The sequence below is a fragment of the Ahaetulla prasina genome, chromosome 6 (genome assembly GCF_028640845.1).
Source record: "Ahaetulla prasina isolate Xishuangbanna chromosome 6, ASM2864084v1, whole genome shotgun sequence".
In the NCBI taxonomy this organism is placed as follows: Eukaryota; Metazoa; Chordata; class Lepidosauria; order Squamata; family Colubridae; genus Ahaetulla; species Ahaetulla prasina.
This window is the reverse complement of record NC_080544.1, coordinates 110929254-111395902: the sequence shown is the minus strand read 5'-3', so window position 1 is coordinate 111395902 and position 466649 is coordinate 110929254. Positions and strand designations below refer to the sequence as shown.

Here is a 466649-nt window from a genome sequence, read left to right as displayed (position 1 = left end):
CTTCTGCTATCCCCAGCTAATCAATCCAACGAGCACGGTCTCCCAGGAGTAGGAGATTTGCATGGAGCACGCTTGAAGTTCCCTTACAAATAGCCTGGAGGTTTGTGTTTTGCAAAATGAATTCAAGTCAAGTGATGTTCACAGCAGTTCGATTCCTAACCAAGCTATAAAAAACTGTCCACGTTCCTTCGGTTGTAACCGGGTGCTACATCTTGAGGAAACTTAAAGGTTTTGTGTTAAAACATTGATGTTTTCAGTGGAACTGTTGAAAACGTTGTGGTTTTTTCCAGTGCCCTACAACTCGCATTTTCTCTAGCTCAGAAAATCGGGGCTTCCCTTTTTTGTTGTTTCTGCCAGCTCTAAAGTGTAATTTGGCTTTTCCCCAGCAAGTGCTGGGGCAGATGAGTTGGACCACAAATACCTTAATCCCCCACCGGTTGCTGGCTCAGAATTAAGGGAGTTGGTGATCCATCCCATCTGGAGGATGTACCACGCTGGGGAAAAGCCGGTGTAAGTAGTAGCGTAGCCAAAGAATTTTTTTTTTTTAATATTTCCTATATTTGTATGTCTGTAAATACATTCCATGGAGGACTATCAAATATAATTGTCATAATATCATGGGTTTTATTTTCAATTGCCTGTATATGTTACCAGTCCGTTTCTAGCACACCTGATATAATAAACTCCAAACCTGGGTGATTTGAAATTTAAAAAAAAAAAAAAGTTTAAAACCTGCCTCTGAAAATAAGAAGCGTTTTTTTCCGAAGCAGGTTTATCCGGTCTCTCATATTTCGGCTTCTATCACGACTTTAAATTAGTTTTGCTGTCACTAAAAGGGCTTACACAATAATTTTACAATAAAAGTTGAAATTCTTCTCATCCAACGCTCATTTTTTTAAAGGGGAATTTCCAGTAAACTTTGGTGTGGTTTTTTGTTTTTGTTTTTATTTGCATTTATATCCCGCCCTTCTCCGAAGACTCAGGGTGGCTTACACTGTGCTAAGCAATAGTCTTCATCCATTTGTGTATTATATACAAAGTCAACTTATTGCCCCCAACAATCTGGGTCCTCATTTTACCTACCTTATAAAGGATGGAAGGCTGAGTCAACCTTGGGCCTGGTGGGACTTGAACTTGCAGTGATTGCAAGCAGCTATGTTAATAACAGACAGACTTAGTCCGTTGAGCCACCAGAGGCCCTTTTATAGTAAAGGCAGCCATGTATCTTCACTGGCTGTCTTCACAAATATCCAAGTTGCTAAAAGCCGTGGGGAATCCAGAGTTAATATCCTATGGATGAAGGCAAGTGATCTGGGGGGTTAATTGTTCATTTTATGGGGGCCAAAGATAGCCCGTGGTTATTTGCTAGAGGTGCCGTATAGCTCCTATCCCGAGTAAGCTTCCAAGTTCCTTCCAATTCTCATTCTGTAAATACTAGGACTGCATCTTCGGCTCTTTAATGGAAGAGAGCCTTTTGACAGAAATTAAGGTAGTCCCCCAACTTGCAACCGTTCCTTTAGTGACCATTCAAACAAATTGAAGAAAGTGGCCCGATGGTTTTTCATACAATCATTGCAGAGCATTTCTATGTAGTCACGTGGTTAAAAGTCAAACTCTGGGCAACTGACTTGTATTTATGACAGTTGCAGTGTCCCGAGGTCACGTGATCTACTTTTGCAACCTTCTGACGACGAGCAGAAGCAATAGGGAAGCCAGATTCACTTAACGGCCGTGTTTCGAACTCAACAGCTAACTCAGTGGAACAGCCTGCCTCCAGAAGTTGTGAATGCTCCAACACTGGAGGTTTTTTTTTTAAGAAGAGGTTGCATAACCATTTGTCTGATGTGGTTTTAGGGTTTCCTGCCTAAGCAGGAGGTTGGACTAGAAGACCTCCAAGGTCCCTTCCAACTCTGTTATTCTATTCTATTCTATTCTATTCTATTCTATTCCATTCTATTCCATTCTATTCTAATCATAAGCTGCAGAGATTCAATTCAGAGCAGGGGGTTGGACTAGAAGACCTCCAAGGTCCCTTCCAACTCTGTTATTCTATTCTATTCTATTCTATTCTATTCTATTCTATTCCATTCTATTCCATTCTATTCTAATCATAAGCTGCAGAGATTCAATTCAGAGCAGGGGGTTGGACTAGAAGACCTCCAAGGTCCCTTCCAACTCTGTTATTCTATTCTTAACTGTGGCAAGAAACGACGTAAAAGGGGGCGAAACTCTCCTAAGAATTGTCTCACTTAGTGTCGTGTCCCACTCCCCCTCTGACGACCGGGTCAAGGAAGTCCGTATCAAACGTGGCAATGAAGCCTCTGCAGCTTGCCAAATTCCTTTGAGGTTTCTCGGGGCAGGCAGGAGTCCAAGTTGTGACTTCAGCGATAGAGTCCGATAGCAGCAAACTAGATGAGACTTTGCTTGACTCAAGGTTGGAATGCCAAAAGCAGGTCCTTTATATAGGCTGTGGGGTGTGGCTCCATGACTCAGCATTTATCCAGACCTGCCCCACCCTTCCTTCTGCTGGTGTCGCCTCTCAGATCTCCGGAAGTGAGGATCCTCCCACTTTCAATTCTCTTCAGCTGGATCTGCTGTCAGTAATTCCAGCACGTGGCTGGCTTCCTGCTCACACGCTGTAGAAGTGAAGTTTCTCTGGCTTCTCTGTTCACTCCTGACATCCTCTCCGGGCATGGGGCCAGGGCTGGGGGCTGGAGGCATGACAGGCCGTTCATCTTCATTATCAGACTCCGAGTCTGATAACAGGCCCTGGTGGAGACAGGAGGGGCCCGGCTGAGGAGAGGAGGAAGGACGAGGCACAACACTTAGCAACAGAAATTGTGGGTTTAATTTTGGTCATACTTAGAGGACTACCTGTACAATCTTGAGTGACTTTCTTCCAGCAATGTTTCTAAGATTTGTGAAAATCTGGGGACACCAAGCTTCACATGTATGTGTTTCTCCTTGCAATTTCATCAAACTCTCTGCGGCAAAACCTCCCCACAATATTTTGCACCCTCCTTTAGAATCACCAGTTTAAAGTCTGGGCACCCCAACCACCCCCTTGGATTTATTAGCCACTTCCCTTTTCCCTTTAATTTAAAAAAAATGAAAAAGATACCAGCTTTCGATACCCCAGGATCGGCCCTCCCAAATGAGAGACGCAAGTGCTCGAAGAGAGAATATTTTTAATTTTTCCGAATCCTCTGGGCCCAACCCAACCTTGGCAACTTTAAGACTTGTGGACTTCAACTCCCAGAGTTCCTCAGCCAGACGTGTCTGTTTCTTTTGCTCTTACCTGCCAAAGTGGAGAGATTCCAGAGGAAGGGATTGCAAGAGAGTAAGCTTTGCTGGCTGAGGAACTCTGGGAGTTGAAGTCCACAAGTCTTAAAGTTGCCAAGGCTGGAGCCCCCTGCTCTGGGCACATACAAACTGCTCCCTTCACCGAGATACACATCCTGGACGTAAGGCGGAGCAGTATAGACTCTTCCATCATTTCTTCTTCTTCGGCCCGCCTTTCCCTTTCTTCCCTTTATCTTTGGTGACCGGCTCTTCCTCCAGCATTTTCTTGAGGTTTTTGTAAGGACCGAGGAATCTACGGACCATCATGCCTCTCCACCAGGCCTGCAGCTGAAAATTAAAAAACGGGTATTGGAAAAATTGGATTCCCATCCCTTCCCGGCCACCAGAGCCGGCCTGGCACAATCAACCGACACAGGTGCAAAAGTCTCGCACTCTGCCTGGTTGGTGCCCAGCGTCCTGTTTTCCACTGGCGTACTGCAAGGCAGCCCCAAGCTTGGTGCCCACATCAGGACAGGTTATTTGAAAGTTATTTGAAATGTGAGCGTGCACGCTTGCTTCACGTGTGTGCCATCCACCCATGTGTGTGGCATCAGAAAACATGGCAATTCGCTCATGCATGCTGTCCACGCATGATTGTGATGTCAAACAACGCGGCAATTCGCTTGCGTGCGCTGTCCACACATGTGAATGGTGTCAAAAACACAGCGATATAGGACGGGATTGCCCGGGCAGGTGGGCGGCCACCCGCAGTTCCCTACTACTGGTTGACCCGAACCGGCTGGAATCCCACCTCTTGTTCTGTTTCCCTCCCCCAATACTCCCAACAAAGAGTCAGTCAAAGGCCTCCTCTTCTACTTTATTTACATAGATAAATGTCCTGGCCACGTCTACCCACGGGCCTGCCAAGTTTCTGGAGATAACGAGGAAATTATAGATAAGGCCAGAATTACTCACGAATATATTCTTCCCTCCATTGATACAGTTTGCCCGCGCAAATTCATTGCTTTGTCCAAGACAAAAAACCAGGAAGTCCCGCCTCCTATTTATAGTCTCTGCAGATGTCACTGCATGACCATCATTCCTTGGCCTTATCCCAACGCTTCTTCTGCTGCGCACGCCGGTCACGCCTGCGCATTCTTGCATCACTCCAAAACTGTTCTTGGGGCGTTGCCAAATCAGAAGAAGGCTCGAGAGAATCAGGCCTTGCCAGCCCCTCCTCCTCCCTTTGAGTGGGTGCCAGGGAGGGAGAGGGCCCAAGAGAAGCAGGGCTTGCCAGGTCTTCTCCCTCACTTTCTGAATCATCCGAGTCCAGGAGTTCGGGTCCAGGAACCTGGGTCACAACACCTCTGATGTTAGGGCTCCTTTCTCTTCAGGAGGTCCATCTGGTGGGACCAAGAAGGAGGGCCTTCTCGGTGGTGGCTCCTGCCCTGTGAAACATCTTCCTCGCAGAGAGAAATTGGCCCTCCCTTTGACAGTCTTTCGAAAGGCCCTGAAGACCTGGTTCTGCCAGTGGGCTTGGGGACCCCAGGGTGGTAGGAAGCCCGCTAAGTGGTCGGTTGGTAGTTGTTGTTAGGCAAGTCCACAAGCCATAAAGGGCAGGGGTGAAATGTAAAATTTGTTACTACCGGTTCTGTGGGCGTGGCTTGGTAATGGGGGTAATGTGTACTTTTAAAAGCATTTTTTTAACAACCTCTTCGGCCGAAAAAATGCAGAATGTAGAAAAAATGCTTTTAAAAGGCTCTGACAATCCCAGCTGAGCCACACAATCATCAGAGGCTTTTTTTTACTTTTAAAAGCATTTTTTCAGCCTAAGAAAAAATGCTTTTAAAAGTAAAAAAAAACAAACCCCACACCTCTGATGATCACGCAGCTCAGCTGGGCTTGGCGGGGGGGAAGGAAGGAATTTTTGCTACCAGTTCTCCAAACCACCTGCCGCCAGATCGGGTGATCCGGTCTGAACCGAGAGCATTTCACCCCCGTTAAAGAGGCCATTGTTCCCCACCCCTGTTGCAGCCCTTTAAGACCGAAGCCACCCCTTACCTTCAAGATGCTCGTCATCTCCAGGGCATCTTGCTCGACCTTCTTCCTCGCATTCTCTTTCTCCTTCCGGTCCTCAATGATGGCTTGCTCGCACGCCCGGCACTGCAGAAAGCAAGTAGAGAGATGGGCTTTGGAGTCTCCTATCTGAAGCTTCCTATCTGAATTCACTCATCTTCTCTTAGTCCTTTGCTCCCATATCTCCAGTGGTGTTGTGTGTGTCTTTCTCTGTTTCTCTCCCCAGTTTGAAAATATGGTTGGAGTTTTTTTGAATTCGGGCCTGATGATTGACCCAAAGGTACCTACAGTAGCCTAAGGTGGAACTAGAACTCACAGTCTCCTGACAATTGGTCCAAAGTCACTCAGCTGGTTTTCATGCCTACGGCAGGACTACAACTTACTCTCTCCTAGTGATTCACACAGGATCAACCAGCCAGATTTCATGCCTAAAGTGGAACTAGAACTCATTGTCTCCTAATGATTCAGCCAAGATCACCCAGCCAGCTTTCATGTCTAAGGCGGGACTAGAACTCACTGTCTCCTGGTGATTGGTCCAAAGTCACTGGACCAGCTTTCATGCCCAAGATGGAACTAGAACTCACTGTCTCTCCTGGTGATTGGTCCAAAGTCACCCAGCTGGCTGTCATGCCTACAGCGGGACTACAACTTACTCTCTCTAGCGATTCGCACAGGATCAACCAGCCAGCTTTCATGCCTAAAGCAGAACTAGAACTCACTGTCTCCTGGGGGATTAGCCCAAAGTCACCCAACTGGCTTTCATGTTTAAGGCGGAACTAGAACTCGCTGTCTCCTGGAAATTAGTCCAAAGTCACCCAGCTGGCTATCATGCCTAAGATGGGTCTAGAACTCTCTGTCTCGTGATCAGCCCAAGTCACCCAACTAACTTCGGTGTCTAAGGTGGCATCGGAACTCACATCCTCTTGGTTTCTAAGCCAGCACCTGAACCGCTACGCCAAACACGGATCTGCCACGCCCATAAAAAACGGATTCAGGCCATTATGGCCACCATCTTTTCACCTCACCCAGCTGATGCCCCCGAGCCCATCCTGCCCTTCTCCTCTGCCGAGACATTTGCAGATGCCAGTCCAGCTGTTCTGCACCCCCCCCCCGCAGCAGAGGTTCCTTGTCACCCACCTTTAAACGGGGGTGCAGATGGGAGCGTCTTGACGCGTCCCTCCCTACCTGCTTGGCCAGTTCCTGCAGAGAGGCTTGGTCTGCTGCTCTCGAGGACTTCAGGTTGTTGAGGGCCTGCTGCTTGGCCTCGGTTTCCTTTTCGTACTTCTCCATCCAGTATTCCAGCTTCTCTTCTATGCTCTGTTCGTGAGAGGTATGAGGTCGCTTAGCACAACTTAGCTTTGCTGGCTGGGGGATTCTGGGAGTTGAAGTCCGCCAGGCAAGGTTGGAGACCTCTGGCTTAGCACGTTTTTAAGACATGTGAACTTCGACTCCCAGAATTCCTCTGCCAGCCAGGCTACCCAGGGGATTCTGGGAATTAAAGTCCCAACTATTTTGAAAACGCCAAACTTGAACACAGGGGTGTCCCTATCAACTGCCTTCACAAAAGCTTCTTTTTGAGTTTTACACACACACACAAACAAAACACTAGAGAATTTCTTCTTCCCGCCTCCCATACTCCAAATTCCTAACCTGTCGACGCCACGTTTTCTACTGCAGGTAGTCCTCGACTTACAACCGTTCGTTTAGCGACCGTTCCAAGTTACAGCGGCAGTGAGGAAAAAGGACTTGTGACCTTTTTTTCACACTTACGACCGTTGGCAAACATCCCCATAGTCACGTGATTAAAACTCGGATGCTTGGCAACTGACTCGTATCTATGACGGTCGCAGAGTCCCGGGGTCACGTGATCCCGTTTTGCGACCTGACAAACTCAAATAGGGGAAAGCAGATTCACTTAACAACCAGATTAGTAATTTTAACTGCAGTGATTCATTTAACAACCCACGGCAAGAAAAGTCGTAAAATGAGGCAAAACTCACTTCACAAATTTCTCACTTAACAACATAGATTTTGGGGCTCCGTTGTGGTCGTAAGATGAGGACTACCTGTCCAGGGGAAAGGGAGAAGGTGCAGGGGCCAAAGAACCAGGTTGTGGGAGGTGGGGGGGAAAAACATTCTCGTAACAACTTTGAGAGGGACGAGGTGGTTCACCGACCGTTTGCTGCTGCTTAAGGAAAGTGGCGATTTCTATGTGGATCCGCGTCTCTCGATCCATTTCGTTTCGCAGCTTCTGAAGTCAGGGAGGAAAAGAGAAGAGAGGGCATCAAACTGTAATGCGCTCTCTGTGGGGCTGCTACCCTTGGAGGGAGGGAGGGATAGATAGATAGATAGATAGATAGATAGATAGATAGATAGATAGATAGATAGATAGATAGATAGATAGATAGATAGATAGATAGATAGATAGACAGACAGAATAGACAGACAGAATGAATGAATGAATAGACAGGAGAGAGAGAGAGAGAGAGAGAGACTAGATAGAATAGATAAGATGGATGATATCAAACCATTTTGACAATCACTGCCTTGGAGAGAGAGAGACAGACAGACAGAATAGATAGAATAGATAAGATGGATGATACCAAACCATTTTAACAATGACTGCCCTGGAGAGAGACAGACAGACAGATAGATAAACAGACAGATAGAATAGATAAGATGGATGATACCAAACCATTTTGACAATGATTGCCCTGGAGAGAGAGACAGACAGACAGATACAATAGATAGAATAGATAAGATGGATGATACCAAACCATTTTGACAATCACTGCCCTGGAGAGAGAGAGAGAAAGACAGACAGAGAGGATAGATAGATAGATAGATAGATAGATAGATAGATAGATAGATAGATAGATAGATAGATAGATAGATAGATACCGTTTTCCCCTGAAAATAAACCCTGTCTTATATTTTTTTGAACCCCGAAATAAGCACTTGGCCTTATTTTCAAGGAGGTCTTATTATTTTGGGGCGCTCCAGGGGTCCTCTTGCCATCTTACCTGATTTCCAGCTCTCTCTCTCTCACCCTAACCAGAGGAAATGGCGGGGACCGGCTGTGCGTGCGGTTAAATATTTTCAGGGTGGGCTTATTTTCGGGGAGGTTTATTTGGGGGGGGGCTTATTTTAGTGAATGCACTCAAAAGCCTGATTGGGCTTATTATCAGGGGATGTCTTATTTTTGGGGAAACAGGGTAGACAGAGAGAGAGAGAGAGAGAAATAATGGCTAGATCAAGATTATAGGATGGATGGATGGATGGATAGATGAATAGACGGACAGACAGATGATAGATAAGTAGCTAGCTAGCCAGCCATATATATATAGAGAGAGGGAGAGAGGATAGAGAGATAGATGATCGATAGATAAGCAGTCTATCATTTTGAATGTACATGAATTGGCATACATTAACATGAAATATTGTGGCATCCAGCTCTCAAAGGGTCGCCACCTCCAATATACACTACATCAAAACGACTAAATAAATACAAAATTATGCATCTACCCCAGAGGTGGGTTGCCCCCGGTTCAGACCAGTTTGCAAGAACTGGTAATAAAACCGACGGGAGGCTCCACTCACTGACCTGAACATCATTTGGAAGTTTCTGCTCACACACAGAAGCGCGTTGTGCGTGGTCCCATTGCGAACCGCTACTAAAGGTAAGTAGAACCCACCCCTGATCTACCCACATATATGACACGGAGAAACAACATACACACACACACACACACACATATGCAGGTTTTGGTATGTTCAGGTCTTTTCCCGTGTAAGATTGGAAGTATTTAGGCAACGTTTCGATGAGATCTCACTCATCATCTTCAGGCTTTGGCTTTGTTCTTATGTGAGCAAAGTGATTTTGCTCATATAAGAACAAAGTCAAAGCCTGTAGATAGATAGATAGATAGATACACACACACACACACACACTGCGCAAAAAACAAAAGGGAACACCTACCCAACACAATGTATTGTATTTAATAAGAATATTTCATTCCTTCAGGTCTAGGATGTCTTACAGTATTTTTGTGTTCCCTTTATTGTCTATTTTGTTTATTTTTTATACTGTCAGACATCCTAGATCTGAAGGAATGAAATATTCTTATTAAATACAGTACATTGTGTTGGGTAGGTGTTCCCTTTATTTTTTTTGAGCAGTATATTTAGAGAGAGAGAGAGAGAGAGAGAACCACTCATTTAGTGACAGTTTGAAGTTACAACGGCAATGAAAAAAGTGCCACACTTATGATACTCGCAGCATCCAGTCCTGCGAACAAAATTTGGCCACTTGAGTGTCTCTCTATTCCCACCCCCTCCTCCCCAACCCCCAAGTAAGCTCTTCTCCTCCAACTAGGAAAAGGTACCTCGATTTCATTCTGCAGCTCGTTCTCGGTCGCAAAGCACTTCTTCTGCGCTTGAGCCACCTGGAGATCGGTGTCCTTCTTGACGTAGCGGTTCTCCATGTCCGTTTTGGCCTTCATCTCCTGAAGCTGGTCTTTGAGGTACGCAATCATCTCGTTTCGGTTCTGGGTAAGGACCAGGATGATGGTAATGGTGGTGGCGGAGGAAGAGCGTAAGAAGGAAGAAAGGTTAGATCTGCTAGACCAGGGGTCTCCAACTGTGGCCACTTTCAGACTTGTGGACTTCAACTCCCAGAATTTCTCAACCAGCTTTGCTTACTCTCTTATAATCCCTTCCTCTTCAATCTCTCCACTTTGACGGGTAAGAGAAAGAAAAAAACCCCAGATACATCCGGCTGAGGAATTCTGGGAGTTGAAGTCCACAAAGTTGCCAAGGTTGGAGACCCCTGTGCTAGACCAGGAGGTGGCCATCCAGACCGGACTAGGTTCTGTGCGATCTCTGGTGCTCTCTGTGCCTGGTGGCTTTCTTGCAGACGTTTCATGACCCGACTAGCTAACATCAGCAGGGCTAGAAGGGAATAGGGTTTGGGGAGTGGAGAAGTGGAGGAGGAGGAGGAGGAAAAGGAGAATCTCCTTTGTGCTCCCTTAGCTTGGTGGCTTTCTTGCAGACATTTCATGACCAGACTAGGTAACATCATCCTTTCTAGAAAGGATTGGTAGAAAGCAAACCCCACTCTCTTCTAGTACTGATGATGTTACTTACCTGGGTAATGAAATGTCTGTAAGAAAGCCACCAAGCTCAGAGATGAGTATCAAGGACCCCTTTTCCTCCTCCTCCCCCTCAAGGCCTGGTGGGACTTGAACCTGCAATATTGCAGGCAGTTGCTGTTAATAACAGGTTGCATTAGCCTGTTGAGCCACCAGAGGCCCTCTGCTTACTTATTTATTTATTTATTCCTATTTTTATACCGCCCTTCTCCGAAGACTCAGGGCGGTGTACAGCCAATAAAACGACAAAAATCCTAAACAAATGAAAATACTATAACCAATTTAAAAATGTGATTCGACCGCTGTATACTTAAAATATTAGCTAACATTTTATCAAAAACTAAAACCCTATTAAAACCCGCTAAAACCCCCCATACTAAAATCAATCAGGCCAGCCCCGCTTGGTGAAAAAAGAAAGTCTTGAGCTCACGTTTAAAGGTCCGGAGATCAGGGAGGAGACGGAGTCCCACCGGCAGCTCATTCCATAGAGACGGGGCCCCCACAGAGAACGCCCTTCCTCTGGGGGCCGCCAGCCGACATTGACTAGCCGACAGCACCCTAAGAAGACCCTCCCTATGGGCGCGCACTGGATGTACCGGACAATGGGAGGTAACTGTCGGCAGCAGGCGGTCCCGTAAATATCCCGGTCCAATGCCATGGAGCGCTTTAAAGGTGATAACCAACACCTTGAAGCGCACCCGGAAGACCACCGGCAACCAATGCAGCCTGCGCAGGAGAGGTGTTACATGGGAGCTCCGAGAGGCTCCCTCAATCCCCCGCGCGACCGCATTCTGTACCAGTTGGAGCCTCCGGGTGCTCCTCAAGGGGAGCCCCATGTAGAGAGCATTGCAGTAATCCAGACGGGAAGTGACGAGGGCATGAGTGACCGTGCATAACGAATCCCGGTCCAGGAAAGGGCGCAATTGGCAAATCAGGCGAACCTGATGAAAAGCTCCCCTGGTGACGGCCGTCAAATGGTCTTCTAAAGACAGCCGTGCGTCCAGGAGAATGCCTAAATTGCGCACCGATTCCCTGGGGGCCAACGATTCACCCCCCACAGTCAGCAATGGGGTAAGCTGACTGCTGAGACGGCATCCACAGCCACTCCGTCTTGGATGGGTTGAGTCGGAGCTTGTTCGTCCCCATTACTTGGGTAATGAAACGTCTGTAAGAAAACTACCAAGCTCAGTGAGCAAGAAGGACCCCACAGTTCAACTCTTGAACTACAAAGATTCCCTTTGGTTAGATCGACGGTTTTGCAAGAGAAACGGTGGACGCTCTGGGTGTTCCTTGTTAGAACCTTGGGTCTTATTAAATGAGGAAGACAACCTGAGCCAGGAATGGGCGAGTCACTTTACAGAAGGTGAAGAGGGCTCACAACCTCTCCAATGTGCAAACTTTTATTTGTTCAAGCGGCTTTGTAGGTGCTGGCCTTCTCTTGGCAGTGAACTCGCATCGGCATCTGGAAATGATTTAGGTCAAGTCTGGCGGCCCATTTCAAAACTGAAAGCACAGGGGAATAGGTTTCGAGTGACGTCATTCAGTAGCGTTGCTCCAACGTTGGGTATTTTTTTAAAAAAACAACAACCACGACACATAATTCAACTTTTGGCGTTGGCCGCTCCAAAATACGGATCGGCTTACGAAACGGGTTGAAGCATTTGGTGGGAGATCGGTGCCTTTGACGCAGTGGGGTTGCTGCATCTCGTGGCCTACTTTGGGTAGCTGTAGGGTGGGCACCGGTGGAAGAGATGGGCCAGGGTCCTCTCCAGCTTTTGTTCTTATTTCCCACCCAGGTGATTAGACCAGGGGATCTCCGACCTTGGCCACTTTATGACTTGTGGACTTCAACTCCCAGAATTCTTCAGCCAGACGTGTCTTGTTTCTTTTACTCTTACTCTCTAAAGTGGCGAGATTGCAGAGGAAGGGATTACAAGAGACTAAGCTATGCTGGCTGAGGAATTCTGGGAATTGAAGCCCACAAGTCGTAAAGTGGCCAAAGTTGGAGATCCCTGGATTAGACCATTCCGATACCCCAAAGGCTGAGCCCTTTTACGTAATCGAACAGTGAACATCAGGGCTTGGGAAAAGATCCTGTTTTCGGGCTGACCTGCAGCTCGTAATCCTTTTCCTTCTTGATCTCGCCGAGCTGTTTCTGGAGACTCTTGATCTTCTTCCTTCCCATCTCTTCCCTGTAAATTGGGAGAGGGGGGCAGGGTTGAGAACAAAGGAGAGACCGTTTTTGAAATCTTTTGGCTAGCAAGGTGCGGGTAGTCCTTGACTTATGACCATTCCTTTTAGCAACCGTTTGATGTTATGACAGCACTGGGGGGGGGGAAAAAATAATAACCAGCCGGGGAATTCTGGGAGTTGAAGTCCATAAGCATTTAAAAGTTGTCAGCGTTAAAGGTAAAGGTAAAGGTTCCCCTCGCACATACATGCTAGTTGTTCCCGACTCTAGGGGGCGGTGTTCATCTCCGTTTCAAAGCCGAAGAGCCAGCGCTGTCCGAAGACGTCTCCGTGGTCATGTGGCCGGCATGACTCAACGCCAAAGGCGCACGGAACGCTGTTACCTTCCCACCAAAGGGGGTGCCTATTTTTCTACTTGCATTTTTTTACCTGCTTTCGAACTACTAGGTTGGCAGAAGCTGGGACAAGGAACGGGAGCTCACCCCATTACACAGCACCAGGGATTCGAACCGCTGAGCTGCCGACCTTTCGATCGACAAGCTCAACGTTCTAGCCCCTGAGCCACCGCGTCCCTTCTTGTCAGCATTAGAAACTCCCTGCTTTACAGCTTTCCCAAAAACACAGAATATGAGAAAAACAGCCTGTTGTTTTGGCCACGCAAGAAAAAAGCTAGCTAGCTAGCTCTCTCTCCCTCTCTCTTTCTCTCTCTCTCTCTCACATGTACACACACAAACACAGATAGTCACTCACTCACAGAGCCCCCTCCAACTCAAATGAATGGCAGGCCGTGTCTCTGGGGCGAGACCCTCCCTGGCCGAAAAGCAACCCGAGTCAAGAAGGAGGGAAGCAAGGACCTGAGGACCAGGTTCTGAAGGTTGATCTTCTTGTCCCTCTCCAGAGTCACGGCCAGCTGCAGAGTGCGGAAGGTCCTCAGCATCAGCATCTCATCCGTGGTGCCTTCAAGCACATCGCTCGAGTACTGCCTGCCAGGAGGAAACAATGGGGATCAGCTCAGAGGCCAAGCAGAAAGGGAGCTCGGAAGCATGGGTCCTTGGTGCTCTTTGAGAGTAGTGGGTTTCTTGCAGGCGTTTCATGACCCGCTAAGGTAACGTCATCAGATGGTAGAAGGGAGGGGGGGCAGAGGTGGTATTCAGCCGGTTTGGAACGGTTCGGGCGAACCGGTAGTGGCGACCTGCGGATCCCGTCCTATATCGCTGTGTTTTTGACGCCGCAGGCATGCACAGACGCCGCACCCGAGCGAATTGTGTGTTGTTTGATGTCGAGTGTATGTGTGGATAGCGCACGCGAGTGAATTGCTGTGTTTTGGGACGCCACACGTATGTGCGGACAGGGCGCGCACACATTTCCGGTACAGTATGTGAATCCCACCTTTGGATACGGGGGGGGGGGTCATGGAGAGGAGGAGAAGGACTGTGGGGTCCATGGTGCTCTGTGAGCTGGTGGTTTTCTTGCAGACATTTCATGACCCAACTAGGTGACATCATCAGTGCAGGAAAGGAATGGGGTTTGCTCTCTTTATGTATACTAGTGGCTTGCCCCGTCAGTGTTAGTGGGAGTGTTGCTTTTCTTCGTGGTTCTTTAATTAGAGTATTGCTTTTTTCTTGATTTGTTTAATCTTATGTTAATCCCGGCTTATTCATGGATGATGTTGCCTAGTATGGTATTGAAAGGTCTGTGAGAAAACAACGGAACTCAGAGAGTACCAAGGATCTCACAGTCACTTGGAAAGGAACATGCTTTCAGTAAGGAATCTTTTAGCGGCGCTCTAAGGAAGCAACCGGGTTTCCAGTCCTGCGTGAACGTTCCCGATTTCCTTAAGGGAGCTCCACCGTCCTCCATGGGAAGCACAATTTACACAAAATCATCTCAGAAATGGTGTAGGGTCTCCTGCTTGGGTGGGGAGCTGGACTAGATGACCTACGAGGTCCCTCTGTTAATCTGTCTGTCTATATTAAATGAACACAGCGGCTGTTCTGTTTTTCCTGAGTTGCATTTTTTTTTCACGCAGAGGGTAAGCCCTCAAAACAAAGGATAGAAAATTGGATCTGCACAATGTATTAAGAGGACGTCACAACAGGCTGGGTCATTTCTGATTCAGGGCATCACAGAACCTCGCCTTCACGTGCATGAACCAGGACACTAAGTGAAGCTCTAGGTAATCTACTGGTTTGGCCACAAGATAATGGATGGACGCTGATCAATGAGAGATTCAACCTAGAAATAAGGAGAAATTTCCTGACAGTGAGAGCAATCAACCGATGGAACAGAAGTTGCCTTCGGAAGTTGTGGGAGCTTCATCACTGGAGGCTTTCAAGAAGAGACTGGACTGCCCATTTGTCAGAAAATGGTGTAGGGTCTTCTGCTTGGGCAGCGGGTTGGACTAGATGACCTCCAAGGTCCCCTTCCAACTCTGTTAATCCGTCTGTCTATATTAAATGAACCCAGCGGCTGTTCTGTTAGCCTGGCTCAAGTAGGAGGTACAAACTCCACCTGGAGAAGAGGCAGAAGCTGCTGTTGACTTTACAGGTAGTCCTCGATTTACGACCACAATCGAGCCCAACATTTCTGTTGCTAAGTGAGTCATTTGTCCAATGAATTTTGCCCCGTTTTACGACCTCCCTTGCCATGGTTGTTAAGTGAATCACTGCGGTTCAGTTAGTAATCTGTTGTTAAGTGGCTTCCTTGTTGACTTTGCTCGTCAGAAGGTCGCAAAAGAGGATCACCCGACCCCGGGACACTGCGACCGTCATAAATATGAGTCCTTTGCCATGTGTCTGAATTTTGATCACGTGACCGTGGGGCTGCTGCAACGGCTGTAAGGAGAGAAGCAACCTGGAATTATTGTAATGCTCTCTACATGGGGCTCCCCTTGAGGTGCACTCGGAGGCTTCAGTTAGTCCAGAATGCAGCTGCGCGGGTGATAGAGGGAGCTACACGTAGCTCCCACGTAACACCGCTCCTGCGCAAACTGCACTGGCTGCCTGTGGCCTTTCGAGTGCACTTTAAGGTTTTGGTTACGACCTTTAAAGCGCTCCATGGCTTAGGGCCTGGGTACTTACGGGACCGCCTGCTGTTACCACATGCCTCTCACCGACCCGTACGCTCCCACAGAGAGGGACTTCTCAGGGTGCCGTCCGCCAAGCAATGTCGGCTGGCGGCCCCCAGGGGAAGGTCCTTCTCTGTGGGGGCTCCCACACTCTGGAACGAGCTTCCCCCGGGTTTACGCCAAATACCTGACCTTCGGACCTTCCGTCGCAAACTGAAGACACATCTTTTCATTCGCGCGGGGCTGGCTTAAATTTTATTGATTTTAAATTTTCTATTAATAATTTTAAATGGGGTTTTAGTCTATTATATATTTTAAATTTTTTAGGCCAATTATTAAATAAGTTTTTTTAATTTGCATTTTAAATCGTATATTGTATTGCCTGTTTTTACTTTGCCTGTACACCGCCCTGAGTCTTTCGGGAGAAGGGCGGTATAAAAATCAAATAAATAATAATAATAATAAATAAAATAATAATAAAAGGAGAAACTTCCTGACAGTGGGGACAATTAACCAGTGGAACAGCTTGCCACTAGTAGTTGTGGGTGCTCCATCATTGGAGGTTTTTAAGAAGAGACTGGACAGTCACTGGTTTGAAATGGTTTAAGGCAGGGGTCCCCAAACTTGGCAGCTTTAAGACTGGTGGACTTCAACTCCCAGAAGTGAAGTCCACAAATCTTAAAGCCGCCAAGTTTGAAGACCTCTGGTATAAGGTCTTCTGCGTGAGCAGGGGGCTGGACTAGAAGATCTCAAAGGTCCCTTCCAGCTCGATTCTGATTCTGAATCCTACCGGTCCGCCTGAACTTTCTTGAGGACGTCTGAGGACAAAACGCTCTGCCTGGTGGCCATGGTGAAGAGATGGTTGGAGCGCTTCAGTTCAGAGCTGGTGTCCAACAGCTGCCACCGGATTTTTGCTGCTTTGCCAAACTCGACTGGAATTTTGGCCAGGCTCTCGGCCCTCTTGTCCATCAGGTTCCTGTATTTCGCACTCAGCTCCTGCTGGCTGGTAAGGATTTCATGCATTCCTTGTTCATCAAGCTGAAGGAGAGGCAAAGAGAGGTGTGTGAAGGAGGCCTCAGAATAGATCGAAGCAGAGTTGCTCAATCTTGGCCACTTTTAAGACGGGTGGATTTTCAACTCCCAGAATTCCCTAGCGAGCACACCTGGCTGGGGAATTCTGGGAGTTGAAGTCGACCTGTCTTAAAATTGCCAAGGTTGAAGAACACTAGCCAAGGCAGTTGAGTTGTGTGTCTTTGCTTGTGCAAAAGCAAAAAAAAAAATAAAAAATAAAAAATAATTGGACAAAAATACATACATGGTTAGAAAAAAAACGTTAAAGTAGCACAGGGGTGAAATGTAAAATTTGTTACTACCGGTTCTGTAGACATGGCTTGGTGAGGGGGGGGGTAATGTGACTGGGTGGGCGTGGCCAACTTTTTTTTTTTTACTTTTAAAAGCATTTTTTCTACAAATTCTTCGGCCAAAGAGGTTGTAAAAAAATGCTTTTAAAAGCCTGTGATGATCAGGCAACTCAGCTGGGATCACAGAGGAAAAAAAGCTTTTAAAGGGTTCTGACGATCCCAGCTGAGCCGCGCGATCATCAAAGGCTTTTTTTTTTTACTTTTAAAAGCATTTTTTTGGCGGAAGAAAAAATGCTATTAAAAGTAAAAAAAAACAACCCTGATGATCACACGGATCAGCTGGGGCAAGGAGGTCAGCCGAACCACCCGCCACCATTCTGGTCATCACCATCAGGCGATCCGGTCCGAACTGGGAGCATTTCACTCTTGAAGTAGCATACAGATTTTAAGCCAGAAATATTTTTGTTAGGTATAGTACCAGGTAAGTATGATAAAGGGAATATATATTTAATATTGCATATTTTGACAGCAGCAAGAATTGTATATGCAGAGCACTGGAAAAAGGACAAAATGCCAAGAGAAGAAGGTGTAGTTAAAAAAATACTTGGTTGTGCAGAAAAGGATAGATTGACGATCAAGATTAAAAAAAAAAGAAGATATGGAATATTTTCAAACATGGGACTTGTTTTACCAATGGTTGGATAACCAAGGTAGAAATCAGGAACATCAAAAGTATTATTATGTAAGCAAAACGATCCAGACAATACGCTGTTCACAAAGCACTTGTGTATGTAAAGAGAAAATGTATAAATAAACTGTTTAAAAAAATTGCCAAAGTTGAGAAATTGGCATCAGATAGAAACACTGGAGACACTGGAGAAATTTTAGACTCCATTGTGGCTGTAAGACGAGGACTCCAGATGTTGAAAAATCTTCCGGACCTGACCTGATAGGAAAGACCAGAGTCCTGAAAAAAAAGTTAGTCACTATAGAAGTCAATAGATAAATGGCTGTAGGTGGAGAATTTGCTGTATTTGCAACAAGGTGAACAGTTAGAATTATCCCTCCTGTTCCAACCACAGCAGCCAAGAGTAAAACCAAGCAGATGGTTGGATAGATCGGTGAGAAGGAAATCCTGTGGATCACAGGGTCTTCTGATCTACCTCCCCAGCTCCACTTCCTTGGACCACAGCCTGGCCCACAAAGTTGATGTAGATCAGGGATAGTCAACCTTTTTATACCTACCGCCCACTTTTGTATCTCTGTTAGTAGTAACATTTTCTAACCACCCACCGGTTCCACAGTAATGCGCCGTGTATCGTCGTCTCCGCATGCCTCTCGTGCATCGTGGATTGGGTTTGGGGGAGGCGCCGGCTACCAGCTCTGCTTGTCTGTTACAGCTGGGTGGTGTGGGGGGAGATGCGCAAGTTATTCTGGGACGAGGTTCTTTTGTTTGCGGTCGCACTATAGCGCCATTTAGTTTCACTTACGTAACATGAACTAAACTTATGCGCGGGCGATACAAAGAGTATATTTTCAGAAATTTAAATTGTCACGGGGAATTTAAGAAAACCTAATGAAAATGTTTTTAAATAATGCTATGAAAACTTTTCAAAAAGTCAATTAAATTAAAAAAAGGAAAGTGCTTCAGTATCGGACAAAACCCCTACCGCCCACCATGAAAGCTGGAATGCCCACTAGTGGGCGGTAGGGACCAGGTTGACTACCACTGATGTAGATAATTGTGCCCCTTTTCCCAGCCAGATGTCTACTAGTAGAGTAAATTTTCCTCCATCCAGGGTGACTTCCTGTTTCCTTACAAACATCCATCATTCACTCTTTCACAAACCTGGCCCTGCACTTACATCCTCCACGTCTTTCCTTCCCTCGTAGGAAATGGGCATGATATAGCCCAGGATGGCCAGCTGGTCAGTGCAGTCTTCCAGGACAGCGGAAAGCCGAATGGCGTCCAGAGGGGGGAGCTTGGGGGCCGTGTTTTTGATCCAGCTCCATGATCCCCTGGCCCAAAGAAAGAACAGACTTGGCTTAAGAGAGCTAAACCAGGAATGACCTGTGGAGTTGCTTCCGAATAATTTAAGTTTAAGATTTAAACTTAATGTCAACCGCTTTAATCTAGATTGCAGAAAATATGACTTCTGTAACAGAATCATCAGTGCTTGGAATACTTTACCTGACTCTGTGGTCTCTTCCCATAATCCTAAAAGCTTTAACCAAAAACTTTCCACTATTGACCTCACCCCATTCCTAAGAGGACCATAAGGGGCGTGCATAAGCGCACAAACGTGCCTACCGTTCCTGTCCTATTGTTTTTCTTTTCTTCTTCCTATATATATATAGATGCTTATACCTCCTAATATTTACTCATATATATGTTTATATACTATAAAATCCTTTTATATGATGTTGTGACAAAATAAATAAATAAATAAATAAATAAATAAATAAATAAATTCTTTAATGTCGTTCTGCCTATAAACAGAATCTTTGCAGACTAAATCTAAGAGTTACGCAGAGACTTGCTTTAGTCTGTGCAAGTCTCTGCGTAACTCTTAGATTTAGTCTGTGAACTGCTAGGGAGGGTCTCCCTTTGCCCTCTTCCTGCCTACCAGATAGTCTAAGCTCGGCTGTCTTTTTGACATATAGGAAGGAGCCCTTCCCAAGGATCAGACCAACCACCAGAAATTATGAATGTTTCAAGCATCAGTGCACTTTTAATTGCAACACTTTAATTGCAAAACCGAACTTCTGGATACTATTGATTTAAAAAAAAAACAAAAAAAAAACAATCCCCTCTCGCTCAGGTTTTAAAAGCTCCTGGAATATTTATTTTATTTTACGGGTATTCATTTTATAATTTAATTAATTTAATTTTTAAAATTTAATTTAATTTTTAAAATTTAATTTAATTTATTTGCCACCTATCTTGCCGTGGGGTTACTCCAGATGGTTTACCATGAATGAAAAGGAGGAAAACAGGGTAAACAAAAGAGATGTAAAAGAATAGAACAACAGAATGAACAATGAAAAAGAAAACAAGAATATAACAATAACAACAACAACAACAACAACAACAGGGTTGGAAGGGACCTTGGAGGCCTTCTAGTCCAACCCCCTGCCCAGGCAGGAAACTCATCACCATCTCAGTCAGATGGTTATCCAACATTTTCTTAAAAAATTCCAGTGTTGGAGCATTTAGAACTTCTGCAGGCAAGTCGTTCCACTTATTAATTGTTCTAACTGTCAGGAAATTTCTCCTTAGTTCTAAGTTGCTTCTCTCCTTGACTAGTTTCCACCCGTTGCCTCTTGCTCTGCCCTCAGGTGCTTTGGAGAACAGCCCGACTCCCACTTCTCTGTGGCAACCCCTGAGATATTGGAACACTGCTATCATGTCTCCCCTAGTCCTTCTTTTCATTAAACTAGGCATACCCAGTTCCTGCAATTATTTTTCATATGTTTTAGCCTCCAGTCCCCTAATCATCTTTGTTGCTCTTCTCTGCACTCTTTCCAGAGTCTCAACATCCTTTTTACATCGCAGCGACCAAAACTGGATGCAGGATTCCAAGTGTGGCCTTACCAAGGCATTATAAAGTAGTATTAACACTTCACGTGATCTTGATTCTATCCCTCTGTTGATGCAGCCCAGAACTGTGTTGGCTTTTTTGGCAGCTGCTGCACACGGCTGGCTCAAATCTAACTGGTTGTCCACTAGGACTCCCAAGATCCCTCTCATATTAAAATCAGAACAAAATTTTACAAGGAAAGAGGCTGTGCCACAGGGAGGGAGGAGTCCTACAGCAAACGCTGGCTTTCTTGTGGGCACCAAGTGCCATCTTTTCCAAGGCACAGCAGGAAAGCATATATATATATATATATATATATATATATATATATATATATATATATATATTTGTTTTCTGAGGTTTTCACGGGTGTTTGTATATAGGTCTTTGGTTGTTCGGGTTTTCCCCCGTGTAAAATTGGAAGTGTCTTGGCGACGTTTCGACGAAGTCTCATTCGTCATCTTCAGGCTTCAGCTTCGTGCTTCTGGGAGCAATGTGTGATCGCAGCTGTTTCTTCCTTTTAACTGCTAGTGGGGGTTTGAACTGATTGGGTGGGAGCTTGGCTGTGCTCTGATTGGATGGGGTTTTTTCTGTGCTCTGATTGGCTGGGGGTGTGTCCTGTGTTGGTGGGCGCTTGGTTGTGCTCAGTCTAATCTGTGCTGCAGGGGGATTTGAGCTGGTGAGCTGCACTGCTGCTGTTTGGCTTCGTGTTCGTGGTCGTGCTACATCTTCATAGTGGGTGTCAGTCTGCTGCATGTATGGATTGGAGGGGTTTGAAATGGCTAATGTTGCAGCTGCGGTCTGGCTTCTGGTCCTTGGTCGTGCTTCCTGATCAGTGTGGGTTTGGGTGTGCTTTCTGGGTGGATGTGTGGTGGTGACATCCTGTGTGGACCTCGTGAGTGTGGGTCTGGTGTCATTCCTCGTGTTAGGGACACGTTTGTCAATAAGGGCAGGTTTCCAAATGGCTGGTAGGCGGGAGGTATCATCTCGTTTGTTCATGCTGTGTGGGCGTTTTTCTATCTCGATGGCTTCTCTGATTATTCTGTTGTTAAAGTGTTCAGTTTTGGCGATAGTTCTGGTCTTTTTAAAGTCAATATCACACGAGGAATGACACCAGACCCACACTCACGAGGTCCACACAGGATGTCACCACCACACATCCACCCAGAAAGCACACCCAAACCCACACTGATCAGGAAGCACGACCAAGGACCAGAAGCCAGACCGCAGCTGCAACATTAGCCACTTCAAACCCCTCCAATCCATACATGCAGCAGACTGACACCCACTACGAAGATGTAGCACGACCACGAACACGAAGCCAAACAGCAGCAGTGCAGCTCACCAGCTCAAATCCCCCTGCAGCACAGATTAGACTGAGCACAACCAAGCCCCCACCAACACAGGACACACCCCCAGCCAATCAGAGCACAGAAAACCCCCATCCAATCAGAGCACAGCCAAGCTCCCACCCAATCAGTTCAAACCCCACTAGCAGTTAAAAGGAAGAAACAGCTGCGATCACACATTGCTCCCAGAAGCACGAAGCTGAAGCCTGAAGATGACGAATGAGACTTAAAACGTCGCCAAGACACTTCCAATTTTACACGGAGAAAACCCGAACAACAAAGACCTATATATATATATATATATATATATATATATATATATATATATATATATATATATATATATATATATATATATATATATATATATATATATATATAAAAGTTCCCAAGGTCTCCTCCTACAGCCCTGGGATCTCCTGGTGGCCTCCCATCCAAAGACAAGCGGGGCTAGTTTTTTGAGATCCGCCAAAATGCTGATCCTTGATTTCAAAATGTTTTACGCTTCACCAGCCATGGCTCTTGATTTTTGGATGCTGCTCAGGATAGCCCTAACTGAAGCGGCTTATAACAGGGATCTCCAACCGTGGTCCCTTTAAGACTTGTGGACTTCAACTCCCAGAGTCCCTGGCTGAGGGACTCTGGGAGTTGAAGTCCACAAGTCTTAAAGGGTCCATGGTTCGAGACCTGCTTTATATTATATTATATTATATTATATTATATTATATTATATTATATTATATTATATTATATTATATTATATTATATTATATTATATTATATATTATATTATATTATATTATATTATATTATATTATATTATATTATATTTTATTATTTTATTTTATTTTATTTTATTATTTTATTTTATTTTATTATTTTATTTTATTTTATTATTTTATTTTGCCACAACATCATGCAAAAAGATTATATAGTATATAAACATATATAAAACAAATGAGCCTGGGATCTCCTGGTGGTCTCCCATCCCAGCACCCTTTCCGGCCCAGAGGAAGCCAGCGGGCGGCTGCCGCCTAGCTTGGGCGAAAGGCCTTTCCCGACTTAGCGAGGAGCATCGGGGGACCCCGAAACGGCGCGCAGTTTCGGGGAGCTTACCCGGACTCCCTCCGTAGGAAAGAAGGGGTCGCCATGGTTACCAGAAAGCGTCCGAAGGGGCCTTCATTGAGAATAGGGCGGCTAAACGCATTCCTGTATTTTTTACGAATGATTTTTTTTTTAAGACCTCCGAAGTCTTAAAAATACATCCCTGGTCGTGAGAAAGCAAGGGGGGGGAAATGGCTTAAAAACAAACCACCGAATACTAAAGCGAGGCGCTCCCGGGCGGAACGATTCCTGTCAGGCAAACGCGATAGCCGCCTCATATTAGGGACCGGCAAAGAGGAGGGGGGCCTTTCTCGAGTGAGTCCCTATCCCAGCGTGCCTCGCGCGCTTGCCCTCCTTTTCTTTCTCGCCGCCGCCATTTTGGGCCGCTGCTTGCGGAGGTGAGCGCTGCTTCGGCTGCCGTTCGGCACGGTTGGCGGGGAAAGGGCGCGGAAGGAGGGTGGCGGGAGCGGGCGGAAGGGCCGGCCGGTGGGACCGGTCGGGTCCGGCGGAGGACACAGGCAGGATGGCTGGGATGCGGGCTGGATGCCGGCTTCACCTGGGGGGCCTGGTCTGGAGCCGCGAGATCCGCTCTAGGAGTGGACGAGGAGTCTCGTTGCTCTGCGGGCTTGGAAGGGAGGCCGGGATGCGGGGCTCTCCTCGGGCCTGGATGAGTGGGTGGTCGTGGGTGGGTGGGTGGGGGTCCTTTCCCTCCCCTCCCCTCGCAGCCTCGATCAGACGAGATCCCCCGCTCTGCTGATCCCTGCCTAGCCTCAAAGATAGACTGCCTCTGGACTTGGAGGCTCCATTTAACTATCGCGCCTTTAATATTATTAATGACAGTAATAGAGGTATTGGCTATAACTTAAGTGTTCGTCGCCAGCTAAGTGCCCACGCAAAACACTACACATGTCTACTTGTTTATGGCAGTTAATAATGATTATTTGATCATTTGCTTATTTGTACCCTATGACTATCATTAAGTGTTTATCTTATGATTCTTGAAGATGGTATCTTTTCTTTTATGGACACTGATAGCGTATGCACCAAGGCTTAAAACATATTTATTAATCTGCACAGGACTGGACTAGATTTTAAATTTATATTGGTTTTAATGGGTTTTATTATTTATATTGCTTTTTTAATTATTTGGCTGTGTAGAATAAGTTTTTTAATTGTTATTTTATTCTGTATTTATTTGTACTTTTTTATCTGCCTGTGAACCGCCCTGAGTCCCTAGGGAGATAGGGCGGTATATAAATACGATAAATAAATAAATAAATAAATAAAATAAATAAAGGCAAATTCCTTGTGTGTCCAATTACACTTGGCCAATAAAAAAGTCTATTCTATTCTATCCTATTCCTATTCCTTTCTATTTTCCTAACCCTAACCTGCAACCTATGACCATCATTTGTGTTGTAAATGTTGTACCTTTGATGTATTTTTTTCTTTTTTCTTTTTCTTTTATGTACACAGAGAGCATATGCACCAAAACAAATTCCTTGTGTGTCCAATCACACTTGGCCAATAAAATTCTATTCTATTCTATTCTATTCTATTCTATTCTATTCTACTCTATGACTATCATTAAGTGTTGTACCTTATGATTCTTGACAAACGTATCTTTTATGTACACCGAGAGCATATGCACCAAAGACCAATTCCTTGTGTGTCCAGTCACACTTGGCCAATAAAGAATGCTATCCTATCCTATCCTATCCTATCCTATCCTATCCTGTGATAACTAGTAGCCATGAAAAATCTTTTTCAGTGTTTTGCTTGGCCTCTCACATGGCACAGCTGGCGGACACTTAGTTGTAGAGGATAATTTGTATTTTAATGGTATTTTCACTCTTATTGCATATGTTCCTGGCATTGTATTAGATGCCTAGGAAATCTATAGGACATGTGACGTTTTCAAACAAAGTGTTGAAATATCTGTATTATTTTAACATGCTATATGCTTTCCCTAGGCCGGGGGTCTGCAAACTTGGCTCTTTTAAGACTTGTGGACTTCAACTCCCAGAGTCCCTCAGCCAGCAAAGCTGAGGGACTCTGGGAGTTGAAGTCCACAAGTCTTAAAAGAGCCAAGTTTGTAGACCCCTGGCCTAGGCATTGTGTACAGCTAGCCCTCAACTGAGCCCCAGATTCATGTCACTAAGAGAGAAATTCGTTGTTTTGCCCATTTTATGACTTTTCTTGCCACCGTTGTTAAAGCGAATCGCTGCAGATGTTAAATTAGTAACACGGTTGTTAAGTGAATCCGGCTTCCCCCATTGACTTTGCTTGTCAGAAGGGGAAGTGCGGCCGTCATAAATACGAGTCGGTTGCCAAGTGTCCTGAGTTTTGATCACAGGACCCTGGGGATGCTGGAACGGTCACAAGAGTGAAAAATGGTCATCAGTCACTTTCGTTCAATGCTGTTGTAACTTGGAACGGTCACTAAGTGAACTGTTGTATGTCGAGTACTACCTGTATAGTAATACCTAGGCATTACGCAGAATGACAACAGCTATTTAGGCAAAAAATGAGAAGACTGCCATGAAAAGGTGTAGGGCTAGGCTTTATTAAAAAGACATATTGTATATGAAAATAAAAGAAGTAATGAAAAATAAAAGTACAGGACTTTCTTTCTGAAAATAAAGAAGAGAAAAAAACCAGTATGCTTGTTGCAACAAGGAGGGTTAGAATGGCATTTTACTGGGAATATTTTATATCTGCCCATTTGCCTTTTGGTATTGTATAGAATGCCGAGAGTGAAATATTAAATGTTTCCGTTTTGGCATTCTGTAGAATTTCCTAGAGGATTCTACAAAATGCCTGATTTCACACATTGAGGGTAACATAATACACATTGTATTTTATTCTTTTTTAAAGTTGCAAGCTGCCTAAAGTCACTTCGGGGTGAGGTGGGCATCAAACAAATTTAATAAATAAAATAAGACCTCTGTTTAAAACACTGGGACGCTGTTGCTACCGTAATTAACATTTAACAGTGAAATGGGCAGCAGATAAATGGAATAAATGAAAGAATAAAATAGTATTAACAAAGACTTGCATATGAATTGTGAATTCCACTGCATGTGAATTGTATCCATCTGCGCCTCAGATTCTGACCCACAGAAGCCAATTCCACCTCTACGGATCTACCTTGTTGGCTATCTTTTTTTAAGTGTCAAAAAATGTGCAGTGTAGAATTTTGCAGGACATGGAAGTGATTGTCTACAATATGGTGTCTTCCTGCAACTTAATTTCTGTAGAGAAATGGGATGGGGAGCGGGGGATATTGAGCAGTTGGCTGTTTTGGGGGAAAGCTGATAGAAGCCAAGGGAGGGGAGTCCTTATCATGGGTTCAGATTCAGTCAGTAAGGAGTGCAAAGAGTAGAGGGTGATGCACATATTGATGGTGGGGTGGGGTGGGTGTGAACTCGGTGCATTCAGACCAGCGTGTCTCAATTTTGCCGGCTTGAAGACGGATGGACTTAAGCTCCCAGAATTCTGGCTGGGGAATTCTGGGAGTTGAAGTCCACCCATCTTCAAGCCGGCAGAGTTGAAAAACACTATTTTAAACCATGAATGAGGCCTTGTCTAAAATCAGCTGCCAGTGCAATTGGACAAATGGAGATCCTGAGCAGTAGGGAAGGGCTGAGCATGGATCATAATATCGCTTGTGCCCAAACCAGGTTTATTAAGCTGTATTGATGTATATCTCCTTAATAGCTTCCTGTTTCTCTTTTCTGCAGGCCTGCTGGAACGGTCACAAGAGTGAAAAATGGTCATCAGTCACTTTTGTTCAATGCTGTTTTAACTTGGAACGGTCACTAAGTGAACTGTTGTAAGTCGAGGACTACCTGTATAATAATACCTAGGCATTACGCAGAATGACAACAGCTATTTAGGCAAAAAATGAGAAGACTGCCATGAAAAGGTGTAGGGCTAGGCTTTATTAAAAAGACATATTGTATATGAAAATAAAAGAAGTAATGAAAAATAAAAGTACAGGACTTTCTTTTTGAAAATAAAGAAGAGAAAAAAAACCCAGCATTGACCAGTATACTTGTTGCAACAAGGAGGGTTAGAATGGCATTTTACTGGGAATATTTTATATTTGCCCGTTTGCCTTTTGGTATTGCATAGAATGCCGAGTGTGAAATATTAAATGTTTCCTACTTTGACACGCCACTTTTGGCATTCTATAGAATTTGCTAGAGGATTCTACAAAATGCCTGATTTCACACATTGAGGGTAACATAATACACATTGTATTTTATTCTTTTTTAAAGTTGCAAGCTGCCTAAAGTCACTTCGGGGTGAGGTGGGCATCAAACAAATTTAATAAATAAAATAAGACCTCTGTTTAAAACACTGGGACGCTGTTGCTACCGTAATTAACATTTAACAGTGAAATGGGCAGCAGATAAATGGAATAAATGAAAGAATAAAATAGTATTAACAAAGACTTGCATATGAATTGTGAATTCCACTGCATGTGAATTGTATCCATCTGCGCCTCAGATTCTGACCCACAGAAGCCAATTCCACCTCTATGGATCTACCTTGTTGGCTATCTTTTTTTAAGTGTCAAAAAATGTGCAGTGTAGAATTTTGCAGGACATGGAAGTGATTGTCTACAATATGGTGTCTTCCTGCAACTTAATTTCTGTAGAGAAATGGGATGGGCAACTGGGGAGCGGGGGATATTGAGCAGTTGGCTGTTTTGGGGGAAAGCTGATAGAAGCCAAGGGAGGGGAGTCCTTATCATGGGTTCAGATTCAGTCAGTAAGGAGTGCAAAGAGTAGAGGGTGATGCACATATTGATGGTGGGGTGGGGTGGGTGTGAACTCGGTGCATTCAGACCAGCGTGTCTCAATTTTGCCGGCTTGAAGACGGATGGACTTAAGCTCCCAGAATTCTGGCTGGGGAATTCTGGGAGTTGAAGTCCACCCGTCTTCAAGCCGGCAGAGTTGAAAAACACTATTTTAAACCATGAATGAGGCCTTTTCTAAAATCAGCTGCCAGTGCAATTGGACAAATGGAGATCCTGAGCAGTAGGGAAGGGCTGAGCATGGATCATAATATCGCTTGTGCCCAAACCTGGTTTATTAAGCTGTATTGATGTATATCTCCCTTAATAGCTTCCTGTTTCTCTTTTCTGCAGGCCTGCTGGAAACGGGACTTCTAAGGCAACACAATGACGGGCAGGTAAGACATTTCCCCCAGAATTGTGCACCTTCCTCTTGCTCAGTCTGCTGCAACTTGCTTTATTATATGCATCTCCATCCTAGTTACATTGAGGTCACTTCATTGAGCCCCCTCATTAGATTAATCAGAAGCTTAAAAATAAAGAAAACTTTTTCACTGGTTAGTTTTGGCAGTTGTTGCTAGGAGAGTCTTTGTGCAACTTCTGGATCATGAGGTCCTATGCACAATCACTCGTGCCCTGTTCATCTCTTGGTTGGATTATTGCAATGGGGCTGCACTTGAAGAGTATTTAGAAGTTGCAAACGGTACAATAGCAATAGCCCTTAGACCAGCAGTTCTCAACCTGTGGGTCACAACCCCATTGGGGGGTCGAATGACGATTTGCCAGGGGTCCCCTAAGACCATCGGAGATTTGGGAAGTATACTTGCGAGTCGAAGAATCACGCTCCAATGGTTGACTCCACCAGCCAGCTGCAGGCTCTTCAAATCGCTAGCCGAATTCGGCTTCAGGCGCCATAAACTTAATAGGGAGGAGTCTCCGCTTTAATGCCTCCGTCCTCAAGGCAATGCAAGCAGTTCAGATCGCTAGCCAAGACGGCTTCAGGCGCCATAAACTTAATAGGGGAGGAGTCTCCGCTTTAATGCCTCCGTCCTCAAGGCAATTGCAAGCAGGTCAGATCGCTAGCCAAGACGGCTTCAGGCGCGATAAATTAAAAAAAAACAGTTTGCTGCTTTTTCCCCCTTTCTGCAGCTGCTGAGGCGCATTTTACAGTTGGGGTCGCGACATCGTGGGGAATTGTATTAAAGGGGTTGCAGCACTATAAAGGTTGAGAACCACTGCCTTAGACTTATATGCCACTTCCCAGTGCTTTCCAGCCCTCTCTAAGCGGTTTACAGAGTCAGCCTCTTGCCCCCAACAATCCGGGTCCTCATTTTACCCACCTCGGAAGGATGGGTCACCCTTGAGCCTGGTGAGATTCGAACTGCCAAACTACTGGCACGAACTGGAACGAACGTTCCCTCTGGAACGAACTTCCCCCAGGTCTTCGTCAGCTTTCCGACCTTCGAACCTTTCGCCGCGAGCTTAAGACACATTTATTTATTTGCGCAGGACTGGACTAGAATTTTAAATTTTAATTTGGTTTTAATGGGGTTTTATTATTTTTATTGCAATTTTTAATATTTGGCCTTATTTAATAAGTTTTTTAAATTGGTGTTTTATTTTGTATTCATATGTATGTTTTTATTAGGCTGTAAACCGCCCTGAGTCCTCCAGGAGATAGGGCGGTATAGAAACATGATTAAATAAAATAAATAATAAATAATACTGGCAGCCGGTGATCAGCAGAAGTAGCTTGCAGTACTGCACTCCAACCACTGCGGCTCTTAAGTCTGGTGATGTTAAGTGATGCCACGCACATTTCTGGAGGTCCCTCAGGTGGCACATGCCCTGTTGTGCAACCTGCAAGGGTTTCTCCTTTGCTTCTGGATCCAATCCAAGGTGTTGGTTATCACCTTTAAAGCCCTTTATGGCATGGCTCCAGGGTATTTGAGGATACCTTAGACCCCAAAGGGATCAGCCTTCCCCATCACTCCCAATGGAAGAGGCCTACTTCAGATCCCATCAGCCAAAGAATTGTGGAATCCAGGAGAAGAGCCTTTTCTGCTATAGCCTTTGGAATATTCTCCCACCGGAGGTGAGGTTAGCTCCCTACCCTCCTGTTTTCCCAGAACAGGGTTCTGCAAACTTGGCTCTTTTAAGACTTGTGGACTTCAACTCCCAGAGTCGCTTTGCTGGCTGAGGAACTCTGGGAGTTGAAGTCCACATGTCTTAAAAGAGCCAAGTTTGCAGACCCCCTGTCCCAGAACATCCTTAAAACCTGATTCTGCTGTCTGGCTGGCCAGGGGTCCCACTAGGGTTGCTCTGTGCTGCGGGTGGCTGAAAGAGAGACGATCCTGCCCCACATCCCCTGTGGCTTTTCATCTCTATTTCATAGTTTTAATCATGTTTTTATCATTTGGCATGCCTGTCAGTTGCTGTAATAAGATACGACCTTCAAATTTAATTAAATAATAAAGTTTGCGCAAGCCCTTTAACCACGTCACCAATGACTGGCTACTGTTAGTACATATTAAATCTCAATTAGTTGTGTTAATCCACCCCACTTGCTCCCTGCAATGCGGTGTATCAGGAGGGGGGGGGGGGTCTGCTTAGTGACAGTTAAGATCGTTATAAACACAGTCCTGAATTCTATTTTTAACCTCCTCCCCCTGAAAACCTTACGGTTACCGGTGCTCTTTTTTTCTTATTTAAAACACAACCTCTGGGTATCGAATGGAATGAGGTTCACACATAATGCCGAGCCATTTAAAAAAAAAATCAATAAAGGAGAATGTTTGTAGCTCAGGGTTGAAATGAAGGGGCCTCTCTGAGCTTGGTTGTTTTCTTGTAGACGTTTCACTACCCAAACTAGGTAACGTCATCAATGCTGCACCGATGTTAGCTGTTGCTAATGCTGATGACGTTACCAACTTTGGGTAGTGAAATCTCTGCAAGAAAACAACCAAGCTCAGAGAGCACCAAGGATCTCACAATCCTCGTCCTCTAGTTGGGTCATGAAACGTCTCCAAGAAACCCACTAAGCTCAGAGAGCACCAAGGAGCCCACAATCCTCCTCCTCCTCCTCCTCCATAAACTAGCACTGATGATGTTACCTAGTTTGGGTAGTGAAACGGTTTGCAAGAAAACCAAAGTCCGAGAGCATCCAGGACCCATCGAAAAACAGATAATAACCAAACAAGCTGCATTAACATATTAAGGCAAAATTGGGGCCTGCTACTGCTTGGTGCAGTATGTGAACCCAGCACCCATTGGAGACCTGCTCCTCGGCGTTGCCTTCTTTGGCAGGGCCCAGTTGTACCCAGAGTGTCATTGTGGGGTTCTTTGTTCCCTAGGTTGTGGTGCAAGGCCACTTTTGCTGGCTACAAACGAGGCCTCCGAAACCAGAGAGAGCACACTGCCCTGCTGAAAGTGGAAGGCGTCTATTCCCGCAACGAGACCGAATTCTACTTGGGGAAAAAATGCGCCTATGTTTACAAGGCCAAAAAGTGAGTTGCTGATCACAAGGCTTGCTTGTTTTGTGCTCCCATCTTGTGGGTCTGTGTGCGCACAATCTTCACAATGTTGATGAAATGTCATCTGCTGAACGTGGATTTTGTGTTCTAAAGCAGGGGTTTCCTGGCAACTTTAAGCCTGGCGGACTTCAACGCCCAGAATTTCCCAGTCAGCCATATCTGTTACTTTTTCTCTTAACCTCTTAAAGCGGAGAAATTGCAGAGGAAGGGATTACAAGAGAGCAAGCTTTGCTGGCTGGAGAATTCTGAGTGTTGAAGTCCACATGTCTTAAAAGAGCTGTTCTGAACCCCTGTCCCAGAACATCCTTAAAACCTGATTCTGCTGTCTGGCTGGCCGGGGTCCCACTAGGGTTGCTCTGTGCTGCGGGTGGCTGAAAGAGAGACGATCCTGCCCCACATCCCCTGTGGCTTTTCATCTCTATTTCATAGTTTTAATCATGTTTTTATCATTTGGCATGCCTGTCAGTTGCTGTAATAAGATACGACCTTCAAATTTAATTAAATAATAAAGTTTGCGCAAGCCCTTTAACCACGTCACCAATGACTGGCTACTGTTAGTACATATTAAATCTCAATTAGTTGTGTTAATCCACCCCACTTGCTCCCTGCAATGCGGTGTATCAGGAGAGGGGGGTCTGCTTAGTGACAGTTAAGATCGTTATAAACACAGTCCTGAATTCTGTTTTTAACCTCCTCCCCCTGAAAACCTTACGGTTACCGGTGCTCTTTTTTCTTATTTAAAACACAACCTCTGGGTATCGAATGGAATGAGGTTCACACATAATGCTGAGCCATTTTTTAAAAAAATCAATAAAGGAGAATGTTTGTAGCTCAGGGTTGAAATGAAGGGGCCTCTCTGAGCTTGATGGTTTTCTTGCAGATGTTTCACTACCCAAACTAGGTAACGTCATCAATGCTGCACTGATGTTGTTAGCTATTGCTAACACTGATGATGTTACCTAGTTTGGGTAGTGAAACGGTCTGCAAGAAAACCAAAGTCCGAGAGCATCCAGGACCCATCAAAAAACAGATGATAACCAAACAAGCTGCATTAACATATTAAGGCAAAATTGGGGCCTGCTACTGCTTGGTGCAGTATGTGAACCCAGCAGTCATTGGAGACCTGCTCCTCGGCGTTTTATTGTTCAAATTTATTTATTTATTTATTTAGTTGCCTTGTTTGGCAGGGCCCAGTTGTACCCAGAGTGTCATTGTGGGGTTCTTTGTTCCCTAGGTTGTGGTGCAAGGCCACTTTCGCTGGCTACAAACGAGGCCTCCGAAACCAGAGAGAGCACACTGCCCTGCTGAAAGTGGAAGGCGTCTATTCCCGCAACGAGACCGAATTCTACTTGGGGAAAAAATGCGCCTATGTTTACAAGGCCAAAAAGTGAGTTGCTGATCACAAGGCTTGCTTGTTTTGTGCTCCCATCTTGTGGGTCTGTGTGCGCACAATCTTCACAATGTTAATGAAATGCCGTCGTCTGCTGAAAAGCGTGAATTTGGTGCTCTAAAGCAGGAGTCTCCAACCCTGGCAACTTTAAGCCTGGCAGACTTCAACTCCCAGAATTTCCCCGTCAGCCATATCTGTTTCTTTTTCTCTTAACCTCTTAAAGCGGAGAGATTGCAGAGGAAGGGTTTACAAGAGAGCAAGCTTTGCTGGCTGGAGAATTCTGGACGTTGAAGTCCATCAGGCTTAAAGTTGCCAAGGTTGGAGACCCCTGTTTTAAAGAGGCTTCAGCAATTCAGTGTGTGGTTCTGTTGTCATTACGCACAGGGATGGTAGATGTGGTCTTGTGGGTCGACGTGTTACATTTTTGTGTTGTGGGGTGTCACAAAACTGTCAAAAGAGTTGGCTCTAGTGCTAATCCTCCAAGTTCCAAGTTATAATGGATTTCCCCAGGGGTATTTAAAATCTGCATTGAATGACTGCCTCCCTCATCGCATGACCAAATTTTGGTTAACCTGTATCCAGCTTGCATTTTCAACTACAGGTAGTCCTTGACTTACAACAGTTTGTTTAGTGACCGTTCAACATTACAACGGCGCTGAAAAATGGGACCGTTTTTCATAGTTACGACCGTTGCAGCATCCACTCTGGTCACGTGGTCAAAATTCAGGCACTTGGCAATTGATTCATATTTACAAGTGTCTTGGGATCGTGTGATCCCCCTTTTGGGATCTTCTGACAAGCAAATGGGGAAGCCAGTCACTTACTAAATGCACAACTGCGTTTTTTTACGTCATAACAACTACGGCAAGAAAGGTCATATAAATGGGGCAAGACTCATTTAACTGTCTTGCTTATCAACATAAATTTTGGGTTCAGTCGTGGTCCTATGTCGAGGACCTCCTGTATTAAGGCTCTTGGGGAAACACCAGGGTGATGTTCACAAGACATGCTGCAACCGGATAGGAAACTCCTGGTCTGAAGTGACTGCTTTGATCCTTAGCGGTCTGTGTGTTTTCTTCTATTGATGTCTCGGGAGAGTCTCAGTCGTCCAGGTCCTGGTTGTCCCAAAAGAGACAACTGGACTTTCTGGTTTTTTTCTTTGAAGACGTTTTGCCTCTCATCCAAGGAGTTTCTTCAGCTCAGTTGGAGGATTTGGGTTTGGCCAGTCTAGAGAGGAGGAGGACTAGGGAGAACAGGTCTTCCAATACTTGAGGGGCTGCCACAAAGAAGGGGGGGGGTCAACCTATTCTCCAAAGCACCTGAGGGCAAAGACGAGAAACAACGGATGGAAACTCATCAAGGAGAGAAGCAACCTGGAATTTAGGAGAAACTTCCTAACAGTGAGGACAATTAACCATTGGAACAGCTGGCCACCAGAAATGGTGGTTGCTTCACCAATTGAGGTTCCCCCCCCCCCCCCGGTTTATTTGCATTACAAAAGGTATTATATTTAGCATATTGTATATTCGTTGCCACCTGGTCTGCCATTATTAAATTAAATTGACTCTGTAATATCCTTATAGCCTCTAAGTTTGTGGTCTTGTGGGTTTTGAATTAATAATTGTTGTTTCTTTTGAATTTCTTCTTCCAAGTACCTACGCTGCCTTTGTTTATTATTCCTCTGCCTATTGTCCAAATATATCAATATTCCTCTAATAAAAGCTTTACTCGCCTCCCACACAGTTCCTATCGGTGTCCCCTTGTGCATATTAAAATCAAAAAATTCCTTCATCTGTTTCTTACATTGATTTACATTATCCTCATATCTAAACGAATTTTCATTTAGCCTCCCTGTTCTACCACCTTTTTTCCCTTGTAATAATTCCATCCATACTGGGCTATGGTCAGTTAAACACCTCGGAAATATCTTCATTTTCTTCACCCTAGAAAGCAAGTCATTAGAAATTAAGATAAAGTCAATACGTGAAAAAGATTGATGCCTATCGGGGGAAAAAAGTAAAATCTCTCTCATCTGGATTCCGTAACCTCCATATATCTCTAAACTCAAAGTCTTCCATCACCAATTGAGGTTTTTAAGAGGAGACTGGACAGTCGCTTGTCTGAAATGATATAGGATCTCCTGCTTGAGCAGGGGTCTGGACTAGAAGACCTCCAAGGTCTCTTCCAGCTCTACTCCGATTCTGATTCTCTTGAAAAAGCACCTTTGGGTCTTCTCTTGATGCAGTTCTTGGTGCAAGATTGAGGCAGAGGGTGAATTTCTGTATTCTGAGACCTAAAACAAGATGGATTGATGACATCGGCAACTAATGTGGGACCAATTGGCAAAAGAAAGCTCAGGACCTTATTAGTTGGAAACCTGCAGAAGAGGCCTTTATCCTGCAGTGGATAGACAGTGGCTTAAATCAGGGGTCTCCAAGCTTGGTCCCTTTAAGACTTGTGGACTTCAACTCCCAGAGCTGAGGGACTCTGGGAGTTGAAGTCCACAAGTCTTAAAGGGACCAAGCTTGGAGACCCCTGGCTTAAATGATGATGGACAGGTTCCATTATGGTTGTAAATCAAGGATGACCTTGTATCCGTTTTCTGAGTACCTATATGTTTAGCGAGCCAGGAATCTCCAGGGTTTTAACGCAACGTCTCTTTCGTTTTGCCAGCAACACGGTAACTCCCGGTGGGAAGCCCAATAGGACCAGAGTCATCTGGGGGAAGGTGACCCGTGCCCACGGAAACAGCGGCATGGTGCGAGCCAAATTCCGCTCCAACTTGCCCGCCAAAGCCATTGGACACCGGATCCGAGTGGTGAGGATGAGAGCGCCTTCAGGCGGGGAGGCTGGGGGAGGGTGGGGGCTTTGAAATCTTTTCTGAGGGTTGTTAAAAAATCACTGCAAAGATTGTGAATCTGGTTTTTATTTTTTTGAAATTCAGTGCAGAGGAGCAGCGAGTTAATTTTTCTGCATCCTCCGTTTGACTAAAACTCCTTTCTCAGGGCTGCAGAAGGGCACAGTTGGGTTGGTGAAATCAGGGGAGGTGGTGGGAAAGGCAGAAAAATGGTTAGAGGAAGCCTCTGCTCCTGTCTACATCTTGTAAGCATTTTCCTTTTCTTTTCACAGATGCTGTATCCATCCAGAATCTAAATGTATGTTGCAAATAAAATTGAAAGTATATTTCACTTTTGTAGACTTCGTCTTGCCTTGCCTTTTACTTTCGGTCCGTGGCAGCTTGGATGTCACAAATAATTTAACCTTTCAGTGGGCAGCAGAGGATTATTTATTGCTAACCGAAGCAATTAAAATAAACCTGTGTTCCACATTAATTGCATCTCTTCTAGAGTTGTGCATGTATTCAGACAGCGGTTACAGTTTTCCATAATAAGATAGTCCTTGATTTATGACTGCAATTGAGTCCAGAATTATGGCCATAAGCTGGTCTTTAAAATCTGATTTTACAACATTTTTTTGTGGCAGTCGCTAAGCAAACCCATGTAAATGCCAGTTGACATTCGCTAAGCAACTGGTCGTATGTCAAGAACTACCTGTAGGTGGATATCATGGCTTCCTCAGCTTCTTTATCTTATAAATTTATTTATTTATTTATTTTATTTATTATTCAAATTTCTATACCGCCCTATCTCCCGAAGGACTCAGGGCGGTTTACAGCCTTATAAAACATAAAATATAAGAATAAATACAGGTTAAAAACAACATTTAAAAAACCTATTCCATTAGGCCAAATTTAAAACTATGATTAAAATAATACAAAACCCCAATTAAAACTAATTTTAAAATTAAACTCTAGGCCAGCCCTGCACAAATAAATAGATGTGTCTTAAGCTCGCGGCGGAAGGTTCGAAGGTCAGGAAGTTGGCGCAGTCCTGGGGGGAGCTCGTTCCAGAGGGTGGGGGCCCCCCACAGAGAAGGCCCTTCCCCTGGGTGTTGCCAGTTGGCACTGCCTGGCGGACGGCACCCTAAGGAGTCCTTCCCTGTGAGAACGTACGGGTCGGTGGGAGGTAGTCGGTGGCAGCAGGCGGTCCTGTAAATAACCCGGCCCTATGCCATGTTCTCTGTTTATGTAGAATCATACAGTTGTAAAATTGGGAAGGACCCCGAGTGCTGTCTTCTTCAACCTGGCACCCCATGCAGAAATAAACATTCGGCTGTGTAGATTACAGATTATTTACTTATTTGTATCCTGTCTTCATTATTTTTAAAAATAATTCAAGGCGGTGAACTTTCCTATATACTGCTTACTCTTCCTATTTTTCCCACAATAACATTCCTGTGAGGTGGGATGGGCTGAGAGGGGGACCGGCCCAAACTCACCCAGCTGGGTCTCATTCCTAAAGTGGGACTAGAACTCACCGTCTCTAGGTCATTAGCTAAAATTACCCAGCCAGCTTTCATGAGCGAGGCGGGACTAGAACTCAGTGTCTCATGTTGATTGGCTGAAAGTCACCCAACTGGCTTTCCTAAGGTGGGACTAGAACTCGCCATCTCCTGGTGATTGGGCCAGTCACCCAGCTGGCTTTCCTAAGGTGGGACTAGAACTCGCCATCTCCTGGTGATTGGCCTAAAATCCCCCAGCTGGCTTTGGCAGGGCTAAAACTCATCATCTCCAGCTTTCTGGCCTGGTACCTTTATCCCTAAACCAAATCATCTTTTTACGATGTGGGATAAATTCAAAGCTTATGCTTGCATCTGCGACACTCGTGCACCTATTTATTTCTTCTGTTGGCCCGCAGCAGACTTGACACGTAGCGGCCCATTAGCTCTGGGTTCTTCTGCAAACTCTTCTAGGGTTAAACAGCAAATGTTTTTAAAGTGCAAAAGGTGGCAGGAAGGACCATTTCTTTTTCCCCACACAGATCCGATTTAATTATTAGAAGTCAGGGAGAAGGAACAGATGGAAGTTGTTAGTCACGAAGTCGTGTCTGACCCATCGCGACCCCATGGACAATGTTCCTCCAGGCCTTCCTGCCCTCTACCATCCTCTGGAGTCCATTTAAACTCACGCCGACTGCTTCAGTGACTCCATCCAGCCACCTCGTTCTCTGTCGTCCCTTTCTTCTTTTGCCCTCAATCTTTCCCAGCATTCGGCTCTTCTCCAGTGAGTCCTTCCTTCTCTTTAGGTGGCCAGAGTATTTCAGTTTCATCTTCAGGATCTGGCCTTCTAAAGAGCAGTCGGGGTTGATCTCCTCTAGGACTGACCGGTTGGATGGCCTTGCAGTCCCAGGGACTCGCAGGAGTCTTCTCCAGCACCAGAGTTCAAAGGCCTCAATTCTTTGGCGCTCAGCCTTCCTTACGGTCCAACCTTCACAGCCATCCATTGCAACTGGGAAAACCAGAGCCTTGACTATACGCACTTTTGTTGGCAGGGTGATGTCTCTGCTTTTTAGTACGCTGTCTAGATTTGCCATAGCTTTCCTCCCCAGGAGCAAAGCGTCTTTTAATTTCTTGGCTGCAGTCCCCATCTGCGGTGATCTTGGAGCCCAGGAAAATAAAATCTGTCACTCCCTCCATTTCTTCCCCATCTATTTGCCAGGAATTGAGAGGGCCGGATGCCATGATCTTAGTTTTCTTAATCTTGAGTTTCAAGCCAACTTTTACACTCTCCTCCTTCATCCGCATCATCATTCCCTTTCTGCCATTAGTAGTGGCAGAAAGTCACGGAAGAGGCCTTGCCAATTCTGTATTTTGCAGCAGATGGCTTCAGTGCAAAAGCTCCATCAAGGCAGCCCGGCTCCCCACTACAAACGTGATTTCATGGCCCAGTAGAAATGTTCCAAGCAGCTCTTTAACTTTTTGGGTCCTTAATACAGCGGCCCCCAACCTTTGGGGCACCAGGGTCCAGTTCTGTGGAGAGAGTTTTTTCTGCTGACCGGAGAGGGTGTGGTTTTGCGTGCTCCCTGCATCCCACAGATGGGGCTTTGCTGGGGCTTGGGTACCCCTGTCTTAATAGACCAGGCTTCCACTACTACAGCCGTCTTTAAGCAGAACGAACGTTGGAATAAAGCTGCGCTCTTCTGCTTCCTGACCGCCCCCCCCATTTGTACTGGGCTATTTTTGGAACTTCAAAATACTCCCTTCCCTGTCCCTACCTCCACCCCCCAGGGAGCAGATGCTGTATATTTGCACGTCCATTGAGAGGAAGATTAAAAAAAAAAAACCCAAAGGGAAAACGGCCACAGGAAATGGTCACCTTAGCAGCAAGAGTTGTTTTTGCGCAAAATTGGAAAGCAGAGAAAATACCCCTGGAAGGAGAAATTATTAGAAAATTTTCAGATTGTGCAGAAATGAACAGATTAACTTTGATGGTTAAAGAAAGGAAAGATTCAGAATATTTTTAAGACACAGGATAAATTTTATCATCGGTTAGAAGAAAAGTGTAGATGAGCAATGGATAATTATATAAGAAAATAATAATGTGTTTATGGAAAAATGGTAATAGTTTAAATTGAAGTGAAGAAAGAAGAAACAACAAAATGATGGAGCCAGGAAGAAAACACGGAGACATCACACGGAAGGAATGGCTGATGTTTTAAATGTTTGTCTATGAAATGAAAAACTTTTTTAAAAAAAGGAAATGGTCACCTTTTCTCTGTTAATGTTGGCAGAAAATATTCGATGCTTTGCAAACCGCCTTCCAGCTGCCTCTGAGCCGAATAAATGGGAGGGGGGGGAAATCTTTACTTTTTTAATTTATGTTGCATAGTTCTGAACCGACCCCCACTCAAAAGAGGGAGGTTTTAGCTCTGCAGTCTGCCAGGGGAGTAAGTTTCTGTGGCTGCTGGACGATTAATCATTGCAAGGAGGCGTATTTCAAAGAATAGAATAGAATAGAATAGAATTTTATTGGCCAAGTGTGATTGGACACACAAGGAATTTGTCTTGGTGCAGATGCTCTCATTGTACATGAATAGAATAGAATAGAATAGAATAGAATAGAATAGAATAGAATAGAATAGAATAGAATAGAATAGAAGAGATCTTTTTTTATTGGACAAGGAATTTGTCTTGGTGCAGATGCTCTCAGTGTACATAAAAGAAAAGATACGTTCATCAAGGTACAACATTTACAACACAATTGATGGTCAATATATCAATATAAATCATAAGGATTGCCAGCAACAAGTTACAGAGGAGTAAAGATAATTAATTACATCCCTTTGCTGTACAGGTAGTCCTTGATTTGCGACCATCATTAAGCCCAAAATTTATACAGGTGTTCCTCGACTTACAAGTTTGTTTAGTGAGCATTCTAACGACAGCACTGAAAAAAGACGACCGTTTTTCACACTTAACGGCCATTGTAGCACCCTGGTGGTCGTATGATCATAATTCAAACATTTGGCAACTGACTCGTATTTACGACGGTTGCAGTGTCTCCGGGGTGTGTGTGTTTGTGTCACGTGATTCCCCTTTTGCGACCTGACAAGCCAAGTCCACGGGGAAACCGGATTCATTTAACAACCGTGTTACTAACAACTCCAGTGCTTCGCTTAACAACTGGAGCTAGAAAGGTCGTAAAACGGGGCAAAAGTCACTTGACAACTGTCGCTCAGCAACAGAACTGTTGGCCTTGATTGTATTGCTTAGCAAGGCAGTCGCTGAGCGAGTTTTCTCCTATTTTGCTACCCTTTTTTCAAACAATCTCCAGAATCAATAGCATAGAAAGTCTAGAATCAACAGCCCTTTATTGAGCATCAGACAAAAGTTTATACAGTTTCTCAGTTTCTCATGTCTCACCTAACATACCTGTTACTTCATTATTGGTTAATTGGTCTCCAAGGCACAATAATTGGTTAGTAATTACATCGTTGGCTTTTCGTGAGAATACGTGTCCATGCTAGGAAGCAAATGCAACAGTGTTTCAGGGCTACAACTTTTGTTTCATCCTGTATTCTTGTATATGCTGGGAACGCTGCTTAAATGAGGTTTGCCATCCAAGATAAAGAGCGTTACCCGCATTCCAAAATTGCATACATGATGAACGACAAAATGTTTGCCCTTCACAAACCCTTCAAGTCTGTTATTAACAGCAGCTGCTTGCAATTACTGCAGGTCCAAGTCCCACCAGGCCCAAGGTTGACTCAGCCTTCCATCCTTTATAAGGGAGGTAAAATGAGGACCCAGATTGTTGGGGGCAATAAAAGTTGACTTTGTATATAATATACAAATGGATGAAGACTATTGCTTGACATAGTGTAAGCCGCCCTGAGTCTTCGGAGAAGGGCGGGATATAAATGCAAATTTAAAAAAAAAAAAAGCTGACTAGACAATCTACTAGCCCCCATTTCCTATTCAGGTACTAACCTGGTCTGGCCATGCTTGGCTTACCAGCTAAAATGTCTTTTTGCAGAAGGCATGCAGGAGAAAATAGGTAGAGCTGGGGGCAGAGTTAAATGAGTGAAATGAGCCTTCTCTGTGGGGGCACCTACCCTATGGAACGAACTGCCTCTGGGGCTACGCCTTCTTCCCGACCTCCGGGCCTTTAAGCGCGAGCTCAAGACTTTTTTGTTTCAACGAGCAGGGTTGGCCTAAGAGTAATTTTTAATTGAGTGGTTTTATTTCTTGTTATTTTAATATTTGGCCTTATGGTTTCAGATTTTTAAATTTCAAATATTGTGTTTTAATTTTTGTATATGTCTTTTTAACTTGGCTGTAAACCACCCTGAGTCTTCGGAGAAGGGCGGTATAGAAATGTAAATAATAAAAAATAAATAAATAAATAAATGAGTCATCAGCTTAAGAGTCCTTCGGTTGCTACAAACAAATCGCTTGAATTCTGTTGTGCCTTATCTAGCGCCAATTTAGCCCCGATAGTCGACTAGATGCTTGTGTATACACTTGAATAAATCTGTATGTATTTCTATTTTTAGCTTAATTTATTGAGCCGTTCCTGATCCTTTTCGCCCGACGAGGCAGTTGCAATTTCCAAAACACCTCCTGCGTGTTGCAATCCTCTAACCTTTGCATTATTGAGGCTTGGGTGGCGTTTGTGTTCCCACTGTGTGACACGCAGAAACCAGCTTCAAGTAGCCATTTCAGCTAGAAGTTCTCCAATAGGTAGGTAGGTAGGTTAGGTAGATATAAGAGAGACAAATGATAGGTACGTTAGGTAGATACAAAGAGAAACAGAAATTAAAGAGATGATAGATGATGAGAGACATAAATTCAGAGGAATTTGTTGAATCAACCTTCAAATCTCTGCATTATACTAGGGCTGGGGTCTCCAACCTTGGCCACTTTAAGCCTGGCATTCTGGGAGTTGAAGTCCTCCAGGCTTAAAGTGGCCAAGGTTGGAGACCCCTGTACTAGGCTTGTTATTTTTTCCATGGGTTGCATTTGATGTCCGTTGTCAACTGAAAAAGTGAGGGAGGGTTGCAGCCCAGCATTTTGGAATGTGTCCCCTGGCCTCTGTGGCTCAGACTGGTAAGACAGTCTGTTATTAACAGCAGCTGCTTGCAATTACTGCAGGTTCAAGTCCCACCAGGCCCAAGGTTGACTCAGCCTTCCATCCTTTATAAGGTAGGTAAAATGAGGACCCAGATTGTTGGGGACAATAAAAGTTGACTTTGTATATAATATACAAATGGATGAAGACTATTGCTTAGCACAGTGTAAGCCGCCCTGAGTCTTCAGAGAAGGGCGGGGTATAAATGCAAATAAAAAAAAAAAAAAAATGGTGAGGAGGGCTAGTAGTTAACATAGCAGGCTAGAAATCAGGAAATGGTATGTTCCAATCCAGATGTGGTATTCACTTACTTTCCATAACCGGTTTGCAAATGTGAGCTCTCGCGCACCCCATCCATGCATGCGCCTGGCCTTCTGCACATGTGCTTTGCTGGCATGCGCACACCTTATGCGCATGCAGCTGGCCTCAAAAACGTAGCTAAATAGGATGGCGTAGATGGGTGGGCCCAGCTGCGATTTCCGCTACCGGTTCAGGCGAACCGTCTGAATAACCAGCTCTATTCCAGCCCCACCAAAACTGGTCGGGTGACTTTGAGCCCATCACCAGGCGACGTTGAGTTCCAGTCCTGCCTTAGGCATGAAAGCTGGCTGGGTGACTTTAGGCCAGTCCTCCTTTCTCCGCCCAATCCACAGGGTTGTTGTTGTGGGGAAGTAGGAGGAGGAAAGAGTATTGAGAAGCAACCTAGAACTAAGGAGAAATTTCCTGACAGGACAATTAACCAGTGGGACAACTGGCCTCCAGAAGTTGTGGATGCTCCCACAATGGAAGTTTTTAAGAAGAGGTTGGACAACCATTTGTCTGAAATAGCATATGGTTTCCCATCTCAGCAGAGGGGTGGACTAGAAGACCTCCAAGGTCCCTTCCAACTCTGTTATTCTATTCCATTCTATTCTATTCCATTCCATTCCATTCCATTCCATTCCATTCCATTATTCTATTCTATTCTATTCTATTCTATTCTATTCTATTCTATTCTATTCTATTCTATTCCATTCCATTCCATTCCATTCCATTATTCTATCTATTCTATTCCATTATTCTATTCTATTCTATTCTATTCCGTTCCGTTCCGTTCCGTTCCATTCCATTATTCTATTCTATTCTATTCTATTCCATTATTCTATTCTATTCTGTTCTATTCTATTCCATTCCATTCCATTCCATTATTCTATTCTATTCTGTTCTATTCTATTCCATTCCATTCCATTCCATTCCATTCCATTCCATTCCATTCCATTATTCTATTCTATTCTATTCTATTCTATTCTATTCCATTCCATTCCATTCCATTCCATTCCATTCCATTATTCTATCTATTCTATTCCATTATTCTATTCTATTCTATTCTATTCTATTCTATTCTATTCCATTCCATTCTATTCCATTATTCTATTCTATTCTGTTCTATTCTATTCCATTCCATTCCATTCCATTCCATTCCATTCCATTCCATTCCATTATTCTATTCTATTCTATTATTCTATTCTAATCTATTCTATTCTATTCTATTCTATGCTATGCTATGCTATGCTATGCTATTCTATTCTATTCTATTCTATTCTATTCTATTCTATTCTATTCTAATGCCATGCCATGCCATTCTATTCCTATTCCTATTCCTATTCCTATTCCTATTCCTATTCCTATTCTATTCTTCTGCTTATTAGCCCCGAGATGAACTAACTACCTGTGATTTCTAGCTTAGACTCCTTTTGTAACATCTGGGGTTATTCAGATATTGGCAAGGAAATATGCAATTTGGCCCATATTAAGTCGCAGTTTTCCTTATCATGTGGCACTGAAGAATTTACAATGAACCAGGAGCACAGAGAAAGTCAAACCAAAACAAAGCCCATCACCTGCTCACCTTGGGACCTGCGCACCCCCCAAAATACTGTCGCTCATGGGTGTCTGGAGAAGAAATCGAGGCTGCCGGGTAGCTGAGCTTTGGGCAGTTAATCAATAAAGAAAGGTAAATAGATTTGGGGTGGACCTTGGCGGTTACGTTCACCTGGGCTATTCGGTTATCAGCCGGTTGGAAAGAAGGGTGATTGGTGTCAAGGTTGGTGTTAAAGATTAAAAAATGGGAGTGTTTTAAGAGCAGCCCCCTACTCCAGGGGTCTCCAATCTTGGCAACTTTAAGACTTGTGGACTTCAACTCCCAGAAACCCTCAGCCATCAAAGCTTACTCTCATGTAATCCCTTCCTCTGAAATCTCTCCACTTTATAAGGGGCAAGAGGAGAAAATAAGGCATGAGTGACTGAGGAACTCTGGGAGTTGAAGTCCACAAGTCTTAAAGTTGCCAAGGTTGGAGACCCCTGCCTTACTCAGTACTGTGTGAAAGGCGGGCTGGGGGAGAGGGGTCAGGATAGCGCCCCTCTTTCTGATACTTAGGCTCTCCACTGCATTGTAAAAACAGGCCAAGGTTCAACCCATTGTGCTTTTGTGAACTTTTTGGAGACATCCCTGCTTTAGCTATTCTTTTCTGCAAGAGAGGAAGACGTAGCTGTGAATACTTTACGTTAAGGATGTCCAACCATGGCAACTTTTAAGACTCGTCGACTTCAATTCCCAGAATTTTCCAGCCAGCATAGTTTACTCTCTTGTAATCCCTTCCTCTGCAATCTCTCCACTTTAAGAGGTTAAGAGAAAGAGAGATATGGCTGACTGGGGAATTCTGGGAGTTGAAGTCCGCCGGTCTTAAAGTCGCCAAGATTGGACACCCTGCTCTACACTACGCCATGATGCATGCAACGTTTAAGTCACACAACATTTTAAAAATAAAGTCCGTGCACTGTTTGGGAGGGTGAGCCGGCGGATTGCAGAATGCATTGCTTTGCAAAGCTGATCTGGGACTTCAACTGGTCTGCATTTCTGATGCTTTGGATCAGAACCAAAAGGAAGCGAGGCAGGGAAAAGATCATTTCTCGGCCAGCCTTCCTCCAGATCTTGTTCACATAGAGCAGGGGTCAGCAACCTTAAACACTCAAGATCCTAACCGGAAGCCCCCCCATTCAATTCTGGAACTGACCGGAAATCCAGTTCCCCCACCATAGAGTCTCCTCCTGGCGTGGCATCCTTTTTCCTCTACCTATCCTAACCGAAAGCCCTATCAGTTGTGGAACTGACCGGTGACACGGAGCCGCAGCAGAGGGATAAAACAGCCACATGCGGCTCCAGAGCCCCGAGTTGCTGACCCCTGACATCGAGAGATCCTAAAGAAGCTGATTGGGTGGATCAGACGCCCCACCCCAAATGCAGGGCTGTTTGGCCAGGAGCAAAATCTGGTTGCAGAAAGCAGACGTTTGGGGCCACAATTCCAGGATCCGTCTTCATTTTCACTGGGTTTTACTTTAAAGGCGATGTGGGTCAGGCTGCAACCTTAATCCTCCTGTTCTCTTTTGGGCAGAAGGGACAAAGGAAGGCAGGTTAGGTTTTTTCGAATAAGGAAGGAAGCCTTTCTAAGCAGGAATATTTGAGAAGGAAGAGCTAAAGGCCGTATTTGTTTAGGCAACGTATTAGCTCACCGTCTGTTTTGCAAAAAGCGTTTGCAGGAAATCTTGCAGAAAAAAAAGAGAGAGAGGCTGTTTTGGTGCCATTTTGCTAAGCCCCAAAGAGTAAACAGGCCCTCCGTCTTACTCCTCTGTTGCACGCCCCTCCGCGAAACAAGCCTCAGCCTCGGGGGCTCTTCTGAACCCAGACCAGCGGCTCTTCTGGGTCACAGAGAGCAGGATCAGAACCCAAAGTTTACAAGCTTCGGGTTCCTGAACCTCAAACGGAAAGTGTTTACAAGCTCCGCAGAGTAAGCCCACATTTGACAGAAGGGTTGTGTGATGACTCTGCCTGCACACACCTGGACAGTTTGTCTTAAGGTGTGAGCGTCGCTGTGCTGTGTTTCTTTGCGTGCGTGCTGTGCCCTGGGAGTGGCATTTCCCCAAGAGCAGAAGGACAGCACGGCAGGGTTGCCTGAGTTTCCTGCTCAGCCTGTTTAGCGCTCGGAAAAGGGACCACCAGGAGATCCCAGGGACAGACAAGACAGAAACTCCCCATGTTGTTTCCAGAGCAGTGTGCATAAGGTATCCTGGGAGTGGACTTACATCCAATGAACACGGAACATAGAATAATAAGAGTTGGAAGGGCCCTCGGAGGTCTTCTAGTCCAACCCTCTGCAGGGCTGCACAGCAGGGTTCGGCTGAGCTTCCCGACACACAGAAGCTCAGCATGCGTAGTACCTGGATGGGAGACCACCAGGAAATCCCAGGCATACCTACGATGGGAATGCCACAATGCTTCCACAGCCAGCGGTCAGTGAGTGAGTGTGTCCTTTTGTGTGTGTCTCTGTGGAAGTGTTCATTCGCTCAGCCTTCGAAGTGCGTCCCTCTTTTGCAAGCAAGCAAGCAAGTAACTGCAGGCACAACTTTCTCCAACCTGTTGCCCCTGCACGCTCAGGATGATGGGTTCCCCTCCCGCCTCCACAAGGCTCCCTTCTGGCTGCAGCAGCGATGATAGCTCTAGAAAAAGTGCAGAGAAGAGCAACCTGGTTGATGAGGGAACTGGAGGCTAAAACATAAGATGAACGGTTGCAGGAACTGGGCCTGGCTAGTCTAGGGAAGAGAAGGACCAGGGGAGACAGGATAGCCATCTTCCAATATTTGAGGGGCTGCCCCAGAGAGGAGGAAGGGGGTCCAGCTATTCTCCAAGGCATCTGAAGGCCAGACAAGGAATAATGGATGGAAATTGAACAAGGAGAGATTCAACCTGGAAATGAGGAGAAATAAGTGGGAACAATCAACCCATGGAACAGAAGTTGTGGGACTTTCATCGCTGGAAGCTTTCAAGAAGAGACCGGACTGCCCTCTGTGAGAAACGGTGTAGGGTCCCATGCTTGGGCAGGGGGTTGGACTAGATGACCTCCAAGCTCCCTCCAAACGCTATTATTATCCTATATTCAATAGAACAGAAGTTGCCTTCGGAAGTTGGGGCGCTAAGACAGGGCTGGGGTCTCCTGCTTGAGCAGGGAGGGGGAGGGGAAGGGGGAGGGGTTGGACTAGGTGACCTCCAAGGTCCCTTCCGACTCTGTTATTTTCTATTCAATAGAACCGAAGCTACCTTCGGAAGTTGACGCCCTGAAGCTTCATCCTTGGAAGCTTTCAAGAAGAGACTGGAGTGAAACTGTGTCAGAAACGGTATATAGGGTCCCCTGCTTGGGCGGGGTTGGACTAGATGACCTCCAAGGTCCCTTTCAACTCTGTTATTCTCTATTCAATGGAACAGAAGTTGCCTTCGGAAGTTGTGGGAGCTTCATCCTTGGAAGCTTTCAAGAAGAGACCGGACTGCCATTGGTCAGAAACGGTGCAGGGTCCCCCGCTTGGGGAGAGGAGGAGGAGGATGGGGGTTGGACTAGATGACCTCCAAGCTCCATCCAACGCTATTAGTCTTCGCTATTCAGTGGAGCCGAAGTTGCCTTCGGAAGTTGGGGGAGCTTCATCCCTGGAAGCTTTCAAGGAGGAGACTGGAGTGAAACTGTCAGAAACGGTATATAGGGTCCCCTGCTTGGGCGGGGTTGGACTAGATGACCTCCAAGGTCCCTTCCAACTCTGTTATTCTCTATTCAATGGAGCCGAAGTTGCCTTCGGAAGTTGGGGGAAGCTTCATCCCTGGAAGCTTTCAAGGAGGAGACTGGAGTGAAAGGGTGCCAGAAACGGTGCAGGGTCTCCCGCTTCGGGGGAGGAGGAGGAGGAGGAGGAGGGTGGGTTGGACTAGATGACCTCCAAGCTCCCACCCACCCACCCGGGAGGGAGGCGGCGCTTTGGCGCTGCGGGGTAGAAAAGCGCCGGGCGCGGGAGGGCGAAAAGGGCATCGGGTCCAAATGGAGCCGGGGGACCTGCGGGCGCTGCTGGAGCGGGCGGGCGGACGGGAGCCGCTGAGACTGGCCGGCGAGGCGCGGCCGGCCGAGCTGGAGACCTTCGCCCGGGATCTCTTCGCCGAGCCGCCGCCGGAGGAAGAGGAGGAGGAGGAAGCGGCGGCCGTTGCAGCGGGGCAGCGGCGGCGGCGGCTGCGGCGGGCTGGGCTTCGGGGCGCCGGGCGGGCTCCGTGGCGGGGCTGCGCGCTGCTCTTCGCTCTATTCCGGGCCGCCTCGCTGGAGCAGCCGCGGGAGAAGCGCCGCCTGCGCGAGATCCTCCGCGACCTGCGCGCCCAGCTGCCCTCCGCTCCGCCGCCCGCCGTGGTCGGCGTGGTGCTGCTCCTGCAGCGGCCGGCCGAGGAGGCGGCGGAGGCGGCGCGGCTGCAGCTGGAAGGGCTCCTCCGGAGCGTTTTCCGCCAACGGCGCCGGCCCGACCCGGGGCTGCCGGATACCTTGCAAGCCGTCGCTTACTGGCCCGGGGATGGCCGGCCGGCCCGGGAAGCCGCTTGCCGAGCGCTGCGAGCCGCCCTGAAGCTCCGAGCAGGTGCGGACGGGCCGGGAGGAGGAGGAAGAGGAGGAGGCGCCCGCGGGCGCCCTCTTGCAAATGACCTCCGCCAAGGTCGCAAGGGGAGAAAGGAGCAGCGGGTGGTGGGTGGGTGGGGGGACGAGACCATCTTTGGGGAGTGGGGATGGGGGGGGCGAAATGCCTTGACCCCCAGAAAGGTAGGTGCGTTCTGAAGTGAGAAGGGAGGGACCTTGGAGGTCATCTAGTCCAACCCCCCCCCGCCCAAGCAGGAGACCCTGTGCCATTTCAGATAGGTGGCTGTCTTTAAATGGGAGTCCAATCTTCAATGGGAGCCTGTTTCCTGACCTGGCTTGCTTTAACCGATACAGATACAGATTAACAGAATTGGAAGGGACCTTGGAGGTCGTCTAGTCCAAGGGTCTCCAACCTTGGCCGCTTTAAGCCTGGCGGACTTCAACTTCCAGAATTCTCCAGCCAGCTTTGCTTTGCTTTGCTGGCTGTGGAATTCTGGGAGCTGAAGCTGAAGGCCAAGGTTGAAAACCCCTGGTCTAGTCCAACCCCACCCCTCCCCACCCAAGCAGGAGACCCCACACCATTTTCTGACCGATGGCAGTCCAGTCTCTTCTTGAAAGCTTCCAGTGATGAAGCTCCCACAACTTCTGAAGGCAACTTCTGTTCCATGCGTTGATTGTTCTCACTGTCAGAAAGTTCCTTCTCATTTCTAGGTTGAATCTCTCCTTGGTCAGTTTCCATCCGTTATTCCTTGTCTGGCCTTCAGATGCCTTGGAAAATAGCTTGACCCCCTTCCTCCTCTCTGTGGCAGCCCCTCAAATATTGGAAGATGCTATCATCCTGTCTCCCCTGGTCTTCCTTCCTTCCTTCCTTCCTTCCTTCCTTTTGCTTTTGAAAATTGCTTGATCCCCTCCTCTCTCTCTGGCAGCCCCTCAAATATTGGAAGACTGCTATCCTGTCTCCCTTGTTCCTTCTCTTCACTAGACTAGCCAGGCCCAGTTCCTGCAGCTGTTCATCGTATTTTTTAGCCTCCAGTCCCCTCATCATCTTGGTTGCTCTTCTCTGCACTCTGGAAGTGACTGGATTAACATTCAGAATGCAGGTTTAAACTTCTTTTTTAATGTTACTTGCAAGGAAAGGGAGAGTTTTCATTAGGGATTGTTGGAAGGAAAATGCATCCGTTTCAGTTCCAAGCTGGGAGAAAGACACTGGAAACAACATGGAGGCCGATTGGAAAGAAGGTTTAATGATGAAGCAGAACCACACACACAAAGGCAGTATGCGGTTCTGGGTCAGCTGAACAACTAGCTGAGTGAGAGGAAAGCATTCTTCTAAGGTTCTGTGTTTTTGAAGCTTGGGATGTGTGCAATATGGGCTTTGTGTTTCTAAAGAGGGTGTTGGGCAATTCCCATTGTGGCTGATGGTTTTTTTTTTGTCCTGTGCTGGATTTTGGGTGAGGGGCTGCTTGTTATAATCCTATTACTCGGCTTTTGTTAGCTGTCAGACTTTGCTGTGACGGGTTTCCGAAATATCCTGTCTCGAATGGGCTTCTGCCAGCAGTATTTGCTTTGCTTATGAATAGAGCCATCTAGATACTTGGCTTCCTCTTTCAGTAAGCTCTTTCATCTCCTTAAGTGCTGGCATCTGCTGTGGGCTATTAAGAAACACTTTGGGGGCTGCTTTCTGCCTCTAAGAACATGTTTCTCCATTTCCCCTTTGGGGAAATATGATATGCTGCCTCTTTAATATTTTCCCAAAATATTTCATTCTTCTAGGAGTGGGAGGGGCTTCCCACAGGGTGGAGAGCCTTGAAAATGTGGGTCGTTGTGGAGTCATTCATAGGTTAGGTGGATGTGACAGGTCGAAATGGGCTCGGCTTGTTGTCTGTGTGTTTGTGTGATGTTTGATAACCAGGGTTAAATAAGCCATGGATTAAGCATTAGCTAGCTGGGTGACTTTGGACCCTGGCTGGCTGAGGAATTCTGGGGGTTGAAGTCCACACCTCTTCTGGGGTAGGGATCTCCAAACTTAGTGACTTTCAGATTTGTGGACTTCGATTCCCAGAATTCCCCAGCAGGCATGCAAAAAACCATCAAGCTCAACCATCAAGGACCCCATTCTCCTCCTTTTCCTCTCCTCCTCTTCTCCGCCCCCTCTTCTTCCTCCCCCTCCTCCTCTTCTTCCTTTTCCTCCTCCTTCTCTCCTCCTCCTCTTCTTCCTTTTCCTCCTCCTCCTCCTCCCCCCTCCTCTTCTTCCTCCTCCTCCCCCTCCTCCTCTTTCTCCTCTTCTTCCTTCTTCCTTTTCCTCCTCCTCTTCTCCTCCTCTTCTTCCTTCCCTCCTCCTCTTCTTCCTCCTTCTCCTGTTCTTCCTTCTTCCTTTTCCTCCTGCTCCTCCTCTTCTTCCTCCTCTCCTCCTCCTCTTTCTCTTCCTCCTCCTCCTCTTCTTCCTTCTTCCTTTTCTTCCTCTTCCTCTCCTCTTCTCTTTTTTCTCCTCCTCCCCTCTTCTTCCTTCTTCCTCCTCCTCCTCTTCTTCCTCCCCCTCCTCCTCTTCTTCCTTCCTTTCCCTCCTTCTTCCTTTTTATGCAAACCCCACTCCTTTCTAGCACTGATGATGTTACCTAGTTGGGTCATGAAATGTCTGCAAGAAAACAACTAAGGAAACAACAACAGGGCCACGGTGTGGCTCAGGCTGTAAGACAGCCTGTTATTAAAACACAGCTGCTTGCAATTACTGTAGGCTCGAGTCCCACCAGGCCCAAGGTTGAGTCAGCCTTCCATCCTTTATAAGGTAGGTAAAATGAGGACCCAGATTGTGGGGGGCAATAAGCTGACTTTGTATATAAATATACAAATAGGATGAAGACTATTGTTGACATAGTGTAAGCCGCCCTGAGTCTTCGGAGAAGGGCGGGATATAAATGCAAATAAATAAATAAAAAAAAACAGAGAGCACCAAGGGATCCCGCCCCCCCTCCCCGTTTCAACCCTGAGCTACAAATATTCTCCTTTGTTGGGACTAATTTGATCTTTTTCATTTTACAGATGGGGCAGAACCCCCAAAGCAGAAACTTCCTGCCTTCTTGTCGTGTATTCTGTGGGGCAGGAGGAGTGAGAATATTCACACAGATGCAAAATTAAATGAAGGTAAGGAGGCCTAGGAATTTGTGAGTGCCGCAAAAGCATCTCCCGTGTTTCGCCTGCGTTCCCATCACAGACTTAACCCGGATGCAGAATCAACCCGTTTTCTGGAATCCCAGTACAGATAGTCCTTGACTTACAACAGTTTGCTTAGTGACTGTTCGAAGATACAGTGGCACGAAAAACGGTGACTCGTGATCGCTTTTCACACTTAACGGCCCTTGCGGCATCCCCTTGGTCACGGGATCCAAATTCAGAAGCTTGGCCCCTGACTCATATTTATGACGGTTGCAATGTCTTGGGGGTGTGTGTGTCACGTGATCCCCTTTTGCGACTGCCTGACAAGCAAAATCAACGGGGAAGCCGGATTCACTTAACAACCGTCTTACTAACTTAACAATTGCCATGATTCACTTATTTATTTATTTATTGAATTTATAGTGCCGCCTATTCGCCCATGGCGACTGAAGGCAGCTTACAGAATACATTTAAAACAATAAAACTAATAAAAAGAATAAAATAAATTAATATATAATAATATAATACAATTCAAATATTATTATTATTATTATTAATAATAATAATAATTAATAATTAATAAAATATAATAATGCAATGCAATGCAATGCAATGCAATACATATAATATAATTACCCCACAACCCCCTGCCCCAGCGACAGCAGATCACACGAGCAACACATGTGGGAAGAAAAGTCGTAAAATGGAGCAAAACTCACTTAACAAATGTCTCGCTTAAAAACAGAAATTTTGGGCTCAATTGTGGTCGTAAATTGAGGTCTATCTGTGCACTGCACCATAAACTGTTCAAGCAAATTAACTGAAATGAAGGGGACAAAAACTGAAGAAAGTGAGTTCACACAACTATAATTGGATTATTTGGTTTATTTATTTATTTTAAGATTTATAAAGCTGCCCAACTCAGATGTGTGGCGTACAACATAAATACACACTCAAGATGTTTTTACACACAAAAAAATAGGGTAAATAAATAAAAAAATAGATTAATAAACATACAAAAAATAATAAAACACAAAACCTAAACTTTGATTCTGGTTCAAGGTAAGTTGTGATCTCAGCTATTTAATTCAGCGGGATATGGGCCGCTAGGGTTTGCTCAAACACGGGTTAAGCCATGGTTTAATGCGCTGCTAACTGGTAAATAGACCATGTTGGTTTGAAGCTTAGTTAAAAAGTGTACTTTATCAGCAGAAATCTCATGCTTGTTTTTACTTATTAATCAAATTTATATGGGTTCTAATCTGATAAGTTTTTCCCGATGAATTCAGGAGGCCTTTTAGGTCGATATTTTTCATCCTTAGTAATTTTGTGTGGACTTCAATTCCCAGAATTCCCATGCTGGCTGGGGAATTCTGGGAGTTGAAGTCCACCCACCTTAAAATGGCCTAGATGGAGAAACACCGTTCTAGATAATGAATTGTACGTAAAACCAAGCATCCCTTTTTAATGCCTTAACCCTACCTCAGGGGTCTCCAACCTTGGCAACTTTAAGACTTGTGGACTTCAACTCCCAGAATTCCTCAGCCAGCTTTGCAGAACTCTGGGAGTTGAAGTCCACAAGTCTTAAAGTTGCCATGGTTGGAGACCCCTATCCTACCTTGTTGTTTTTTTCCAATGTAGATGCTGTACAAGACTTAGAAGGAGCCATGGCTTTGACCAACATTGCACCCAACGGGAAGTGTGAAGAGGCCTCAGAGGCATTGGACACCTAATAAACCGTGGTTTGTTGTCTCTCTGATGAATTCCATGTCCTTCTCATCCTAGCTTTCCGGGAGTAAAAAAATTCCAAGCCTTGGACCGCCTTACAAGCTCCCTGAAGGAAGCAGCTAGAAGTTTGTTTGTTTTTTAATGATAGTTTGTTTCAGAGCAATTTGTGCAGAAGAGATGTTGGTTTGTCTCCTTTCAGCATCCTTGTTTCATGGGGAACCCAAAAAGCATATATTTTTTTTATTCTTAAGCACGTCAAGATGTGTGTTCATAAAAGCCACTGGACCTCTTGGGGCTCACAATTTAAAGAAGCATTGTTTTCCAAAAGTTTGTGACTGTTAGAACAGAAACGGCAACACAATCATCATTCTTGCCATGGATCTGATTTGTCTTATTGAACTTGTCTCCTTCGTTCTGGAATCCTTATCTGCAGGGTTAGAAATCTCGAAGCTCGGAAGGAAAAGAAACAATTGCTCGTGTTTTGAGAAAAAAAAATCCACTTTATTCTGTTCCTGAATATGATTTCTGGTGGCAAAAAAATAATAATCCTACTACATTGTTAATGAAGACACACATGTGCAGTTATTCGGTCTTGTGGCTACTCTGTGCCTTGCTATGTTTTGGAAACTTAGAATAGCAGTGTTTCTCAACCCTGGTCATTTTCAAATGTGTGGGCTTCCATTCCTAGAATTCCCCAGCCAGCCTTGCTGGCTGGGGAATTCTGGGAATGGAAGTCTACACATTTCAAAATGGCCAGGGTTAAGTTTAGGTTGAGCAACACTGTATTATAGGCATAGTTAAAACTTGCAATATATATTTTTTTCATCAAAATAAACGGTTATGCATTTTGCGAATGAAGGCAAATGTTATGGTTATGCATTTTTACAAACGTATTTTTTTGACAAAATAAATGTTTATTCACTTGTCACTCTCCTACAGAACGCTTTCCCAAATGCTGTATTTTGTAGCCTGAATCTTTAATTTTATGATTCTTTCTTTTTAAAAAAATCTTGATGAGATTGTAAGGGCCTAACCTCCCATATCTTATAGTATAGCCTGGGGCAGAAAGTTGTGGGGTGGGGTGGGGTGTTTTTCGTTTGTCTGTATTGTTTGTGACTCTTTGCTCATGGGTTCAAAGCAGGTTTATTTAAAAGCTATATATATATATATATATATATATATATATATATATATATATATATATATATATATAGGTCTTTGGTTGTTCGGGTTTTCTCCGTGTAAAATTGGAAGTGTCTTGGCGCGTTTAAGTCTCATTCGTCATCTTCAGGCTTCAGCTTCGTGCTTCTGGGAGCAATGTGTGATCGCAGCTATTTCTTCCTTTTAACTGCTAGTGGGGGTTTGAACTGATTGGGTGGGAGCTTGGCTGTGCTCTGATTGGCTGGGTTTTTTTTTTTTTTTTTGTGCTCTGATTGGCTGGGGGTGTGTCCTGTGTTGGTGGGGGCTTGGTTGTGCTCAGTCTAATCTGTGCTGCAGGGGGATTTGAGCTGGTGAGCTGCACTGCTGCTGTTTGGCTTCGTGTTCGTGGTCGTATATATATATATATATATATATATATAGAGAGAGAGAGAGAGAGAGAGAGAGAGAGAGAGAGAGAGAGAGAGAGAGAGAGAGAGAGAGACAGACAGACAGATAGACAGACAGACAGACATATATAGAGAGAGAAAGAAAAAGTGAGAAAGAGAAAGGGAGGGAAGGAAGGAAGAAAAAGAAACAGGAAAAAAAAAGAAAAAAGGAAGGAGGGAGGGAGGAAAGAAAGAAAAGGAAGGAGGGAAGGAAAAAGGAGAGAAAGGAAGGAACAAAGAAAGAAAAAGAGAGAGAGAAAGCAAGCAGGCAAGTATACAGGTCTCTGACTTGTCTTGTACTCAGCCTGACTCAGGATAGTAAGATTGTAACCTAGTTTATTTGAGAGACCCCAGTTTGGGGAACAAATGTTTATACGTAGAGTCACATAGCCTGGAAAAACAATTGAGAATTTAGTTCATTTCATAATTTTAATGGTTTCAAGTATCCCACGTATTGCTTCTTGAAGATACGAGGGCGAAGTTTTAAAATGCTTATAACTTATTTACTAACGATGAAGTTAACCATTGTTTACTCAATCCAGTTTGCACAGATGGGCTTGCCTAAGAAGCAAGCCAAAAAGGTGGTTTCGATTTTTGAGGTTGTGCAAATCCAGTTACAGGAATTACAGGAAGATGAGGACAAACAGAAGTTATCCCATAATTCTTTTACCAATTTAAATCGGTTTTCAGGCAAATTATAGCGGATATATCCTTCGGCAATGGGATTTTTTTAAACTGAAGCTGGTTCCCAATAGCTTTTGCAAAGGTTTGATTAGATTCACCTACCAAGTTTAAATTAGTTTATAAATAAACTGTGGGGGACGTTGTAGAGCTTTTGAAACGTACAAATCAAAAGATAAGCTAACGGATCCACAGGCTTCATATCTCATCGCAAGCGTTAAGGTGGGATGTTTGAATTTGGCTTGTCTTGATTTGTAAACGGAATATCCACTTTCCCCCTTTCTCTTCAGAGGATTTTGTGCCTTTAGTTGAAACTTTTTTTAACGCATTTTGATGCTGTGCCTTTTGAATATCTGTGGAATAAGCCGCCTTTCATGGCACAGGTGCCTTGCTTCGTGCAATGACTGTTTAGAGCTAATCCTCTGACAAGGTGTGAATTATATATAGAAAGAAAGAAAAGGTGTGAATTATATATAGAAATATAGAATTCTTTATTGGCCAAATGTGATTAGATATACAAGGAATTTGTTTCCGGTGTGTAAGCTCTCAATGTACACACAATAATAGTGATAAGCAACGAAGTTATAGTCATAAGATCGGTAAATTCTGGAGATTATAGCTGTTTGTGTTGGTTTTCAATTAAGCAATTTGTCCTTGCTTGTAAGATGGAACGGCACGGCTAATGACTCAGTTATCCGACAAGCCTCTATAAACCTTTCTGGCTGTTAAAATTGGTTGGAGGCCTTTGGCTGGCTTTGTAGCCATTTTGCCTTCCTCATCCTTGTCTAGGAATAGGATCTGTTGTCTTTGAGTAATCTGACAAAAAGGCAAAATACAGGTAGTTCTCGACTTACAACCACTCATTTAGTGACGTTCGAAGTTACAACGACATTGTAAAACGTGACTTAAAATCAGGCTTCCACACTGACGACCATTGCAAGATCCCCATGATCACGTGATCAAAATCCAGACAACTTAGTTTGTATTTATGACGGTTGCAACATCCTGGATTCATTTTGTGAACTACTGACAAGCAAAATCAATGGCAAAGCCAGATTCACTTAATAGCCCTGTTACTAAATGAATAAGTGCAGTGGTTCACTTAACAACTGCGGGAAGAAATGTTTACGAAAGGGGGCAAAATTCGCTTACAACTCTTCTTGTTTAGCAATGGAAATTTTGGGCTGAATTCCAATTATAAGTTAAGGGCTAGCTGCACGCTTACTCTGAATTGCTGCAAATTGTGACTTCGTTGAGAAACTTTGTACCTTGGAGACTGAGTCTGGCAGGCTTCTGGGATTTTGTTAGCAAGCTCCCTTATCTGGCAGGAAATGGAGCCTGGGTTAAATGACAACTGTAAACAAAAGGGATTTTTCTGTGCTCCTGGGAGTGTTTCAGAGGGAGCAACGGGAGAATTTTAAGGGACTTGATTTCCTCTTTGCAGTATTTGACTCGCAAACCGTCACCAGGTTGCCTAATTTGACGATGCACTGTACATAGACGATGAATTAAACCTGTATCTCTGTAAATAAACAGATTACAAGATAAAGAGATTGCAAAATACTAATCAGCCTCCAGTGACTTTCTTCTAGGAAAACAAACAAACCCTGGAAAACAGATTGCAAAACTGGACCTTTTCACCAGTTGGAGAAACAGACTTATGTGCAACCGAGATTCGAATTCAGACTAGAGCTGGAAGGGATTAGAGCTTGGAGCAGGGGTGAAATCCAGCAGGTTCTGGGAGAACCGGTAGCGGAAATTTTGAGTAGTTCGGAGAACCGGCAAATACCACCTCTGGCTGGCCCTGAGTGGGGAGGGAATGGAGATTTTGGAGTATCCTTCCCCCAGGAGTGGGGTGGGAATGGAGATTTTGCAATGTCCTTCCCCCAGGAGTGGGGAGGGAATGGAGATTTTGCAATGTCCTTCCCCTAGGAGAGGGGAGGGAATGGGGATTTTGCAGTATGCTTCCCCTGGAGTGGGGAGGGAATGGAGATTTTGCGGTATCCTTCCCCTGCCACGCTCACCAAGCAACACCACGCCCATCAAGTCACGCCCACAGAACTGGTAGAAAAAAATTTGGATTTCACCACTGCCTTGAGGTCTTCCAGTCCAACTCCTTGCTCAAGCAGGAAACTATGCCATTCCAGACAAGTGCTTGTCCAATCTCTTCTTGAAAACCTCCAGTGTTGGAGCACCCACAACTTCTGGTGGCAAGCAGTTCCACTGGTTAATTATTCTCACTGTCAGGAAGTTTCTCCTTAATTCTAGGTTGCTTCTCTCCTTGATTAGTTTGCATCCGTTTCTTCTTTTCTTGCCTTCTGGTGCTTTGTAGAATAGGTTGACCCCCCCCTCCTCTTTGTGGCAGCCCGCCCCCCCCCCCAATACTGCAATATTGCTATCATGTCACCCCCTAACCCTTCTTTTCTCTAGACTGGCCAAACCCAGCTCCTGCAACCGTTCTTTCACACGCCACGCGTTAGATCATGCATCACAGTGGCTGCAGCGTCATGATTTATTATGGTGAACAACACTTTGACTTTTGCTCCACAAAGGGAATTCTGGGAATTCAAATCCACCCATGTTGGCTGGGGAATTCTGGGAGCTGAAGTCAACAGGCTCCTTTTTAAAAAAAAAACAACAACAACCCTCCAAAGTTGGAAAACTCTGGTTTATTCTGTCTCCTCCGAAGTCCTAAAGCAAAATGAATTCATTAACCCAGTAACCCAGTTTGCAAAAAAAAATACTGGAAATGTGCCATGTATATATGACTTCAGTTGCCTCTGTTAACAAAGCAGACATTTGCCTTCCAAGACAATTTTGGGAGAGTCTCCTGTGCCATTATCAGCCTCAAGGCAGGCAGGCAGGCAGGCGTCCAACAGGTATAGTTTGACCCAGGGCTCTCCAACTTTAGTAACTTTAAGACTTGTGGACTTCAACTCCCAGAATTCCTCAGCCAGCTTTGCTGGCTGAGGGATTCTGGGAGTTGAAGTCCACAAGTCTTAAAGTTTCCAAGGTTGGAGACCCCTGGCTTGACCGACGTTTTTTTTTTTTTATCAGCCTGCTTCGCTTCCTTCCCATCTGTCCAGCCTTCAAACAATTGTTTGTGTATACTGTTGTGACAAAAAATAATAATAAAAAAAAGATTTCTAAGCAGGCGTTCGCGGTGGACACCCTAATCCCTAACCGTTTTTTCCCCCCCCCACTCAGGGCCGCCTGTTGCTAAGAAACCGCGCCCTGAGAGAAAGGACCGGTCGCCGTCGCGGGTTGCCGAGCGTCACTTCCGGCGTAGCTCCGGAAGCGGTGAATGCGCTTGGTCACGGAGTTTGGAAGCGGCGCTGCTCGAGGGAAGCTCCGCGCTCGTTTCTCTCTTTCTCCGTCCCGGGAGCGCCGAGCCGGCCTGGTTCGACGAGCGACGGCACCATGATCACTTCAGCCGGTAAGAGAGGCCGCGGTCGGGTCGGAGGGAAGGCCGGGATCGTTTCCGCTGAGTCAGGCAGGGCTTTCCTGGGGCCGCTGCCTTCGTTGCACCCCCGGCCTCTCCCCCTCCGTCGCTCCCGCGATGGCTCCCCAGAGCAGCGGTCTCCAACCTTGGCCACTTGAAGACTGGTGGACTTTCGACTCAACTTCCAGTAACCGTAGAGTTGGAAGGGACCTTGGAGGTCATCTAGTCCAACCCCCCCGCTCAGGCAGGAGACCTGGACGTGGGATTCGAGTTGCCGACCTTTCTGATCGACAAACTCAGCTGCTGAGCCGCCTAGTCAGGCATAGTGCTAGGAGGGAGATGGTTTTACGGAGAGGAGGTAGAGGAAGAGGAGAAGGAGGAAGGCAATAGAATGGAGAGGAAGGAGGAGGAGGAGGAGGGGGAAGAGGAGAAGAAGGAAATAGAATGGAGAGGAAGGAGAAGGAGAAGAAAGAAGGCAACAGAATGAAGAGAAAGGAGGTGGAGGAAGAGGAAAAGAAGGAAATAGAATGGAGAGAAAGGTGGAGGAAGAGGAGAAGAAGAAAGGAGATAGAATGGAGAGAGAGGAGGAGGAGAAGAAAGAAGGCAACAGAATGAAGAGAAAGGAGGTGGAGGAAGAGGAGAAGAAAGAAGGAAATAGAATGGAGAGAGAGGAGGAGGAGGTGGAGGAAGAGGAGGTGGAGGAAGATGAAAAGGTGAAGAAGAAAGAAGGCAATAGAATGGAGAGGGAGGAGGAGGAGGAGAAGAAGAAAGAAGGATATAGAATGGAGAAAAAGGAGAAGGAGGTGGAGGAAGAGGAAAAGGAGAAGAAGAAAGAAGGCAATAGAATGGAGAGGGAGGAGGAGAAGGAAGAGGAGAAGAAGAAAGAAGAAAAGAGAACGGAGAAAAGAGAGAAGGAGGTGGAGGAAGAGGAAAGGAGAAGAAGAAGGCAATAGAATGGAGAGGGAGGAGGAGAAGGAAGAGGAGAAGAAGAAAGAAGAAAAGAGAACGGAGAAAAGAGAGAAGGAGGTGGAGGAAGAGGAAAAGGAGAAGAAGAAAGAAGGCAATAGAATGGAGAGGGAGGAGGAGGAAGAGGAGAAGAAGAAAGAAGGAGATAGAATGGAGAGAAAGGAGGAGGAGAAGAAAGAAGGCAACAGAATGAAGAGAAAGGAGGTGGAGGAAGAGGAAAAGAAGAAAGAAGGCAATAGAATGGAGAGGAAGGAGAAGGAGGCGGAGGAAGAGGAGAAGAAGGCAATAGAATGGAGAGGAGGAGGAGGAGGACTATGGGGCTCTTGGTGCTCTCTGACTTTGGTTGTTTTCATGCAGATGTTTCATGACCCAACTAAGTAATATCATCAGTGCTAGAAAGGAGAGGGGTTTGTGGAGAGGAGGAGGGGGAGGAAGAAAAGGACTGTGGGGTCCTTTGTGCTCTCTGAGGCTGCTTGTTTTCTTGCAGACGTTACATGACCCAACTAGGTAACACCATCAGTGTTAGAAGGAGAGGGGTTTGTGCTCTGTTTTTATAGACATGGCTTACCCTGTCAGTGTTGATGGGAGTGTTCTCCGTAATTCCTTGATTAGGCTATTGGATTATCTGTGTGAGTTGGGTGTTCCTTGATTGGAGTATTGTTTGCTGCTTGATTGTTGGTCTGGTATTAATTCTGGCGTTAATCCCTGCTTATCTGGTGGTTAATTGCTGGTAAGGAGGTATATTGGTCTTTTTGTTTCCTTTTTATGTTTCTGATCATCTGTTTTGAATGGTGTGTAGATGATGCTTATCTCTAGAGGCCTGTTAATGGCTGATTTGTTTGAATGCCAGACTTCTAGGAATTAACATTTTTTGGATTTAACTTGGTCTAAGATACTCAAGTTTCCCAGCTGAAACTATGGCTAAGTCCATCCATGTATTAAGGAGTTTTCATCCTGTTTTACTAACTGCTGCTGAGGTTAATGCAGTAAACAGAGCCGTAGCGAACTATATTGCGTGAATGCAACTCTTGATTTGGTAGAATATTAATTATAGCAGGTATTGCTAGGATGTATTGTTTTCTCTGTTTACCCAGCCTGGTCTCTTCTCTAGTTTTCAGAGCATTGGAGTCCAGAATATCCAGACCAGCCTTTCTCGGTCTTCTGCCATTTGGATATATTGGATTCCAATTTCTGTAATCTTTAGTTTGCATAAGATGAAAATCAAAGACTTAAGAGGTCTAAAGGGGGTACAGTGATAAAACCTGGCAAAGTCTGTGTTTCCCCGAAAATAAGACTCTGTCTTACATAATTTTGCCACCAAAAAAAGGCCCCAGGTCTTATTTTTGAGGAGGAGGATGTCTTGCACTGACTCACCTTACTTGTGTACCTCGCCCCCAGCCTCCTTTTTGCTGTCAGAGGCCTTCAGGAATTTCTTCTGCAGCCGGCAAGTCTTCCCTGAAGGCTTCTGCAGCCGATAACAGAGCTCCGGATCGATCCAAAGCTCTGTTTCAGGAAAGCTTTGCCTGCTGCAGAAGTGGTCCGGCAAGGCAGGTGTCGGGGTGTGTAGAAGGCCTGGCTGCAACTGTCCGAAGGTAAGTAATAGGGCAGCCCCACATGCACCCCAATCCCCACCCTAGCTTAATTTTTACCTATGTACCCTGAAGTGAGTGGGGTCTTAATTAGGGCTTATTTTGGAGGGTAGACCTTATATTGGGTACACATGTAAAAATCAAGCTACTAGTACTTACTTTCAGGGTAGGTCATATTTTTGGGGAAATATTCTGCGATATATTTTATATATATATATATATATATATATATATATATATATATATATATATATATATATATATATATATATATATATATATATATATATATATTTGCTGATAAAGAAAGAGATTAATATAGATCTATTTCAAACTTTTTTGCTTTCATCAGCTAGCCATACCTTTACTTGGATTTGAACTTGGGTTGCCTGCATATTAGTTGTATTAACCTCCAAGCCACAAGTTCTCTTCCCTTTATCAGCTGAGCCAGGGGAAAGATTAAGTGTTTTTCTGTCGAAGCAGCTGATCTGCCCCAATGTGGAAGGGAGCATATATATGTGTGTGTGTGGAATATATGAAAACTATATGGATGGAAACTAAGCAAGCAGAGAAGCAACCTAGAACTAAGGAGAAATTTCCTGACAGTTAGAACAATTGATCAGTGGAACAACTTGCCTGCAGAAGTTGTGAATGCTCCAACACTGGAAGTTTTTAAGAAGAGGTTGTCTGAAGTGGTGTAGGGTTTCCTGCCTAAGCAGGGGATTGGACTAGAAGACCTCCAAGGTCCCTTCTAACTCCCTGTTCCAACTCAAGTTCCAATAGAACTTGAAATTAAAACTCTTCTGATATGTTCTGTTTTGGAGCCATTGATTTACCTGTTATTTGAGACTCAACAACTTGCTAGAATTTGCTTTCAAGTAAGCATGCTTTTTTTGTTGTCTAGGTCTTGTTCCTTTTAGCTTAGTTTGTGTTAGAATGTTGTTATTACGTTCTGAGTCAACCTTGACTTTTTTTTCTTGGTGATACGTTTTTAGAAGTAGATTCCCCGAAACTACCCACCCTAGGACAGGACTAGAACTCACAATCTCCCAGTGCTATTAAAAGGTTTCACTAATTGTAAATACCAAAGTGAAGTTTGAATAGAATAGAATAGAATAGAATTTTTTATTGGCCAAGTGTGATTGGACACATATGGAATTTGTCTTGGTGCATATGCTCTCAGTGTACATAAAAGAAAAAGAAAAAAAATACCTTCATCAAAGGTACAACATTTACAACACAAATGATGGTCATAGGTTGCAATTTAACCCTTAATGATTGCAGCAAAAAGTTACAGTCATAAGTGGAAAGAGATTGGTGATGAAAACGATGAGAAGATTAATAGTAGTGTAGATTTAGTAAATAGTTTGACAGTGTTGAGGGAATTATCTGTTTAGCAGAGTGATGGCCTTCGGGAAAAACTGTTCTTGTGTCTAGTTGTTCTGGTGTGCAGTGCTCTATAGCGTCGTTTTGAGGGTAGGAGTTGAAACAGTTTATGTCCTGGATGTGAGGGATCTGTAAATATTTTCACGGCCCTCTTCTTGATTCGTGCAGTATACAGGTCCTCAATGGAAGGCAGGTTGATAGCAATTATTTTTTCTGCAGTTTTAATTATCCTCTGAAGTCTGTGTCTTTCTTGTTGGGTTGCAGAACCAAACCAGACATATATCTCAGGTTGTAAATGCATTGGCAAATCACATTTATTCCTCTTACTGTAGCAATTCTGAAAATAACCCTGTTTTATTCTAAAGTATAAATTGTATGTGGTGCTTAATATAACTTTTTTTTTTTTTTTGGCAGCTGGAATAATTTCCCTTCTGGATGAGGAAGAGCCAGAACTTAAGGTGGGCTTGTAGACTTTCTGTCTGACTTCAGAATAAAAGCACATCAGGACCTGAATACATACAATATTTTTAAAACTGAACATTATTTCGGGTGTTATATTTTTACTGGTTCATGAACTTGAGATTGCTGTCCTCAAGACTGCACAGGTAGTCCTCGACTTGCGACCACAATGGAGCCCCCCCAAAATTTTTGTTGCTAAGTGAGAAATTTGTTACGGGATTTTTGCCCCATTTTACGCCTGTTCTTCCCACAGTTGCTAAGTGAATCACCGCAGTCGTTAAACTAGTAACCCGGTCATTAAGTGAATCTGGCTTCCCCATTGATTTGGCTTGTCAGAAGGTCCCAAAAAGGGATCACCTGACTCTGCGGACACTGCGACCGTCATAAATACGAACGAGTTGCAGAGCGCCTGCATTTGGATCACATGACCGGGGGGCTGCTGCAATGGTTGTAAGTATGAAAAACAGTCATAACTCAGTTTTTCCAGTGCTGTTGCAACTTCGAACATTCACTAAGCAAACTGTTGTAAGTTGAGAATTACCTATATTACTAAGAAATTTGAGAGTGATTATTTTTTTCATCCTCGTTGGCAGGGACAAGGCTGCCTGTAATGAAATGCCAGAGCTGGTCTTCCTCTTTCGCCCTCCCAGCTACTTGCTAGACATCTGTGTTGGTTGAAGTCTAAATTCAAGTCTAAATGCAGTGGTTTTCGTTCTTTTCACAGGAATTTGCTCTCCACAAACTGAACGCGATTGTCAACGATTTCTGGGCTGAGATCTCTGAATCGGTGGATAAAATGTAAGAGAAAAGACCTCAAATTCACTTGAAAACATTGTTCTGACCTAGGCTTCCTTAGAAATTAAAACAGCACAAACTTAGTCCCGGCAAACCTCTTTAATTCCTACGGCTGTAAATTACTTACATTTACAGTCTTTCAGAGGAAGGTTATCAACACCCACTTATCTCACGTGGATCGCTGCCAAAGAGCTAATTTCCAGACGGCAGGGCAAGGCCAAACTTGTCACAAACAGAATTTTCAAATCTTGAATTGGCCAGATGAACTAATTGCCTCCTGCAAAAGCTCACGTCCCAGTTTGCTTCTCTTTTATGTCTTATGGCAGGGGCAAATCATCTCCAAGCCTTACTCCCAAGTTGACCCCGTTTCCTTAATTATTCCTGTCTCCGGGCAGCTCTGCGCATGCGTCCACTAGGAACAGGCTCACGCTGTTCTTTTGCCTGGCTGATATCAGACTCCGGAGGCAGCAAAGAATTACCAGATGCCCTTGGCCCCCTCTCTGCCTCCGACGCAGAGCCTTCATCCGAGTCTTCCCCAGACTCCAGGACTGGCCCACGTTCCTCCCCAACCTCCTCACTGTCCGAATCTGCTGCCAGCTCTGCTGGCTGCTGTCGAGCCACAACAAGAATGAGCTAAAATGTGTCTGTCACTTTCCTGAGCCGCTGAATTCAATGCTAAAGGAAATGCTTAACGTTCACCCTAGGGCTGTAGCAATCCAACCTTTTCTTCCTTCCCCCCTGCAGTGAAATTCTATATGAAGATGTTGGGTTTCGTAGTCGGGAATTTGCCGCCTTGGTGGCTTCCAAAGTGTTCTATCACTTGGGGGCTTTTGAAGAGTCCCTGAATTACGCCCTGGGAGCTGGCAATCTTTTCAATGTCAATGACAATTCCGAATATGTAGAGACAATTATCGGTAAGTTTGTGCACTGGAAAAAGCTTTGTCCAGCTATGCAAATTCTACGGTCTTTGCAAAAATTTCACAAAATACCTAATAATAAATAAATAATAAACACCTAGTAATCTTCCACTTATGAGCAAAAATTGACCCCTACATTTCTCTTGCTAAACTAAGCAGTTGTTAACTGAGCTTTGCCCCATTTTACGACTTTTCTTCCCATAGTTGCTAAGTGAATCACTGCAGTTTTTAACTTAGTAGCACGGTTGTTAAGCGAATCTGGCTTCCCCATTGATTTGGCTTGTCAGAAGGTCCCAAAAAGGGATCACCTGAGTCTGCGGACACTGCAACTGTCATGATTACATGCCAGTTGCCAAGCCTCTGAATTTTGATCCACGGGGATGCTGCAACAACTGGAAGTGTGAAAAACAGTTGTAAGGTTGAACAGTCGCTAGGCAAACTTTTGTAAATCTAGGACTTATCTGTAGCTGTCCAGTTCCAATTTTGGGAAAATAGGAGAGTTTCACTATTAGCTTGACCAAATTTGCAGGTTAAGTCTCCAACCCAGTTTCTTTTCTGAAAAACAGATGTTTCAAGTGTTATTTTACGTTAGAGGGGTTTAATGTAGTTTAATGCCTTAAAATCCAGATGCCCACTATGTCTTTAAATATCCCAAAGAATATTTCAATATGAAAAACCAGCTCTGGGCAATAAGAGGCCACCCTTACCTTGAGTATTGAGCATCCCTTTTTATGCTACATGCCGTATTTTTCGGAGTATAAGAGGGTGGAAATATTATGTGCCCATTTTTTTTTTTTGCAAAAAATGGCATTTTTGCCCTCCCCCAGGCCCCAGGAGCACTCTGCAGGCCTCCCAAACCCTCTGTGCACCCCGTTATTTGCTAAAACCGGGTGAAAAATGGGGAACACACAGGGTTTGGGTGGCCTGCAAACTGCTCCTCGGGACTAGGGAGGACAAAAACGTTTTTTTCCTTACCTCTTCGAAATCTTGGTGCGTCTTATACACCGGTGTGTCTTATAGTCCAAAGAATACGGTAATTGATTTGGGTGTTGTTTTTAAAGCACGAAAATTGAGATAGGCAGAAATATGAGTTCTGGGCCCAATATTAGAGGCATATGTATTTTCTTGCTTGTATTAGTAGTTGAGGATATGAATAATTTGCAGCAAATGCTGTTTGGATTGTATGATGCAACTAGAAGCGTTTGAAAATTGATGGATGAATGGAGCGTTTGAAAATTAATGGAGTAATGGATTAATGGGCCTTGTCCATAATTCTTTACTTGCGGTTATAGTTTCCCCTTATTTTTAGACCCCAATAAAATATTTTTTCAGTCCTATATAGTGATTAATCATTGCATTGGAAATATAGGTAATCTTTGAGTTATGATTATGGTAAAAAGCCATGATGGTTGCAAAGCAGTTCGGGCACATGGCCAACCCGATTTTATGACCTCTTTTGGGATGGTTGTTAAGGGAACCCAGGGTTTGCTATGGGGTAGTTTTTCCGAAAACTGGAAATAAATTCGGATTTTCTGCAATGCCAATGACCACAGGATATAGCAATAGTACTTAGACTTACAGTATATACCGCTCCACAGTGCTTTCCAGCTCTCTCTAAGCGGTTTACAGAGTCAGCCTCTTGCCCCCACAATCTGGGTCCTCATTTTATTGACCTCAGAAGGGCGGAAGGCTGAGTCAACCTTGAGCCTGGTGAGATTCGAACTGCCAAATTGCAGTCAGTCAGCAGAAGTAGCTTGTAGTACTGCACTCTAACTACCGTGCCACTGCAGCTCATATAAATGTGTTCTGGGGGCCAAGTACCTGTAGTGTGATCACATGACTGCAGAGGTCCCCGATCATTGTAACTTCAAATCCAGGACATGTATCCCCCAGGTAAGGTCTGTCATAACTTCAAATGGTTGCTAAGCGACCAGTCATAAGTGGAGGACTACCTGTACGAGGTTTTTGGGGTTTTTTTTAGAACAAAACTTTTCAGATTTGCCTCTAGATCAGGGATCTCCAACCTTGGCAACTTTCAGTTGACAAGGTTGGAGACCCCTGCTCTAGATCAACGGGCGTGCTTGTAATTTATAATAAGATCTATCAATAATTTAGAAAAGCTTACAGGATCTATTGCTTTTCTCAGCGAAATGCATCGACCACTACACCAAGCAGTGTGTGGAAAATGCGGACTTGGCGGAAGGGGCCCAGAAAGCCGTGGACCCCCGCTTGGAAGGCATTGTGAACAAGATGTTTCAGCGCTGCTTAGACGATCACAAGTACAAGCAGGCCATCGGCATTGCCTTGGAGACCCGCAGGCTGGACATCTTTGAGAAAACCATTTTGGAATCGGTAGGTGAACGCGCGGGATGGTTGGGAAGAGGTGGCTGCGTAGGATCTGTGTATCGCTTTTGAACGCATTGCGTGCTTTGTTGGTTTACGTGAATGATATGGCCCCCCCATCTCACAGCAGACAGAAGAGAAAAAAAAATAAACCACAATATAAATACTCCAATAGAGATTCTCCATCATCCAGGTTGTGGTTGTCCCAAAGGTGCTTTTTTTGCAAGAGGCAACTGGTTTTTCTTTGAAGACGTTTCACTTCTCATCCGAGAAGCTTCTTCCCGCTCTGACTGGATGGTGGGGAAGGTTTGATTTTATCCTCCTTGAAGACAGCTGGTCATTTGCATCCTTTTTAGAGGGTCCTTGAGGCCACTTGGAGGTTGATTTGTATCCTCAGGGTCACCTTAGTAGTGCAAATGGTTGTGGAGGCTTCTGGGAACTGCTGAAAGGAACTGTTCCGTCCCCCTCGCCTCCATCCGAACGATGGCTTAATTAGCCGGCTCTTATCAGCTCTGGCAGCAAAAGAGCCAGCGTCTGCCAAGAGCCCTCGTTAGCTGCCAAGACGCTGGTGAGTCACAACCTTCAGCTCTAGTCAATCAGTGGATTTGCCTGATACAAAGAGACACACCAGCTCTTGCTGCCTTTTATATCCTGTGGGGTGTGGCTCCATGACTCAGCACTTCCTAGGCCTGCCCCACCCTTGCTTCTGTTGTTCCCTCCTCTCCTGCCTACGAAACCTAGGGTCCAGCCAGGCCTGATTGCCATCAGCTGGGTCTGGAGGCGTGGCGGGGGAAGAGTCAGGGGATGGAGGCCTCGTTATCTCTTCCACCTGGCCTGCCTCTGGCTCCTGGAGCTGAGCCAGGGAGGCCGGTGTTTCTGAAGTAAGTCCTGATGGCCCTTTCCCCTCACTATCCAAGTCACTTTCTGGCAGCAGACCTGGCTCCAAGGGACTTTCGGGCATGGGGCCAGGTTCAGGGGCGGGAGCCACAACAGGAACGTGTTGTAGACTGGAGATAGATGATGCCGTATCCCTCCCCCACTGTTGAGAGAGGGCTGCTCAATTTGGACATAGATGGCCTCGTTGATCCCCTCTTTCAAACCTCCAAGTGGCCTCAATGACTCTCTAAAAAGGATGCAAATGACCAGCTGTCTGCCAGGAGTCATAAATCCTTCCCTTCCGCACCATCCAGTCAGAGCTGAAGAAGCTTCTTGGATGGGATGAGAAGTGAAACGTCTTCAAGGAAAAACAAAGAAAGTCCTGTTGCCTCTTGAAAAAGCACCTTTGGGAGAGTACAGACCAATGTTTTCCAGCCCTTCAGAGTTTCACTTTGGAAAGCTTCATTTCCCCACACCTCAAAATATTCTCCATCCTGCCTGTAGAATGTGCTAAGCACCTATCGTATTTTTGGGAGTATAAGATGCACCTTTCCCCCCCCAAAAGAGGGTGAAACTCTGGGTGCGTCTTACATAGCCCTGCCCAACTTCTCAAACGGAGTTTTCAGAGGCTGAAAAAAACATCAGAAACGAAGCTTCAGAAAAGAAGCCCCCAAACAGAGCTTCAGAAAAAAAGCCTCCAAACAGAGCTTCAGAAAAGAAGCCCCCAAACAGAGCATCAGAAAAGAAGCCCCCAAACAGAGCTTCAGAAAAGAAGCCCCCAAACAGAGCTTCAGAAAAGAAGCCCCCAAACAGAGCTAAGAAGCCCCCAAACAGAGCTTCAGAAAAGAAGCCCCCAAACAGAGCTTCAGAAAAAAAGCCCCCAAACAGAGCTTCAGAAAAAAAGCCTCCAAACAGAGCTTCAGAAAAGAAGCCTCCAAACAGAATTTCGGAAAAGAAGCCTCCAAACAGAGATTCAGAGGCTTTTTTTCTGAAGCTGTTTCGGAGGCTTTCAGAGGGATAAAAAAAAGTTTTTTCTGAAACAGAGTTTCAGAAGTTTCAGAGGCAGAAAAAAACCCCCAAAAAAGCAAGGAACCTGTTGCTAAAATTCACCTCTGGGAACAGCTGATTGAGGGTATTCACCTGCCAATCAGCTTTTTTCTTATTTTCCTCCCTAAAAACTAAGGTGTGTCTTATACTCAGGTGTGTCTTATACGCCGAAAAATACGGTAGTTTTAAGCTTTACGGCAGCTTTAAGACTTACGGACTTCAGCTCCCAGAAGTCCACAGGTCTTATGGACTTCAACTCCCATAATTCCCCAGCCAACATGGCAGGCTGGGGAATTCTAGGAGTTGAAGTCCACAGGTCCTAAAGTTGCCACGGTTAATCTAATTGCTACCGTGGTAATTTTGCTATAGGAATTATTACTTGAAGCTATGTTGGAGTGACTTTCTTGATTGGTCTTGACTTACTTCACCTTTCCTCATGTTTCTCCAGGAAGAAAGATAACAGTTCTAAGAAAAGAGATTGGTAGACTGTTGCTTTAAATACATTAAACACTGGAGGGGAAAAATAATGTGACTTTTTGTGTGTGTGTGTTTTGACAGAACGATGTTCCAGGAATGCTGGCCTACAGCTTAAAGCTTTGCATGTCTTTGATGCAAAATAAACAGTTCCGCAATCAAGTGTTGAGAGTTTTGGTGAAAATCTACATGAATCTGGAGAAGCCCGATTTCATCAACGTGTGCCAGGTGGGCTGTGTTTGTGCAAAGGTGGGAGGGGTGGATGGTAATAATAATAACAACAACAACAATAACAACAACACCCCGGATATCACGATTGTGGAAAAGAAAAAAGTGTGGATAGTCGACATTGCTATACCTGGTGACAGCAGAATTGATGAGAAACAACTTGAAAAAGTCACCAGATATCAAGATTTGAGAATCGAATTGCAGAGACTCTGGCATAAACCAGTGCAGGTGGTTCCAGTGGTACTCAGCACACTGGGAGCTGTGCGTAAAGACCTAGGCAAGCACTTAAAAGCAGTTGGCACTGACAAGATCACCATTGGTCAGCTGCAGAAGGCCACCTTACTGGGATCTGCTCGCATAATTCGCCGATACATCAGGCAGTCCTAAATGCTTGGGAAGTGTTCGACTAGTGATTTGTGATACGAAATCCAGCATAATTATCTCGTTTGCTGTGTATACTATCATTTTGTGTAAATAAAATAATAATAACAACAAAAGAGTTGAAAGGGACCTTGGAGGCCTTCTAGTCCAACCCCCTGCCCAGGCAAGAAACCCTACACCATTTCAGACAAATGGTTATCCAACATTTTCTTAAAAATTTCCAGTGTTGGAGCATTCACAACTTCTGCAGGCAAGTTGTTCCACTGATTAATTGTTCTAACTGTCAGCTGGGAAAACCATAGCCTTGACTATACGCACTTTTGTTGGCAGGGTGACTACCTGTAATCATATAACAAAAACCTATTTGGGATATAGGTTTATATTCGCAATATTCTCACCTTCTAAAAAGTTAGACTGAGGGCTGTGTTTTAGAACTGGGCACAGCCTTCATTAGAAGTTCCCTTAATTCAGGCATAGATGAATGCAGGTGGGTTCTTGTCTCTTTTAATTCCTGCCAATGCCCAAAATGATAGACAGATTGATAGCTATAGGTGGTAGAGAGAGATAGAGATAATAGATGGTTGTAGACAGACACAGACTGTCAGACTGGGCCGCGGTGTGGCTCAGGCTGTAAGAAGCCTGTTATTAAAACACAGCTGCCTGCAATTACTGCAGGTTCTAGTCCCACCAGGTCCAAGGTTGACTCAGCCTTCCATCCTTTATAAGGTAGGTAAAATGAGGACCCAGATTGTTGGGGGGGCAATAAGTTGACTTTGTAAATATACAAATAGAGTGAGACTATTGCCTTATACACTGTAAGCCGCCCTGAGTCTTCGGAGAAGGGCGGGATATAAATGTAAATTAAAAAAAAAAAAAAACACAGACAGACAGACATCTGATATCATCTATCGATCTATTTATTTATCATTGTATCTCCCTCCCTCGCTCTCTCTTTGACTTACGCTTCATTTAATGACCGTTCAAAGTTACAGCAGCACTGAAAAAGGTGACATGTCCCTTTCTCACACTTTATGACCATTGCAGCATCCCCATGGTCACGTGATCAAAATTCAGACACTCGGCGACCGTTTCGTATTTATGACGATTGCAGAGTCCTGGGGTCACGCAATCCCCTTTTGGGACCTTCTGACAAGCCAAGTCCATGGGGGAAGCCAGATTCACTTAACAACTGTGTGACTATAATAATAATAAATAATAATAATAATAATAATAATAATAATAATAATAATAATAATAATAATAATAATTTAATTTGTATACCGCCCTTCTCCCGAAGGACTCAGGGCGGTGAACAGGCAAATAAAATAATACAATATATTACAATAAAACACATTTTAAAAAACTTATTCAAAATAGCCTAAATTTAAAATACCATACAAAATATAAAAAAAATAAACCCCAATAAAATCCATGTTTAAAAACCCTATTTAAGCCAGTCCTGCTCGAAAGAATAGATATGTCTTCAGCTCGCGGCGAAAGGTCCGGAGGTCAGGAAGTTGTCGAAGTCCTGGGGAAAGCTCGTTTCAGAGGGTAGGTGCGCCCACAGAGAAGGCTCTCCCCCTGGGGGTCGCCAGCCTACACTGTTTGGCTGACGGCACCCTGAGAAAACCCTCTCTATGGCAGCGTACCGGCCGGTGGGAGGCATGTGGTAACAGAAGGCAGTCCCGAAGATATCCCGGTCCTATGCCATGGAGCGCTTTGAAGGTGGTAACCAACACCTTGAAGTGCACTCGGAAAACCACAGGTAGCCAGTGCAGCCTGTGCAGGATGGGTGTTACATGGGAGCCACGAGTGGCTCCCTCTATCACCCACGCGGCCGCATTCTGAACCAACTGTAGTCTCCAGGTGCATCTCAAGGGGAGCCCCATGTAGAGAGCATTGCAGTAGTCCAGGCGAGAAGTGACGAGGGCGTGACTAACGTAAAAACCGCGGCGATTCACTTAGCAACATTGGCAAGAAAGGTCGTTCAACAGGGCAACATTCACTTAACCGATGTTTCACTGAACATGTTGGACTCCATTGTAGTCGTAAGTCGAGGGCTACCTGGATCACTTTTGGCTCCTTCCCTCTAAAGCAGCAAAGCTGGCTGGGGAATTCTGGGACTTGAAGTCCTCCAGGCTTAAAGTGGCCAAGGTTGGAGACCCCTGCTCTAAAGCATGGGTGATGTCGAACCTTTTGGCTTGTCTGGGCCACGTGGGAGTGAAGAGGAATTGGTCTGGGCCCCACGTGACCACAGGGATACTGAAAACAGTTGTAAGTGTGAAAAACAGTCATGTCACTTTTTTCAGTGACATCATAACATTAAGAGGTGCGGTGGTGTAGTGGTTAGAGTGCAGTACTGCAGTCTACTTCTGCTGACTGCTGGCTGCCTGCAATTTGTCAGTTCAAATCTCACCAGGCTCAAAGTTGACTCAGCCTTCTATCCTTCCGAGGTGGGTAAAATGAGGACCCAGCTTGTTGGGGGAAAGAGTTTGACTCTGTAAACTGTTTGGAGAGGGTTGTAAAACACTGTGAAGTGGTATTTAACTCTAAGTGCTAGTGCCCTTCCTTCCTTCCTTCCTTCCTTCCTTCCTTCCTTCCTTCCTTCCTCCCTCCCTCCCTCCCTCCCTCCCTCCCTCCCTCCCATGCGTGGTGGAACAGTGGTTAGAATGCAGTATTGTACACTGACTGCCCACAGCTAGGAAGTTCGAACGTGACCTGCTCAAGGTTGACTCAGCCTTCCGTCCTTCCGAAGTGGATAAAATGAGGAACCAGATTGTTGTGGGAAGAGGCTGACTCTGTAAACCGCTTAGAATAGGGCTATAAAGCACTGTGAAGTGGAATATAAGTCTAAGTGTTATTGCTCTCTTTAGTGGTCACTAAATGAATGGTTGTAATTCGAAGACTATCTCTGAGGGGTACGACCTCACTGCTGCCATCTTCTGAAACTCGGTCTTTTCTCTCCCTCCTGTAGTGTCTCATTTTTTTGGATGACCCGCAAGCTGTGAGCGACATCCTGGAGAAGTTAGTGAAGGAGGACAACCTTCTCATGGCTTACCAGATCTGCTTCGACTTGTACGAGAGCGCCAGCCAGCAGTTCCTCTCCTCGGTGATCCAGAACCTCCGCAGCGTTGGCACCCCCATCGCTTCCGTGCCCGGATCTACCAACACGGGGACGGTGCCCGTGCCCGAAAAAGAAGGGTGAGGCGTACATCCTTAACCTACTCATCGTCCTGTTCTCTTTCAGGATGAGCGGTATTGAGAAAAGACATAATAATTATAAAAAGAAAATGAGAGAATGGGATAAAGGGATAAAGGGAGGAAAATTTTAAGAGGTGGATTGCTGGATGGACCAAGAGAAAATGGTTAAAAGGAGTAATTAATGGAAGGAGGAAGGGCACTATATATATATATACCTATAGTTATACTGTACGTGAACTGTATTATTATTAATATTTGTGATTGTATTACAAAATGTATTGTGTAAATGCGAACGGTAGAATGGAGAAAGGGGAAAGGAAATATGCTTTATACTTCTAGAGTCAAATGAATTGTATTAATATCAGTATTGTAGAAACTGAATTATGATATAAATTGTGAAATACAAAAAGAATGGTAGAAGGGTTAATCAGTCACAAGTCTGAAAAATGGTCATCAGTCACTTTTTTGGTACTGTAAGTTTGAACGGTCATTAAATGAACTTTTGTAAGTCGAGGACTACCTGTATTGTGTCTAAGTCAACTTACTGGTCTTGTTTCCTGGCTTTCTTTCTTTCTTTCACGTGCTACTTTGCTGACCGACGTAATTATAATCAGCAAAATCTCTTGGTTTAATATTTTAAAATGCCATTTGGGAAGCGCATGAGTTTTTTTTTTTTTAAGATCACCTTAACAGTGTTGATCTAAAACAGAGGTCTTCAAACTTGGCAGCTTTAAGACTGGTGGACTTCAACTCCCAGAATTCTCCAGCCAGCATAGCTCTGGGAGTTGAAGTCCACAAGTCTTAAAGCTGCCAAGTTTGAAGACCTCTGATATACCGTATTTTTCGGAGTATACCTTTTTCCTCCAAAAAAGAGGGTGAAAATCTGGGTGTGTCTTATGTAGCCCCGCCCAACTTCTCAAATGGGGGTTTCAGAGGCTGAAAAAAAGCATCAGAAAAGATTTGAAATTAGAAAACTTGGAACTCCGTCGCCTTCGACAAGACCTAAGTTTAACTCACAGAATCATCTATTGTAATGTCCTTCCTGTCAAAGACTACTTCAGCTTTAATTGCAATAATACAAGGGCAACCAATAGATTTAAACTTAATGTTAACCGCTTTAATCTAGATTGCAGAAAATATGACTTCTGCAACAGAATCATCAGTGCTTGGAATACTTTACCTGACTCTGTGGTCTCTTCCCATAATCCTAAAAGCTTTAACCAAAAACTTTCTACTATTGACCTCACCCCATTCCTAAGAGGACCGTAAGGGGCGTGCATAAGCGCACAAACGTGCCTACCGTTCCTGTCCTATTGTTTTTCTTTTCTTCTTCCTATATATGTTTATATGGTTATATACTATATAATCTTTTTGTATGATGTTGTGACAAAATAAAAAAATAAAAAAAAGAAGCCCCCAAACAGAGCTTCAGAAAAAAAAGCCTCTGAAACAGAGCTTCAGAAAAAAAAAGCCCCCAAACAGAGCTTCAGAGGCTTTTTTTCTGAAGTTCTATTTTGGAGGCTTTCAGAGGCAGAAAAAAAAAGCAAGGCACAGAGCTCACAACCAAGGAACCTGTTGCTAAAATTCACCTCTGGGAAAAGCTGATTGGGGGGATTCCGGGAGGCCGATCCACCTGCCAATCAGCTTTTTCCTTATTTTCCTCCCCAAAAACTAAGCTGCGTCTTATACTCTGAAAAATATGGTAAATGGCCTCTAGTAACAGAATAACATAGTTGGAAGGGACCTTAGAGGTCTTCTAGTCCAGCCCCCTGCTCAAGCCGAGTAGGTAGGAAAACAGGATGGCTTGTTCCTTCAAAGGGGAGGGGGGCTGATTTTTTTTTTTATTTGCATTTATATCCCGCCCTTCTCCGAAGACTCAGGGCGGCTTACACTATGTTAAGCAATAGTCTTCATCCATTTGTATATTATATACAAAGTCAACTTATTGCCCCCAACAATCTGGGTCCTCATTTTACCTACCTTATAAAGGATGGAAGGCTGAGTCAACCTTGGGCCTGGTGGGACTAGAACCTGCAGTAATTGCAGGCAGCTGCTGTTAATAACAGACTGCATTAGTAGTCTGAGCCACAGAGGCCCGGCTGATAAAAGGTTTAGACCTCTATTTTTTTTTCCCCCCATCTCCTTAGGACAGGGGTCTGCAAACTTGGCTCTTTTAAGACTCAGTTGGCTGAGGAACTCTGGGAGTTGAAGTCCACAAGTCTTAAAAGAGCCACGTTTGCAGACCCCTGCCTTAGGACATTTTGGGGAACAGCCAGAGTGCAAACAAGAAATATTTTTTTTTGTTTTTCAGAGAGTTGATGGAGACAGAAGAGAAGAAAGGCAGCCCCGTTGCTTCTGTGAAGTCAGCTCAGGCGGTAAGTGTCGTCGTACGAAATCTACTCCCTGCCTTCTCTTCATGAAGCCACACAGCCAGCTTTCCACACATCGTGTAAAACTACAGATGACCGGTCACAATTGGGCCTAAAATTTGCACGGCTGAGCAAGCCAGTTGGTCAATGAGTCTCCCACCCAATTGCAAGACCATTTTTTTTGCCATGGTTGTTAAGTGAATCGCACGGTTATTAAACAAGACTGCCTTCCCCCCTCCAATGACTTTGCTCGTCAAAAGCTGGCTAGGAAGGTCACAAATGGCAGCCACGTTGCTCCCAAGATGCAGCAACCGTCGTTTTATTTGCTGTACACCGCCCTGAGTTTTTGGAGAAGGGCGGTATAAAAATTTGAATAATAAATAAATAAATAAATACATAAATAAATAAATAAATAAATAAATAAATAAATAAATAAATAAATAAACCGTCGTAAGTACATGCCAGTTTCCAAGCATCTGAATTTTGATTATGAAGACCGTGGGAATGCTGCTCAATGGTTGTAAGCGCGAGGACTGGTCAGAAATCACTTTTTCCCCCAGTGCCGTTGCTAAGTGAATGGTCGGAAGTCGAGGATTGCCTGTGTTGGGATCTGTTGAGTACAGGCAACGCTCCAGAGCTGTAAAACTGTAGTTGGCAATCATAGCTTCTTTGGGTTTCTTTGAGCCCAGGTTCTTCTAGTTGCCTTGCTCATCCAGTAAGGTTGGGCTCCTTTACTCAGGGGATTTCATCTTCAGGAGCCACTTTGAACTTATTCTCCTCCTATCCCACCCCCCCATCTGAACTTCAGAAAGAATAGAATAGAATAGAGAAGAGTAGAAAGAACAGAACAGAACAGGATAGAATCTGGATAGGATAGGATAGGATAGGATAGGATAGGATAGGATAGGATAGGATAGGATAGGATAGGATAGAATAGAATAGAATAGAATAGAATAGAATAGAATAGAATAGGATAGAATAATGGACTGGAAAGAATAGAATAGAATAGAATAGAATAGAATAGAATAGAATAGAATAGAATAGAATAGAATAGAATAGAATAGAATAATGGACTAGAAAGAATAGAATAGAATAGAACAGAACAGAACAGGAATAAAACTAGAATAGAATAGAAATAAAACAGTAATAGAATAGGATAGAATAGGAATAAAACTGGAATAGAATAGAAATAAAACAATAACAGAACAGAATAGAAATAAAACAATAATAGAATAGGATAGAAATAAAACAATAGTAGAATAGAATAGAATAGAATAGAATAGAATAGAATAGAATAGAATAGAATAGAATAGAATAGAATTGAATTTTTTATTGGCCAAGTGTGATTGGACACACAAGGAATTTATCTTTGGTGCATCTGCTCTCAGTGTACATAAAAGAAAAGATATGTTCATCAAGAATCATAAGGGACAACACTTAATGACAGTCATAGGGTTCAAATAAGCAATCAGGAAACAGTCAATATCAATATAAATTGTAAGGATACATGCAGCAAAGTTACAGTCATACAGTCATAAGTGGGAGGAGATGGATGATGGGAACGATGAGGGTAGGAGTTGAAACAATTTATGTCCAGGATGCGAGGGGTCTGTAGATATTTTCACAGCCCTCTTCTTGATTCGTGCAGTATACAGGTCCTCCATGGAAGGCAGGTTGGTAGCAATTATTTTTTCTGCAGTTCTAATGATCCTCTGAAGTCTGTGTTTTTCTTGTTGGGTTGCAGAACCGAACCAGACAGTTATAGAGGTGCAAATGACAGACTCAATAATTCCTCTGTAGAATTGTATCAGCATTTCTAAGGCCATCAAAATTGTTCTCTTAAGGAAACCTTTGGGACAGAGGTGTCTTGAGGTGGGTGGGGGGAGTCCTTGGTGCTGTCTAGGCTTGGTGTTTTTCTTGCAGACGTTTCATTACCAAACTAGGTAACATCATCAGTGCTGGAAGGGAATGGGGCTTGCAGAAAGGAGGAGGATGAAGACAGTGGTGTCGTGTCCCACTCCTCCGCTGACGGCCGGGTCAGGGAAATCCGAATCAGGCGTGCCTCTGCAGCTCTGCCAAAGTCCTAGCAAAGTCCTCAGGGCAGGCAGGAGACCAGAAAGTGACTTCAGCAAGATATGTTTAGACTTTGCCTGACTCAGAGAATGCCAGAAAGCAGATCCTTTATATAGGCCATGGGGTGTGGCTCCATGACTCAGCACTTATCCAGGCCTGCCCCTCCCTTCCTTCTGTTGCCTCCGCCTATCAAGTCTTCTGAAGCGAGGGTCACTCCAGTCTGCAGCTGTTGGCAATTGACCTCCCTCAGGCTCACATGCTGTGGAGGAGGGGGAGGGGTCTAGTTGCTCCGTTTGCCTGGGCATGGAGCCAGAGCTGGGGGCTGGAGGTACTTCCTCCTCTTCAGCCTGTCTGGGCATGGAGCCAGGGCTGGGGCCGGGAGGCATACTAGGACATTCCTCCGTGTTCGGAAGCAGATAAGAAGGCCCCGGCTGCAGTGAGATCGGACGAGACACAACAGGTGGAGTCCTTGGTGCTCTTTGAACTTGGTGCTTTTCTTGCAGATGTTCCCATGACCCAAGTAGGTAACATCATCAGTGCTAGGACTGGTGATGTTACCTGGTTTAGTAATGAACTTAACTTAAGTTGACTTTGTAAAAATATACAAATAGAATGAGACTATTGCCTTATACACTGTAAGCCGCCCTGAGTCTTCGGAGAAGGGCGGGGTATAAATGTAAAACAAAACAAAAAAACTTCTGCAGGAAAACACACCAGCCTCAGAGAGCACCGAAAACCCCACAGTCCTTCACTCCGCAAACCCCAGTCCCTTCCAGCACTGATGATGTTGCCTAGTTGGATCATGAAACGTCTGCAAGAAAACCACCAAACTCTGAGAACACCAAGGACCCCACAGCCCTTCTCCTCCTCTCCCTCTCTGCAGACCCCCCTCTCTTCTAGACTGATGATGTTACCTCGTTTGGTAATGAAAATGTCTGCAAGAAAACAAACTAAGCTTAGAGAACACCAAAAACCTCACAGTCCCCCACCTCCTCCTCCTCTTTGCAAACCCCTCTCCCTTTTTCACTGATGGTGTTACCTAGTTTGGTAGTGAAACATCTGCAAGAAGACAACCAAGTTCAACCCTGAGCTAAAATTCTCTTCACAGTTCAACCCTGAGCTAAAATTCTCTTCTGCCATTGTCTTGGTGTGTTTCCTCTTGATGCGTGGTGGTCTATTTTTCACTTGACTTTCTTAATCGTTCCTGGCACCGTTTTGTGAGTTGGTTGTTCACCTTGTTTTATAGAATAGGATATGAAAGCCACTCTTGAGTCAATGAAAACTGGAGGGACGTTTAAGCCGAGTGAATAAGTGAGATAAATAACTTACGTCTGTTTGTTTGTTCCCATATGTAGAGTCCCGGAACGAAAGACCAGATTTCAAAAATGATAAAGATTTTAAGTGGGGAAATGGCCATTGAATTGCACCTCCAGTTTTTAATACGAAACAACAATACGGACCTCATGATTCTAAAAAACACAAAGGTAAGGCCTCGGTGTACGGGTGGGTGCGTTTGTCCTCATTTGGGGACATGCCTGAAGGACGAATAACAAGACACTTTGAAAGATTTGCAAAAGGTTGAAGATGCTGGCCCTGATGATGTTACCTAGTTTGGTAACGAAACTTCTGCAAGAAAACCACCAAGCTCAGAGAGCACCAAGGCCCCCACAGTCTTCTTCCTTTTCCCCCTCCCCCTCCTCCTCTCTGCACACCCCACTCCCTTGTAGCACTGATGATGTTACCTAGTTTGGTAATGAAACGTCTGCAAGAAAACCAAGCTCAGAGAGCTCCCAGGACCCCACAGTCCTCCCCCTCCTCTCTTCACACACCCTTCCCTTCTAGCACTGATGATGTTACCTAGTTTGGTTATAAAACATCTGCAAGAAAACCACCAAGTTCAAAGAGCACCAAAGACCCCACCATCGCCCTCCTCCTCTTCCTCTTCCTCCTCCTCCCTGTCGTTGTCCTCCCACCCCCGAAAACCCTACTCCCTTTTAGCACTGATGATGTTACCTAGTTTGGTTATAAAACATCTGCAAGAAAACCAGCAAGCTCAGAGAGCACCAAGACCCCACTATCGCCCTCCTCCTCTTCCTCCTCCTCCCTGTCGTTGTCCTCTCTCTCCCCCCCCCGAAAACTACTCCCTTTTAGCATTGATGATGTTACCTAGTTTGGTTATAAAACATCTGCAAGAAAAACCACCAAGCTCAGAGAGCATCAAGTGGAGGAGTTGTTTTTTTTAAAATTTATTTATTTATTTTGTCACACAGTATACATAAGCATAAGCATGAAATAACTATACAATATATGAGCATATATATATAAGCATGAGTATGTAATAACTATATTAATTGGATATAACGAAAGGAAACAATAAGGCAGGAACGGTAGGCACGCTGGTGCTCTTATGCACGCCCCTTACAGACCTCTTAGGAATTCTTTCCCTACTTTGCTTCTTCCTGATGGTTTATTTCAAATGTAGATCACTGTTGTGTCTTGCCCGCCCTCAGAGCAGCCGGGGCCTTCTTACCTGCTCCCGAACACGGAGGAATGTATGCCTCCCGGCCCAAGTCCTGGCTCCATGCCCACACAAACTGCAGAAGAAGGAGCATCTCCCTGCCCCAGCCCTGACTCCATGCCCAGGCAAACGGAGCAGCTAGACCCCTCCCCCTCCTCCACAGCATGTGAACCTGAGGAGGGTTTATTACCAACTGCTGATTGGAGTGACCCTGGCATCAGAAGATTGGAGAGGCGGAGGCAACAGAAGGAAGGGAGGGGCAGGCCTTAATGAGTGCTGAGTCATGGAGCCACACCCCATGGCCTATATAAAGGATCTGCTTTCTGGCAGTCTCTGAGTCAGGCAAAAGTCGAACTTATCTTGCTGAAGTCACTTACTGGTCTCCTGCCTGCTCTGAGGACTTTGCTAGGACTTTGGGCAGAGCTGCAGAGGCAAGCCTGATTCGGATTTCCCTGACCCGGCCGTCAGCGGAGGAGTGGGACACGACAATCACAATGAATTCTAAATTATGAAAAGTCAAAAGAAAATCTGCCGGCAGTACTTAGACGTATCTCTTAAGTACATTGGTAGTGCATGTCGTCTACAGCCGCATCGTCTTGCCTGCATACAACTAGTTGAATGCAAAATTCTTGCTTTGGAGAAAATATGTTCCCCTAGGAAGGAAGTCAGAAGAGTTCCAAGCACGTTAGGTCACCCAACATCATCTCTCTTTTTTTTTTGGCCCCAAGGACTAGATTTCCACAGAAAATCCCGGAGAATGTTTTGAGCTGATGTTCTACACACACACACACACCCACACACACCCCCACACCCACACACACACACCGTTAAGTTTGACATTTCCGCAGCTTTGCTTAACCTGAGAATCGGAGGCATTCAGAAGAAGCAAAGACCCAAAATTCACACACACCTGAAATAGTTTTTTGGATCTTGGTCTTTTGCAATGAGGATAACGTCTGGTTTTATTCTGAAATCAGTCTGGTTTAAATCCTTACAGTGTAGTAGTAATAATAATAATAACAGCTGGAAGGGACCTTGGAGGCCTTCTAGTCCAACCCCCTGCCCAGGCAGGAAACCCTACACCATTTCAAACAAATGGTTATCCAACATCTTCTTAAAAACTTCCAGTGTTGGAGTATTCACAACTTCTGGAGGCAAGACGTTCCACTGATTAATTGTTCTAACTGTCAGGAAATTTCTCCTTAGTTCTACGTTGCTTCTCTCCTTGATTAGTTTCCACCCATTGCTTCTTGTTCTACCCTCAGGGTAGAACAAGAAGTGTTATCCTTTAGAAATAGGCGTTTTGCTTCATCTATTTACAGGTGGCTGAGATTGCAGGCTAATTCCTCAATTGTCCACTCCATCCAGCATGAAAAGTAAGGTTGCTTTGTGTAGCTTGATCGGTATTAATTCAAACTTCGGCAGCTTTAAGATACATGGACTTCAATTCCCAGAATTCCCTAGCCAATATAGCTGGCTGGGGAATTCTGGGAGTTAAAGTCCACGCATCTTAAAGCTGCCAAGATTGAACAGTACTGACCTTGATGCTCAATATGTTCAAATTCATCCATTTTTTTTCTTAGAAGAATCATTCCCTATTTTTTTAATTGAATTGTCCCAGCAAAACATTATAGCATAAAATAAGATGCTGTAAGATAATTGTAACAGACCATTTTTAGCCCTTTTACAGGGAGTATTAGAATAGAATAGAATAGAATAGAATAGAATAGAATAGAATAGAATAGAATAGAATAGAATAGAATAGAATAGAATTGTGTGATTGGACACACAAGGAATTGTTACACTGCTCTCAGTGTACATAAAAGAAAAGATACGTTCATCAAGGTACAACATTTACAACACAATTGATGGTCAATATATCAATATAAATCATAAGGATTGCCAGCAACAAGTTATAGTCATATAGTCATAAGTGGAAACATCCTGAATTTACAGTTTTCAAAAAGGAAGAACGTCTCTTAAATTCCCATGATTTTCTCTTTTGAACCTCCTTTGTTAGCTTTTCAAGATGCAAGAGAGACCCAACCTGGTATTTACAAATGATATTTCGCCAGCTCCGTTGAGTCCTTTGTGCTGCTATGACCTTCTGCTCTCCTCTTTCTCCAGGATGCGGTGCGGAATTCTGTGTGTCACACCGCCACAGTTATCGCAAATTCCTTCATGCATTGTGGAACAACCAGTGACCAGTTCCTTAGGTAATGGCACGTAGCGGGGCAGGATAAGGTGTGTTGGACCGAAGGAGGCTACCAGAGAAGGAAGTGTACTCGTTGCATGTGAATCAGGAACAGACTTGCTAGGAACGTCTGGCAAAACACAGTCCAATTCACAACAGTCAGTATCTTGAGGAATCAGTAACTAGCCATGGTCAAGCAACGATCATAAAGCTCAAATATACAGTTGCAGCATGTCTTCAGCTTACAATGCTGTAGCGTCCTTGTAGATTCCCCACAAGCCATAATTTAGTAGTCTTTTTATACATTGGCTACATAGCTCAACAAATCAGGATGCTTGCATGATGCAGCACAGCCTTAAAGCAATATCATGCCTTTCTACAAACATCCATAGTTAGTTTATATATTGCCTGGCCAACTAGTTAGGCAAATAACAATTTCCTGACAGTCCATGGGTCAGGTCTGTCTGTAGAGAGTCATACCTTGTCACTCAGTTGCTTCAAAATACCATCAAATTCTGTATTCGACACCTTTGGAAGCAGAAATCTTGTCTCAGCGCTCGTCTTCCTCCCAGTGTTGTGGCCCGCCAGCAGCCAGCAGAGCTGGTGGCAGAGTTAGACGGTGAGGTGGTTGAGGAGGAACATGGGCCAGTCGTGGAGTCTGGGGAAGGCTCTGATGAGTGCTCTGCATCGGAGGCAGAGATGGGGCCAGGGCCGTCCGACACTTACTAGCTACCTTTGGAGTTGGAGATAAGTGGGGCTGAAGAACAGCCGGAGCCTGTTCCCGATGTGCGCATGCGCAGAGCTGCCAGGAGAAGGGAACAGTTAAGGGCCGACTCAGCAGTAAAGGCACAGGTGGACGGTGAAGGGCCCTTCCCATAGGGAATAAAGAGGAACGAAAGGGGAGTGGAGTTTGCAGGAGACGGTTTGTTCATTTCATTAGTGTGAAGATCTGTTCGTGACTCTCAGAGACTCCTTCCCAAGTCTTTTCTTGTACAGCATGGCGTTTGGAAGATATCGGCCTGGCAGCTCTCCAAGCCTGATAAGGTCTGTGGTTGTAAATTCACCTTGGAAAGACTGTTGTTTGCCAGAACTTTGCTGGATGTGAATGAGAGGAATTCACATGAGCTTAATGAAAAGGGGTTTTGTCGGGACAAGGAGTCGGCTTCGTGCTTTTGGGAAGCCTAGTGTTGTGACCCAGGCCCAAGTAGGTAAACTCAGTCGGTTTAAAAACAAATGAACTTTATTAGAACAGCTGAGAATCAACTCATTCTCAGCGTAGTCCGAACTAAATCAAAGCAAATTCTTCCCTATACAATTCCTCAGTCTTATCATCAACCTTGGTCTTAATTAGGCAAACTGCCAAAGGCCTTTCTTGGCAAAAGTTCAAAAGCGGAAGATGCTGATAAGAAAGAAATGCAGCAAGACAAAGCTATCAATGTTATTTTCCGGCCAAGAGCCCAAATGCCGTTGCTGGTCTTTTAAGCCTTATGAGAGGGGTCAGTCATCTTTTAGCCTTACTCCCGAGTCGTCCTCTTTGCTTTAGTTGCTCTTGCTTTCTGGCAGCTCTTCTCATGCGTACATTAGGAACAGGCTCCTCCTGTTCCTCTGCCTCACTACTGTCAGCCTCTGGAGGCTCCGGAGTCTGCACTTCACTCCCCGATGGCCCTGGCCCCACCTCTGCCTCCGACGCAGAGCCCTCATCCGGGCCTTCCCCAGCCTCCAGGACTGGCCCGTGTTCTTCCCCAGCCTCATCGCTGTCCGACTCCCATTGCCAGCTCTGCAGGCTGCTGGCAGACCAGAACACTCAGGTCAGAACATCCGGTAGCCGACATGCAAGTAAGAACTTGCTCTGTGGGCCGCCTCGTGACTTTATTTACATCTTTGAGTAGTTCAGAGCCAGAAACTAGGGAAGCCAAAGAGATCAACTGAGATCCCTTTGGCCTCAGCCGTTAACATCTAAGCACTGCTTGCCTCTTCTAAAGAACCCAGATCTAATTTTCCGTTTTCTTTCCGCAGAGATAATTTGGAGTGGCTTGCGAGGGCTACGAACTGGGCCAAGTTTACTGCTACAGCCAGCCTGGGGGTCATTCATAAGGTAATAAAACCGAGTTTTTTTAAGTTCCACTGGATTTGATTCCCCCCCCCCTCCCCAGCTTCTCTCAACCTCTCGGTGATCATGAATGATTGAAGTCCTCTTATCTCCAGATTGCAGTTCTGATCTAGCTTTTCAGACAAGGAGGATGCAAGTATTAAGTAGGCGAGAGAGCTTTCTCACATGATACGTAATTTAGAGCAGGGATCTCCAAGCTTGGTCCCTTTAAGACTTGTGGACTTCAACTCCCAGAGTCCCTCAAAGGGACCAAGCTTGGAGACCCCTGATTTAGAGCACTGTACACTTTGGGTTCATTGCACACTGTTTCAGAATTTGGGAACTTGATGTACATTTATTGTGGGAAGTTTTACAAGTCCACATGAGATGAGTGCATTTATGTTTATGGAGATTCTGGGAGAATTTAAAAAAAAATTAATGTGCAAGTTGTGATTGTTAGGAGAAAGCTTATGGTCCCAGGGTATAAGCAATTGCAGGTAGACTTCCACAAAAGAGCCAATTTTTAAGAATTGTTTCATAAACTCAAAATAAAGGAACAGTGCTGGTAATCTTGGTAGAGTTTTTGTTTTATCTTCTATTTAAGAAGTACCTTTTTGGCCCTACTTCTACCTATCAGATACGGTAACTTTTAATACATCCCTTTTTCTCCGAAGAGTTCAGGTTAGTTAAGAAAACAAAGCAACAGGCCTAAAAACAGGGTACTGAAAATAATCATTCCAAAGGTGCTTTTCCAGGAGGCAACTGGACTTTCTTGTATTTTTCTTTTGAAGACGTTTCGCTTCTCCTCCCAGAAGCTTCTTCAGCTCTGACCGGATGGTGGGGAAGGGAAGGATTGATACTCCTTGCAGACAGCTGGTCATTTGCATCCTTTTAGAGGGTCCTTGAGGCCACTTGGAGGTTCATCTATACAATTTGGGAAGAACACCGTTTGAATGGTGTGGGAGAAGGAATGGATTTCCAGAGGAAAAATTGCAGACTACAGGAACCATTTGCACCACTCAGGTGACCCTGAGGATACAGACAAGCCTCCAAGTGGCCTCAAGGACCCTCTGAAAGGATGCAAATGACCAGCTGTCTGCAAGGAATATAAATCCTTCCATTCCCCACTATCCCGTCAGAACTGAAGAAGCTTCTTGGATGAGCAGCGAAATGTCTTCAAAAGAAAAAGAAAGAAAAGTCCAGTTGCCTCCTGAAAAAGCACCTTTGGGTAACCTACAGGTTTTTGAAATCATTATTTTCAATAAAAGTCTGTAGAGATTCTCAGCTCATCCAGGTCATGGGAGAATCTCTACAGACTTACTTTTTTTTTTTAAATTTGCATTTATATCCCGCCCTTCTTCGAAGACTCAGGGCGGCTTACACTATGTCAAGCAATAGTCTTCATCCATTTGTATATTATATACAAAGTCAACTTACTGCCCCCAACAATCTGGGTTCTCATTTTACCTACCTTATAAAGGATGGAAGGCTGAGTCAACCCTGGGCCTGGTGGGACTTGGACCTGCAGTAATTGCAAGCAGCTGCTGTTAATAACAGACTGCATTATTTATTTATTTATTTATTATTTAAATTTGTATACCGCCCTTCTCCCGAAGGACTCAGGGCGGTTCACAGCCAGATAAAATAGACAATAATATTACAATATAAATACTATTAAAATACAATTAAAAAACTTATTCGATTGGCCGAAATTAAAATTTAGAATAAATGATAAAAAAACCATTAAAAAACCCACAAATTTAAAAACTAATCCAGTCCTGCGCAGATGAATAAGTGTGTTTTAAGCTCGCGATGGAAGGTTCGGAGGTCCGGAAGTTGACGAAGTCCTGGGGGGAGTTCGTTCCAGAGGGTGGGAGCCCCCACAGAGAAGGCCCTTTCTCTGGGTGTCGCCAGACGACACTGTCTCGCTGACGGCACCCTGAGGAGTCCCTCTCTGTGAGAGCGCACGGGTCGGTGAGAGGTATTCGGTAGCAGTGGGCGGTCCCGTAAATAGCCCGGCCCTATGCCATTAGCCTGTTGAGCCACCAGAGGCCCTTTACTGAAAATAATGATTTCAAAAACCTGTAGGTTATTTATTTAATGGCTTAATGACTTCTTGGATTTGTAAAGCTGCTCAACTATAGATAGATAGATAGATAGATAGATAGATAGATAGATAGATGGATGGATGGATGGATGGATGGATGGATGGATGGATGGATGATAGGTAGATGGATAGATAGATACACAGAGAGAGAGATGATAGATAGATGATAGATAGATGGATAGATAGATACACAGAGAGAGATGATAGATAGACAGACAGACAGACAGATAAATACAGATAGATAAATGGATAGATGGATGGATGATAGGTAGATGGATAGATACAGAGAGAGAGATGTTAGATAGATGATGGATAGATGGATGGATGGATGGATGGATGGATGGATGGATGGATGGATGATAGGTAGATGGATAGATAGATACACAGAGAGAGAGATGATAGATAGATGATAGATAGATAGATAGATACACAGAGAGAGAGAGATGATAGACAGACAGACAGACAGACAGATAAATACAGATAGATAGATGGATAGATGGATGGATGATAGGTAGATGGATAGATACAGAGAGAGAGATGTTAGATAGATGATGGATAGATAGATAGATAGATGGATGGATGGATGATAGGTAGATGGATAGATAGATAGATAGATAGAGAGAGATGTTAGATAGATGATAGATAGATGGATAGATAGATACAGAGAGAGGGAAAGATGATAGATAGATAGATAGATAGATGGATGGATGGATGGATGGATGGATGGATGGATGATAGGTAGATGGATAGATCGATACAGAGAGAGAGAGATGATAGATAGATGGATAGATAGATAGATACAGAGAGAGATGATAGATAGACAGACAGACAGACAGATAAATACAGATAGATAAATGGATAGATGGATGGATGATAGGTAGATGGATAGATACAGAGAGAGAGATGTTAGATAGATGATGGATAGATAGATAGATAGATGGATGGATGGATGATAGGTAGATGGATAGATAGAGAGAGAGAGAGATGTTAGATAGATGATAGATAGATGGATGGATGGATGGATGGATGGATGGATGGATGGATGGATGGATGGATGATAGGTAGATGGATAGATCGATACAGAGAGAGAGAGATGATAGATAGATAGATAGATAGATAGATAGATAGATAGATATTTGACTGTGTTAAAAGCCACATTCAGCAAAGTAGCCATTTATTGGCCAGGTGCCTGTCGAAAAAATATTTTTTTTTAGAAAAATGCTTGAAGGAGAAAGAGATTGACTTTTCAACATCCTTCTGTTCCGTTCTGGGGGCTTCCTAGGGTCACGAGAAAGAAGCTCTTCAACTGATGGCAACGTACCTGCCCAAAGACACGTCTCCGGGGTCTGCCTATCAGGAAGGGGGCGGCCTCTACGCCTTGGGGCTCATCCACGCCAACCATGGAGGCGACATCATCGACTACCTGCTGAACCAGCTGAAGAATGCCAGCAATGATGTACGTGCCACCAGACCTAATGCAGCTCAAGCAGGCCCTTAGGCCCAGCCAGCCTTGCATTCCTTGGGCTGCTGAGACTTGGCCCAAAGCTCTCTTCCCTATCCTGGAAATTCAAGGTGGAAAATAGACCTCTTAAATCTCAAAATCATTCAAGAGATCTAATGAGGGGTCCTTGATGCTCTCTGAGCTTGCTTGTTTTCTTGCGGACGTTTCATGACCAAACTAGGAAACATCATCGGTGTTAGAAGCGAGTGGGTTTTGCACTCATTGTATATTCTACCATGATGTCATCTAGTTTGGGTCATGAAACTTCTGCAAGAAAACAACCAAGTTCAGAGAGCACCTAAAACCCCATAGTTCTCCTCTTCACAAACTGTCGTGTCCCACTCCTCCGCTGACGGCCGGGTCAGGGAAATCCGAATCAGGCTTGCCTCTGCAGTTCTGCCCAAAGTCCTAGCAAAGTCCTCAGAGCAGGCAGGAGACCAGTAAGTGACTTCAGCAAGATAAGTTCGACTTTGCCTGACTCAGAGACTGCCAGAAAGCAGATCCTTTATATAGGCCATGGGGTGTGGCTCCATGACTCAGCACTCATTAAGGCCTGCCCCTCCCTTCCTTCTGTTGCCTCCGCCTATCCAATCTTCTGATGCGAGGGTCACTCCAATCAGCAGCTGTTGGTAATAAACCCTCCTCAGGCTCACATGCTGTGGAGGAGGGGGAGGGGTCTAGCTGTTCCGTTTGCCTGGGCATGGAGTCAGGGCTGGGGCCGGGAGGTGCTCCTTCTTCTGCAGTTTGTCTGGGCATGGAGCCAGGACTGGGGCCGGGAGGCATACATTCCTCCGTGTTCAGGAGCAGATAAGAAGGCCCCGGCTGCTCTGAGGGCGGGCAAGACACAACACAAACCCCACTCTCTTCTAGCATTGATGATGTTATCCAGTTGGGTAATAAAACTTCTGCAAGAACAAACAAGTCCAGAGAGGATCAAGGACCCTGCAGTTGTCATCCTCCTCCCCTTAAACTCCATTTTCTGTGATTGATGAGGAGAACAGATCTCCTCCTGTCCTGGCCACTTTTTACAGAGGCCCAACTGAAGAGTGTTTTAACAAACTGCATCACGGTTTGGTTTGGTGGCTGCAGTACCTCAGATACAAAGTCCCTACAGAGAGTGGTGAGGACAGCGGAGAAGATTATTTATTTATTTATTTATTTATTTATTTATTTATTTATCAAACTTATATACTGTACCATCTCCTGTAGGACTCAGGGCGGTTCACAGGCATATTAAAAAAACAATATAAAAACAGTATAATAAATAAACATTAAAACCCAGTTAAAACTAAATATTATCATAGCCTGATCACTAAAAAGTAAAAACCAGTAAAACCCCCATTAAAATTTAAACTAAAACATTTTGTTCTTAGGCTAGTCCCGCACGCTGAAATAATAGAGTCTTCAGTTCACGTCTGAAGGTCCGGAGGTCGGGTAGTTGTCGTAATCCCGGAGGAAGCTCATTCCACAGGGCTGGTGCCGCCACAGAGAAGGCCCTCCCCCTGGGGGTCGCCAACCTACATTGTTTGGTCGACGGCACCCTGAGGAGGCCCACTCTGTGGGAGCGCACAGGTCGTTGGGAGGCAGTCGGCAGCAGAAGGCGGTCTCAAGGTATCGGTCCTAAGCCATGGAGCGCTTTAAAGATGGTAACCAAAACCTTGAATTGCACCCGGAAGACTACCGGTAGCCAGTGTAGGCCGCGCAGGATAGGTGTTATATGGGAGCAGCGCGGTGCTCCCTCTATCACCCGCGCGGCCGCATTCTGGACTAACTGGAGCCTCCGGGTGCTCTTCAAGGGGAGCCCCATGTAGAGAGCATTGCAATAGTCCAGGCGGGAAGTGACGAGGGCGTGAGTGACCGTGCGCAGATTATCCCCTTATTCAGGATGCTGCTTGTAACCGTTATGTGCTTAGAGCTCGAAGCGTTGTTAGAGACCCCCGACACCCACTTGAGGGCCTGTTTCTGTTGCTCCCCTCTGGGAGGGGGTTTCAAAGGATTTCTAGCAGGACTACCAGATTCTTTGTTCCTGATGGTGTCCGCCTGGTAAACTTGCAAGATTCATTTTTCTCGCCATGTACATGTAGACATACGAACTGGACTATGTTGTTTCTCTGTCATATGTGTGTGTATGTGCATAATGGTTGATTAGTCTACATACAAAGTGACATAAAGTTTCTAGTCTTCTCCTATCCTATCCTATATCCTATCCCCGTGATGGTGGCGAACCTATGGCACTAGGTAGTGCCATAGAGTAATGAGTAATGAAACCATAGAGACCTATGTAGGCCTTTCTGCTGGCACGCGACCCCTCGCCCCAGCTGAGCTGTATATACATCCAACAGGAACAGGAAGTGCCTCACAGGGGCAGATAAATCCTAGAGAGGCAGGAAATGCATCACTGAACAATGGAGATGAATGCTAGAGAGGACTAAACCTGCATACAAGTCAGAGCACACATGTGCAGGGGATGTGTCATGCGTGCATTGTATTATAGGTGTGGGCACGCGCACGTGTGCTGTTGTGCAAGCGTGCGCACGCTTTCGGCACGCAAGTGCAAAAAGTTTAGCCATCACTGTCCTCTTCTATCGTATCCTACTCTATTCTGATTTCCCAGATTCCAGTCTATTCCCAGATTTGGCTGCCTTCTCTCTGGAATTGGAGCATCAATTGGTCCTCTTGCTTATTCTTATTTTATCGTTTTGGCAGATTGTCCGCCATGGGGGAAGCCTGGGGCTCGGCTTGGCTGCCATGGGAACGGCACGCCAAGATGTCTATGACCTTCTGAAAACCAACCTCTACCAAGACGACGCAGTGACAGGTCAGTTAGCTCTAAGACATCCGTATTTCTTGGACTGCGTGATTTTGTGTTATAACCGTTCAAACTTACAGCGCTGGAAAAAGTGACTTACGACCATTTTTCACACGTACGACCTTTGCAGCATCCCCATGATCAGTGGGATCTAATGCAGATGCTTGGCAACTGACTCATACTTACGACCGTTGCTATGTCCCAAGGTCACGTCAATCCCCTTTTTGCGACCTTCTGACAAACAAAGTCAATGGGAGAAGCCGGATTCATTTAACAACTAGGTCACTTAACTTATCCACGGCAGTGATTCACTTAAACAACCGAGGCAAGAAAGGTTGTAAAATGGGGCAAGTCTCACTTAAACAAACGTCCCGCTCAACGACAGAAATGTGGGACTCAATTGTGGTCGTACGTCGAGGACTAGCTGTACTGGAAGAGTCGATTCTCAGGCTGGCTGCAGTTATTTAGGACAGGGGTCTCCAACCTTGGCAACTTGAAGACTTGTGGACTTCAACTCCCAGAATTCCTCAGCCAGCTTTGCTGGCTGAGGGATTCTGGGAGTTGAAGTCCACAAGTCTTCAAGTTGCCAAGGTTGGAGACCCCTGATTTAGGAGAATTAGAGGAGAAAAGCCAGAATTATGTGTGATTTATTTTATGTATCAAATTTTAAAACCACCCATCTCCCTGTAAATCATACATACCATATTTTTCAGTGTATAAGACGCACTTCCTCCCCCCAAAGGTGGGTGAAAATGTCTACAGTGAATGTTGCTGAAGCCCCGCCCACCCACCCACCCGCACCTTTTGGCCTCTGCCTCCCAGCAGTTTGCCTCCTTGCAGCAAACAGCAAACAGCCTGGTTAGCACGAGCGGCTGATTAGTGGTTGGATCTGCCTCCCGGAATACCGCCTATCAGCTGTTCCAGGCTGCAGGGGATCACCAACCCCCATCGCCGCCTCCATTGCATGCCCCATTTTTTGGCCTGTTCCAGGGTTATCGCCTATCCCCGCCGCCTGGAACGAGTCAAAAATGGGGCGCGCAGGGGCCAAAAACGGCAGCGGTGATGGGTGATGACAATCCCCGCAGCCTGGAATAGCTGATAGGAGCTATTCTGGGAGGCTGATCCAACCGCCAATCAGCTGCTGTGCTGAAGCTGACCAGGCTGTTTGCTGTAAGGAGGCAAATTGCTGGGAGGCAGATTTTTTCCCCCCTTGTTTTCCTCCCCAAAAGCTAGGTGCGTCTTATAGTTCAGAGCGTCTTATAGTCCGAAAAATACAGTAATTTCTTCTCTAATTCTGGCTGAGGAACGGCCGACTTAAGAGTCTTTTCAGATCAAAAAGGTTCATCTGCCTGTATTCTGCTTTATTCTTTCCCACCCGCAAAGGTGAAGCAGCCGGTTTGGCTCTGGGCCTGGTGATGCTGGGATCTAAAAATGCCCAGGCTATTGAGGACATGGTGGGATACGCCCAGGAAACCCAGCACGAGAAGATCTTACGGGGCTTAGCGGTTGGCATCGCCCTGGTGATGTATGGGAGGATGGAGGAAGCCGACGCCCTCATAGAGAGCCTCTGCAGAGATAAGGTGGGTCCTTTTCTCTCCTTTGATGTTCTTGCTTTTCTTTAGAAGAAAGTGTTAAAAGTTTGACTTTGGAGCATCCACCCTTCTGCCCTCTGGAGAATGAGTAGGGATTGCCAAGAGCTGTTTGGTTTGGCGGTTAAAGCACCAGGCTAGAAAGCAGGGGACCATGAGTTCAAGTCACGCCTTAAACCATGAAAACCAGTTGTATGACTTTGGGCCAATCATCAGGAGACGGGGAGTTCTAATCCGGCCTTAGGCATGAAAGGCAGTTATGTGACTTTGGGCCAATCATCAGGAGATGGGGAGTTCTAGTCCCACCTTAGGCAGGAAAGCCAGTTATGTGACTTTGGGCCAATCACCAAGAGACTGGGAGTTCTAATCCGGCCTTAAGCATGAAAGCCAGTTATGTGACTTTGGGCCAATCATCAGGAGACGGGGAGTTCTAGTCCCACCTTAGGCGTGAAAGCCAGTTATGTGACTTTGGGCCAATCATCAGGAGACGGGGAGTTCTAGTCCCGCCTTAAGCATGAAAGCCAGTTATGTGACTTTGGGCCAATCACCAGGAGACGGGGAATTCTAGTCCCGCCTTAGGCATGAAAGCCAGTTATGTGACTTTGGGCCAATCATCAGGAGACGGGGAGTTCTAGTCCCGCTTTAGGCATGAAAGCCAGTTATGTGACTTTGGGCCAATCACCAAGAGACTGGGAGTTCTAATCCGGCCTTAGGCATGAAAGTCAGTTATGTGACTTTGGGCCAATCATCAGGAGACGGGGAGTTCTAGTCTCGCCTTAAGCATGAAAGCCAGTTTTGTGACTTTGGGCCAATCATCAGGAGAGGGGGAGTTCTAGTCCGCTTAGGCATGAAAGCCAGTTATGTGACTTTGGGCCAATCACCAGGAGACGGGGAGTTCTAGTCCCGCCTTAGGCATGAAAGGCAGTTATGTGACTTTGGGCCAATCACCAAGAGACGGGGAGTTCTAATCCGGCCTTAGGCATGAAAGCCAGTTATGTGACTTTGGACCAATCATCAGGAGATGGGAGTTCTAGTCCGCCTTAGGCATGAAAGCCAGTTATGTGACTTCGGGCCAATCACCAAGAGACTGGGAGTTCTAGTCCCGCCTTAGGCATGAAAGCCAGTTATGTGACTTTGGGCCAATCATCAGGAGACGGGGAGTTCTAGTCCCGCCTTAAGCATGAAAGCCAGTTATGTGACTTTGGGCCAATCATCAGGAGACGGGGAGTTCTAGTCCCGCCTTAAGCATGAAAGCCAGTTTTGTGACTTTGGGCCAATCATCAGGAGACGGGGAGTTCTAGTCCCGCCTTAGGCATGAAAGCCAGTTATGTGACTTTGGGCCAATCATCAGGAGACGGGGAGTTCTAGTCCCGCCTTAAGCATGAAAGCCAGTTATGTGACTTTGGGCCAATCATCAGGAGACGGGGAGTTCTAGTCCCGCCTTAGGCATGAAAGCCAGTTATGTGACTTTGGGCCAATCATCAGGAGACGGGGAGTTCTAGTCCCACCTTAGGCGTGAAAGCCAGTTATGTGACTTTGGGCCAATCATCAGGAGACGGGGAGTTCTAGTCCCGCCTTAAGCATGAAAGCCAGTTATGTGACTTTGGGCCAATCACCAGGAGACGGGGAATTCTAGTCCCGCCTTAGGCATGAAAGCCAGTTATGTGACTTTGGGCCAATCATCAGGAGACGGGGAGTTCTAGTCCCGCTTTAGGCATGAAAGCCAGTTATGTGACTTTGGGCCAATCACCAAGAGACTGGGAGTTCTAATCCGGCCTTAGGCATGAAAGTCAGTTATGTGACTTTGGGCCAATCATCAGGAGACGGGGAGTTCTAGTCCCGCCTTAAGCATGAAAGCCAGTTTTGTGACTTTGGGCCAATCATCAGGAGAGGGGGAGTTCTAGTCCCGCTTTAGGCATGAAAGCCAGTTATGTGACTTCGGGCCAATCACCAAGAGACTGGGAGTTCTAGTCCCGCCTTAGGCATGAAAGCCAGTTATGTGACTTTGGGCCAATCACCAAGAGACTGGGAGTTCTAATCCGCCTTAGGCATGAAAGGCAGTTGTGTGACTTTGGACCAATCATCAGGAGATGGGGAGTTCTAGTCCCCCCTTAGGCATGAAAGCCAGTTATGTGACTTTGGGCCAATCACCAAGAGACTGGGAGTTCTAGTCCCGCCTTAGGCATGAAAGCCAGTTATGTGACTTTGGGCCAATCATCAGGAGACGGGGAGTTCTAGTCCCGCCTTAAGCATGAAAGCCAGTTATGTGACTTTGGGCCAATCATCAGGAGACGGGGAGTTCTAGTCCTGCCTTAGGCATGAAAGCCAGTTTTGTGACTTTGGGCCAATCATCAGGAGACGGGGAGTTCTAGTCCCGCCTTAGGCATGAAAGCCAGTTATGTGACTTTGGGCCAATCATCAGGAGACGGGGAGTTCTAGTCCCGCCTTAAGCATGAAAGCCAGTTATGTGACTTTGGGCCAATCATCAGGAGACGGGGAGTTCTAGTCCCGCCTTAGGCATGAAAGCCAGTTATGTGACTTTGGGCCAATCATCAGGAGACGGGGAGTTCTAGTCCCACCTTAGGCGTGAAAGCCAGTTATGTGACTTTGGGCCAATCATCAGGAGACGGGGAGTTCTAGTCCCGCCTTAAGCATGAAAGCCAGTTATGTGACTTTGGGCCAATCACCAGGAGACGGGGAATTCTAGTCCCGCCTTAGGCATGAAAGCCAGTTATGTGACTTTGGGCCAATCATCAGGAGACGGGGAGTTCTAGTCCCGCTTTAGGCATGAAAGCCAGTTATGTGACTTTGGGCCAATCACCAAGAGACTGGGAGTTCTAATCCGGCCTTAGGCATGAAAGTCAGTTATGTGACTTTGGGCCAATCATCAGGAGACGGGGAGTTCTAGTCCCGCCTTAAGCATGAAAGCCAGTTTTGTGACTTTGGGCCAATCATCAGGAGAGGGGGAGTTCTAGTCCCGCTTTAGGCATGAAAGCCAGTTATGTGACTTCGGGCCAATCACCAAGAGACTGGGAGTTCTAGTCCCGCCTTAGGCATGAAAGCCAGTTATGTGACTTTGGGCCAATCACCAAGAGACTGGGAGTTCTAATCCGGCCTTAGGCATGAAAGGCAGTTATGTGACTTTGGACCAATCATCAGGAGATGGGGAGTTCTAGTCCCGCCTTAGGCATGAAAGCCAGTTATGTGACTTTGGGCCAATCACCAAGAGACTGGGAGTTCTAGTCCCGCCTTAGGCATGAAAGCCAGTTATGTGACTTTGGGCCAATCATCAGGAGACGGGGAGTTCTAGTCCCGCCTTAAGCATGAAAGCCAGTTATGTGACTTTGGGCCAATCATCAGGAGACGGGGAGTTCTAGTCCCGCCTTAAGCATGAAAGCCAGTTTTGTGACTTTGGGCCAATCATCAGGAGACGGGGAGTTCTAGTCCCGCCTTAGGCATGAAAGCCAGTTATGTGACTTTGGGCCAATCATCAGGAGACGGGGAGTTCTAGTCCCGCCTTAAGCATGAAAGCCAGTTATGTGACTTTGGGCCAATCATCAGGAGACGGGGAGTTCTAGTCCCGCTTTAGGCATGAAATCCAGTTATGTGACTTTGGGCCAATCATCAGGAGACGGGGAGTTCTAATCCGGCCTTAGGCATGAAAGCCAGTTATGTGACTTTGGGCCAATCATCAGGAGACGGGGAGTTCTAGTCCCGCCTTAAGCATGAAAGCCAGTTTTGTGACTTTGGGCCAATCATCAGGAGACGGGGAGTTCTAGTCCCGCCTTAGGCATGAAAGCCAGTTATGTGACTTTGGGCCAATCATCAGGAGACGGGGAGTTCTAATCCGGCCTTAGGCATGAAAGGCAGTTATGTGACTTTGGACCAATCATCAGGAAACTGGGAGTTCTAGTCCCGCCTTAGGCATGAAAGCCAGTTATGTGACTTTGGGCCAATCATCAGGAGACGGGGAGTTCTAGTCCGCTTTAGGCATGAAAGCCAGTTATGTGACTTTGGGCCAATCACCAAGAGACTGGGAGTTCTAATCCGGCCTTAGGCATGAAAGTCAGTTATGTGACTTTGGGCCAATCATCAGGAGACGGGGAGTTCTAGTCTCGCCTTAAGCATGAAAGCCAGTTTTGTGACTTTGGGCCAATCATCAGGAGAGGGGGAGTTCTAGTCCCGCTTTAGGCATGAAAGCCAGTTATGTGACTTCGGGCCAATCACCAAGAGACTGGGAGTTCTAGTCCCACCTTAGGCATGAAAGCCAGTTATGTGACTTCGGGCCAATCACCAAGAGACTGGGAGTTCTAATCCGGCCTTAGGCATGAAAGCCAGTTATGTGACTTTGGGCCAATCATCAGGAGATGGGGAGTTCTAGTCCCGCCTTAGGCATGAAAGCCAGGTGACTTTGGGCCAATCTCCAAGAGACTGTAAGTTCTACTCCCGCCTTAGCGTGAAAGCTAATTGGGTGACTTTGGTCCAATGTCTAGGAGACAGCGAGTTCTAGTCCCGCCTTAAGCATGAAAGCCAGTTATGTGACTTTGGGCCAATCATCAGGAGACGGGGAGTTCTAGTCCCGCTTTAGGCATGAAATCCAGTTATGTGACTTTGGGCCAATCATCAGGAGACGGGGAGTTCTAATCCGGCCTTAGGCATGAAAGCCAGTTATGTGACTTTGGGCCAATCATCAGGAGACGGGGAGTTCTAGTCCCGCCTTAAGCATGAAAGCCAGTTTTGTGACTTTGGGCCAATCATCAGGAGACGGGGAGTTCTAGTCCCGCCTTAGGCATGAAAGCCAGTTATGTGACTTTGGGCCAATCATCAGGAGACGGGGAGTTCTAGTCCGGCTTTAGGCATGAAAGCCAGTTATGTGACTTTGGGCCAATCATCAGGAGACGGGGAGTTCTAGTCCCGCCTTAGGCATGAAAGGCAGGTTGGTGACTCTGGACCAGTCCCTCTCTCTCAGTCTAACTGAGTGGGGGGGAAATTGCAGAAAACATAAGAAAACACAGCTTAATCGAGAAATCACCAGGAAGAAAACAAAGCTCCCACCAACACTGACAGGGCAAGCCATATACACAGAGCAAACTCCCCTCCTTTCTAGCCCTGATGATGTAGTCTAGTTGGGTAGTAAAACGTCCGGAAGGAAACCACAAACTTCAAAAAGCACCAAGGACCACATTATTTCAACTCTAAATTACAAATATTCTCTTCGATCGATTTCCAATAAATCTGTTAGTTTACTTCAGTCAACTCTTCCTTGGCAGGTCTTTGGATAAAGAACTTTCCAGGTCTTGCTGGAGATTGAGCGGTGGGCAAAACCATTATTAGGGCCCTGAATTTTCTTCTGTTTTTCCCCCTCGCAATGAAATTTATAAAGCTTTCCTTTTTTCCAGGACCCAATTCTCCGCCGTTCGGGGATGTATACTGTGGCAATGGCTTACTGCGGATCAGGAAACAACAAAGCAATCCGACGCCTGTTACACGTGGCGGTGAGTGCTCCTTACTCTGGAGTAAACCATAGGAGAATTGAGATAGAAAGTGAAATGAAGCATATTTGACTATTAGTAGCTGAGGTTAGTGGCTGGGCTGTTGGTCTGAGCACCAAGCTTGCAATTTGGTTGCAAACGTTTTGTCACCATTCAAGGTCTCTTGTGGCTCAGACTGCTTGTGCAGTCTGTTATTGTGGGCCTCTGTGTCTCAGACTGCTAATGCAGTCTGTTATTAACAGCAGCTGCCTGCAATTACTGCAGGTTCTAGTCCCACCAGGCCCAAGGTTGACTCAGCCTTCCATCCTTTATAAGGTAGGTAAAATGAGGACCCAGATTGTTGGGGGGGCAATAAGTTGACTTTGTATAGAAATATACAAATAGGATGAAGACTATTGCTAATATAGTGTAAGCCGCCCTGAGTCTTCGGAGAAGGGCGGGATATAAATGCAAATAAAAAAAAAAAGGTCACATCGTCAGTGCGTTTTGAATTGTTAATTGGGATGTTTTTAAGTGTTTGTTTATTTTTATTTATTTAATTATTTAATTTATATTATTATGTTATTTGGTTGTAAAATGTTTTTATTATTTATTTATTTATTTATTTACATTTATATCCCGCCCTTCTCCGAAGACTCAGGGTGGCTTACAGTGTGTAAGGCAATAGTCTCATTCTATTTGTATATTTACAAAGTCAACTTATTGCCCCCCCCAACAATCTGGGTCCTCATTTTACCTACCTTATAAAGGATGGAAGGCTGAGTCAACCTTGGGCCTGGTGGGACTTGAACCTGCAGTAATTGCAAGCAGCTGTGTTCTAATAACAGGCTTCTTACCAGCCTGAGCTACCACGACCCTATTAGTGTTTTTAATTGTAATTTAGTTTTTGTTTTTGTTTAATTCTAAGCCACCCAGAGTCATTGACTAAGAGGGGCGGCTATAGAAATCGAATGAATGAATTGTGGTCAATTAATTGTTCTGCAACAAAAGCAACATATCTGACAGCACCCTGTCTTCCAGATATTGCATTAAACTATGGTTTAAAACCCACTTTAGACCATAGTTACTAATTTGGCAGCTGGTTGCTTTTTTTTTGTCAGTGGGAAATTAATTAGAGGGGACATTTCCTTATCACCAGCTTAGCGTGATAAGCCTCAGAAGTGAAACTACATCAGTGGTGAAATGTAAAATTTGTTACTACCGGTTCTGTGGGCGTGGCTTGGTGGGAGATAATGTGACTGGGTGGGTGTGGCCAACTTTTTTTTTACTTTTAAAAGCATTTTAAAAGCATTGTTAAAAAATGCTTTTAAAAGGCTCTGACGATCCCAGCTGAGTTGTGCGATCATCAGAGGCTTTTTTTTTTTTAACTTTTAAAAGCATTTTTTCGGCTCGAGAAAAAACGCTTTTAAAAGGGGGGGGAAGGGATTTTTCCTACCGGTTCTCCGAACCACCCGCTGCCATCGCTACCGGATTGGACGATCCGGTCCGTACCAGGAGCATTTCACCCCTGAACTACATATTTTAATTATATTCATAATTACAAAGAGCCATTTCCAGGTTAGCATTGAAGAGACTCATTAAATAAGGAATAAAAATTACTTTTCGAACCAACCCATAGCAATTTTATTTCAGCTGAACTAATCTAGTCCAAAAGTTTCAAATCCTGTTCATGAATTTGACTTGTCTCTAATAAATGCTTTAGATGAGCGATTTCCATATATTTAGCCTATTTTAATTTTATTTTTTCCCTCATAGGTTAGCGACGTCAACGATGATGTGAGGCGAGCGGCTGTTGAATCTCTGGGCTTTATTTTGTTCAGGTACGAGCGCCGTTTTCAGCAACCTGGTAGGACCCAAAAAGTTTTCTCTTGACGTTCTTGAGTATTCCTTTTTTTCTTTTCTGCTATGTAAACTGATAACATTTTTGCTGATATTGGGTTGGAAGCTTCTTCCAAGGGCGGTCTCCAAGCTTTATTTTTTATTTATTTTTATTTATTTATTTGTCAAACACAACAATATATATAAGTATAAGCATGAAATAACCATACGAATTGGATACAACCAAAGGGAACATTAGGACAGGGACGATAGGCACGCTGGTGCTCTTATGCACGCCCCTTGCAGACCTCTTAGGAATGGGGTGAGGTCAATAGTAGACAGTCTTTGGTTAAAGCTTTGGGGATTTTGGGAAGAGACCACAGAGTCAGGTAGTGTGTTCCAAGCATTAACAACTCTGTTACTGAAGTCATATTTTCTACAATCAAGATTGGAGCGGTTCACGTTAAATTTAAATCTGTTGTGTGCTCGTGTATTGTTGTGGTTGAAGCTGAAGTAGTCTTCGACAGGAAGGACATTGTAGCAGATGATTTTATGAGTTATACTCAGGTCATGCCGAAGGCAGCGGAGTTCTAAATTTTCTAAACCCAGGATTTCAAGTCTGGTGGCATAAGGTATTTTGTTGTGATCAGAGGAGTGGAGAACTCTTCTTGTAAAATATTTCTGGACACGCTCAATTGTATTCATGTATTAATATAAGCTGCATTAGATGACGGTACCTTGGTGCTTCAGCAGAACTTTGGTACCCAAAGACACTGGTATGTGCCAAAGTCTTAAAGTTGCCAAGTTTGGAGATTCCTGGTGTTGGAAGGAAAATCCATCTGGTTCAATTCCAAGCCGGGAGAAAGACGCTGGAAACAGCATGGAGGCTGATTGGAAAGAAAGGTTCTGTTGATTGGTGAACAGAACCACCAACCACGTGATTCTGGGACAGCTGACAAAATGGAGTTTAGAGTGGGTGGGTTTTTATACCTTCTGGATTCCTGTGGGGGTTATGTAGGGGTCATAGCTGGTTCTATAGGCAAAGAGGAAATGCAGATCCTAGGTTTTCGAGCTAATCTTGTCAACCTTTTGTTTGTTGCTTATCGGGAGTCTCTGTCTGACCCAGTCTTTCTGAATGGATTACCAATTCTGCATTTCTAAAAACTGGCCTACTCATTTTCTGCTTGGGGCAGGGAAGCTGGTTTCTGCCTCCCTTAAGATTTTTTTTTTCATTTCTCCTTTACGGGAAATATTTTATCCTACCTTTTTTAATATTTCCCAAAATATTTCATTCTTTGGTGTGGGGGGAGACTTCTCACAATTGTATAGCAGCTAGGTGCTTTTCTGGGGGAGCATCAGCCACTAGGCACTATTGTTCATGCCCAGGTTACTACAAGGTACTCTAGGTAGAGCTGCCTTTGTACCAGGTCTGAACCCTGCAGCTGGTTGCAGAATGTGGTGACCAAGTTGTTTTTGGGAGCATTCAGCTGGTTGGATGACTTTGAAACAGTTGCTCTCCACAGGGTTGTTGTGGTGGAGAAAATAGGGCCCAGGAGCTTGAGATGCACAATTAAAGGCAGATAAAAATCTGATAATGGATAACTCCAAAGAGCTGTCTTTTTGTATTGTTTTTATAGACTCGGCCCGCGTGAATAAGAGACGGTTGAAATGATTTCGTTGGCGGTTCCGTCCATTTCAATGCATGTCTTGGTTTATGATTTTAAATTTTAATTATGAGCTGCTTTGAAGCCTTCCAAGTTCTCATTTTACACAAGCATTCGTATTTTATGAGAAGGCTAGGTAAATGTTTTAGTGGCAAATAATGCAGAATTTTGCGCTCTTCGCTTCAGAGTTGTACTTTGGACGATTGGACAAACTGGCAGATTTGACGTCTGGGAGATTTAATTTGCTAGAGACCCCCAAGTTTACATACTTCAAGGCTTGCATGGATGTAAGGATGAATGGACGGTTGGAGAAGGTTGTGTGAAATTTGAAGACCCTCCTGCATCTGCCTCTGCAATTTGAGAATAATTCTCACGGAAAATTTCTATTGCCCGCAATGGATTTGAGTGCATGAAAACATTTTATGACGTTATAGTATATGCTGCATATCAGGCACTATTGATCAGTTTGTATCATGCTGGCTGAGGAATTCTGGGGGTTGAAGTCCACAAAGGTGCCAAGTTAGAATTAGAATCACTAGACATTAGAATAACAGAGTTGGAAGGTCTTCTAGTCCCACCCTCTGTTTAAGCAAGAAACCCTATCCCGTTTCAGACAAATGGTTGTCCAGCCTCTTCTTAAAAACTTCCAGTGTTGAAGCACCCACAACTTCTGGAGGCAGGTTGTTCCACTGATTAATTGTTTTCACTGTTAGGAAATTTCTCCTTAATTCTAGGTTGCTTCTCTCCTTGATTAATTTCCATCCATTGCTTCTTGTCCTGCCTTCAGGTGCTTTGGAGAATAGGTGGACCCTATTCTTCTTTGTGGCAGCCCCTCAAATATTGGAAGACTGCTATCATGTCACTCCTAGTCCTTCTCTTCATTAAAGTAGACATACCCAATTCCTCCAACCGTTCTTCGTATGTTTTATCCTCCAGTCCCCTAATTATCTTTGTTGCTCTTCTCTGCACTCTTTGTAGAGTCTCAACATCTTTTTTACATCGTGGCGACCAAAACTGGATGCCATATTCCAAGTGTGGCCTTCCCAAGGCCTTATAAAGTGGTATGAACACTTCACGTGATCTTGAGTCTATCCCTCTGTTTATGCAGCCTAGAAATTTGGAGACTTGTGGGTTAATTGATAGCTCTCTGGATTTCTTGTGGAATTCCGGTTTGTGCAGGTAATCATCCACTTACGATTGGTTGCTTAGTGACTGTTTGAAGTTATGACAGAACCCCCCCAAAAAAGGTACTGTACCTATGACCTGGTTCCAAAGTTCTAATAGATGGCTTTGTGACCAGACTGCATTTATGGCTATTTGTACTCTTCCAAACTCATGTGACCACAATTTACAACATTTTTACCATTGCAACCGTCATAAATAGGAACCAGTTGCCAAGTGTCTGAATATTGATCACAACAAAGAATGCTGCAACGGTCGTAAGTCTGAAAAAAATGGTGCTAAGTCACTTTTTTTTTCTAGTGCCGTCGTAACTTTGAACGGTCACTAAACAAATGGCTGCACGTATCTAGTCCCAAACTGATATTTTTTTTCCCCTCTCCTCTCATACCCTGTATTGGCAGCAGAGGTCTCCTCAGAGCCGTTGTAGTAGTTGGGTGGCCTTGCTCAGCCGTAAGCGGCTATCATTCAAGGCAACCGATGCTGTTTAGAAGTGTCTGTGTATACATACACGCAAAAGGACACATTCCAGACACTCCTTCCATGTTTCCAGGGATTTTTCTCCAAATAGGTTGGGACAGAACATTTTTGTTCTCTGATCTCATAGAGCTTTTAACCTTTGGCCAAGAAGCAAAATCATATTTGGAAGTTGAGAACTTCCTGGTACGACTGCAAAGCATTTTCTGAGCGTGACCCTCTGCGGTCTGTCTCTTCCCCCCATCAATGACACCCTTTCTACAGCTGGGAATGTTCACGTCCTGAAGAGTGTGACTAATCTATCTATCTATCTACATATATATATATAAAAGCCAAGTACCACTCACTCATCACGAAATCTCCACAACCGTAAAGCCCACGGTCGTATGTTCCTCTTGGCGTCTAGGTGCTCGCTAAGAAAGGATTTTTCGAAATGACCATCAGATCATGAGTATTTCATATACGGTATTATTATATTAGTAGGGACGCGGTGGCTCAGTGGCTAAGATGCTGAGCTTCTCAATCGAAAGGTCGGCACTTCAGCGGTTCGAGTCCCTAGTGCCATGTAACGGGATGAGCTCCCGTTCCTTGTCGCAGCTTCTGCTAACCTAGCAGTTCGAAAGCAGGTAAAAAATGCAAGTAGAAAAATAGGGAACACCTTTGGTGGGAAGATAACAGCGTTCCATGTGCCTTTGGCGTTGAGCCATGCCGGCCACATGACCATGGAGACGTCTTCGGACAGCGCTGGCTCTTCAGCTTTGAAATGGAGATGAGCACTGCCCCCTAGAGTCAGGAACGACTAGCACATATGTGCGAGGGGAACCTTTACCTTTACCATTATTATATTAAAACGCTCTGATGCTAAGGAGTTAGATGTTCTACTCCCCTGCCCCACTTGAAAAGAACTCTGTTCCAACTGCCAGTTGCCTTATATTAACATGCTCTGTTGCTAAGGAGTTACACATTCTACATAAATTTTCAAGCTTTAGGTATCAATGTATCAAGCCCAATCGTAACTGCTTATTAATTTTCAAGCTTTAACTGCTAATTTATCAAGCCCAATCACATAGTTTTGTAGCGAAGCACAGGTATCCAGCTACTAGTTCACTATAATTGTAATTCGTTAGGGCATATTTAATTCCCCAATAAAAAGGACAAGAAATATTTGTGAGGGTTAGTTTGGTGTAGTGGTTAAGGCACCAGGCTAGAAACTGGGAGACTGTGCGTTATAGTCCTGCCTGAAGCATGAAAGCCTGCTGGGTGGCTTTGGGTCAATCACCAGGAGATTGTGAATTCTAGTTCTGTCTTAAGTATGAAAGGTGGCTGGGTGATTTTTGGTCTAATCACCAGGAGACTGTGAATTTTAGTCCCACCTTAGACATGAAAGCCATCTGGGGACTTCGGGCCAATCGCCAGGAGACTGTGAATTCTAGTTCTGTCTTAAGCATGAAAGCCATCTGGGTGACTGTGGGCCAATTACCAGGAGACGGTGAGTTCTAGTCCCGCCTTAGGCATGAAAGCCATCTGGGTGACTGGGTGTTGTGCCTCGCCCGCCCTCCTCTCCTCAGCTGGGCCCCTCCCATCTCCTGCTATCTGAGTCAGAGTCTGATAATGAAGAGGAACGGCCTGGCATGCCTCCAGCCCCCAGCCCTGGCACCATGCCCGGACAGAATGTCAGGAATGAGCAAACAAACCTCCCTCCTACAGCGTGTGAGCAAGAAGCCAGCCACGTGCTAGAATTGCCGGCAGCAGATCAGGAGGATGGAAAGTCACAGTGGACGGATCCCCGCTTCCGGAGAATGGAGAGGCGACGTCAGCAAAAGGAAGGGAGGGGCAGGCCTGGATAAGTGCTGAGTCATGGAGCCACACCCCATGGCCTATATAAAGGATCTGCTTTTTGGCATTCCTTGAGTCAAGCAAAGTCTCATCTGGTTTGCTGAAGTCACACCTTGGATTCCTGCCTGCCCTGAGAACTCTGAAAGGAATTTGGCAAAGCTGCAGAGGCTTCGTGGCCACGCTTGATACAGAGTTCCCAGACCCGGCCGTCAGAGGGGGAGTGGGACACGACACTGGGCCAGTCATCAGGAGACTGTGAATTCTAGTTCTGTCTTAAGCATGAAAGCCATCTGGGTGACTCTGGGCCAATCACCAGGAGACAGTGAGTTCTAGTTCCTCCCTGGACACAAAAACCAGCTGGGTGACTTTGAACCAATATGACTCCATCTGAGGGCTGATCCAAGGGCCCAGGCGCCACCTCTGCCTTTCTCTCTCTCAGCCAGCTCCATTCCCTCTTCTCCGTCGGAGGTCCCAGGTTGCCTTGATGCTGACCCGGACTCCCACGCCTCCGCCTCCTCCTCCTCCGCCTCCTCCTCCTCCTCCTCTGATTTGGCTGCCTGAGACGGGGGATGGCGGTGTCCCGACAGGCCACCACAACAACCGTTGCAGCCTCCCCATGGTTCCGTGATCAAAATTGGGATGCTTGGCAACTGACGGTCACTGTTGTAAGTCAAGGAAAGACAGTTGTTAAGTGAATTTGGCTTCCCCATTGATTGATTTATTTTTTTGTCCAAAGGTTGCAAAAGGGAATCACGTGACCCCCCCCGGGACACTGCAACCGTCACAATTACATGCCAGTTGCCAAGACTCCGAATATTGGCAAGAAGGATGCCGCGACAGCCGTTAAGTGTGAAAAACGTGGTCATCAGCCACTTTTGCGACTTCAGGCGGTCACTGAACGACTGGTCATAAATCAAGGATTAGCTGTCTTTCAGGAAAACGAAGTCTAAATGCATATTTTCTCCTCCCCCGGCCGCTTCCCTAGGCAGTATAGCAGCGATACGCGAATGCTGTTCGCGGAAAGCTGTAATTCCTCTGCTTGAACTGGCTGATCAGAACATTCCAGAAATGGTTTCTACATTTCCGGAAATAGGGTTTTTTGGGGGGCGCTGGAAGTGCGTTGACGGTCTCCCAAGATTAGAAGAACCACATCCGGTGGTTTACCTCACAAAAAATGTCTTAGCCACCTTTGAAACGCTTGGATCGTCTCTATTCATCTATTTTCATGAAGGGGCTTATTTATTTTGCACAAAACTACACTTGTATTTGGATTCACACCCAGCCCCCCCCCCTCTCTCTCTCTCTCTTTTTTAGGGTCGCTTGCATGTTACAACTAGAAAGCCGTATTAAGCCTCGATTGACACACCCACACCCCTTAACTATCATATTTTTTTTTCCCTCCAGAATTTGTGGTAAGGCCTGTTTGCTTGACATAAGCCAATGCTTCTCTCATCTCAGGCATTTTAAGAGACGTGGACTTCATCTCCCAGAATTCCCTAGCCGGGCATGCAAGCTAGAGAATTCTGGGAGTTGAAGTCCGTCCCCTCATCTTAAAAATGGCTGAAGTTGAGAAAAGCTGGCATCATAATTTAATCAGGCAGGGTGCGAATCGGCACTTCCTCTGATGATCAGTTCCAGAACCCATAATCTTTATGGTGGACGTCCCGATTATCGCTAATCCTCAACTTACAACCATTCGTTTAGTGACCGAAGTTAAAACGGCATTGTCAGGGTTCCAAGTAACACACTTGTTGTAAAAATCGACACGGCTGTTTTTTCATACTTACGATCGTTGCAGCATCCCCACGATTTCCTAAAACTCGGAGGCTTGGCAACTGACTCATATTTATGACGGTCGCAGTGACCCTGGGGTCATTTGATCACCTTTTAGGACTGTCTGATAAGCAAAGTCAGACTGGGAAACCAGAGCCACTTAACAACTGTTTTGCTAACTTAAGTGCAGTGCTTCACTTAACAACGGTGGCAAGAAAGGTCATCAAATGGGCCAAACTCAGTAACTTAGCAACGGAAAATTTGGGGCTCAGTTGTGGTCGTAAGTCGAAGACCATCTGTACTTGTGACGGTCTCAGTGTCCCACGGTCACATGATCCTCTTTTGCAACTGTCAAGCAAAATCAATGGGGAAGCCAGATTCACTTAACAACCATGATACCACTTACCTGTCTCGTGTAGAAATTTTGGGCTCAATTGTGGTCGTAAGTCGAGGACTACATGTAGTCTTATGGATTCCTTTCAGTTGTATAGGAATGAGTTTGAAACCTTTGAAGGAGATATCCTCAAGTCTTAAGAATCTGTAGTTCCATCAGTGCGGTTAGTGGCAGAGGAGGAAAAGGTTTAGCAATTTACTAGCTAATAAACTTGTGTTGCCCGGGTATTTATTTATCCCAATTCTGCATCTGATCTTGATTATTTGTCCTCAAGAATAATCAAAGCCTTGTTGAAAATGTTTGGACCAAACGTAATTTCTAATGTTGGATTTCCCCCCTTACCTAAGGGAGCTCCCTTGTGGAGTACTGTGAAGCCATTACCATGGCAACTCCACTGTGCTGTACAGTAGAAGCCGTTTTAAGGCAGTCCGGTAGAAGCCATTTTAAGGCACAACAGGATGTATCTTAATAGAACATACACCCCAAGGTGTTGTGCCTTGCCCGCCCTCTTCTCCTCAGACGGGCCCCTCCCATCTCCTGCTATCTGAGCCAGAGTCTGATAATGAAGAGGAACGGCCTGGCATGCCTCCAGCCCCCAGCCCTGGCATCATGCCCAGACAGAATGTCAGGAATGAGCAAACAAACCTCCCTCCTACAGCGTGTGAGCACGAAGCCAGCCACGTGCTAGAATTGCCGGCAGCAGATCAGGAGGACGGAAAGTCACAGTGGACGGATCCCCGCTTCCGGAGAATGGAGAGGCGACGTCAGCAAAAGGAAGGGAGGGGCAGGCCTGGATAAGTGCTGAGTCATGGAGCCACACCCCATGGCTTATATAAAGGATCTGCTTTCTGGCATTCCTTGAGTCAGGCAAAGTTTCATCTGGTTGTTGAAGTCACACCTTGGATTCCTGCCTGCCCTGAGAACTCTGACAGGAATTTGGCAAAGCTGCAGAGGCTTCGTGGCCACGCTTGATACAGACTTCCCAGACCCGGCTGTCGGAGGGGGAGTGGGACACGACACAAGGGGTGGTAGGGGCGTCTTACCCCCACAGTATTTCTTTCCAGAGAGTAAGTCATCTGTGTACCAAGTTTGGTTGAAATTGCTCGAGGCGTTCCAGAGTTATGCTGGAACATAAATACATACATCCATTTTTATATATATAGGAGACCTGGCTGGCCATCTCACTGGTGCACCTCTGGGCGGCAGCAGCAGCAAAAACAACAACAACAATACTGATTTTAATGATGTGGCCAGATTTCTCAGAAACTCACAACCCATGTTAGGAGAGTCAGAAGATGGGAGCACAGCATAGCATTTATTTTTCAGCAACTCCGTTTCCCCTTTGCGCCTCCTGGACTACACGAATCTTCTCTGGCCGTTGACGTTAATCTGCGGTTCTGCTTTGCTTGGCTGGGTTGATAAAATATTGTCTGTTGCAAAAATAGTCCAGAGTTCTTGTGGGTAGAATCTTAAAAAGCATTAGGAAGAGGAGAAATCTTCCACGGTCAAAGTCTGGGAGAAGGAGGAGGAATGTGGGGGTCTTTGGTGGTTTTTCAGCTGGATTCTTGGTTGTTTTCTTGCAGACATTTTATTACCCAGCTAAATAACATTATCAGTGTTTAAAGGGAGTGGGGTTTGCAGGGAGGAAGAGGAGGAGGCGAGCAGGAGGAAGAGAGAGGAGGAGGAGGAGGAGGAGGAAAGAAAAAGAGGAAGAAAGGAGGACAGGAAAAAGAGGAGGAGAGAAGGAAGAGGAGTAGAGGGAAGAAGAGGAAGACAGGAAAAGGAAGTGGAGGAGGAGGAGCAAAAAGGAGAGGAGGAGGAGGAGGAAAAGGAGAAGAGGGAAAAAAAGGAGGGGGAGGGGGAGGATAGCAGCAGGAGGAAGAAGGGAAAAGGAGAGGAAAAGGAGAAGAAGGGGATAGAAAAAGTAGATGATAAGTTGATGGAGGAGGAGGAGGAGAAAAAGAAGAGGAGGAAGAGAAGGACTGTGAGGTCCTTGATGTTATCAGAGCTGGGTTGTTTTCTTACAGACGTTTCATGACCCAACTAGGTAACATCATCAGGGCTAGAAGGGAGGGGGGTTTGTTCTTTGTTTATATATAGTGTCTTGCCTTGCCATTGTTGATGGGAGCATGGTAGTTCCTTGATTCTTGGTAGTTCCTTGATTTGGCTGTTTTACTGCTTGCTCCTGGGGAGGAAAGCTATGGCAAATCTAGACAGCGTACTAAAAAGCAGAGACATCACCCTGCCAACAAAAGTGCGTATAGTCAAGGCTCTGGTTTTCCCAGTTGCAATGGATGGCTATGAAGGCTGGACCATAAGAAAGGCTGAGCGCCAAAGAATGGAGGTCTTTGAACAATGGTGCTGGAGAAGACTCCTGCGAGTCCCTTGGACTGCAAGGCGAACAAACAAGTCAGTCCTAGAGGAGATCAACCCTGACTGCTCTTTAGAAGGCCAGATCCTGAAGAGGAAACTCAAATCCTTTGGCCACCTAATGAGAAGGAAGGACTCCCTGGAGAAGAGCCCAATGCTGGGAACAATGGAAGGCAAAAGAAGAAGGGGACGACAGAGAACAAGGTGGCTGGATGAAGTCACTGAAGCAGTTGGTGTGAGATTAAATGGACTTCAGAGGATGGTAGAGGACAGGAAGGCCTAGGAGGAACATTGTCCATGGGGTCGCGATGGGTCGGACACGACTTCACAGCTAACAACAACAACAACTGTTTGGTTATTTGCAGCGGTGGGTTTCACATTTACTACCGGTTCGCCTCTTGCGCATTCGCCTGGTTCACACACGCGCCTGCCTTCCATGCCTGCGCCCGGCCTTCTGGGCATGCGCTTTGCTCGCGCCTGCCTTCTGCGCATGCGCCCAGCCTCAAACACATGCCTAAATAGGATGACATAGCGCTATCAGTCAGAACCGTCTGAATACCACTTCTGGTTATTTGCCTGAGTTGGTAGCTCCTTGATTGGGGATTGTTTGGAGCAGCAGGAACGGTTTCAGAAGACTAAATTAAAGCTGAAGACTAAAGTTTTTCTCCCGTTGAAATTATTTAAAAATCATAATTCTCTGGATCTCTGGAACGTGAGAGCAGCGTGCGATTTGGACATCCAAGACTAAAACTGAGCCGGATTAAATAAAATACGCTTGTTTATTATTGCTCCATATGTATAAACAGTTGGCGCTGGTGAATTTGGTCCTTGCACAGTTAGTGATAACTCGTGCTACCCTGCTGTTGTTGTCTTTGACTTACGAAAGTATGTGCCCTCGCACACTTGTTAATCCACATCATAAAAACCCCAAGAGTTTGTTTAGGTACTGAATATCTCATAAAAAAGGCATCCGGTTAGAGACAACGTAAAAAGCTCAGTCAATTGTTGAAATCGCACTTAAGAAGATAAACCCTAGTAATTAGTAGCACTGCTAAATACAGTTCAAAATATAGTCTGTCTTGATGCGCTCGCTGTTCTAAGACTAAACGCAACTAATGAACGTTAATAGTTCTTTAATAGAGACTTTAAAAAATTGTTTCCTATGTGCAAGGCATTCACAATTGCCTTAAAAGCTAATCGCCTTTTCTAGAAGACCACACGTGGGAATATTGCATCCAGTTTTGGTCACCATGATATTAAAAAAGGATGTTGAGACTCTAGAAACAGTGCAGAGAAGAGCATCAAAGATGATTAGGGGATTGGAGGATAAAGCATACGAAGAACGGCTGCAGGGATTGGGTATGTCTACTTTAATGAAGAGAAGGACCAGAGGAGACATGATAGCATCTTCTAATTTTTGAGGGTTTGCCCCAAAGAAGAGGGTGTGTGTGTCAAGCTATTCTCCAAAGCACCCGAAGGCAGGACAAGAAGCAATGGATGGAAATTAATCAAGGAGAGAGGCAAGCTAGAATTAAGGAGAAATTTCCTAACAGTGAGAACAATTAATCAGTGGAACAACCTGCCTCCAGAAGTTGTGGGTGCTTCAACATTGGAGGTTTTCAAAAATGATTGGACAGGCATTTGTCTGAAATTGTGTAGAGTTTCCTGCCTGATCAGGGGGTTGGATTAGAACAGTGGTTCTCAACCTTTATAGTGCTGCGACCCCTTTAACACAATTCCCCACGATGTGGTGACCCCTTTAATACAATGCCCCACGATGTGGCGACCCCAACCGTAAAATTATTTTTGTTTTGAATTTATCGCGCCTGAAGCCGTATTGGCTAGCGATCTGAACTGCTTGCGATTGCCTTGAGGACGGAGGCATTAAAGCGGAGACTCCTCCCCTATTAAGTTGATCGCGCCTGAAGCCAGATTAGGCTAGCGATTGGGAGTGATTGCAGCTGGCTTGAGAGGGAGACATCAGAGCAAAGATTTCTCTCTTTTTTAATTCCTCGCGCCTGAAGCCGAATTCGGCTAGTGATTTGAAGAGCCTGCAGCTGGCTTGTGGAGTCAACCATTGGAGCGCGATTCTTTGACGCACAAGTATACTTCCCATACTTCCGATGGTCTTAGGCGACCCCTGGCAAATCGTCATTTGACCCCCAACGGGGTCCCAACCCACAGGTTGAGAACCGCTGGATTAGAAGACCTCAAAAGTCCTATCCAGCTCTATTCTGAGTGATTGATTGATTGATTGATGGATGGATGTTGTGAATGTTCCAATACTAGAGGTTTTTAAGAAGAGACTGGAGAGCCATTTGTCTGAAATGGGTCTCCTGCTTTAGCAGCGGGTTGGACTAGAACAGGGGTCTCCAACCTCGGCAACTTTAAGTCTGGCGGGCTTCAATCCCAGCCAGCAAAGCTGGGAATTGGAAGTCCCAGTTGTCAAGATTGGAGACCCCTGGACTAGAAGACCTCTAAGGTCCCTTTCAACTCTTGTTATTCTGTCAAGTTTCCAGAACGATACTTCAGAAACAGAAGCGATCGTTTTAGGATCACTTAGCAGAGTTTGCGGCTGTAATCTGATATCCGCTCTGCAAAAATGTATTTTTAATGCCCAGGCAGTTGGAGCCGGTGACTTCACCACCTCAGTGCAGGAAGTTTTATTCGGTTCCTCCCCCCCCGCCCCCCCAAGGCTTTTTCCATTAATGGTGAACGTTGCAAAAACATTAAGCACTGATGACCTCGCAGGAAAAGGAAATCACATTTTGAGTCTCTTGGTAACGAAATTAAAACGATCCCGTGGGTTTTCGACCCAGATGTTTCTGACAAGAGATGGCAGATTGAATTCAGTAAGACATTCGAGAAAGCGGAAAACTCGTTTTCAAGACGGTCCCAGAAACCAAAGACGGCGGCAGAGCCAGGAAATTTGAGGTGCCTGCTGGATGCACATATTGATATGTGCAGAGTAAAGGGTTTATAGCAGTGATACTTAACCTTTTTGCCGCCGTGTGCCAAAAGCGGAGGGGTCGCGCGTGCCCACACCCATAATTCAATCACGCCCTGCCCCCCCCGCGCATGCGACCCCATGCGCATGCGTGCAACTCCCCCCCACACCTGTCTCATTTGGGTCTCCCTGAAGCCTCCAGAGGCCAGAAACGTCCCATTTCCCAACTTCCGGTGGGCCTCGTAGACCTGTTTTCTGCCCTCCCCAGGCTCCAGAAGCTTTCTTGGAGCCTGGGAAGGGTGAAAACAGCCTTCCCCACTCCCTCCGGAGGCCCTCCGGAGGCTGGGAATGCCCTCCCAGAGCCTCCATGGAAGCCCTGTACTTTCCTGGCATCCAAGACAGGCTGCGTGGAGATTCCTGGGAGGGGAGGGGCGGTGCAGGCAGGGCCAGCCGAAAATCAACTGGCCAGAGCACGCATATGTGCTCGAGCGGAGCTAGAGCAACGGCTCGAGTGCTCGCAGATACGGCTCCGCATGCCACCTGTAGCGTGCCATAGATTCGCCATCACAGGTTTTTAGGAATACAGATGGTCCTTGCCTTACAACCGTTAGTTTAGTGACCATTCGGAGTTACAGCACCTCTGACAAAAGGGCTTATGACCGTTTTCCACACTTACAATGGACCGTTTTCCATTGCAACTCCCCCAAGGTCACCTGGTCAAAATCGGCAACTGACTCATATTTATGACGGTCACAGTGTCCTCGGATCACGTGATTGCACTTTTGCGACATTCTGACAAGCCAAGTCAATGGGGAAGCCAGATTCACTTAACAACCTTGTTACTGATTTATCAACCACAGTGTTTCACTTAACGACTGTGGCAAGAAAGGTCGTAAAAGGGGGCAAAATGCACTTAAATGTCTCACTTAACAACAGAAATTGTGGTAAATCGAGGATTACCTGTATCTAACGCTGTGTATCCCATGGCTCAAAGCGTTATTTGTTTACCAAAGCACAAAATACAAAAATATAAAGAAAAATGACAATAAAGGTAAAATAGGAGAGGAATAGGAGAAAAGAGAAAATGTAGAGCGGAGGAGAAAATGGGGGGGGGGAGAAGCATTAACTTCCTTTCAATGCAGTAGCTCCATGGCATAGGGCCGGGCTACTTACGGGACCGCCTGCTGCTACCGAATACCTCTCACCGACCCGTGCGCTCTCACAGAGAGGGACTCCTCAGGGTGCCGTCGGCTAGGCAGTGCCGTTTGGCGACACCCAGGGGAAGGGCCTTCTCTGTGGGGGCTCCCACCCTCTGGAACGAACTCCCCCCAGGACTTCGTCAACTTCCGGACCTCCGAACCTTCCGCCGCGAGCTTAAAACACATCTATTCATTTGCGCAGGACTGGATTAGATTTTAAATTTATATTGGTTTTAATGGGTTTTATTTTTATATTGTTCTTTTAAAATTTGGCTATGTAGAATAAGTTTTTTAAGTGTTATTTTATTTTGTATTTATATGTATCTTTTTTATCCGCCTGTGAACCGCCCTGAGTCCCTAGGGAGATAGGGCGGTATACAAATGTGATAGATAGATAGATAGATAGATAGATAGATAGATAGATAGATAGATAGATAGATAGATAGATAGATAGATAGATAGATAAATAATGTAGTAACATAAAATCTCGATTTTTTACTTTGAGATATGATAATATATACTATCCACTTCTATAACACCAAAGCCAGTGGTGGGATTCAGCCAGTTTGCACCTATTCCCTAGAACCGGTTGTTAACTTTCTAAGCAGTTCGGAGAACCGGTTATTGAAGAAATCTTATTTTGGTTTTTTTGGTTTTTTCATTTTACAGGGCTAATCCTGTAAGGAAGGCAGGAAGGAAACATTCTGGTGGTGTTTCTAGCCTTATCTTTATTGCCCTGCTTACAGAAACTGCCTCTCCGGTTAACCCTTAGTACATTGTAACAGCTAAGGCGAAGCGCCCATCGACGTGAGTGACGTTGAGTTGGCCACGCCCACCCGGTCACATGACTACCAAGCCACGCCTACCCAGCTGGTCATTAGGGCAGAGAAGAAGCGGTTCTTAAATTTGAATCCCACCACTGACCAAGCCTATCTAATTAGCAAATCCCCAAATCAAAGTTTCATATTTTTTTCTGGCCTCAAGCACAAAACGGAGATGGCTAAATTGACTGCTTGGATGAAAGAAAAGAAAGAAAAACACACAATTAATTTTCTTCGTGCTTGCAGACCTCTCCGGTAGTGTTTCTCAAACTTGACAGCTTGAGGTCTTCAGCTCCCAGAATTCCCCAGCCAGCAGGTTCTCCGTTCTTGCTTGAATAAATAATGGGATCGGGATGCCTGGAGAAGTTGCTCACCGACATTCGGTTAATTAAGCCGAATTTCTCCTCCTCCTATTTTTTTTGCTCCCCAGGAGTTCCATCATCAGAGCTTCGGAGCGATAAACAAAACCCCCAAACTCTGCCAGAGAAAAGAAGGGTCTGTTCCATGTCAATTTTTCAATTGCAGGTAGTCCTCGAATTACCACAGTCGAGCCCAACATTTCTGTCTTTAAGCGAGGCATTTGTTAAGTGAGTTGTGTTCTATTCCAGGTGGCTTCCCTCCTTGATTAGTTTCCATCCATCGCTTCTTGTCCGGCTTTCAAGTTCTTTGGAGAACAGCTTGACCCGCTCTTCTCTGGGGCAGCCCCTCAGATATTGGAAGACTGCTATCATGTCTCCCCTAGTCCTTCTTTTCATTAAACTAGACATACCCAGTTCCTGCAACCATTCTTCATATGTTTTATCCTCCAGTCCCCTCATCATCTTTGTTGCTCTTCTCTTATTTATTTATTTTATTTATTTATTAATCAAATTTCTAGACCGCCCTTCTCCCGAAGGACTCAGGGCGGTGTACAGCCATATTAAAATACATAGATAGACAATGAATTTAAAATAATTTTAAAATGAAATATTTAGCCGGCCAATTGAACTAAAAATAATAAAACCAATTAAAATCAGTATAAAGTTTAAAATTTAAAATTTAAAAGCTAAAAAATCTAATCCAGTCCTGCGCATCTGAATAAGTGTGTTTTAAGTTCACGACGGAAGGTTCTAAGGTCCGAGAGTTGGCGAAGTCCTGGGGGGAGCTCGTTCCAGAGGGCGGGAGCCCCCGCAGAGAAGGCCCTTTCTCTGGGTGTCGCCAGACGACACTGCCTAGCTGACGGCACCCTGAGGAGTCCCTCTGTGAGAGCGCACGGTCGGTGAGAGGTATTCGTAGCAGAAGGCGGTCCCAGAATAGCCCGGCCCTATGCCATGGAGCGCTTTAAAGGTGATCACCAACACCTTGAAGCGCACCCGGAAGGCCACAGGTAGCCAGTGCAGTCTGCGCAGGATAGGTGTCACCCGGGAGCCACGAGGGGCTCCTTCTATCACCCGCGCAGCCGCATTCTGGACTAACTGCAGTCTCCGGATGCCCTTCAAGGGGAGCCCCATGTAGAGAGCATTGCAGTAATCTCTGCACTCTTTCTAGAGTCTCAGCATCTTTTTTACATCGTGGTGACCAAAACTGGATGCTGGATTCCAAGTGTGGCCTTACCAAGGCCTTATAAAGTGGTATTAACACTTCACGTGATCTTGATTCTATCCCCCTGTTTATGCAGCCCAGAACTGTGTTGGCTTTTTTAGCAGCTGCTGCACACGGCTGGCTCAAATCTAACTGGTTGTCCACTAGGACTCCCAAGATCCCTCTCATATTAAAATCAGAACAAAATTTTACAAGGAAAGAGGCTTTGCCACAGGGAGGGGGGGAGTCCTACAGCAAACACTGGCTTTCTTGTGGGCACCAAGTGCCATCTTTTCCAAGGCACAGCAGGAAAGCATATATATATATATAAAAAAAAAGTTCTCAAGGTCTCCTCCTACAGCCCTGGGATCTCCTGGTGGCCTCCCATCCAAAGACAAGCGGGGCTAGTTTTTTGAGATCCGCCAAAATGCTGATCCTTGATTTCAAAATGTTTTACGCTTCACCAGCCATGGCTCTTGATTTTTGGATGCTGCTCAGGATAGCCCTAACTGAAGCGGCTTATAACAGGGATCTCCAACCGTGGTCCCTTTAAGACTTGTGGACTTCAACTCCCAGAATCCCTCAGCCAGCAAAGCTGGCTGGAGTTGAAGTCCACAAGTCCACAAGTCTTAAAGTTGCTAAGGTTGGAGACCCCTACACTAGGACTCCAAGATCCCTCTCACAGTTACTACTATTGAGCGAGGTACCACATATACTGTACCTGTGCATTCAGTTTTCCTTGCCTAAATGTAGAACCTTACTGTTTTCACCCTTAAATTTCATTTTGTTGGATAGCACCCAACGTTCAAGTCTGTCAAGATCCTTCTGTGTCTTAAGCCTATCTTCCGGAGTGTTGGCTATTCCTGCTAGCTTAGTGTCGTCTCCAAATCTGTGTCAGCGAATATTTGGTTGAGGGTGGGGTTAGTCAAGAGGATAGCGCTGCTCTGTGTTGTACCAGTGAGGCTACATTTCAAAGCCTGCGTCCAGTTCCCGGTGACCACGATAGAAAATAAGATGCTGAGGCCAGAGAAGAGCAGCAAAGATGATTAGGTGTCTGGAGGCTAAACTATACAATGAACATCAAGCCACTAGGTCTGCCCAGCGTAATGAAGACACGGCTTAGGAGAGACATGATAGCATCTTCACTTTTAGACAGCATTTTTGCCAGAGTTGTTAAGCGAATAACTGCCGGTTGTTGTTTTTTAAAGTGACACATGTGGTCATTCAGCGAATGTGGCTTCCCCCATTAACTTGGCTTGTCTGAGATTTGCAAATGGTGATCACATGACCCCTGGATGCTGCAAGTATCATAAATACATCCCAGTTGCCAAGGGCCCAAAATTGCATCCGGTAACCATGTGGGGGGGGGATGCTGTAACGGTTGTAAGTATGAAAACTAGACATACGTTTTTGGATGCTGTTGTAACTTCGAACCATCATTAATTGAATGGTGATAAGTTTTCAGTTGGTATTATAGAGACAGACGTAAGTTTTCATTTTGTTAAATTAAGATGGATGGACGGAGTGGTGCAGTTGCCTAGAGGTAAGAGCTCTCGCCCTATAATCAGGAGGCTGTGAGTTCGATCCTAGGTAGAGGCAGAGATCCTCTCTGGGCGCAGTGAGAATATATCTGCAGAACAAAACTCCTCATTGGCGACAAGAAGGGCATCTGGCCAGTAAACACTCTATGCTAGCTCCATTCAGTTGCCCAGACTCCACCCTCAAAGGAATATGAGGTCGTTAAAAGAAGATGATGATGATAGATAGAGAGATTGTGTGTGTGTGTGTGTGTGTGTGTGTGTGTGTGTGTGTTTGTGTAGAGCAGGGGTCCCCAGCCCCTGAACCGCAGCCCATTACTGGGCCATGGCCTATTTCAGTGGTTCTCAACCTTTATAGTGCTGCGACCCCTTTAATACAATTCCCCACGATGTGGCGACCCCAACCGTAAAATTATTTTCGTTTTGAATTGATCGCGCCTGAAGCCGTCTTGGCTAGCGATCTGAACTGCTTGTGATTGCCTTGAGGACGGAGGCATTAAAGCGGAGACTCCTCCCCTATTAAGTTTATGGCGCCTGAAGCCAGATTAGGCTAGCGATTGGGAGTGATTGCAGCTGACTTGAGAGGGAGAAACCAGAGCAAAAATTTCTCTCTTTTTTAATTCATCGCGCCTGAAGCCGAATTCGGCTAGCGATTTGAAGAGCCTGCAGCTGGCTTGTGGAGTCAACCATTGGAGCGCGATTCTTCGACTCGCAAGTATACTTCCCATATTTCCGATGGTCTTAGGCGATCCCTGGCAAATCGTCATTCGACCCCCAACGGGGTCCCGACCCACAGGTTGAGAACCGCTGGCCTATTTGAAACCAGGCCACGGTAGATGAGTGCAAGCACCCTTTGCTCACACGCGGAGCTCTATTCACATGAGTGGAGGGCACGCATGTGCTGCTCACAGAAACGGAGCGCCTGCCACTCTCTCACACACAGACACAAACACAAACCAAGCTGGGCGGTCACCAAGCCGGGAGAGTTGGGGACTGCTGATGTAGAGCATTCCAAAATACACCTAGCAGTTGAGAATTCATAGCAGAGCTATGGAAAGCAAGGCCCCCAGAGCCATAAAATGTAATTGAATCGGAAATTCAATCACACGTTTTTATCAGAGCGGTGGTACCCTTGAGGGCTTTGCGACATGGCACTCCAGACAGGAGTTCCTTGACACTTGGCGCTTAGCAGTTTTATATTGATTTGGTGGCAATAAAAAGCATCGGGGAAGAATTTATTTAATCCCGCGGCCCTTGAAGACAAAAAGTGGTGTGTGTTTTTTCCCCCCCGTTCAAAGAGAGTTCTTGGAAATTGAAGAGGGGTGGAAAAGAAGGGGGGGGAGAGAGAGATGGAAAGAGGGAGAGAGAGAGAGAGAGAAAGGGAAGGAGAGAGTGATTGATTGATTGATTTATTTATTTATTTATTTATTTATTTATTTATTTATTTATTTATTTATTTATTAATTAATTAGATTTTTATACCGCCCTTCTCCCGAAGGACTCAGGGCGGTTCACAGCCATAATAAAAATAGAACAATATACAAATAAAACAAAGATTTAAAAACTTATTATATATAGGCTGAGATATAAAACAACATCCTATTAAAATTAAACTCTCTAAAAATTATAAAATTATAAAATTTAAAAATCACGAAGCCAGTCCCGCACGGATGAATAAATAGGTCTTCAGCTCGCAGCGGAAGGTCCGAAGGTCAGGCAGTTGGCGTAATCCAGGGGGAAGTTCGTTCCAGAGGGTAGGAGCCCCCACAGAGAAGGACCTTCCCCTGGGGGCCACCAGCCGACATTGCTTGGCGGACGGCACCCTGAGAAGCCCCTCTCTGTGTGAGCGTACGGGTCGGTGGGAGGTATTCGGTAGCAGAAGGCGGTCCCGTAAGTACCCTGGCCCTAAGCCATGGAGCGCTTTAAAGGTAGTGACCAACACCTTGAAGTGCACCCGGAAGACCACAGGTAGCCAGTGCAGTCTGCGCAGGAGTGGTGTTACATGGGAGCCACATGTGGCTCCTTCTATCACCCGCGCAGCCGCATTCTGAACTAACTGCAGCCTCCGGGTGCTCTTCAAGAGGAGCCCCATGTAGAGAGCATTGCAATAATCCAGGCAGGAGGTAACAAGAGCGTGAGTGACCGTGTATAGGGCATCCCGGTCAAGGAAGGGGTGCAACTGGCAAATCAGGTGAACCTGATGAAAAGCTCTCCTGGAGACGGCCGTCAAGTGATCTTCAAATGACAGCCGTTCATCCAGGAGAACGCCCAAGTTGCGCACCCTTTCCGCTGGGGCCAATGTTTCGCCCCCAACAGTCAGCTGCAACTGCAGCTGCCTGTACCGGGGTGCCAGCATCCACAGCCACTCCGTCTTGGAGGGATTGAGCTTGAGCCTGTTTCTCCCCATCCAGACCCGTACGGCTTCCAGGCACCGGGACAGCACTTTGATAGCTTCGTTGGGGTGGCCTGGGGTGGAAAAGTACAGCTGCGTGTCATCAGCGTACGGTTGGTATCTCACCCCAAAACCACTGATGATCTCACCCAGCGGCTTCATATAGATGTTGAACAGGAGAGGCGAGAGAATCAACCCCTGCGGCACCCCACAAGTGAGGCGCCTCGCGGTCGATCTCCGCCCCCCTGTCAACACCGTCTGCGACCGGTCAGAGAGATAGGAGGAGAACCACTGATAGACGGTGCCTCCCACTCCCAAACCCTCCAACCGGTGCAGCAAGATACCATGGTCAATGGTATCAAAAGCCGCTGAGAGGTCTAATAGGACCAGGGCAGAGGAACAACCCCTGTCCCTGGCTCTCCAGAGATCATCCACCAACGCGACGAAAGCCGTCTCCGTGCTATATCCGGGTCGGAAGCTGGACTGGAACGGGTCTAGATAGATGGGAAGAGAGAGAGAGATACAGAGAGAGATGAAGAGAGAAAGAGAGATGGGGCAGGAGAGAGAGATGGAGAGAGAAAGAAAGATACAAAAGAGATGGAAAGAGAGGGAAGGAAAGAGATGGAGAGGGAGAAAGAGGCAGAGGGAAGGAGAGATGGAAAGAGAGAAAGAAAGAGAAAGAGAGGGAAGGAAAGAGATGGAGCGAGAGAGAGACAGGGAAGGAGAGAGAGATGGAGAGAGAGAGATGGAAAGAGAAAGAGAAAGAGAGACAGGGAAGGAGAGAGGGAGAAATGGAAAGAGAAAGAAAGACGCAGAGAGAGAGAGAGATGGAAAGAGAGAGGGAAGGAAAGAGATGGCGAGACAGTGACAGAGGGAAGGAGAGAGAGATGGAGAGAGAGAAAGAGACACAGAGAGAGAGAGCTGCAGTAAGGAAGCTGCAGGCGCTCTTGAATGCTTAACCGTAGTGGTCACAAAAAGGAATCGCACAACCTCAGGACAATGTGACCATCATAAATGTGAGCCGGTGGCCAAGCGTCTGAATTTTGATCACGTGTGACCATGGAGATGCTACAAGGATTGTCAGTATTAAAGCAGTCCAAAGTCACTTTTTTTTCAGTGACCTAACTTCAGACGGTCGCTGAGTGAACTGTTCTAAGTTGAGGTTTGCCTGCAGAATGCCATTGTTCTATTTGCATATACGAAGAGGGGCATTTTCTGTCCTACCCACCCTGTCCCCTGTCCGCCCCGTTGCTCGCTGTACTTTGCTGATCTTCAGCCCACGAGAAGTTGATGCAAATCTCTTTTGTTATTTCAAGAAGTGCGGTCGCCTGCGATTAATCCCTCATTAAATCCCCATTTTGTTTTTCGCACCGTGCTGCGAAAGAAAACATTTATAATGCATCAGTATGGAACTGAGCAAATTGCTGCTGCAATTTTGAAGCCTCGCACGTGTCCCAGACCCGCTGAGGCGCAGCTGGTTGGAATTCATGGTTCTGTTGCTTGATTTCCACTCTCCGTTTCGCAGGAAGAGTTGGGCCCAAGTGTCTGTGGAGATTCTCTCTCATCCAGGTCATGGTTTCCCAAAGGTGCTTTTTCAAGGACTTTCCTTGCTTTTCTTTTTGAAGATGTTTCGGAAGGATTGATACTCCTTGCAGAAAGCTGGTCATTTGCATTCCTTTTAGAGGGTCCTTGAGGCCACTTGGAGGGTTACCTGTGCCCTTGGGATCACCTGAGTGGTGCAAATGGGCGTTGCGCCTCATCTGTCTCCAGTCTACAACACAAACTTTTCAGCAGCTCCGAGAAGGTTCCTGTTCTGTCTCCTTCCCCACTTCAGACCCACAAGCTGGCCTTCAGCCAGTGGATTCATGGCTCTTATCAGTCCTGGCAGAGAAATCGCAGCTGCCTGCCAAAGTTCAAACAAATGACTCACGTAGCAAGACTTTCAGCTCTTTTTGAAACAGTTCAGCTAAACTTTGCTTCCCGTGGAGTGAGGGCAGTCCCAAAGCTCCCCCACCCTTCCTTTTGATGACGCCGCTTCTCTAATCTTCTGAAGTGCGGGTCAAGCCAAGCTTGATTATAATTATCAGCTGGGTCTGAAGGCGTAGCCTGGGGAAGGGAGGAATCAGGGGATGACGGCCTCATTATGTCCTCCGACTGGTCTGGTTCTGGCTCCTGGAGCCGAGCCAAAGGAATCGGTGCTCCTGAGGTAAGCCTTACCGGCCCTTATCTCTCACTCTTGGAGTCACTTTCGAGCATGGGGCCAGATTCGGGGGCTGGAGTCACAACAGCTCCACATCCATTTGCATTTCCTTACCCAACTAGGTAACATCATCAGTGCTAGAAGGGAGTGGGGTTTGCTCTCATTTTATATTCTATTAGCAGCGGTGGGGTTCACGTTTTTGTTAATACCGGTTCCAGTTCGTGCACGTGCCTGCCTTCGGCACATGCGCTTTGCTCGCACATGCGCTTTCCACGCATGTGGCCAGCCTCAAAAACATGCCTAAATAGGACGGCATAGAGCCAGCATAGAACTGTGATTTCCGCTATGGGTTCGCCCAAATTGGTTTGAACCAGCTGAATGCCACCTCTGTCTTTTAGCACTGGTGATGTTTCCCAGTTTGAGTCATAAACGTCTGCCAGAAAACCACCAAGCTCAGAGAAGCACCAAGCACCCCTCCTGTTGTGTCTGCACCCCCCGAGACGGGCCCCTTTCCAGAAAGTGACTCGGAAAGTGAGGGGGAAGGGCCATCAGGACTTACCTCGGGAGCACCGGCTTCCCTGGCTCAGCTCCAGGAGCCAGAAACAGGCCAGGTGGAGGAGATAACGAGGCCTTCGTCCCCTGACTCTTTCCCACCCCAGACCACGCCTCCAGACCCGGCTGATGGCAATCAGGCCTGGCTGGACCCTAGGTTTCATAGGCAGGAGAAGCGGGAACAACAGAAGCAGGGGTGGGGCAGGCCTAGGAAGTGCTGAGTCATGGAGCCACACCTCACAGGATATAAAAGCAGCAAGGGCTGCTCTTCGTAGCAAGCAAATCAACTTAACTAGAGCTGAAGTACTGTTTGTTCCTGGTTGACTCATCGGCATTAAGAGAGATAACAGAGACACTTGGCAGATACTCGCTAGTTTGCTGCCAGAGCTGATAGTTGCCGGCTAATTAAGTCATCGCTCGAACGGAGGCGAGGGGGACAGAACACCTCCTTTCAACCCTGGTGAAGTTGCTAGAACAGAGTTTTCTCAAGCTTGGCAGTTTTAGGAGGGGTGGACTCTAAATCCCAGAATTGCCCATTTGTAGTTTACCCATCCGAAAATTGCCGAGGTTGAGAAACACGGAGCTGGAGACCGAACCCATCATCCCTTTCAGAAGTTCAGGATGGCAAATCCATGAGCCCCAAACCCTTTGGAACCTTCTTTTCTTTTCTTTTCTTTTCTTGTCTTTTCTTTCTCCTCTCCTCTCTTTTCTTTTTCCTTCTCACCTCCTCTTTTTTCTTTCCTTCTTTCTCTGCCTCCTTTCTTTCCTTCCTCCCTTTTTCTTTTTCTTTATCTCTCCCTCCTTTTTTCTTTCTCTTCCTTTCTTGCACTCTCCTTTTTCTTTCCCTCCATTTTACTGTATTCTTTGCTCTCCCTCCTTTATTTCTTTGTTTCTTTCCTCCTTCCCCTTCCTCCTTCCTTCCTTCCTCCTCATTTCCTTCCTTTTTTCCTTTTCCTTCCTTCCTTCACATTTCTGTCCTTTTTTCCTTTTTCTTCCTTCCTTCCTCCCCATTTCCTTCCTTTTTTCCCTTCCTTCTTTCCTCCCTCCCTCCCTCATTTCCTTCCTTTTTCTTCCTTCCTTCCTTCCACCTCATTTCCTTCCTTTTTTCCTTTTTCTTCCTTCCTTCTTTCCTTCCTTCCACCACATAACACCAAGTAAAGCCCAGAACTAGTTTGCAACTCATGCTGTCAGGGTCAAAAGACGGAAAACAAAACCCCATTCTCCTAGGATGACAGAAGTCTGACATAAAGCACTATTTTCAATTTTGGTCCTTTTATTTCTTGGTTATCGTTGCTCTTGTCGCCATTAATTTTAGTGTCCTCCTCAACGGCCTTCAAATGTCTAGATAAAGCATCTAATCTTTCTCAAGATACCTGGAATCTTTGTTCCTTTTGAGAAAGGCCACACCGTCAGGTGAATTTAAATTATACAGCCCTTTGATACCATCTGTCCTGAGTTATTTGGGGCGCATTACACACCCTTACGAGATTATGAATAATACTCCTTTGATTTTCCATTCTACTGGAAGATGGAAGAAGGCCAGCACAGTGTAAACTCTTCTCCTGATATTTAGGAGCATACATTAATGAAAGTTCAAAAATCATCTCTAGCCGAGTTAATTAAAGGCCACGAGCTTCAACGTTACAACATACCTGGGCATTCCTGGGGTACATCATAATAAGGTCTCCAGGAATTATTTATGGCTTTAGTTTTCAGCATTCGGTGCATGCAGGAAGTCCTCAATTTACGACCGCAGTTGAGCCCAACATTTCTCTTGCTAAGAGAGAAATTTGTTAAGGGAATTTTGCCCCGTTTTACGACCTTGTTAAGGGAATCGCTGCAGAATCCGATTTCCCCATTGAGTTTGCTTGTCAGAGGGTTGCAGAGAGGGATTATGTCCTTGTGGCACACCGCAACTGTCATAGATATGAGTCAGTTGCTAAGAGCCTGGATTTTGATCACATGCCTATGGGGATGCCACAACGGTCGTAAGTGTGAAAAAAGATCATAAGACACTTTCTTCAGTGCTGTTGTAACTTCAGACGGTCACTAAACGAACTGTTATAAATCAAGCCCTGCCTGTATTTCATTTGTTGCCCCAAACCATGAGATTTTCATAGTGTCTTGGTGAATTTTGCAATATCTTGGCGAAATACTTTCCTTCTTGGAATTATCTAATCCTAAAAAACAGGTTCATTTATCTGTGACTCAGATTTAGTCTTTAAAAAAAAAAAAAGAAAAAAGAAAAAAGTGAGAGTTAGCTTCGTCACTTTATAGCAGGGGTCTCCGACCTTGGCAACTTTAAGACTTGTGGACTTCAACTCCCAGAGTTCCTCAGCCAGCATAGCCCACCCAGTCAACCACGCCCACCCCCGAGGTCAACCACAGCCTTGAAGTGGCCGTCGGTGAAATTGAGTTTGACACCCCTGGTCAAGCAGATTAGCACGTGACCACACCCGATTTTGCAAACTTTTTTGCAGTGGTCGTTAAGTGAATCACATGATCGTTAACGCAGCAGTCAGTAAATGATCAATGTCTGCATTGGGGTTGTTGGTTTTTTTTTGACTCAAATTGGAGCTGAACTCCAGTTTCTGGCAAAAAAAATTAAATAAATAGCATAACTCACAATCATATGGCTTCAGGACGCTGCCCACGGCCGTAAATGTAGCCCTGCTGCCAAGCACCGAAAATTCAGTCATGTGACCACAGGTGTTGGTGTAACCATTGGAACTTTTACATCCAGATTGTAAGTAGCTTTTTGCGGGGTGGTGTGTGTGTTCCTATTGTAACTTTGAACAGTCACCAAGCGACCGGTCTTAATATAAGGACTACCTGCATGCAATTTGGTAAGACAAAGAAGACATGCATAATTCAACTGGCAAAGGTGAGATTTATTAGAAAGATTTGTATTTTTGAAACATGCCCGTAGAACAAGAGTCCCCAATATCTGGTCCGGGACCCACTCCCCGGCTGGGGCCTATTCGTGGCCGGCCGAGTGGAGAGCCGACGCTCATGAGCACAGCTCCAATTGTGCGAGTGGCAGGCCGGCAGTTGAGCTACGTGGGCACCGGCTCGTGGCTCACGTGGCCCAGTTCCTCTTTCCTTCCTCCCCAGCCGGGCCACCAAGCCGCAAAGTTGGGGACCGTTGCCGTAGACAACGAGAACAGAACTAAAGTATTTGGCAATAGCTGGCCCTTTAATCTTCTTTGGGAAGAAGGCGCTAATGAATTCTTAGATAAGTTTAAGATACACACTTCGTTCCTAAGCATAAACATCCTTGTGTAGAAGACACGAACCTTGCATACATTTGAAAAAAGTAGCCCTTTGTCTTTTTGTCACGTTGCGTGTGCGTCTGTTTAAATAAATCGGAGATGAGGAATAGGAGAGCCGAGATTTGCCATAGTTGTATTTATTTATTGAGGCTCCTCCGTTTATAAACCCACAGTGCTGGAAAGTTTGCATTACCTCTTACACGGGAGTAAACGGAGGCGGTCTTGGGGCAAGAGGAGACCAAGTCTTAAAACTGCCATTAGGAATCATATAAATAACAGATGAAAACCATATATACATACTGGCGTTTCCCGACGGGCTTCACGCGCACACGGGGTGGTGGGAGTGCGCTTCCCACCACCGGGCTACACGTAGCTGGCTTGTTCCTCTGTTTTGTCCACTTCGTGCTCGGTGAGGAGCAACGTGTCCAGCAGAACGGCCGACGAAGATTGGATGGGCGAGCTACAAAGCCGGTGGTTAGGGTAACCGACCGGATTGACCCCATTCCGCCTTCCGTGGTGCATCATAAAAAGCTTGGAATTCTCGGTCACCGAATTTCGGAACGAGAGTCTGGCGGAGGCTTTCCGAGAGGCTGTGCCGGCAGCCGAAGTCTGGTAGTTGCAGGTGATGTACCTGCCGAAGGCTTCCCGGAAGGTCTTGTTGAAAAGGGTGTAGACCAGCGGATTCACCCCCGAGGAGACGTAGCCGATCCAGACGAAGATCTCCATCAGCATCTGAATGAACTCCTCGCTGCAGGATTTGCACAGGACGGAGGTGATGTTGGTGATGAAGAAGGGGCACCACATCACCAGAAAAAGGAAGAACACAATCCCCAGCACCTTGGAAGCCCGCTGTTCGTTGGTGATGGACTGCACCGATTTTTTCCCGACGGCGGACATCCTGCGTATCAGCATCTCTTCGTTCCCGTTCGGCAAAACTCTGTCCTTTCGGGAACCGTCCAGCATGGCCATTTTTTCCGGCGAGGATCCAGCCGTCATCTCCCGCTGGAAAACGGTGGAGATGGTGTTCCAAGTCAGCCGTTGAGGCGGTTTGTTGATCAAGTAAGCCTTCCGGTGCAGGACCCGGATGGTCAGGAAGTAACTCACCACCATGATGGCCAGCGGGACGAAGAAGGCGGCTATCGAACCGTACAGGATGAAGTCTCCAAAACGGTTGGGCTTGAGCACGCAGGTGAAGTTTGGAAAGTTGGCGCCGTTTTCTTCGATCCCTCGAATCGGGATGGGAATCGCGATGCCTGGAAAGGAAGCAGAATGTTGTGACCCAGTCCCAAGTAGGTAGTAGGAAACTCAGTCAGTGTAAAAACAAACAAACTTTATTAGAATAGCTGAGAATTAACTCATTCTCAGCGTAGTCCAAACTTAAAGCAAATTCCTCCCAACACAATTCCTCAGACTTATCACCAGCCTTGGTCCAATTAGGAAAACTGCCAAAGGCTTTTCTTGGCAAAAATTCAAAAGCAGAAGACGCTGATAAGAAACAAATGCAGCAAGATAAAGCTATCAACGTTGTTTTCCGGCAAAGAGCCCAAATGCCGTTGCTGGTCTTTTAAGCCTTATGGGAGGAGCCAATCATCTCTTGGCCCTACTCCTGAGTCGTCCTCTCTGCTTGAGCTGCTCTTGCCTTCTGGCAGCTCTTCTCATGAGTGCATTAGGATCAGGCTCCTCCTGTTCCTCTGCCTCACTACTGTCAGCCTCTGGAGTCCACACCTCATTTCCAGATGGCCCTGGCCCCACCTCTGCCTCCAACGCAGAGCCCTCATCCGGGCCTTCCCCTGACTCCAGGACTGGCCCATGGTCTTCCTCAGCCTCCTCACTGTTGCCAGTTCCGCAGGCTGCTGGTGGACCACAACACAGAAATCCAGTCAGCTTCTGTCTATACATATGTGGAAGGGAGGTGTTGTGACTCCAGCCCCCGAACCTGGCCCCATGCCCGAAAGTGACTCCGAAAGTGAGGGGGAAGGGCCGGTAAGGCTTACCTCGGGAGCACCGATTCCTTTGGCTCGGCTCCAGGAGCCAGAACCAGACCAGTCGGAGGACGTAATGAGGCCGTCATCCCCTCATTCCTCCCTTCCCCAGGCTACGCCTTCAGACCCAGCTGCTAATAATAATCAAGCTTGGCTTGACCCGCGCTTTAGAAGATTAGAGAGGCGGCGTCATCAAAAGGGAGGGTATATAAGGAGCTTTGGGACTGCTCTCACTCCACGGGAAGCAAAGTTTAGCCGAACCGTTTCAAAAAGAGCTGAAAGTCTTGCTACGTGAGTCATTTGTTTGAACTTTGGCAGGCAGCTGCGATTTCTCTGCCAGGACTGATAAGAGCCGTGAATCCGCTGGCTGAAGGCCAGCTCGTGGGTCTGAAGTGGGGAAGGAGACAGAACAGGAGGACCTGGGAATATTTTGAGGAGAGGGCACTGCGATTGGGAAGATCCACAGACGGGAGCCCAAATAGTCCTCTGGATAGCAATAGAAGGGAATGTTTGTAACTCAGGGTTGAACTGTGACGTCCTGGGAGCTCTCTGAGCTTGGTCCTTTTCTTACAGAGACTTTATTGCCCAATTGGGTGAGATCATCAGGGCCTGAAGGGAGTGGGGTTTGGGGGGAGGAGGAGGACTGTGGGGTGATAAATTATAAATTCTAGAAGTGATAAATTGTAATTGTAATTGTAATTATGATTTAATCACTTATTGCTTCTATGTACACTGAAAGTTTATTGTCTGTGGAGTTTCTCAAGTCATTCATGTGATGGTTGTGCCCAAAGGTACATAAATAAAGGCATGGCACAACATAGGAGAAGAAACCCATAAGGACAAGATTCAGCAGTCCACCTGTGTTTAAAAGACCAAGGCCACTGGTTTGGTCCACATTTTGGAAAGGAGACCACTGGTTTGAAAGAGGGGTCCAAGAAGCCATCTTATGTCAAAATTGAACAGCCCTCTCTCAACAGAGGGGGAGGGGGTCTCTTGCTTGGGCAGGGGGTTGGACTAGATGACCTGCAGGGTCCCTTCCAACTCTGTTAATCTATCTCCACTCTACAACACCGTCTTTTCTGCAGTTCCAAGGAGACTCAGAACACAGATCAACCTCCAAGTGGCCTCAACGACCCCCTAAAAGGAATGCAAATTACCAGCTGAATATAAATCCTTCCATTCTCCACCATAGAGCTGAAGAGGCTTCTTGGGTGAGAAGTGAAACGTCTTCAAAGAAAAAACCAGAAAGTTGTGTTTTTTTTTGCCTCTTGAAAAAAAAGCACCTTTTGGGACCACAATGAGACCTTACACACCGGAGACAAGTTCCTTGTGTGTCCGATCACCCTTGGCCAATGAAGAATTCTAATTCCAATTGAAGCTCCGAGCTTCCTTGCAGGCATCTCATGGCCCAACTCAGTGACACCATCAGTGACGCTGGGCCACGAAATGTCTGCAAGGAAACCGCCAAGCTCAGAGAGCACCAAAGACCCTACAGCCCAGAAGACTCAGCCCAGTAGAATACCAGCTTGAGCATTGGCCTTGGATATCATTATCAGACGAGGGAAGAGAAATGGAGCCAAGTTCTGTGGCAGAACCAACTCCTGCCTACGGAAACGGATCAAGGAGAGAAGCAACCTAGAAATGAGGAGAAATTTCCTGACAGAATAACTAATCAGCGGAACAGCTTGCCTCCAGAAGTTGGCGGGTGCTCCATCGCTGGAGGTTTTTAAGAAGAGATTGGACAGTCATCTGTCTGGAATTGAATAGAGTTTCCTGTTTGAGCAAGGTTTGGACTAGAGCAGAGCTCTCCAACCTTGGCAACTTTAAGACTTGTGGACTTCAAATTGCCTTATACACTGTAAGCCGCCCTGAGTCTTCGGAGAAGGGCGGGATATAAATGTAAATAAATAAATAAAAAAAAAACTCCCAGACTTCCCCAGCCAGCTTTGCTTACTCTCTTATAATCCCTTCCTCTGCAATCTCTCCACTGTGGCGGGTAAGAGAAAAAGAAACAGACACCTCCAGCTGAGGAATCTTGGGAGCTGAAGTCCAAAAGTTGTCAAGGTTGGAGACCCCCTGGCTAGAAGACCTCCAGGATCCCTTCCAACTCTATTTATTCTCCAACTCTGGGACTGGACTCCGGAGGATGGTAGAGGATAGGAAGGCCTGGAGGAACGTTGTTGCGATGGGTCAGACATGACTTTGCAACTAACAGCAACAACAATCACCACCAAAAATTTTATATGGTCTTCTGATCCATAAGTGAGGGGACCATTGGCACGGGGGGGGGGTCCGAACGGTAGGGAGAAACAGGCATCTGATTTCAGGGAAGGGCATTCGAAAATTGGAAAACCCATTGTATCTTGGTTCATAATCTCCAGGAATTCCATGGGGATTAGGGAGCTTCTGTTGTTTGGAAAAGCCTCTTTTTGAGACTTAATGCATGACCGCAATAATCCTTGTCGAAAGTCTTAAAAACTACTCTTGATAAGATCGGTCAGGAGACGGGTGGGCATACTACCATAAAAGGCAAGACATTAAAGGATTGATTCCAGGGGCCGTGCCTCATTAAGCGCTTCCTTCCTTTGATTTCAGAAGTTTTGGGCGGTTGAATATACTTTTTGTTCCAGGAAGCAGTGGGGTTATTATTTTATCTTGGGCAGAGGAGCGGTTGGTGAAGAGGGCACCCGTATTTTATTTTATTTTTCATCCTCCCAAAGTCATCAAGGATAATGGATCTGGAGGGTCAGCTTTGCTGAATTGAATATTATTTGCCAGAAAGGAAGAGTCTTCCACTGGCTATGTTGTGTTTTAGAGACATTGCCGGTCCGCAGCTTTGAATTATTAATCTAGAGTCACTGATCTCTCAATTTTGGGCGTTGCGGTACCCAATGCTTCTATATCTGAGCAATAAAACCAGTTTGCCAATTGCCCTCATCAAGAAGAGAGAAAACACTGTCAGGGGTTTTTCTGTTTTATTCGGTTCAGCCCTTTTAAAATTCAAACTATGGTAGCAGTGATATTTTTTTCTGCTTCAGGCCCTGGATTAAGGTCTCCAAAAGACATCCGTTTTTTTTTTTCTTATCTCCCTGTGCTTAGGAGTGGGTGGATTCTGTTCCAGAAGGGCACCGTTGGTAGTAGAAATCTACAGGGAGTGCAATACAGGTAGTCCTCGACTTACAGCAGTTCGCTTAGTGATCGTTCAAAGTTACAACGGGTTGTAATTTACCAATTAACCAGTGGAACAGCTTGCCTTCCGAAATCGTGGGTGCTCCATCACTAGAGGTTTCTAAGAAGATTTGTCTGAAATGATATAGGCCAGGTCTCATGCTTGAGCAGGGGGCTAGACTAGAAGACCTTCAGGGTCCCTTCCTGTTCTATTCTATTCTATCATTCTAATTTCTTTTCTATTCTATTCTGTTTTATTAATTTCTATTATACGAAATTCTATTCCTGTTCTGTCCTGTCCTGTCCTGTTCTATTCCATTCCATTCCATTCCATTCCATTCTATTCTATTCTATTCTATTCTATTCTATTCTATTCTATTATCATTCTAATTTCTTTTCTATTCTATTCTATTTTATTAATTTCTATTATACTAAATTCTATTCTATTCTACTCTATTCTATTCTAATTTCTTTTCTTTTCTATTCTATTATACTAAATTCTATTCTATTCTATTAAATTCTATTCTTATTCTGTTCTACTAAATTCTATTCTATTCTATTCTATTCTATTATACTAAATTCTATTCCTATTCTATTCTATTCTATTCTATTCTACTAAATTCTATTCTATTATACTAACTATTCTATTCTATTCTATTCTATTAATTTCTATTCTATTCTACTAATTTCTATTCCTATTCTATTCTATTCTATTCTAATTTCTATTCTATTCTATTCTATTATACTAAATTCTATTCTGTTCTATTCTAATTCTATTCTTATTCTGTTCTACTAAATTCTATTCTATTCTATTCTATTCTATTATACTAAATTCTATTCCTATTCTATTCTATTCTATTCTATTCTACTAAATTCTATTCTATTATACTAAATTCTATTCCTATTCTATTCTATTTTATTCTACTAAATTCTATTCTATTATACTAAATTCTATTCCTATTCTATTCTATTCTATTCTACTAAATTCTATTCTATTATACTAAATTCTATTCCTATTCTATTCTGTTCTGTTCTGTTCTATTCTACTAAATTCCATTCCGTTCTATTCCATTCCATTCTATTCTATTCTATTCTATTCTATTCTATTCTATTCTATTCTATTCTATTCTATTCTAATTTCTATTCTATTCTACTAATTTCTATTCCTATTCTATACTATTCTATTCTATTATACTAAATTCTATTCCTATTCTATTCTATTCTATTCTAATTTCTATTCTATTCTATTCTACTAAATTCTATTCCTATTCTGTTCTGTTCTGTTCTGTCCTATTCTACTAAATTCTATTCTATTCTATTCTATTCTATTCTATCATTCTAATTTCTTTTCTATTCTATTCTGTTTTATTAATTTCTATTATACGAAATTCTATTCCTGTTCTATTCTATTCTATTCTATTCTATTCTATTCTATTCTATTCTATTCTATTCTATTCTATTCTATTCTATTCTACTAAACTCCATTCTGTTCTATTCTTAAACAAACAAACAAAGTGACATCTCCTCTCCTCGGTGTTCACCTTCCTCCCCTGCGGTGCCCTTTCCCACCTTCACCCTCCGCCCCGACCAGTTTCCCCTCCCCACTTACCTATGGAGATGAGCCAGACCACGGCTATTTTGATAAGGGTGGTTGCCCGCGAGTTGTACTGGCTGGCCTGGATGGGCTTTTTGATGGCCACATAGCGGTCCAGGGAGATGGCACACAGGTGCATGATGGAGGCCGTGGAAAAGAGGACGTCCAGGAACAGCCAGGTGGGGCAGAGGTATGGAGGGAGCGGCCAGGGCCTTTCTGAAACGGGACAGAGAATAATTTTCCAGGGGCGGGAAAGGAAACATCCACAGTTTGTCCTCAATTTACAACCAATTCTTTAGTGACTAAAGATGGGGTAAAACTCACTAAACAATTATTTTGTTTAGCAAAAAAAAAAATAATGGGTTCAAGTGTGCTCATAAGTAGAGGACTACTTGTATAAAAGCTCTTGCATAGGGAGGACTTTCAGCTGATTATAGGTAGTCCTTGACTTACAACAGTTCCTTTAGTGACCATTTGAAGTTACAACAGCATTGAAAAAAACGACCTATGTCCATTTTTTCACATTTACAACCATTGCAACATCGACATGGTCACATCATCAGAATTCAGATGAATCAGGCAACTGATTCATATTTATGACGGTCTCAGTGTCCCCCGGGATCATATAATCCCTTTTTTGGCGACCTCCTGATGAGCAAAATCAATGGGGAAGCCAGCCATTCACTTAATAACCATGTTCCTAACTTAACAATCAATTGCAGCGATTCACTTAACAGCTGTGGCAAGGAAGGTCATCAAATGGGCAAAACTCACTTAAGAAATGAGCAAAATGAATGTCAGTGAGTAATAAAAATTTGGGGCTCAGTTACGATCGTTAAGTCAAGGATCCCCTGGATTTGGTGAGCTTCATCAAGACTTAATAGTTTACCCGGCAGCATTTTTAAACTTGCTTTAAGAAGTGACTTACAACGCCCTGCCTCGGAGACGTGACAAACACGCTCACTATCTAAAAATGGAACGGGGTGTTTTTCTGCACTGATCAAGTGCTGGTTTAACGTCTTTCTGGATTTCTGGAATCGTGTGCGGGCCTTCGCCGAAATCTGTGTTTTACTGAGGCTCATTACGCCCTTGGCCCAAAATCTGGAGAATTGTGCTAATAGATTTTTTCCCCGATGAATACATTTCATGAGGTGGTCTCGGCTTTTGCGAGCAACAGTTTAGTTTAGTTTATTTTATTGTCACTGCACCTCGTACAACGAAATTAAATGCCATCTTCAGTGTACGTTACAACTATAAAAATAAAACGCAAACACACATCCTTCAAATTCTATACAGTTGAATTGAAAAAACCCAGATATTGCATTTTACCATAGAATTCAATATGGTTACTGCCCTGGGATAGAAACTGTTTTCCAGCCTTTTTGTTCTTGTTTTTATTGTCCTGTACCGGCTGTCTGATGGTAATAGTTAAAAAAAAAAAGTGGTGCCCAGGATGAGATGGGTCTTTAAGAATGTTTTGAACTTTCTTAAGGGAGCGGGAGCTATAAAACTCTTCCAAAGAGGGGAGAGGGCAGCCAGTGATCCTCTGGGCAATGACATTGACCCTCTGGAACGCTGCCCTATCTGCCACTGTGCAATTGGCAAACCACACGCAGGTGCAGTAAGTTAAAATACTCTCTATGGTGCAGCGGTAGAAGGTCACCAGCACTTTTCCATTCAGTTGTTGTTTCATGAGAAGTCTCAGGTAGTAGAATCTCTGCTGAGACCTTTTAGAATAGAATAGAATAGAATAAAATAGAATAGAATAGAATAGAATAGAATAGAATTTTTTATTGGCCAAGTGTGATTGGACACACAAGGAATTTGTCTTGGTGCATAGGCTCTCAGTGTACATAAAAGAAAAGATACGTTCATCAAGGTACAACATTTACAACACAAGTGATGGTCAATATATCAATATAAATCATAAAGATTGCCAGCAACAAAGTGACAGTCATAAGTGGAAAGAGATTGGTGATGGGAACGATGAGAAGATTAATAGTAGTGCAGATTTAGTGAATAGTTTGACAGGGTTGAGGGAATTATTTGTTTAGCAGAGTGATGGCCTTCGGGGAAAAAACTGTTCTTGTGTCTAGTTGTTCTGGTGTGCAGTGCTCTAGAATAGAATAGAATAGAATTTTTATTGGCCAAGTGTGATTGGACACACAAGGAATTTGTCTATAGAGTCGTTTTGAGGGTTGGAGTTGAAACAGTTTATGACCAGGGCTGCAAGGTGAGCGCCCCAGGTCAGGCCCACTTTTAGGATAACACCCAGAAACTTAAAACTGGCCACTTGCTAGACTTGGTCTCCATGGATAACCAAGGGCTGGATTTCTGATCTATTCCTTCTGTAGGCCACTATAAGCTCCTTGGTCTTATTGGTGTTAAAGGACCAAATTATTGTCTCCATACCACGAAAGCAACCGGTCCACCTCATCTCGATAGGCAGACTCATTCCGCCCCCCGCCCTCCCGGAGATGAGTCCCACCGCCGTTGTATCATCTGCAAATTTAGTAATAGCATTACTAGCATGAGTGGGAATGCAGTCATGCACATAAAGAGCATAGAGTAAGAGACTCAACAAGGAACCCTGTGGTGTACCAGGATTAAGAATAAGTTGGGTTTAAGCAGGAAAAAAGAGTGAAGCTGTCTGGTGTGCATTTGCGATCCAGAGTCCTCCTGTCTTGGAGCCTCTTACTGCAATTCTTAGAAGAAGGTTTTGCCGGGTCTCCAGCCTTGGCAACTTTAAGACCGGTGGACTTCAACTCCCAGAATTCCCCAGCCAGCCCATCAGTGGGAACCAGAGTGAGTTTAGGGGGGAGAGAAAACTCTGAACTGAACCAGGAATTGGGTATGCCCAGTAGACAGGATAGCAGTCTTCCAATAGGGCTGATCATGCGAAGTGTTAATATTACTTTATAATGCCTTGGGAAGGCCACACTTGGAATCCTACATCCAGTTTTGATCGCCAGGATGTAAAAAAGATGTCGAGACTTTAGAAAGAGTGCAGAGAAGAGCAACAAAGAGGATTAGGGGACTGGAGGCTAAAAGATATTTATTTATTTATTTATTTGCATTTATATCCCGCCCTTCTCCGAAGACTCAGGGCGGCTTACACTATGTTAGCAATAGTCTTCATCCTATTTGTGTATTTATATACAAAGTCAACTTATTGCCCCCAACAATCTGGGTCCTCATTTTACCTACCTTATAAAGGATGGAAGGCTGAGTCAACCTTGGGCCTGGTGGGACTTGAACCTGCAGTAATTGCAAGCAGCTGTGTTAATAACAGACTGTCTTAGCAGTCTGAGCCACCAGAGGCTTGGCAGAGGTGTGGTGTTGCAAGCTTTCTGTAAAGCATATGAAGAACAATTGCAGGAACTGGGTATGTCTAGTCTTATGAAAAGAAGGCCTAGAGTTGACATGATATCAGTGTTCTGATATCTCAGGAGCTGCCACTCAAAAGAGGGAGTCAAGCTATTCTCCAAAGCCCCTGAAGGCAGGACAAGAAGCAATGGGTGCAAATTGATCAAGGAGAGAAGCAATTTAGAAGCAGGGAAAAATTTCCTGACAGTTAGAACAATCAATAAGTGGAACAACTTGCCTCCAGAAGTTGTGAATGCTCCAACAGTGGAAGTTTTTAAGAAGAGATTGGATAACCATTTGTCTGAAATGATAGAGGGTTTCCTGCCTAAGCAGGGGGTTGGACTACAAGACCTCCAAGGTCCCTTCCAATTCTATTATTCTATTCTATTTGAGGGGCTGTCCCAAAGAAGAGGGAGTCAAGCTATTCTCCAAAGGCAGAACAAGAAGCAATGGGTGGAAACTAATCAAGGAGAGAAGCAACTTAGAACTAAGGAGAAATTTCCTGAGAGTGGGAACAATTAATCAGTGGAATGGAAGTTGTTTCCTGGAGTCGTGGGTGCTCCATCATTGTAGGTTTTCAAGAAAAGATTGGACAGTCCTTTGTCTGGAATGTTATCTAGTCTTTCATCCTTGAGAAAGGGGGTTGGACTAGAAGACCTCTGAGGTCCCTTCCAACCTTGCTATTCTGTCAGGGCTTTGACTTATGCACACCCCCAGTCTTCTCCTGTGTGCATGCCAACTCAAAGGCAATGCACAAACATTGGTTGGGATGATCCGAATCCGGTACTTACCAAACAACAGAGTCAGCAAGGCGATCGGCATCACAAAGAGCCCAACCAGCAAATCGGCCACCGCCAAAGACATCAGGAAGTAATTAGTGGCGTATTGTAATTTTTTCTCCAAAGAGACGGCCAATATGACCAGGATATTTCCCCCGATGGTGGGTATGATGACTATCAGGGTGAGGAGACCGGCCCAACGTAGCGTATTCCATTCTCCAGAGTTGATCTGCAGAGATCCATTCCTGAGGTCAGATGCGTTCAAAGGCAAGAGCATCTTGAGGACCAGGAAACCGGGCTTAAAATTGTTATATCATTTAAGCATTTCCCAGAATCTAGAAACTTGGTCTTCTTAGGCAGCCAGATTTGACTTTCATGAACGACCAGCATGATGTAAAATTTCTCATTTGCTCCTTCAAAAGATCTTGGTCCAATCAATGCTATCTCCCATTTTCTGCCCAGATCCTTCCCTTAAAAAGCCACGTAAATGTTAAAAATTCAGGCTTGTTAGCCTCGGCCCATTTGTATCTATAGATCCTCGTAAAGTCGGGCTAATTATCGTGAAAAAGAAATCTTTAAAAAGTGCAGGGATTGTCAGAAAGCGAGGTTGAAAATAACTCTTCCTTCTTCGCATGTGGCATCAGGATTCGGAACTTGTTCCAAAGAGATCTCCCTCCTAGGTAGTAAAAGCAGGGCTTTATAATTATTACACAGAAGTTTAACGACAATGACATTTATTTTGTTGCAATAACCTGTCTTATGCGAAGTTGGACAATTATAACCCGATTGATTGCAAAATAAAATAAAAATTGTATTCCTTTCCCCCCCCCCCCACTCCTTTTTCTCCGGTACTTGACACGCGTGAGTCCAATTTTATTTCAATTGAATTTTATTTTATTTTTTGAAGGGGGAAAGGTTGCAATCTATATTTTTTTTGGTGGACAATGTGTACAAATACCACCTCGGGAGATTATTGACGCTAAAATTCTATAACCCGTCAGTTTAAAAATAATTCTTTTTTTATATATATATTCTTATTCTAGATAAGGAATAAGGTGGATTTTTAAAATAAACACTGTTATTATCGTTCGTTATTTTTCTGGCTTGGAAAATAGTAATTCCTGGCCAGGCTGGGATTGTACTTTCTGAAATAAAATGTTTAATGTTAGATTTAAGCCCCTCTCCACAATAAATCTACTGGGGACCTTTTGACACATTCATTCTTCTAAACAAGGTAAATTTCTTCCAGGCTTTTATCTTTCCCCGTTATTATTTTGACAGTCGTTTCAGCACCCCCCCCACCCCCCCAATCCGATCTCATTCTTATTCTGCCTCCTCACCCCAAGGATCACCCACCCCCACCCACCCCTCGTAGCACGAAATCGGCAAAGTCTTACCTCGATTTTATTTTATTATTATTTTTGAAGGGGAAAGGTTGCAATCTATATTTTTTTGGTGGACAATGTGTACAAATACCACCTCAGGAGATTATTGACGCTAAAATTCTATAACCCGTCAGTTTAAAAATAATTCTTTTTTTATATATATATTCTTATTCTAGATAAGGAATAAGGTGGATTTTTAAAATAAACACTGTTATTATCGTTCGTTATTTTTCTGGCTTGGAAAATAGTAATTCCTGGCCAGGCTGGGATTGTACTTTCTGAAATAAAATGTTTAATGTTAGATTTAAGCCCCTCTCCACAATAAATCTACTGGGGACCTTTTGACACATTCATTCTTCTAACCAAGGTAAATTTCTTCCAGGCTTTTAACTTTCCCCGTTATTATTTTGACAGTCGTTTCAGCACCCCCCCCACCCCCCCAATCCGATCTCATTCTTATTCTGAATCCGGTACTTACCAAACAACAGAGTCAGCAAGGCGATCGGCATCACAAAGTGCCCAACCAGCAAATCGGCCACCGCCAAAGACATCAGGAAGTAATTAGTGGCGTATTGTAATTTTTTCTCCAAAGAGACGGCCAATATGACCAGGATATTTCCCCCGATGGTGGGTATGATGACTATCAGGGTGAGGAGACCGGCCCAACGTAGCGTATTCCATTCTCCAGAGTTGATCTGCAGAGATCCATTCCTGAGGTCAGATGCGTTCAAAGGCAAGAGCATCTTGAGGACCAGGAAACCGGGCTTAAAATTGTTATCTCATTTAAGCATTTCCCAGAATCTAGAAACTTGGTCTTCTTAGGCAGCCAGATTTGACTTTCATGAACGACCAGCATGATGTAAAATTTCTCATTTGCTCCTTCAAAAGATCTTGGTCCAATCAATGCTATCTCCCATTTTCTGCCCAGATCCTTCCCTTAAAAAGCCACGTAAATGTTAAAAATTCAGGCTTGTTAGCCTCGGCCCATTTGTATCTATAGATCCTCGTAAAGTCGGGCTAATTATCGTGAAAAAGAAATCTTTAAAAAGTGCAGGGATTGTCAGAAAGCGAGGATGAAAATAACTCTTCCTTCTTCGCATGTGGCATCAGGATTCGGAACTTGTTCCAAAGAGATCTCCCTCCTAGGTAGTAAAAGCAGGGCTTTATAATTATTACACAGAAATTTAACGACAATGACATTTATGTTGTTGCAATAACCTGTTTTATGCGAAGTTGGACAATTATAACCCGATTGGTTGCAAAATGAAATAAAAATTGTATTCCCTTTTTTTCCCCCACTCCTTTTTCTCCGGTACTTGACACGCGTGAGTCCAATTTTATTTCAATTGAATTTTATTTTATTTTTTGAAGGGGGAAAGGTTGCAATCCATTTTTTTTTTTTTTGGTGGACAATGTGTACAAATACCACCTCAGGAGATTATTGACGCTAAAATTCTATAACCCGTCAGTTTAAAAATAATTCTTTTTTTATATATATATTCTTATTCTAGATAAGGAATAAGGTGGATTTTTAAAATAAACACTGTTATTATCGTTCGTTATTTTTCTGGCTTGGAAAATAGTAATTCCTGGCCAGGCTGGGATTGTACTTTCTGAAATAAAATGTTTAATGTTAGATTTAAGCCCCTCTCCACAATAAATCTACTGGGGACCTTTTGACACATTCATTCTTCTAAACAAGGTAAATTTCTTCCAGGCTTTTATCTTTCCCCGTTATTATTTTGACAGTCGTTTCAGCACCCCCCCCCACCCCCCCAATCCGATCTCATTCTTATTCTGCCTCCTCACCCCAAGGATCACCCACCCCTCGTAGCTCGAAATCGGCAAAGTCTTACCTCGATTTTATTTTATTATTATTTTTTCCTCTTTCTCTCTCTCTCTGGAATTTACAAGCATTCTCTTAGTCCTTGAACCGGAGACATTCCTTCCCCAAAAAAACTTCCCGGGGGATGATGTGCTTGCTTCTGGTTTATAACACTGGATTTTTTAATTTATTTATTATCATTTTTTTTTAAAAAAAAAAAGACTGTCTTGAGATCCCTTTGCGTTCTTCAGTGCCACCCACTCCTTCTTGCGATGGAGGTTTCTAGCGCCGTCCGCTTCGCTTTGTGACGGAGATTGCTTTCTGGTGTCAGGTTGAGGAGGAGGAGGAGGATGGGGGGGGGAGGGTGTCACTTGAATCGAAGGTTTCCTCCCCTTGTCCGGCGGCTGCTGCTTTTAGCAATTTTAGCAATTTCTCTATACTTGACCGGTGCTTCCCAGCCCTTCCTTGCCCTCTGCACAGCCTTCTGTCTTTCTCTATGTCCACTGACTCAAATTTACAGCCTGCCTGCTTGCCTGTTAACATCTGTCGATTGACTCCTGCAATTCCAGCTTGGGAGCTTCAAGCAAAGTTAGGAAAGACTCAGCTGAGATTCCCACCATCTCTCTCTCTCTCTCTCTCTCCCTCCCTCCTCTCTCTTCCCCACTCCGCTCTTTCTTTCTCTTCTTTCTTTCTTTCTCTCTCTCTCTGGAATTTACAAGCATTCTCTTAGTCCTTGAACCGGAGACATTCCTTCCCCCAAAAAACTTCCCGGGGGATGATGTGCCTGCTTCTGGTTTATAACACTGGATTTTTTAATTTATTTATTATCATTTTTTTTTTTAAAAAAAAGACTGTCTTGAGATCCCTTTGCGTTCTTCAGTGCCACCCACTCCTTGCGATGGAGGTTTCTAGCGCCGTCCGCTTCGCTTTGTGACGGAGATTGCTTTCTGGTGTCAGGTCGAGGAGGAGGAGGAGGATGGGGGGTGGAGGGTGTCACTTGAATCGAAGGTTTCCTCCCCTTGTCCGGCGGCTGCTGCTTTTAGCAATTTTAGCAATTTCTCTATACTTGACCGGTGCTTCCCAGCCCTTCCTTGCCCTCTGCACAGCCTTCTGTCTTTCTCTATGTCCACTGACTCAAATTTACAGCCTGCCTGCTTGCCTGTTAACATCTGTCGATTGACTCCCCGCAATTCCAGCTTGGGAGCTTCCAAGCAAAGTTAGGAAAGACTCAGCTGAGATTCCCACCATCTCTCTCTCTCTCTCTCTCTCCCTCCCTCCCTCTCTCTTCCCCCACTCCGCTCTTTCTTTCTCTCTTCTTTCTTTCTCTTTCTCTCCCCCTCTTTCTCTCCTGCTCTCTTTCTCTCCCTCTGTCTTTCTCTCTTCCCTCCTCTCCTCTCTCCCTCTCTTTTTCTCTCTTTTTCTCTCCCTCTTTCTTTCCCTCTCTTTCTTTCTCTCTCTCTACTTCTCTCTCCCTCTCTTTCTTTCTCTTTTTTCTCTCTTTCTCTCCCCTTTCTTTCTCTCTCTCCACTTCTCCCTCCCTCTCTTTTTCCCTATTTTTCTCTCCTCCTCTCTCTTTCACTCCCCTCTTTCTCTCTTTCCTCTTTCTTTCTTTCTCTCCCTTTCTCTTTCTCTCTCCACCTCACTCCCTCTCTTTTCCTATTTTTCTCTCTCCTCCTCTCTCTCCCCTCTTTCTCTCCTGCTCTTTCTCTCCTCTGTCTTTCTCTCTCTCTCCTCCTCTCTCTCCTCTCTTTTCTCCCCTTTCTCTCTTTCTCTTTTCTCCCCTCTCTCTTTCTCTCTCTCTACTTCTCTCTCCTCTCTCTCTCTCTTTTCTCTCTTTTCTCCCCCCTTTCTTTCTCTTTCTTTCTCTCTCCACTTCTCCCTCCTCTCTTTTCCCTATTTTTCTCCTCCTCTCTCTCTCCCCTCTCTCTCTCTCCTCTCTTTCTTTCTTTCTCTCCTTTCTCTTTGTCTCTCTCCACCTCACTCCTCTCTTTTCCCTATTTTTCTCTCCTCTCTCTTCCCTCCTCTCTCTCTCTTTCCTCTTTCTTTCTTTCTCTCCCTTTCTCTTTCTCTCTCCACCTCACTCCTCTCTTTTCCCTATTTTTCTTTCCTCCTCTCTATTTCACTCCCTCTCTCTCTCTTTCCTCTTTCTTTCTTTCTCTCTCCTCTCTCTCTTTCTCTCTCAATCCCCTCTCTTTTCTCTCTTCTTTCTCTCTCTTTCTCTTCTCTCTCCTCTCTTTCTTTCTCTCTTTCTCTTTTCTCCCCTCTCTCTTTCTCTCTCCACTTCTCCCTCCCTCTTTTCCCTATTTTTCTCTCCTCCTCTCTCTTTCACTCCCCTCTTTCTCTCTCCTCTTTCTTTCTTTCTCTCCCTTTCTCTTTCTCTCTCCACCTCACTCCTCTCTTTTCCCTATTTTTCTCTCCTCTCTTTTCTCCCTCTTTCTCTCCTGCTCTCTTTCTCTCCTCTGTCTTTCTCTCTCTCTTCCCTCCTCTCCTCTCCTCTCTTTTCTCTCCCTTTCTCTCTCTTTCTCTTTCTCTCCTCTCTTTCTTTCTCTCTCTCTACTTCTCTCTCCTCTCTCTTTCTCTTTTCTCTCTTTTCTCTCCCTTTCTTTCTCTTTCTCTCTCTCCACTTCTCCCTCCTCTCTTTTCCCTATTTTTCTCTCCTCCTCTCTTTCACTCCCCTCTTTCTCTCTCTCTCCTCTTTCTTTCTTTCTCTCCCTTTCTCTTTGTCTCTCCACCTCACTCCTCTTTTCCCTATTTTTCTCTCCTCCTCTCTTTTCTCTCCTCTCTTTCTCTCTCTTTCCTCTTTTCTTTCTTTCTCTCCCTTTCTCTTTCTTTCTCTCTCTCCACCTCACTCCCTCTCTTTTTCCCTATTTTTTCTTTCCCTCCTCTCTATTTCACTCCCCCTCTTTCTCTCTCTCTTTCCTCTTTTCTTTCTTTCTCTCCCTCTCCCTCTCTCTTTCTCTTTCTCTCTCAATCCCCCTCTCTTTTTCTCTCCCGTTCTCTTTCTCTCGCCCCCTCTCTTTTAATTTTCCTTAATGTGCAGATTGTTTGGGGAGGCTTTTCTGGCATCGCGTGCAAACACAGCCTTTAGCCCTTCTCCGCAGCTTCCTTGAGCGAGCCAAAAAAGCATTCTTTTTCACATGAGAGCAGGGAATAAATTGCTATTCGAGGTAGTCCTCGACTTGCAACCGTTGGAAGTTGCAAAAAAGTGGCTTCGGTTTTTATGCTTACAACTGTTTGCAGAATCCCTGTGATCATGGGATCCAAATTTGATTCTTGTTTTATAAGGTAGGTAAAATGAGGACCCAGATTGTTGGGGGGGCAATAAATTGACTTTGTAAAAATATACAAATAGAATGAGACTATTGCCTTACACACTGTAAGCCGCCCTGAGTCTTCGGAGAAGGGCGGGGTATAAATGTAAACAAAAAAAACAAAAAAAAATTATTGTGATTTATTTGATTTTTATCCCATTTGTATTATTTTTACAAATACGTCATGGTATTTGCAAACATACACAATTCCTCCCTCCATCTCCTATTTCGCCCACAGTAACACAGGCCCTGTGAGGTAGGTTGGGCTAAGATGTTATCTGGCCTTTGGGGCTCTCTGAGCTTGGCTGTTGTCATGCTTGTTTCATGACCCAACTAGGGAACATCCTCAGTGCTAGAAGGGAGCGGGGTTTGCTCTCGTGTTAGATAGCTTGTCCTGCCAGTCTTGGTGAGAGTGGCCTTGGTAGTTCCTTGATTAGACTGCTTGTCTGTGTTGGTAGCTCCTTCCAAGAGACCAAACCCCACTCTTTTCTAGCACTGATGATGTTCCCTAGTTGGGTCATGAAACGTCTGCAAGACAACAACCAAGGTCAAAGAAGACCAAGGACCCCACAGACATTGTCCTCCTCCCTCTTGCATTGATGATGTTCCCTAGTTGGGTGATTGCCATTGTCCTCCTCCTGCTCCTCCCTTCTGCACTGATGATGTTACCTAGTTAGGTAATGAAATGTCCACAAGAAAACAACCAAGCTCAAAGAGCACCAGAGACCGCACAATCATTGTCTTCCTCCTCCTCCTCTCTCTTGCACCGATGAGGTTCTCTAATTAGGTGGTGGTTGTTGTTGTCCTCCTCCTCTTCTTCTTCCTCCTCCTCCTCCTCCCTCTTGCATTGATTACGTTCCCTAGTTGGGTAACGAAGCATCTGCAGGAAAAACAACGCAGCTAAGAGAAGACCAAGGACTCCACAGTTGTCGTCTTCCTCCTCCTCCTCCTCCTCCTCCTCCTCCTCCTCCTCCTCCTCCTCCTCCTCCTCCTCCTCCTCCTCCTCCTCCCTCTTGCCTTGATTATGTTCCCTAGTTGGATAACAAAACATCTGCAGGAAAACATCCCAAACTCCAAAACCACCAAAAGACCCCATCTAACGTGGGGACTTCCAAACCGCCAGAAGTCTCTATTATACACAGATGATCATAGTCGAAGTTGAGCATCCGTTCCTCAAAATTAGCGGTGCATCACGCCAGGAAAGAAACAAACGAGGCCAATCAATAGGTAAAGATCAACGTGTTTCGGAGCTGCCAGAAAGAAAATTAATCCTAGGGAGCAAAACAGCGGGAACCTTAAATGAAAGATTCTAATAACATTTCAGTGATGAAGGAGAAAGGGAATAATTAAAGCAGGGGATTTTTGTCGAGCGTTTTTACCTTTTGTTTTGGCAATTTTTTTTAATCCGTGCCTCTGAAAAACTGCTACTTTGGGTCAAAGGCAGAATGCAGAAAATTGAATTAATCACCAGGCTCCATTGCGTATGTTAGTTTTCTCTTCCTTAAAATGTTCTTATTCTCATAGGGGAATAAGAAGGGGAGAACCAAAAGAATGCGGCTTCGTCTTTATTTGCCTCCGCACTTGAAGTAGATATAAGTAGTCCTCGACTTACGACCATAACGGAGCCCCAAATTTCTGTTGCTAAGCGAGAAGGGAGTTGTGCCTCATTTTATGTCCTTCCTTGTCACCGTTGTTAAGTGAATCTGGCTTCCCCCTCGACTTCGTTTGTCAGAAGGTTGCAAAAGGGGATGACGCAGCCCCGGGGCACTGCAGCCGGCGTAAGTACGAGTCAGTTGCCAAACGTCCGGATTTGGGGATGCAGCAAAACGGTTTGATAGTGCGAAGACCTAAGCCACTTTTTTCAGTGCTGTTGCAACTTCGAACGGTCGCTAAACGGAACGATTGTAAGTCAAGAACTACTTGCAGTTCCTCCCTAATTATTAAATGCGTCATTTGTTCTTATATCCAAATATTGTGCTTCTGTATCCAATCACATCTATATTTAATTGGCGTCTGTATTTTTTTTCTTAGGTTAGGCTCGCTGCTTCCGGTACCAGAACTAAGCAGGCTATGCTTCCATTAAATTACATGTTGAATTCTAGTTTTAAACAGACTTTGGGGGAATCTGGGAGATAAATTTCTCCTCCAGATATTTGTCTTTCTTTTCTTTTCTTTTTAAAGAAAAGTGCAGTGTTTACACAGGCTTGCAATCAGCTGGAAAATTATTGAGTTTGGAGCACCTTGAATAGCTCAGTGGGTCCATGGCTGCTGTGTAGCAAAATAAAACAAATTTATGGGTTGTGTATTATTTGCACATACATTCTTGAACTGGAACCACAATAAGGAAAACTTCCCAGAGATCAGATTCATTGCAACATATGGCTGATGTGCTGAGGAAGTTGGGCTTGTTAATATTTAACAACCTAAGCCAGTTGGATATTGATGTTTAACAGAAGAACAGAATTGGAAGGGACCTTGGAGGTCTTCTAGTCCAACCCTCTGCTCAGACAGGAAACCCTGTATTGTTGCAGACAAATCCAATCTTGTCTTAAAAACTTCCAGAGTTGGAGCATCCACAACTTCTGGTGGCAAACAGTTCCACTGGTTGATTGTTCTCGCTGTCAGGAAATTTCTCTTTAGTTCCAGGTTGCTTCTCTCCTTGATTAGTTTCCATCCGTTGTTTCTTGTCCTGCCTTCAGGTGCTTTGGAGAAAAGGTTTGAGGCTTCCTCTTTGTGGCAGCCCCTCAAATATTGAAAGATTGCTATTATGTCACCCCTAGTCCTTCTTTTCACTAGACTAGATATCCCCAATTCCTGCAACCGTTCTTCATATGTTTTAGCCTCCAGTCTCCTAATCATCTTTGTTGCTCTTCTCTGCACTCTTTCTAGAGTCTCAATATCTTTTTCACATCGTAGCGACCAAAACTGAATGCAATATTCCAAATGTGGCCTTACCAAGGCATTATAAAGTGGTATTAACACTTCACGTGATCTTGATTCTGTCCTTTTGTTAATGCAACCTAGAACTGTATTGGCTTTTTTGGCAGCTGCAGCACACAGCTGGCTCAGATTTAAGCGATTGTCCACTAAGACTATCGCTTAACGTTTCTTCCCTTAGATTTCCCCCCCTTCTTTCCTTGTTTTACAAATACTTTCCTTTTCCCTTCCCTAACCACTTTTACCCATGTTTCCCCGAAAATAAGATCCTGTCTTATATTTTTTTGAACCCCTTGGCCTTATTTTCGGGGCGGTCTTATTATTTTGGGGCATATGGAGCAAGACGGGGCTCCTCTTGCCATCTTACCTCATTTCCAGCCAGAGGAAATGGCAAGGACCGGCTGCGCATGCGTTTAAATATTTGGGGGGGGAGCTTATTTTAGCGCATGCGCTCAAAAGCCTGATTGGGCTTATTATCGGGGGAGGGCTTATTTTAGGGGAAACAGGGTACATTGATTTATTATAAAATTCGGCTGCTTAATAATAATAATAAAAATAATATTTTAATTTGTATACCGCCCTTCTCCTGAAGGACTCAGGGCAGTGCACAGCCAAAATAAAATACAAAGAGAACAGTGCATATAATATTAAGAACACCCCTTAAAAAACTTATTCAATTGGCCAAAAATTTAAAATACAGTAACACCCTATAAAAATTTACAAAAATTTAAAACCCATAAAAGCAAATTAAAAATTTTAAAATCAAGCCAGTCCAGCTAAACGGAATAAATAGGTTTTAAGTTCACGGCGAAAGGTCCGAAGGTCGGATAGTTGACGAAGTCCAGGGGGAAGTTCGTTCCACAGGGTAGGAGCCCCCACAGAGAAGGCCCTCCCCCTGGGGGCCGCCAGTCGACATTGTTTGGCTGACGGCACCCTAAGGAGTCCCTCTCTGTGAGAACGCACCGGTCGCTGGGAGATACAAGATGGCAGTAGGCGGTCCCGTAAATATCCTGGTCCTAAGCCATGGAGCGCTTTGAAGGTAGTCACCAAAACCTTGAAGCGCACCCGGAAGACAACAGGCAGCCAGTGCAGTCTGCGCAGGATGGGTGTTACGTGGGAGCTCCGAACCGCTCCCTCTGTCACCCGCGCAGCTGCATTCTGCTTCTAACATTGAAGTTGGAAACTAGCTTTAGACATAGCTGTGTTCCAATATCTCAGGGGTTGCCACAAAGAAGAGGGAGTCGGGCTGTCCTCCAAAGCACCTGAGGGTAGAACAAGAAGCAATGGGTGGAAACTGATCAAAGAAAGAAGCAACTTAGAACTAAGGAGAAATTTCCTGACAGTGAGAACAATTAATAAGTGGAACGACTTGCCTGCAGAAGTTGTGAATGCTCCAACACTGGAAATTTTTAAGAAAATGTTGGATAACCATCTGACTGAGATGGTGTAGGGTTTCCTGCCTGAGCAGGGGGTTGGACTAGAAGGCCTCCAAGGTCCCTTCCAACTCTGTTGTTATGTTATGAATTGGATAATTTTTCCCTTTTGTCATAGTCTGGGACTTTGAGACTTATGCAGGTATTCTCGGCTTACAACAGTTTGCTTAGCGGCCATTCGAAGTTCCAATCGCTTTGAAAAAGGTGACTTATGACGGTTTTTCACACTCATGACGGTTGCAGAATCTCCATGATCATGTGATTTACATTCAGATGCTTGGCAACTGGCTCATATTTACGACGGTTGCAGTGGCCTGGGGTCATGTGATCCCCTTTTGTGACCTTCTGATAAGGAAAGTCAATGGGGAAGCCAGATTCACATAATGATCGTGTGACTAACTTAACGAATGCAGGGATTCATTTAACAACTGTGGCAAGAAAGTTCGTAAAACGGGGCCAAGCTCACTCAACAAATGTCTCGCTTAGCAACATAAACTTTTTGGCCTCAATTTTGGTCATAAGTCGATGACCACCCAAATTAACTCCCGAAGAATAACCCAAAACGATTGAAAACGATTTTGTTTCACAGCCATTTTGTTCTAAAATCTTGTGCATGGAAAGAAGAAATAATTTAACTTTCTAACTTATTTATTTATTTATTTATTTTTGATTTTATTGATGTATTTTCATTTATTTATTTACTTTTGATTTTATTGTTATATTTTTATTTATTTTTGATTTTATTCATGTATTTTCATGTATTTGTTTATTTTTTGCTTTTGTTGATGTATTTTCATTTATTTATTGTTCATATTTCCCAGAGAAAATGGGACTCTCTTGATTTCACACAAGCCGTTTTTTTTGCTCTTGTCTTTGTGTAGTTAACTAAACTTCCCTGAACTTTAGAGAAAGAAGGGGCAAACATAAAGCACAATTTTCATAATGGTTTGTTAAATAAGCCAGAGAGGTGCGAGTTCCAGCCATCATCATCACCCTGTGCTGGAAACATTGTGTGTGGCCTAGCACCATGTGAATACCAGAGCGGCCATTCATTTAGACAAAATAATTACAGGCATAATATGGAATGTGTGAAGGGAAAAAAAAACCTAAGAGGGATTACTTTATATATATATATGTAGGTCTTTGGTTATTCGGGTTTTCTCCCGCGTAAAATTGGAAGTGTCTTGGCGACATTTTGACGAAGTCTCATTCATCATCTTCAGGCTGGTGTTTTCAGCTTTGTGCTTCTAGGAGCAATGTGTGATCGCAGCTACATCCTATATATATATATATTTATTTATTTTATTTATTTATTATTTAAATTTGTATACCGCCCTTCTCCCGAAGGACTCAGGGCGGTTCACAGCCAGATAAAATAAACAATAATATTACAATATAAATACTATTAAAATACAATTAAAAAACTTATTCAATTGGCCGAGATTAAAAATTTAGAATAAATGATAAAAACCCATTAAAAAACCCACAAATTTAAAAACTAATCCTAATCCAGTCCTGCGCAGATGAATAAGTGTGTCTTAAGCTCGCGACGAAAGGTTCGGAGGTCCGGGAGTTGACGAAGTCCTGGGGGGAGTTCGTTCCAGAGGGCGGGAGCCCCCACAGAGAAGGCCCTTCCTCTGGGTGTCGCCAGACGACACTGTCTCGCTGACGGCACCCTGAGGAGTCCCTCTCTGTGAGAGCGCACAGGTCGGTGAGAGGTATTCGGTAGCAGTAGGCGGTCCCGTAAATAGCCCGGCCCTATGCCATGGAGTGCTTTGAAGACGTTCACCAAAACCTTGAAGCGCACCCGGAAAGCCACAGGTAGCCAGTGCAGTCTGCGCAGGATAGGTGTCACACGGGAGCCGCGAGGGGCTCCCTCTATCACCCGCGCAGCCGCATTCTGGACTAACTGAAGCCTCCGGATGCCCCTCAAGGGGAGCCCCATGTAGAGAGCATTGCAGTAATCCAGACGAGACGTCACGAGGGCGTGAGTGACTGTGCACAAGGCATCCCGGTCTAGAAATATACATCCTATATATATATATATATATATATATATATATAAGCTGCTCAGCATATTGAGGAATTCGAGCAGATACCGATTCTGATGGATGAGCTTATCTTCGGGGAGGAAAAAGAAAATTAAAAACTCAGAGCTGTTCCTCTTTTTCGTAGGCATCTGCGATTTGAACCAGTGCCCAGGCAGTACCAGCGTGTTGGCACGTGGGCCTTAAAACATGTGTTTCTCCTTTTAACTTTTGGCTTCATTTATTCAAGGCCTTGTCACCTCGCGTGTTTAGAACAGGTTTCTCTCTCTCTCGTGCTCTCTTTTTTTTTTTTGCAAACTTTTGAGCTTTGTTTGAGAACAAGGTGACGAATGGCTTTGGCAGCGTTTATAGCCTTCGTACCTGAGCTGCCTTCAGTTAAAAAAATAAAATCCATCCCAGTTTGTCAACTCTGCCCTCTTCACCTCCTTATTTACATTCCTGCTCAGAGTTCCTCATCAAAGAGGCAGCGGAAAGAGCCAAGCTGTGTGGGTGTCCTTTGGTTGTTGTTTTTTGGGGGGGGGGAATTTTTATCCAGCCTTTTCCAGGCTATATCCAGAATAGAATAGAGCTGGAAGGGACCTTGGAGGTCTTCTAGTCCAGCCCCCTGCTCAAGCAGGAGAACCTATACCATTTCAGATAAAGTGGCTGCCCAATTTCTTCTTAAAAATCTCCAGTGATGGATCACCCACGATTTCTGGTGGCAAGTTGTTCCATTGGTTAATTGTCCTCACTGTTAGGAAGTTTCTCCTTAATTCCAGGTTGCTTCTCTCTTTGATCGGTTTCCATCCATAGCTTCTTGTCCTGCCTTCAGGGGCTTTGGAAAATAAGTTGACCCCCTCTTCTTTGTGGCAGCCCTTCAAATAATGAAATACCGCTATCATGCCATCCCTGATCAATGGTGAAATCCAGTTTTTTTTACTATCAGTTCTGTGGGTGTGGCTTGGTGAGTGTGGCAGGGGAAGGATATTGCAAAATCCCCATTCCCTCCCCACTCCTGAGGGAAGGATACTGAAAAATCCCCATTCCCTCCCCACTCCCTAGGGAGATAGGGCGGTATACAAATTTGAACAAATAAATAAATAAAATAAATAAATAAAATCCCCATTCCCTCCCCACTCCTGAGGGAAGCATATTGCAAAATCCCCATTCCCTCCCCGCTCCTGAGTGAAGGATACTGCAAAATCCCCATTCCCTCCCCACTCCTGAGGGAAGGATATTGCAAAATCCCCATTCCCTCCCCACTCCTGAGGGAAGGATACTGCAAAATCCCCATTCCCTCCCCACTCCTGAGGGAAGGATACTGCAAAATCCCCCATTCCCTCCCCACTCCTGAGGGAAGGATACTGCAAAATCCCCCATTCCCTCCCCACTCCTGAGGGAAGGATATTGCAAAATCCCCATTCCTTCCCCACTATGGGGCCAGCCAGAGGTAGTATTTGCCGGTTCTCCGAACTGCTCAAAATTTCCGTTGCCGGTTCTCCAGAACCTGCTGGATTATCACCCCTGCCCCTAATTCTTCCTTTCTTTGGACTAGCCAGACCCAAAACCTAGAACTTTCCTTCACCGTCTCCAGGCCTTTGATCATCTTAGTTGCTCTTCTCTGCACTTTTTCCAAAGTCTCAACATCTTTTTTGCAGTGTGGTGACCAAAATTGGTTGCAGGATTCCAGGTGTAGCTTTACTAGGGCTTTGTAAAGTGGCACTAATTATTATTATTATTATTATTATTATTATTATTATTATTATTATTATTATTATTATTATTATTATTATTATTATTATTATTATTTATTCGATTTCTATACCGCCCTTCTCCCAAACTTTGTGTGATCTTGATTCTAAGCCTCTGTTTATATCACCCAGGATTGTATAAAGATAACTATCTTTATAAAGATAACCATCTTTTCAGCTTGTAAAGATAACGTGGTTTTTGTTTTTCCTGTTTAGGACTCCTGAGCAATGTCCAAGTGTTGTTTCCTTGTTGTCCGAAAGTTACAACCCACATGTCCGCTATGGAGCAGCGATGGCTTTGGGGATCTGTTGCGCTGGGACAGGAAACAAGGTAAGGCCAGGTGCAACCATAATAGCTCAGGCTGTGGGCCGTGATAGCTCAGGCTGGTAAGAAGCCTGTTATTAGAACAGAGCAGCCTGCAATTACTGCAGGTTCAAGCCCGGCCCGAGGTTGACTCAGCCTTCCATCCTTTATAAGGTAGGTAAAAAGAGGACCCAGATTGTTGGGGGGGCAATAAGTTGACTTTGTAAATATACAAATAGAGTGAGACTATTGCCTTATACACTGTAAGCCACCCTGAGTCTTCGGAGAAGGGCGGGATATAAATGTAAATAAGAAAAAAAACCAAGCTGCAATTCTTTTCTCCTTTTTTCCCACTAAAATCCAAGAACTGGAGTATTTCTTTTGTTCGTTTGTGTCACGCTTTTTCTTATTTGTACAAATAACACAAGGCGGCAAGCATATGTAACACACCTTCCGCCTTGTATTTACCCAACAACAACCCTCTGAGATGGGTTGGGCCGAGAGAGAAGGACTGGCCCAAGGCCACCAGCTGGCTTTCATGGCTAAGGCGGGACTCGAATTCACAGTCTCCTGGTGATTGGCCCAAAGACACCGAGCTGGCTTTCCTGCCTAAGGCGGGACTCAAATTCAACCTTCTGCTGCTGGTTGGCCCAAAATCACTGAACCGGCTTTCATGGCTAAAGGCAACTAGAACTCACCGTCACCTGGTGATTGGCCCAGTGTCACTCTTCTCGCCCCGCTTCCCCAAACACGACAAACCCTGTGACGTGAACTCAAAAGATGCCTTTATTAGGAGCGCCGATAGCGCCGACAAAAAGGTTCTCTCGCGGGCGAAGAACTCTGTCTGGCCGGAAGATGAATAGTTGCCTGCCACATCTATTCATCTCTGCCCCCTGCTTTTTATCCCCAGAGCTAGGGTGGGGCTTCACTAGCAGTGGTGGCTCTTTCGTCCCAAGGACCATCCCATAGATTTCCACTGCTCTCCTCTCCTCTGCCTTCTGCACATCCGAGCTTCAGGCACTGGACCCAGCCGTTCCTCCTCTTCCTCATCAGCCACTCCAGACCTGGGGGCTGTTGACTCTTCATCTGAGGGCTGATGGAGGGCCCAGGCTCTGCCTCTGTCTCTCTCTCCCTGCCAGCTCCATTCCCTCTTCCCCCTTGGAGCTCTCAGGTTGCCTTGATGCTGACCCTGGCTCCCACGCCTCCTCCTCTGATTCGGCTGCTGTAGGGGCCGGCAGCCAACAGGCCACAACAGTCACCCAGATGGCTTTCATGCCTAAGTCAGGACTAGAATTCGGCTCCTCCTGCTGATTGGCACAAAGTCATCCAGCCGGCTTTCATGAGTAAGGTGTGGGGGAGGACTTGAACTCACATTGTTTTGTTTTCTAGCCTGGTGCCATAACCACTAGACCTCCAGGCTGAGGATAAAGCAGAGGAATTATATATAATTTTGGCTATTTTTACAAAAGACCTCCTAAAAAAACATTTCTAACTTGAAGATTATTATTTTTTTGTGGGGGGGGAGGGGAGGGTGCCTTTGAGTCAGTATTGACTTCTGGCAACTGCCTGGGCAAGACCCTGGCATTTTCTTTCAAGATTTTGGAAGTGCTTTACCATTGCCTACTTCCTAGGGCTGAGAGAAAGTGACTGGCCCAAGGTCACCCAGCTTTGATGTTTGGAATCAAACCCCCCCAGCACTCCTTGCTGAAGGCATGTAGGTCAGCCTGAAACCCTGCATCATAAACCATCATCTGCTTGGGGATGATGGGAGGGAACATCTACAGGGAGTCAGAAAAGCCAGGTTAATGAAAGCAGCTGGCACAAGATTGATTGATTGATTGATTATTAACTTTTATTCATTAAACATGAAACTCAGTCAACTGAACATTTAAAAATGTATCACATTTTTAATGCGTTTAGAAATAGGAAGTATTTTTAGATGTTGTTTATTTGTCAGATTGTGTATCACATTAAAACAATAAAAAAAAAGGAAGGAGATTAAGAAAACCTCCACTAGGCTAGCAAGAACCCAAATCCCTAAATTTTTAAATACATTCATTTTATAGATGGAAACGGTTTTGAAGACTAAAAGGATTAATAATAATTACATACACACACACATACATACACACATACATACATACATACATACATACATACATACGTACGTACATACATACATACATATATATTTTCTGAGGTTTTCGCGGGTGTTTGTATGTAGGTCTTTGGTTATTCGGGTTTTCTCCCACGTAAAATTGGAAGTGTCTTGGCGACGTTTCGACGAAGTTTCATTCATCATCTTCAGGCGTCAGCTTCGTGCTTCTGGGATCTAGCTGCAATCACACATTGCTCCTAGAAGCACGAAGCTGAAAACACCAGCCTGAAGATGACGAATGAGACGTGTGTGTGTGTGTGTAGGTCTTTGGTTGTTCGGGTTTTCTCCCGTGTAAAACTGGAAGTGTCTTGGCGACGTTTCGACGAAGTCTCATTCATCATCTTCAGGCTGGTGTTTACTGCTTCGTGCTTCTAGGAGCAATGTGTGATCGCAGCTGTTTCTTCCTTTTAACTGCTAGTGGGGGTTTGAACTGATTGGTTAGGAGCCAACTCAAATCCCCCTGCAACTCAGACTAACCTGAGCACAACCAAGCCCCCCCCACCCAAACAGAACACACCCCCATCCAATCAGAGCACAGCCAACCCCACCATCCAATCAGAGCACAGCCAAACCCCCAACCAATCAGTTCAAACCCCCACTAGCAGTTAAAAGGAAGAAATAGCTGCGATCATTCTTTGCTCCTAGATAGATAGATAGATAGATAGATAGATAGATAGATAGATAGATAGATAGATAGATAGATAGATAGATAGATAGATAGATAGATAGATAGATAGATAGATAGATAGATAGATAGATGGATGGATGGATGGATGGATGGATAGATAGATAGATAGATAAATGTATCACCAATATTATTGACACACTTATTATCTCTTTTATTCATTAAACATGAAACTCAGTCAACCAAACATTCAAAAATTATTATTAAATTTATTTGCCACCCTTTTCATTTGCAATGACTTGCAACAAAATGGCAGACAGATATACAGATAGTCCTCGAGTTACAACAGTTCATTTAGTAACCACTTAAAGTCACAGTGGCGCTGAAAAAAGTGACAGGACCATTTTTCACACTTACGACCATTGCGGCATCCCCATGGTCACATGTTTAAAATTTGGACCCTTGGCAGGTGACTTAGAATTATGACCGTCACAGTGTCCTGGGTCACATGATCCCCTTTTGTGACCTTCTGACAAGCAAAGTCAGTGGGGAAGCCTGATTCACTTAACAACCATGTTACTAACTTAACATCTGCAGTGATTCACTTAACAGATGTGGCAAGGAAGGTCATTAGATGGGGCAAAACTCACTTAATAAATGTTTAATTCTCGCTTAGCAGCCAACATTTGGGCTCAGTTGTGGTCATAAATTGAGGGACACCTGCGCAGCCAAGTTGGCCTTTGTTAGCCAAAGTTATATTTGATTGGTATTTTCGGCACATCTCTGACAAACTCCATTGGATGAATTCAAAGAAATGATCATTCTAGTGCAGGCTGGCTGGGGAATTTTGGGACTTGAGGTCCACACCCTTGAAAGTAGCTTAAAAGTGAGAAATATTGATCTAAAGGTTGCTCCCGCTCGTATTCTTGCATTATCTCCTGGTTCCTGACCTGTGCTTATGCAAGACCTAATTTTTATTTATCCAAGAGACGCATTCTTTGGCTCGACGGTTTTCTTGAAACATCTTCAGCTTTTGGAGAGTCCTCTTCGGAGGGCACAGTCTAGAGAAAGTACAGAAACTATTATTGATTTCCTGTCTTGATATTTTGACGATATTTTCCTTGACTGGACATAAAACGGGCAATCGTTTTGCTCGAGCCTTTCGCCCACGTCTGCGTTGTCTCTCTGTAACTTTCTGCAGTCGGGATAACAACCTGACTGGCTGTAGTCTTGCACTTTTATTGTTTATTTCTGAAATAAAAGCGCTCGAGCGCATGTTTATGTCAGTGGGTCTTCTTACATCAACATATAGCAAAGTCTGAGTTAATATGTTAGAACTGCATAATTGGAAGGAAAGTGTCGGAGAGCTCAAGTTGGGAAAAGTAAGCCATAAAAAGACTTTGATCCATCCGTGGCATTTGTCTGCATTTCATTTAACCTACGAGTTCATTATCTGGCCCTAGACCAGTGTTTATCAACTTTGAAAATGATACTATTTTTATAAATAATTCGAAGTGGCAAACATAACTAATATTGTTTCCTCCTCCTATTTTTCCCACAACAACCACCCTGTGAGGTGGATTAGGTTGAGAGAGAGGGACTGGCCCAAAGTCACCCAGTTGGCTTTCCTGCCACAGTCAGGACTAGAACTCACAGTCTCCTGGTGATTGGCCCAAGTTACCCAGCTGGCTTTCCTGCCTAAGATGGGGCTACAACTCACCATCTCCCAGTGATTGGCCCAAAGTCACCTAGCTGGCTTTCCTGCCTAAGGTGGGACTAGAACTCCCTGTCTCCTGGTGATTGGCCCAAGTCACCCAGCTGGCTTTCCTGCCTCAGGTGGGACTAGAACTCACCATCTCCCAGTGATTGGCCCAAAGTCACCCAGCTGGCTTTCCTGCCTCAGGTGGGACTAGAACTCACCATCTCCCAGTGATTGGCCCAAAGTCACCTAGCTGGCTTTCCTGCCTCAGGTGGGACTAGAACTCCCTGTGTCCTGGTGATTGGCCCAAGTCACCCAGCTGGCTTTCCTGCCTCAGGTGGGACTAGAACTCGCCATCTCCTGGTTTCTAAATTGGTGCATTCACCACTGGACCAAAACCGTCTCTCCCCTTCTTCAACGGTTTAATTAAGGGGACCCTTCACGGAAAGAGTGAGGACCGGTAACGGAAGGCGTTTCTCAGAAGTAGCCTTGAGACCAGCAGCATTAAAAAAATAAAATAAGTGTTTTTCTGACCTGAAACAAATTGCTTGCTTCACACTCCTTCCAGCCCCCTTTTTCCCCCCCCAAGAAATTAAAACATTTGATCTTCGGAGCGCCTGTCGCGCGAGTGCCCTTTTTGGTGTCCTTCTCATCAGCTGCTCCCTACCATGCCCTGCTTGAAGATGCTAATCGGATAATCCTGATGAAAGCCTGGCGCTTGAAAGGTAACTAAAGTTAATATTCCTCTCCTTTTTTTCTCTCGTTTCCCCCTTCCCGATAGGAAGCAATTAATTTGTTGGAACCGATGACTAACGATCCTGTCAACTACGTGCGTCAGGGGGCTCTGATTGCATCAGCTCTGATCATGATCCAGCAGACCGAAGTTCTCTGCCCAAAGGTGAGCGAGGGATCTTTGAACCGGGGAGGTGTGCGAGGAGAAGGATGTGTCAAAAGAAGAAGAATGGGGGAGACATGCTGAAGGTGCTTTTGTTTCGGCCTGGCCTTTCGTCGGAAGTGCGCTTGTTTTAATGAGATCCTAGAAAGATTGCGGAGAGGAAAGCAACGAAGATGTTTAAAAAAAAAGAAAGATGTTGAGACTCTAGAACAGGGGTGTCAAACTCGATTTCACTGAGAGCTGCATCAGAGTTGTGTTTGACCTCACCCAAGAAGACCTACAATACGTATCCGGCCTTTAAGAAATCCAGTTTGACACCCCTGCTTTATAGTTGTTGTGTCTGCACCCCCCGAGCCGGGCCCCCTGCCAGAAAGTGACTTGGAAAGTGAGGGGGAAGGGCCGTCAGGACTTGCCTCGGGAGCACCGGCTTTCCTGGCTCAGCTCCAGGAGCCAGAGGCAGGTCAGGTGGAAGAGATAACGAGGCCTCCGTCCCCTGACTCTTCCTCCCCCAGGCCACGCCTCCAGACCCGGCTGATGGCAATCAGGCCTGGCTGGACCCTTGGTTTCGTAGGCAGGAGAGGCTGGAACAACAGAAGCAGGGGTGGGGCAGGCCTAGGAAGTGCTGAGTCATGAAGCCACACCCCACAGGATATAAAGGCAGCAAGAGCTGCTGTGCCTCTTTGTAGCAGGCAAATCAACTGTTTAACTAAGAGCTGAAGTTCTGTTTGTTCCTGGGTGACTCATCGGCGTCGAGGGAGATAACAGAGACACTTGGCAGACGCTCGCTATTTTGCTGCCAGTGTTGATAGTGCCGGCTAATTAAGCCATCGTTTGGACGGAGGTGAGAGGGGGGCTGGGGGTGGCATGGCCAGCGGGGCATGGCCAGCTCGACATCATTTGTCGAGGCTCCGTTTTTGGCTGCAATGGATTCTTACAGCCCTCTCCTTTGCCAGTGAAACTGGTGCCGGGCGGTGGGGGGGCGGCGGCTGGCCACACGCGGCCAGTCCAAGCTCCGTTTTCAGCCACAACGGCCTCCTGCAGCCCTCTGCCAACGAAAACGGAGCCGGGCGGGGGGGCATGGCCAGCTCAACATCATTTGTCGAGGCTCCGTTTTTGGCTGCAATGGATTCTTGCAGCCCTCTCCTTTGCTAGTGAAACCGGTGCTGGGGGGCGGCTGGCCACATGCGGCCAATCCAAGCTCCATTTTCAGCCACAACGGCCTCCTGCAGCCCCCTGCCAACGAAAACGGGGGCGGGGGGGTGGACTGGCCACACGCGGCCAGTCCAAGCTTCGTTTATAGCCACAATGGCGTCCTGCAGCCCTCTGCCAATGAAAACGGAGCCGGAGGGGACTGGCCACACGCGGCCAGTCTGAGCTCTATTTTCGGCCGCAATGACCTTTTGCAGCCCTCTGCTAGCAAAAACGGAGACCGGGGAGTGAGGGGCTCCCTGAGCTCTGTTTTCACTGGCAGAGGCACCACGAGCCAGTCCTTCATTGTCATCGTCATCAACCTCTTCTCCAAAGCCCCTGAAGGCAGGATAAGAAGCAACGGATAGAAACTAGTCAAGGAGAGAAGCAACCTGGAATTGAGGAGAAATTTCATCACAGGAGGTTTTTAACAAAAGACTGGGCAGCCACCTGTCTCAAATGGGATAGAACAGTGATGGCTAACCGTTTCCGGTGCCCAACGTGCGGAAGCGTGCTCATGAATTCACATCTGCCCGCTCAAACTCCCGAAATGCAATGTGTGTTCATCCCCGCACTCACGCCCCCGTCCATGCACGTGTGGCCCCACACACATCCCATCCCCCCATCCATGCGTACGCGACCCCTCGCAAAATCGTGTGACATCCCCCCGCACACACCCCACCTCCCACGCATGCGTGGCAGAGACCCTAAATCCAGCTGGCTGGTGGGAGCTGCGCACGCATGCATGGCGGAACTGAACTGGGGCGACAACTCGCATGCCATCAGAGGGGGTGCTGTGTGTTGTGACCCAGGCCCAAGCAGGTAGTAGGAAACTCAGTGTAAAAACAAACGAACTTTATTAGAACAGCTGAGAATTGACTCATTCCCAGCGTTGTTCAACTCAAATTAAAACAAATGCCTCCCAACACAAATTCTTCAGTCCTATCACAAACCTTGGTGCAATTAGGCAAAGTGCTAAAGGCCTTTCTTGGCAAAAGTTCAGAAGACGCCGATACAAAACAAATGCAGCAAGACAAAGCTATCAACATTGTTTTCTGACAAAGAGCCCAAACGCCGTTGGTGGTCTTTGAAGCCTTATGGGAGGGGCCAATCATCTCTTAGCCTTACTCCTGAGCTGTCCTCTTTGCTTGAGCTGCTCTTGCCTTCTGGCAGCTCTTGTTGTGACTCCAGCCCCCGAACCTGGCCCCATGCCCGGAAGTGACTTGGAGCCGGGCCTGCTGCCAGAAAGTGACTTGGACAGTGAGGGGGAAGGGCCGTCAGGACTTACCTCGGGAGCACCGGCTTCCCTGGCTCAGCTCCAGGAGCCAGAGGCAGGCCAGGTGGAGGAGATAACGAGGCCTCCGTCCCCTGACTCTTCCCCCCACCCCAAGCCACGCCTGCAGACCCACTGATGGCAATCAGGCCTGGCTGGACCCTAGGTTTCATAGGCAGGAGAGGCGGGAACAACAGAAGCAAGGGTGGGGCAGGCCTAGGAAGTGCTGAGTCATAGAGCCACACCCCACAGGATATAAAAGGCAGCCAGAGCTGCTGTGTCTCTTTGTAACAGGCAAATCCACTGATGGACTAGAGCTGAAGTTTGTGACTCACCAGCGTCGTGGAAGATAACGAGGGCTCTTGGCAGACGCTGGCTCTTTTGCCGCCAGAGCTGATAGTGCCGGCTAATTAAGTCATCATTCGGACGGAGGCGGAGGAGGACAGAACAGCTGTTCTCATGCGTGCATTAGGAACAGGCTCCTCCTGTTCCTCTGCCTCACTACTGTCAACCTCTGGAGACTCTAGAGTGCGCACCTCACCTCCCGATGGCCCTGGCCCCACCTCTGCCTCTGATGCAGAGCCCTCATCCGGGCCTTCCCCAGCCTCCAGGACTGGCCTTCGCTCTTCCTCAGCCTCATCACTGTCCGAGTCCGTTGCCAGCTTTGCAGGCTGCTGGCAGACCACGCGTGCCATAGATTCGCCATCATGGGTATAGAATCTCTTGCTTGAGCAGAGCCCTGGACTAGAAGACCTCCAAGGTCCCTTGCCGCTCTATTCTGATCTAATGGGTGGAAACTTGCAAACGAGAGATCAACCCTAGAACTAAGGAGGAATTTCCTGACAGTGAGAACAATTAATCAGTGGGACAAAAATCAGTAGTACTGAGTAAAACGATTCAGCTTTATTCGCCATGCCTATTAGCAATTTTTTTTTTAACAAACACCCTCAAGCTTTCCACCCCACCCTGAATCCTGTACAGGAGGTTACCTTGTTCGAGAAATGTTCTTATTATTGTGCGGCTCAGTTTGAAATCTTAATCTTGATTTTAGCTCTTTAAAAGAGTGAAATAAGCATGCTAAGCGCGTTACTGGTGCCTTTTTTTTTTAGAGAGAGATTGTAGGTTTGAAAGTTTATACAAGTCCTCTCTCTTAAATAATGTATTCTGCTATGGAATAATACATTCCAAGTGGTGGGTTTTTGGTGTTTTTTTTTTTTCATTTGTTTGACAACTCGAGAGTTTATAGCTCAGGGTTCTTGCAGTTGCAGTTCTGCTTGGCTAGATTTGCAACCAGGCTGAGGACTGGCATTGCTCAGAACTTAGAATTTAGAATGAACTTTGTTGTCACTTTAAATGTACAATAATCGGCAGACATTAAAATGAGTAAATTTAGGAAATATTTTGTATTAGATTTATTTCTGAAGGAGAGGGGAATTGAGAGTGTGATTATGTGTGGAGTGACTAGAGATTATAATTTAGGATTTATTTTGGATTATGATTGTCAGTTTTGATACCCTGCATTTTGTTCTGGGAAGTCGGGGTGGAGGGTAAGGGGGAGGGGAATTGGGGAGTTGAGGGTAGAGGATGGAGTGATGGTTAATGTACAGGGATTATTGAAGATGTATAAATATAATTAATGTAGGGTCGGGTCTGCCCAGTTACCATTTTAGAACGGTGGGGAGGGAGAAAGAGGTAGGAGAGGGAAGAGAGCTAAAAGGGGGGTGGTGACTGGGCAGGCCCGACTAATTGTATATAACTGTACATTGGATGAGCTGTTGGATATGATTGTAAAAATAAAACTTTTTTATGAAAAAAAAAATGAAATTTCATTGCATACAGCTCTCAAAGGGTCACTGCCAGGAGCTCATGAGCAGAATTTGCATCCTGCTCAACTCCTGAAATACAGACAGTCCTCGATTTACGACCACAACTGAGCCCAAAATTTCTGTCCTTAACTGAGACATTTCTTAAGTGAGCTTTGTCCCATTTTACGACCTTTCTTGCCACCGTTGTTAAGTGAATCCCTGTAGTTGTTAAGTTAGTAACAAGATTGTTACGTGAATCCGGCTTCCTCATGGGCTTCGCTTGTCAGAAGGTCGCCGGGACACTGCGACCGTCATAAATATGAGTCAGTTGCCCATCCTCTGAATTTTGATCACGTGATCATGGGGGGGATGCTACAATAGTCATAAGTGTGAAAAACAAGCATAAATTACTTTTTTCAGTACTGTTGTAACTTTTAATGGTCACTAAGCAAACTCTTGTAAGTCGAGGACAACCGGTAACTGTGGTTTAAAGGGAGACTAATGCTGAAAATACACTGAAATTCGGATCAGGGAATCCCCCCTTCTGAAAAACAACAACAACAACAGTTGTTGACACTTAAGTTTGATGATGTCGCAGGTGCCTTGGCTCCTATTTTCAGTTCTCAATTTTAGCTCTTTAAAAGAGTGAAATAAGCATGCTAAGCGCGTTACTGGTGCCTTTTTTTTTTAGAGAGAGATTGTAGGTTTGAAAGTTTATACAAGTCCTCTCTCTTAAATAATGTATTCTGCTGTGGAATAATACATTCCAAGTGGTGGGTTTTTGGTGTGTGTTTTTTTTTCCATTTGTTTGACAACTCGAGAGTTTATAGCTCAGGGTTCTTGCAGTTGCAGTTCTGCTTGGCTAGATTTGCAACCAGGCTGAGGACTGGCATTGCTCAGAACTTAGAATTTAGAATGAACTTCGCTGTCACTTTAAATGTACAATAATCGGCAGACATTAAATGAGTAAATTTAGAATGAACTTCGCTGTCACTTTAAATGTACAATAATCGGCAGACATTAAATGAGTAAATTTAGAATGAACTTCGCTGTCACTTTAAATGTACAATAATCGGCAGACATTAAATGAGTAAATTTAGGAAATATTTTGTATTAGATTTATTTCTGAAGGAGAGGATGTAGATAAGAGAAGGAGAGGAAGGTCTGGAAAGTAGAAGAAGGTAGAAGAGGGAAGAGAGCTAAAAGGGGGGTGGTGACTGGGCAGGCCCGACTAATTGTATATAACTGTACATTGGATGAGCTGTTGGATATGATTGTAAAAATAAAACTTTTTTATGAAAAAAAAAATGAAATTTCATTGCATACAGCTCTCAAAGGGTCACTGCCAGGAGCTCATGAGCAGAATTTGCATCCTGCTCAACTCCTGAAATACAGACAGTCCTCGATTTACGACCACAACTGAGCCCAAAATTTCTGTCCTTAACTGAGACATTTCTTAAGTGAGCTTTGTCCCATTTTACGACCTTTCTTGCCACCGTTGTTAAGTGAATCCCTGTAGTTGTTAAGTTAGTAACAAGATTGTTACGTGAATCCGGCTTCCTCATGGGCTTCGCTTGTCAGAAGGTCGCCGGGACACTGCGACCGTCATAAATATGAGTCAGTTGCCCATCCTCTGAATTTTGATCACGTGATCATGGGGGGGATGCTACAATAGTCATAAGTGTGAAAAACAAGCATAAATTACTTTTTTCAGTACTGTTGTAACTTTTAATGGTCACTAAGCAAACTCTTGTAAGTCGAGGACAACCGGTAACTGTGGTTTAAAGGGAGACTAATGCTGAAAATACACTGAAATTCGGATCAGGGAATCCCCCCTTCTGAAAAACAACAACAACAACAGTTGTTGACACTTAAGTTTGATGATGTCGCAGGTGCCTTGGCTCCTATTTTCAGTTCTCAATTTTAGCTCTTAAGGTTTTATCTTGGGAGCCCTTCTTTGAACAGCTCATTTCTTCTCTAGTTGGTTGATTACTTACTTATTTATTTATTTATTTAAATTTTTATACCGCCCTTCTCCCGAAGGACTCAGGGCGGTGTACAGCCACAGTTAAAACAATTTAAATATACAAAATTAAAATATCAATTTAAAATACATATTCAATAATGGCCAAATTAAAACCGTCAATTGACCCAACCTAAAATACCCCATATAAAATTACAAAAATTTAAAATTTGAAAATTTAAAAATCAAGCCAGTCCCGCTTGGATAAATAAATAGGTTTTTAATTCCCGGCGAAAGGTCCGAAGGTCAGATAATTGGCGCAAACCGGGGGGAAGTTTGCTCCAGAGGGTAGGTGCTCCAACAGAGAAGGACCTTCCCCTGGGGGCCGCCAGCCGGCATTGCTTGGCGGACGGCACCCTGAGAAGACCCTCTCTGTGAGAGCGTACGGGTCAGTGGGAGGCATAAGGTAACAGCAGGCGGTCCCGTAAGTACCCAGGCCCTTAAGGAAGATTACTTAAACTTCCTTGGAAAAGCAATTGCTATCTTATAATCATTTGCCTTTTGCAAATATCTGAAGATGAGGATCATGGTCATGGGGAGACAAAACACTTATGTTTGTAATCATTGAACCAAGAAGTTTGTATGGGCACAGTATTCTTTCTTGGGTCTTTGGTGTTTTCACACTTTCCACAGCTCATTGACAGATTTAATCAGAGTTTCAACAGGAATATCCTGCGAGCATCCCAGACTAAGCCACATCCAAAAATGCTAAAGAATTCCTCAAAGCTTGGCACCCATTACATCAACAGCCATCAACAGGCACATAGAGATGAATAACATTTGCACACCATTCGAAAGAGACAATCGAAAAGCCAAAAAGGAGACAAAAACAGCAATAGCACTTAGACTTATATGCCGCTCCACAGTGCTTTACGGCCCTCTCTAAGCAGTTTACAGAGTCAGCCTCTTCCCTCAGACAATCTGGCTCCTCATTTTACCCACCTCGGAAGGATGGGAGGCTGAGTCATCCTTGGTCAGGATCGAACTGCTGGCAGTGGATTTCTGCGTTAGCCTGCGATACTGCATTGTAACCACTGCGCCACCATGGCCAAAACACCACCTCGCTAGCAATCAACACGCAGATAAGCAGGGATTAACACCAAGATTAAAAATTAGATCAATAATCGAGAAGTAAACAGTGCCTGCAATTTTCCAGCCCAGCCAGCCCTATCGGACCAACAACGATTAAGCAGTAAACAATACCCCAATTAAAAAACTACCAAATCCGAGAAACAATCAAATAATAAACAGTAGCGTAATCAAGGAGCCCCCAAAAACACTCTCACTAACATTGAGAAGACAAGCCACTTATATATGAATAAGTAGTAACCCACCTCCCTTCTAGCACTGATGATGTTACCTAGTTGGGTCATGAAACGTCTACAAGAAAACAATCAAGTTCAGAGAGCAGCACAGTCATTCTCCCCCTCCCCCTCCTCCTCCTCCTCCTCCTCCTCCCTTTTAGCACTGATGATGTTACCTAATTGGGTCATGAAATGTCTGCAAGAAAACCACCAAATTCAGAAGTACCATACTTTTCTATCTCAGGAAGCCACCTTTGGTTCCCGAAGCAGGTCTTGTGTTGTTGTCGTCGAAGAGAATTAACAACAATCTTTTCCCTGCACACCTCCCATTGTCTAGACCAGGGGTCTCCCAGCGTGGCCGTTTTAAGACCTGTGGACATTCAACTCCCAGAATTTTCCCAGCCAGCATGGCTGCCTGAGGAATTCTAGGAGTTGAAGTCCACAAGTCTTAAGGGGGCCTCTGTGGCTCAGACTGCTAATGCAGTCTGTTATTAACAGCAGCTGCCTGCAATTACTGCAGGTTCAAGTCCCACCAGGCCCAAGGTTGACTCAGCCTTCCATCCTTTATAAGGTAGGTAAAATGAGGACCCAGATTGTTGGGGGGGGCAATAAGTTGACTTTGTATATAAATATACAAATAGAATGAGACTATTGCTAACATAGTGTAAGCCGCCCTGAGTCTTTGGAGAAGGGCGGGATATAAATGCAAATAAAAAAAAAAAAGTAGTAAAGTTTGGGAATGCTTGGTCTTAGTAGCTAAAGCAGGGTTCATCCAGCCTTGGCAACTTTTAAGATCCGTGGACTGGGGGAATTCTGGGAGTTGAAGTCCACAGGTCTTTAAAGTAGCCAAGACTGCACACCCCTGAACCAAAAGTTGATTTTCCTGGGAAAGATTTCTGGTTTTATGTTGATGCAGCAGTGTCAAAGACTTATTTTTTTCCATCAGTGCAGCCCTTGGCTCCTGGTGGATATTAAGCTTCGAATTTAGTCCCCCCGCCTCCCCCCCTTAGCACAAGCCATCCGAGAATTTCCAAATTTCTGAGTTCACTGATTTATACAGACATGTTAAACAAGAAGCTTAATGTGAATCTTCTTGGCGGGTCTTGGAGCTCTCTGGTGTATATACCGTCCTTGGTTGACAGATTGGTTGTAACATCCTCCGTCTTCTCTTCCTCTGCAAGTTACACTTAATTGAGAATTTGGAAGCCCTCTTTGAAAAGAGAACAGAGCCGCCTCAGTTCCCTGCAGCTGTTCCCATGTTATATTTTTACGGCAGAATTGTTACAAGGTGTTGAAGAAGATGTAGTAGCCACACACTGTTGCCTGCAGAGGGTCAAAATGGGTATTTTGCAGGGGGAGTGGGGGGCAGGATTTGGGGTCTCCACCTTTGCAAGCATTCTCTGGGGTGGAGGAGATTGTGTAATCCAGAAAACAGAGATATGCTCGGTGCTCTCTGAGCTGGGCAGTTTTCTTGGAGACGTTTCATGACCCAACTAGGTAACATCATCAGTGCTAGAAGAGAATGGGGTTTGTGTAGAAGAGGAGGACTGTGGGTCCTTGGTGCTTTCTGATCTTGGTTGGTTTTCTTGCAGACATTTCATGACCCAACTAGGGAATATCATCAGCACTAGAAGGGAGTGGGGTTTGCGGATAGGAGGAAGAGGAAAAGGACTGCGGGATACTTGGTGCACTCTGAGCTTGGTTGGTTTTCTTGCAGCTGCTTCATTACCAAACCAGGTAACAGTATCAATGCTAGAAAGGAGTTGGGTTTGTTCTTATTTTGCTCTTTTTACTAAGTTTGAGTAATGAAACATCTGCCAGGAAACCACCGAGCTCAGAGAGCACAAAGGAATCCAACAACTCAACCCTAAATTCCAAATATTCCCTACTATCAGTACAGGAAACGGAAATTGTGTGAGTCAAAAAAGACTATTTAAGGAGAAAGTCCTTACAAAAATCAAATGTTATCTCTAAGGAAGCTTAGTCACATCGCTAGTTAGGTATTTTTGGGCTAATTTGCGTAATCAATTGATAAGACAAAGTGGAGAGCAATAATGGGAATTGCAGCTTTGCCCTCAAAATTTGAAGGCCTGTTCAGTATCTCCTCCGGCTTTTGACATTTCCGCAGACGTTGCTCTTGGAGTTTCAGATATATTCATCGACAAACTATTATTATTTTTTTAATAAGAGGGAAATAATCTTAAGAAGCTGGATCCTTGGTGGTGTTCTTTAGTTTCTCTGGATTCCTTAAGATTTAGCAAAGTCAAAAAAGATGTTGAGACTTTGGAAAAAGTGCAGAGAAGAACAACTAAGATGATTACGAAACAAAAACATATGAAGAACGGTTGCAGGATTTGGATTTGACTAGTCTTCTCGTCTGGATTATTGCAATGCCCTCTACATGGGGCATACCCCTGAAGTGCACTCGGAGGCTTCAGTTAGTCCAGAATGCAGCTGCGCGGGTGATTGAGGGAGCCACACGTTGCTCCCGGGTAACACCGCTCCTGCGCAGTCTGCACTGGCTACCTGTGGTCTTTCGGGTGCACTTCAAGGTGTTGGTTACCACCTTTAAAGCACTCCATGGCTTAGGGCCCGGGTACTTACGGGACCGCCTGCTGTTACCCTATGCCTCCCACCGACCCGTACACTCACACAGAGAGGGTCTTCTCAGGGTGCCGTCCGCCAAGCAATGTCGGCTGGCGGCCCCCAGGGGAAGGGCCTTCTCTGTTGGAGCACCTACCCTCTGGAACGAACTTCCCCCTGGTTTGCGTCAATTACCTGACCTTCGGACCTTTTGCCGTGAATTGAAAACGTACTTGTTTATTCAAGCGGGACTGGCTTAATTTTTAATATCCTAAATTTTTAAATTTTTAAATTTTAATAATTTTAACTGGTGTATTTTATTTACGGGTCAAATTTGACGGTTTTAATTTTCGGCCATTTATAGAATACGTTATTTTAACTATGGTTTTAATTTGTATATTGTTCTGTTTTAATCTGGCTGTACACCGCCCTGAGTCCTTCGGGAGAAGGGCGGTATAAAAATCTAAATAATAAATAAATAATAATAAATAAATAAATAAATAAATAAATAAATAAATAAATAAATAAATAAATAAATAAATAAATAGAGAAAAGAAAGACCAGGGGTGACGTGAAAGCAGTCTTCCGATATCTCAGGGGCTGCCCCAAAGAAGATTTGGGGGTGAATCTATTTTCCCAAACACCAGAAGGCAAGACAAGAAACAATGGATGGAAACTAATCAAGGAGAGAAGCAACCTAGAATTAAGGAGAAATTTCCTAACAGTGAAAACCATTAATCAGTGGAACAGAAGTTGCTTCCAGAAGTTGTGGGATGCTCCACAAATTGGGTTTGTGGGTGCTCCACAAACCGGAGGTTTTTCAGAAGAGACTGGACAGCCACTTATCTGAAATGGTATAGGGTCTCCTGCTTAAGCAGGGGGCTGGACTAGAAGACCTCCAAGGTCCCTTCGCGCTCTACTCAGATTGATTTGATTGAATGGATTTTTGACTCGGTTTCAATGTCAAGAATCCACAAACGGTGGAACGCTTACCAGAGGTGTAAATCGGGCAGCCAGTCTGAAAAGTAGCTTGTAGTATCAGTGCTTTAATTGAAACAGCCCAAAGGGGAGAGAATTTTTTTTTGGTTTACATTTATATCCCGCCCTTCTCCGAAGACTCAGGGCGGCTTACAGTGTGTAAGGCAATAGTCTTATTCTATTTGTATATTTTTTACAAAGTCAACTTATTGCCCCCCCAACAATCTGGGTCCTCATTTTACCTACCTTATAAAGGGTGGAAGGCTGAGTCAACCTTGGGCCGGGCTTGAACCTGCAGTAATTGCAGGCTTTGTGTTCTAATAACAGGCTTCTCTATTGCCTGAGCTATCCCGGCCCCGAGAAAAAAGTCTTGTTAACTGTTTAGGTGAAAGTTGGACCTTAAGAAAGGAAGACAGGAAGAAAATGGACTCGTTTGAGCCGGGGTGCTGGAGGAGGCTCCTGCTTACTTGTTGAACAGCAAAAGATGACCAACAAGCAAGAACTGGAACGCATCACACCAGTCAGGTCACTAGAAGGGGAAAAAAATCGCAAAACTGCATCTCACTTATTTTGGCTGCCTCATGTGGGGGAATTCGCTGGAGTAGTGCGAATTAGTAGTGGCCTAGAGGTGGAGCTCTCTTCTCCGAATCAGGAGGCTGTGCAATTCAAGGTGTTGGTAACCACCTTTAAAGCGCACCATGGCACAGGACCGGGCTATTTACGGGACCGCCTGCTGCCACCGATAGCCTCCCATCGACCTGTGCGCTCCCACAGAGAGGGTCTCCTCAGGGTGCCGTCAGCCAAACAATGCCGGCTGGCGACCCCCAGGGGGAGGGCCTTCTCTGTGGGGGCACCCACCCTCTGGAATGAGCTTCCTCTGGGGCTACGACTACTCCCCGATCTCCGGACCTTCCGACGCGAGCTGAAGACTTTTTTATTTCACCGTGCAGGGTTGGCCTAAGATACTATTGTTTTAAGTGGGGTTTTATCATTGCTCTTTGAATAATTTTTAATAGGTACTAGCTAAATTGAATTAGATTTTTATATTGTCTTTTAATTCTGTTTATAAATATTGTTTTTATGTAGGCTGTAAACCGCCCTGAGTATCGAACTGCTGGCAGTGGGCAGAGTCAGCCTGTAATACTACATTCTCATCACTGCACCACCACGGGAAGGAGGAAGGGAGGGAAGAAAGGAAGGAAGGAGGGGGAGAGAAAGAAAGGAAGGAAAGAAAGAAAAAAAGAAGGAAGGAAGGAAAAGGGAAGAAAGAAAACAAAAGGAAGAAAGAAAAGGAAGGAAGGGCAATAGCACTTAGACTTATATACAGCTTCACAGGGCTTTACATCCCCTCTCTAAGCGGTTTACAGAGTCAGCCTCTTACGTCCAACAATCTGGGTCCTCATTTTACCGACCTCGGAAGGATGGAAGGCTGAGTCAACCGAGAGCCGATGAGGATCGAACTGCTGGCAGTGGGGCAGAGTCAGCCTGCAATTCCGCATTCTAACCACTGCGCCACCACGGCTCATGGTGTCCAGCTGGTGCGCCCGATGTTCAATAGCTCCTATGACTATTGGGGCTATCTTTGCTTTCTTTTGCCCCAGTCGTTCCATTTCGCTTTTCAGATCTTCCTCAATTCTTTCTCTTCTCTTCTGTCATCCCAAGGAACTTTTGCGTCCACTATCCAGATTTTATTGTCTGCCTTATTAACGGTTGTTTAGTCTGGGGTGCTTTGTGGCAGGTGCCGCTCTGTCTGAATTCTGAAGTCCCAGAGCAGTTCTTCATTTTTATGGTTCGTGGCACAAGTCAGGCTAGTTGTTTAGACTGGAATTGGCATTTTAATCCTTCTATCGCGCCCTTCCCAAGGACCTGGAATAGGCAGGCGCTGTTAGATGGCATTAAAGATATCATCGCAGGATGTAAACCGATCCAAATAATTCTGCCTTTTGCACTTAATATGTGTGGGTTACTACAGTGTTATTTATAGCCTTAAGACTGGTGGAAACTTAATCATTCAACTCTTAACCACCAAAGACCTATGATTATTAAGTTGGTGTCTAAGAAAATAAAACAGTCCCAAGCAGGGTGGTTTTTTTTGTAAAATTAAGGTTTTTGGGTCTGATAAATTCAGTATTTCCAGATAATCAAAGTTTAGTTTAGTTTAGTTTATTGTCATTGCACATGGTCCAACGAAATCAAATGCCGTCTTCAGTGTACATTATAATTATAAAAATAAAAACACAAACGTACATCCTTTACATTCTATATAATTAAAATTGAAAACCCGATATTGCGCTATACCGTAGAATTCAGTATGGTTACTGCCCTGGGATAGAAGCTGTTTTTCAATCCATTTGTCCTTGTTTTTATTGTCCTGTACCGGCTGCCAGATGGTAATAGTTCAAAAAAAAAAATGTTGTCCAGGATGAGATGGGTTTTTAAGAACGTTTTGAACTTTCGTAAGGCAGCGGGAGCTATAAAACTCTTCCAAAGAGGGGAAGAGGGCAACCAATGATCCTCTGGTTAAGAGGATTAAAAAGTCCTTTAGTTATTGCTCCAAGGGCTCTGAGGTTTTTGCTGCATTCTCTCAGGCCTGAGGTTCTCGTCCCAGTGATGCTGGGTGTGAAGTTGTGGCCTTCAACTCACACAGGGCAATTAAGAAAGGATCTTTTTCTGCATTCTGAGATTGCACAGCAGAAGGTGTAGGGTGGACAAAAGAGAGAAGCCAGGTTGCATTGGACACAAGTCTGCAAATTGCGCAAACAAAGAAAACAAAACCTCAGGGCTTCTCAAACTGATCAGGGATTCCAGGAAATATGATGATGATGATATCCATTCAGTCAGATCCAACTCTTGCCAACTCTCTGGGCCGGGCCTCTCCCCATCTTGCACTTCATCAGATTCCATTAATCAGTGGAACAACTTGCTTGCAGAAGTTGTAAATGCTCCAACACTGGAAAAAAAAATTTCTTTTTTCTTTTTTTTGGGGAAATTTTTTATTGGTTTTAAAAACAAACAAAAACAATGGACATTGCTCTACGTCTCTGGTTTCTAACATTTACGTCAAGTTCAAGTTACTATAACATATAGTATACCTTGTGCTCGTTCCGGGAAGTCGGGGGGGGGAGGGGGGTTGTGAAGGGAGGGGGGAGGGGAGGTAGGGGGAAAGGGGGGGAAAATTTTTTCTGTAAAACTTTTTGAATAAAAAAAAGAAAAAAAGAAAAAAAAAGTTGCCAAACTTGGAGACCTTTGATCTGGGCACATGTATCTTCATTGCAATAATCAACAAAATGTACAACTGTGCAGAGATGGACAGATTGATTTTAGAACTCAAAAGACAAAAGCGGATCAAGATACTATGAGGTCTGGAGTAAATTCTACGACTGGCTCGATAGGAGGAAGAATGCCAAAAATAAGAGATAATGAATGAATGTCTGGAAATGTATAGATCAACGTATATTGTACTTGTGAGGGTATAATAGGTTTTATAAATATGTATATAGTTGTAGGGGTAGTAGTAATATAGTATATACTTGATATATAAGGAATTAGAAAATTCGTAAATTTGTATATAGACTGAGGAACACTGGAAATTTTTAAGAAAATGTTGGATAGCCATTTGTTTGATATGGTGTAGGGTTTCCTGCCTGGGCAGGGGGTTGGACTAGAAGACCTCCAAGGTCCCTTCCAACTCTATTGTTGTTGTTGTTGTTATTCGAGTTGTTTGATTCTCTGGCTGGGGTCAGCTTTGATGGTGTCCAGCCACCATTATTCTTTGATGGCTTGGTTTCCTTTTACCGCTAACTCTTCCAAACATAATTGCTTTGTCAATTGAGGAAATCCTTTCTCGTTTTAGCTAAAGAGCCCCTGGTGGCGCAGTGGTTAGAATGCAGTATTGCAGGTTAACTCTGCTCACTGCAAGCAGTTCAGTCCTGACCGGCTCGAGGTTGACTCAGCCTTCCATCCTTCCGAGATCGGTAAAATGAGGACCGGATTTCTGGAGGCAAGGTGCTGACTCTGTATACCATTCAGAGAAGGCTGTAAAGTGTTTTGAAGTAGCATATAAGTCTTAAATGCTATTGTCCTCCCTTCCTTGCGCAGTGGTTAGAATGCAGTATTACATTCTAACTCTGCCCACTGCGAGCAGTTCGATCTTGACCGGCTTGAGGTTGACTGGGCCTTCCATCCTTCCGAGGTCGGTAAAATGAGGACCCGGATTGTTGGATGCAAGATGCTGACTCTGTATACCATTCGGTGAGGGCTGTAAAGCATTTTGAAGCCGCATATAGGTCTAAGTGATATTGCCCTTCCTTCCTTCCTTCCTTCCTTCCTTCCTTCCTTCCTTCCTTCCTTCCTTCCTTCCTTCCTTCCTTCCTTCCTTCCTTCCTTCCTTCCTTCCTTCCTTGCACAGTGGTTAGAATGCAGCACTGCAAGCTGAGTCTGCCGACTGCCACCAGTTCAATCCTGACCAGCTCAAGGTTGACTCAGCCTTCCAGCCTTCTGAGGTCGGTAAAATGAAGACCTGGATTGTTGGAAGCAAGAGGCTGGCTCTTCAAGCTGCTTAGAGAGGGCTGTAAAGCACTGTGAAGCGGTATATAAGTCTAAATGCTACTGCTAACTGGTTCCCCAGTCTGAATTGTGGTGCTGGAGAAAAACACTTGGGAGTCCCTCAGACTGCGAGGAGATCCAATCAGCCAACCCTAAAGGAAATCAACCCTGACTGTCCTTTTGGAAGGACAGATCCTGACCCTGAAGCTCAAATGCTTTGGCCACCAAATGAAAAGAGAGGACTTCTTGGAGGAAAAGACCCAAGAAGTTGGGGAAGATGGAAGGCCAAGGCCTTCCTTGACCGGGACTCCTTATGCACGGTCACTCACGCCCTCGTCACTTCCCGCCTGGACATTGCAATGCTCTCTACATGCAATGCTCTCTACATGGGGCTCCCCTTGAAGAGCACCAGGGGGCTCCAGCTAGTCCAGAATGCGGCCGCGCGGGTGATAGAGGGAGCACCGCATTGCTCCCACATAACACCTATCCTGCGCGGCCTACACTGGCTGCCGGTGGCCTTCCGGGTGCAATTCAAGGTGTTGGTTACCACCTTTAAAGCGCTCCATGGCTTAGGACCGGGATATCTACGAGACCGCCTTCTGCCGCCGATTGCCTCCCAACGACCTGTGCACTCCCACAGAGCGGGCCTCCTTAGGGTGTCATCGACCAAACAATGTAGGTTGGCGACCCCCAGGGAGAGGGCCTTCTCTGTGGCAGTACCGGCCCTGTGGAACGAGCTACCTCCGGGGTTACGACAACTCCCTGACCTTCAAACGGGCCTTCAAACGTGAACTGAAGACCTTATTATTTCAGCGAGCTGGACTAACCTAAGAAATATTGTAGTGAAATTTTAAATGGGTTTTAAATCGGTTTTTACCGTTTTAGTGATTTGGCCATCAAATATTTGGTTTTAATTGTTTTTATATTGTTATTTATTATACTGGTATTGTTGTATTTTAATATGGCTGTGAACCGCCCTGAGTCCTGCGGGAGATGGTGCGGTATAGAAGTTTAATAAATAAATGAATGAATGAATGAATGAATGAATGAATGAATGAATGAATGAATGAATGAATGAGAAGGGGACGGCAGAGGGGAGGAGATGGTTAGATAGTGTCATTGAAGCAATGAACATCCGTTTGGGCAAACTCCAGAAGACAGTGGAGGACAGTGGCGTGCTGTGGTCCATGGAGTTGCGAAGAGCCGGACACAGCAACTGAACAACGACAAAAGTCTGAAACAATTTGAAAGTCCATCTTTTAGTTCTTCTTTGGAACAATGAGAGCAATCCTTTCCAAGTGTTGGAGCTGTGAAGAAAGCTGATGACTCACCGTCATGGAGGAGGGAGAGAAGGAGGTGGTCTGGTAGAGATTTTTTTCTGCGATAACCTCTATCCAGAGTTGGCTGGGCTTCATCTGCCCAGTGAGTCACAGCTACAATGACTCGCACTGGGTGCTCCTGCTAATCCCTTGGTCCTCTTCTGAGAATTTCCTTTGAGAACACGGCGTGGACGTGCTGCTGGGTGGACGTTTGGTGGTGTGCACATGACAAGAGGCACGGATCACCGAGTTGGTCTTGGTAGATGCTGGGAAAGGTCTACCTTCCAGGAGGTGGACCACCCGCTAAAGCGTTTTGTTGAGTCTTGAAAATGGTGACGATTGTTGCGACCTAGGCACAAGTAGATAGTAGTAGATGCACTCAGTTCAAAAACAGGCTTTATTAGAACAGCTAAGAATTTTTTATTATTATTTGCATTTATATCCCGCCCTTCTCCGAAGACTCAGGGCGGCTTACACTGTGTCAAGCAATAGTCTTCATCCATTTGTATATTATATACAAAGTCAACTTATTGCCCCCAACAATCTGGGTCCTCATTTTACCTACCTTATAAAGGATGGAAGGCTGAGTCAACCTTGGGCCTGGTGGGACTTGTACCTGCAGTAATTGCAAGCAGCTGCCATTAATAACAGACTGCATTAGTCTGTTGAGCCACCAGAGGCCCCTATATTAACTCATTCTCCGCGTAGTCCAAGCTAAATTAAAGCGAATTCTTCAGAAAACAATTCTTCAGTCTTATCATCAAGCTTGGTCTAGTTAGGCAAACTGCCAAAGGCTTTTATTGGCAAAAGTTCAGAAGCAGAAGACGCCGACAAGAAATAAATGCAGCAAGTCAAAGGAGCCAGTCTATCAACATTTTTTTCCGACAAAGAGCCCAAACGCCATTGCTGGTCTTTTAAGCCTTATGGGAGGGGCCAATCATCTCTTGGCCATACTCCTGAGTCATCCTCTTAGCTTGAGTTGCTCTTGCCTTCTGGTAGCTCTTCTCATGTGTGCATTAGGAACAGGCTCCTCCTGTTCCTCTGCCTCACTACTATCAGTCTCTGGAGGCTCCTGAGTCCGCACCTCACTCCCCGATGGCCCTGGCCTCACCTCAGCCTCCGACGCAGAGCCCTCATCCGGGCCTTCCCCAGCCTCCAGGACTGGCCCGTGTTCTTCCTCAGCCACATCGCTGTCCGACTCCGTTGCCAGCTCTGCAGGCTGCTGGCGGACCACAACAACGATTACTTTCCTAGAGGTTCATAAATGTCCATAGTAGAAAGCACTTGGAGAATCACAAGTCTGGAAAGAACCGTTGAGATGCACTAGTCCAGGGGTCTCCAACCTTAAACACTGAAAGTGCCACAAAGATCCTAACCGGAAGCCCCTTGTTCAATTCTGGAGCTGACCGGAAGTCCAGTTCTCCTCCCACCCCTACCCCCACCATAGAGTCCCCTGCTAGTGCGGCATTCCTTTTTCCTCTGCCATCTGGAAGTCCGGTTCCCCCACCATAGAGTCTCCCCCTAGCATGGCGCCCTTTTTCCTCTACCTGTCCTAACCGAAAGCCCTATCAATTGTGGAGCCGACCGCCGACAAGGAGCCGCAGCCATGTGCAGCTCCAGAGCTGTGGGTTGCCGACCCCTCTTCTAGTCCCACTCCCTGCCCAAGGCAGGAGAACTTGCACCATCTTGGACAAATGGCTGTCCAATCTTTTCTTCAAAATTTCCAGCGATGGCGCAACCAAAATTCCAGAAGGCAAACCTGTCCCTCAGATTGTTCTCACTCCTTTGTTCCCAGGTTGGACCTTCCGCTGAGGAGTCTCCATCCATTGCTTCTTCTCCTGCCTTCAGGTGCTTTGGAGAATAGATTGACCCGCTCCTCACTGTGACATCCTCTCAAATATTGGATAGACTGCTATCACGTCACCCCCTAAGCCTTCTCTTTTTTAAACCTGTAGGAGATCCTCAACTGAACGACCGCAGTTGAGCCCAAAATTTCCGTTGCTAAACCAGACAGTTGTTAATTGAGCTCTGCTCCATTTTACCACCTTTCTTGCCCACGGTTCTTAAGCGAATCACTACCGTTGTTAAGTTACTCACCTGGCGGTGAAGTGAATTTGGCTTCCCCATTTACTCGTCAGAAGGTCACAAAAGGGGATGACGTGACTCCAGGACACTGCAGCGGTCATAAATATGAGACAGTTGCCAAGCGCTTGAATTTTGATGACGTGACCATGGGGATGGTTCATCGGTTGTAAGTGTGAAACATGGTTCGGGGGTTTTTTCCTGATTTTTTCAGTTTTTTATAATATAAAATACAAAAGCATATATATTTTATATATGCTTATATATATTTTATAATATAAAATATAAAATACAAAAGGGAGAGAAAGAGGAAGGGAGAAGTGTAGAAAAGATAGGAAAAAGGGAAAAAAAGACATTGATTTCCCTCCGTTGGCGTAGAATAAGGCTTTAACATCAAACCTCCACTTTTTATTTTTCCATAATAGTATAAACTAGCCATTTCTGTAACGACAAATCAATCGAATCAGCAAAACCAAAAAGTCAAAAGTTTCCCCACCTCGAGCACAAAGTCCAGAAGTGGCTTCCAAGTAAAAACGAAAGTACTTACGTTCTTTTCTTTCATCAAAATAGTCAATTTAGCCATCTGTGCTAACTCCGTCGAGTTTATTTTTTTTTTAACAAAAATCTTTTTTTTGTTAGGCTAAACATACCTGGTTCGCTGAGACCAGTGTTGGCGAACCTTTTCGGTACCGTGTGCTGAAATGGGAGCATGCGCGGGGGAGCATCGGAAACCGGAAGAGCACTCCCTGGCGCGCACACACGGGAGCACCTGAAACTGGAAGAACAGTTCCCCGGCACGCATGCGCGCACTGGGAAGCTGACCTGGTTTCCGGTGTGCGCATGTGCGTCGGTCACCTGGTCCTCCAGTTTCTGGTGTGCATGTGTGCATGAGGACTAGCTGGCCGGTGCGCCTCAGACCCCAAAAGAGCAATGGGCGACGGCTGGTGTGCCGGGAGAGATGGCTCTGCGTGCCACAGGTTTGCCATTACAGCCTTAGACGTTGGTATGGATGTTTAAAGATGGCTTAGATCAGTGCTTCTCAACCTTTATAGTGCTGCGACCCCTTTAATACAATTCCCCATGATGTGGCGACCCCTTTAATATAATTCCCCACGATCTGCGACCCCCCAACCGTAAAATTATTTTTGTTTTGAATTGATCGCGCCTGAAGCCGTATTGGCTAGCGATCTGAACTGCTTGCGATTGCCTTGAGGACGGAGGCATTAAAGCGGAGACTCCTCCCCTATTAAGTTTATGGCGCCTGAAGCCAGATTAGGCTAGCGATTGGGAGTGATTGCAGCTGGCTTGAGAGGGAGACATCAGAGCAAAGATTGCTCTCTTTTTTAATTCATCGCGCTTGAAGCCGAATTCGGCTAGCGATTTGAAGACCCTGCAGCTGGCTTGTGGAGTCAACCATTGGAGCGCGATTCTTTGACTCTCAAGTATACTTCCCATATTTCCGATGGTCTTAGGGGACCCCTGGCAAATCGTCATTCGACCCCCCAACCGTAAAATTATTTTTGTTTTGAATTGATCGCGCCTGAAGCCGTATTGGCTAGCGATCTGAACTGCTTGCGATTGCCTTGAGGACGGAGGCATTAAAGCGGAGACTCCTCCCCTATTAAGTTTATGGCGCCTGAAGCCAGATTAGGCTAGCGATTGGGAGTGATTGCAGCTGGCTTGAGAGGGAGACATCAGAGCAAAGATTGCTCTCTTTTTTAATTCATCGCGCTTGAAGCCGAATTCGGCTAGCGATTTGAAGACCCTGCAGCTGGCTTGTGGAGTCAACCATTGGAGCGCGATTCTTTGACTCTCAAGTATACTTCCCATATTTCCGATGGTCTTAGGGGACCCCTGGCAAATCGTCATTCGACCCCCAACGGGGTCCCGACCCACAGGTTGAGAACCGCTGGCTTAGATGTTGGCTGGACCCGTTCAGTTCCTTAAGTCCTTCGAGAGAGAGAAGAAGGTTAGCTAAGCCAACGGTTTTAGACCAAGCCAACATCTCAATGCACGTCTTGGTGATCTCTTGAATTATCGCTTAATTTCACACTGCTTCTTGCCAAATCAAGCACAGCGTTTTGAGAGGCTCAGCAGCTGCCCTGCACCGAGTTATAAATTTCAATTTATTTTGAAAATGAATTACGTGGGGCGGTTATCTTTCAGCCGTGGCAGCTGCCAACTCGTTTTGTTTGTAAAGACCCGTGAAAATCACTCAGCACCGAAGCCGCTCCGTTTCTTAAATATTTCTCCAAAGCCAGCGGGCAGAACGGCCGAGCAAGCAGCTGGATAAGCAGAATAAGACAAACGTTTTTTTTTTAAATGGGATTTTTTTCTTTGACAAGGCAAGGAAGGGTTAGTTGGGCTGCAAAAGAAAAATCCCCACCACCACCGGGGCTGATTAGCAAGAGGGTCTTGGAATAGAAGGTGCGTATTTTCCTTACAGTTTTGGTCAGTGTTTCTTGACCTCAGGAACTTCAAGATGTGTGGACTTCACCTCCCAGAATTCCCCAGCCAGCCATGGTAACATGATGCTAGAAGGGAGGGTATATAAACAGAGAGCAAACCCCCCTCCCTTCTAACACTGATAATGTTACATATATAGTGTTGTGGTCCGCCAGCAGCCTGCAGAGTTGGTGGCAGAGTTGGACAGTGAGGACATGGGCCAATCCTAGAGTCTGGGGTAAGGCCCGGATGAGGGCTCTGCATCAGAGGCAGAGATGGGGCCAGGGCCATCTGGGAGCGATGTGCGGACTCCAGAGCCCCCAGAGTCGGACAGCAGAGAGGCAGAGAAACAGGAGGAGCCTGTTCCTAGTGCACGCATGCGCAGAGCTGCCAGAAGGCAAGAGCAGCTAAAGCAAAAAGGACAACTCGGGAGTAAGGCCAGGAGATGATTGGCCCCTCCCATAAGGCTTAAAAGAGAAGCAAAGGCACTTGGGCCCTTTGCAGGAAAGCAACGTTGTTAACTCTGTTTCCAGTCGGCATCTCTTGTTTGCGTCTGAACTCCGTGGGGCTTTGCCAAATAAAGTCTTTGGCAGCGTGTCAAAGGAGATAAAGGTTGGTGATTATCCCAGATGAGTTTTTTGCAACTAATTGGGACTCAGCTGGGAATAAACGTAATTCTCAGCTGTTACAATAAAATAGGTTTTGGGGACTATTCGTGTGCTAGGTCACAACAATTTGGGGAATTAAATGTCTGCAAGAAGACAACCAAGCTCAGAGAGCACCAAGGACCCCACAATCCTTGCCCTGCTCCTCCTTATCCTCCTCCCTTCTAGCACTGATGATGTTACCAAGTGTGGGTAATGAACACCCAGGACCGCTAATCTTTAGCCAAGTTTTTGAGTTGAACTTAGGACTTCGGGACTCTTTGGTTCTTGCCCTGTTTGTAAATTATGGAGCTATATACAATTTCCAGATTTTTCACTCCAGATTTCATAAATTGCTGTTACAAGGAAGAGATTTTCCCGCACCAGTAATTAAACTAGGGCCGCACTGTCAAGTTCTCTGGAGAACTTTTCTGTTTTGCAAAATAAAAAGTAAAAAAAAGGCTAGGTATTCCAGGGAAATCTTTTTGGATTTTACTTCAGGGAGGATTGTCGTCCCAGCCAATAAAGAAAAAGCACAGCCGCAACCAGAATAGTTATCAGGGTGATGGAAATTGTGGTTCACGGTTCCTGGATGGCATCAATTTGAGAAAAATTATTACTTTTCAGGTTCCAGTTAAATGTTCTGGGTTTTTTTTTTTGCTGCAGCTAGCAAATTGCAGAAAAAGAAGACACTTTTAGTATTCTGTCCTAAAAAATGTAGGACAGGAGCCCTACTTGGTTATTTTGATACAGTTGGTGGGAGAACTTTATTCCTGCTCTGGCTTGTTTTTTAAGGAAAGATAAAGTCTCTTTTGAGTTCATTCGTAGGGATTTCATGAAGGTGGCCCTTCTGTTTTTTCGGCTGCAGGGATCTCCCATTGCTTCTGGATTTTTAAATTTACTTTTTTATTTAATACGTTAGTTAAACTAAATTGTTACAGAAGCAGTTTGGTCTTTTAGCACCAGGCTAAAAGCCAGGAGAATGGGAGTTCTAGTCCAATCTTAGTCGTGAAAACTGGCTGGGTGACTCTGGGCCAATCACCAGGAGACAGTGAGTTCTAGTCCCACTTTAGGCGTGAAAACCAGCTGGGTGACTTGTGAGTTCTAATTCCACCTCACGCAGGAAAACTGGCTGGGTGATTATGATGGGCCAATCACTAAGAGATAGTGAGTTCTAGTCCCACTTTAGGCGTGAAAACCAGCTGGGTGACTTGTGAGTTCTAATTCCACCTCATTCAGGAAAACTGGCTGGGTGATTATGATGGGCCAATCACTAAGAGATAATGAGTTCTAGTCCCATCTTAGGTGTGAAAGCCCGCTGGGTGACTTGTGAGTTCTAGTTCTACCTCACACAGGAAAACTGGCTGGGTGATTATGGGCCAATCACTAAGAGATAGTGAGTTCTAGTCCCACCTTAGGCGTGAACACCAGCTGGGTGACTTGAGAATTCTAGTTCCACCTCACGCAGAAAAACTGGCTGGGTGATTATGGGCCAATCACTAAGAGATAGTGAGTTCTAGTCCCACCTTAGGCGTGAACACCAGCTGGGTGACTTTGGGCCAATCACCAGGAGACGGTGAGTTCTAGTCCTGCCTTAGCCATGAAAGCTAGCTGGTGATTTCAGCCAAGTCCCTCCCTCTCAACCCAAGCCACCTCACAGGGTTGTTGTTAGGAGAAGGAAGGAGTATTGTGTGTGTTCACCACCTTGAGTTATTTATAAAAATAAGTAAGATGTAAACAAAAAATAAATTGATATGGCTGCCCATGTCATATACATAACTTTGGGAAGCTAACAGTTGAAATAGGATTAAAAAAGACTAATAAAGGAAAACAGGCACACATAATTAGAAACTTTCTTTCTAGCTAATACAGGTAGTCTTTGACTTACAACCATTCGTTTAGTGACTGTTTGAAGTTACATCGGCACTGAAAAAAGGGACTTATGACCGTTTTTCACACTTACAACCGTTGCAGCATCCCCAGGGTCACATGATCAAAATTTGGGGGCTTGGCAACTGACTCGCATATATGACGGTTGCAGCATCCAGAGGTCGTGTGATCACATTTGTAACCTTCCCAGCCAGCTTCTGACAAGCAAAGTCAATGCGGGAAACCAGATTTGCTTAATGACCGCCCGATTCACTTAACAACTGCGGTCATTCATTGAACAGCTATGGCAAAAGGGGGCCGAAAAAAGGGTAAAACTTTCTTTAAGAATAATAGCCTGTTATTAAAACACAGCAGCCTGCAATTACTGCAGGCTCGAATCCCACCAGGCCCAAGGTTGACTCAGCCTTCCATCCTTTATAAGATAGGTAAAATGAGGACCCAGATTGTTGGGGGCAATAAAGTTGACTTTGTAAATATACAAATAGAATTGAGACTATTGCCTTACACACTGTAAGCTGCCCTGAGTCTTCGGAGAAGGGCGGGATATAAATGTAAATTAAAAAAAAAAAGAATTGTCTTGCTTAGCGGTGGATTGTGGTCGTAAGTCAGGGACTACCTCTAATTAGACTAGACTAGGCTCAACTACCTCTAATCCTCAGCTTCTCCTGGCGGCCTCCCATCCAAAAACCAACCAGTCTTAATCCTGCTTAGCTTTTGAGATCAGCCAGAATGGGTAGAACTCAAGAGTTTATTTGTTTTGGCTGGTTTTGGCTCTCCAGATGGTTAAAAAAAAAAAAAAAATTTCAAGGAAGCCAAATGAATCACCATCCTGGTTTCCATCTTGTCCTGGGCATGACTCTCAATCGGGGTTGGACTAGAAGACCTCCGAGTGCCCCTTCTGACTCTGTTCTTCTCTTCTGTCTTAAATTGGGCTTTACCCGCAGCTTCCACAGTTGGGTAGCCAAGACGTGCGGAATATTTTTTTTAGGCACTGTGGTTTTCATACGTTACAATATGTGGCAAAGCCCATCTCATTTTACATGAAATAAACAGCCACACCCAAAGATCAAATCAATATAAATTTATCTGGATGCTTAATGAATCCCCTGGGCCTTTTCGGAGGCTGCAAAACTTCAAAGAACTTCAGCTGGAGAGGACGCAGAACCTTCTTGGTTTTCCATCCTTGCTCTAAAAATAACATCCATCCCTTTTTAGCTCAGCCTCTGCCCCACCTCAAAATTGAAGGAGCCGCACTTTTAACCCACAAAGGAAGGATGTCTGGAATGGCAGGGGAAAGAAATAGGTTTTCGTTTAATTCACGATTGTCCGTGGTAGCTCGGCCTTCAAAATAGAAACCTCTCGTTTAATAGATGCATTAAAAGAAGAACAGTGAAGGTAAGGTCCATCTGAAGACAGCCGAGTCGGCTAGCGACATCTGCTAAGATCAGTGGTAGGATTCAGCCGGTTCGCACCACTTCGGCCGAACCGGTTGTTAAATTGCTGGCTGGCCCCTCCCCTCCCCTTCCCTTCCAGAGTCCCCAGGTGCCCTGTTTTTGCTCCCAGGGGGGTGCAGGAGGACGAGTGCTGCCTGTCACCCCCCCGGCCACGCCCACCATGGCCACGCCCACCCAGCCAGTCATTAGGGCAGAGAACCAGTTGTTAAATTATATGAATCCTACCACTGGCTAAGCCAGTGATGGCTAACCTTTTTGCCATCGCGTGTCAGGAGGGAGGGGCGGGGGGGTGTCGCACAAGCGTGTGCTCACACCCATTATTCTATGTGCCCCACGCATGCGTGCGGGACACACACACACCCTGTTGTGTCTGCGCCTCCCGAGCCGGGCCCCCTGCCAGAAAGTGACTCGGAAAGTGAGGGGGAAGGGCCATCAGGACTTACCTCTGGAGCACCGGCTTCTCTGGCTCAGCTCCAGGAGCCAGAGGCAGGCCAGGTGGAGGAGATAATGAGGCCTTCGTCCCCTGATTCTCCCCCCACAGGCCATGCCTCCAGACCCGGCTGATGGCAACCCGGCGTGGCTAGATCCCAGGTTTCGGAGATATGAGAGGCGGCTACAACAAAGGAAGGGGTGGGGCAGGCCTAGAGAGTGCTGAGTCACGGAGCCACACCCCACAGAGTATAAAAGCAGCCCTGGCTGCTCTTCTGCTCCGTGACGAGCAAAAATTGAGCTGAACTATTTGTCTCATGGAGAATTGAGCTGAACATTCGGCTTGGATTGCTGACTTCCTGGTTGCACGGCAACCCCAAGATAAGGGAGACTTTGGCAGGCAGACTTATGGTAGGCCCAGAAGGCCCAAAAATCGCACCGGAGCTGAGCTTGTGTGCCCACTGATACGGCTATGTGTGCCACCTGTGGCATGTGTGCCATAGGTTCACCATCACGGGGCTAAGCTGTCCCAGTGGATCTGCTCCTTCTGAGATGTTTTTGGACATGTCAGTCTAGGCTGCACCTCTGGAATTCTCTACCTGTCTCCCATTTATTTATTTTTTCAAGGTCAATCTAGAAGTTGCCACCTAAAACAGTGTTTTTCCAACTCCACCAGCCAGCTGGGGAATTCTGGGAGTTGAATCCACACATCTTAAAAGTTCCTGAGGTGGAGAAACACTGATCTAAAATATATAAAAATTGTGCAACATCTGTTCTCTCCTTTCCTTGTTCCTGTCCTTCATCTTTCTAGCCATCAAAAGAGTAATTCTTGATGGACAGGCCATCGGATGAGCGGGGTGGGGGGGTGGGAGAGAGGCCAGTCAGAATTTTTACTACCGGTTCTCCAAACTACTCAAAATTTCCGCTACCAGTTCTCCAGGACTGGTCAGAACCTGCTGAAACCCACCTCTGAAACGGGGGCGACTGGCAAAGGGAGGGCGGAGTAGATTCCGAAATTCCAAAAATTTTCCTACCTTTTCCTGTGGGAGTGGCTAGGTTGGGGGGGTCATGTGACTGAGTGGGTGTGAGCGTGAGTGATGTCAAAATGGCCACACCCACTCGGTCACATCTCCCCCACATCTAGCCACGCCCCCCAAACGGGTAGCGAAAATTTTTGAAACCCACCACTGGCTTTGTTCTGTCCTCCTTCGCCTCCGTCCGAGTGATGGCTTAATTAGCCGGCACTATCAGCTCTGGCAGCAGAATAGCGAATGTCTGCCAAGTTCTCTGATATCTCCCTCGACGCTGGTGAGTCACTTCAGCTCTCAGTTAATCCGTTGATTTGCCAGCTACGAAGAGACACAGCAGTGCTCACTCCCTTTATATCCTGTGGGGTGTGGCTCCATGACTCAGCACTTCCTAGGTCTGCCCCGCCTCTGCTTCTGTTGTTCCCTCCTTTCCTGCCTACGAAACCTAGGGTCCAACCAGGCCTGATTGCCATCAGCTGGGTCTGGAGGTGTGGCCTGGGGGGGGGAAAGAGTCAGGGGATGGAGGCCTCGTTATCTCCTCCACCTGGCCTGCCTCTGGCTCCTGGAGCTGAGCCAGGGAAGCCGGTGCTCCCGAGGTAAGTCCTGACGGCCCTTCCCCCTCACTTTCCAAGTCACTTTCTGGCAGGGGGCCCGGCTCGGGGGGGCGCAGACACAACAGGCTTGGTGGTTTCCTTGCAGACATTTCATGACCAAACTAGGTAACGTCATCAGTAATGAAACACCTGCAAGAAAACCACCAAGTTCAGAGGAACCTCCAGCTTCTAAAAGTTGACACCTCTTCAGGGAAACTCAGATTTGTTCTATTTCAGAAGTTAAGGGGGTTCTGGGGTTTTAATTTAGAGGAAGGTATCTCCTGCTTCCCAGTAGAGACCGGACCGATGAATCATTCCACCCTCAATGGTGGCATTAAATAACTCCCACCCTTAAGAGAGGCCTAGCCGAGCTCTTTCTGCCCCGTCGTCGGACACAGAGGACCTGTCGGACTCCCGACGCCAGCCTGAACTTTTGCAGATCTACGGAGCGTCTCCAAGCTTCATCCTTCATCCTGTTTTCTCTGAAGATTTAATCGTTGTGTGAATTTTCAGATCCTGGCCCGTTTGGCTAATGGGTTTTTTTTCCCTCCCCCAGTCATTTCCCAAGTTTATAGGAACTGTCAAGGACTTGTAAATAGCTTGAACCCACAAATCCTCACAACCGCAGGAATGAGATGGCGGCACCACCCCAGTTGTTAGCCAAAGGGTTTTCATCTTTCGGCTAATGGCATTTCTTGATTTGTAACTTGCTCGGGGGGAGGGAACCTTTGTCGGGAATGATTTTGGCTCTTGCCCCTTGTGTCGGAAAAAAAAAATTGAGCTAAATGCATCCTTCTTTTTGAGAAGGTCCTTCATCCGTAGGGCGTCAACCCATCTGAAATGATCAGAATAGAGCTGGAAGGGATCTTAGAGGTCTTCTAGTCCAGCCTCCTGCTCAGACAGGAGATCCTAGACCATTTCAGACAAGGGACTGTCCAGGCTCTTCTTGAAAACCTCCAGTGATGAAGATCTACAACTTCTTGTGGCAAGCTGTTCCACTGGCTAATTGTCCTTAACTGTTAGGAAGTTTCTCTTTATTTCGAAGTACTTCCCTCCTTGATTAGTTTTCCATCCATTGTTTCTTGTCCTGCCTTTTGATGCTTTGGAAAATAAGTTTTTATTTATTTATTTTTATTTATAATTCAATTTCTATACCGCTCTTCTCCCAAAGGACTCAGGGCGGTTTACAGCCATATTAAAATACAAAGAATAAATAGCAAATTTAAAAAGAATTTAAAAACAAAATATTTAGTAGGCCAATCAAACTAAAATGGTCATAGACCGACATAAAACCCCTTAAAATTTACAATTAAAAATACACTTAGGCTAGTCCTGCTCGATGAAATAATAAAGTCTTCCGTTCCCGTTTGAAGGTCCGGAGGTCCGGAGTTGCCCCCTCTTCTTTGGGGCCGCCCCTCAAATACCAAAATACTGCTACTGTCACCCTTAGTCTTTTCGCTAAACTAGCCAAACCCAAATCCTGCAGCTGTTCTTCATATGTTTTAATTAAGCTGAAAACACGGTCGCTAAGTGAATCCGGCTTCCGCAATGACTGCTTGTAAGAAGGGCGCAAAAGGGGATCATGTGACCACCACCCCGGAACACGGCAACGGTCATAAATATGAGTCAGTTGCCACACCTCTGAATATTGATCTCATGGCCCTTGGGGATGTTGCAACGGTCGTAAGTGTGAAAAACTCCTCTCGTTGCCGTTCTGACTTTGAACAGTAACTAAATGAATGGTTGTAAGTCCAGGTCTATCTATAACCTAGAGTTTGTTCATCTAGATATTTATTCAATTTATGCGGCTGCTTTATTTATTTATATAGCCGTTCATTCAGTTTATACATTTCACTTTTAGGGGACTCTTAGGGAACACTTTTTTTTAAACCCCCCCAAAAAAATTATTATTTTTTTACCTTTCTCTTCCAGGTCAGCCAGTTCAGGCAACTTTACTCCAAGGTCATCAACGATAAACACGATGATGTGATGGCTAAGTTTGGTGCGATCCTGGCTCAGGGTATATTGGATGCAGGTAAGTCATTTGTGTTCCGGCTCTGAAATATTTATGCATACCTAGATACGTAACGTAAAAAGTTTTATCCCTTGTTTTAAGAAAGTTCCTCTCTCAACCTTCAGTCACGTTGGGATTTTGAACCGCAGTTTGAGGCACCTGGGGCTGAGAATTCTGGAGGCTGTAGTCCTGAGACACAGAAATTCCAATACAATGCATTTCCAATACAAATTGTCTTCATTTGTATATGCATTGGTAAACTTATCTAAAAATAGAATTGAGTGCAGTGCAGTTCAATACAATGCAATGCAATGCAATACAATAGACAATAGACAATAAAGTAGAATATAGAATAGAAAGAAAGAAAGAAAACAATAGGACAGGAACGGTAGGCACGTTTGTGCTCTTATGCACGCCCCTTACGGACCTCTTAGGAATGGGGTGAGGTCAACAGTAGACAGTTTTTGGTTAAAGCTTTGGGGATTTTGAGAAGAGACCACAGAGTCAGGTAGTGTGTTCCAAGCATTAATAACTGTGTTACAGAAGTCATATTTTCTGCAATCAAGATTGGAGCGGTTAACATTAAGCTTAAATCTATTGTGTGCTCGTGTATTGTTGTGACTGAAGCTGAAGTAGTCTTTAACAGGAAGGACATTGCAATAGATGATTCTATGAGTTAAACACAGGTCCTGTCGAAGGCGGCGGAGTTCTAAGTTTTCTAAACCCAAGATTTCAAGTCTGGTGGCATAAGGTATTTTGTTGTATTCAGAGGAGTGGAGAACTCTTCTTGTAAAATATTTCTGGACACATTCAATTGTATTGATGTCTGAAATGTGGTATGGGTTCCAGACAGGCGAGCTGTATTCAAGAATTGGTCTAGCAAATGTTTTATAAGCTCTGGTAAGTAGTGTAGTGTTGCTGGAGAAGAAGCTACATAATATTAGGTTAACAACTCTTAAAGCCTTTTTTGCGATGTAGTTGCAGTGGGCTTTGGCACGTAGATCATTGGATATGAAAACTCCAAGGTCTTTAACAGGGTGGGGGTCATCAGTAAGGTAATGTCCATCAAGTATGTACTTAGTGTTTGGATTCTTTTTTCCAATGTGTAAGACAAAGCATTTGCTGGTTGAGATTTGGAGTTGCCAGGTTTTTGACCATACTGACACAAAGTCAAGGTCTTTTTGAAGGGTAGCTATATTGGTAGTGTTAAATAGTTTGACATCATCAGCGAAAAGAACACAATTACTTTTAATATAGTCACAGAGATCATTAATGTATAATATGAAGAGTTTAGAGTAGAGTAGAGTAGTAGAATAGAATAGAATAGAATAGAATAGAATAGAATAGAATAGAATAGAATAGAATAGAATAGAATAGAATAGAATAGAATAGAATAGAATAGAATAGAATAGAGTAGAATAGAATAGAATAGACAAAAAGAATGGAATGGAATGGAATGACTAGCGGTGACATGATAGCAGTGATGGGATATCTCAGGGGCTGCCCCAAAGAAGAGGGAGTCAAGCTATTCTCCAAAGCAGGGGTCTCCAACCTTGGCAACTTGTGGACTTCAACTCCCAGAGTTCCTCAGCCAGCAAAGCTGGGAGTTGAAGTCCACAAGTCTTAAAAGTTGCCAAGGTTGGAGACCCCTGCTCCAAAGCACCTGAGGGCAGGACAAGAAGCAACTGTTGGAAACGAATCCAGGACAGAACCAATCTTAGAATTAAGGAGGAATTTCCTAACAGTGAGAACAATTAATCAGTGGAACGACTTGCCACCAGAAGTTGTGAATGCTCCAACACTGGAGGTTTTCAAAAAGAGACCGGACAGCCGTTTGTCTGGAATGATGTAAGGTTTTCTGCTTGAGTAGAGGGCTGGACTAGAAGACCTCCAAGGTCCCTTCCAACTCTGTTATTCTAGAATCGAATTGAATTGAATTATAGGATAGGATAGGATAGGATAGGATAGGATAGGATAGGATAGGATAGGATAGGATAGGATAGGTTAATGGAATGAAACATGATAGGACAGGACAGGACAGGACAGGACAGAGAATCGAGAAGAGAACAGAACTTTTTATTTGACCCAAGCGTGATTAGACACACGAGGAATTTGTCTCCAGTACAGAAGCTCTCAGGGTACCTGCAAAGCAATAGAATCATCATCATCCCCATGTGAGAGGATAGTACAGAAGATAATACCAGCGTGGGCAAAGATTTCTTTATCCAGACCTTCCGACTTGTTCGTTTGGTTCCCGCTTCTCGGTTTAAATTTGGTGTTGGCCTATTGCTCTGTGTGTGTGTGTGTTTGTGCTTCTTTAGAAGTGGGCTCTGTGCTCTTGGCCTTGTTATTCAGAACATGGCCTTGTTGTTCACTGGATTCATGAATTATTTATTCCGAGTCAATTTGCTAAGGAAACGGGAGACTCTTGAGCTCTTGTCTTCCCTTAAGTATGAAAGCTCTCCTCTTAGCCCAAAGCACCTCACAGGGTGGTCATTTGCATCCCGTTTAGAGAGTCGTTGAGGCCACTTGGAGGTTTATCTGTGTCCTCGGGGTCTCCCAGGTGGTGCAGATGGGCGCGGAGCCTCATCGATGTGATTGATAGAATGATACGATATCATCTCTCTCCAGTCCACAATATGGTCCTTTCAGCAGTTCCAAGAAGGCCGCACTCCGATTTGCACCACTCAGGTGACCCTGAGGACACAGACAAACCTCCAGGTGGCCTCAACGATTCTTTTATTTATTTATTTATTTAATCACATTTTTATACCGCCCTATCTCCCAAGGGACTCAGGGCGGTTTACAGCCTATTAAAAACACAAAAACAAGATATAAATACAAGATAAAACGCTAATTAAAAAACTTATTAAATAAGGCCAAATTTAAAAATTATAATTAAAATACAAAAACCCCATTAAAAACTAAATTAAAATTAACATCCTAGCCCAGTCCTGCGCAAATAAATAGATGTCTCTTAAGCTCGCGGCAAAAGGTTCGAAGGTCGGGAAGTTGACGGAGTCCTGGGGGAAGTTCGTTCCAGAGGGTTCTCTAAGGTAAAGGTTCCCCCTTGCCCATATGTGCTAGTCATTCCCGACTCTAGGGGGCGGTGCTCATCTCCGTTTCAAAGCTGAAGAGCCAGCGCTGTCCGAAGACGTCTCCATGGTCATGTGGCCGGCATGACTCAACGCCAAAGGCGCACGGAACGCTGTTCCCTTCCCACCAAAGGTGGTCCCTATTTTTTCTACTTGCATTTTTTACCTGCTTTCAAACTGCTAGGTTGGCAGAAGCTGGGACAAGTCACGGGAGCTCACCCAGTTATGCAGCACTCTGGATTCGAACCGTGGGACTGCCGACCTTTCAATTGACAAGCTCAGCATCTTAGCCACTGAGCCATCGCGTCCCTTAATGACTCTCTAAAAGGATGCAAACGACCAGCTTTGTCTGCAAGGAATATAAATCCTTCCCTTCCTCACCATTCAGTCAGAGCGGAAGAAGCTTCTTGGATGAGAAGTGAGACGTCTTCAAAGAAAAACCAGAAAGTCCAGTTGCCTCTTGGAAAAAAAGCCCCTTTGGGACAGAAGAGCCACTTCAGACAGCAGAGGCCATCCAAACGGGCATAAATGTCGATTCTCTTCTCTGCGTAGATACTAGTCATGCATCTTAGATGCCTTTTACATCTTCGCTCATTATGGCAAAGTAACATGCAGAATGGCTACCTCCAGTTATTCCATTATCGTCCATTTGTTCCCTGGCAGAGAACCAAAAGAAGAAGAAAAAGTACAAATCATGGCTTTGCTTTTTTTTTTTTCTAGCCAGAAGTATTATGGGAAATGTAATGAGAGGGGGAATATTGAGGAGATGGAGGGAGCGTCATCATTCATTAATTATACAAATTATACCGCAGGGCCTGCCGGAGTCATTACGTGAAAGTAAACAAATATACCAGAGAGCTGGACAATACTACATCTGGAAGGAAGGAAGGAAGGAAGGAAGGAAGGAAGGAAGGAAGGAAGGAAGGAAGGAAGGAAGGAAGGACGGACGGAAGGGAGAAAGAAAGAAAGAAGGAAGGAAGAAAGGAAAGGAAAGGAAAGGAAAGGAAGATGATAGATAATGATAGGTAGGTAAGTAAGTAGGTAGGTAGGTAGGTAGTAGGTAGATAGATAGATACTATGTTTCCCCGAAAATAAGACCGTCTTATATTTTTTTGAACCCTGAAACAAGTGCTTGGCCTTATTGCCATACGCACAAAAGCCCGATTGGGCTTATTATCAGGGGGACGTCTTATTTGTGGGAAACAGGGTAGGTAGGTAGGTAGGTAGGTAGGTAGGTAGGTAGATAGATAGATAGATAGACAGACAGACAGACAGACAGACAGACAGACAGACAGACAGACAGACAGGAAGGAAGGAAGGAAGGAAGGAAGGAAGGAAGGAAGGAAGGAAGGAAGGAAGGAAGGAAGGAAGGAGATAGATGATGTAGATAGACAGACAGGCAGACAGATAGATGATAATGATAGATAGATAGAAAATGATAGGTAGATAATGATAGAGAGAGAGAGAGAGAGAGATAACCAACCATTACAGTTAGTCCTCGACTTAAGACCACAATTGAGCCCATCATTTCTGTGATTAAGCAAGACAAGTGAGTTTGGCCCCATTTTACGACCTTGCTTGCCCCCAGTTGTTAAGTGAATCGCTGCAGTTGTTAATTAAGTGACAGCATCCGGCTTCCCCCTGGACTTTGCTTGTGAGAAGGTCGCAAAAGGGGGATCACAGGACCCTGGGACGCTGCAACCGTCATAAATATGAACCAGCCGCCAAGCAGCTGGATTTTGATCACGTGATCGCGGGTATGTGGCAATGGTTGTGTGAAAAATGGTCCTAAGTCATTTTTTTCAGTGCCGTCGTAACTTCGAACGGTCAGTAAATGAACTGTTGTAAGTCAGGGACTGCCTGTATTGCCGAAATGAAATGGCAAATCGATGGGTGTGGAATTGGCTTGCCGGTCTCAAAGTTGGGTGCCGAAGGGATTTGTTTTACCCCTGGACTTGCTTGCAAAGGGGGCTGGACTAGAAGACCTCCAAGGTCCCTTCCAGCTCTATTCTATTCTAGATTTCCAAACTTTTGGCCTTAAGCCATTCTTATGCTCTGCTCTGGATTCCTGTCTTGGCTTGCTGCTTTTCTTTAAAAAAGAAAAGAAAAGATATGAGCCAGCCGTGTGCAGCAGCTGTTAAAAAAGCCAACACAGTTCTGGGCTGCATAAACAGAGGGATAGAATCAAGATCACGTGAAGTGTTAATACCACTTTATAATGCCTTGGTAAGGCCACACTTGGAATATTGCATCCAGTTTTGGTCGCCACGATGTAAAAAGGATGTTGAGACTCTAGAAAGAGGGCAGAGAAGAGCAACAAAGATGATTAGGGGACTGGAGGCTAAAACATATGAAGAACGGTTGCAGGAACTGGGTATGTCTAGTTTAATGAAAAGAAGGACTAGGGGAGACATGATAGCAGTCTTCCAATATCTCAGGGGCTGCCACAAAGAAGAGGGAGTCAGGCTGTTCTCCAAAGCACCTGAGAGTAGAACAAGAAGCAATGGGTGGAAACTGATCAAGGAGAGAAGCAACTTAGAACTAAGGAGACATTTCCTGACAGTTAGAACAATTAATAAGTGGAACGACTTGCCTTCAGAAGTTGTGAATGCTCCAACACTGGAAATTTTTAAGAAAATGTTGGATAACCATCTGACTGAGATGGTGTAGGGTTTCCTGCCTGGGCAGGGGGTTGGACTAGAAGGCCTCCAAGGTCCCTTCCAACTCTGATGTTATGTTATGTTATGTTACGTTATGAAAAGAAAAGAAATCTGAAATAAATTTGACGGATGGCGAGGTTCCACTTAGGGCCGGAGCAAGGAAAGTAAACCACATTATATTGTGGTGAGTGAGTCATGCTGCCCTTTAGCTGGTCCATGAATAATAAAAGGTTGATTAGCAATAAAATGTGGCTCTTGTATACAGGAGTGTCCGTAAGGATAGGAAGTGACGCCATCCATGCTCTGACATCCTGATGGATTGACATAATTTGTGGCATTTGCACGGCGATGCCACAATGCAGTTGACACACCACTGTGGCTTTCTATTTAAGCTAGTTGTGCTGGTAAGTTTGTGGTTAAAATGCTGGCCTAGAAATCTAGGTGATCGAGTTCTAGTCCTGCTTTAGGTATGAGAGCCAGCGGGGTCAGGGGTCTCCAACCTTGGCAACTTTAAGACTTGTGGACTTCCAACTCCCAGAATCCCTCAGCCAGCAAAGCTGGGAGTTGAAGTCCACAAGTCTTAAAGTTGCCAAGGTTGGAGACCCCTGAGCTGGGTGACTTTGGGCCAATCACCAGGAGACGGGGAGTTCTAGTCCTGCTTTAGGTGTAACAGCCATTTGGGTGACTTTGGGCCAATCACCAGGAGACGGGGAGTTCTAGTCCTGGTTTAGGGATGGAAGCTGAGTGGGTGACTTTGGGCAAGTCCCTCTCTCTCAGCCTCACCCACCTCTCAAGGTTGTTGTTGTTGTTGTGGGAAAAATAGGAGAAGGTAAAAGTATTATATATGTACACCACTTTGAGCCAATTATAAAGTACTAAAGGCAGGATAGAAATCTAAATTTTTTTTTAAAGCTCTATCACAAGCTAGGCAATTCTTAGACTTCTAGTATCTCCTGGACCACATCTGGTTGAAGAAAATTAATGCCTCTTCAAAATGCATCTTTATTATTATTATTATTATTATTATTATTTATTTAAATTTTTATACCGCCCTTCTCCCGAAGGACTCAGGGCGGTGTACAGCCAAAGTTAAAACATCTTCTCCAAAGGATCAGAAGGCAGGGGAAGAAACAATGGATGGAAACTAATCAAGGAGAGAAGCGACCTAGAAATAAGGGGAATTTCCTGATAGTGAGAAAAATGAGGGAGGGAGGGAGGGAAGAAAGGAAGGAAGGAAAGAAAGAAAGAAAGAAAGAAAGAAAGAAAGAAAGAAAGAAAGAAAGAAAAGGAAGATGGAAATTTGAGGGGAAGAAAGGAAGGAAGTTGGGAATGAGGAGAAGGAAGGAAGGAAGATGGGAATGAGGGGAAGGAAGGAAGGATAATTGCACTTAGACTTATATACTGCTTTACAGGGCTTTACGGTCCTCTCTAAGCTGTTTACAGAGTCAGCCTCTTGCCCCCTAACAATCTGGGTCCTCATTTTACGGACCTCAGAAGGATGGAAGGCTGAGTCAACCTTGAGCCGGTGAGGATCGAACTGCTGGCAGTGGGCAGAGTCAGCCTGCAACGCTGCATTCTAAGCACTGTACCACCACAGCTCAATCCTATTGTTGCTGTTGCTGTTAGAGATCGTAGGGCTGAGACCAGCTTGTCTAAAGCCATCGTGGGAACGCATGATTGCTTCCAATGTTAAAATAGATCTGGGGGGGTGGGGGCAGTGTTGATGGGAGAGCTTAAGCAGATCAGTTCTTAAGAGATCTCTGTTTTGGATTTGCATTCGACTCTTTTGTGTTAATCATGGAATTGCTTCCGCTCCACATTGAACATCTTTGTCGTTGTTGGGAACAGTGTGTTTTATTAAGCCATCGGAAGCAATTGCATGGAATCAGAAATAGGGATGGTGTTGGCATTATGTGCAGGGATTAAGACTGATTTCCAGGTCTTTAAATAATATACATAGAGTCTTCCAACCTGTAAATAAGCAGAAATTTCATGACAAGAACAATTAACCATGGCTTAGGGCCCGGGTACTTACGGGACCGCCTGCTGTTACCCTATGCCTCCCACTGACCCGTACGCTCACACAGAGAGGGTCTTCTCAGGGTGCCGTCCGCCAGACAATGTCGGCTGGCGGCCCCCAGGGGCAGGGCCTTCTCTGTGGGAGCTCCTACGCTTTGGAACGAACTTCCCCCTGGTTTACGTCAAGTGCCTGATCTTCGGACTTTTCGCCGTGAGCTGAAAACACATCTATTTATTCAAGCGGGACTGGCCTAATTAAATTTTAATCTGGGGTTATTTATATTTTTAGGGTTTTTTAAACTATTTTAAATGTTTTAAATGTTTTAAATTTTTGGCCATTTTGTAATATGTTTGTTTTAGTCTTGTTTTATTTATATATTGCGCTTTTTATTTGGCTGTACACCGCCCTGAGTCCTTCGGGAGAAGGGCGGTATAAAAATCGAATAAATAAATAAATAAATAAACAACCAGTGGAACTCCGGCCACTTATCTGAAATGTTATAGGGGCCTCCTGCATGAATTGTCAGTTTTGGAAGGCAATTTTCTTTTTTGCTTCTTAACTGCCACATATTTTAGCTGGGGAAGTTGGGAGGGGGTTGTTGTTGGAGCGATAGAAGGTTAGTCATAACAACATTCCGTATTCAAGGACTTTTGCCTGCGTCTGACGGAGACTGCCTGAAGATTGTATCCAATTGAGTGCGAAGAGTTGATTGGACAATGTGATGAACTTGTGGGTGTGGGGAAGGGCTGTGAACTGTCAACTGGGTGTGGAAAAGCTGGAAGCTTTCAGTTTCGGGTTTTCCCAGCTGTGCCAACATGACATCTCTAATAAATTGGAACTTTGAGGAACCTCAAGCCTCAGAGCTTTATTTCGTTGAGGGTGTTCTTTGGAACCCTGACATGAACAGGGGGTTGGACTAGAAGACCTCCAAGGTCCCTTCCAACTCTTGTCATTCTAATTCTAATATTTTTCTCCTCTATAGGATTTCAGATCTTTCATTCCTCTTACAAGGCAGAATAACAGAGTTGGAAGGGACCTTGGAGGTCTTCTAGTCTGACCCCCTGCTCAAGGTGAAGACCCTAGACCAGGGGTCTCCAAACATGATGGCTTTCAGACTTGCAGGCTTCAACTCCCAGAATTCCACAGCCAGGGAATCATTCTGTTATTCCTTGACTTATGACCACAATTGGGCCTACAATATTTCTGTCGCTAAAAAAGGCAGTTGTTAAGTGAGCCGCTCCTGATTTTACAACCTTTTATGCCAGGATTATTGAGCGAATCCCTGCCGTCTTTAAGTGAATCGTGTGCTCATTAAGCGCACCTGGCTTCCTCCATTTGTGGATTGGAAGCTGGCTGGGAATTGACTCATATGTCAATTCCTTGCTTGTTCAACCGATTCTGTTCCTTCACTTTTCTTTCTGTTTCTGTTTTCTCTTCAATAATAATGTTTATTGTATTTATAATGGCATATTATTGTATTTTATTAATTATAACAAAGAAGAGGAAGGGAAGGGAAAATTGCTGGCTTCCAATTTTATCACCTGTCTGATTCACGAATGCAGGGGTCTGCAAACTTGGCTCTTTTAAGACTTGTGGACTTCAGCAAAGCTGGCTGAGGAACTCTGGTAGTTGAAGTCCACAAGTCCTATAAGAGCCAAATTTGCAGTTATAGAGACTAAATTGATTTTGAACTTAATAATAGCCGCAAGACTTTTGATTGCTCAATATTGGAAGAAAGAAGAATTACCTACAATTGAAGAATGGACACTTAAAGTATCAAATCTGGCAGAAATGGCAAAAATCTCTGCTTATTTGAAAGACTATACACAAGAAAAATATATTTTAGAATGGAAAATGTGGATTGATTATATTCAGAATAAGTATCAGATAAAAAAATATCGAATAGCATATGAGTAAATTTAGGAAATATTTTGTATTAGATATATTTCTGAAGGAGAGGGGAATTGAGAGTGTGATTAAGTGTGGAGAGACTAGAGGTTATAATTTAGGAATTATTTTAGATTATGATTGTTAGTTTTGATACCCTGCATTTTGTTCTGGGAAGTCGGGGTGGGGGGCGGGGGGTATGGGGAGGGAGTATGGGGGATTGAGGCTAGAGATGGAGTGATGGTGAATGTACAGGGATTATTGAAGATGTATAAATATAATTAATGTAGGGTCGGGTCTGCCCAGTTACCATTTTAGAATGGTGAGGAGGGAGAAAAGAGAGAGTAGGAGGTAGGAAAGAGGAGAAGAGGAAGGAAGAGGGGTAGAAGAGGGAGAAGGAAGGTATAGGGTGGAGGGAGGAGAGGATGTAGATAAGAGAAGGAGAGGAAGGTTTGGAAAGAAGGCAGAAGAAGGTAGAAGAGGGAAGAGAGTTAAAAAGGGGGGGGTGACTGGGCAAGCCCGACTAATTGTATATAATTGTACATTGGATGAATTATTTGATATGAATGTAAAAATAAAACTTTTTTATAAAAAAAAAAAAAAAAGAGCCAAATTTGCAGACCCTTGCACTAATGCATTTGAAACTCAATCAGTCCCTGATCACAAGTTCTCCATAAATGAAATGAACGGATCTTTTTCAACTTTATTACCTCAGCCTAAAAATCATAATTTACTTAAATATATTTACTGAAACATCCTCTTTTTTTTTTTTTTTTGCTAGAATGCATGCACAGCAAAATTATTTACAGGTCTCTCCTGACCAAGGAAGGCGATTCCAACTTTGAACGGTGGAAGTGTGCCATTTTGGAGACTTTTGATTTGCTGGCATCTTTAAAAATTTAACAAGTTTAGCAAATATTTAGCAAATATTTCCCGTAACAGTTTCAGCAACTTATAGGAAGAGGGAGCAGCAAGAAGAACGGATTGATATTTTGGGAGCCTGGTTAAAATCATTTGGCGGGGGACTGCTGACGGTTGTAAGTCATTTTTCAACTTTTTTTTTTTTTTTGTAAACAACCTGAGGTATCCCACTAAGGAAGCCAACCACTTGGCCGCCAGCAGTAGCTGTACAACATTTTTTTTCCTGGAAATTAGCTCAGGAATTTTGCTTTCCTAAATCATGGCAGAGCAGGCATTATTCTGTCAACACCCGGAGACTCCAGTTAGTCCAGAATGCAGCTGCGCGGGTGATAGAGGGAGCGGTTCGGAGCTCCCATGTAACACCCATCCTGCGCAGACTGCACTGGCTGCCTGTTGTCTTCCGGGTGCGCTTCAAGGTTTTGGTGACTACCTTCAAAGCGCTCCATGGCTTAGGACCAGGATATTTACGGGACCGTCTACTGCCATCTTCTATCTCCCAGCGACCGGTGCGTTCTCACAGAGAGGGACTCCTTAGGGTGCCGTCAGCCAAACAATGTCGACTGGCGGCCCCCAGGGGGAGGGCCTTCTCTGTGGGGGCTCCTACCCTGTGGAACGAACTTTCCCCTGGACATCGTCAACTATCCGACCTTCGGACCTTTCGCCGCGAACTTAAAACCTATTTATTCCGTCTAGCTGGACTGGCTTGATTTTAAAATTTTTAATTTACTTTTATGGGTTTTAAATTCTTGTAAATTTTTATAGGGTGTTATTGTATTTTAAATTTTTGGCCAATTGAATTAAGTTTTTTAAGGGGTGTTCTTAATATTATATGTATTGTTTCTCTTTGTATTTTTATTCTGGCTGTGCACCGCCCTGAGTCCTTCGGGAGAAGGGCGGTATACAAATTAAAATATTATTATTATTATTATTATTATTAACAACACGGAGAAGAGCTGAGATGGCAGGTCCCAAAAGCCAAAACAACAGGTGTAGGAGTGAATAAGTACAGGGATGAATAAATTACAGTCACTTGTTTAGTGACTTGGGGAAGGGAGGAAGAGGAAAGGAGGAAAAGGAAAAAAGGAGAGGAGAGGAAGAGCAGGAGGAAAAGAAGAGGAGGAAGAAAAGGAGAAAGAGAGGAATGAAGAGAAGGAAAAGGAAAAAAGGAGAGGAGAGAAAGAGCAGGAGGAAGAGGAGGAAGGGGGGAAGAGGAGAAGGAGGAGAGGAGGAGAAGAGCAGGAAGAAAAGGAAGAGGAGAAGAGGAAGGGGAGGAAAAGGAGAGAGGAATGAGGGGGAGGAGGAGGGGAAAGAAAAAAGGGAGGAAGGAGGGAAAAAAGGAAGAGGGAGAGAAGAGAAGGAAAAGGAGAGGAGGAAGAGGAGAAGGGGAGGAGAAAGGAATGAAGAGGAGGAAAAGGAAAAAGGAGAGGAGAGGAAAAGAAGAGGAAGATGAGAAGGAGGAGAGGAGGAAAAGAAGAACAGGAAGAAGAGGAGGAAAAGAAGAGAAAGAGAGGAATGAAGAGGAGGAGGAGAGGAAAGACAAGGGAGGAAGGAGCGAAAAAAGGAAGAGGAGAGAAGAGAAGGAAAAGGATAAAGAGGAGGAAAAGGGGAGGAGGAGGAAAAAAGGAGAAAAAGGGGGAGAGGAGGAAAAGGAGAAGGGAGGAAGAGAAGGAAGAGAAAAAAGGAGAGGAGGAAGAAAAGAAAATAGGAGGAGAGGAATAGGAAGAAGAGGAGGAGGAGCTCAAGGAAAGCCAGATTTTAGGTGGTCGGTCTGCGGCTTGAAAATAACATTCCAGGCTTTCATAAATTAAAAAGAACTTAGCATTTTTAGCATGACATACAGACTCTGTCTGGAGACACTTGACGTGTGTGTGTGTGTGTGTGTGTGTTTGTGTGTGTGTGTGTGCTCGTGCGCGCATACGCGGCTTCTTCAGAAGAGGGGTTTGAAAAAGCTTCCTGTCTTTTTTGTGGCGCTACCTTAGTTCTGTTTCTGAAAAATGGAGGAAACCAAAAGGGGGGGAATGTAATTTGCTCTATTAAATTTAACCATGAGGATTGAATTACCGTAACACGAATGGAAATGCAGCCAATAGGGTGGGGGAAGGATGGAGGAAGTTGCCCCTCCCACCTTTAAAACTTTAAACTTTTTAAGTGATTGTCGTGTCCCACTCCTCCGCTGACAGCTGGGTCAGGGAAATCCAAATCAGGCTTGCCTCTGCAGCTCTGCCCAAAGTCCTAGCAAAGTCCTCAGAGCAGGCAGGAGACCAGTAAGTGACTTCAGCAAGATAAGTTCGACTTTTGCCTGACTCAGAGACTGCCAGAAAGTAGATCCTTTATATAGGCCATGGGGTGTGGCTCCATGACTCAGCACTCATTAAGGCCTGCCCCTCCCTTCCTTCTGTTGCCTCCGCCTCTCCAATCTTCTGATGCGAGGATCACTCCAATCAGCAGCTGTTGGGAATAAACCCTCCTCAGGCTCACATGCTGTGGAGGAGGGGGAGGGGTCTAGCTGCTCCGTTTGCCTGGGCATGGAGTCAGGGCTGGGGCCGGGAGATTCTCCTTCTTCTGCAGTTTGTCTGGGCATGGAGCCAGGACTTGGGCTGGGAGGCATACATTCCTCAGTGTTCGGGAGCAGGTAAGAAGGCCCCGGCTGCTCTGAGGGCGGGCAAGACACAACAGTGATGCTGGGAGGGTCACTCCCAAAGATTTACTGTGCAATTCCTTGCTTAAGAGGCTCAAACTCAAAATAACTTTCTTTTTTCTCACCAAGTATCCCTTACATTACAAATAATGAGACATAATACTGATTTATATTTATAATGAGACATAATACTAGACTCTTGCTCAGCCTGCTTCTCTGGGATTCTCATTTTCCCATACAAGTAGCCTGACCTCATGAATCATAGGGCTGTAATGGATCTTGTAAGTCATCTAGTCCAGGGCTCTCCAACCTTGGCCACTTTTAAGACTTGTGGACTTCAACTCCCAGAGTTACTCAGCCTGATCTACTCCAAACATTTGCCCAGGGCAGAAGTTCTTATTCCATCCCGGAACATTTGAGGGGCTGCCACAAAGAAGGGGGACAACCTACTCTCCAAAGCAGGGGTCTCCAACCTTGGCAACTTTAAGACTTGTGGTCTTCTGGCTAAGGAACTCTGGGAGTTGAAGTCCACCAGTCTTAAAGTTGCCAAGGTTGGAGACCCCTGCTCCAAAGCACTTGAAGGCAGGACAAGAAACAACGGATGGAAACTAATCAAAGAGAGAAGCAACCTGGAATTAAGGAGAAACTTCCTAACAGTGAGGACAATTAACCAGTGGAACGACTTGCTACCAGAAGTTGTGGGTGCTCCTGTTGTGGTCCACCAGCAGCCTGCAGAGCTGGCAGCGGAGTCGGACAGCGATGAGGCTGAGGAAGAACATGGGCCAGTCCTGGAGGCTGCCAAGGCCCGGATGAGGGCTTTGCGCCAGAGGCAGAGGTGGGGCCAGGGCCATCGGGGAGTGAGGTGCGGACTCCAGAGCCTCCAGAGACTGACAGCAGAAAGGCAGAGGAACAGGAGGAGCCTGTTTCTAATGCACGGATGAGAAAAACTGCCAGAAGGCAAGAGCAGTTAAAGCAAAGAGGACGACTTGGGAGTAAGGCTAGGAGATGATTGACTCCTCCCATAAGGCTTAAAAGACCAGCAACGACATTTGGGCTCTTTGCCGGAAAACAACGTTGATAGACTTGCTCCTTGTCTTGCTGCACTTATTTCTTGTCGGCGTCTTCTGCTTTTGAACTTTTGCCAAGAAAGGCTTTTGGCAGTTTGCCTAATTAAGACCGAGGTTGGCGATAAGACTGAGGAATTGTGTTATGAAGAATTTGCTTTGATTTAGTTTGGAGGACGCTGAGAATGAGTTTAATTCTCAGCTGTTCTAATAAAGTCTGTTTGTTTTTGAACTGATTGCGTTTAATGCTACCTACTTGAGCCTGGGTCACAACACTTCCTTCCTTCCTTCCCTCCCCCCTCTCCTTCCTTCCTCTCCTTCCCAACTCTTCCTTCTCTCCCTCCCTCCCTCCCTCCCTCCCTTCCTTCCTTCCTTCCTTCCCTCCCTCCCCCCTCTCCCTCCTTCCTCTCCTTCCCAACTCTTCCTTCTCTCCTCCCTCCCTCCTTCCTTCCTTCCTTCCTTCCTCCTCCTCCCCTCTCCTCCTTCCTCTCCTTCCCAACTCTTCCTTCTCTCCTCCTCCTCCTCCTCCTTCCTTCCTTCCTTCCTTCCTTCCTTCCTTCCCTCCCCCCTCTCCTTCCTTCCTCTCCTTCCCAACTCTTCCTTCTCTCCCTCCCTCCCTCCCTCCCTCCCTTCCTTCCTTCCTTCCTTCCCTCCCTCCCCCCTCTCCCTCCTTCCTCTCCTTCCCAACTCTTCCTTCTCTCCCTCCCTCCCTCCCTTCCTTCCTTCCTTCCTCCTCCCCTCTCCCTCCTTCCTCTCCTTCCCAACTCTTCCTTCTCTCCTCCCTCCCTCCTTCCTTCCTTCCTCCTCCCTCTCCTTCCTTCCTCCTTCCCAACTCTTCCTTCTCTCCTCCTCCTCCTCCTCCCTCCTTCCTTCCTTCCTTCCTCCTCCCTCTCCTCCTTCCTCTCCTTCCCAACTCTTCCTTCTCTCCCTCCTCCTCCCTCCTTCCTTCCTTCCTTCCTTCCTCCTCCTCCCCTCTCCTTCCTTCCTCCTTCCCAACTCTTCCTTCTCTCCTCCCTCCCTCCTTCCTTCCTTCCTTCCTCCCTCCCCTCTCTCCTTCCCAACTCTTCCTTCTCTCCTCCTTCCTCCCTCCTTCCTTCCTTCCTTCCTTCCTTCCTCCTCCCCCTCTCCTTCCTCCCTCTCCTTCCCAACTCTTCCTTCTCTCCCTTCCTTCCTTCCTTCCTTCCTTCCTTCCTTCCTTCCTTCCCTCCCCCTCTCCTTCCTTCCTCTCCTTCCCAACTCTTCCTTCTCTCCTCCCTCCCCTCTCTCCCTCCTTCCTTCCTTCCTTCCTCCCTCCCCTCTCCTTCCTTCCTCTCCTTCCCAACTCTTCCTTCTCCCTCCTCCTCCCTCCTTCCTTCCTTCCTCCTCCCCTCTCCTTCCTTCCTCTCCTTCCCAACTCTTCCTTCTCTCCTCCTTCCTCCCTCCCTCCCTCCCTTCCCTCCCTCTCCTTCCCAACTCTTCCTTCTCTCCCTCCCTTCCTCCCTCCCTCCCCCCTCTCCTTCCTCCCTCTCCTTCCCAACTCTTCCTTCTCTCCTTCCTTCCTTCCTTCCTTCCTCCTTCCTTCCTTCCTTCCTTCCTTCCTTCCTTCCTTCCTTCCTTCCTTCCTTCCTTCCTTCCTTCCTTCCTTCCTTCCTTCCTTCCTTCCTTCTTTCCTCCCTCCCTCCCTCCCTCCCTCTCCTTCCCAACTCTTCCTTCTCTCCCTTCCTTCCTTCCCTCCCTCCCTTCCTTCCTTCCTTCCTTCCTTCTTTCTTCTGTGGGCCAACTCTTTCTGTTCAGTTTCAAGTGGGGAGGTGGGGGGGGGCTGCTTAGCATCAGCTTGACAAGTTCCTGCCATCGCTGCTTCTTCCCAGCGATGAAATTATCGTCAGGGTTGGTTATCTGGCAGGATGGATTCCGCTGTCGTGATGCATCGAAGGGGGAAGCGGATCCAAAGGCTTCTCCTGGCTGAAGGGTGGAGTGAGTTACACACACACACACACACACACACAAACACACACACAGCCTTTAGAAAGGCTTTGTCAGATGCTGGAAGAGTTTGTGGTTGGCGCGCGAGAGAGCAGAGGAAAACGGTTCGGAACAAATGATTTTATTTCCAAGAAAAAAAAAAACGAAGCAAGGTGACGAAAAGTCGGCGGGCCTTGTGCAACACACCGGAAACCTCACGGACATCGTCCCAGATGAGTGTCCTAGACTTCTACCTCACCACGTAAACTACGCGGTAGAGAGAAACACATGTTTTCAATTTATGCAGGGGAGCGAAGAGGAACTGTTAAAATAGCGGTTGCTACGGAAAGGGCCCCAAGAATCTGAATTAGCGGTTTGTGGAAACAGGACTTTGGACCAGAAAAGTGCTGGGTCGGTTTCAGGAGAGCATTCCCGCCATCTTTCCAAGGCTCCTTCAGTTTTCCAACAGATAGGGAAGGCTGGGAAAACATGTGACGGGTAGTCCCAAAGGTGCTTTTTCAGGAGGCAGCGGGACTTTCTGGTGGTTGTTTTTTCTTCGAAGAGGTTTCACTTCTCATCCAAGGAGCTTCTTCAGCTCTGACCGGATGGTGGGGAAGGAAAGGATTTATACTCCTTGCAGACAGCTGGTCATTTGGATCCTTTGAGAGGGTTCTTGAGGCCACTTGGAGGTTTATGTATGTCCTCAGGGTCACCTGAGTGGTCCACAGGGTTCCTGTAGTCTGCAATTTTCATCCCCAATTGTTCAAACACTCTTTAAAACTCTACTCTTTGGAGTAGGAATGGATTCCCAGGGGAAAAATTGCAGACTACAGGAACCATTTGCACCCCTCAGGTGACCCTGAGGACGCACATAAACCTCCAAGTGGCCTCAACGATCCTCTTAAAAAGATCCAAATGACCAGCGGTTTGCAAGGAGTATAAATCCTTCCCTTCCCCCACCATCCAGTCGAGAGCTGAAGAAGCTCCTCGGATGAGAAGCGAAACGTCTTCGAAAGAAAAAAAACCACATGCCTCCTGAAAAAAAAGCCCCTTTGGGATAACCCTGACCTGGAGGACTGAGAATCTCTACGCACTTCAGTGATAAATTATCTAGACATATCTGCAGTTGGCTTAACTGTAACCGGATAACCGAGTTGGAAAAGGGACCTTGGAGGTCTTCTAGTCCGACCCCCCCTGCTCAAGCAGGAGACACTGATCCATTTCAGACAAATGGTTGTCCATTCTCTTCTTGATTGATTGATTGATTGATTGATTGTCATGTTTATACAGTGCAGGGGTCCCCAAACTTGGCAGCTTTAAGATGTGTGGACTAGCATAGCTGGCTGGAGAATTCTGGGAGTTGAAGTCCACACGTCTTAAAGCTGCCAAGTTTGAAGGCCTCTGGACTAGCATAGCTGGCTTCCTCCTCCTCCTCCTCCTCCTCCTCCTCCTCCTCCTTTTCCTGTCTTCCTCCTCCTTTTCCTTTTCCTGTCTTCCTCCTCCTTTTCCTGTCTTCTTCCTCCTCCTCCTCTTCCTGTCCTCTTTTTCCTTCTCCTCTTCTTTTTCTTGTCCTCTTTCTTCTCCTTTTCCTCTCCACTTCCTCCTCCTCCTCCTCCTCCTCCTTTTCTTGTCATCTCCCTCCCCCTCCCCCCTCCCAGAACTTAGAATAGAATAGAATAGAATAGAATAGAATAGAATAGAATAGAATAGAATAGAATAGAATTTTTATTGGCCAAGTGTGATTGGACACACAAGGAATTTGTCTTGGTGCATATGCTCTCAGTTTTTACCTAGTTGGGTCATGAAACATTTGCAAGAAAACCATCAATCTCAGAGAACCCCAAGGACCCCACAGTCCTTCTCTTCCTCCTGCCCCACTTCCTCCCCCTCCCCCTCCCAGCACTTATAATGTTACCTAGCTGGATCATGAAAACATCTGCATAGAAAATAACCAAGCTCAGAGAGTACCAGGGACCCTGCAGCAATAGCACTTAGACTTATATACCGCTTCATAGTGCTTTTACAGCCCTCTCTAAGAAGATTACAAGTCAGCCTCTGGTCCCCAACCATCTGGGTCCTCATTTTATCCACCTCGAAAGGATGGGTCACCCTTGAGCCTGGTGAGATTCGAACTGCCAAATTGCAGGCAGCTGGCAGGCAGCAGAAGTAGCCTGCAGTACTACGTTCTAACCACTGCGCCACCACTGCTCTTTTTTAATTTGCATTTATATCCCGCCCTTCTCCGAAGACTCAGGGCGGCTTACACTATGCCAAGCAATAGTCTCCATCCATTTGTATATTATATACAAAGTCAACTTATTGCCCCCAACAATCTGGGTCCTCATTTTACCTACCTTATAAAGGATGGAAGGCTGAGTCAACCTTGGGCCTGGTGGGGCTTGAACCTGCAGTAATTGCAAGCAGCTGTGTTAATAACAGACTGCTTAGTCTGTTGAGCCACAGAGGCCCTTGGTGAATGTCTGTCTCTACAATCATCCAAAAAACATCCATTCCCACGGTCAGAGAGTTCTCTTTATCCAAAATGTCTCTGCTGTTGTGATTTCTTTCAGCCCACTTAAATCCAAGCCTTTCTCTTTGTGTAATTCCTCTCCAGGTGGCCACAACGTCACAATTTCTCTGCAGTCAAGGACCGGTCACACACACATGCCTTCGGTGGTCGGCGTCCTGGTCTTCACCCAGTTCTGGTTTTGGTTTCCTCTGTCGCACTTCTTGTCCTTGGCGTTCACTCCGACCTGCGTCATCGGCCTTAACAAGGACCTCAAGGTAGGTGCGGTGGGCATCGAAACGCTGCTGTGGAGACGGAGGTGTTTCTTCTTACCTGCTCAACTGGCCAAGGAAAAGGCTGCGGTGCTTCTCCTTGCGATAGGAAACAGTCCACGCGTCAGGGGTTCCAAGTAACACACCCAACAAAAGAAGACTCCGAGGCTTGAAGTTCCTCAAAGTTTCATTTTATTAAGAGAGATCATATTGGCACATTTGGGGAAACCCGAATCTGAAAGCTTCCGGGTTTTCCCCACCCAAAGGAAAGTCCAAGTCCCTACCCAGCACCCATATGTCCATCACATGGTCCAATCAAACTGGACACACCTCCCAGTCATCTGACTCCAGGTGCCAGGCCACTGCGTCCTTGACTCTGTGAGAAAGGAATGTTATTTTGACTACATATCACCCATATACTCTGTGCAATCCCCCCCCCCCATTTTCCCACAGTAGTAAATGTGGCAGGTTTGAAGGCCCAATGCAAAAGATGGCTTTTTCCAGGCCTGACAGGCTACCCCCCTGATCAGAAAAGCGTATCCCGAAACGAGAGTAGGATAGTGGTTAATTCGGCATACTAACCACAACGAAAAAGATGGCTTGCAGGCCTGACACCAGGAAATAATATTGACCTCTCTCTTGAATGGAGGTTGAATACAGGTAGTTTACGACTACCACTGAGCCCAAAATTTCCCTTGTTCAAGTGAGAGAGTTGTGAAGTGAATTTTGCCCTCATTTTTTAACCACTTTTCCTGCCGCAGCTATGAAGTGAATCACTGCCATTGTTAAATTGGTCACACGGCGGTTAAGCGAATCCACCTTCCCCAATGACTTTGCTTGTCGGGAGGTCGCAAAAGGGGATCACACGTCCCCGGGACACTGCCACCGTCGTAAATGTGAGCCGGTGGCCCGGCGTTTCAATTTTGATCACGTGCCCATGGGGATGCTCGAACGGTCGTAACTGTGAAAAACGGTCCTAAGTTCCTTTTTTTTTTCCAGGCCGTTGTCAACTTCAAACGGTCACTAAGTAAACTGTTGTAAATTGAGGATTACCTGTACCTCGTTCCTTCAGTCAGTCGTCAGGGGTGACCGACTTACTCCTTCTGCAGTCCGTTCTGCGCTTCTCATCGGAGCTGTGTGTCTCTGGTGCTCCTGAAATGAAATGGAAAAAGCCCAGTTATTTATTTTTATTTTATTTATTTATTTTATTTTATTTGCGTTTATATCCCGCCCTTCTCCGAAGACTCAGGGCGGCTTACACTATGTTAGCAATAGTCTTCCTTCTATTTGTATATTTATATACAAAGTCAACTTATTGCCCCCAACAATCTGGATCCTCATTTTACCTGCCTTATAAAGGATGGAAGGCTGAGTCAACCTTGGGCCTGGTGGGACTAGAACCTGCAGTAATTGCAGGCTGTTGCTGTTAATAACAGACTGCATTAGCAGCCTGAGCCACAGAGGCCCACAGACTTATTGAGGTGAAGAAAAACTGAACGGCGTAATAATGACAAATAACTCACATTAAGCCCACCAGCTCAGACACATGGATGGGGCTCAAAGCCACTGCCAATCCCCACTGATCCTGTGATTCATCAGGTAGGGTTCTTGACAGATGCTCAGGCATATTTTTGGTATTATATAGAACAGGGGTCTCCAACCTTGGCAACTTTAAGACTTGCGGACTTCAACTCCGTTTCTTCCCCTGCCTTCCGATGCTTTGGAGAAGATGCATTTTGAAGAAGCATTAATTTTCCCCAACCACATGTGGTCCAGGGGATACTAGAAGTCTTAAGAATTGCCTAGCTTGTGATAGAGCTTAAAAAAAAATAAATTAGATTTCTATCCTGCCTTTAGTACTTTATAATTGGCTCAAAGTGGTGTACATATATAATACTTTTACCTTCTCCTATTTTTCCCACAATAACAACAACCTTGAGAGGTGGGTGAGGCTGAGAGAGAGGGACTTGCCCAAAGTCACCCACTCAGCTTCCATCCCTAAACCAGGACTAGAACTCCCCGTCTCCTGGTGATTGGCCCAAAGTCACCCAGCTCAGGGGTCTCCAACCTTGACAACTTTAAGACTTGTGGACTTCAACTCCCAGAGCTTTGCTGGCTGAGGGATTCTGGGAGTTGAAGTCCACAAGTCTTAAAGTTGCCAAGGTTAGAGACCCCTGATATAGAATATTAGAAACGAGCTGGGATCAAGGATTGGAAATTGTGAGGATTCCCAAGGAATCTGGTTCAATCAATCAGGACAGAACTGGAAGGGACCTCAGAGGTCTTCTAGTCCAACCCCCTGCTCAAGCAGGAGACCCCTACACCATTCTAGACAAATGGCTGTCCAATCTTTTCTTAAAAACCTCCAGTGATGAAGCACCTACAACTTCTGGTGGCAAGCTGTTCCACTGGTTAATTGTCCTCACTGTCAGGAAGTTTCTCCTTAATTCCAGGTTGCTTCTCTCCTTGGTTACAATTTTCATTCATTGCTTCTTGTCATGCCTCCAGGTGCTTTGGAGAATAGAATAATAGAATAACAGAATTGGAAGGGACCTTGGAGGTCTTCTAGTCTAACCCCCTGCTCAAGTAGGAGACCCTATACCATTTGAGACAAATGGCTGTCCAATCTCTTCGTAAAAACCTCCAGTGATGAAGCACCTACAAGTTCTGGAGGCAAGCAGTTGCACTGATTAATTGTTCTAACTGTCAGGAAATTTATCCTTAGTTCTAAGTTGCTTCTTTCTTTGATCAGTTTCCACCCATTGCTTCTTGTTCTACCCTCAGGTGCTTTGGAGAATAGCTTGACTCCCTCTTCTTTGTGGCAGCCCCTGAGATATTGGAAGACTGCTATCATGTCTCCCCTAGTCCTTCTTTTCATTAAACTAGACATACCCAGTTCCTGCAACCGTTCTTCATATGTTTTAGTCTCCGGGCCTTTAATCATCCCAGTTGCTCTATTTTGCACTTTTTCAAAAGTGCAGAGAAGACAAAAAGGTTTAAGGGGGAAACCAGACAGCCTCTTCCACTACTTGAGCTGTCCCAGGGAAGAGGGCTTGAATGTGTTCTCCAGATCAGGGGTCTCCAACCTTTTAGACCTCAGGGACCACTAAATTCATAATTTAAAATCCCACAGACCACTAATAGGATCTGCCTAACGACCGGATGGGTGGGCGTGGCTAGGTGATCATGTGACTGGGTGGGTGTGGCCAACTCAATGTCACTTGCGTTGAGGGGCACCTTTCCAGCCTCTACTCGCCCCTCCCCTCCCAGCCCCTCCTCCCCTCCCCACCCGTGCTCCTTAGGGTCCCAACGGGAAGCAGTTGTCGGAGCTAAGCAGCCAACCATGAGAAAAAGTTGTCAAAACAGCTCAGTTCAAATTGGATCTGACCGAGAAGGAGGCTCAGCAGAAGCACCTCACTGAGGACTAGGAGCATAGGCTTTCCAAGCAGAGGGAAGACCTGCAGGAGTGCAAGGCCAGGCACCGGTGCCTGGAGGCTCAGCGGGCTGAGATGTCAGTTAGTTCCAGGCCATGATGCAGCCCCACTGGAACGAGGCCCTCCGGCTCTTCGCCACCAACGGCGCTTCCCTCCAGCCTTCGCCCAAAGCCCCTCACCAGGAGGCTGAAGCAGACCCCAAGTTGGAATTTCTGCCCCCCTTCAACCCACATAAAAAGACCCCAAAGGGGGAGACACTCTGCAGCAACAGATTCATTGCATGTATCCAATCCAGGGGCCGTAGTTTGAGGACCCCTGATTGAGTGCAATATAAAAAATGCAAATAATTTTTCTGCGGACCACCAACATTTTCTCGGGGACCACCAGTGGTCCATGGACCACCAGTTGGTGACCGCTGCTCCAGAGCAGGGGGTCTCCAACCTTGGCACCTTTAAGCCTGATGGACTTCAACTCCCAGAATCTGGGAGTTGAAATCCGCCAGGCTTAAAGGGGCCAAGGTTAGAGACCCCTGCTCCAGAGTACCAGAGGGTAGGACAAGAAGCAATGGGTGGATGCTCCTCAGGGAGAGACCCAACCTGGAACTTAGGAGGAATTTCCTGACAGTGAGAACAGTGAATCGGTGGAACAGCTTGCCACCAGAAGTTGTGGGTGCTCCATCGTTGGAGGTCTTCAAGAGAAGATTGGACAACCATTTGTCTGGATATTTCTCCTTAATTCCACGTTGCTTCTCTTCTTTATTAGTTTCCACCCATTGCTCCTTGTCCTGCCCTCTGGTGCTTTGGAAAATAAATTGACACCCCCCTCCTCTTTGTGGCAGCCCCTCAAATATTGGAAGATGCTATCATGTCGTCCCCCCCAGTCCTTCTTTTCTCTAGACTGGCCAAATCCTGCAGCCATTCTTCATATGTTTTCTTCTCCGGGCCTCTAATCCTCTGAGTTGCTCTTTCCAAAGTCTCAACATCTTTTTTTGTAAGACTTTTACAAAAGATTTTGCATACGGCAAGGACACCGTAGGGAGTTGCAGTCAAATCCCAGCATGGAAACAGTTTGTCATCCTCAGAAAATATCCTCCTTTATTAATGTTATTTTATTGAGGTATAACCTCCTCCCCCGCCCCCCCCCCCAAAAAGGAAATCTTATCTGACAAGTCCTCAGCTGTGCCAGATTCTGATCGGACAAGCTTCTGCCCAGTGCGCTGGCCTTTGGTATTTTAAAATTCAGAGCCAAATAAAGCCCATTTTTCTGCGCTCTGCAGATGCCTGCTTATCTGAGCAAAGTCTGATGCTAACTTAAGCTGCCTTGCAGGAGTTAAAGGAGCCCAGGTTTGTCCACAGCCCTCTAGCTTTGCAGTCCTCAGGTAAATTAAAAAGAAGTTTTGAACACAAAAGCCAGCTAAAATAATTTTCTTCCCAGCATCTTGTCACCGGCTGGAGGAGGGGTGGGTAGCTGTGGCCATTCTGCGACTGGTGGACTTCAACTCCCAGTATCCTTGAGCCAAGCAGCCCCCTCCCCACAAGGGAACCAGGCAGTCCCCTCCGTTTGCACTCTGAATTTGTCTTCAGCCTCTGAAATTGTTCCTTCCTTCCTCCTTTCCATCTCCTCCCTCCCTCCCTTCTTTCCTCCCTCTGTTCTTTCCTCCTTCCTTCCCTCCTTCCTCTCTCCCTCCTTCCCTTTCTTCCTTCCTCCCTCTTCCTCTCCCTCCCTCCCTCCCTGCTTACTTGCTTCTTTCCTCCCTCCCTCATCCTCTCTCGCTCCCTTGCTCCCTGGTTACTTGCTTCTTTCCTCCCTCCCTCCCTTCTTTCCTTCCTTCCTTCCTCCCTCCCTCCTTTCCTTCCTCCCTCCCTCCCTCCCTCTTCCTCTCTCTCTCCCTCCCTGCTTGCTTGCTTGCTTGCTTCTTTCCTCCTCCTCCTCCTTCCTTCCTCCTCCCTTTCTTCCTTCCTTCTTTCCTCCCTCCCTCTTCTTCTCTCCTCCTCCTCCTTCTTTCCTTCCTTCCTCCCTCCCTCCTTCCTTCCTCCTCCTCCTCCTCCCTCCCTCTTCCTCTCTCTCCCTCCTGCTTGCTTGCTTCTTTCCTCCCTCCCTCCCTTCCTTCCTCCCTCCTTTCTTCCTTCCTTCTTTCCTCCCTCCCTCTTCTTCTCTCCCTCCCTCCCTCCCTGCTTGCTTCTTTCCTCCTCCTCATCCTCTCTCCTCCCTTGCTCCTGGTTACTTGCTTCTTTCCTCCCTCCCTCTTCCTTCCTTCCTTTCTTCCTCCCTCCTTCTTCCTTCCTTCCTTCCTCCTCCCTCCTTCCTTCCTCCTCCTCCTCCTCTTCCTCTCTCTCTCCTCCCTGCTTGCTTGCTTCTTTCCTCCCTCCCTCCCTCCCTTCCTTCCTCCCTCCCTTTCTTCCTTCCTTCTTTCCTTCCTCCCTCTTCTTCTCTCACTCCCTTGCTCCCTGGTTACTTGCTTCTTTCCTCCCTCCCTCCCTTCTTTCCTTCCTTCCTCCCTCCCTCCCTTCCTTTCTTCCTCCCTCCCTTCTTCCCTCCCTCCCTCCCTCTTCCTCTCTCTCTCCCTCCCTGCTTGCTTGCTTCTTTCCTCCCTCCATTCTTCCCTCCTTCCTCCCTTTCTTCCTTCCTTCTTTCCTTCCTCCTCTTCTTCTCTCACTCCCTTGCTCCCTGGTTACTTGCTTCTTTCCTCCCTTCCTTCTTTCCTTCCTTCCTCCCTCCCTCCCTCCCTCCCTCCCTTCCTTTCTTCCTCCCTCCCTTCCTCCCTCTCTCATTCCCTCTCTCCCATCCTCCCTTCTTTCCTTCCCTTTTTTTCAGATGCCAAAAGTGCAGTACCGGTCCAACGTCAAGCCTTCCACATTTGCCTACCCAGCCCCCTTGGAAGTGCCAAAGGAGAAGGAGAAGGAGAAGGTTAGTTACGTGTTCCATTCCCTGTCGATAAGAGCCTGACTGACCATCGATAACCACGCCACATAGATAAGACCGATGTTTTTTTAAATTGATTACGTTTATATGCCACCCGTCTCCCGGATGGATGGATGGATGGATGGATGGATGGAACAGGCTCCTCCTGTTCCTCTGCCTCTCTGCTGTCCGCCTCTGGAGGCTCCGGAGTCCGCACATCGCTCCCAGGTGGCCCTGGCCCCATCTCTGCCTCCGACGCAGAGCCCTCATCTGGGCCTTCCCCTGACTCCAGGACTGCCCCATCATCCTCCCCAGCCTCCTCACTGTCCGACTCCGCTGCCAGCTCCGCTGCCAGCTGGCGGACCACAACACCTCTCTCTTAAAAGTGCTTTTGTCTGCCGTTAACTGAGCATTGCTGGGCTGCTCCTCTAAACCCTCCACTGTTTCCCTCCCTCCCTCCCTCCCTGCTTGCAAACAGGTTTCCACTGCCGTGTTGTCCATCACGGCGAAAGCTAAGAAAAAAGAGAAGGAGAAAGAGAAAGAGAAGAAAGAAGAGGAGAAAATGGAAGTGGTGAGTCTATTTGTCTAGTCTGGTTTGGAATCGGAGGAAGGAGCTCTTGGTTTCTCAACCTCAGAAACAAAAAAAAAAGATTGCAGGAATACAGTGATGAGACGTTGAGAGAGGAAGATCTTGTGAGCTCATTCAGATTTCCCAAAAGGAAGAAATAGAATAGAATAGAATAGAATAGAATTTTATTGGCCAAGTGTGATTGGACACACAAGGAATTTGTCTTGGTGCATATGCTCTCAGTGTACATAAAAGAAAAGATACGTTCATCAAGGTACAACATTTACAACACAATTGATGATCAATATATCAATATAAATCATAAGGATTGCCAGCAACAAGTTATAGTCATACAGTCCTAAGTGGAAAGAGATTGGTGATGGGAACTATGAGAAGATTAATAGTAGTGCAGATTCAGTAAATAGTCTGACAGTGTTGAGGGAATTATTTGTTTAGCAGAGTGATGGCCTTCGGGAAAAAACTGTTCTTGTGTCTAGTTGTTCTGGTGTGCAGTGCTCTATAGTGTCGTTTTGAGGGTAGGAGTTGAAACAGTTTATGTCCAGGATGTGAGGGATCTGTAAATATTTTCACGGCCCTCTTCTTGATTCGTGCAGTATACAGGTCCTCAATGGAAGGCAAGTTGGTAGCAATTATTTTTTCTGCAGTTCTAATTATCCTCTGAAGTCTGTGTTTTTCTTGTTGGGTTGCAGAACCAAACCAGACAGTTATAGAGGTGCAAATGACAGACTCAATAATTCCTCTGTAGAATTGGATCAGCAGCTCCTTGGGCAGTTTGAGCTTCCTGAGTTGGTGCAGAAAGAACATTCTTTGTTGTCCTTTTTTGATGATGTTTTTGATGTTAGCTCTCTTCTCTCTCCAAATGCAGACCGTCCTCCACTTACGACCACAATTGAGCCCAAAATTTCTGTCGCTAAATGAGACATTTCTCTCTCAATATACAGGCAGTCCTCGACGTACAACCACAGTTGAGCCCAAAATTTATGTTGCTAAGCGAGACCTTGGTTAAGCGAGCTTTGCCCCGTTTTGCGACTTGTCTAGCACAGCCATTAAGTGAATCACAGCCGTTGTTAAATAACAGGGCTGTTAAGGGAATCCGGCTTCCCCGTGGACGTTGCTCGTCTGAAGGTCGCAAAAGGGGATTTACGATGGCCCCGGGACACTGTGGCCGTCATAAGTATAAGTCAATGGCCAAGCCTATGAATTTGGATCACGCGACCCTGGGGGTGCTGCAGTGGTCGTAAGTGTGAAAAACAGTTGTAACTTTGCCGTTGTAAATGAACTCTTGTAAATTGGGGACTGCTTCTGTAGAAGAAGAATCTGAAGGAGTCTGTAGCACCTTTTCTGACTCATCACCAGTGGAAATTCAGCACAAGAGGGAAAATATGTGTGTGTGTGTGTAAGTGTATGTATGTATAATATATGTATGTATAATATGTGTGTGTGTATAAAATTTTATTTGTTGTTAGTTGCGAAGTCGTGTCCGACCCATCGCGACCCCATGGACAACGTTCCTCCAGGCCTTCCTGTCCTCTACCATCCTCTGGAGTCCATTTAAACTCACGCCGACTGCTTCAGTGACTCCATCCAGCCACCTTGTTCTCTGCCATCCCCTTCTTCTTTTGCCCTCAATCTTTCCCAGCATTGGGCTCTTCTCCAGGGAGTCCTTCCTTCTCGTTAGGTGGCCAAAGTATTTGAGTTTCCTCTTCAGGATCTGGCCTTCTAAAGAGCAGTCAGGGTTGATCTCCTCTAGGACTGACTTGTTTGTTCGCCTTGCAGTCCAAGGGACTCGCAGGAGTCTTCTCCAGCACCAGAGTTCAAAGGCCTCCATTCTTTGGCGCTCGGCCTTTCTTATGGTCCAACCTTCACAGCCATCCATTGCAACTGGGAAAACCAGAGCCTTGACTATACGCACTTTTGTTGGCAGGATGATGTCTCTGCTTTTTAGTACGCTGTCTAGATTTGCCATGGCTTTCCTCCCCAGGAGCAAAGCGTCTTTTAATTTCTTGGCTGCAGTCCCCATCTGCGGTGATCTTGGAGCCCAGGAAAATAAAATCTGTCACTCCCTCCATTTCTTCCCCATCTATTTGCCAGGAATGGAGAGGGCCGGATGCCCTCTCAATTGTGTGTGTGTGTGTGTGTGTGTGTGTATGTATATGTTTGTGTGTGTGTGTGTATATAAATAGAATATATATATATATATATATATATATATATATATATATATATATATATATATATATATATATATATATATATATATATTTTCTGAGGTTTTCGCGGTGTTTGTATGTAGATCTTTGGTTATTGGGTTTTCTCCACGTAAAATTGGAAGTGTCTTGGCGACGTTTCGGCGAAGTCTCATTCGTCATCTTCAGGCTTCAGCCGTGCTTCTTCTGCTTTTGCTCCCAGAGCATGAAGCTGAAGCCTGAAGATGACGAATGAGACTTCATCTATCTATCTATCTATCTATCTATCTATCTATCTATCTATCTATCTATATATCTATATATATATATATATAATATATATAGAGAGAAAATATATATATATACTTATAGAAAGCATATTTATTTATTTATTTATTTGATTTGATTTTTATACCGCCCTTCTCCCGAAGGACTCAGGGCGGTGTACAGGCAGAAGTAAAAAAGACAATACAATGTACAATTTAAAATGTAAATTAAAAAACTTATTATAATTAGCCCGAAACTTTAAAATATATAAAAAACTAAAATCCCATTTAAAATTGATATTAAAAATTTAAGAAATTTAAAAGACCAATAAAATTCAATATATATATATAGAGTATATATGTGTATGTATATAAAATGTATGTGTGTGTATATATCTGTGTGTACACACACACGCATATACAGAGAGACAATTTAGCAAATCCATATAATATATATTTTTTAAATTGTAGAATCATAGCAGCTGTTGTGGCAAAGTGCCCACAACTGGGAAGGCCTTAAATTAGGATCGGACACTTTCATAGAGGATCAAGCCATAAATGGCTACGAGTTTTGTGTCAGCTGTTTGAGGCTGTCCAGATCTGGAAGCCGGCCTCCCAAGGAAGCTGGGCCTACACTTGGTGGAGGTGGGTGGTAGTGACAGAATTTGACTCATCTGTCTGTGTTTTCCGATCGCTCCTGCTTATACCTCAGGGAGGAGCCAGAAATACAGGTAGTCTTCGACTTACGACGGTTCATTTAGTGACCGTTCAAAGTTACAGCGGCCCTGGAAAAAGTGACTTAGGGCTGCTTTTCACGCTTTAACGACCTTAGCCCCACCCCCAAATTCATGTGATCAACATACAAATGCTTGGCAACTGACTCCTATTTATGACCGTTGCGGTGTCCCGAGGTCCGGTGATCCCTTTCTTGCGACCTCCTCACAAGCAAAGAATCTGGGGAAGCCAGATTCACTTAAAGGCCGTGTTTACTAACTGAACAACTGCAGTGGTTCCGCTTAGCGACTGTGGCGAGAAAGATTTCTAAAACGGGATGAAACTCGCTTAGCAAATGTCTCACTTAGCAGCGAAAATGTTGGGCTCAGTTGTGATTGTAAGTTGAGGATTACTGTTGTGTCTGCGCCCCCCTGAGCCAGGCCCCCTGCCAGAAAGTGACTTGGAAAGTGAGGGGGAAGGGCCATCCGGACTTACCTCGGGAGCACCGGCTTCCCTGGCTCAGCTCCAGGAGCCAGAGGCAGGCCAGGTGGAGGAGATAACGAGGCCTCCGTCCCCTGACTCTTTCCCCCCCTCCCCCAGGCCACGCCTGCAGACCCGGCTGATGGCAATCAGGCCTGGCTGGACCCTAGGTTTCGTAGGCAGGAAAGGAGGGAACAACAGAAGCAGGGGTGGGGCAGGCCTAGGAAGTGCTGAGTCATGGAGCCACACCCCACAGGATATAAAAGGCAGCCAGAGCTGCTGTGCCTCTTCGTAGCAGGCAAATCAACTGATTAACTAAGAGCTGAAGTTTGTTCCTGGGTGACTCATCGGCGTCGAGGGAGATAACAGAGACATGGCAGACGCTGGCTATTCTGCTGCCAGAGCTGATAGTGCCAGCTAATTAAGCCATCACTCGGATGGAGGCGAAGGAGGACAGAACAATTACCTGTACAAATGGCGCCACAAAGGTTGGGTACCACCACTTTAGCCCCTTGGCAGGGTTCCAGCGTCCACCTCCAAGCAGTGCAACCGTTCTGTCCCATCTTGATTCGGAGGGCTTTTTGTACTTACCTGTACTTTTGTACTTACCTGTACTCACCTGTACCTGTAAGCTGAGAAGCGTTCCGACGTTTTTCAGCTTCTCAAGCCATCCTTGGGGGTTCACTTAGAACGGCTGGTTGAGAACACCAATCACAAGCTTGGGGTGTAGAGTTTGTGGGAATGACTGATTATTAAACTACAGGATTTTACGTTTTCTGGTAAATTGGGCTCTGCTGCAGAATTTCAGTTTTATCATTAAGAATGATAAACCCATGTTTGATAAGATCTTTCTTTTCTTTTTTTTTAATTGCTAAATTCACCTATTTTAAAAGTGTTGAAGCCCACTCCCAGGTTGTTGCTGTTTCCTACAATCCCCATGGAGGCTTTTCCTCCAATGGTGAAATACAATTTTTTTTACTACTGGTTCTGTGGGTGTGGCTTGGTGGGCGTGGCTTGGTGGGTGTGGCAGGGGAAGGCTACTGCAAAATCCCCATTCCCACCTCACTTTGGGGCCAGCCAGAGGTGGTATTTGCCGGTTCTCCCAACTACTCAAAATTTCCGCTAACGGTTCTCCGGAACCTGTCAGAACCCCGGCTTTTCTCACATCCGCAAACAGGAAGAAGCGGAGAAGAAGGATGAGAAGGAGAAGAAGAAGGAGCCCGAACCTTCTTTTCAGATCCTTGACAATCCAGCTCGGGTGATGCCAGCCCAGCTGAAGGTGCTCACGATGCCAGAGAGCTGCCGGTACCAGCCTTTCAAGACGGTGAGTTTTCATGATCTACCTACCCGCCTACCTACCTACCATCCATCCATCCATCCACCCATCTCCTTAACTGTCCATTTACCTGTCTATGTCTAGCTATCTATCTAGCTATCTATCATCTATTCTACCTATCTATCTATCATATCTATCTACCTATCGTATCTATCTATATCTATCTACCTATCTATCTATCTATTGTCTGTCTGTCTATATCTATCATCTGTCTGTCTGTCTGTCTATCTATCTATCTAATCTATATCTATCTATCTATTGCCTGTCTGTCTGTCTGTCTATCTATCTAATCTATCTAACTATCTGTCTATCTATCTATCTAATCTATATCTATCTATTGTCTGTCTGTCTGTCTGTCTATCTATCTATCTATCTATCTATCTATCTATCTATCTATCTATCTTTTGTCTGTCTGTCTATCTATCTATCATCTATCTATCTATCTATCATATTTATCTATCTATCTACTTATCTATTTATTCTATCTATCTACCTACCTATCATCCATCACTCTGTGCATCCATCCATCCATATGAGTGAGTGCTATTGCCCTTCCTTCCTACCCTCCCTCCTTCCTTCCTTCCCTCCCTCCCTTCTTCCTTCCTTCCTTCCTTCCTTCCTTCCTTCCTTCCTTCCTTCCTTCCTTCCTTCCTTCCTTCCGTGATGGCATAGTGGTTAGGATGCAGCATTCCAGGCTGACTCTGCCAACTGCCACCAGTTCAATCCTGACCGGCTCAAGGTGGACTCAGCCTTCCATCCTTCCGAGGTGGGTAAAACGAGGACCCAGATTGTTGGCGGCAAGAGGCTGACTCTGTAAACCGCTTAGAGAGGGGCTGTAAAGCATTGGGAAGCGGTATATAAGTCTAAGGGCTGCTGCTGTGTGCTCTTGTTTCCTTAGCTTTCCATTGGGGGCATCATCGTCTTGCGAGACACCAGCGAGGACACGGAAGAGCTGGTGGAACCCGTGGCAGCCCATGGCCCCAAGATAGAGGAGGAGGAACAGGAGCCGGAGCCCCCCGAACCTTTCGAGTATATCGACGACTAGGATGAGGTGGGTGCCATCGGCTTCCTGGTTGGATTCGCTTTCACCGCCCAATGCCAAAATTTTAATCCGGCTGGAAAATAACCCTGGAATAATTATAGGGTCTTTTCTCAGCTGGGCAGGAAATTCAGCACTGTGAATATTGGTGTGGTCAAGTGCCATGGTAGCCAGATGCCCAGGGAATTGGTTCTTTTGGATCCAGAGACAATAAGCGGAGGAGGAGGACTCTGTCGTTTCATGACCCAACTGCGGAACATCATCAGTGCTAGAAGGAAGTGGGTGTGTGGAGTGTAGGAGAAGGAGAAGAGGAGGAGGAGGAGAGGGAGGGATCCTTGGTGCTCTCTGAGATTGCTTGTTTTCTTGCAGACCTTTTATTACCCAACTAGGTAACAGTGCTAAAAGGACGTGATTGTGTGGAATAAAGGAGAAAGAGAGAAGGAGGGCAGTGACTATAAGGTCCTGAGTGCTCTCAGACCTTGGTGGTTTTCTTGCAGATGTTGTCATGAACCAACTAGAGAACATCCATCAGTGCTAGAACGGAAGTGGTTGTGTGGCGTGAAGGAAGAGGAGGACCATGTTGTGTCTGCGCCCCCCCCCCGAAACCGGGCGTCCTGCCAGAAAGTGACTTGGAAAGTGAGGGGGAAGGGCCATCAGGACTTACCTCTGGAGCACCGGCTTCCCTGGATCAGCTCCAGGAGCCAGAAACAGGCCAGGTGGAGGAGATAACGAGGCCTCCGTCTCCTGACTCTTTCCCCCCCCAGGCCACGCCTCCAGACCCGGCTGATGGCAATCAGGTCTGGCTGGACCCTAGGTTTCAGAGGCAGGAGAGGAGGGAACAACTGAAGCTAGGAAGTGCTGAGTCATGGAGCCACACCCCACAGGATATAAAGGCAGCAAGAGCTGCTGTGCCTCTTCGTAGCAGGCAAATTAACTGCTTAACTAAGAGCTGAAGTACTGTTTGTTCCTGGGTGACTCATCGGCGTCGAGGGAGATAACAGAGACACTTGGCAGACGCTTGCTATTTTGCTGCCAGAGCTGATAGTGCCGGCTTATTAAGCCATCGCTCGGACGGAGGCGAGGGGGGACAGAACAGACCACGGGCCCTTGGTGTTCTCTTGAGCTTGATTCTTGTTTTCTTGCAGGCGTTTCATTGCCCAACTAGATATCAGTGCTAGAACGGAAGTGATTGTGTGGAGTAAAGGAGAAAAAGAAAGGGAGGGAGGGAGGGATCCTTGGTGGTCTCTGAGCTTGGCTGTTTTCTTGCAGATGTTTCAGCTACCCTGTTCTCCCCAAAATAAGGCATCCCCTGATAATAAGCCCAATCGGGCTTTTGAGCGCATGGCAATAAGTCCAAGCGCTTGTTTCAAGGTTCAAAAAAATATAAGACAGGGTCTTATTTTCGGGGAAACAGGGTAGGTAACGTCATCAGGGCTAGGAGGAAGTGGTTGTATGGAGCGTAGGAGAAGGAGAAAAGGAGGGAGGAGGGAGGGATCGATCTTGGTCCTCTCTGAGCTTGGTTGTTTTCTCGCAGGCGTTTCATTGCCCAACTAGGTAACATCATTAGTGTCAGAGGAAGACGAGGATGTTGATGGTTTGTTTAAAGCTTCCTGCGGGGATTAGACTGTCACGCCAGCCACTAATCCGAGAAGGAAGCCAACAGCTGGGCTGCCCTTTCTCCGCCCTTCAGAGGAAGCAGCAGAAGCCCGGCCGGTGGGCTTTGCCAGAAGGTGACCCTGCTTCCTTTCCTTTCTCTTTCCTCCCCCAGATGGGCAGCCCTCGACGGAGTTCGGCAACAACGTCGGGACGTCTGGCGCCCCGGGAGGAAGCTCCTGTGGCAACGAGACTCAGCTCAGCGCATGTCCCAACCGACGCGTCTCTCGCTGGCCCTTCCACAGACGACGGAGAACGGCCGTTTCTCTCTCTCTTTAGGTTACTCATTTACAAGAAACCGGTTTTCGAAATAAATTAATAAAAAACCAAAAAAAACCGAAAGGCAAAAAAAAATCTGGTTGTTTTTTTTTTTTTCCCTCCCCTCTTTTCTCTTCGCTTGATTCGGGGCGAGACGGCCGGCCGGCTTCGACGGGACTTTGAAGAAGCGGCGTTTGGTCCGTAAATTCTGCGCTTTCGGTTGTGTTCTCGGCACAGTTGAAAAGTTTGGGGCTCTGAGACGGCCTTTCACGTTGTGAGAGACAGGTGGTCCTTGACCTACGACCGCCATTGAGCCCCCCCCCCCATTCCCGTTGCTAAGCAAGACAATTGTAAAGGGAGTCTCGCCCTGTTTTTGCGTCCTTTCTTGCCACAGCTGCGAAGTTTGGTTAGCAACACGATTGATAAGTGAATCTGGCTCCCCTCTTGACTTTGCTTGTCCGAAGGTCACAAAAGGGGATCGTGTGACCCTGCAACTGTCATAAGTACATGCCAGTTGCCAAGCATCTGAAGTTTGGTCACGCGGATACTACAAGAGTTGTAAGTGTGACAGATAGTCGTAAGTCACTTTTTTTCAGCGCCTTTGTAACTTTGAACAGTCACTGAGCGAACAGTTGTAAGTCGAGGACTACCTTTAAAGTTTGAAAAGGCAGCTTTCTTATCCAGGAGCTGGATTCCCATGGTTTTCTTCTCCACTGACCATCTAACTCGGGTGTAGCAGCAGGTGAGAAATGCTGCCTTCCGAGAACTGACGGGCTATTTAGATGTTCCTAAGGAATTCACAAGAAATATGTTTTCGATCAATAAAAGAAAGAGACATGTTAAGAATGGAATATTGCAGGCTGCTTCTACTGGCTGCCAGCAGTTTAGCAGTTCGATCCTGACCGGCTCAAGGGTGACTCGGCCTTCGGGTCCTTCTGAGGTCGATAAAATGAGGACTCGGATTGTTGCGGGCAAGAAGCTGACTCTAAAGCAGAGGTCTCCAACCTTGGTCCCTTTAAGACTTGTGAACTTCAACTCCCAGAGTTCCTCAGCCAGCTTTGCTGGCTGAGGGACTCTGGGAGTTGAAGTCCACAAGTCTTAAAGGGACCAAGGTTGGAGACTCCTGCTCTAAAGTACTGTGAAGCGGGATATAAGTTTAATTGCGATTGCTATTCCTTCCTTCCTTCCTTCCTTCCTTCCTTCCTTCCTTCCTTCCTTCCTTCCTTCCTTCCTTCCTCTATCTTCCACCCTTCCTCTATCTTTTCTTCCTTCCTGCCTGCCTGCCTCCCTTCCTCCATCCTGCCCCTCCCTCCCTTCCTTCCATGGCGGAAGTACTATTGCTATTGCTAGAATCCCAGCTGGTCTTGCTTCCCCTGTTAAATCTTGCCCGTGGTCGTTAAGCAAATCCATGGTTGTCAAGTAAATGATTCTGGTCGTTAAGCAAATCCATTGTCTGCAACGGACACATTTTGCCGGGAACTGGAAGCAAATGCCAGTTTCCTCAGCAAAAAAGTCCTAAATCACGGTCACATGACTTGGACACTGTAAGCTTGCCCTAAATGTTGGCTGGTTGCTGAGCTCCCAAAATATGATCACATGGCAGTGGAGAAAATGCAGACGGGAAGGGAAGGGAAGAGAATGCAGAATGGAATGGAATTAATTTAGAATACAATAGAATTAAAATAGAATGGAATGGAATAGAATTAGATTAGAATAGAATAGAATAGAATAGAATAGAATAGAATAAATTGGATGGAGTGGAGTGGAGTGGAATGAAGTAGAAGAGAAGAGAATAAATTGGATGGAATGGAATAGAGTAGAATAGAATAGAATAGAATATATGGAATAGAATAGAATGGAATAGAAAATAAAATATGAAATAGAATGGAACAGAACGGAATAGAATAGATTAGAAAATATGAAAGAATAGAATAGAATAGAATAAATTGGGTGGAGTGGAATGGAATGGAATAGAGTAGAAATGGAATAGAATAGAATAGAATAACTTTTGTCACTGAACGTACGCTAATCGGCATACATTAAAATGAAATACATACATTAAAAGAGCAACAAAGATGATTAGGGGACTGGAGGCTAAAACATATGAAGAACGGTTGCAGGAACTCGGTATGTCTAGTTTAATGAAAAGAAGGACCAGGGGAGACATGATAGCAGGGTTCCAATATCTCAGGGGCTGCCACAAAGAAGAGGGAGTCAAGCTATTCTCCAAAGCACCTGAAGGCAGGACAAGAAGCAGTGGGTGGAAAATAATCACGGAGAGAAGCAACTTAGAACTAAGGAGGAATTTCCTGACAGTTAGAACAATTAATAAGTGGAACGACTTGCCTTCAGAAGTTGTGAATGCTCCAACACTGGAAATTTTTAAGAAAATGTTGGATAACCATCTGACTGAGATGGTGTAGGGTTTTCTGCCTGGGCAGGGGGTTGGACTAGAAGGCCTCCAAGGTCCCTTCCAACTCTGATGTTATGTTATGTTATGTTATGTTATATTATGAAATTTCATTGTATTACAGCTCTTAAAGGGTCAGCACCTCCAATATAAACTACATAAACATGACTAAATAAATACCAAATTATGCATATTTGAAGAGAAAGTCAGGTTTTTCCCAATGCTCAGCCACTCTTTGGGGAAAGACACGGGTGCAAGGAAGGTCCTTCTCCTTGAGAAAGAGAGGCAATCTGTGTGAGGTTTGATCCATTCGCATGAAAACTTACATATTTCTTTGGGGGGTGGGAATTCGAGGAGGGACCTCAGTACTTTATTAACACATAAATATTCACAAAACTCTGCCAGGCTCCTGCAATCTATAACATGGCTTTTCATTAGGTACCATTTTGGGGTTCATGTAGTTCCTCGACTTACGCCCACAATTGAGCCCAAAATTTCCGTTCCTAAGCAAGACAGTTGTTAAGTTGAACGTCGCTCCCTTTTTAGAATAGAATAGAATAGAATTTTTATTGGCCAAGTGTGATTGGACACACAAGGAATTTGTCTTGGTGCAGATGCTCTCAGTGTACATAAAAGAAAAGATACGTTCATCAAGGTACAACATTTACAACACAATTGATGGTCAATATATCAATATAAATCATAAGGATTGCCAGCCACAAGTTATAGTCATACAGTCATAAGTGGAAAGAGATTGGTGATGGGAATGATGAGAAGATTAATAGTAGTGCAGATTCAGTAAATAGTTTGACAGTGTTGAGGGAATTATTTGTTTAGCAGAGTGATGGCTAAACATCACTCTGCTAAACAGAGTAACAGTTTTTTGGGGAAAAAACTGTTCTTGTGTCTAGTTGTTCTGGTGTGCAGTGCTCTGTAGCGTCGTTTTGAGGGTAGGAGTTGAAACAGTTTATGTCCTGGATGCGAGGGATCTGCAAATATTTTCACGGCCCTCTTCTTGATTCGTGCAGTATACAGGTCCTCAATGGAAGGCAGGTTGGTAGCAATTATTTTTCCTGCAGTTCTAATTATCCTCTGAAGTCTTGTGTTTTTCTTGTTGGGTTGCAAGAATTTACGATCTTTGCTGCCACAATCAAGTGAAATCTCTGCCATTGTTAAGCGAATCTGGCTTCCCTCCTTCTTAGGTCACAAAAGGGGCTCACGCGAAACACACACACACACACACACACACCCTGAGACACTGCAACCGTCATACATCCGAATCGGCGTCCAAGCATCTGGTTTAATCACCCCAAAAGGTGCTGCAACATTCTAATTGAGAAAATCGGTCGTAAGTCGCCTTTTTTCAGCGCCGTTACAACTTCGGCCACTAAATGAACTGTTGTAAGTCGAAGACAACCTGTCGTAGAATGCAAAAAAAGTGGGTTTTTTTTAATATGGAAGCAACTTTTTTTTTTTTTTTCAATCTGGGGAGAATTCCGTGCTCTCCCGCTCGTTCTCGGCTCCGATGTGCCTGCCGCTGTGTGTTTTGTGTGTGCACACCTCCAGAATATTGTTTGTTGATATATTGTCGGCACCGAACAGCTGTCCAATCAACATCTCCGAGGTCTATCATGGGAAGCTGGGGGGGGGGGGAGAGAGCCCCCAAAACGGGGCAGACAATAGAGCCACAGTGAAGGCAAGAGAGGACTGAGTCAACCTTCCGAGGTGGATCCCGCTGGGTTGTCAATGAGGCGTTCGAGGAATAATCCCCCCTCTGCCGCATTTCTGTGGGTTTGCTTCCCGCGCCAGGGGTTGGCGCACCGCTGGGCTGCGAAGTGAGCAGGGGAGAGGAGAGGAAACACAGCAGCCCGCAGGCCTGGCGGGCAAGAGGGATGGCCGGGGGGAGGATGGGGGAGAGAGCAGAGGCCCGGTGTCAACCCGGCGCATCGGAGCGGCCGATTGAAGGGTTGTCAGGTTGTGGCTACACACACAACAGATTCATAAACTGACCCGCCGGACGGAGCAAGGGTGGCACGCTGTGTCAACAGAACCGCTATTTGTTTCTTTATTTGTATCCCACCTCGGTTGCTGTTTTGCAGGCAGCCCTTGACTGGCAACCCTTCGTTCCGTTTAGGGCCCGTTTGAAGTGACGAGAGCAGTGGGAAAAGGGATTTATGGCCGTTTTTTTTTCACGCTTAACGACCGTTGCAGCATCCCTAAGGTCGCTTGGTCCGTTTCCTGTGTCGATGAAAGTTGCGCTGTGCCAGGGTGATGTGATCACCATTTGTAACCTTCCGGGCTGCCTTCCAACAAAGCAAAGTCAAGGCGGGGAGGGATAGCCAGATTTGCTTAAGGACCGCATGATTTAGTTAATGACCGCAGTGATTCTTTTAATAACTACGGGGAAAAAACTTGTGATTTGATTCTCTCTTGGCCCAACCCACCTCACAAGAGGGGCCAAAATTCATTGAACAACTGCCTTGCTTAGCAACGTACGTTTTAGGCTCAATGGTAGTCGTACGTTGAGGACTATTGTACTGTAACTCAAGGCAGCAAGCACAAAGTATGGTTCCTTCTCCTATTTTTCCCACAACAACCCTGTGAGGTGGGCTGGGCTAAGAGTGGCCTAAAGTCATCGAGCTGGCTTTCACGTCTAAAATGGGACTAGAACTCCCCATCTCCTGGTGATTGACCCAAAGTCACCCAGCTAACTTTTATGCCTAAACCAGGACTAGAACTCGCCTGCTCCTTTCGATTGGCTTAAAGTCACCCAGCCATTTTTGATGTTTAAGGCAGGACTAGAACTCACCATCTCCTGGTGATTGGCTCAGTCACCCAGCTGGCTTTCATGCCTAGGGTGGGACTAGAACTCCCCATCTCCTGGTGATTGGCTCAAAGTCACCCAGTTAAATTTTATATCTAAACCGGGACTAGAACTCACCTTTTCCTGGTGATTGGCTCAAAGGCACCCAGCTGGCTTTCATGCCTAGGGTGGGACTAGAACTCCCCATCTCCTGGTGATTGGCTCAAAGTCACCCAGTTAAATTTTATATCTAAACCGGGACTAGAACTCACCTTCTCCTGGTGATTGGCTCAAAGTCACCCAGCTGGCTTTCATGCCTAGGGTGGGACTAGAACTCCCCATCTCCTGGTGATTGGCTCAAAGTCACCCAGTTAAATTTTATATCTAAACCGGGACTAGAACTCACCTTCTCCTGGTGATTGGCTCAAAGTCACCCAGCTGGCTTTCATGCCTAGGGTGGGACTAGAACTCCCCATCTCCTGGTGATTGGCTCAAAGTCACCCAGTTAAATTTTATATCTAAACCGGGACTAGAACTCACCTTCTCCTGGTGATTGGCTCAAAGTCACCCAGCTGGCTTTCATGCCTAAAACCGGGACTAGAACTCCCAGTCTCCTGGTGATTGTCCTAAAGTTACCTAACCAGCTTTTGCAAACTGCCAGTCCTTGAGATCAGACTTATACTAGGAGATTTGCACACATCCCTGGGGCCATTAAGTGCAAATGTACAACCCATCACCACAAATAAGTGTATCCTGAACCCTCTTCTTAAAAAAGGCATTTGGAAAACAAAAACAAAAAAAAATCTTGCGTCAAGTTGCAAAGAAAGGAACGAAGGAACATTTGTCTGCCCCCCACTTGAAACAATAAGTCTATCTTGAGTTGTAAAATTTGGTGCTGGCCCCAAAGAGGCTTAATGAAATTTCTCCAGCCCAGCAAAAAAAACAAAAAAAAGGCTTCTACCACAACGCCCATCATTCTCAGCCGAGAAGGCCAAATGCTTGTGGCAGCCTGGAATCGTAACGATTTATTTATACCCCTGTCGAATTTGTGGGGGGGGGGGGCGGGAGGAAATAGAATCCCGCTGCCGCACCATTAAAAACTCTTAATTTTGTTTCAACTCCGCTCAGCTCGAACGCTGCCATTTTACAAAACAAACGTAAATCTCGCTAAGACGCTAACGGTTTGGCGGTTGTTGCCGCCAACTCCTTGTACCGAATCGGTGGCATTTTGTCTCCGTCAACATCTTTCACTTCTTTTATGACTTTTCACTCCTTCCTTGAGCCCTGCCAGATTGGAGACTCATTCTCTCCACTGGTACGTTCCATCAATGCCAAGAAGGGAACGCACATCTTGGGAAAATGGCATTTTAATACATTTAAAAGAGATTTTGATTTGCTAAAACAAATCCGGGCGCCTGGTGCAAGATGGATTTTGCTCCAGAAATATCGCATGGACCAGAACAGAGATTCCTTCATGACTCCACTGACTCATTTGTTTTCACCTTGCTGAAAACTGCAATTGGGTCTCGGAAGTTATAGGGAGTCCTTGACTTATAACTGCTCATTTAGTGACCGTCCAAAGCAGGGGTTTTAATATGGCTGTAAACCGCCCTGAGTCCTTTGGGAGAAGGGCGGTATAGAAATACGCACAAACAAATAAATAAATAAATATAAGTCTTAAGTGCTATTGCTTATTGCTACAACCATTGCAGCATCATGATCAAAATTCAAGGAATTCAAATTCTGGGAGTTGAAGTCCGCCAGGCTTAAAGTTTCCAAGGTTGGAGAGCCCTGGTCCGAAGTTACAACTGCACTGGAAATATGTGATTTCTGATCATTTTTTCGCACTTGTTGCAGCATCTTTGTGGTTGCAGGATTAAAATTCGGACGCTTGCCAACCAATTCGTATTTATGACGGTTACACAGGGTCCCGGGGTCGTGTGATCCCCTTTTGTGATGTTCTGACAAACAAAACCAATGGGGAAGCCAGGTTCATTTCACAACCTTGCTCCTAACTTAACAACGGTTAGCAAGGAAGGTGGCAAAAACGGGGGCAAAACTCACTTAACAAATGTCTCGCCTAGCAACAGAAATGTTGGGCTCAATTGTGGTCATAAGTCGGGGACTTCCTGTACTTTTCTTTGGGCCTGCAGAAAGCCATCCCAAAGCAAGGTTATGGGGCTGGGAAGGCCTCTTTGCTGGCAGGTAAGACTATCCAAGTAGTACTTCCATGCTTAGAGGCAGTATTGGTAGTCCTTGACTTAAAACAGTTCGTTTAGTGCTATTAGAAGTTACAACAACACTGGGGGGAAAAAATGTCTTATGACCATTCACATAATTCCACTTATTTACGTGATGGCACAGTGGTTAGGATGCAGTATTGCAGGCTAATTCCAGCTGCCAGGAGTTTGGCAGTTCGATCCTGACCGACTCAAGGTTGACTCAACCTTCCGTCCTAAAATTGGTAAAATGAGGAACCAGATTGTTTGGGGATAAGAGGCTGATTCTGTAAACCACTTAGAGAGGGCTGTAAAGCACTGTGAAATGGCATATAAGTCTAAGTGCTATTGGTCTCCCTGAATATGAATGAATGAATATTTTAATTTGTATACCGCCCTTCTCCCGAAGGACTCAGGGCAGTGAACAGGCAGATAAAATACAGATACACACAATAGTTAAAAACATCCCTTAAAAAACTAATTTAAATTTGCCCAAATGTTAAAATAACACACTCCCCCATAAAATTACAAAACTTTAAAAACCCATCAAATTCAATTAAAATTCAAAGATAAAAATCAAGCTAGTCCAGCCATGCGAAATAAATAAGTTTTAAGTTCGCGGCGAAAGGTCCTAAGGTCAGGTAATTGTCGAAGTCCGAGGGGAAGCTCGTTCCACAGGGTCGGAGCCCCCACAGAGAAGGCCCTCCCCCTGGGGGCCGCCAGTCGACACTGTTTGGCTGACGGCACCCTGAGGAGTCCCTCTCTGTGGGAACGCACCGGACGATGGGAGATAGAGGCCGGCAGTAGACGGTCCCATAGATAGCCCGGTCCTAAGCCATGGAGCGCTTTAAAGGTGGTAACCAATACCTTGAAGCGCACCCGGAAAACAACAGGTAGCCAGTGCAGTCTGCACAGGATAGGTGTTATGTGGGAGCTCCGAACCGCTCCCTCAATAACCCGCGCAGCCGCGTTCTGAACTAGCTGAAGTCTCCGGGTGCTCTTCAAGGGGAGCCCCATGTAGAGAGCATTGCAGTAGTCCAGGCGAGAGGTCCCTCCCTCCCTTCCTTCCTCTCCCACCCTTCTTTCCTTCCTTCTCTCCCTCCCTCCCTTCCTTCCATGGTGGCTCAGCGGTTAGAAAGCACAATTGCAGGCAAACTGCTCACTGCCAGGAATTCGATCCTGATGGCGCTCAAGGTTGACTCAGCCTTCCATCCTTCCGAGGTCAATAAAATGAAGACCCAGATTGTTGGGGGCAAGAGGCTGAGTCTGTAAACTGCTTAAAGGAGGGCTGGGAAGTGGCGTATTTATTTATTTATTGTTTAAATTTCTATATATTTTAGAAATATATAGTTTTAGATGGGTTTTATAGAGCCAGCCAAATTTAGATATTTCATTTCATTTTTATTTTAATGTTTATAGAAATTGTTTTAATATGGCTGTAAACCGCCCTGAGTCCTTCGGGAGAAGGGCGGTATAGAAATACGCACAAACAAATAAATAAATAAATATAAGTCTTAAGTGCTATTGCTTATTGCTACAATCATTGCAGCATCATGATCAAAATTCAATTAAAATTCAAAGATAAAATCAAGCTAGTCCAGCCATGCGAAATAAATAAGTTTTAAGTTCGCGGCGAAAGGTCCTAAGGTCAGGTAATTGTCGAAGTCCGAGGGGAAGTTCGTTCCACAGGGTCGGAGCCCCCACAGAGAAGGCCCTCCCCTGGGGCCGCCAGTCGCCACTGTTTGGCTGACGGCACCCTGAGGAGTCCCTCTCGGTGGGAACGTACCGGACGATGGGAGATAGAGGCCGGCAGTAGACGGTCCCGTAGATAGCCCGGTCCTAAGCCATGGAGCGCTTTAAAGGTGGTAACCAATACCTTGAAGCGCACCCGGAAAACAACAGGTAGCCAGTGCAGTGCAGTCTGCGCAGGATAGGTGTTATGTGGGAGCTCCGGGACGCTCCCTCAATAACCCGCGCGTTCTGAACTAGCTGAAGTCTCCGGGTGCTCTTCAAGGGGAGCCCCATGTAGAGAGCATTGCAGTAGTCCAGGCGAGAGGTCCCTCCCTCCCTTCCTTCCTCTCCCACCCTTCTTTCCTTCCTTCTCTCCCTCCCTCCCTTCCTTCCATGGTGGCTCAGCGGTTAGAAAGCACAATTGCAGGCAAACTGCTCACTGCCAGGAATTCGATCCTGATGGCGCTCAAGGTTGACTCAGCCTTCCATCCTTCCGAGGTCAATAAAATGAAGACCCAGATTGTTGGGGGCAAGAGGCTGAGTCTGTAAACTGCTTAAAGGAGGGCTGGGAAGTGGCGTATTTATTTATTTATTGTTTAAATTTCTATATATTTTAGAAATATATAGTTTTAGATGGGTTTTATAGAGCCAGCCAAATTTAGATATTTCATTTCATTTTTATTTTAATGTTTATAGAAATTGTTTTAATATGGCTGTAAACCGCCCTGAGTCCTTCGGGAGAAGGGCGGTATAGAAATACGCACAAACAAATAAATAAATAAATATAAGTCTTAAGTGCTATTGCTTATTGCTACAATCATTGCAGCATCATGATCAAAATTCAAGATCCTTGTCAACTGACTCAGATTTATCACAGTTGCCTTTGCCGACTTTCTGACAACTAAAGTCAACGAGGAGTCCCGATTCCCTTAACAACCATGTTATTCACTTAACAGCTGCTCAAGGAAAGTCATAAAACGGGGGCAAAAACTCATGTAACCAACTCGCTCAGCACCAGAAATTCTGGGCTCAGTTGTGGTCGTAAGTCGAGGACTACCTGTCTACCTCGGCCAAACAGGCCTGCCTTTGTGTGGAGCAAGAAGGAAAGTTGTTTTCTTTTGTTGGAATCCGATTGATTGATCGGATTTATACCCTGTCTGTCTTTCCTAAGAGACTCTGGGCAGTTTACGATGAAACATTGGTCTGGAAATGATCGCAGGGAGGTTGGTTTTCTTTAAACCAGCCACTGTCTGGAGCAACATTTTTGGGGTCAAGAACATCTAGAAAGGCATATGATTGCGTAGATTGTGGAGTCTGGAAGAAAAACCAGCTGTTTCTGGTATGAACATTGGTTGGTGTGTGTCCAAGGGCGGCATCCACTTTGAATCTTCCTGGATTGGCAGAGTGCGCACATTCACACACTTAACACACGTTCTGTGCTTTGTGGATTAGCCAAGAGGAGAAAAATCGTATTGAATCAGGCGTCTTAAATGAAGGGTCTCCAACCTTGGCCACTTTAAGACTCGCGGAGGTCAGCGCCCAGAATTCCTCAGCCAACTTTGTTTTGCTGGCTGAGGAATTCTGGGAATTGAAGTCCCCGAGTCTTAAAGTGGCCAAGGTTGGAAACCCCTGTTTTAAATCACTACAGAAATATTTGAAAACTCTCTGTTCCCAAGCCGGAGGCTCCAAGGGTCTCTCAAATGAGGATTAGCGAAAAAGAAGAATTGTCCTGACGAAGATGAGACCAGGCTGCTGATGTTGGCTTCTCCAAGCTTCCTACTTTGATAAATCTGTCAAAAATTCCTTTTGGTTTTTGTTTTTTTTAAAAAAGGGTGTTTTTAAACGTTTGCATTCAGATTTGTATATATTTCAAGACACTTCTTTCTTTTCCCCCAAAAAGGACAGATCTTTTAACCTGGCTTGCAAGACCGATGAACCTCACCAAATAGGTGCATACGAATGTAGGAAGTTAAACCCCACCCCACTCCTCGAAGAATGAAATATTCTAAGAAATATTAAAAAGGCAGGATATTATATTTCCCTGGAAGAGAAATGGAGAAAGGTGTGTTTAAGGCAGGAAGCAGACTCACTCTTAATAGCCCCCACAGGCCTCAATAGCCCACAGCAGATGTCTCCACTTAAGAGATAAAGAGATAGCTAGGTCTATTCATAAGCAAATGCCCTCACCCAAGATCCAACAAAGATAGGATTAGCCCTCTGTCCATCTAGCAACAGAACTCCCCACATGGCATCTGGGGAGATCGCATTACCCAGCAAGGCTCAACCAAGCCTGGGACTCAAAAGACAACTTACAAAGTTACCCGTGCATGACCCCATGAGAGTCTGACAACCAATCAGGATACAAGCTCAAATTCAAAGCCCAACAGAGGGTATAAATCTCTCTCTCTCTCGCCCATGTGCTCAATTGCCCAGGATCTCAAACCACGTGGTCCTGTCCACCATTAAACCATCTTTCCAAACCGTCTCCATGTTTCCAGTGTCTTTCTCCCCACTTGGAACTGAACCCAGATGGGCATTTCTTCCAACACGAACAAGGCTTTTATTTACAAATAAATATCAAATACAAATACAAATAATACCCAGAAGCAAGTCCCAAAGGGGCACACGCCCCCTTGCTTGGAGTGGACCTCTTTTATACAATTTTGGAAATGAATATTTTGGAAATGAATATGGACCAATTCTGGGAAGCTGCATCACACTCAACCAGTAATAAATAGCAACACAATCCATAATGCATATATTTCAGGAGTCATAGTAACACAGTTCAACCAGACCCTAGAAGGGATTCTACAACCTTCATCCGATCAATCCCAGCCCTGCACTAAAAGCATTCCTAAGTGACTTCATACCAGGGTCTTGTCCATCACCTTAATAAATGGAGATTCTCTGGCAGGATGGTAGATGGTCTGGCCTCCATCTATTGCTGTCATCCCTGCCTAACAAAGCTGTTCAACCAATGGATAACCACCCCAATAGATGCACATCAACATCCCCAAAATGCCATTGCTTTATGCTAAATCAGAAATCTCCAAACTTGGCCATTTTAAGATTTGTGGACGTCAACTCCCAGAATTCAACATGGCTGGCTGGGGACTTCTGGGAGCTGAAGTCCGCAAACCTTAAAAGTTGCCAAGTTTTGGAGTATTTCCCTACGCGAAATAGTACTTAAATTAAAATATTTTTTATTTATTTATTTTTTGTCACAACATCATACAAAAAGATTATATAGTATATAACCATGTAAACATATATAGGAAGAAGAAAAGAAAAACAATAGGACAGGAACGGTAGGCACGTTTGTGCGCTTATGCACGCCCCTTATGGTCCTCTTAGGAATAGGGTGAGGTCAATAGTAGAAAGTTTTTGGTTAAAGCTTTTAGGATTATGGGAAGAGACCACAGAGTAAAGTATTCCAAGCACTGATGATTCTGTTACAGAAGTCATATTTTCTGCAATCTAGATTAAAGCGGTTAACATTAAGTTTAAATCTATTGGTTGCTCTTGTATTATTGCAATTAAAGCTGAAGTAGTCTTTGACAGGAAGGACATTACAATAGATGATTCTATGAGTTAAACTTAGGTCTTGTCGAAGGCGACGGAGTTCCAAGTTTTCTAAGCCTAGGATTTCAAGTCTGGTGGGATAAGGTATTTTGTTGTTTTCAGAGGAATGGAGAACTCTTCTTGTAAAATATTTCTGGACACGTTCAATTGTATTGATGTCAGAGATGTGGTGAGGGTTCCAAACCGGTGAGCTGTATTCTAGAATTGGTCTAGCAAATGTTTTATATGCTCTGGTTAGTAGTGTGGTGTTTTTGGAAAAGAAGCTACGCAAAATTAGGTTTACAACTCTTAGAGCTTTTTTTGCTATGTAGTTACAGTGGGCTTTGGCACTTAGATCATTTGACATGAAAACTCCAAGGTCTTTAACGGGATGGGGGTCGTCTGTAAGGTAATGTCCATCTAGTACAGTGGTTCCCAACCTTTTCTTGTTTGAGGCACAACCTTTTCTTGTTTGAGGCACCCTTGGAAAGCCTTTCAAAAGTTCCCGGCACCCTTATAAGGAAATAGATATTTAAAATCTCCGTAGCTCAAAAGTTCCCGGCACCCTCAAAAGATCTCACGGCACCCCTTAGTGCCGCGGCACACTGGTTGGGAACCACTGATCTAGTATGTACTTAGTTTTTGGGTTCTTTTTTCCTATATGTAAGACTGAGCATTTGCTGGTTGAAATTTGGAGCTGCCAATTTTTAGACCAAGCGGTTAGATGGTCAAAGGTCGTTTTGAATGATAGAAGTGTTGTCTGTGGTGTTAAATAGTTTGACATCGTCAGCAAAGAGAACACAATTACTTGAGATATGGTCACAAAGATCATTAATGTATAGAATAAAGAGTGTTGGTCCAAGGACGCTGCCTTGAGGAACGCCACTCTTGACAGGAACAGGATTTGATAAAGCATTGCCAATTTTGACCACTTGTTGTCTGTTAGACAGAAAAGCAGATATCCATTTGTGGAGGGGTCCTGAGATGCCATAGGAAGGTGACTGAGATTAAATTGATTTTGAATTTAATAACAGCAGCAAGGCTGCTGATTGGACAATATTGGAAGAAAAAAGAATTACCTACAATAGAAGAATGGATATTGAAAGTTACTAACTTGGCTGAGGTGGCTAAAATCTCAGCCTTTTTGAAAGACAATACGCAGGAAAGATATTTAATTGAATGGAAAAAATGGATTGATTATGTACAAAACAGATATCAGATTAAGAGATATCAGATTGCCTTTGAATAATTAGGATGTATTATTTTAGAATGTAATGGGGGAGGTTAGGAAATGAAAAGACTCGGATGAGGTTAATTGGATTAGAAGGGAAAATTTTACTCTATGTTTGGTTTATGTATAACATACCTTGTGATTGACCCGGGAAGGTGGGGGGGGGGCGAAGGGAGGGGGAGGGGATTTTGAGGGGGGGAGGGGTGGGAAAAGGGGGAAAAATATGTTTGTTAAAACTTTTTCAATAAAAAAAAAATGTGAAAGGGAGCTGCGCCAACAGTTTCATCAAATCTTGCACCGCAGTTGATAAACTTATTTATTTCGATCAGAATAGAGCTGGAAGGGACCTTGAAAGTCTTGTAGTCCAACCCCCTGCTCAGGCAGGAAATACTTATTTTTTATTTATTTATTTATTTTGTCACAACAATATATGTAAGTATCATACAGAAAGGTTATATAGTATATAAAAATATATATGAGTAAATATTAGGAGGTATAAGCATACATATATATATATACATATATATATATTACATACATATATATATATTACATATATATATATTCCTATATATATATATATATATAGGAAGAAGAAAAGAAGAACAATAGGACAGGAACGGTAGGCACGTTTGTGCGCTGTCCAGTCTTTTTTTGAAAACCTCCAATGTTGGAGGACCTACAACTTCTGGTGGCAAGCTGTTCCACTGGTTAATTGTCCTCACCGTTAGGAAGTTTCTCCTTAATTCCAGGTTGCTTCTCTACTTGATTAGTTTCACCCTTCATTTCAAAACATTGTTTTGTTAGATTTATGCTTGGTCACCATGCAGCCAAATATTTTGTTAGATTTTTTAAAAATCATTTTCACGGATCTATTGTTAAATTTAGATGCCCACCCCACCATCTCATTGTCAAAGAACTCTGGTGGCTTATAACTGTGCTATGAAGACAAAGATAGAAAACATAGAATATTATCCCATTGTCCCTTGCTGGAACTCAACATTTGATGTGACTTAAAAAAATTGGGTGGTTGATGTGTTTTATATGCAAATAGGAACCAAGCCAGTCCTTTCCCTGGTTATGTGCTGTTATTTTTTTAATGTGGAAATAAGTTATTTTTACATGCAAATATTAACTGAATGATTCCCCCAATCTCTTTTCTAGGTCTTAGAAATAGTTTCTCTGCAACTGTCCATCTATTTTAGCTCAATTGTCTCAACGTTGGCCGCTTTAAGACGGGTGGACTTCAACTCCCAGAATTCCCCAGCCAGCCATGCTGGCTGGGGAATTCTGGGAGTTGAAGTCCACCCGTCTTAAAGCGGCCAACGTTGAGGGCCTGTTTGTAGGAACCCTTTGCTATGTACAGGCTCAGTGTGCTGTGGGTCCCAGCTTCCCCTTCCAGAAATGGGGCGCCTGGAATCCCATCCACAGGGGATAATGAAAGGCAACTAGAACAGAAGGACGGCTGGCTCCACAGCGGCCTCCCTTCGAGAATCGCTGTTGCTAGGAGACGCCGGTTTTTTTCCTTCCCCCATCCCGGGACCACCCAGAGTCATCTGACCAGACGCCTCGTCGCCCATTGGCCGCGAGTAAAGCCACGTGACCCTGACGCTGCCTGGGAAAAACCAGGCCCAGTCACGGTTGCTAGGCGACGAGAGCGAGGGAGGCCGCGGCCTACTCGGCGTTATCCGTCGCGGCAGGTAAGGTGGGAGGGGAGACCGGCGATGCCCCCCCTCCCCCACGCCGCCGGGAGGACCCGTGGAAGCAACCCCCGGCCCGTCGGGAGTAGGCGATCGGAAGCCTCCTCTCCGACTCTTCCAACGTTGTGCCGGACTACAACACCCATGCTCCACAGCCATCCCGGTGGCCCGAGAGGTGGGGGGCTCCTCGCCTTTGGAGTCCAATACCAAGTGCGGGGTGGGGAGAGTTGTGCTAATCCCCACAGCGCTAAATCCCGGGACCCTCAGCCATCGTGGCGGGGGAGCATGGAGGTTGTAAGTCCCATGCAAGTGAAGGGCTGCTGTATTCTGATATTGGAAAGGGAGTGACTTTGGGTGGCACTCTGCACATGCTCAGGGTCATTGCCTAATGACGTGCTCTTGGCCAGGCAAGAAGGCCCAACAGCTACCCAGCATCTCTGCCTGGGAAAAGCTCTACCTGTTGAGCGTCTGCCTGTTGCACGGCCACCCATCAGTACAGGTGGTCCTCGACTTACGACCACAGTGGAGCCCAGCGTTTCTGTTTTATCTGAGTCATTTGTTAAGCGAGTTTTGCCCCATTTAGGACCTTTCTTGCCACTATTGTCAAGTGAATGTCTGCCGTTTGTTAAATTATCTTTTCTTTTATGTACACTGAGAGCCTATGCACCAAAGACAAATTCCTTGTGTGTCCAATCACACTTGGCCAATAAAAATAGTTCTATCCTAATCTATTCTATTCTATTCTATTCTATTCTATTCCATATTTTATTTTCTATTCTATTCTATTCTATTTATTCTATTCTATTCTATTCTATTCTATTCTATTCTATTCTATTTCATATTTTCTATTCTATTCTGTTCTATTCCATATTTTATTTTCTATTCTATTCTATTTATTCTATTCTATTCTATTCTATTCTATTTCATATTTTCTATTCTATTCTATTCTATTTCATATTTTATTTTCTATTCCATTCTATTCTATTCCATTCCATATTTTCTATTCTGTTCTGTTCTGTTCTGTTCTATTTCATATTTTCTATTCTATTCTATTCTATTCTATTCTATTCTATTCCATTCTATTCCATTCTATTCCATTCCATTCCATTCCATATTTTATTTTATATTCTGTTCCGTTCCGTTCCGTTCCGTTCCATATTTTATTTTATATTATATTCTGTGCTTTGCTTTGCTTTGCTGTGCTGTGCCATTCCGTTCTGGTTCCATTCCATATAATAATAATAATAATAATAACAGAGTTGGAAGGGACCTTGGAGGCCTTCTAGTCCAACCCCCTGCCCAGGCAGGAAACCCTACACCATCTCAGACAGATGGTTATCCAACATTTTCTTAAAAATTTCCAGTGTTGGAGCATTCATAACTTCTGCAGGCAAGTCATTCCACTTATTAAGTGTTCTAAATGTCAGGAAATTTCTCCTTAGTTCTAAGTTGCTTCTCTCCTTGATCAGTTTCCATCCATTGCTTCTTGTTCTACCCTCAGGTGCTTTGGAGAACAGCCTGACTCCCTCTTCTTTGTGGCAACCCCTGAGATATTGGAAGGCTGCTATCAAGTCTCCCCTGGTCCTTCTTTTTATTAAACTAGACATAACCAGTTCCTTCAACCGTTCTTCATATGTTTTAGCCTCCAGTCCCCTAATCCTCTTTGTTGCTCTTCTCTGCACTCTTTCTAGAGTCTCAGCATCTTTTTTATATTATATTTTATATTTTCTATTCTATTCTATTTTCTATTCTATTCTATTTCATATTTTCTTTTCTATTCCATTCTATTCTATTCCATTCCATATTTTCTATTCTGTTCTGTTCTGTTCTATTCTATTTCATATTTTCTATTCTATTCTATTCTATTCTATTCTATTCCATTCCATTCCATTCCATTCCATTCCATTTCATATTTTCTATTCTATTCTATTCTATTCTATTCTATTCTATTCTATTCTATTCTATTCTATTCTATTCTATTCTATTCTATTCTATTCTATTCTTTTCTTTTCTATTCTTTTCTATTCTTTTCTATTCTATTCCATTCCATTCCATTCCATTCCATTTCATATTTTCTATTCTATTCTTTTCTATTCTTTTCTTTTCTATTCTATTCTATTCTATTCATTTGTAACACGGCTGTTAAATGAATTTCTATTCTATTCTATTCTATTCTATTCTATTCCATTCCATTCCATTCCATTCCATTCCATTTCATATTTTCTATTCTATTCAATTCAATTCTATTCTATTCTATTCTATTCTATTCATTTGTAACACGGCTGTTAAATGAATTTGGCTTCCCCGTTGACTTTGCTTGTCAGAAGTTCGCAAAAGGGGAATCACGTGACACGGGGGGGACACTGCGACCATCATAAATAGGAGTCATTTGCTAAGCTTTTGAATTTTGAACGCATGATTATGGGGGGGATGCTGCAAAGGTCATAATTGTGAAAAATGGTCATAATGGTCACTTTTTTCAGTGCTATTATAACTTGGAATGGTCACTAAGTAAACTGTTGTAAGTCAAGAACTACCTGTCGTTTTGCAGAGTTTGGAGTTTAAAATGAAAGGCTTTGGGGATTAGAATCCAGACCCAGTTAAGAGTTTAGGGGAAAAAAATAGTTTCTTGACACAAAAATATTCCAAAAAAAAAAAAAAAATCCCCTTCAAGAGTTAAGCTATTTTTTTAAAATTACTTTTAAATTACTCTTTCTGTACCACTAGTTTTTATAAATTACTATTTCACATAAGGAATAATTAGCATTTGCAAGTTATTTAAGAGCCCCTCTTGATCTTTTCTCAGAATATTCTGGTAATAAGGATAGAATAGAATAGGAATAGGAATAGAATTAGGAATAGAATAGAATAGAATTATTGAATTGAATTATTGAATTGAATTAAATTATTGAATTGAATTATTTATTGGCCAGGATCAGTTTAGATGGGCCGTATTGTTGCAGGGTGCCGTTACATGTGTTTGCTTAATATATGAAACCATAGTTTACTTAATTATGCTTTATGAATAGAATAGAAGAATTAGAATAGAATAGAATAGAATAGAATAGAATAGAATAGAATAGAATAGAAGAATTGAATTGAATTGAATTGAATTGAATTCTTTATTGGCCAAGTGTAATTGAACACACAAGGAATTTGTCTTTGGTGCATATGCTCTCAGTGTACATAAAAAATGCATTCATCAAGAATCATAAGATACAACATTTAGTGATAGTCATAGGTTACTAATAAGCAATCAAATCGTACTAGGAAACTAAATAAAACAGTATAAATCATAAAGATACAAGCAACAAGGTTATAATCATAAGTATTACGTAGGTAATAGGAAAGATGAGAATAATAATAATAGTAATAATACAGTCTTAGTAAATAATTTGACAGTGTTGTGGGAATTAGTTGTTTAGCAGAGTGATGGCATTTGAGGAAAAACTACCCTAATTATTCAGCCATGCAGTACATTAAAATGTTAAGCAGTTTATACATTAGCCAAATGTACAAACTCAAATGTCAAGTTGGAAATTATATATGGTCTATATAATTTGTGAACCAAACTGACAGGTGTGTTAAAAACAAACTTGAATGCAAAACCTGGATCCAGCAAATTTCCTTTATTTGAGTTTGCGATCTGATTGGTTTATTGGCCGTAGGATAATTTTCACCCCACCTGGAAACCTGCTTAAAACAATCTTGTTGTCTTTGCATGCTGAGCTATTGAAATTATTTTATGGGATGCTTGTGCTGTTAGGTTTCTTGGTATTAAAACTTTTGTTCCGCGCTTCCACACATTTATTTATTCAATTTTTATTGCCGTCAATCTCCGTCAAATGACTCTGGGTGGCTTACAATTCTAAAATTACAAAACAGTTAAAGCAATTAACACAATTAAAAATATCACATACACGCACACTGCACAGTTAACCAATTAACAGTAAAAGCCAGAAACTGGGCCCTTAGCACATTTTGAGTCCCAGGCTTGTTACACAGTTGTTATATAATATCCACAACCTTAGATAAACTTTCAAATTTTTATCAAGATAATCCACGATCAATTTGCATGTGTAAAGAAGCTGTCATAAGAGTGTGTTACGGAAGCACAGCTGGGTTTTTGGGGGTTTTTTGTTTCAAATTATCATTTGGACGTGTTGCTCTTATTTAAATTTTATGTACAGTCTTACATTTCGACATTGTATTTCTACACCACCCAGAGTCCCTTTGTGAAGGGCAATTTCTAAATTTGATGAATAAGATTACAGGTAATCCGCGATTTACAACCACTGTTCGGCCCAAAATTTCTGAGACTGTAATTTGTCAATCTCCAAGCATCTATCACATGACCATGGGGATGCTGCAACAGTGAAAAACAGTCATAAGTCACTTCAATGTCATTGTGACTTTGAACGATCAGTAAGCAAACTGTTGTAAGTCAAGGAGTACCTATAATTTGGTGTTGTGACAAATGATCTTGGATCAATGCCAGTTTTAAAAAAAGTAGATGAGTGTTTGTATGAGCAGGATACAATCTAGCACAGAAATAGAATAGAATAGAATAGAATAGAATTCTTATTGGCCAAGTGTGATTGGACACACAAGGAATTTGTCTTGGTGCAGATGCTCTCAGTGTACATAAAAGAAAAGATACGTTCATCAAGGTACAACATTTACAACACAATTGATGGTCAATATATCAATATAAATCATAAGGATTGCCAGCAACAAGTTATAGTCATACAGTCATAAGTGGAAAGAGATTGGCGATGGGAACTATGAAACAATTAATAGTAGTGCAGATTCAGTAAATAGTCTGACAGTGTTGAGGGAATTATTTGTTTAGCAGAGTGATGGCCTTCGGGAAAAAACTGTTCTTGTGTCTAGTTGTTCTGGTGTGCAGTGCTCTATAGCGTCGTTTTGAGGGTAGGAGTTGAAACAGTTTATGTCCAGGATGTGAGGGATCTGCAAATATTTTCACGGCCCTCTTCTTGATTCGTGCAGTATACAGGTCCTCAATGGAAGGCAAGTTGGTAGCAATTATTTTTTCTGCAGTTCTAATTATCCTCTGAAGTCTGTGTTTTTCTTGTTGGGTTGCAGAACCGAACCAGACAGTTATAGAGGTGCAAATGACAGACTCAATAATTCCTCTGTAGAATTGGATCAGCAGCTCCTTGGGCAGTTTGAGCTTACTGAGTTGGCGCAGAAAGAACATTCTTTGTTGTCCTTTTTTAATGATGTTTTTGATGTTAGCTGTCCATTTGAGATCTTGCGATATGATTTGAAGGTTTCTACTGTTGATACTGTGTTGTCAAGTATTGTGAGAGGTGGAAGTATGGAAGGGTTTTTCCTAAAGTCTACCACCATTTCTACGGTTTTGAGTGTGTTCAGTTCCAGATTGTTTTGGTTGCACCACAAGGCTAGTCGTTCGACCTCTTGTCTAAATTACCTGCTGAAGTTAAATTGCAATGAGGCTGTATGGATTGCTGCACGATCTCCAATAATTTCCAATAATTTATGCCAGGGGGTCTCCAACCTTGGCAACTTTAAGCCTTGGTGGACTTCAACTCCCAGAATCCGCCAAGGTTTAAAGTTGCCAAGATTGGAGTCCCCTGATTTATGCCATAAAATGGCGAGTTACATTGAATTTGTCCTTTGTACTCTGATGAAGTTTCTACAAGAGCTGAAACTTCGCACTGGTGAGCAGAATGACCCTTTCAATGGATGAATGAAAAGGGGCCCAGAATTTCTGTTGTTAAACAAGGTAGTTATAAAATGAGTCATATCTGGTTTTACAGGTAGACCTCGAGTTATGGCCACAATTGAGCCTAAAATTTCTGTTGCTAAATGAAACATTTATTAAGTGAGTTACACCTCATTTTATGACATTTCTTGTTAAGTGAATTGCTGCAGTTGTTATATTGGTTACACAGTTGTTGAGTGAATCTGGCTTCCCCCCCCCTTTGTCGTTCCTTGTCAGAAGGTCGCAAAAGGGGATCACGTGACCCCGGAACACTGCAGCCGCCATCTGAAGTTTGCTCACGTGACCATTGGGAAATGCTGCAGTGGTCGTAAGTGTGAAAAACGGTCCTCGGTCACTTTTTTCAGCGCTGTTGTAACTTTGAACGGTCACTAAATGAACTGTAGTAAAGTCGAAGGTGACCTGTATTACCTTTTTGCTGTGGTTGTTAAGTGAATCAGACAGTTGTTAAATTCCGACAGTTTGCTTGTCGGAATCTGGTTGAGAAGATCGCCAGTGGCGATCACATGATCTGCAGGCTGATCACAGGACCCGGCGCAACCCTCCTAAATATTACCCACATTTTGATCATGTGACCACGGGGATGCTGGGATGGTCATAAGGGTGAGGACCCTTGTAACTTCAAATGGTCACTAACAAAACAGTTGCAAAGCTGAGGACCTTGATGGAGGAAGGAAAAAAGGGAGAAGAAAAATAGCCAGATATGGCACATTCTGATCCTCAGAGCTGTGGTTGGAAATAATCAGAATTAAGGTACAGTTGAGCCCTTGCTAACACTTTTGACTAATGGGGGTGTAGAGTTTTATTTTATTGTATAATTAAGGAAAGATATCCGTGAGCTTTTGTTTGATTCATGGTGATCCCGAGGCATATCTGTGTTATTTTCCTTGGCAACCATGTGAAACTGCTATGCTGTTGCCTTCGTCTCTGATTTTTTTTTTTTTAAAAAAAACTTCACTGTTTAGCTTATATGTGTTATAATTTTTCTGGTGGTGGTCCCATTAATACCCATCCAGAATCTCTTCCTGCTTAACTTATTTTGAGAAAGGTTGATTATGCAATTCTGTGTTACATTTAGAATTTAGAATAGAATCGAGCTGGAAGGGACCTTGGAGGTCTTCTAGTCCAGCCCCCTGCACAAGCAGGAGAACCTATACCGTTTTAGATAAGTGGCTGTCTAGTTTCTTCTTAAAAACCTTCAGTGATGGATCACCCACGATTTCTGGTGGCAAGCTGTTCCACCAGCTAATTGTCCTCTCTGTTACGAAGTTTATAATTTATGTAAGTGTGGAAAAACAGTTTTAAGTCACTTTTTCCAGCTTGTCACTAAATGAACTACAGTTGAAAACTACCTATACAGAGCCTATTTTGATACCCATAAAGCCTAAGGTGTGCCAACCAGATTGGTGTAGTGGTTAGAGCGCCAGGCTAGAAACCAGGTGATGGTAAGTTCTAGTCCTGTTTTAGGCACGGAAGCTGACCGGGTGACTTTGGGGCAGTCGTTGTCTCCCAGCCCACGATATAAGATCCGTTGCAATGAATGAATCGACATTTGGTTCATCTGAAAAAAAAAGTGGTAGCTGGATTTGTGGCGAAAACGCTAGGAAGAAAAATAAAAATAACGGAGGGTCGTGATCGGAATATTACAATTCCTGTATTTTTAAAAAATGATATTTATAGTACGGTCTTGTAGTTCATGCATCATTATGGCAGTGTATTTTGCCCTTGCTATTTTCTGGGATAACAGAAACAGAATAACAGAGAAGGAAAGGACTTTGGAGTCTTCTAGACCTGGGGTCTCCAACCTTAGTAACTTTTAAGACTTGTGGACTTCAACTCCCAGAGTCCCTCAGCAAGGAAAGCTTGCTGAGGAACTCTGGGAGTTGAAATCCACAAGCTTTAAAGTTACTAAGGTTGGTGACCACTGTTCTAGGCAACGCACAGAGAGGGACTTCTCAGGGTGCCATCCGCCAAGCAATGTCGGCTGGCGGCCCCCAGGGGAAGGGCCTTCTCTGTGGGGGCTCCCACCCTCTGGAATGAACTTCCCCCTGGACTTCGTCAACTGCCTGACCTTCGGACCTTCCACCGCGAGCTGAGGACTTATCTGTTTATTCGTGCAGGACTAGCATAGGAATTTTAAATAGCTTTTATTTTGATATAAATTTTATGGGTTCTTTACGGTTTTAAATGTTTTAATCTGGCCTTATATCTAATAAGTTTTTTAACTATTGTTTTATTTGTGTATTATTGTTGTTTTATCTTAGCTGGGAACCGCCCTGAATCCTTCGGGAGAAGGGCGGTATAAAAATCCAATAAATGTTTTTTTTTTTTTACATTTATACCCCGCCCTTCTCCGAAGACTCAGGGCGGCTTACAATGTATAAGGCAATAGTCTCATTCTATTTGTATATTTTTTTACAAAGTCAACTTATTGCCCCCCCAACAATCTGGGTCCTCATTTTACCTACCTTATAAAGGGTGGAAGGCTGAGTCAACCTTGGGCTGGGCTCGAACCTGCAGTAATTGCAGGCTCTGTGTTCTAATAACAGGCTTCTCTACTGCCTGAGCTATCCCGGCCCTTATTTATATTTATAAATAAATAAATAAATAAATAAATAAACCCCCTGCTCAAGCAGGAGACCTTATATCATTTCAGACAAATGGTTGTCCAGTTTCTTCTGGAGGCAAGTCGTTCCACTGGTGAATTGTTCTCACTGTCAGGAAATTCCTCCTTAGTTCTAAGTTTCTTCTCTCCTTGATCAGTTTCCACCCATTGCTTCTTGTTCCACCCTCAGGTGCTTTGGAGAATAGTTTGACTCCTTCTTCTTTGTGGCAACCCCTGAGATATTGGAAGACTGCTATCATGTCTCCCCTAGTCCTTCTTTCCATTAAACTAGACATACCCAGTTCCTGCAACCGTTCTTCATATGTTTTAGCCTCCAGTCCCCTCATCATCTTTGTTGCTCTTCTCTGCACTCTTTCTAGAGTCTCCACATCTTTTTTTATAAAATGGGGGACAAAACTGAAGTGGATGGTTTTCAACTAATCATTTTCAGGGTGATGTCCCGTTCCAGAATGAAGCAAAACTGACCCCCCCTTAGCTTTTTAAATCGGCCAACACTTATTAGCTAAATGCTGCCACCTGCCTGAGCTTTAAGGAGGAATTAGGAAGTGTTGACCTAGAAGAGGGGCAGGAAAATGGGTGGTTTCTAGAGTAAATCTAGAAGAAGAATATAGATTATTTCTAATAGTCACCAAGCGATCTTACTATTCCACAGGAAGCTGTGAAGAGGAATAGAATTCTTGGTGCTGAAAGAGCTTGGAGTTAATCTAGCATTAGATGCAAAAAAACAACAACCCTGCAAGTCGTCTCCAAGAGGAGAAAACCTTTAGCATGTACTGCCTTAAACTACAGGTAGCCCTCGATTTACGACCACAATTGAGTCCAAAATTTCTGTTGTTAAGTGAGACATCGAAGTGAGTTTTGCCCCATTTTACGACTTTTCTTGCCAGAGTTGTTAAGTGTATCACTGGGGTTGTGAAGTTAGTGACACAGTTGTTAAGTGAACCTGGCTTTCCCCTTGACCTTGCTTGTCAGAAGTTTGCCAAAGGGGATCATGTGACCCCGGGACACTGCAACCGTCATAAAGATGAGTCCGTGGCCAAGCAATGCTATTGCTGAATAGAATAGAATAGAATAGAATAGAGTAGAGTAGAGTAGAGTAGAGTAGAGTAGAGTAGAGTAGAGTAGAGTAGAGTAGAGTAGAGTAGAGTAGAGTAGAGTAGAATAGAATAGAATAGAATAGAATAGAATAGAATAGAATAGAATAGAATAGAATAGAACAGAACAGAACAGAACAGAACAGAACAGAACAGAAATAGAATTTAGTATAATAGAAATTAATAAAATAGAATAGAATAGAAAAGAAATTAGAATGATAGAATAGAATAGAATAGAATAGAATAGAATAGAATAGAATAGAATAGAATAGAATAGAATAGAATAGAATAGAATAGAATTTTTTATTGGCCTAGTGTGATTGGACACACAAGGAATTTGTCTTGGTGCATGTGCTCTCAGTGTACATAAAAGAAAAGATACCTTCATCAAGGTACAACACTTAACACACTTAATGATAATCACAGGGTACAAATTTAACAATGATACGACACTTAATGATACTCATTGGCTACAAATAAGCAATCAGGAAACAATCAATATCAGTATAAATCGTACAAGCAACAAAGTTATAGCCATACAGTCATAGTGGAAGGAGATGGGTGAACAGCATAAAAAATGGGGGACAAGTTGCGTCATGCCCCCCCCCCCACCCCTTTCAAGTGAACAATCCTTCCCTCTGCAGCCTGTCCAGTCCCACTTACAAATAATCTGACTCAGATTTGAAAAATATTGCAACGATTTAAAAGACGGTTTTGAGATAACGTATTGCAAAAGTTTTATCTAGCGGTATGTTCAATAATCCGTCTTCGAATTATATTGCAGGTTATCCTTGTTGACATTTGATGATGGGGGACGTGCTTGCTTATGAAGCAGAGCTACTGGGAATGGTCAAAGAGGTAAGTTTTTCTGAGTTTTTGACACGTCGAGCCCCAAAGGTTCACCGCCCCTGGGATGGAAGGAGGTGCCAAGCCCTTTGCCATGGATTTATTTATAAATCCAATGTGTAGGCCGGCCGTCTTGTATTGTCTCTGGGTGGTTCACAAATTCAAAACACTTCCTGTAAAATAAAAACAGAGACAGTGATAATATGGAGACTCAAGAAACTTACGGGACCGCCTGCTGTTACCCTATGCCTCCCACCGACCCATACGCTCACACAGAGAGGGTCTTCTCAGGGTGCCGTCTGCCAAGCAATGCCGGCTGGCGGCCCCCAGGGGAAGATCCTTCTCTGTGGGGGCTCCTACCCTCTGGAACGAACTTCCCCCTGGTTTGCGTCATTTACCTGACCTTCGGACCTTTCGCCATGAATTGAAAACGTACTTGTTCATCCAAGCGGGACTGGTTTAATTCTTAATTTTTAAAGTTTGAATTTTTTGAATTTTAATAATTTTAAATTGGGTATTCTGTTTTATTGGGTCAAATTTGATGGTTTTTAAATTTTTCGGCCATTATAGAATATGTTCTTTTAACTTGTTGTTTTAAAATTGTATATTGTATTGTTTTAAAATTGGCTGTACACCGCCCTGAGTCCTTCGGGAGAATGGCGGTATAAAAATCTAAATAATAAATAAATAAATAAATAAATAAATAAATAAATAAATAAATAAATAAATAAATAAATAAATAAATAAATAAATAAATAAATAAATAAACAAACAAACAGATACAGGTAATTCTTCATTTACAACCACCATTGAAACTAACATTTCTGTCGCTAAGCAAGACAGTTTTTAACATGACTTTTGCTCCATTTTACGACCTTTCTTGCTGCCGTTGTTCAGTGAATCACTACAATTGTTAATTTAGGAACACAGTTGATAAGTGAATCTGGCTTCCCCCATTGAGTTTGCTTGTCAGAAGGTCACAAAAGGGGATCACGTGACTCCGGGACACAACAAAGGTCATAAGTATGAGTCAGCTGCCAAGCATCTGAATTTGGATCATGTGAGCATGGGGACGCTACAACGGTTGCAATTGTGAAAAACGTTCGTAAATCATTTTTTTCACTGCTATTGTAACTTCGAGCGATCACTAAATGAATGGTATCTTCCCCCCCGAGGCCCTGCAGCCTTTTGTTCCCCAGAAAACCCCTGGAGATGTTTTCGGTAATATCCAAACATGCTTTTTCAAGAGGCAACTGGACTTTCAGGTTTTTCTTTGAAGACGTTTCACTTTCTCATCCAAGAAGCTTCTTCAGTTCTGACTGGATGGTGGGGAATGGAAGGATTTATACCTCTTGCAGACAGCTGGTCATTTGCATCCTTTTTAGAGTCTCGTTGAGGCCACTTGGAGGTTTGTCTGTGTCCTCAGAGTCACCTGAGTGGTGCAAATAGGTGGGGAGCCGCCTGGGAACTGCTGAACGGAGCTGTACTCAGAAGTTCCCAGAAGGCTCCACACCAGGGGTGAAATCCAGCAGGTTCTAACAGGTTCTGGAGAACCGGTAGCGGAAATTTTAAGTAGTTTGGAGAACCGGCAAATACCACCTCTGGCTGGTCCCAGAGTAGGGTGGGAATGGAGATTTTTGCAGTATCCTTCCCCCTGCCACGCCCACCACGCCATGCCCACCACGCCACGCCCACAGAACCGGTAGTAAAAAAAATTGGATTTCACCACTGCTCCCCACCCATTTGCACCACTCAGGTGACCCTGAGGACACAGATAAACCTCCAAGTGGCCTCATAAACTTTCTAAAAAGGATGCCAATGACCAGCTTTGTCTGCAAGGAATATAAATCCTTCCCCACCATTCAGTCAGAGCTGAAGAAGCTTCTTGGATGAGAAGTGAAACGTCTTCAAAAAGAAAAAACCAGAAAGTCCAGTTGCCTCTTGAAAAAAAGCCCCTTTGGGAGAATTGTGACCTGGAGGACTGAAAATCTCCATAGACGTTTTCTGTAATTATTTCTTTGCCGATGGTCTTTAATGGGAAACGTGTTACAGATTCTCCTTTGCCTTCTTGCCTTTGCAGTATTTGGATTTTGCGGAATTTGAAGACACGGTGAAAACATTTACCAAAGAATGCAAAATAAAAGGGAAACCCCTCCCCAAAACTAGAAGCAATTCTGCTAAAGACTCCAAGGCTCTAATCATTCAGGTAATGCTTCCTTTATGGGTGTGGGTATGTAATCAGTGATGGGTTTCAATTTTTTTTACTACCGGTTCTGTGGGCGAGGCATGGCGGGCGTGGCATGGCTTGGTGGGCGTGGCGGGAAGGATACTGTAAAATCTCCATTCCCACCCCACTCCAGGGGAAAGATACTGTAAAATCTCCATTCCCACTCCACTTCCAGAGGAAGGATACTGTAAAATCCCCATTCCCACCCCACTCCAGGGGAAAGATACTGTAAAATCTCCATTCCCACCCCACTCCAGGGGAAGGATACTGCAAAATCCCCATTCCCACCCCACCCCACTCCAGGGGAAGGATACTGCAAAATCCCCATTCCCTCCCCACTCCAGGGGAAGGATACTGCAAAATCCCCATTCCCTCCCCACTCCAGGGGAAGGATACTGCATAATCTCCATTCCCACCCCACTCCAGGGGAAGGATATTGTAAAATCCCCATTCCCACCCCACTCCAGGGGAAGGATACTGTAAAATCCCCATTCCCACCCCACTCTAGGGGAAGGATACTGTAAAATCCCCATTCCCACCCCACTCCAGGGGAAGGATACTGTAAAATCCACATTCCCACCCCACTCCAGGGGAAGGAGACTGTAAAATCCCCATTCCCACCCCACTCCAGGGGAAGGATACTGTAAAATCCACATTCCCACCCCACTCCAGGGGAAGGATACTGTAAAATCCCCATTCCCACCCCACTCCAGGGGAAGGATACTGTAAAATCCACATTCCCACCCCACTCCAGGGGAAGGATACTGTAAAATCCACATTTTCGCCCGATCATCTGGGACTCGGGAGGCAGAGAATAGGTGGGTGCAGGGCCAGTCAGAATTTTTCCTACCGGTTCTCCGAACTACTCAAAATTTCCACTACCGGTTCTCCAGAACTGGTCAGAACCTGCTGAAACCCACCTCTGTATGTAACCATCATCATCATCATCAGAGTTGGAAGAAACCTTGGAAGTCTTTAGCCCAGGGGTCTCCAACTTTGGCTACTTTAAGACTTGTGGAGCTTTGCTGGCTGAGGGATTCTGGGAGTTGAAATCCACAAGTCTTAAAGTTGCCAAGGTTGGAGACCCCTGCTCTAACCCACCCACCCCACTCAAGCTGGAGACTCTATACCTGTGGTGGTGAACTTATGGCAGCGTGCCCAAAGTGGCACACGAAGCCATGTCGCCTGGCACGCACGGCTTTGCATGTTTGTCTTCCAGGTTTCTGGCATGCATTTATGCATGACGATCAGCTGTCCTTCGCATGTGCGGCAGTGCCAAAAACCGCTGTGCGCTGATTGTCAGGTGCGCATGCACGCCAGAACCCAGAGGTTTGGCTTTTTTGGAGCGCGATCCCTTCGCACACACGGCAGCGCTGGAAACTGGCCTGCACTTGTGTGCTGGCCAGCTGATTGTCAGGCACGCATGTGCGCTAGAACACGGAAGTTCCGCTTTTCCGGAGCGCGGCCCCGACGAGCGTGCGCACGACATTTCCGCGCCACCTTTTTGGTACTCAGTGCCGAAAAGGTTTGCCATCCCTGCCCTATACCATGCCAGTGTTGGGGTTTTATCGTCTAAAATAGAGCGGGCTTCCTCCGGGTGCCGTCGACCAAGCAATGCAGGTTGGCGAACCCCAGGGGGAGGGCCTTCTCTGTGGCAGCACCGGCCCTGTGGAACGAGCTTCCTCCAGGGTTACGGCAACTCCCAGAATAAAATATATTAGTTAATTTTAATGGGTTTTAACCGGTTTTTACTGTTTTAGTCATTTGGCGATTGAAATATTTTGTTTTAATCGGGTTTTAAATTGCTTATTTATTATTGTTGTATTTTAATATGCCTGTGAACCACCCTGAGTCCTACGGGAGATGGTGCAGTATAAAAGTATAAAAATAAATAAATAAATAAATAAATAAAATTGACACCTCGAGGACGTTAGCCGTTAGCTTTTTTTTTTAGAAGGCATTTATGTATTCCTAAATTATTTGCTGTGGGAGAGAAAAATTACAGCATCATCAATTAAAAGTATCATATTTGTGATAATTCCGGATAATGGTGCAAAGATCTCTCTACAAACATTATTGGATTAACAGATTAGCATGCCAATTTAAATCTGGAGGCTCTTTGCATTCATTGTCTGTCTTTCTTCACCTTTATTGTCAGTTCTTTAATTTAGATCTGTTGATCGATGAGGTCACTAATTAGCCTTGTTGGTTAAATGCAGCTCCCTATTCTAGGCACAGTGACAATAAAGGTGAAGAAAGACAGACAATGGATGCAAAGAGCCTCCAGATTTAAATTGGCATGCTAATCTGTTAATCCAATAATGTTTGTAGAGAGATCTTTGCACCATTATCTGGCACAGTGTCTCCTTTCAGCCCACAAACAGAAGGAGGATGCTATTGCTTTTGTATAGGTAGTCTTCGTCTTACGACCACAATTAACCCCAAAATTTCTATTGCTAAGAGAGACACTTGTTTTTTTTTGTTTGTTTTTTATTATTACTTTTTTTGCAACAAACAAACAAAAGAAAATACATTATTACACCCTTGTGCTATACATAAAAGGAAGATTTGGGTCTTCGGATATATCCTCATGATTGCCAAAATCCACGTTCTCGAGGTACAGGTACTGAAGCGTCCAATGTTCCAAGCGCAAAGTCCACAAATGGTTTCCAAGTCTTCCAGAAAATATCTTCTTTATACACACCACTTCTAATTTTAATATCACATGTCATTTTATCATTTAAAGCTAATTTCCACATTTCAGAATTCCACTCTTCTATTCTAAAAATCACATCTAGTTTCCAATATCTAGCTATTATAATTCTACCTATTATAATCATAATTCTAATCAATTCTTTTTCATATTTTGTTAATTCTATTTCCTTAATTACCAACAATAATATAGTTTCCACTCTCAATGTTATTACTTTCCCCATCATTTCAAATATCATTTTCTCCAATTGTTGCCAAAACTTTTTAACCTTATCACAATTATACCACATATGTTCATAAGTCCCCAATTCCATCTCACATCTCCAACATTTTTTACTAATTTTTTTATCCATTTGGACAAATGGACAAAAAGAGAGACACTTGTTAAGTGAGTTTTGCCCCATTTTACGACCTTTCTTGCCACCGCTGTTAAGTGAATCACTCTAGGTGTTAAGTTAGTAACACGGTTGGAAATCGAATCTAGCTTTCCACATGAACTTTGCTTGTCAGAAGGTCACAAAAGGGGATCACATGACCCCAGGATGCTGCGACCGTCATAAATACAAGTCACTTGCCAACTGTCTGAATTTTGATCACGTGAGCATGGGGATGATGCAACGGTTGTAAGGGTGAGAAATGGTCAGCAGTCACTTTTTTTTTCAGTAAGTTGTAACTTTGAACGGTCACTAAATGAACTGTTATAATCAAGGTCTACCTGTACTCTGCTTCTGGATTTTTCAAGATGTCCAGACCAGGGGTCTGCAAACTTGGTTCTTTTTAAGACTTGCTTTGCTGGCTGAGGAACTCTGGGAGTTGAAGTCCACAAGTCTTAAAAGAGCCCAGTTTGCAGACCCCTGGTCTAGCTGATCTGTTTGTTTTCTGATTGTTTCTGGGAACAAGAATGCTGTATAACCTCTGTTCTGATCTTAATCCCTATTGACTTCAGTGAGCGGGGTTTATTTATTTATTTCGATTTTATCTTAGCTTTATTACTGTTTATCTATAACTCAACCGCTTCTCCTATTTTCCTCACCACAAAAAATCTTGTGGAATGAGTTGGGCTGACAGAGAGTGATTGGGCCGAAGTCACCCAGCCAGCCTTCCATGCTTAAAGTGGGACTAGAACTCCCAATTACCTGGCGATTGGATCAACATCACCCAGATGGCTTTCACGCCTAAGGTGGGACTAGAACTCCCAATTTCCTAGTGATTGGCCCAGTCACCCAGCTGTCTTTCACACCTAAGGTGGGACTAGAACTCCCAATCTCTTGGCGATTGGCCCAATGTACCCAAATCAGCTTTTGTGCTTAAGGCGGGACTAGAACTCACTATCCCCTGCGATTGGTCCAAAAATCAACAGCTGACTTCATAAAGGACTAGAACTAAAAGACTCACCATCTCCTGGTTCCTGGCCAAAAACCCAAAGTGGGTGTTGGAACATGCAAAATAAGACAAATTTCCACTTACCGTATTTTTCGGAGTATAAAAGGGGGTGAAAATTTAGGTGCGTCTTATACACCGAATGTAGCCCCGCCTACCCACTGGCCCCCACCCGTTGGCCTCTGCCTCCCAGCAATTTACCTCCTTGCAGCCAGAAGCAAGAAGAAACAGCCCATTTCAGCTTCAGCAGAGCCTAATTAGCACAAGCTGATTGTTGGATCAGCTTCCCAACTCTCAACTGTTTTGCACGGGCCTCTGGCTGCTTGCTGCAAGGAGGTAAATTGCTGGGAGCAGTTGTTTTTTTTCCTTGTGCTAATCAAGCTATGCTGAAAACGAAAACGAAAGTAAAGCAGGCTATTTGCTGTTTGCTGCAAGGAGGCAAAATTGCCTTTTTCCTCAGCAAAAAAGGTAGCCGCGCCTTATAGTCCGCAGCGTTTTATACTCTGAAAAATACGGTTATTTTCCACCGTCCTAAATAATTTCTCAAAGGACTAACCTTTCTTTTCTCTCTCTGGAAGGATCTGCTGATGTCCTTTAGTGATGGAGACCAGGACGTCTTCTTTGAACTATGGGAAGAGCGCATCCCTTCCTCCGTCCGAGAGCAAGAAGCTGTGGCTCAGAAGCTGGAGTTCTACCTTCACATCCACTTTGCCATCTTCCTGCTGAAGCACGCCGTGGGGAAGCCCGTAAATTTTCATCTCTAAATCATCCTCTCCCTTTAACGACCCCATAATCCCTCGCGGGGTGGAGTTCTGGGCCACTGAGTGGAGCTAGCAGGGTGTTTTAATGGCCGGATGCCCTTTCTGTCGCCAATGCAGAGTTTTGTTCCGCAGATATATCCTCATTGAAATATCTGCCTCTACCTAGGATCGAACTCACAGCCTCCTGATTGTGAGGCGAGAGCTGCACCTCTAGGCTACCCCACCACTCCAGATTTTCTTCTCCAAATCACCTGTCCTAAATTCTTTTGTTAAAATGAGAGACTACGAATCAGTTTATGACGGTTCCAGTGTCCTGGGGTCATGTGACCACCTTCTGCGACCTCCTGTTAAGCACTTCAGCGCTGTGTGATTAAATTAACGACTGATTCACTTACAGCGGTGGCAAGAAAGGTCGTAAAAAGGAGCAAATTCACGTAACAAATGTCTTGCAACGTTGGGCTCAGTGGTGGTTGTAAGTTGAGGACTACCCATATTATCCTGAAAATGATCGGTAGTCCTCGACCGACGACCCAAAATATCCGTTACTAAGCAGGATCGTTGATAATTGTTTCGTCCCATGTTACGACTTTTCTTGCCATCGTTGCTATGTGAATCCCTGCAGTTGTTAAGCGAGTCACACGGTTGAAACGTGAATCTGGCTTCCCTCATTGACTTTGCTTGTGAGAAGGTCGCAAAATGGGATCGACCACAGGACACAGCGACCATCGTAAATACGAGCCAGTTGCCAAGCATCCGAATTTTGATAACGTAACAGTGGGGGATGCCACAACGGCCTCTGTGGCTCAGACTGGTAAGACAGTCTGTTATTAACACAGCTGCCTGCAATTACTGCAGGTTCTAGTCCCACCAGGCCCAAGGTTGACTCAGCCTTCCATCCTTTATAAGGTAGGTAAAATGAGGACCCAGATTGTTGGGGGCAATTAAGTTGACTTTGTATATAATATACAAATGGATGAAGACTATTGCTTAACACATTGTAAGCCGCCCTGAGTCTTCGGAGAAGGGCGGGGTATAAATTCAAATAAAAGAAGAAGAAGAAGAAGAAGAAGAAGAAGAAGAAGGGGAGGAGGAGGGGGGAGGAGGAGGAAAAGAAGAAGAAGAAAAGGAGGGGAGAGAATATAGGAAGAGAAGGAGAATATAGACAGGAGGAGGAGGAGGAGGAGGAGGAGGAGGAGGAGAAGAAGGGAAGGGAAGATGAAGAAGGAGGAGGAGGAGGAGAAGGAGAAAGGGGAAGAGGACGGGGAAGGGGAAGGGGAAAGGGAAGGAGAAGATGGAGGAGGAGGAGGAGAAGGAGAAGGAGAAAGGGGAAGAGGACGGGGAAGGGGAAAGGGAAGGAGAAGATGAAAAGGGGAAGGAGGTTGACTCAGCCTTCCATCCTTTATAAGGTAGGTAAAATGAGGACCCAGATTGTTGGGGGGGGGCAATAAGTTGACTTTGTATATAAATATACAAATAGGATGAAGACTATTGCTAACATAGTGTAAGCCGCCCTGAGTCTTCGGAGAAGGGCGGGATATAAATGCAAATTTTAAAAAAAGTGTGAAAACCAGTCGTACGTCCCTTTTTCAGTGCTGCTGTAATATTCAACGGTCATTAAAGAGATGGTGGTAAGTCGAGGACCAACCATAAGAGCTCCTTTTCCCAAGAAATGACATCCGAAACCCCTCTTCCTCTAAAATTAGATGCTTGAAAAAAGACTTTTATTGCCTTAAAGTCTGTACAGATTCTCAGTCATCCAGGTCATGGTTGTCCCAAAGGTGCTTTTTATCAAGAGGCAACTGGATTTTCTTGTTTTTTCTTTGAAAATGTTTTGCTTCTCCTCCAAAAAGCTTCTTCAGCTCTGATAGGATGGTGGGGAAGGGAAGGATTTATTCTCCTTGCAGACAGCTGGTCATTTGCATCCTTTTTAGAGAGTCCTTGAGGCCGCTTGGAGGTTTATCTGTGTCCTCAGGGTCACCTGAGTGGTGCAAATGGTTCCTGTAGTCTGGACCTTTTCTTCTGGGAATCCATTCCTACTTCCACACCTTTCAAAGGATGTTCATGCCAAATTGTGTAGCTAAAAAGTCCGTAGAGATTCTCAGTCCTTGGCTGGCTGAGGAATTCTGGGAGTTGAAGTCCACGAGCCTTAAAGTTGCCAAGGTTGGAGACCTGTGCTCCAGGTGATGGTTGTCCCAAAAGTGCTTTTTTTCAGGTGGCAATTGGCCTTTCTCATTTTTTTCATTTATTGCCTTGTGCCTCCACTCTAACATGTAGGTCTATGGTTTATTTGTTTTTTTTTAAATTGCAATGCCTCTTTCCATTTCTCTGGCCCGAAGGCCTTAATGAAAGTTTGATTTGATTTGAGCACCGTTGCATCAGGACCGAGAAGCCCAGAAGCTGGACTTACTCCGTCTTCCTCTCTACAGCCCCCTTGGGTACGCAATCCTCTCTGTGCATCTCTTCAAAGTAGGAAATGAGAAACGTCTGTTTTCTGTTTAGCAGCATATCATTGTTCACAATTCGTGTCCGGTCTCTTAATTCCTTCCAACCGCCTCTCGCCTGCAAACTCAAGATATAAGGAAGTATAGGCATATGTATATAAGAAGAAAACAAAAAACAAACAATAGGACAGGAACGGTAGGCACGCTTGTGCTCTTATGCACGCCCCTTATGGTCCTCTTAGGAATGGGGTGAGGTCAATAGTAGAAAGTTTTTGGTTAAAGCTTTTGGGATTATGGGAAGAGACCACAGAGTCAGGTAATGTGTTCCAAGCACTGAATTATAGTTTGATTTGAATGCTGCCTGCTGGCATTTTTGATACGATAGGTCTCGATCCAGCCATCGTTTGGTGCATTGGGATATTAATTTTTTAAAAAAAAACACACCCCAAGGTACAGGTAGCCCTCCACATACTGCAGTTTATTTAGTGACCGTTCAAAGTTCAACGATCAAAGGTCCTTGAGTGGCTCAGATTTCTAAGACAGTCTGTTATTAACACAGCTGCTTGCAATTACTGCAGGTTCAAGCCCCACCAGGCCCAAGGTTGACTCAGCCTTCCGTCCTTTATAAGGTAGGTAAAATGAGGACCCAGATTGTTGGGGGCAGTAAGTTGACTTTGTATATAATATACAAATGGATGAAGACTATTGCTTGACACATTGTAAGCCGCCCTGAGTCTTCGGAAAAGGGCGGGATATAAATGCAAAAAAAAAAAAAAAAGTTGGCACTGAAAAAAGAGACTTACGACTGTTTTTCACAGTTACAACCTTTGCAGCAGTGGTCATGTGATCAAAATCTGGACGCTTGGCAACTGACTCATATTTATGACGGTTGCAGTGTCCCCGGGGGTAACGTGATCCCCTTTTTGCGACCTTCTGACGAAGGAAGGAAGCCAGATTCACTGAACAACCGGGTTACTCACTCATTAATGGCGGTGATTCACTTAACAACCGTGGCGAGAAAAGTCAGAACATGGGGCAAAACTTGCTTAACAAATGTCTCACTTAGCGAAAGAAATATTGGGCTCCGTTGTGGTTGTGAGTTGAGGGCTACCTGTGGTTTTCTGTCAAGGGGGGAAATTTTTAACTCCGTTTTCCTCTTGTATTGGAGGAACGAGAAAACCCTAAACTTCATGAATGCTTGCTCCTAATTCTCCACATCAGCCTTCCTAGTCGAGGGGCTTCAGGTGTACAAATAGTTCTTGACTTAGCAACTGTTTGTTTTTTGTGTTTTTGTTTTTGTTTTTGTTTTAATTTTTTTATTACTTTTTTCCAACAAACAAAAAAAGAAAATACATTAGTACACCCTTGTGCTATACATACATAAAAGGAAGATTTGGGTCTTCGGATATATCCTCATGATTGCCAAAATCCACGTTCTCGAGGTACAGGTACCGAAGCGTCCAATGTTCCAAGCGCATAGTCCACAAATGGTTTCCAAGTCTTCCAGAAAATATCTTCTTTATACACACCACTTCTAATTTTAATATCACATGTCAGTTTATCATTTAAAGCCAATTTCCACATTTCAGAATTCCACTCTTCTATTCTAAAAATCACATCTAGTTTCCAATATCTAGCTATTATAATTCTACCTATTATAATCATAATTCTAATCAATTCTTTTTCATATTTTGTTAATTCTATTTCCTTAATTACCAACAATAATATAGTTTCCACTCTCAATGTTATTACTTTCCCCATCATTTCAAATATCATTTTCTCCAATTGTTGCCAAAACTTTTTAACCTTATCACAATTATACCACATATGTTCATAAGTCCCCAATTCCATCTCACATCTCCAACATTTTTTACTAATTTTTTTATCCATTTGTGACAATCTTACTGGAGTCAAATACCATTTCCAAACAACTTTATAATTGTGCTCTTTAATCCTTATAGATAAAGTTCTCATAATTCTACTCTTCCAATTCACATTCCAATCTGACTCTGGTATTTCAATATTAAGATCTTTTTCCCAATTTGTCCTCATCACTCTTTGTAGTTTTTCATCAGAATTTATAATCTTATAAACCCTACTAACGAGTCCCTTTAGCCCAATTTCATCTTTCATAGACTTAGCAACTGTTTGTTTGGTGGTATTTGAAGTTACAACAGCACTGAAAAAAAGTTACTTAGGACCAGTCCTCACACTTATGACTGTCGCAGCATTTCTCACCCCCCTTTCCCCAGCCACATGATCAGAATTCTTGGCAACTGGCATGTATAATAGTGGCCAAAATTGTGGAAACCTTTTGGGAAAAGTGTATTTTCTAAAACTAGCTAATAATACCACTTTTTTTTTTTGAATAGTACCATAAAATTATATATCAATGGAAAGATAATGTAACCAAGAATGTAATGCAATAACTTTTATGAAGGGTTTGCTATTAGAATAGCAGTTACAGTATAAAGAAGAAAAGTGAAACACGTAGAAAAAACGAGATATACAAAAATTATCACCATAGAAAAAAAAAAGGTATACAAAAATTATCACTGTGTGAGTTAATCCTTAGTTGGGTAACCTTTAGCATGAATGACGGCCTTACAACGTCTTCCCATGGAGTGAACCAAGTCTTTTAATTCTGCAGCTGTTCTAATGTGAAACCAAGATTGAAAGATGGCTTCTATTAACTGGGTTTTATTGCTGGGTCGCTTATGATTTGTTAATTTTCTTAAGTGGGCTCCATAGATTTTCCATTGGGTTAAGACAGCGGTTCTCAACCTGTGGGTCGGGACCCCGTTGGGGGTCGAATGACGATTTGCCAGGGGTCGCCTAAGACCATCGGAGATTTGGGAAGTATACTTGCGAGTCGAAGAATCGCGCTCCAATGGTTGACTCCACCAGCCAGCTGCAGGCTCTTCAAATCGCTAGCCGAATTCGGCTTCAGGCGTGATGAATTAAAAAAGAGAGAAATCTTTGCTCTGATGTCTCCCTCTCAAGCCAGCTGCAATCACTCCCAATCGCTAGCCTAATCTGGCTTCAGGCGCAATAAACTTAATAGGGGAGGAGTCTCCGCTTTAATGCCTCCGTCCTCAAGGCAATCGCAAGCAGCTCAGATCGCTAGCCAAGACGGCTTCAGGCGCGATAAATTCAAAACGAAAATAATTTTACGGTTGGGGGTTGCCACATCGTGGGGAATTGTATTAAAGGGGTCGCAGCACTATAAAGGTTGAGAACCACTGGGTTAAGAGGTCTGGCCTATTCCCAGGCCATTCCAGCGGTAGAACAGGATTATCTTGAAAGTCCCCAAAAAAGTGGTGTTATTAGCCATCAAACCTCAAAAAATACACTTTTCCCAAAAAGGTTTCCACAATTTTGGCCACGACTGTATTTACATCAGCTGTACTGTCCCAAGGTCATGTGATCACCATTTATGGTCTTCCCAGCTAGCTTCTGGCAAGCAAAGTTGGGGGCGGGGGGCGGGAGAAAGCAGATTCACTTAATGAGTGCACAGTTCATTTAATGACTGCCGTGATTTGCTTCACAACCCGGGCACCCAAGTTGTAAATTCAAATGCAGCCTTTTGTAGTATTCCAGTATTTGAGGGGCTGCCACAAAGAAAAAGGGCTCAAATTATTTTCCAAAGCATCAGGACAAGAAACAACGGATGGAAACTAATCCAGGAGAGAAGCAACCTGGAATTAAGGAGAAGCGTCCTAACTATGAGAACAATTAACCAGTGGAACAGCTTGCCACCGGACATTGTTGGCGCTCCATCACTGGAAGTTTTTAAGAAAAGATCTCCTGCTTGAGAAGGGGGTTGGACTGGAAGACCTCCAAGGTCCCTTGCAGCACTCTTCTAATTGAAATGCGTCTCGTTTAACAATTGCCCAGCGATGGAAGTTTTAGTTCCAATTATGGTCGTAAATCAAGGACTACCTGTATTGTGACCTCAGCCATCATACTAATTAGTAATTCTGGGAATGCTCCCAATTTAGGGGAGATTTAAGTTTGCAGGAAAGCAGATTGTGAGGGGTTAGAACAATCAATAAGTTAGAACAGTCAATAAGTTAGAACAATCAATAAGTGGAACAACTTGCCTCCAGAAGTTGTGAATGCTGCAACACTGGAAATTTTTAAGAAAATGTTGGATAGCCGTTTGTCTGAAATGGTGTAGGGTTTCCTGCCTGGGCAGGGGGTTGGACTAGAAGACCTCCAAGGTCCCTTCCAACTCTGTTATTATATTATGTTAAGGGTTTGCAGGAAAGCAGATTTTGAGCACTATGGCTGAGGGGGAGCATTCCTCAGATGAGGGGTCTCCAACCTTGGTCCCTTTAAGACTTGTGGGACTCTGGGAGTTGAAGTCCACAAGTCTTAAAGGGACCAAGGTTGGAGACCCCTGCCTCAGATTGTTTTACTAGGGAGTAAAGCTCATTGAAAGCAGTGGAACTTAATTCTGCAAAAAGGCTGCCTAGAATTGGAGTGGATACCAAGCATACTGGTTAGTCCTTGACTTACAACCGTTCATTCAGTGACCGATGTTACAACACCACTGGAAAAAATGACTGAGGACCATTTCACACTTAACGGCCATTGCAGCATCCCCATGGTCACGGGATCAAAATTGAGATGCTTGGCAACTGGTTCAGAATTATGACGGTTGCAGTATCCCAGGGTCATGTGATTATCTTTTGTGACCTCACGTGTGATTGGCAACTGGTGTGTATTTATGATGTTTTGCAGTGTCCCGGAGTCACGTGATTCCATTTTTGGACCTTCTGACAAGCTTCTGTTAGTTAGTTAGTTTACTTTATTGATCAAAATATAGGATTCCAAGTACAGATTATTAATAAAACCCTGTAAAAACAATTTAAAATGAAATTAGAATAAAACAGAATACCTGCGGACAAAAGAATAGAATAGAATAGAATTTTTTATTGGCCAAGTGTGATTGGACACACAAGGAATTTGTCTTCGGTGCATATGCTCTCAGTGTACATAAAAGAAAAAATACGTTCATCAAGGTACAACATTTACAACACAAATGATGGTCAATATATCAATATAAATCAATATAAAGGAAAGCCAGATTCACTTAACAACCATGTTTCTAACTTTTAACAATTACCGTGATTCACCAGGGGTGGCCACAAAGGTCGCAAAATGGGGCAAGGCACGCTTAACGACCGCTTAGCAGCAGAAATGTTGAGCTCAATTGGGGTCGTAAGTCAAGGAGTGCCTGTACCTTGTTTCTCTTTATGCAAAAGCCAAAACGGGCTTTGTGTCTCTTCTGATATTATTCGCTGCCAGTGGGACCTTGAGACCGCAGGGGAACTGGGTCTGTTCCAAACGAATGGCAATTTTTTGGGGGGGGGGGCGTGGGAAGGTGTGATTTTTCTCACCCTTCAAGATTACATTGAAGGGAAGAAACAAAGGCTTTTAATAGGGTGGACTGGCACGCTGCCCGTTTCCAAAGTTGTGGCAGGCTGGTTTAATAATCGGATACCCAGATAGCTCAGTTGGCTGCGCAAAGCTGTTTTCCTGGTGCCAGAAACATCACCTGCAGTCTGCCTGCTTGATGGAAGAGGTGAGAATTAATGTTATCTCCAAGAAGGCAAATCTTGCCGGGTGGCCTGTTTCTCTTCTTGGTTCCAGTCCCCGTGCAATTAAAACTGCTGGGTAAACATCGAAGTAGGCTTGTCCGGTTGCCTTTGTCCAAAATTGCAAGTATTTTACAAGAATAACAGAGATGGAAGGGAACTTGGAGGCCTTCCAATCCAACCAACTTTTCAGGCTGCAAACCCTGTATCATTTCAGACAAGTGGCTGTCCAGTCTCTTCTTAAAAACTTCCAGTGTTGGAGCATTCACAACTTCTGGAGGGGAAGCCATTCCACTGATTAATTGTTCTCACTGTCAGGAAATTCCTCCTTAGATATTGAGGGTGGTGACCCTTTGAGAGCTGTATGCAATGAAATTTAATTTTAATGTATGCCGATTAGTGTACATTAAAAGTGACAATAAAGTTATTCTACCTGTCTATAACTGTATTATCTCTTTCTCTGTCTATGACTATCATTAAGTGTTGTACCTTAGGATTCTCAACAAATGTATCTTGTCTTTTATGTATACTGAGAGCATATGCACCAAAGACAAATTCCAATCACACTTGGCCAATAAAGAATTCTATTCTATTCTATTCTATTCTATTCTATTCTATTCTATTCTATTCTATTCTATTCTATTCTATTCTATTCGTCTCATTTGTCTATCTAGACTAGATCGATCGATCGATCGATCGATCGATAGATAGATAGATACAATGAGAGAGAGATGATAGGTAGATATATAGAGTTAGATATATATGTAGGTCTTTGGTTATTCGGGTTTTCTCCCGCGTAAAATTGGAAGTGTCTTGGCGACGTTTCGACGAAGTCTCATTCGTCATCTTCAGCTTCGTGCTTCTGGGAGCAATGTGTGATTGCAGCTGTTTCTTCCTTTTTAACTGCTAGTGGGTGTTTTAACTGATTGGGTGGGAGCTTGGCTGTGCTCTGATTGGATGGGGGTTTTTTTGTGCTCTGATTGGCTGGGGGTGTGTCCTGTTTGGGTGGGGGCTTGGTTGTGCTCATATTAGTCTGAGTTGCAGGGGGATTTGAGCTGGTGAGCTGCATTGCTGTTGTTTGGCTTCGTGTTTGTGGTCGTGCTATATCTTCATAGTGAGTGTCAGTATATATATATATATATATATATATATATATATATATATATATATATATATATATATATATATATAGAGAGAGAGAGAGAGAGAGAGAGAGAGAGATGATAGGTAGATATATAGAGTTAGATATATATAGAGATAGATAGGATAGATAGATAGATAGATAGATAGATAGATAGATAGCGATAGTGATAGATAGAGAGAGAGTGATAGATGATAGATGATAGACAGACTCTATCTATCTATCTACCTATCTACCTACCTACTTATCTATATCTATGTATATCTCGATTGCTTCTCTCCTTGATGAGTTTCCATCCGTTGCTTCTTGTCCTGCCTTCAGGTGCTTTGGAGAATAGGTGGACCTCCTCTTCTCTGTGGCAGACTCCTGTCACGTTCCCCCTAGTCCTTCTTTTCTCTGGACGAGCCAAACCCAGTTCCTGCAACCATTCTTCATATGTTTTATCTTCCAGTCCCCCTAATCCTCTTCGTTGCTCTTCTCTGCATTCTTTCCAGAGTCTCAATCTTGACCTATCGGTAATAGCACACATGGAGGCTGAATATCACGTTGAGTTTAAAGAGTGATTCCTTCCAGAACTTCGGCAATAAATGCTAAACAAAACCCTATTTACACTAGTGGCCAGAATTGTAGAAACCTTTTGGGAAAAGTGTATTTTTGAGGTTTGATGGCTAATAACACAATTTTTTTTTAATTTTTTATTTGGAGTTTCAAGAGAATCCTATTCCACTGCTGGAATGGCCTGGGAATAGCCCAGACCTTCACCAATGGAAAATCTAGGGAGCCAACTAAAGAAACTTGCTAGTCAGAAGCGACCCAGCAATAAAACCTAGTTAATAGAAGCCATCCTTCAATCTTGGTTTCACATGATAACAGCTGCAGAACTCAAAAGACTTGGTTCACTCCATGGGAAGACGTTGTAAGGCCGTCATTCATGCTAAAGGTGACCCAACTAAGTATTAACTCACACGGTGATAATTTTTGTATACCTTGTTTTTTCTATGGTGATAATTTTTGTATATCTCGTTTTTGTCTACGTGTTTCAACTTTTCTTCTTTATACTGTCACTGCTATTCTAATAGCAAATCCTTCATAAAAGTTATTGCATTACATTCTCGATTAAGTTATCTTTCCATTGATATATAATTTTATGGTACTCTTCCCCCAAAAAGTGATGTTATTAGCTGGTTTTAGAAAATCCCACTTTTCCCAAAACGTTTCCACAATTTTGGCCACTCCTGTACTACACTTAGGCTGATCCAGGTTTCTGTCTTCCCTCAGGATAAAGCAGCGTTGGACGAAAGGATTGCGTATTTCAAAACCTACCTGGAGACCAAAGGGGCCGCTTTGAGCCAGACAACGGAATTCCTGCCTTTCTACGCCCTGCCGTTCGTGCCCAACCCTATGATCCACCCGTCTTTCAAAGAGCTTTTCCAGGTACGTCCTTGATTGGCTCAGGAACGGCGGTTCCTGCGTCTGGATCAGGGGTCTCCAACCTTGGTCCCTTTAAGACTTGTGGACTTCAACTCCCAGAGTTGACTCCCAGACTCTGGGAGTTGAAGTCCACAAGTCTTAAAGGGACCATGGTTGGAGACCCCTGGTCTGGATCAATGGGGACAACCTAACCCTTAGCCTAGGCTAGGCTGAATACAGATGATCCTTGACTTACGACTTTTTTTTTTATTTGCATTTATATCCCGCCCTTCTCCGAAGACTCAGGGCGGCTTACACTATGTCAAGCAATAGTCTTCATCCATTTGTATATTATATACAAAGTCAACTTTTATTGCCCCCAACAATCTGGGTCCTCATTTTACCTACCTTATAAAGGATGGAAGGCTGAGTCAACCTCCTTCCCCTTCTTCATCTTCTCCTTCTCCTTCCCTTTCCCCTTCCCTGTCCTCTTCCCCTTTCTCCTCCTCCTCCTCCTCCTCCTTCCCCTTCTTCATCTTCTCCTTCTCCTTCCCTTTCCCCTTCCCTGTCCTCTTCCCCTTTCTCCTCCTCCTCCTCCTCCTCCTTCCCCTTCTTCATCTTCTCCTTCTCCTTCCCTTTCCCCTTTCCCGTCCTCTTCCCCTTTCTCCTTCTCCTCCTCCTCCTCCTCCTCCTTCCCCATCTTCTCCTTCCCTTTCCCCTTCCCCGTCCTCTTCCCCTTTCTCCTTCTCCTCCTCCTCCTCCTCCTCCTTTTTTTTTTATTTGCATTTATATCCCGCCCTTCTCCGAAGACTCAGGGCGGCTTACACTATGTCAAGCAATAGTCTTCATCCATTTGTATATTATATACAAAGTCAACTTTTATTGCCCCCAACAATCTGGGTCCTCATTTTACCTACCTTATAAAGGATGGAAGGCTGAGTCAACCTTGGGCCTGGTGGGACTTGAACCTGCAGTAATTGCAAGCAGCTGCTGTTAATAACAGACTGTCTTACCAGCCTGAGCCACCAGAGGTTTAGTGACCGTTCAAAGTTACAATGCCACTGGGGAAAAAAAATGACCATTTTTCATACTTACAACCTATGCAGCATCTTCACAGTCATGGTGACAGTTATCAAAATCTGGGTGCTTGGCAACCGACTTATATTTATGACGGGTGCGGCATCCCAGGGTCACGTGATCGATCCCCTTTTGGGACCCTCTGACAAGCAAAGTCAATGGGGAAGGCAAATTCACTTAACAACCAGGGTTACTAACTTAACAGATGCAATGATTCGCTTAACAACTGCGGCAAGAAAGATCGTTAAATGGGGCAAAGCTCACTTAACAAATGTCTCACTTGGCGACAGAAACTTTGGGCTCCATTGTGGTCATAAGGAGGAGTAGCTCTTTTGTCTTGGCCCCAGTGATGAGAAATGGGACTTTAATTTCCTGGCCACCCTTGTATAATGTGGCTGATGGGATCATTTTAATGCAAACCCGGCCGACGTCCCTTAAATGTCTATGGAAATTCTCCTTCATCCACGTTATGGTTGTCCAAAAGGTGCTTTTATTTTCAATAGGCAACTGGACTTTTCAGGTTTTTCTTTGAAGACGTTTCGCTTCTCATCCAAGGAGCTTCTTCAGCTCTGAGAGAAATTCTGAAGAAGCTCTGTGGATGAGAAGCGAAACGTCTTCAAAGAAAAACCTGAAAAGTCCAGTTGCCTATTGTAAAAAAAAAGCACCATTGAGACTCAAATCCTTAACATTACCTGGTTAATCTCTCCAACTAGAAGTCCAGGTTGCTTTTGTGGTTTTTTTTATTTAATAATGTTTTTTAATTTGTTTTAATTTAATTTGAATTAATTTAATTAAATTAATTTAATTTGAATTTATATCCCGCCCTTCTCCGAAGACTCAGGGCGGCTTACACTGTGTTAAGCAATAGTCTTCATCCATTTGCATATTATATACAAAGTCAACTTTTATTGCCCCCAACAATCTGGGTCCTCATTTTACCTACCTTATAAAGGATGGAAAGCTGAGTCAACCTTGGGCCTGGTGGGACTTGAACTTGCAGTAATTGCAAGCAGCTGTGTTAATAACAGACAGACTTAGTCTGCTGAGCCACCAGAGGCCTGAGGTTTTATCTTTCCTGTCCACAGAAGCGTCAACAGAAAGGTGTTGACATTTCCTATCTGAAACCTGAGCAAATTTATCTTGCTTGCTTTCCAACCCAACCACGTTGCTCCCGGGTAATTCAAAAGAAGAAAGTCTCCAGCAAATTCTTCTTTTGGTTTTTAAACTCAAAGATCCCTGCTCTAGGATTTGACCAGGCGGCCTTTGCGGGATTTCTTCGCTCAAGGCAGAAGAAGTTCATTTCTAGATGAGTTGTAGGCACTCATCAGACCAGGGGTCTCCAACCTTGACAACTTTAAGACTTGTGGACTTCAACTCCCAGAATTCCTCAGCCAGACATGTCTGTTTCTTTTTCTCTTACCTGCCGAAGTGGAGAGATTCCAGAGGAAGGGATTGCAAGAGAGTAAGCAAAGCTGGCTGAGGAATTCTGGGAGTTGAAGTCCACAAGTCTTAAAGTTGCCAAGGTTGGAGACCCCTGCTCTAGTCCCCAGTCTGGACTGAGCAGGGATGAAACTGGCCACAGATGGATACTACCATTTTACACCACGGTTACTTAAGAGATATCTCAAAGATAGAAATCTTCACCTTTCTCATTCAGGCTGACCCAACATCTGTTAGTTACGAAAGAAAACCTTTTAAAATAAATAAGCCAAAATAAGCCTCTCTTCAAAGTCCATTATTGTAATTAACTCACTGACACTCCACTAACATTTTCCAGCGTCTTATAAAATTGCCCCAAATGTTATCGCTGAGCAATGCCGTTCGTTTCGCAGAGTTTCGGTGAGTTGGCCGAAATGGCAAAATTAATGAGCTCTGCGTATTCGGTCACAATTCTCACCGGTGGTGGGTGTGTTTGTTTTTCAGGATTCTTGGGAATCTGATCTGAAAACGAGACTGGAAGAATTTCTGTCTGCAACACTTAAAGCCAGTGACAGCCCGCGGCTTCTGACCTTATATGTATCCTTCGGAAAACGTCTTTAAGGGAATGCAGTTGTACCGACGGAGAAGGAAACTGTTTTCAGACTGAGAATTCAGTAGAGGAATTCCACTTTAGATAACAGGATGTTATCGTATGATATAAACTGGAGGAAACATTTTCTCAGGCGGGAAATAATTAGAGCCTCTGGCAGCCTCTAGCGGCGTTTGCAAGTCTCGTATGAGAAGCAGCACACACTCAAAATCCCCAGATCAATTCACTATGATACCTTTTTTTAAAATTGCTACGTTTTTATCAACTGGTTAATCAGTGTAATAATTAATACATTGAAAGCTGATTATTAGATGATTACAGATCGTGCTTGTTGTTCTGTCTTTAAGACATACATTAAGGAGAGAAGCAACTTAGAACTAAGGAGAAATTTCCTGACAGTTAGAACAATTAATCAGCGGAACAACTTGCCTCCAGAAGTTGTGAATGCTCCAACACTGGAAATTTTTTTTTTTTTTTATAAAAAGTTTTATTTTTACAATCATATCAAATAATTCATCCAATGTACAGTTATATACAATTAGTCGGGCTTGCCCAGTCACCACCACCCTTTTTAACACTCTTCCCTCTTCTACTACACTGGAAATTTTTAAGACAGTGTTGGATGACCATTTGTCTGAAGTGGTGTAGGGTTTCCTGCCTGGACAGGGGGTTAAACTAGAACAGGGGTCTCCAACCTTGTCAACTTTAAGCCTGGCAGACATCAAGCAAAGCTGGCTGGGGAATTCTGTAAGTTGAAGTCCTCCAGGCTTAAAGTTGACAAGGTTGGAGATCCTTGGACTAGAAGACCTCTAAGGTACCTTCCAACTCTGTTTATTCTACTGTTCTGTTCTGTTCTGTTTATTTATTTATTTATTTATTTAATCACATTTTTATACCGCCCTATCTCCCGAGGGACTCAGGGCGGTTTACAGCCTGATAAAAACACAAATATAAATACACAAATATAAATACAAGATAAAACACTAATTAAAAAACTTATTGAATAAGGCTGTTCTGTTCTGTTCTGTTCTGTTCTGTTCTGTTCTGTTCTATTCTATTCTATTCTATTCTATTCTATTCTATTCTATTCCAATTCCTATTCTATTCTATTCTATTCTATTCTATTCTATTCTATTCTATTCTATTCTATTCTATTCTATTCCATTCCATTCCATTCCATTCCATTCCGTTCTCCTTCCTTCTTTCCTCCTCATTCTATTCTATTCTATTCTATTCTATTCTATTCTATTCTATTCTATTCTATTCTATTCTATTCTATTCTATTCTATTCCATTCCATTCCATTCCAATTCCTATTCTATTCTATTCTATTCTATTCTATTCTATTCTATTCTATTCTATCCTATCCTATCCTATTCTATTCTATTCCATTCCATTCCATTCCATTCCATTCTATTCTATTCTATTCTATTCTATTCTATTCTATTCTATTCTATTCTATTCTATTCTATTCTATTACAATTCCTATTCTATTCTATACTATACTATACTGTTCTGTTCTGTTCTGTTCTGTTCTATTCTATTCTATTCCATTCCATTCCATTCCAATTCCTATTCTATTCTATTCTATTACAATTCCTATTCTATTCTATTCTATTACAATTCCTATTCTATTCTATTCTATTACAATTCCTATTCTATTCTATACTATACTATGCTGTTCTGTTCTGTTCTGTTCTATTCTATTCTATTCCATTCCATTCCATTCCAATTCCTATTCTATTCTATTCTATTCTATTCTATTCTATTCTATTCTATTCTATTCTATTCTATTCTATTACAATTCCTATTCTATTCTATTCTATTACAATTCCTATTCTATTCTATTCTATTCTATTCCATTCCATTCCATTCCATTCCATTCCATTCTCCTTCCTTCTTTCCTCCTCATTCTATTCTATTCTATTACAATTCCTATTCTATTCTATTCTATTCTATTCTATTCTATTCTATTCTATTCTATTCTATTACAATTCCTATTCTATTCTATTCTATACTATACTGTTCTGTTCTATTCTATTCTATTCTATTCCATTCCAATTCCTATTCCTATTCTATTCTATTCTATTCTATTCTATTCTATTCTATTCTATTCTATTACAATTCCTATTCTATTCTATTACAATTCCTATTCTATTCTATTCTATTCTATTCCATTCCATTCTCCTTCCTTCTTTCCTCCTCATTCTATTCTATTCTGTTCTGTTCTATTCTATTCTATTCTATTCTATTACACTTCCTATTCTATTCTATTCTATTCTATTCTATTCTATTACAATTCCTATTCTATTCTATACTATACTGTTCTATTCTATTCTATTCTATTCCATTCCATTCCATTCCATTCCAATTCCTATTCTATTCTATTCTATTCTATTCTATTCTATTCTATTCTATTCCATTCCATTCCATTCCATTCCATTCTCCTTCCTTCTTTCCTCCTCATTCTATTCTATTCTATTCTATTCTATTCTATTCTATTCTATTACAATTCCTATTCTATTCTATTCTATTCTATTCTATTCTATTCTATTCTATTCTATTCCATTCCATTCCATTCCATTCCATTCTCCTTCCTTCTTTCCTCCTCATTCCATTCCATTCTATTCTATTCTATTCTATTCTATTCTATTCTATTCTATTCTATTCTATTCTATTACAATTCCTATTCTATTCTATACTATACTATACTGTTCTGTTCTGTTCTATTCTATTCTATTCTATTCTATTCCATTCCATTCCAATTCCTATTTTATTCTATTCTATTCTATTCTATTACAATTCCTATTCTATTCTATTCTGTTCTATTACAATTCCTATTCTATTCTATTCTATTCTATTCCATTCCATTCCATTCCATTCCATTCCATTCTCCTTCCTTCTTTCCTCCTCATTCTATTCTATTCTATTCTATTCTATTCTATTCTATTCTATTCTAATTACAATTCCTATCCTATTTATTGTATTCTATTACAATTCCTTTTCTATTCTATTCTGTACTGTACTGTACTGTACTGTACTGTTCTGTTCTGTTCTATTCTATTCTATTCTATTCCATTCCAATTCCTATTCCTATTCTATTCTATTCTATTCTATTCTATTCTATTCTATTCTATTCTATTCTATTCTATTCTATTCTATTCTATTCTATTCTATTACAATTCCTATTCTATTCTATTCTATTACATTTCCTATTCTATTCTATTCTAATTCCTATTCTATTCTATTCTATTCTATTCTATTCTATTCCATTCTCCTTCTTTCTTTCCTCCTCATTCTATTCTATTCTATTCTATTCTATTCTATTCTATTCTATTCTATTCTATTCTATCTCATTCTATTCTATTCTATTCTATTCTATTCTATTCTATTCTATTCTATTCTATTCTATTACATTTCCTATTCTATTCTATTCTAATTCCTATTCTATTCTATTCTATTCTATTCTATTCTATTCCATTCTCCTTCTTTCTTTCCTCCTCATTCTATTCTATTCTATTCTATTCTATTCTATTCTATTCTATTCTATTCTATTCTATTCTATTCTAATCTAATCTAATCTAATCTATTCTATTCTATTCTATTCTATTCTATTCTATTCTATTCTATTCTATTCCCAATCCTTAATTTAAAAATTGAGAGAAAGAAAACAGTGGGTAAGAAGGAGCATTTGGAAAAAGAGACCTCACTTTTTCCCAATTTGCTGATTCAATCAATTCCTTTCCCACCAAAGTCCAGATCTTCATCTGATAGAAGAGAATATATGTAGCTGAGGGATGAACAGTGAACTCACATGGTCCCCTCTGAGCTTGGTTATTTCCTTGCAGACGTTTCATGGCCCAGCTAGGGAACATCATCAGTGTAAGAAAGGAGGAGGGTTTGTGGAGAGGAGGAGGAGGACTTTGAAGGAGGACAACCGCAGGGTCTTTGGTGCTCTCTAAGCTTGGTGGGTTCCTTGAAGACTTTCCTTATCATTATCCAACGAGGTAACATCATCAGTGTTACGATGGAGGGAGGTTTGCGAAAAAGAGCAAGGGGTTCGTTGGTTTCTCTTCATTGGGAGGGCAGAGGTGGGCTGCTGCCGGTTCACACTGGTTCGGGAGAACCGATAGTTAAGATTCTGCGCAGTTCGGCGAACCGGCAAATCCCACCACCAGCTGGCGCTGCCCCTGCTTGTTTTTCAGACTGCTTTTGGGGTATTTTTCGGACCATTTTTTGGGCCAAAAATGGCCTGAAAACGGTCTGAAAAGGGGCCTGAAAATGGCCAAAACAATGCCCTGAAAACGGGCCAAAAAACGGGTGGAGGCAGGGCCAGACAGTGGTGGGATTAACCCTAACCGCCTGCACCCTACCTCTGCCTTTGAAGCAAGTGGCTGGGAGGCGGGACTGGGTGTGATGAGTGACGTCACCCGCCCAGTCACATGACCAACCGGCCACACCTACCCAGGCAGAGGACCGGTCGTTAAGTTATTCAAGTCCCAGCACTGTGGGGGGGGGCGGTTCTTTGGGGTTGAAGTCCACAGGTCAGAAAGGGGCCACAGCTGCCCATCCCTGCTCAACACGCAGCCGTGTAATGATCCATCATCAAAAGTCCGTTTTCCTTAGCCTCTCATCCTCTCGCAACGCAGAAAGAGAACACGCAGTGCAGCCAAGGTAAATCCATACTAACTACTAGACGAACAATTTGGGACTTTTCAGCTCTCCGTACAGGCAAGTCCTCAACTTACGACCACAAATTTGAGCCCAAAATTTATGGCGCTGTGTGAGGAATTCGTTAAGTGATTGTTGCCTCATTTTACGACCTCAGCATATTTGTTAAGGGAATCGCCGCCGTTCTTAAATTAGTCACATGGTGGTTAAGTGAATCGGGTTTCCCCCATTGTCAGAAGATCGCAAGAGGGGATCATGTGACCCCTGGGACACTGCGACCGTCATAAATGTGAGTCCATTGTCAACCGTCTGAATATAAATCACATGACCATGGGGGAATACTGCAACGGTCATAAGTATGAAAAATGGTTATGTCACTTTTTTCAGTGCTGTTGGAACTTTGAACGGTCACTGAATGAACCGTTGTAAGTCGAGGACTACCGGTAGCTCTCCAGATGATAAGAGTATATAGGTAGTCCTCGATTTACACCCATAATGGAACTTGCCCATCATGATCATAAGTTGTAATGGCCATAGGTCAGCAGTGTGACTGACCTGATTTTACAACCTTTGTGTGTGTGTGTGTGTATGTGTGAAGTGGTCATTAAGTGAACACTGCAGTTGTTAAATGAACCAAAGATTTGCTGTTGGTGCAGTTATGCTGTAAAACAGAAATACAGGGAGCCCTCCACTTACAATAGTTCGTTTAGTGACTGTTCAGAGTTACAGCATCACTGAAAAAAGTGACTTATGGCCATTGTTCACACATACAACAGTTGAAAACACCTCCCCCCCCCGGGTCACGTGATCAAAATTCAGATGCTTGACCACTTACTCACATTTATGATGGTTGCAATGTCCCGGGGTCATACTGAACAACTGCAGTGATTCACTTAAAAACTGTGGCCAGAAAGGTGTTGTGCCTCGTCCTCCTCAGCCGGGCCCCTCCCGTCTCCTCCCGGGCCTGTTATCAGACTCCGAGTCTGATAATGAAGATGAATGGCCTGTCATGCCTCCAGCCCCCAGCCCTGGCCCCATGCCCAGAGAGGATTCCAGGAATGAACAAACAAACCTGATAAACCTCACTCCTACAGCATATGAGCCGGAAGCCAGCCACGTGCTAGAATTACTGACAGCAGATCCAGCTGAAGAGAATTCATAATGGGAGGATCCTCGCTTCGGGAGATCTGAGAGGTGACGCCAGCAGAAGGAAGGGAGGGGCAGGCCTGGCTAAATGCTGAGTCATGGAGCCACACCCCACAACCTATATAAAGGACCTGCTTTTGGCATTCCAACCTTGAGTCAAGCAAAGTCTCATCTAGTTTGCTGAAGTCACAACTTGGACTCCTGCCTGCCCTGAGAAACCTCAAAGGTTTCAGTTTGTCAAAGCTGCAGAGGCTTCGTTGCCACGTTTGATACGGACTTCCTTGACCCAGTCGTCGGAAGGGGAGGGGGACACGACAAAAGGTCGTAAAATGAGGCAAAACTCTCTTGAAAAGTATCTTGCTTAGCCTCAGAAATGTTGGGCTCAATTTTGGTTGTAAGTCGAGGACTCTATAGGGATGCTGCTACCGACATCCATATATCGTGATATTATTATTATTATTATTTATAATATTTGCATACCGCCCTTCTCCCGAAGGACTCGGGGCGGTTCACAGCCAATAAAAACAACAGAAAACATATAATACATATAAAACAGCTAAAAACAGTATAAAAAACTTATTCAATTGATGGCCTAAAGCTTTTAAATACAAATTTAAAACCCCGTTTAAAACCCCTGATTTAAAACCCCAATTTAAAACTGTGTTCACGCTAGTCCTGCTTGTCGAAACAACAACGTCTTCAGCTCGCGGCGGAAGATCTGGAGGTCAGGGAGTTGACGAAGCCCCAGAGGCAGCTCGTTCCACAGAGAAGGCCCTCCCCCTGGAGGTTGCCAGCCAACATTGTTTGGCTGACGGTATCTGGAGGAGGCCCTCTCTGTGAGAGTGCACTGGTCGGTGAGAGGCTACTGGTGGCAGTAGGCGGTCCCGTAAATACCCCGGCCCTAAGCCATGGAGCGCTTTAAAGGTGATAACAAGTACCTTGAAGTGAACCCGGAAGACCACCGGGAGCCAGTGCAGACTGCGCAGGAGAGGTGTTACACCGGAGCCATGAGGTGCTCCCTCTATCACCTCTATCACATTCTGGACCAATTGGAGTCTCCGGGTACCCTTCAAGGGGAGCCCCATGTAGAGAGCATTGCAGTAGTCCAGGCAGGATGTAACAAGGGCATGATTGATCGGGCATAAGGAAGCCCGGTCAAGAAAGGGGCGCAACTGGTGTATCAGGCGAACCTGATGAAAAGCTCCCCTTGCGACGGCCATCATATGATTTTCTAAAGACAGCCGTACATCCAGGAGGACGCCCAGATTGCGAGCCCTTTCCGTGGAGGCCAATAACTCGCCCCTGATGGTCAGCGATGGAATTAGCTGACTGTACCGGGCCGCCGGCATCCACAGCCACTCGGTCTTGGTGGGATTGAGTCTGAGTCTGTTCCTCCCCATCCAGACCCGTACGGCTTCCAGGCACTGGGACATCACTTCAACAGCCTCGTTGGGGTGGTTAGGAGTGGAAATATACAGCTGAGTATCATCAGCGTATAGATGACAACTCACCCCAAAACCACGAATGATCTCACACAGCGGCTTCATATAGATGTTGAACAGAAGAGGCGAGAGAACCGATCCTTGCGGCACCCCACATAAGAGGCACCTAGGGGCCGATCTCTGCCCTCCTGTTATCACCGTCTGCGACCGGTCGGAGAGGTAGGAGGAGAACCACCGATGAACGGTGCCCCCCACTCCAAGTCCTCTGAGCCGGCGCAGCAGGATACCATGGTTGATGGTATCAAAAGCCGCTGAGAGATCTAATAGGACCAGGACAGAGGAACAACCTCTGCCCCGAGCCCTCCAGAGATCATCAACCAACGTGACCAAGGCTGTTTCCGTGCTGTAACCAAGCCGGAAACCGGACTGGAACGGATCTAGATAGACAGTTTCATCCAGGTACTGGGGCAACTGTTGTGCAACTACACTCTCAACAACCTTCGCCACAAAGCGAAGGTTGGAGACAGGACGATAATTTGCTAAAATAGCTGGATCCAGGGAAGGCTTCTTGAGGAGGGGCCTCACCACCGCCTCTTTCAAAGCGGTAGGGAAGACACCCTCCATCAAAGAAGCGTTCACAATTTTCTGGAGCCAGCCTCGTGTAACCTCCCGGGTGGCCAGTACCAACCAGGAGGGACACGGGTCCAATAAACATGTGGTCGCATTCAATCCCCCCAGTATCCTGTCCATGTCCTCAGGAGCCACAAAATCAAACTCATCCCAGATAGTAACACCAAGACCTGCCTCCTCCACCCCGCCCGGATCTACCCAATCTGTGTCCAACCCTTCCCAAATCTGAGCGATTTTATCAAACAGATATTGTCCAAATTCCTCAGTTCGACCCTGGAAGGGATCCTCCACCGCTCCCTGATGGAGGAGTGAGCGGGTCACCCTAAACAGGGCGGCCATCTGCTGATGCAGTGAGGGTGGAAAAATATTCCCGTTTTGCCACCCTCATCGCCACTAGATAGGTCCGAACTTGAGACCTAACTAGTGTCCGGTCAGATTCGGAGCGGCTGGCCCTCCAGATACTCTCTAGGTGTCTTCTCCAGCGCTTCATCTCCCTCAGCCCCTCAGAATACCAAGGGGCTAAACGAGATCGGCACCGAGTCAGAGGCCGCAAAGGCACGACTCGATCTAGAGCACCAGCCGCCGCCTGATCCCAGGCGGCGATCAGAGTGATACAAAGTGATACAAAGATTCCAGCAAAATGCCTTTGTTGCTAAGGTTTATTTTTTGATCTACCGTATTTTGGGGAGTAAAAGATGCTCTATAAGACGCACATTAGTTTTTTGGGAGGAAAACAAGAAACAAAAATTCTGCCTCTGCCTCCCAGCATCCATCGGTATTCATCCGGCTAGCGTCCTTGCAGCAAACAGCAAACCGCCTGGTCAGCTTCAGCATGTTATTGTAGCGTGATTGAGCACAAGCAGCTGATTGGTGGTTGGATTAGCCTCCCAGAATACCGCCAATCAGCTGTTCCAAGCTGCAAGGATCGGCACAGCCTATCGCTGCCTCACGCGTCGCGTTTTTGGCCTCTGCGCATCACGATTTTGACCACCCTTCAGCTGTTTTTGGCCTCCTCATACCCCATTATAGACCTGTTCCAGGCTGCTGGGATCGCCACAGCACATCGCCATCGATCACCACCTCCGCTTGTCACGTTTTCGGCCTCCATGCATTGCATTTTCGGCCTCCACACGCCCCGTTTTTGACCTCAGTGCGGCATGTCAATTCCAGGCGGCAGGGATTGGCGGTGTTTTGTCCCCCCTCACCTCCGTCCGAGCGATGGCTTAATTAGCCGGCACTATCAGCTCTGGCAGCAAAATAGCGAGCGTCTGCCAAGTGACTCTGTTATCTCTCTTGATGAGTCACCCAGGAACAAACAAGACTTCAGCTCTAGTTAAGCAGTTGATTTGCTTGCCACGAAGGGGTATAGCAGCCCTTGCTGCTTTTATATCCTGTGGGGTTGGCTCCATGACTCAGGACTTCCTAGGCCTGCCCCACCCCTGCTTCTGTTCTTCCCGCCTATCCTGCCTACGAAACCTAGGGTCTAGCCAGGCCTGATTGCCATCAGCCGGGTCTGGAGGCATGGCCTGGGAGGGGGAAGAGTCAGGGGACAGAGGCCTCGTTATCTCCTCCACCCGGCCTGCCTCTGGCTCCTGGAGCTGAGCCAGGGAAGCCGGTGCTCCTGAGGCAAGTCCTGATGGCCCTTCCCCCTCACTTTCCAAGTCACTTTCTGGCAGGGGGCCTGGTCGTGGGGCGCAGACACAACAGGCGGTGGCGATCCCCGCTGCCTGGAAACGGCCAAAAACGCGACACGCAGAGGCGGCAAATCAGTGGCGATGTGCTGTGGCGATCCCTGCAGCCTGGAATGGGTCAAAAACGGGATATGGGGAGGCCAAAAATGGCTGAAGGGTGGGGGCTGGCGGGTGGGCGGGGCTTTGGCAACATTTGCTGTATAAGACGCAGAGACATTTCCACCCCTTTTGGGTGGGGGAAAGTGTGTCTTATACTCTGAAAAATATGGTAACTTAAACCACGGAGAAAAGCAAAAAAAAACAGAACAGAGTTTTTCCGAACAAACCAGGAACTGTTACGCACCATCAGTTCTTACTACATCACTACAACTCTCTCTCTCTCTCTCTCTCTTTCTCTTTATTTTCTTTTTTCTTTTGCTCCTTCCTCCCCTACTTTTTGCAGAAACGTTGCAGCAGCTCCACCAACAGCTGGTAGAATCCGAACGCAAGACCATGACCTACCTGAAGCGCTTTAACAAAATCCAGGCTGATTATCACAACCTCATTGGCGTCACAGCTGAGCTGGTGGATTCTCTGGAGGCCACCGTCAATGGCAAGATGGTACGGACATCCCTGCGGCCAGCATGGGGGTCTCGGGCCCATAGAGGTCAAAAAAGTCAAGTCCCACCCATTATTGCATGCAATACGTGTGAAAAAACAGAAGTGTCGTGTCCCTCTCCCCCTCCAACGACCGGGTCAAGGAAGTCCGTATGAAGCGTGGCCACGAAGCCCCTGCAGCTTTGCCAAATTCCTTTGAGGTTTCTCAGGGCAGGCAGGAGTCCAAGTTGTGACTTCAGCAAACTAGATGAGACTTTGCTTGACTCAAGGTTGGAATGCCACAAGCAGGTCCTTTATATAGGCTGTGGGGTTTGGCTCCATGACTCAGCATTTGTCCAGGCCTGCCCCTCCCTTCCTTCCGCTGGCGTCGCCTCTCAGATCTCCAGAAGCGAGGATCCTCCCATTTTGAATTCTCTTCAGCTGGATCTGCTGTCAGTAATTCCAGCACGTGGCTGGCTTCCTGCTCACACGCTGTTTGTTTCTTCATTCCTGACATCCTGCCAGGGCCGGGGGCTGGAGGCATGAAAAGCCTTTCATCTTCATTATCAGACTCGGAGTCTGATAACAGGCCCAGGATCCGGGCTGAGGAGAGGAGGGAGAGAGCTTCAATTGCACAGTTTCACCTCTCGCCTTGATACGGATGGTTCTCAACTTACGACCGCAATTAGGCCCCAGATTACTGTTGCTAAGCGAGATTGTTGTTAACTGAGTTTTGCCCCTGTTTTTCTTATTTTCTTTTCTTTTTTTAAACTCCATTTCTTTTGCTAGTGTTCGTATAAATTCTTTGATTCAATATTTAGAATTAAGGGCTACCTGCATTTCTGACATTGCGAGTCTTCCCAGAGTAAGATTTGTAGCATACAGATCTAGTAAATAAAAAGAAATAAGTCAGTGTAACCACATCTCTGGTCCCTGTGGCCCATTGTTCCCATTTGTTGTTGTTAGCTGCGAAGTCGTGTCCGACCCATCGCGACCCCATGGACAATGTTCCTCCAGGCCTTCCTGTCCTCTACCATCCTCTGGAGTCCATTTAAACTCACGCCGACTGCTTCAGTGACTCCATCCAGCCACCTTGTTCTCTGCCGTCCCTTTCTTCTTTTGCCCTCCATCGTTCCCAGCATGAGGCTCTTCTCCAGTGAGTCCTTCCTTCTCATTAGGTGGCCAAAGTATTTGAGTTTCCTCTTCAGGATCTGGCTTTCTAAAGAGCAGTCAGGGTTGATCTCCTCTAGGACTGACCGGTTGGATCGCCTTGCAGTCCAAGGGACTCGCAGGAGTCTTCTCCAGCACCAGAGTTCAAAGGCCTCCATTCTTTGGCGCTCAGCCTTTCTTACGGTCCAACTTTCACAGCCATCCATTGCAACTGGGAAAACCAGAGCCTTGACTATATACACTTTTGTTGGCAGGGTGATGTCTCTGCTTTTTAGTACGCTGTCTAGATTTGCCATGGTTTTCCTCCCCAGGAGCAAAGCGTCTTTTAATTTCTTGGCTGCAGTCCCCATCTGCGGTGATCTTGGAGCCCAGGAAAATAAAATCGGTCACTCCCTCCATTTCTTCCCCATCTATCTGCCAGGAATTGAGAGGGCTGGATGTCATGATCTTAGTTTTCTTAATGTTGAGTTTCAACTTTTGCACTCTCCTCCTTCACTTGCATCAAGAGGCTCTTTAGTTCATCTTCACTTTCTGCCATTAGAGTGGTATCGTCTGCATATCTGAGGTTGTTGATATTTCTCCCGGCAATCTTAATTCTAACTTTTGATTCATCTAGCCCCGCCTTTCTGCATATAAGTTAAATAGGCAGGGCGACAGTATACAAGCCTTGCCGGACTCCTTTCCCAATTTTGGACCAATCAGTGGTTCCGTGTCCAGTTCTCGCTGTTGCTTCTTGACCCGCATATTGTTCCCATATTTCTTTTTTACTCTGTCTGAAAATCCCCACTTTGGGTGATGAACCATTTAAGTCAGGGGTCTCCAACCTTGGCCACTTTAAGACTGGTGGACTTCAACTCCCAGAATTCCTCAGCCAGCTTTGCTTTGCTGGCTGAGGAATTCTGGGAGTTGAAGTCCACCAGTCTTAAAGTTGTCCAGTTTGGACATCCCTGTTTTAAGTTGTTCTCCCAGATCTCACCAGGAGGGGTCACTGTTGAGTTGACTCTCACCAAATTTAGAGTTTTTTTGAAAATAGAACACAGGTAGACCTCAAATTTGCGACACCAATGGAGCCCAAAATGTATGTTGCTAAGTGAGTTTTGCCCCATTTTACGACTTTCCTCGCCACCTTTGTTAAGTGTATCGCTGGAGTCTATAACATAGTGACCCGGTTGTTAAGTGAATCCGGCTTCCCTACTGACTTTGCTTGTCAGGAAAAGGTTGTGCAAAAGGTGATTCGCTTAACAAGAAGCGTCGTAAAATGGGGCAAAATTCACTTAAAGGTGTCGCTTAACCACAGAAATTTTGGCCTCCGTTGCGGGTCGTAAATCGAGGACGACCTGTACTTCGAAGGTCCTTTACTGGTGTGCCCTGAGCTTTGCTATTTTCCTCCCTCATCGGTGGATGAGGCTGCACAACTTTACAAAACCTATTTATACTTCCAGTTGTTTGTTTGTTTATTTGTTTGTTTGTTTTATTTAATTTATATTGCCGCCTATTCGCACATGGCCACTCAAGGCGGCTTACAGAATATAAAACCTCACATAAAAAGCAATAAAACTAATAAAAGAAGAGTCATATAATAAATTAATATAATAAAATCACCTCAGCACCTCACGCGAGCCATTGAATGGGCTCCATCCCACTCTGGGTTCCCCAGGCCTGCTGGCAGAACCAGGTCTTCAGCGCCTTCTGGAAAAGTGTTAAGAGTGGGGGCCATTCTAATCTCTGGGGGGAGGATTATTACAGATTAAGAGAATTGGAAGGGACCTTGTAGGTCAGCAGTGTGCAGCAGCTGCCAAAAAAGCCAACCCAATTCTGGGCTGCATAAACAGAGGAATAGAATCAAGATCACGTGAAGTGTTAATACCACTTTATAAGGCCTTGGTAAGGCCACACTTGGAATATTGCATTCAGTTTTGGTCGCCACGATGTAAAAAGGATGTTGAGACTCTAGAAAGAGTGCAGAGAAGAGCAACAAAGATGATTAGGGGACTGGAGGCTAAAACATATGAAGAACGGTTGCAGGAACTGGGTATGTCTAGTTTAATAAAAAGAAGGACTAGGGGAGACATGATAGCAGTGTTCCAATATCTCAGGGGCTGCCCCAAAGAAGAGGGAGTCAAACTATTCTCCAAAGCACCTGAGGGTAGAACAAAAAGCAATGGGTGGAAACTAATCAAGGACAGAAGCAACTTAGAACTAAGGAGAAATTTCCTGACAGTTAGAACAATTAATCAGTGGAAGAACTTGCCTGCAGAAGTTGTAAATGCTCCAACACTGGAAAGTTTTAAGAAAATGTTGGATAGCCATTTGTCTGGAATGGTGTAGGGTTTCCTGCCTGGGCAGGAGGTTGGACTAGAAGACCTCCAAGGTCCCTTCCAACTCTGATATTATTATTATTATTATTATTATCTAGTTCAGGGGTCTCCTTTGCTGGCTGAGGGACTCTGGGAGTTGAAGTCCACAAGTCTTAAAGGGACCAAGGTTGGAGACCTCTGATCTAGTCCAACCCCCCCACCCTACACCATTTCTGACAGATGGCAGCCCAGTCTCTTCTTGAAAGCTTCCAGGGATGAAGCTCCCACAACTTCTGAAGGCAACTTTCTGAAGAATTTCAGAAAAATTCTCCTTATTTCCAGGTTGAATCTCTCCTTGGTCAGTTTCCATCCATTATTTATTGTCTGGCCTTCGGGTGCTTTAGGAAATAGCTTGACCCCCTTCCTCCTCTCTGGGACAGCCCCTCAAATATTGGAAGATGCTATCCTGTCTCCCCTGGTCCTTCTCTTCCCTAGACTAGCCAGGCCCAGTTCCTGCAACTGTTCATCGTATGTTTTAGCCTCCAGTCCTCCAATCATCCTGGTTGCTCTTCTCTACACTTTTTCCAGAGTATCAACATGATGTTCCAGAGGGAGGGAGCCACCATGGAGAAGGCCCTTCTTCTGAGTCCCACCAGGTGTATCTCCCTCAGGGATGGGACCCGCCAATATTCTCTGCCTCCCCACTCTGATGGGTCTGCAAGACAGGGTAACCTTGCAGATAACCTTCCCTTTTTAAAGGGAAACGAGTTCTAACTTTCCTTTGGGGGTGGGGGGTTTCTTGATTATCTCAGATCACCCCGGAAGACCTGCAAAGCGTCTGCATGCGTCTCTTTAGCAATCAGATGAAGCAAAGCGTCCCACACAGCATCGACTTCACCAGGCCCGGAACTGTAAGTATAATTGTGACTTTCTTTGCAAATGCTACCTGTGTTGTTGTTTCGGTGCCTTTTCGGGCTGCAGGCTCCCCCCCCCACACACACACACACTGAGATGAAGACATGCAGTCATCTAGGCCAACGCTCTCCAGCCTTTGGGGCACCAGGGACCAGTTTTGTGGTTTTTCCATGGACCAGAGGGGGCATGGTTTTGTGTGTTGGCCAAAAACTGCGGGATGGGGCTTTGCTTGTTTGTCAGGCCTGATGTTGTGACTCCAGTTCCCGAAGCTGGCCCCATGCCCGAAAGTGACTCCGAGAGTGAGGGGGAAGGGCCGGTAAGACTTACCTCGGGAGCACCGATTCCTTTGGCCTGGCTCCAGGAGCCAGAACTAGACCAGTCGGAGGACGTAATGAGGCTGTCATCCTCTGATTCCTCCCTTCCCCAGGCTACGCCTTCAGACCCAGCTGATAATAATAATCAAGCTTGGCTTGACCTGCGCTTCAGAAGATTAGAGAGGCGGCCTCATCAAAAGGAAGAGGATATATAAGAGGATATATTTATTTATTTATTTATTTATTTATTTATTTATTTATTTATTCAATTTGTATACCGCCCTTCTCCTGAAGGACTCATGGCGGTTCACAGCCAATAAAAATACAAAAATACATAGAACACAAGTTAAAAAACAGTATAAAAAACTAATTCAATATATGGCCTAAAAATTGGAATAAGATTAAAAACCCCATTTAAAAACCCCATTTAAAACTACATGTAAGCTAGGCCTGCACGCTGAAACAGAAGCGTCTTCAGCTCGCTGCAAAAGGTCTGGAGGTCGGGGAGTTGTCGAAGCCCCGGAGGCAGCTCATTCCAGAGGGCAGGAGCCTCCACACAGAAGGCCCTCCCCGTGGGGGTCACCAGCCGACATTGTTTGGCCGATGGTACCCGGAGGAGGCCCTCTCTGTGGGAGCGCACAGGTCGATGGGAGGCTACTGGTGACAGTAGGCGGTCCCGTAAGTAACCCGGTCCTATGCCATATAAGAAGCTTTGAGACTGCTCTCACTCCACGGGAAGCGAAGTTTAGCTGATCCGTTTCAAAAAGAGCTGAAAGTCTTGCTACGTGAGACATTTGTTTGAACTTTGGCAGACAGCTGCGATTTCTCTGCCAGGACTGATAAGAGCCGTGAATCCACTGGCTGAAGGCCAGCTCATTAATCCGAAGTGGGGAAGGAGACAGAACCCCTGATGTGTGGCAGTTAGTGACACGGTTGTTAAGTGAATCCAGCTTCTTCGTTGACTTTGCTTCTCAGAAGGGGGCAAAAGAGAGATCATATGACTCTCGAGCACACTGCAACCGTCATAAATATGAGTCAGTTGTCAAAAGCGGCTGAATTTTTATCCTGGCACCCTGGTGATGTCCCAAGGGTCGTAAGTGTGAAAAACGGTCCTGAGTCATTTTTTTTTAGTGCCCTTGTAACTTCGAACAGTCACTAAACAAACTGTTGAGGACTCCCTGTACTTTTGCCTGGATAAACTGAGAGTTTTGATTGACATATTGACATATTATGTGGTAAGAATTGGTACGTTCCCACAACTCTCTGCTTAACTGACTGGCTGTGATTGATGAAGCTCCTTGGACAAACATCTCAAGCTCACAACAATTAGTCCGGGTTGCCATGATTCAACCTTTATTTTGATTGTTTTTATTAGTTTATAATATAAAAAATACAAAAAATACAAAAGGAAGTAGTAGGAAAATAAGAATAGAATAGAATAGAATAGAATAGAATTTTATTGGCCAAGTGTGATTGGACACACAAGGAATTTGTCTTGGTGCAGATGCTCTCAGTGTACATAAAAGAAAAGATACGTTCATCAAGGTACAACATTTACAACACAATTGATGATCAATATATCAATATAAATCATAAGGATTGCCAGCAACAAGTTATAGTCATACAGTCATAAGTGGAAAGAGATGGGTGATGGGAACTATGAAACGATTAATAGTAGTGCAGATTCAGTAAATAGTCTGACAGTGTTGAGGGAATTATTTGTTTAGCAGAGTGATGGCCTTCGGGAAAAAACTGTTCTTGTGTCTAGTTGTTCTGGTGTGCAGTGCTCTATAGCGTCGTTTTGAGGGTAGGAGTTGAAACAGTTTATGTCCAGGATGCGAGGGATCTGCAAATATTTTCACGGCCCTCTTCTTGATTCGTGCAGGAGGGAAGGGAAAAGTGTAGGGAAAAAAGGAAAAAAAGAAAAAAAAGAACAGGGATTGACTTCCAACTCCCTTTGGTGCAGTAGAATAAGATACTGGTGGTCCTCGATTTGCGACAACAATTGAGCCCAAAATTGATGTTGCTAAGTGAGAAGTTTGTTAAGGGAGTTTTGCCCGATTTTACAACTTTTTTTTTGCCGCAAGTGTGAAGCGAATCACTGCAGTTGTTAAGGTAACAACACGGTTGTTAAATGAATCCGGCTTCCCCGTGGACATGGCTTGTCAGGTCACAAAAGGAGATCACGTGACACCCCGACTCCCCCGGAGACTGCAAGCGTCATAAATGTGAGTCACTTGTCAAGCATCCGAATGTAAATCTTATGACCACGAGGATGCAGCAACAGTCAATAAGTGTAACAAGTGGTCCTAGGTCCCTTTTTTCAGTGCCGTTGTAACTTCGAACAAACTGTCGTAAATCGAGGACCACCTGTAAGAGCATCAAACCTCAACTTTTCTACTTTTTTTTTTTTTTTTTTTTTTTTTATTGAAAGAGTTTTAAAAAAAACAAAAACATTTTCCCCCTTTTTTCCCCCTCCCTCCCAAAAAAAAAAAAAAACATCCCCTCCTCCCCACCCCGGCTTCCCGGGTCAATCACAAGGTAAAGTCCAATCCAAATAACCACATCCAAAGCTTTTAGTCTCCCAACCCCTCCCATTACATAAAATAACTTTCTAATTATTCAAAGGCAATCTGATATTTCTTAATCTGATATCTGTTTTGTAGATAATCAATCCATTTTTTCCATTCAATTAAATATCTTTCCTGCGTATTGTCTTTTAAAAACGCTGAGATTTTAGCCATCTCAGCCAAGTTAATAACTTTCAATATCCATTCTTCTATTGTAGGTATCTCTTCTTTCTTCCAGTATTGTCCAATCAACAGTCTTGCTGCTGTTATTAAGTTCAAAATCAGTTTAGTCTCAATCCCTGTACAATCCATTATAATTCCCAAAAGGAAAAATTGTGGCAGGAACTTTATCTTCTTCTTCAGTACATTTTGAATAATCCACCAAATTCTTATCCAAAAGACCTTAATTTTCTTGCAAGTCCACCAAATATGAAAATATGTAGCATCATCACAATCACACCTCCAACATTTCGCTTGGATATTAGGATACATACATGATAATTTTTTGGGATCTAAATGCCATCTATAAAACATCTTATAAAAATTTTCCTTAAATTCTGTGCTTGTGTAAACTTAACATTTCTAACCCAAATTTTCTCCCATGTTTCCAACATTATTGGTTCCTGAATATTCTGTGCCCATTTTATCATACAATCCTTTACCAAATCCTTTTCCGAATCTATTTCAAGCAACACATTATACAATCTCTTTATATGCTCCTGGGTCTGATTTCTAATTTGCTTTATTAAATTTTCCTCCCTTTGCATTATACCAATTTTTTGATCTTCTTTCCATCTAGCACTTATTTGCCCATATTGAAACCAAGTATAATTCCTCCCTTCTTCATTTAATACCTGTAATGATTTTAATTGCAATCTACCTCCTTCAGCATACAAAAGTTCTTTATATGTAATCATTTCCTGTTTCTGTTCTATATTTATATTCTCTATTGCATGTCTAGGGCTCACCATATAGGAATCTTATAATCTAATTTATAGGAATATTTATTCCAGACCCGCAAAAGAGCACTTCTCAACACATGATTCTTAAAAGCCCTATCCACCTTTTTCCATAAAATAAGTACGCATGCCATCCATATAACAAGTCATAACCTTCTATATTCAAAATTCTTTCCTCTGTTAAGTTAAACCAGTCACTTATTACTGAGAGGGTTACTGCTTCATAATATAGTTTAAAATTAGGCATTCTTAAACCACCTCTTTCCCGTGAATCCTGTATTATTTTCATTTTAACCTCGCCTTTTACCCTGCCATATAAATTTATTAATCCCACTCTGCCAATCTTCCAAATTTTTATCCTTTTTAATTATAGGTATCATCTGGAACAGAAACAAAAATCTAGGTAACACATTCATTTTAATAGCAATCCTTCCCAATAGGGATAACTGCAATTTCTTCCAGCCATTCATATCATTCTGAACTTTTGCCATAGCAAGTCATAATTATTCTTATAAAGTTTCTTGTTCGATGAGCTAATATAGACCCTAAATATTTAACCTTTTTACTACCTCAAATCCTGTCATTTCCTCTAGTTTTTGTTTCTGTTGTATAGACATATTTTTAATTATCACTTTTGTTTTTTCTGATTTATTTTAAATCCTGATACCTTTCCATATTTATCAATTACTTCCAACAAAAATCTACTTGAATTTATAGGATTCATTAACGTAACCACTACATCATCTGCAAAAGCTCTAACTTTGTACTCATATTGTCTAATCTTAATTCCTCTATTTTCATTAATTCGTATTTTATCTAATAATGGTTCCAGAGTCAAAACAAACAATAATGGTGATAAGGACATCCCTGTCTTGTTCCTTCGCAATCTTAATAACTACTGTCAAACTACCATTTACTATAATCTGTGCTGTTTGCTCTCCATAAATCGCTTTAATTATTCTAATAAAACAGTCTCCAAATTGCATTTTCTCTATTAATTTAAATAAAAAATCCCAATGCAATCGATCAAAGGCTTTCTCTGCATCCAAAAATAAGTGCCGCTTGAAGTATTCTTCTTTCCAAATATTCCAATATATTAATAATCTGTCTAACATTATTCCTCATCTGCCTCCCTTTTATAAAACCAGATTGATCAGTATGAATTCTTTGTTGTAAAACTAACATTAATCTATTTGCTATTATTTTACAAAATCTTATAATCATTATTTAAAAGTGAAATCGGCCTATAGTTACCAGGTTTAGAGCAGTCTTGCTCCTCTTCGGTATCAGTGAAATAAAAGATGTTTTCCATGACGGGGTATTCCCACTCCTAATTGTATCTGATTAAATAATTCTTTAAGTGGGCCTAATATTTCATCCTGTGTTTTTATAATAAGTTGCTGTAAGACCATCTGTACCAGGGTTTTCCCATTTTAATTGTTTAATTGCCTCCACTATTTCTCCAGTAGCTATCGGCCGGTTCAGCTCCTCCTCTGTTCTAATGTTAGAATATTCACCTTATAATCTTTCAAATAATCATAAATATCCCTATCCAATATTTTGTCTTTTGCATATAGTGCAGTATAAAATTCTGAGAATGCCTTTTAATTTTATCCTGTTGATATGTCTCTTTACCTTTATATTCTATTTTTGTATGACACGTGCTTTCTGTTTCTTCCTTAAATTATATGCCAACCATCTCCCAGGTTTATTTGCATTACAAAAGGTATTATGTTTAGCATATTGTATATTCGTTGCCACCTGGTCTGCCATTAACATATTAAATTGACTCTGTAATATTTTTATAGCCTCTTTAAGTTTATGATCTTGTGGGTTTTGAATTAATAACTGTTGCTTCCTTTGAATTTCTTCTTCCAAATATCTACGCTGCTTTTGTTTATTATTCCTTTGCCTGTTGTCCAAATAAATCAATATCCTCTAATAAACGCTTTGCTCGCTTCCCACACAGTTCCTATAGGTGTCCCTTTGTACATATTAAAATCAAAAAATTCTTTTAACTGTTTCTTACAATAAGTTACATTATCCTCATATCTAAACAGATTTTCATTCAACCTCCATGTTCTACCACCTTTTTTCCCTTGTAATAATTCCATCCATACTGGGCTATGGTCAGTTAAACACCTCGAAAATATCTTCGTTTTCTTCACCCTAGAAAGCAAGTCATTAGAAATTAAAATAAAATCAATGCGTGAAAAAGATTGATGCCTATCAGAAAAAAGTAAAATCTCTCTCATCTGGATTCCGTAACCTCCATATATCTCTAAACTCAAAGTCTTCCATCATTTCAAAAAAAGATTTTGGTAATTTTGCATGTATAGGTATCTTCTTGGAGGAAGTTCTCTTATCCCTTCTTGTATCAATTACTCCATTCCAGTCTCCTAATAAAATAAACGAACTATAATCCCAGAGGGTCAACCTCTCATGTAACATTTTGTAAAACTTTTCTTGTTGCTGATTAGGTGCATAAATACCTATCAACAAAGTCTTTTTTGCATCTATCACCAGTTCAATAGCAATAAATCTTCCTTGAATATCTGCCTCAATTAGCTTAGCTGGTATATCCTTCCTGATATATACAACAATTCCATGCTTCTTTTCCAAAGCTGATGCAACAAAATGGTTACCCAATTTTGAATTAATTAAATATTTTTGGTCTGATAATTTTATATGTGTCTCTTGCAAACAAATCACATCATTTTAAATTGTTTCAAGTAGTGAAATATTTTCCTTCTTTTCTGAGCTGAATTCAAGCCATTAACATTCCATGACAAGATTCTATTTGCCATTACTGGCCTCCTGAAGCTTTGAAGCAGACAACGGAAGCTCCTCCTCCGGTATCTTCCGTCTAGCTCCTCCCACAGCTTCCATAATGGGATCCTGACTTTTACTTTGAGACTGTTGCTCTTCTTTACGCTTAAGGGCTCCTCTTGTCACCCTTTGCTCTTGTGGTTCCTCTAATACTGGCAGCAATAAAGGCTCTTGGGTCACCACGCCTTCTTGAGTCTCTTGAAGTTTTTCTATCACTTCTATTTCGACTTTCAAAACTGTAGAAAGAAAATCCTTTGCCTTTAAAACCGTGTCAATTCTATATCTCCTTCCTTGATAGAATAGTGTCAGTCCAACTTTTCTACTTTTGAATAATGGTATAAACTAGCCATTTCTATAACAGGAAACTTATCTGATCGGTAAAACCCCAAATCAAAGTTTCACTTTTTTTTCTCCCACCTCGAGCACAAAGCCCAGAAATGGTTTCCAAGCAGAAAGGAAATTAATGGTGGTTCTCCTCCCCCTGCCTTCAGTCAAAGCAATCAGTTTCGCCATCTCTGCTAACTCCATCAATCTTTGCAGCCATTCATCTCTTTTGGGAATCAAACAGTGGTAATATTCAGCCAGTCGAACCGGTAGTAGCGACCTGCCCCTGGCGCTATGCCATCCTATTTAGCCACGTTTTATAAGCCACGCGCATGCTTGCAAGCCACATGCGTGAGCAAAGCGCCTGCACAGAGGCCGCACGCATGCGCAGAAGGGCACACGCACGCACACATTTTTGGCGTGCAGCAACCCGGTGGTAAAATTATGTGAAACCCACCCCTGGAATCAAAATATCCTGCCACGATTCAACCTTTAGACCCACACAGAGATATTTCCAATGGCTTCCGCGATGTTCATTCCAACAGTTCCCGTATTGTGAAACCACAAAGGCTTAAAATGCCGGCTTTGCCTCTTTTATCAAGTTTCTTTTACACCGCAAAGTGCAATTCTTTGTTCCTATTTTACACCCAAGAGAACAAGATTGCAAAGGGTGTGGCTTGGCCAAGGCCACGTATTTTAGATTTATAGAATTTTTATTGGCCAAGCGTGATTGGACACACAAGGAATTTGTCTTGGTGCATATGCTCTCAGTACATAAAAGAAAAGATACGTTCATCAAGAATTCTAAGATACAACAGTTAATGATAGTCATAGGTTACAAATAAGCAATCAGGAAACAATAAGCAATCAAGAAACAATATCAATATACTCAAGGGTCCTTGAGTGGCTCAGACTGCTAAGACAGTCTTATTAACACAGCTGCTTGCAATTACTGCAGGTTCAAGTCCCACCAGGCCCAAGGTTGACTCAGCCTTCCATCCTTTATAAGGTAGGTAAAATGAGGACCCAGATTGTTGGGGGCAATAAGTTGACTTTGTATATAATATATAAATGGATGAAGACTATTGCTTGACATAGTGTAAGCCGCCCTGAGTCTTCGGAGAAGGGCGGGATATAGAATAGAATAGAATAGAATAGAATTTTATTGGCCAAGTGTGATTGGACACACAAGGAATTTGTCTTGGTGCATATGCTCTCAGTGTACATAAAAGAAAAGATACGTTCATCAAGGTATATATAATATATATATATAAATATATATAAATATAAATATATAAATGCAAATTAAAAAAAAATTAAAATACAGTAAATCGTAAGGGTACAAGCAACAAAGTTACAGTCATAAGTGGAAGGAGATGGGTGATGGGAACGATGAGAAGACTAATAGTAGTGCAGACTTAGTGAATAGTTTGACAGTGTTGAGGGAATTATTTGTTTAGCAGAGTGATGGCCTTCGGGGAAAACGGTTCTTGTGTCTAGTTGTTCTGGTGTGCAGTGCTCTATAGCGTCGTTTTGAGGGTAGGAGTTGAAACAGTTTATGTCCTGGATGCGAGGGGTCTGTAAATATTTTCACGGCCCTCTTCTTGATTCATGCAGTATACAGGTCCTCAATGGAAGGCAGGTTGGTAGCCATTGTTTTTTCTGCCGTTCTAATTATCCTCTGAAGTCTGCGTCTTTCTCGTTGGGTTGCAGAACCGAACCAGACAGTTATAGAGGTGCAAATGACAGACTCAATAATTCCTCTGTAGAACTGGATCAGCAGCTCCTTGGCCAGTTTGAGCTTTCTGAGTTATGACTCCCAGCCAACTATGGCAATCCTGTGGAAATAGCCATATAAGTAAGTATAAATGCAGAGAGGACAAGTGTCTTTCATGGTTTTGAGCAGAGTTTCATCAGCAGTTTAAATTCGATGTACCAGAAGTTTTACCTTGGATAATTTTGGGTAGAAGGGCCACCGGCTCACTTGAGCGAGGTATACAACAGAAGTAATCAGTATTCTAGCACCGCTTTACAAAGCCTTAGTAAGACCACATGGGAATATTGTATCCAGTTTTGGTCACCACAATGTTAAAAAAGACGTTGAAACCAATAGTGGGTTCCTCTTACCTTCGCTACCGGTTCGGAACTGGGAGTGTGCGCGTGTGCACATGTGGCACTCAATTTGCTCATGCGCAGCACTCCTGCGCATATGCAGACCGCCCGTGACAACATCTGGGCAGGTGGACAGAGCCCGCCACTACCGGTTTGGCCAAACCAGGGCGAACCAGCCACTCTTTCTAGAGTTTAGAGCAGAGCAACAAAGATGATTAGGGGATTGGAGGCTAAAACATACGGAGGATGATTATAGGAATTGAGAATGACTAGTTTAATGAAAAGAAGGACCAGGGATGATAGTAGACTTTCAGTATTTGAGGGGCTATCACAAAGAAGAGGGGGGGTCCACCTATTCTCCAAAGCACCAGAAGGCAGGACAAGAAACAATGGATGGAAACGCATCCAGGAGAGAAGCAACCTGGAATTAAGGAGAAGCTTCCTAACTGTGAGAACAATTAACCAATGGAACTGCTTGCTACTAGAAGTTGTGGTTGCTCCATCACTGGAAGTTTTTAAGAAGAGACTGGACCGCCATTGGTCTGAAATGGTATAGGGTCTCCTGCTTGAGCAGGGGGTTGGACTAGAAGACCTCTGAGGTCCCTTCCAACAGTATTATTCTATGTTCTAAACCCAGACCTTGTTTTCTGAAAGGACACAGCCTTAATGGTAAATTCTTGGTTCTTTCAGCTGGCAATTGTAATTTCATAAGCAAAGATGTGAACTGAAAAAATGTTCAGGATATGAATTTAAGCCTAGAGGTGTGCTTTTGGTTAAATTTAAAGAGTGTTTTTTTAAAGCAGATCAGGCTATTTTTACAGGGTTTGGTTTTTTTTTGCCTAACATCTGTTTTTTGCCCAAAAGGTATATATATACATATATATATATATTTAAAAAGTTGGCCACACCCACCCAGTCACATGCCCCCCCAACCAAGCCACACCCACAGCAACAAATTTTACATTTCACCACTGGTTTCCATCCATTATTCCTCGTCTGGCCTTCGGGTGCCCTAGAAAATATTTTGACCTCCTCCCCTCTGGGGCAGCCCCTCAAATATTGGAAGATGCTCTCCTGTCTCCCCTGGTCCTTCTCTTCTCTTCACTAGACCAGCCAGGCCCAGTTCCTGCAACCGTTCATTGTATGTTTTAGCCTCCAGTCCCCTAATCGTCTTTCATGCTCTTCTCTGCGCTTTTTCCAGAGTTTCAACATCCTTTTTTATATTGTGGTGACCAAAACTGGATGTAGGATTCCAATTGTGGCCTTACTAAGGCTTTATAGAGTGGCAGTAGTACCTCCCTTGATAAACTGGTCTGCAGCCATACTGGACTTGGCACAGGGGTGTCTAAAAGAGTAGGTTAACCTTGGATAGTGTCGGGCGCAAGGCACCAGGACCGCACAGGTAGCTGAATAAAATGGTATGTTTATAGCTGCTTATCTATGAACAGGAATCCCGAAGGTAGTCCTTCACTTACAACCGTAACTGAGTCCAAATATTTTGTTGCTCAGCGACACAGTTGTTAAGTGAGTTTTGGCACCCTTTCTTTCACAGTCGGTAAGTGAATCGCTGCAAGCTGTTAACTTAACACTGTGATTCAGTGGATCTGGTTTATGACCGGTTCTCACACTTGTGGCCGTTGCAGCATCTCCACCGCCACTTGATTGAACTTTGGGCGCTTGGCGGCTGGCTTGTGTTACCACCGCTTGCAGCGTCCTGGGGTCTTGGGTTTGTCATTTGCAAACTTCCTAGAGAGCTTCTGACGGGCAAAATCTGTGGGGCAACCCAGAGTTGCTTAACGACCACGTGATTCACTTAACGATGCTAGCGATTTGCTTAACCAACGTGCAAAACAGGTTGTAAAGGGAGACACGGCTCGGTGAACAATCGCCCTGCTTAGCAATGAAAATTTGGAGCTCAATTGCGGCCGTTAAGTTGTGAACGAACCGATTGATTGATTGTTTCCTGTTTGCTTATTTGTTCCCTATGACTAGCATTAAGTGTTGTACCTTATGATTCTTGATGAAGGTATCTTTTCGTCTATGTATACCGAGAGCCTATGCACCAAGAGAAATTCCTTGTGTGTCCAATCCCACTTGGTCAATAAAGAATTCTATTCTATTCTATTCTATTCTATTCTATTCTATTCTATTCTATTCATATTAACCCTGGAAGCTTCCATGCGGCCACCTTCTTGGGAAAGTAGGAGGGGAAATTAGTAGAGAGAGATTGGAGTTAGACATAATAGCATTATTATATTACCATTCATTTTCTCTATTCTATTCTATTCTATTCTATTCTATTCTATTCTATTCTATTCTATTCTATTCTATTCTATTCTATTCTATTCTATTCTATTCATATTAATCCCGGAAGCTTCCACGCTGCCACCTTCTTAGGAAAGGAGGAGGGGGGATTTAGTAGAGAGAGATTGTATTAGACATAATAGCATTATTATATTACCATTCATTTTCTATATTTTATTCTGTTCTGTTCTGTTCTGTTCTGTTCTGTTCTCTTCTCTTCTCTTCTCTTCTCTTCTCTTCTCTTCTCTTCTCTTCTCTTCTCTTCTCTATACCTGTACAGGTTAGCTTGTCCTTCAGCCTTAGTTTCCAGGAAGAACATTGTGTCATAACTTGGAGGGAAGAAAAAAAACCCCAGCATCTCTCTTTGAACAGGTGACCTGCACCTGCTGACGTCAGAGTCTAGAACCTCTTGCTATCTTAATCCAGTTTAGCCAGAAACAGTGAGAAGCAAAATTTTAGTTTTCATCTCGAGATAAGCCATGGACTGTTGAATTGCTGATCAAAGTTCAGCTGGCAAATCCCATAGCGAAACCTCTGAGGTCCCTTCCGACGGTATTATTCTGTGTTCTAAATCCAGGCTTTGTGTCTGAAAGGACACAAGCTTAACGGTAAATTCTTGGTTCTTTTACCTGGCAATTGGAATTGCCTAAGTGGGGGGTTAGATTCCAGGGTCCCTTCCAAGTCTATTTTCTTTTCTTTTCTTTTCTTTTCTTTTCTTTTCTTTTCTTTTCTATTCTATTCTATTCTATTCTATTCTATTCTATTCTATTCTATTCTATTCTATAGTAAATGGTAGGACACAGAGGGAAGGAGAAGGGGAAGAGAGAAGTGTGGAAGAGAGGGAGAAACGAAAAAAACCGCATTGACTTCTGACTCCCTCTGTTACAGTAGAAAAAGGCTTTAACATCGAACCTCAACTTTTTACTTTTCCATAACAGTATAAACTCGCCATTTCTATAACAACCAATCAATCTAATCAGTAAAATCCCAGATCAAAGTTTTTATTTTTTTTTCCACCTTGAGCACAAAGTCCAGAAGCGGTTTCCAAGTAGAAACAAAAGCACTTAAGTTCTTTTCTTCGATCCAGTCAATTTAGCCATCTCTGCCAACTCCATCAACTTTTGCAGCCATTTCTCCATGGCGGGAATCGAAATGTCCTTTTTTTTTTTTTTGTACAGTAGCCCTGCTGCCGTCGACATACATAATAAGATCAGAGTTCCAAAAGTTCTAACGGTCACAAAATGAACTATTGTAAGTTGAGGATTACCTGTGCTCTCTGAGCTTGGTAGTTTTCTTGCAGACGTTTAATGACCCAACTAGGTAACATCATCAGTGCTAGAAGGGATGTGGGAGGAAGAGGAGGCGCAGGAGGAGGGTTGTGAGGTCCTTGGTGCTCTCTGAGCTTAGTGACTTTCTTGTAGACGTTTCAGGATCCGACTCAGGGGTGAAATCCTCCTGATTCGCACTGGATCGGGCGATCCGGTAGCGATCTTGGCGGCTGGTTCGGCGATCTGGTAGCGATGGCGGAGCAAAGCTCCGCCCACCCGCCTGGCTGTTGTTACTTCCTGGTTTTAACCAGGAAGTCATGTGTTCATTACGTTCTGCGCTATGTCCAGTAGGTTTTGTGCATGCGCAGTAGGTCTGCACGCATGTGTGAAGCACGTGAGCGAAGCACATGCGTGTGGCGCATGCACTTCCGAACCGGTATGGAAGGTAAGTAGATTTCACCCCTGACCCAACTAGGTAACCCCATCAGTGCTGGAAGGAAGTGGGATGTGCAGGGTGGAGGAGGAAGAGAAGGAGGAGGAGAGGAGGAGGAGTGTGAGGTCCTTGATTCTGTCTGAGCTTGGTTGTTTTTTTGCAGACTTTTCATTACCCAACTAGGTAACACCATCAGCGCAAGAAGGGCGTGGGGAATGAAACATCAAGAAAGCAACCAAGTTCGGAGAGCGTCAAGGGCCCTTCGTAGACATTAAGAAATTTCGACGTGTCTGCGCATGGATCTCTCCAGTGTGTTTTTTTCCTCTTCTTAAATCAACTTTTCATTTTTTAAAAAAAAACATTTATTTTATGCGCTAGGTTTTATTTCTGTGGTTTTTCTCTTTAACCTTTTTTTTTCTCTCTCTCTCTTAATCTCTTTTATTGAATGTGTGCCTGTTTACCTCTCTCTAAAGGAATATGGCTGTATGAGGCCCTGTAAGGATGAATATGTAAGTTCCCACATCTCCATTTTTTTTTTCTTCTTTAAAATCTTTTCACTTTTCTCTGTGCAACCTGTCCTGTCTTCTTCCTTGCTAACGTTTGGTGCCAGAGCAGGGGTCTCCAATCGTGGCCACTTTAAGACTTGTGGACTTCAACTCCCAGCAAAGCTGGCTGAGGAATTCTGGGAGTTGAAGTCCACAAGTCTTAAAATTGCCAAGGTTGGAGACCCCGGTACCAGAGCATGTTTGTATGGCCAGCTCGATTCATTTGAATGATTGCATGGAAAATTGAACCGAATTAAAAACAACAAACACGCGACAATTACGAGTCAGATTATGCCTCTGTATGGCATGTTGTAGGTTTATTTCTGAGCCTCTTCTTCAGCATGAGCTGTCACCCAGGTGATTTTAAATGTATATATTAGAATTCTTGTTGTCTGTTCCAGGCACCAGACAGGTTTTCTTCATCAGAGGAAAAAATGTTTGTTCGTTTGCTGGAATTTTTACGTTCTTCCACTTCTGCAGGCGGTATAAAATAATCCTAAAAAAATTAAAACAAATTTGTAACTCACCTGTTTAATCTCAAAAACTGCAGGTAGTTCTTTTTTTATTATTATTATTGAAAAAGTTTTACAACAACAATTAAATTTCCCCCCCTCCCCTCCCCCCTCCCTCCAAAACCCCCCTCCCCCCCTGACTTCCCGGAGCAAACACAAGGTATAGTTCATTAAACAAACAGTCATACATTAAATTTTTAAAATCAGGTAGTTCTTGATTTACAGCCGTTCATTTAGTGACCGTTCAAAGTTAAGTTGGCATTGGAAAAAAAAGTGACTTATGACCGTTTTTCACACTTAGGACCTGGGTCACTTGATCAAAATTTGGCCACTTGGCAACTGGCATGTACTTACGACGGTTGCAGTGTCCCGGGGGTGGGGTGGGGGTCGCACGATCCCCTTTTGCGACCTTCTGACAAAGTCAGTGGTGACGCCGGGATCACTTAACAACTGTGTGACTAGCTGAACACCTGCAGTGATTCGCTTAACAACCGTAGAAAGAGAGGTCGTAAAATGGGGCAAAACTCCCTTAAGAAATGTTTCGCTTAGCAACATAAATTTGGGACTCACTCGTGGTCGTAAGTCGAGGATGAGCTGCAGCCAAAGACTTCGAAAGAAGGACCCAGGGAATAAGAAGCCTTTTGCATGGCAGAACTAGGTTCTTTCACCATGATATGAACCTGGATTTCAGTCGTAATGGTAGGATTCATATATAGGTAGTCCTCGACTTATGACCTCAATTGAGTCCAACATTTCTGTTGCTAAATGAAACATTTATTAAGCGAGCTTTCCCCCGTTTTATGACCTTTCCTGTTCAGGGTTGAACTGAGGGCTCCTTGGTACAGGTGGTCTTCCACTTATGACCATAATTGTGCCTAAAATTAATATTGCTGAGTGAGACATTTATGAAGGGAGTTTTGCCTCATCTTACGACCTTTCTTGCCACGTCGTTAAGTGAATCACGGCAGCTGCTACGTTAGCAACAGGGCTCTTAAGTGAATCTGGCTCCCCTGTTGACTTTGCTCGTCGGAAGGTCGCAGAAGCTGATCCCATGACCGCCAGGCACTGCGCCCGTCATTATTTATTTATTTATTTATTTAATTAGATTTTTATACCGCCCTTCTCCCGAAGGACTCAGGGCTGTTTACAGCCAGATAAAACAGAACAACAATATTTATTTATTTATTTTTATTTATTATTTAAATTTGTATACCGCCCTTCTCCCGAAGGACTCAGGGCGGTTCACAGCCAAGTAAAAATACAGTACTATAAATACAAATTAAAATACAGTTAAAAAACTTATTAAAATTGGCCAGAATTAAAATTTAGAACTAAAACCCATTAAAACCCATTAAAACACTAACCCAGTCCAGCGCAGATGAATAAGTAGGTTTTAAGCTCGCGGCGAAAGGTTCGGAGGTCCGGAAGTTGACGAAGTCCTGGGGGGAGTTCGTTCCAGAGGGTGGGAGCCCCCACAGAGAAGGCCCTTCCCCTGGGTGTCGCCAGACGACACTGTCGCGCCGATGGCACCCTGAGGAGCCCCTCTCTGTGAGAGCGCACGGGTCGGTGAGAGGTATTCGGTAGCAGCAGGCGGTCCCGTAAGTACCCCGGCCCTATGCCAATATAAATACAAGATAAAATAATATTTAAAAAACTTATTCAATTTGGCCCAGATTAAAATATATTTAAAACAATAAAACCCATTAAAAATTAAAACCATATAAAATCTAAAATTCTATGCCAGTCCTGCGCGAATAAATAAATATGTCTTCAGCTCACGGCGAAAGGTTCGAAGGTCAGGAAGCTGGCGGAGTCCTGTGGGAAGTTCATTCCAGAGGGTGGGAGCCCCCACAGAGAAGGCCCTTCCCCTGGGGGTCGCCAGCCGACATTGCTTGGCGGACGGCACCCTGAGGAGTCCCTCTCTGTGAGAGATAAATATGAGTCAGTTGCCGAGCATTCGAATTTTGATCATGGGGGGATGCTGCAGCGGTCGTAAGTGTGAAAAAGTCCCATTTTTCAGCGCCATTCTAACTTTGAACGGTCCCTAAACGATTGGTTGTAAGTCAAGGACTAGCAGTATTACATTAAGCCCAAAGCACATTAAAATCCCTCCCCTTTATGGCTTGGTTTTATGAACTGGTGCCAACATAACATTTCACAAGTCGTGTTAGTCAATGTCCCTGGAAGAGACAGGGTTGCAGGTGCCATCTAAGAACCACAGGGGAGAGGGGGCTGGTTGCCGGGGGGTCATTATTGCAAAAATACCCAGGGAAATAAATCAAAATGAGTGACAGATCAATGCAGTGAGATAGAACCTAATCCATCGGCAAACCGGTCCTGCCATGAATGGCAAGCATTGTGTTTCGGGGGGCTTTTCAATTGCCTATTTGGTATCATCACGTCTTGATGGACTCCACCTCTGAAACGGCGTCCTCGCACTCTTTTTCTTCCCACCCTCGTCGGTGAGAACGATGCTCTTGTGTTACACAGCGTGGCTTTGTGGCGGCCGGAGCGTCTGGATGGTATGCGGAAACAGGAGTAATGCAATCTTGCCTTTTGACATTTTCGTGCTTTTGTCCTCCCGGCCTTTCCCAGCTGGGTGGCTTATAAAGGGCACCGATTATAGAAGCGGGCCATGAAAGGGAGGGAGGAGACAGTTGGGGGGGCTCAGAAAGACTCGGAATTGGTGGACCCCCCACCAGGCTCATTGAAAGGGTCTTTGCAGGAATCTTCTGCCTGGCGTCCCGATGGAGGGCTGGGAAGAGATCTGCAGACCTGTCTAGTTACAGATGCCATCTGGAAGGGACATGCATAAGAGCACCAGCGTGCCTACTGTCCCTGTCCTAATGTTCCCTTTAATTGTATTTGTTTTATGTATTCAATTCATGCTCGACAAAATAGATAGATAGATAGGTAGATAGGTAGATAGTTATAGGTAGATAGATAGATAGATAGATAGATAGATAGATAGATAGATAGATAGATAGATAGATAGATAGATAGATAGATAGATAGATATAGGTAGGTAGATAGGTAGATAGATATAGGTAGGTAGGTAGGTAGGTAGGTAGGTAGGTAGGTAGGTAGATAGATAGATAGATAGATAGATAGATAGATAGATAGATAGATAGATAGATAGATAGATAGATAGATGGATGGATGGATGGAGATAGATAGATAGATAGATAGATAGATAGATAGATAGATAGAGATAGATAGGTAGATAGATAGATAGATAGATAGATAGATAGATAGATAGATAGATAGATAGATAGATAGATAGATAGATAGAGGTAGATAGATATAGATAGATAGATAGATAGATAGATAGATAGATAGATAGATAGATAGATAGATAGATAGATAGATAGATAGATAGATAGATAGATAGATAGATAGATAGATAGATAGATAGATAGATAGATAGATAGATATAGGTAGGTAGATAGATGATAGGTAGATAGATAGATAGATAGATAGATAGATAGATAGATAGATAGATAGATAGATAGATAGATAGATAGATAGATAGATAGATAGGTGAAAAGCAGGACCAGGGGAGACATGAAAACAGTCTTCTAATATTTGGGGGGGCTGCCACAAAGAAGAGGGGGTCAACTTATTCTCCGAAGCACCTGAAGGCAGGACAAGAAATTTCTCTTTAATTCCAGGTGAGAAGCAACCTGGAATTAAAGAGAAATTTCTTTGGCAGTCAGAACAATTCACCAGTGGAACAACTTGCCACCAGAAGTTGTAAATGCTCCAACACTGGAGGTTTCTAAGAAGAGATTGGGCAGTCTTTGTCCAGAATGGTCTAGGGCTGTGATGGCGAACCTATGGCACGGGTGCCAGAGGCGCCACGCAGAACCCTCTCTGTGGGCATGCGCGCCGTCGCCAGCTGCACTTTCAGGTTCTGGCCCGCTTGTGCATGCGACAGAAGCCAGAAGAGAGCAGCTGTCTGATGTGCAATGCCAGCTGCTCTCTTCCGGGTTCCGGTGCTCCGGCGCGCGCTCCAGTTCCACCACTCGCTGCCAGAAAGGTTAACCACTGATCTAAGGCAGGGATGACTAATCTTGTTGTGTCTCGTCCGATCTCACCACAGCCGGGGCCTTCTTATCTGCTTCCGAACACGGAGGAATGTCCTAGTATGCCTCCCGGCCCCAGCCCTGGCTCCATGCCCAGACAGGCTAAAGAGGAGGAAATACCTCCAGCCCCCAGCTCTGGCTCCATGCCCAGGCAAACGGAGCAGCTAGACCCCTACCCCTCCTCCACAGCATGTGAGCCTGAGGGAGGTCAATTGCCAATAGCTGCCGACTGGAGTGACCCTCGCTTCAGAAGAATTGATAGGCGGAGGCAACAGAAGGAAGGGAGGGGCAGGCCTGGATAAGTGCTGAGTCATGGAGCCACACCCCATGGCCTATATAAAGGATCTGCTTTCTGGCAGTCTCTGAGTCAGGCAAAAATCTAAACATATCTTGCTGAAGTCACTTTCTGGTCTCCTGCCTGCCTTGAAGACTTTGCTAGGACTTTGGCAGAGCTGCGGAGGCACGCCTGATTCGGATTTCCCTGACCCGGCCGTCAGCGGAGGAGTGGGACACGGCAAATCTTTTGGGCACCGAGTGCCCAAACCAAAACGTGTGTGGATGCGCGCGCGCGCGCCAGAGTGCCGGAAACCCAAAGACCAGCTGGCCGGCGCGCATGTGTGTGCCGGCCAGCTGGTCTTCGGGTTTCCAGCATGCGCATGCGCACCAGTCAGCACTGGAAACGTGAAGACCAGCGCGCGCATGCTTGTTTTTTTGAGCTGTTTTCTGGACCGTTTTCACGCCATTTTTGGGCTGTTTTTCAGGCCATTTTCCGGTGCCCCGGCGCTCGCGAAGACCAGCTGTTGACAGCGCATGTGCCCACAGAGAGGGCTCTTTGTGCCACCTCTGGCACGTGTGACATAAATTGGCCATCAGAGGTCTAGGGTCTCCTGTCTGAGCAGGGGGGTTGACTAGAAGACCTCCAAGGTCCCCTCCAACTCGCTTCTTCCGTTAACGGGTGCAGGGATTGAGTATTTCTAGAAGGATCAGGGCTGATATGAGAGCAGTCTTCCAATATTTGAGGGACTTCCACAAAGAAGAGGGGGTTAGGATTAGGGTTAGTTCTCGGTTTTCCAATATTTCAGGGGTTGCCACGAAGAGGAGGGGGTCAGCACCTGAGGGCAGGACAAGAATCAATGGAGAGAAACTGATCTAGGAAAAAAGAAACCTGGAACGATGGGAGAAACTTCCTAACAGTGGGAACAATTAATCAGTGGAACAACTTGCCGCCAGAGGTTTTAAGAAGAGACTGGACAGCCATTTAATATAATATAATATAACAACAGAGTTGGAAGGGACCTTGGAGGTCTTCTAGTCCAACCCCCTGCCCAGGCAGGAAACCCTACACCATCTCAGTCAGATGGTTATCCAAGATTTTCTTAAAAATTTCCAGTGTTGGAGCATCCACAACTTCTGCAGGCAAGTCGTTCCACTTATTAATTGTTCTAACTGTCAGGAAATTTCTCCTTAGTTCTAAGTTGCTTCTTTCCTTGATCAGTTTCTACCCATTGCTTCTTGTTCTACCCTCAGGTGCTTTGGAGAATAGCTTAAACTCCAAATCTTCTTTGTGGCAACCCCTGAGATATTGGAAGACTGCTATCATGTCTCCCCTAGTCCTTCTTTTTATTAAACTAGACATACCCAGTTCCTGCAACCGTTCTTCATATGTTTTAGCCTCCAGTCCCCTAATCATCTTGGTTGCTCTTCTCTGCACTCTTTCTAGAGTCTCCACATCTTTTTTACATCGTGGTGACCAAAACTTTGTCTGGAATGGTGTAGGGTCTCCTGCCTGAGCAGGGGGTTGGACTAGAAGATCTCCAAGGTCCCTTCTCACTCTGTTATTCTGACCCCCTCACATCCTGGACAAGTGTTTCAATGCCTACCCTTGCCCCCTCCCCGGGACAGCGCTATAGGGCGAGGGTCTCCAAACTTGACAACTTTCTTCTGAACGTCAACGCCCAGAATTCCTGGGAGTTGAAGTCCACAAGTCTTGCCAAGTTTGGAGATCCTTGGGAAGAATGCAAAACTGGTTTATCGATGGCGACGTTTGCTGCAGCTGTTTGCTAGGAGTGAGGCCGTATAAGATTTTTGGGTTTATTTATTTATTTATTTATTTATTTATTTATTGATCACATTTGTATACCGCCCTATCTCCCGAGGGACTCAGGGCGGTTAACAGGCATATAAAAAGGACATATAAATACAGATTAAAACACAAATAAAAAACTTATTCTAACCAGCCTGATTACCAAAACCAATTAAAATCAATATAAAATTTAAAATTTCAAAAATTTAAAAATCTAAAAAACCTAGTCCAGTCCTGCGCACCTAAATAAGTGTGTTTTAAGCTCACGACGGAAGGTTCTAAGGTCCGAGAGTTGGCGAAGTCCTGGGGGGAGCTCGTTCCAGAGGGCGGGAGCCCCCACAGAGAAGGCCCTTCCCCTGGGCGTCGCCAGACGGCACTGCCTAGCTGACGGCACCCTGAGGAGTCCCTCTCTGTGAGAGCGCACGGGTCGGTGAGAGGTATTCGGTAGCAGAAGGCGGTCCCGTAAATAGCCCGGCCCTATGCCATGGAGCGCTTTAAAGGTGGTCACCAACACCTTGAAGCGCACCCGAAGGCCACAGGTAGCCAGTGCAGTCTGCGAGGATAGGTGTCACCCGGGAGCCACGAGGGCTCCTTCTATCACCCGCGAGCCGCATTCTGACTAACTGCAGTCTCCGGATGCCCTTCAAGGGAGCCCCATGTAGAGAGCATTGCAGTAATCCAGGCGAGACGTCACGAGGCGTGAGTGACCGTGCATAGGGCATCCCGGTCCAGAAAGGCGCAACTGGTGTACCAGGCGAACCTGGTAAAAGCTCTCCTGGAGACGGCCGCCAAATGATCTTCAAAGGACAGCCGCTCATCCAGGAGGACGCCAAGTTACGCACCCTCTCCGTCGGGGCCAATGACTCGCCCCAACAGTCAGCCGCGTTGCAGCTGACTGTACCGGGATGCCGCATCCACAGCCACTCTGTCTTGGAGGGATTGAGCTTGAGCCTGTTTCTCCCCATCCAGACCCGACGGCTTCCAGACACCGGGACAGCACTTCAATAGCTTCATTGGGGTGGCCCGTGTGAAAAGTACAGCTGGGTGTCATCAGCGTACAGCTGGTACCTCACACGAAGCCACTGATGATCTCACCCAGCGGCTTCATATAGATGTTGAACAAAAGGGGCGAGAGAATCGACCCCTGCGGCACCCCACAAGTGAGGCGCCTCGGAGCCGACCTCTGCCCCCCCGTCAACACCGTCTGCGGCCGATCGGAGAGATAGGGGGGGGACCACCGATAAACGGTGCCTCCCACTCCCAATCCCTCCAACCGGCGCAGCAGGATACCATGGTCGATGGTATCAAAAGCCGCTGAGAGGTCTAATAGGACCAGGGCAGAGGAACACCCCCTATCCCTGGCCCTCCAGAGATCATCCACCAACGCGACCAAAGCCGTCTCCGTGCTGTAACCGGGCCGGAAACCGGACTGGAACGGGTCTAGATAGACAGTTTCATCCAGGTGTAAGGGAAACTGATATGCCACCATACTCTCTACAACCTTCGCCGCGAAGCGAAGGTTGGAGACCGGACGATAATTACCTAAAACAGCTGGGTCCAAGGCAGGCTTCTTGAGGAGGGGTCTCACCACCGCCTCTTTCAAGGCGGCCGGGAAGACTCCCTCCACCAAGGAAGCGCCGGTAATTGCCTGGAGCCACCCTCGTGTCACCTCCTGGGTGGCCAGCACCAGCCAGGAGGGGCACGGGTCCAGTAAACATGTGGTGGCATTCAACCTACCCAACAACCTGTCCATGTCCTCGGGAGCCACAGGGTCAAACTCATCCCATAAAATATCACCAAGACCACCGACGCCTCCCTGGGCCACTGCAATTTTGGTCCAAACCGTCCCAAGCTGAACGATTTTATCGATAGATAACCGTTAAACTCCTCAGCACGCCCCTGCAACGGGTCATCCCGCCCCTGATGAAGGAGGGAACGAGTCACCCGAAACAGGGCGGCTGGGCGGTTATCTGCCGACGCAATGAGGGAGGAGGCGAGCAACGCCGCTTCCTCAGTGCCACTAGGTAAGTCCTAGTATAGGACTTCACTAGTGTCCGATCAGCCTCGGAGCGGCTGGACCTCCAAGAACTCTCCAGGCGTCTTCTCCGGCGCTTCATCCCCCTCAGCTCCTCGGAGGACCAAGGAGCCGTTTGGGGCCTGCGCCCGGTCAGAGGGCGCAAAGGGACGACACGGTCTAAGGCCCCCCCCCCCGCCCGTTCCCCGGCCGCAACCAGTTCCTCAGCCGTGTCGTGAGCCAGACCCTCAGGAAATGGCCCAAGCTCCGTCCGGAACCTCTCAGGGTCCATCAGGCGCCTGGGACGGAACCAACGTACTGGCTCCGTCTCCCTGCGGTGTTTGAGTGGCGGTCAGAAAGTCCAGGCGAAGAAGAGAGTGATCTGACCATGACAGAGGTTCAATAACTATTTCCTTCAAATCCAGATCTCTCAACCACTGACCAGAGATAAAAATCAGATCCAGAGTGCCACCCCCAATGTGAGTAGGGCCATCAACTACTTGAGTCAGGTCCAAGGCCGTCATGGAAGCCGTGAACTCCCGAGCAGCTGTCGATGACGAGCCGGAAGATGGCAAGTTAAAGTCCCCCATGACTAAAAGTCTGGGGGTCTCAACTGCTCAACTAAAAGTCTGGGGGTCTCAACTGGGTTGAGCTGATCTGGTTTCTCTGGATGAATATCGTGTATTAATTTTCGGAGTTTTTTTTGTGAGTGGAGCACGCGCAAAGACAGCTTTCTCGAGGCGTTCTTTACATCTGCCTTAAATTAATCAATTAATACAAATTCAAAAATGCATGTGACACACCATGATTTGTATCCAGGTAGTCCTCAATTTACAACTGCAATCGAGCCCCAAATTTCTGTTGTTAAGTGACACATTTGTGAAGGGAGTTTTGGTCCATTTGACAACCTTTCTTGCCTTGGTTGTTAATCTTGTTGCGAATCCGGTGTGCCCCCGTTGACATTGCTTGTCAGAAGGTCACGAAAGGGGATCGCGTGACCTCGGGATACGGCAACCGTCATAAATTGCCAAGCGTCTGAATTTTGATCATGTGGCCACGGAGATGCTGCAGAGGTAACTGAAAAACCGGTCCCAAGGCCCCTCTTTCAGCGCCGTTGTAACTTTGAACGGGCGGTAAATGAACGGTCCTAAACCGAGGACTACCTATATTGGCTGAGAGATCGAACTGTCTGAAACTGGAATGCTTACACGCAGATCGGTGAATGGCTTACTAAAAGAAAGCAAAACCTGCTTTAGGGTTGACTCTTCAGGGATGTCCCTAATCTGGTTTTTTTTATTATTATTGTTATTATTAAAATTATCTCTGTTTATTTCCGGTTTTGCATCGCCAGCCAGTTGACTAAGAGTTCCCGCATCTCGCCCTTCTCCCCAAAGATCTGAGCACCATCTGAATACGTTCCATTTTCTTCCGAACTATCCCCCTTTTTTCTTTACTTATTTCAAGGCATCCTTAACGTGTCCTTCACCTCAAAAGGCTGCCAAAAAATGCTTGTGGAGGCAGAGATTGCAACAGTAACAGAGTTGGAAGGGACCTTGGAGGTCATTCAGTCCAGCCCCCTGCTCAAGCAGGAGACCCTATACCATTTCAGACAAATGGCTGTCCAATCTCTTCTCTTTTTTAAAAAATTTTATTTGAATTTATATCCCGCCCTTCTCCGAAGACTCAGGGCGGCTTACACTATGTCAAGCAATAGTCTTCATCCATTTGTATATTATATACAAAGTCAACTTTATTGCCCCCAACAATCTGGGTCCTCATTTTACCTACCTTATAAAGGATGGAAGGTTGAGTCAACCTTGGGCCTGGTGGGGCTTGAACCTGCAGTAATTGCAAGCAGCTGCTGTTAATAACAGACAGACTTAGTCTGCTGAGCCACCAGAGGCCCCTCATAAAAATCTCCTGGTAGAACGTATTAGGCCCAGACGTCGTTGGCCGATGTGTGAGCACACTGTGGAAACCAAGTTACTTGAATTCAGTAAATCATGACTTAGCAGGTGGGGGAACCAAGTATCTGAAATTGTTTGATAGTTTTAAGAAGACAGACAGATTTCTAAGCCTCTGGCCTTTAATGGGCCACTAAGTCCTTCATCCTGTATTGCCTTTGGGTTGGCTGCCAAAAAAGCCAACACAGTTCTGGGCTGCATAAACAGAGGGATAGAATCAAGATCACGTGAAGAGTTAATACCACTTTATAAGGCCTTGGGAAGGCCACACTTGGAATATTGCATTCAGTTTTGGTCACCACAATGTAAAAAAGATATTGAGACTCTAGAAAGAGTGCAGAGAAGAGCAACAAAGATGATTAGGGGACTGGAGGCTAAAACATAAGAAGAACGGTTGCAGGAACTCGGTATGCCTAGTTTAATGAAAAGAAGGACTAGGGGAGACATGATAGCAGTCTTCCAATATCTCAGGGGCTGCCCCAAAGAAGAGGGAGTCGGGCTGTTCTCCAAAGCACCTGAGGGTAGAACAAGAAGCAATGGGTGGAAACTGATCAAGGAGAGAAGCAACTTAGAACTAAGGAGAAATTTCCTGACAGTTAGAACAATTAATCAGTGGAACAACTTGCCTGCAGAAGTTGTAAATACTCCAACACTGGAAATTTTTAAGAAAATGTTGGATAACCATTTGTCTGAAATGGTATAGGGTTTCCTGCCTGGGCAGGGGGTTGGACTAGAAGACCTCCAAGGTCCCTTCCAACTCTTTTGTTGTTGTTGTTGTTGTTATTATTATTAAATACGATGAATCATTGAGGCAAGTATCATCTAGCCTAATGAAGAGAAGGATTAGGGGTAACATGATAGCATCTTCCAATATTTGAGGGGCTGCCACAAAGAAGACGGGGGTCAAGCTATTCTCCAAGGCACCTGAAGGCAGGACAAGGAACAATAGATGGAAACTAATTCAGGAGAGAAGCAACCTAGAATTAAGGAGAAACTCCCTGACAATGAGAACAATTAAACAGTGGAATTCAGAAGTTGTAGGTACTCCAACCCAGCAGATTTGAAAGAAGAGAGCAGACAACCATATGTCTGAAATGGTATGCCGTGATGGCAAATCTATTGCACGCGTGCCACAGGTGGCACCGCCTAGCCATATCAGCGGGCACGCGAGCTCAGCTCCTGCACGCATGTGCGCGTCGGCCAGCTGATTTTCAGGCCTTCTGGGCTTACCAGAAGTAGGGAAACAGGCTGTTTCCTGCCTCCGGAGGGCCTCGGCCTGTTTTTTGCTGTCCCCAGCCTCCAGAGCCTTTCTAGGAGTCTGGGGAGGGCGAAAACAGCTTTCCCCACCCACCCGGAGGCCAGAAACAGCCCGTTGGCCAGAAGGGACCGGACGTTGGCAAACGGGCCATTTTTGGCCTCCGGGTGGGTGGGGAAAGCCGTTTTTGCCCTCCCCAGACTCCTAGAAAGGCTCTGGAGCCAGGTGAGAGAGAAAAACTGGCCTACAGGGCCATCACGTTCCAGGAGTGGGGGGAGGGGGGTCACGCGGGCATGCGCGGGGGCAGGGCGCATAGAATTATGGGTGTGGGCACACGCCCGACCCCCCCCCCCTGCTCCTGACACTGGATGGCAAAAAGGTTAGCCATCCCTGGTATAGGGTCTCCTGCTTAAGCAGAGGGTTGGACTAGAAGACCTCCGAGGTCCCTTCCCACCCTGTTATTCTATATTCTATTACACCAATTCCTTTCAATTCCCCAGCCCCAAAAAGCCTTCAAAGTGAAGCCCAGGTATTTGGAGTATTTATTAGAAAGCACACTCATTTATAACAACTGACTTACTCTTTCTGGGGAACAATCATTGGTATAATCTCTAAGTAAAATGCTTTGTTTCCATATCCATAAATAAATAAATGAATAAAATAAATAAATAAATATCCTGATTTTTTTCTCTCTCTTTTTCTCTCCTTCAACTCACAGGCTTCCACAATGTTAAGAGCATCCTTGGTCCCTGTGTAAGTTTTTTTTATTTATTTCCTCTTGGCTCTTATTTGCCGCGCTCATCAAAGGCGGGTGGTTTTGCGAAGGGAGGAACCATAGGTTCCAATCAGGGCAGGTAGTCCTCGACTTACGACGGCTTGGTAAGTGACCGTTCAAAGTTACGATGGTGTTCCCCAAATTGACTGAAGACCAGACCTCACATACTTATGACCGTTGCAGCATTTCCGGGTTATGGGATGGCTGTCGAGACCCTTGTCAGGTCCAGAGAGTCCTCCACTTACGACCACAATGGAGCCCCAGATGTAATGTTGCTAAGTGAAGAAGTGGCCAAGTGGCTTTTGCCCCATTTTACGGCTTTTCTTGCCACCGTTGTTAAGTGAATCGCTGCAGTTAAATTAGTAGCACGGTCGTTAAGTGAATCTGGCTTCCCCCTTTGACTTGGCTTGACAGAAGGCCGCAAAAGGGGACTGCGTGGCCCCGAGACACTGCAACCGTCGTAAATATGAGTCAGTTGTCCCGCATCCGAATGTAAATCATGTGACCGCGGGGATGCTGCAACGGTCGTAAGAATGAAAAATGGTCATAAGTCACTTTTTTCCAACTTCAAAAGGTCACTAAGCGAACTGTTGTAAGTCGAGGACTACCTGTATTTATGACGGTTGAACTGTCCTGGGGGTGGTGGGGTCGGAGGATCACTATCTGCGGCCTTTCGAGCCGGCTCCCAACAAGCAAAGTCAATGGGGGACGCCAGATTCGCTTAACGACGGCATGATTCACTGAACAACTGCAGTGATTCACTTAACTGTGGCAAACAAATCTGTAACATGAGGCCCGACTCACTCACCAACTGCCTTGCTTAGCCATGGAAATTTTGGGCTCAATTATGGTCGTAAATCAGAAACTGCCCAATGACAGCATGGAGCTAGGGCTTTCCCGCCCTTTTTTCCCGCCACAAAACTGGAGCTGCCTTCAAAATTCTAGGCTAACTTTGAGCTTATTGATTTACTTACTATCCCACCTTTATTTATTTATTTATTTATTTATTTGCATTTGCATTTATATCCCGCCCTTCTCCGAAGACTCAGGGCGGCTTACACTGTGTTAAGCAATAGTCTTCATCCATTTGTATATTATATACAAAGTCAACTTTTTTATTGCCCCCAACAATCTGGGTCCTCATTTTACCTACCTTATAAAGGATGGAAGGCTGAGTCAACCTTGGGCCTGGTGGGACTTGAACTTGCAGTAATTGCAGGCAGCTGTGTTTAATAACAGGCTTCTTACAGCCTGAGCCACACCGCGGCCCTATTTATTTATTTATGAACAGCTCAAGTTGATAAACCTATCAAATAGTCTTCCATCCTCCCATTTTACCCACAACAATCTGGTGATGTGAGTTGTGTTAAGAGAGAGTGACTGGTGCAAGGTTACGCTGCTGGCTTTTATGGCTAAGGCGGGACTAGAACTCCCCGTCTCCTGGTGATTGTTCCAGAGTAACTCCATGGCTAAGGTGGAATTAGAACTCTCGGCCCCCTGGTGATTTGCCAAAAGTCACCCAGCCACCTTTCATGCCTAAGGCAGGACTAGAATTCCCCGTCTCCTGGTGATTGGCTCAAAGTCACCCAGCTTGTTTCATGCCTAAAATGGGAGTAGAACTCACCGTTTCTTAATGATTGGCCCATAATCATCCAATCTGCTTTCATGCCTAAGGCGGACTAGAACTCACCGTTTCCTGGTGATTGGTCCAAAGTCACCCAGCTAATTTCATGCCTAAAGCAAGACTAGAACTCCCTGTTCCCTAGTGATTGGCCCAAAGTCACCCAGCCAGTTTCCATGCTTAAGGTGGGACTAGAACCCACTACCAGTTTCTAGCCCAGTGCCTTAACCGCTAGACCAAACTGTCCATTTTTCCAAATGGAGGTCTGACAGGTGTGGAATCCCTGAACTGAGGACCCCTCAGTGCTAGTGGCCGGTTCCCTTGATGGCCCAGGCTTCGATTTCTCATTCCCATAGGGCTCAGATCCTTCCTCTGTAAACCGCGTGACTTTCTAGGGCAGGGGTCTCCAACCTTGGCAACTTTAAGACTTGTGGACTTCAACTCCCAGACTTCCTCAGCCAGCTTTGCTTACTCTCTTGCAATCCTTTCCTCTGGAATCTCTCCACTTTGGCAGGTAAGAGCAAAACAAACAGACACGTCTGGCTGAGGAATTCTGGGAGCTGAAGTCCACAAGTCTTAAAATTGCCAAGGTTGGAGAACCCCTGTTCTAGGGCTTAACGAATGAAGGGAAACGTACGTAGGACTTTCTAGGACTTTGGTTGCTGGTTGCACTTCATAGAATAGAATAGAATAGAATAGAATAGAATTTTATTGGCCAAGTGTGATTGGAACACAAGGAATTTGTCTTGGTGCATATGCTCTCAGTGTACATAAAAGAAAAGATACGTTCATCAAGGTACAACATTTACAACACAATTGATGGTCAATATATCAATATAAATCATAAGGATTGCCAGCAACAAGTTACCGTATATATATATATATGTATATATAGTCATACTATATAGTCATACTATAGTCATACTATATTCATGAGCGCTTTGTTACGCAGGAAAGTGCAGGAGGTGCCCCTCCTGCCATCTTTGGATTATGAAAAGTTAAAGAAGGACCTGATCGATGGAAGTGACCGCCTCAAGGCTTTCTTGCTACAGGCCCTACGCTGGGTAAGTCTCGCTGTCAATCAGGGGTCGCTGGAATTCTGGAAGTTGAAGTCCAGAGGTCTTCAAAGTCGCCAAGGTTGGATCCCCCCTCGCCCCCACTGCCGCCGCTGTAGAGAATTGAGAAAGTGGAAGGACTCTGGTTAGACACTTCCACAAAATACTCCAAAAATTTACAGCTGGAAAGGACCTTGGAGGTCATCTAATCCAGAGGTCTCCAACCTTGGTCCCTTTAAGACTTGTGGCTGAGGAACTCTGGAGTTGAAGTCCACAAGTCTTAAAGGGACCAAGGTTGGAGACCCCCGGACTAGAGTACACTAGAGTAGACTAGACTAGCTTTGCCGGCTGAGGAACTCTGGAGTTGAAGTCCACAAGTCTTAAAGGGACCAAGGTTGGAGACCCCCGGACTAGAGTACACTAGAGTAGACTAGACTAGCTTTGCCGGCTGAGGAACTCTGGAGTTGAAGTCCACAAGTCTTAAAGGGACCAAGGTTGGAGACCCCCGGACTAGAGTACACTAGAGTAGACTAGACTAGCTTTGCCGGCTGAGGGACTCTGGGAGTTGAAGTCCACAAGTCTTAAAGGGACCAAGGTTGGAGAACCCTGATCCCCGCCCAAGCAAGAAACCCGACACCCATGATGCACGCAGAGCCATTTTTCCGGGCACACGAGCCGCCGTCAAACTCACCTGAAGCTGTGCATGCGCGCGCGCTGTTAAGGGTAATCTGGGTTCACAACCAAGGTTGTGGACTGTTGAGCAGAGTACCCTACGCATGAAAACGACTGAGACTGGTTGTATACAATAACAATCACTTGCAGACAAACTGGGGTTCGATATTCCTTTACTTTTAGGGAAAAGGCAAAGACATAGTCCAAAAACAATTCCAGGTCATACACATATAAAGCCAGTCAGGAATATTACAAAGTCTTCTTACCAACGTAGACTTGCACGATAAACAAGGTCTTCTTTCAGTTCAGCAAAACACAGTTCAATTCACAACAGTCAGTATCTTGAGGAATCAGTAACTATTTTTTTTTTATTTTATTTTTATTTGCATTTATATCCCGCCCTTCTCCGAAGACTCAGGGCGGCTTACACTATGTTAGCAATAGTCTTCATTCTATTTGTATATTTATATACAAAGTCAACTTATTGCCTCCAACAATCTGGGTCCTCATTTTACCTACCTACCATTTAACTAGCCATGACCGGGATACTTACGGGACCGCCTGCTGCCACCGGTGGCCTCCCATCGACCAGTGCGCTCTCATAGAGAGGGTCTCCTTAGGGTGCCGTCGGCCAGACAATGTCGGCTGGCGACCCCAAGGGGGAGGGCCTTCTCTGTGGGGGCCCCAGCCCTCTGGAACGAACTACCTCTAACGTTGCACCAACTCTCTGACCGCCGAACCTTCCGGAGGGAGCTGAAGACTTTTTTTATTTCATCGAGCAGGACTAGCCTTATAGTTTTTTTAATAGTTTTAATCAGTTTTTAATGGGATTTAGCAAATTTTTACAATTTTGGCCAATTTAAAATTAGTTTTCTTAAATTGTTCTTAACTTTTGTGTTATTGTTTTTTACTTGGCTGTAAACCGCCCTGAGTCCTTCGGGAGAAGGGCGGTATAAAAGTTGAAATAATAAATAAATAAAATAAATAAATGATCAAGCAACGATCATAAAGCTCAAATATACAGTTGCAGCATGTCATCAGGTTACAATGCTGTAGCATCCCTGTAGATTCCCCACAAGCCATAATTTAGTAGTCCTTTTATACATTGGCTACAGAGCTCAACCAATCAGGATGCTTGCAATGATGCAGCACAGCCTTAAAGCAATATCATGCCTTTCTACAAACATACATAGTTAGTTTATATATTGCCTGGCCAACTAGTTAGGCAAATAACGATTTCCCGACACGCGCCCAAGCTGCTGTTCAGGCCTCTGATGCGCATGCGCGCAATTCAGGGGACCCAGCTGGTCTTCGGAGCTCTCCTGCACTTGCACCCGTGTTTGCACATACGCGCAAGGTGACTGGTGTGCAGCCTGCGCATGCAACAGACAGCATTCGCGCTCATACATTGCGCACACAAAAAACCACACGCATGCGCCGGTGTGGTTGCATGCGCAGCGCAAGGTAGGTGCGCGCACAAAAGCTGTGCGCATGCGCAGTTGGTACGGTTGCGCCCGCAGCACATGGGGAGGAGCCACGCGTTAGTGTGGGTGGCATGGCAGTGCGCACAGCGCGTTCCTGTTACGAACTTGGTAAGTAAAAAGTTCGCCACCACTGCCCGACACCATTTTCTGACCGATGGCTGTCCAGTCTCTTTTTATTTATTTATTTATTTATTTATTTATTTATTGCATTTGTATACCGCCCTTCTCCCGAAGGACTCAGGGCGGTTAACAGCCAGTTTAAAAGATACAATTAATACACATTAAAAACAGACTAAAAATGTATATAACTAGTGGCCAAAGATATTAAAAAACTAACTAATACAAAAAACTAAAACCCCATTTAAAATTACTTAATCAGGCTAGCTCAGCTGGATGGAATAAAAGAGTCTTCAGCTCACGGCGGAAGGTCCGAAGGTCGGGGAGTTGGCGAAGCCCCCGAGGCAGCTCGTTCCAGAGGGCAGGAGCCCCCACAGAGAAGGCCCTACCCCTGGGGGTCGCCAGTCGACATTGTTTCACCGACGGCACCCCAAGGAGGCCCTCCCTGTGGGAGCGCACAGGTCGGTGGGAGACTGTTTGTGGCAGTAGGCGGTCCCGTAAATAGCCCGGTACCTAAGACATGGAGCGCTTTAAAGGTGGTAACCAACACCTTGAATTGGACCCGGAAGACCACCGGGAGCCAGTGCAGCCTGCGCATGCAACAGACAGCATTCGCGCTCATACATTGCGCACACAAAAAACCACACGCATGCGCCGGTGTGGTTGCATGCGCAGCGCAAGGTAGGTGCGCGCACAAAAGCTGTGCGCATGCGCAGTTGGTACGGTTGCGCCCGCAGCACATGGGGAGGAGCCACGCGTTAGTGTGGGTGGCATGGCAGTGCGCACAGCGCGTTCCTGTTACGAACTTGGTAAGTAAAAAGTTCGCCACCACTGCCCGACACCATTTTCTGACCGATGGCTGTCCAGTCTCTTTTTATTTATTTATTTATTTATTTATTTATTTATTGCATTTGTATACCGCCCTTCTCCCGAAGGACTCAGGGCGGTTAACAGCCAGTTTAAAAGATACAATTAATACACATTAAAAACAGACTAAAAATGTATATAACTAGTGGCCAAAGATATTAAAAAACTAACTAATACAAAAAACTAAAACCCCATTTAAAATTACTTAATCAGGCTAGCTCAGCTGGATGGAATAAAAGAGTCTTCAGCTCACGGCGGAAGGTCCGAAGGTCGGGGAGTTGGCGAAGCCCCCGAGGCAGCTCGTTCCAGAGGGCAGGAGCCCCCACAGAGAAGGCCCTACCCCTGGGGGTCGCCAGTCGACATTGTTTCACCGACGGCACCCCAAGGAGGCCCTCCCTGTGGGAGCGCACAGGTCGGTGGGAGACTGTTTGTGGCAGTAGGCGGTCCCGTAAATAGCCCGGTACCTAAGACATGGAGCGCTTTAAAGGTGGTAACCAACACCTTGAATTGGACCCGGAAGACCACCGGGAGCCAGTGCAGCCTGCGCAGGATAGGTGTTATATGGGAGCCACGAGGTGCTCCCTCTATCACCCGCGCGGCTGCATTCTGGACCAGTTGGAGCTTCCGGGTTGAAAGCTTCCGGGGATGAAGCTCCCACAACTTCCGAAGGCAACTTCTGTTTCATTGAATATAGAATACCAGAGTTGGAAGGGACCTCGTAGGTCATCTAGTCCACCCCCCCCCCCCGCCCAAGCAGGAGACCCTACACCAGGGGTGAAATCTACTTAACCTTCCTTACCGGTTCGGAAGCGCACACGCCCTGCGCGCATGCAAAACCTTTCTGCGCATGTGCAGAGGGTGCAAAATACATTACTTCCTGGATAAAACCAGGAAGTAACTAGAGCTGGGCAGGTGGGCGGAGCCTCACACCATGATTGCTACCGGTTCTTCGAACTACCAGCCTAGATCGCTACCGGATCGCGCGATCTGGTCCGAACTGGGAGCATTTCACCACTGGCCTACACCGTTTCTGACCGATGGCAGCCCTGTCTCTTCTTGAAAGCTCCCACAACTTTTGAAGACAACTTCTGTTCCACTGAATATAGAATATCAGAGTTGGAAGGGACCTCGTAGGTCATCTAGTCCAACCCCCCACCCAAGCAGGAGACCCTACACCATTTCTGACCGATGGCCGTCCAGTCTCTTCTTGAAAGCTTCCAGGGATGAAGCTCCCACAACTTCTGAAAGCAACTTCTGTTCCATTGAATATGGAATAACAGAGTTGGAAGGGACCTCGTAGGTCATCTAGTCCAACCCCCGGCCCAAGCAGGAGACCCTATACCATTTCTGACAGATCTCCAGTCTCTTCTTGAAAGCTTCCACAGTGATGAATCTTCCACAAAGACTCAGACTGCATTTGATCAAGCGTCTCCTTTAGAACGGGGTGGGTTAACATAAAACACGAGTTTGCTTATTTATTTAATTGCTCATTGTTTTCTTGGTTTGCTTCTTTTCTGCAGCCACCCATCTCAGTCAGTGACTCTGGCTGGCTTGCAGTTCAAACCGAAAAAGCATATTGCAATTACCAGTAAACATACGAAAGACATTTTTAAACCGAACAGGCAATATAAACAGCCAGATTAAACATAGGTAGGGGCAGGAGCTGCTTGGCCAGTGAGCAATCAAAACTCCAAAAAAGTTCAAAAGCAGCATGGTAAGAATTCAGAATGCAGTAATTCTGGCCGACCATTTGCTAGCTGCCCTGGGGAGATCGTTCGTCTTTAGGTACTTTCTTTTTTTTTTTTTATTGAAAAGGTTTTACAACAATAATTAAATTTTTCCCCTCCCATCCCCCCTCCCTCCAAAACCCCCTCCCCCCCAACTTCCCGGAGCAAACACAAGGTATAGGTCAATAAACAAACAGTCATACATTAAAATTTTAAAATCTAACACAATTATAATCCTTCTTTCTCACATAACCTGACTTCTTCCATTAAAATCAAAAACAACGTCCTTCATTCAAAGGCAATCTGAAATTTCTTAATCTGATATCTATTTTGAATATAATCAATCCAGTTCTTCCATTCTTTTAAATATTTTTCTTGAGTACTGTCTTTCAAGAAGGCTGAGATTTTAGCCATCTCAGCCAAATTGGAAACTTTCAATATCCATTCTTCTATTAGGTACTTTCGAATTAACAGGCAGTCCTCTATTTACGGCCACCATTCAGCCCAGAATTTCTGCAGTCGTTGAGCTTTGTCCCATTTTACGACCTTTCCTGCCTCCGTTGTTAAGTGAATCACTGCAGCTGATCAGTTGGTAATGCAATTGTTACGGCTCCCTCATTGACTTGGCTTGTTGGCAGGTTGCAAGAGGGGATCATGTGACCCCGGGACGCTGTCACCGCCGTAAATATGAACCAGGGGCCAAAGTAACTGCCTTACGATCACTGCAAAAGATCGTAACGATGGTATGAAAAACGGCTGTTCAATGACCTTTTTTTCAGTGCCACCGTGACTTTGAATGGTCACAAAAGCAATTGTCGTAACTCGAGGACCGCCTGGACGCAGGATGATGTTTTTTTTAGCCAGGGAAGAGAAAAGAAGTCGCGTGAAGCTGCTCGCTTGGGCTGGGTCCGAGTGGCTCTAGGCCAGGGGTCTCCAAACTCGGCAACTTTTAAGACTTGTGAACTTCGACTCCCAGAATTCCTCAGCCAGCTTTGGAGAAGCTTTGGAGACCCCTGCCTACTAGGCAGGGGTGAAATGCTCCCGGTTTGGACCACATCACCCGATCCGGTAGTGATGGGGGCGGGTGGTTCGGAGAACTGGTAGCAAAAATCCCTGCCCCCCCGCCCGCCATGCCCAGCTGAGCCACGCGATCATCAGAGGGTTTTTTTTCCCCTTCGGCCGAAAAAATGCTTTTAAAAGTAAAAAAAAAAGCTTCCGATGATCGCACGGCTCAGCTGGGTGCTAGCCAAAAACCGGAGGGGGGGGAGAGTCCATTTTTCCTCCCAGCCGGCTTCCCTGAAGCTTCCCTGAAGCTTCCCTGAAGCCAGCTGGGAGGAAAAACGGACTCCCCCCCCCCCATTGAGAAGAGAAGAGAAGAGAAGAGAAGAGAATTTTTTCTTGGCCAAGTGTGATTGGACACACAAGGAATTTGTCTTGGTGCATATGCTCTCAGTGTACATAAAAGAAAAGATACCTTCATCAAGGGACAACATTTACAGCACAATTGATGGTCAATATATCAATATAAATCATAAGGATTACCAGCAACAAGTTATAGTCATACAGTCATAAGTGGAAAGAGATGGGTGATGGGAACTATGAGAAGATTAATAGTAGTGCAGATTCAGTAAATAGTTTGACAGTGTTGAGGGAATTATTTGTTTAGCAGAGTGATGGCCTTCGGGGAAAACTGTTCTTGTGTCTAGTTGTTCTGTTGTGCGGTGCTCTATAGCGTCGTTTTGAGGGTAGGAGTTGAAACAGTTTATGTCCTGGATGCGAGGGGTCTGTAAATATTTTCACGGCCCTCTTCTTGATTCGTGCAGTATACAGGTCCTCCATGGAAGGCAGCTTGGTAGCAATTGTTTTTTCTGCAGTTCTAATGATCCTCTGAAGTCTGTGTCTTTCTTGTTGGGTTGCAGAACCGAACCAGACAGTTATAGAGGTGCAAATGACAGACTCAATAATTCCTCTGTAGAATTGGATCAGCAGCTCCTTGGGCAGTTTGAGCTTACTGAGTTGGCGCAGAAAGAACATTCTTTGTTGTCCTTTTTTAATGATGTTTTTGATGTTAGCTGTCCATTTTAGATCTTGCGATATGATAGAACCTAGAAATTTGAAGGTTTCTACTGTTGATACTGTGTTGTCTAGTATTGTGAGAGGTGGAAGTATGGAAGGGTTTTTCCTAAAGTCTACCACCATTTCTACGGTTTTGAGTGTGTTCAGTTCCAGATTGTTTTGGTTGCACCACAAGGCTAATCGTTCAACCTCTCGTCTATATGCGGATTCGTCATTGTCTCGAATGAGACCAATCACTGTTGTGTCATCTGCGAACTTCAGTAGCTTAACAGATGGATCATTGGAGATGCAGTCATTGGTATACAGAGAGAAGAGAAGTGGGGAGAGCACACAGCCTTGGGGGCCCCCTGTGCTAATTGTACAGGTATTTGATGTGATCTTGCTTAGCTTCACCTGCTGCTTCCTGTTTGTTGATTGTTTGGTTTGGCTAGCAGGCTTCAGGAAAGGTTTCAGGGAAGCCTGCTGGGAGGAAAAATGGGTTGTGGGGGGTTCGTTTATGAGAGAGAGAGAGAGAGAGAAAGAAAGAAAGAAAGAAAGGAGACAGGGAGGCAAGGAAGGGAGGAAGGAAGGAGGAGAGGAAGGAAAGAGTACAAACCTGGCACTAGATGTAGCTTCAGAGGATAATCCACGGCTAGAAGGGACCTGGAAGTCTGGCTTGATTTTCAAATTTTTAATTTTTAGTAATTTTATATGGGGTATTTTAGTCTGGGTCAATTTGACGGTTTTAATTTGGCCATTATTGAATATGTATTTTAATTGATATTTTAATTTTGTATATTTAATTGTTTTAACCTTGGCTGTACACCGCCCTGAGTCCTTCAGGAGAAGGGCGATATAAAAATTTAAATAAATAAATAAATAAAATAAAATCTAGTCCAATCCTGCTCCCACAGGACATGGTTAGTGAGTTTCTGTTTTTGGATTCCCCCAGTCACATGGTTACATAGCCATGCCCACCCAGTCACATGACACCCCCCCAAGCCACGCCCACCGAGCGACACCCACAGAACCGCTAGCAAAAAAAATATGGAGATTTCACCCCCTGCTACTAGGGGTTTAGAACCCAGCCCGTACGACTTTCGTTCAACTTACCTGTCACTTCTTGGACCCTTAATTATTTCATTTGTTTGAACCATAAATCTCTCTTCCCTTTGCAGCGTTTGACAACCTCCCACCCGGGGGAGCAGCGGGACACCGTTCTGCAGGCCTACATCAACAATGATCTCTTGGACTGCTACAGCAACGGCCAGGTTAGCGGAAGGGAGATCGCGACCCTAGATGGGAAACCAGGGATGAAATGTAAAATTTGTTACTACCGGTTCTGTGGGGGTGGCTTGGGGGGGGGGTTAATGTGACTCGGTGGGCGTGGTCAACTTTTTTTTTTTTACTTTTAAAAGAATTTTTTTCTACAATCTCTTCAGCCGAAGAGGTTGTAAAAAAATGCTTTTAAAAGCCTGTGATGATCAGGCAACTCAGCTGGGATCGCCAGAGGAGCCTTTTAAAAGCTTTTAAAGGGTTCTGACGATTCCAGCTGAGCCGTGCGATCATCAGAGGCTATTTTTTTTTTACTTTTAAAAGCATTTTTTCGACCGAAGAAAAATGTTTTTAAAAGTAAAAAAAAAAACCACCCTCTGATGATTGCGCAGCTCAGCTGGGTGTAGGGGGGGGCAGAGATTTTTGCTACCGGTTCTTTGAACCACCCGCCACCATCGCTACCAGATCAGGCGATCCGGTCCAAACCGGGAACATTTCACCCCTGTTGGAGACCGAGGGCATCTTTAGGAGCCCCGATCTGCAACTGTTGATTTTTTTAAAAAATCCCCCACAAACTCCCCTGCATTACCACGCAAAATAGGGGTGGTCCTTCACTTACCAGCAGTTCCTTTTGTGACCGTTGGAAGATACGACGGCACTGAGAAAAGGGACCTTAGGACCGTTTTTCACACTTAGCGACCGTTGCAGCAACTCCGTGGTCACGCAATCAAAATGCAGGTGCTCGGCAACTGGCCGTCATTTGCAACCTTCTGACAAAGGTGAAGGTGAATGGGGAACCTTGGTCCACTGAACGACCACGTTAAAGCAATGCATGGCGGCACAAGGGTTAGAATGCGTTATTGCAGGCTGACTCTGCCCACAGCCAGCAGTTCGATTCTGACCGGCTCAAGGTTGATTCAGTCTTCCATCCTTCCGAGGTCAGTAAAATGAGGACCCAGATTATTAGGGGCAAGAGGCTGACTCTATAAACTGCTCACAGTTAAAACCTCAGTCGCTATTGCTATTCCTCCCTCCTTCCTTCCTTCCTCCCTCCCTTCCATCCTTCCTCCCTCCCTCCCTTCCTTCCTTCCTCCCTGCCTTCCATCCTTCCTCCCTCCTTCCTTCCTTCCTCCCTGCCTTCCATCCTTCCTCCCTCCTTCCTTCCTTCCTCCCCCCTTCCTCCCTGCCTTCCATCCTTCCTCCCTCCTTCCTTCCTTCCTCCCTGCCTTCCATCATTCCTCCCTCCTTCCTCCCTTCCTCACTCACTCCTTCCCTTCTTCTCTCCCTCCCTCCCCCCCCTCCCTCCCTCTTTCCTTCCCTTCTTCTTTCCCTCCCTCCTCCTTTCTCCCCCCTCCCTTCCTTCTTCCCTCCCTCCCTCCTTCCTTTCTTCTTTCCCTCCCTCCCCTCCCTTCTTCCTCCCTCCCTCCCTCTCCTTCTTCTCTCCTCCTCCCTCCTTCCTCCCTCTTTCCTTCCATTCTTCTTTCCCTCCCTCTTCCTTTCTCCACCCTCCCTTCCTTCTTCCCTCCCTCCCTCCTTCCTTTCTTCTTTCCCTCCCTCCCTTCCTTTCTTCCTCCCTCCCTCCCTCTCTCCTTCTTTCTCTCCCTCCCTCCCTCCCTTCCCTCCTTCCTTCCTTCATGGCAGAAGTGCTATTGCTAAAATCCCAGCTAGTCTCACTTCCCCGGTTAAATCTTGCCCATGGTTATTAAGCAAATCCATGGTCATTAAATGGACCCTGCGATCATTAAGCGAATCCATTGTCATTAAGTGGACCCTGTCGTCGTTAAGCAACTCCATTGTCTGCAACGGACATGTTTTGCCGGAAACTGGCAGTAAGACACCGGGGAGCGGGATATGAGTCTTGAGGGCTATTCGTTGCTTTTGCTGTTATTTCACGTTCAAGTATTCCAGGATTAACTGCGACCCGTTTCAATGTTGGGGTTCCCTTGCAGAGAAGCGTCTTAATGCTGATCCAGTCCAAGTGCGAGGTTGTTCGCCAGTACACCGCCAGGCTCATCAATGGCTTTGCCTCCCTGGCTGAAGGTAAGAGGCGGAGTGTCAAAGTAGCTACCGTATTTCTCCCAAAATACGACCTACCCCGAAAGTAAGTCCTAGCTTGATTTTTATACGTTTGCCCCAATATAAGCCCTGCTGTCAGCGTTCCAGAACAAAATGATGCACCTACTCACATATATGACACAGAGAAACAACACAGTCTAGTTCGGCTGTAGAGATGTACATGGGGAGGGAGGGAGGGAGGGAGGAAGGGAAAACCAGGCAAAATTCGGAAGGCAACTTTAAAAGAGCTTTTGAGGCCTCCATGGCTGCAGCCTCTCTCTCTCTCTCTCTCTCTCTCTCTCTCTCTCTCCATTGCTCTCTGCTTTCTCCCAGGCCGTCTCTACCTTTCCCAGAATCCCCGCTTGCTCCGCATGCTGGAAGGACGGTTGAAAGCGGAAGATAAGTTCTCCCTTACCCGGGAAAACGTCCTGGGAGCTCTGCAGAAACTCAGCCTCAGGTGAGGAACGGAGGTGGGCGGGTGGGTGGGGTGGGTGGGTTGCTGATATTGAGGAGGGGGAGGATCTGGTTGGCTTGGGCTGGGTCATGCTACTGCCTTGCTTCTTTTTCCCAAAAAATAAATGAGGTGCACCAGGGGTGAAATCCAATTTTTTTTACTACCGGTTCTGTGGGTGTGGCTTGATGGGCGTGGCAGGGGAAGGATACTGCAAAATCTCCATTCCCTCCCCACTCCTGGGGGAAGGATACTGCAAAATCCCCATTCCCACCCCACTCCTGGGGGAAGGATACTGCAGAATCACCATTCCCTCCCCACTCCTGGGGGAAGGATACTGCAAAATCCCCATTCCCACCCCACTCCTGGGGGAAGGATACTGCAGAATCCTCATTCCCACCCCACTCCTGGGGGAAGGATACTGCAGAATCCCAATTCCCTCTCCACTCCTGGGGGAAGGATACTGCAAAATCCCCATTCCCACCCCACTCCAGGGGAAGGATACTACAAAATCCCCATTCCCACCCCACTCCTGGGGGAAGGATACTGCAGAATCCCCATTCCCTCCCCACTCCTGGGGGAAGGATACTGCAAAATCCCCATTCCCACCCCACTCCTGGGGGAAGGATATTGCAAAATCCCCATTCCCGCCCCACTCCTGGGAGAAGGATATTGCAAAATCTCCATTCCCACCCCACTCCTGGGGGAAGGATACTGCAAAATCCCCATTCCCACCCCACTCCTGGGGGAAGGATACTGCAGAATCCCAATTCCCTCCCCACTCCTGGGGGAAGGATACTGCAAAATCCCCATTCCCACCCCACTCCTGGGGGAAGGATACTGCAGAATCCCAATTCCCTCCCCACTCCTGGGGGAAGGATACTGCAAAATCTCCATTCCCACCCCACTCCTGGGGGAAGGATACTGCAAAATCCCCATTCCCACCCCACTCCTGGGGGAAGGATACTGCAGAATCCCAATTCCCTCCCCACTCCTGGGGGAAGGATACTGCAAAATCCCCATTCCCACCCCATCCAGGGGAAGGATACTGCAAAATCCCCATTCCCCCCCCCACTCCTGGGGGAAGGATACTGCAAAATCTCCATTCCTACCCCACTCCTGGGGGAAGGATACTGCAGAATCCCAATTCCCTCCCCACTCCTGGGGAAAGGATACTGCAGAATCCCCATTCCCACCCCACTCCTGGGGGAAGGATACTGCAAAATCCCCATTTCCTCCCCACTCCTGGGGAAAGAACACTGCAAAATCCCCATTCCCACCCCACTCCTGGGGGAAGGATACTGCAAAATCCCTGTTCCCTCCCCACTCCTGGGGAAGGATATTGCAAAATCCCTGTTCTGACCCCACTCCTGGGGTAAGGATACTGCAAAATCCCCATTCCCTCCCCACTCCTGGGGGAAGAATATTGCAAAATCCCCATTTCCACCCCACTCCTGGGGGAAGGATATTGCAAAATCTCCATTCCCACCCCACTGCTGGGGAAAGATTATTGCGAAATCCCCATTCCCTCCCCACTCCTGGGGGAAGAATATTGCAAAATCCCCATTCCCACCCCACTCCTGGGGGAAGGATATTGCAAAATCCCAATTCCCTCCCCACTCCTGGGGGAAGGATATTGCAAAATCCCCATTTCCTCCCCACTCCTGGGGGAAGGGTATTGCAAAATCTCCATTCCCATCCCACTCCTGGGAGAAGGATACTGCAAAATCTCCATTCCCACTCCACTCCTGGGGGAAGGATACTGCAAAATCCCCATTTCCTCCCCACTCCTGGGCGAAGGGTATTGCAAAATCTCCATTCCCATCCCACTCCTGGGGGAAGGATACTGCAAAATCCCCATTCCCACCCCACTCCAGGGGAAGGATACTGCAAAATCCCCATTCCCACCCCACTCCTGGGGGAAGGATACTGCAGAATCCCCATTCCCACCCCACTCTGGAACCAGCCAGAGGTGGCATTTGCCAGTTCTCCGAACTACTCAAAATTTCTGCTACCAGTTCTGCAGAACCTATCAGAACCTGCTGGATTTCACCCCTGAAATGCATTCCAAGGAAGTTCTGCACCCCAGTTTTCTTACAAGGATATCTGGAAAGAGACCCATCTTGGTGACCCAAAGCAATCTTAAGAGTCAGGACATCCAGTAGTCCTTGACTTATGACCACAGTGGCGCGCAGAATTTCCACTGCTAAGCGAGACAATTGTTAAAGTGAGTTTTGCTCCATTCTGCCCCCTTTCTTGCCACGGCAGTTAAGTGAATCACGGCAGTCGTTAAGTTAGGAACACGGTTGTTAAGTGAATCTGGCTTCCCCATTGGTTTTGCTTGTCAGAAGGTCACAAAAGAGGATCACGTGACCTTAGGACACAGCCACTGTCATAAATATGACTCAGGTGCCAAGCGTCTGAATTTTGATGAAACAAACGTAGGGATGCTGGAAAGGTTGTAGGTGTGGAAAACTCTGGTAAGTCACTTTTTTAGGTGCCCTTGTAACTTCGAATGGTCACAAAGCAAATGGTTGTAAGTCAAGGACTACATTTATTATTTAATGGTCTGCTAGCTTTCAATCTTGAAGATACAGAGTCATCTTGATATGGGATCATTGCTGCTTTCTGAGCTTGTCTTTCTTTCTTTCTTTCCTTCTTCCCTTCCTTCCTTCCTTCTTTCGGTCTCTCTTTTTCTTTCCTTTCTTCCTTCCTTTCTGTCTTTCCTTCCTTCTTTCTTTCTTTCTTTCTTTCCTTCTTCCCTTCCTTCCTTCCTTCCTTTCTGTCTTTCCTTTCATCTTTCTTTCTTTCCTTTGTTCCTTTGTCTTTCCTTCCTTCCTTCTTTCTTTCTTTCTTCTTTACTCTTTCTTTCTTTCTTTCTTTCTTCCCTCTTTTTCTTTCTTTCCTTCCTTCCTTCTTTTCCTTCCTTCCTTTCTGTCTTTCCTTCCTTCCTTCCTTCTTTCTTTCTTTCTTCTTTACTCTTTCTTTCTTTCTTTCTTCCCTCTTTTTCTTTCTTTCCTTCCTTCCTTCTTTTCCTTCCTTCCTTTCTGTCTTTCCTTCCTTCCTTCCTTCCTTCTTTCTTCTTCTTTACTCTTTCTTTCTTTCTTTCTTCCTCTTTCTTTCTTCCTTCCTTCCTTCTTTCCTTCCTTCCTTTCTGTCTTTCCTTCCGCCTTTCTTTCCTTTGTTCCTTTGTTCCTTTGTTCCTTTGTCTTTCCTTCTTTCTTTCTTTCTGACTTTCTTTCTTTCTCTTTCTTTCCTTCCTTTCTTCCTTTCTCTTTCTTTCTTTCTTTTATTTGTCCTTCCTCCTTCCTTCCTTCCTTCCTTCCTTTCTGACTTCCTTTCTTTCTTTTAATTTTTTTTCCTTTTTCAAAAAAAGGTATTTGTTACAAAGGAGTGAATCCGTGAGATACAGCTAAACTAACTGATCTAATTTTAAATAAAAGAATCGCTCCAATTTCACTTCCACTTCAAAACTGCTTCCTGCATTTTGTGCTGGAGACAGAAAGAAATGAAAGGGGGACTTTGGTGCCGATTTGCTGATTAGATCGATTGGTTGCTATAGCAACGGCAAGCGTATATTAAGTCTGCAAAAGTAAACATGCCACTGGCTGTCCTGTTGCTATCTTCATTCTACTGCACTGAACAGTGTTGGGAGATAAGGCTTTTTTTCTTTTTTCCTTTAACCCCCACTTCTGCCTGCCCCTTTTCTCCTTTCCCCGCTGCCCCGCTGTCTTTATTTCCACGTGTATTTTATACTTCGCTAACTTTAAGGAAAATAATAATAATAAAAAAGGAACGAATCGAAAAAAGGATAGATTATTTCATTTTGTCACAACAGTATACACAAACATTGTCATAAATAAAACAACATATCATGAAGAAAATATATATATATATATATATATATATAAGTAAAAAAATATGCATCAGCTATATTAATTTGATACAATGAAGGGAACAATAGGACAGGAACGGTAGGCACTTTTGTGCTCTTATAGTCCTCTTAGGAATGGGGTGAGGTCAATAGTACTTACGGGACCGCCTGCTGCTACCTTATGCCTCCCACCGACCCGTACGCTCACACAGAGAGGGACTTCTCAGGGTGCCGTCCGCCAAACAATGTCGGCTGGCGGCCCCCAGGGGAAGATCCTTCTCTGTGGGGGCTCCTACTCTCTGGAATGAACTTCCCCCCGGTTTACGCCAAATATCTGACCTTCGGACCTTCCGTCGCAAACTGAAAACATATTTGTTTGTTCGCGCGGGGCTTTCTTAAATTGGGGAGATTTTAAATTTAATTTTTTAGTTTTAAATTGGGGTTTTTTAGATTATATATTTTAATTTATCGGCCTAACTGTATAATAAGTTTTTTAATCTATTTTTAATTGTATATTGTTTATTTTTATCTTGGCTGTACACCGCCCTGAGTCCTTCGGGAGAAGGGCGGTCTAGAAATCTAATAAAATAAATAAAATAAAATAAATAGTAGACAGTTTTTGGTTAAAGCTTTTAGGATTATGAGAAGAGACCACAGAGTCAGGCAGTGTGTTCCAAGCGTTAACAACTCTGTTACAAAAGTCATATTTTCTGCAATCGAGTTTGAAGCGGTTGACATTAAGCTTGAATCTATTTTTTGCTCTTGTAATATTGCGATTGAAGCTGAAGTAGTCTTTTACAGGAAGGACATTGCAATAGATGATTTTGTGTGTTAAACACAGGTCATGTCGAAGTCGACGGAGTTGTAAGTTTTCTAATCCCAGGATTTCAAGCCTGGTGGTATAAGGTATTTTGTTGTTTTCGGAGGAGCGAAGAACTCTTCTAGTAAAATATTATGGCCAGTTCTATCTCTTTCTTTCCTGTGGGATTTCCAAAGGCCCTAAATAAATCAACACTTTCCCTAATGCACAAACTTCCTAAAACTAGATCCTTTATTTGCCGGGAAGATACGACTTCCTCTCTTGAGTAGGTTAAAAGCAATCGCTCTCAGAGAGAGTGGGAGAAACACCTGAGTTTGAATTTGCCTTCCTCCCCTACTTAGAAACTAAAGCCTGAGAACAGGTCAGTCGTGGTGAGACCAAAAAAATGCCACTGCTTGCTGGAAAAATTACTGGTGTATTTCTTTGCCCTAAACTGGTTTCTGCTGGGATTGCCAGCATGGCTTCCGTAGCACCCACCTCGCCTCTTGTCTGAAACGGTATAGGATCTCCTGCTTGAGCAGGGGGCTGGACTAGAAGACCTCCAAGGTCCCTTCTAGTTCTGTTCTGATTCGGATTCTGACCTTCCACGTGGGTGGGGTTCCAGTAGAAGAGGGTGTCGGTAGCTCAGAATTGAACTGTGGGGTCCTTGGCGCTCTCTGAGCTTGGCCAGACATTTCATTACCCAGTTAGGTAACGTCATCGGCGCTGCAAGGGAGTGGGGATTGCGGGGAGGAGAAGGAAGAGGAGGACTTGGTGCTCTTTGAGTTTGGTTGGGGGTCTTTTTTGCAGACGTTTGATCACCCAACTAGGTTGCATCGTCAGTGCTAAAAGAAAGCGGGATTATATTATATATAAACAAAGAGCAACCCCCTCCTTTCCAGCATTGAGGATGTTACTTAGTTGGGTTATGAAACATCTGCAAGGAAACCAGAGAGTACTAATAACCCCACAGTCATTGTCTTCCTCCTCCTCTTCCTCCTCCTCCTCCTCCTCCTCCTCCTCCTCCTCCTCCTCCTCTCTCAGCAAACCATTCTCCCTTCTAGCACTGCTAATGTTACCAAGTTGGGTCCTGAAACGCCTGCAAGAAAACCACCCAGTTCAGGGAGCACCAAGGACCCCACATTTCTCTTCCTCCTCCTCCTCCTCCTCCTCCTCCTCCTCCTCCTCCTCCTCCTCTTCACACAACCCACTCCCTTCCAGCACTGATCGTACTACCTAGTTGGGTCATGAAACATCTGCAAGAAAACCACCCAGTACAGGGAGCACCAAGGACCCCACAGTCCTCCTCCTCTCCTGCCCCTCCCCTTTCCCCCCTCCCCATTTCCCTCCCTCTCCTTCACTGCACAAACCCCAATCCCTTCTCGCACTGATGAAGATACCTAGTTGGGTCATGAAACATCTGCAGTGAAACAGGACTTCCCTATTTCTGGAGTCCTTGTCTAAAGACCCCCCAAGGGCTGGAAGCCCCATGGCTTAATTTTGACCAACTGCCCTCAGATGCTGCCCTCTTTCCTTCATCTGTACTGGTAGTCCTCGACGTATGACCAAAATTCCTGTTGCTAAGCAAGCCCAACATTTCTGCTACTAAGCGAGACAGTTGTCAAGGGCCTTTTGCCCCATTTTACGACCTTCCCCGCCACAGTCGTTCAGGTGAATCGCTGCAGTTGATAAGTTAGTAACCCCCCGGTTGTTAAGTGAATCTGGCACAGCATTCATTCCCCACGCTGTGACCCCGGGACCCAGCAACAGGTCATAAATATGAATCCCTTTCCAAGCATCCGAATGTTGATCCCAGGGTCACAGGGATGCTGCGAAGGCCGTAACTTCGAAAAACGGTCCCAAGTCACGTCTTTCAGTGCTGTCGTAACTTAGGACGGACGCTAAACGAACCAGACTACCTCTGTACCGAAACCCATTAAACCACACGGTGACGTGCACCAGAGATCCTTCCAAGTCTGCTGGCATTGCCGGGTGGTGGCAATCTGGTGCAAGGCACGTGTCGGGAGTGAAGAGTTAAACAGGTGATCTGAGTGAAAGGTTAAGTAGCCACCCGAGAACAGAACAGGTGAGCTTAGCGGTATCAGCTGAGTTTAATAGCAAGAAGTTCTGCGTTTTGGGCAATAAATGTGTCACTTTTTTTCTCACTCTTTACGGCTTATCGTTCCCGGTAAGGAAAGAAGGACGGTTGCGTAATTATGATCAAATGTTCCTGCCTGCTTGGTGAAACATTAACCGGGCCGCTATCAAATCCTCCGTCTATGAGCTCAGCACCCGAGCTCAGCCCAAAAAAGTTCTCTCTCTTTTCACGGATTCCGGTTTCCTTCCGGAGCAGAGAACTATCGTAGGGCTATTTCTCTGAGTCAGGTTGTCTTAAAAAGTCAGGCGTCCACAATCCACGGGCCGTGGCCCACTCCTGGGCCGTGGTCTGTTCGAAACCGAGCCGCAGGAGAAATAGGAAAGCGCGCACGAGCGGAGGGCACTTGCGTTCATGCATGAATCTCCATTCGCATGAATGGAGCTGCTGGCGCAAGCACCCTTCGCTCGAGTGAGGGGAGCTAAGTGCCTTCCGCTCGAGCAAGTGGAGGTTCATCCGCTCGTGCAAGCACCCTGCAGTCATGAGACCACCCTCTGCTCGTGCATGAAGCTCCATTCGCGTGAGTGGAGGGCGCCCGCGCCCGCACCACTCACACAAATGGACCAGTGTGCGCCCATGCGCCTGTCACTCCCAGGCCCCAACACTGGCACCGGGCCAGGCTGCGAAGCTGGAAAAGTTGGGGGGCCCGCTGGTTTAAGTTGACTTTCTCCCACAGTTGGGGGCCCAAACTCTCTTGTGAAAGTTTTTTGTTTGTTTGTTTGTTTTTGTTTACATTTATACCCCGCCCTTCTCCGAAGACTCAGGGCGGCTTACAGTGTGTAAGGCAATAGTCTCATTCTATTTGTATATTTTTTACAAAGTCAACTTATTGCCCCCCCAACAATCTGGGTCCTCATCTTACCTACCTTATACCTTATAAAGGGTGGAAGGCTGAGTCAACCTTGGGCCGGGCTCGAACCTGCAGTAATTGCAGGCTCTGTGTTCTAATAACAGGCTTCTCTATTGCCTGAGCTATCCCGGCCCAGTTTTCAGCGGGTCGCAAAGGAGTGCGGCATTTGTCAAGTGAGTTTGGCTCCATTTTACGACCTTTCTTGCCACCGTTCTTTAAGTGAATCACTGCAGCTCGGGGGGGGGCGGGGGGAGCGATTAGAAGCAGAAGCGTTCGAAAGGAAGATACTGGCTGAATGCCTCTTCTGCATTGTTTTCAGTTTTGTCTTTAACAAGCGCAGAGAAGAACAACAAAGATGATTTAGGGGGCTGGAGGCTAAAACATACGAAGAACCGTTGCAGGATTTGGATATGTCCAGGTTAATGAAAAGAAGGACTAGGGCTGACATGATAGCAGCCTTCCAATATTTGAGGGGCTGTTACAAAGAAGAAGGGGTCCACGCACCGGAAGACAGTGAATCATGCAGTTGTTAAGTTAGTAACAAAAAAGCCAACACAGTTCTGGGCTGCATCAACAGAGGGATAGAATCAAGATCACGTGAAGTGTTCATACCACTTTATAATGCCTTGGTAAGGCCACACTTGGAATCCTGCAGCCAGTTTTAGTCGCCACGATGTAAAAAAGATGCTGAGACTCTAGAAAGAGTGAAGAGAAGAGCAACAAAGATGATGAGGGGACTGGAGGCTAAAACATATGAAGAACGGTTGCAGGGACTAGGTATGTCTAGTCTGATGAAAAGAAGGACTAGGGGAGACATGATGGCAGTGTTCCAATATCTCAGGGGCTGCCCCAAAGAAGATTTGGAGGTCAAGCTATTCTCCAAAGCACCTGAGGGTAGAACAAGAAGCAATGGGTGGAAACTAATCAAGGAGAGAAGCAACTTAGAACTAAGGAGAAATTTCCTGACAGTGAGAACAATTAATCAGTGGAACAGCTTGCCCCAAGAAGTTGTAGGTGCTCCAACACGAGAAGTTTTTAAGAAGAGATTAGATAATCAGTTGTCTGAAGTGGTGTGGGGTTTCCTGCCTAGGCAGGGGGTTGGACTAGAAGACTTCCGAGGTCCCTTCCAACTCTGTTATTCTATTCTAGTAACACAGTTGTTAAATGGATCTGGCTTCCCCAATGACTTTGCTTGTCAGAAGGTCACAAAAGGAGATCACATGGCCCCAAGGACACCACAACCGTCATAAATAGGAGTCAGTGGCCAAGCATCTGAATTTTGATCATGTGACCGACCATGGGGATGCTGTAACGGTCGTAAGTGTGGAAAATGCTTCTAAGTCAATGTTTTCAATGCCATTGTACAGTCACCAAAATGAACTGCTGTGAGTTGGAGTATAACATTATATATTGGAACAGAATTAGAATACTGTAGTTATATTTGTGTTTTTCTGAATTCACAGGCGGGCTTTGCAGTCGACCATGATTAAGGATGGGCTCATACCATGGTTGGTGGAGGCCCTGAAGGATACGGACTCCATGTCTGATTACACCCTGGCTTATTCAGTCGCTTTGCTCATGAACCTCTGCCTTCGGAGCTCAGGTATTCTGCGTTACTGGGGCTGCGATTGAAAAACAGGTCTTGGAGAAAGTATAAACCAGTGGTAGTCAACCTGGTCCCTACCGCCCACTAGTGGGCGTTCCAGCTTTCATGGCGGGCGGTAGGGGTTTTGTCCGATACTGAAGCACTTTCCTTTTTTTTTTAATTTAATCGACTTTTAAAAAAAAATTCATAGCATTATTTAAAAACATTTTCATTAGGTTTTCATAAAATCCCCCGTGACCATTTAAATTTCTGAACATATACGATTTGTATCGCCCGCGCATAAGTTTATAGTTCACGTTACGTAAGTGAAACTAAATGGCGCTATAGTGCGACCGCAAACAAAAGAGCCTCGTCCCAGAATAGCTTGCGCATCTCCTCCCACACCACCCAGCTGTAACAGACAAGCAGAGCTGGTAGCCGGCGCCCCCCCCCCCCACAACCCAATCCACGATGCGCGAGAGGCATGCGCATTGATACACTTTATAAATCACCATTACTGTGGAACCGGTGGGCGGTTAGAAAATTTTACTACTAACAGAAATACAAAAGTGGGCGGTAGGTATAAAAAGGTTGACTACCCCTGGTATAAACCATCAACTACACCTATAGAGATTCTCCGTCATCCAGGCCATGGTTCTCCCAAAGGTGCTCATCCAAGACGCTTCTTCCGCTCTTGACTGGACGGAGGGGAATGGAAGGATTGATACTCCTTGCAGACAGCTGGTCATTTGCATCCTTTTAGAGCAGTGTCAGCAAACCTGTTGTGTCTCGTCCGATCTCACCACAGCCTTCTTATCTGCTTCTGAACACGGAGGAATGTCCTAGTATGCCTCCCAGCCCCAGCCCTGGCTCCATGCCCAGACAGGCTGAAGAGGAGGAAGTATCTCCAGCCCCCAGCTCTGGCTCCATGCCCAGGCAAACGGAGCAACTAGACCCCTCCCCCTCCTCCACAGCATGTGAGCCTGAGGGAGGTCAATTGCCAACAGCTGCTGACTGGAGTGACCCTCGCGTCAGAAGACTTGATAGACGGAGGCAACAGAAGGAAGGGAGGGGCAGGCCTGGATAAGTGCTGCGTCATGGAGCCACACCCCATGGCCTATATAAAGGACCTGCTTTCTGGCATTCTCTGAGTCAGGGAAAGTCTAAACATATCTTGCTGAAGTCACTTTCTGGTCTCCTGCCTGCCCTGAGGACTTTGCTAGGACTTTGGCAGAGCTGCAGAGGCACGCCTGATTCGGATTTCCCTGACCCGGCCATCAGCGGAGGAGTGGGACACGACAAAACCTAGGGCACGCGTGCTGCTTCCATCCCGCGAAGAATGCACGGCCTCACTGCATCCTCTTCCTCGTTCCTGTCATCACACGTCAGCTGGTCGTTGCGCGCACGGGAGCGGCGGAACCCCAAAGAGCGGCATTCCAGCACACATGCACAGGCCAGCCCCCGACCTTCCGGGTTGACGTTGCATGCATGCGCGATGGCCAGCTGTTAGTCGGGGGTGGTTTCATGTCAGTATCCGGGTGTTTGGGTGCTGGCTTGCACATGCGCGATGGTCCACTGCTCTTCCGGGTATTGCCGCTCCTGCGCGTGCGAAGGCCAGCGGGGCCGCGCATACCTCTCGGGATGGTTTCGCCTGCACATAGGCCAGCACGCGGGAACGTCGAAGGTTGGCCATCAAGGTTTTAGAGGGTCGTTGAGGCCACTTGGAGGTTTGTCTGTGTCCTCAGGGTCACCTGAGTGGTGCAAATGGGGGGGGTGGAGCCTTCTTGGACAACACAGACTTGTCCCCAACAGCCTGCACCTGCCTTCAACATTGAAGGGACACAGGGCAGAAATACATCTTGCAGGCAAGAAGGCTCCCCACCCATTTGCATCACTCAGGTGAGGACATACAAATCTCCAAGTGACCTCAACAACCCTCCAAAGAATGCAAATGACCAGCTGTCTGCAAGGGGTATAAATCCTTTCCTTCCCCACCATCCGAATCAGAGCTGAAGAAGCTTCTTGGATGAGAAGCGAAACGTCTTCAAAGAGAAACCAGAAAGTCCAGTTGCCACCTTCACCTTTGGATCATCAACTATACCTTTGAGGAGTAAGGTAATCCTTGACTTACGACCACAATCGAGCGCCAAATCTCCATGCTAAGCGAGACAGTTGTTTGGCGAGTTCCGTCCCATTTTACGACCTTTCAGCCGCTAACTACAGCTGTTAAGTTAGGGCTTAACAATCTGGCTTCCCCATTTGACTTGACTTCCCGGAAGTTCGCAAAAGAGGGATCCCGTGATCCCGTGGACATGGCAGCCATCATAAATACATGCCAAGTGTCCGAATGTGGATCACAGGACAACAATTGTAAGTGCGAAAAAAGGTCACTTTTTCATTGTAACTTTGAATGGTCACGAAACGAACGGTGGTAACTTGAGGATTACCTGTATTTGGAAGTTACAGTTTCCGCAGCTGCGCAGACAGTTTTTGGGGGCCCTCAGCTGGCCCAGGGGACGCCCCTGTTGTGCGAACTGCACTGGTTGCTGGCTTGCTCTGCCCTGGTCTTTCTGTGATGTATTTAATGGCTGTTCTACTCATCCCGAGGCCTTGTGGAGGGGGGGCTGTTTGGAGTTGACACCTGGCACCTGTGTCTAACTTTTGAACCTCCCGCAGGGAAGAAGATGTGTGTGAAAATTGCAAACGAGATTCTCAAAGTTCTCTCGGATCTCCTTGGCCACGAGAACCACGAGGTATTGCCAACAGCGATAATTTTCGAAGAAGCCTGGCTCGCTTATCCCAAATACCTTGATCTTGGATGTCTTGATTCTGGCTGATAATCTTCTGAGGGCCAAATGAAAATTTTAAAATCTCATAATATCATCTGGATTCTGTAAAGATGATGATGATCTTCTTCTTCTGTTTCTCCTCTTCTTGTTCTTCTTCTGCTTGTTCTGCTTGTTCTGCTTAACTTCTTCTACTACTACTACTTGTCTTTCTTCTTCCTCTTCTTTTCTTCTTCCTCTTCCTCCTCTTCTTCTTGTTCTTCTTCTGCTTCTTCTTGCTCTGCTTAACTTCTTCTACTACTACTACTTGTCTTTCTTCTTCTTCTTCTTTTCTTCTTCCTCTTCCTCCTCTTCTTCTTGTTCTTCTTCTGCTTCTTCTTGCTCTGCTTAACTTCTTCAACTACTACTACTTGTCTTTCTTCTTCTTCTTCTTCTTCTTCTTCTTCTTCTTCTTCTTCTTCTTCTTCACTTCTTCTACTACTACTACTTGTCTTTCTTCTTCTTCTTCTTCTTCTTCTGCTTGTTCCGCTTGTTCTGCTTAACTCTTCACTACTACTACTTGTCTTCTTCCTCTCTTCTTCCTCTTCCTCTTCCTCTTCTTCTTGTTCTTCTTCTGCTTCTTCTTGCTCTTAACTTCTTCACTACTACCACTTGTCTTTCTTCTCTTCTTCTCTTCTTCTTCTCTCTCTTCTTCTTCTCACTTCTTCCATTACTACTACTTGTCTTCTTCTCTCTTCTTCTTCTTCTGCTTGTTCCGCTTGTTCTGCTTAACTCTCTACTACTACCACTACTACTTGTCTTCTCTTCTTCTTCTTCTTCTTCTTCTTCTTCTTCACTACTACTACTACTCTTTCTTCTTCTCTTCTTCTTTCTTCTTCCGCTTGTTCTGCTTGTTCCGCTTAACTCTCCACCACTACCACTGTCTTCTTCCTCTTCTTCTTCCTTCTTCTCTTCCTCTCTTCTCTCTTCTCTTCTCTTCCGCTTGTTCCGCTTGTTCCTGCTTAACTCTCTACTACCACTACCACCTGTCCTCTTCTTCCTCTTCCTCTTCTTCTGCTTGTTCTGCTTAACTCTTCCACTACCACTACCACCTGTCTCTTTCTTCTTCTTCTTCTTCTTCTTCTTCTTCTTCTTCTTCTTCTTCTTCTTCTTCTTCTTCACTTCTTCTACTACTACTACTTGTCTTTCTTCTTCTTCTTCTTCTTTTTCTTCTTCTGCTTGTTCTGCTTGTTCTGCTTAACTTCTTCTACTACTACTACTTGTCTTTCTTCTTCCTCTTCTTCTTCCTCTTCCTCTTCTTCCTCTTCCTCCTCTTCTTCTTGTTCTTCTTCTGCTTCTTCTTGCTCTGCTTAACTTCTTCTACTACTACTACTTGTCTTTCTTCTTCTTCTTCTTCTTCTTCTTCTTCTTCTTCTTCTTCTTCTTCTTCACTTCTTCTACTACTACTACTTGTCTTTCTTCTTCTTCTTCTTCTTTTTCTTCTTCTGCTTGTTCTGCTTGCTCTGCTTAACTTCTTCTACTACTACTACTTGTCTTTCTTCTTCTTCTTCTTCTTCTTCTTCTTCTTCTTCTTCTTCTTCTTCTTCTTCTTTTCTTCTTCCGCTTGTTCTGCTTGTTCTGCTTAACTTCTACTACTTGTCCTTCTTCCTCTTCTTCTTCCTCTTCCTCTTCTTCCTCTTCCTCCTCTTCTTCTTGTTCTTCTTTTGCTTCTTCTTGCTCTGCTTAACTTCTTCTACTACTACTTGTCTTTCTTCTTCTTCTTCTTCTTCTTCTTCTTCTTCTTCTTCTTCTTCTTCTTCTTCTTCTTCTTCTTCTTCTTCACTTCTTCTATTACTACTACTTGTCTTTCTTCTTCTTCTTCTTTTTCTTCTTCTGCTTGTTCTGCTTGCTCTGCTTAACTTCTTCTACTACTACTACTTGTCTTTCTTCTTCTTCTTCTTCTTCTTCTTCTTCTTCTTCTTCTTCTTCTTCTTCTTCTTCTTCTTCTTCTTCTTCACTTCTTCTACTACTACTACTTGTCTTTCTTCTTCTTCTTCTTCTTCTTTTTCTTCTTCTGCTTGTTCTGCTTGTTCTGCTTAACTTCTTCTACTACTACTACTTGTCTTTCTTCTTCCTCTTCTTCCTCTTCCTCTTCTTCCTCTTCCTCCTCTTCTTCTTGTTCTTCTTTTGCTTCTTCTTGCTCTGCTTAACTTCTTCTACTACTACTTGTCTTTCTTCTTCTTCTTCTTCTTCTTCTTCTTCTTCTTCTTCTTCTTCTTCTTCTTCTTCTTCTTCTTCTTCTTCTTCTTCTTCTTCTTCTTCTTCTTCTTCTTCTTCTTAACTTCTACTACTACTTGTCTTTCTTCTTCTGCTTCTGCTTCTGCTTCTGCTTCAGAAGGGAGGGGGAATAGATGAGGGGCAGATCCCCTTTTGCATGATGGCTAATTTTATCTCCTTTGTTGCAGATTCATCCTTACGTAAATGGAGCCCTTTATAGTATCCTTGCTATTCCGTCCATAAGAGACGAAGCTCGAGCAATGGTAAGAGGCCAAAAGGTCCTTCGAGTGTCAATAGGCCAGACCAGCATTTCTCCACCTGGCGACTTGTGTGAACTTCAACTCCCAGCATTCCCCAGCCAGCCAGCGTTTCGGGCCTGAAGCCCAGACATTTTCAAATCGCCAAGGTGGAGAAACACCGGGCAAGTCTAATGGCAGCCAAGGGCAAAAACCAGCTACGTAGAAACCATTTTAAATTTGTGAATTACCTCCCTGCTCATCCCCGGCCGTCTACAAAAATTGACTTCCAAAGGTGACGAAGTCTCATTATCCCCTGACGCAGGTCTGACATGGTTTCCTGCTGACTCAGCCGGAGTTTGTGCAACACCCCAACGTCAGGTTAACGCACCACAATTGCCACTTTGACATGTCATGCAGCACCCGAATAAATATATCACATGATGGCTAATTTTTTTTTATTTGCATTTATATCCCGCCCTTCTCTGAAGACTCAGGGCGGCTTACAGTGTATAAGGCAATAGTCTCATTCTATTTGTATATTTACAAAGTCAACTTATTGCCCCCAACAATCTGGGTCCTCATTTTACCTACCTTATAAAGGATGGAAGGCTGAGTCAACCTTGGGCCTGGTGGGACTAGAACCTGCAGTAATTGCAAGCAGCTGCTGTTAATAACAGACTGTCTTACCAGTCTGAGCCACAGAGGCCCTGGTTATAGGGGCCTGGTTCACACAAAATGCAGAAAACAAAAGCTGGGTTACAACTCTTGCTTTGGCCTGATCTAATACATTGTGTGAACACCATGCTGATATAAGTTCATAGGATAGCCTAAACCAGTGGTTTTCAACCTGTGACCCCTTTAATACAATTCCCCACGATGTGGCAACCCCAACCGTAAAATTATTTTCGTTTTGAATTTATCGCGCCTGAAGCCGTCTTGGCTAGCGATCTGAACTGCTTGCGATTGCCTTGAGGACGGAGGCATTAAAGCGGAGACTCCTCCCCTATTACGTTTATGGCGCCTGAAGCCAGATTAGGCTAGCGATTGGGAGTGATTGCAGCTGGCTTGAGAGGGAGACATCAGAGCAAAGATTTCTCTCTTTTTTAATTCATTGCGTCTGAAGCCGAATTCGGCTAGCGATTTGAAGAGCCTGCAGCTGGCTTGTGGAGTCAATTGTATTAAAGGGGTCGCCACATCGTGGGGAATTGTATTAAAGGGGTCGCAGCACTATAAAGGTTGAAAACCACTGGTATAGAGTCTCCTGCTTGAGCAGAGGGCTGGACTAGAAGACCTCCAAGGTCCCTTCCAGATTCTATTCTGATTCTTGTTTGCCCGAGTTGACATTTCGTTAATTGGGGTATTGTTTGCTTCTTGATTGTTGGTCTAGTGTTAATCTTGATATTAATCTCTTGATTATCTGGATGTTGATTTCTGGTGAAGAGGTGCTTCGGTCTTTTTGTTTCCTTTTTGGATTTTTCATTATCTCTTTTCAATGGCGTGTAGACGTTGTTTCTCCCTATGTGCCTGTTGATGGCTGATATTTCTGCATGTCAGGCTTCCAGGAATTGTCTGGCGTATTTGGGACTTGGCTTGGTCTAGGATGCTCTCAGTTTTTCAGTTGAAACTATGGTTGAGTTTGCCCGTGTGTTGCGAGATTAAGGCGTTTTCGTCCTGTTTTCTGACTGCTAATTGGTGTTCATGGTTACATTCTGCTAGTCTTTAACCCGTTTACCCTACGTGGTGCCTGTTACTGTACTTAGACTGTATATAGTAGATGACTCCTGTTTCTTTTCTTCTGGGGCTGCTGGGTCTTTTACTTTACTTAACAATGTTCTGAACCGTGATCGAATTGTAAGTCAAAGCAAGAGATGGCAGATTCCATTTTGTTATTTTCGGTCGTGCCTCGTGACGAATGGGGAAGGCGATAAATTTTCCAACCGGGCAGAAATGCTGCCGGCTATTTAGGAAAGATAAGTTTCCCGCCACTAAACGGCAGACAAAAAAAAAAAGCCGGAATCTGTTCCGATTTGTACAGAAGCTGATACCTCGACCCCGATGCCTCCAATTCTCACTTTCTCGGCCATTATGTGGGATCGTTTTCAGAGCTTGATGGATGATGCAGTCCACTTTCCTGCGATACTTATCTTCCTTTGCTTGTTCTCCCAGGCTATCTCTGAAGACCCAGGGTTTTGTGGTTTTTTTGTTTTTTTTTTAAAGAGAGGCTCAAATGGCAGGTTTTTCCATCGTCCGGTCGTTTGTAGGATTTGAAAGGGTTGAGAAGCCTTTTACTGGCCATGAATTTGAAGGCAATCTTATTTAGAGATTCAGAGGAAAACAGGCAAGCCAGAACAAAATTCCCAACAGGGAGAATGGTTGGAATATATTTTTATGAGCCATCCATTCTTTCTTTGTCTTTAATTCTGGGAATTGCTCTGTGGAATTGTTCACTTAGGGCTTAGGAAGAGAACAGCACTTAAGATTTGCATGCCGCTTCACCTTGCTTTACAGCCCTCTCTAAGCGGTTTACAGAATCAGCCTCTTGACCCACCCACCCGCAAAACAATCTGGGTCCTCATTTTACCGACCTCAGAAGGACGGAAGGCTGAGTCAACCTTGAGCCGGTCAGGATTGAACTCCTGGCTGTGGGCAGAGTCAGCCTGCAATGCTGTATTCTAACCATTGTGCCACCCTGGAGGGAGGGAGGGAGGGAGGGAGAGAAGGAAGGAAGGAAGGAAGGAAGGAAGGAGACGAGAATCAGAGGGAGAGAGGGAAGAAAGGGAGGGAGGGAGAAATTGGGAAGGAGAAGAAGGAAGGAGATGGGAATGAGAGAGAGAAGGAAGGAAGGAAGGAAGGAAGGAGTTGGGAATGAGAGGAAGGAAGGGGAGGGGAGGGAAGAAAGGAAGGAAGGAAGGAGATGGGAATGAGAGGGAGAGGGAAGAAAGGGAGGAAGGGAGGAGTTGGGAATGAGGAAGGAAGAGGAGGGAGGGAAGGAAGGAAGGAGATGGGAATGAGAGGGAGAGAGGGAAGAAAGGGAGGGAGGGAGAAATTGGGAAGGAGAGGAAGGAAGGAGATGGGAATGAGAGAAGGAAGGAAGGAAGGAAGGATAATTGCACTTAGATTTATATACCGCTTTACAGGGCTTTTACAGCCCTAAGCGGTTTACAGAGTCAGCCTCTGGCCCCCAACCATCTGGGTCCTCAGGGTTGAAATGAGCCTGCCTGGCTGGGCAATTCTGAGAGTTGAAATCCACATATCTTCAAATTGGCGAGGTTGAGAAACACTGGTCTCATTCTTATTCTTTTTCACCATCAAAACCATAGTAGCTGGTAGCTGACTTTAAATACTGGTTGTAGTGCTGCGGACAAGATCCCTGTATCCAAGGAGGCTGGCTTTCATTCAGAATCGCAGAGTTGGGAGGGACCTTGGAGGTCTTCTAGTCCAACCCCCTAACTCAGGCAGGAGACCCTATACCATTTCAAACAAATGGCTGTCCCATCTCTTCTTGAAAACCTCCAGTGATGGAGCATTTACAACTTCTGGTGGCGAGTTGTTCCACTGGTTAATTGTTCTCAGTGTCAGGAAATTTCTCCTGAATTCCAGGTTGCTTCTCTCCTGGATTGGTTTCCATCCATTGCTTCTTGTCCTGCCTTCGGGTGCTTTGGAGAATAGCTTGATCCCCTTTTCTTTGGGGCAGCCCCTCAAGTACTGGAAGACTTGCTAGTCCTTAACAGAATAACAGAGATGGAAGGGACCTTGGAGGTCTTCTAGTCCAACCCCAAGCAAGAGATCCCATATCATTTCAGACAAGTGACTGTCCAGTCTCTTTTTCACAAACCTCCAGTGTTGAAGCAGCCACGACTTCTGGTGGCAAGCTGTTCCACTGATGAATTGTTCTCACTGTCAGGAAATTCCTCCTTAGTTCTAAGTTGCTTCTCTCCTTGATGAGCTTCCATCCCTTGCTTCTTGTTCTGCCTTCAGATGCTTTGGAGAATAGGTGGACCCCCTCTTTTCTGGGGTAGCCCCTTCAAATTCACCTTCTGTTGGGTGTGCCCCTCTGTCTGCAACCCACCCACCCCCCAGGCCTATGTGCGTCGCCGGCAAAAATGACCCTGGACCAGGTCATCCCTTGGATCAACTAACACAAGTTTGTTTTGCAACCCGTGCAGGAAATGGAAGACATTCTCCGATGCTACATCGAGGAAGGAAATGCCGATATGATCCAGCAGATTGAGTTTATTATCAAGCAGCTGCAATCAGGTAAACATTGATATATGATTCCCCACAGCTGAGAGAAGCAGAGATGGACAAATGGATTTTTTTTATCCAAAGAAGAGAACATATAGAATAGAATAGAATAGAATGGAATGGAATGGAATGGAATAGAATAGAATAGAATAGAATAGAATAGAATAGAATAGAATAGAATAGAATAGAATAGAATAGAATAGAATAGAATTTTTATTGGCCAAGTGTGATTGGACACACAAGGAATTTGTCTTGGTGCAGATGCTCTCAGTGTACATAAAAGAAAAGATACGTTCATCAAGGTACGACATTTACAACACAAATGATGGTCAATATATCAATATAAATCATAAGGATTGCCAGCAACAGAGTTACAGTCATACAGTCATAAGTGGAAAGAGATTGGTGATGGGAACTATGAGAAGATTAATAGTAGTGCAGATTTAGTCAATAGTTTGACAGTGTTGAGGGAATTATTTGTTTAGCAGAGTGATGGCCTTCGGGAAAAAACTGTTCTTGTGTCTAGTTGTTCTGGTGTGCAGTGCTCTATAGCGTCGTTTTGAGGGTAGGAGTTGAAACAGTTTATGTCCAGGATGCGAGGGATCTGCAAATATTTTCACGGCCCTCTTCTAGATTCGTGCAGTATACAGGTCCTCCATGGAAGGCAGGTTGGTAGCAATTATTTTTTCTGCAGTTCTAATGATCCTCTGAAGTCTGTGTCTTTCTTGTTGGGTTGCAGAACCGAACCAGACAGTTATAGAGGTGCAAATGACAGACTCAATAACTTTGTTTCTGTTTTGAAATTGCTTCCGAATTTTGTGCTTGCGATGAAAAAAGAAAAAGAAAAAAGAAACTTCGATTTTTGTTGTGGTTAATTAGATAGGCTTATTGTTATGGCAATGGCTTGTTCGTACGGTTGTGTAAAAGCAAAAAGTTGCAGTGGTAACATTACGATCTTCTACTGTGCTGAAGAGAATCAGAAGTCGGTGCCTTTTTCCTTTTCTCCCTTTGAGACGATATTTCTTTTCCCTCCCCCTTTTCTGAGTTTTGCACCTTTTTTCCCCCCCTTTGTATTTTATAACTTTGACAAACTAATAAATGTAAAAAAATAAAATGTAAAAAAAATACACAAAAATCAAGCAGGAGAGAGGAAAGGCGGATACGAGCTCCACGTTAAAAAGAAACCTTCCGAAAAGCAGATTGTATTGTTTTTTTTTCCATGGGTGTTCTGCAATCTGTTTGCGTAATAGTCGGGGCTAGTCCTGTTAAACTAGAAATAAAGATCCTTCGTTTCCTGAGTTAGCTTTGCAAATGAGCAGCTCTTTCCCTAAATCTCTTTGCCTGTGTTCCTCCACTTACAACCGTTCATTCAGCATCCAGTCGAAGTTTATTTCTTTATTTATTGAATTTATATTGCCGCTTATTCCCCCATGGCAACTCAAGGCAGCTTACAGAATATAAAAAAACCACATTTAAAAACAATAAAACTAATTTAAAAAGCGAATAAATTTATATAGTAATAAAATCATCATAAAATCACTCTCCCCACCAGGGGCGAGATTCAGGCGGTTCAGACCGGTTCGGTTGTACCGGCAGCGCCGACGATCAGCTGAGAGCGAACCGGTTCGCTCTGACAATCAGATGGGCCCGCCGTCCCGTCCCCCGCCCCTGCACTATAACCTACCTATATTTCTTTTGTTTTAAGTCCAGCTGATAGGCGCCGCAGAGCAGATAGCCGCGCCTCAGCTGTTTTACCGACCCTGGATTCAGTAGAAGGTAACTTCTGATCGTAATACGCATGCGCGGAAGCGAACCGGTTGTTACAACTGGTGAATCCCACCACTGCTCCCCAGCCCCCGTCCCGGTGACAGCCGATCTCACAAACCATTTAATGGGCTCCATCCCACTCTGGGCTCCCCAGGCCCGTTTGGCAGAACCAGGTTTTCAGCACCTTCGGGAAGAGTTTTTTTTTGGGGTTTTTTGCATTTATATCCTGCCCTTCTCCGAAGACTCAGGGCGGCTTACAGTATGTCAAGCAATAGTCTTCATCCATTTGTATACTATATACAAAGTCAACTTATTGCCCCCCAACAATCTGGGTCCTCATTTTACCTACCTTATAAAGGATGGAAGGCTGAGTCAACCTCCTTCCCCTTTTCATCTTCTCCTTCCCTTTCCCCGTCCTCTTCCCCTTTCTCCTTCTCCTCCTCCTCCACCTCCTCCTCCTCCTCCTCCTGCTGTCTATATTCTCCTTCTCTTCCCTATATTCTCTCCCCCCTCCTCCTCCTTTTCTTCTTCTTTTCCTCCTCCTCCCCTCTCCTCCTCCTCCTCCTCCCCTTCTTCTTCTTCTTCTTCTTCTTCTTCTTCTTCTTCTTCTTCTTCTTCTTCTTCTTCTTCTTCTTTTATTTGCATTTATATCCTGCCCTTCTCCGAAGACTCAGGGCGGCTTACACTATGTCAAGCAATAGTCTTCATCCATTTGTATATTATATACAAAGTCAACTTATTGCCCCCCAACAATCTGGGTCCTCATTTTACCTACCTTATAAAGGATGGAAGGCTGAGTCAACCTTGGACCTGGTGGGACTTGAACCTGCAATATTGCAAGCAGTTGCTGTTAATAATAGGCTGCATTAGCCTGTTGCGCCACCAGAGCCCCAAGAGTGCTAGAGTGGCGGCCATTCTACCTTCTGGGGGAATGATGTTCCAGAGAGAGAGGGAGCCACCATGGAGGAGGCCCTTCCTCTGGGTCCCACCAGGTGTATCTCCCTCGGGGATGGGACCCGCAGCATTCCCTGCCTCCCCGCTCTGGTGGGTCGGGTAGATGTGACCGGCAAGAGACGGTCCCTCAGATCACCTGGTCCCAAGCCATGAAGTTACGACCTCACGTGGCAAAAAAATGACTTTAAAACAACCACTTTTCACACTTAATGACCCTTCCAGCATCCCCACGGTCACGCGATCCAAATTTGGACACTTGGCAAAGTGGCTCGTATTTATGACGGTCGTCGCAGCGTCCCCCGGAGTCACGTGATTGGCGACTTTCTGATGAGCAAAGTCAGCGGGGAAGCCCGATTCACTTAACAACCGTCTTCCTAACTTAACTTGGTAACGATCTACTTAACAACCGTGGCAAGAAAAGTCCTAAAGTGAGGCAAAGCTCACTTGCTTAGCAACGGAAAGCTTGGGCTCAATTGCGGTCGTAAGTCGAGGACTACCTGCGTTTGGAAACAAACACCAGCGCTGTGGCATAATACAAATAATTCATTTAAGAAAATCTATAAAAGGGCATTTTGTTCATTTAAGCGTCTTTATGGCTCCAGCCTTAAGGCCAGATAATCCCCAGCTGTAAAGTTTCAGTCCCACAGGAGGTGGTGAGTTCTAATCACGCCTTAGGCATGAAACACAGCTGCTTGCAATTATTGCAGGTTCAAGTCCCACCAGGCCCAAGGTTGACTCAGCCTTCCATCCTTTATAAGGTAGGTAAAATGAGGACCCAGATTGTTGGGGGCAATAAGTTGACTTTGTATATAATATATAGAATAGAATAGAATAGAATAGAATAGAATTTTTATTGGCCAAGTGTGATTGGACACACAAGGAATTTGTCTTGGTGCAGATGCTCTCAGTGTACATAAAAGAAAAGATACGTTCATCAAGGTACAACATTTACAACACAATTGATGATCAATATATCAATATAAATCATAAGGATTGCCAGCAACAAGTTATAGTCATACAGTCATAAGTGGAAAGAGATTGGTGATGGGAACTATGAAACGATTAATAGTAGTGCAGATTCAGTAAATAGTCTGACAGTGTTGAGGGAATTATTTGTTTAGCAGAGTGATGGCCTTCAGGAAAAAACTGTTCTTGTGTCTAGTTGTTCTGGTGTGCAGTGCTCTATAGCGTCGTTTTGAGGGTAGGAGTTGAAACAGTTTATGTCCAGGATGCGAGGGACATAAATGGATGAAGACTATTGCTAACATAGTGTAAGCCGCCCTGAGTCTTTGGAGAAGGGCGGGATATAAATTCAAATTAAAAAAATAAAAATAAAAATAAAAAAATCTGGCCGAGTGATTACAGATCAGTCTCAGCCCACCTCACAGGGTTGTTGTTGTAAGGAAAATAGGAGGACGAAGGACAATTAGGTATCTTCCTCAAGATGAGGAATTTATAAAGATGAGCCATTTATAAAAATAATAAATTTAGGATTAAAAAGGGAGTTCTTTGACTGATTTATAAACATTTATATGTTCCCTTACAGAAGAGCCTCAGGACGATAGCGCAGAGTCTGACGATGAGGAGAAGGAAGATAATGCTGAAGTGAGTATGGATGCAAAATCCTTGGAAATCTAGATAGAATCACAGGATAGAGGAGAATTTCTTGGCCTTTATCATCTCTGTGGGCAACTAATTTTCCCAAGTGGCCACCAAGGCTGGATAGGGACAACCAAAGGGCCAGATAGAATAGAATAGAATAGACTTTTATTGGCCAAGTGTGATTGGACACACAAGGAATGTGTGGACACACAAGGTATGCTCTCAGTGTACATAAAGATACGTTCATCAAGGTACAACATTTACAACACAATTGATGGTCAATATATCAATATAAATCATAAGGATTGCCAGCAACAAGTTATAGTCATACAGTCATAAGTGGAAAGAGATTGGTGATGGGAACGATGAGACGATTAATAGTAGTGCAGATTCAGTAAATAGTCTGACAGTGTTGAGGGAATTATTTGTTTAGCAGAGTGATGGCCTTCGGGAAAAAACTGTTCTTGTGTCTAGTTGTTCTGGTGTGCAGTGCTCTATAGCGTCGTTTTGAGGGTAGGAGTTGAAACAGTTTATGTCCAGGATGCGAGGGATCTGCAAATATTTTCACGGCCCTCTTCTTGATTCATGCAGTATACAGGTCCTCAATGGAAGGCAGGTTGGTAGCAATTATTTTTTCTGCAGTTCTAATGATCCTCTGAAGTCTGTGTTTTTCTTGTTGGGTTGCAGAACCGAACCAGACAGTTATAGAGGTGCAAATGACAGACTCAATAATTCCTCTGTAGAACTGAATCAGCAGCTCATTGGGCAGTTTGAGCTTACTGAGTTGGCGCAGAAAGAACATTCTTTGCTGTCCTTTTTTAATGATGTTTTTGATGTTAGCTGTCCATTTTAGATCTTGCGATATGATAGAACCTAGAAATTTGAAGGTTTCTACTGTTGATACTGTGTTGTCTAGTATTGTGAGAGGTGGAAGTATGGAAGGGTTTCTCCTAAAGTCTACCACCATTTCTACAGTTTTGAGTGTGTTCAGTTCCAGATTGTTTTGGTTGCACCACAAGGCTAGTCGTTCGACCCCTCGTCTAGATGTGGCCGCTCATCCAAAATTGCTAAAATAATCTCACCGGCCACGTATGGATGGTTCAAAATCTGCAAGATGGCAGGCGCAGGGGGAAAAGGATCAAAGCCCCCCCTGTTTTTCCCACCACCTTGCAAATCCCAAAAGTGCTTCTTCTTTCAAGAGGCAACTGGACTTTCTGGTTTTTCTCCTGAAGACGTTTCGCTTCTCGTCCAAGAAGCTTCTTCCGCTCTGACTGGATGGTGGGGAATGGAAGGATTGATCCTCCTTGCAGGCAGCTGGTCATTTGCATCCTTTTTAGAGAGCCGATGAGGCCACTTGGAGGTTTGTCTGTGTCCTCAGGGTCACCTGAGTGGGACAAAATGGGTGTGGAGCCTTCTTGGAATTGTGGTAGACTGGAGATAGATGAGGTCAGTGAGGCTCCACACCGATTTGCACGACTCAGGTGTCCCTGAGGACACAGACAAACCTCCAAGTGGCCTCAATGACTCTCTAAAACAGTGGTTCTCAACCTTTATAGTGCTGCGGCCCCTTTAATACAATTCCCCACGATGTGGTGACCCCAACCATAAAATTATTTTCGTTTTGAATTGATCGCGCCTGAAGCCGTCTTGGCTAGCGATCTGAGCTGCTTGCGATTGCCTTGAGGACGGAGGCATTAAAGCGGAGACTCCTCCCCTATTAAGTTTATTGCGCCTGAAGCCAGATTAGGCTAGCGATTGGGAGTGATTGCAGCTGGCTTGAGAGGGAGACATCAGAGCAAAGATTTCTCTCTTTTTTAATTCATTGCGCCTGAAGCCGAATTTGTCTAGCGATTTGAAGAGCCTGCAGCTGGCTTGTGGAGTCAACCGTTGGAGCGCGATTCTTCGACTCACAAGTATACTTCCCATATTTCCGATGGTCTTAGGCGACCCCTGGCAAATCGTCATTCGACCCCCAACGGGGTCCCGACCCACAGGTTGAGAACTGCTGCTCTAAAAGGAATTCAAAGGACCTTAAAGAGTTAAATTTGTGCAGCTGAAGTGTTGAGAGGAAATAAATGAGAATAACACGGTTTTCTAACTACCTTTCAGTGTTACAGCTAGTCCTTGATTTAAAACAGTCCATTTAGTGACCATTCAGAGTTAACAACAGCACTGAAAAAAAAGTGACTTATGGCCATTTTCCACACCTACAATCGTTGCAGCATGCCCAGGGTCACATGATCAAAATTCAGCCGCATAGCAGTTGGTTCATATTTATGATGGTTGCAGGGGGGCCCGTGATCCCCTTTCGCGACCTTCAGATCAAGCAAATAATAATAATAATAATAATAATAATAATAATAATAATAATAATAATAATAATAATAATAATAATAATTTAATTTGTATACCGCCCTTCTCCCGAAGGACTCAGGGCGGTTTACAGCCAGAATAAAAATACAGCAATAGATACAATATTAAAAACAAACATTAAAAAACTTATTAAATTTGGCCTAATATTAAAATACAAGTAACACTAAAAGTTAATATAAAATTAAAACCCCATAAAATCAGCTAAAAATTAAAATTAAAATTCAAGCCAGTCCAGCAAGACGAAACAAATAAGTCTTAAGTTCTTAAGTTCAAAGTCTTAAGTCTTAACTTAAATAAGTCTTAAGTTCAAAGTCAACGGGGAAGCCAGATTCACTGAACAACCATGTTACTAACTTCACAAATGGAACAATTCACTTTAACAACGAAGAAAAGTGGTAAACAATGGGGCAAAACTCACATTAACCGATGTGTTTCCCTTAGCAACATAAATTTGGGGCTCAGTTCTGGTCGTAACTTGAGGACCACCTGTATTTGAGAGGCTAAGGATGATTTACCATTCAGTAAATGTTTCCCTTGTCGAGCGAGATCTAAGAGCCACGGTGGTTAGAGTGCAATACTACTGCAGGCTCCTGCTGCTGACTGCCGGCTGCCTACAATTTGGCAGTTCAGGCCTCAGTAGGTTTATGGTTGACTCGGCCTTCCATCCTTCCGCGGTGGGTAAAATGAGGATCCAGATTGTTGGGGGCCAGAGGCTGCCTCTGTAAACCACTTAGAGAGGGCTGGAAAATATAAGTCTAAGCGCTATTGCTATGATTCCATGATCACACTGGTCAAAATGATTATTTAAATCAATTTCTACGGATAGTCCTTGATTTAGGGACCATTTGTAGTTACACTGCGGTGGCGCAGTGATTAGAATGCAGTACTGTAGGCTCCTTCTGCTGCCTGCCGGCTGCCTGCAATTTGGCAGTTCAGGCCTCACCAGGCTCAAGGTTGACTCATCCTTCCGAGGTCCGTAAAATGAGGACCCAGATTATTGAGGTCAAGAGACTGATCTGACTCGGAAACAGCTTAGACAGGGCTGTAAAAGCCCCGTGAAGCGGTATGTAAGTCTAAGTGCTATTGCTATTGCTATTTCAGCCTTGAATATATATTTTTTATTTGCATTTATATCCCGCCCTTCTCCGAAGACTCAGGGCGGCTTACACTATGTCAAGCAATAGTCTTCATCCTATTTGTATATTATATACAAAGTCAACTTATTGCCCCCAACAATCTGGGTCCTCATTTTACCTACCTTATAAAGGATGGAAGGCTGAGTCAACCTTGGGCCTGGTGGGGCTTGAACCTGCAGTAATTGCAAGCAGCTGCTGTTAATAACAGACTGTCTTAGCAGTCAGCCACCAGAGGCCCAATATCACACCCAGAAGGCAAGAATTTTAATTGCAGTATTTAAACAACAGTGCATTGTGGGTAACAGGGCAGACTGAGGACTTGTTTCTACCCCATTCCAGCCTGTAGTTTCTGATACAGATAGTCCTCAACTTACAACTATTTGTTTGGTGACCGTTCCAAGTTACAGTGGTACCAAAACAAGTGACTTATGACAGTTCTTCACAGTTACGACCGTTGCAGCTGCTCCAGGGTCACGTGATCAAACTCCAGATGCTTAGCACCTGTCATGTACTTATGATGGTTGCAGCATCTTAAGGTCACGTGATCCCATTTTGCGAACTTCTGGTGAGAAAAATTAATGGGGGAACCAGATTCCCTTAACAGCCATGTTAGTAACTGAATAGAATAGAATAGAATAGAATAGAATAGAATAGAATAGAATAGAATAGAATAGAATAGAATAGAATAGAATAGAATAGAATAGAATAGAATTTTTTATTGGCCAAGTGTGATTGGACACACAAGGAATTTGTCTTGGTGCCTATGCTCTCAGTGTACATAAAAGAAAAGATACCTTCATCAAGGTACAACATTTACAACACAAATGATGGTCAATATATCAATATAAATCATAAGGATTGCCAGCAACAAAGTTACAGTCATACAGTCATAAGTGGAAAGAGATTGGCGATGGGAACGATGAGAAGACTAATAGTAGTGCAGATTCAGTAAATAGTTTGACAGTGTTGAGGAAATTATTTGTTTAGCAGAGTGATGGCCTTCGGGAAAAAACTGTTCTTGTGTCTAGTTGAACAACTGCCATGATTCACTCAGCAACTATGGCAGGGGTAATCAACCTTTTTATACCTACCGCCCACTTTTGTATCTCTGTTAATAGTAAAATTTTCTAACCGCCCACCAGTTCCGCAGTAATGCGCCGTGTATCGTCGTCTGCGCATGCCTCTCACACATCGTGGATTGGGTTGTGGGGGGGGGGACTGCCAGCTTACCAGCTCTGCTTGTCTGTTACAGCTGGGTGGTGTGGGGGGAGATGCGTGAGCTATTCTGGGACGAGGCTCTTTTGTTTGCGGTCGCACTATAGCACCACTTAGTTTCACTTACGTATCGTGAACTAAACTTATGCGCGAGCAATACAAATAGTATATTTTCAGAAATGTAAATTGTCACGGGGAATTTTATGAAAACCTAATGAAAATGTTTTTAAATAATGCTATGACATTTTTTTAAAAAGTCAATTAAATTAAAAAAAAAGGAAAGTGCTTCAGTATCGGAGCAAACCCCTACCGCCCGCCATGAAAGCTGGAACGTCCCCTAATGGGCGGTAGGGACCAGGTTGACTACCACTGAACTATGGCAAGAAAAGTTGTAAAACGGGGCAAAATTCACTTAACCACCGTCTTGCCTAGCAGCGGAAATTTTGTGGTCGCAAGTCAAGGACTACCTGTACTTCTTACGCTAAGGGCTTTTTAAGATTAAAACAAGCAATTTCTACTGTTTTTTTTTTTAAAAAAAAGCTTAAGAACATCTGACTCACATTGTCATCATGTTGCTACTTCCGTTCATTTCCGTTTCTCATTCGTTTGCATTAATCACCCCAAATATTCCACCTGGGCTGGAATCATTTATTAAATGGAATTACATAATTATGCTTTATGCGATTAAGTCATAGTATTAAAATCAGAGGCTGCCAAACTTGCTGATGTGACCGGGGGGGAAAAAAAGGGCTATAGGGAACCTTTAAAAGAACATTAAAATCATATATTTCTAATGTCCTTGACCTTGTCAGTAAATAAACCATCAAAGAAAAGGAGAGGCTTATGTGGTTGTCAAACAAAATATTCACTTTTCAGTGTTTGCATTAAAGCCACTTCTCGGCTCGGGCCGTTGAGAAGCCGGCAATTTTAATTAGCAAAGCGGACCTGCAAAGCAAGTTTGAATTTTGAGCCTTTGAGTAACAAAAGTGTTTTATTATTTGCTCAGTTCATGTTCTATGTTTATTCATTTCTGAATTGGCACTCGAGGTGGCTCGCAAAAGAATGTGATGATGATGCACAATCCCTGTGCAATCATTGCGCGGAAAAGCACATCGCTCCTCAGCTATGAATAGGCCTGCAGACCCCGACTATACAGGGATTCCTTGACTTACAACCCCAATTGAGTCCAACATCCTAGTAGACAACCATTTAGATATGAGCCAGCCGTGTGCAGCAGCTGCCAAAAAAGCCAACATAGTTCTGGGCTGCATAAACAGAGGGATAGAATCAAGTGTTAGTACCACTTTATAATGCCTTGGTAAGGCCACACTTGGACTATTACATTCAGTTTTGGTCGCCACAATGTAAAAAAGATGTTGAGACTCTAGAAAGAGTGCAGGGAAGAGCAATAAAGATGATTAGGGGACTGGAAGCTAAAACATATGAAGAACAATTGCAGGAACTCGGTATGCCTAATTTAATGAAAAGAAGGACTAGGGGAGACATGATAGCAGTGTTCCAATATCTCAGGGGTGGCCACAAAGAAGAGGGAGTCCAACTATTCTCCAAAGCACCTGAGGGCAGGACAAGAAACAATGGGTGGAAACTCATCAAGGAGAGAAGCAACTTAGAACTAAGGAGAAATTTCCTGACAGTTAGAACAATTAATCAGTGGAACAACTTGCCTGCAGAAGTTGTGAATGCTCCAACACTGGAAATCTTTAAGAAAACGTTGGATAGCCATTTGTCTGAAATGGTATAGGGTTTCCTGCCTGGGCAGGGGGTTGGACTAGAAGACCTCCAAGGTCCCTTCCAACTCTGATATTATTATTATTATTATTTCTATTGCTAAGTGAGACATTTGTGACATGAGTTTCGCCTTATTTTTACGACTTTTCTTACCCCAGTTGTTAAATTAGTAATACGGTTGTTAAGTGAATCTGGCTTCCCCATTGGCTTGGCTTGTTGGCAAAGGTCGCCAAAGGGGAATCCCGTGAGCCCGGGACATCGTCACCGTCGTCAATATGAACCAATTGCCAAGCGTCCGAACGTAAATCGCGTGACCCTGGGGATGTTGCACCAGTCAGTCCTAAGCGTGAAAAACGGTCCCAAGTCACCTTTTTCCTGTGCTGTTGTAACTTCGAACGGAACACTAAATGAACTGTTGTAAGTCAAGGACCACCTGTAAGAGGTTGCACTGACCTAGAAGGTGATCTGTGACATGGAGTGTCTCTTGGATGATGGATGGGGCTGGGCTGGGCTGGGCTGGGCTGGGCCTGTCCTTCCTTGGAATTAACTTTTTCCTGGGAGGCAGGATTTGCAAGTTCCATTAGGAAGGGCAACTGCAACGATTAAAGGCCTGGAGACAAAAACATCGGAAGTTGCTGAAATTAGATTTGGTCAGTCTAGAGCAGGGGTCTCCAACCTTGGTCCCTTTAAGACTTGTGGACTTCAACTCCCAGAGTCCCTCAGCCAGCAAAGCTGGCTGAGGAAGTCTGGGAGTTGAAGTCCACAAGTCTTTTTTTTTTTTTAATTTTATTTTAACATTCATATCCAATAACCTATTTAATGTACCATCATATACAATTAATCAGACCTGCCCGGTCACCACCCCCTTTCTTTAACTCTCTTCTCTTCTCGACCTTCTTCTACTTTCCACAACCATCCTCCCCTTCTCTTATCTACCTCCTCTCCTCCTTCCTCCCTACTCCTTTCTTCTCCCTCTTCTATCCCTCTTCCTTCCTTTCCTCTTCCTCCTCTTCTCTTTCCTACCTCCTTCTCTCTTCTACTTCCTTCCTTCCCGTCATTCTGAAGTGGTAGCCAGGCAGCCCCGATCTTACATTAATTATACATCTTCAATCATCTTTGTACATTAACCATCAATCCATTTTCTACCCTCATCCCCCCCTCCCCCTCCCTCCCCCTCCCTCCCCCCACCCTCCGGGACTTCCCAGAACCGAATACAGGGTATAAAACTAACAGTCGAAAATTAAAATATAACACAAATCATAATCCATAGTCACTCCTTAAAACCTCGACTCCCCTTCCAGAAACAAAGAAAATACATTTCTTCCAATCCATTATATATCAAGTCCACAAGTCTTAAAGGGACCAAGGTTGGAGACCCCTGGCTAGAGCAGTGATGGCTAACCTTTTTGCCATCGCGTGCCAGGAGAGGAAAGTCGGGGGGGGGGTCACGCGCGCACGTACCCATACCCATAATTCAATGGGCCCCGCTCCCCGCCCACGCAACCCCCCTGCTCCCCCCCCAGTTCCTGGCACGTGATGGCCCAGTAGGCACTCCTAGAGAGGCTCTGGAGGCTGGGGACAGCAAAATAGTCATTTCCTGTCCAACCGGAAGTTGGGAAATGGGCCGTTTCTGGCGTCCGGGGGGTGGGGAAGGCTGTGTACACCCTCCCCAGACTCATAGAGAGGCTCGGGAGCCAGGTGAGAGAGAAAAACGGGCCTGCCCCACTACTCCCCAGGCCCTCCAGAGGCAGGAAACTGGTGTGCCCAAAAGGCCCGAAAATCGGCTGGCCGCCGCGCACATGAGCACCGGAGCTGAGCTCACGTGCCCACTGATACGGCTACGCGTGTCACCTGTGGCACGCGTACCATCGGTTCGCCATCACTGGTCTGGAGAAAAGAAGGGAGTAGAGGGGACGTGATCGGAGTCTTCCAGTATTTGAGGGGCTGCCACAAAGGAGAGGGGTCAAGCTATTCTCCTGAGGGCAGGACAAGAAACAATGGATGGAAACTAATCCAGGAGAGAAACAACCTGGAATTAAGGAGAAACTTATTAAGATTGAGGACAGTTAAGTTGTGGATGCGCCATCGCTGGAGGTTTTCAAGAAGAGACTGGACAGCCATTTGTCTGAAGTGGAAGAGGGTCCCCTGTTCGAGCAGAGGGTTGGACTAGAAGATCTAAACAATAACTGTCTAAGGGGCCTCTGGTGGCTCAGCAGACTAAGTCTGCCTGTTATTAACAGCAGCTGCTTGCAATTACTGCAGGTTCAAGCCCCACCAGGCCCAAGGTTGACTCAGCCTTCCATCCTTTATAAGGTAGGTAAAATGAGGACCCAGATTGTTGGGGGCAATAAGTTGACTTTGTATATAAGATACAAATAGGATGAAGACTATTGCTAACATAGTGTAAGCCGCCCTGAGTCTTCGGAGAAGGGCGGGATATAAATTTAAATTTAAAAAAAAACACTGTGAGAGGATCCTTGGAGTCCCAGTGGATGATCATTTAAACATGAGCCAGCCGTGAGCGGCAGCAGCCAAAAAAAAAAGCTAATACAATCCTTTGTTGTATAAACAGAGGCATAGAATCAAAATCATGTGAAGGATTAGTACCGCTTTATAAATCCTTAGTAAGGCCACACCTGGAATCCTGCATCTAGTTTTGGTCCCCACATTACAAAAAAGATGTTGAGACGTTAGAAAAAGTTCAAAGAAGAGCAACTAAGAGGATCAAAGGTCCGGAGGTTAAAAGATAGGAAGAACGGTTGCAGGAATTAGAGATGGCCGGTCTAGAGAAAAGAAGGACTAGGGGTGCCATGATAGCAGTATTCTGGTATTTGAGGAGCTGCCACAAAGAAGAGGGGGGTCAATTTATTCTCCAAATCACCTGAGGGCAGGAGAAGAAGAAACCGATCAAGGAGAGAAGCAACCTGGAACTACAGAGGAATTTTCTGAGAGTGAGAAAAATTAACCAGCGGAACTACTTGCCACTGGAGGCTTTTAAGCAGAGACTGGACAGCTTCCTATCTGAAATGGTCTAGGTCAGGGGTTTAAAAACTCAAAGAGCCATTTGGACCCGTTTCCCACAGAAAAGAAAACACTGCGAGCCACAAAACCTTTTCCGTGCCTGACTATTTCCTGAGAGGCCACAGAACTAGAATAGAATAGAATAGAATAGAATTTTTTATTGGCCAAGTATGATTGGACACACAAGGAATTTGTCTTGGTGCATATGCTCTCAGTGTACATAAAAGAAAAGATACGTTCATCAAGGTACAACATTTACAACACAATTGATGATCAATATATCAATATAAATCATAAGGATTGCCAGCAACAAGTTATAGTCATACAGTCATAAGTGGAAAGAGATTGGTGATGGGAACAATGAGACGATTAATAGTAGTGCAGATTCAGTAAATAGTCTGACAGTGTTGAGGGAATTATTTGTTTAGCAGAGTGATGGCCTTCGGGGAAAAAACTGTTCTTCTGTCTAGTTGTTCTGGTGTGCAGTGCTCTATAGCGTCGTTTTGAGGGTAGGAGTTGAAACAGTTTATGTCCAGGATGCGAGGGATCTGCAAATATTTTCACGGCCCTCTTCTTGATTCGTGCAGTATACAGGTCCTCAATGGAAGGCAAGTTGGTAGCAATGATTTTTTCTGCAGTTCTAATTATCCTCTGAAGTCTGTGTTTTTCTTGTTGGGTTGCAGAACCGAACCAGACAGTTATAGAGGTGCAAATGACAGACTCAATAATTCCTCTGTAGAATTGGATCAGCAGCTCCTTGGGCAGTTTGAGCTTTCTGAGTTGGCGCAGAAAGAACATTCTTTGTCGTCCTTTTTTAATGATGTTTTTGATATTAGCTGTGCATTTGAGATCTAACTAACACATCTAATTGAATTAAACGTTCTGTTTTCTTCTGAAACTTTTCTTGTCTTGGATTTATCCATGGTTGGCCTACCAGGGGTCGAAAAGCTCAATAAATCACCTGCCAATGGGTATCGCACATTGGCGGCTGTAACGCATATTTTGAGCAACGGAGCCGCAGCAGAGGGATGAAAGAGCCACATGCGGCTCCAGAGCCGCAGGTTGCCGACTCCTGGTCTAGGTCTCCTGCTTGAGCAGTGGGGTTGGACTAGAAGATCTCCAAGGTCTCTTCCAGCTCTATTCTGATTGGCTGACGGGTGGGGCTGGGCTGGGCCATGCCAGTCCTTCAGTGCCATTATCTTCTTCCTGTTTAAGTTCCATGAGGAATGGCAAGCGCAGGGATGGGAAGTTCCTGGGATGGTGCTGGCAAATCTTTTTGAAATCTAATTTCTGGGTTTAATATGTGACCTGGGGAGATCAGGCATCAGGAGAAGGAAAAGTCCTCGACGTATGACAGTTCGCTTAGTGAGCATTCAAAGTTACGATGGCACTGAAAAAAGAGACTTATGACAAGTTTTCCACACTTACGACCATAGCAGTATCCCCATGGTCACGCGATTTCCATTTGGATGCTTGGCAAGCGACTCACATTTATGATTGTGCCGGTGTCCCGGCGTCACGTGATCCCCTTTTGCGACCTTTGACTTTGACACGCCAACTCGACGGGGACGTCCGATTCGCTTTGGACTAGATGACCTCCAAGGGTCCCTTTCCAACTCTTGCTACTGTTACTTGACAACTATTTTACTAGCTTTCACCACCGCAGTGATTCGCTTTAACAACGGTGGCAAGAAAAGTCAAAAAAATGGAACAAAGCAAAACTTACTTAACACTTAGCGACAGGAACGTTGGCCTCAGCGGTGGTCATAAGTCGACGACTGCCTGTATAGAATAGAATTTTTTATTGGCCAAGTGTGATTGGACACACAAGGAATTTGTCTTGGTGCATATGCTCTCAGTGTACATAAAAGAAAAGATACGTTCATCAAGGTACAACATTTACAACACAATTGATGATCAATATATCAATATAAATCATAAGGATTGCCAGCAACAAGTTATAGTCATACAGTCATAAGTGGAAAGAGATTGGTGATGGGAACGATGAGAAGATTAATAGTAGTGCAGATTCAGTAAATAGTCTGACAGTGTTGAGGGAATTATTTGTTTAGCAGAGGGATGGCCTTCGGGAAAAAACTGTTCTTGTGTCTAGTTGTTCTGGTGTGCAGTGCTCTATAGCGTCGTTTTGAGGGTAGGAGTTGAAACAGTTTATGTCCTGGATGTGAGGGATCTGCAAATATTTTCACGGCCCTCTTCTTGATTCGTGCAGTATACAGGTCCTCAATGGAAGGCAAGTTGGTAGCAATTATTTTTTCTGCAGTTCTAATTATCCTCTGAAGTCTGTGTTTTTCTTGTTGGGTTGCAGAACCGAACCAGACAGTTATAGAGGTGCAAATGACAGACTCAATAATTCCTCTGTAGATATGTAGATCTGTATGGTAATAAAAGATCAACCTTTAGATCTGCAAACTTAGGAGTAGCCAGAGGAATTTGGACAGCAGAGGACAGAGAAAGCCACCTCTGTTGAGACCCAGGATTACAGGCAGTCCTCGACTTATGACCACAATGGAGGTGGGAATTATGGTGGTCAGTCATGGTCATTAAGCAAGACACCCACGTGATCCCCTCAATTAACGACCACAGTGCTGGCTCTACCCATTAAAGATCATTAAACGGATTGTGGGGTGCTCTGGGGTGGGGGCGGTCACACTGCAGCCCCTCCCCAGCTGACATGTGACCTACCCCGGGCCCTTCACACACACACATACGCACCACACTCACATCCACAACACACACTGAAGAGGTCAGCCTAAAGGTGATTTGTCTTTTCAGATAGTTAAACTATCAGTGATCAGATAGTTTTAAGCATACAGTGATATCTGGCCAATTTTTTTGAACCTGACCGGATCAAATTCCTGGAAAACTAGTTCGTGCCAAGAATAACGGAAGCATTGATAGGTGTGCCATGGTGTGCCTGTTTGGTCACCAATTGTTTTCCGGGGCCATTTCAAGGAGCTGCTTATTATAACTGAAGCACTTTCTGGCATGGAGCCCAATGGTTAGAAGAACTGCCTGGCCAATATCGTTTCTGCTCGCCCAGTGAAAACAGGCAGGGTGGGTTCCTTCCAGGTCATCTATCAGGAGCTAAGTCTGCTTTTATGGTGTAAGCCACCCCTGAGTCTTCGGATATGAGATGGGTGGCAAATGAATTTCAGAGAGAGGGAGAGAGAGACATAGGTAGCAAGAATAGAGATGAGAGAGAGGGATGGATGGATGATAGATAGATAGATAGATAGATAGATAGATAGATAGATAGATAGATAGATAGATAGATAGATAGATAGATAGATAGATAGATGATGGATAGATAAATAGGGAGGGAGAGAGAGAGATACTGGTAGGTAGTAGCAATAGAGGATAGATAGATAGATAGATAGATAGATAGATAGATAGATAGATAGATAGATAGATAGATAGATAGATAGATAGATAGATAGATGATGGATAGATAACTAGAGGGGGGGAGAGAGAGATACAGGTAGGTAGTAACAATAGAGGATAGATAGATAGATAGATAGATAGATAGATAGATAGATAGATAGATAGATAGATAGATAGATAGATAGATAGATAGATGATGGATAGATAAATAGGGAGGGAGAGAGACAGACATACTGTTAGGTAGTAACAATAGAGGATAGATGGATGGATAGATGGATAGATAGATGATGGATAGATAGAGAGAGGGAGGGATAGATACTGGTAGGTAGTAACAATAGAGAAGAGAGAGAGAGTGATAGTAACAATAGAGAGAGAAAAATGGATTGATAGAAAATGGATAGATAAATAGATGAGAGAGAGAGATGGACAGTCGGACAGACAGATGATGCTAGTCTTCCAGTACTTGAGGGGCTGTCACAGACAAAAAAGAATCAGACTTGTTCTCCAAAGGACCAGAGGGCAGGACAAGAAGTAACGGGTGGAAGCCTGTTAAGGAGAAAGTGTGGAGAGAAATTTTCTGATTGTGAGAACAGTTAGTTAATCAACGGAATATCAACAGTCCTCGACGTATGGCCGCAATTGAGCCCAGCTCCCTTCCAGCCCCTTGGATCCCATCTTCTATGTCACAGACCCCCGTAATGTGATCGGATCTCATCCTCCTCACTCTCTCGACGCACCACGTGCTGTGTCGTGTCTCCTGGGTTCAACCACCACAACCGCAGGAGAGAGTTCCTTCATTTCCTGCAGAAAGACAGATGCTTATTGGGAGCTTGGCAGGTCAGGGCTCCGATGCTTCCATTCATGATTTGAAAGGCAGTTGGGTTTCTCTGCTGCTTCCCCTCTGGAAACATCTGATGCAGCTCTTGGCTGGAGTAGTTCTGTTGTGCCTCGTCCTCCCTCCTCTTCTCAGCCGGGCCCCTCCCGTCTCCTCCCGGGCCTGTTATCAGATTTGAGTCGACTTTTCAATCGACAAGCTCAGCGTCTTAACAACTGAGCCACCGGGTCCCTTCAAACTACCGGTAGACATGCCCAATTCCTGTAACCGTTCTTCGTATATTTTAAGCTTCTAGCCCTCAAACATCTTGGTTGCCTTTCTCTGCGCTTGCTAAAGAGAAACGGGGAAAACAATGCAGAAGAGGAATTCAGAGAGCATCTAATCTTCCTTCTGACATTTCTGCTTCTAATGGCCCCCCAGGGCTAATCTTTGCATTACAAAACTGATCTGTAGGCCATAGCGTTCCAGAAAGAGCTACAGGTCTGCAGGATAATCCCTTGCAGATAACGTGTGTGCGCCTGTGTTTTCTCTTTCAAACGAAATCACTCATTGACGCACCTGGAGGGTTGAAAAACACATTTGGAATGTGAGAAAGTTGAAGGTTGCAAAGGTGGGATTGCGCAATCGAAGGGCAGGCTGCATTGTTGGAGTTTGGGGCCGCCCCCCCACACCCACCCCCGCCCGGAGGAACAGGAAACAGTAGCATCCTGAAACCATCAGCCCCTTCCCCCCCACATCCCCTCCCCTCCCCTCCCCTTGCCGAGGGCGTTCAAAGAACATGTGAATTTCTGTTTGTGATACCAAGTGGTTTATGGGCCTCCCCACCGAATCCAAAGCAAGGGAGAGAAAGGGGTGCTGTTAAAAAAACATTTTGTTTTTTAGAGTGTTGGAAACCCCCAAACCATCTGCTTTTAAACTTAGGGGTGCAGCTTTTCAATGCTGCTGCCTTGACAGGTGTCTTGGGTCAGATTAGATCTTCCTTCCTTCCTTCCTTCCTTCCTTCCTTCCTTTCTCTTCCTTCTTTCTTCCCCTCCTTCTCTTCCTTCCCTCCTTCCCTCCCTCCATTTCTTTTTTCTTTCATTTTCTTCCTTCCTTCCTTCTTTCTCTTCCTTTCTTCTTTCCCTCCCTCCCTTCTTTCTCTTCTTTCCTTCTTTCCTTTCTTTTTCTTCCTTCCTTCCTTTCTTTTTTATTTATTTCTTTCTCTTCCTTCCCTCCCTCCCTCTCTTTCTTTCTTTCCCTCCTTCCCTCCCTTCCTTCTCTCCCTTCCTTCTCTTCTTTCTTTCCTTCCTTTCTTTTTCTTCCTTCCTTCCCTTCTTCCTCTTTTCTTCTTTTTTATTTCTTTCTTTCTCTTCCTTCCCTCCCTCCTTTCTTTCTTTCTGTCCTTCCCTCCCTCCCTCCCTCCTCTCTTTCTTTCTTTCTTTCTTTCAGCCAACTCTGGGGGGCTCCTAATCAAAGATTTAAAAAAACATAAAATCATTGAAAAACTAATATACAGATAGCCCTTGACTTACAATCACAATTGAGCCCAAAATTTCCATTGGTGAGAGAGACCTGTTGTTAAGTGAATTTTGTCCTGTTTTACGATGTTTCTTGCCACAGTTGTTAAGTGAATCGCTGCAGTTGTTAAGTCAGTACCAAGGCTGTTAAGAGAAATCTGGCTTCCCCTTTGTCAGAAGGTCGCAAAATGACCGCGGGACACCACAATCGTCCCAAATACATGCCAGTTGCCAAGTGTCCGAATTTTGATCACGTGATCATGGGGAAGCTGCAACGGTCGTTAAGTGTGAAAAATGATCATCAATCCCTTTTTCCAGTGCTGTTGTAACTTTGAACCGTCCCTCAATGAACTGTTGTAAGTTGAGAACTATGGGCCCTTTATGCCTTGTGGACTTCAAGTCCCAGAATTCCTGAGCCCGTTTGCCTGCTTTAGGAATTCTGGGAACCGGAAGTCCACAGGCGGTAAAAGGGATGGATAACTATGGCCCCTTTCTGACTTGCGGACTTCAAGTCCCAACATTCCTGGTTCAGGAATTCTGGGAGTTGAAGTCCACAGGTTGCAGATGGCCCCATTATGACTTCTAGACTTCAACTCCCAGCGTGGCTGGTTCAGGAATTCTGGGAGTTGAAGTCCACAGGTTGCAGATGGCCCCATTATGACTTGTAGACTTCAACTCCCAGCGTGGCTGGTTCAGGAATTCTGGGAATTGAAGTCCACAGATTGCAGATGGCCCCATTATGACTTCTAGACTTCAACTCCCAGCATGGCTGGTTCAGGAATTCTGGGAGTTGAAGTCCACAGGTTGCAGATGACCCCATTATGACTTCTAGACTTCAACTCCCAGCGTGGCTGGCTCAGGAATTCTGGGAGTTGAAGTCCACAGGTTGCAAATGGCCCCATTATGACTTCTAGACTTCAACTCCCAGCGTGGCTGGCTCAGGAATTCTGGGAGTTGAAGTCCACAGGTTGCAGATGGCCCCATTATGACTTCTAGACTTCAACTCCCAGCGTGGCTGGTTCAGGAATTCTGGGAGTTGAAGTCCACAGGTTGCAAATGGCCCCATTATGACTTCTAGACTTCAACTCCCAGCGTGGCTGGCTCAGGAATTCTGGGAGTTGAAGTCCACAAATCATAAAAGGCCCACCGTCCCCTAGGCCTGATTTCAAAGGAAGGCAGACGCAGCTTTGAACCTGGCTTTGGTGAGAATTCGTTTGCCTGGTTTTGGTTTTCTGCATCTGACTTTTCTTACGTCCACAATGCTCAATCTAATGCAATACGCCTGTTAAATTTAAACAGCTTAAGACACTCCTTTAGATCAGGAGTGTTAATTCCCAGCCTGCGCGTGGTGCAAGAATGTTATATGCTATAAAGCAGACGGATTGTTTCCTGTTGGCATCCCTTGTGATTCAGAGCCTAGTTATGTAGCTGAACTACTTACTCTGTCTTAACTGACACACCAAACAATTACTGCCAGGGACCATCCGTGTGAGGAGGAAATCCGTACGCGCGTAAGATCCCTTCCGCGCTTTTGAGAGGTGCTCCCAAGTTCACGGTGAGAACCAGTTGGATGCACGGATAGCCCTCGACTTACGACCACAGTGAAGCCCCCAGATTTCTGTTGCTAAGTTGAGACATTTGCTAAGTGAATTTGGCTCCATTTAACGACTTTTCTAGCCACGGTGGTTAAGCGAATCACTGCAGTGGTTAAATTAGACCAGGGGTCTCCAACCTTGGCAACTTTAAGCCTGGAGGACTTCAACTCCCAGAATTCCCCAGCCAGCTTTTGCTGGCTGGGGAATTCTGGGAGTTGAAGTCCTCCAGGCTTAAAGTTGCCAAGGTTGGAGACCCCTGAGTTAGACGATAAGGTTTTTAAGAGAATTCGGGCTTCCCCTAATGACTTTGCTCATCAGCAGGTCACGAAACATGATCACCTAACCCCGGGACACGGTCACCATCATACATATGAATCGGACTCGGTTGCCTTTGAAATTTGACCGTGTGACCATGGGGATGCTAAGTGTGAAAAATGGTCATAAGTCCCTTTTTTTTCAGTGCCGTTATAAGTTTGAACCATCGCGAAATGAATTGTGCTCAGTCAAAGACTACCTGTAGTTGTTAAGATGCTGTCCTGGAAATTGGGAGACTGAGAGTTCTAGTACTGCCTTTAGGCATGATAGTCAGAGATTTTGGGCCAATCACCAGGAGATGGTGAGTTCTAGTCCCATTATAGGCATGAACGCTGGTTGGGTGATTTTAGACCAATCACCAGGAGATGGTGAGCTCTAGATTTGGGGCCAATCACCGGGAGACATTGAGTGCTAATCCTGCCTTAGGCATGAAAGCCAGCGGGGTGACTTTGAGACAATCACCAGGAGATACGGAGTTCTAGTCTCGCCTTAGGCATGAAAGCCAGTTGAGAAACTTTGGCCCAATAACCAGGAGACTGAGAGTTCTAGTCCTGCCTTAGGCATGAAAGCCAGCTGGGTGACTTTGGGTCAATCACCAGGAGATGGTGAGTTCTAGTCCCATTATAGGCATGAACACTGGTTGGGTGATTTTAGACCAATCACCAGGAGATGGTGAGTTCTAGATTTGGGGCCAATCACCAGGAGACATTGAATGCTAATCCTACCTTAGGCATGAAAGGTGGCTGGGTGACTTTGGGCCAATTACCAGGAGACGGGGAGTTCTAGTCCTGCCTTAGGCATGAAAGGAGGCTGGGTGACTTTGGGCCAATCACTAGGAGATGGTGAGTTGTAACCCCATCTTAGGCATGAACGCCAATTGGGAGACTTTGGGCCAATCACCAGGAGATGGTGAGTTCTAGTTCCGCCTTGGACATAAAAGTCAGCTAGGAGACTTTGCACCAATCACCAGGAGAAGGTGAGTTCTAGTGCTGCCTTACGCTTGAAAGCCAACTGGATGACTTTGACCCAATCAACAGGAGACTGTGAGTTCTAGTCCTGCCTTAGGTTTGAAACCCAGTTGGTATCACTTGCTCAGCCCAACCTGCCTCACAAGGTTGTTGTTGTAAGGAAAAGCGGAGAAGGAAGAAGCATTAGTTACATTTACCACCTTGAGTTACCTACAAAGTAATCAAGTCAGCATCAAATCTACTAAATACATAAATCAGTGATTCCGTCTGGGGTTTTCTCGTGGCAGGAGGACCACAATGGCATGGAGGCCGATTTGGACAAAGATGAAGTGTTACAAGCCCAACAGGGTGAACTTTCCGGAGAAAAACTCTTGACCACTGAATATTTGGGAGTAAGTATCGCAGTTTGGATGAGTGTGGCGTATATACACGGGCAAGACTCCGCAGCCCATAAGGCTTCACGGGCTACATTTTCAGCGCACGGTCTCCAAGCTTCGAAGCTCCCTGTACCTGCCCTAAGTGCGGATGAATCTTCACACATTCATAGACCTGGTCCTATGCCAATGTTTGGAGTGGGGGAAAGAGATGGTTGTTGCCCCAAAGTGTTATGTGTTTGATGCACAACTCTGTGGTCCTCTGTGGCTTACAAGACTGGATCACTCCTTTCTCCTAAAGACCAAACTGGACTCTTCCTGTTAATTTGGATTTTTGGGGTACACTAGAAGTCTCCCCAGCTCCTCTATGTTGAGGCCTTGGCAGTTTGAAGGTGTGTGGACTTCAACTCCCAGAATTCCTCAGCCACCAAAGACCCCCCACGTTCTTGTTGTCGATGTCCTCCTCCTTCTTCTCCTCCTTCTCCTCCTCCTCCTCCTCCTCCTTTGTAGCATTAATGATGTTACCCAATTAGGTCATGAAATGTCTGCAAGAAATCAGCCAAGCCCAGAGACCATCAAGGATCTCACAGTTCTCCTCCACCTTTCCGCCTCCTCACTTGTATCACTGCTGTCATTACCTAGTTAGGTCATGAAATGTCTGCAGGAAAGCAACTAAGCTCACAGAGCACCACATATCTCACAGTCATACTCCTCTTCTCTCCTCTCCTCTCGTCTCCTCTCACTAATTATGTTACCTAGTTAGGTCATAAAATGTAGGTAAGAAAGCAACTCAGAAATCACCAAGACCACACAGTCCTCCTCCTCCTTCCCTTCTCTTCTCTTCTCTTCTCTTCTCTCCTCTTCTCTTCTGTTCTGTTCCTGATTATGTTACCCAGTTAGGTCATGAAATGTCTGCAAGAAAGCAACCAAGTTCAGAGATCACCAAGACCCCACAGTCCTCTTCCTCTCGTCTCCTCTCCTCCCTGATTATGTTACCTAGTTAGGTCATGAAATGTCTGCAAGAAAGCAACCAACTTCAGAGATCTCCAAGACCCCACAGTCGTCCTCCTCTCCTCACCTCTTCTCGCTTCTCCTCGCCTCGCCTCACTTCACCTCTCCTCACCTCTCCTCTCCTCGCCTCTCCCTGATTATGTTACCTAGTTAGGTCATGAAATGTCTGCAAGAAAGCAACCAAGCTCAGAGATCACTAAAAACCCACAGTCCTCCTCCCCCTCCCCCCTCCTCCTCCTCTTCCTCCTCCTCTTCCTCCTCATCTCTTCTCCTCCTGATTATGTTACCCAGTTAGGTCATGAAATGTCTGCAAGAAAGCAACCAAGTTCAGAGATCTCCAAGACCCCACAGTCGTCCTCCTCTCCTCGCCTCTTCTAGCTTCTCCTCGCCTCTCCTCACTTCACCTCTCCTCACCTCTCCTCTCCTCTCCTCGCCTCTCCCTGATTATGTTACCCAGTTAGGTCATGAAATGTCTGCAAGAAAGCAACCAAGTTCAGAGATCACCAAGACCCCACAGTCCTCTTCCTCTCGTCTCCTCTCCTCCCTGATTATGTTACCTAGTTAGGTCATGAAATGTCTGCAAGAAAGCAACCAAGTTCAGAGATCTCCAAGACCCCACAGTCCTCCTCCTCTCCTCTCCTCGCCTCTTCTCGCTTCTCCTCGCCTCGCCTCACTTCACCTCTCCTCACCTCTCCTCTCCTCGCCTCTCCCTGATTATGTTACCTAGTTAGGTCATGAAATGTCTGCAAGAAAGCAACCAAGCTCAGAGATCACTAAAAACCCACAGTCCTCCTCCCCCCCTCCTCCTCCTCTTCCTCCTCCTCTTCCTCCTCATCTCTTCTCCTCCTCATTATGTTACCCAGTTAGGTCATGAAATGTCTGCAAGAAAGCAACCAAGTTCAGAGATCTCCAAGACCCCACAGTCGTCCTCCTCTCCTCGCCTCTTCTAGCTTCTCCTCGCCTCTCCTCACTTCACCTCTCCTCACCTCTCCTCTCCTCTCCTCGCCTCTCCCTGATTATGTTACCCAGTTAGGTCATGAAATGTCTGCAAGAAAGCAACCAAGTTCAGAGATCACCAAGACCCCACAGTCCTCTTCCTCTCGTCTCCTCTCCTCCCTGATTATGTTACCTAGTTAGGTCATGAAATGTCTGCAAGAAAGCAACCAAGTTCAGAGATCTCCAAGACCCCACAGTCCTCCTCCTCTCCTCTCCTCGCCTCTTCTCGCTTCTCCTCGCCTCGCCTCACTTCACCTCTCCTCACCTCTCCTCTCCTCGCCTCTCCCTGATTATGTTACCTAGTTAGGTCATGAAATGTCTGCAAGAAAGCAACCAAGCTCAGAGATCACTAAAAACCCACAGTCCTCCTCCCCCTCCTCCTCCTCCTCCTCTTCCTCCTCCTCTTCCTCCTCATCTCTTCTCCTCCTGATTATGTTACCCAGTTAGGTCATGAAATGTCTGCAAGAAAGCAACCAAGTTCAGAGATCTCCAAGACCCCACAATCGTCCTCCTCTCCTCTCCTCGCCTCTTCTAGCTTCTCCTCGCCTCGCCTCACTTCACCTCTCCTCACCTCTCCTCTCCTCTCCTCGCTTCTCCCTGATTATGTTACCTAGTTGGGTCATGAAATGTCTGCAAGAAAGCAACCAAGTTCAGAGAGCACCAAGACCCCACAGTCCACCTCCTCTCTCCCACACCCCAGTGGTCTATCAATCAATGCTAGCCTAAACGGGCCAACTTTTCTCCTTGCTCATCTCTGTGTCTTCTCATCTCAGATCATGACCAACACGCCAAAAGCACGGAAGAAGGCCATGCCCAGCCTCCGTCACAGTGTGGACGAGCCTCTTCAGAGACCCGTGACCCCTGGCTACCACAGGGCCCATTACCCAACGTAAGTCTGGGCAGACCCACCAAAACGTTTCGGAGAGCCTTTTCCTTTTAGCGAGGCTTCTGATTCATAGAGATGTAATCCAGATGTGAAAAGGCGCCGATGAAATAAAAGGCAACCACAGCCACGAAGAAATGGAGCTTGTTGTGGGTTCTTTTTTTTTTTTCCTAAAAAAAGAAGGTTCCTTTAGAAAAATGGGGGCCAGAAAGAACATGAGGTACAGTTAGTCCTCGACTTACGACCACAATTGGGCCCAGAATTTCTGTTGCTGAGGGAGACATCCTGAAAGTCAGCTTTGGCCCATTTTACGACCTTTCTTTCTTGCCACCGTTGTTAAGTGAACCGCTGCAGTTGTTAAGTTGTAGCACGGTTGTTAAGTGAATCGGGGCTTCCCCATGGGCTTCGCTCGTCAGAAGGTCGCAAAAGGGGATCACATGACTCAGAACACTGCAACCGTCATAAAATATGAGTCAGTTGCCAAGCATCCGAATTTCGATCACGTGAGCATGGGGTTGCTGCAGCGGTCGTAAGTGTGGAAAACGGTCATAAGTCGCTTTTTTCAGTGCCTTTGTAACTTCAGCTGCTTGGCGATTGGTGTGTATTTGTGACAGTTGTAGCACCCTGGGATGATGTGATCTCCATTTGCTGTTCTGACCTAGTCAGTAAAACACGCGAGTGGTCCCAAAAACCTCTTTTATTGCAACAGCTGAGAATTCGGTTCATTCGCAGATGAGTCCCCAATAGTTGTCAAGAGTCCTTCGGGATAAGGCTCATCATCACCCACCTTTATCTGCCTTGACACGCTGCCAAAGACCTAATTGGCAAAGCCACACGGAATCCAGAATCAAACGGAGCTTCAGGCTTTAAATGGCACAGAAATAATAATGTTGCTTCCTGCAAAGGCCCACATGCCTTTGCTCCTCTTTTAAGCCTTATGGGAGGGGCCAATCATCTCCAAGCCTTACTCCCAAGTCGTCCCTTTTGTTTTAACATCTCTTGCCTTCTGGCAGCTCTGCGCATGCGCGCACTGGGAACAGGCTCCCCCTATTCCTCTGCCTCGCTGAAGTCAGACTCTGGAGGCTTCGGAAGCAGCACGTACCTCCCAGATGGCCCTGGCCCCATCTCTGCCTCCGACACAGAGCCCTCGTCCGGGCCTTCCCCAGACTCCAGGACTGGCCCATGGTCCTCCCCAGCCTCCTCACTGTCCGACTCTGCTGCCAGCTCCGCAGGCCACCGGCGGACCACAACATTTGCAGCCTTCCTAGCTGCCTTCCACGTGCCTTTTGCTCCTCTTTTATGTCTTATGGGAGGGGCCAATCATCTCCAAGCCTTACTCCCAAGTCGTCCCTTTTGTTTTAACAGCTCTTGCCTTCTGGCAGCTCTGCGCATGCGCGCACTGGGAACAGACTCCCCCTATTCCTCTGCCTCACTGAAGTCCGACTCTGGAGGCTTCGGAAGCAGCACGTACCTCCCAGATGGCCCTGGCCCCATCTCTGCCTCCGACACAGAGCCCTCGTCCGGGCCTTCCCCAGACTCCAGGACTGGCCCATGGTCCTCCCCAGCCTCCTCACTGTCCGACTCTGCTGCCAGCTCCGCAGGCCACCGGCGGACCACAACATTTGCAGCCTTCCTAGCTGCCTTCCACGTGCCTTTTGCTCCTCTTTTATGTCTTATGGGAGGGGCCAATCATCTCCAAGCCTTACTCCCAAGTCGTCCCTTTTGTTTTAACATCTCTTGCCTTCTGGCAGCTCTGCGCATGCGCGCACTGGGGACAGGCTCCCCCTATTCCTCTGCCTCGCTGAAGTCAGACTCTGGAGGCTTCGGAAGCAGCACGTACCTCCCAGATGGCCCTGGCCCCATCTCTGCCTCCGACACAGAGCCCTCGTCCGGGCCTTCCCCAGACTCCAGGACTGGCCCATGGTCCTCCCCAGCCTCCTCACTGTCCGACTCTGCTGCCAGCTCCATGAGCCTCCGGCGGACCACAACATTTGCAGCCTTCCTAGCTGCCTTCCACGTGCCTTTTGCTCCTCTTTTATGTCTTATGGGAGGGGCCAATCATCTCCAAGCCTTACTCCCAAGTCGTCCCTTTTGTTTTAACAGCTCTTGCCTTCTGGCAGCTCTGCGCATGCGCGCACTGGGAACAGACTCCCCCTATTCCTCTGCCTCACTGAAGTCCGACTCTGGAGGCTCTGGAGGCAGCATGTACTTCCCAGATGGCCCTGGCCCCATCTCTGCCTCCGACGCAGAATCCTCATCCGGGCCTTCCCCAGACTCCAGGACTGGCCCATGGTCCTCCCCAGCCTCCTCACTGTCCGACTCTGCTGCCAGCTCCGCAGGCCTCCGGCGGACCACAACATTTGCAGCCTTCCTTGCTGCCTTCCACGTGCCTTTTGCTCCTCTTTTATGTCTTATGGGAGGCCAATCATTTCAAGCCTTACTCCCAAGTCGCCCTTTTGTTTTAACAGCTCTTGCCTTCTGGCAGCTCTGCGCATGCGCGCACTGGGAACAGACTCCCCCTATTCCTCTGCCTCACTGAAGTCCGACTCTGGAGGCTCTGGAGGCAGCATGTACTTCCCAGATGGCCCTGGCCCCATCTCTGCCTCCGACGCAGAATCCTCATCCGGGCCTTCCCCAGACTCCAGGACTGGCCCATGGTCCTCCCCAGCCTCCTCACTGTCCGACTCTGCTGCCAGCTCCGCAGGCCTCCGGCGGACCACAACATTTGCAGCCTTCCTTGCTGCCTTCCACGTGCCTTTTGCTCCTCTTTTATGTCTTATGGGAGGGGCCAATCATTTCCAAGCCTTACTCCCAAGTCGTCCCTTTTGTTTTAACAGCTCTTGCCTTCTGGCAGCTCTGTGCATGCGCGCACTGGGAACAGGCTCCCCCTATTCCTCTGCCTCGCTGAAGTCCGACCACAACATTTGCAGCCTTCCTAGCTGCCTTCCAACCAGCAAAATCAAAGGTGGAAGCTGGATTTCATTTAATGACCACAAGAGTCACTTAACGACAGCAGCGATCGGCTTAACAGCTGTGGCAGAAAAAGTTGCAAAATCCGGTACAATTCAATCACTTGTCTTGTTTAGCAAGTCTTCTCTCAATTGTGGTTCTAAATTGAAAGTTACTTGTAACCCCTGGTAGATTTGTAGGATACAAATAGTCCTCGATTTACAACAATTCATTTAGTGACTGTTCGGAGTTCCAACAGCACTGAAAAAAAAAAAGGGACTTGTGACCATTTTTCACACTTACGGCCATGGCAGCCTCCCCGTGGCCAGGGGATTTACATTGTGATGCGTGACAACTGACTCACATTTATGACGGTCGCCGTATCCCAGGGTCACGTGACACCATCCCCCCCTTGCGACCTTCCTGCAAGCAAAGCCCGTGGGGAAGCCAGATTCACTTAACAACCAGTGTCCCTGATTTAACAACTGCAGTGATTCGCTTAACCACTGTGGCAAGAAAGGTCAAAAAAACGGGGCGAAACTCACCGAACCAATTTCTCCCTTCGCAGTATAAATTTTGGGCTCAGTTGTGCTCGTCTGTCAAAGCATACCGGTTCGCACAAAATCATGCCAATTCCTGTTACGTTCACTTGTTTTTAGGATAACAGGATAGGATGGGAGATAGGGTAGGATAAGGGATAAGTTAGGATAGGATAGGAGATAGGATAGATTAGGATAGGATAGGACAGAGATGGCTAACCTTTGTGCCGTCAACGTGCCATAAGCGTGGGAAGTGTGAGGTGGTCACGCGCATGTGTGCCCACAACCACAATTCAATGCCCCCCACATCCTGCCCCCCCTGCACATGTGCGCGCAACCCCTCCTGCGCGACTCCCATTTTTGGCATATGACGGCAAAAATGTTACCGGGGGCCCCTTAGGCCCATTTTTCACCCTCCCCAGGCGCCAGAGACTTTCTTGGAGCCTAGGGAGGGCAAAAACGGTCTTCTCCCCCTCCTCCTCCTCCCCGGAGGCCAGAAATGGTCCATTTCCTGACTTCCGGTGGGCCCAGAAAGCCCAAAAATCAGCGGGCCAGCGCACACATGCACGCTGGAGCTGAGGTAGGGCAATGCTCGCGTGCCCACAGTACAGCTCCGCGTGCCACCTGTGGCACGTGTGCCTTAGGTTCGCCATCATGGGGATAGGAGATAGGATAGGCTAGAGGATAGGATATAGGATAGGGGATAGGATAGATTAGGATAGGATCATGATGGCAAACCTATGACATGCATGCCCAAAGTGGCACGTGAAACCATGTCACCCTGGCATGCACGGCCTTGCCTGGTTGACGTTCGGGTTTCTGGTGTGCATGCAGTTGTGAGGATCAGCTGTCCTTTGTGCGCGCGGCAGTGCCAGAAACTGGACTGAGCATGTGTGCCAGCCAGCGATTTTTTTTTTATTTGAATTTGTATCCCGCCCTTCTCCGAAGACTCAGGGCGGCTTACATTGTGTTAAGCCAGCGGTTCTCAACCTGTGGGTCGGGACCCCGTTGGGGGTCGAATGACGATTTGCCAGGGGTCGCCTAAGACCATCGGAAATATGGGAAGTATACTAGCGAGTCGAAGAATCGCGCTCCAACGGTTGACTCCACAAGCCAGCTGCAGGCTCTTCAAATCGCTAGTCGAATTCGGCTTCAGGCGCGATGAATTAAAAAAAGAGAGAAATCTTTGCTCTGATGTCTCCCTCTCAAGCCAGCTGCAATCACTCCCAATCGCTAGCCTAATCTGGCTTCAGGCGCGATCAACTTAATAGGGGAGGAGTCTCCGCTTTAATGCCTCCGTCCTCAAGGCAATCGCAAGCAGTTCAGATCGCTAGCCAAGACGGCTTCAGGCGCGATAAATTCAAAACGAAAATAATTTTACGGTTGGGGGTCGCCACATCGTGGGGAATTGTATTAAAGGGGTCGCAGCACTATAAAGGTTGAGAACCACTGTGTGAAGCAATAGTCTTCATCCATTTGTATATTTATATACAAAGTCAACTTTTATTGCCCCCCCCAACAATCTGGGTCCTCATTTTACCTACCTTATAAAGGATGGAAGGCTGAGTCAACTTTGGACCTGGTGGGACTCGAACCTGCAGTAATTGCAAGCAGCTTTGTTAATAACAGACTGTCTTAGCAGTCTGAGCCACCAGAGGCCTTTAATTGACAGGCATCCATGCGCGCTAGAACCTGGAAGTTCAGCTTTTCCGGAGCGCAGCCCCGACGACCATGTAAGCATGTGACGTTTCTGCACAATCACTGCCATAGGAGATAGGATAGGGCAGGGGTCTGCAAACTTGGCTCTTTTAAGACTTGTGGACTTCAACTCCCAGAGTTCCTCAGTCACTCATGCCTTTCCCCCCCCCTCTTGCCCCTTATAAAGTGGAGAGATTGCAGAGGAAGGGATTACAAGAGAGTAAGATTTGCTGGCTGAGGAACTCTGAGAGTTGAAGTCCACAAGTCTTAAAAGAGCCAAGTTTGCGGACCCCTGGGATAGGATATAGGTGTCGTGTCCCACTCCTCCGCTGACGGCTGGGTCAGGGAAATCCGAATCAGGCGTGCCTCTGCAGCTCTGCCAAAGTCCTAGCAAAGTCCTCAAGGCAGGCAGGAGACCAGAAAGTGACTTCAGCAAGATATGTTTAGACTTTGCCTGACTCAGAGACTGCCAGAAAGCAGATCCTTTATATAGGCCATGGGGTGTGGCTCCATGACTCAGCACTTATCCAGGCCTGCCCCTCCCTTCCTTCTGTTGCCTCCGTCTATCAAGTCTTCTGAAGCGAGGGTCACTCCAGTCTGCAGCTGTTGGCAATTGACCTCCCTCAGGCTCACATGCTGTGGAGGAGGGGGAGGGGTCTAGTTGCTCCGTTTGCCTGGGCATGGAGCCAGAGCTGGGGGCTGGAGATACTTGCTCTTCTTCAGCCTGTCTGGGCATGGAGCCAGGGCTGGGGCCGGGAGATGCCCCCTCCTCAGCCTGTCTGGGCATGGAGCCAGGGCTGGGGCCGGGAGGCATGCTAGGACATTCTTCAGCGTTCGGAAGCAGATAAGCAGACCCCGGCTGTGGTGAGATTGGGCGAGACACAACAATAGGATAGGTTAGGATAGGAGATAGGATAGGATAGGATAGGATAGGAGAGAGGAGATGAGATAGGATAGGATAGGAAAGGATATAGGATAGAATATAGCAGGGGTCCCCAACCTTTTGGACCTCAGGGACCACTAAATTCATAATTTTAAATCCCGTGGCCCACTAATAGGATCTGCCTAATGACCGGCTGGGTGGGTGTGGCTAGGTGGTCATGTGACTGTTGGGCGTGGCCAACTCAATGTCACTCACTTTGAGGGGTGCCTCAAAGTGGCAAAAACAGCTGGTTCAGTTCAAATTGGATCTGGCCGAGAAAGAAGGCTCGGCAGAAGCACCTCACTGAGGACTAGGAGCATAGGCTTTCCAAGCAGAGGGAAGACCTGCGGGAGGGCAAGGCCAGGTACCGGCACCTGGAGGCTCAGTGGGCTGAGATGGTCAGCCAGTTCCAGCCCATGATGCAGTCCCACTGGAACAAGGATCTCCGGCTCTTCGCCACCAGCGGCGCTTCCCTCCAGCCTTCGCCCAAAGCCCCTCACCAGGAGGCTGAAGCAGACCCCAAATCGGAATTTCTGCCCCCCTCCGACCCACACAAAAAGACCTCAAAGGGGGAGACTCTTTGCAGCAACACAAACGTTCATTGCACGTATCCAGTCTAGGGGCCGTAGTTTGAGGACCCCTGATTTAGTGCAATATAAAAAAATGCAAATAATTTTTCTGCGGACCACCAAGATTTTCTCACGGACCACCAGTGGTCCACAGACCACCAGTTGGTGACCACTGGAATAAAGGATAGGATAGGATCGGCTAGGATAGGATAGCCTTTATTGCAATCTTTTTCTGTGAGCACACCGGCAATTTCTATGAAGTTGCAAACTAGGAGGAGGGTATTCAATTTTGGCAGTGCAACTCGGCGGGTCGGTGTGAGTGGGTGTCACAGCACTCTGAACGTGAGGCTTGGGTTCTGGGTCCATTTCTGGCAGTGGGCTGCTAGTATCCCGACCTCTGGTGCGAGATCTTTCCTTTCGGGTTTGTACCAGAGAGAACCGAACCGAAGCAGCTGAATGGCTCCCCAGCCAAAATAAACAAATTAAGAGAGATTGAAAGTCAGGAGGAATGTAAAGATCGTGAAGAGATACACCCTACCCGGCTCCTTCACAGTTCAAGTGCTCACGAATTGGTGATTTACGGGGAGATAATCGTCCACCTGCTTTTCAAAATTGCTGCCATAATTTTTATTTTTATTTTTATTGCTTTGTTGTTGTTTTAAGAAACCAGCCTGTTTCTCAGGCTTTGCTCCTTACCTTACCAGTTTGAACCATTAATCACCTGAACGGCTTGTCTCCGGAAGTTATAGGGGCTCCAACACCGGAGGCTTTGAAGAAGAGATTGGGCAGACATTGGTCTGAAATAGGGTCTCCTGCCTTAAGTAGGGGGTTGGACTAGAGGACCTCCAAGGCCCCTTCCTTCTCTTCTCTTCTCTTCCCTTCCCTTCCCTTCCCTTCCCTTCTCTTCTCTTCTCTTCTCTTCTTTCTCTCCTGTCCTGTCCTGTCCTGTCCTATTCTATTCTATTCTATTCTATTCTATTCTATTCTATTCTATTCTATTCTATTCTATTCTATTCTATTCTATTCTTTCTCCTCCCTCTCCTCTCCCCTCCACTCTTCCTTCTCCTCTCTCCTTCCCTCCCCTCCCCTTCCCTCCTTCCCCTCCCCTCTTCCCTTCTTCTTTCCTCTCCTCTCCTTCCCCTCCCCTTCCCTTCCCTTCCCTTCCCTCTGTTTCTCTGTTTCTCCTCTCCCTCCACTCCCCTTCCCTCTGTTTCTCCTTTCCCTTCCCTCTGCTCTTTCCTTCCCTCCCCTCTGTCTCTTCTCTTCTGTCTCTCTTCTCCTCTCCTCTCTTCTCCCCTCCCCTTCCCTCTGTGTATTCCCTTCTCTTCTCCCTGTCTCTCCCCTCCCTTTCCCTCCCCATGTTTTCTGTTCTATTCCATTCCATTCCATTGGCGACTTTGGGCCAATCACTGGGACATTGGGAGTTCTAGTCCTGCCTTAGGGATGAAAGCCAGCTGGGTGACTTTGGGCCAATCACTGGGAGACTGGGAGTTCTAGTCCTGCCTTAGGGATGAAAGCCAGCTTGGGTGACTTTGGGCCAATCGCTGGGAGATTGGGAGTTCTAGTCCTGCCTTAGGCAGGAAAGCCAGCTGAGTAACTTTGGACCAATCGCTGGGAGATTGGGAGTTCTAGTTCTGCCTTAGGGATGAAAGCCAGCTGTGTGACTTTGAGCCAATCACTGGGAGATTGGGAGTTCTAGTCCTGCCTTAGGGATGAAAGCCAGCTGTGTGACTTTGAGCCAATCACTGGGAGATTGGGAGTTCTAGTCCTGCCTTAGGCAGCAAAGCCAGCTGAGTAACTTTGGGCCAGTCCCTCTCTGTCCCATCTCACAGGGTTGTTATTTTGGGGAAAATAGGAAGAGGAAGGAGTATTAGCTATGTTTGAAACCCAGAGTTACTTACAGAAATAATAAAGGTGATAAATCTCCATTTTTTACAATCCTGTAATCCCTTTAATTATTCAGGGTAGAGTCGGGGCTTCTGGATGGAGTTGAGGGTTTACTAGCCGGATGCCCTTCCTGACGCCTACATGGAGGTCGCAGCAGATATTTTCTCTTTGCGCCCTGAGAGAGAAACATCTGCCGCTACCTAGGATTGAACTCTCAACCTTCTGAGTGGGAGGCAAGCATACTTGACCACCATGCCTCTCGATAAAGGTGATAAACAAACAAACAAATAAATAAATAGTAAGCACATAAGTCATCAGGAGATGGCGTGAAAGTCGGCTAGCCCAGGGGTCTCCAACCTTGGCAACTTGAAGACTTGTGGACTTCAACTCCCAGAATTCCTCAGCCAGCTTAGCTGGGAGTTAAAGTCCACAAGTCTTCAAGTTGCCAAGGTTGGAGACCCCTGGGCTAGGTGACTTTGGGCCTATTGCGACACTGGAAGTTTCTTCCAACTAGCTACAGAGGGGAAAAAATAAAAATAAAACGGAAGACTCTTTGTATTTGCTAGCTCAGACCCCCCCACAAAAATGCATTGATCAAAAGCATGTCTAATATTTTAAATATAGAATAGAATAGAATAGAATAGAATTTTATTGGCCAAGTGTGATTGGACACACAAGGAATTTGTCTTGGTGCATATGCTCTCAGTGTACATAAAAGAAAAGATACGTTCATCAAGGTACGACATTTACAACACAATTGATGGTCAATATATCAATATAAATCATAAGGATTGCCAGCAACAAGTTATAGTCATACAGTCATAAATGGAAAGAGATGGGTGATGGGAACAATGAGAAGATTAATAGTAGTGCAGATTCAGTAAATAGTTTGACAGTGTTGAGGGAATTATTTGTTTAGCAGAGTGATGGCCTTCGGGAAAAAACGCTTCTTGTGTCTAGTTGTTCTGGTGTGCAGTGCTCTATAGCATCGTTTTGAGGGTAGGAGTTGAAACAGTTTATGTCCAGGATGCGAGGGATCTGTAAATATTTTCACGGCCCTCTTCTTGATTCGTGCAGTATACAGGTCCTCAATGGAAGGCAGGTTGGTAGCAATTATTTTTTCTGCAGTTCTAATTATCCTCTGAAGTCTGTGTTTTTCTTGTTGGGTTGCAGAACTGAACCAGACAGTTATAGAGGTGCAAATAACAGACTCAATAATTCCTCTGTATATGGAAAGAGCAGCTTATTTATTCTCCAATCCTGCATAGAGAAAAAAATCGTTGATAAATTTCCTTTAAAAGAAGCCTTTCAAATGACTTTATACGTATCTGGAAGGCAACAGGTACAAACTTTAAATTAAACAAAATCAATGATTTAATGGCTTTTAGGCAATACATATGAGCAAGTTATAATAGAATACAGGTGGTCCCCGACTTACAACAGTTCCTTTAGTGACCGTTCAAAGTTACAACACCATTGAAAAAAGAGACTTAAATGGCCACGTTTCCCAGCTGCAACCTTTGCAGCATCCCCCACAATCATGTGATCAAAATTCAGATCCTTGGCAATTGGTTCATACTTATGACCGTTGCAGTGTCCCTGGGGATCACGTGATCCCGTTTTGGGACCTTCTGACAAGCAAAATCAACGAGGAAGCCAAATTCACTTAACCACCAGCTTACTAACTCATCAACGGCAGTGATTCACTTAGCCACTTGTGGCAAGAAAGGTCGTTAAAAGAGGGGGCAAAACTCATTTAAACAACAGAAATTGCAGGCTCCCTTGTGGTCGTAAGTCGAGGAACGGCTGCACTTAGTAACCACGCAGAGTTTTTCCCCTCCAGGAAGAAAAACAGAGAGGATGAAATTCAACTTTTGAACAATTTTCCCTAGAATGATGTACCCTTAAGATGAAGGCTCAAGTTTTTAATGTTCCTGGTTTTCCAAAAAGATACAATTTTTTTTTTGTGGGGGGGGAGGAGATTTGAGGTTCATAAACCGAAAGTACATTTGGAACATGACTGACTTTATGGCGTTTTCCAAGCAACGGGAAATTGCAATTTCCTTTTCAGCTGGATTTGCAAAAACTCCCTCGCCCTCAGCTAGGGACGGTCTCTCTTATAAATTGCATGTGTTGCTTTATTTCTGTTTCTTGGTCAGGTTTCCAAAGCCTCAGCTGGACAGCAAAGGCATTCTGTTCCAAAGGCTCATTTTTTACCTCCAAAGACTAAGAAGTCTTGGGAGCTTCTGTAGAATTGGCATTTTGTCTGTATTTATTTATTTATTCTGTTATTTATTTATTTATTCTGTTGTAGTGTGGCAACCCTTTGAGAACTGTATGCAATGAAATTTCACTTTAATGGACGCCGATTAGGGTACATTCCAAGTGACAATAAAGTTTATTCTATTCTATTCTATTCTATTCTATTCTATTCTATTCTATTCTATTTCATTTCTATTTCTATTTTATTCTAATTCTATTCTATTCTTTCCAGATTCTATTCTGTTCTATTCTGTTCTATTCTATTCTATTCTATTCTATTCTATTCTTTCCAGATTCTATTCTATTTCTATTCTATTCTATTTCTATTCTATTCTTTCCAGATTCTATTCTATTCTATTCTATTCTAATTCTATTCTATTCTTTCCAGATTCTATTCTATTTCCAAGTGACAATAAAGTTTATTCTATTCTATTCTATTTCTATTCTATTCTATTTCTATTCTATTCTATTTCTATTCTATTCTACTTCTATTCTATTCTTTCCAGAGTCTATTCTATTCTATTCTATTCTATTCTATTCTATTCTATTCAGATTCTATTCTAATTCTATTCTATTCTTTCCAGATTCTATTATATTCTATTCTATTCTAATTCTATTCTATTCTTTCCAGATTCTATTCTATTCTATTCTATTCTATTCTATTCTATTCTATTCTATTCTATTCTATTCTATTCTATTCTATTCTATTCTATTCCGGCTGTGTAAAGATTGGTTTTAACTCCACCAGTTAATATCTACAGAGTCATCCAGGTCATGGTTGTCCCAAAGGAACTTTTTTCAAGAGACAACTGGATTTTTCAGAAAGCCCAGTTGCCTCTTGAAGAAAAGCACCTTTGAGACATCCACAAATTAATACCTATATCTGTGTTGCTCGATCTGAGCAACTTTTAAGGTGAATGGACTTCAATTTCCAGAATTCCCCAGCTAGCAATGCTTCGATGGAAGCCAGATTCACTTTAACAGCCAGGTTACTAGCCTATCAGCCAGCATTGCTGGCTGAGGAATTCTGGGAGTTGAAGTCCAATATTTAAGGGGCTGCCACAGAGAGGAGGAAGGTCAAATTATTTTCCAAGGCACCTGAAGGCCAGACAAGGAATAATGGATAGAAACTGAACAAGGAGAACCTGGAAATAAGGAGGACAGTCAGAACAATCAACCCATGGAACACCTAGAATCTAGATCATGCCAGACTAATCTTATTGCATTTTCTGACAAAGTGACAAAATTAGTGGACCAGAGGAATGCTGTCGATATAATTTACTTGGACTTCAGTAAAGCATTTGATAAAGTAGACCATAACCTACTACTAGATAAAGTAGAAAAATGTGGGTTAGACAGCACCACCACCAGATGGATATGTAACTGGCTGACCAACCGCACTCAACGTGTAGTCCTCAACGGAACTACATCCACATGGAGGGAAGTATGCAGTGGAGTACCCCAAGGCTCTGTTTTAGGCCCAGTACTCTTCAACATCTTCATCAATGACTTGGACGAGGGGATAGATGGGGAACTCATCAAATTTGCAGATGACACCAAGCTGGCAGGAATAGCCAACACTCCAGAAGATAGGCTCAACATACAGAAGGATCTTGACAAACTAGAACATTGGGCGTTATCTAACCAAATGAAATTCAACAGTGAAAAAAGTAAGGTTCTACATTTAGGCCAAAAAAATAAAATGCACAGGTACCGTATATGTGGTACCTTGCTCAATAGTAGTACCTGTGAGAAGGATCTTGGAGTCCTAGTGGACAACCATTTAGATATGAGCCAGCAGTGTGCAGCAGCTGCCAAAATAGCCAACACAGTTCTGGGCTGCATAAACAGAGGGATAGAATCAAGATCACGTGAAGTGTTAATACCACTTTATAATTCCTTGGTAAGGCCACATTTGGAATATTGCATTCAGTTTTGGTCGCCACAATGTAAAAAAGATGTTGAGACTCTAGAAAGAGGGCAGAGAAGAGCAACAAAGATGATTAGGGGACTGGAGGCTAAAACATATGAAGAACGGTTGCAGGAACTGGGTATGTCCAGTTTAATAAAAAGAAGGACTAGGGGAGACATGATAGCAGTGTTCCAATATCTCAGGGGTTGCCACAAAGAAGAGGGAGTCGGGCTGTTCTCCAAAGCACCTGAGGGTAGAACAAGAAGCAATGGGTGGAAACTCATCAAGGAAAGAAGCAACTTAGAACTAAGGAGAAATTTCCTGACACTTAGAACAATTAATCAGTGGAACAACTTGGCTGCAGAAGTTATAAATGCTCCAACACTGGAAATTTTTAAGAAAATATTGGATAGCCATTTGTCTGAAATGGTGTAGGGTTTCCTGCCTGGGCAGGGGGTTGGACTAGAAGACCTCCAAGGTCCCTTCCAACTCTGTTATTATTATTATTATTATTATAGAAGTTGCCTTCGGAAGTTGTGGGAGCTTCATCACTGGAGGCTTTCGAGAAGAGATTGGATTGCCATTTGTCAGAAATGGTGTAGGGTCTCCTGCTGAGCGGGAGGTTGGACTAGATGACCTACAAGGTCCCTTCCAACTCTGTTAATCTGTAATCTGTAAATCCACTCACCTTAAAGTTACTCAGGTGGAGAAAGGCTGTTCTACACAGATCCACCAAGATTTGGTGTGTGATAACCAGCAAGGCAGACAGTTTACAACTCCAGTTTTCATCTGAATCAGGAAAGACTCTGATTGCTTAGTGACTGATAGGCCAAGAAACTGATTCCAATTCAGATAGGCAGTTGGTGGAACAAAAATGGCTCTTCGTTCTTTGAAAGCACAGGTAATCCTCGACTTACGACCACAATGGAGCCCGAAAATTTCTGTTGCTAAGCGAGACCGTTGTTGAGTGAGTTTTTGCCCGCTTTACGACCCTCAAGGTACCTTCCGGGCCTGTGATTCTATGATTCTATGATTTAGAGAAGATGGTTCTCCCAGACCTTTTGAGGGCCAAGCAACTCTGCTAGCCATGCCTGATCTACTTGCCTCTGCTGGAGGCTCACCAGCTTTCGAAGCAATGAGTGGCGTTGTTGTGACCCAGGCCCAAGTAGGTAGCATTAGACGCAATCAGTTTAAAAACAGACTTTATTAGAAGAGCTGAGAATTAACTCTTTCTCAGCGTCATCCAAACTAAATCAAAGCAAATGCTTCATAACACAATTCTTCAGTCTTATCACCAACCTTGGTCTAATTAGGCAAACTGCCAAAGACTTTTCTTGGCAAAAGTTCAAAAGCAGAAGACGCCGACAAGAAATAAATGCAGCAAGACAAAGCTATCAAAGTTGTTTTCCGGCAAAGAGCCCAAATGTCGTTGCTGGTCTTTTAAGTCTTATGGGAGGGGCCAATCATCTCTTGGCCCTACTCCCGAGTCGTCCTCTTTGCTTGAGCTGCTCTTGCCTTCTGGCAGCTCTTCTCATGCGTGCATTAGGAACAGGCTCCTCCTGTTCCTCTGCCTCACTACTGTCAGCCTCTGGAGGCTCCGGAGTCCGCACATCACTTCCCGATGGCCCTGGCCCCACCGCTGCCTCCGACGCAGAGCCCTCATCCGGGCCTTCCCCAGCCTCCAGGACTGGCCCATGTTCTTCCTCAGTCTCATCACTGTCCGACTCTGTTGCCAGCTCCGCAGGCTGCTGGCATTTGCAAAGCAACTTAACATAACATAACAACAGAGTTGGAAGGGACCTTGGAGGCCTTCTAGTCCAACCCCCTGCCTAGGCAGGAAACCCTAGACCATCTCAGTCAGATGGTTATCCAACATTTTCTTAAAAATTTCCAGTGTTGGAGCATTCACAACTTCTGCAGGCAAGTCGTTCCACTTATTAATTGTTCTAACTGTCAGGAAATTTCTCCTTAGTTCTAAGTTGCTTCTTTCTTTGATCAGTTTCCACCCATTGCTTCTTGTTCTACCCTCAGGTGCTTTGGAGAACAGCCTACTGTATCTATCTATCCATCTATCTATCTACTGTATCTATCTATCTATCTATCTATCATCTCTTTATCCATCTATCCTTTATCTATCTATCTCTCTATCTATCTACCTATCTATCCATCTATCATCTATCTATATCTAATCTATCGTATCAATATACTGAATCTATCTATTGTTTCTATCTTATCTATCTACTGCATCTATCTATCTGTCTGTCTGTCTATCTATCTATCTATCTATCTATCTATCTATCTATCTATCTATCTATCTATCTATCTATCTACCTATCTACCGTATCTATCTATCTTATCTATCTACTATATCTATCCATCTATCATCTATCTATATCTAATCTATCGTATCAATCTACTGCATCTATCTACCATATCTATCTATCTATCTATCTATCTATCTATCTATCTATCTATCTATCTATCTATCTATCTATCTATCTACTGTATCTATCATATCTATCTACTATATCTTTCTATCTACTGCATCTATCGATCTATCTATCTATCTATCTACTGTATCTATCTATCCTCGTCTGTCTGCTTTCTTATCCCATCTTTACTATTTTTATAATTAATTCAAGGGGGCAAATATACATAATGCTCCTTCCTCTGCCTATTTTCCCCACAACAACAACCCTGTGAGGTGGGTTTGGGCTGAAAGAGAAGGACTGGCCCAAAGTCACCCAGTTGGTTTTCATGGTTAAGGCGGGACTAGAACTCATTTATCTCCTGGCGATTGGCCCAAAGTCACCCAACCATCCTTCAAGCCTGAGGCAGGCCTAGAACCCAACGTCTCCTGGTGATTGGCCCAAAGTCACCTAGCAGGCTTTCAAGCATAAGGCGGGACTAGAGCTCACTGTCTCCTGCTGATTGGCCCAAGGGCACCCAGTTAGCTTCCATGCCTAAAATGGACTAGAATTCCCCGTTTCTAGACCTAAGGTGGGACTAGAACTCATCACCTCCTGGTAATTGGCCCAAAGTAACCCAACTGTCTTTCATATCTAAGGCAGGACTAGTACTCACAGTCTGCTGCTGATTGGCCCATGGGCCCACCCAGCCAGCTTTTGGGCCTAAAGCAAGACTAGAACTCACCATTTCCTGGTTTCTAGGCAGCCCCTTAACCACTACTCCGGACTGACTCTCCTCTATTCCCATCGTTCCCAGCCAGCATGCTCAGGGAGATCTGAACCTCAACTGAACAACCACAATCGAGCAAAATATATGCTGCTAAGTGAGAAATTTGTTTCGCCCCATTTTATGACCCTTCTTGCCACCTCTGTTAAGTGAATCCCTACGGCTGTTAAATCAGTAATACCATTGTTAAGTGAATCAGGCTTCCCCTATTGACATTGCTTGCCAGAAGGTCAGAAAAGTGGATCCTGAGACCCCAGGAGACACTGCAACCGTCATAAATATGAACCAGTTGTCAGGCATCCAAATTTAATCACGCGTCCACAGGGTTGCTGCAATGGTCGTAAGTGTGAAAAACGGTCGTAAGTTATTTGTTTCAGTGCCATTGTAGCTTTGAACGATCACTGTATGTTGTAAGTTGAGGACTACCTGTATAACTTTTGGTTCCACTTCTGGAAGGAAAGAGAAAAATTGTTAGGAGAAGCTTCTAACCCACAACTTCTGGAGGCAAGCTGTTCCACTGGTTAGTTGTCCACACTGCTAGGACAGTGTGGACAATTAACCAGTGGAACAGCTTGCCTCATGAAATTGTGGGTGTTCCATCCCTAGAGGTTTCTAAGAAGAGATTGGATTGAAATGGTATAGGGCAGGGATCTGCAAGCTTGACTCTTTTAAGACTTGTGGACTTCAACTCCCAGAGTTCCTCAGCTGGCTGAGGGACTCTGGGAGTTGAAGTCCACAAGTCTTAAAAGAGCCAAGTTTGCAGACCCCTGGTATAGGGTCTCCTGCTTGAGCTGGGGTGTTCTGTCCCCCTCGCCTCCGTCCGAGCGATGACTTAATTAGCTGGCAACTATCAGCTTCTGGCAGCAAACTAGCGAGCGTCTGCCAAGTGACTCTGTTATCTCTCTTGCTGCCGATGTGTCAACCAGGAACAAACCATACTTCAGCTCTAGTTAAGCAGTTGATTTGCTTGCCACGAAGAGGCATAGCAGCCCTTGCTGTTTTTATATCCTGTGGGGTGTGGCTCCATGACTCAGCACTTCCTAGGCCTGCCCCACCCTTGCTTCTGTTGTTCCTGCCTCTCCTGCCTACAAAACCTAGGGTCCAACCAGGCCTGATTGCCATCAGCTGGGTCTGGAGGCGTGGCCTGGGAGAGGGGAAAGAGTCAGGGGATGGAGGCCTTGTTATCTCCTCCACCTGGCCTGCCTCTGGCTCCTGGAGCTGAGCCAGGGAAGCCGGTGCTCCCGAGGTAAGTCCTGATGGCCCTTCCCCCTCACTTTCCAAGTCACTTTCTGGCAGGGGCCCCGGCTCGGGGGACACAGACACAACAGTTGGACTAGAAGACCTCCAAGGTCCCTTCCAGCTCTATTCTACTCTAAAACTTGGAAACCAATCGAGAGAAGCAACCTGGAATTAAGGAGAAATTTCTCCTTAATTGAGGACAATTAACCAGTGGAACAACTTGCCACCAGAAGTTTTGGATGCTTCATCACTGGAGATTTTTAAGAAGAGACTGGACAGTCACTTATCTGAAATGGGGTAGGGTCTCCTGTTTGCCAGGTGGCTGGACTAGAAGACCTCCAAGGTCCTTTGCAACTCTGTTATTCTGTTATTCTGACCCTTCATAATTTAGACATAAACCGTTTCAACTACTACCCAACTCCAGCTCTACTCTGATCGATGAAAAGGGGAAACCGTAGAGAACGAAACCATCATGACCCTGGCACTAATCTGTAATTCAAAATTATCCTCTTCTCAATTACAGAATTAATAATTACAGAGGGAATGCGGTGGCTCAGTAGCTAAGACGCTGAGCTTGTCGATCAGGAAGGTCGGCAACTCAGCGGTTCGAATCCCTAGCGCCGCGTAACGGGGTGAGCTCCCGTGACTTGTCCCAGCTTCTGCCAACCTAGCAGTTCGAAAGCACGTAAAATAATGCAAGTAGAAAAAATAGAGACTACTTTTGGTGGGACGGTAACAGCGTTCCGTGCGCCTTTGGCTTTTAGTCATGCCGGCCACATGACCACGGAGACGTCTTCGGACAGCGCTGGCTCCTCGGCTTTGAAACGGAGATCAGCACCGCCCCCTAGAGTCGGGAACGACTAGCACATACTGTATGTGTGAGGGGAACCTTTACCTTCACAATTAGAGAAAATTGGGAAGGTGTAGAGTCCAACCAGCGATAACAGTTTAATGACCTCAGCATTCATCCCTCTGCCGTCTTGTTTGTTCCAGGTTGGAAAACGAAGGTACGTCTCCCAGCAGCAAAGAGATATACGCTCCACGGTGCTCAAATTCCCGGCCTCCGACACGCAGCGGGAAGAGGCCCAGCTCTCTTTCGGAGGTCCCGTTCTCCTCGACGTGTAAGTCTTGAGTTCGAGCAGCTCAGAGGTGGAATCCCCGAAGAGCCGGCGTTGTCCTAGTCATTTGGGGAAGCCCGGGTTCGAAGGAGAGATATATAACTTTGAATTTTAAAATGTGATCCGACGGCCACCTTTTCCTGTGCAGGGGGTCCTCGCCACAATTGGGGCCCCAGATTTCTGTGGCTAAGCGAGACCGTTGTTCGGTGAGCTTTGCCCCATCTTACGACCTTTCTTGCCCGAGTCGTTAAGGGAATCACTGCAACTGATTAAGCCGTCAGTCACGTGGCTGTTAAGTGGATCTGGCTTCTCCCGTGGGCTCGTCAGAAGGTCGCGAAAGGGGTCGACGTAACCGTGGGACAGTGCCCACCATCATAAATAGGAGTCAGTTGGCAAGAGTTCAAATTTTGATCACGTGATTGTGGGGATGGTGCAATGGTCATTAAGGGTGAAAAATGATCAAAAGTCACTTTTTCCGCCCAGTGTCGTCATAACTTCAAATGGTCCAGTGGTGGGGTTCAGCCGGTTCGGGCGAACCTGTAGTTAAATAGCTGGCTGGCCTTGCCCCTTTCAGGAGTCCCCACACCCCTCCCCAATTTTGGCTCCCAGGTAAGTGCAGGGAGGCCTAGGCCCAAAACGGCGTGAGGGGTGGACAGGAGGCCTAGTGCTGCCTGTCGCGCCCCCAGGCCACGCCCACCATGGCCACGCCCACCCAGCGGTCATTAGGGCAGAGAACCGATGGTTATATTATTTGAATCCCACCACTGAAATGGTCACTAAACGAATGGTTGCAAGTCAAGGGCTACCTATAAGGGATCCGGTGGTTTCTTGCCAGTCAGTTCTGTGTCGCTCTAGAACCAAGAACAGTGAATTCTGGGGTGAAAGTAGTAGATTCAAATTCAGCGTTGGGGAGGGGGAAAACCTTGTAGGAAAAAACAATTGATGGAGAGGGAGTAAACTCCCTGTTAATTCAGTGTGTCATACAGAGGCTAGACAGTTGTATGTTGAGGATGCTCGTAATTGAGTTAAATTGGGGGTGGACTGGATGACCTCGATGGCCTTATCCTACTGTAGATACCATGAGTCTACGCTGGAAAGAATCAGGAGGCAGGCTCGGTTCCTTTCCCTCCCTTTCCCACCTACTAAACTGAATTTATTTATTTTTATTTATTATTTAATTTAGTGTATTATTATGTATTTTGTTTTTTTTTTATTTCATTATTTTAGGATAGGATAGGATAGGATAGGATAGGATAGGAGAGGAGAGGAGAGGAGAGGAGAGGAGAGGAGAGGAGAGGAGAGGAGAGGAGAGGAGAGGAGAGGAGAGGAGAGGAGAGGAGAGGAGAGGAGAGGAGAGGAGAGGAGAGGAGAGGAGAGGAGAGGAGAAGAGAAGAGAAGAGAAGAGAAGAGAAGAGAAGAGAAGAGAAGAGAAGAGAAGAGAAGAGAAGAGAAGAGTTGAAAGAGACCTTGGAGATCTTCTAGTCCAACCCCCTGCTTAGTCAGGAAACCCTACACCACTTCAGACAAATGGTTATCCAGCATCTTCTTAAAGACTTCCAGTGTTGGAGCATTAACAACTTCTGGAATTTTTTTTATTTTTATTTTTTGTATTTTATTTATATTATTTTATTTTGAAATTTTAATTTCTTTTCTTTCTTGTTTTCCGTCACAAAAAGTAATATATATAACAACAGAGTTGGAAGGGACCTTGGAGGCCTTCTAGTCCAACCCCCTGCCCAGGCAGGAAATCCTACACCATCTCAGTCAGATGGTTATCCAACATTTTCTTAAAAATTTCTAGTGTTGGAGCATTCACAACTTCTGCAGGCAAGTTGTTCCACTGATTAATTGTTCTAACTGTCAGGAAATTTCTCCTTAGTTCTAAGTTGCTTCTCTCCTCGATCAGTTTCCACCCATTGCTTCTTGTTCTACCCTCAGGTGCTTTGGAGAATAGTTTGACTCCTTCTTCTTTGTGGCAACCCCTGAGATATTGGAACACTGCTATCATGTCTCCCCTAGTCCTTCTTTTTATTAAACTAGACATACCCAGTTCCTGCAACCGTTCTTCATATGTTTTAGCCTCCAGTCCCCTAATCATCTTTGTTGCTCTTCTCTGCACTCTTTCCAGAGTCTCAACATCCTTTTTACATCGTGGGGACCAAAACTGAATGCAATATTCCAAGTGTGGCCTTACCAAGGCATTATAAAGTGGCACTAACACTTCACGTGATCTTGATTCTATCCCTCTGTTTATGCAGCCCAGAACTGTGTTGGCTTTTTTAGCAGCTGCTGCACACTGCTGGCTCATATCTAAATGGTTGTCCACTAGGACTCCAAGATCCCTCTCATAGGTACTACTATTGAGCAAGGTACCACATATACGGTACCAGTGCATTTTGTTTTTTTTGCAAGTGACTCTGGGAGGCTTACGAGCGAACTAACAAAACCCACTCAGGAGTATAAAAACAATTAGGCATAAATAACACAATGGGCGGCTGTAGAAATTAAATGAAAGAAAGCAAGAAAGAATGAATGAATGAATGAGCCTCATTCAGTCACTTAACCGGCTCCCCATAGATCTCAGGGATGACAAAAGAAACATTTTTCAAAGTTTTCTGGAAGGCAAACAAAAATGAAACTCTCACTTCAGGGAAAGGGATGTTCCAGAGGGTTATAAGCAGATTTACTAAGGTAGTCCTCTACTTACGACTGTAGTTGGGACCACAATTTCCCTTGCTAAACAAGGCAGTCCTTGAGTTGCACCCATTTTTACGACTTTTTTTTTTGCCGCAATTGTTAAACAAAGCACTGGAGTTGTTAAGTGAATCACCCGGTCGTTAAGCGAATCTGGCTTTCCCTTCTCCCCCCCCCCACACCATTGATTTTGCTTGTCCAGAAGCCATGCGGGAAGATCACATGACCCAGGACCCGGCAACCGTCAAAAAGACACGTCACTTGCCAAACATCTGGATTTTGATCACATGACCACACAAACTTTCGCCGCGAGCTGAAGACGTATCTATTCTTCCGAGCAGGACTGGCTTAAATAGGGTTTTTTAAATATGGATTTTATTGGGGTTTATTTTATATTTTGTATTGTATTTTAAATTTTAGGCCATATTGAATAAGTTTTTTAAAGAGTGTTTTTATTGTAATATATGGTATTATTTTATCTGCCTGTTCACCACCCTGAGTCCTTCGGGAGAAGGGCGGTATAAAAATTAAATTATTATTATTATTATTATTATTATTATTATTATTAACAGGGCTCACTGCAGAGGTGGGTTTCAGCAGGTTCTGACCAGTTCTGGTGAACAGGTAGCGGAAATTTTGAGTAGTGCGGAGAACCAGTAAATACCAACTCTGACTGGCCCCACCCCCATTTATTCTCTGCCCCCTAAGTCCCAGCTGATCGGGAGGAAATGAGGATTTTGCAGTAACCTTCCCCTGCCACGCCCACTAAGCCACGCCCACAGAATAGAATAGAATAGAATAGAATAGAATAGAATAGAATAGAATAGAATAGAATTTTTTTATTGGCCAAGTGTGATTGGACACACAAGGAATTTGTCTTGGTGCAGATGCTCTCAGTGTACATAAAGAAAAAATAAAATATATTTGTCAAGAATCATAAGATACAACACTTAGTGATAATGTAGAGTAGAGTAAGAGTAGAGTAGAGTAGAATAGAATAGAATAGAATAGAATAGAATAGAATAGAATAGAATAGAATAGAATTTTTTATTGGCCAAGTGTGATTGGACACACAAGGAATTTGTCTTTGGTGCATATGCTCTCAGTGTACATAAAAGAAAAGATACGTTCATCAAGGTACAACATTTACAACACAATTGATGGTCAATATATCAATAGAAATCATAAGGATTGCCAGCAACGAAGTTACAGTCATACAGTCATAAGTGGAAAGAGATTGGTGATGGGAACTATGAGAAGATTAATAGTAGTGCAGATTCAGTCAATAGTTTGACAGTGTTGAGGGAGTTATTTGTTTAGCAGAGTGATGGCCTTCGGGAAAAAACTGTTCTTGTGTCTAGTTGTTCTGGTGTGCAGTGCTCTATAGCGTCGTTTTGAGGGTAGGAGTTGAAACAGTTTATGTCCAGGATGCGAGGGATCTGTAAATATTTTCACGGCCCTCTTCTTGATTTGTGCAGTATACAGGTCCTCAATGGAAGGCAGGTTGGTAGCAATTATTTTTTCTGCAGTTCTAATTATCCTCTGAAGTCTGTGTTTTTCTTGTTGGGTTGCAGAACCGAACCAGACAGTTATAGAGGTGCAAATGACAGACTCAATAATTCCTCTGTAGAACCGGTAGTAAAAAAAATTGAAACCCACCACTGGCTCACTGCCTTATACTGCATATACCACGTTGCTCAATTTCCATCTGGGTGTTTGATCCTTGGGGTGGACAAGCTTCTGCCTTTGTGTATTCTTAGGTTTGAAGTGTGCGCGTGTGTTGTACGGCTGAAGAGCCTCCTGAGCTTTTCCGATAGGCCTGCAACGTACGGAATGACAATTCAAGCCTTCATTGCCAATGCGCAACATGTGTACAAAAAAAATGTCCCTTTTTTCCCCAAACGACAGTTGAAAGTGAAGCTTCTGGAAGATCTTCGATGCACCATGGAGCTGACCCAGAAGTCCAGTCAGTCGCTGAAGTTCTGATTCTTCACTCCCCCGGTTCTTCCCAAGACAGTGTAAGCAGCTGGCCAAACAGGTGCGTAAGTAGCGCGTGGTTTTTCTAAACTCTCCAGACTTGGCAACTTTAAGATATAAGGCAGAGGTCCTCAAACTTGGCAGCTTTAAGACTTGTGGACTTCAACTCCCAGAATTCTCCAGCCAGCATAGCTTGAGTAGTTGAAGTCCACAAGTCTTTTTTTTTTTTAAATAATTTTTATTTCCATTTTCCAACATCATATTTATGTACAAACTATTATCCATCATTAATCATTAATTTTTATTTATTACTAATTCAGGCCTGCCCGATTGCCACTTCCTTTCTTCACAACCTCCCTCTCTATCCTCTACTACTTTCCCATCCATCCTCATCTCCTTCACTTTACTACTTCCTCTCCTCCTTCTCCACTCCTCCCTTCTTCCACCCTACCTAACCTTCTTATTCCCTTCCTCCTTCTCAACTCTTTCCTACCTACTTTCTTCCCTCCTTCTACTCCTCTCTCCTTTTCTTTCTGAAATGGCAGTCGAGCATCGCCAATATTTTAAATTTTAATTTCATATCTTCAAAAATTACTGTACATTAATAATCAATCCATGTATCATTTTCCCCTTCCCCTCCTCCCCTTCCCCCAGACTTCCCAGAGCAAATACCAGGTATTATGACCAACAATCACAAGCTAAAGTATATAAAATATACATAATCTCCCACCTTTAAAAATTTAAAACTTTAGGTCCCCTCACAATAAAAATAAAGAGATAGGAAAGAATAATAAAAAGAAAAGAAGCAATACCAACTTCACATATTACTTCTTCTTACAGTCCATTTTTAAAATTAATCCATCTTCTCAAATTCAATTTTTCCCCCCACTTATATATTCCTTCAAATTTCATGTCCATTTCTCAAATTACAGTCCATCTTCTCGAACTCAAATTTTCATCACTTATATATTTCTACAATTGCCATAACATTTAATGTCCGTTCTTCTTACAGTCCATTTAAAAAATTAGTCCATCTTCTAAAATTCAAATTTTTTTCACCCACTTGTATATTCCTTCAAATTTCATAAGTCCATTTCTTAAATTACAATCCAGCTTCTCAAATTCAAATTTTTATCACTTATATATTTCTTCAGTTGTCATAAGATTTAATATCCAATCTTCCAATACTACTCCATCAATCAAATATCATTTCGAATAAAATCTCTCAAATACAATATTTCCAGCTTAACTTCATAACTTTTACTATCTATAAACCTGTCAATTAAAACAAATAATATAACATAACATAACATATAACATAACATAACATAACATCAGAGTTGGAAGGGACCTTGGAGGCCTTCTAGTCCAACCCCCTGCCCAGTTTAATCATTTAAAGTTTAATCATTTAAACTACATCCACAATATAACAGTAAACAATTAAAATCATTAAGTCCACAAGTCTTAAAGCTGCCAAGTTTGAAGACCTCTGACAGAAGGACTTCAACTCCCAGAATTCCTCAGCCAATTATGCTGAGTTGGGGTAGATAGGACCCAGGGACCAGTGTTAACTCCAGGAACATTGCAGGGGTTGTAATTTTGGAACCGAGTTCCAATCACCAAGTCCAAAAACAATAACTCTGTTTATTCTGTTAAGTACAGCTAGTCCTTGCCTTACAGCAATTTGTTTAGTGACCGTTCGAAGTTACAACGGCACTGAAAAAAAGGGACGTGCCCATTGTTCACACTTAACGACCGTTGCAGCATCCCCAGGGTCACGTGATCAAAATTCAGACGGTTCCTATTTATGACCATTGCAGGGTCCCCTTTTGCGACCTTCCGACTGGCAAAGCCACATTCGCTCAACGAGCCTGTTTCTGACTCAACAACGGCAGCGCTTCACTTAATAGCTGCGGCAAGGAAGGTCGTAAAATGGGGCAAAACTGACTTAACAAACGTCTCAGTTAGCCAGAGAAATTTTGGGCTCCATTGCGGTCGTTAAGACGAGGACTACCCGTAGCTTTTGGGAGGGTCTGTCATAACTTCGCGCGATTGCTAAGTGGCCGATCGTAAGTCAAGGGCTGCCTGAAGCTCCAGAGAGGTAAGTGCACGGACGTTCATGTTTTCTCCACAAAAACATACCTGCAGTGTTTCAGAACAGAACAGAATAACAGACTTGGAAGGGACCTTGGAGGTCGTCTAGTCCAACCCCCTGCTTAGGCAGGAAACCCTACACCATTTCAAACAAATGGTTGTCTAATCCCTTCTTAACAACTTCCAGTGTTGGCGCACCTGCAGTTTCTGGAGGCAAGTAGTTCCACTGGTTAATTGTTGTCACTGTCAGGAAATTTCTCATTATTTCTAGATTTGATCTTCCTCTGAGGAGCTCCCACCCATTGTTCCCTTCCTGTTGTGACCCAGGCGCAAGTAGTTATTACCAGAAACAATCAGTCCTAAACAAATGTATTTTATTAGAACAGCTGAGAATTATTTCATTCTCAGCTTAGTCCAAATTAAGTCCAAAACAAAGTCCTTCAAACAAAGTCCTTCGGCCTTATCACAAACCTTTGTCGTCTTTGGCACCTTGCCAAAGGCTTTTCTTGGCAAAGCCCCACGAAGTTCAGAAAGAAAAGACTAAGGCTAGAACAAATGTAGCAACATTGCTTTCCAACAAAGAGCCCAAGAGCTGTTGCTGCTCTTTTAAGCCTTATGGGAGGGGCCAATCATCTCCCAGCCTTACTCCTGAGTCGTTCTCTTTGCTTCAGCTGCTCTTGCCTGCTGGCAGCTCTTTGCATGCGTGCACTAGGAACAGGCTCTTCCTGTTCCTCTGCCTCTTGGCTGTCCGCCTCTGGAGGCCTCTGGAGTCCGTGCATCGCTCCCAGATGGCCCTGGCCCCATCTCTGCCTCCGACGCAGGGCCCTCATCCGGGCCTTCCCTTGATTCCAGGACTGGCCAGTGGTCCTCTCCAGCCTCCTCACTGTCTAACTCCACTGCCAGCTCCGCGAGCTACTGGCGGACTACAACCCTTCCTTCCTTCCTTCCTTCCTTCCTTCCTTCCTTCCTTCCTTCCTTCCTTCCTTCCTTCCTTCCTTCCTTCCTTCCTTCCTTCCTTCTTCCTCTCATAGAATCCTAGGATCTTGGATATCTTCTAGTCCAACACCCTACTCAAGCAAGAGACCTTACTGTTGAAGTCAAATGGCAGTCCAGTCTCTTCTTATGAACTTCCAGTGATGGAACAAGGCGCCTCTTATGTGGGGTGCCGCAAGGGTCGGTTCTCTCCCCCTTCTGTTCAACATCTATATGAAGCCACTGGGTGAGATCATCCGTGGTCTTGGGGTGAGTTGTCATCTATACGCTGATGATACTCAGCTCTATATTTCCACCCCTAACCACCCCAATGAGGCTGTTGAAGTGATGTCGCAGTGCCTGGAGGCCGTACGGGTCTGGATGGGGAGGAACAGACTCAGACTCAATCCCACCAACACCGAGTGGCTGTGGATGCCGGCGGCCCGGTACAGTCAGCTAATTCCATCACTGACCATTGGGGGCGAACTATTGGCCCCCACGGAAAGGGCTCGTAATCTGGGCGTCCTCCTGGATGCACGGCTGTCTTTAGAAGATCATATGATGGCCATCACCAGGGGAGCTTTTCATCAGGTTCGCCTGATACGCCAGTTGCGCCCCTTTCTGGACCGGGCTTCCTTATGCATGGTCGCTCATGCCCTTGTTACATCCCGCCTAGACTACTGTAATGCTCTCTACTTGGGGCTCCCCTTGAAGGGTACCCAGAGACTCCAACTGGTCCAGAATGCGGCTGCGCGGGTGATAGAGGGAGCACCTTGTGGCTCCCGTGTAACACCCCTCCTGCGTAATCTGCACTGGCTCCCAGTGGTCTTCCGGGTTCACTTCAAGGTACTAGGTATCACCTTTAAAACGCTCCATGGCCTAGGGCCGGGATATTTACGGGACCGCCTACTGCCACCATTAGCCTCTCACCGACCAGTGCGCTCTCACAGAGAGGGCCTCCTCCGGATACCGTCAGCTAAACAATTTTTGTTTTGTTTTGTTTACATTTATACCCCGCCCTTCTCCGAAGACTCAGGGCGGCTTACAGTGTATAGGGCAATAGTCTCATTCTATTTGTATATTTTTACAAAGTCAACTTATTGCCCCCCCAACAATCTGGGTCCTCATTTTACCTACCTTATAAAGGATGGAAGGCTGAGTCAACCTTGGGCCGGGCTTGAACCTGCAGTAATTGCAATGTCGGCTGGCGACCTCCAGGGGGAGGGCCTTCTCTGTGGGGGCCCCTACCCTCTGGAACGAGCTCCCTCTGGGGCTTCGTCAACTCCCCGATCTCAGGTCCTTCCGCCGCGAGCTGAAGACGTTGCTGTTTCGAAGAGCAGGACTAGCTTGAACGTAGTTTTAAATTGGGGTTTTTAAATCAGGGGTTTAAATGGGGTTTTAAATTTGTATTCAAAAGTTTTAGGGCATCAACTGAATTTAATTGTCTATTTTTTTTGCTGTTTTATATGTATTATATGTTTTCTGTTGTTTTATTGGCTGTGAACCGCCCTGAGTCCTTCGGGAGATGGGCGGTATACAAATATAATAAAATAAATAAATAAATAAATAAATAAATAAATAAATAATAATAATAATAATAATAATAATAATAATAATTATTATTATTATTATTATTATTATTATTATTATTATTATTATTATTATTATTATTATTATTATTATTATTATTATTATTATTATTATTATTTCTGGAGGCAAAGTAGTTCCACTAATTGTTCTCACTGTCAGGAAATTTCTCCTAAATCCCAGGTTGCTTCTCTTCTTGCTTAGTTTCTACTCCGTTGCTTCTTGTCTTGCCTTCAAGTGCCTTGGAGAATAGCTTGACCCTCCTCTTCGGGGCAGCCCCTCAAATATTGGAAGACTGCTATCATGTCCCCCCTGGTCCTTCTTTTCGTTAAACTAAACATACTGAGTTTCTGCCACCATTCTTTGTATGTTTTAGTCTTCAGCCCCTTAATCATCTTGGTTGCTCTTCTCTGCACTGTTCCTGGAATCTGATTCCTCTGAAGACAATTTAATGAAATTATGACCTCGGAGCCCTGGGAGCCAAAGGATGGCCAGTTCAACAAATAGGATATTTTTTCCAGATATTTCCTCTCGTCTAACAGACCTGCCCATCGTCAAACGGGAGGAACTGACATTTCAACAGCTAATCCCTGAATCAGCACAACCACAGAGAACTTGTTTACAAAATCCTCACTTTAAAACGGGGATTAAATCGGGCAGGAGATGGAACTGAGTGCCGGGTGCCAAGCAAAAAAGTTTTCCTGCCTCGATGGAGCCTTTTTTTTGCTAGGATGCTAATTCCTGCAGCCACCTTCCTGTTTCCATTTCATCCGGAAGGGAAATCGCTGCTCGATCGAGTTGCCAACAACAGGGGTGTCATTTTTCACACTTACGACCACTGCAGCATCCCCGTGGTCATGTGATTTACATTGGGATGCTTGGCAACTGACTCACATTTGTGACCATTGCTGTGTCCCAAGGTCACATAATCCCCTTTTGCGACCTTCCGACGAGCAAAATCAGTGGGGAAACCGGATTCTAATTTAACAATTGCAGTGATTCACTTAACAGCAGTGGCAAGAAAATTGGTAAACCGGGGCAAAACTCATTTAACAAATTTCTCACTTAACAACATAAGTTTTGGGCTCAATTGTGGTTGCAAGTTGAGGGCTCTCTCCAGTGTTCTCTAGCTGAACTGTACCAAATAGAACTTTTTCGATATTTCGACTTTTGGAGTTCTCAGTTTGTTCATTTATTTGGCCTGAAACGACATCTGGTTTGGGATTGTAGAAGAAACTATTATTCCAGAAAAATTTACTGGGAGTCCTCGATTTATGACCGCAATTGAGCTCAAAATTTCCATTTGCTAAGCAAGTGAGTTTTGCCCCATTTTTAAGACCTTATTTTGCCACCGTTGTTAAATGAATCACTGCAGTTGTCAAGTTAGGAACTAGGTTGTTAACTGAATCCGGCTTCCCCAATGACTTTGCTTGTCAGAAGGTCGCAAAAGAGGATCACGTGACCTGGGGACGCATCATAAGTGTGAGTCAGCTGCCAAGCGGCTGGATTGTGACCACGGAGATGTTGCAATTTATTTATTGATTGATTGATTTGATTTGATTTTTATACCGCCCTTCTCCCGAAGGACTCAGGGCGGTGTACAGGCATAATAAAACCGACAATACAATATACAAGTTTAAAATACGATTTAAAAAACTTATTTTAAATTAGCCCAATGATTAAAATTTACCATACTAAAAAACCCCGTCTAAAATTAATAAATTTAACATTAAAATCCCAATTTAAGCCAGCCCCGCGCGGATAAAAAGATGAGTCTTGAGTTCGCGACGAAATGTCCGAAGGTCAGGTATTTGGCGTAAACCCGGGGGAAGCTCGTTCCAGAGTGTGGGAGCCCCCACAGAGAAGGCCCTTCCCCTGGGGGCCGCCAGCCGACATTGTTTGGCGGACGGCACCCTGAGAAGTCCCTCTCTGTGAGAGCGTACGGGTCGGTGGGAGGCGTATGGTAACAGCAGGCGGTCCCGTAAGTACCCGGGTCCTAAGCCATGGAGCGATTTAAAGGTCATAACCAACACCTTAAAGTGCACCCGGAAGGCCACAGGCAGCCAGTGCAGTCTGCGCAGGAGCGGTGTTACATGGGAGCTACGCGTAGCTCCCTCTATCACCCGCGCAGCTGCATTCTGGACTAACTGAAGCCTCCGAGCGCACTTCAAGGGGAGCCCCATGTAGAGAGCATTGCAATAATCCAAGCGAGAGGTAACGAGCGCATGAGTGACTGTGCACAAGGCATCCCGATCAAGGAAGGGGCGCAACTGCCGAACCAGGCGAACCTGGTGGAAGGCCCTCCTGGAGACGGCCGTCAAATGATCTTCAAACGACAGCCGATCATCCAGGAGAACGCCCAAGTTGCGCACCCTGTCCTTTGGGGCCAGTAACTCGCCTCCAACAGTCAGCCGCGGCTGCAGCTGACTGAATCGGGGTGCCGGCATCCACAGCCACTCTGTCTTGGAGGGATTGAGCTTGAGCCTGTTTCTCCCCATCCAGACCCGTACAGCTTCCAAACACCGGGACAGCACTTCGACAACTTCATTCAATGGTCATAAGTGTGAAAAACGGTGACAATAAGCCACTCCTTTCAGTGGCCGCTGTCTCTTCGAATTGTCACTAAACAGATACCTTCTACGTCCACCTGTACCTTCATCCTTCGGGTTTCTGCCATTTTTGGGAACTTTCGATAATATTAGAAAGATGCGCCTACTTCCTATTATTGTGCAGAGGGGAACTTGCTCTTCCTGCTGTCTGTTTGACCCGATTCGTCGTGGTTTGCGGGTCGCTGTCTGCTCTCAAGCTTTCCTGCAGACCTTTGGTTCTCTTCCTCTTCAGCAAACAAGAGAAGAGGATGCAAATTCTTGATAGGCAAATATTTAAATTCCGGTGTAGAGAAAGAGCGAGACGGAATGGATGCTCTTAAAACAGTTTAATATCTCTCACTTGCGTAACAGGAGTTAGTTCATAAAGCCCTTGTTAAAACCACACTTGGAATACGGCCACCCGGTTTGGGTCACCCTATTATTAAAAAAAAAAAAAAAAAGATGTTGAGACTCTTAACAAGAGCAGAGAGAAGAGCGATAAAGGTGATTTAGGGGGCTGGAGGCTAAAAGAGACGAGGAACGGTTGCAGGAATTGGGCAGGTCTAGTTTATCTAGGCATGAAATATTGAAATATGAAATAGGCCGTGAAAATATCTACAGACTGTCAAGGGTTTGCAGCGATCCAACCAGCGCACAAGTAAATAATTCAGCAGGATTCATTTACAGGAGGAACTTCTTTATATACAATAATATAGAGCCGTGATGACGAACTTACGGCAAGCGTGCCACAGGTGGCATGCGGAGCCATATCGCTGGGCACCTGAGCGTTGCCTTAGCTCAGCTCCAGGCCTGTTTTTTGCTCTCCCCAGGCTCCAGAGCCTTTCTAGGAGCCTGGAGAGGGTGAAAACAGCCTTCCCCACCCTCGGCCTCCAGGGGGTGGGGTGGGGAAGGCCATTTTCGCCCTCCCTAGGCTCCAAGAAAGGCTTTGGAGCCTGAAGAGGACAAAAAACGGGCCTACCAGGCCCACCGTGCCATTGCGTGCCAAAAGCTGGGAGAGCGCGGGGGGCGGGGTTCGCGAATGCACGGAGGGGGGCAGAGCGCATTGAATTATGGGTGTGTGCACGCACGACCCCCTGTGCTCCCCCCACTTTTGGCTCGCGACGGCAAAAAGGTTAGCCATCACTTTATATAGAACATGATGCATGTATACAATACCCATGCAGCTCTTGCAACATTTTGACAAGAATAGAATAGAATAGAATTTTATTGGCCAAGTGTGATTGGACACACAAGGAATTTGTCTTGGTGCATATGCTCTCAGTGTACATAAAAGAAAAGATACCTTCATCAAGGTACAACATTTACAACACAATTGATGGTCAATATATCAATATAAATCATAAGGATTGCCAGCAACAAAGTTACAGTCATACAGTCATAAGTGGAAAGAGATTGGTGATGGGAACGATGAGAAGATTAATAGTAGTGCAGATTCAGTAAATAGTCTGACAGTGTTGAGGGAATTATTTGTTTAGCAGAGTGATGGCCTTCGGGAAAAAACTGTTCTTGTGTCTAGTTGTTCTGGTGTGCAGTGCTCTGTAGCGTCGTTTTGAGGGTAGGAGTTGAAACAGTTTATGTCCAGGATGCGAGGGATCTGCAAATATTTTCACGGCCCTCTTCTTGATTCGTGCAGTATACAGATCCTCAATGGAAGGCAGGTTGGTAGCAAGGACAAGAAGTAGAAGCCAGAACAACTAGAACTCAGAAGCATAGAAGCTATAATTCAAGGACAAACCAACTCATATATATATATTTGTTTTTGTAGGTTTTCACGGGTATAGGCACATTCGGGTCTTTTCCCGTGTAAGGTTGAGAGTATCTTGGCGACGTTTCGACGAGGTCTCACTCATCATCTTCAGGCTTGTAGAAAAAATGCTTTTAAAAGTCTCTGACGATCCCAGCTGAGCCATGCGATCATCGGAGGCTCTTTTTTTTTTTTTTTACTTTTAAAAGCATTTTTTTCAGCCGAAGAAATGCCCGGCTCAGCTGGGCATGGGGGGTGGTGGCAGGGATTTTTGCTACCGATTCTCCGAACCACCTGCCCCCATCGCTACTGGATCGGACGATCCGGTCCGAACCGGGAGCATTTCACCCCTGTTTGTGATCCAAAGGAAGCTAAGTCAAGGCAGTTGGAGACCAACGGTTGAAAACAGCTGCTTGGAAACGCTTTTTTCCCCCCTCAGAGAATGCATTGGGGGGGGGGGGAGGAAATAAAATAAACTGAGATCAGCAGGGTCCATGTTTGGTCAGAGCCTTCTTCCTGGACCGGAATAATTGAGTAAGATCTTCAGCAAAGATACCCCTGGACGGGAGGGGATTGTTCATAGAAGGTGAACAAGCAAACTGGTGTTCCAGGTTTGTGCCAATAAGCTTGTCTGATTAATGTGCTGTCCCACCGTTGCAAACAATGATTCATTGTTTGCCGAACCCCGATCACTTGGGGAAAACCGAGATGGGTAACCTTGCAGGACATTCCCTTGGCAACCGAAGCTGCTGATCCTTGATTCTGTCCAGCTGGAAAGAACCTTTCTCAGCCAGCATAATTGCTCCTTTTGATGGTTTGCTGCACAGGAGATCCTCTCAAGCTGGTCTAGTGAAGAGAAGGACCAGGAGGGGGGACATGATAGCAGTCTTCCAATATTGGAGGGGCTGCCCCAAAGAAGAGGGGGTATCAAGCTATTCTCCAAAGCACCTGAAGGCAAGACAAGGAACAACGGATGGAAACTAATCAAGGAGAGAAGCAACCTGGGATTAAGGAGGAATTTCCTGACACCAAGAACAATTATTCAGCTTATCTCCAGAAGTTGTGGATGCTCCAACACTGGAGAGTTTTAAAGAAGAGATTGGACAACTAGATAGATAACCAAGAAACCCCCCTCCTCAAAAGGAAAGTCAGAACTCGTTTCCATTTAAAAAGGGACGGTTATCCGAGGGACTGTCTTTTGCTCACCCATCAGAGCAGGGAGGCAGAGAATGTTGGCGGCTCCCATCCCTGAGGGAGATACACCTGGTAGGACTCAGAAGAAGGGCCTTCTCCATGGTGGCTCCCTCCCTCTGGAACATCATGTTGAGACTCTAGAAAGAGTGCAGAGAAGAGCAACCAGGATGATTGGGGGACTGGAGGCTAAAACATGACGAACGGCTGCAGGAACTGGGCCTGGCTGGTCTAAGGAAGAGAAGGACCAGGGGAGACAGGATAGCATCTTCCAATATTTGAGGGGTTGCCACAGAGAGGAGGAAGGGGGTCAAGCTATTTTCCAAAGCACCCGAAAGCCAGACAAGGAATAATGGATGGAAACTGACCAAGGAGAGATTCAACCTGGAAATAAGGAGGAATTTTCTGACAGTGAGAACAATCAACCCATGGAACAGAAGTTGCCTTCGGAAGTTGTGGGAGCTTCATCCCTGGAAGCTTTCAAGAAGAGACCGGACTGCCATCTGTCAGAAATGATGTAGGGTTTCCTGTTTGGGCAGGGAGGGGTTGGACTAGATGACCTACGAGGTCCCTTCCAACTCTTGTTATTCTGTAAAGCTTTTGCTTCAATTATCTCTTCAGTATTAAATTTGCGGATGCCACGACAGCGGTGGGGCTGATTAATAAGAACAATGATTATAGAAAGAAAGTACAAGGGTTGACATTGTGGTCTAAAGAAAATAATCTTATACTTAACACCAAAAGTGTGAAAGAATTTATAATTGACTTCAGGAGGAAGAGAGATGTAGATTTACCATTGTACATAAATGGCGGAGGAGGCGAAGAGGGTTGGTAGTTTTAAATTTCTGGGCATTTATATCTTGGAGGACTTTTCATGGACTAGGAATGCTGACATACTTGTGAAGAAGGCACAGAGGAGGTTGCACAGAAACCTGAGAATGCTCAGAAAGATAAACCCATCTCCGCATCTACTCCTGTCCTACTATCGCAGCACCATTGAGACAGTAGTGAAATCCACATTTTTTTTTACTACCGGTTCTGTGGGCGTGGCTTGGTGGGCATGGTTTGGGCGGCTTGGCAGGGGAAGGATACTGCAAAATCCCCATTCCCACCCCACTCCAGGGAGAAGGATACTGCAAAACCTCCATTCCCTCCCCACTCCTGGGGAAGGATATTGCAAAATCTCCATTCCCACCCCACTCTGGGACCAGTCGGAGGTGGCCTTTGCTTGTTCTCTGAACCAGGGGTCGCCAACCTTGGTCCCTTTAAGACTTGTGGACTTCAACTCCCAGAGTTCCTCAGCCAGAGCTTTGCTTACTCTCTTGCAATCCCTTCCTCTAGAATCTCTCCACTTTGGCAGGTAAGAGAAAAAGAAACAGACACGCCTGGCTGAGGAACTCTGGGAGTTGAAGTCCACAAGTCTTAAAGAGACCAGATTTGCTGGCTAAAGGACTTGACTCTGGGAGTTGAAGTCCACAAGTCTTAAAGGGACCAAGGTTGGAGACCCCTGCTCTGAACTACTCAAAATGTCCGCTACCGGTTCGCCAGAACCTGCTGGATTTCACCCCTGCATTGAGAGTGTCCTGACATACGGCATTCTTGGATGATATGGGACCAGCTCCGCAGTGGACATAAAAGCTCTACGGAGAATTATTAAAACTGCCCAAAATATCATCAGGCTTCCAGCTACTAGCCCCGGACGACATCTTCGCATCTCGCTGTTTGAGGGAGGTGCACAACATTCTCAAGAGACTCCTCCCATCCTGCTTACGATCTTTTTGGGACTGTTGCCTTTTGGCAGAAGATACAGAACAATTAAAACTCGGACCACACGTCTTCTAAACAGTTTTGATCCCACAGCTATAATTGCCCTCAACAATGAACTAAAGGGCCACTATCAGTGAGCTGTTGGACAGCGTTACTTAGTCTGCTGTGTGGATGCTTGGGTGGATTAGGGGTGGGGGATTTTTGGTGGGTGGGGGTATGTCTGGGGATTGTCATGTGTGTTGGGCTTCGTCTCTGAGTGTTACGTGAATTTTGTTGTATGGGTATATATGTTGTGGTCCGCCAGCAGCCCGCGGAGCTGGTAATGGAATCGGACAGCGATGAGGCTGAGGTGTGGCCAGAGCCATCATGGAGTGAGGTGCGGACTCCAGAGCCTCCAGAGACTGATAGTAGTGAGGCAGAGGAACAGGAGGAGCCTGTTCCTAACGCACGCATGAGAAGAGCTGCCAGAAGGCAAGAGCAGCTCAAGCAGAGAGGACGACTCGGGAGTTGGGCCAAGAGATGATTGGCCCCTCCCGTAAGGCTTAGAAGACCAGCAACGGCGTTTGGGCTCTTTGTTGGAAAACAATGTTGATAGCTTCATCTTGTTGCATTTGTTTTGTATCGGTGTCTTCTGAACTTTTGCCAAGAAAGGCCTTTGCCTAATTGGACCAAGGTTTGCGATAGGCCTGAGGAATTTGTGTTGGGAGGAATTTGCTTTAATTTAGTTGAATGACGCTGGGAATGAAGTAATTCTCAACTGTTCGAATAAAGTTTGTTTGTTTTTTTCACAGACTGAGTTTCCTACTACCTACTTGGGCCTGGGTCACAACATACCGGTTCTGTGGGTGTGTCTTGCTGGGCGTGGCATGGCTTGGTGGGCGTGGCAGGAGAAGGATACTGCAAAATCTCCATTCCCTCCCCACTCCAGGGGAAGGTTACTGCAAAATCCCCATTTCCTTCCGATCAGCTTGGACTCGGGAGGCAGAGAATAGATGTGGGGGCCAGTCAGAATTTTTACTACCGGTTCTGCAAACTACTCAAAATTTCCGCTACCAGTTCTCCAGAACTGGTCAGAACCTGCTGAAACCCACCTCTGGGTAAATGACAATAAATCTTATATATAACTGGGCCTCACTCTCCCTACCTGGCTGTTAAGACAGGCAGGGAATGGCTTCCCTGTGTTGTACTGTTGCATGCAGGGGTCCATCCATCCCAGATTTGTTTTGTAAAAAAGTACAGGTCGTCCTTGACCTACAACCACAATTGAGCCCCAAAATTTATGTTGTTAAGCGAGACAGTTCTTAAGGGCAGGGGGTTGGACTAGAAGACCTCCAAGGTCCCTTCCAACTCTGATATTCTGATGTTCTTCGTACAGGTAGTCGTTGATATACGACCACAGCTGAGCCCAAGTTTTATTTCCTAAGGAAGAAATTTGTTAAGTGATTTTTTGCCACATTTTATGACTTTTCTGGCCACCGTTGTTAAGTGAATCACGGCACTCGTTCAGTTAGTAACCCGGTTGTTAAGTGGATCTGGCTTCCCTCTTGACTTTGCTTGTCAGGAGGCCGCAAAAGGGGATCGCATGACCCCGGGACACTGCGGCCGTCTTAAATGTGAGTCGGTTGCCGAGCATCCGAATGTAAATCCCATGACCGTGGGGAAACTACAATGGTCGTAAGTATGAAAAATGGTCCTAAGTCACTTTTTTTCAGTGCTGTTGTAACTTTGAACAGTCATTGAATGAACGGTTGTCAGTCAAGGACATCCGGTAGTATTATTGCGTTTTGCCCCGTTTTATGACCTTTTTTGCCATTGTTGTTATGCAGTGGTGGGTTTCAAAATTGTTTACTACCGGTTCTGTGGGTGTGGCTTGGTGGGCGTGGCTTGGTGGGCGTGGCAGAGGAAGGATACATAACATAACATAATAACAGAGTTGGAAGGGACCTTGGAGGCCTTCTAGTCCAACCCCCTGCCCAGGCAGGAAACCCTATACCATCTCAGTCAGGTGGTTATCCAACATTTTCTTAAAAATTTCCAGTGTTGGAGCATTCACAACTTCTGCAGGCAAGTCGTTCCACTTATTAATTGTTCTAACTGTCAGGAAATTTCTCCTTAGTTCTAAGTTGCTTCTCTCCTTGACTAGTTTCCACCCATTGCTTCTTGCTCTGCCCTCAGGTGCTTTGGAGAATAGTTTGACTCCCTCTTCTTTGTGGCAACCCCTGAGATATTGGAACACTGCTATCGTGTCTCCCCTAGTCCTTCTTTTCATTAAACTAGACATACCCAGTTCCTGCAACCGTTCTTCCTATGTTTTAGCCTTATGAGGGAGGAGAGTGCCCCCTCTTCTTCTTCACAAGGCACACCTGGGGACTGAGATGTAAGGAGGTGCCAATGGGAGGGGCATTTGTCAGGGACAAGCGTTGTACTTGCCGACGCCTGGAGATTGCGGTAAAATACGGTAAAATCTCCATTCCCTCCCCAATCCAGGGGAAGGTTACTGCAAAATCCCCATTCCCTCCTGATCAGCTGGGACCTTGGAGGCAGATAATAGTTGGGGGCAGAGAATAGATGGGGATGGGGCCAGTCAGAATTTTTACTACCAGTTCTCTGAACTTCTCAAAATTTCTGCTACCGGTTCTCCAGAACTGGTCAGAACCTGCTGAAGCCCACCTCTGTTGTTAAGTGAACCACTGCAGTTGTTGAATTAGGAACACGGTTGTAGAGTGAGTCTAGTTCTCCTTTGACTTTGCTTGACTGCCCCACGGTCCTCCTCCTCCTCCTCGACTTCACAACCCTTCTCTTCTAGAACTGATTGATTCTGCCCCTAAGTTTTGTCAAGAAATGTAATCAATTTATTTATTTTGGGAATTTATATTGCCGCCTATTCGCAAATGGCAACTCAAGGCGGCTTACAGAATATAAAACCTCATGTAAAAACCAAGCAAAACCGTCAAGCTCGGAGAGCGTCGTGTCTCCGTGGGAGTCTGAATCTGCAGGGGAAGATGAGCTGGAACAAGAGCCGAGAGGGGGGCTCCGTTGGCCTTGGAGGAAACTGGGGAAGGGCAGGGCCAGTCCAGGCAGGGCTTTTCAGGATTAGAAAAGCTTGCAGACGAGGAGGAGGAGGAGGAGGAGAGGCAGAGCTCGGGCGAAGAGGAAGGACCACCCGCTCCTGATCCCAGAGCACGGAGAGAAGAGAGAAGGCGAGAACAACGCAGACTGAGCCGGCTATAATATAATATAATATAATAGAATAGAATAGAATAGAATAGAATAGAATAGAATAGAATAGAATAGAATAGAATAATATAATATAATATAATATAATATAATATAATATTATAATATAATATAATATAATATAATATAATATAATATAATATAATATAATATAATATAATATAATAACAACAGAGTTGGAAGGGACCTTGGAGGCCTTCTAGTCCAACCCCCTGCCCAGGCAGGAAACCCTACACCATTTCAGACAGATGGTTATCCAACATTTTCTTTAAAATTTCCAGTGTTGGAGCATTCACAACTTCTGCAGGCAAGTTCTTCCACTTATTAATTGTTCTAACTGTCAGGAAATTTCTCCTTAGTTCTAACTTGCTTCTTTCCTTGATCGGTTTCCACCCATTGCTTCTCGTCCTGCCTTCAGGGGCTTTGGAGAATAGCTTGACTCCCTCTTCTTTGTGGCAGCCCCTGAGATATTGGAACAGTGCTATCATGTCTCCCCTAGTCCTTCTTTTCATTAAATTAGGCATACTGAGTTCCTGCAACTGTTCTTCCTATGTTTTAGCCTTATGAGGGAGGAGAGTGCCCCCTCTTCTTCTTCACAAGGCACACCTGGGGACTGAGATGTAAGGAGGTGCCAATGGGAGGGGCATTTGTCAGGGACAAGCGTTGTACTTGCCGACACCTGGAGATTGCTCTGTCTTGTGGGGCTTGCCAGTTTGCCTGCTTCGCTGAACAGTAAACTCTGGTTACTGTTTGACTAAACCTGGCTTACTGGACTGCTGGCCCTGGTTGCTATGTGGCTAAGCTTGCTTACTGGACTACTGGCAGCCAGAGGCCGCTGAGAGCTTAGCTCCAGGAGCTTGTAGTGAATGTGGGGACGTTGGGGGGACCCAGTTGGAGCAATAAAGGGGACTTAGACCAGAGGTGGGTTTCAGCAGGTTCTACCAGTTTTGGAGAACCGGGAGCGGAAATTTTGAGTAGTTTGGAGAACCGGTAGTAAAAATTCTGACTGGCCCCGCCCCCATCTATTCTCTGCCTCCCAGGTCCCAGCTGATTGGGAGAAAATGGGGATTTTGCAGTAACCTTCCCCTGGAATAGGGTAGGAATGGGGATTTTACAGTATCCTTCCCCTGGAGTAGGGAGGGAATGGGAATTTTGCAGTATCCTTCCCCTGGAGTAGGGAGGGAATGGGGATTTTACAGTATCCTTCCCCTGGAGTGGGGAGGGAATGGGGATTTTACAGTATCCTTCCCCTGGAGCGGGGAGGGAATGGGGATTTTACAGTATCCTTCCCCTGGAGTGGGGAGGGAATGGAGATTTTACAGTATCCTCCCCCTGGAGTGGGGAGGGAATGGGAGTTTTGCAGTATCCTTCCCATGCCACGCCCACCAAGCCACACCTACAGAACCAGTAGTAAAAAAATTTGAAACCCACCACTGAGTTTGACCTGTTTTCTGGCTGTGCTGCTTTTGCGCCATGCTCTAGGTCATCGCAGAGAGCATCCAGGACCCATCATTTCAACCCTGAGTCTATTAAAACCTAGTCAGCTTCTCCTCTCTTTTTCTTCTCCCAAGTTCGCCCAGCGAAGTTGTTTTCATCCCTCCCGTCTTCCTTTGTTTCTCGCAGCCAATTCCACCCAGGTTTTGCCAGCAAAACCAAACTGCCCTGCGCCTCAGATTTCCAGAACCTCCGGCCCGGCAGAGGAAAGCTCCCGTCCATCGCCCCCCAGTTCTGCCCTTCCGGACCTCCCCCATGCCTTCGCTCCAACTCTTCGGACTCAACGCGAAACAAGCAAAGTAAGGCCAAAAAAGAATAATAATAATTATAATAATAATAATTTTGTTTGGCCACGTCATCCGTGCGCGCTCCTTCAAAACCCAGTTCTGGTTTTTCTTTTCTTCGCGAACCTTCGGCAGATTGGTGTCCTCCAGATGTGCTGGCTTCGTTCCCGACATCGTCTCTGCTATTCGTTTCATCTTTGACCGATAATAATTCATCTGTATGAATATACAATTGTGTTGTAAATTTTGTACCTTGATGAACGTATCTTTTCTTTTATGTACACTGAGAGCAGATGCACCAAGACAAATTCCTTATGTGTCCAATCACACTTAGCCAATAAAATTCTATTCTATTCTATTCTATTCTATTCTATTCTATTCTATTCTATTCTATTCTATTCTATTCTATTCTATTCTATTCTATTCTATTCTATTCTATTCTATTGCAGCCCAGTTGCCTAGCCAAAGATGCCAGCAAATTCAGACTTTAGCCAAGGATCTCTTAAGAATAACAGAGGCGACCCTGTAAAATGTCTCCAAGGGTCCACTTTTGCAACATGAGTTGGGCCACCTCCAAGTGATTTCTAAATAATTGGCAAATTATTGGCAAATAATTGGCATTTCTAAATAATTGGCAAATGCCCCCAAAACTCCCTTTGATATCAATTAGTAATTTTATTTTTATTTTTCCTCCATCATTTGGCCACCTTCGTTTGTAAGGCACACAATATTTTGTTGTTTTCTCCAGAATATCGATAAAGGAGAATATTTTGTAGCTGAGGGTTGAAATGAACAGTCTTTTGGTGCACTTTTGAGCTTAGTGGGGTTTTTTAACAGATGTTTCATTACCCAATTAGGCAATATCATGAGTTTGAGAAGGGAGAGGGAGGTCCCACCACCCCTGACAGGGCAAGCCACTAGTACATAAACAGAGAGCAAACCCCACTCACTCCTAGCACTGATGAGATTACCTAGTTGGGTAATGAAACGTCTACAAGAAAACAACCAAGGTATCGTGTCCCACTCCTCCGCTGACGGCCGGGTCAGGGAAATCCGAATCAGGCTTGCCTCTGCAGCTCTGCCCAAAGTCCTAGCAAAGTCCTCAGGGCAGGCAGGAGACCAGAAAGTGACTTCAGCAAGATATGTTTAGACTTTGCCTGACTCAGAGAATGCCAGAAAGCAGATCCTTTATATAGGCCATGGGGTGTGGCTCCATGACTCAGCACTTATCCAGGCCTGCCCCTCCCTTCCTTCTGTTGCCTCCGCCTATCAAGTCTTCTGACGCGAGGGTCACTCCAGTCGGCAGCTGTTGGCAATTGACCTCCCTCAGGCTCACATGCTGTGGAGGAGGGGGAGGGGTCTAGTTGCTCCGTTTGCCTGGGCATGGAGCCAGAGCTGGGGGCTGGAGATGTTTCCTCTTCTTCAGCCTGTCTGGGCATGGAGCCAGATCTGGGGGCTGGAGGTGCTTCCTCCTCTTCAGCCTGTCTGGGCATGGAGCCAGGGCTGGGGCCGGGAGGCATGCTAGGACATTCTTCAGCGTTCGGAAGCAGATAAGCAGACCCCGGATGTGGTGGTGAGATCGGACGAGACACAACACAAGGTCAGAGAGCACCAAGGACCCCACAATCTTCTTTTCCCCTCCTCCTCCTCCGCCTCCTTTCTCCAAACCCCAACTTCCTTCTAGCACTGATGATATTACCTAGTTGGGTAATGAAACATCTGCAAGAAAACAACCAAGGTCAGAGAGCACCAAGAGCCTCACAATCCTCCTTTTTCTTCCTCTCTCCCCCCACCTCCTCCTCCTCCTTTCTCCAAACTCCCCCCTCCCTTCCAGCACTGATGATTTATTGATTGATTGATTGATTGATTTGTTGCTGGCAATCCTTATGATTTATATTGATATATTGACCATCAATTGTGTTGTAAATGTTGTACCTTGATGAAGGTATCTTTTCTTTTATGTACACTGAGAGCATATGCACCAAGACAAATTCCTTGTGTGTCCAATCACACTTGGCCAATAAATTCTATTCTATTCTATTCTATTCTATACACCACCCTTCTCCCGAAGGACTCGGGGCAGTTTACAGCCAGGGTAAAAGCACCAAGTTAAAAAACATTTAAAAACTACTTAAATTAAAGGCTGAAGGAATATAAGACTATAATAAAACCCCAATAAAAAAAAAACCTTCATTAAGCCAGCCCTGCACGATGAAATAGAAAGGTCTTTAGCTCGCGGCGGAAGGTCCAGAGATCAGGAAGTTGACGTATCCTCGGAGGCAGCTCATTCCAGAGGGCAGGAGCCCCCACAGAGAAGGCTCTCCCCCTGGGGGGTCGCCAGTCTACATTGTTTGACCGACGGCACCCTGAGGGAGACCCTCCCTATGGGAGCGCACGGGTCGATGGGAGGCTATTGGTAGCAGCAGGCGGTCTCGTAGATAACCCGGTCCTATGCCATGGGGCGCTTTAAAGGTGATGGACCAATACCTTGAATTGATGTCACCTAGTCGGGTAAAACATATTTATTCATCCAAGCGGGACTGGCATAAATGGATTGATTTTAAATTGGGTTTTAGTAGTATTTTAAATTTTAAATTCATTTTAATTCTGAGCCATTTAGTAATTTTATATTTTAAATTCGTTTTAATTGTATATATTTTGTATTTTACTCTGGCTGTACACCGCCCTGAGTCCTCCGGGAGAAGGGCGGTATAAAAATTTAATAAATAAAATAAAATATATAAATAAATAATGAAATCTCTGCAAGAAAGCAACCAACACGAAGCTGGCTGGGGAATTCTGGGAGTTGAAGTTCCCCCCATCTTCAAGATGCCGAAGTTGAGAAACGCTGCTCTACCGGTGTCGGATTCCCGCTTTACCTGAGACTTTCCCCTCCCCTCTTTCTCTCCCTCCCTCTTTCCTGCAGGCAGCCATTCTTCTAGGAGGTGAGGATGGCACTTTTCCTCAAGAGCCCCCCACCCGAAGACAGCCACAATCAGCGGGGTGTAACGGGAACCCTGGCATCTTCCTGGCACCCCGCTAGACAAAGCCGGAGATGAGCGCTTCATGCCGACACTCTACACCTCGTGGCTCAGAGTCTATCTGATAGGATGTGGGGGGGGGGGTGTTTTCGGACTTGGTCGAAAGACGGGTTTCTTTTCTGGAACCAGAGAAATAGGTCTGAAATATCCACAGCCTTTGTGGCCTGAAAACGACAAACTAGCCTCCGTCCTCTCGTGAAACGCCGAAGAAAGCCCAGCTGAGCTTCACAGCGTTCCATGTGGAATGGAGAATGCAGCTGTGGGTCTCTTTAAGCCATTATTGGCCATGATTCAAGGTTTAATAATAATAATAATATTTTAATTTTTATACCGCCCTTCTCCCGAAGGACTCAGGGCAGTGAACAGCCAAGTAAAAACAATACAATATATTACAATAAAAACTATTTAAAAAACTTATTCAATGTGGCCTAAATTTAAATATAAAATACATAATATAAAATAACCCCATTTAAAACCGAATTAAAAACCCCTATCAAGCCAGTCCTAGCAGAACCTTCTGGGGACCCTGATTGGTGAGACAAGGATATGAATTAGCTGCTGTTCAAAGAATTTGAAGGACTTTGAAGAGACATCTAGAACAGGGGTCTCCAACCTTGGCCACTTGAAGACTTGTGGACTTCAACTCCCAGAATTCCTCAGCCAGCTTTGCTTTGCTGGCTGAGGAATTCTGGGAGTTGAAGTCCACAAATCTTCAAGTGGCCAAGGTTGGAGACCCCTGATCTGGTATGTTCCTTGCAGGTGTAGCTCTGCCTTTGATCTCCCATGAGTCTTTCTTGATATGTAGAGGACTACGGAAATGGCCTTGAAGATACCGTACAGGTAGTCCTCGAGTTACGACCACAATTGACCTCCCAATTTAGGTGGTTAAGTGAAATACTTGTCAGTTCGCCCCGTTTTACGGCTTTCCTTGCCACCGTCGTTCAGTGAATTGTTGCATTTGTTAAGTCAGTAACCCGGTTTCTTACGTGAATCTGGATTCCCCGTTGACCTTGCCTGTCAGAAGGTCGCAAAAGCGGGTCACGTGACTCCCCATGGACACTGCAACCCGTCATAAATATGAACCGGTTGCCAAGCATTTGAATTTTGCGGGATGCTGCTGCAGCGGTCGTAAATGTGAAAACCGGTCCCAAGTCACTTTTTTCAGTGCCGTTGTAACTTTGAGCGGTCACTAAAGAAAGTTTGTAAATCGAGGACTACCTGTAGATGGCAATTGTGGGGGAAATATGAACTTACCCCAGGAAAACGGGAACGCATACAGAAGAAGCTCAAGATTTGCTCAAGTCATTTTTATGGGGTGTAATGGTATTTTAAATTCTCTGGCATATCGAATCAGTTTTTTAAGGGTTGTTTTAATTATGGTGTATGTTTCTGTTTGTATTTTATTGGCCTGTTCACCGCCCTGAGTCCTTCGGGAGAAGGGCGGTATACAAATTAAAACATTATTATTATTATTATTATTATTATTATTATTATTATTATTATTATTATTATTATTATTATTATTATTATTATTATTATTATTATTATTATTATTATTATAAGATTGCTCTCTATTGATTCACTTTGGTATTCAAGTCAGATCCTGTTAAAGTAGCCTGTATCAATAAAGGGAGATTACCAGGGTGTCTTGTGTCTTGTTTCCTGACCTGGCCTACCTCAAAGGTCTGACAGCAGGGAATGATGGGGTTGGCAGTTGCCCCGTGTGTTTCTTAACATGACAACTGGAAGATAATAATAATAATAATAATAATATCAGAGTTGGAAGGGATCTTGGAGGTCTTCTAGTCCAACCCCCTGCCCAGGCAGGAAACTCTATACCATTTCAGACAAATGGCTATCCAACATTTTCTTAAAAACTTCAAGTGTTGGAGCATTTACAACTTCTGCAGGCAAGTCGTTCCACTTATTGATTGTTCTAACTGTCAGGAAATTCCTTCTTAGTTCTAAGTTGCTTCTCTCCTTGATTAGTTTCCACCCTTTGCTTTTTGTTCTACCCTCAGGTGCTTTGGAGAATAGTTTGACTCCTTCTTCTTTGTGGCAACCCCTCAGATATTGGAAGACTGCTATCATGTCTCCCCTAGTCCTTCTTTTCATTAAACTAGACATACCCAGTTCCTGCAACCGTTCTTCATACGTTTTAGCCTCCAGTCCCCTAATCCTCTTTGTTGCTCTTCTCTGCACTCTTTCTAGAGTCTCAGCATCTTTTTTACATCGTGGCGACCAAAACTGGATGCAATATTCCAAGTGTGGCCTTACCAAGGCATTATAAAGTGGCACTAACACTTCACGTGATCTTGATTCTATCCCTCTGTTTATGTAGCCCAGAACTGTGTTGGCTTTTTTGGCGGCGGCTGCACACTGCTGGCTCATATCTAAATGGTTGTCCACTAGGACTCCAAGATCCCTCTCACTGTTACTACTATTGAGCAAGGTACCACAAATACTGTACCTGTGCATTTATGTATATATGTCTGTTTTGGGGGCCCAATTGGCAAAAGGAAGCTCAGGACCGACCATATAGGTTGGAAACGTGCGGAAGAGGCCTTCATCCTGAAGTGGGTAGACAATGGCTAGACTGATGATGATGGTGATGATTGTGTGTGTTTATGTGTATGTGTAGAGAGAGACACACACACACACACGGAGAGAGAAAAAGGTGTATATATATCAATGACACCTCTTCAATAGTCTGTTTCCATCTCCCCCAATCTAGAGAGAGGGAGGGAAGGAAAGAGAGGAATGAATGAATGAACGAATGAATGAATGACACCTCTCCAATAGTCTGTTTCCGCCCCCCCTAATTGAGAGGGAGGGAGGGAGGGAAAGAGAGAGAGAGAGAGAGAGATGAACAAATGAACGACACCGCTCGGATAGTCTGTTTCTACCTCTCCCAATCTGGTGGTGCCCAAATGTGGGCAGAATTGAGTGCCCAGATGAATTCCCAGAATTCTTCACAGGCATGGATGAAATTTGGGGATTCTACAAGTTGACATCCTGACCTCATCACGAGAATCTCGAGTTGGAAATGTGGCTTAGAAGGAAAACGCCATCTCAAGCTCGTAACCAATAAAACTTCATGGCCATGCTTGAAGGATCAAGCTACCAAAACTGTCAGATCTCCCGGTGGATCCTTGCCATCCAAATACCAACCAGGATCAACCTGCTCGCTCCTCCACTAAGGCTAGAGGCCGTTCCAGTGGGATGTTACGTCCTCCAAGAGCCCAAAATAGCTTTGAGATCAGAGATTCGTGACTTCCTTTTCGTCAAGATCCGTTGACATGATACCTTTGGCCTTGCCAGAAGATCTGGTGCTTTTCCAAGCCCATAAATCTGAACGTTGCTCTGAGACTCAGCAGGCTGACTAACCTCAGCAGAGTCGGAGACCTTCTGAAGGACCTGCAGCTGGATCATCCTTGCATCCTCATGTGCTTCCAAGCTCTGGTGCCAGCTTCGATTTGACCTTGGTGGCCGTCGTGGCTTTTGGGGACCATCTCCATGGACATCTCTGGATCCTTCTCCCACAGCAGCAAGTTTTAGCCAACCCTGGAAAAGACCTCACATCTGGTGTCTCTTCGCTCTGCCCAAATCTCTCCATCTCTTCCCACCACTTTCTTCTTGCCCGTCGGCAGATGAATTCTCTGGAACGTTGACCGAACTAGACAATTTCCAAGGAAGTCATTCATTCCTGGAGGATCTGCTAAGTAGTAAATCAACCGATTTTGGGCTTTTAATAACCGCTTGGATAAACAACCCATTAAAACGCTCAGCAAAATGACTGACCGAGGAATATACGGACAAACTGCTATTATTAAAATCTCTCAGGCTGGAGAAACGCAGTTTTTTTTTTTTTTTTACTTTTTTGTTGGAGAAATAGATCGTGGGAAAATGACCACTTGCTCATCCTTGTCTTGGGAGCACGCAAGAGATGCCCTTGGAAACCAAAACATTGGGAGTTTTCCCACAAAAAAGCACAAACTTAATTTCAGGAATGCTGAATGACTCTGCATTGACACAACCATAGCGGTAACTTTGGTCCGTACCTTTCTTGCCAGTGTTGTGAAGTGAATCACTGCATTTGTTAAGTTTCGTAACCCGGTTCAGTGTTTTTTTTTAATCAGGGCAACCTGGTCTACCCAACTATGGGACGGAGCGTACTGCTTCCGCAACTATCCCGCAAAATAGTTTGATTAAGCGGAAGCCTCCGGTGCCTCTGGTGGCCTCTGGTGGCTCAGACTGGTAAGACAGTCTGTTATTAACAGCAGCTGCTTGCAATTACTGCAGGTTCAAGTCCCACCAGGCCTAAGGTTGACTCAGCCTTCCATCCTTTATAAGGTAGGTGAAATGAGGACCCAGATTGTTGGGGGCAATTAAGTTGACTTTGTATATAATATACAAATGGATGAAGACTATTGCTTAACATAGTGTAAGCCGCCCTGAGTCTTCGGAGAAGGGTGGGATATAAATGCAAATAATAAAAAAAAGCAGTATGCTCCATCCCATTATTTGGGGTAGACCAGGTTGCCCTGGTAAAAAACACTTAATCTTTCACCTGGTTTAGCTGACAAAGAGAGGAGAGCCCATGGCTTAGAGGTTAATACATCTACCTAATATGTAAGTAGCCCGGGTTCGAATCTCAGAAAAAGTATGGCTAGCTGATGAGAGCTCAATAGTTTGAAATAGATCTATACTGTCACTGTTATTAGTTGCGAAGTTGTGTCCGACCCATTGCAACCCCAGGGACAACGTTCCTCCAGGCCTTCTGGAGTCCATTTAATCTCACAAAGACTGTGACTCCATCCAGCCACCTCATTGTCTGTCATCCCCTTCTTCTTTTGCCCTCCATCTTTCCCAGCATTCGGCTCTTCTCCAGTGAGACCTTCCTTCTCATTAGGTGGCCAAAGTATTTGAGTTTCATCTTCAGGATCTGGCCTTCTAAAGAGCAGTCAGGGTTGATCTCCTCTAGGACTGACCGGTTGGATCGCTTTGCAATCCAAGGGACTCGCATGAATCTTCTATAGCAAGGGTCTCCAACCTTGGCAACTTTAAGATTTGTGGACTTCAACTCCCAGAAATCCTCAGCCAGCTTTGCTGAGTTGAAGTCCACAAGTCTTAAAGTTGCCAAGGTTGGAGACCCGTGTTCTACAACACCAAGATCTATACTAGTCTCCCTTTATTTCTTTGTCAGTAAATATAAACTTAGTAACACGCTTGTTAAGTGAATCTGGTTTATCCATTGGCTTTGCTTGTCGGAAAAACCTAATTTTACGTAGCTTCTTTTCCAAAAACTCTACACTACTAACCAGAGCATACAAAACATTTGCCAGACCTATTCTTGAATACAGCTCATCCGTCTGGAACCCATACCACATCTCTGACATTAATACTATCGAACACGTCCAGAAATATTTTACTAGAAGAGTTCTTCGCTCCTCCGAAAACAACAAAATACCTTACGCCACCAGGCTTGAAATCCTGGGATTAGAAAACTTAGAACTCCGCCGACTCCGACATGATCTGTGTTTAACACACAGAATCATCTATTGCAATATCCTTCCTGTAAAAGACTACTTCAGCTTCAATCGCAATATTACAAGAGCAAAAAATAGATTCAAACTTAATGTCAACCGCTTCAAACTTGATTGTAGAAAATACGACTTCTGTAACAGAGTTCTTAACGCTTGGAACTCACTACCTGACTCTATAGTCTCTACTCAAAACCCCAAAATCTTCAACCAAAAACTGTCTACTATTGACCTCACCCCATTCCTGAGAGGACTATAAGGGGCGTGCATAAGAGCACAAAAGTGCCTACCGTTCCTGTCCTATTGTTCCCTTCATTATATCAAATTAACATAGTTATTGCATACTTTTACTTATATATAATTTTTCTCTCATGATGAGTTATTGTTGATGTTGATGATTGTATATACTGTTGTGACAAAATCAAATTAAAAAAAAAAAGGTCACAAAAGGAGATCACGTAATTCTGGGACACCGCAACCGTCATAAATAATAATAATAATAATAATAATAATAATATTTTAATTTGTATACCGCCCTTCTCCCGAAGGACTCAGGGCAGTGAACAGGCCTGAAATATGACATCAGAAATATGAGGCAGTTGCCAGCAGTCTGAATTTTGCTTGTCAGAAGGATGCAAAAGGTCATCACACAACCCCGGGACACTTTGAGCGGTCACTAAATGAACCGTATACCACGGTTCTTAGATATGATAGCAGGCATCCACTATTTGAGGGGCTGCCACAGAGAGGAGGGGTTCAAGCTATTCTCCAAAGCCCCTGAAGGCCAGACAAGAAGAAACGGATGGAAACTCATCAAGGAGAGAAGCAACTTAGAACTAAGGAGGAATTTCCTGACAGTGAGAACAATTAACCAGTGGAACTGCTTGCCTCTAGAAGTTCTGGATGCTCCAGCATAGGAAGTTTTTAAGAAGAGATTGGACAACCTCTTGTCTGGAATGTTACAGGGTTTCCTGCTTGAGCAGGGGGTTGGACTAGAAAGCCTTTAAGGACCCTTCCAACTATATTTATTCTCTTCTATTCAATCAATGAGAATAGAGTTGGAAGGGACCTTGGAGGTCTTCTAGTCCAGCCCCTTGCTCAAGCAGGAAACCCTGTAACATTCCAGACAAGTGGTTGTCCAATCTCTTCTTAAAAACCTCCCGTGTTGAAGCACCCAGAACTTCTGGAATCAACGGGTCTCCTGCCTGAGCTAGGGGGTTGGACTAGAAGACCTCCAAGGTCCCTTCCATCTCTGGTATTCTGTATTCTGTGTTCTGTAAAGGATAAAAAACACATCGTGCTGGTTTTACCAGCTGCTTTCCTGCATATTTCATCGATGCTGCTTGTTGGATCTGGAACAGTAGTTCCAGTCCTGCTACTGACTTTTTTTTTAGCTGGAGATCTCCGAAGATAAGTTGCTACAGACGGTCCTTCCAAAACGACCCTGTTTGATCTCCGAAAACTAAGCAGAGGAGAACTGGGAGACTATGAGAAAAAAAAATCCCAAGAGAAATTAAAAACACATCTTTGGAAGAAAGCAAAGCTGAGTAATTTCCGGGCAATTGTCAACTAAATGAATTATGCATGGCAGCCAAATCCTGAAGTCATGTTCAAGTCAAGTCAAGGAAGGTTTATCATTTTGTCAGGGGAATTAAAAAAAACCCGCTGAAGTTAATGCCCCTGAGAAAAATTAGGGATGCAAAAGAGATTCACTGGTTTCCAAACGCTTTTTAATCTGGTTAGTAAATTAAGTGACTTTCTGAGTTGGCACAGAACCAAATGTGGAACAGTGATCGAACTTTTAGATTCCCAAAACATGCTCAATCACAAAATCGACAATCCAGGTGAGTACTGACCAAGTCTTGGCATCAATGGAAGAGTATTTTTGTAGTTTAGGTTTGAACTGGGGGGTCCTTGGCGCTTTCTTGCGCTTCATGTTCTTCCAGACATTTCATCAACCAACTAGATAACGTCATCAATGCTAGAAGGGAGAGGGGTTTGGGGGGGGAGGAAGAGGAAGAAGGAGGAGGAGGAAAAGGAGAAGGTGAAGAAGGAGAGAACGGAGAAAAAAGAAGAGAAGAGGAAGAGGAGGAGAGGAGGAGGTTGAAGAAGAAGAAGAAGAAGAAGAAGAAGAAGAAGAAGAAGAAGAAGAAGAAGAAGAAGAAAGGAGGAGAGGAAGAAGAGGAAGAGAAGAAGCTGTGGGATCTCGGTGTTTTCTGAGCTTGGTGATATTCTTGCAGATGTCTTATGACCCAACTAGGGAACATCATCAGTGTTAGAAGGGAGAGGGGTTTGTAGGGCAGGAGGAGGAAGAGGAAGGAGGAGGAAAAGGAGAGGGGGAGGAAGGAGAGGATGGAGAAAAAAGAAAAAAAGAAGAGGAAGAGAAGGAGAGGAGGAGGTTGAAGCAGAAGGAAGAAGAAGAAGAGGAGGAGGAGGAGGAGGAGGAAGAAGAAGAAGAAGAAGAGGAGGAGGAGGAAGAAGAAGAAGAGGAGGAGGAGGAAGAAGAAGAAGAAGAGGAAGAGGAAGAAGAGGAGGAGGAGGAGGAGGAGGAAGAAGAAGAAAGGAGGAGGAGGAGGAGAGGGGGAGAGGAGAGGAAGAAGAGGAAGAGGAAGAAGAAGAGATCCTTGGTGCTTTCTGAGCTTGGTGATATTCTTGCAGACGTCTTATGACCCAACTAGGGAATATCATCAGTGTGCTCTGCATCAATATTTATCAATAACTCGTTTTCCTTTCCTTTCTTTCTTTTAGTTAAACTGTCCTGTAATGTTTTTTTTTTTTAATTTTAAAAAACATTGCAGAGCAGGTTTTTTTTCCTTCTTACTTTTCAGAGCTTCATAACACATTTCCTTATTTATGCAAGTCACGAAGACGACAATGCCTTTCAGATGTTTGGCTGAAGGATTTGAATTTTTCCCAGGCTTCAGAGGTTGCAGAATTTGCCAGCCTTTTGGCCTCCGATCGCAAACTGACAGGAAGAGGCTCGATTGCCACATTTGTTATTTGTTATCCCCAGGTTCAGATTGTCTACCTGGTTCCGGGTTCTGGAAGGACGAAACAGGCCATTGGAAAGCGTCCAAGTTGCTAGAAGATTTTTCATGCCCTACCCTTGTTCTACTAAAATAATTTGCAACTGTAGGACAACCTGTCCATGCAGAATTCTCTACATCGACCGCTCCCCTTTGGAATCGGCTCCTTAAATATTTAATCACTTTCCCCACTTTTTGCGGGCGAGGGAGATATTTCTTCGGCAACAAAGCTTTGTTTCGAGATCTGAAATTCAATTTATTTATTTTTTGACTGTCATCTGTGCTGCTCTGAGTAAGTCATCTGGAACAAACCCTTTGAGGATGAAAAGCTGAGCTGGTCCTTCTCAGCTGGCAGCAAATGATTTTTTCTGCTTTTTTTTTCTTCTCCCCATGACTTGGAGTCTGCAAATTGTCAGAGATGGGGAAAGGGTTTTCCATCTGCTTTCCTTGAAGGTTTTCGTTCCTGCCCTAAATGAATCCTGGAGCAAATATCCTTGCGGGACATTTTTCTGGAGCTGGGACCTCTGAAACGGATCATTAAGGGGGAAGGTGTGGAAGGTGGGCCCCCAAATCCCTCAATCTCCCTTTTAGGGTTTTTGTTATGAAGAAAAATGAAAGAATGGAGAATGTGAAGGGAGGGAGGAGGAGGAGGAGGAAGAGAAGGAGGAAAATGAGGAGGAAGAAGAGGGAAATGAGAAGGAGGAGAGGAGGAGGAAGAAGAGGGAAAGGAGTAAGATGAAGAAGAAGAGGGAAAGGAGGAAGAGGAGACGGAGAAGAGGAGGAAGAAGAGGCAAAGGAGTAGAATGAAGAAGAGGAGGAAGAAGAGAGGAAAGAGGAGGAGGGAGGGAGGGAGAGAGTGAGTGAGTAACTTTTCAGGTTGTCTTGAGTTCCAGACTTGGTTGAACCTTGCTGGCTGATGCAATCTTCCCAGGTGCCATGTGGTGAGATGGGTAGAGGGCTAGTCCTATTATGTCCTGAGGGTGAAGATCTTTTGTGTTGCAGCTAAGCTGGCCCAGCCTTTTGTCTTGTAGATAGGTTGGCACCAAAATATCTGCGGGGGGGCGGGGGGGCAGGGAGCTGAGGCTCTGAGTTTATGTCTTTAGAAACATGCTTCTCCTTTAGGAAAAAATATAATATTTTCCCTTGTTAATATTTGCTAGAATATTTCATTCTTCTAAGATTGTGATGGTGAACCTATAGCACGCGTGCCAGAGGCGGCACGCAGAGCCCTCTCTATGGATATGCGCGCTGGCCAGCTGCTCTTCTGATTTATGGTATGTGCCTGCACGCGAGCCAGCTGATCTTCTGATTTATGGTATGTGCCTGCATGCCAACCAGCTGATCTTCTGATTTATGGTATGTGCCTGCACGCCAACCAGCTGATCTTCTGATTTATGGTATGTGCCTGCACGCGAGCCAGCTGATCTTCTGATTTATGGTATGTGCCTGCACGCCAACCAGCTGATCTTCTGATTTATGGTATGTGCCTGCACGCCAACCAGCTGATCTTCTGATTTATGGTATGTGCCTGCACGCCAACCAGCTGATCTTCTGATTTATGGTATGTGCCTGCACGCCAACCAGCTGATCTTCTGATTTATGGTATGTGCCTGCACGCCAACCAGCTGATCTTCTGATTTATGGTATGTGCCTGCACGCGAGTCAGCTGATCTTTGTGCGTGCCAGAACCCCGGAAACCAGAAGACCAACTGGCTGGTGTGCATGCGCATCTGGTCTTCGGGTTTACAGTGCTCTGGCTTGTGCGAAGATCAGCTGGCCGGTGTGCATGTGTGCACCGGAAACCACAACACCAGGTCTTCGAGTTTCCACCCATGCATACGTGCACATGCACATTCCAGTCTGGGCACTGGGTGCCGAAAGGGTTCACCATCACTGTTCTAGGAGATGGGGGGGGGGTGCTAACTTCCTACAGCGGGATTAGACCTCATCATCTCCTAGTGATCGGCCGAAAGTCACCCAGTCGGCTTTCATGCGTAAGGTGGGACTAGAACTCGCCATCTCTTGGTGATCGGCTCAAAATTACCCAGCTGGCTTTCGTACCTAAGGCAGAACTAGAACTCCCAGTCTCTTGCCTATGGGCCCAAAGTCATGCAGCCAGCTTTCATACCTAAGGCGGAACTAGAACTCCCAGTTTCCTTGTGCTTGGCCCAAAGTTACCCAGCCGAGTTTCGTACCTAAGGCAGGACTAGAACTCCCAATCTCCAGGTTTCTAGCCTGTAATTTTTTTAAAAAATAGTTTTGTTTTTTTAAAAAAGAGAAAATTAAGCCTTTTCTATGAAAAAGGTTAACACAATGACCCTCATCTGATTTATCCCTTTGGGCTTGCTGCGAGCTGTCGAAGTAACAATTCTGTTTGGTCCATTCAGGCACAGACTGGGAACTGAGCCCATCGGTTGCTATTGCTGTTCGGCACTCAAAAACAAACACACAACCGGTTGCAATTCCCCCTTAAAGCAAATACCAAACCCGGTTTATCGCACAAAGGTGTGCGTGCAGAAATCATTGGGGCTCCCTTCATGGATTGATTGACTGTTTTTTTTTAAGAGATGAACCAGTAAATTGGATTTTCCATACACACAACAACCTCTGTTTGGTGATCATGGATCAAGTCAAGGAATAAATCAAAGGATAGGGAAGCACTTCACTTCTTAATAATAATAATAATAATAACAACAGAGTTGGAACGGACCTTGGAGGCCTTCTAGTCCAACCCCCTGCCCAGGCAGGAAACCCTACACCATCTCAGACAGATGGTTATCCAACATTTTCTTGAAAATGTCCAGTGTTGGAGAATTCACAACTTCTGCAGGCAAGTTGTTCCACTGATTAATTGTTCTAACTGTCAGGAAATTTCTCCTTAGTTCTAAGTTGCTTCTCTCCTTGATCAGTTTCCACCCATTGCTTCTTGTTCTACCCTCAGGTGCTTTGGAGAACAGCCCGACTCCCTCTTCTTTGTGGCAACCCCTGAGATATTGGAACACAGCTATCATGTCTCCCCTAGTCCTTCTTTTCATTAAACTAGACATACCCAGTTCCTGCAACCGTTCTTCATATATTTTAGCCTCCAGTCCCCTCATCATCTTTGTTGCTCTTCTCTGCACTCTTTCTAAAGTCTCCGCATCTTTTTTACATCGTGGTGACCAAAACCGAATGCAATATTCCAAGTGTGGCCTTACCAAGGCATTATAAAGTGGTATTAACACTTCACGTGATTTTGATTCTATCCCTCTGTTTATGCAGCCCAGAACTGTGTTGGCTTTTTTGGCAGCTGCTGCACACGGCTGGCTCATATCTAAATGGTTATCCACTAGTACTCCAAGATCCTTCTCACAGGTACTACTATTGAGCAAGGTACCACATATACGGTACCTGTGCATTTTGGGTTTTTTTTGGCCTAAGTGTAGAACCTTACTTTTTTCACTGTTGAATTTCATTTTGTTAGATAGCGCCCAATGTTCAAGTCTGTTCCAATGATGGTCTGCATTCACACGACGTGGGAAGAATTCTGGCTTAATCTATGGTAGCCAGGAGCCGGATGGCACCTTTTTCTACTGAAAATGTTTACTTCAAAAAAAAAAATTTAAATATTTTTTATTGCCTATAAATATTTTTCTATTTATAATAAAAAAATATTACAAATAAACATTTTTTTTATCAGGATCCTGGTGTCACCCTCTCTCACCCTTTGTTTTTAATTATGAAATAAATGTTATTATTGCCTTGGAGAAAAATCAGGAGCTTGGCTGTGCTCTGATTGGATGGGGAAGCCCCCACCCAAACAGGACACACCCCCATCCAATCAGAGCACAAAACCCCCCCATCCAATCAGAACACGGCCAAGCTCCCACCCAATCAGTTCAAACCCCCACTAGCAGTTAAAAAGGAAGAAACAGCTGCAATCACACATTGCTCCCAGAAGCACGAAGCTGAAGCCTGAAGATGACGAATGAGACTTCGTCGAAACATCGCCAAGACACTTCCAATTTTACGCGGGAGAAAACCCGAATAACCAAAGACCTACATACAAACACCCGCGAAAACCTCAGAAAACATATCACAGGACATGATATTGACTTTAAAAAGACCAGAACTATCGCCAAAACTGAACACTTTAACAACAGTGAGATAGAAAAACGCCCACACAGCATGAACAAACGAGATGACACCTCCCGCCTACCAGCCATTTGGAAACCCGCCCTTATTGACAAACGAGTCCCTAACACGAGGAATGACACCAGACCCACACTCACGAGGTCCACACAGGATGTCACCACCACACATCCACCCAGAAAGCAGACCCAAACCCACACTGATCATGAAGCACGACCAAGGACCAGAAGCCAGACCGCAGCTGCAACATTAGCCATTTCAAACCCCTCCAATCCATACATGCAGCAGACTGACACCCACTATGAAGATGTAGCACGACCACAAAGCCAAACAACAGCTATGCAGCTCACCAGCTCAAATCCCCCTGCAACACAGACTAAACTGAGCACAAACAAGCCCCCACCAACACAGGACACACCCCCAGCCAATCAGAGCACAAAACCCCCCCATCCAATCAGAACACGGCCAAGCTCCCACCCAATCAGTTCAAACCCCCATTAGCAGTTAAAAGGAAGAAACAGCTGCGATCACACATTGCTCCCAGAAGCACGGCTGAAGCCTGAAGATGACAAATGAGACTTTGTCGAACGTCGCCAAGACACTTCCAATTTTACGGGAGAAAACCGAATAAATAACCAAAGACCTACATACAAACACCATGAAAACCTCAGAAAACATATATATATATATATATATATATATAGGTCTTTGGTTGTTCGGGTTTTCTCCGTGTAAAATTGGAAGTGTCTTGGCGGCGTTTCAAGTCTCGTCGTCATCTTCGCGTTCTTGTGTTCTTCAATATAAAAGGCACCACAGACAGAATCAGCAAGATCCTCCACAAACATAACATCAAGACAGCATTCTGCACAAACCAAAAAATATCCACCATCCTAAGAAACCCCAAAGACAAAATTGAGTTAGAAAATCAAGGGTATATGAAATCCCATGCACGCCTGCCCCACCACATACATTGGACAAACCAACAGAAGAATAAGTGCACGCATTGAAGAACACAAGAACTCATTCAAAAGAGGAACCAACTTCTTCCCTGGTCCAACACTTTAAAGTCACAGGACACGATATTGACTTTAAAAGACCAGAACTATCGCCAAAACTGAACACTTTAACAACAGAATAATCAGAGAAGCCATCGAGATAGAAAACGCCCACAGCATGAACAAGCGAGATGATACCTCCGCCTACCAGCCATTTGGAAACCTGCCCTTATTGACAAACGTGTCCCTAACACGAGGAATGACACCAGACCCACACTCACGAGGTCCACACAGGATGTCACCACCACATCCACCCAGAAAGCAGACCCAAACCCACACTGATCAGGAAGCACGACCAAGGACCAGAAGCCAGACCGCAGCTGCAACATTAGCCATTTCAAACCCCTCCAATCCATACATGCAGCAGACTGACACCCACTACGAAGATGTAGCACGACCACGAACACGAAGCCAAACAGCAGCAGTGCAGCTCACCAGCTCAAATCCCCCTGCAGCACACAATAGACTGAGCACAACCAAACCCCCCCCCACACAGGACACACCCCAGCCAATCAGAGCACAGAAAAACCCCCATCCAATCAGAGCACAGCCAAGCTCCCACCCAATCAGTTCAAACCCCCACTAGCAGTAAAAAGGAAGAAACAGCTGCGATCACACATTGCTCCCAGAAGCACGAAGCTGAAGCCTGAAGATGACGAATGAGACTTCGTCGAAACGTCGCCAAGACACTTCCAATTTTACACGGGAGAAAACCCGAACAACCAAAGACCTATATACAAACACCCGTGAAAACCTCAGAAAACATATATATATATATATATATATATATATATATGTATGTATGTATGTATGTATGTATGTATGTGTATGTGTATGTATATGTATATGTATATGATGTATGTGTGTGTATGTATGTATGTATGTATGTATTTACTGCCTTTGGAAGAAAGTCAGGAGCTTGGTGGTACCTTTTCCCACTAAAAAATTTACTTCAAAACGAAAAACATATTCTTATTGCATTGGGGGGAAAAATTAGGAGGCCTATGAAAAATTCAAAATTCATATTGAATTTTTTTTTCCAAAACAAAAATAATATTTTTTATTGGCTTGGAAATAAAAAAAAATCACTGGAAAAATAACAGAAAATAACAAAGTTGGAGGGGCCCTTGGAGGTCTTCTAGTCCAGGGGTTTCCAACCTTGGCAACTTTAAGACTTGTGGACTTCAACTCCCAGAGCTTTGCTGGCTGAGGAACTCTGGGAGTTGAAGTCCACAAGTCTTAAAGTTGCCAAGGTTGGAGACGCGTGTTCTAGTCCAACCCCCTACTCAGGCAGAAGACCCTATATCCCATTTCAGACAAACGGCTGCCCAATCTCTTCTTACAAACTTCCAGTGATGAAGCACCCACAACTTCTGGTGGCAAGTCGTTCCACAGATTAATTCTTCTCACTGTTAGGAAATTTCTCCTTAATTCCAGGTTGCTTCTCTCCTTGGTTAATTTCCATCCATTGTTTCTTATCCTGCCTTCAGATGCTTTGGAGAATAGGTTGATCCCCTCTTCCTTGTGGCAGCCCCTCAAATATTGGACAAATGTTATCACATCAGCCTTTCTCTTCGTGAAACTACTAGGCCTACCCAGTGAATTTATATTCCGCCCTTCTCTGAAGACTCAGGGCAGCTTACAATGTGTTAAGCAATAGTCTTCATCCATTTGTATACTATATACAAAGTCAACATTGCCCCCAACAATCTGGGTCCTCATTTTACCTACCTTATAAAGGATGGAAGGCTGAGTCAACCTTGGGCCTGGTGGGGCTTGAACCTGCAGTAATTGCAAGCAGCTGCTGTTAATACTGCATTAGTCTGTTGAGCCACCAGAGGCTCAACACTGTTGTAACTTTGAATGATCACTAAATGAACACTAAACGAGAAGATTCAACCTGGAAATAAGGAGAAATTTTCCGACAGTGAAAACCATCAACCGATGGAACAGATGTTGTGGGAGCTTCATCACTGGAGGCTTTCAAGGAGAGACCGGGTTGCCATCTGTCAGAAATGGTATGGGTTCTTCTGCTTGGGCAGGGTGGAGGGGTTGGAGTAGATGACCTACAAGGTCCCTTCCAACTCTGTTATTCTATATTCAATGGAACAGAAGTTGCCTTTGGAAGTTGTGGGAGCTTCATCACTTACCGTATATACTCGAGTATAAGCCGAGTTTTTCGGCACGTTTTTTGTGCTGAAAAACGCCCCCTCGGCTTATACTCGAGTCTACCCTTGCAGAGCCGACCCAGGGAGAGGGTTTTTTGCCCTCGGGAACAGCTGGGCCGGCAGGACGAGCCCAAATGCTGCCGGCATGCTTTGCCAGCTCGGCCGGCTCGTTTTGGGGCGGCGGCTGGCCTCCGGCGTTTTCTTCCGCCGCTTTTTGATGGCGGCGGCGGCGGTGGTCGGCGGAGGGGGCGGGGGGCGGGGGGGGCGTTCGACATTTTCGCCCCCCTCTCCCTCGTCCTCCTCTTGCCCGCGGTGGGGGGGGAGGCGTTGTCACCTCGCCCTCCTCTCCAGCGAAATTGAGTGCGGCGGCAGTGGGGGTGGGTGGGTGGAGGCCGCCGTGAAGTGCCAGCTGGGGGAGCCCGGGAGCCAATCCCGGGCTCCCCAGCCGCACTTCACGCGGCCTCCTGCCGCCGCACTCAATTTCGGCTTTCGGAGAGGAGGCGAGTGACAAACAGAGTTCTTCTCGCCCCTTGGCGTTTGTCACCCTCGCCCTCCTCTCCGAAAAGCCGAAATTGAGTGCGAAGCGGCAGTGGGGGTGGGGGGAGGCCGCCGTGAAGTGCCGGCTGGGGGAGCCCGGGATTGGCTCCTGGGCTCCCCCAGCCGGCACTTCACGGCCTCCCCTGCCGCCGCACTCAATTTCGGCTTTCGGAGAGGAGGGCGAGGTGACAACGCCTCCGCCCCCACCGCGGGCAAGAGGAGGCAGTGAGAGGCGAAATGTCGAACGCCCCTCCGCCTCCGCCGACCGCCGCCGCCGCCATCAAAAAGCGGCGGAAGAAAACGCCGGAGGCCAGCCGCCGCCCCAAAACGAGCCGGCCGAGCTGGCAAAGCATGCCGGCACTTCAATCCCGGGCTCCCCCAGCCGGCACTTCACGGCGGCCTCCCCCCCCCCCCCCACCCCCACTGCCGCTTCGCACTCAATTTCGGCTTTTCGGAGAGGACGGCGAGTGTGTCAAACGCCAAGGGGCGAGAAGAACTCTCTTTATTTGTTTGTCACTCTCGCCCTCCTCTTACTCGTCCTCCTCTCGCCCTCGGAGGGGGCGGAGGGGGCGTTTGTCACGAATACATCCCAATAAAATGCAAAGGTTTCAAAGCATGTTTTGGAAAAGCAGCGAGGGATGGGGGGAGAATGCTGCCTTGAATGTGAAAGAAACGTGGAAAACTCCAACTACAGTATAAAAAAAAAACATTTGCACTCAGTACTTTTTATTTTATTTTATTTTTTGCCAAGTTTTCCCCAGGGTTTTTTTTCCCCCCTATGGAAATTGGGGAGGTGGGGAGAAAGAGGTGAAAAAGAAAAGCCTCTTGGAAAGCGGAGAAATACGGCAAGAACAAACAATTTCTCCCCCCGAGAGGGGGGCAGGAGGAGGAGGAGGAGGAGATGGGGCATTGCAAGCTAGGGTGGGAAGAAGGAGGAGGAAGAAGAAGGAGGCAAAAGAAACCGACCCTCGCAGATCAGCAAATTAGCTTTCCTTCTCCAAACCAATTTTTTTTTTAAAAAAAAACCCGTTCTACCCAGAGCAAATGGCAAATAAGCAGCCCGTTTTGAGTCTGATTATTGTTTCGCGGTGGTTGCCCTCTCTGATCTCCTTGTACATGACAAGGCACCTCTAACCCAGCGCTTTGTGTTTGTTATTGGTAATTCTCCTCTCCCTTCTTCCATTGGAGTCCTCTCCCCTTCCTTTCCGAACGGGGCGGGCGATTTACCTTCTCTGCCTTTTTTATTTTCCTGGAGGTGGAGGTGTATTCCTAAGGATGCCTTCAGTGCTGGGGAAGGAGCCGATCCATGGAGGGGAGGGCGGCGCTGCCGAGAAGCCGCTGCTTACAGAGGCGAAAGAGCCAGGAGACCTTGGCATGGGTGGGCGGCTGGTGTAAGGCAGGGCAGAACCTTCGACCCGCAAGGATCCCGGGAGGTGGGGGACGAAGAGAGGCAGAGAAGGAGGAGGAGGAAGGAAAAGAAAAGAAAAGGGGAGTGAAAATAAGAGCAGTCCGAGCAATAAATAAATATTGCTGGGCTGCTTTCCAAAATCCTCAGCACGGAACTAAAAGTTGCAAGTGTTTTGTGAGTTCAAACAGTCCCTTCAGACTAACACGTTTCATTAAAAGATACAAAGTTTGGTAAACTGAAGCTCGCTCTGTCCAATGCAAAAATCATCATCATCATATAATAATAATGATAATAATAATAATAATAATAATGATGATGATAATGATAATAATGATAATGATAATAATAATAATAATAATAATAATAATAATGATAATGATAATGTTAATAATGATAATGATAATAATAATAATAATAATAATGATGATGATGATAATAATGATAATAATGATAATGATAATAATAATAATAATAATAATAATGATGATGATGATGATAATGATAATGATAATAATAATAATAATAATAATAATAATAATAATAATAATAATAATAATAATAATAATAATATTCAGCCGTGCTTACTTTGATGGCAGCCTGGCGTAAAATGGGGGGCAGGGGGATACATACACGGTTAGGGAAAAATAACAAAACAATGTTTTGGGCTCAATTGCAGTCTTAAATTGAGGACTACCGGTACTTGCAATTTGAACCTTATTGGACACTTCATTCCTGGAGGGTTTTTAAAGAACAGACTGGACAATCCTTTGTCTGAAACAGTATAGGATCTCTTGCTTGAGGAGTGGGGACTGGACTAGAAGATCACTGTTAGTTTGGGATATGTTCAGAGCCCACACATCTGATGACATAAAAAAATTGGCAAAGTCATCTCAAGTCACTTTGGCCGTTATTCCAGGTGGGCTTACATCTGTATTGCAGCCCCTAGATGTCAGTTTAAATAAACCTTTCAAGGACCATGTGCGAAGGATGTGGCATGAATGGATGACATCTGGTCAAGCTCGTCTGACAAAAGTTGGAAATCTGAGAAAGCCAGACATAGAACTAATAGCACAGTGGGTTCGTGATGCATGGGAAGATATTCCAGAGGACATGGTGCAACGTGCCTTCAAGAAATGTGGCATTAGTAATGCTATGGATGGCAGTGAAGACAGCGCATTGTATGAGAGTGACAGCAGTGATGATGACGACTGTGAACTCAGTGATGACGACAACGTATATGCGGATAACATCACAGAAGCTGAAGTAGCTGAAGCTCTGTTTGGACAAACAGATGATGAGGAGGAGAACTCCAGTTTTGAGGGATTTTAGCTCTCGTTAGCTTGCTTGCTGTTACTTTTAAAGATACTGTATTTTTGATACCATATTCTTTTTGGGGACCCCCTTTTGCACTTTTATTGTTTTTCGTTCAAATAAATATTCATGTTATTTTACTTGGCTCTATCTTTATTTTTTACATTGACCAGTAGCTGCCTCATTTCCCACCCTCGGCTTATACTCGAGTCAATAGTTTTTCCCAGTTTTTGTGGTAAAATTAGGTACCTCGGCTTATATTCGGATCGGCTTATACTCGAGTATATACGGTAATTTGCCAAAAAGAAGAGGGAGTCAATCTATTCTCCAAAGCACCTGAGGATAGAACAAGAAGCAACGGGTGGAAACTGATCAAGGAAAGAAGCAACCTAGAACTAAGGAGAAATTTGTGTTGTAAATGTTGTATCTTGATGAACGTATCTTTTCTTTTATGTACACTGAGAGCATACGCACCAAGACAAATTCCTTGTGTGTCCAATCACACTTGGCCAATAAAAAATTCTATTCTATTCTATTCTAAAAATTTCCTGACAGTTAGAACAATTAATCAGTGAAACAACTTGCCTGCAGAAGTTGTAAATGCTCCAACACTGGAAGTTTTTAAGAAAATGTTGGATAGCCTTTTATCTGAAATGGTGTAGGGTTTCCTGCCTGGCAGGGGGTTGGACTAGAAGACCTCCAAGGACCCTTCCAACTTTGTTGTTGTTGTTGTTGTTGTTGTTGTTGTTGTTGTTGTTGTTGTTGTTGTTGTTATTATTATTATTATTATTATTATTATTATTATTATTATTATTATTATTATTATGTCTTTCAAGAAGAGACTGGACTGCCATCTGTCAGAAATGGTGTAGGGTCTCCTGCTTGGGCGGGTGGGGGGTTTGGACTAGATGACCTCCAAGGTCCCTTCCAACTCTGTTAATCTGTTTTTAAAAAGCAGTTGTAAGTCCAGGACTACCTGTCTTTAAACGTGGTTCATTGAAGCTGGCATCTGTACAGCGCTTCCACTTTGGAGAAAGCTCTTTCTGCGGGGTTGCTATGAAATGCCCGGTAGCCCTTGGCAGGGAATAAAGTAGCAGCTCAACTTGTTTCCAAACTCACCTGGGCCATTGAGGGTGCTTCGGACTTTACCTGTTGCTAAAGAAGGAATGTTTTTACAAGCGCGAGATGGAGAGATAGATCCTGCCATCAGATAAAATAACCACCCGGCCTCACATTCCTCGTAAGATTAAAGGAATTAGATTTCCGCTTTGATAAAAGAACATTTAATTCTGTGCGCTTGTAATCTCTACTGTGCTCAGAGGTTGTTGCCGAAAATCCCCGTTGGATTTACTTGGGCTGCGCAAATGGCAGATAGTTTTAAAAGCAAAAATTCACCACAGGTATGTCTGCCCCAACCGCAGGAAGTCCCCGATGTACGGCCACACAATGGAGGACAAAGTTTCCATCACTAAGCAAGGCAGCGGTTGAAGGAGTTGCGCCCCCGTTTTTCAGCCATTTGAGCCAGAGGTGTGAAGTCAATCCCTGCGGTCATTAAGTGAGTCACACAGTCGTGAAGCAAATCGGGCTTCCCCACGGACTCTGCTTATCAGAAGGTCACAAAAGGGCAACCGTCATAAATGCGAGTCAGTTGTCAAGCAGCCGAATTTTGATCACGTGATCACACGGATGCGGCAACGGTCGTAAGTGTGAAAAACGGTCATAAATTCGTTGTCAAGCATCCAAATTTTAATCAAGTGACTATATGGATGCCGCAACGTTCGTAAGTGTGAAAAACAGTAATAAGTTGTTGGTCAAGCGTCCGGATTTTGATCATGTGACCAAGGGGATGCTGCAATAGTCGTTAAGTGTAAAAAACGGTCATAAGTCACTTTCTCCAGTGCTGTTGTGACTTTGAACGATCACGAAACAAATGGTTTTAAGGTGAGTGTCACCTTAGGAGACTTTAGGAGAAACCCTTCCATACTTCCACCTCTCACAATACTAGACAACACAGTATCAACAGTAGAAACCTTCAAATTTCTGGGTTCTATCATATCACAAGATCTAAAATGGACAGCTAACATCAAAAACATCATCAAAAAAGGACAACAAAGAATGTTCTTTCTGCGCCAACTCAGGAAGCTCAAACTGCCCAAGGAGCTGCTGATCCAATTCTACAGAGGAATTATTGAGTCTGTCATTTGCACCTCTATAACTGTCTTGTTCGGTTCTGCAACCCAACAAGAAAGACACAGACTTCAAAGGATAATTAGAACTGCAGAAAAAATAATTGCTACCAACCTGCCTTCCATTGAGGACCTGTATACTGCACGAATCAAGAAGAGGGCCGTGAAAATATTTGCAGATCCCTCGCATCCTGGACATAAACTGTTTCAACTCCTACCCTCAAAACGACGCTATAGAGCACTGCACACCAGAACAACTAGACACAAGAACAGTTTTTTCCCGAAGGCCATCACTCTGCTAAACAAATAATTCCCTCAACACTGTCAGACTATTTACTGAATCTGCACTACTTTTAATCTTCTCATCGTTCCCATCACCAATCTCTTTCCATTTATGACTGTATGACTATAACTTGTTGCTGTCAATCCTTATGATTTATATTGATATATTGACCATCAATTGTGTTGTAAATGTCGTACCTTGATGAACGTATCTTTTCTTTTATGTACACTGAGAGCATCTGCACCAAGACAAATTCCTTCTGTGTCCAATCACACTTGGCCAAGAAAAAATTCTATTCTATTCTGTATTTTAATTTCAGGCCTAAAATAACACAACGGACATTTTGTGCATTCAGAGGAGTACTAAGAGGTGTGACCTTAAATATATCAGGATAGAAACAGGCGAGCAGCATGAAACGAAACCTAAACTGTGTGGTTTAAAGGTGTGAGAGAAATTGTCACAAAGTTTCCCAAGTGTTAGCGTGTGTTTTTTTTCCTGCCATTAAACCACACAACTTAAGTTTCGTTTCCCGCTCCCCGTTTGAAACATCTCCTTATTTCTTTTTTTTTTTATAAAAAAGTTTTATTTTAACATTCATATCCAATAACATATTTAGTGTACAATCATTTACAATTAATCGGACCTGCTCGGTCACCACCCCCTTTCTTTAACTCTCTTCCCTTCTCTACCTTCTTCTACTTTCCACGACCATCCTCCCCTTCTCTTATCTACATCCTCTCCTCCTTCCTCCCTACTCCTTTCTTCTCCCTCTTCTATCCCTCTTCCTTCCTTTCCTCTTCCTCCTCTTCTCTTTCCTACCTCCTTCTCTCTTCTACTTCCTTCCTTCCCGTCATTCTGAAGTGGTAGCCAGGCAGCTCCGATCTTACATTAATTATACGTCTTCGATCATCTTTGTACATTAACCATCAATCCATTTTCTACCCTCATCCCCCCTCCCCCTCCCTTCCCTTCCTCCCCCCAGCCCCCGGGACTTCCCAGAACCGAATACAGGGTATAAAACTAACAGTCAAAAATTAAAATATAACACAAATCATAATCCATAGTCACTCCTTAAAACCTCGACTCCCCTTCCAGAAACAAAAAAAATACATTTCTTCCAATCCATTATATATCAGACCATTCCACTCCTAGAGTTCTCAGAAATTTCCAATTAAGTTGGTGTTTGCTCTTCAATAAAGTACATAGTTTTTAATATCCAACCTTCATCAATCAATACCAAAAGAGCGTTCCGACATCTCCTTATTTCTTCATGCAGGCACTCCTCCACATACAACTGTTCGTTTAGTGACTGTTCAAAGTTACGACGGCACTAGAAAAAATGACTTCTTATGACCGTTTTTCGCACTCGTAACCATTGCAGTGTCCCCAGGATCAAAATTCAGGCGCTTTTAATTGGAACATACAATAAAAGGACCACTGGCTGGTTTGTGTGTGTTTGTGTGTGTGAAAAGGCCACAACTTTGTACTCAAAGCTCGATTCTGTTTTACATGCTCGACACATTAAAGAGGAGGAGGCGGAGGAAGAGAGCTTGATTGTGCAATTGCGGATGCCATATTGACTTTTTTGACCTCCTGTGCAGATGCTCACTTCCCCGCTGGCATTAAATTGACTTTTCTCCTACACATCCTTTCTGTTTGCAGTACTCCAACCTGATCCATCCCAGACATCCCCTATCAATTTTGCTTCTTCCCATAATAGATTAAAAAAAAATTTCATTTACAGTACAGCTTAGGTTGCTGGCCACAGTGCAAGATGGAATTCATATTAAAAATTCAATATTGCACAAGACAGCATTTCTGGGTTTGTTGGTTTGTTTGTTTTTTTCTTTGCTGAATAAGGACGTACCCTTGACGGCAAACCTTGCTATGCCCCTGCGATAAAGGACTTAAAATAGTTCGTTTAACGACCATTTGAAGTCACAAGGACGCTGAGAAGAAGGGATTTGTAACCGTTTTTCACGCTTACAACCATGTGATCAAAATTCGGGCGCTGGGTACAACTGGTTCATATTTACGACGGTTGTAATGTCCCCGGGGTCGTGTGATTCCCCTTTTGTGACATTCTGACAAGCAAAGTCCAGGGGGAAGCCAAATTCACTTAATAACCGTGTTGCTAACTTAATCATTGCAACGATTCGCTTAAGAACTGTGGCAGGAAAGGTCATAAAAATGAGTCAAATACAGGGGTGAAATCTACTTACCTTCTTTACTGGTTTCAAATCACATGCTCGCGCAGTCCCCCTGCACATGCGCAGAGGGTAAAAAACACATTATTTCTTGGTTAAAACCAGGAAGTAATGACAAATGGATGGCTGGTTGGAGCCTGGCACCACCATCGCTACCGGTTCTCCGAACCACCCACCACGATCGCTACCGGATCGGGTGATCCAGTCCGAACCGGGAGCATTTCACCCCCTGGGCAAAACTCATGTAAAACTCAGCAAAAGAAACTTGGGATTCAATTGTTTTAGGAATTGTTTTAAGAAGAGATTGGACAACCATTTGTCTGAAATGGTATAGGGTCTTGATGGTGAACCTATGGCCCATGTGCCACAGCTAGCTCAGCTCCAGTGCGCATGCCGGCCAGCTGATTTTCGGGCCTTCTGAGCCCACCAGAAGTTGGGAAACAGGCCGTTTCCTGGGTGGGGGGAAGACCGTTTTTGCCCTCCCTAGGCTCCAAGAAAGTCTCTGGAGCAAAAAACAGGCCTATTGGGCCCACCGTGCCATCATGCGCTGAAAGTGGAGGGAGGCTGCACGCCTATGCACGGCGGGTCAGGGCGCATTGAATTATGGGTGTAGGCAAACAACACCCCCCCCCATGCTCACCCCGCTTTTGGCACACAACAACAAAAAGGTTAGCCATCACTGGTATAGGGTCTCCTGCCTGAGCCTGGGGTTGGACTAGAAGATCTCCAAAGGACCCTTCCAACTCTGTTATTCTGTTATGGAGGATGGTATCGTTTCAGGACTTTCCAAACTTGGTAATTTTAAAGACTTGTAAACTTCAACTTCCTGAATTCTCCAGCCAAAGGAATCCACATGTCTTAAAGTTGCTGAGGTTGGACACCCGTGATGCCGTGAAACCTACAGCGTGCAGGAGGGGGTTGGGATTGATGACCTTCTGAGGTCCCATCCAACTCTGATTCTAAGGTGGCTTTTCTGGATGGGCTCCACCCACCTGGGACTGTAATTTTTTTTTTTTTACTACATTATTAAGTTGCAATAGCTATTATTTATTGTTCTGGGCATGGCACAAATTGTTGACCATTCGGCTTAAAAGAAATCAAAGTAACATGCCATAAAAGTATTTGTCATGAAATAAATCAATAATCACCGCTCCGAGTGGCATATCCTTTATTCTGCGTGTGCAATCAATCCACTAAATCATTCCAGTGGAATTAGGGCTTGGTTGATGAGCCAACTCGGCCAAATCCTGGTTTGCTATTATGCACGAATACAAGGCCTGTTCTGTTCCCTGTTCTCCTCTTGTAGGGTTACCAGGATCTGCCTGCAAAACTAAGGACGACCAATAGGTGGCAGAAACACAATGCAAAAAAGAACGTTTTGCTGCCCTCTAATGGTGACCTGGATATTTGCAGTTCTGATTATTTACTAAATGACCTACAGTAAGTCAGGGCTCTCCAACCTTGGCAACTTTAAGCCTGATGGACTTCAACTCCCACAATGCCCCAGCCGACTTCTGGGAGTCGAAGTCCACCAGGCTTAAAGTTGCCAAGGTTGGAGACCCCTAACCTAAGTGACCCTGGGGCAGTTTACCACAGGATAATAAAACCAGTGGTATAATCTGAACTAGTTTACTACTGGTTCACTGGTTGTGCAGGCGCGCTGTGCATAAATAAAAACATTGAATAGAAACATAGCTGAAAAACCCGATTGTAAACAGGTTACAAATCCAAATTAACCGGATGAAAATTCAAAAGCTAAAAGGTTAACAGGGCAGCTGGAGTTCCCTAGACTGGCCTACAATGATTAATACAGGAGCTATTGGGGGATATAATCGCTCTACAAGTAACACTCAATTTAAAGCAGTTCATCTAGTAACTATTCGAAGTTACGACACTGAAAAAGTGACTCATCTCCGTTTTTCACAGTTATGACCATTTGTAGCATCCCCATGGTCACTTGGCAACTGACTCGTATTTATGACGGTTGCAGTATCCTGGGGTCACAGACTAGAACTAAGGAGAAATTTCTTAACGGTGAGAACAATTAATCAGTGGGACTACTTGCCTCCAGAAGTTGTGGACGCTCCAACACTGGAAAGTTTTTACGAAGAGATTGGACAACTGTTTGTCTGAAATGGTAGAGGGAAGGGGGTTGGACTAGAAGACCTCCAAGGTCCCTTCCACATCTGTTATTCTATTCTAAATCTGGATTGGGGATAAAATGCAAGCAATGTCCTGAGGATATGGCAAAAATAAAGAGATTGCCAGGCCATGTAATGCCATGTGATTATGATTATTATTACTCTGATATTATTAATACTGTGTTGTTTTGCAGGTACATTGAGAGCTTCCACACAAATTCCTGGTGTGTTCAATCTTGGCCAATAAAGAATTCTCTTCTCTTCTCTTCTCTTCTCTTCTCTTCTCTTCTCTTCTCTTCTCTTCTCTTCTCTTCTCTTCTCTTCTCTTCTCTTCTCTCCTCTCCTCTCCTCTCCTCTATTCTGTTCTATTTTCTGTTCTATTCTATTCTATGGTATGCTATGGTATACTATGCTGTGCTATGCTATGCTATGCTATGCTATGCTATGCTGTTCTATTCTATTCTATTCTATTCTACCCTACCCTACCCAGAGGTGGGTTTCAGCAGGTTCTGACCAGTTCTGGAGAACCGGGAGCGGAAATTTTGAGTAGTTCGAAGAACCGGTAGTAAAAATTTTGACTGGCCCCGCCTGCATCTGTTCTCTGCCTCCCAAGTGCCAGCTGACTGGGAGGAAATGGGGATTTTGCAGTAACCTTCCCCTGGATTGGGGAGGGAATGGAGATTTTACAGTATCTTTCCGCTGCCACGCCCACCAAGCCACACCCACCAAGCCACACCCACGGTAGTAAAAAAAATTGAAACCCACCACTGACCCTACCTTACCCTTGTTTTATCCCTATTCCTATTCTAGTCGTAGAATAGACTAGAACATTTACATTTGTAAACGTTTCACTTAGTGACTTAAGTTCTGGCCTCAATTGTGATCATAACTCGAGGACTCTCTCGATCAAGGTGTGAGCAGCACTGTGGGAACCCAGTTCTCGTGTCTCGCACAGCATAACCTGGGTCCGTTTTACAAATCCCACTAACTGCTTATATTTCGTTTTTTTTAATTTGTATTTATATCCCGCCCTTCTCCGAAGACTCAGGGCGGCTTAAACTATGTCAAGCAATAGTCTTCATCCATTTGTATATTATATACAAAGTCAACTTTTATTGCCCTCAACAATCTGGGTCCTCATTTTACCTACCTTATAAAGGATGGAAGGCTGAGTCAACCTTGGGCCTGGTGGGACTTGAACCTGCAGTAATTGCAAGCAGCTGCTGTTAATAACAGACTGTCTTAGCAGTCTGAGCCACCAGAGGCCCAATAAACCAGGTTAAGGAAAGCATGTCCGAGGCCCAACGGTATCTCCAGGCTCCCCCTTTGACGTTGGTCTCTGCGTAGGTCAGCCGAAGTAAGATTGTGATCATCCATAATTCCGAAACTTGTCAGCTAAAATGGAAAAAGCATTGTTCTCTCTGTCACCGCGGATTGATTGATTGAGCACCCTCAAGTCGCTATTTGGCTTTTACCGAGGGCATCGATCCAAAGAGCTCTGCTGCTGAGTTCTTTTTTTTTTTTAAATGCTGAATTAGATAACCAAAAAAAAACCCAACACAAAAATCTATCGAATTTTTAAGTCTCTCCTTAAGTGAACCCTGACCTTCAAAAAAAATTAAATGAAACCCCACAACAATTATGCAAGGAAATCTAAGACGGAGGACTTAATTCCACGTGAAAGAAATATATTTCACGGCGTAACGGAGGTCATCGGGGAGGTTTCCTATCCCGGTGTGAGTTTGCATTTGTGGTGAGAAGCAATTAAGCCGTTCCCAGGCCGTTTTTTTAAAAATAAATCTCTAATCGATAAAAGTTAACTGACTGTTTTAGTACGCGGGATTTTGTTCTCCATTTTTAAAGATAGGGATCGTGTGGGAATTTTCTCCCCAGAATTCAACAATAGTGACAACTTCGGAGGCTCAAGATATAGTCCTGGACTTACGACCCACAATTGAGCCCTCAATTTTGGTTGCTAAGCGAGACATTTGTTAAGCAAATTTTGCCTCGTTCTGCAACCGTTCCTCGCCCCAGCTGTTAAGTGAATCACTGCAGTTGTGAAGTTGGTAACACAACGGTTAAGTGAATCGGGTTTTCCCATTGACTTTTCTTGTCAGAAGTTCGCAAAAGGGGATCACGCAACCCCGGGGACACTGCGACTGTCGTAAATATGAGTCAGTGGGGAAATGTCTGAATTTTAATCACGGGATCACGGGGATGCTGCCATGGTCGTAAGTGTGAAAAACGGTCACGAGTCACTATTTCAATGCTGTTATAACTTTGAACGGTCACTAAACGAACTGTTAAGTGGAGGATTGCCTGCATTATTTAAAAGTGAAATACAGATTGTCCACGATTTACAGTTCACTTAGTGACCGTTTGAAGTTACGACGACACTGAAAAAAGTGACTTATGACCGTTTTTCACACTTACGACCGCTGCAGGTCAAAAGTTGGATGCATGGCAATTGCTTCATTTTTATGACGCGTCCCAGGGTCACTTGATCCCCTTTTGTGACCTTCTGACAAGCAAAGTCAATGGGGAAGCCAAAATTCACTTAACAACCAGGTTACTAACTTATCAACTGCAGTTATTCACTTCAACAACTGTGGCAAGAAAGGTCGCAAAATGGGGACAAAGTCACTGCACAAATGTTTCCCTTAGCAACATACATTCTGGGCTCAATTGTGGTCGTAAGTCAAGGACTTCCTACTTTTCACAAGCAGGTGTGTTTCGTAGTCACTGACTCCAAGAAATGAGGTATAATAAATGGAATAAACTTTTGCCAACCCTGTGGATTCCTGACAATCTTTGCAGTTAGTTGGTGAACCGAAATAAACTATTATCTCTTCATTTGTTTAAAACCTTTATATAGCTGGCAAACAAAGGTTAAACTTCAGCAATTTATAAAGCCATACTAAAGCTGGAAAAATAAACACATTAAAACCAAATTAAGGGTTAAGGAAACGACATCTGTGTTCAGTCTAATAAAAGGTCGGAAGCTCCTTCTGTTGTTATTGTTTTTTTACCTGTACAGGGAGTCCTCGACTTACGACCACAATTGAGCCCAATATTTCTGTTGCTAAGTGAAACGGTTGTTCAGTGAGCTTTGCCCGATTTTGTGACCTTTCTTGCCACGGTTCTTAAGTGAATCACTGAAGTTCTTCAGTCAGTAATGCGGTTTTTAAGTGAAGCTGGCTTCCCCATTAATCTTGTTTGTCAAAAGGTCGCAATAGGTGACCATATGACCCCAGGACACTCCAACCGTCATAAATATGAATCAGTGGCGAAAAAAGGGAGGTTCTACATCTAGGCAAGAAAAAACAAATGCACAGGTACAGTATATGTGGTACATTGCTCAATAGTAGTAACTGTGAGAGGGATCTTGGACTCCTAGTGCAGGGGTCTCCAACCTTGGCAACTTTAAGACTTGTGGACTTCAACTCCCAGAATTCCTCAGCCAGCTCAGCTTTGCTGGCTGAGGAATTCTGGGAGTTGAAGTCCACAAGTCTTAAAGTTGCCAAGGTTGGAGAAACCTGCACTAGTGGACAACCATTTAAATCTGAGCCAGCCGTGTGCAGCAGCTGCCAAAAAAGCCAACACAGTTCTGGGCTGCATAAACAGAGGGATAGAATCAAGATCACTTGAAGAGTTAATACCACTTTATAATGCCTTGGTAAGGCCACACTTGGAATATTGCATTCAGTTTTGGTCGCCACGATGTAAAAAAAGATGTGGAGACTCTAGAAAGAGTGCAGAGAAGAGCAACGAAGATGATTAGGGGACTGGAGGCTAAAACATACGAAGAACAGTTGCAGGAACTGGGTATGTCTAGTTTAATGAAAAGAAGGACTGGGGATGACACGATAGCATCTTCCGATATCTAAGGGGTTGCCACAAAGAAGAGGGAGTCAAGCTATTCTCCAAAGCACCTGAGGGTAGAACAAGAAGTAATGGGTGGAAACTAATCAAGGAGAGAAGCTACTTAGAACTAAGGAGAAATTTCCTGACAGTTAGAACAATCAATCAGTGGAACTACTTGCCTCCAGAAGTTGTGAATGTTCCAACACTGGAGGCTTTTAAGAAGAGATTGGACAGTCATTTGTCCAGAATGGCATAGGGTCTTCTCCTTGAACAGAGGGTTGAACTAGAAGACCTTCAAGGTCCCTTCAAGGTCTGTTATTCTGTTCTGTTGTTTTGCTTTCTGTTCTGTTGTTTATTTTGATGTTGGCCTTCTCAACAGAGATAAAAGATAAGAAGAGAGAATAGCATGTGTGGGTGAAGGAGAAGAAAGAACTATATAAACTAAGGGCCTTTGCTAGATTGTTTAGTTTTAATAGCTGAAAATCCCTTTTTAAAAAATTTGCATTTATACCCGCCCTTCTCCGAAGACTCAGGGCGGCTTACACTATGTCAAGCAATAGTCTTCATCCATTTGTATATTAGATGGAATAAATATATTAATGGAAAAGTTGAAAGAATTTGGTGTGCTAGCTGGATTTAAAATTAATAAAGAGGAAACTAAAATATTAATAAAAATATGAGGACAACATGAACTGATTGGAAAGATCATTCTCTAATATTTAAATTGTCAAATATTTAAAATACTCATCAATATATGAGCTTTATAAAGGCCTTTTTTATCCTTTCTGAAAGTGTTTCACAGCTATCAATTATTCTGGAATAAATTGCTACAGTTAAACCAAGAATTTGGATTTTCTTCCGATGTGCAGAGTCGATAGGAAGGCCAAATTCACTTAACAACCGGTTTGTTCCTAAGGGAACAACTGCAGTAATAATAATAATAATTAAGGGACCTTGGAGGTCTTCTAGTCCAACCCCCTGCCCAGGCAGGAAACCCTACACCATTTCAGACAAATGGCTATCCAACATTTTCTTAAATTCACTTAACAACAGTGGCAAGAAAGGTCGTAAAACGGGTCCCCAAACTCACGCGTCTCGCTTAGCAACTGAAATTTGGGGCTCAATTGCATGGGTGCTATTCACTTATCTTCACTACCGGTTCGCAAACGTGAGCACATGTGTGCAGGGCCTTCCGCGCATACGCAGTGTCAAAAACGGGACATCCGGGAAGGTGGGCGGAGCCTCCCGCAGCCCCTCTATTGGTTCACCCGAACCGGAAATAACCGGCTGAATACCACCACTGCTCAATTGTGGTCGTAAATTGAGGACTATCTGCAAACAAACGGTTGTTAAGTCGAAGTCTATCTATAGCGTGCAGAGTTCCAGAGGGTTTTTTTCTGGAAAAGCAACAGCCAAAAAGTGTTCAGCGATTTTGGGTTTAGGCTAACAGTGTGACATGCATTAAAAAGCAAGCAAATATGTGTGTTCATGGTCATTTTTTTTTAAATTTAATTTTTAAACCATGGCTTGCACACACATACCCCACGAAAAGGCATAAGGGTTGTGACATTTAAGCTATGGCGATGAGACAGCAGCTGTCTCCAAACAGGGAACTTACTTGCAGCCGAGACGTTTGTCAAGCATTTAAATTTGTCATTTTAAAAACCGTGCCATTTTTAACATCTGGAGGGTGGTTTTTTTGCACAATTCTTCTGAGGTTACGTTTGGCTCTGGGATTTCCCCCCGTCCCCCAATCAATTTATTCATGGATGCATTATGGTAGTGAAATCAGTGTCAGTTATATTTATTTTACCGTTTTCTCCTGCAGAGCATAAAACCAGGCTGGGGTTTTTTGGGTCTTTCTTAAAAGTTTTGCTATCGACCGGATGTTTTGCAGCATTGTGGCTTAGAAGTCACAGCCGAAAAGTCTGGGCTACTTCCTTGCAAGCCTGCAGCTTGGCCTAATAGTGCACAATAGCATTCCTCTGGGGTCAGTTACCTGAAATGCAAGTTTCTAGCCCTCAAGACAAATTTGATACCTTCGAGAACAAAGGAAAAACCTTGGGGGGAGTTTTCCAATTTTTGACCTGGTTTTGTTTTCCTGCAGTAACTTCATACCTGCTCTTGCGAAAAAGAAACCACAAATTATGAGTCACATCTTACATAACACACACGTACACACACAATTGACAATTATCGACAAGACCCCTCCAAAATATCTTTTCTTTTCTTTTTTATTTATTTATACTTTTCTTTAAAATACATAATGTTTAACGAACAGTGCATTGTCTAGATCCATTTGTTCATGCAGAGTATTAACAAGCTGATAATGAGAATAATATTAATACTAAAAACTATAATTAAAACACTAGTAATTGCTTATTTATAATGAAATTCTTACATCGTATACATATACTTATAATGTGCTTAAACATCTTTTCTGAAGTCATTCCTTCTTGCAGCTCCAATACAGATAATCCTTTATTACAAGCAGTCCATTTAGTGACTGTTCCAAGTTACGACAGCACTGAAAAAATGTGACTTATGACCAGCATTCACACTTATGACCAGCAATCACCCTGCTCACACGATCATTTCTATAACAACAAATCTATCTAATCCGTAAAACCCAAAATCAAAGTGTCATATTTTTTTTCCACCTCAAGCACAAAGTCCAGAAGCGGTTTCCAGACAGAAACATGAAATAAGAGTTTAGTTCTAATTTTTGTTGAGAGTTTAAAGGACTTTGAGACTGTTAATCAGTAACTTTGTTGGGATAGTGAACATATGACTTCCTGTGCAATATTTCAAACTCAGTTGTATAAATTTATAACTTTTTCTTACAGGATTCTTGACAGCTGGCATGTATTTATGACGGTTTTTATTGTCCGAAATGTCTTAGGGTTTCCTGCTTGAGCAGGGGGTTGGACTAGAAGACCTCCAAGTTCCCTTCCAACTCTGTTATTCTTGTTATTCCGTTAACCGTGTTACTAACTTAACAAACTGCAACGATTCACTTAACAACGTGGCAAGAACCTACTCTCCAATAAACAATTTGGTTTCAGGAAAAAATTATCATGCAACTTACAACTTCTCCACTGTAAAAACATATGGACTACAAATCTCGATCAAGGCAAATCAATAGATGCAATCTACATAGACTTCTGCAAAGCTTTTGACTCAGTAGTACACGATAAACTTCTCCTAAAACTAATATACTATGGTATCTCAGGACCCCTCCACAAATGGATATCTGCTTTTCTGTCTAACAGACAACGAGTAGTCAAAATTGGCAATGCTCTATCAAATCCTGTTCCTGTCAAGAGTGGCGTTCCTCAAGGCAGCGTCCTTGGACCAACACTCTTCATACTATACATTAATGATCTTTGTGACCATATCGCAAGTAATTGTGTTCTCTTTGCTGACGATGTCAAACTATTTAACACCACTGATAATACGTCTATCATTCCAAAAGACCGTGATCATCTAACCGCTTGGTCTAAAACTTGGCAACTCCAAATCTCAACCAGCAAATGCTCAGTCTTACATATAGGAAAAAAGAACCCAAACACTAAGTACTCGCTTGATGGACATTATCTCACAGATGACCCCCATCCCATTAAAGACCTTGGAGTTTTCATGTCAAATGATCTCACTGCCAAAGCCCACTGCAAATACATAGCAAAAAAGGCTCTAAGAGTTGTAAACCTAATCTTGCGTAGCTTCTTTTCCAAAAACACTACACTACTAACCAGAGCATATAAAACATTTGCTAGACCAATTCTAGAATACAGCTCACCTGTCTGGAACCCTCACCATATCTCTGACATCAATACAATTGAACGTGTCCAGAAATATTTTACAAGAAGAGTTCTCCATTCCTCTGTAAACAACAAAATACCTTATCCCACCAGACTTGAAATCCTAGGCTTAGAAAACTTGGAACTCCGTCGCCTTCGACAAGACCTAAGTTTAACTCACAGAATCATCTATTGTAATGTCCTTCCTGTCAAAGACTACTTCAGCTTTAATTGCAATAATACAAGAGCAACCAATAGATTTAAACTTAATGTCAACCTTTAATCTAGATTGCAGAAAATATGACTTCTGTAAAAGAATCATCAGTGCTTGGAATACTTTACCTGACTCTGTGGTCTCTTCTCATAATCCTAAAAGCTTTAACCAAAAACTTTCTACTATTGACCTCACCCCATTCCTAAGAGGACCATAAGGCGTGCATAAGCGCACAAACGTGCCTACCGTTCCTGTCCTATTGTTTTCTTTTCTTCTTCTATATATATATATATATATATATATATATATATATATATATATATATATATATATATATATATATATATATATATATATATATGCTTATACCTTTATATACTATATAACTTTTCTGTATGATAGTTACATATATTGTTGTGACGAAAGAAAGAAAGAAAGAAAGAAAGAAAGAAAGAAAGAAAGAAAGAAAGAAAGAAAGAAAGAAAGAAAGAAAGGTTGTGGCAAGAACGGGGCAAAACTCACAACTAAGTTTTGCTTAGCAGTGGAAATTTGGGGCTTCGAGGACTACCTGTAGCCTGCCAACATCTCTAGCCAGCAGCTGAGCAACTTACTACCTTATTACATCTAGGTATTAATTACAAAAAAACAACAACCAAACCTACATTTCCCTTAACCACAAGATCCTAAGATATCCCTCTTTTTTTTTCCCCCGTTCATTCGAACGGGAGGATTTTTCCTTTCTCTCCGGAATTCCACAAGCCACTTTTAAACCCACATCTTTCTCCGCCCAGGGAAAGAAACCTTTCAAATAAAGATTGAAAGGGAGTTGGGGGGGGGGGGCGTGGTGGAAACATCCAGCGAAAGGGTTCATAGAGCCAGGTTACTTTTGAACACTGTACTTCAGGGTCGTGTGCACTAGGGGTGAAATCCAGCAGGTTCTAACAGGTTCTGGAGAACCAGTAGCGGAAATTTTGAGTAGTTCAGAGAACCAGCAAATATCACCTCTGGCTGGCCCCAGAGTGGGGTGGGAATGGGGATTTTGCAGTATCCTTCCCCCAGGAATGGAGGGATGGGGATTTTGCAGTATCCTTCCCCCAGGAATGGGGAGGGAATGGGGATTTTGCAGTATCCTTCCCCCAGGAATGGGGAGGGAATGGGGATTTTGCAGTATCCTTCCCCCAGGAATGGGGAGGGAATGGGGATTTTGCAGTATCCTTCCCCCAGGAATGGGGAGGGAATGGAGATTTTGCAATATTCTTCCCCCAGGAATGGAGGGAATGGGGATTTTGCAGTATCCTTCCCCCAGGAATGGGGAGGGAATGGGGATTCTGCAGTATCCTTCCCTCAGGAGTGGGGAGGGAATGGAGATTTTGCAATATTCTTCCCCCAGGAATGGAGGGAATGGGGATTTTGCAGTATCCTTCCCCCAGGAATGGGGAGGGAATGGGGATTTTGCAGTATCCTTCCCCCAGGAATGGGGAGGGAATGGAGATTCTGCAGTATCCTTCCCCCAGGAATGGAGAGATGGGGATTTTGCAGTATCCTTCCCCCAGGAATGGGGAGGGAATGGGGATTCTGCAGTATCCTTCCCTCAGGAGTGGGGAGGGAATGGAGATTTTGCAATATTCTTCCCCCAGGAATGGAGGGAATGGGGATTTTGCAGTATCCTTCCCCCAGGAATGGGGAGGGAATGGGGATTTTGCAATATCCTTCCCCTGCCATGCCCACCAAGCCACGCCCACAGAACCGGTAGGGAAAAAATTTCGATTTTACCCCTGGTGTGAACGCAGCTGCCACGGGTGTGACTCCTGTGGGTGCTCGTGTAGCCCGATTAATCCAGGTGGACGGAACGTAACCCGGTTAAAGGATGGAATTCCTGGATAGTTGCATAGTTGACACCCCGCCTTTTCCCAAGGGCAGAGAGAGAGAGAGAGAGAGAGAAAGACGGAGCATCATCTCTTCCAAAGCAAAACCAGTTCGGTCAGTTCAGCTGCATTCACACATCCTCCCAAACCAGGTCACAGGCATTTTGCACAACGGGGGAGAGGGGGGGAGGGTTAGTGCCCTAGGGAGCCCACATGTGGTGGTGAATTCCGTATTTCTTTACTACCGGTCCTATGGGTGTGGCTTGATGGGCATGGCAGGGGAAGGATACTGCAAATTCTCCATTCCCTCCCCACTCCTGGGGGAAGGATACTGCAAAATCTCCATTCCCTCCCCACTTCAGGGGAAGGATATTGCAAACCATTCCCTCTCCACTCCTGGGAGAAGGATATTCCAAAATCTCCATTCCCACACCACTCCAGGGGAAGGATACTGCAAATTCTCCATTCCCTCCCCACTCCTGGGGGAAGGATACTGCAAAATCTCCATTCCCTCCCCACTTCTGGGGGAAGGATACTGCAAAATCTCCATTCCCTCCCCACTTCTGGGGGAAGGATATTGCAAAATCTCCATTCCCACACCACTCCAGGGGGAAGGATACTGAAAAATCCCCATTCCCACCCCACTCTGGGGCCAGCCAGAGGTGATATTTGCTGGTTCTCTGAACTACTCAAAATTTCCGCTACCGGTTCTCCAGAACCTGTTAGAACCTGCTGGATTTCACCCGTGCCCCCATGTCTCACCCTGAAAGGGGGTTACCCTTATCTAGGTTAAACCTCCCCCCACTCTACCCTGCATTCCCCCCCCTTCTGCCCCCACTCAACCCCCAAGCAAAGGAAACTAACAAGAGTTTAGCTAGGGGGGTTTTCTGGCTGCCGTCTGGATTTGGGCACCCGGTGGCTCTAGCCAGGATTGGGGGGGTGGGAAACAGAGACGAGGCAAGGAAGCGCCCGCGGGCGCCGCTGCTGGACCAGCTGCCTCTCCCCAGCTAGATTTAGCCCCCGGGGGAATCCCCGAGATCCCCGGCAAGCGAGGCAACGGAGCGGAGATCTAGTGGCAGCGAGCTACATCTGATCCGGAGGCGGCTGTTTCTTGCCCTTTTTGAGCAGCTGGCTTGGCAGCGCATCCCTCTGTCGCTCCGGAGCCGTCGGCAGCCTCCGAAGGGTTAAGAAGGGCCGAGCCCGGGCGGGGTTGAAGGTGGGTCGGCAAAGGCGTTGGGTCGTGCCGGGCTCCGCCTTCCTTCGGCCAGAGGAGGAGGGGAGAGCCGGCCAAGCCCGCCCTGCCCTGCCCTGCCCTGCAGTGGCGGCCGGAGGGAGCCGCACTTGCAAGCCGACGCCGAGCAGCAGCTGCGTCTCCGTAGCGCATCCTCGCGCCTGCCGCGACCAGCATGAGCCCCTGGTGAGTGGCCCCCCCCCAAGGGGATCGGGCCCCTGGGAGAGGGAGGGGGGGCATGGAGGGGCTTCCGAGCCCGGGACCCTCGGTGGGGGCTTCTCATGGGGTCTCTTCCGCTCGGGAATGCGGCTCCCCCGGCGCTGGTTGCCGACGACGCCCCGACGGACTCGGAGCTGCGCTTTAGCCGGGACTGGAGAAGGGTCGGCAGGTGGGGGGAGAGGGGGGGAGGGTTAGTGCCCCAGGGAGCCCCCATGTAATGGTGAATTCCGTATTTCTTTACTACCGGTTCTGTGGGCGTGGCTTGGTGGGCATGGCAGGGGAAGGATACGGCAAAATCCCCATTCCCTCTCCACTCCTGGGAGAAGGATATTCCAAAATCTCCATTCCCACCCCACTCCAGGGGAAGGATATTGCAAACCATTCCCTCTCCACTCCTGGGAGAAGGATATTCCAAAATCTCCATTCCCACACCACTCCAGGGGAAGGATACTGCAAAATCCCCATTCCCTCTCCACCCCTGGGAGAAGGATATTCCAAAATCTCCATTCCCACCCCACTCCTGGGGGAAGGATACTGCAATATCCCCATTCCCTCCCCACTCCAGGGGAAGGATACTGCAAAATCCCCATTCCCTCCCCACTCCTGGGGGAAGGATACTGCAAGATCTCCATTCCCACCCCACTCTGGGGCCAGCCAGAGGTGGTATTTGCTGCTTCTCTGAACCACTCACAATTTCCGCTACCGGTTCTCCAGAACCTGTTAGAACCTGCTGGATTTCACCCCTGCCCCCATGTCTCACCCTGAAAGGGGGTTACCCTTATCTAGGTTAAACCTCCCCCCACTCTACCCTGCATTCCCCGCCCCCTTCTGCCCCCACTCAACCCCCAAGCAAAGGAAACTAACAGAGTTTAGCTAGGGGGGTTTTCTGGCTGCCGTCTGGATTTGGGCACCCGGTGGCTCTAGCCAGGATTGGGGGGGTGGGAAACAGAGACGAGGCAAGGAAGCGCCCGCGGGCGCCGCTGCTGGACCAGCTGCCTCTCCCCAGCTAGATTTAGCCCCCGGGGGAATCCCCGAGATCCCCGGCAAGCGAGGCAACGGAGCGGAGATCTAGTGGCAGCGAGCTACATCTGATCCGGAGGCGGCTGTTTCTTCCCCTTTTTGAGCAGCTGGCTTGGCAGCGCATCCCTCTGTCGCTCCGGAGCCGTCGGCAGCCTCCGAAGGGTTAAGAAGGGCCGAGCCCGGGCGGGGTTGAAGGTGGGTCGGCCAAGGCGTTGGGTCGTGCCGGGCTCCGCCTTCCTTCGGCCAAAGGAGGAGGGGAGAGCCGGCCAAGCCCGCCCTGCCCTGCCCTGCCCTGCAGTGGCGATCCGAAGGAGCCGCACTTGCAAGCCGACGCCGAGCAGCAGCTGCGTCTCTGTAGCGCATCCTCGCGCCTGCCGCGACCAGCATGAGCCCCTGGTGAGTGGCCCCCCCCCAAGGGGATCGGGCCCCTGGGAGAGGGAGGGGGGGCATGGAGGGGCTTCCGAGCCCGGGACCCTCGGTGGGGGCTTCTCATGGGGTCTCTTCCGCTCGGGAATGCGGCTCCCCCGGCGCTGGTTGCCGACGACGCCCCGACGGACTCGGAGCTGCGCTTTAGCCGGGACTGGAGAAGGGTCGGCAGGTGGGGGGGAGGGAGAGAGGGGGTCGCCCACCCCCCTTTTTTTCATTCTGGGGGGAAGACACTCGCCCGGACGATCCTTAGGCTCCGTTCTTTCTTTCTTTCTTTCTTTCTTTCTTTCTTTCTTTCTTTCTTTCTTTCTTTCTTTCTTTCTTTCTCTTTCCCTTTCTTCTTTTTCCTCCTCTGTTCTTTCCTTCCTCTTCTCCCATCCTTCCTTCTTCCCCTCCCTTTTCCGAATTCCTTCCTTCCTTCCTCCTCTCACCCTCCCTCCTTCTTTCCTTGTCTCCCCCGCTTTCTTTTCTGAATTCCTCCTTCCTTCCTTCCTTCCTCTGTCTCCTCCTCCCTCCCTCTTTCCTTTTCTGAATTCCTCCTTGCCTTCCTTCCCTTCCTCTCTCTCTCTCTTCTCTCTCTCCTCTCTCCTCCCTCCCTCTCCTCCCTCCCTCCTCCCTCCCTCTCCTCTCTCCTTCCTTCCTTCCTTCCTTCCTCCTCTCTCCTTCCTTCCTTCCTCTGTCTCCTCCCTCTTTCTTTTCTGAATTCCTCCCTTCCTTCCCTTTCCCCTTCCTCTGTCTCCCTCCCTCCCTCCCTCTTTTCCTTTTCTGAATTCCTCCTTGCCTTCCTTTCCCCCTTCCTCTCTTTCTCTTTCTCTCTCTCTCTCTCCCTCCCTCCCTCTCCCTCTCTCCTTCCTTCCCTTCCTCCCTCCCTAGGTGAGGGTTGCCTCTGTTTGCCATGGGGTGTGGGAGGGAGAGGGACGGGGACATTTAAAGATAGGGCTTTCAGATGAAGTCTTCTCTTCTCTTCTCTTCTCTTCTCTTCTCTTCTCTTCTCTTCTCTTCTCTTCTCTTCTCTTCTCTTCTCTTCTCTTCTCTTTTGAAACTTCTGACCTGGGAAAAAAGTACAGGGAGAGGCTGTGTTCGGCTGCGTTCCCACAACACCTTCCGTTTAATCCCTTTCCTGGGTTTGTAAAAGACAGGGAGAAGCTAAGCAGATGGGCTGATTCACACAAGCGGTTAACCCAAAACTAAAATAAAAAACTTATCCTGGTTAACCTGGAGGAAGCTCAGGTTGTGTGAATGAATGTCCTAGGGTTTTTTTTAAACAGTCCTGGCACTTTGCTTTGATCCCTAGCGAAACACTTTCTATTTAATTCAGTAGCCCTAATTCCAACTTTTTAATAAGTTGATGTACTTTACACTGAACTGGGGGACCGTAGTTCAAAATTGCTGCTTCGCGGGACAATTCAGCAAATCCTTGCATTCATGCATGGCTCTCGAAACCATGGCTTGGTTTATCCATGAAGGTCTCACGACTGGCCAGCTTCGCAAAAGGACCCTAAGCCATCAAGAGGGTTTAAGGGCCACAAAAACCCGGATTCACACATGACACAGAACAAGCTACAATGCTCCTTCACGGACGTTTTACTTCCTTTCTCTAAGCGTCCGGACGTGGTTCCTATGTGTGTGTGTGTGTGTGTATGCATATATGTGTGTGTGTGTGTGTGTGTGTGTGTGTGTGTATGCATGTATATGTACGTTTGTGTGTATGTGTATATATATGTGTGTGTGTGTGAGCTCCTAGAAGCACGAAGCTGAAGCCTGAAGATGACGAATGAGACTTCGTCGAAACGTCGCCAAGACACTTCCAATTTTACGCAGGAGAAAACCCGAATAACCAAAGACCTATATATATATAGGTCTTTGGTTGTTCGGGTTTTCTCCCGTGTAAAATTGGAAATGTCTTGGCGACGTTTCGACGAAGTCTCATTCGTCATCTTCAGGCTTCAGCTTCGTGCTTCTGGGAGCAATGTGTGATCGCAGCTGTTTCTTCCTTTTAAGAATATGCATATTTGTTTTCTGAGGTTTTCGCGGGTGTTTGTATATAGGTCTTTGGTTGTTCGGGTTTTCTCCCGTGTAAAATTGGAAATGTCTTGGCGACGTTTCGACGAAGTCTCATTCGTCATCTTCAGGCTTCAGCTTCGTGCTTCTGGGAGCAATGTGTGATCGCAGCTGTTTCTTCCTTTTAAGAATATGCATATTTGTTTTCTGAGGTTTTCGCGGGTGTTTGTATGTAGGTCTTTGGTTATTCGGGTTTTCTCCCGCGTAAAATTGGAAGTGTCTTGGCGACGTTTCGACGAAGTCTCATTCGTCATCTTCAGGCTTCAGCTTCGTGCTTCTTTTTAAAGTCAATACACACACATATACATGCATATACATAGACACACATACACATATATATACATATATATACATACAAATATGCATACACACACAAACATGTATGTATGTATGTATGTATGTATATAATTTGTACCCTCTGTGGATGTAACAGAGAAGTATAGGATGTCCTTGTGTTACGACTACAATTGAGCCCGAAATTTCTGTTGCTAAGTGAAGCGTGCGCCGGTGAATGGCGCAGGCTGGTAAGGCCTGTTATTAAGAACAGCCTGTTATTAAGAACACAGCAGCCTGCAATTACTGCAGGTTCGAGCCCGGCCCAAGGTTGACTCAGCCTTCCATCCTTTATAAGGTAGGTAAAATGAGGACCCAGATTGTTGGGGGGGCAATAAGTTGACTTTGTAAAAATATACAAATAGAATGAGACTATTGCCTTATACACTGTAAGCCGCCCTGAGTCTTCGGAGAAGGGCGGGGTATAAATGTAAACAAACAAACAAAAAAAAAGAGTTTTGCCCCATTTTACAACTTTTCTTGCTACAGTCGTTAATGTGAATCACTGCAGTTGTTAAATTAGTAACCCGGTCGCTAAGTGAATCTGGTTTCCCCCATTGACTTTGTTTGTGAGAAGGTTACAAAAGGGGATCACCTGACCCCGGGATGCTGCGACCGTCGTAAGTATGAGTCCAGTTGTCAAGTGTCTGAATGTTGACCATGGGGAGGCGACAACGGTCGTAAGTGTGCAAAAATGGCCACTTGTCTCATTGTAACGGTCGCTAAGTGAACTGTTGTAAGTTGAGAACTACAGGCAAGGAAAGCAATTCCTTGGATTTCTTTAGAAATACGGATCTGAAGGGTAATTTAATGCAAATTATGCTGGCTCTCTGTGAACAGAAATACTTCAGATTCCCAAAATTCGACACACTGAAATTTGCAAAGATAATGATTTGTATAAAATCTAAAGAAATAGCCGTTCGCCTTAAGGGCGAGACTTGTTTGACCTCAAACAAAGGTCACAAAGATCCAGGTTAAAGAAAGTCAAGCAAAATAATTTTAATTACAGGTAGAATTTTAATCACAGGTGGAATTTTAATTTCAGGTTGTCCTCGATTTACGATCCCAATCGAGCCCCAAAATTTCCTTGGCTAAGAGAAACATTTGCCCGATTTTACAACCTTTCTTGCCACACTCATTAAGCAAGAACCGCTGCAATGGTTAAAATTAGTAATCCGGTCACTAAGCGAATTTGACTTTTCTTGTCAGACGGTCGCGACCTCGGGACACTGCGACCGTCTTAAATATGAGTCAGTGGCCGGATGTCTGAATTTTGATCACGCGACCGTGGGGATGTTGCAACGGTCGTAAGTGTGAAAAACGGTCATAAGTCACTTTTTCCGGTGCTGTTGTTGACTTCGAAAGCTCACTAAACAAGCGTTTGTAAGTTGAGGATCACCTGTTTTCGAATTTCAGGCCCAAAATAACACAACGGACATTCTGTGCATTCAAAAAGTACCAACAGGTGTGACCTTAAATTTATCAGGATGGAAACAGATGAGGAGCGTGAAACGAAACTTAAATTGTGTGGTTAAAGGGCAAAAATTGCCACACAATTTCTCAAACAGAGTTCGGTTTTTTTCCCCCTCCTTTAAACCACACAATTTAACTTTCGTTTTACTCTCAAACATCTCCTTATTTCCCAGTACGACTTACAACGGTTCATTTAGTGACCGTTTGAACAACGGCGCTGAAAAAAGTGACTTACGACCGTTTTTCACACTTACGACCATGGCAGCCTTCCCCGTGGTCACGTGATGTAAATTCAGGCGCTTGTCAACGGACTCATATTTACGACGGTCGCAGTATCCCGGGGGGGGGGAGGGTTTCCCGTGGTCCCCTTTTGCGACCTTCTGACAAGCAAAGTCGACGGGGAAACCATATATACTTAACGATCACGTTACTAACTTAAAAACCAGTGATTCACTCAACATCTGTGGGAAAGAACGGTCGCACAATGAGGTTAAAAACTCCCTTAGCGCTCTCGGTGTGGAACGGAAATTTTGGGGTCAATTTTTGCCGTAAGTCGAGGACTAAGCCCGTAATAGGAAGTCAAAATTTCTTGACGCCGTTTGAATGGGTGGAAAAGTCAGTTGTGATCTTTGGGGCCTGAAATTAAAATAATGTTCTTAAGTGGTTTGAGTTTGCTGGACGCCTTTTCCCTGGTTTTTTGTGACTGTTTGCCTAAATCTTTTCTCGGCGTAGTTTCTGAGGTATTTATTTCTCCAGGTCGGTGGTCTTTTATCTGTAGGATAATCCGTGGTTTGATTTCATGAAACGTTTCGGAGGGCGAAGAGTGAAGAGTTTTTATAGAGTCGCAACTGGAAAGAAATTGAGATGTGGCCGCCGGTGGATTTGAACTCTTAAAACAGGGGGTCTCCAACCTTGGCAACTTTAAGACTTGCGGACTTCAACTCCCAGAATTCCTCTGTCACTCATGCCTTATTTTCCCCCTCTTGCCCCTTATAAAGTGGAGAGATTGCAGAGGAAGGGATTACAAGAGAGTAAGCTTTGCTGGCTGAGGGATTCTTTAAGTCCACAAGTCTTAAAGGTGCCAAGGTTGGAGACCCCTGTCTTAAAAGAGCACCGGGTTCAATAAACTCCACAATAAGACGAGGGGGAGCCAAGTTGGCTTCAGCTTTCGCTTGTCAGAAGAATGGGAGAATTTTATATGACTGTGCAAAAGCTCGGAGGGCCTCTGGCCATGAGCAGAGTAGACTTCCCTCCCCACTTGGCATGATCTTGCATTCCATTTGATATCTATATCTATATTTATAGTATTTTCCTGGATGAATTTGCTTCGTAGGCACTAACAACCCTGAGTCGGCAAATCACTCTTTTGATTAACCAGGGTGGCTTTCAGACATGGGTTGTTGTTGAGAAGCATTCAGGGTATCCGTTAACCGTCATCCAACTTGGTTTTACAAAGCTTAGACTTCTTCTATAACATGGAGCCGCTGGTCTCCTGGGCGAAGCTGTGGTGAGTACTGGTCTAGACATAGGCTGAATACGGGGCTCAACCATGATTTATCCTTCTAGACCAGGGGTCTGCAAGCTTGGCTCTTTTAAGACTTGTGGACTTCAACGCCCAGAGTTCCTCAGCCAGCAAAGCTTACTCTCTTGTAATCCCTTCCTCTGCAATCTCTCCACTTTATAAAGGGCAAGAGGGGGGGAAAAAGTCATGAGTGACAGAGGAATTCTGGGAGTTGAAGTCCGCAAGTCTTTAAAAGAGCCAAGTTTGCAGACCGCTGTTCTAGATGGTCAACCTTAGGTTTCAACGCGGTTGCGGCTTGTCGTTGTGTTTTGGTCTCTGCTAAGAAATAAAGCCATTCCTCTCTTCTGCAATGTATGGAACAAGATTATCTAATATCTAATATTCTACGGAATATCTAATATTCTGTATTAGAGCAGAATAGCTGAGTTGGAAGGGACCTTGGAGGTCTTCTAGCCCAGCCCCCTGGATAGGCAGGAAACCCTACACTACTTCAGACAAATGTTGTCCAATCTCTTCTTAAAACTTTCCAGTGTTGGAGCATTTACAACTTCTGCAGGCAAGTTGTTCCACTGATTAATTGTTCTAACTGTCAGGAAATTTCTCCTTAGTTCTAAGTTGCTTCTCTCCTTGATTAGTTTCCACCCATTGCTTCTTGTTCTACCCTCAGGTGCTTTGGAGAATAGTTTGACTCCCTCTTTGTGGCAACCCCTGAGATATTGGAAGACTGCTATCATGTCTCCCCTAGTCCTTCTTTTCATCAAACTAGACATACCCAATATCTCCTTAATTCTAGGCTGGATCTCTCTTTAATGATCTTCTACCTGTTGCTTCTCGTCCTGCCCTCAAGTCTTCGGAGAATAGGTGGACCCCCTCTTCTCCTATGGCAGCCCCTCAAATATTGGAACATGCTATCATGTCGCCCCAATCCTTCTCCTCGTTAGATTAGAGATATCTCGTTCCCTCCATCGTTCATCCTATGTTTTCCCCTCCAGACTCCTGATCCTCTTCGTTGCTCTTCTCCGCACTCTTTCTAGAGTCTGTAGCTGCCCACCGTTTCTCCTTCTTTTGGCCCAGGGAACAATTCACGCCTATTTCTGTCACCTCCCTTATGCTATACCAGTGATACAGAATAACAGAGCTGGAAGGGACCTTGGAGGTCTTCTAGTCCAACCCCCTGCTCAGGCAGGAGACCCTATACCATTCCAGACCAGTGACTGTCCCAATTTCTTCTTTAAAACCTCCAGTGTTGGACCACCTACAGCTTCCTGTGGCGAGCAGTTCCACTGGCTAATTGTTCTAACTGTTCAGAAATTTCTCCTAATTTCCAGGTTGCTTCTCTCCTGGATTAATTTCCATTTGTTGCTTCTTCACCTGCCTTCAAGGTGTTTTGGAGAACTTGTCGACCAGGTCAAGCAGATGGCACGCCAAGCGCTCTCTGTGGGCAAATGTGCCTTCGCCAGCTAATCTTTGTGCGAAGACCAACTGGCCAATGCGCATGCACGCAACAGAACTTGGAAGAGCGATTGGTCAGCATGCACGTGTGCACCTGACAGCTTGTTGTGTCTGCGCTCCCCGAGCTGGGCCTGCTGCCAGAAAGTGACTTGGAAAGTGAGGGGGAAAGGCCATCAGGACTTACCTCTGGAGCACCGGCTTCCCTGGCTCAGCTCCAGGAGCCAGAGGCAGGCCAGGTGGAGGAGATAACGAGGCCTTCGTCCCCTGACTCTTTCCCCCCCCCAGGCCACACCTCCAGACCCGGCTGATGGCAATCAGGCCTGGCTGGACCCTAGGTTTTGTAGGCAGGAGAGGCGGGAACAACAGAAGCAGGGGTGGGGCAGGCCTAGGAAGTGCTGAGTCATGGAGCCACACCCCACAGGATATAAAGGCAGCCAGAGCTGCTGTGCCTCTTCGTAGCAGGCAAATCAACCGATTAACTAAGAGCTGAAGTTTGTTCCTGGGTGACTCATTGGCGTCGAGGGAGATAACAGAGACACTTGGCAGACGCTCGCTAGTTTGCTGCCAGAGCTGATAGTGCCGGCTAATTAAGCCATCACTCGGACGGAGGCGAAGGAGGATAGAACACAGCTGATCTCTTTGGGTTTCCGGTGCGCACGCCCCAGTTTCAGCACTGGGTGCCGAAAAGGTTAGCCGTCACTGTCCTATACCACGTCAGACATTTCAGGCTGTCCCAACAGTCTCTTCTTAAAAGCCTCCATTGATGGAGCACCCATAACTTCTTGTGGCAGGTCTGTTCCACGGATTAATTGTTCACACTGTCAGGAGATTCCTCCTTAATTCTAGGTTGCTTCTCTCTTTGACTCTTTGAAGCCCCCTAGATCTTCAGCTAGTCCTTTCTAAAGCTTGTTTGATATAACCAGTGGCGAGTTTCAATTTTTTTTTACTACCGGTTCTGTGGGTGTGGTTTAGTGGGCGTGGCTTGCTGGTGTGGCAGGGGAAGGATACTGTAAAATCTCCATTCCCACCCCACTCCAGGGGAAGGATACTGTAAAATCTCCATTCCCACCCCACTCCAGGGAAGGATACTGCAAAATCCCCATTCCCACTCCACTCCAGGGGGAAGGATACTGTAAAATCTCCATTCCCACCCCAATCCAGGGGAAGGAAACTGTAAAATCTCCATTCCCTCCTCGCTCCAGGGGAAGGATATTGTAAAATCTCCATTCCCTCCCCACTCCAGGGGAAGGATACTGTAAAATCCCCATTTCCTCCTGATCAGCTAGGACTCGGGAGGCAGAGAATAGATGGGGGCAGGGCCAGTCAGAATTTTTACTACCGGTTCTCCGAACTACTCAAAATTTCCGCTCCCACTTCTCCAGAACTGGTCAGAACCTGCTGAAACCCAGCTCTGGATATAACCGAGGTCTCCTCTGAGTTTGATGTTCCTGGGATGCATCGTGCTAAATGCTGAAAACCATCTGTGGCAGTGATGAAATCTAAATTTTTTTACTACCGGTTCTTTAGGTGTGGCTTGGTGGGTGTGGCAGGGGAAGGATATTGCAAAATCTCCATTCCCACCCCACTCCAGGGGAAGGATATTGCAAAATCTCCATTCCCACCCCGCTCTGGGACCAGCCAGAGTAGGTATTTGCCGGTTTTCCAAACTACTCAAAATTTCTGCTACCGGTTTTCCAGAACCTGTTAGAACCTGCTGGATTTCACCCCCCCACCCGGTCTGTGGGTCTCGGCTACGGCTACCTTTTTCCCCCTGGATGGAATCGAATCGGATACTTTATTTGGCCAAGTGATTGTGATTTTAGGCCCCCAAGGAATTTGCCTCCGGTATTCTAGAACAGTCTCTGGGAGGCTGGGAGAAGCAACGCCTTCTAGGTGCCGCCCATATTTAAGGCCTGCGGTGCACAAGCCTGCCTCTGTTTTAAGTTCCCTCCGAAAGGTACGGAGCAAATAGCAACTTGGAGTTTGCTGGGTATGTTGATGAAAAAGACCTAAGTCAGCGGAAGTCTCAGATCTGGCCAAAGAAATTTCTGGCCCAGCTTTGCTTCTCACGTTGGCCAATTTGAAGTGGATGACAAGCCCACAAACAGGGCATGAGGGTAAGAGTGGCCTTGGTAGCCTTACTCAACCGTTGAAGATCAAAGGCCATATTCTTCTTCTTCTTCTCCTCCTCCTCCTCCTCCTCCTTCTCTTCTCCTCCTCCTCCTCCTCCTCCTCCTCCTTCTCCTCCTCTTCTCCTCCTTCTTTTTCTCTCCTCCTCCTTCTCTTCTCCTCCTCCTCCTTCTTTTCTTCTCCTCTTCTTCCTCCTCTTCTCTTCCCCCTCTTCTCCTCCTCCTCCTTTTCTCCTCCTTCTCCTCCTCCTCTTCTCTCTTCTCCTCCTCCTCCTCCTTTCTCCTCCTCCTTTCTTCCTCCTCCTCCTTTTCTCATCCTTCTCTTCTCCTCCTTCTCTTCTCCTCCTCCTCTTCCTTCTTTCTTCTTCTCCTCCTCCTCTTCTTCTCTTTACATCCTCTTCTTCTTCTTCTTCTCCTCCTCCTCTTCTCTTTCTCCTCCTCCTCCTCCTTTTCTCCTTCTCCTCCTCTTCCTCTTCTCCTCCTTCTCTTCTTCTCCTCCTCCTCCTCCTCTTCTCTTCCTCCTCCTCCTCTTCTCCTTTTTCTCTCCTCCTCCTCCTCTTCTCCTCCTCCTCCTCCTTTTCTCCTCCTCCTCCTCCTCCACCTCCTCCTCCTTTTTCTGGTCTGTTCTTTGACCTTCTCCTCTTTTTGTACATGCCTTTTAAAGTATGAAATCCCATAGGTGAGCAAACCACTTTTCTGCGGTTTTTGTACATTCTATGCCAATTTTTTTCTCTTATGGTCTCATTTCTGATTTAAACTCTTCTGGTCACTTCAGCAGCTTTCCTCAACCATCTCATCTCCTTGGTGACTAACGTTCGTTTATGTTTTGTTGTAAGTGTCCATGTGCAACTTACATTAAGCAAAAGGCATAGTGTATTTTTATCCCTGAATGCAGTGAAGTTCTCCAGCTGTTGAGGAGCAAAGGTTTAGCCTGCTGAATCCCTGAATGCAACAAGGGACATCCCTGCTCCCTTCTCAATTTCTTTTACTTCTTTTAAGAGACGGCTCAACTGCTGGTAAACCATACTAGTTGGTTTTCTTCAAGCTCCCAAGTCTAGCACTCTACCAGATCCATTGTCCACTACTTTCTCTGAGGGTTTGAAAAGAGAGAGAGGCAGGAATTCACTTATTTTCTTTCTTATCCCTCCGTTCCATGTGTCGCTTCTAAGATCTGCAGAGCCCTTTCCAACTCTGGAAAGTCAAAAAAACCACTTCTTTCAACGTTATTGTAACTTGGAACGGTCACTAAATGAATGGTTGTAAGGAAAAAAAGAGAAGAAAGAAAGAAAGAAAGAAAGAAAGAAAGAAGAAAGAAAGAAAGAAAGAAAGAAAGAAAGAAAGAAAGAAAGAAAAAGAAAGAGAAGAGAGAGAGAAAGAAAGAAAGAAAGAAAGAAGGAAGAAAGAAAGAAAGAGAGAGAGAGAGAGAGAAAGAAAGAGAGAAGAAAGAGAAGAGGAAGGAAGGAAGAAGAGAAAGAAGAGAGAAGAAAGAAAGAAAGGAAGGAAAGAAAGAAAGAAAGAAAGAGAGAGAGAAGAAAGAAAGAAAGAAAAAGAAGGAAGGAAGGAAGCAAAAGAAAGCAAAAGAAAAGAAAGAGAAAGACAGAAGAAAGAAAGAAAAAGAAAGAAGAAGGAAAGAAAGAAAGAGGAAGGAAGGAAGAGGAAGGAAGGAAGGAAGGAAGGAAGGAAAGAGAAAGCAAGCAAAAGAAAAAGAGAAAGAAAGAGAGAGAGAGAGAGAAAGAAGAAAGAAAGAAAGAAAGAAAGAAAGAAAGAAAGAAAGAAAGAAAGAAAGAAAGAAAGAAAGAAAGAAAGATCCTATTTTTGTTTAGGACGTCCTGTGCATATTTTTTCCCAAAGAACATTTAACGTTTCAAAGTGCTCCTATTGATGAATTAAACTAATTTCTCCCTTGAGATATAGCAATAGCACTTAGACTTATATACCGCTTCATACCGCTTTTACAGCCCCTCTCTAAGCGGTTTACAGAGTCAGCCTGCTGCCGCCAACAATCTGGGTCCTCATTTTACCCACCTCAGAAGGACAGAAGGCTGAGTACAACCTTGAGCCTGGTGAGATTTGAACTGCCAAATTCCAGGCAGCCGGCAGTCAGCAGTTCTGTTTTCTGAATTTTGTGCTGGACTTCTAGGGGGCCTCCCCTCGAATTATTTCCTTGAATCTTCTTTGCTAACTTTAGAACAATTGGTGTAATAAAATGTACTGTAATTACCTCTGTGTCAGTTTGCGTAATCTATTTTACGACCTTTGAGACTGGTGTCACTCTTGGCCCGGATTCCTTATCTGAGTTTTTCTCCACAAAAGATTCTGCATGTGTAATTTTAATTTCCCTTTACGTCTTGGTACACATCAAGAACAATCGATTATCCTGAATTAAGGTGGTGGAAGGAGAATTTCATCACCCCTGTGACATGCCGCTTAACTTTTATTAGGCCTTCTTTTATCGAGCCTCATAAATCTAGAATAAATTGCTACCGAAAGAATCCGTTGGCAGAACAACCAAACTCCAACTTTGCACAATGATTGATTCCATAAAAGTTGTAAAGGTGCTTTTTTTCCTCCCCCCGAGAGGCAACTGGATGGACTTCCTTGTTTTTTTTCTTTTGAAGACGTTTCACTTCTCATCCAAGAAGCTTCTTCAGCTCTGATTTGGATGGTGGGGAATGGATGGATTTATGCTCCTTGCAGACAGCTGGTCATTTGCATTCCTTTTAGAGGGTCATTGAGGCCCCTTGGAGGTTTATCTGTGTCCTTGGGGTCAACTGAATGGTGCTAATGTTTCCTGTAGTTCCTGTGATTTTTTGCGCCAACTCAGTAAACTCAAACTGCCCAAGGAGCTGCTGATCCAATTCTACAGAGGAATTATTGAGTCTGTCATTTGCACCTCTATAACTGTCTGGTTCGGTTCTGCAACCCAACAAGAAAAACACAGACTTCAGAGGATCATTAGAACTGCAGAAAAAATAATTGCTACCAACCTGCCTTCCATGGAGGACCTGTATACTGCACGAATCAAGAAGAGGGCTGTGAAAATATTTACAGATCCCTCGCATCCTGGACATAAACTGTTTCAACTCCTGCCCTCAAAACGACGCTATAGAGCACTGCACACCAGAACAACTAGACACAAGAACAGTTTTTTCCCGAAGGCCATCACTCTGCTAGACAAATAATTCCCTCAACACTGTCAGACTATTTACTGAATCTGCACTACTATTAATCTCATCATTCCTATCACCCATCTCCTCCCACGTATGACTGCCTGACTTTAACCTTGTTGCTGGTATACTTACGGTTTATATTGACTGTTTCTTAATATGATACTGTATATTATATGATATATGATTATATATATATGATTATATATATAATAATATATATATATATAATAATATAATATATATTATATATATATATATATATATATATATATATATATATATATATATATATATATATATATATATATATATATATATATATATATATATATATATATATATATATATTTACTTTATTTATTTATTTGTATTTTTATACCACCCTTCTCCGAAGACTCAGGGCGGGACGAAGTCTCATTCGTCATCTTCAGGCTTCAGCTTCATGCTTCGACGAATGAGACTTCGTCGAAACGTCGCCAAGACACTTTCAATTTTACGTGGGAGAAAACCCGAATAACCAAAGACTTATATATATATATATATATATTGATATTAATAATATAATATGATATTTATATTGACTGTTTCCTAATAATAAGCTTAATGTTATCCGCTCCAATCTCGATTTCAGAAAATATGACTTCAGTAACAGAGTTGTTAATGCCTGGAATAAACTACCTGACTCTGTGGTCTCTTCCCAAAATCCCCAAAGCTTCAACCAAAAATTGTCTACCATTGACCTCACCCCATTCCTAAGAGGTCTGTAAGGGGCTTGCATAAGAGCACCAACGTGCCTACCGTTCCTGTCCTATTGTTTCCTTTCGTTATATCCAATTAATATAGTTATTACATACTCATATATATGCTTATATATTGTATAGTTATTACATGCTTATGCTTATATTTACTGTGTGACAAAATAAATAAAATTAAAAATAAAATGACTTGATTTCTTTTTTGTTCCCTATGACTATCATTAAGTGTTGTACCTTAGGATTCTTGATGCGTATCTTTTCTTTTATGTACACCGAGAGCGTATGTACCAAAGACAAATCCCTTGTGTGTCCAATCACACTTGACCAATAAAGAATTCTATTCTATTCTATTCTATTCTATTCTATCCTATCCTATCCTATCCTATCCTATCCTATCCTATCCTATCCTATCCTATCCTATCCTATTTTCATTTTCTATTCTATTCTATTCTATATTCATTTTCTATTCTATTCTATTCATTTTCTATTCTATTCTATTCTTCTATTCTATTCTATTCTGTTCTATTCTATTCTATATTCATTTTCTATTCTATTCTATATTCATTTTCTATTCTATTCTATTCTATTTATTCTGTTCTATTCTATTCTATTCTGTAGTCTGCAATTTTCTGGAAACCTGTTCACACTCCCACACCATTCGAAGGGTGTTTATCATCCCAAATTGGGAAGTCTCTGGAGATGTTTTCTGGCAGATGTTTCATTACCCAAGCTAAGTAACATCATCCTAGTATGATGAACATCAAATGAAGTTACTTGGTTGGGTAGCCATAAATACGGACCAGTTTCCAAGCCTCTGAATTTTGTTCACGTGATCATAACTCTGAAAAACTGCCATAAGTCGCCATTTTCCGTAACTTCGAACGGGCACTAAAAGCGAACTGTTGTAAGTCGAGGACTACGGTTCAACAGTCGTGTTGAAATACTGCCTATTTATCAATATTCAGCTTGGGGTGTATATTTGTTCTTCGGTCTCTCCTGCGCATTTCCCCCCCCCCCGGCTTTGTATTGTTTTGTGTGTGTTTTTTTTCTCTTTTTGGATGTTGAAATTTCACTTTGGAAATATTGTTGTTGTTTTTTTAAAAAAAAACATTATTTAAAAATAGTATAATGGTAGACGGTTTCCTGCTTGAGCAGGGGGTTGGACTAGAAGACCTCCAGAACCCCTTCCAGCCCTACGATTCTAGGTTCCTGAATGCAAAGGGGGAAAAAATGTTCTTTGCTGGGTTGGCTGCCTGCCTGCCTGCCTCCCGCTGCTAATCTTCCCTGCACAATCTGGACTGGACTCTTGAAAACCCCTTTCCCTGGGTGTTTTTTTCCCCGCTGCTGCCCAGCATGGTGGGGGTGGCGAGGGGTGGGGGCTTCCAGCTTGGAAACAGGCCCCCTTCTATTTGCGGAAAGGCCCCAGCTTGCAAACAGAAGCCTGACTGTCCTGTTTGCAATTGACGGCGGAGGTAGCTGGAATCGGGGCGGAAATTGGACCCCGCTCGGGCGAGATGCCAGCTTGGTGAAGGGCATAAATCACAGCAGCCAAAGACAGTTTCTGCCGCGTCTGATGTGTCTTGCAAGGCGGGGGACGTTTGCCTTGTAGCCTGGCGGTTTCTCCTGCCGCGCTTCGTTTCATTTAGCGGTGTAACCGAATGGGAAGGGACCTTAGAGGTCTTCTAGTCCAGGGATCTCCAACCTTGGCCACTTTTAAGATTTGTGGACTTCAACTCCCAGAATTCCTCAGTCACTCATGCCTTTCCCCCCCCCTCTTGCCCCTTAGAAAGTGGAGAGACTGCAGAGGAAGGGATTACAAGAGAGTAAGCTTTGCTGGCTGAGGAACTCTGGGAGTTGAAGTCCACAAGACTTAAAGTGGCCAAGATTGGAGCCCCCAATTTCTCTTGTTCAACGAGATCGTTGTTAAGTTTTGCCCATTTTTAGGAACTTTCTTGCCACGGTGGTTAAGTGAATCACTGCAGTTGTTAAGCAAGTAATCCGGTTGTTAAGTGAATCTCCAAGGTCCCTTCCAACTCTGTTATTTTTTTTTTTTTTTTTTTTTTTATTCAAAAAGTTTTTATTAGTCAAAAAAGGTTTATACAAATACATATCAGGTATGGTAAATTTTCATTTTTCTTATCTAAAATAAGAATTTTACTCAAATTTTTTAACACATACAACAGCCATAACCTTCCAACTCTGTTATTATGTTACGTTATGTTACGTTACGTTACGTTACGTTATATATTGTTTTACATTGCTTTTACAGCCCTCTCTAAAGGGTTTACAGAGTCAGTCTCTTGCCCCCCAACCATCTGGGTTCTCGTTTTACCCACCTAGGAAGGACGGGAGGCTGAGTTAACCTTGAGCCGGTCAGGATCGAACTCCTGGCTGTGGGCAGAGTCAGCCTGCAATGCAGCATTCTAATCACTGTGCCACTGCAGAAGAAAGAGAGGGAGGGAGGGAGGGAGGGAGGGAGGGAGGGAGGAAAGGAAGGAAGGAAGGAAGGAAGGAAGGAAGGAAGGAAGGAAGGAAGGAAGGAAGGAAGGAAGGAGAAATAGGTTGGAAGGAAGAAAGGAGAGATAGGTTGGAAGGAAAGAAGGAGAGATACGAAGGAAGGAAGGAAGGAAGGAAGGAAGGAAGGAAGGAAGGAAGGAAGGAAGGAAGGAAGGAAGGAGAGATAGATTGGAAGCAAAGAGAGATAGGTTAGAAGGAAGGAAAGGAATGAAGGAAGGAGAGATAGGAAAAAAGGGAGGGAGGGAGGAGATAGGTTGGAAGGAAGGAAGGAAGGAAGGAATAGCACTTAGACTTATATCCCGCTTCACAGGGCTTTACAGCCCTCTCCAAGCGGTTTACAGAGTCAGCCTCTTACCCCCAACAATCTGGATCCTCATTTTACCCACCTCGGAAGGATGGAAGGCTGAGTCAACCTTGAGCCTGGTGAGATTCGAACTGCCAAATTGCAGGCAGCCGGCAGTCAGCAGAAGTAGCCTGCAGTACTGCACTCTAACCACTGCGCTACCGCGTCTCAGTGCACCGCGCCAATGCTTCACCAATCCCTGAAGGTTTTCAAAAAATAGACTGGAGAACCATTTGTCCGGGGTGGTATAATAAGGGGTTGGACTAGAAGACCTCCAAGCTCCCTTCCATCCTTAGGATTCTAGGTTCACAATGACGTTTTGGGTAGACGTTTTCCTTGATTTTTTTCCCCCGCTGTTTTTCCTCCCTGCAGGAAGAAGACCGTCTACAAGAGCGTCTTTCTCTCCTTCGCGCTGATAGTAACCGTGACCCTCTTGCAAAAGGGCTCCGTTCCCAACCAGTTCTTTCAGACCCAGCTGCAGAAATCCGTGGTCTCCCAAGAACTGCTCAAGAGGAATGAAGTGCTGCCCCTCACCAACAACTTCTGGAAAAAGGGAATCGAGGTTCCTCCGCCTGTCAAAGCCGCCGAGAAAGAGGTGACATCCTGGGACGTCCAGGCCACCAACTGCACAGCCAACTTCAACTTCACCAAGGAGGAGTGGTTCAGAAACCTGGAGCCCCACTTCCAGCAGTTCCTCTTTTACCGACACTGCCGCTACTTCCCCATCATCATCAACCATCCGGAGAAATGCCGCGGCGAAATCGACCTGCTGATTGTGGTGAAGTCGGTCATCACCCAACACGACCGCCGAGAAGCCATCCGTAGGACGTGGGGTCAAGAGCGAGTGTTGGACGGGAAAAAAATCAAGACTCTCTTCCTGTTGGGTATCGCCTCCAAAGTAGAGGAGAGACCCAACTACCAGAAGCTTCTGGAGTACGAGGATCGGATCTACGGGGACATCCTACAGTGGGACTTCTTGGATACCTTTTTCAACCTCACCTTGAAGGAAGTCCACTTCCTCAAGTGGTTCAACATCTACTGTGACCAGGTCCGGTACATCTTTAAAGGGGACGATGACGTCTTCATGAGTCCTGAGAACATCTTGGAGTTCCTCAAGGATCAGAAAGGAGGGGACCTATTTGTGGGCGACGTGCTGGTCAAAGCGAGGCCCATTCGCAAGAAGGAAAACAAATACTACATCCCCAACTCTTTGTACGGCAAGGCCTATTATCCGCCCTACGCGGGCGGAGGGGGCTTTGTGATGGATGGGCCCTTGGCCAAGCGTCTCCACAAAGTCTCCGAAAACCGGGAGCTGTACCCCATCGACGATGTCTACATGGGGATGTGTCTGGAGGACCTCAAGGTGACGCCCGTGGCTCACACCGGCTTCAAAACTTTTGGCCTGGTGAAAAACAAGAACAGCAAAATGAACCGTGAACCTTGTTTCTACAAGAGCATGTTGGTAGTCCATAAACTTCAGCCGGCCGACCTGCTCAACATGTGGGATTTGGTCCATAAACATTTGTCCTGCTCCCAGAAAGCCAACATCCTTTAGCTCAACCCAGTTTTAGCCAAAGAGGAAGATCACCGGGAGCACCAAAGATCCACCCTTTCTAATGAAGTTGAAAGAAAACAGGACGACAATAATCCGATGGTGTTGGAGGGGAGGGGAGGGGTTTGTTGAAATTATTGGAAAAGTGGGGGAAGAGGAGGTTTTCTTTTTTTCATATTTTATTTGTTCCCCTGTGGGACTTTCGAAGGATGTAGGAAAAAAAAAACTTGAAGAGATGGGGAGTTCGATGGCCAGAAAGGGAATTGACTATTCCGGGAGAGATGAAGAATGACTACCCTACGTTGGGCAGTCGGGCAAGTCACACCTTCTTTTATTTGTGCCCTTTTTTGTGGTGTGCTGTACAGCTAGAGGCTGGTCCTAAAGCTAAGACATTTATTTCTAGGGGAATGTGTGAGAGAGAGAGAGGGAGGGAGGGAGGGTGGGGGGGGGGAGAGAGAGAGAGACAGAAAGACAGAGAGAATGTATGTTTCCAAAGCTGAATTAAAAAAAAATCTATTTAGGAAGGAAGGAAATAACTCAAATTTGGGTTCATCTTGCCAGATAGTGTGTTGTGTAGATTTGCGTCTTTGTGCGAAGAACATTTTCTCTGGGGGAGTAACCACCCTGCCAATTATATCCCCCACCCCGCATCCCACTCAGGAGAGAAACCCGTCACTCAAATCTCTGCAAACTTAGAAAAACGTAATTGCAAT

At 45.0% G+C, this 466649-nt stretch overlaps 7 protein-coding genes across 15 annotated transcripts; 5 read left to right on the top strand and 2 right to left on the bottom strand.

Annotated features, from left to right (window-relative positions):
• Positions 1-3306: 3306 nt before the first annotated feature.
• IQCG (IQ motif containing G) lies at positions 3307-23207 on the bottom strand. Its single transcript, XM_058189164.1, has 10 exons — positions 23173-23207; positions 18992-19145; positions 16556-16803; positions 13553-13681; positions 12619-12700; positions 9744-9905; positions 7535-7609; positions 6544-6675; positions 5344-5445; positions 3307-3630 (listed from the first exon to the last, which is right to left on the bottom strand). Exons 1-10 carry the CDS (start codon positions 23205-23207, stop codon positions 3493-3495), a joined length of 1257 nt encoding a protein of 418 aa, XP_058045147.1. The 3' UTR covers positions 3307-3492.
• A 259-nt stretch (positions 23208-23466) lies between these two features.
• On the top strand, positions 23467-36085 carry RPL35A (ribosomal protein L35a). Its single transcript, XM_058188683.1, has 5 exons — positions 23467-23558; positions 28319-28362; positions 32732-32884; positions 35561-35705; positions 36017-36085. Exons 2-5 carry the CDS (start codon positions 28352-28354, stop codon positions 36038-36040), a joined length of 333 nt encoding a protein of 110 aa, XP_058044666.1. The 5' UTR covers positions 23467-23558; positions 28319-28351; the 3' UTR covers positions 36041-36085.
• Positions 36086-48222: 12137 nt separating this feature from the next.
• On the top strand, positions 48223-54763 carry C6H2orf72 (chromosome 6 C2orf72 homolog). Of its 2 annotated transcripts, XM_058188082.1 has the most exons (3): positions 48223-48824; positions 51860-51961; positions 53615-54763. In XM_058188082.1, exons 1-3 carry the CDS (start codon positions 48248-48250, stop codon positions 53704-53706), a joined length of 771 nt encoding a protein of 256 aa, XP_058044065.1. In that variant the 5' UTR covers positions 48223-48247; the 3' UTR covers positions 53707-54763. The 2 variants fall into 2 exon arrangements, with proteins under 2 accessions (XP_058044065.1, XP_058044066.1); XM_058188083.1 differs by lacking the exons at positions 51860-51961; positions 53615-54763 and adding an exon at positions 49953-51030.
• Positions 54764-59245: 4482 nt separating this feature from the next.
• PSMD1 (proteasome 26S subunit, non-ATPase 1) lies at positions 59246-221612 on the top strand. The gene is made up of 25 exons (XM_058188640.1): positions 59246-59404; positions 63766-63809; positions 64535-64608; positions 65350-65519; positions 67669-67874; positions 70347-70490; positions 73846-74072; positions 76384-76447; positions 79870-79998; positions 83160-83248; positions 85243-85321; positions 88705-88878; positions 91630-91741; positions 93116-93312; positions 98721-98816; positions 100569-100633; positions 152580-152694; positions 157931-158047; positions 187560-187662; positions 206482-206651; positions 212894-212986; positions 213459-213551; positions 218393-218539; positions 219450-219602; positions 221359-221612. Exons 1-24 carry the CDS (start codon positions 59389-59391, stop codon positions 219594-219596), a joined length of 2871 nt encoding a protein of 956 aa, XP_058044623.1. The 5' UTR covers positions 59246-59388; the 3' UTR covers positions 219597-219602; positions 221359-221612.
• On the bottom strand, positions 125816-138366 carry HTR2B (5-hydroxytryptamine receptor 2B). Of its 2 annotated transcripts, XM_058188651.1 has the most exons (3): positions 137707-138366; positions 133565-133765; positions 125816-128058 (listed from the first exon to the last, which is right to left on the bottom strand). In XM_058188651.1, exons 1-3 carry the CDS (start codon positions 137969-137971, stop codon positions 127169-127171), a joined length of 1356 nt encoding a protein of 451 aa, XP_058044634.1. In that variant the 5' UTR covers positions 137972-138366; the 3' UTR covers positions 125816-127168. The 2 variants fall into 2 exon arrangements, with proteins under 2 accessions (XP_058044634.1, XP_058044635.1); XM_058188652.1 differs by lacking the exon at positions 133565-133765.
• A 15445-nt stretch (positions 221613-237057) lies between the features above and the next one.
• On the top strand, positions 237058-410636 carry ARMC9 (armadillo repeat containing 9). 6 transcript variants are annotated; one of them, XM_058188642.1, is made up of 27 exons: positions 237081-237156; positions 246202-246338; positions 247428-247501; positions 249570-249695; positions 254387-254554; positions 265033-265188; positions 268165-268257; positions 272919-272943; positions 278292-278449; positions 282705-282803; positions 296394-296429; positions 309097-309131; positions 311727-311838; positions 319930-320022; positions 321976-322066; positions 322415-322538; positions 331674-331813; positions 334472-334548; positions 337026-337100; positions 341243-341333; positions 345589-345647; positions 364037-364141; positions 366904-367019; positions 385179-385306; positions 389906-390035; positions 406799-406968; positions 409880-410636. In XM_058188642.1, the coding sequence occupies exons 3-27, from the start codon at positions 247448-247450 to the stop codon at positions 409900-409902; spliced, it is 2484 nt and encodes an 827-aa protein (XP_058044625.1). In that variant the 5' UTR covers positions 237081-237156; positions 246202-246338; positions 247428-247447; the 3' UTR covers positions 409903-410636. The 6 variants fall into 6 exon arrangements, with proteins under 6 accessions (XP_058044629.1, XP_058044627.1, XP_058044628.1 ...); XM_058188641.1 differs by lacking the exon at positions 246202-246338 and having other exon boundaries at positions 237060-237156; XM_058188644.1 differs by lacking the exons at positions 246202-246338; positions 406799-406968 and having other exon boundaries at positions 237059-237156.
• Positions 410637-447086: 36450 nt separating this feature from the next.
• Positions 447087-466355, top strand: B3GNT7 (UDP-GlcNAc:betaGal beta-1,3-N-acetylglucosaminyltransferase 7). Of its 2 annotated transcripts, none has more exons than XM_058188654.1 (2): positions 447087-447150; positions 464757-466355. In XM_058188654.1, the coding sequence occupies exons 1-2, from the start codon at positions 447140-447142 to the stop codon at positions 465937-465939; spliced, it is 1194 nt and encodes a 397-aa protein (XP_058044637.1). In that variant the 5' UTR covers positions 447087-447139; the 3' UTR covers positions 465940-466355. The 2 variants fall into 2 exon arrangements, with proteins under 2 accessions (XP_058044637.1, XP_058044636.1); XM_058188653.1 differs by lacking the exon at positions 447087-447150 and adding an exon at positions 448463-448599.
• The last annotated feature ends 294 nt before the right edge of the window (positions 466356-466649 follow it).

Coding starts and splice junctions, on each gene's coding strand:
- IQCG (XM_058189164.1), bottom strand. CDS start 23,207: ATGGCGACCCCTTCTTTCCTACGGAGGGAGTCCGG. Junction 13,682..16,555: donor AAGAAAGTTCAGGCGGACCG/GTAGGATTCAGA, acceptor TCCTCCTGGCAG/GCAGTACTCGAGCGATGTGC. Junction 9,906..12,618: donor AAAAGGATTACGAGCTGCAG/GTCAGCCCGAAA, acceptor GTCCTTACCCAG/AACCGAAACGAGATGATTGC.
- RPL35A (XM_058188683.1), top strand. Junction 32,885..35,560: donor TATGTTTACAAGGCCAAAAA/GTGAGTTGCTGA, acceptor TCGTTTTGCCAG/CAACACGGTAACTCCCGGTG. Junction 35,706..36,016: donor TTGGACACCGGATCCGAGTG/GTGAGGATGAGA, acceptor TTCTTTTCACAG/ATGCTGTATCCATCCAGAAT.
- C6H2orf72 (XM_058188082.1), top strand. CDS start 48,248: ATGGAGCCGGGGGACCTGCGGGCGCTGCTGGAGCGGGCGGGCGGACGG. Junction 48,825..51,859: donor CGCCCTGAAGCTCCGAGCAG/GTGCGGACGGGC, acceptor TTCATTTTACAG/ATGGGGCAGAACCCCCAAAG. Junction 51,962..53,614: donor AGATGCAAAATTAAATGAAG/GTAAGGAGGCCT, acceptor TTTCCAATGTAG/ATGCTGTACAAGACTTAGAA.
- PSMD1 (XM_058188640.1), top strand. Junction 74,073..76,383: donor CCCGTGCCCGAAAAAGAAGG/GTGAGGCGTACA, acceptor TTTGTTTTTCAG/AGAGTTGATGGAGACAGAAG. Junction 76,448..79,869: donor CTGTGAAGTCAGCTCAGGCG/GTAAGTGTCGTC, acceptor TCCCATATGTAG/AGTCCCGGAACGAAAGACCA.
- HTR2B (XM_058188651.1), bottom strand. CDS start 137,971: ATGCTCTTGCCTTTGAACGCATCTGACCTCAGGAATGGATCTCTGCAG. Junction 133,766..137,706: donor CTTGCTGACTCTGTTGTTTG/GTAAGTACCGGA, acceptor GTCCCGTTTCAG/AAAGGCCCTGGCCGCTCCCT. Junction 128,059..133,564: donor GGTCTGGCTCATCTCCATAG/GTAAGTGGGGAG, acceptor CTTCCTTTCCAG/GCATCGCGATTCCCATCCCG.
- ARMC9 (XM_058188641.1), top strand. CDS start 247,448: ATGATGGGGGACGTGCTTGCTTATGAAGCAGAGCTACTGGGAATGGTC. Junction 337,101..341,242: donor GAGACGAAGCTCGAGCAATG/GTAAGAGGCCAA, acceptor CAACCCGTGCAG/GAAATGGAAGACATTCTCCG. Junction 390,036..406,798: donor GTAAGCAGCTGGCCAAACAG/GTGCGTAAGTAG, acceptor TGTTTCTCGCAG/CCAATTCCACCCAGGTTTTG.